The following is a 576,716-nucleotide window of genomic DNA, read 5'->3' as shown; positions in this document are numbered from 1 at the left end:
TACTTTGTGTTGTATTCTTTAGGGGTTGTTTTTGAATTGATGTTTGCTAAGATGTTCACTGTATGTTTTAAAAAGGTTAACTTGAGTTCATAGAATAAACATTGTTTTCCGTTAAAAAATTACGTTTCCATTTCTGCTCTACCACACCTGTAGAGTGGGCCGTGTGCTCCCCATACCATAATCTATTAAAAGTTGTGGGTCAGGTGAACTCCATGCTACACTTTGGGGTTCTCTAAGCCCTGGCCCATTTCCCTCTTGAAAAGAAGGCTGAGAGGGAATATGATGAAAATGTTTAAAATTACCTTAAGTTTGGACAAATTCTGGGTAAGCTCTTCAGTTATAGCATGACACAGAATTATAGCACAAGGATACATTTTAAAAATTAAGAAAAACAAAAGATGGCAGAAAGTTCAGGAGAACCTTTTAACAAAAATAATGGTGATTATTTGGAATAGACTATGGGCTGGATTCTCTGATTCTGGGGCCACGTCCCTAGACCGGCCTGGGAACGGTAACGGCAGAAACAAATAGCATTAAACAGCCACCGATTCCCCGTTATGCTGGATGCCAGCATGCCCGCATCGTAGAGCACCCGGCTCCAGCTGCCGATACAGCCCGGAGAATTTCCGGGACCATTGGCACGCATGCGGATTGTGGCGGACTGCAGCGGCTATGCCGTGCTACATCGTGGAGGCTGCTCACGGATCCGGCCTGCAAAATAGTACCCCTCCTTTGGCTGGCGCATGCGCCCCGGACCACCCCCCACCCCCTCCACAATGCCCCCAGCCCCTAAACAAGTCCCCCCTGCCTGCAGATCGACCTCCCCCAGACTTTGCCGCTGCTGGACTGTATCTGAAACTGCCACGCCAAGTTCCCAGCAGATGAGACCATGAGAGACCCACATCATCGGGAACTCGGCTGGTCGGGGGCGGAGCACGGGGGGGCGGGTCTCAGGCAATGTCCTGAGGCCGTTCATACGTGGCGCGGCATCGTCTCTGACTACCCCGCTTTGGAGGGGGGGAGCATCACGAAAGCGGCACCGTCCCCGATTTGGTCGGGAACTGTGATTCTCCGGCCAATCGGCGAACGCGATTTCAGCGACGGCGACCGGAGATTCCAGCCCTCCGAGTATGGATGGAACAGTTAAATTCCTTCATGGCATTCAAGAAAGAACTAAACATGTTCATGTTAACAAATGAAATTCAGTGTTATTGGAATTGCATCAAGGGAGTACCTGGGGTACATGGACTAAATGAATCAAAGGTCTTCTCCTGCTTGAAACTTATATGTTATTCAGTTCTGAGGTGTGAGGTTAAGCCACAATCCACAGACTTGAGCACTACATCTAAGCTGACATTCAAATACAGTAGAGGGGGAGTGGTGCAAAGTTCAAGGTGGTACCTTTCAGATGAGATATAAAATGATTTTTATCTACTCAGATGAATGTTAAAGATGTCATGGCACTATTTTGAAGAAACGTAGGAGCGTTCTCCCCAGTAGCCTGACCAATATGTATCCAACAGCCAACATCAACATCTTGGGCTGGATTCTCCAGCGGCGAGATACTCTGTTTTGTCGGCTGCGCACTCACGACCACGGATTTCCCAACGCTGTGGGGGTGTCCACAATGGGAAACCCCATTGGCCGGCAGCCGGGATGGAGGATCCCGCTGCCGGCGGGGGCGCACTACACCAAAAACGGGTTTGGCAGGACAGAAAATCTTGCCCATTGCATTTATAAAGTACCTTTAATGCAACAAAACTTTCCAGGGTGCTTCACAAAAGCATTATACCTCAACATTTGATAAGAAGCCACAGAATGATGTGAGGATTATCACAGACTGAATGTATTTTTCTTTCATTGCCTGTAATCATTATGTTTTGCAGTGTGTCTTTTCTAACCTTTGAACTTTGTCTTTCAATTGAAAGATTCAGCAGGAAGCTTTCATGAGATTAAAAATAAAGGTGACTTCTTCGCACATCCTCCCAGAATTAATGCAATATTGCACATTCGGTTTTGCATGGACATACTCTCAAAAAACATTTGATACATTTCAAAGTAAAGTACTGTCAATTGCTTTAGAACAGTGTGAGGTTGTGAAATGCTCCCACTAAATTTAAATTCTTTGGGTGGAATTTTCCCGAAATCTGGTAGAGTGTTAAGTTCCGACTGAAAACTGGCATGTATCTCTCCAGATGCGCAGTGGAATGTTCATTCCTGATTTTCTGGCACTCAGTGGTTTGTGCCATCACTCTGGTGGGCCGGGCCAGATAGAGCCAGCAAGGCCAGCTCCAAAGAGATTGTGGTGCCAACTTTAAAGGCTGTTTCAATCTCAAAGTTACATTTAAGGCATTCCATCTCCCCCACAGAGATCGGGATCCCCCCACCACAACACCAACATCAGGACACTGCCTTCCACCCCCGAAGTCCCCTGTAGGCATAGAGGGTCTCCTCTGCTACCCCTCTCGCAGGCATCAGGGCTCTCCCCTGTGCCCCATTCTCACTGGCCTTACGGTTCTCCCCTCACCCTCCCCAACACTCCTAAGAGGAACACCCCCACCAATGGAGGAGGGTTACCACCTGCCAGCACCCCCGAGGCACTGCTCCTTAATGTGCCCCCCTTGGCACTGCCTCCTGGCACTGCTTCCATGGGTGCCTCCATGCCGCTGAGGTCACCACAACTCGTTTTCACTTTGACAAACATTGACAACTGGCGTGATGTCATGCCATTAGTGGGGGCGGGGGGTAATTTGTGGGGGTCGCTATGATATCAAGCCCAGTAATTACATTTAAATTATTTAAATCTATGGAAATAAGGGTTCACGCCGTCGCTGCTCGGGGGGTGGTGAGATCTTAAACTGAGATTTTGTTTACACAAATCCCATTTTTGGCCGCTCGCAAGACTTTGCGTCCATAACTGGATTTCATAGAATTTACAGTGCAGAAGGAGGCCATTCGGTCCATCGAGTCTGCACCGGCTCTTGGAAAGAGCACTCTACCCAAGGTCAACACCTCCACCCAATCCCCATAACCCAGTAACCCCACCCAACACTAAGGGCAATTTTGGACACTAAGGGCAATTTATCATGGCCAATCCTCCTAACCTGCACATCTTTGGACTGTGGGAGGAAACCAGAGCACCCAGAGGAAACCCACGCACACACGGGGAGAATGTGCAGACTCCGCACAGACAGTGACCCAAGCCGGAATCGAATCTGGGAGCCTGGAGCTGTGAAGCAATTGTACTATCCACCCGTGGCCAACAGAGCTACTTCATCGTGCCCTTTGTGTCCAAAGCAGTATCTGGATGAGTTATAACTGTCATGAGAATGTCACTTTAAGAAATGTTTGTCTGCTCAAGTTACTGCAGTGATGTCAGACTGTGGGTGGAGCTGAGCTCTGGCTTTGCTTTTTAGTTTTGCTTTGAGAAAAGCATGGGTGTGTCTGTGTTTTTTGATTTTGTTTTAGTGTTGGAGCTGTAGCCAGCCAAAGAAGGTGTAATGTTGTTCTCTCTGCCATGTAAAGACGATCTCTTGATCATTTGGTGAATTCAGAGTGATAACTGCTCTCAGTAGTGAATTTAAACCTGATGTGCTTCTGTTAAAAAGGTTTTTGTTGTCTTATGGATGTTAAAAGAAAAGTTTAAGTATTACTTAGAATGTTGTATTCTTTGGGGGTTGTATTTGAATTGATGGTTGCTAAGATGTTCACTGTATGTTTTAAAAAGGTTAACTGAGTTCATAAAATAAACATTGTTTTGCTTTAAAAAAATACTTTTTGATTTCTGCTGTACCACACCTGTAGAGTTGGCCGTGTGCTCCCCATCCCACAATCTATTCAAAGTTGTGGGTCAGGTGAACTCCATGATACACTTTGGGGTTCTCTAAACCCTGGCCCATAACATAACATAATAATAATAATCTTTATTAGTGTCACAAGTAGGCTTACATTAACACTACAATAAAGTTACTGTGAAACGCCCCGAGTCGCCACACCTGGGCACCTGTTCAGTTACACTGAGGGAGAACTCATAATGTCCAAATACACCTAAAAAGCACATCTTTCGGAACTTGTGGGAGGAAAGCAGAGCACCCGGAGGAAACGCATGCAGACACAGGGAGAACGTGTAGACTCTTCATAGACCTAAGTCGGGAATCGAACATGGGACCCTGGCACTGTGAAGGAACAGTTCTAACCACTGTTACTGTGTCGCCATTAAAACAAATAAAACTGTAGATTGTAAAAAAATCAAAATAACTGATTATCTGGATTAACATGACACAATCCAAGTATCATCACTCTCACCTCAAAATCAAAACACAAACAATGCATGCTGTGAAATATTTATTTAATGTGGATAGGATGCACATCCAAAACAAAGGAAATGAGGAATTAACAGCAATAGCTACAACTTTCATGTAAATTTATGTGTTTACAGATGACGGGGCTGTAACTTGTACACATGTGAAAACAGAATTCCTAAAATTCCCAACATTTCTTTTCAGAGTTTAATGAGTCGCTTTAAGAATATAAGAACAAACGTAAGAAATAGGGGCAGGAATGGGCTATTTGGCCTTCTGAGGCTGCTCTGCCACTAAATAAAACCATAGCTGATCTGATCATGGCACAACTCCATTTTGCTGCCCCCATAATCCCTGACTTCCCTGTAGATCAAAAATCTGACAAACTTAGTTTTGAATATATTTATTCAGTTTCCAGAATGCTCCAATCTAAACACATACCCAAAATTTTGAAAAGCTATAAAGAATGGTTGTCAAATGATGGGCAGAGCACCCCAAGCTTCCAAATGCATTGCTGATGGGTGAGGCTTGCTAAGAGCAATTCAGACTTGGAAAGTAAAAGATGAAAATTGAATAACATTGATATTCACAGCCTCATTATCATACTTAATAACAAGTAGGCTTACATTAACACTGCAATGAGGTTACTGTGAAAATCCCCTAGTTGCCACACTGTGGCATCTGTTCGGGTGCACTGAGCGAGAATTTAGAATGTCCAATTCACCTAACAGCACATCTTTTGGGACTTGCGGGAGAAAACCGGAAGTCCCAGAGGAAACACATGCAGACAAGGGGAGAACATGCAGACTCTGCACAGACAGTGACCCAAGCCGGGAATCGAACCCGGGTCCCTAACACTGTGAAGCAACAGTGCTTATCACTGCTGCCAGACTTGCTGAGATTTTCCAGCATTTTCCCTTTCGTTTCAGATTCCAGCATCTGCAGTAATTTGCTTTTATCCAGTGCTAACCACTGTGCCACCATGCCGCTCATTTGTAACTAAAATTGCAACCTGCCTCCTTCAAACATATTGTCCACCCACCCAACCTCTCACCTCAGTTAGAGCCAGAAATGGGTGGGTTGGGGATAGCGTTAGGCTCTGGAATCTGGGAGGGATTCTCCCAGCCCTGGGCTGGGCCAGCGAATCCCTGGGAATGGGCCACGCCGCCCCGACACCGGCATGCGATTCTACACAGAGCGGAGAATCGGTGCCATTGCTGGCGTGGTTGGTGCAGTGCCAGTCGTGGGCCGCTCTGTGTGGCCGGCCCGCCAATTCTCCGGCTCGGATGAAACAAGCGACTGTAAAAAAAGAATCGAGTCCTGCCGGCGTCTTTCTAACCTTCTCTGGGCTGGTGAAACCTTGGCGTTGAAGGGTCAGGTGAAGGCCTGTGGGGGAGGGGGAGGAGTTTGACCCCGGTGGGGGGGGCTCCGATGTGGCCTGGCCTGTGATCGGGGCACACCAATCGGTGGGTCAGCCTCTGTGGCTGGGGGCCTACTTCCTACGCACCGGCCCCTGTAGTCCAGCACCATGTTGCGTCGGGTCCGGGACATTGAAGGAGGCCACTGCTCATGCGCGCATTGGTGCCAGCGCAACTTCGCATGTGCGGATCCCGCGGCGCACAGTTCGCGCCGGGATCAGCAGTTGGAGCGGCGCGAACCGCTCCAATGGCGTGCTGCCCCCTATAGGGGCCAGAATTAGTCCTGGAAGAATCCCACCCCTGAGGTATCCAGATACGGGTAGCACGACAATTATCTGGGAAGTTCAAACTTCTGTTGGACCCTGCAATGGGAATCATCCAAAACTACAATATTAACCACAAACATTGGATGGTTCCATTTATCTCACAGTATTGGTTACCCAGAAAAAAATTAGAGTAATTAAACAACTTCTAACTTCTGTGTAACAATAGTATTGGCCCACCATAACCCTCACAGGACTCTTCCAACCTTCCCGCCAACTCTTCCAACCTCCCCCACAACTACCCTTCCCCCAAGAATGGAGATGACCTGACCTGCCCCCACCCAGTGATTCCTTTAATAGGGAGACCCCCACAGAGACACCCTAAATAGGGAGCCCCCCCCCCCCACAGAGACACCCTAAATCGGAGACCCCCAGAGACCTCCTAAAGAGGGCCCCCCACCCCACAGATGCTGCAGAAAAGAGGCGCCTGTCAGAAAGCACTCCCCTCCTCCCAGAAAAGAGACCCCTGTCTGGAAGCTAGAAAGTAGTCCAGACAGAGACAGTGAAAACAATTACTGTTGTAATACTCACCTGGGCAATACACCTGTTGGTTCAGACAGAGGAAAAAACACATATCAATTCTTAGAAATTAAAAGCAGTGACCTGTGCTTAAACCCCTCAGATCTTTGAGCTGCAAACCATTCATTCATTTCCCTTAGTGGGCTGTGATGGACAACTTCCACACACACTGTAGCCACCGAACTTGGCCACTTCCCGACTCAAAATGGCAATTTACAAAGCACGCAGGGAAAATTGGACACTTTAAGAAAGACAAGCAAGTTGCAGAATCTTCCTGTGTATTCTGCCTGCAAAGAAAGCAGACAGCACCGAAACCAGCAGTTTGCATATTAATGAGCGATCCCAGGGAACAATGGATACAACGATTTGGGACAAAGCTACATTTGGGACATTCTATAGCAAGTCAGACTTCTCAGCGCCAACGGGAGTCTGAAACAAAGGAGACAAACAAGCCAGGAAGAACCCCCAGCGATCGGGGGACAGCCTCAGTATTGGGGGGATTCATACCAATCGATTGGTATGAGATCCAATCGATTGACAGTAAGCCCGGGGTCTGCCCAAAAGGGCCCGAAGCCCCTGGGACCTATAAAAGTCAGGTCACAAGTTCAGTTCGCTCTCTTAGCCGGCCCTGCCAGCAGAACACCTTTGCAGCAGCTCTCTAAGAACTTGACCATGAGAAGGAGAGGCCTGTGAGGTCGAAAATGTGAGGTCTTGCACTTTGGAAAAAAGAATCCAAGCATAGACTACTTTCTAAACGGTGAGAAAATTCATAATGCCAAAGTACAAAGGGATCTGGGAGTGCTAGTCGAGGATTCCCTAAAGGTAAACATGCAGGTTGAATCCGTGATTAAGAAAGCGAATGCTATGTTGTCATTTATCTTAAGAGGGTTGGAATATAAAAGCAGCGATGTGCTACTGAGCCTTTATAAGGCTCTGGTTAGGCCCCATTTGGAGTACTGTGTCCAGTTTTGGGCCCCACATCTCAGGAAGGACATACTGGCACTGGAGCGTGTCCAGCGGAGATTCACACGGATGATCCCTGGAATGGCGGGTCTAGCATATGAGGACGGCTGGCGTTCCTGGGATTGTATTCATTGGAGTTCAGAAGGTTAAGGGGAGATCTAATAGAAACTTACAAGATAATACATGGCTTAGAAAGGATGGACGCAAAGAAACTGTTTCCGTTAGGCGAGGAGTCGAGGACCCGTGGGCACAGCCTTAGAATTAGAGGGGGTAAATTCAAAACAGAAATGCGGAGACATTTCTTCAGCCAGAGAGTGGTGGGCCTGTGGAATTCATTGCCGCAGAGTGCAGTGGAGGCCGGGACGCTAAATGGCTTCAAGGCAGAGATAGATAAATTCTTGATGTCGCGAGGAATTAAGGGCTATGGGGAGAATGCTGGGAGGTGGAGTTGAAATGCCCATCAGCCATGATTGAATGGCGGAGTGGACTCGATGGGCCGAATGGCCTTACTTCCACTCCTATGTCTTATGGTCTTATGGTCTTATGGTCAACAGCTACACCGACAAGTAAGTGTCCAACCAATGCACGCTACGAGAATAGACACTCCTGACCTCTTAGCCCGTACCAACTGGGAAGCCTGCAGTCTCAGGACAGAACAAGAGGCCATTGTTCACTGATCCAGTGGGTTCCCTTATGAAAGATAAGTATTGGCTTATAGTGGTAGGAATAGTTTAGTCCGCTAGTATTAGTTGCATGAGTATCAATTTACTGTGTAAATAATAAATGCATTTGATTGAACCTTACTAATTGGTGTATTGAGTCATTGATCTGAACTTGAACTTGAACCTCGTGGTGGTATCATAAGGATACCTGGTGACTCTAGAGCTAAGTAATAAAACAGAGCCAATTGAGTACAAAGAACACTCACCAGAACGAGCAACATTTAGTGGCAACTCCACCGGGACGCGACTAGAAGTGGCACCCCCACTCCGAGAGAACCCAGCAATTTGAATCAGAAATCCAATCGGGAAAAGGAAAAACCACAAGTGTTCAAGTAGTTCACATCAATCCTCATAATTCGGAAATGTGTTGATGCATGCGTAACTAACAGGGTTATAAGGTAAAACTGATAGATTTTGTTGCGAAAAAGTGTCGGGAGTTTATACTTCGGAAATTAGTGAAAGCTGTACCTGTAATTATAGCACCGCCTTTGTACCCCTCGTTCTAAATTTAAACAGAGCACAGATAGGAAAGATGGCCATGGAGGCAATGGAACGCCTCATGCACCCCCAGGAATTTGTGGTCGCAGCGACCAGCAGCAGAGTAGGACAGTGTCCCGTTTGGGAACTGGAGATCAGAAAATACCTCAAAGGGAAAGGATGGCCCCTTTGGAGCGAATTCTGTTCGAATGAGGAAACAGGTCCTGGGAGTATAGGACATAGTTGGTGGGAGAACTTGTGTGAGATACATAAAAAGAGTTTGAGTAAAGCACGTAAGCCGATGGCAATCGTGTCCTGTTTGGCACAATCACGAGGCACAGAGGAGGTCGTTTGGACGCGCCGCGCAAATTTAGAAGAGAGAAATAGAATGAGTAAGGTTGACGTCAGTGATGTCGAAAAGAGAGAATATAGAGTTGAGACAGAGGTTTGCAGCAAAAGATGTAGAGGTGGATGATGTCAAGAGGGCACACCAGTCTTGTCTGCCGCACTTAAGCAGCTCCCAAACACAGTGTAAAAAGGCCTATCAGGATATGCAGCGCGCAGTCTTGATAAGAGAGGAAACCAAGAAGCAGGTAGAGGCATTGCAGAAGCAATGCAGCGACCTGAAGGCAGCTTTAAGAGCACTCCATGCTGCCACCACTGAGCAAAGGCAAAGCTCAGTGGACCATGCTAAATATCAAAAGCAGATTGCGGAACTACAATCTCTGCTTTCTGTTCAAAATGGGTTCCAAACCACATTTGGGACACAATTAGATGAAGAAAATGGCCCAGATTGGCAGGAATTGAACGAGACAGCACAGCGATATGTTCAGGGAACATGTGCACTAGAAACGCAGCAGAAGAGGAAAGCACCCCAACCCCCCACAGATAGCACCCGCACCCATGAATCCAGTCACCACCCAGCGCAAAGCATCCGCAGACGGCGCACCAGATTTCACTTACACCACCCCCTTAACCGTGACCCAATTACGGGATGTGTGTACCAAAATCACACCGTTCCTCCCCACCTCAGACCCCCACCAATTCTTTGCGAGAGTAAAGCAACAGGCGACCATGTATGGCCTGGATGAGCATGAGCAGGTGAAGCTTATCGTTTTAAGTCTAGACCCCTCAGTGGTAGCAGCCCTTCCAGACCCACAGAATGTTGGAGGAGGCACCCTAGAAGAGATGCACACATCGATCCTCGATGCGATCGGATATAATAGAGGTGACCCCGTAGAAGGCCTGAACAAGTGCAGGCAAAAGAAAACCGAGCACCCCACAGCGTTTGCAGGAAGGCTGTGGATCCATTTCACAGCAGTGTTTGGAAACTTAGATCACGCCCATTTGACCCCAGACAACATGGCTAAATGGACCCGCACCCTTATCTCCCATGCCACAGAGGCAGGACAGAAAGCGTGCACGAATTATGACCCATCAGAAGACGCTCACAATGAGAAATGGGTACTAAAAGGTTGTCCCGCCCTTGGGAGCAATCTGTACATAGTAAGCCCCCAGTTAGGAAACCCGAAGATCAGCAGGCAGAGGCTGATATTCAGGCAGTCAGAGCGCACCAAAACCCCGCCTGGGTGAATGAAGGAAAGAACAACCTCCCGCAGAAGCCACAGGAATGTTACAACTGTGGTCAGTTAGGACATTTTGCAAGAGAGTGAAACGACCTGCAGAAATCACAGAGAGGCCAACAGACAGGCACTCTGAACAGAAATAGAGCAAAGCCCATTCATAGTATAGGGACTCATTCAGGACAGACAAATGTGGACGGAACGGACTGACGGTGTTCGGGCCCCCCCACTTGGGTCTGTGACACCCTTTGGGACAGGACGACCGGTAGTCATAGCAAAGATACGGGGACAGCCCATAGAATTACTCTGGGACACGGGAGGGTCCCGCACGACCATAAATTCCTCCAATATGTATCAAAAGGACACGTGGCCCACTACAGCCACAATCACACTCAGCGGCTTTATCGGCCACTCACAGCAGGGACACATTACAGCCCCTGTACCCATTCAGCTAGGGACCATTACCACCAGGCACCCCATTGTTTTAGTGGATCTGCCCCACACAGCAGAACACATACTACGCATAGATTTTATGAATGCACACAGCCTGTCGTTCGACCCAGTCAATCAGTGTGTCTGGCGAATGGCAAGATCAGACAGAGCCCCCGCAATGCTCACAGTAGGTGAGTATGAAAACAGGATTAGCGCAGTAGAAGAGTATTGTTTTGATTCGACCACGCTCAGCACGGACAAACAGGTTAGGGCAGTTTTGAAAGACAACTGATCAGCATTTGCCAGTCACAGGCATGACTGCGGCAGAATGACTGGATCAGTTCAAATTACAGGACCTGACCCTAGACCCCAACGGCAATATGGATTTCCCCAAGAGGCAGAGGGAGAAATCAAGAAAGTTATAGACAGCTTATTAGAGCAGGGCGTACTCCGATCAGTAGTCCTCAACTAATAGTGCCCCAATTTGGCCAGTGAGGAAGCCCGACGGATCATGGCGTCTGACCATTGATTATCGGGAACTCAATAAAGTTACCCCAGCCGCAGCCCCCACGGTAGCAACAAGTCCCGAGACCATGCTCAAGCAGGGACTCAATTCACGATTCATTACGGTTTTGGACATTAGCAACGGCTTGTGGTCCATCCCATTGGCGAAGGCGTGCCAGTACAAATTCGCATTCACTTTTAAAGGTCAGCAGTACACGTGGACATGCCTTCCACAAGGATTCCACAATTCCCCCTCCATTTTCCACCGACAGCTGGCAAATGGATTAACAAAATTTTCCCGACCCGAATGTCTGGTCCAGTATGTGGACGACCTATTACTGCAGACAGACACCAAGGCAGAGCACATCACACTTCTGTCTGAACTGCTGGAAATACTACAGTCAATTGGATGTAAAGTGAACTCCAAAAAGGCCCAAATATTGGAGAGTAAAGTGATGTATTTGGGTACGATCATCACGCACGGCAAACGCGAGATCGAGTACAAAAGGATTGACTTGATCGTCAAATTGCCCCTTCCCCAAATGTTTCAGCCCTCCGGTCATTTTTAGGACTGGTTGGGTACTGTCGGGACCATATTGACGGTTTCGCGACAAAGGCAGCCCCCTTTCAGACCTCCTAAAGAAAGGAGCCACCTGGGAATGGCTTCCGCAGCATACAGAGGCTGTGGACGATTTAAAAAGAGCCCTTATCGCAGCCCCGGCACTCCAAGTTCCAGACCCGCATTCCCCCTATACAATTGAGGTAGCAAGTACAGGTCTGACCATCTCGGCCGTGCTCCTTCAGGAACAGAACGCGCAGCTAAGACCAGTGGCTTATGCCTCTAGAATTTTAGACCCAGTAGAGCAAGGATTTTCAGCCTGCGAAAGGCACCTGCTCGCAGTATTCTGGGCAGTGCAGTACTTTTCGTACATAACCGGACTGAACCCCATCACGATTCTGACCGAACACACACCCACACAGCTTCTATTAGGCGGACGACTGAAGGACGGTTCAGTTAGTCAAATCAGAGCAGCTAGATAGACCCTTCTTTTGCAGGGACGGGACATCACAGTGAAACGGACAAAGGCACACACCTTTTTGGCAGATAACCTCCAGTACCCAGGAACACCCCATGAGTGTGAGATAATATCCCCTCTTCACAATACAGGACCCTTTATTGCGAAAACACCCCCCAGGAAGATAGGAAGTTCACCCCAGTGCCCCCAGCACACAGACACGTGCGCACCTTTGAAGATTTATGTGGATGGTTCATCCACCGTTTTAGATGGCAAACGTATTACTGGATGCGGTATATACGTGGAGGACGCGCAGGGCCGCGTCCTTGAAGAGATAGCATTGCAACTTCCAAGTCACTTAGGAGCGCAGGCAGCAGAACTAGCTGCAATCGCATATATAGTGGACCACCCAGATTCGTTCCCCAGCCCGGCAGATATATATTTGGATAGTCTATATGTCTGCAACAGTTTAACTGAGTTCCTACCCCTGTGGAAGACAAGAGGTTTTGTTTCTGCAGATGGTAAGCCCCTCCCATCAGCCCCATTCCTCCGACATATTTTAGAGAAGGCAAAGGACAGAACTTCCAGTATAATAAAAGTTGGAAGTCACCACCGTTCTTCCCCACCCGGGAACGTAAAAGCAGACGCATTGGCGAAAGCAGGTTCCAGACGTGGTTACTTTTGGAACCCCCCTGAATGCGCCCCAGAAAGCACACCAGTTAGTGCAGTACAGATATCACAGACTAATATTGAGGATTTAGTCGCAGCCCAAAAACAGGATAGCAACCTCAGGGAGATTGTTAAAGGAAAGTACCCAGCCCCGTTCGAAAGATTTAAAAGATCACTGACCACCCATGAGGGTGTTGTTTTAAAAGACACTTTGTATGTGGTTCCTGAACAGGACAGGAATCAGCTAATTTGTTTATTCCATGATGGTCATGGACACCAGGGAATAGACCGCACTACTGCCCACCTCAGACAGCTCTGTTGGTGGCCAAATTTAAAAGACTATGTAACACATTACATTGAAAATTGCCTTATCTGTGCACAGAATAACTCGGAGAGATATTCAAAGAAAGCACAGCTCAGTCACACTCGCCCAGTTAATGGCCCCTGGACAAATCTCCAGATCGATTTTATAGGTCCATTGCCCCGTGCAGGAATGGCTATAAATACGTTTTGGTAGTGATTGACACATTCACTAAATGGGTAGAAGCATTCCAATCTCGAACCATACAGTGAAAACAACGGCAAAGATTTTGACACACCACGGGCTGGATTCTCCCCTACCCGGCGTGATGGAGGGTCCCGGCGTAGGGGAGTGGCGCCAACCACTCAGGGGTCGGGCCTCCCCAAAGGTGGGGAATTCTCCCCACCTTTGGGGGCCAGCCCTGCGCCGGAGCGGTTGGCACCAGAAGACTGGCGCAAAAAACCGGCGCCCCCGGCAGCGGGGCTGGCCGAAAGGCTTTCGCCGGTCCGCGCGTGCGCCGGTGGTGACGTCAGCAGCCAGCTGCCACTGACGTCACCACCGGCTTATGCGCAATGTGGGTTTCTCTTCCGCTTCCACCATGGCGGAGGCCGTGGCGGCCACGGAAGAGAAATAGTGCACCCAGGGCACTGGCCCGGAGTCTGAGCGGGGGGCCCCGATCGCGGGCCTGGCCACCGTGGGGGCACCCCCCTGGGTCCGTTCACCCCCCGCCCCCCCCCCCAGGACCCCGGGGGCCCGCTCACGCCGCTGATCCCGCCGTTATAGAGGTGGATCAAACCTCGGCGGCGGGAGAGGCCTCCCAGCAGCGGATCAGAGTGGCGAGATTCCGCTGCCGCCACTTCCCGGGTGGCGGAGAATCTCTGCCACGGTGGGGGCCGGATTTTCGGCGGCCCCAGGCGATTCTCCGACCCTTCTGGGAGTCGGAGAATTTCGCCCCACATCTTTATAAGATGGGGACTCCCCAGAAGCATTGAGTCGGACCAAGGTTCTCATTTCACAGGACGGGTCATGAAGAACGTCCTGACTATATTTGGCATTTCACAAAAATTCCACATCGCATACCACCCTCAGTCGAGTGGTATCGTGGAGCCCGTGAATCGGACTCTAAAATCAACCCTTAGAAAGATGGTCCAGGAGAATAACACGACTTGGGATTCAGTCCTCCCATTCGCGCTAATGTTTTTGAGAAACACTGTTTCGACTTCAACAGGTTTCACACACACACTCATGACCGGACGCCCCATTAAAGGTTCGGAATTCCTTTTAGGACTTGACTTGACCAGCCCCGAGGTGACGGCCCTCACCCACGAGACAGTAGTCAAACAATTGGTAGAAAATGTAAGATCGGCTCAGCTCGCAGCCGCGGTAAGGTTAGGGACAAGAAAGAAACAGAGCAAGGCCTGTTTCGACAAAACGGTACACGCCACTGAGTTTGCAGTAGGGCAGCAGGTCATGCTCTCTGTCTACATCCCCAATACATTCCTTTCACCCACATATTCTGGACCCTATTCTATTGCAGATAAAGTTAGCCCTTCCGTTTACAAAATAAAGTACCCCAACGGGAAGACTGCCTGGTTCCATATCAACCAGTTAAAGGCATATGGATCACAGTCCAACCACTCTCATCACGTTATGCTTGACGCAGCAGACCTCCACACCACGCCCCCAAGAGACGCATTTCCACCCTCCGCCTCACAGACCAGCACCTCCACGGACTAGACCTCGACTCCGCCCATTGTCTTTAGACTCCGCCCCAACACACCCACAAGCTGCCACAGCAGAGACAGCGACTGTGACTCTGACGACAGCCACAGCACTCCTCTCTACTGCCCCGAAACCACAGACACAGCGACTATGACCCCGACTCCAGTGATCCCTTGGAGATCACCTACATTAAAACACCAAACCCACACCCAGACCCACCGCCCAACTATGACGACCCCGACAACGTTCATATCAACTTAGATACCACCATTTGGCACCGAGACAACTCATACAGACTCGTCCGGAATGACGAGCTGGACCCACGGTCACACAATGCAGCCTTAGCGAGCCTGATCCATACAAGGGTATGGGATCCGGGAGAAGAGGATGACATTACGTTTGACTCCCGACACGGCAACTCCTTTGCGACCCTGTTCGCAGAAGACGAATGAGGTGTCCAGATGATGATTAAAAGGAACCACTTGAGAGAAATGGTGTCTATTCTGATGGAACCTGCACTATGCTGTTGCATGTTTGTTTGGTTTGTTTTGTACGTTCTTTGTTACCGTTCAGAAAGCTCTGCGGCCAGATGCCAAGTTTGTCTGCAGATACCTATGAGAATTTGCCAGCACGCTTCTCGGCCGAAACCTCTGAGAGCTTGCTAGCTTCCCTTTCATAACTGCTCTTCTGGTTCGAAGGTAGAACCATTACAGCAAACCCCCACGATTACTACACTCTTGCCCGTTCGTTTCAGGTCGCAGTGGAGACACGGCATTGAGGACCCGCCCTGTCTGAGGACCACCTCCCCCCGGTCAACTAAGCTCGGGTACAGCACAGCATCTCCTACCCGGGGATTCCACCCAAATCTTACCCGTCGCATCCCATATGCACCTCATTTTGGCTCTTTTGGTTTCAATATTTGATTTTGTTTGTTTTGTTTTTGGGTAACCCTTTGGTTGCCAACTCCCCATGCTATTTACATCCAGGAACATTGGGATGGTAAATCGCAAAGCCTGCGAGACGGCTTGCGGTGGTACAGTATTTAAGTATATGTCTGGTCCTAAATTCGTTTTTGAAAAAAATAAAATAAATAAATAAATAAATGAGGGAGTCACAGAGAGTGACCACTCATAAAGGGAAACTTGGCACAAGAGGACAGACATACTAAAATTTGAGATATTAAGCAGAACACTAACACACTATGCTTGATCCCATACATTTTCGGATGCTCCGAGGAGGGATCAAAGCAAGAGAAGAGAAGAGAACAGAAGGAAGATGAAGACGACGTTGTTCATTTTTGTATTGTGGATTATAGGATCCATGAGGTTGTGCGCGGACGCGAATCCCCTTTCCCCCACTCCACCAGCTGTTAATGTTTCACTTCGACAGAACACTCAAAGCACAGTAACAAGTAGCAGTACCCCGACCTGGTGTACCAAATTTATGACTTGGTACTCCTTGTCATACGTAGTTGAATCACTTTTAGCGTTAGCAATAATCTGCATCATAGTGCAGACCTGTCGAATGAGGAAATGGCGAAGGAGAGCCTACCGCTCTCGTACCTCAGCGGTATGTAGAATGAGATCCCCTATCTTCGGTTTCCACCAGTCCCCCGAACCCCTTGAAATGTAATAAAGGATTTTTTTCATTGTTGTTGTACTGTAAATAAAGAAATGTGCTTTTGAATGCTTATGTACCTCTGAGCTCGACTGCCGAGCCAGAGAAATGAACCATGAAGGCTGCCATTATTGTTGTACTGATAGGAAGTTAGAATGATTGAATGTAAGTTGAGTATAGTTTATTAAGGATAGTTAGAGGTTCCGTTGTGATTTCGTAATGCATGTCCCTTATGACATAGCGCCACTTAGGAATTGTTAGGTAAGATTTTTCTGCATAGTTGAGGAAAGTGCAGAGGCCATGGAACTCGCTGAGGTCAGGGAATGAAGGCAACATAGTTATGTGATCCTTCACGCTTCGCGTTAGGATCGCAAGGAGGGAGTGTAGCCGAAGTTGGCCACTTCCCAACTCAAAATGGCGATTTACAAAGCACACAGGGAAAATTGGACACTTTAAGAAAGACAAGCAGGTTGACGAATCTCCCTGTGTATTCTGCCTGCAAAGAAAGCAGACAGCACCGAAACCAGCAGTTTGCATATTAATGAACAATCCCCGGGAACAATGGATACAACGATTAGCTACATTTGGGACATTCTATAGCAAGTCAGACTTCTCGGCGCCAACGGGAGTCTGAAACAAAGGAGACAAACAAGCCAGGAAGAACCGCCCCGCGATCGAGGGACAGCCTCAATATTGGGGGGATTCATACCAATCGATTGGTATGAGATCCAATCGATTGACAGTAAGCCCGGGGTCAGCCCAAAAGGGCGCGGAGCCCCTGGGACCTATAAAAGTCAGGTCCCAAGTTCAGTTCGCTCTCTTAGCCGGCCCTGCCAGCAGAACACCTTTGCAGCAGCTCTCTAAGAACTTGACCGTGAGAAGGAGAGGCCTGGCCAACAGCTACACCGACAAGTAAGTATCCAACCAATGCACGCTACGAGAATAGACACTCCTGACCCCTTAGCCCATACCAACTGGGAAGCCTGCAGTCTCAGGACAGAACAAGAGGCCATTGTTCCCTGATCCTGTGGGTTCCCTTATCAAAGATAAGTATTGGCTCATAGTGGTAGGAATAGTTTAGTCCGCTAGTATTAGTTGCATGAGTATCAATTTACTGTGTAAATAATAAATGTGTTTGATTGAACTTTACTAATTGGTGTATTGAGTCATTGATCTGAACTTGAACTTGAACCTCGTGGTGGTATCATAAGGATACCTGGTGACTCTAGAGCTAAGTAATAAAACAGAGCCAATTGAGTGCAAAGCGCACTCACCAGAACGAGCAACAACACACAGCTGTGAGCCTTGCTTCATTCATGGTTCAGTAACTCTGATGGTGCTCTGACCACAATGTTTACAAATATCAACCACTTCAAAGAGAATTAAGTTCATTCCAATCACCCTCCTTCAGGCTTGAGTGATTTTGAAGTGCTCAGCTGGAAATTGACAGCATTTAACTGGACTGACTGGACCATGGAGGAAGATGAATGAAGCAAGGTTCACAGTTGTATGCACCTGGAAGCTGTGAATCACAGCCCACTAAGGGAAATGAATGAATGGCTTGCAGCTCAAGGATTTGAGGGGTTTAAACACAGGCCACTGCTTTCTCATTCCATATCGTGCGTCCTCTGTCTGAGCCAGAAGGTGTATTGTTCTTTACAGGTTTCCCTTTTCTCGGGGGGGGGGGGGGGGGGCTTCCTGACAGGGGTCTCTTTTCTAGGGGGCTTCTTTACAGGGGTCTGTTTTTTGGGTGGCTTCCTTACAGGAATATTTTCTGGGGGAGGGTGGGGGGAGCTTCCTGACTGAGGCCTCTGGGAATTCATGGGGACCCCCTATTTAGGGGGTCTCTGTTGGAGCGCCGAGCTCTTTAGAGAGTCTCTGTGCTGGGTCCTTCTATTTAGGGGGTTTCTCTGGTGGCTCCCTCTATTTAGGGACACTCCTGTATTTGGGGAAATGGGGGGGTGGAACTGAGCAACTCCAGCAGCAGGAAGGAGGAGTTGGGGGCTAATATGCAATGCAGGAGGGGTGGAGTGCTGATTTGTGATGTGGTGGGGGTGAGGGGGGAGTGGCCAACCTCAGGACCTCAGTATTGGGCCGCTTGCTGAGATTGGGACTCCCATGTGAATTGCTCGTAATCCTCGCCATGCATAAATTTGCATAGCTGAGGGTTGGGAATTGCAATTCACCTCTGGTGGGAGAATATAGGGCTGGATTCTCCGATCGCCAACGTCGAAATTGCGTTAAGACGATCAGCCGGAGAATCTCTGTTTATGGTGGAACCGGGACGGTGCTGTTTTTGTGATGCTCCGTCCCCTCACAAATGGCGTACTCCCCGAGTACGCCGCATGCCATATGGACGGCCTCAGGAGATCACCTGAGGCCCTTCCCCAATGCTCTGCCCCTGATCGGCCGAGTACCTGATAGCATCGCTCGTGTATGCTCACACTGTTCCAGGACCTCGCGTGGTGGCTGTGGACTGAGTCCAGGACCGTCACAGTCAGGGAGGAGCCGTACCGCTGGTAGGGGGTGTCATAATATACACCAATATATCATGGTGCAGCCACACACACTGACGGACATACAATAGGACCAATCAATATGCATAACACCGCAGTCAAACACCAGTTAGAGCACACTCACTATAAAGACAGAGGACATCAGTTTTCCCGCTCATTCGGGATGCAGCCATTCAGAAGTACAAAAGCTTATAGTTTACAGCACAGATTCTCACCATGTGCTGAGTGATCGAACAGGTTAGGACAGGCATAGGTCTTTAGTTAATCTAACATCGTGTTAACCCACAGTAAGAGTATGTTCAACAGTTTATAGTTTAATAATATAGTGTTGTACTATTTTAAGTGTTGGTGGCCTGTATGTGTTTCACGGATCCAGAACACCCAACACATCAGGGGGGCTTCGGCGGGGGCTGGGGGGACTGGCGGGGGGCTCTGGGGATGGCGACGCTGATTGCAGGGGGGGGCAGGTTTTGGCAGATTTGATCTGCGCGCGGCTGCCGCCATGAGCATCCGTAGCCATGGACGCAGCCATTCTCCGGCCATATCCGCAGGTAAAGCCAGGGGTTTTACGCTGCGTGGCTGCTATCTCCCCACCAGACGGAGGATCAGTGCGGGGGCGGCGCCAGATTTCTGGTCCTAAAACCAGACAGATCCAGCAGGCATAGCCGTAGGATCGGAGTATCCAGCCCATATTCCCGCAAATGGAGAATTTTAACCTGTGTCTTTAATTATCCAGAGAACTCATTGTTTTTGATACTTGTTCCTTTTTATCTCATGGGACTGTGTCTTCTCTATCCATGAACAAGCTCCTTTTTGAAGATTTCCCTGTTTGAAGCTTTGTTTATTTTGTGGGTTTCTTTTTTTTTTATTTTGCCAATTAAGGGGTAATTTAGCGTGGCCAATCCACCTACCCTGCACACCTTTGGGTTGTGGGGTGAGACCCACGCAGACACGTGGAGAATGTGGAAGCTCCACGGGGTCATGATCAAAATTGGGATCTCAGCGCCATGAGGCAGCAGTGCTCACCACTCCTTGCCAGCCTTGTTTTATAGGTTCCTTATGTTTAACTTGAGGTATAATCATTTAAATATTGTACTGTGATATTAAAACAAATTTGAAGTATTCTTTTTTTAAAATATTTCTTTATTCTCCTCCTTTTTCACATTTTCTCCCAAATTTACACCCACCAACAATAAACAATAATCAGTAACAAATATGCCAATCCCCATATCAATAACAACAATCCCATCCTCCCACCAAACCCCAAACATTCGGCCGCATGTTCACATAAACAAATGACAAAAAGGAATCAGGAATCGCCCATAGCCACCATTAACACCCATCACCCCCTCCCCCCAACCTTCCCAGCCACCCCCCCCCCCAACTGATGTTAGATGTTATCCAGTTCTTGAAAGTTCATAATGAATAATGTCCATGAATTGTAGAACCCTTCTATTCTTCTCCTCAGTTTAAACTTAACCTTCTCAAGAGTCAAGAATTCCAATAGGTCCCCCCTCCACGCCAGGGCACAGGGTGGAGAGGTTGCTCTCCAACCCATCAGGATCCGCCTTCGAGCGATCAACGAGGCGAAGGCTACAACATCTGCCTCCGCACCTGTTTCGAACCCTGGCTGGTCCGACACCCCGAATATGGGCTCCCGGGAGCTCGAGTCCAGTTTCATGTGCATCACTTCAGAAATTACCCTAATAACCTCCTTCCAGTAATCTTCTAGCCCTGGGGAAGTACTCAGGGAGTCCGGTAATAATAGCTTCATTGAGAATTTGGAGGCAGTTTCACCAACATTTCGGGCTGGGGGCAGAATTAAAGGAAATGCCGATTCAGGGGAACCAGAGATTTGAGCCAGGGAGGTCGGAAGGAAATTTTCGGAAATGGGAGGAGAAGGGGATTAAGACACTGATAGATTTGTTTCTTTGGGGTCGGTTTGTAGGATTGAAGGAGCTGGAAGAGAAGTATGGGCTGGAGCAGGGGGAAATGTTTAGATACATGCAGGTTCGAGATTTTGCCAGAAAGGAGACACAGAACTTCCCGGAGGAGCCGGCCTCCACATTGCTGGAGGAGGTGCTGATGACAGGGGGACTGGATAACGGGGTAGTGTCAGCGGTTTGCGGAGCTATTTTGGAAGAGGAGAAGGCACCACTGGAAAGGATCAAAGCAAAGTGGGAGGAAGAGTTGGGAGAGGATATGGAGGAGGGATTCTGGTGTGAGGTGCTCCGGAGAGTGAATGCCTCCACCTCATGCACGAGGTTGGGGCTGATACAGCTGAAGGTGGTATACAGAGCACACCTCACGAGGGCGAGGATGAGCTAATTCTTTGAAGGAGTAGATGCATGTGAACGTTGCGGGGAGGGCCCGCTAATCACGTTCATATCTTTTGAAGTATTCTCGAAGGGTACAGTTAAATTATCATTTGCAACTGAGCTCAATAATATTTTGATAATTCAGTCGTAAAAGTTACCTTATCTACTTCCGACCCATGTGTTTTAAGGTGCGGTGATTCCAGCCACAAAATATGGCAAAAGGATATAGCAGTTGAACAGCTATTGGTCACTGGTATGAAATTATAATCCTGTTTTAAACAGGTGATTCTAAACTGAGCAGTGCATGGCATATATTGACTGCTTCCAGCCACAGAAACTGCTACAGTGAAAAGTGTTTAACACTGAGTCACTGGGTTGCAACTTTGAAATCAGTTGTTCAAGTTAAACCTCAGAAAGCCACAAAAGAAACAAAGCTTCAATCAACCCTGAAAGACCCTGTCTCAAAATTGTAATGTAAATATTGAAACAAATTGTTCGAAGCATGATTAAAATCTGACAAAATAACGTTATTTCATAATGTCCTGCAGCAACATTACGCTAGTAGTAACTAAATAGTAGTTTATCACCTTTGCCACTTGCAACAGCACCTATTAATTCTGAGATCCTTGTGTTATGTGTCCTATTCCCTAGCTGACCATGTTACTGACAGCACGGGCTTTGGCAATGACATTGAAAAATATTTTCAGTGACAGAGTCACAAATCACTAAAAGACAAGTTTGGAACTCAATATTCACAGAATACGCTATTTACCATTATAACTATGTGTGCCTTTGTTGCTCTGCGCAGTTATTTATTAATACAACACTGACAGAAGTTTGAGAAAAGTTCTGCACAATTACTGCACTTATGGGAAAATTGTTGTTATTTCCCTAACATTTACTGTTGATAACTGTAATGTGTTCTTTTTTCCACAAGGGCCTGAAATGCAAGATAACAGCCTGACCTTTTAAGTAAAGATACATTTTGAAAGCTGGAACATACAAATCCACTTTCAATTCTGAAGGTATCTCTTTTGGACATAATGTAGAATGATTTAGCGATATAGCATTATGTTTACACTGATAACTAATTCCTCTTGATTTACAAGGCTTACATTGTGATGATATCCTTTTGAATATTTTTAAAATAAACTTTTAGCCATTCCAGAAGTGTATTGACATGCAGCTCATTGTTAAGAGGATTTCATGTGCTAGTCGTTAAGATGAATGCTGGATATTCGGAAAGTATGTTTATAAATTTGTCTGTGAGTATCAGAAAGAATGTACAATTATTGGTAAATTTCCATATTTAGTGTGGGCAAAACTTTTATAAGTTTCGCTTTCCTGACTATGGTATCATCTTTAGTTGCAGAAAACGTATTTTGCACTTTTTTGAATTTTAAAAAATAAATTTAGAGTACCCAATTCATCTTTTCCAATTAAGGGGCAATTTAGTGTGGCGAATCCACCTACCCTGCACATCTTTGGGTTGTGGGGGTGCAACCCACACAGACACAGGGAGAATGTGCAAACTCCACACGGACAGTTGAACCTGGGATCTCAGCGCCGTGCCCTTTTCTGAATTAACATTTATCCAGGAGTACATGAAGTCTCAGCAATCAGAATGTATGTCAATAAACACATTTCCATTTTCAAAGCAATTAGGGAAAAAAAAAGTGAAAGTAAAGTGTGAATATGATGAAAACTATAGAGGTTAAGAAATTATAGGGCAATGCAACAAATATAGCTGGCAGCAAGCGTACAGGCTCATTATGAGCCAGAGGGGCACCTTCCACTGTAATAGCATAAGAACGCAATAGGTATTCAGAGCCCACACTGGAACAGGAATGGGTTTATTTGCATACACAAAAAAGGACCCTATGCCTGTTTTGGTCCAAAATTGGGTTGCCCTGGATTCACCTGGTGGGCAACTGGATGCATTCAGGGAAACCAAGATTAAATGTGACCTAATTGCAGATCCTTAAAGAGATCACTTTACTTCAGGCCACCATCAAAAAGATGCACCGGTATAAAAATAGGGCTGTACCCCATCCCCCCTGACTGTCACCTCAAACCCCATGTTCATGTCCCAGTTTCTCCCTCTTTTCCAGTTGTTTTCCCTTACCCTATTGCCAGACTCCCAGATAGTCCTACTCCTCTCCCTTCAATGTCTCATTCTCTTATGATCACCTCCACCACTCCCAATATTCCCTCATTTCTCAGTCAACCCCCCCCCCCCCCCCCCCCCCCCCCCCCCCCCACCAGTCTGATCATCTTCCCCTTGAAATACATATCTGAGGATCTCTGCCACAATTCAAAGCTTCTTCTCTGGTGTGCTGATGGGGATGGCTCACCAGTGGCGCGAGAGAATGACCTTGTCGCACCCAACTCAGTGACCCGATGAAACCGTTAAAACTCATGAGAGGCCTCTCGGGAGATTTACGGCACTTAGAATGCCTCACGAGATCTAAAGAGATTTAGACTTATTTAAATATGCCAGCGCCCGATTCTCCAAAGACCAGGGACTAACGCCCACGCCTGGGAAGACCTCGCCATGGTGCCGTTTAGCATTGGTCTACACAAACTCAGCATCATGAACCTACGGTTCACCCAGGTCATCGGAGGTCTCAGGATGGTCAAGCTCTATGCAGAGTGGAACCTTGGAATTCCCGCTGGCACGCGGGCACTTTGGCACTGTCAGTTTGACACCTTGGCACTGTCAGGGTGCCAGATGGCACTGTCAGGGGCACTGCCAGGGTGCCAAGCTGGCAGTGCCAAGGTGCTCTGGTGCCAGGTTGCCTGTGCCAGGGGTAGAGCCCGGAGGTGCCTTGCTCTTTAATGGTGGGGTGAGGAGGCTCAAGGACCCCAGAAGAGTTACATTTGGACAGTGGAGGTTTCTGGAGGCCATGGTTGAGTGTCATGGGGAGGCCAAGAAATCAGGGCTGCATTTAAAAATGGCACCCCTATCTCTTTCTACACTGGTGAGCTGAGACCATCAGTGCAGGAAATGAGGTACGTGCGGCCTCGGCAGAGCATTCCCCACCAAGGCCAGTAAAAAGCGACAAGTCCCGTTTGAAAGCGGGGTAATTTTCTGCCCAAAATGGGAACTCGTTTTTGCATGTTAAATCGCACCCTCGATGTCCATAGCTCATCGAGCTCAGTTAACTGAAGCCCAAGGCCCAATATCATGTCCACTTTTTGCCTAACTATTCAGTCACAAGAATTCAGTCAGGCAAACGAACATATGGACCATATGGAACATATGGACCATTATATAAAATCGTCCATATGGAGGATGCATTCTTGTAGAAGTACCAAAAAGATTAGCTTAGTGACATGGTTGCAAGGTAATACAAGCATCAGATCTGGTAAACAATATTATAAAGACGATGTTAATGAATATTATTCACCCACAACTGGATGTATTCTCAATGGTGCACAATATATGTGCTATATATTACATAGTATATATATAAAAAATAGCTTATAAACAAACAAAATTGGTTGAATTGAAACCAGATGAGGGTTATACTCCACTCACAGGTAATTTTAATGCCCATAATGCCATGCAGATTACGTTGATCGAGGCATAAAAGTGCATTTATATCATAATAATGATGATGCACATTTTACGGCATTGGTTTAACAAGGCAGTAAAATTTTACTACCAATAGTTTAACAAATTAATTAGGTTAATTATTATAGAGGTGGTTCTAATTAATTTTCAATTATGACATAAGCAACTTATTTGAATTTTCGTTTGATCACACACTATTAGTGTGTTATTCTAAAATTAGCCTCTATGATGGACCTCCGTTTTTATCATTATGCATAATTATGAAAACAACTAACCCTGAAGTATCATGCCTTAGAAGATATCACACACCAATATAGAGGGGAAGCAAAGCCATTTTGAACATTAGTCTTTTAAAACAACTCATTTCTGGAGAGTGTTAGGGACAATATTAAAACTAGTGGTTATGGAATTAAAGACAGATGTTGCTTCCAATTTGGATGACACTGACAATTCTATAAGCAATTTTGCATTTCTATTTGATATTTTCAGATTTATTGAAATGTTGATTCTTTTACATAGAAATATAGAATTTTTAAAACTGTACTCCGTGCTTGCTTGGAAAGAGAGAGGGTGAGATTTTCCTCCTCCTCCGTGGCATGTTCTGCACTAGCAGAGGATGGCTCAGCAGGCTGGCGGCTAAAGCTTCTGGTCTCGCCATTGCCAATGGGGTTTCCTGTTGAACTCACCCCTCATCGCTGTGGGTGCACTGTTGGCAGGGCTGTAAGATTCAGCCAGCGTGTACAGCCAGAAAATCCTGCTGTTCCGAGGAAATATTTTGGTGTTTGGCAAATTGACACAAATTAAAAGCTGGGAGAAGCTTGGGTATCATTAACACCTCACGGGCGCCATTGAACGGCCTCATTGCACCTGAGTCGGTGACACGATGAGGCCGTTAAATCTCACGAGAGGACTCTAACGACATTTACATCACTTGGAATGCCTCCCGAGATCTAATGAGACGTTGTGATCTGGATCTCGTCTAATTTACATATATTAAGTGAGCCATTAGGTTGAATTAAATATGTCGGTGTCAATTCTCACCAAGCCCAAGAATGAATGCTCCCATGTGGGAAACCTCATCATCGTGCCATTTAGCACTGTCCACACAAACATGGACCAGGTGTAGCAGCACCTGGGAGAGGGGGTCTCCTAGGCCACGAGGTCCCTGGGTGGTTGAGCTCTGGGCAGGGTAGTACCTTGGCACTCCTGCTGCCACCTGGGCACATTGACAGTGCCACCCAGGCACACTGGCAGTGCCACCCTGCTAGGGTGACATTGCCAAGGTGCTCGGGTGCCAGATTGCCTGTGCCAGGGATCGGGCCCAAGTGTGCCTTGCCCTTGTGAGGGGGCTAAGGGGGCCCTAAGAAGTAAGTTGGGGCAGTGTGGGGGGTGTCTAGAGGCGGGAGGGTGGGGGGGGGGGGGGGCTCTGGAGGCAGCCATGTGGCGTCTGGGGGAGGGTGAGAGATCGGGGTGAAATTTAAAAATGCAACACTGATCTCTTCCTGCAGAGTCACGTTTTGAGCGGAGATAGCATCTGCAGCCAAGAACGACACCACTATCAAACAGGATTCTGTCAGCGCAGGAAATTAGGTAAATGCGACCTCGATGGGACTTTCCCGATCAAGGCCAAAGAAAACAACTGTTTGATAGCAGTGGCGTTCTGGGAGCTGCAGGTGCCGAGAAAGACACCGCTATGTGCACCCAAAACGTGACTCTGTTTTTTGGGCGTTAACTCCAGCAATAATTGGTGTCAAATTCATCTATAGTCATGAACATTAATTTACCACCTATATATTTATCTACAACTTTTGAGAGCAGCCTTCATGCTCCAGTGGTCACATTCCAGATGTTACACTTATTTCAACAAAGCACAACTGAACAATAAGAGGAAGACAATTAGCTATTAAGAAATTTGGTACTTTCCAAAATATTATTCAACCAATGTATTTTGGAAGTATCGTTATTATTTGTAGGAACACATGAATGGCAGGTCCCACAAAAAGCAATAAGATAAATGAACAAATAAAATGCTTTTGGTGGTGTGGGCTGAGGGATAAATGTTGCCTCGGAGACAAGGAGAACTTCCCTAATTTTCTTTCAATAATGCCACGGATTTTTAACATACACCTGAATGGGCACACGGGGCCTTTGCTTAACATATTATTTAAAAACAACAGGCTAGGGCAGCTTGGTGGTAGCACTGCTGCCTCATGACATTGAGGACCTGAGTTCAATCCTAGCCTCGGGTCACTGTCCATGTGGAGTTTACAAATTCTCCCTGTGTCTGCGTGGCTCTCACCCCCACAACACAAAGATGTGAAGGGTAGGTGGATTGGCCACACTAAATTGCCCCTTAATTGGAAAAAAAAAGAATTGGGTACTCTAAATTTATACAGTAATTTTTTTAAAAAATAGGCCGTATTTTCCTGGCCCAGGGATAAAAATAGTTGGAGGTGCGGAGGTAGGGGGAGAGAGGGGGCAGTCAAGTAGGGAATAGCTGAGCTGGATGGTTTCTTGATGCCTCCTTATTGCCTGGAAGTTTCCCAGGAACAGGACAGGTGGATCGGCTGCCTGCTCCACAAAGGCATGCTCCCAATTTATATAAATAAGGGTCCAATTAGAAATGAGTTTTTGGATTTGCCAGTTCAATGGAGAGGGTCTCATTGTGACAGGCTGGGGAACCATTGGAGATGGAGACTCCATAATAATAATCTTTATTAGTGTGACACGTAGGCTCACATAATCACTGTTAGGGGCTGGTTTAGCACAGGGCTAAATCGCTGGCTTTGAAAGCAGACCAAGGCAGGCCAGCAGCACAGTTCAATTCCCGTACCAGCCTCCCTGAACAGGCGCCGGAATGTGGTGACTAGGGGCTTTTCACAGTAACTTCACTTGAAGCCTACAATAAGCAATTTTCATTTCATTTCAGTTTTCATTTTCCTTTCAATGAAGTTACTGTGAAAATCCCCTAGTCGCCACACTCCGGCGCCTGTTTGGGTACTGAGGAAGAATTCAGAATGTCCAATTCAATGTTCTATGATCTCCAACAACGCTTCAGCCAAATATTAGAACTCCAAATTGATTTTATGTACAGCAGACATTTACCTGGCTGCCTCCGGGCTCGTGTCCATTTAAAGAATGATGTCCTGCTCTCATAGGCTGCCAGCCAATCAGCGGCCACCAGCTCTTCATTCCCAACAATGCCACCAGACCTGAGGGACTGAAACCAGGCAGGACCAGCAATGATGGAAGAAGGTAAGCACAGTAAGGTGGAATGCAGGTAAGCACAACCCCATGCCCTCACATAATTTTTCGACTCCACATCCAGCATGCTCACCGAGACCCTGTAAGATCACAGTCTATGTGCTCAAATCACTGGAGCAGGGCTTCAGTCCATGGCTTTTTCACTCATGCAAGAATGATCAGTCAAAAGATGTACAAAAAGAGAAAGTAATGCAGCAAATTCCTGTTGTTTTCCTCCAACCCTCAGGTAATTTGGTGAGGCTATTGATATAATTATGTGAGTCCAAGCAGTTAAAAATCTAGAGAAATTCATAACAATACTAGGCTTCTAATTGATCTCAGGACTTACTAAGACTACTCCTCCACAAATAGTACTTTAGTCGGTTAATAGTTAAATATTTTTAAAATGTTCCTCATCTCAATCTATGAGCAATGCCACAAGAATCTAGTTTGTCCAAGTATTGTATGCATAAATTTGGAGTACATCATCCAGAGGAATGGGTGGAAGGGGGAGTTTGGGTTGGGTGAGATTTCCAATTGTCCATTCATTAGGAAGATGCACATGGGTGAATGGTTCAGTTTTGTATACATCATTGAGTGTTGATGGATACAGTTGTTCTGGAATATTTTTATGGGTGGCTTTTATTTCAGGATCAAATGGATGCTGTGGTAGTGCATGGCAGATTGAGTGGAAGGTGGGAAATTATGGAGCAACTGTGATGTCAAGATTAAATCTCAGGGGAAATGAAGTCTGAGTATCTGCTCATGGTTAATCCGTCTGTAACAAAGGGGCCCACGGTGTCTTATCCCTTCCGCCTCCAACCAAGGTGGCCTCAGATGGCCTGGCGACAAGGGGAGCACGCTAAAGCCAGCCAGGTTGTGGAGATCACAGCAGACAATCAGAAACTTGGTGACAAGCTCTGATAAATACAGGGGGCAGTATTCCCCGTCCCGCTGCATCAGATTTCTGGTGCGGCTTGTCCCCGGGATTCTCCGTCTCGGCAGCCAGCCAATGAGGTTTCCCACTGTGGGCACTTCCACGCCATTGGGAAATCCCCGGGCTGCCGGCGCAACAGAGAATCCAGCCCAGGACGTCCCCCCAGAACAGACATGTTGGGCGGGATTCTCTGACCCCCTGCCGTGTCGGAGAATCGGCGGCGAGCCGCGCGAATCACGCCACGCCGCCCCAATGCCGGAACGCGATTCTCCACAGAGCGGAGAATCGGAGCCATTGGGGCAGGCGTGGTCAGCGCAGCACCGGTCGGGGTATGCAACGACACTGCGGCCTGGGACAGCACGGGCCAGCACGCCGATTCTCTGGCCCGAATGGGCCAAGCGGTCGTCGTCAAAAAGCCGAGTCCCGCTGGCGCCGTTCTAACATCCTCTGAGCCGGCGGGACCTCGACATTGAAGGGTCTGGGGCAACCTGTGGGGGGGGGGGGGGGCAGGAGGCTCCGATCCCGGGGGGGGGGGGCCTCCGTAGTGGCCTGGCCCACAATCAGGGCCCACCAATCGGCGGGCCGTCTTCTCTATTCCCAGACCTCCTTTCCTCCGCGTTGGCTCCTGTAGCTCTGCCCCATTTGGCGTCGGGGCCGGCACGGGGAAGAAGGCCACTGCGCATGCGTTAGTTGGCGCAGGGCCAACTGCGCAGACCCCGCGGCACCGGGTTCAGGCTGGGATCGGCAGCTGGAGCAGCGTGGGCCGCTTCAGCGCTTGCTCGCCCCCTGTGGGCTGCAGAATAAAACACTCCCGTTTTTACGCCAGCGTCGGTACTTAGCCGCCCAATGGGAGAATCTCGGCCGTTGTTTCAGCCACCAATTTTTGCTTCCATCATGTTCCTAGTGACTATATGACTCTTATTGTAGACATGCTGGTTTGCAAAGGGGAATTATGAACAAGCTACAGAGCAGCAGCAGCAGGTATCTCTGGTTGGCCAAAGATGGCAAGTAATGGTTGATAAACATATTATGATAGACATGTTCCCAGAAGAGCAAGAATTCACTGACAGGAATTTCTAAGCATGATCACACACCAACTGCATGTTAATGTGGTTGCAGTTCATTTCTGCATTGATATGTGGGGCTAGCCGAGCCACATGTGTGTGTACTTGATTGAACCCTACAGCATTGGGAATCCTACAACCTGGCAAAGCTTTGTGCTCCCTCCACCTGACAAGTTTTAAAACATTATTTCATGGACGTCAGCATCAATGACAAGGCAAACATTTATTGCACATTGCCCTTGAGAAAGTAGTGATGAGCTGCTTTTTTGAACCGCTGCAGTCCATCTGTATAGGTATACTTATAGTGCTGTGAGGATGGGAATTCCAGGAATTTCATCCAATGGCAGTGAAGGAACACTGTTCCAAGTCAGTTCTAAGTCAGGATGATGTGTGGTTTGGAGGGAAACTTGCAGATAGTGATGCTCAATACCTCTTAGTGAGAAGGCCACTCCACCCCCCGATGCAGCAATTTTAGAAACACTGTGAAATGTTGCTAATATCATCTTCTTCCACCTGGAAGGATTGACTAGCGTACAAAAATTAGATACATGATCATGATGGCCACTAGCAGCCCCATCCTCTGTGCAGCTGCAGGATGGATTATAGGGGACGGCACGGTGGCACAGTGATTAGCATTGCTGCCTGCGGCGCTGAGGACCCGGGTTCGAATCCCGGCCCTGGGTCACTGTCTGCAAGGAGTTTGCACATTCTCCCTGTGTCTGCGTGGGTTTCACCCCCACAACCCAAAGATGTGCAGGTTAGGTGGATTGGCCACGTTAAATTGCCCCTTAATTGGAAAAAATGAATTGGATATTCTAAATTTAAAAAAAAAAAAGGATGGATTATAGGAAGTGACACCACTTAAGGCCCCACCCCCTTGGGTGAAACATAGGTGCCTCAACAATTCTCATAGCTGAAGTAGAATTCAGTGAGGTGCCCCCTCAAGACCCTTGCTGGATCTTTTATTGACAGCACTTATCCTCCTCCATCTGCACACAGCTGTTCCTACCTTTAAGTCATGTTGCAGCCCTGGAAGGACTGCAAACATAGCCCCATTACTGAAGCAGGCCTTCTCCTCACAGACCTTTCAACTCTTCTAACTTCCCTGATGAAATTAACCACCATTCCCATGTAAATTCAAATCATTTACAAAATTCCTTCAATGTCAATGAACAGAGTACTCCCATTTAGCTCAGTTCTAGCAAAAGAAAGTCATAGGCACCTGATAGAATCCACCTTTTTTAGTAAAGAATCTACCTTTTTAGTATATAACTAATTAAAGGAATAAATGGCCCAAAACTTAAAATGGCTTCTTGTAATATATTGTTAAAACACACCAGACAGTGAGAAAGGCTGTTTCCCATGTGAATAATCAAGATAAACTAATTCAGCAAGGGGATGGGAACCTAAATTGTAGTCCCAGTGTACAGGATGTTGAGAGTAGTGAGGTCAGGGATAGGGTTAAAAGTTAAAAAGGGGGCACCGGCAAGCAAGATGTTGGTTTGAAGTGTGTCTACTTCAACGCCAGGAGCATCCGGAATAAGGTGGGTGAGCTTGCAGCATGGGTTGGTACCTGGGATCTCGATGTTGTGGCGATTTCGGAGACATGGGTAGAGCAGGAACAGGAATGGTTGTTGCAGGTTCCAGGATTTAGATGTTTCTGTAAGAACAGAGAAGATGGTAAAAGAGGGGGGGGGGGGGGGGGGGGGGTGTGGCACTGTTAATCAAGGAAAGTATTACGGCGGCAGAAAGGACGTTTGAGGACTTGTCTACTGAGGTAGTATGGGCTGAGGTTAGGAACAGGAGAGGAGAGGTCACCCTGTTGGGAGTTGTCTATAGACCTCCGAATAGTTCCAGAGATGTAGAGGAAAGGATTGAAAAGATGATTCTCGACAGGAGCGAGAGTAACAGGGTAGTTGTTATGGGGGACTTTAACTTTCCAAATATTGACTGGAAACACTATAGTTTGAGTACTATAGATGGGTCAGTTTTTGTGCAGTGTGTGCAGGAGGGTTTCTGACACAGTATGTAGACAGGCCAACAAGGGGCGATGCCACATTGGATTTGGTACTGGGTAATGAACCCGGCCAGGTGTTAGATTTAGATGTAGGTGAGCAATTTGGCGATAGTGATCACAGTTCGGTTATGTTTACTTTAGCGATGGGCTGGGATAGGTATATACCGCAAGGCAAGAATTATAGCTGGGGGAAAGGCAATTATGATGCTATTCGGCAAGATTTAGGATGTATAGGATGGGGAAGGAAATTGCAGGGGATGGGTACAATTGAAATGTGGAGATTTTTCAAGGAACAGCTACTGCGTGTCCTTGATAAGTATGTACCTGTCAGGCAGGGAGGAAGTTGTGGAGCAAGGGAACCGTGGTTTACTAAGGAAGTTGAAGCACTTGTCAAGAGGTAGAAGAAGGCTTATGTTAGGATGAGACAGGAAGGCTCAGTTAGGGCACTTGAGAGTTACAAGTTAGCCAGGAAGGACATAAAGGGAGAGTTAAGAAGAGCGAGGAGAGGACACGAAAAGTCGTTGGCGGATAGGATCAAGGCTTTCTATAGGTATATCAGGAACAAAAGAATAACTAGAGTAAGATTAGGGCCAATCAAGGATAGTAGTGGAAAGTTGTGTGTGGAATCAGAGGAGATAGGGGAAGCGTTAAATGGATATTTTTCGTCAGTGTTTACACTGGAGAAAGACAATGTTGTCGAGAGGAATACTCAGGTACAGTCGACCAGGCTAGATGGGATTGAGGTTCACAAGGAGGAGGTGTTAGCAATTGTGGAAAGTGTAAAAATAGATAAGTCCCTTGGGCCAGATGGGATTTATCCTAGGATTCTCTGGGAAGCCAGGGAGGAGATTGCAGAGCCTTTGTCCTTGATCTTTATGTCGTCTTCGTCGACAGGAATAGTGCCGGAAGACTGGAGGATAGCAAATGTTGTCCCCTTGTTCAAGAAGGGGAGTAGAGATAACCCTGGTAATTATAGACCTGTGAGCCTTACTTTGGTTGTGGGTAAAATGTTGGAAAAGGTTATAAGAGATAGGGTTTATAATCATCTTGAAAAGAACAAGTTGATTAGCGATACTCAACACGGTTTTGTGAAGGGTAGGTCATGCCTCACAAACCTTATTGAGTTTTTTGAGAAGGTGACCAAACAGGTTGATGAGGGTAAAGAGGTTGATGTGGTGTATATGGATTTCAGTAAGGCGTTTGATAAGGTTCCCCACGGTAGGCTATTGCAGAGAATACGGAAGTATGGGATTGAAGGTGATTTAGCGGTTTGGATCAGTAATTGGCTAGCTGAAAGAAGACAGAGGGTGGTGGTTGATGGCAAATGTTCATCCTGGAGTTCAGTTACTAGTGGTGTACCGCAAGGATCTGTTTTGGGGCCACTGCTGTTTGTCATTTTTATAAATGACCTGGAAGAGGGTGTAGAAGGATGGGTTAGTAAATTTGCAGATGACACGAAGGTCGTGGTGTTGTGGATAGTGCTGAAGGATGTTATAGGTTACAGAGGGACATAGATAGGCTGCAGAGCTGGGCTGAGAGGTGGCAGATGGAGTTTAATGCGGAAAAGTGTGAGGTGGTTCACTTTGGAAGGAGTAACAGGAATGCAGAGTACTGGGCTAATGACAAGATTCTTGATAGTGTAGATGAACAGAGAGATCTCGGCACCCAGGTACATAAATCCCTGAAAGTTGCCACCCAGGTTAATAGGGCTGTTAAAAAGACATATGGTGTGCTAGCCTTTATCAGGAGGGGGATTGAGTTTCGGAGCCACGGGGTCATGCTGCAGCTGTACAAAACTCTGGTGCAGCCACACCTGGAGTACTGCGTGCAGTTCTGGTCACCACATTATAGGAAGGATGTGGAAGCTTTGGAAAGGGTTCAGAGGAGATTTACTTGGATGTTGCCTGGTATGGAGGGAAGGTCTTACGAGGAAAGGCTCAGGGACTTGAGGTTGTTTTCGTTAGAGAGGAGAAGGCTGAGAGGTGACTTAATAGAGACATATAAGATAGTCAGAGGGTTAGATAGGGTGGACAGTGAGATTCTTTTTCCTCGGATGGTGATGACCAACACGAGGGGACATAGCTTTAAATTGAGGGGTGGTAGATACAGGACAGATGTCAGAGGCAGTTTCTTTACTCAGAGAGTAGTAGGGGTGTGGAACGCCCTGCCTGCAACAGTAGTAGACTCGCCAAATTTAAGGGCATTTAAGTGGTCACTGGATAGACATATGGATGAAAATGGAATAGTGTAGGTCAGATAGACTTCAGATGGTTTCACGGGTCGGCGCAACATCGAGGGCCGAAGGGCCCGTACTGCGCTGTAATGTTCTATGTTCTATATAAACCTAGACAGACAAAACAAGGACATATTTGCCCAAGTCAAAGATTTTGGGAAACACTCCCAGAAACGGTTTTCATAGCAACCGATAAGATTTATAAGAAAGGCATATTGCAAATCACCAAATACAAATACATGGACAAATACATATCGAATTGAATTAACTTTGAAAGAACTTTAACCCAATCACAGCTAGAAAGAGGAGAGACATTAATGACAGCAGTCATCTTTTAAGTATACGTGCCGGTTTGAATAATTCATTCTAGAATCATGTACTTTAATCTCTAAAGCTACTTCTCTGCCCTGCCGCTTTGAACAGCTATTTTGATTTTATTTTCAACTTTTTGTATTCTGTATTCAATTAGAAGAACCATTAGAGCTTTGATTTATATTGAATTCAACTCAGGACTCTGTATTTACTTGGACAAAATGAACTTTAAAGAGGCTCTGTATTGCAAGTGAAAAATACTGATCAAAAGATATCACATTCAAACTGAATAAAAACAATTTACTCCATACATGAAGCTCTGTTTCATAATCTGACGAGTGGCGAATATCGAGCGGCAACATGAAAGATACACTAACCAAAGCTCAGATCTAACAGCACCTCATCTTCAGGTTCCATGGTCGTCCCTTTAATTAGAACTATTTGGAGGGTGGGGTTGTCCCTTCTACAGCTTGATGCACAATCAATTGCACAAAGACGAGAGTTGGATACAACTGAGGCTTTATTGCTCTAAGGTGCGTGGCCTCCCACAGCAGCTGGCGAAATGGCTGTAGCATGGAGGACACACATTTATACTCCACCTACTGGGCGGAGCCAGCAGGCAGGGACTACCGATGTACCTGTAGTACAGGCCCTACCATACATCACCTAATATAGGTGCAACAGTGGTTTACCACACAACTCACTGCAGGACCAGCTTGGATTGATTAAGAAAGGGCATTAACTGGATCTGTGTACTCTAAAATGGCACATTGTGCTTCAAATTAGCATTAGATGCTCTTTACTTCACTCACTTTGCATGTTTACAGTGTACACAAGTTATGACCAGGCAACTGTCCATCCTTGCTGCAAGCACTGTGCTCGAAGTGTTCTGACTGACGTTTCTTGAGGTTTGGGCTTTGCGCAGCACCGCAGTACAAGTGGATAGCACTGTGGCTTCACAGCGGCAGGGTCCCAGGTTCAATTCCCGGCTTGGATCACTGTCTGTGCAGAGTCTGCACGTTCTCGCCGTGTCTGCATGGGTTTCCTCCGGGTGCTCAGGTTTCCTCCCACATTCCAAAGACGTGCAGGTTCGGTGGATTGGCCATGATAAATTGCCCTTAGTGACCAAAAGGTTAGGAGGGGTTATTGGGTTCCAGGGATAGGGTGGAAGTGAGGGCTTAACGGGGTCGGTGCAGACTCGATGGCCCGATTGGCCTCTTTCTGCACTCTATGTTCTATATTCTATAGTGCCATCACCAGCAGCGCTATGGAGCTGAATTTCATGGCCAATGTGTTTTAACTATCTGCAGGTGGCATTCCAATGCTAAAGTTGCACACTGCTTTAATCAACTCAAGGGCAAGTCCAGCTGTGCTGACGTGGGTTCTCTGCCCACAACAATCCCTAAATGTACTGACCTCACTTCATAATACATGTGCTGTTTACTAGCATCAGTTTAAGCATATGACACATTGCCAGAACTTGTGACATTTTGGGCACCAGCACTCAGAACAGTACGGACAAGGTTTTCTGGAGAGCAAAGGCGGGTGTGTGGAGATCCAGGGCTGGAGCAGCACAGGGATGCAGGTGGTACAGATGTGGCAGAAACAGGTTGGACTGAGCACAGTGAATGACTTATCAGGAAAATATATTTAGTAGATTAGGGTCAGCTCCACAGGGTCATTCCAAACAGTTGATGCAGTCGGTTATGCCGAGAAATACAGCGGAAAATAGAGGGCATTGTTATGGTACACTGGTTCAATGCTTTGGTGCCTTAATGAATGGAAATACCGTTTAAGAAAGGAGGGAGAGTGAAAACAGGTAGCTACAGACCATTTAGCCTAACATCAGCATTAGGGAAAATAAATGAATCCGTTCTAAAGGATGTGATCACTGGGCATTTAGAAAATAATGGTGACATTGGGCAGAGCCAACATGGATTTATGAATGAGGAATTATGTTTGACAGATTTGTTGGAGTTTTTTGAGGATGTTACTTGTAGAATAGGGGAGAACCAATGGATGTGATGCTTTTGTATTTTCAGAAAACTTGGCATCAAGCCTCAAACAGTAGATTATTAAGCAAAATTAGAGCTCATGGGATTGAGGGTAATATATTGGCATGGAGTGATTAACGGCCAGAAAACAAAGTAGGGGTTAAAGGGTCATTCTTAGGTTAGCAACAACAGGCAGGTTCAATAAGCAATTAAGGAAGGCAAATGGTATGTTAGCCTTTATTGCAAAGGAAATTTGAGTACAGGAATAAAGAAGTCTTGCTGCAGTTGTAAAGGGCCTTGATGAGAAAACACTTTGAGTACTTTGTGCTGTTTTGGTCTCCTTAACGAGGAAGGATATACTAGCCACAGAGGGAGTGAAACTAAGGGTCACCAGACTAGGAAGAAATGAGGAGACTGGGCCGAAATTCTCTATTTATGGCAGCCCGGTGGCACAATGGCTAGCACTGCCGCCTCACAGCTTCAGGGACCCAGGTTCAATTCCGGCCTTGGTTAACTGTCTGTGTGAATTTTGCACATTCTCCCTGTGTCTGCGTGGATTTCCTTTGAGTGCTCCAGTTTCCTCCCACAGTCCATAGATGTGCAGGTTTGGCAGATTGGCCATGCTAGATTGCCCCTTAATATCCAAAGATGTGCAGATTAGGTGGAGTTATGGGGTTACAGGAATGGGACCGGAGACTAGGCCTAGGTAGGGTATTCTTTTAGACGGTCAGTGCAGACTTAATGGGCCAAATGGCCTCCTTCTGCACTGTTGCAGTTCTGTGGTTCCAGCTCAGAAGAATGAGGGGTGGATCTCATTGATGTGTGCAAAAATGTTTCAGGGCTTGACAGGGAGATGCAAGAAGGTTATTTCCCCTGGCTGGGGAGTCTAGAACCAGGAGACACAATCTCAGATTAAGAGATTTAGGACCAAGATGAGGAGGAATTTCTTCAGTCAGAGGGTGGTACATTTTTGAAATTCTCTACCTCAGAGGGCTGTGGAGGCTCAGTCATTTGAGTATGTTCAAAGCAGGAATTGATAGAAACCTAGATACCAATTACATTAAGGGATATGGGGAGAGTGTGGCAAGATGGCTTTGGAGTACTATATTTCAAAAGGGCGACGTTGAGGCAGAAAATCAGCCATGATCTAGTTAAATGGCAGAGCAGGTTTGAGGGGCCGAATGGCTTACTCCTCCTCCAATGTTCTTTTTTATGCTCCTAATACATCTAGTCAAACAAGTGTGAAGTCATGCTGGCAGGAATCATGCTGAAAGCCTCTAGTCCAGTTAGCCCAGGTCTTCTCAAAGAGAGTCAGTTTTTCTGAATAGCTCTGTTAAGCAGTGTGGTGAAACTGGAGCCCAGAGCAAAATATAAAAATTGGAAGAATCGGTATTGGAGCCAGGCAGTCGGAAGAAACACTTTTGGGAATGTAAGGTTCAATTTGTGTATTGCTGTTCAACATTTCTCATTAAAAGAAAAACTGTGATAAACTTGCTTCAGTAATAATCAATGAAGGATTTCACCTCATCTCAAAAACTTTCAGAAATCAGCCACATTCCAAATTAAATTTGGCAGCAAGATTTTCAGGTATTTAAGAATCCAAGGGCGGAATTCTCCGACCCCCCGCTGGGTCGGAGAATCGGCGCAGTGCCGCACGTATCGCGTCACGCCGCCCCGTCGGCGCCGTAGTCGGCGCGGAGCTGGTCGGGGTGTGCGGCAACTCTCCGGCCCAGGCCAGCATGGGCTGGCGCACCGATTCTCCGGGCCGGATGGGCCGAGCGGCCGTCAACAAAAATCCGAGTCAACTGCGCATGTGCGGACCCCGCGGCGCCGGGTTCAGGCTGGGATCGGCAGCTGGGGTGGCGGAGGCCACTCCATCACCGTCCTAGCCCCCTGTGGGCCACAGAATGGGGTCCCAGAATGGGTGCCGACGCCGGAGTAAAACACTCCCGTTTTCACCTCAAAAGTCCGAGGTGAGTCTCCATTGTCCAGGGGGTTAGCAGGGCCCATCATGCGTTCCGCAGCTCTGGCTGCCGGCGGTGCCCTGCTGTCCAGACCCCGCGGCCACACATGCGCACGGCGGCCGCAAGCGGGCCTGTGCATGCGCGCGCCGACCCACTTCTGCGCAGGTGCCGCTAACAAGGCGGAGCCACACAGCGGGCCTTCGTGGAGTAAGGTAGTTCCCCCAAATAGCGATGGCCCACTGATTGGTGGCCCCCGATCTTGGGCCTGGCCACCGCTGAGGCACCCCCCCCCCCCGGAGTCAGATTCCCCCCCCCCCCCAACCAGGACCGCGGCCGCGGGTCCAAGCTCCCGCCGGGTGGTACCAGATGTAAATCACAGCGACTGGAGTTCAGCCGGTCGCCCGTGGAGAATTGCCGGCAGCGGCCTATTTCAGCAGTTCCCAACCGGCGCCCTGGCGACCGTGCGGGCGCGATTGGCGCCGATGCCAGAGAATCGGCAGCTCGCCGTTGGAGCGGCGTGGCAGGAATTTCCCATGCCCCCAGTGATTCTCCGACCCAGCTAGGGCTTGGAGAATCCCGGTCAATGTCTTCTGATTTAAAACTCTTAACCAATAGTTAACTTATAAAACAGCTCATACAAGTGACATCATGCAAACTATATTGCCAGTAAACTAGCGTAAAATGCTTTGTAATATGCAGTCTTTATTAACTAAAATGACATAAATAAAACTGACAGTTCACCTTGGCAAATACCACATTGTGTAATAAAATTCAGGTCATGGCACCAAGCATTTTAAACCTTGCATAGTAACTAAAGGGGTAATGCATTTTTTTTTAAAAGGCAGAATTCATCAAAGTCCCAGGGAGTTATTGCTAGATCCATGTACCTAACCCAATCCCTTTAAATAATGATGTGGAGATGCTGGTGTTGGACTGGGATGGGCACAGTAAGAAGTCTTACATGGTTCACTCACCTGATGAAGGAGCTACGCTCCGAAAGCTCGTGATTCCAAATAAACCTGTTAGATTTTAACCTGGTGTTGTAAGCCTAGCCCAGTCCAACGCCGGCATCTCCACATCATGGTGACCATCAACACCGCAAAGGGCCAGCAAAAGTGGAGAGAATCTCCAAGAAGATCGCGCATATAGAAACTGACATCAAGTTTCTACAAAGATGTAACAAAGCAGAGAGCCTATAAATAATGTTATGGTGATTATGAGGGCTTCCTTCCATCAATATCTAGGTCATCAGTGACCAGGAGTAATCATGACGTTTAACGCAGCAAATCAGAAAGCAACCACACTTATTTCCTTTTGACGGATTCCTACTCATAATTCATGGAGTTTCAAGGATGAGAGGTGATATCATTGTAGTCTACAAAATTCTGAAGGAGCTTGATAGGGTAGATTGTTTGATTTGGTCAGAGAATCTAAACCATGGCACATCGTGGCGCCAATCATTCAGGCCTGAGATGAATTTCTTTACTCAAAGGGTTCTGATTCTTTGAAATTCTCTATCCCAGAAAATTGTGGATGCTCCATCGTTGAATACAAGTAGGGTTGAGGTAGAAAGATTTTTGGTCTCTCAGGGAATTAAGGGAAGTGGGAAGCAGGCAGGAAAATGGAGTTGAAGCCCAAGATCAGCCAGAATCATATTGAATGTCAGAGCAGACTCAATAGGGTATGTAGTCTGCTTCTGCTCCTATTTCTTGTGATTTTATGTTCTTAAGTAGAATATCAATCACATTATTTCTTATTCCCATTATTAGATCTAATAACCTAGCTGAACAAATGACTCATTTGGTGAAATCCCTTATTCTCAAATGTCGACAGACCAAGTAAGATCTATTGCAATGTAAGAATGGCACCTTTTAAGTGCAACTAGTCCATCACCAGCAGGCCTCCTGTTCGGCAGACTACTGCACACTAATTTATGTACTCTTACCCATTCTACCCTCTCGGAAACTAGGGAGCAACTTTTAAAACTAAAGAAGATGATCAACATGCACTAAAAAAAATGCGGGTACATAAATGGCAAGTTTACAGTTGGGACAACAAGTCCGCATCCAGGATCCCACAGAAGGGAGGCAAAATTAGTTGTAGTGAAGTTTTGAAAAAATCTCTGTCACTACAACTGGCTTTGCCTCCCTCCTGTTGTATCGAGCACAAGGTTCTAGATACAAACAGGAATAACATCCAAGAATGATAATCCCACAGGTCACAGTGAACAATTAAATAAACCTCCAGACAAGGTTACCATGACAAGATCTGGACATACCAGCAGCTTACCTTTATGCTTTATAGACTCATAGATTCACCAGTCCGATACACTCATGTGATGGAAAACAAATGTGAACATGTCATAATCATAAATGTCCTATAACACAGAAAAGGCCCTTCAGCCCATCGCATCTGCACCAGTCAAACACAACCACCCAATCATTCTAATCCCATTTTCCAGCACTTGGTCCATAGCCTTATGTGCCTTGGCATTGCAAGTGTTTCAAATTTCATCATGCATCGGGTGGGATTTGAATTCAGGTCCTCACAGCATTACCCTGGTCCCTAGTTTACTAATCCAATGACAATGCCACTATGGCACCGCCTCCCCGCATATTAGTGAACCAGATGCATTTTTACAACAATGGTCATCATTAGACTTTTAATTCCAGATTTTTATCAAATTCAAATTTCACCGTGTGGTGGTATTCGAACCCAGATCCCCCAACGCATTATCCTGGGAGTCTGGATTACTAGTTCAGTGCCACACTACTACACCACCATATTGTAAATAGTTATACTTCTTTGGAAGGGGGAAAAGTGTCTATAAAAACAAAGTTGAATGTTGCAATGTGCCTTTAAAGAATAGAAACATGACGTCACACGAAGAGAAGTGTGTCATGCAATCCAGTCTTATTTCTACTTTTGTGTTTGAGCAGAACACAGACCTTGTACGTCTGTTGCTGATGTAATCAATCTTTTTTCCTGTGTATAAATTTTCCCATGTGCCTAGTCTAAATAAATGAATCTACAAGGTGATGACACAATACCTGATGAGTAATTAGTGTTTAAATCATGGAACAACACACCACCCACCTTGACTGTACTGTCAGGTATTAAGATGAAAACTGTCTTTAACTTTTAGATTATGGTATTGCTCCAAGATATCACTGAGCGATTACTAACATTTGCCAATCAGTTGTGCACAGATTTTTTTTTTAAATGCAGAGGTACTGGTTACTAACTTAATCTCCTTCCTTGAGCAGCAAAAATATGACAGGACATTCTTGAAAGGTGTCTATTTCCTTTTCGCTATCTGATCCTGGAGGAGATCCTTGAACTTTTTCTTGTGAGAAGAGGTTATTTATAGGCTTGTTAAATTCATATTTACTGCCTTGATCACCTCATTCCACTGTCTTGGAATAGTTCTCATTGAAGGCACTCCCTCCTCTGACATCCTCCATCAAAAGTTCCAGACATCCAGAGGAGTCTGCCCGACAGCAAACCTGACAGACCTTTTCAAACAAGAGATTTTTCTCGGTGCACCAAAACTTTAATTCCAGCAGGACACTATTTCCTACCTTCCAAGGAGTCTGCCAATCAGAGACATTGCTGAATCTTGGTGCTCAATCAAAATATTTTAGTAAGGTTGATCTCAGAAACTATGGCAGGTTCAGATTCATGAGGGTGTTCTTTATGATCCCCGATTGAAGTGTTGGCTAGTGTAGACTTGAGAGATGAACAGACACTTCCAACATTGATGAAGGTTCAACTCAATTTTATTAACTACTTCTAACTAACTAACACACGATGACTGTGGGTCTAAATGATGCTAACTTAAACTAGAGACCTAAGCCTTGTCTGAACCAGTTGATTCTCTCAGCACGTGTTGTAAGTCTGTGCTGGGCTGGATGAGTTCTTGTTACACTCAGAGGCAGCACCCAGAATGAGCGGGAACCATGGTGCCCTCTGCCTTTATAGTGTGTGTATTCTAACTGGCTATTGGCTGCGGTGTTTGTACATGTTGATTGGTCCCTGTGTGTGTCCATCAGTGTGTGTCTGCACCATGATATACTGGTCTATATTATGACACCAACAAACTTGGATCCATCTTGGATCAGAACTACAAATTTATTACACTGTTGTATAAATTTTTATTCTTATCTTAGTCTGTTAGACTAAAAGAAAAACTGTGGGTCTATCTGATCATGACTTCTGGAACAAATAAAAAGGATCTCACAAGGTGTATGCAATCTTAAAGATTTGATGAAACCAGATTATAAGAAAAAATAGAAACTTTTCCTCCTGTTTTAGAAAGTGAACTACAGAGACAACATTGTTTTACTTGTTTAATATGAGCCTGAAATTGGGTTCCAATTGACAATGAAGTCTTAAATATCTCTAGCTACAAAGTTTGACGTCCATAATTATTTAGTTTGTTGTACTTTTTATCAGGATTCTATTTTTTTGCTGAGTAAAGCTGGTGTGTTTCAAGTATTAGTATCCAGGGCCAGACTCCAACAGTTGCTTGGGCACTGGACAGAAATCCTAATATTTTATTTTAATTTTTAAGAATGTGAGGAAAGGATACATAGAACATAGAACAGTACAGCACAGAACAGGCCCTTCGGCCCTCGATGTTGTGCCGAGCAATGATCACCCTAATTAAACCCACGTAACCCGTATACCAGTAACCCAACAATCCCCCCATTAACCTTACACTACGGGCAATTTAGCATGGCCAATCCACCTAACCCGCACATCTTTGGACTGTGGGAGGAAACCGGAGCACCCGGAGGAAACCCACGCACACACGGGGAGGACGTGCAGACTCCACACAGACAGTGACCCAGCCAGGAATCGAACCTGGGACCCTGGAGCTGTGAAGCATTGATGCTAACCACCATGCTACCGTGAGGCCCCCTACCTTGCTCCAGGAGTGATTTCAAGCAAAGTAGGGACATGGTATATTAAAGCAAACTTTGTTACTGACACAGTATTAAAACATCTTTAACATCACACAATAAAATAGCTTACAATTACCTCTTAAACAGTACTAATCAATACAGTGACACAATAACCCTCAACTGCTATCTTTTTTCCCACTCAAACAATAAACCCATCTCAGATCCCAATCCACTTTTAAATACAGTTAGCACTCCGGTTCACTTGCTACACAGAGATGTCCTTTGAGACTGTTTGAAAAGACAGACCTGAACCCTGTCAGAACAATGCTGAGAAGATTCTGAAGAAACACAGCCAGTATTTCTTCAGAATCTTCTCAGCTTGCCATCCAGCCACAAATAAAAACTGAACCTCAGCACATGACTGCTTCAACCCTTGGCTCCACCCATTGACTGCATCATCTCAGTAAACTGACTGCAATTAAGGGAACCCTCTTAATATAAACAAAAACCCATTAGCCCAAATGTTTATGATGCTTTACTTGCGCTTCTGGCTCCCAAAAAGCTTAGGCTGTCTTGCCAACCAGGATTTTTTAAAAAGCACTACTGCAGCAGTCACACACATACTAACCCAGGCCTATAACCCTTACTGCACCAAATACATATAATGCAATATGAAATTCCTACATTAATATCACAAGCAATGTCAAGTAAACATAGATGGCGCAATCTCATAGAAAAGTGTCTAAGTGCAGTAGCGAGCAGGAAATGCCGGCTGTTACCAGTATCTAACGTTAATTAGGGCACTTGGATTGGATTGGATTGGATTGGATTTGTTTATTGTCACGTGTACCGAGGTACAGTGAAAAGTATTTTTCTGCAAGCAGCTCAACAGATCATTCAGTACATGGAAGAAAAGGGAATGAAACAAAATTCAAGAAAATACATGAGAATACATAATAGGGCAACACAAGATATACAATGTAACTACATAAGCATTGGCATCAGATGAAGCATACAGGGTGTAGTGTTAATGAGGTCAGTCAATAAGAGGGTCATTTAGGAGTCTGGTGACAGTGGGGAAGAAGCTGTTTTTGAGTCTGTTCGTTCATGTTCTCAGACTTCTGAATCTCCTGCCCGATGGAAGAAGTTGGAAAAGTGAGTAAGCCGGGTGGGAGGGATCCTTGATTACGCTGCCCGCCTTCCCCCGGCAGCGGGAGGTGTAGATGGAATCAATGGATGGGAGGCAGGTTCGTGTGATGGACTGGGCGGTATTCACGACTCTCTGAAGTTCCTTGCGGTCCTGGGCCGAGCAGTTGCCATACCAGGCTGTGATGCAGCCCGATAGGATGCTTTCTATAGTGCATCTGTAAAAGTTGGTAAGGGTTAATGTGGGCATGCCGGATTTCCTTAGTTTCCTGAGGAAGTATAGGCGCTGTTGTGCTTTCTTGGTGATAGTGTCGACGTGAGTGGACCAGGATAGATTTTTGGTGATGTGCACCCCTAGGAATTTGAAACTGCTAACCATCTCCACCTCGGCTCCGTTGATGCTGACAGGGGTGTGTACAATACTTTGCTTCCTGAAGTCGATGACCAGCTCTTTAGTTTTGCTGGCATTGAGGGAGAGATTGTTGTCGTTACACCACTCCACTAGGTTCTCTATCTCCCTCCTGTATTCGGACTCGTCGTTATTCGAGATCCGGCCCACTATGGTCGTATCGTCAGCAAACTTGTAGATGGAGTTGGAACCAAGTTTTGCCACGCAGTCGTGTGTGTACAGGGAGTAGAGTAGGGGGCTAAGTACGCAGCCTTGCGGGGCACCGGTATTGAGGACTATTGTGGAGGAGGTGTTGGTGTTCATTCTTACTGACTGTGGTCTGTTGGTCAGAAAGTCAAGGATCCAGTTGCAGAGTGGAGAGCCAAGTCCTAGGTTTTGGAGCTTTGATATGAGCTTGGCTGGGATTATGGTGTTGAAGGCGGAGCTGTAGTCAATAAATAGGAGTCTGATGTAGGAGTCCTTGTTTTCAAGATGCTCTAGGGATGAGTGTAGGGCCAGGGAAATGGCGTCTGATGTGGACCGGTTGCGACGGTATGCGAATTGAAGTGGGTCAAGGCGTCCCGGGAGTATGGAGGTGATGCGCTTCATGATCAGCCTCTCGAAGCACTTCATTACAACTGACATCAGGGCCACCGGGCGGCAGTCATTGAGGCATGTTGCCTGGTTCTTCTTTGGTACCGGTATGATGGTGGTCTTCTTGAAGCAGGTGGGGACCTCGGAGTGGAGTAGGGATAGGTTAAAGATGTCTGTGAATACCTCTGCCAGCTGGTATGCACAGGCTCTGAGTGCACGACCAGGGATCCCGTCCGGGTCCATCGCCTTCCGTGGGTTCACTTTCAGGAAGGCCGATCTGACTTTGGAAACTGCGATGGTGGGTATGGGTGAATTATGGGCTGCTGGGGCACTCGACAGCGGATTGTTGGTTACCTGCTCAAACCGAGCATAGAATGCATTAAGTTCATCGGGGAGGGGTGCGCTGCTGCCAGAGATACTGCTCGGCTTTGCTTTTTAGCCCGTTATGTTGTTTCGTCCTTGCCACAACCGCCGAGAGTCTGTCTGTGACTCTAGCTTAGTTTGATATTCTCTCTTGGCATCTCGGATGGCTTTGCGGAGGTCGTACCTGGATTTCTTGTATAGGACAGGGTCGTCTGCCTTGAACGCCTCAGATCTGTCCTTCAGTAGGGAGTCAATCTCGCGGTTGAGCCATGGTTTCCAGTTGGGGAACGTACGTACTGCTTTCTTTGGCACGCAGTCGTCCACACATTTGCTGATGAAGTCTGTGACGGTGGTGGCATACTCATTTATGTTAGTCACTGAGTTCTTAAATATGGACCAATCCACAGTCTCTAAGCAGTCACGTAAGAGCTCTTCTATCTCCTCGGACCAGCACTGCACAACCTTCTTAGCTGGATTCTCCCGCTTGAGGTTCTGCTTGTAAGCCGGGAGAAGGAGCACTGTGTTATGGTCTGATTTCCCAAAGTGCGGTCGGGGGATGGAACGGTAGGCGTCCTTGATTTTTGAGTAGCAGTTGTCAAGAGTGTTGTCGCCCCTGATGGGACAGGAGATGTGCTGGTGGAATAATGCCCCATGTGCTTCATGCTGCAAATGATTGTGCCTGCAGCTGATTCACCAGGACGGCACCCAGCAGCTCCCTGCAAATGGTAGGACAGTGGTTCGCACTGTTGCTTCACAGTGTCAGGGTCCCAGGTTCGATTCCTGGCTTGGGTTACTGTCTGTGCGGAGTCTGCACGTGTTCACTCTGTGTCTGTGTGGGTTTCATCCAGGTGTTGTGGATTCCGACCACAAATCCTGAAAGACGTGCTGTTAGGTAATTTGGACGTTCTGAGTTCTCCCTCTGTGTACCTGAACAGGCACCGGAATGTGGCGACTATGGGCTTTTCACAGTAACTTCATTGCAGTGTTAATTTAAGCCTACGTCTGACAATAAAGATTATTATTATTAAACGAGGGGGAGCAGCGCTTAAACTGATCCTGCAGAGCAAACCCCTGACAACACGCAGTCATACCACCGTGCAGACCAACTCCACGATTCAGGGATGCTAACTTTGCCAGATTGATGGACGCAGAGGAGTCCAGACGGGATACCCTGTTCCTCCAAGGGGATCAGAAGGTCAGTCACAGGGCAGCCAGTGCCACATAGGAGGCAGTCGCAGCAGCCGTCAGCATGGGGAGTATCACAAGGAGGACTGCCACCCAGTGCTGCAAGAAGATCAACGACCTCCACCAGTCAGTAGTCGTGCCCATGCCTGACCCTACCATGCCCTGCCCTCCACCCCACAATGCGTTCTTTCTCTATATTGAAAAGACTGAAAATCTTTCTGTGAAGTATGATGAATCAGGAACAATTGACAAGTTCAGCAATACTGACAATTGAAAATGCACCCTTGCAAGATTTTACCTACGATGACATGATTGAAGATTTTGTGACCTTAAGAAAAAAGTGAAGAAGAAAAGCTATCTAAATTGTCATGGATTGCAAACAACTGATGAAGCAAGAAAATCTAAAAAATCTGTCCCTCTCCAACGTTCTCCAGTCTAAATTCTGTTCTTCGAGAAAGAATATATGCTGGTTCCGATGTAATGGCTGGTGGCCACGTGCAAACCGGTGAGTAACTGTCATCCCCCATTGCTTCTTTACTGGCTCCTTACTCATCTGGACACTTAAAGAACAGAATCCTGCCAGATAGTTGCCAGTAAAGTCACTGATATTAGAGGATTCCACTTCATTGTAGTATTTACTCCGATACTGGATGTTTTCTGGCTCATTCTGTCCTGCACTAGCCTGTGCTGCAATCATATAATTGGCTGATTTCTTCATCCCATTGCTCATCAGCCAGTTCATGTCTGTTCGCCTCAAGACACACAGATCAGAATATTGTCCACCTCTACCATCATGCTGACAACAGGTAGGCTTGGATTTCAATTTATCAATTAGTCCAGGTTTGTTGTTGTCATAAGTTAAAGAGCACTGCAGCAGTCTGTCAAGCAGTGATTTGGGGTTTCAATGCCTTGCATTATGTGAACTGAGGTGGGGCAGTGTCAGGAGGGCATAAATGTCATTGTGGGCAGGGCTCTATATTATTTGAGTGGGGCTCGCTATCATGGGGGTGGGCAGCCACGTTACCAGAGGGCAGGATGTGATATGCGGCCCTCGCAAAGAGGAAGAGTGTCGGGCCCCAAAAGTGTAAGTCAACCTCTGATTTCAACTTCACATTATTACTTACCCCTGATAACCTTGCACCCTTGGTTATCAAGAATCTATACAACTCTGTCTTAAAAATATTCAAATACTCTGCTTCCACCGCTTTTTAAGGAAGAGAGTTCAAAAGACTCACTGCTCTCAAAGAAAAATAATTCTCCTAATTTCTGCCTTAAATGGGTGACCCCTTATTTTTAAACAATGATTCCTCGTTCCAGATTCTCACATAAGAGGAAACATCCTTTCCACATCCACTCTTTCAAGCCCCCTCAGAATCTTGTATGTTTCAATCAAGTCATCTCTTGCTCTTCCAAACTCCAGAGGATACAACCTTCCTCATAATCCCATTCCGGGTATTCGGTAGTAAAACTTCTCTGAACTTCTAGATAGAGAAGATAGATAAACACATGAAGGAGAAAGAAATAGAAGAATATGTTAATGCAGGAAGGTGAAAGAAAGCTTGTTTGGATCATAAACACTGGCACAAGCCTGTTGGACAGAAACTATTGCACATATTGGGATGGATTCTCAGTACTGGACACAGGAGGAGTGATTCTCCAATATTGGGCCCAAGAGTTTGTGGCATTGTGAACACTGTCGCGTTTCACGACGGTGCGAACTGGGCCCGGTGATGTATGATTGTGGCCCCCATAGGGGGCCAGCACAGCACTGGAGCGGTTCATGCTGCTCCAGCCTCCTTTCGCCAGAAAGTAGGCCCGAGGGGGGGAGAGGCCGGCCTGCCGATTGGTGGGCCCCGATCACGGGCCAGACACCATCGGAGGCCCCCCCTTCCCGGTGAAGGAGCCCCCCTCCCCCCACCCCCACAGGCCACCCCCGACAGTTCTCACGCCAGCGTCGGGGCGTCATGGCATGGTTGCGGCGATTCTCCGGCCCTGCGCGTGGCTCGGAGAATCGCCCCCTGTGTTCCTGCCAGTGGAGACTCGCTGCTGGTCTCTGCTGGCACAAGCAGCCGTGCCCAGGTACGATTCCCTCTCATTTACCATGCTAATTTATGCATGGAGGAAAGCTCATTGGATTCCATCAGAATTCCTATATCAGGTCACCATTTTGGGTGGGCAGTCCAATGTCAAGGTCTGGCAGCAGACACCTCCCTCCCCTCCACAATACAAATCTTGCCCCCCCCCCCCCCACCCTCCGTTCAAAGTAAGGGCATCCTCGCTCCCACCACCACATGGATAGCAAGCGGGTCACCCCCTGCCCCCACCCCCACAGAGCATGCACGCATGAGATGCCCTATCAGAGACCCCTCAGCAGAGACCTCCATCAGATCCCCATTAGGACCCCCATCAGCGACCTTCCAACATAGACCTCTATCAAACCCCAATCAAAGACCCCCCAACAAAGACCCCCCAACAGAGAAACCCCAACAGAGAACCCCACATAAAATCTCCCAACTCAAATCCCCATCAGCCACCCTGCCTGAAAGTTGAAGAGAAGTCCAGGCAGTAGATTGAAAAATCACTGCATTTTCTCTCATCCTTCCCTAATATCTGCTGCCTCAGTCAAATATGTTTCAAGTAACAGCTGTTGCAAATGTCAGACTTCAAAGGGCTTTAAATTCTTTGACAGCCTTTGAAATGTTCATTTACCATTCAATTTCACACAGCAATACAGTGCATTAGCCAGCGAATAATAGTTTTATTACACCAGAGGCAGCTGTTTGATGGATTGTTCATCTGTTTCCCTTCATGCTTAAGTGCATCTCCATTACCTTGCTATGCAGCTAAGTGCTTTCACTTCCTGTTTTTGTTAACGTCAAAGTGTGGTTTTTAAGATCTAGGGGAGTGATTACCATGTAACTGACTAAATTTAAATATTCCGAAACAGCTGAATACTGTACACCAGCAGAGATCACTACTGGTCTCCAAAATTAGTGACCAGTCGTGATGACCATGCCAGGGGATCGGAGGTGAGTATGAGCCCTGGGTGGAGGGAAATGGCTGGACAGTGCCCTGGAACAGCCCCCTGGCAATGAAAGGTTGGAACTGCCAGGCTAGCAATGCAAGGGGCATGACCATGGATGGGGCCTCAGGGAACCTCATTAGGGGGTGTTCAATTTTCCGGGGTGAGGGGCTGATGAGAGCAGGGGGAATGATTCCCTGGTGCCGGCGATGCTGGGGGGGGGGGTTGGGCAGATGATGCCCTGATGCTGCCAACCAAGGTGGGGGGGGGTAAAGATTGCCCAAAGCTGGCATAGATTGGTGGTGTGGTCAGGTCACATTGATGCCTGCATGGGGTGGGGTGGGATTACCCACCCATTGAGAGTTCCACCCATTGAGAGTTCAGGGAGGTTTAAGGGTTGGGGGTGTTCCCTTGTCTGCTGTTGATCCCGATGTCCATGTGAGGAGAGTGGGGGGGATGAGGAAGGGTGTGCCTTTACGTTGACTTTGAGGTCGGGGCACCCAGTTCATCTGTGGAGTCAGGCTTGCCAGCTCTATCAGACCCTGCCCCTCCAGAGGGAAGGTGCAAAACACACACCTGTTATTTTTGACAAAGTGTCATAAAATCTGTAGTGAAAACCTGACTGTTTCTGTGTAGAAAAACGTGTTTTTCAGGCAGACCCTGACACTGCCATTTTTTAGGAAAATTCTATCCGTAATGAAAATTCAGAACAATGAAAACTGTAGATAAGAAGATAGAGAAAGAAAATATTCACCTTTGACAATGAACACAAACCCGAAGACACAGGCATAGAATTCAAAGCCTAATTAGAAAATAACAGCCCGTAACTTCCTCTCCGGTCAGCGACTTAAGTCAGTGGTCTGCCATACATGCGCAGAGCGACAATCTGGAAGGAAGCATACGCCATTTAAAATCCAGCCTTTTTTTTCCCTGAGCGCTGGAGCTGCTCATGGAAAATTCAGGGATAACGCTAACTTCGACTTGCCCCGATGTAAGGTGAGTTTTTTCACCTTTTTATTTGTACTTTTATTTTTCGGTCCAGCAGAGACAGACGACATCGGGAGACATTATTTTGGTTGATTAATGTTTTATATTATTTAGCATTTCTAAATATGTTTAAAATGCAAATAAAATTAAAGGAATACATATTTAAGGTTTGGTTTGAATGAGGCTATTAATTCCATTAAAAGGATACTTTTCTGTACAAAGTGATTTTGAGTCACAGAAAGTGAAAGAAAGATTTTTAAAAAAATCTTAGTTTGTCATGGGCAGCACGGTGGTGCAGTGATTAGCACTACTGCCTCACAGCGCCGAAATCCCAGGTTCGATCCCGGCTCTGGGTCACTGTCCGTGTGGAGTTTGCAAATTCTCCCCATGTTTGCGTGGGTTTCACCACCACAACCCAAAGTCGTGCAGAGTAGGTGGATTGGCCATGCTAAATTGCCCCTTAATTGGAATAAAATGAATTGGGTACTCTAAATTTAATTTTAAAAATATTAGTTAGTCATGAAGATGTTAATTCCATCAAAGGAACAATAATGAAAAAAATGAAAATTGGAAATCGCTTATTGTCACGAGTAGGCTTCAATGAAGTTACTGTGAAAAGCCCCTAGTCGCCGCATTCCGGTGCCTGTCCAGGGAGGCTGGTACAGGAATAATGGATAGAATGTGGTGATCGGACTCCCAGTGATGGTGATGTGTGGAGCAGACGCACATCAGGTGGCTCTCCTCCAGAACATAGCCAAAGAGGCATTTTTAGGCAAATTTAACCCGAAAAGCCGATCGCATCACACCCTCAATTGAGAAAGAGAAGAAACAGAGTAAATGGTAGCTCGAGAGACTGAAGGGACAACAGGAGAGGAGGAAAAAGACACAGCAACAGACGGGCGAGCTGGAGGACCCACAAAGCAAGGGGGCCCCAGCCATCCGGGAGAGATGGATAACAACAACCCGCACATCAGCCTCCACACACCCCCCACACCCCCCCCCCCCCCCCAACCCCCGGAGATGGATGGTATTCCTTATGAAGGAACTTGTCGCGATGAGGGAGGCGATAAAGGTGGAAATCCAGGTGTCGGTGAAGGTGGTAGTTACAGAGGCATTGGTCGCCATGCAAGCGGCGATCGATGGACTGGGGAAGAAGGTGGAGGTGCAGGAAAAACAATCTGGGAGCTAGAGAATGCATCAACGGACCACAGTGACAGGATTGTCACCCTAGAAGTGGAAATCAAAAGGTTGGTGGTGACCCAGGGGTGCTTGAAGGGAAATGTTGAGGACCAGGAGAATAGGTCCTGACGCCGGAACATTCAGATTGTGGGCCTGCCAGAGAGGATCGAGGGCAGGAACCCAACGGGCTGTGTGACCAAAATGCTGGGCAACCTAGTCGGGAGGGACAGCTTCACAACCCTCCGGAGATCAACAGAGCGCACAGGTCCCTCTGGCCGAAGCCCAAGGTGGGGAACAACCGAGGGCAATTATGAGGAAATTGCATCGGTACTAGGAGCGTGAGATAGGCGAGTCAAACGAAGGCGAGTAACTGGGAAGGACATAGAATCTGGGTCCATGAAAACTTGGCAAAATGCAGGGATGAATTTAATCTGGCGAAATCGGCCCTGTACAGAAACGGGTAAAGTTTGAAATGCTGTTCCCAGCCAGGCTCGAGGTCACGTTCCCGAATAAGGAACGCCCCGATGGAGGCAGACAACTTTGTTCGATCGAATGGCCTGGACAAGGGGCACGCAAGGTAGCGATGAAGGCGAGCCAGAGGAGGAAAGAAGGAAAGAAAGAAATTTGGTTGACATGTGATATGTTTGTGCGGGGCTGTGCTGCCTCGCTTTGATCAGAGATACCGGGTCACAGGGAAGGGCAGGTGAGGCAGAGGAATAGGCAGAGGGATGATGCACTAACAATTAGGACGAGACGAGAGTAGAGTGTAATCGAGGCTTTATTACGCAGAGATGTGTAGCCTCCCGCAGCTGCTGCTGAAATGTCTGCAGCTCGGAAAGCCCACACATTTATACTCCACCTACTGGGCGGAGCCAGTAGGCAGGGATCTACCCCCGCACCTGCAGTACAGGAGCCTTACCGTAATACACCTCATATGCAATATTTCTACAGCAGTGGTGACTACCACATTCACCCCCTGTCAGAAAATGTGTCCAGCGGGGGTGGTGGAAGACTATTTACATGCATATGCTTAACATTATAGGAAAAGTTTACAAACTCAGACGATCGGGAGCCGAGATCCTTTGTTGCGGGTCCCGCAGACCTGGTGGCGATGCAGGCGTCGGTTCGGTCGCCGGTGCCTCTGGGAGCATGCCGACCTCATCTTCATTCATAGGTGGGACCAACGGTAGGGCAGCACGGTGGCCTAGTGGTTAGCACAACCGCCTCACGGCGCTGAGGTCCCAGGTTCGATCCCGGCTCTGGGTCACTGTCCGTGTGGAGTTTGTACATTCTCCCCGTGTCTGCGTGGGTTTCGCCCCCACAACCCAAAAATGTGCAGAGTAGGTGGATTGGCCACGCTAAATTGCCCCTTAATTGGAAAAAATAATTGGGTAATCTAAATTTATAAAAAATAAATGGGTGGGACCAATGGGAGGACAGATCTTCCTGGAGCGGGGGCTGTGGTGAGATGCGCTGGGGGGAGGGAGTGTGGCGCCAAGGCAGAGGGGGTGGGTGTGGGGACCCAGCTGGCAGCAGGTCCCTGAGGGAGACTGTGTCTTGGCGGCCGTCGGGGTACGCCACGTAGGCGTACTGCAGGTTCGTGTGAAGTAGCTGTACCCTCTCGACCAATAGGTCCGCCTTATGGAGCCGCACGTGCTTGCAGAGGAGAATGGGTCCTGGAGCTGCCAGCCACATTGGGAGCGAAATCCCGGAGGTGGAATTCCTGGGAAAGGCAAAGAGACGTTCATGGGGGGGTTTCGTTAGTCGCAGTGCAAAGGAGCGACCAAATGGAGTGAACGACGTCAGGGAGGACCTCCTGCCAGCGGGAGGCCGGGAGATTCCTGGACCGTAGGGCCAGCTGGACGGCCTTCTAGACCGTCCCATTCTTCCGCTCTACCTGCCCGTTTACCCGGGGGTTGTAGCTTGTCGTCCTGCTCGAGGCAATGTCCCTGCTGAGCAGGTACTGGCGCATCTCATCGCTCATAAATGAGGGTCCCCGGTCACTGTGGATGTAAGCGGGGAAACTGAACAGAGCGAAGATGGTGTTGAGGGCTTTGATGATGGTGGCAGACGTCATATCGTTGCATGGGACACCGAAGGGGAATCTGGAGTATTCGTCGACCACGTTACGAAAGTACGTGTTTCGGTCAGGGGAGGGGAGGGCCCCCTTGAAATCCACGCTGAGGCGTTCAAAGGGGCGGGAGGCCTTCACCAGGTGCACTCGGTCTGGCCGGTAGAAGTGCGGTTTACACTCAGCGCAGACCAGGCAGTCTCTGGTGATAGCCCTGACCGCCTCGATGGAGTAGGTCACCCCTGGGTGACAGAGATCGTCGTGCAGGGTCCGGAGTCGGTCCACTTATGCACTGGCACATGCACCTTGGGATAGGGCATCGGGGGGCTTGTTGAGCATACCGGGGCGATACAAAATCTCGTAGTTGTAGGTGGAGAGCTCGATCCTCCACCTCAAGATCTTATCATTTTTGATCTTGCCCCGCTGTGTGTTGTTGAACATGAAGGCAACCGACTGTTGGTCAGTGAGGCGAGTGAATCTCCTGCCGGTGGAGTGCCGAATTTCAGAGGCATAGAGGGTGCGGGAAAAGAATGCCTGCCTGCCTGGTTGAGGGTGGCGGCCAGAGCGACGTCTGATGCATTGCGCTCGACTTGGAAGAGGAGCATCTCGTCGACCGCGTGCATCACGGCCTTGGCGATGTCGGCCCTGATACGGTTGAAGGCCTGGTGAGCCTCGACCATCAGTGGGAAACGGTGGAGTGAATGAGTGGGCGGGCCTTGTCCGCATAGTTAGGGACCCACTGGGCGTAGTATAAGAAGAACCCCAGGCATCGTTTGAGGGTCTTGGGCAGTGGGGAAGGGGGAGTTCCATGAGGGGGCGCATGCGATTGGGGTCGGGCCCTAGAACTCCATTTTGAACCACATAGCCGAGGATGGCTAATCGGTTAGTGCTGAACACACACTTCTCCTTGCCGTAGGTTAGGTTGAGGAGTTTGGCGGTGTGGAGGAATTTGGAAAGGTTAGCGTCGTGGTCCTGCTGGTCATGGCCACAGATGGTGATGTTATTCAGGTACAGGAAGGTGGCCCGTAGTCCGTACCGGTCAACCATTCGGTCCATCTCCCGTTGGAAGGCCGAGACCCCGTTAGTGACGCCGAATGGAACCCTAAGGAAGTGGTAAAGGTGGCCGTCCGCTTCAAACGTGGTGTACGGGCGGTCTGCCTTGCGAAGGGGGAGCTGGTGGTAGGCAGATTTTAGGTCCACTGTCGAGAAGACCCGGTACTGTGCAATCTGATTGACCACATCAGATATGCGTGGGAGGGGGTACGCGTCGAGCTGCGTGTACCGATTGATGGTCTGACTGTAGTCAATGACATTCTGTTTTTCCCCCCAGTTTTCACAACTACCACTTGGGCTCTCCAGGGGTTGTTGCTGGCCTCGATAATACCTTCCCGTAGCAGCCGCTGGACCTCAGACCTGATGAAGGTCCTGTCCTGGGTGCTGTACCGTCTGCTCCTGGTGGTGACGGGTTTGCAATCTGGGGTGAGGTTTGGAAACAGAGAAGGAGGGTCGACCTTAAGGGTCCTGAGACCGCAGACAGTCAGGGGTGGTAGGGGGCCTCCAAGTTTCAGGGTTAGGCTCTGGAGGTTGCACTGGAAGTCCAGGCCGAGTAGCAAGGCAGCGCAGAGTTTGGGTAGGACGTAGAACCGGAAGCTGCTGAACTCTATGCCCTGGATGGTGAGGGTGGCGGTGCAGCAGCCCCAGATCGCCACGGAGTGGGATCCGGAGGCCAGGGAGATTTTCTGGTTAATGGGGTGTTCGCTGGTGGGGCCCATGGTGCCCAGGAAGGGGAGGGGGGGGGGCGGGCGGGGGGGCGTGCGGTCGGGGGCGTACACCTGTACATTGCGGGAGCAACTGTGAGTGAGAATGCGAGTTTCTTGGTCGCCGCGAGGTCGAAGGTAGCTCCTTCTAAGAGGCGCTGGAGGATGTAAGCTAACCCTATGCCCATAACGAAAGCGTCTCTAATTAGAAGTTCAGAATGTTCAATGGCCGAAACGGCCTTGCAATCGCAGTCCCTCACCAGAAATCTTCCACAGACTCACCTGGGAGTTGATGCCGTGTGGACAGGAGGTGCCTGGCATAGATTTTGTTGGTCTGCTGAGTGTAGTTCTCCTTCAGTAGCGCCATGGCCTCAGCGTCGGTAGGCGAGTCCCAGATGAGGGGAAAGATATCGGAGCTCAGCCGTGTGTACAGGATCTGGAGCTTCTGTGCCTCTGAGGGTGGTGCTGTCGCAGATCCGATGTAGGCTTCAAAGCAAGCTAACCAATGTGCGAAGGCTGACTTGGCGTTGTCTGCTTGAGGGTGCAGCTGCAGGTGATCAGGCGATGCGGAGATCCAACGTTGTAAAATCTCTGCGTAATAAATTGATGCACTAACAATTATGAAGAGACGAGAGTAGAGTGTAATCGAGGCTTTATTTCGCAGATATGTGTAGCCTTCCGCAGCTGCAGCCAAAATGGCTGCAGCTCGGAGAGCCCACACATTTATACTCCGCCTACTGGGCGGAGCCAGCAGGCAGGGATCTACTCCCGGAGCTGTAGTACAGGAGCCTTACCATAATTCACCTCATATGTGATATGTATACAACAGTGGTGACTATCACAAGGAAGCGGACAGTCAGCGGGAATGAGACAGGGGTAACACCACCCCCAGGAGGGGGTCCAGCACACTAGCAGGGATAGCTAATGTAGGACGTACGACAGCAAGCGGGGCTGCGGCATTCCTCCCGGGAGGGAGGGAGTGCCTGACGGGGTGGGGTGGGCTTTGGGGGGGGGGGGGGGGGGTACACAGTGACAGGGAGGGGGAACGCAAAAGGGGAAACGTGGAGGGGGGAAATGGGGGGGGATAGTAGGGGGGGCGGGGGGGGAGAACACAAGGGGAACACAACGAGAAGAAATGGTTGGTTTTCATATTGGCTTCAGCAGATAAGGTGCAAGTTGAGGGAATAAGGTGGCGCCACAAGCAGCCACTTTGGAGGGTCCGTAAACAAAGGGAAACCCCCAGATGCAGAAATGGACCCATGTGAAACGTGTGATAGTCACCACTGATCTGTATATATATCGCATATGAGCTGTATTACAGTAAGGCTCCTGTACTACAGGTACAGGGTTAGATCCCTGCCTTCTGGCTCCGCCCAGTAGGCGGAGTATAAATGTGTGGGCTCTCCGAGCTGCAGCCATTTTGGCTGCAGCTGCGGAAGGCTACACATATCTGCAAAATAAAGCCTCGATTACACTCTACTCTCGTCTCTTCATAATTGATAGTGCATCAGAACGCACCCACGTGGAACGCACCCATGTGGCGTACACACAGTTGGCGGCCATGTTGGGTGCTCCCTGGACAATTCCGGAACACACGGGTCTGGCCTCATGGTGAGACTGGCAATAACCGCCATTTTGGATGGCCCCTAACAATGGGAAACTCAAGAATGCAGGGGCACGTCCACCAGGTGAGTATGGTTGATCCCGCAGGAAGGAGGGATAGAAACCCCGCACCTGGATTATCACCTGGAATGGCCCAGTGGAAAGATCCAGAGTCTTCGCCCATTTAAGAAGTTTGAAAGCCAATATAGGGTGGGTTTTTCCATCCCGTCTCACCATCGGGATTCTCCATTTTACCAGCTGGTCAATGGGGTTTCCCATTGTGGGGCAGCCCCACACTTTGGAAAACCCCTGGGCTGCCGGCAAAATGAGAATCCCAACGGCGGAGAATTCTACCCTATAGTCTTTCTGCAAGAGACACACCTGAGGGAGAAGGACCGACTGTCGGTTAGGAAGGGCTGGGTGGGAGGCTTCCGGTTGTGGCTATGCGGAGCTAAGCCGCACGTTCGGCAGCTCCCACTACTTAAGGACTTTTGGGCCGATTTGAGGGCCCCAAACGGCGCTGTTTCGACGAATCCCGGTGGGGGAAGGTGTCTAGAGGAGCATTCCCCATAATTTATGGTGCTCACCCGGAGTGGGGCAAAGGAAAAAGCTGCAGCAGCTCCCCAAGAAAAGCGGGGGAAGAAGGACAAAATAGCGGCCGGCGGAACACACGAGGACTGGAGGAAGTGGGCGCAGGAGCAGCAGGCCTCTCTTCTGCGCTGTTTTGCGGATCTGAAGGCTGAGCTGCTGGACTCCCTGAATGCGACTACCAACAAGCTGCTTGGGACCCAGGCGGCCCAGGAGGCATCCATTCGGGAGTTGCAGCAGCAGGCCGCTGAGAGGGAGGAGGAAGCCGTGGTCCTCGTGGGGGAAGTGGAGTTGCACGAGGCACTTCACAAAAAGTGGCAAGACCGCTTGGAGGAGCTGGACGTTCGCACGAGGCGAAAGAATTTGAGAATCCTGGGCCTGGCGGAGGGGCAGGAGGGGTCGGATCTCCCGGCATATGTGACCACGATGTTGAGCTCGTTGATGGGGGCGGGGTCCTTCCATTTGCCCCTGGAGCTTGAGGGAGCTCACAGAGTGCTAGCCAGGAGGCCTAAGGCAAATGAGCCCCCGAGGGCGGTGCTGGTGCGGTTCCATCGATTCAGCGACCGGGAGTGTGTGCTATGCTGGGCCAAGAAAGAGAGGAGCAGCAAGTGGGAGAATTTGGTAGTGAGAATCTACCAGGACTGGAGTGTGGAGGTGGCAAAGCGGCGGGCCGGGTTCAACCGGACGAACGCGGTGCTGCATGCCAAGCAGGTCAGATTTGGAATGCTGCAGCCTGCGCGTCTGTGGGTGACATATAAGGACCGGCACCACTACTTCGAGTCCCCGGAGGAGGCGTGGGCCTTTGTACAGGCGGAAAAGCTGGACTCAAACTAGGGTCTGGGGACCACTATGGCCGTTGCTGTTTTCGCTGTTGCTGTTCTTCAACTTTGACATGTGTGTTTTTTATGCTGGTTTTCGTTTTGCTCTGTTTCCGGGTGGGTCTGTCTGGTGGGTATGGTTGTGGGGTATGTGGGGAATATTGGGGGTTTGTATTTTATATGTTCACTTCTGTACGGGGCTGGGGGTTGGGGTGAAACTGGATTTTGGGGAGCTGCGTCAGAAGGGTGGGGTGTGGCAGTGTGAAAGCGCGGGCTTTCCTCTGGTTTCCCGCGCCGCGGGGCAGGGGGGGCGGAGCTGGCGGTGGGGGCGTGGCCTCTACTGGTTTTCTTTCCCGCGCTGAAGCGGTGCCAAGGAGGTGTGGCAAGAGGGGGATGACCCCATGCCGGGAGGGGATGGGTTTTGGCAGGAGCTGCCGGGGTCAGCAGAAGTCAGCTGACTCACGGAAGTACCATGGAGGGTGCGTCGCCTGGGGGGGGGGGGGGGGGGGGGGGGGGATACCGGGATTGGATGCGAAGAACCGGGGTGTGGCGATTCTGGTGGGGAAGAGGGTGGCGTTCGAGGCGGCTGAGGTGGTGTCGGACAAGGAGGGCAGATATATTATGGTGAAGGGTAGGCTGCAGGGAGAGAAGGTGGTGCTGGTTAATGTATATGCCCCGAATTGGGATGATGCTGGCTTCATGAGGCGCTTGTTGGGCCGCATTCCAGACCTGGAGGCAGGGGGCCTGATCATGGGGGGAGACTTTAACACAGTGCTGGATCCCCCACTGGACCGGTCCAGTTCAAGGACGGGTAGGAGACCGGCGGCGGCCAAAGTGCTGAGGGGGTTTATGGACCAGATGGGAGGGGTGGATCCCTGGAGGTTTGGGAGGCAGAGAGCGCGGGAGTACTCCTTTTTCTACCATGTCCATAGGGTTTATTCCCGAATAGATTTTTTCGTTCTGAGCAGGGGATTGATCCCGAGGGTGCAGGATGCTGAGTATTCGGCCATAGCGATTTCAGACCATGCTCCGCACTGGGTTGATCTGGAGATGGGGGAGGCGCGGGACCAGCGCCCGCTCTGGCGCCTGGATGTGGGGATGCTGGCTGATGAGGATGTGTGTAGGAGGGTCCAGAGAAGTATTGAGGGGTATCTTGATACCAATGGCACGGGGGAGGTCCGGGTGGGGATGGTCTGGGATGCTCTGAAAGCAGTGATCCGGGGGGAGCTGATCTCCATCCGGGCCCATAGGGAAAGGAGGGAGTGGAAGGAGAGGGAGAGACTGGTGGGGGAGATCCTGGATGTGGACAGGAGATACGCGGAGGCACCGGAGGAGGGGTTGCTGGGGGAACGACGCAGTTTGCAGGCCAAATTTGACTTGTTGACCACCAGAAAGGCGGAGACACAGTGGAGGACGGCGCAGGGCGCGGTATATGAGTATGGGGAGAAGGCGAGCAGGATGTTGGCGCATCAGCTCCGTAGGCGAGATGCGGCTAGGGAAATTGGTGGAGTGACGGATGGGGGTGGGAATGTAGTGCAGAAGGGGACAGAAGTAAATGGGGTCTTTAGGGACTTCTACGAGGAACTGTACCGGTCGGAACCTCCGATGGGGAGAGGGGGGATGGAGAGCTTCATGAACAGGCTATGTTTCCCAAGGGTTCAAGAGGAGCTGGTAGAGGGGCTGGGGGCGCCGATAGAGTTGGAGGAGCTAGTCAGGGGGATTGGACAAATGCAGTCAGGTAAGGCCCCGGGGCCGGACGGGTTCCCGGTGGAATTTTATAAAAGGTATGCGGATCTGGTGGGCCCCCTGTTGGTGCGAGCCTTCAATGAGGCATGGGAGGGGGGGGCTTTGCCTCCGACGATGTCGCGGGCACTGATCTCTCTGATCCTAAAGCGGGATAAGGACCCCTTGCAGTGTGGATCATACAGGCCTATCACGCTCCTCAATGTTGACGCCAAGTTGCTGGCGAAGATCCTGGCCACCAGGATAGAGGATTGTGTGCCGGGGTGATACACGAAGATCAGACAGGATTTGTCAAGGGACGGCAGCTCAACACGAATGTGCGGAGACTGCTAAATGTTATCATGATGCCGGCAGTGGAGGGGGAGGCGGAGATAGTGGTGGCGCTGGACGCAGAGAAAGGGTTTGATAGAGTTGAGTGGGGGTACCTGTGGGAGGTGCTGGAGCGGTTTGGATTTGGGGAGGGATTCATCAAATGGGTGAGGCTGCTCTACACGGCTCCGATGGCGAGTGTAGTTACAAATGGAAGGAGATCGGAGTACTTTAGGCTCTACCGTGGGACCAGGCAGGGGTGCCCCCTGTCCCCCTTGCTCTTTGCACTGGCAATTGAACCTCTGGCTATGGCGTTGAGGGAGTCAGGGAGGTGGAGGGTCTGGTGCGGGGTGGGGAGGAATATCGGGTATCGCTGTATGCGGACGACCTGCTGTTGTATGTGGCGGACCCAGAAGGGGGAATGCCGGGGGTGGTGGAGCTTTTAGCGGAATTTGGGGGCTTCTCGGGCTATAAGTTAAATTTAGGCAAGAGCGAGGTATTTGTAGTATTTGGGAGATCAGGAGGAGGGAATTGGGAGGCTCCCGTTTAAGAGGGCAGTGAAGAGTTTCAGATACCTGGGGGTGCAGGTGGCCAGGAGTTGGGGGACTCTCCATAAGCTTAATTTTACCAGGCTGGTGGAGCAGATGGAGGAGGAATTTAAAAGGTGGGACATGGTGCCGCTATCGTTGGCGGGTAGAGTGCAGTCCGTCAAAATGACGGTTCTCCTGATGTTCTTGTTCCTCTTCCAGTGTTTGCCCATCTTTATCCCTAGGGCCTTTTTTAGAAGGGTGACCAGCAGCATCATGAGCTTTGTTTGGGCACATGTGACCCCGAGGGTGAAGAGGGTTTTCTTGGAGCGGGGTAGAGATGGGGGGGGGGCTGGCATTACCCAGTCTCTCGGGGTACTACTGGGCGGCCAATGTGTCGATGGTGCGCAAGTGGGTGATAGAGGGGGAGGGAGCAGCATGGAAATGGATGGAGAGGGCGTCCTGTGGAGATACAAGCCTGGGGCCCTGGTAACGGCGCCATGGCCGCTCCCTCCTACGAGGTATACCACGAGTCCGGTGGTGGCGACTACCCTCAAGATTTGGGGGCAGTGGAGGCGACATAGGGGAGAAGTGGGGGGCTCGATGGAGGCTCCGTTAAGGGGGAACCAGAGGTTCGTCCCGGGGAACATTGATGGGGGATTTCAGGGTTGGCACAGAGCGGGCATCAGACAGCTGAGGGACCTGTTTATCGATGGGAGGTTTGCGAGCCTGGGGCAGTTGGAGGAGAAATTTGGGCTCCCTTCCGGGAAACATGTTCAGGTATCTGCAGGTAAAGGCATTTACTAGACGGCAGGTGGAGGGATTCCCCTCGCTTCCCGCGAGGAGGGTGAGTGACAGGGTGCTTTCGGGGGTCTGGGTCGGAGAGGGGAAGATAACTGATATCTACAAGGTTATGCAGGAGGCGGAGGAGGCGTCAGTAGAGGAGCTGAAAACTAAGTGGGAGGGGGAACTGGGGGAACAGATCGAAGGCGGGACATGGGCTGATGCCCTGGAGAGGGTTAATTCTTCCTCCTCGTGTGCGCGGCTTAGCCTCGGGAACAGACGATGACTATGTTTGTTTATTTAATTTTAATTTATTTTTAAGTTCTCTTGTTGGGGTTGGGGGGGTGGGGGGGGGGATGTGATACATGCGGTGATACGGTCTGGGGAGGCGGGGGGGGGGGTTACAGTTGTTATGGGTTATTTTGTTGCATTTCATTGTTTGTTGTTATATTTTATATTTCCTGTAAAAACTTCCAATAAAAATTATTTTTTTTTAAAAAGGAAGGGCTGGGTGGGACAGGCGTATTACTCATGCCATGGGACAAGGACTGGGGGGGCCGGTAACAATACTGGTAGCAAGAAGACGGTATTTACGGTGACAAGGTCGGTTACAGACCTAGGGGGATAGTCATGGTCAGAGCTGTACGGGGCAGGGCACCGGTGGTTCTGGTAAACACGCCCAACTGGGACGACACGGATTTTTAAAAAAAGACCATGGCGTAAATGCCCAAAATTAACACACACCGACGATTATGCGGGGCGAATTCAACTTTGTACAGGACACACTGACGGACCGATCAGGCCCACTAAGGGAAAAAGAAATGACATGGCCCGGGAAATGGGAACTGTCATGGAGCAGATGGGAGCAGTGGACCCATGGCGGTTCCTGCACCCCGGTGAGAAGAAATTCTCATTCTTTTCGCAAGTGCATAAGATATATACCTGCATTGACTTCTTTGCAGTGGGAAAATCGGTGCTTCCAGAAATAGTCAGAGCAAAATACTCACTGATTGTCATCTCCGACCATGCTCCACATTACATGGATGTCAGGTTGGAGATAGGCCATGCCCAACACCCTGCATGGAGGTTGGACATGAACCTCTTGGCCGACAAGGTCTTCTGCCAGAAAATATCACAGGCCATAGGCACATACATTGCTAACAACCAGAACAGGGAAGTCTCACATTCCACGTTCTGGGAGGTACTGAAGGCAGTGATTAAGGGAGAGGTTATAACCTACAAAGCACGTATGTACAGGGAGGAGAGAGCGGCCAGGCAACAACTGAGTGGCTCCATCCTAGAGGTCAACAGAAAATACTCCGAGTCCCCAACTGTAGAGCTTGTGGCGGTGAGGAAATAAACTACAAATGGACTTTAACCTGCTATCCAACGGGAAAGCAGTGCACCAAATCTGCCAGACAAGGGGGCCTTCTATGAACATGAAGAGAACGCTAGATGTCTGTTGACTCACCATCTGAGAAAGCAAGCAACTACAAGGGAGATAGTACAGATGAAGGATAGCAGAGGCGGATGGTAGTCGATCAAGAAAAGTCAACCAAGCATTAAAGGTCTTCTACCAGGGACTGTATATCTTCAATCCCCTCAATGGAGACATGGGGATTAAATGGTTCCTCGATGGACTAGACATGCCAATCATGGGAGATGACAGACAAGGGGAGTTGAAAGCACCAATAAGACTGGGAGAGATCATGGAGAGTATCAACTCCATTCAGGCGGGGAAGGCACCGGGACCCAATGGGTTCCCGGCGGACTTCTACGAAATATTTGCACCAACCCTGTCCCCACACTTACTGGAAATGTTTGCAGATTCACTAGCGAGGGGCACCCTGCTAACACCAGCCACGATAATGCTGATACCCAAAAGAGACAAAGACCTGGCGAAATGCGGATTGTATAGACCCATTTTGAAGCTCAATGTAGACGCAAAGATACTCGTTAAAGTCCTGGCTAAGAGACTGGAGAACTGCGTATCAGAGGTGGTTACAGAGGACTAGACGGGCTTTTTCAAGGGGAGACAACTAACTGCAAAATTAGGTGGCTGCTGAATGTAATCATGACCCCATCCCGGAGAGAACGCCAGAGGTGATCGTCTCCCTGGACGCAGAAAAGGCCTTCGACAGAGTCGAATGGAAGTACCTCATTGAGGTTCGCCTCGTGGGTGAAACACTTGGACAATGCCCCCAGGCAAGCGTTCGGACGAATACCATCAGCTCCGAATACTTCCAGCTGCACAGAGGCACAAAGCAGGGATGTCCACTGTCTTCGCTCTTGTTTGCACTGGCAATCAAACGCCCGCCGATTGCTCTGCAAGATGCGAAAAGCTAGAAGGGCATCCGAAGAGGAGGCAGAGAGCACAGAGTTTCACTCCATGCGGATGGCCTGATCCTATACATCTCGAACCCACAGAACGGCCTGAAATTAATCATGAAGCTCATGCAAGAGTTCGGGGCCTTCTCGGGCTACAAACTCAACCTGGGCAAGAACAAGGCATTCCTGGTGAACCCGAACAGGGAGGGACAGAGCTGGGGGGGTCTACCATTCAACCATCCCAAAGCAAATTCCGCTACATGGGGATCCAGATAGCCCACGACTGGACACAGATCCACAAATGAAATCTCACCAGCCTGGCAGAGGAAGTTAAAAAGGACCTACAGAGATAGAACAAACAGAACACACAGTGCAGAAGGAGGCCATTCGGCCCATCAAGTCTGCACCGACCCACTTAAGCCCTCACTTCCACCCTATACCCATAACCCAATAACTCCTCCTAACCTTTTTGGTTACTAAGAGCAATTTATCATGGCCAATCCACCTAACCTGCAAGTCTTTGGACTGCGGGAGGAAACCAAAGCACCCGGAGGAAACCCACGGGGAGAATTTGCAGACTCCACACAGACAGTGACCCAGTGGGTAATTGAACCTGGGACCCTGGCGCTTTGAAGCCACTGTGCTATCCAATTGTGCTACCGTGCTGCCCCACTCCTGCTTTCCCTGACAGGGAGGGTGCAGACGATCAAGATGAACGTGCTGCCAAGGTTCCTCTCCCTGTTCAGATCTATAACGATCTTCATCCCCAAGGCTTTTTTCTAAAGGATAGACAAAGTGATCATGGCATTTTTGTGCAGAGGGGAAAAAAAACAAGTATCTCCAAGACTGCACTGCAAAGGAGAAGAAACATGAGCGGCTAATATGAACTTGCAATATTAACACAGCCGAGAGGGTGAGGAGATGGATACGAGAAACAAATACAGAATGGGTGAGGCTGGAGGAGTCCTCCAGCAAGGGAATGGCCCTCAAAGCCCTCAGCACGTCAGTGCTCCCATCCCCCTCACCCCCCTCCAGCAAAATATACATCCTGCCCAGTGGTGGTAGCCACATTGAGGACATGAAACCAAATGAGATAATATTTTGGTTTAACCGAGATGTCCCCCATGGCTCCCATCTGCGGCAAACACAAATTCCCTTCAGCCATGCTAGACACCACCTTCAAGAAGTGGAAACAGGATGGGGGGGGACACTAGTGGTTAGGGCCTTTTACGTGCAGGACAGACTCGCAGCCCTAGGCAAACTAACGGAAGAACTGGAGCTACCGAAAGGATAGGAGCTTCAGCATCTCCAAATCAAAAACCTTCTCCACAAGGAGACAACGAGGTACCCTCAGGCTGGGAAAGACACTTTTCTGGAGGAACAATGCGCACTGGTAGCACTGTGGGGACATTTACGGATGATTTCTACAGACGGTAAGAACACCACTGGACGGAGCGAGGAAGAAATGAGAAGACAAACTCGTGAGGAAGTGGGGTGGGGACTCTGGAGTGAAGCACTCAGCAGAGCCAACTCCACCTCCTCCCTGCGCAAAGCTAAGCCTTAAGCAGTTTAAATTGATGCACAGAGCGCACCTAACCAGACCCCGAATGAACGGGTTCTTCCCGGAGGCGGAGAACAATTGTGAACAGTGCCAGGGAGGCCCAGCCACCACGAAAAAGGCCTGGGCCCACCAGCCCTCAAAAGGACATCCACCATGGCCATCACAGACAACAGGGCATCGCAGTCAGCAGGCTGACTCTAACTCTGCTGCCGATGTTGAAGCACCTAGACGTAGCAGTATGGGAGGAAAGATTGAGAAATATGGAGAGCACAAATGTGGCATGGATGTTCACTCACTGTATATATGTTTTGCACTTCTGTACATTGTTATGGGCCAGGGTTTAGAGAACCCCAAAGTGTATCATAGAGTTCATCTGATCCACAACTTTTAATAGATTGTGATATGGGAAGCACATGGCCCACTTTACAGGTGTGGTAAAGTAGAAATGGAAAAGTATTTTTTAAAGCAAAACAATGTTTATTCTATGAACTCAAGTTAACCTTTTTAAAGCATACAGTGAACATCTCAGCAACCATTAATTCAAATACAACCCCCAAAGAATACAACACTAAGTAATTCGTAAGCTGTCCTTTTAACATCCAGGAGACTTTAAAAAAAACTTTCAGCAGAAGCACATCAGGTTAAAGTCACTACTAAGAGCTGTTATTAGTTTTAAATCACCAAAGGATCGATTTACATTCTTTAGATTACAGAGAGAGACTCTAATACACCTTCTGGCTGTGACTGCAGCTATCCAGCTCTGAAAACAAAACTAAAACACACCCTGCAGCAAACAGCCTAAAGCAAAAGTACAAAGCTGACAGACAGCCCAGCTTCACCCACTCTCTGACATCACTGTAGTAATAAACACCCATTTCTTAAAGATACTCTCACTACAGATACTTATAGATACACCCATTTATAACACCCATTTCTTAAAGGTACTCTCACATGACACCTCCCCCCAAGAAAAAAAAATAAACCATCAACTTCAACATGGTTTCATTTTTCACCTTTTCACCATCCTTTAAGAAATTCACAGTAAATATACTTTATCATTTCAAAAAACAACACACACCAACAGGTATAATAATATAATCCATTTCATTTTTCCCCTTCTTCCTCCAACTGGAATCCCTCTTGCTTGACAGTTTCTTTGAACAAGAATGTCTCGGCACGATCCATGCATTTTTCTACGCCTCAACATTTCTCTTTAAAGTCAGATACTTTAGTTCAATCTGATCACAGAGTCCCTTGTAATTCTCCAACACAGGAGCATTGGTTATCACAGCTTTTAGGCAGTCAAATGCCTGTTGAAAGTCCGCTGTCCACTGAAATATGTTCTGCTTCTTGAGCAAGTCCGTCAGTGGAGCAATCAAGCAACAAATCGTTTGCACAAATGTTTGATCAAATCCACTCATGCCGAGAAATCGCAGTATTTCCCTTCGCCTTGAGGGGTTCGGAAACTCCTCAATAAATATTGGTTTCACATCCCATTTGACCATTCGACCCTGTCTGATTATATGGCCAAGGAAAGTGGCTTGGGCTTTTCCAAATTCACTTTTGGCTAGGTTTATCACCAAACCCGCCTCCTGAAGTCGATCGAATAACTCCATCAGATGTTTTAAATGTTCTTTCCATGTCTGGCTGAAAATAACCAGATTGTCGATGTATACCGCACAATTGGGTAATCCTGAAACAACTTTGTTAGTTAACCGTCGAAATGTGGCTGGTGTGATTTTCATGCCAAATGGCATAATCTTGAATTGGTGTATACCATCTGGAGTCACAAAAGCTGAAATCTCTTTTGTCCTTTCGGATAAAGGTACCTGCCAGTAACCTTTAAGTAAATCCAGTTTGGAAATAAAAGCTGATTGTCCCACTTTCTCAATGCAATCTTCCAAACATGGGATAGGATAAGACTCCATTCTTGTAACTGCATTTACCATTCTATAGTCCACACACAACCGTTGGGTACCATCTGGTTTAGGTACCGTCACAATGGGAGAGCTCCAGAGGCTGCAACCCACTTCAATTATGCCATTTTTAAGCAGATGCTAAATATCTTTGTTAACCTGTGCCAATTTTAAAGGGTTAAGCATGTATGGATGTTGTTTGATTGGAACAGCATTTCCCACATCTACATCATGTAGTGCCATTTTAGTACTTCTTTAGTACTTAGTACTTATCTCTACAAACCTGCCCACTTGATATCAATAACTCAGGTCAATTTGTTTTTCCTCTGGAAGGTAACTCAACAATTTATCCAATTTTTAAGAACATCCTCATTTTCAATTTAATTTGAGGTACGTTAAATTCACAGTCACTTGGATTTGGTTTGTCACTTTGAATTAGGATCATTAATACCTCCTCCCTTTCCTTTTCTTCCCTTTCAAAGTACCTTTTAAGCATATTCACATGACACACTCGGTGAGTCTTCCATCTATCCGGCGTTTTTACCACATAATTCACCTCACTTAATTTCCATTCAATCTGATAAGGTCCACAAAACCTTGCTTTTAAAGGTTCACCTACCACTGGTAACATTACTAAAACTTTATCTCCACAGGAAAAACTACGAACTTTGGATTTCTTGTTTCATCACATTTTGTGCAACTTTTAAATGTTGTTTAGCCACTTCACCTGCTCTGTTTATTCATTCCCTAACATTTAACACGTAATCCAATAATGTAAGTTCTGAATTCCCACTCACCAATTTTTCCTTAATCAATTTAAGTGGTCCTCTTACCTCATGACCAAAAATTAGATCAAAAGGACTAAATTTGGTTGCCCCATTAGGTACATCCCTAATTGCAAACAGTATGAGTGGAATTTCTTTATCCCAATCTTCTGGATAATCTTGACATTAAGCCCTCAACAATGTCTTTAATGTCTGATGCCACCTTTCGTCGCTCCCTGCGATTCTGGATAGTATGCAGGTGATTTAAATTGTTTTATTCCTAAGCTATCCATAACTTCTTTGAATAACCTTGAGGTAAAATTCGGTCCTTAATCCAATTATATTTCTGTGGGTAGTCCATATCTAGTAAAGAATTTAAGCAACTCCTCCACAATCTTTTTAGCTGTAATATTACATACTGGAATAGCCTCTGGAAACCTAGTAGACACATCCATTATAGTCAAAAGATATTGATTACCACTTTTTGTTTTAGGAAGCGGTCCTACACAATCAATTAGGACTCTTGTAAAAGGTTCTCCAAAAGCTGGAATGGGTATTAAGGTTACTGGTTTTATCACTGCTTGAGGTTTCCCTGTCACTTGACATGTGTGACATGATTGACAAAATTTAACTGCATCTTTATGTAGTCCAGGCCAATAAAATATTTTTAGATTTTAGCTTGAGTTTTCCTTATTCCCAAATGACCTCTCACTGGTACCTCATGTGCAACTTGCAATACCTCCTTTCTATACCCGACCGGCAATACTACTTGATGAACTTCTGCCCACTTTTCATCCGCCTGCATAAGTAAAGGTCTCCATTTTCTCATCAAGACATCACTTTTACGGTAATAACACTCTGGTATACACTCAGATTCCTTTTCTGTCTTTCTGATACATATGTTTTATTTCTGCATCTTTTTGTTGTAACTCCGCCAATTTTCCTGAACTAAAAATATCTGCCTCATCCTCCAACTGTTCTTGTTCTTTTTGAACCATCTGATCAAAAATCGTTTCTGATAATTGCACTTCAACTTCATCTTCCCTTTATGCCTGCCAATTTTAATGGACTGTCATGTTTCATGGCCATTTTCTGAAGTTCAAACTCGCCCTCTTTATCTTTTTCCCTGATGTGTATCTCCCTTTCTCTTTCTTTTTCCTCTTTATCTCTTCCGTATTCAAGCTGCTTTAATTCTTTCTCATGTTCCATTTGTTTAATTTGTAACTGAATTTTTGCCATTTCCAATGAGTCAAACTTTATTTCACACAACTTTAAATGCTTCGCCACTGCCATAATTACCTCATCTTTTTTAATTTTGTCAGGTAATGCTAACTGCAATGTTTTTGCCAAATCTAACAGTCTGCTTTTAGTCCCTGTCTGTAAGGTACCGCATGTGACCATCTCCACCCCCAAAATCATCAGAGCCATTGTCTACAACACACTCTCCATTTAAACTAGACTACCACACCTGAAAAGCAACCACAGTATGCTCACCCCCTCACTGTTCACTAACCAATCCAATAAACTTTCATCCCCCTTGAGCCCCCAATTTGTTATGGGCCAGGGTTTAGAGAACCCCAAAATGTATAATGGAGTTCACCTGACCCACAACTTTTAATAGATTGTGGTTATGAGGAGCACACGGCCCACTCTACAGGAGTGGTACAGCGGAAATGGAAAAGTATTTTTTAAAGCAAAACAATATTTATTCTATTAACTCAAGTGAACCTTTTTAAACCAAACAGTGAACCGCTTAGCAACCATTAATTCAAATACAACCCCCAAAGACTACAACACTAAGTAATCCTTTAAACTTTCCTTTTAACATCCATAAGACTTAAAAACAAAAACCTTTAACAGACGCACATTAGGTTAAAGTCACTACTGAGAGCAGTTGTTAGTTTTAAATCACCAAAGGATCGATTTAGTTTTTAGATTACAGAGAGAGAGACTAATACCCCTTCTGGCTGTGACTGCAGCTATCCAGCTCTGAAATCGAAACTAAAACACACCCTGCAGCAAACAGCCTAAAATGAAAGTAAAAAGCTGACTGACAGCCCAGCTCCACCCACACTCTGACATCACTGAAAAACACCCATTTTTTAAAAGGTACATTTCTTAAACACCCATTTCTTAAAGGTACTCTCCCTTGACACTGTCCACAGCAGTGACATGAGAAAAACCTCTTGCTCTATCAGCATGGTGGTTGCAAAAGCATTTCTTAGACTTGTGTCAGATGGTCTTATTATGTGGCCACATCAGTGCAGGTTTTGCAGTTTCATTTCTTCTCCTGATACTGCTACTGAAGGCTGGTAGATGTGGATACTATAAGTTTAAATTTATACTCGTACTGGAGTTAATCTAACTTGATACATCTTTCAATGGCCTTCATGATGTTTGTCAAGCTTGAGTGTGAGTTTCAAGTAATAGTCAGGCATCTAAGGCGCTTATGGTGGCCTGTGTTATAACATCGTGACTGCATGAATGGCTCGACGTTACTCCTGTAGTAGTTCCCATGTGCAGCATGATGCGTGCCTAAATAGCACTTAGTGACTCCTGCATAGTCTGCTCGATGGCAACAGCAATCTAGCCTCATGATGCCAAGCTATGAAATGGAACTATGTTGAATCTGAAGATCTGGCTTGCATGTCTTGACATAATCCCTGAGACAGCTTTCCAATGGGCAATCGGCATGATTAACAGATCATCAGTGTGCCAGGAATGAAAATGTGAATGTTTCAAATAGGATCATAGCAAAGCACCACTGTATCTGATGTGCGCTCTTTATTATCAGCAAAATTACTAAGTAATGCCTAAATGCAGTGTAGACATTTTCCAGCCCACAGATGCCAAGGCAATGCTGGACAGGAACTTGGGAAGCTACGTATGAAAGTTGGGTCATGAGTGTTTGTCATTTATCAGACGATGGTGTTGCTTTGTTTGTGGACACAAAGGTAACTTGACTCACAAGCTCACATCCATGGCTGAGAGTGACAGATCATTGAATTCTAAAGAATGATCTCATGCCGGGTACTCAGTATGAGGACAAGGCCAGAATATTATTCTTGCATGAAAGATACCTCGTGGGGAGATGCTGCAGTCAGGATTCATGTTGGTCATGAGGTGTTCACGCAAGTCCCAGGAATTGATGACTGTCCTTCAGACGCCGTGAAATGATCCAGGCATACTGCCATGTGTGCACTGAGGTTTACAGTACTGTTCACTGCCTCTTGAAAACTACCATGGGCAATGTAATGTTGACACAATGCTTGTAAAGCCTGCACCATATCTACTTGCTTCACTATGAGTGCTATTGGAGTTCTTGTCCCATTACAGAATGGCTGAACTCCATAGGTTGCCTAGCCTTCCAAGGATGAGACCATTATCGCACAAGAGGGTGATTGACTATTAATTCTGAGATTGGTGTCCTTCATTCTAATGCTGAGGATATTAAAGAAGGGTGGCACTGATGAAAGAGACTCTTATGAGCTAGACTTCATCACCCTGGAACCTTGTGGCTATATTGGGTCTCGTGGGTATATCTGCCATGTCTGGCCCACGTAATAGCCTCTTCCTGTGGGGTCCCAACATCAACACCTCATTAAGCTCATCCCTTTTGACATCTTCCTCATTGGAGGAGATGTGCAGCTCATCCGCCACTCCACCTGGCAACTTATCCCTTTTTTGAAGTGCCAGGTTTTGTAGAGCGCAGCAAACCATGGAGTTGCGGGACACCCTCTAGGGAGAGTAGTGGAGACCACAGCCTGATCACTCCAGAAAATGAGATCCCTTCTAAACTAGAACGAAACCCACTGAGGCGTGTGTCCCTGCACTGGCGTAGGTGTAGGTGCTGTGATGTCTGTACAGGTGCATTTTGTTCTTCGACGATGTCCTTGCTCCTTGCAGGTCTTGTGTTTGAGCTGGAAGGGCTACCTCTTCTCCCCTTGGCCTCTTTTTGTGGCACTTGTGATTGAGAGATGAGCTGCCTCTAACATGGAGGCACCCATAATCCTGAGTTTTCTATGATATGCATCGATCCTTATTGAATGGCGGCTGCAAGCCAATCTTTCCATCTGCAATGGCTCTGTCCCACTCCACCCTTGCCAGCTGTGATGCCTGCTCCTTGAAGTTTGTCAGTTGTGGCCAAATTGTGGCCAAACCCCTCCCGTCTTCTCACTCCGTCTATGATTATGGTTTAACTTCCCCTACACAAAGAGAGAACAGAGTTGAGAGCAATTGTATTTAACATTTAAATGTATATAGCTACTTCATGTATAATTCTGATGCTTCCACTCTAACAAATAACCTAATGGATTTTGTGCCATCTGATTGATGCACTGCAGGTTGTCCAGAAGGGTCTAACCTTACCATGGTGCCAATGAGGCCCATATTTCCTGTACCATTCATTGAGGTGAGTGAAGGCAGTCGTGTGTTCGCTTTCCCTTGTAGCCTGGATGAGGTCATTCATCCCTTTTGCATTGCAGGGCAGTCCTCTGCTGGAGGCCCTGGGCACTGACAGCCCTGGAGACTTTCTACCATGCAGGTTTGATCTCGCTGCTCGGCCTTCTCGTCCCATCACCTGGAAAGAGGATGTCCCTCCTGGCCTCCACTTGGTTAACAAAAAGGCCCAGGGAGGCATTGCTGAATTTGGGTGCCACAGCTCACTGCCCTCTTTGGGCTATCTTTTCAATCAGCACAGTGGGTAAATTGCTGCCCGACCACCTTTTAAATATCGTACCTGGGAATGACACCAGCACGCACCTTCCAGCCTGCCTCGCTGCGCAAAACATCAGGAATCTCTGACTGCATAAATAATGAGGCTGGGGCTATGTGAAACGGTACAAATTCCTGCCAGTCTCTGCAGCAGGAAACACTCCTTGTTGCCGGCCCCACCATGGAACTTCGGCTCAAGGGAGAAATTCTATCCGTGGAGTAGGGTTTTCAGTCATATCAGGAACACAAGGGGAGATATCATTTCTGTATTTAGTAGTCACAGAGTAGTCCGGAAAGGAGAGTTAAAACAAATGGTTTATTTGCAAAGTAAAGTATATACACGTACAGTCCCAACTGGGACCACCTCTTTTAACGGCTTTTAATGTCCAGAGTTAACTATCCCACTGATGGGCCTCCACTCCTCAGCGGGGAACCTTGTACTCGACGAGGCTCATGGGGAGATTATGGCTGGGGTTATAACACTGTAGTTTAGTGTATTGGAAAATGAAGTTGAGGCCCAAGATCAGTCAGGGTCGTATTGAATGGGAGAGCAGGCTCGGCAGGCCATATGGTCTGCTCGTTTTTCTTGTGCTCTTATTCTTATGCATTAGTTGACTACTCAGTTATGTTTAGTCAGTGTTGATTTTAACTTGTTTGCTGTAGCAAAGGTCTCAAAACTGAAAAGATTGTCATGTGAGCCTTTTGGTTGGTCAATGGGAACTCAAATCTCTTTATTAATGCTATTCGTTTCTATGGGGGTTGTGACACCTGACAGATCCAGGATCCACCCAAATTATCACATCCCTGTCATATTTCTGAAAGGACTGGAGTTGAATTTCTCGGTTATTTGTATGCATAACAAGGTTTAGAAGTGAAAATCCTATGTCAAATATGCGTTTTTCTCAAATCTGCCACCAAACCAAAATGGCAGGACTGTTCAGAGGCTGTTACTGGCATGAAGAGAATTGGAATTTCATGTGAAAGGAAACATTTGAAAATGTTGTCCTGAATTTAAAGAGGCCTGAATTACCAATAAAAAACCTTTCCAGATGGCCAGATGGCATTAATCAGATGTTGAAATTTGATGAGCATTGGAAAGACAATAGGCTGAATGTTGAATTGCTTCCTTTCTACATGTGAGAGTTTTGATTTGTATTAAGTCCACACTCAGTTTTATTGAGGCAGGCAGCACCCAATTGTTGGCTACTTCCTCATTTGAATGACTGCAGCATTCAGCCAAGCACAATTCACATTGCAGGTTGATTGCACACTCAACTCTTGGCCCATAAGCATGCACAGTGCATGTGTTTAAGCCAGCCAGTCCCTCTTTAAGGCAGCATGTCTTTCTTCAAGGGGAACTGCAGTCATTAAACATGAGTTACTATTGATTACCTGTAGCGCTGGTAGCTGTAACGAGAAAAACACCAAAGGGAGCTACATGCTCTCAGATTCTTGGCTGCTGGTAACAAGCACTTGTGCATCACATAAACTGATTAGAGGAGACTGTGATTAGCACATAAAGTTAAGCTGTGACAGAGGTAGTTGCATCTAGCACCTCACAAACATTCAGGGTGACATTATGTTCCTGTCTTATGTCTCTTATCAGATTCCACAACACACTCATCTGGCAAGTTACAGGTTGTTTGACCATAGAACAATATTTTATAAATACAAACAGAATGACAAAGGAGGAGGGGTAACATGGCTTGTAAAGGATGACATTAAGACATGAGTGAGAAAGGATCTAGCCTCAGAAGATCATGAAATAGAACCAATAAGGTGGACATTAGGAATAGCAAGAGTTTGCAAATGCTGGTGAGAGTAGTTTATTGGCGCCAAACAGGAGTTATACTGTTGCATTAAACAAGAAAGTATTTGTACTTGTAACAAAGGAAATTTTATAATTTAGGGGGACTTTAATCTTCGTATAGACTGAGAAACCAAATTGGCAAGAAGATGAGTTTGTAGAATGCTTTTGTGATGATTTCCTGGAACAACCCATTGTGGAACCAACTAGGATGAAGCTCTCACAGATCTAATATTGTGTAATGAGTGTAATGACGGAGGATTAATTATAATATCAACATTAAAGATCCGCTACAAATTAATGATCATAATACCACTGAGTTCCATTTCAAGTTTGAAAAGTTACATCCTCCAATCACAAACAAGACTTTTAAACAAAGTTAATAGGATCCTTGGGCTTATAAAAGAGGCATAGAATATAAAATTAAAGAAGTGATGCTCCACCTCTACAAATAATTGGTCAGATCAAATTGGAGTGTTGTGTTCAGTTCCGGGCACCCTATTTAAGGAAGGATGTTAATGTCCTAGAGAGAGTGCAGAGAAGATTTATTAAAATGATACCAGGAATGAGGAATTTTAGATACAAGGAAAGACTAGAGAAATTGGGCTTGTTCTCCTTCGAGCAGAGAAGATTAAAAGTTGAACTTATTGAGGTGTTCAAAATTATGAACAATTTTGATTGAGTAAAAAAGGATATTCTCTTTCCACTAGTTGGTAAGTAAGTGATTAGGGGTCACAATTTTAAGATGGTCAGAAAAAGAGGTGGGAGTGAGATGAGGAGAAATACTTTTACTCAAACAGTTGTTGGGATTTGGAATGCGCTGCCTAGGAGAGTGATGGAGGCAAACTGTAAAGGAGGTTTCAAAAGAGATCTGGATATATATTTGAAAGTGGTTAATTTAGAGGGGTAAGGAGATAGGTTTGGACATGGGACAGGCTAGGTAGCTCTTTAGGGAGCTGGCGCAGACACAATAGGCTGAATGGCTTCCTTCTGTGCTGTAAAATTCTACAATACTAATTACACAGGTATGAGGGGAGAACTGGCAAAGGTTAATTGGGAAAATAGACTAAAAGTTATGGTAGCAAACAAACAATGGGAACCATTAAAGTAACTATATGAAATGTTCAACAAAAATATATTCCATTGTAAAACAAAAAACCAGCAAGAAAGATTCATCTGAGACTCACACTGAAAATTAAAAATATTATTAGATGAAAAGAAGAGGATTATTATGTTGCAAATAACAATAGAAAGTCTGAGGATTGGGAGTGTTTTAGAAATCAATGAAGGGACACAAATCGTTGATAAAATAGGGGGCAAAATTGAACATTAAATAACCGAGCCAGAAATAGAAAAACAGATTTTAGAGCTTTTAGAAATATATTAAAAGGAAGAGAGTAGCTGAAGTAAACATTGGTCCCTCAGAAGTAGAGGTAGTAGAATTTAACATGGGGATGAGGAAATGGCAGAATCATTGAACAAATACTTTGGGCTGGATTCTCAGCGCCCCCGGCGGGCCGGAGAACTGCCGGAGTGCAGCGTGAATGCTGGCCCACCGCCCCGACGCCAGCTGTCGGATTCTCTGGCACCGGTTTTTTGGCGGGGTCCAGAATCATGTTGCACTGGTCGGGGGTCATCGGCAGCAGCCACCCCGGCGATTCTCCTCCCCGTGATGGGCCGAGTGGCCGCCCGTTTTTGGTCAGTCCCGCCGGCGTATATTACACCAGGTCCGTACCGGCGGGGCCTGGCTCTGCAGGCAGCCTGCGGAATCCTCGGGGGGTGGGGGATGTGGCCCCGGCCTGGCCCGCGAGCGGGGCCCACCGATCCGCGGGCGGGGCTGTGCCGTGGGGCCACTCTTTCCCTCTGCGCCGGGTGTATAATGGTCCGACATGGCCAGCACGGAGAAGAACCCTCCTGCGCATGCGCTGGGGTGACTCCAGTACACACTGGTGCTCCCACATATGTGCCAACTCGCGCCTGCCGGCAGAGGCCCTTCAGCGCCAGTTGACGTGGCACCAAGCCCTTCGGAGCCGGTTGGCGGGGCGCCAACCCTAGCCCCTGAAGGTGCGGAGAATTATGCACCTTCCGGCCGGCCCGATGGCGGAGTGGTTCACGCCACTCCTCGACGCCGGTACGGCCCGTCCCGCCGGATAGCGGAGAATCATGCCCCTTGTGTTTGACTTCATAATAGAAGATAAAAGTTGCAATCCAGAAATAAATGGTAACCAAGGGCTAAAAATAATGAGGACATTCAGGTAATTAATTTCAGCAGCAGAAAAATATTGGAAATATGTAAGGGGCTAAAATCTGACAAAACTCTGCAAGCTGATAGTCTATACCCCAGGGTTCAAAATAAACTAGCTGCAAAATTAATGGATGAGCAAGATATGATTTTGCACAATTCCTTAGATTTGGAAAGAGTCCCAACAGATTGGAGGTTTTTTAAGAAAGCAGGGAGAGAGAAAACAGGAAAACCAATTAGTCGAGCATGAAACATTGGGAAAATGCTGTAATCTACAATTAAGGAAGTCTTAACAATGCACATAGAAACATATAGTATGATTGGAACAAATCAACATGTTTTACAAAAGGGAAATCCTTTTTGACAAATGTATTAGTATTTTAAGGATGTAACATTAGCATGATTAAAGCATTGGTTAACAAAATGGACATAAATGATTTTCAAGTTGGCAAGCAGTGACGGTGGACCATGTGGTCTTAGCTATATACAATCTATATATTTTGTTCAATTTTTTAAAATGTAATTTTTCCAATTAAGGGGCAATTTAGCATGGCCAATCCACCTATCCTGCACATCTTTGAGTTGTGGGGGTGAGACGCAGGCAGACACAGGGAGAATGTGCAAAATCCACATAGACAGTGACCCAGGGCCAGGAACGAACCCGGGTCCTCAGCGCTGTGGTATTTACAATTTACCACAATAATTTAGATTAAGATACAGAAAGTAATGTATCTAGTTTGATGATGTGCAAAACTCGGTGGAAAGGTAAGCTGTAGGGAACACATAAGGAATGGAGAAAAAGCACTGCTTGCCAACTTGAAAATCATTTATGTCCATTTTGTTAACCAATGCTTTAATCATGCTAATGTATTACCCCAGTTCCAGGAGCCCTTCTATTGCCTTATAAACCTTTTGTATGGCACCTTATCAAATGCTTTTGTAAATCCAACTATAAAGTATCTACTGGTTCTCCTTTATCTACCCTACTAGTTACATTTCAATCCCAAGATCAGTCATGATCATATTGAATGGCAGAGCTGGCTTAATGGGTCATGCGGCCTGTTCCTGTTCCTATACCTGCGGTGTTACATCCCAGCCCTCTACCCTCAGGCCACCCTTCTCCTCTTCGTTTCTCTTTTCTGAGTCCCAAAATTTGCCACTTGGAAACAGAGAGGCTGCAAAGAGATAGAGACAGGATAAGTTAGCGGAGGGGCGCATCTATCAGGTAAGTATGGGTGATCCTGCAGGAGGGGGAACCCACACCAGGATTATCACCAGAATGTCGGGGCACCGGCAGTCCTGGTAAACGTGTACGCGCCCAACTGGGACGACGCAGATTTAATAAAAAAGACCATGCTGGAAATCCCCGACATTGACACACACCAATTGATCATGCGGGGAGGAGGGGGGGGCGACTACAATTGTGCACAGGACCCATTTGCATGGTACCACAGTGGTTAGTGCTGTTGCTTCACAGCGCCACGGTCGCAGGTTGGATTCCCAGCTTGGGTCACTGTCTGTGCAGAGTCTGCACGTTCTCCCCGTGCTAATCAGAGACTTATAAAATTTTAACGGGACTAGACAGGGTAGATGCAGGGAAGGTGTTACCAATGATGGGTGTGTCCAGAACCACGGGTCACAGTCTGAGGATTCAGGGTAAACCATTTCGGACAGATATAAGGAGACATTTCTTCACCCAAAGAGTGGTGAGCCTGTGGAATTAATTACCAAAGGAAGTAGTTGATGCTAAAACATTGAGTATATTCAAGAGGCAGCTGGATATAGCACTTGAGGAGAATGGGATCAAAGGCTATGGGGAGAAAGCAGGATTAAACTATTGAGTTGGATGATCAGCCATGATTGTGCTGAATGGCAGAGCAGGCTCGAAGGGCCCCCTCCTGCTCCTATCTTCTATGTTTCTACTTATCTATGTATCTATGTATGTGTGGGTTTCCTCAAGGTGCTTCAGTTTCCTCCCACAAGTCCTTAAAGAAGTGCTGTTAGGTAATTTGGACATTCTGAATTCTCCTTCAGTGTACCCAAACAGGCGCCGGAGTGTGGCAACTAGGATTTTTCATTGTAACTTAATTGCAGTGTTAATGTAAGCCTACTCGTGACAATAATAAAAATTATTATCATTGACAGACCGTTCAAACCTCAGAACAGGGAAAAAGACAGGCATGGCTCGGGAACTGGAAGCATTCATGGAGCAGATGCGGGCAGTGGACCCCTGGCAGTTCCTACACTCCGGTGTGAAAGAATTCTCGTTCTTTTCGCCGGTGCACAAAGTAGACACACATATTGACTTCTTTGCATTGGGGAAATCAGTGCTTCCAGAAATAGAAAGGGCGGAGTACTCCACAATAGTCATCTCCGACCACACTCCACATTACATGGACGTGAGGTTGGAGACGGGCCGTGCCCAATGCCCCAAGTGGAGGTTGGACAGGGACCTTTTAGGCGATAAAGTCTTCTGCCAGAAAGCATCACAGGCCATAGGCGAGTGCACCACTAACAACCAGAATGGGGAAGTTTCACCTTCCACGTTCTGGGAGGCACTGAGGCAGTGATTAGGGAGGAGATTATAGCCTACAAGGCACATAGAAACAGGGAAGAGAGGGCGGCCAGGCAACAACTGATCAACTCCATACTGGAGGTCGACAGAAATTACTCCCGAGGCCCCGACCACAGAGCTTCTGCTGGGTAGGAAAAAGCTGCAAATGGACTTTAACCTACTAAACACCAAGAAGGCAGTGCACCAATTCCGCCAGGCATGGGGGACCTTCTACAAACACAGAGAAAAAGCGAGCCGCCTACTGGCTCACCAGCTGAGAAACAGGAAGCCACGAGACAGATAGCGCAGGTGAAGAACAGCAGAGACAGACTGGTAGCCAAACCAAAAAAAGGTCAACCAAGCATTTGAGACCTTCTACCAAGGACTGTACACCTATGAACCCTCCGACGGGGATGTGGGGATGAGACGGTTTCTCGACAGACTGTACATACCAGTCATGGGGGACGATAGACGAGGGGAGCTGGAAGTTATTGGGAGAGATCATGGAGAACATCAGCTCCATGCAGGCGGGAAGGTGTCGGGAACCTATCGGACTTCTATAAAACATTTCCACGAGCCCTGGTCCCTCACCTATGGGACATGTTCACAGATTCACAAACGAAGGGCACTCTGCCTCCAACGCTAACACAGGCCACGATATTGCGGATACCCAAAAAAGACAAAGACCCAACGGAATGCGGATCATTATAGACCCATTTTGCTGTAAATGTAGACACAAAGATACTCGCCTTAGTCCTGGCAAAGAGACTGGAGAAATGTGTACCAGAGGTGGTTGCAGAGGACCTGCATGCTTTGTCAAGGATAGAAAGGAAACTGCGAACATCAGGCAGCTGCTGAATGTAATAATGACCCAATCCGGGAAGAGAAAACCAGAGGTGATCGTCTCCCTGGACGCAGAAAAGGCCTTCAACATGGTCAAATGGAAGTACCTCATTGAGGTACTGGAGTGGTTTGGGCGAGGGACAGGCTTCACACCGTGGGTGAAACTCCTGTACAACGTCCTCAAGGTGAGCATTTGGACCAACACCAGCAAATTTGAATACTTCCAGCTGCACAGAGACACAAGGCAGGGATGCCCACTATCTCCGTTCTTGTTCGGCCTGGCAATCGAACCCCTGCCGATCACTGTGCGAGACCCAAAAGGCTGAACGAGCATCCAAAAAGAAGGTGAAAAGCATAGAGTTTCACTCTATGTGGATGACCTGATCCTCTACATCTCGGACCCACAGAACAGCCTGAATGTAATCATGAAGCTCCTGGAAAAGTCAAGGGCCTTCTTGGGCTACAAAAACAAAACCTGGGCAAGAGCGAGGCGTTCCCGATGAACCCGAATGGTGGAGGGACAGAGCTGGGGGGGGGGTCTACCATTCAAACTATCCCAAAGCAAATTCCGCTATCTGGGGATCCAGATAGCCCATTACCGGAGACAGATCCACAAGTGGTATCTGACTAGTCTGGCGGAGGAAATTAAAAAGGACTTACAGAGATGGGATGCATTCCCGCTTTCCCTGGCGGGGCAGGTTCAGACGATCAAGATGAACGTACTGCCGAGTTTTCTCTTCCTGTTAAGATCTTCACCCTCAAGGCCTTTTTCCAAAGGATAGACAAAATTATCACGGCATTTGTGTGGGAGGGGAAAGAACCCAAGCATTCCCAAGCCAACACTGCAAAGGAGGAAAAACATGGTTGGCCTGGCCCTACTGAACCGGCAATACCACCACTGGGCAGCCAAAGCCAAGAGGGTGAGGGGATGGACAGAAGAATCCAACATGGAATGGGTGAGGCTAGAGGAGTCTTCTTTCAAGGGAACGCCCCTCCGAGTACTCGCCACGGCAGCGCTCCCACGTTCCCCGACAAAATACACATCCTGTAAGTTACATCCTTACAACCTCATTGGTTGGGTTTATGGTTGGATGAGCTATGAAGTCAGTGACTTTGCAGTCAGTATCACTGAAGGTTATATTATTAATTTGCTACATTTGTAGCCACATTGAGGACATGGAACCAAACGAGGCAGCATTTCAGCTTAACCAAGATACCCTCCAGGTCTCCATCTTTGGCAACAACAAGTTCCCGCCATCCATGCACGACTCCACCTTAGGACGGGGGACGCGAGCCGTCAGGGACTTTCACATAGGGGACAGACTCGCAATCCTAGAGAAACTGGCGGAAGATCTGGAGCTACCGACAGGACAGGAACTTCAGGGCAGCACGGTGGAGCAAAGGTTAGCACAGCTGCCTCACGGCGGCAAGGTCCCAAGTTCGATCCCTGCTCTGGGTCACTGTCCGTGTGGAATTTGCACATTCTCCCTGTGTTTGCATGGGTTTCGCCCCCACAACCAAAAATGTGCAGGCTAGGTGGATTGGCCACAGTAATTTGCCCCTTAATTGGAAAAAATTAATTGGGTACTCTAAAAGTTTAAAGAAAGACAAGGGACGGGATTCTCCAACCCCCCGGGGGGGTTGGAGATTCGCCCGGGGCCGGCGTCAATCCCGCACTCGCCATTTCCCGAATTCTCCCCCCCCCCCCCCCCCCCCCCCCGCCGGTTGGTGGGCCCCCCGCGCCGGTCGGCGGGCACCCCGCGGCGATTTTCCGGCCCGCGATGGGCCGAAGTCCCGTCGCTGACAGGCCTCTCCCGCCGGCGTGGATTAAACCACCTACCTGACCAGCAGGATTGGTGGCGCGGGCGGGCTCCGAGGTCCTGGGGGTGGGCGCGGGGCGATCTGACCCCAGGGGTGCCCCCACGGTGACCCGGCCCGTGATCGGGGCCGTGCACGCCAGCCGGTCTAGTGGTAACCACTCCGGTGCGGGCCTAGCTCCTCAATGTGAGGGCTTGGCCCCTAAAGGTGCGGAGAATTCTGCACCTTTGGGGCTGCCCGACGCTATAGTGTTTCACGCCACTCCAACATGCCGGGACCCCCTGCCCCGCCGGTTAGGGGAGAATCCCGGCCAGGAACTCCGGCACCTTCAAATCAAACACTTTCTCTGCAAGGAGACTACGAGGTACGCTTGGGCCCTGAGAGGCACTTTACTGGAGGAGCTATTAAACATGGACAGTAAGGAGAGGGAGAATTGTGGGGACATCTATGGATCATTGTTGGAAAGGGCAAGGACACCACTGGACTGAGCCAGGCAAAAATGGGAGGACGAACTCGGGATGGATGTGAGTTGGAGACTCTGGAACGAAGCACTCTGTAAGGCCAACTCCTCCTCCTCCTGCGCAAGGCTAAGCCTCATGCATTTTAAAGTGGTGCCAACACTAACCAGAACCTGAATGAACACGTTCTTCCCGGAGGTGGAGGATAAATACGAACGGTGCCAGGGAAGCCCGGCCAACCATGCCCACATGTTCTGTGCCTACCCCAGACTCGTCGGGTTCTGGACAGCTTTCTTCGAGGCAATGTTCAAGGTTGTGGGGGTGAGCTCAGAACTGTGCCCAAGAGTGGCAGTATTCGGGATATCAGACCAACCAGAACTACATATGGGGAAGAGGGCCGACGCCCTGGCTTTTTCTTCCTTAATCGCACGCCGGAGAATCCTGCACGGCTGGCGATCAGCAGCACCACCCACAGCTGCAGACTGGCTGGCTGACCTGTCGGAATTTCTCCATGTGGAGAAGATCAAGTACACCATCCGAGGGTCGGATGAGGGCTCCCACATAGCGTGTGGCCTATTTATCGGCCTGTTCCAAGACCTGTTCGAAGCCAACAATGACCAGGGAGAGGGGGATGGAGGAGAGCAGGTAAGAACACATGCAATGGAGAGGAGCAGAGGGTGGAGGAAAGAGGAGGTGAGGAGGGAACCCAAGGGAGTCGCAGAGAGAACCATGGGAGAAACAGGAAGCCACCCCCTCCCGCCCAGAACTCACAAAGACAACAACAAGAACTGCAGATGAGAAGAGCAGAGCACATACGTATGACACCCAGGGCAAAAATTGGTGCCAGGAAAGAACCAAACCACCAACGGAGAGGGGCAGGGGGGGAGCGGCAGGGAGTGGGGAGAGTGGACGGAGATTGTATGTAAAATTTGTAAATCAGAAACGTCACAACACGTGAGAGGGCAAGTGCCAGGGAGAGGGCGAGTGCCGGGGAGAGGGGGAGAAGGCGAGTGCCGGGAGGGGGGGGGGGGGGGCAGTGCCGGGGGAGAGGGGGCGAGTGCCGGGGAGAGGGCGAATGCCAGGGAGGGGGGGCGAGTGCGGGGAAGCGGGACAGGGCGAGTGCTGGGGAGGCAGGGCTTGCCAGGGAGGGGGGCGAGTGCCGGGGAGGGGGGAGAAAGCGAGCACCGGGGAAGGGGACGAGTGCCGGGAAGGGGGGGCGAGTGCCAGGGAGAGGGGGAGAGGGGGAGAGGGCGAGTGCTGGGGAGAGGGGGCGAGTGCCGGGGAGCGGGGAGAGGGCGAATGCCAGGGAGGGGGAGCGAGTGCCAGGGAGAGGGGGAGAGGGTGAGCGCCGGGGAGGGGGTGCGAATGCTGGGGAGGAGTGCCGGGGAGAGGGGGAGAGGAGGGGGGGGCAACTGCCGGGGAGGGCGGGGTGAGTGCCAGGGAGGGGGGAGAGGGCGAGTGCCGGGGAAGGGACAGTGGGCGTGCCAGGGAGGGGGGACGAGTGCCGGGAAGTGGGAGAGGTCGAGTGCCGGGTAAGGGGACGAGTGTTGGGGAAGGGAGGTGAGTGCCAAGGAGAGGGGAAGAGGGCGAGTGCCAGGAAGGGGGGCGAGTGCCGGGGAGAGGGGGCGAGTGACAGGGAGGTGGGATAGGGCGATTGCCGGGGGGGGGGAGGGTGGGTCGGGTGCTGGGGAGAGGGGGGAGAGGGTCAGCGCCGGGGTGGGGGGCGAATGCCAGGGACGAGTGCCGGGGAGAAGGGAAGGGGAGCGGGTGGCAAGTGCCGGGGAGGGGGGAGAGAGAGTGAGTGCCGGGGAGAGGGGGCGATTGCGAGTGAGGAGGAAGAGGGTGAGTGCCGGAGAGGGGGGGGGGGGGGGGGTGCCGGGGTGAGGGGTAGAGTGCCGGGGAGAGGGGAGAGGGCGAGTGCCATGGAGGGGTGGCGAGTGCCGGGAAGGGGTTTGAGTGCCGGGGAGGGGGGGCGTGCACCGGGGAGGGGGGGTGAGTGCCAGGGAGGGGGGACATGGCGAGCGCCGGGGAGGGGGATGAGTTGCGGGGAGGGGGGTGCGAGTGCCGGGGAGGGGGGGTGAGTTCCGGGGAGGGGGGAGGGCGAGTGCTGGGGGGGGGAGCGAGTGCCGGAGACAGGGTGCAAGTGCTGGGGAGAGGGGGAGGGGAGGGGACGTGGGTGCCGGGGAGAGGGGGAGAGGGCGAGTGCCGGGGACGGGGAACGGGGGGTGGGGGGGGGGGGGGGGGGGGGGGGTTTCGGGAGGTCATCCTTCTGGCCAGGTGCCAGCTTCCAACAGACGCGACCAAGCAGCCCATGGCACCTGGCTGCATGGGGGGGGGGGGGGGGGGGGGGGGCCTCCAGTACCCCCAGATAGGGTCGGCCACATCGTTGTGGTGTGCTGCGGCCTGCACAACATAGCCCAGCAGAGGGGCGATGTGCCGCAGGCAAAGGAAGGGGGAGTGGAGGAGCAGCAGGACGAGGTGCAGTCCTCCCAAGATGAGGAGGATGGGGGCAATGATCAGGACAGACAGGCTGGACATGGGCGGGAGGCTACCCACCCTTACCGTCTGGGCCAGCGGGCACGGGACAGGCCGTCTGGTTCACTGACTAGGGGGGTGTGGGAATAGCCGAGTATGGGCACAGACTGCAGTCCACGGCACCAGCCGACCACCCTCACCCCCCCCACCCACCACCAACCACACACCCCCCAACCACACACGACCAACCACACTCACCCTCCCACCCACCCACCACCAACCACACTCACACCCCCCCGCCCACCCATCACCAACCACCCCCACCCCACCCGCATGCACACCACCCCTCCATTGCAATTCCACCTGCGGCACAACGGGCCGGGCTCACACGGTCGCCGGTGGAAGCGTGTCTATTGCAGGCCATGGAGGATGATGACGACCCGCTCTGTGATGAGCTCTTGGTTCTACATTATTGGACAATAATGTAGAACCAGGAGCTCATCGCAGAGCGGGACACCACACCCCCGCACGCTTCGGTCAGAGGACAAAGGCAGCTGCTCTAGGTGTGAGAGTCATTTTAATAACAAACAGTTCATACACGTGCCCCAGCTCCTATAACTCGTCTGTGCCCTGCACCTGTGCCAACTTACTCAGTGTCTAATTGTTTGGCCTTACGGGCCTTTTGACTACGTCTAGATGGTTCCCCAGACGGTACAGCAGAACTGCAGGTGGACTCCTGTGATTCCTGCCCTGTGACTCGGGGTGCCCGATGGCGCCCGGGGCTCTACATGGGTTGGGGGTGCAAACAGACCGACCATCCGATGCTCCCCCGACACCTGGCGCTGCCAGTCCTGGAGGTCCATGCTGGCATCGACAAGGGTCTGCAAGTTTGCAGCCATGGAGCTCAGGGAGTTGGCCATCCCTGTCTGTGTCTGGTGATGCCGGCCAGCACCTGGGCAATGGCGCCGATGCCCTCAGCGAAGGCCTGCAGAGACTGGGCCACTGCCTGCAGAGACTGGGCCATGGCCTGCTGAGACAGGGCCACGGTGTTGAGCGCTTCTGCCATCTTCCGCTGGCTCTGGCGCTTTGCTTTCTGTGAGAGGGCAGCCATTTCCTGGGCCACAGACGCCGCCTGCACGGAAAGCCCCAGGCCTTGCATACTACTCCCCATGTCTGACACCATCGCACCCATTGCCTCCACCGCGGACCCCACCCGTGCGGTTTCGGCCTGGGTGGCACGCTTGACCGGCACCACTCCCAGCTCCTGGACGTGGGTGCACTCCTCCACCTGCGTCTGCAGCCGCCACAAGCCGGCCGTCACCCCCTTCGATCGTCCCTGGTTCTGTGACTGCATCGGGTCTATCGGTGGGTGTGGTAAATCCAGGAACCCGGGACCCGTCTGGGTGGAGATGGTTGCTTGCGCCGGGATGCCCTCCGATCTCCCGGCCCCTCGGTTGCTCCTACCTCCACCTGCTGTACCGGGACGGCTGTGGGGTGCGCACCAGTGAGTGTACCAGAAGCCTCATCGCTAAAGTGCCCAACCGAGGTGAGTGTCTCTGCAATGGTGGAGGGTGTTGGAGATAGCAGTGACGTTGTGTCATGTTCCTCGTCCGACCCAGAGTCCATGGTCCCCTGTAGGGGGCGGTTCCTGTCCACCCATCTCCTGTGTGTCAGTGTCCTGTGTGTCGGTGTCATGTGTGTCAGTGTTCCAGGTAGGGGTGCCCTGGGTAGGGGTGTCCTGAGTAGCGTTGTCATGGGCGGTGGTGTCCTGGGTAGGGATGTCCTGAGTAGCGTTGTCCTGGGCGGTGGTGTCCTGGGTGGGGGTGTCCTGGGTAGGGGCGTTCTGGGTAGGGGTGTCCTGGGTAGGGGTGTCCTGGCTCGGCTGCGAGGGGGGCCTATGGCTGCTACCCTCATTGCTGGGTGTCGCACGCCTGCGTCGCCGCACTCGCACGAGAGGGGGGCGTCGTCTCCCTGTTGCTCCGGGCCTGTCCCTGTCTCGTGGCTGCCCTGGGGTGTCCTGTGGGCGTTGCATGCCGGAGGGGCCGGGTTTCTCCCTGTCTCGTGGCCGCTTGGGGGCGTCGTATGTCGAAGGGGCCGGGCCGCTCCCTGTCTCGTGGCTGCCCTGGATCGTCCTGGGGATGGTCGGCATCCACGGGGACGGGTGCCTCGATATTTGATCCTGCAATACACAATATAGCATGCATGGTTAGACATGCGGGCGTTGATCGGGGGTATGGGGGAGCGGGTATATGGTGGAAGGAGGATATAGGGGAGGAGGGATATTGGGGAATATGGGGGAGGGGGATATGGGGGATGGTGGATATGGGGGAAGGGGGATCTGGGGGAAGGGGGATATGGGGGAGGGGGATATGGGGATATGGGGGAGGGGGATATGGGGGATATGGGGGAGGGAGATATGGGGGATACGGGGGAGGGGGAATATGGGGGAAGGGGACAGGCCATGGGGGGTCTCACTTGGTGGTGCGCCCCCGACCTATGCATCCGCAACCTCCCGGTCCTTAGGCCCACCTGCGAGTTCCAGGGCCCTCTCCTCATGAACGGTGAGTGGTCTCTCATTAGCTGGGTCCTTCACGCCCCCTGTTGTGTGCGCGCTTCCCCTGTGGTGGGTGGGCTGGTGGATGGGTGGCAGGGATAAAGGGCAACAGTGTTAGGCAGGGATATACATGCAGGCCAGCGGTTGTGCGTATATTGGCAGAGGTGCGCAGCGCATCCTGCCACTGCAGGCTGCATGGGTGGGTGCAGCCATGTCAGTTGCACCTGGGGCTGTGCCACACATCGGAGGGGGGGGGGGGGTGGTACTCACCCTGGCTGCCCTAACAAGGTAATTCACCTTCTTGTGGCACTGGGCGCTTGTCCTTGGTGTTACTGCCACAGCACTGACGGCCTCTGCCACCTCCCTCCACAGACGCCGGCTGAGACGTGGGGCGACCCTGCGGCCATGTCCGGAGTACAGGGCCTCCCTCCTCTGCTCCACTGCGTCCAGGAGCACCTCTATGTCGCGCTCTCCGGGGGGGGGGGAGTCTTTTGTGCTGTGACGCCGCGCCATGTCTGGGCCGGAGACTTTGCGCTGTTTGGGGGAGCCCGACACTGGAGTGGTCCGCGACGTTTTCGGCGCCGAGTTCCGGCGATCGTTCCAATTATGGGAGAATCCCGCCCATTGTTTCCACTTATCAGGGAATCTGAAAAACTGGAGCTCGGAATAATGGGCTGATCATCTGGAACAGAGATGAGGAGAAATTACTTCTCTCAAAGCGTTATGAATCTTTGAAATTCTTCATCCCAGAGGGTTGTTGAATATATTTACGGCTGGGATAGACAAATTATACTCTCTCGGGAATCCTGGAACAGATGGTGATAGGAATCGACTATTTCCTGACAGATCTGAGAGGTAAAAGAAGGCTATTTAGTGTAAATATTAAACCCCAGTTTTATTACCTATTTTAAATTGAGGATTTCAGCACTCACAACCTCAGGTCATGATAAAACACATGGCTTCAGCAGAGACACAAAAGGCCTGACACATGCATAAACTCATTGGAGATTAAAACAACATTTTTATGAAGCAAAGATAAAAAAGCTATTGTTCCAGCAAACATATTTTCAAAGATAGTTTGACATTAAAACATGAGCTGTACCAGTAATCTGATCAAGGATGAAGCAGGCACATGAAGAGCAACATGAAGGCACTATTGTTCTTAATGTGGATAAAGCGAAGTCAGCAGAAACCCAGTAGAAACCAGTCTTGATAATAGCACAGAATCGCATTCCATAACATACACAACTATTCAAACATGAAACATTCAGAACTTACGTTGCACATTAAGGATTGGCAGCTGACCGTCGAATCAAATATATTCGGTTCTAACCCAAACAAATTAGGACGACATAGAGGTGTAGATGGATGGCTCAAGACAGATAAGATTTCATATAAACATGATGGTCTGTACGGCCATCTTTATCCAGGATCATTCCATACTTTGATCTAAACTATTCACTATCTCTATTTTTCATATTTTCATTTTTCCACTCTAACTCTTGAAGTAAATGCAAGCTATTTTGCCGTAAGCAAGAAACCATTTGTTTATTATTTGAAAATTAAATTGTGTACAAGTTGTGGTGAATGTCACTTAGTACTTCACACTGTATTTACCAATACTATTGTAAGCGCAGTAGCGTTATCCGACCACTAGGGGGAGTAGCTCTGGGAATGCTCAGGAGTTTGTACAGGGCTCCACCCTTGGCTCTGCCCACGACTCCTCCCCCAGACTGCTGTATAAATAACCGTGTCCAGAGCCAGCCTGAGTTCATCGAGAGTTCAACGGGTAACAGGCTGGCTCTGAAGTAAGTAGATTAAAACCACTGTTCATATCTGAAAGCACGTGTCTCGTGAATTGATGGTTCCATCAACTTAATCTACTTAAGAACAGTCAGGATCGATCATGGAATCAGCCCTCAAGCCTGAACGCCTAGAACTCGACCCACAGGATGCAGAGGCAAAATAAATCTTCTCCCACTGGCTGCGGTGCTTTAAGGCCTACCTGCCAGAAGCAAGCACAGCCGAAACAACAGAGGAACAGAAGTTAAGTCTACTGCACGCGAGGGTGACCACAGAATCTCTACGCAACTAAACTCGGCCGGTTCATATACTGCAGCGCTAGCGATACTCGATAAGATGTATGTAAGGCCCATTAATGAAGTTTCCGCACACCATGTGTTCACGACTCGCCGCCAGCGGCCTACAGAATCACTCACCGAATTTCTAAGAGAACTCAATAATTTATCAAATGACTGTAACTATCAAGCGGTTACATAGAGAACTTGCTGTAGCGACGTTTTTGTAACGGGCCTCAGGTCTAATTATGTGTGCCAATTAAATTGTGTACAAGTTGTGGTGAATGTCACTTAGTACTTAACACTGTATTTACCAATACTATTGTAAGCGCAGTAGCGTTATCCGACCACTAGGGGGAGTAGCTCTGGGAATGCTCAGGAGTTTGTACAGGGCTCCACCCTTGGCTCTGCCCACGACTCCTCCCCCTAGACTGCTGTATAAATAACCGTGTCCAGAGCCAGCCTGAGTTCATCGAGAGTTCCACGGGTAACAGGCTGGCTCTGAAGTAAGTAGATTAAAACCACTGTTCATATCTGAAAGCACGTGTCGCGTGAATTGATGGTTTATCAAATTTATCAAATGACTGTAACTATCAAGCGGTTACATAGAGAACTTGCTGTAGCGACGTTTTTGTAGCGGGCCTCAGGTCTAATTATGTGTGCCAAAGACTGCTGGAAAAGGGGGCCCAAGACTTAGAAACAACTGCGGAAATTGCTACCACGATGGAGGTCTCTTTCCGCAGCCTCACCTCATTCCCCGCGGACCCCGCGACCCAATCATGGGCCCCCGACCAGCGACTCCCCCAGGCCTGTGCCACGCGGCCACCCAGCCACCATGCTGCCCCAGCCAGCCACTATGCTGCTCCAGCCAGCCACTATGCTGCCCAAGCCTGCCATTTCTGCGGCCAGAATCAGCACCCGCGGCAGCACTGCCCGGCCCGCAACTTGACCTGCAGCAGCTGCGGGTGGAAAGGCCACTACGCGAGAGTGTGCCTCGCAAAAAGGGCCCCAGCTTCCAACTCCCCAGCGGCACAAAATAATCACTCCCCACACCCGCAGGCCCGCGGGGCCCGAAACGCTGCGGCCTATGCCCCGACACCGCCCCCTCCGCCACGTGCGATCCATGGAGACCGCCATCTTGGAAAACCTCCACCACGCGGCTGGCCACGTGCGACTCATGGAGGCCGCCATCTTGGACGCCATCTTCCTCGCCGCCCGCCACGTGCGAACCACGGGCCCGACCTGCATCTCCACACTCGGACAACTAATCGGAAGAGTACGACTACGAACTCAGAGGGCAGTCATCACGGGGCCTCTCCAGCACAGCTGATCAAGCCGCCGACTACCCGCAACTCACCCTTGACCAATCGTGCCCGAAGCATCTGCGAAACTCGATGGCAGAGGTCCAAATCAACGGGTACAGCACGCCATGCCTTTTCGACTCTCGGAGTACTGAGAGCTTCATACACCCAGATCTAGTAAGACACTATTCGCTCCAGGTTTTCCCCGTGCGGCAAACTATCTCTCTCGCTTCAGGCTCCCACTCTGTCCAGGTCCAGGGGCGCACCGCCGCGACACTCACAATCCGAGGCGCTAGCTATGCAAAATTTCAATTCTACGTCTTGCCCGAACTCTGCATGCCACTCTTATTAGGCCTAGATTTTCAATGTAATCTTAAGAGCCTCACCCTCAACTTCGGTGGGCCCCTGCCCCCACTCACTATCTGCAGCCTCGCTACGCTGCGAATCTCCCCTCCCCTCCCCTCTTCGTCAATCTCACAAAGGACTGTAAACCCGTAGCCACTCTTAGCAGGCGAAACAGCCTGCAGGATAGGGTATTTATCAGATCAGAGGTCTGAAGGCTTCTCAGTGAGGGGATTATAGAGGCCAGCAATAGTCCTTGGAGAGCTCAGGTGGTGGTCGTTAAGACCGGGGAAAAATTACGCATGATTGTCGACCATAGTCAGACCATAAATAGATTTACGCTCCTTGACGCGTATCCCCTCCCCAGGATTGCAGATGTGGTGAATCAGATTGCCCAGTATCGGCTCTTTTCCACGGTGGATCTGAAGTCTGCATACCACCAGCTCCCAATCCGCCAGAGGACCGCCACTACACGGCATTCGAGGCCGATGGCCGCCTCTTCCATTTCCTCCGGGTCCCCTTCGGCATCTCTAATGGGGTCTCGGTGTTCCAACGAGCAATGGACCGAATGGTGGACCAGTACGGGCTGCGGGCCACGTTTCCGTACTTGGACAATGTCACCATCTGCAGCTATGACCAGCAGGACCACGACACCAACCTCCACCGTTTTTTCCAGACGGCACAGAAATTAAACATCACCTACAACAAAGAGAAATGCGTTTTCCGCACAAACAGACTGGCCATCCTCGGCTACGTCATGGAAAACGGAGTCCTGGGCCCAGACCCGGACCGTATGCGCCCCCTCTTAGAACTCCCCCTCCCCCATTGCCCCAAGGCCCTCAAACGGTGCTTGGGCTTCTTCTCCTACTACGCCCAGTGGGTCCCTCAAAGACCGCCACTCTTTAAAGCCACACGATTTCCCCTGTCAGCTGAGGCACGCCAGGCCTTCAACTACATCAAGGAGGACATCGCCAAAGCGGCCATGCGGGCGGTGGATGAATCCACTCCATTCTAGGTTGAGACCGACGCCTCAGAGGTAGCTCTAGCAGCCACACTAAATCAGGCAGGGAGACCAGTCTCATTTTTCTCCCGTACCCTCTCCGATTCAGAACTCCGACTCTCCTCCGTCGAGAAAGAAGCACAAGCCATTGTGGAGGCTATTCGTTACTGGAGACACTACCTCGCAGGTAGGAGGTTCACCCTCATCACCGACCACCGATCGGTTGCCTTTATGTTTGATAACTCGCAAAGGGGCAAAATTAAAAATGATAAAATTCTTCGGTGGAGGATCGAACTCTCCACCTATAATTACGATATTAAGTATCGACCCGGGAAGCTCAACGAGCCTCCGGATACCCTATCCCGCGGGACATGCACCAGCGCGCAGATTGACCGACTGAAAGTCATCCACAACGACCTCTGCCACCCGGGGGTCCCCCGGCTCGCCCACTACATCAGAGCCCGAAACCTGCCTTTCTCCAATGAGGAGGTAAAAGCGGTCACCGGGGACTGCCCGATCTGTGCGGAGTGCAAACCGCACTTCTATAGACCAGACAGGGCCCACCTGGTCAAGGCTTCTAGGCCCTTTGAACGCCTCGCGATTGATTTCAAAGGGCCACTCCCCTCAACTAAGAAGAACGTTTACTTTCTAAACGTCGTAGATGAGTTCTCCCGTTTCCCATTTGCTATCCCGTGCCCCGACATGACCTCCCACACAGTCATTAGGGCCCTGCATAGCATCTTCACCCTGTTTGGTTTCCCCAGCTACGTACACAGCGACTGGGGTTCGTCCTTTATAAGCGACGAGCTGCGTCAGTACCTGCTCGACAAGGGCATTGCCTCGAGCAGGACTACCAGCTACAACCCCAGGGGGAACGGGCAGGTGGAGAGGGAGAACGCGACGGTCTGGAAGACCGTCCTACTGACCCTCCGGTCTAGAAAGTTCCAAGTCTCCCAGTGGCAGGAAGTCCTCCCAGACGCGCTCCATGCTATTAGGTCCCTCCTATGCACAGCGACCAATCAGACCCCTCACGAGAGGCTCTTCATTTTTTCCAGGGGCACTACCATGGGGGTCTCACTTCCGGCATGGCTGAGGACACCGGGCCCAGTACTCCTGAGGAAACACGTCAGGGCACACAAAACCGACCCCCTTGTTGAGAAGGTGCGCCTGCTCCACTCCAACCCCCAATGCGCCTTTGTCGAGTTCCGTGACGGCCACCAGGAGACAGTATCCCTCCTGGATCTGGCACCCGCCGGATCCAGCGCCCCCTCTACCCCCACAGAAGGACCCCTCACCCTACACCCCATGCTGCCACCCCCTCGCGCTCCAGAGCCCACGAGCTCGCTCCACCAGTTCCGTGCACCTGCGCCGGCCATCCCCCAGCGCCCCCAGTCCCCGGTCGAACCAGAAGAGTATGAAGCTCGGACACAACCCTCCCTGGAGTCCGCCATTGTACCCCAGCACACAACACCCATCCAGCCACTGCAAGAGGCTGCAACCCTGGTGCTCCGCAGATCACAGCAGACAGTTCGACCACCGGACAGACTTACTTTGTAGACCACCACCCCCGCCGGACTTGATTTTTTTTGCAGAGGGTGAATGTGGCGAATGTCACTTAGTAATTCACACTTTATTTACCAATACTATTGTAAGCGCAGTAGCCTTATCCGACCAATAGGGGGAGTAGCTCTGGGAATGCTCAGGAGTTTGTACAGGGCTCCACCCTTGGCCCATGACTCCTCCCCCTAGACTGCTGTATAAATAACCGTGTCCAGAGCCAGCCTGAGTTCATCGAGAGTTCAACAGGTAACATGCTGGCTCTGAAGTAAGTAGATTAAAACCACTGTTCATATCTGAAAGCACGTATCTCGTGAATTGATGGTTCTTTCGCTAGCCGGACTTTATTGAGAATAGATTTAAGTTTCTCCTAATTGTAATCAAATAGAGGAAATAAAGATTCTTGTTTGCATCCAAGAAGTTTAACTCAAATTTCTACTGAGTTTTAGTGTTGCAAGACCTCACTAATTACACATTAGATGGGAAAGCGGATCCAAGTCCGAGATAAGCCATGATGGTATTGAATAGCAAGCTCAACTGGGTGTACGGTCTACTTCTGCTCCTATTTATTGTGTTCTTGCTTTCCACATTAGCCCCCTTCCCTTGGGTCAACACTTCTCTTCTGCATTTTTGCTTTCAGAGATCCAAGATTTGCTGCTCAGTCAGCGAGTACGACCTCACTATGAAAGGGTGAATACACCACATCTTTAATGAAAAGGGACCATATTCTGATCTGACACTCGCAGCTGACAAGTTCAGATAATGGCAGTGCACATGTCTTTGATGGTAATACAGAGTTCAGATCTGCATGTGTTGAGCCACTGAGCTCAGTGGGTTATAGCTAGTCCAGGACAATAGGATAGTTTGTTTGTTAGCTCCCCAGAGGGTCAGGTCATGCAAAAAATCTGCTACAGTAGTCAGGGGTGAGAACTTTGAGGGGGTGTCTGTAGGAGGATGCAGATAAGTCTGCTCACCAAGATTCTTGATGCATTGTCACGGCCTACTGTCAATGCCAAGGAGCATAGAGGAGTTTACCTCCAACTTGGTTGAGAGCATTGTTCAGAGCTTTCCAGCTTGGCCAACCTCATGACAATACTTGTGGACTCAGCCATTTGGAGTACTGTGTGCAGTTTTGGTCTTAGAACATAGAACATAGAACAGTACAGCACAGAACAGGCCCTTCGGCCCTCGATGTTGTGCTGAGCAATGATCACCCTACTCAAACCCACGTATCCACCCTATACCCGTAACCCAACAACTCCCCCCCCCCCTTAACCTTACTTTTTAGGATACAACGGGGGATTTAGCATGGCCAATCCACCTAACCCGCACATCTTTGGACTGTGGGAGGAAACCAGAGCACCCGGTGGAAACCCACGCACACACGGGGAGGACGTGCCGACTCCGCACAGACAGTGACCCAGCCGGGAACCGAACCTGGGACCCTGGAGCTGTGAAGCATTTATGCTAACCACCATGCTACCGTGCTTCTCTTAGGAAGGATGTTCTTGCTCTCGAGGGAGTGCAGCGAAGGTTTACCAGACTGTTTCCAGGGATGGTGGGACTGTCACATGAGCAGAGATTGACTAGGTTGGGATTGTTCTCGCTGGAGTTCAGAAGAATGAGGGGGGATCTCATAGAGACTTATAAAATTCTAACAGGACTAGACAGGGTAGATGCAGGGAAGATGTTACCAATGATGGGTGTGTCCACAACCAGGGGTCATAGTCTGAGCATTCAGGGTAAACCATTTCGGACAGAGATAAGGAGACATTTCTTCACACAGAGTGGTGAGCCTGTGGAATTCATTACCACAGGAAGTAGTTGATGCTAAAACTTTGAATATATTCCAGAGGCAGCTGGATATAGCACTAGGGGAGAATGGGATCAAAGGCTATGGGGAGAAAGCAGGATTAGGCTATTGAGTTGGATGATCAGCCGTGTTCATGATGAATAGCAGAGCAGGCTCGAAGGACCAAAAGGCCTCCTCCTGCTCCTATCTTCTATGTATCTATGAGGTAGTGTTTGGTAGCACAGATAGAAGCTACGCAATGCCTCAGTGCTGCAAAGGAAGTTCAAACTGGGATCATGAGAACCATACTTGTCATGCTGCCAACATGGTTACAGATCTCAGCGTTCAAAACAGCTTCCAGGCTCTTAAAGCAGTCCAACAATCTGTACTTCAGTAAGTTACGAGGAATGCTGAATTTTCTCTGGTGGAGAGCTAGTGGATCCATGGTGCATAAACTTGCTATCCTCCCTCAGGATTACTCCTACCATTGCCACCCCATCAGTATCATCTGCAGTCAGACAGTCCAGATTGCAACACACGTACAGTAGACCCACATGAGCACACATGTGAGCCATACAGAACTCACCTGAAGTATTCGGTTTGCCAATTTGAGGAGCTCCAACTTCAACAGTGATAGCTACAGCATATTACAGAGCTGAATTCTGCAGCCAATTCTTTTTTTAAATTAAGGGCAATTTAGTATGGCCAAACCACATAAATGCATATCTTTGGGTTGTGGGGGTGAAACTCACGCAGACACAGGGAGAATGTGCAAACTCCACACAGACAGTGATCCAGGGCCAGGATCGAACCCACATCCTCGGCGCCTTAGGCAGCAGTGCTAACCACTGCGCCACCGTGCCACCCTTTGTAACCAATAATTCTAATTAATTGGTGTGCAGGATATTTTTAAAAATTGTGTTTACCTTTTTTTGCATGTGAATTGCTTGTATGTAATTTAGAATATAATTTGCTGCTGTCCCCTGTGCTATGTTGATTATATTGGTTGAAACCTTCCAATCTCCAGATGGTCAGTAAGCAAACATACACTGGAAGATGCATACAAAATCTGTCGGAAGTCCCAATGCACTGACTCCAGGGAAATTGGTCAGAAAGTTTGAACCTCTAATGACTAATTGTCCTGTTCCCTGAGATACTCCAAAAAGTGTCGGAGACTTTGGACAGTTCCAACCTACTTATTTGAATAGTTACCCATGAAATGTCAAACAGAAAAATTCTAGTCTAACCCCTGGCTAATGATACAATTGATCCCCTAATCATCTACACTGACCCCCGACTCACCCCAACTACTCCCCTGACCCCCTGATTACCCCTCTGACCGAACTGACCCCTGTCTTCCTGCTGACTTCCCCGAACCCAACCTGACTTCCCCTCCAAAGTCACCCACTCCTCTCGACTTAACCTGACCTGACTAGCCTGACATGACAACCCCTCCTCACCTGACTAGGCTCAGCTACCCACCTCACCTACCTACCACCCTACCCACTTGCCACCTGCCTACCTCATCCACCTGCCACCCACCCCTTTCCACCCTACCCACCTTTCATCTCACCACCCTATCACACAACTCAACTGCCACCAAACCTACCTAACCCACCTGACACCTTACCCATCTTCCACATGACCCACTTCCACCCTATCCAACTCACCCACCTGCCACCGTACCCACCTCATCCATCTTCCCCTGCTACTCTACCCACCCACCACCCAGTCCACCTTCCAAACTGCCACACTACGCATCTGTTACCTGACCCACCTACCACCTGCCACCCTACTCAACTACTACCTTACCTTGTTCCCACCTTACACATGTATGGCCCTACTCACATATCACACAAAACAGCTGCTACCCTATCTACCCTGACAACTTACCTCACTCACCTTACCCCTTACACAGTTACCTTCTCCCTTTAGCTTTTCAAAGAAGCTTCGGGACATTTAAACTCTTTACTTACCAGAATACTGCAGCTGGAGCCGTAAGAAAGGGTCTAACTTTCTTACAAATTCCCTTCACTGATGTCTCTGAAGTTTTCTGCACTGACTGAGTTCTGCGGAATCATCCATCGGAAGATTGCCCCAAAATATTTGGAGGAACGTTGTTTTTTTTTGTCTAATCTAATCTGAAATAGGGGCTCCGAACCTGACCGGAAGATTTGGGCCATTGTTTATGTATTGACAGATTAGGAGGACTACTAAAATTCCTTGTTATTTTAGACTCAATCTATTCTATAATTCTGTCAGAGAAAAATATGATGAATGCTTACTTTTCACAGTTGTGTATTTTATCCCTTCATACTGCATTTTCTTGTCTTTTTCTGAATATCTGCAATAAAACTTACATTAAATTTAGGTCTTCAATATATGGACAATTAAGTGCAAAGTCCTTAATAAAAACACAAAAATCTTTTCCAATGAAATATTGAGTTCAGTTTTTATAGTTCATTTAGCAGAATCATCTTCAATAGGTTTTTACAGATACAGAAAACTAATTTTGTATTGAAGTTTGACTTAATTAGTTTGTATGATGTATGTTACCACTAATTCCAAGTTCGTGTTTATGAGCCTTCCCTCTTTTGCCAGCAAACAATCTGTCAGCCTCATTTTTAACAGTATTGAAAAATTCAAGCTTTATTATTGCCCACTCACTCTTTCTCTCCCATCAGGAGGAAAGTAATGAGCTTTTCTTCTTATGAGTGCAAGCAGAGAGTGCAGTAGCCTATATGCTGCAGGCATTACGCAGTATTAACAGTCTGATTCATGAGTTAAGTTTCTCACCGCCCGCAGCTATTACCACTCAGTCCTCTAGCTGTCATTTGGTTAAAAAGACTCCATGGTTAATTCACTCTTTTAATGAGACCATGCTGTTCAACTAATGTATTTTACTGTATGAAAGGTCACTCCAGGAAGCAAAACAGATTGGAGGGAATGTAGTGGGAAGCTGGGCTGTCAAGAAATGGTTCTAGCCTTGCAGGCATAGAACAGTCATGGCAGCAGTAATAGGCTGTGGAACTGATGGGCTTGTGTTCACTTCAACAGTTGAGTACCATAAATCAACGCTAAATAGAAAGGAGATTAATCAGCTGCACAGACAAAAAGGCACGTGTTTCATTACCCATATAATCACTAACATGATTGCCATACAAGCAATGGAACTGTACACAATGCTGACAAAATACAGTTCAATAGAGCGTTGGAACTCGATTCAGTAGCTGCCAGCACTAAATCTATTAAATCTATCTCTGCTGTCGAGATTCTTTAAAAAAAAGTACATAGCACAGAGGCCCAATTTATTTAAAATTGTAGTTTTCATATTGCATAAATACCGATCTTCTGTGTAAATGAGAACATCATAAGGAAAATATTGCCTCTACTATTACTCCCAAGACATTTTGGGAGTAAAACATTGGCAATACTTAATTTGTATTGATTTTTACATCCTCATACTTATACATAAAAGCGATACCGAAATAAAACAAATAAATCTTTTGATCGTTTGTCATCAAATCAGTTAGAAAATATAAGAGTATTCATGCGACATATCAAAATTCTAGGCAGTTTTTGTTATTACATTTAAGACATTTCTGGATTGTCTAAAGTTGGCATCCAACTGTGTTTGACAATAATTTTCTGTCTATATTAAGATTACAAAGATTTTTTCATGCAAATTTTTTTTTGTTCAATATTACCTGTCATGTAATTTGGAAGATGCACACCTGCCCCATTCAGGTTTGGCTCATTTCTACCAACTTTCCCAGCTTCAACATAGGTGCAAATTGCATCAGGTACGTTCATAACACCAGGGGCCACATGTATTAGCCATGATGCTACAATTTTTATGCTCTTGTGATTACCCTCATTAGGTTAACCTTAAGTACCTCTTGAGAAAGTTTTCAGTGATTGCTGAGTGCCATCTTTTCATCAAGGCAGTAGAAGGTGCTCTTTCATCAAGAGACTAGGTTAGTTAAAATGCTGAGGATTCTTTGGTCTTTCAGTCTGTCAAGCCTTGTCACACTTGGAGAACCATTTTTCATGGCTGTAATACGGATTTACAACATCCACTTTAACACGGAATAAAAAGTAGCTGGAGGAAAAAGCAGACAATAGTGTTTTTTCCAGTGGTAAAAAACACTATCTATAGTGTTTCAGTCCGTAACTTTTCCCCATCCCCTCCTAAATTTTTACTTTATGAATATTTCACTATTTCCTCTTTAAAAACCACTATTAAGAATTCTGCTTCCACAAATATCTATGGTAGGGAGTTCCATGTTAGAACACCCTCTCGGTAAAAATAAAATTAAATTTATACCTTCTAGTTACTAGCATACCAACAAGAGGAAATAGTTAGTTCCAATTTGCTTTATTAGATCCCTTCAGAACTCTGAATACCTCTCTCCGATTTTCCCATAACTTCCTGTGCTTTAAGAAAAAGTGAGTTTCCGTAGATTAAATTAAAGAATCTCAACAATAGTATCACCCAGTAAATGTCTTATCTATCTGCATGACCATAATATCTTTCTTTAAATAGGCTTTGCAAAATGAGTCTTTTTGTCATGGAATAGGAAAACATTCAAGTAGAGTGCAGTAGAAGTGATATCAAAGAACCCCTCTCTTAAATCTCCATGTGGCAGGTATCCTGATGGTAGAACAGCTATATAAAGTTGCATTAAGCCCCTTCAGATTGGAGGATTGTCAAATAGAATTGCCAACTATCCTGGATTGTTCTAGAATCTCCAGAGATTAATGATTAATCTCTAAGACACTGTTGCGAGCAACCCAGGAGAAAAATGACTGAATCATGAAAAATTGTCTGCTCTTTCCTTTTCCTTGAACACTTCTGTTTATTTTATATAAAAGCAGTGCTGATAGGAAAAAGGTCTGTTCAGTTCTCCAGAGCCAGGAGAACATGTGATGAAACTTCCTGGAATGCACCATGTGGTATAAGGGAGTTTGGCATAGAAAGAATTAATATGGAACTGGTGAACAGTACTGCCCACAGTATGATGTAGAGAGAGGCACATGACAGTAGACAGGAGGCAGAGTTGTACGGGGAGACTTGAGTAGAAGTCAGTAGAGGTTAGGTCCTAGTTTGGGTTCAACTTTGTACATATGCATATAGTTTTTTGTGACTACTAAACTTTACTGTTCAACCGTACAAGCCTCTGAACCTCTTCATGAAACCTACTAAACAAGACCTTACAATATGGCAGCAGCCTATGAATGAACACAGAATCGAAAAAACTGGTACAGGACCCAGAATCTAAAAAACAAAAGGAACAGCATTCTAACCTGAGTAAGTGAACCTGAACAGAAGAGACATCTGGAAATTGTCTAAAAAGAAGCTCCATTGCAGACATGGAGGCTGAAAGGCAGAAGAAAAATCCATTGTGCAAGTAAAGGACTCCATCACAGCACATGGGGTCCATTGTGAATCCTCATCAATTGCAGACTTAACGGAGTTAAAGGCAGAGCAGTCCATTTTGGTAATCACTGCGGCTAGCCGGGTTTTGAGTCGGTACCATACCATATGGCAGCCAATCTCTGTGAAGAAAAAGTTCAAGGTTTTAAAAACTCAGCCAAAGCCAGGAATCACCTTTGAATCGCCCTAACATCCACCAAAAATGTTCTAAAGAGCCCAAATTCGAAAATTTGCTCCAAGAAATCAATCCCTTTGATTTCTTGTGTACAATCACTGTATGAGCCCATGGGAAGAAAGATTGAAAAAGCATTTACTGCAGCACCATCTTAAAAGTGAAACAATATTTAAAGCCCTGTTCCCCTGAGCCGAAAAACAATCATGGAGATAAACCAACCCTTTCAGATGGATTTGGGCTGATACAAGAGCCAGACTAGATGCAGAATTGTGGGCTTTGATGAAAAAGATTTCAAGGTATATTACAGCTTCTGGATGAGATAAGAAGATTGTGGGTGGACATGTGAATACAATACTGTACTCAGTAAGTCCGATAGTCGATGACATAATTGCATGGCTTGAAGAGGTTCTGAAATCCTTCGTTAACTACTTTAATTTAAGAAGTAATAAAATTTAGAGCACATAAACCAGTCCAACAGCCTGGAGAACCCGTTGATTCTTTCATATACAAATTATACAGATTGGCTGAAGGCTGTGACTACAGAAAATTTAAGTCAGAGCTCATATGAGACCAAATAGTAGTCAGAGTGGCTGAGGATGTCCTTTCAGGCATACTCCAGTCAAAAGAGAACTGCCTATAGAAATGACAATCTAAATAGTCAGGCAGTCTGAAATTTGCCAACAGCAACAATCAATTTTATGTGGGGAGGATAAGGCAGTGTGTAGAGCAACCCCAACTGTCACTATACTGGAGTGGTTCTAGGATTATGCCTATCTCTGTTGTTTGCAACCATCCACAGTCCGAGAGGCCCATGAGACTAGCTCCTGTAAAGTAACAAAAAGGCAGGGAGTCTCCAGGCCAAGGAAGATAATACTCAAGCAAACTACACAATGGTGAGAGACCTTATCAGTGTTGAGGAGCCAAAAGATCACACAGATGAAAGCAATGTTCCAAAATCTTTGCTCAGTGTTTCAACTACAACCGGTTTGATCACTTTGTAAAGGTATGCAAGGCTAAGACATTGAGACATATGAAGAATCCCAAAACAAATCCATGAGGTGCCACACCAGGAAAATGTCCAACAATGCTCCTTAGGCAAGATCAAAGATCCTGGATTATAGAATTGCTACAGTGCAGAACGCCATTCGGGCCATCAATTCTGCACCGACCATCTGAAAGAGCACCCTACCTAGTCCCACTTCCCCACCCTACCCCTGTAATTCGAACTAACCTGCACATCTTTGGACACTAAGGGGCAATTTAGCAGCATGGCCAATCCACCTAACCTGCACATCTTTGGACACTAAGGGGCAATTTAGCAGCATGGCTAAGCCACCTAACCTGCACATCTTTGGAATGCTGATAGCTCTGTAAATGGTTTTCTCACTAATTTCAAATTAGACATGGAAGCCAGTCTAATGGTCCTCTTGGATAAAGAACCATGGCTGAAAGACCTCTGGTTACAAACAACAGAGACACCACTCTATGGCACTGGAGGAATCCAGCTTCCAGTCATAGGCATAATCCTAGAACCACTCCAGTACGGTCGCAAGCAAATATTCAAAATTTTGTATGTCATCTGAAACCAAACATTTTCTCTTATAAGCAGGGATACCTAAGTTGCCTTTAACCTCCTCAAAATAGCAGGAGACGTCAAAACAAACTCTGCTATCAACTATATTGAATTGCAAGTTCATAAGAGGTTCACTAGTGAAGAGAATCTGGACTGGGACTTCAACGCTGAATTATCTTTACTCTTTGCAGAGCTGGTTTCTTCAACTCCCTTGCAGATGGCAGAAGCTCCTTTTTGGTCAGATCTGATATGTACCACCATACTTTGAGTAGAAGACACATAAGAATTACCATCAACAGAATGATCAGCCCCAACGTCAGGCTCCAATGGTTGCTGTCACACAGCTTGGCAACGCTGTGGCAATGAAACAGTAATTTCCAACAGAAATTCACAGTAGCAAGGTGTGCATGAGAGTAGCAACCATGAACTCATCAGAGAGCACCTCAATGAGGTACAAATGTGCAGGAAAGAACACAGTGTGGCGATGAAAACCAAACAACAGGTTGAGTTCATGGATGAGGAACATTCAAATGGAATAGAGCTACAACTTGAACTCCCAGAAATATTATGGCAGATCCCACAGTAAATGAAAACCTGTGTGTGGTAAACACCACCATTGGTATTTTGCACTGCCCCTATTTTACAGGTACGACGATAAATCCCTGCCTGCTGACTCTGCCCAGCAGTCGGCGTATAAAAGTGTGTGCACTCCTGCACTGCAGCCATTCTGGTTACAGGAGGCACAACATCTTGTTCAATAAAGCCTCAATTGTTCCACCATTTTCCTCTTGTGCTAATTGATGGTGCATCAATTTATTGAATAAGATTTTAAAAGATGGATTTCCTCATCAAGCCTGATTGCCTGCAGCTGAGCCTTCACGCAGCCAATGCCGCATCCACCTTCGACACTGGCTAGCCTGCTTCAAAGGCTACCTCAGAGCAGCCACAGAAGAACCCTTGGACTCGCAGAAACTCCAGGTCCTCGACAACGGGTGAGCCCTGACATTTTTCCCCTCATCCAGGATGCGCCACCTATTCCAAAGCGACGACGCTCCTGAAGGGACATTATGTTAAACCGGGGAATCAAGTTTATGCCAGGCACCTCCTGGCCACGAGACAACAACTCCCCGGGGAGACTCTGGATGATTTCTTACGCACCCTACAGATCCTCGGTAAGAACTGTGACTGCAAGACAGTTTTGGCAGTCCAACTGTTATGGGAGAGGCGTTTTCAGAACCCCAAAATATATCCTGGAGTTCAACCAAACTCCCCCTTTAATGTATTGTTGCTTTTGAAGCACACGGCTTGTTCCCCGGGTGTGGTATTACAATAATGGACACGTGGGTTTTTAAACACAAAACAATGTTTATTCCATGAATTCAACTTAACCTTTTAAATAAACATTGGATCACTCAACAGCCCTTACTTCAAAGATAACCCTGAAAATATTACAACACTAAATAATCCTTCAGTTGTTCCTTTAAACATCCAAGAGACTTAACACCTTTAAACAGAAACACATCAGGTTAAAGACATTACTATTATGAGTTAAAAAACACCCAAATGATTCAGAGATAGTCTTTCATGGCATAGATCACATCAGATCCAACAGAGACACACCCAAGCTCTTTCCTCAAAACTGAAACCAAAAACAGAAGTGAGCTCCACTCAGCTCCCCCACCCTCTGACATCACTTCAGTAATATGAGCTTCTTTATTTCTTAAAGGTACATTGCTTAAACATCCAATTCTTAAAGGTACTCTCACATGACACCTCCCCCCAAGAAAAAAAAATAAACCATCAACTTCAAGATGGTTTTTTTTTTGCACTTTTGCACCATCCACTAAGAAATGTACACAGTAAATATACTTTTTAATTTCACAAAAAAAAAACAACACACACAAACAGGCATAATAATAAAGTCCATCTTTCCCATTCTTCTTCCTCCAACCAAAATCCTTCTTGATTGACAGTCTCTTTGAACAAGAAAGTCAAAGCACAATCCATCCATTCCTCTATGCCTCGGCAATTCTCTTTTAAAGTTAGATACTTCAGTTCCATCTGATCACAGAGTCCCTTACAATTCTCCAATACAGGAGCATCGGTTATCACAGCTTTCAGGCAGTCACATGCCTGTGAAAGTCCGCTGTCCATTGAAATTTTTGACATTTCTTTAGAAAGTCCATCAGTGGAGTAATCATGCCATAAACCTTTTGCACAAAACTTTGATCAAATCCACTCATGCTAAGAAATTGCATTATTTCCCTTTGTCTTGAGGGTATCGGGAACTCCTCAAGGAAAGTGATTCGGGCTTCTCCAAATTCACTTTCGGCTAGGTTCATCACCAAACCCGCCCCCTGAAGTCGATCGAAGAACTCCATACGATGTTTGAAATGTTCTTTCCACGTCTGGAAGTTGAAAATAAAAGCAGATTGTCCCACTTTCTCAATGTAATTCTTCAAACATGGGATAGGGTAAGAGTCCGATCTTGTAACTGCATTCACCTTTTGATAGTCCACACCCAACCGTTGGGTACCGTCTGGTTTAGGTACCATCACTATGGGTGAGCTCCATTGGCTGCAACCCACTTCAATTATGCCATTCTTCAGCATACTCTCAATCTCTCTGTTAACCTGTGCCAATTTTAAAGGATTAAGTCTATTCTATATGGATGTTGTTTGATAGGAACAGCATTTCCCACATCTACATCATGTATAGCCATTTTAATACTTCCCAATTTATCTCTATCTCTGAGCTGGTTTAGCACAGGGCTAAATAGCTGGCTTTCAAAGCAGACCAAGGCAGGCCAGCAGCACGGTTCAATTCCTGTACCAGCCTCCCTGAACAGGCGCCGGAATGTGGCGACTAGGGGCTTTTCACAGTAACTTAATTTGAAGCCTACTTGTGACAATAAGCGATTTTCATTTTCATTTCACAAACTTGCCCATGTGATATCAATAACTCTTTCAGGTCAGTTCACTTTTCCTCTGGAAGGTAACTTAACAATTCATCCCAATTTTTAAGAACATCCTCATTTCCCAATTTAATTTGAGGTATGTCAAATTCACAGTCATCTGGACTTGGTTCGTCACTTTGAGTTAGAATCATTAAAACTTCCTTTTTCTCTCCTTCCCTTTCAAAGTACCTTTTAAGCATATTCACATGACACACTCGGTGAGTCTTCCTTCTATCTGGTGCTTTTACCACATAATTCATCTCACTTAATTTCCTTTCAATATGATACGGTCCACAAAACCTAGCTTTTAAAGGCTCACCTACCACTGGTAGCAACACTAAAACTTTATCCCCACTGACAAAACTACGAACTTTGGATTTCTTGTCCGCTACCTGTTTTATCACATTTTATGCAACTTTCAAATGTTGTCTAGCCAATTCACCTGCTCTATTTAATCGTTCCCTAAAATTTGACACGTAATCCAATAGTGTAATTTCCGATTTCTCACCCACCAATTTTTCCTCAATCAATTTAAGTGGTCCTCTTACCTCATGACCAAAAATTAGTTCAAAAGGATTAAATTTGATAGACTCATTAGGTGCATCCCTAATTGCAAACAGTACGAATGGAATTCCTTTATCCCAATCCTCTGGATAATCTTGACAATACGCCCTCAACATTGTCTTTAATGTCTGATGCCACCTTTCTAACGCTCCCTGCGATTCTGGATGGTACGCAGTTGATTTAAATTGTTTTATTCCTAAGCTATCCATAACTTATTTGAATAACTTTGAAGTAAAATTCAATCCATGATCCAATTGAATTTCTGTGGGTAGTCCATATCTAGTAAAGAATTCAAGTAATTCCTCCACAATCCGTTTAGCTGTAATATTACATACTGGAATGACCTCTGGAAACCTAGTAGACACATCCATTGTAGTCAAAAGATATTGATTCCCACTTTTTGTGTTGGGAAGTGGTCCGACACAATCGATTATGACCCTTGTAAAAGGTTCCTCAAATGCTGAAATGGGTAATAAGGGTGCTGGTTTTATCACTGCTTGAGGTTTCCCTATCACTTGACATGTGTGACATGATTGACAAAATTTAACTACATCTTTATGTAGTCCAGGCCAATAGAAATGTTTCTGGATTTTCGCTTGAATTTTCCTCATTCCCAAATGACCTCCCACTGGTACCTCATGTGCAACTTGCAACACCTCCTTTCTATACCCTACCGGCAATACTACTTGATGAACTTCTGCCCACTTTTCATCTGCCTGTACCAGCCTCCCCGGACAGGCGCCGGAATGTGGCGACTAGGGGCTTTTCACAGTAACTTCATTGAAGCCTACTCGTGACAATAAGCGATTTTCATTTCATTTCATTTTCATGTACAGGTCTCCATTTTCTCATCAAGACATCACTTTTATGGTAATAACACTCTGGTATGCTCTCAGATTCCTCTTCCGTATATGCTTTCTGATATATCCATTTTATTTCTACATCTTTCTGTTGTAACTCCGCCAATTTTCCTGAACTAAACATAGCCGCCTCATCCTTCCACCTGTTCTTGTTCTTTATCAACCATCTGATCAAAAATTGTTTCTGATAATTGCACTTCAACTTCATCTTCACTCTTTGATTTCTCCTCTTGTCTTAACCTGTGACTTTGCAACCTTGTTACTACACAATCCCGAAAAATCCCAGAATATTCGTCTTTCAACGTTTCAGTTGTCTGATTTTCCACTGGCTTATCAACCACGGTAGGCATCACTCTCACCTGCGATCCAGCTATATCATTACCCAAGATAAACTGTATTCCTGGACAAGATAGTTTATCTATTAATCCTACTACCACTTCACACTCTTCACTGGACTTTCCATCCTTACCTTATATAATGAAACGCTACTCCTCTCACCCTGAATTCCACATATCACCACCTTTTCTGGCAACATTCTTCCCAAATTACATAATTCCTCATCTCTTACCATTAAAGATTGACTAGCCCCTGTATCTCTTATAATTGTGACCTCTTTACCTGCTTCTCCTGATACACATGAGTAGATTTTACCCACACAAGTAAATTCTTTAAAGACATCTGGCACCTTCTTAACAATTACTTCTTGAACAGGCTGTATAATCGTTTGCACCTCCTTCGCTTCCCTTGGGCTTTCCTTTACCACTCTAACAAATCCCACTGTCTTAACCTGTTTTAACACATCAGCCTTCCCAGTGCTTTTCTTCAACCACCAACACTGTGACTTTACATGGTGTAGTTTATTGCAGTGAAAACATTTGAAACTTTTCATCTCTTTTCCTCCCTCCTGGGTTTCTTTTTTAATCTGAGGTACACTCTCTTTATTGTCTCCCATCAGATCACCTTTACCTTTACACTTGAGTATTTCTCATGTCCCCAGTTTCTATCCCTCACCGGCTGAAACTGATGTCGGAAACCAATCTTTGATTTATGAACTAATTCATAATCATCTGCTATTTCTGCTGCTAATCTCGCAGTTTTAATCCTCTGTTCTTCCAAATGAGTTCTCACTACATAAGGAATTGAATTTTTAAACTCCTCCAAAAGTATAATTTCTCTGAGAGCTTCATACGTTTGGTCTATTTTCAAAGCCCTTATCCACCTATCAAAATTACTCTGTTTGAACCTTTCAAACTCCATGTATGTTTGACCAAATTCTTTCCTTAAATTTCTAAACCTTTGTCTGTAAGCTTCAGGCACTAGCTCATATGCACTTCAGATGGATTTCTTCACCTCCTCATACGTTCAGATACCTCCTCCGGTAGTGATGCAAACACTTCACTAGCTCTACCTACCAGCTTTGTTTGAATCTGTAATACCCACATGTCCTGTGGCCATTTCATTTGTTTAGCTACCTTCTCAAATGAAATGAGAAAGGCTTCCACTTCCTTCTCATCGAACCTTGGCAATGTTTGGACATATTTAAATAGATTCCCACCAAGCCTTCGACTATGACGCTCTTTCTCACTATCCTTATCACTATCATCCAACTGTACGTTTCCCTTTATGTCTGCCAATTTTAATTGACTGTCATGTTTCATGGCCATTTTCTGAAGTTCAAACTCTCTCTCTCTTTATCTTTTCCCCTGATGTGTATCTCCCTTTCTCTTTCTTTTTTCTCTTTATCTCTCTCGTATTCAAACTGCTTTAATCCTTCTCATGTTCCATTTGTTTAATTTGCAACTGAATTTTTGCCATTTCCAATGAGTCAGACTCTATCTCAGGCAACTTTAAATGCTTAACCACCGCAATAATTACCTCACCTTTTCGCATTTTGTCAGGTAATGTTAACTGCAATGTTTTTGCCAAACCTGGCAGTCTGCTTTTCGTCTCTGTCCGTAAGGTACTGCGTGTGACATTCTCCGCCCCCAAAAACGTCTGAGCCTCTGAGAGAGCCATTGTTCACAACACTCTCCCCACTTAAACTGAAATACCACACCGGAAAAGCAACAAACCTTCACTGTGTTTAAGTTCACAAAAGCCAATCCATTGATAGACTTTTATCCCCCTTGAGCCCCCAATTGTTATGGGAGAGGCATTTTCAGAACCCACTGCTGATCAGCCCAGGACCTCCCAGCATCTTCCGCAACTTGCCTCCATCACCCTGGATCCGTCTCAGCCCCGCAACCTCGCAACCGCTACGACGACGGTGAAGATCAATGGGCATGAGATGACCTGCCTCTTTGACTCCGGGAGCACAGAGAGTTTCATCCACCCCACAACGGTAAGGCACTGCACCCTCCTGGTACTCCCTGTCACCCAGAAAATCTCCTTAGCCTCCGGATCCCATTCCATTGAAATCTGGGGGTACTGTATCGCGACCCTTACCGCCCAGGGCATAGAGTTCAGCAACTTCAGGCTCTACGTCCTCCCCCAACTCTGCGCTGCCCTGTTGCTCGGCCTGGATTTTCAGTGCCATCTCCAAAGCCTGACTTTGAAATTCGGCAGACCCCTGCCCCCCACCCCCCCCCCCCCCCCCCTCACCGTCTGCGGCCTCACAACCCTTAAGGTCGATCCACCTTCCCTGTTTGCGAACCTCACCCCGGACTGCAAACCCGTCGCCACTAGGAGCAGCCGGTACAGTGACCAAGACAGGACCTTCATCAGATCGAAGGTCCAACATCTTCTGCGGGAGGGGATCATTGAGGCCAGCAACAGCCCCTGGAGTGCTCAAGTAGTGGTAGTCAAGACTGGGGAGAAGCACAGGATGGTCACTAACTATAGTCAGACCATCAATCGGTACACGCAGCTCGACGCGTACCTCCTCCCACGCATATCTGACATGGTCAATCAGATTGCGCAGTATCAAGTCTTTTTCACAGTAGACTTGAAGTCTGCCTACCACCAGCTCCCCATCACTTCCTTAGGGTTCCCTTCGGCATCACCAATGGTGTCTCGTTCTTCCAGCGAGAGATGGACCGGATGGTTGACCAGTACGGGCTGCGGGCCACCTTCCCGTACCTAGATGACGTCACCATCTGTGGCCACGATCAGCAGGATCACGACGCAAACCTCCAAAAATTCCTCCATACCACCAAACTCCTCAACCTCACCTACAATAAGGAGAAATGCGTGTTCCGCACCAACTGCTTAGCCAACCTTGACTATGTAGTAGAAAATGGAGTCCTAGGGCCTGACCCCTGTCATAATATCCACTCATGTACATAATGAAGTGCAGACAGGCAGTGATTGACACACAGGATGACCAGTAAGCACACAGCACAGTGCAGCCAATCACCAGACAGGACACTACCACTATAAAGCCAGAGGGCACTGGGTTTCCCGCTCTCTCTGGACACAGCCACTGAGACAGTCAGAGTCCATGAGCAAGCCAGTGCAAACACTATGCGGTAGCTAGTAAGTCTGATCAGGCTAGCACAAGTCTCCAGTCAGTTCAGCATAGTGTCGATCCACAGCTGAATATGTATATTAGTTCTTTCGTTGAATAAAACCGTGTTGGATCTTCTCCAGTGTTCGAGGTCTGTTTCTCGCTTCACTGCATCAAGTGCAGTCCACATCAAATCAACCTGCCTAACACATCAACCCCGACCGCATGCGCCCTCTCCTGGAACTCCCTCTCCCCCACTGCCCCAAGGCCCTGAAAAGTTGCCTGGGGTTTTTCTCATATTACGTCCAGTGGGTCCCTAATTATGCGGACAAGGCCCGCCCACTCATCATGTCCACAGTTTTTCCCCTGATGGCTGAGGCCCGCCAGGCCTTCAACCACATCAAGGCAGACATCGCCAAGGCCGGTCGACGAGTCCCTCCCCTTTCAAGTGGAGAGCGATGCATCGGACGTGGCTCTGGCCACCACCCTCAATTTGGCGGGCAGGCAGTGGCTTTCTTTTCCCACACCCTCCATGGCTCCGAAATTCGGCACTCCTCTGTCGAGAAGGAGGCCCAAGCCATTGTGGAAGCTGTGCGGCGTTGGAGGCATTACCCGGCTGGCAGGAGATTCATTCTCCTCACTGACCAATGGTCGGTTGCCTTCATGTTTAATAATGCACAGCCGGGCAAGTTCAAAAATGACAAGATCTTGAGGTGGAGGATTGAGCTCTCCACCTATAACTATGAGATCTTGTATCGCCCCGGAAAGCTCAATGAGCCCCCTGATACCCTATCCCGCGGTACATGTGCCAGCGCACAGGTGGACTAACTCCGGGCTCTCCAATATGACCTCTGCCACCCGGGGGTCACCCAGTTCTTCCATTTTGTCAAGGCCTGCAACTTGTCAGGACCGTCACCAGAGACTCCCAAGTCTGCGCAGAGTGCAAGCCGCACTTCTAATGGCAAGATAGAGCACACCTGGTGAAGGCATCCCGCCCCTTTGAACGCCTCAGTGTGGACTTCAAAGGGCTCCTCCCCTCCACCAACCGCAACGTGTACTTCCTCAACGTCATTGATGAGTACTCCCAGTTCCCCTTTCGCCATCCCATGCCCTGACATGACTTCTGCCACGGTAATTAAAGCCCTCCACAGCATCTTCACTCTGTTCAGTTTCACCACCTACATCCACAGCAATCGGGGATCCTCTTTCATGAGCGATGAGCTGCGTCAGTTCCTGCTCAGCAAGGGCATCACCTCAAGCAGGACGACCAGCTACAACCCCCAAGGGAAACGGGCAGGTGGAGAGGGAGAACGGGATGGTCTGGAAGGCCGTCCTGCTGGCCCTGCGGTCTAAATATATAACGGTCTCCCGCTGGCGGGAGGTCCTCCCCGATGTGCTATACTCCATCCGCTCGCTCCTCTGCACCGCCACTAATTAGACCCCTCATGAACGTGTGTTTGCCTTCGCCAGGAAGTCCACCTCCCGGGTCTAGCTCCCGACATGGCTGACAGTTCCTGGACCCGTCCTCCTCCGGAAGCATATGCGGAGCCACAAATCGGACCCCTTGGTCGAGAAAGTCCACCTCCTACATGCAAACCCACAGTATGCCTACGTGGCACACTCCGACGGGCGCCAAGACACCGTCTCTCTCCGGGACCTCGTACACGCTGGGTCCACACCCACCTGACACCATTCCTTCCCCCCCCCCCCCCCCCCCCCCCGGCTGCCTCATTCACCCCTGTGCCACCCACCCTCCCTCCAACGAACTTCACTGTAGCCCCCACCCAGCAGGAACCGTCACCCTTGCCGGACTCTTTTTTTTAAAGGGGGGTGAATGTGGTAAATACCACTAGTGGTCTATTGTATGTATTACGGCACCACCCGTATATTACAGGTACGGTGGTAAATCCCTGCTGCTGGCTCCGCCCAGCAGGCAGCGTATAAAAGTGTGTGCTCTCCTGCACTGCAGCCATTCTGGATCCAGCTACAGGAGGCACAACATCTTGTTCAATAAAGCCTCGACTGTTCCACCATTCTCCTCTCGTGGTAATTGATGGTACATCACTGTGTTCATACTCTACCGAAACAAAGGGAACACTCTCTCCAGAAAGAATGGGACAGGTCTATGTTCTGAACAAATGAGATAGGTTGTTGATTTTAAAAAATGTTTTAAAAATAAATTTAGAGTATCCAATTCATTTTTTCCAATTAAGGGGCAATTTAGTGTGGCCAATCCACCTCCCCTGCACATCTTTGGGTTGTGGGGGCGAACTCCACGAAAACACGCGGAGAATGTGTAAACTCCACACGGACCGTGACCCAGAGCCGGTATCGAACCTGGTACCTCGGTGCCGTGATGCAACTGTGCTAACCACTGCGCCTCCGTGCTGCCCTAGATAGATTGTTGATAAGGAAATGTTGAAGGACTGCAAAAACAGCATCAGATGGAGGCAACCATGAGCCAAAAGCACAGAATACTATGATTTCAACTCCAAGCCAACAAAGATTACCCAAAGCAACTGAACCTGCCACACTTCCAAGTGCGACCAGAATGAGATCTGAAAGAATTGTCAAGCCTGCAGACTGTCTGAAATCGTAAAGTCAAAGTTTTGCGTGAAACTGGGGGAGGGGGTAGCATATAAACAAAGATTGTATTGGAAATATGTTGGGTAAAGACTTCGGTGGAGGTGTAGGGTATGATCTAATGGGATTGTCACACCTGACTCAGAACGCGACAAGGCCGGTGAGTCTCGCAATCGGCCTCTCGTGAGATTTACAATGCTCATTACGTCCCATGAGATCTAATGTGATCATGTGACGTGCCACGATTTGGATGGGTGGGATCCAGATTTGTATATTCAAGTGAATAGTTAGTCACACTTGAATATGTCTGTGCCAAGGTTACCCAAGGCATGGGTTCTAACGGCCTCACCTCGGAGACCCCAAGTGGGCACCATTTTGCACTGGTTTCCAAGAAAATGGACCAGGCATAGAGATCGCACCCAAGCACTGTGGCAGTGCTGCTTGGCACTGTCAGGGTGCCAGGCTAGCAATGCCAAGGTTCCCAGGTGGCATCTTGCCCATGCTATGGACCAGGCCCGGGGGTGCTCTGCCCTTATGGAGTGGGGTGCGTGGGGCTTGGTGACTGCCTAATTGGCAGGTTGGGGCATTGGGGGGTGTCCGGAGGCTGCGGGGCTCCAGAGATCTCTTCCTAAACTGGCAAGCTGAGGTCGTTAGTGCAGGAAATGAGCCAAAGTGCAGCCTCAGCAGGGCATTTCTCGCTGAGACCCAGAAATGAATCTGAATCTTGTTTAATAGCAAGGTTGTTCTTAGCTCTGCCAGCGCCGGTAAACAGCCAGTTAAATGCGCCCAAAATGGGACTCCATTTCATTTCCGCCCACTTAAAGCGGCAATGTCCCACGAAGTCCCGACGCTGCCTGCAGTGTGGCAAACGAGGCCACTACGCTGCAATGTGCAGATCTTCCATGCCTGCTGTTTTTAGGAGGTCCACCCAGCCCCACAGAGACGTCAGGGCTATCCAGCCTGCCATCAATGAACCTACTCTAGACCTTGATTCCGACTGTGTCTGCAATGACCCACAGGTCCCGTTCCAAATCGGTGTTGTTACTACGAACAGGATGTCCCCCAAGCGTGGCACTGAACTCGTCCACAGCGTCAGCCAGGATGATGAGTGGTATGCCACCCTCACGGTCAACTGGTCCCCTGTCAGGTTTTGCCTGACACTGGCACTTCTGCCAATCTCATTGCGTCGTCTGATTTTCGCAAGCTCTGCGCACAGCCTGCTGTCCTGCCATCTGCCTGTAAATTGCTGGACTACAATGGCAATGCCATCACCGCCAGCAGCTCCTGCCGCCTTGAGGTGATACATCGTGCTCACACAGTCATTCTCCCGTTCGAGATTGTTGCTGCCTCAAAAGCCTCTTTGCTTGGGGCGCAGGCATGCAAGCTGCTCCACTTAGTGCAGAGAGTACACTCTCTCTCTTCAAGCGATGTGTCTGCATCCTCTGACACGGATGTCAGGGCGCAACTCGACTCCATCATCCAGCAATACCATGATGTTTTTGAAGGCATGGGCACGCTCCCGTACACGTATAAAATCTTACTCAAGCCCAATGCCACGCCTGCCGTTCACGCACCTCGCAGAGTCCCAGCGCCCCTCAGGGACCGCCTCAAGCAGCAGCTCCAGGACCTCCCGGACCAAGGAGTCATTTCTAGGGTCACGGAACGCACAGACTGGGTAAGCTCCATGGTCTGCGTCAAGAAGCCGTCCGGCGAGCTGTGGATCTATATTGATCCTAAAGATCTGAATCAGAATATCATGCGGGAGCACTACCCGATTCCGAAACATGGGGAGCTCACGTCCGAGATGGCCCACGCCAAACTATTCTCAAAACTGGATGCCTCGAAGGGTTTCCGGCAGATCCAACTAGATGAGTCAAGCAAGAAGCTGTGTTCATTCAACACACCCTTTGGCAGGTTCTGTTACAACCGGATGCCACTCTGCGTCATCTCTGCTTCCGACGTTTTCCACCGGATCATGGAGCAGATAATGGAGGGGATCGACGGCGTCTGAGTATATGCCGACGACATTATTATCTGGTCAACCACCCCGCAGGATCACATTGCCCGCCTTCAGCGTGTTTTCAGGCGCATCCACGGCCTCCGCCTCAATAGGGCCAAATGCTCCTTCGGCCAGTCGAGTATCAAGTTTCTGGCGATCACATCTCCCACCAGTGGGTGCGTCCGGATGAGGACAAGATTATAGCAATCACGTCCATGAAGACGCCCGAGGACAAGAAAGCAGTCCTCCGGTTCCTGGGTATGGTGAATTTCCTCGGGAAGTTCATCCTGAATCTCGCCTCACACACCATGGCCCTCAGAGACCTGATTCGCAAAACCACAGATATCCGATGGCTCCCTGCTCACGAGCGAGAATGGCAGGAGCTGAAGGCCAAGCTTTCCACGGCCCCAGTGTTGGCCTTTTTCGACCCGACCAAAGAGACCAAAATCTCTACTGATGCCAGTCAGTCGGGGATTGGTGCCGTGCTCCTGCAACAAGACGAGGCCTCGTCATGGGCCACCGTTGCGTATGCGTCGCGGGCGATGACTCCCACAGAGCAGCGCTATGCGCAAATTGAGAGAGTGTCTCGGCCTTCTCACTGGAGTCGTGCAGTTCCGTGACTACATCTCTGGACTTCCGCAGTTCACGGTTGAAACCGACCACCGCCCCCTTGTAAATATTATTAAAAAGGACTTGAACGACATGACGCCTCGCCTCCAGCGTATCTTACTCAAGCTGCGCAGGTATGACTTTCAACTGATCTATACCCCTGGTTGCCGATGCCCTCTCAAGGTCGATCACAACTCCGTGTGATCATGACGGCTTCATTTGTCAAATAGACGCCCACGTTCAGTTTGCAGCCTCCCATTTGCAAGCTACGGATGCACGACTGAATCAAATTCGCCGCGAGACAACGGCTGATCCATTTCTGCAGCGGGTGATGTGTCTAATGTCAGACGGGTGGCTCCAGGGCCAATGCCCGCAATTTTACAACGTCCGCCATGACCTGGCGGTTGTCGACAGGGTGCTCCTGAAATTGGATCGCATCGTCGTCCCACAAAGCATGCGCCAGCTAGTGTTGGAGCGACTCCATGAAGGCCATTTAGGAATCGAGAAGTGCCGCCGCAGGGCCAGAGAAGCCGTCTACTGGCCAGGCATCAATGATGACATTGCCAATGTGGTGCTCAACTGCTCTACCTGCCAGCGTTTTCAGCCCGCCCAACCACGGGAGACCCTGATGCCCCATGAGATCGTCACATTGCCTTGGACCAAAGTGGGCATCAACTTGTTCCATGTACTGGGCAGGGACTACGTCATCATCATCGACTACTTCTCCAGTAACCCGGAGGTCATCAGGCTGCACGATCTCACATCGTCGGCTGTGATCAGGGATTGTAAGGAGACATTTGCCCGACATGGCATTCCGCTGACGGTCATGACAGACAATGGGCCCTGTTTCGCGAGCCAGGAATGGGCCGGCTTTGTCCGACACTACGACTTCAAGCACGTTACGTTCAGTCCCCTATACTCCCAATCCAATGGGAAGGCGGAAAAGGGGGTCCACATCGTTATGCGGCTCCTCAGCAAGGACGCTGACACCAGCTCAGATTTCCAACTTGCTCTGCTGGCCTATTCCTCCACCCCACTCTCCACCGGCCTGTCGCCTGCTCAGCTGCTAATGAACCGTATCCTCAGAACGACGGTGCCATCAATTCTCGCTCCCAACCTCGATTATGTCCCCGTGCTCCACTGCATGCACATGTCTCAACTGCAACAGAAAACTTCCTACGACTCATGGGCTGCTGACCTTCCCGATAACCATCCACACGACAAAGTTCGCATCCACCTCCCTGACGGTGGCTGGTCTGCGCCTGCAGTCGTTCTAAGGCAGGTGGCCCCCGCTCCTTCCTGGTCCGCTTACCGGATGGATCCATTCGGCGCCGCAACAGGTTGGTTCCAGGGTCATCACAGGATCCTCCGACCAGCTCTACTACTGATCCCGCCGTGGATTGTGTACCGCTTCCGGTCGCTCTACCTGGACAGTGCTGCAGCCCTCCCGGCTCCTGAGCCGCCAGCCATTACCTCACCTTTGAGGTGGTCAACCAGAGTTCGCTGCCCACCTCAGAGACTGAATTTATGAACTCTGCACACATGTGGACTCTCTGAAATTTTTTTTGTCCTATATCCTTTATTGTTGCATTCGTTATCCAGTGATTTGCAAATAGATTAGATGGTTGTTCCAGTTCATGGTAGACATCTGCACCAGGCACCTTCCTCTGTAAATAGTCTTGTTCCCTGTATATAGCTTTGTACATATGTCTTCGCACCTCACACGTAGCTAGGTACATTTTCCACACACCCACACTATTTATTATCACATGCCTATATCAACATTTTTTTTATAAAAGGCGGGATGTCATGACATACCCCAGTATATCATGGTGCAGACACACACTGATGGACACACACAGGGACCAATCAACATGTACAAACACCGCAGCCAATCGCCAGTTAGAATCCACACACTATAAAGGCAGCGGGCACCACGGTTCCCGCTCATTCTGGGTGCTGCCTCTGAGTGTAACAAGAACTCATCCAGCCCAGCACAGACTCACAACACGTGCTGAGAGAATCAACTGGTTCAGACAAGGCTTAGGTCTCTAGTTTAAGTTATCATCATTTAGACCCACAGTCATCGTGTGTTAGTTAGAAATAGTTAATAAAATTGAGTTGAACCTTCATCAGTGTTGGAAGTGTCTGTTCATCTCTCAAGTCTACACTAGCCAACACTTCACACTGTACAAAGCTTACAATGCATTTGACCTGAGTTGGCATTACTACCTTGAAACTTTCTTTTTATACAGGCAGCAGGAGGATCATCTGAACTAAAGGCATATAGCTAATGCTTATTGATGACAATCAGAAGTTTCTATTTCTAAAGTCTGCCTCTCAGGCTTGCATCACTTCCTTCCTACCCTTGTACACAAGCCACTTCCATGGTTCAAAAGGATGCGGGGAAATCAGATCATGGTGATGGGGTGAATCAAAAATATGGTGGCGATTCTCCAAAATGGAACCCAAGTGTTCGCTTTGTCGTGAATGCTGTCGCGTTTCACGACAGTGTGAAACGGGCATGGGGACGACTGATTCTGGCCCTCACAGGGGACCAGCACGGCGCTGGAGCGGTCCACGCTGCTCCAGCTCCTTTCCCGGCGCCAAATGGGCGCCGTGCCAACCTGCGCGTGCACAGATCGGCCCCGCCAACCTGCGCATGCACGGAGGACCTCTTCAGTGCGCCGGCCCTGCCTCAACATGGCATCAGTGTTCATGGGCCAGCCGCGCAAGAAAGTAGGCCCGGTGGGGGAGAGGCCGGCCCGCCGATTAGTGGGCCCCGATCGCAGGCCAGACCCCATCGGAGGGCCCCCTCCCGGTGAAGGATCGCTATTCCCCGCCCCACAGGCCGCCCCCCCGACCCTTCGCGCAGAGTTCCCACCGGCATTCTGTTTGCATTAGCGTACAAGTGACACTCCTGTTCCTAGGTCCACAAAAAAACATTTCAGGAACAATTGTCTCTTAAAGGATTGGCGATTAGGTTGGAAAAAACACTATATGTCAAGTTGGAGAATTTACGTACAATCTGCGTTCATTTCTAGTCGTATTTTTTATTCAGGTACCAGAAATGGCACTGGACTACATATTTCAGGAGCCTGTTTAATATGAACTCTCTGGACAAGTTGCCTGAGCCCCGTATGGTGTCCAGCAATGCTTCCAGGTTTATTTGGGTGCAGGAAATCATGGCTCAAAATTCAAAGATCTGGGGCAACAGTGAATTTAATTGCTCCTTTTATTTATAGAATCTCTACAGTGCAGAAGGGGGCCATTCAGCCCATTGAGTCTGCACCGATCCTCTGAAATAACATCCTACCTCAGCCCACTCACCCGCCCTATCTCCATAACCCCACCTAACCTGAACATCTTTGGACATGAAGGGACAATTTAGCTCCCTGATGCACGATCAATCACTACTGAAGCAAGATTGTAGTCCAATTGAAGGGTTTAATGAACAAGTAGTTACCCCAGCAGGTCCGGTACAGAATAACTGCTGTGGGTGAAACACAGACTCTTATGCTCCGCCTGCTGGGCAGAACCAGCAAGCAGGTTGTACCACTCAATACTACAGTATAAGGTACATCCCACCTAGTTACCGTGATACCCCTAATATAGCCGTGGGCAGCACGGTAGCATTGTGGATAGCACAAACACTTCACAGCTCCAGGGTCCCAGGTTCGATTCCGGCTTGGGTCACTATCTGTGCGGAGTCTGCACATCCTCCCCGGGTGTGCGTGGGTTTCCTCCGGGTGCTCCGGTTTCCTCCCAAAGTCCAAAGATGTGCAAGTTAGGTGGATTGGACATGATAAATTGCCCTTAGTGTCCAAAATTGCCCTTAGTGTTGGGTGGGGTTACTGGGTATGGGGATAGGATGGAGGTGTTAACCTTGGGTAAGGTGCTCTTTCCAGGAGCCGGTGAAGACTCGATGGGCCGAATGGCCTCCTTCTGCACTGTAAATTCTATAGCCTACCACATTCACCCCTGTTTAAAAAAGAGTCCGGCGGGGGTGGTGGCCTTGTTTTTACAGTGGCAGACGTTATAGCAGTACCCTTCGGTGCCTTTACATGCAATACACATATTTACAGACAATTATTTACAAGTTCATTTTACAATGAAACTATCAGCCGCTCGGGGGCCCTGGTCGTCCTCTGCGATCGTCGCAGTCCCGGCGGTGATGCTGGCGTCGGCTCGGGCATCCATGGCTCTGGGAGCATGTCGTCTTCAGCTTCATTGCGTCCGGATGGGGCCAGTGGGAGGCATACTGGGGGTTAGCATGGAGGAGATGTACCCTCTCGAGCAGTGGGTCCGACTTGTGGGCCCGTACGTGTTTGCGGAGTAGGACGGATCCGGGAGCTGACAGCTATGTTGGGAGCGAGGTCCCCGAGGAGGACTTCCTGGGGAAGGCAAGGAGATGTTCATGAGGTGCTTCATTGGTAGTAGTGCACAGTAGTGATCGGATGGAGTGAAGTGCATCGGGGAGGACCTCCTGCCATCGGGACACTGGGAGATTCTTGGACCGCAGAGCCAGTAGGATGGCCTTCCAGACCATCCCGTTCTCCCTCTCTACCTGCCCGTTTCCCCAGGGGTTGTAACTGCCGGAGGCAATGCCCTTGCTGAGCAGGAATTGATGCAGCTTGTCACTCATGAAGGAGGACCCCGATCACTATGGATATAGACGGGGAAACCGAACAGGGTAAAGATGCTGTGGAGGGCTTTAATGACGGTGGCAGCCATCATGTCGGGATAGGGGATGGCAAAAGGGAACCGGGAGTACTCATCAATCACGTTTAAGAAATACGTGTTGCGGTCGGTGGAGGGACGGTGCCCTTTGAAATCCACGCTGAGGCGTTCAAAGGGGCGGGAAGCCTTCACCCAGGTGCACTTTCTCTGGCCTGTAGAAGTGAGGCTTGCATTCCATGCAGATTTGGCAGTTTCTGGTTATGGCCCTGACCTCCTCGATGGAGTAGGGCAGATTGCGGGTTTTAACAAAGTGGAAGAACCGGGTGACCCCCGGGTGGCAGAGGTTGTCGTGGAGGGTCGGGAGTCAGTATACTTGTACACTGGCACAAGTGCCACGGGACAGGGCATCAGGAGGCTCGTTGAGCTTCCCGGGATGGTACAAAATCTCGTAATTATAGGTGAAGAGCTCGATCCTCCACCGTAAGATCTTATCATTCTTAATTTTGCCCCACTGTGTATTGTCAAACATGAAGGCTACCGACCATTGGTCAGAGAGGAGAGTGAATCTCCTGCCGGCCAGGAAATTCCTCCAATGCCGCACAACTTCGACGATGGCTTGGGCCTCCTTCTCGACGGAGGAATGGCGGATTTCTGAGGCATGGAGGGTGCGTGAAAAGAAGGCCACGGGTCTGCCCGCCTGATTGAGAGTGGCAACCAGAGCTACGTCTGATGCGTCGCTCTTGACCTGGAAGGGGAGGGACTCATCGATTGCGTGCACCGTCGCCCTGGCGATGTCTGCTTTGATGCGACTGAAAGCCTGGCGGGCCTCTGCCGATGGGGAAAAACCTTGGACTGGATTAGTGGGCAAGCCTTGTCCGCATAATTGGTGACCCACTGGGCGTAATAAGAAAAGAAGCCCAGGCAATGTTTCAGGGCCTTGGGGCAGTGGGGGAGGGGAAACTCCATGAGGGGGCGCATGCGTTCGGGATCTGGACCTATGACTCCATCATACGCTACGTAGCTGAGGATGGCTAGGCGATCGGTGCTAAACATGTATTTGTCCTTGTTATAGGTTAAGTTAAGGATTTGTGCGGTATGGAGGAATTTGCGGAGGTTGGTGTCATGGTCCTGCTGGTCGTGTCCGCAGATAGTGACATTGTCGAGGTACAGGAACGTGGCCCGCAGACCGTACCGGTCAACCATTCGGTCCATCTCCCGTTGGAAGACCGAGACCCCATTGGTGACACCAACGGGAACCCTTAGAGAGTGGTAGAGCCGCCCATCTGCTTTGAATGCAGTGTACTTGCAGTCGTCCGGGCAAATGGGGAGCTGGTGGTCGGCTGATTTAAGGTCAACTGTGGAGAAAACCTTGTATTGCACTATATGGTTGACCATTTCAGATATGCGGGGGAGAGCTGCGTATACCTGTTGATGGTCTGACTGTAGTCTATGACCATCCTATGTTTCTCCCCGTTCTTTACAACCACCACTTGAGCTCTCCAGGGGCTGTTGCTGGCCTCGATAATGCCTTCCTTTAGTAGCCGTTGGACCTCCGACCTGGGCACTTTACCGTCTGCTCCTGGTGGCGACGGGTTTGCAATCGGGGGTAAGGTTTGCAAACAGGGATGGTGGGTCGACCTTGAGGGTCGCGAGGCCGCAGACAGTGAGGGGGGTGGTATGGGGACACAGAATTTGAACGTTAAACTTTGCAGGTTACACTGGAAGTCCAGTCCCAGGAGTGTGGCAGCGCAGAGATGGGGGAGGACGTAGAGTCGGAAGTTATTGAACGCCCTGGACTGTGAGGTTGGCTATGCAGTATCCTCGGATCTCCGCAGAGTGGGACCCAGAGGCCAGGGAGATCTTTTGTTTAATCGGGTGTACAGCGAGGGAGCAGTGTCTTACCATATTGGGATGGATGAAGCTCTCTGTGCTCCCAGAGTCGATCAAGCAGGATGTCTTGTGCCCATTGATGAGTACCAACGTCATAGCAGTTGAAAGCGTTCTGGGCTGAGACTGGTCCAGTGTCACTGAGGCAAGTTGTGGCAGAAACTGAGAGATCTCGTTGGGCGATACAAAGCCACCCGAGTCGAGGTCCTGAGACATCATCCAAGATGGCTGCCCCCATGAATCGCACATGGCCAGCTGGGAGATCTCATCAGGCGATACATGGCCAGCCGAGTCGGGGTCCTGAGATGTCATCCAAGATGGCTGCCCCCATGAATCGCACATGGCCTGTAAGGAGAGGAATGGTAGCCGGCCCGGTTTGCCTGTGGAGACAGCGGCGGCCAACCAGGCCTGGCATACTGCCACGAGGTGCCCTTTCTTCCCCCAGCTCTTGCAGATTGCGGATCTGGCCAGGCAGCGTTGCCGGGGGTTTTTGTTTTGCCTGCAAAAATAGCATCGCCCCCCCCCCCCTCCCCCCGGGGCATCCTTGCTGCCGCACTGCACAAGCTTGTGGGGAATTTAGGGGTGCTTTGGAATCGACCGCGGGTGGGGTCCACTCTGTCCATGCGGGTACCATGCAGTTGGGAACGTAGGCCTGGGCGTTGCGGGAGGCTACATCTAGGGAGTGCACAAATTTCCATGCCTCTTTAAGCCCTAGCGTGTCGTTTTCCAGCAGTCGCTGGCAGATTTTAGAGGACAGCATGCCCGCAACAAAAGCATCCCGTATTAAGAGGTCGGTGTGGTCATTGGCTGAGACTTGTGGACAGTTACAGTTTCTACCTAACACTAACGATGTGCGGTAAAAATCGTCCAGTGATTCCCCTGAGATCTGCCGTCTGGTAGCAAAAAGATGACGAGCGTATACCTGATTCACAGTGCGAACGTAGTGCTCTTTTAACAAAGTCATTGCACCCAGAAACCGTCCGCGTCTTCGATAAGCGTGTAGATTTCTGGGCTCACCCTTGAGTGGAGGACTTGCATTTTCTGTTCCTCAGTGGCGGTAGTCGGGACCGTCCTGATGTATCCGTTGAAACATGCCAGCCAATTATTAAAAGTTGCTGCTGCATTTGCCGTGTGGGGGTTGATTTGTAGACACTCTGGCTTGATGCGGAGAGCAGCCATTCTTCAATTTTGTTCATTAAATTGATGCACAATCAATCACTACTGAAGCGAGATTGTAGTCCAATTGAAGACTTTAGTGAACAAGTAGTTACCCAGCAGCTCCGGTACAGAATGACTGCTGTGGGTGAAACACAGAGGGCGTAATTCTCCGCTCCCGCGCGTAATCGGTGAGATATCCTCAATTACAACACAGGAGAGAAGATTGGTAATTCAAAGGCTTTAATTACCAGAGAACTGGACAGCTACCGAGAAGTGTGGTCACAGCGTGGTGCCCAGTGAGCATCACCATATATACTGTTTCATGGGGGCTGAGCCAGAGGCGGAATCCCCCAGGGTTCCAAGCCCGGTCTTAAAGGGCCAATGTATTAAAGGCAAGGTACAGTTACAGCAGTTACCGATACCATTCACCACATTCACCCCCTGTTTAAAAAAAACACATAGTCCGTCGGGGGTGAAAGTGGAGTTATAAGTTCAGTCTTTTGGGTGGTCTGACCGTCCGTGCTGACCTTCTCCGCTCCGGTGGTGGTGCCATGGATACGGTCGGTTTTGGTGATGGTATATCCGGGAGCACGGTTGACTGAGCCTTTGCCCGCTTTGGGACGGGGGGGGTATCCGGGGTGACTAGGGTGATTGATGCCGGCGCTGCTGGGGGGCAGGGGACGCTATGGGGGGGCGCTGTCGGGGTCGGCAGTTGGTGCGGGGAGGGGAGCGTCGGCAGGAGGGGGGGGAGGGGTCGGTGGGGAAGCCGGCGGGTGCCAGGTCTCGCAGGGAGACAATATCCTGCCTGCCGTCGGGGTGCTCGACGTAGGCATATTGAGGGTTTGCGTGTAGCAATTGGACCCTCTCGATTATCAGATCTGTTTTATGGCTCCTCACGTGTCTCCGGAGCAGGACTGGTCCCGGAGTCATCAGCCAGCATGGAAGCAAGACCCCAGAGGTGGACTTCCTGGGGAAGACAAACAAACGATTGTGAGGGGTCTCGTTCGTGGCCGTACAGAGGAGCGACCTAATGGAATGTAGGGCATCCTGCCAGGTGGCGATTGGGAGACTCCTTGACCATAGGGCTAGAAGGACAGCCTTCCAAACTGTCGCGTTCTCCCTCTCCACCTGCCCGTTTCCCCGCGGGTTATAGCTCGTCGTTCTGCTCGAGGCGATGCCCTTCCTGAGCAGATATCGACGCAGCTCATCACTCATGAACGATGTACCCCGGTCGCTGTGGATATAAGCGGGGAAACCAAACAGTGTGAAGATGCTGTGCAGTGCCTTGATCACGGAGGCCGAGGTCATATCGGGGCAGGGGACCGCAAAAGGGAAGCGGGAGAACTCATCGATAACGGTGAGGAAATAGATGTTGCGGTTGGTGGACGGGAGGGGTCCTTTGAAGTCCACACAGTCGCTCAAAGGGTCCAGAGGCCTTTATCAGGCAAGCCAAGTCTGGTCGATAGAAGTGCGGTTTGCACTCCGCATAAATCTGGCATGCCTTAGTCATGGCCTTGACCTCCTCTGTGGAGTAAGGTAGGTTGCGGGACTTGATGAAATGGGTAAGCCGGGTGACCCTCGGGTGGCAGAGGTCATCATGGATGGCTCTCAGGCGGTCTTTTTGCGCGTTGGTGCACGTGCCACGGGACAGGACATCCGGGGGCTCGTTGAGCTTCCCCGGGCGATATTTAATTTCGTACGTATAGGTTGAGAGCTCTATCCTCCACCTCAGAATTTTGTCATTCTTCATTTTGCCCCGTTGTGCGTTATCGAACATAAAGGCAACCGACCGTTGGTCGGTGACGAGGGTGAACCTCCTACCGGTTAGGTAGTGCCTCCAGTGCTGCACGGCCTCCACTATGGCTTGTGCCTCCTTCTCGACTGCAGAGTGCCAAATTTCCGAGGCGGTGAAGGTTCAGGAGAACAACGCTACCGGTCTGCCCGCCTGATTGAGGGTAGCAGCCAGGACGACGTCTGATGCGCGCTTTCTACCTGGAAGGGAATGGCTTCATCCACCGCGTGCATGGCAGCCTTGATGATGTCGGCCTTGATATGGCTGAAAGCCGACTGGGCCTTAGCCCTCAGGAGAAAAACCGTGGTCTTAATGAGTGGTCGGGCTTTGTCCGCATATCTGGGGACCCACTGGGCGTAATAGGAGAAAAGCCCCAAACACCGTTTGAGTGCCTTGAGGCTACGGGGGAGGGGGAGTTCCTTAAGGGGACGCATACGGTCGTGGTCTGGGCCTAGGACCCCGTTTTCCACGACGTAGCCGAGGATGGCTAGCCGGGTTGTGTGGATCACGCAGTTCTCTTTGTTATATGTGAGGTTGAGGGCCCGGGCAGTCTGAAGGAACTTCCTCAGGTTTGCGTCGTGATCCTGCTGGTCATGGCCACAGATGGTGACGCTGTCCAAGTACGGGAAGGTAGCCCGTAATCCGTACTGGTCCACCATTTGATCCATCGCCCTCTGGAAAACGGAGACTCCGTTTGTTACATCAAAAGGGACCCTGAGAAAGTGAAACAGCCGACCGGCTGCTTCGAAAGCCGTGTAGGGGCGGTCCTCTGGGCGGATAGGGAGTTGATGATAGGTAGATTTTAGGTCGAAAATTAGGTCGATTTTTAGGTGGAGAATACCCGATACTGGCCGATTTGAGTCACCATTTCCGCTATGCGGGGAAGTGGGTACGCATCGAGTTGCGTAAAGCGGTTTATGGTCTGGCTATAATCCACTACCATTCGTTGCTTTTCCCCGTAGCGGACTACCAATACTTGAGCCCTCCAAGGGCTGTTGCTGGCCTCTATGACCACCTCTTTTTGTAGTCGCTGAACCTCTGACTTGATAAAAGTCATGTCTTGGGCACTGTACCGCCGACTCCTAGTGGCGACGGGCTTACAGTTGGGAGTGAGGTTCGCAAAGAACTTCACTCGCGAAGAACTGAGGTGGCGCAACTTTGAGTGTTGCCAGGCTGCATACCGTGAGTGGGGGCAAGGGTCCGCCGAACTTCAGTGTCAGGCTCCGGTGGCTGTACTAAAAGTCCAGACCGAGCAGCAGGGGGGGGTGGATGTAGAGTTTAAAACTGGTGTATTCAGCGCCTTGAATCGCGAGGTCCGCGACACAATACCCCGTGATTTGTACCAAATAGGACCCTGAAGCGAGGGCGATAGTTTGGGAGTTGGGGTGGGTGCGCAGGGAGCAGCGCCTTACCGTGTCTGGATGAATAAAGCTTTCCGTGCTCCCGGAGTCGAATAGGCAGGGAATGTTGTGGCCGTTGATTTGTACCCGCATCATTGAGTTCCGCAGGAGCTTTGGCCGCGATTGATCGAGCGTGATCGGTCCTAGTTGCGGATAGTCAGAGTCCTCGGTTAAGTCGGATTCACAAAATGGCTGCCTGGAGTCACAAAATGGCCGCCGCCACGGTCGTACGTATCGGGATTCGAAGAAGGCTGCCAGGATGGCCATCCCCATGACTCGCACGAGGTCGATGACGCGTCGGAAGTAGGCATGTCCGGAGGCTGCGCGGCCACGTTGCGGGGCCTTTTGAGGCCGGGAGCTTGATTTCTGGGCCTGGTGAGGCTTTTGTTTGCGGCCTTTGGGCCTAGCCAGGCAGATGTTCCTCACGAGCGCAGTGAGTCTCTCCACATATTCGTCTAGAGTTTCCCAGGAGCGCTGGCTGCAGGTCGAGAGCAAATGTCTGGCGTGTACCTCGTTAATCGGCTTTACGAAGCGTTTCTTTAGCATATCCACCGCAGTTTCGAATGTCGTAGCGTTCTCGATCACGGAGGAGAGTCGGTGGCCCACCCGGGCATGTAGTAAGCTCAGCTTGCGAGCGCCGTCGACTTCAGTCTCTGAGGAGTTTAGATAGGCCTCAAAACACCGGAGCCAATATTTAAACATTTCTGGGGCATCCGGCGACCGAGCGTCTAGTTTGAGTTTCTCCGGCTTTAGAGCGCTGTCCATCTTGATGTGTCTGGTAATTAAATTGAGATACCCTCAATTACGACACAGGAGAGAAGGTTGGTAATTCAAAGGCTTTAATTACCAGAGAACCGGACAACTGCCGAGAAGTGTGGTCACAGCGTGCTGCCCAGTGAGCATCACCTTATTGATGTACCATCAATTGAACGCGAGACAAGTTGCTGAACAAAAGTATGGCTTTAATCTACTAGATGTTAGCCCTGCGGTCGATTACAGTAGAAGGATGACCGCCGGGAGTACTGGGTATTTATACCCCACCCTGGAGGCGGGGTTAACTCAGCCTCTCGACCAATCGGGGAGCCATCACATGACTGGTCTCAACCAACTGGTCGAGAGGCACATGACCGACCAGGGCCAATGGCAGGCAGCAATGGCTTCCCACTGGCCCAGACATTTAGCAACAGTACATAGTGTCCATACAATGTCCATGGTGGTGTTGAAGTCAAATGGACTCAATCAGCCTTTTCATTGCCCGTAACGTCCTGGCAGACCGCCGCAGTGGAGTTGGTGACGTTGGTTCAGCCGATGGTGGTGGTTCAGCTGATGTCCTGGACTCCGGGAGCGATGGTCCTTGAACTGTCACCGTACCCCGGGCTGGTGGGGGAGACGCCATGGATGGGGGAGGGGTGGCCTGGGTGGGGCGCTGGGGGAAAAAAGACAGGGGGGGGGGTCTGTGGTGAAGCGGGGGAGGGCCGTAGGCCGGCGGGTGCCAGGTCCTGGAGGGAGACCGTGTCCTGCCGACCGTCGGGGTACTCCACGTACGCATACTGCAGGTTAGCGTGGAGCAACTGGACTTGTTCCACCAACGGGTCGGACTTGTGCACCTGCACATGCTTCCAAAGCAAGATGGGTCTGGGGGCGGCCAGCCACATCGGGAGAGGGGATCCGGAGGACGACTTCCTGGGGAAAACAAGAAGGCGTTCATGAGGTGTCTGATTAGTTGTGGTACAGAAGAGGGAGCGGATAGAATGTAGGGCATCGGGGATAACCTCTTGCCATCGGGAAATAGGGAGATCTCTGGACCGGAGGGCCAGTAGTATGGTCTTCCAGATGGTACCATTCTCCCGCTCGATCTGTCCGTTACCCCGGGGGTTATAGCTGGTTGTCCTGCTAGAGGCAATGCCCCTGCTGAGCAGGAATTGACGCAGCTCGTCGCTCATAAAGGAGGACCCCCAATCGCTGTGTATGTACGCGGGGTAGCCGAACAGGGAGAAGTTGGAGAGGAGGGCCTTAATGACGGTCGATGTGGTCATGTCGGGGCAGGGAATGGCGAAGGGGAAGCGGGAGTATTCATCGATCACCGTCAGGAAGTAAATGTTGCGGTTGCTAGAGGGAAGGGGCCCCTTGAAGTCTATGCTGAGATGTTCAAAGGGGCGGGATGCTTTGATCAGATGCGCGCGCTCGGTGCGGTAGAAGTGCGGTTTGCACTCTGCGCAGATGTGGCAGTCACGGATTACTGTCCTGACTTCCTCGATGGAGTAGGGCAGGTTGCGGGTCTTTATGAAAAGATAGAAACGGGTCACCCCTGGATGGCAGAGGTCCGCGTGGAGGGAATGGAGGCGGTCTATCTGCGCGCTGGCGCAGGTACCGCGGGACAGGGCATCAGGACGCTCATTGAGCTTCCCAGGACAATACAAGATATCATAGTTGTACGTGGACAACTCGATCCGCCACCGTAAGATCTTGTCGTTCTTAATCTTGCACCTCTGTGCATTAGAACATAGAACATAGAACAGTACAGCACAGAACAGGCCCTTCGGCCCTCGATGTTGTGCCGAGCAATGATCACCCTACTCAACCCCACGTATCCACCCTATACCCGTAACCCAACAATCCCCCAACCCCTAACCTTACTTTTTTTTAGGACATTATCGAACATGAAGGCTACTGACCGTTGGTCTGTGAGGAGGGTAAACTTCCTGCCGGCCAAATAGTGCCTCCAATGTCGCACAGCTTCGACTATGGCCTGGGCTTCCTTTTCCACTGAGGCGTGGCAGAGTTCGGAAGCCTGGAGGGTTCTGGAGAAGAAGGCCACGGGTCTGCCCGCTTGGTTCAGGGTGGCCGCCAGAGCTACTTCTGATGAGTCGCTCTCGACCTGCAAGGGGAGGGACTCGTCGATAGCACGCATCGTGGCCTTTGCGATGTCCGCTTTGATGCGGCTAAAGGCCTGACAGGCCTCTGACGATGGCGGGAAGGTCGTGGACTGAATGAGGGGACGGGCCTTGTCGGCGTAATTGGGAACCCATTGGGCGAAGTAAGCGAAGAAACCCAGGCAGCGTTTGCGGGATTTGAGGGTATTGGGGAGAGGTAGTTCCATCAGGGGGCGCATGCGTTCGGGGTCGGGGCCTATCACTCCGTTACGCACTATGTAGCCGAGGATGGCTAGAGGGTCGGTGCTAAACACGCACTTATCCTTATTGTAAGTTAGGTTAAGGAGTTTTGTGGTTTGAAGGCATTTTCGGAGGTTGGTGTCATGGTCCTGCTGGTCGTGGCCGCAGATGGTGACGTTATCGAGATACGGGAAGGTAGCCTGTAATCCGTACTTGTCGACCATTCGGTCCATCTCCCGTTGGAAGACCGAGACCCCATTTGTGACACCGAATGGAACCCATCTGCCTCGAACGTGGTGTAATTGCGGTCACTCACGTGGATGGGGAGCTGGTGATAAGTGGACTTGAGGTCCACTGTGGAGAAGACTTTGTATTTCGCAATCGTGTTTACCATGGCTGAAATACGGGGGAGAGGATACGCGTCCAGTTGCGTAAACCGGTTGATGGTCTGGCTGTAGTCGATGACCATCCGGTTTTTCTCCCCAGTCCGGACCACCAGCACTTGGGCTCGCCAGGGACTGTTGCTGGCCTCGATGACCCCTTCCTTCAGCAAACTATGGACCTCGGACCTGATGAAGGTCCGGTCCTGGGCGCTTTACCATCTGCTCCGGGTCGCAACGGGTTTGCAATCGGGGGTGAGATTAGCAAACAAGGAGGGGGGGTCCACTTTGAGGGACGCGAGACTGCAGACAGTGAGGTGGGGTATAGGGCCGCCGAATTGGAAGGTCAAGCTCTGCAGGTTGCACTGGAAGTCCAGTCCTAGGAGTGCTGGTGCGCGAAGGTCGGGAGGATAAGGAGTTTATAATTTTAAAAAACTTTCTCCTGGACCGTGAGGTCCGCGATGCAGCACCCGGTGATGTGGATGGAGTGCGAACCTGAGGCTAACCCTATTTTGTGTTTTACAGGGTGGACAGGGAGCGTGCAGCGTCTTACCGTGTCAGGGTGTACGAAGCGTTCCGTGCTCCTGGAGTCCAGCAGGCAGCCCGTCTCGTGCCCATTGAGGTGTATTTGCGTTGTCGTCTTGGCGAGCGTGCGTGGTCGTGACTGGTCGAGCTGAATGGCCGCGAACCGTGGAGAAGATCCGTAGTCGTCGTCGTCGTTGTCGACCGAGTGGGTGCCGGCAGGACCTTGTGTGCCAGTCCAGGATTGCAGCGTCCATGACCCGCACATGGAGTCGGGGCCCCAAGATGGCGGTGCCCAGGACCCGCACGTGGAGTCGGGTCCCAAGATGGCGGCGCCCAGAACCCGCACGTGGGGTTGGGGCCCCAAGATGGCGGCACCCAGGACCCGCATGTGGAGTCGGGGCCCCAAGGTGGCGGCGCCCAGGACCTGCACGTGGCATCAGGGGCCCAAGATGGCGGTGCCCGCAGGGCCCTCGTGGTTGCTGGAGGCGGGGTTAGCGGTGCCAGCGGGCCGATCGGAGCGGCTGAGAGCGGGGGCAGAGAGGCGCGCAGGCCGGGACCAGGGGCCCGGGGGCGGGGGGGGGGGGGGGGGGGGGGGGGGATTGGTGCGGTGCGCTGGAAGGGCCCGGAAGGCAGCGACCGATTTGGCCTGACAGACCGATGAAAAATGGCCCTTCTTCCCGCAGCTCTTACAAAGAGCGGAACGGACCGGGCAGCGCGGGCGGGTGTGTTTGGCAAGCCCACAGAAATAGCAGCGGGGCCCCGCGGGTTTGTCAGGGTGTCCCGCGCGCAGGCCTGAGGGGGGTCGGGAGCGGCGGATGGCTGTGGGGAAACGTGCCAGGAAGCCCAGTTTGCTGCAGCGCAGCTGGGGACATAGGCACGGTCGTTTAAGTCGGCGACCTCCAGGGAGGTGGAGAGAGTCCGTGCCTCAGTTAGGCTGAGGTCGTCTTTTTCCAGCATCCGCTGGCGGATAGTGGCGGCCTGCATCCCAGCCATGTAAGCATCTCTGATCAAAAGTTCCATGTGCTCAGTGGCTGAAACTTCGAGGCAGGCGCAATTCCTCCCCAGGACAGCAAGGGCCCGGTAAAAATCGTCTAAGGACTCACCGGGGAACTGTTGTCTGGTAGCAAGCAGATGTCGGGCGAACACTCGGTTTACCGGCTTAAGAAATTGTCCTTTTAGCTTATCCAATGCCGCGTCGTATTCTTTTTCTTCCCCTATCATCGCGTAGGCCACCATGCCCATACTGGAATGGAGTATATGAAGCTTCTGTGCCATGGTGGGGGAGCTGCTTGCGGTCGCCAGATAGGTATCAAAACACGCCAGCCAATGCTTGAAGATTTCCGATGTGTTCGGAGTTTGCGGGCTGATGCGGAGGCATTCGGGCTTGATCCGGAGCTCCATCTTCAAATTTCTAGTAGATTAAATTGATGTACCATCAACTGAACGCGAGACGAGTTGCTTAACAAAAGTATGCTTAACAAAGTTGCTTAACAAAACAAAAGCTTTAATCTACTAGATTACAGTAGAAGGAAGACCGCCGGGAGTACTGGGTATTTATACCTCGCCCTGGAGGCGGGGTTAACTCAGCCTCTCGACCAATCGGGGAGCCGTCACATGACTGGTCTCAACCAACCGGTCGAGAGGCACATGACCGACCAGGGCCAATGGTAAGCCGGTGTTCTGCACCAATGGCAGGCAGCTATGCTAATCATACCACCACACTTATATACTGTCCCCCTGGGTTTCAGGCCCAGTCTTAAAGGGCCAATGTATTAAAGGCAAGGTACAGTTACAGCAGTTACCGATACCATTCATCAAAATCGGGAAGGCCGTGGTGAACTCGGCCGAGTTTCATGACGGCCTCGAAGGCCGCTCCTCACACCTATTCACCCCCCCCCCCCCCCCAGGGGGCTAGGAGCAGCGCTCCAAAAATCTCAGATGCCGGGCCTTGACGCTTGCGTCAAGGCGGTGCGCCGAGAATGACGCGACGGCGGCACCTAAGTGACGTCAGGCGCGCATGAGCAGGTTGGCCGGCTCCAACCCGCGCATGCGCGGTTGCCGTCTTCACCTCCGCTGCCCCACAAGACGTGGCACTTTATCTTGCGGGGCGACACTTGGGGACGCCGGCCCGACGATCGACGGGCACCGATCACGGGTCAGTCCCCTCCCAAGCACGGCCGTGGTGCTCATTCCCCTCTCCGCCCCCCACAAGCCCCAAACGGAACTTTGCCGCCCATGTTCACGACGGCAGCGACCAGGTGTGATTGCCGCTGTCGTGAACCGGTCGGGAACGTCAGGCCGCTCGGCCCATCCGGGCTGGAGAATCGCCGGTCACCGTGAAAAAGGCAAGCGGCAATTCATCCTGGCGGGGGGTGGGAGAATCGCGGGGGGTGCCAGAGTGGCGTGTTGTGAGTCGCCCGGCCCTCCCGCGATTCTCCCATCCGGCGTGGGGAGTGGAGAATCGCGTTGAGACTCTTATGCTCCGCCTGCTGGGCAGAACCAGCAGGCAGGTTCTACCACTCATACTACAGTATAAGGTACATCCCACCTAGGTACCGCGATACCCCTAATATAGCCTACCACACTCCCACAGTCCAAAGATATGCAGACTAGGTGGATTGGCCATGGTAAATTGTCCTTCGTGTCAAAAAGGTTAGATGGTGTTACAGGACTCTATTTACACCTCCCGCTGCCTTTGGAAAATGGGCAGCATAATCAAAGACCCCTCCCACCCGTCTTACTCACTCTTTCAACTTCTTCCATCGGGCAGGAGATACAAAAGTCTGAGAACACGCACGAACAGATTCAAAAACAGCTTCTTCCCTGCTGTTACCAGACTCCTAAACGACCCTCTTATGGAATGACCTGATTAATACTACACTCCTGTATGCTTCAGCTAATGCTGGTGTCTATGTATTTACATTGTGCAGCTCGTTTTCACCTATTATCTATTTAATTTTATTTTCATGTATCAAATGATCTGTTTGAGCTGCTTACAGTAAAATACTTTTCACTGTACCTTGTTATACATGACAATAAACAAATCCAAATCCAAACTTCACAGAGCCGCCAGGACATCAGTTTAATGGTTTATCTGAATTGTGGAGTGACAGATGACTCAACATCTCCGTAAGAATAGTCTGAGAAACTGTGGTCTAGAAATTGTTTTTTCTCACTTTCAGATCTGGCATTCTCCCAGTGTATGCCTGAAACTGGAGGCCTGACGCTCATCTAAAATTGGGTCTCAAGCCTCATCTTAATAATTGCAGTTAGCTGTTATACCTCCACAGATAGCTCATCAGATTGAGTTGACACTCACCCGGAAGTCCCGAAAGATGGGAAGGAGAACAGGAAAGAACCTAATAAAGCCCAGCAGTGACTTGAAGTAGTGATATGGAACAGCCTCCCTTTTTGAACCACCAGGTAGATGAAGCACCTAGAAACTGAGCAGGGAAGTCTTTTCTTCTACCCTGCTCAATTCTTTTTTTTAAAATAATTTTTATTGGAATTTTTTACAGAAAATATAAAAATATCTAACCAGTTTTCAGAATGGGTCCTGAAATAGACATAGGCCCTTCATTAACATATGTAAATAATCTACCACCTGTTTTAGATTGTTGCCAGGGTGCTACAATATTGTCCCACCCAGCATTGGAAACTAGTATTTTTGCCCCCATATTATGCTCAAATATTTGGCACAAAGGAATCCAATTTCTAGACCTGTATATCTCGAAGGATGTGAGAGAAAATCAAAACATTGAACACGAATTTTGCTTTGGCTTATGTCAGGAAGTTGGAATGAAAAGTAAAGAATTGGATAAAAAAAGAAACTGCTCGGGATTTAGCTGCACTGAGGACGTGTGAGATGCAGATTAGCCTAGTAGTAGGATGAAACAGATCACGTATTAAGCAAAATAGTTACTAGCAGTCTAGAGACTTAAATCATAGCCACGCCTTGTTGCAAAGCAGAGACCTCTCATAGAATTGTTGTGTAGAAAAGAAAGCAGCAGAATTCTGACTGTGTGAGACTCCATAAATTATACTTTAAACTAGATGAACGATCCCCAAAAGATAGCTACCGATTCTGTTTGGTAATTATTTTCTGGATTGGGCTCATAGTGTTAAAACCTATAGGGTGTTGTTTTGAGGAAGGTGTATTCTTTAAGTGTAGGAAAGTAGATGGATTTAGATTGGGGGGTAATTTAAGCATATTGTCTGGGTAACCATTATTGTACATTAATTGTATGTAAATTGTATGTTTCAAAGTTTAATAAACATTTTGTTATTGGAATAATTTACTGCAGGGCTGACATCTTTCCTCACCATTTCTCACATTGTTTTTCCAAATTGCAAAATAAATTGTTAAGAATTGGTATTCCAAGTTTTCCTTCTGGGATGTGGGATGCTCCTGCATTGAACATCAGTGGGTCTTGATAACAACACAAAGCAGCCAAATTAGAATAGCACTGATTGAGGGCTAGGGACAGATTTCCATCTGAAAATGAACACATAATTTAAGTTAAAAGCTTAGGGAAGGAACTTGAAAAGAAAAAGTAATTTCTGTACAATCCTTTACCTCTGCCTTCTGCCATTGAATACAAAAATTCCTCAATTTCATTGAATGTTATGTGAAGATGTCGGAAAACTGTGCAAAGAAAGCGTATGGTTTGCGAACACTAATGTTGCCAATGCACCAAATTGCAAAGTGTCATGTAATTTGGAAAGGTACAGACCATATGTATTAAATTGCAGTTCTTATGTTAGAGGAAATCTTCATCTACACTCAGTTACTAGATCAAATAAGAATATTGTGCCCAGAAATTCTACGGTGGAGCTGCTATTTTGGGGATGATGTTATGTTCATGCTGCAGTAAAACTATCTTGCGCCTAAGCATATCACATCATCTCAACATGTTGCCTGGATAATTCCAAATATTTAGTGGAAACTGCCTGAGTTTCAATCAAATTAAGTGGATCCAAATTTGAGGAAGTTCCATCGTGGGTATTCGTATCTGTTTCCCTCCAGTTGTTTTTCTTATGGCTATCTATATGTGCAGTGCAGGTGCAGGATGATCCTCTCCTTTTTGAGTGTGATCTTCTTCAATGTTTACACAGCTCACCTCAGTTATTGCAGTGAAAAAAGATAAACTATTTATAGGACAATATGATGATCACATCATATTTTTAATTATGCACGACCTACAGACACATCGGGCGTGATCTATCGGCCTTGTTTCACTGGGCAGGAAAACAAGCAGGCAGTTAGATCGCAGGTGAGGCCTAAATTGGGAACCACGTCGGGCGCCGATTGGTTTCCGATCTAACCGGCCCGCTCCCATGGCGAGATCCGGATCACGTTGCAGTGTGGCAAGAAACCAATGGTCACCAATTAAATCCAGCCTCCATACCATAAACGGGAAGGTCCCCCGCTATCGAACGGTCACCCGTGAATTAACCACATCCCCACGAATGGTCACACGGGCGCCGTTCAGTACCCCTATTTAAACACGTGAAGCCAGCGAAATGGCTACTGTGGGGATGGGGCAGTCAGCCCAGGACACTGGGTGGTCCAGCGCCCATGGGCCCGGCATGCTAAATCCCGGATCGTGTATACCCATAACAGGGGCAGCTTCAGGTGCTGAATGAACTTGGATCCCAAGTTCATTCCCGTGGGTAGATTTGCCATGAAGCAGGACGTTGGTATTGGCTAGCATCTCAATTAGTCTCTGAGGCCCGGACACTTTGCCTGAACTTTGGAGGCACCAACACCAAAGAAGCAGCGGCAATTTTCTAACACCCAAGAACTGGGCCATGGGACGAGGGACATTGCCATGACCAGAGGATGTGTGTAACCAGGGAGGGAACCAGCGCCCAGTCCAGGTATCGATTCAGGCACTGCCACACCATCTCCTTGTTGAGGCAGGGTCTCCTGCAGCAAATGCTGTCCAACATCAGTTCGAAAGACCAGTGACGCCTGTACACTTGGGCCATCACCGATCTCCCCCTCTTGGTCTGGGGTCTGGTGCCCAGGGGCCCCAGCTGTGGTTGGGCGTGCATGTGCAGGGCATGTTGGATGGCACCATGATGGACGGCAGGTGATGTGAGGGTGGGAGAGGCCTGGGGGACCCGTAGGTCCAGGGTGGAAGCCATAGCTGATTGTCAATCTCTCATCCTCCCCAATTCCTTACAGATATCATAGCATGAATGATATTGTGGATTTCGTGGAAGCTGCCCTTGCAGTGCTGCTGGCAGGCCAGGTGGCCAGATGCTGGTGAAGGTGGCGGTAGCAGCGAAGACAGAGGCCTGAGGCGCTGGTGGCCCTTGTACAGGGTCCCTCCATACTGTCCCCATCAAACACTCCCAGGACAGGTACAGTACGGAGTTAGATACAGACTAAAGCTCCCTCTACACTGTACCCATCAAACACCCAGGACAGGTACAGCATGGGGTTAGATAAAGAGTAAAGCTCCCTCTACACTGTCCCCATCAAACACTCCCAGGATAGGTACAGCATGGGGTTAGATAAAGAGTAAAGCTCCATCACACTGTCCCCATCAAACACTCCCAGGACAGGGACAGCACGGAGTTAGATACAGAGTAAAGCTCCCTCTATACTGTCCCCATCAAACACTCTCTCTCTCTCCCCCCCCCCCCCCCCCCCCCCCCCCCCTCACATCCTGAGGACCCGGCCGCCCATCAGGCCATGGAAGGACCAAGAGGAGGAGACCGGTGATGGGCAAAGGTGTACAGGCGTCGCTGATCTTTTGAACTGATTTTGGACAGCATGTGCTGCAGGATACTCCGCCTCAACAAAGAGATGGCGTGGCACCTGTGCCATGTACTTATGGATTTGGCATCACGTGGAGCAGGAGGATACCCACTCCCGGTGTCCATCAAGGTCACCACAGCCCTGAATATCTACACCTCAGGATCATTCCAGGGCTCGAATGAGAACTTGTGTGGCATATCCCAACCAACAACCCACACATGCATCTGTGAAGTCGTGATGCCCCGTTTGCCTCAAACTCGACCAAGCCCATCAAGATGTCCACCAGCAGAATTTTCCTGCATTGACGGGATACCCCAGGTCCAGGGGGTAATAAATGGTATGCTGTCGCCTTGTGCCCAGGAAGGGGTTCCACTCCCTGAATGTCCAACCTGTGTGCGAGCACCACCTGAAGATCATCCAATAGTCACAGGGAATGTGCAGGACAGTTATATCCTGGGGCAGTCTGAAATCCACAGCATCTGTGAGGGACACCCCAGGGTGACTCGTTGGCTCTTGGGTGGATAAATACCTCCTGAGGCTCTGGCTAATGAGGCCTGTGCGGAGGTCGGTGACTGATGCGGAGGCCCGATATAAGGAAGCCCATGTGGCCAACCAAGCTGTCACCGAGTAGTGCATCGGACTGCTTAAGATGCGGTTCAGATGCCTCAACCATGGGGGCACTGCAGTACACCACCCAGAAAGTCAGCCACTTTGTGGTAGCCTCCTGTGCCCTCCACAACCTGGCACAGCAGTGGGGCAACAACGTGCTGGAAGTGGAGGAGGAGGAACATGCAGCCACCTGCAAGGAGGAGCTGGACCAGGAAGGGCTAGAGGATGAGCACGGGGCTGCACTCCAGATGGGACAACACCGCCAGCTGGAGATCCTGCGGAAGAAGGTGCAGGTGGTCAGTGAGAGGAATGGATCATCATACTGGCATGAACAACTCATGTGTGACAGGTCATCTGGGTGGGGGTTAGTGGATCCTCACCTCTGCGGCATAAGCCAAGCTCGATGTTGTTGACCGCACGTCTTCAGCCACGTTGTTGGGGGGGGGGGGGGGGGGGGGGCCTCAGTTTGTGAACCTGCCATCCATCTTGGTCCTTTCCTGCCGATTTTGCGCCATCTTCTCCTGCGGGGACAGAGGGTGGCATCGTGAGCCGAACACTTCAGGCATCATGGGTGAGGAGGATGGGCATCACCGGGAACAGGTGTGGGCACCACTGCTGGGCATGGATGCAGTGTGCTGGGGAAGTATTGTGCTTGAGGTGTGGATGCCCAGGCGGGAGGGGGTGGAGGTCCAGGGATGGCAGATGGAACTGGTGCCAGGGGGCTGATGCCAACTCACCCATGCTGCCCGGTAGAGATGGTTGATCTTCTTATAGCATGGGGTGGCGGTCCTCCTGATGACACTCCCTCAGCTGACAACTGCTGTCACTGCCTCCCAGGTTGCATTAGCTGACCTGTGGTTGACCCTCCGACCCCCTCGGGGAAACAGGGGGCTGGATTCTCCACCCCACAGCGCCACTTTTCTTCCTCTAGCCGTCGGCGGGATTCTCCATTACGCTGACTGGTCAATGGGGTTTACCATTGTGGTGCAGCCCCATGCTGTTTGGAAACCCCCGGGTGCCGGCAAAATGGAGAATCCCGCCAGCGGAGAATCCCTTCAGGACTCAGTCGCATGACCAGTCTGGCCAGGTCAGCATCCCCGAATCGTGGAGCTGGTCAGCGCAGTAGAATGGCTGCGAGCCTTCTGGGGTTTGCTCTGCGGGATCAGTTTAAGTTCTGCTCCCCCTCATTAGCGGGGAGCTGCTGGGTGTAGTCCCGGCAAATCAGCAGCCGGGGAAGTAATTTGTAACGTAAAGCCCATGGGGCATCATTAAGTGCCCTAATTAACATTAGATACCGGTGACGGCCTCGCCAGGTTGGCCGTCGGGAAACACCTGATGGGTCCTACTCGCTACCACACTTAGAACGAATTTGGTTGGATCCCACCCATAATGGTATTTTTCGCCATTTATAACCAGACCTATCCATTACTGTCCTCCACATTCTAACCAGACTAACAAATCATTGTATCCTACTCTACTTATTAACTAGACTAACAAATCACTGCACCCTCTACCAATACGTCCCAACCAATGTAAATAAGCCACGTTTGAGGCAGATTTGAAACGATGGGTGGAAGTCACACCACATCAGGGCTCCTCCTCCTTGAAAAGCAGAACCTCATCCTTGCTGTTCTTCTTTGTTGAAATAGTTATTGTTCATGTTACAAATAGTGTACCAGGCTCATGTTGGTTGTTAATGAACACTGTATCTAAATGACAAGGGTCCCTCATCCAGCTGAGGAATTCATCCATTTGCCTTGGAGCCACTAACTGGAAAATATTCAAATGTATGCTCATACAGTAATTTTACGTTTTACTTTACTATGGACATGGAATGGATGGGCTAATATTTTTGGCTCAGGGTTTGCCAGAGATAAAATCCTTCTAAATGGTTGATGAATTTGAATATTTCACAGGGAAGTGATCATAGTTACTTTGTCAATTTAATTTAGCGTGCATCTCAACAATATTGGTTTCTTCATTCAATACAGAGCACTGTAGTTTGTATTGAAGGATGCCACAAGGGGGATTATGAAAGCTCTGGGAGCAAGGCTATGCTCACTTTAACCCCTGAACTGGATAAGCTATCAGTAATCCATTCAAAACTAATCAAACATTTACACACTGTGCCAAATGGTGGCACGCAGAGCAGAAAACAATTCATCATCTTCATACACTCATTACACTTATACCATCTCAATATAACTATGCAAATTAGACAGGGGACTTGACATAAGGTCCGTGTACACAAATTATAAACAAATATTCATCCATTACGCTGGAAAAATTAAACAGCTGAAGCACTAACACTAGCTGAACTCCAAGCCCTGTTTGTCAATTATTTATGAACCCAAACTGACAGGACTGTCTACGTGAATTAGCAGCATATGCCAAGGTTTGTTATAAATCCCAGTCTACTGTAAAACTCATTTTCATAAAATGTATGTACATGACTGACAATATATCAACAGTTCTGGATTAATAATTTATTAGAATGATGCCATAAGAGAGCACAGATACTTTGCATTAGAGTAGATGTGCCAAGTGGTGATTAAAAAGGAACTATTTTTCCTTAATTTTCTAACTTCCTTCACAGTTAGATCTTAAATCAGTACCAAAATGCTCAATAAGGACGGAGATATGGTTATTGCAAGGAACATTATAGCATATAAATGAGCTTAACTTTTGCAGGATGTCTAGAATTTAACTCAGTTTTGAAATATGTCCTCCACATAACGTACTAATTAACAATTATGTGTCTAATAAATGGCTGAAAATAAAAATCATACATTAAACATGACCAAGAGTTTTAAGACATAAGAACGTACTGTAGAATTTTATGATTACATACACATCTGTATAAACTACCTAGTGTAAGATACATTATACATAACTTTTGTTTACAAAATCACAAACTACCTTTCACAATTCCTTTCAACACTACTTCAAGATCAGATGGAATTCCTTTCGATGCCAATGCCACGCAGTGAATAAAACAATGATTTCAAACAATGAAGAAGGATGAGGGTGATCAAATCAGTATCATAAGATGATAAAAAGTATGGATGTAGTAGACGTGGAGTGGATGCTTCCTCTTGTGGGGCATTCTGGACTAAGAGGTCATATTCTCAGGATAAGGGGCAGCAAATTTAAAACAGAGATGAGGAGAAACTACTTCTCCCAAAGCATCGTGAATCTGTGGAATTGGCTACCCCAGAGTGCGGTGGATGCTGGGACAGTGAGTAAATTTTAAATAATAATAATCTTTATTAGTGTCACAAGTAAGCTTACATTAACACTGCAATGAAGTTACTTGAAAATCCTCTGGTCGCCACACTCCAGCACCTGTTTGGGTACACTGAGGGAGAATTCAGAATTCCCAATTCACCCAACAAGCACGTCTTTCGGGACTTGTGGGGGAAACCGGAGCACCTGGAGGAAACGCACGCAGACACGGGGAGAACATGCAGACTCCGCAGAGACAGTGACCCATGCTACATTTAAGGAGGAGTTAGATAGATTTTAATTGAAATGGATTGAAGGGTTCCGGAGAATGGGCACAACGGTGGGGTTGAGGCCATGATGAGATCAGCCATGAGTATATTGAAAGGTGGTGCAGGCTTGAGAGGCTAGAACATAGAACATACAGTGCAGAAGGAGGCCATTGGCCCATCAAGTCTGCACCGACTCACTTAAGCCCTCACTTCCACCCTATCCCCATAACCCAATAACCTCTCCTAATCTTTTTGGTCACTAAGGGCAATTTATCGTGGCCAATCCACCTATCCTGCACGTCTTTGCATGGTGGGAGGAAACTGGAGCACCTGGACAAAACCCACGCAGACACGGGGAGAACATGCAGACTCCGCACAGACAATGACCCAGTGGGGAATTGACATTGGGACCCTGGCGCTGTGAAGCCACAGTGCCATCCACTTGTGCTACCATGCTGCCCGTGCTAAATTGCCTACTGTTACTCTAAGTTCTTATGTTTTTATATTCTATAAAAGAACTATTCTGTCCAATTCCACGTTCCAGCTCTTGGTCTGTACCACGTAGGTAACAGCACCTCAAGCACAAATCTGGTGTTCTTGATTAATAAGTAGATTTCTTGATTAAAAAGGGGGATCAGGTGTTATAGGGAGAAGGCAGGAGAATGGGAATGAGGAACATATCAGCGATGATCGAATGGTAGAGCAGACACGATGGGCCGAATAGCCTTATTCTGCGTCTATATGTTATGGTCTAATGTCCTGACCAGCTGCGTCCTTAATCCTTATAATTCTGCTGTTTTTCCCAGTATTGTTGACTGCCCCCTCGCTTGTGGGTCCTCTGCAATGAACCCAGTCAAGCCCGCACTTTCCAACCATGCAACTATTCAATGCTTCAAAAATCTCTGCACCAATCATGCTGGCTGGTAATGTCAGGAAGCACAGCAAATCCTCAACAAATTTATTGTGCTAAAAATACCTAACGTAAACTAGCAATGTTGCACAATCTAAACGTCTGTACTTTCATCCAGTTGTATTGAGTGCTCCTGTGCAGCCTTTAAACAATAAATAATCTGGACTTCTAAATTCTCGTCAATATCACAAATTCACTGATCCACTATGCTAGCTATAAGTGGAATGCATCTCAGTTTCTCAGTTGACTTCTCATCTAGGACCGTATGAACCATGTCTAATGCTGCAGGTGGAATTAATCTCTCTGCTGATATAGGGCATTTTATCTTTAGCTATAAGGTAAGCTACCATGTAAGAGGCTAATTGTGCTTTGTCATTCAATGTTACATTTCTGATAAGGCCTTCAGTTAATGATTTAAGTTCTCGCTGCATCCTTTAAAAGAAATCAAGAGATTTGTCCTCAAACCCTCAACCTCAAAATGCCTTTGACGTTTTGAGGGTTTTAAACTCTTATTTGCCAGTATTTCCCTGCATATAACACAGATGGACTTTGCATCCTAATTTACAATGGCACAATTAACAAAGCCATACCTCAAGAAACCATCTTTACACTGCTTTGTTCCCGCTTTCAGTTTTTTCTCGGTAGGCTGTTCACTGGAGGTCAGGAGCTCTGTATACAGCTCACACGAGCACTGCTTTGTCCCGCCTTGGGCTCTCCTGAGCATCTCTTGGCAGCAGATTCAGTTGTGAGATCCTGATCTGTTTGTGGCTTTGGCCCTCTCTTCTTTATAACAAAATGATTCTTCAGTTCTTCACAGTCTTGCTCGCTTGCTCGCATCTAGAAAACGGAGGAATCTCTCCTCCGTGATTGTGCAGCAAAAGCATAGATGTGCAAGGCGCATGAAGTCTGAAATCCATGTACCTGCCGGGCACGTGACCTACCCTTGGACCAGCTTCTGGTAGGAAGGCTACATCATTTGCATTTAAAAGCTGGTCGCAGCCAGGATTCTCAATTTTAAAGCCAGTTAAAGTCGGCATTCTCAATTTAAAAGCTGGTCGCGGCCATTGGGCGCTTCTCCCTCCATCAGAAATGCCACAAAACCGATTGCTCTGCCACCCTCCCAGCCGCGCCCATGACCCATGCAGTTTGAAAAACCTGGCTCAGAGACCATCCTGGATAGCATTACAGAGGGAGACAGAAAGGAGTGCACTGATGATCAGTGGAACATAAGGAGAAAGACATTGTTGGCTGGAAAGTCTAACATCATCTGTCAGCTGTTGATGAGCAGCATGCAAGACCTGTATTTCCGTGAGTAAAAATAATGCTGACAGAACATCATGTAATGATATAGGGATGTATCAGACATAGCACTGCAGATGGCAGATTAGGTGTGATGCGTTATCTGTGCTGGTCTAACATCGACTGCAACTGGATGCAGTAAAACGAAAAACAGGCTGCCAACACAGGAGATGGTCCAACACTGTTTTATTGAACCTGTTGATTGCTGTACATAATCTGCTGTGGGTTGACACTCTATTAACCTAACTGATAACCTCCTACTGGCTTGACCAGACTAGCTCTCTACCACCTGATGATGATGTTCATTGGCCTGTGCATTGTGACTATCTGCCTGGCCGTGTCCTGTGAGAGAGTGAGAGCCTTAATGCCCTGTGGGCTTTATCGTGGTGGTGTCCTGTCTGGTGATTGGTTGTTCTGTGTCATGTGAATTCATTGGTTATCCCGTGTGTCAATTACTATTCTACTAAAAGAGTTGAAATCATCCAAAGTCTCCGATTTAAATCAGCATATCGGGTAGTTCCATGTGCAGGGTACTTGCCAGTTGGAAGTTTAAACACCCCGGGCAATTCCCGTATAATCAGTGTGTGGGGGCTTCCGGGGATTCCTCAATCTACTGGGATCCCTCTGGAGTACAACCCTTCACCTCGAGTTTGGAAGTTCTGGGCCTCAATTAAGTCACACTTCACTTAATTCTCTTATGTTCTAAGGAAAATAACCAAGGCCTTTTGAATCCTTCCTCACAGCTGTAATTTCCAAGCCATGGTAACATTCCTGTGAATCTCCTCTGTATTCTCTCCAGAGAAGTTGTGTCCTTCATGTAATGTGCTGGCTAGAACTGTACACAAAATTCCAGCTGCGACCTAACCAATGTTTTATGCTGTTCCAGCACAATGGGGCAGGGATGGCAGCCGTGGGGGTCGGTAATGGCCCGCCATGACAAGGGTGGCGCCAATGCCACGGACCCCATTACGGCACCCACCCTGCTAATGGGCACCCACCCTGGGCGCTGGAACAGCCCAGACTCTTGGATGGTCAGCAGTTTGGATGGGTGCCGGACCCCCCACGGGGCACTCCAACCAGCCTGCTGCACCCACAGGCGAGTAGATCCAGGGCCGTATCCACGGCAGCTCCTGGTGAGGCAGTGCCATCCAACGTTGTCCCTAGCAGAAGGTATGGGTGACAGGAGTTGGGGCACCGAAAGGCGGGCGGGGGTGGGGGGCATGCGTGGCTGGGGTGCGAGCTGCCAACCAGGGTGACCATGTAGCCCATGGCACCTGGTTGTGGATGGGGATATGCACCATGATGAAACTTTGTCTACCCAATCCCCCGAAGATCATAATGTTTGGCCATCTTCCAGCGATATTGGCTGCCATGGTGGGGGCCGCTGCCCTACATGAAGCCCTACATGAGCAGGGGCGTCTCAGAGAGGAGGCGGATGCTGCAGCAGAAGAGTGGGCCACAGAGGGGCAGGTGCCAGCCACTCAGGCTAGAGGGCCGCCCGCCCGACAGGCTGAGGAGGAGGAAGAGGACTGTGGTGATATGATCTGCATACTCATCTGCCATTGGGCCAGAACGTCGGCTTACCATTGGCCCTGGTCGGTCATGTGCCTCTCGACCGATTGGCCGAGAGGCTGAGTTAACCACGCCTCTATTAACGAGGTATAAATGCTCAGACGCCTGACGATCGTCCCTTTCCACTGTAGACGATCGCAGAGCTGTGTTCTAGTCAATTAAAGCTAGACTTTGGTAAATCACTCGCCTCGCATACAATCGATGGTACATCAATTTAATTGACAACGACTTTGAAGATGGAGTTCCGCATCAAACCCGAATGCCTCCGCATCAGCCCGCAAACTCCGAACTCTGCAGAACTTTTCCAACTCTGGCTGACTTGCCTTGAAGGGTTCCTAGCATCTACAACCACCCCACCCCACCGGGGCACAGAAGCTGCACGTCCTCCACTCCAGCGTGGGTATTGATGCTTACGCAATAATCAAAGAGGAAACGGATTATGATGACGCTATACAAAAGCTAAAAGGACAATTCATCAAACCGATCAACAGGGTATTCGCTCGACATCTGCTGGCCACCAGAAAGCAGGTCCCCGGTGAGTCTCTAGACCAATACGCCCGGGCCCTCTATGCCCTGGGGAGAGGTTGCGCCTGTGTAGCGGTGTCCGCTACAGAGCACATGGAGCTACTCATCAGAGACGCTTACGTGGCTGGGATGCTGTCTCCCGTGATCCGCCAGCGGATGCTGGAAAGAGACGAACTCAGTTTAACGGAGACGCTGACTCTCTCCGCCTCCCTGGAGGTCGCAGATCTAAGCGCTCGCACCTATGACCCTGGCCAGGCCACCTCCTGGCACGCTTCCCACCCGCCAACCGCCGCTCCCGGCCTCCCTCAGGCTTGTGCCGCGGGGCGCCCCGATAAATCCGCGGGGCCCCGTTGCTACTTTTGCGGGTACGTTAAACACCCTCGCTCGCGCTGCCCAGCCTGCTCCGCCCTCTGTAAGAGCTGCGGGAAGAAGGGCCACTACTCCACGGTCTGCCAGGCCAAAACGCTGGCTGCAGCGCTTCTGGAAGCTGCACAGCACTCTCCCCCCCTCCCCCAGGCCTCTGCGAACGGCCTGTGTGCCTCTCTCTCTCCCCCAGGGCCGCCCCAGCCGCTCCCGACTCGCGCCCCGCGGGCCGACAAGCGCACCTCCCCGGCCCCTCCAGGCCTCTGCCAGCCTGCCCCGCACGTTTCTCCCCCCCCCGTCCCCGGGCCCCGGCGCCCGACCGGCTCGCCTCTCCGGGCCCTCCCGGTCCCTGCCTGCCCGCAGCGCGACTCTGCTCCCCCGACCCCCCCCCCGCACCCGGCCTGCGCGCCTTACCTCCTCCCGCAGCTGCTGCACCTAACCGGCGTCCTGGAGCCGGCCTGCGCGTCCCCACAGCTGATGCACCTAACCGGCGTCCTGGAGCCGGCCTGCGCGTCCCCACAGCTGAACACCTAACCGGCGTCCTGGAGCCAGCCTGCGCGTCCCCACAGCTGATGCACCCGGCTCGCCTCCTGGAGCCGGCCTGCGCGTCCCCACAGCTGATTCACCCGGCTCACCTCCTGGAGCCGGCCTGCGCATCCCCACAGCTGAGGTACCCGGCTCGCCTCCTGGAGCCGGCCTGCGCGCCTCACCTCATCAGCTCGCAGCGCCGGCAACGCTACCTCCGCCACCAGCGACCACGAGGGCTTCCTGGGTGCCGCCATCTTGGGGTGCCGACCCCACGTGCGGGTCCTGGGCGCCGCCATCTTGGGTCCCCGACCTCACGTGCGGATACTGGGCGCCGCCATCTTGGGGAACAGACCTCACATGTGGATCCTGGCCACCGACTTCCAGGTCTGCCATGCAAGATCCCTCCAGCATCGAATCGGACAGCGACGACAGATTTTCTCCACGGCTCGCGGCCGTTCACCTCACATATGGATCCTGGCCACCGACTTCCAGGTCTGCCACGCAAGGTCCCTCCAGCATCGACTCGGACGGCGACGACGGATTTTCTCCACGGCTCGCGGCCGTTCAACTCGACCAGTCTCATCCACGCACGCCCGCCAAAACGACTATGCTGATCCACCTCAACGGCCACGAGACGGATTGCCTGCTGGACTCCGGGAGCACGGAAAGCTTCGTTCACCCTGACACGGTAAGACGCTGCGCACTCCCTGTCCATCCCGTAACACGCAAAATCGGTTTAGCCTCAGATTCGCACTCCGTCCACATCACCGGGTGCTGCATCGCGGACCTCACGGTCCAAGGGAAGGTTTTTAAAAATTATAAATTCCTTGTCCTCCCTGACCTTTGCGCACCGGCACGCCTAGGACTGGACTTCCAGTGCAACCTTCAGAGCTTGACCTTTCAATTTGGCGGCCCTATACCCCCCCTCACTGTCTGCAGTCTCGCGTCCCTCAAAGTGGACCCTCCCTCCCTGTTTGCTAACCTCACCCCCGATTGCAAACCCGTCGCCACACGGAGCAGACGGTACAGCGCCCAGGACCGATCCTTCATCAGGTCCGAGGTCCAGAGGTTGCTGACGGAAGGGGTCATCGAGGCCAGCAACAGCCCCTGGTCGTCGGATCGGCTGATGGTCCTGCTGATGTCCTGGAGTCTGGGAGCAATAGACTTCGAGTAGTCTTCGTCACCTGAGCTGGCCGCGGAGACGCCATGGATGAGGGATGGGGAAGCTGAGTGGAGTGCTGGGGTGAAAAAGGGGAGGGGGGGGTCTGTGGTGGGGGGGGCCGCACGCCGGCGGGTGCTAGGTCCCGGAGGGAGACCGTGTCCTGCCGACCGTCGGGGTACTCCACAAGGACCAACACTGCCAGTCCTGGAGGCCCGCTCTGGTATCGACAAGGGTCTGTAAGTTAGCGGCAATGGAGCTCAGGGAGTTGGCCATCGCTGTGTGGGTCTGTGGAATACTGTCTAGTACCTGGTGGGCAAAGGCGCCGATGCTCTCAGTGATGGCCTGCTGAGACTGGGCCACGATGAGGAGCGCCTCTGCAGCTGGCTCTGGCTCATGGCTGCCTGTGAGTGGGCAGCCCTGAGTTGGGCCATGGACACCGCGTGGACAGATAACCCCAGGCCTTGCATAACCTGACCCATGCCTGTCACAGTCGCCCCCATTGCCTCCACCGTGGACGCCGCCCGTGCAGTTTCGGCCTGGGTGGCATGCATGACCGGCACCATTCCCTGCCCTTGCACGCTGATGCACCCCTCCACCTGCGTCTGTAGGTGCTGGAAACCGGCCATCATTCCCTTTGCTCGTCCCTGGGTCTCTGACTGCATCGGTATATGGGTGAGTGTGGATATTTCAGGAACCCGAGACCCGTCTGGGCAGCAGCTGGTTGCTGGGGTCAGTCTGCCCTCTGGCCATCCGGCTCCTCGGCTGCACCTACCTCCAGCTGCTGTACCGGAGTGGCTGTGTGGTGCTCACCAGTGAGCAGGGGGCGATGGATGGGCCGGGACCACTGCCGGATGCTCCTGTAAGACACCAGTGGCCCAGGAACCTCATCACTAAAGAGACCAACCGAAGTGATAGTCTCTGCTTGGTGGAGAGTATAGGAGATAACTGTGACGGTAGGTCTAGGTCTGTGTCCTCATCAGAGGCAAAGTCCAGAGTCTCTTGTGTCAATCCGTGGTGCGATGGTCCTTGTGTCTCCGTCCCCTGTGAGTCCGTCCTCTGTCCGTTCTCTGTGTGTCCGTTCTCTGTTAGTCTATCCTCTGTGAGTCCGTCCTCTGTGAGTCCGCCCTCTGTGTGTCCGTCCTCAGTAAGTCCGTCCTCTGTGTGTCCGTCCTCTGTGTGTCCGTCCTCTGTGTTCTTTATTTGTATCTGGGTGTCCATGTTGGGCACAGGGCTGCTATGACGGCTGCCCTCCTCGTCGTTGCCTGCGTCCCTGGGGCCACCGGCCCTGGCACTAGCTGGGGCGGGGGGGTGCTGGATGGGCCGGGACCACTGCCGGATGCTCCTGTAAGACCCAAGACAGCATGTATGGTTAGACAGGCGGATGGGTTGAGGGGCTTGGGTGAGGATCTGGATGTGAGGGGCTGGGGTGAGGTGAGAGTGTGGGGTGAGAGGCTGGGGTGAGGGGGTGGGGTGAGAGGTTGGGATGAGGGGGTGGAACCAGGCAGGGGGGTCTCACTTGGCGGCGCGCCTCTGATCTCGGAATCGGAAACCTCCCGGTCCTCGGGTCCGCCAGTGAGGTCCACTGCCCTCTGCTCAGGAACGGTGAGGTGGTGCAATACAGGTGCATTGCAACCGGAAAACCCTCCAGTTTTCTCCCGCTCCCTGCGATTAGGGGCATTCTTTTCCTGGGGGGGGGGGGCCACACAAATATCAGCAGTGTCAGGCGGTCTGACGCATGCAACCCAGTGGTTGGGTCTATGATGGTATAGGTGCACAGGGCACCCAGCCAATGCAGCTGGCATGGGTGTGTGCAGCCATGTGGGTCAGGGCGGGGGTTGTACTGTCCCCCTGGCGAGGGGGGGTGTCACATGTGTTGGGTAGAGGTGTTTGTGCCAGGGGCACAGTCCTGGGTACTCACCCTGGCTGCCCTGAGTAGGTTGTGCAGCTTCTTACTGCCCGACGGTGCTAACGGCAGCGCCCACCTCCTGCCACAAACGCCGAACGGTGTTGCGTGGGGTCGTGCGGCTGGCCCTGAGGTACAGTGTCCCCCTCCTCTGCTCCACGGCATCCAGGAGTGTGCCAAGGTTGGCATCCCGGAAATTTGGCGCTGCGCGGCAGGCGGCCGTCTTCCCAGGGTCGGCTGAGTGTGGGGTTATTTTAATGTGACGCGGCGGCGCGTTAATGGCGTGGCCCGCGTAACGGACACCGATCTCAGGCCGCTCCTCCGCGCTTCTCGATTTTGCCTGGGCCGCAGAATCAGTGCGCAATGGGGTACGTTGCGCCGTCGTTAAACGCTCCGGTACTTACAACAGCGTCAACACTTAGCCCCATTATCAGAGAATCCCGCCCTACATCTCTGCTTTTGTATTCTATACCTCATCCAATAAAGAAAAATATTCCATATGCTTTCTTTATCACCTGGCTGCTGTTGCTGGTTGTTACTGTTTGCTGGGTTGTAACTATATGGATTTAAACAGGTCACCCCTGGGTACCATGTTTTGTTACGCTCTTGACGTAGCATAAGCTGCTTCCTTGATGTGCACTCTGACAAAGGAAGGTTCAGACTTGGAGATAGTTTTAACACATGTATTAAACTGTTAACAATTCTCCTACTTGGATTCGACTCTCCTGTTAATCCTGCTATAGCTACTCAGACTGACGAACCAGTCTGCCACAATCCACGTGGTGGGTGTGATGTGTTTCAAATCAACCCTGTGTACTCACTGAGTGTCTCCACTGGAAAGAGAAAGATCATGTGTGCTGTGTCCTTTTATATGGGTTGGTGTAATGCCCTCCTGTGCTGGTGTCACCTCTGTGTGTGTCGTGTCTGCCCATTGGTCATGTCCTATCTTACTGGCCTATTGGTTGAATGTCCGTGTGTCATGTCTCTGGTCCTCCCTCTAGTGTCTAGCTAGTCTACGTGTATTTACGTTAACCCCTTGTGTATTTACAGTGATGCATATCGCCATAAGGATGAGCACAGACTTCCAGCTCCTAGGAGACAATACCTCCAACACAGGTTATATAAACTAAGGATTAGCTTTCTGCACATGATTGCCACCAGGAGGCTCAGATTTTCATTTCGGGTCATTTGTAACATTTGCAGTCTCCTGGAAGAAGTCCTCCTGCCAATGGAGCCATGGTCAGCGATCATTGCCAGTGGCGTTCAAGGTCATTACAGCAGTTAATTTATTTGCCTCCAGATCCGCCCATGGATCAGCATGTGACATCTGTAGAATCTCACAACATTCTGCGCACAAGTGCATTTCTCAGATGACTCATCCTATGTTTGCCAGGGTGGTCACATATCTCCACTTTGCTATTGATGTGATCAGTCAGAATGAGAAGAACCCCAGATTTTCAGGGGTGTGATTAAATAATTTCCACTTGCCTGGATGAGTGCATTTCCAACAACACTCAAGGGGCGCAATTCTCCGGACTCACGAAAAATCGGAGAATAGCGGGCGGCGTAAATTTTTACGGACACACTGGTCCGACGCCCTCACGCTATTCTCCCCCCCCCCCCCCCCACGGCCGCCCCCTGACACGAATCGCAGCTCACCATTTTTTTACGGCGAGCAGCGATTCTCCCCTGGCCGATGGGCCGATTTCCAAGGCCTTTATTGCCGTTTTAATGAACGTAAAACACACCTGGTCTGACCGTTCGTAAAAACGGCCGTAAAGTCCCGATCTGGGGAACCATTGCACCGATTGGCACCTCTAACATTCACATGAAATACCATAGCATACAAGGCTAGGGTTAATGTGCTAGAAAATAGGATTAGAATAGATTGGGGTTTGATGGCTGCCGCAGACACGCTGGGCCGATGGGCCCCTTTCTGTGCTGTAAGATTCTATGACTACTGACACACAGTAGCAGCAGTGTGTGCCATCTACAAGATATACTGTATCAATTCACCGATGCTCCTTTATCAGCACATTCTAAACCCACAATCTCTACTGTCTAGAAGAACAAGGGCAATAAATGCATGCGAACACCACCACCTGCATAGGTTTAAGGTCCGTTGGGCAAAGTTTAGAGGGGCTGTGTGAGGCAGATTCTTTACACAGAGGGTGGTGAGTGCCTGGAACGCGTGCCAGAAGAGAACAAAGAACAATACAGCACAGGAACAGCCCTTCGGCCCTCCAAGCCTGTACAGGTCATGATACCAACCTTTGCCAAAACCCTCAGCACTTCCTTGTGCTGTATCCCTCTACACCCATCAAATCCATGTGTTTGCCAAGATGCATTTTGAATGCTGTTAATGTATCTGCTTCCATAATCTCCCCAGGCAATGCGTTCCAGGCAGTCACCACCCTCTGCGTAAAAAACCTGACTCGCTTATCTCCTCTAAACCCTGGTGACTGACCCCTCCACCCTGGGAAAGAGTGCCTGCCCATCCATTCTATCCATGCCCCTCATAATCTTGTAGACCTCTATCAGATAACCCCTCAACCTCCGCCTTTCTAATGAAAACAGTCCAAGTCTATTCAGCCTCTCCACATAGCTAACACCCTCCAGACCAGGCAACATCCTGGTAAACTGCCTCTGCACCCTCTCTAAAGCCTCCACATCCTTCTGGCAGTGTGGCAACCAGAATTGTGCATTACTTCACATTTATCTGGATTAAACTCCACTTGCCATTGTCTCCCCAAGTCTCCAACCTATCTATGTCCTGCTGTATCTTCTGACAATCTTCAACACTATCTGCCACTTCACCAGCCTTGGTGTCATCCACAAACTTATTAATCAGACCGGCAACATTTTCCTCCAAATCGTTTATGTACACCACAAACAACAGAGGCCCAAGCACAGATCCCTGTGAAACTCCACTAGTCACAATGTTCCATTCAGAAAAACAGCCTTCTACTGCTACCCTTTGCCTTCTGTGACCGAGCCAGTTCTGTATCAACCTACCACCCCACCTCTGATCCCGTGTGACTCACCTTTTGTACCAGTCTGTCATGAGGCACCTTGTCAAAGGCTTTACTGAAGTCCACGTAAACAACATCCACAGCCCTCCCCTCATCAATCATCTTTGTTACCTCCTCAAAAAAATCGATCAAGTTAGTGAGGCACGACCTCTCCTTCACAAAACCATGCTTCCAAATGGGTATAAATCCTGTCCCTGAGAATTATCTCCAATAATTTACCTACTACCGACATGAGGCTCACTGGCCTATAGTTTCCAGCATTATCCCTGCTACCTTTCTTAAACAGCGGTACCACATTAACTATTCTCCAATCCTCTGGGCTCTCACCTGTAGCCAATGAGCATACAAAGATGTCAGTCAAGGCCCCAGCTATTTCCTCCCTTCCTTCCCTCAGTATCCTGGGATAATTCCCATCTGGCCCAGGAGGCCTATCTACCTTAATATTTTTAAAAAGACCCACTACCTCCTCCTTTTCGATGTTAGCACAATCCAGACTGTCCACACACCCGACCCAAGAATCATCTTTCACAAAGTCTCTTTCTTTAGTGAATACTGATGTAAAGTATTGATTTAGTACCTCGCCCATTTCCTCTGCCTCAACACATAGATTCCCCCCACTGTCCTTAAGTGGTCCAATCCTTTCTCTGGCCACCCTCCTGTTTTGTACATATGAATAAAAAGCTTTGGGATTCACCTTAATCCTACTTGCCAAGAACTTTTCATGACCCCTTCCAGCTCTCTTAATTTCCTGTTTCAGTACCATCCTTCTTTCTTTACATTCAAGGGCTTTGATTGTTCCTCCCCTTCTAGACTTACAAAACTCCTTTTTCTTTTTGACAAGGTTCACAATATCCCTCGTTATCCAAGGCTCCCTAAACTTCCCATACTTAACCTTCATTCTCGCAGGAATATGACTTTCCAGAATCCAATCAACTGTCGCTTGAAAGACTTCCACATGCCCGATGTTGATTTACTATCCAACAGCCGCACCCAATCCAAATTCTTCAATTCCTGTCTAATGTTATCGTAATTTGCCTTTCCCCGGTTTAGCACCTTAACGTGAAGGTTACCCTCATTCCTGTCCAAAAGTACCCTAAAACTTACGGAATTGTGGTCACTATTCCCACAATGTTCTCCTACTGAAGCCTCAACCACCTGTCCAGGCTCATTCCCCAATACCAGATCCATTACTGCCCCTTTCCTAGTTGGACTATCTACATATTGCATTAAGAAGGCTTCCTGGATACACCTTACAAACTCTGCCCCATCCAAACCACTAGCACTAAGTGAGTCAATATAGGGGAAATTAAAATCCCCTGCCACAACCCTCTTACTTTTGAATCTATCCAGTCTTTCAAACTTTCTGCTTCTCTATCTCTCGCTGGCAGTTGGGGGCCAACATTGTGATTGCCCCCTTACTGTTCCTGAGCGTTACCCAGATTGCCTCATTGTATGAGCCCTCCAAAGTGTCCTCCTGCAGTACGGCTATAATATTCTCAACCAGTAATGATACTCTCCCACCACTTTTACATCCCCCTCTATCTTTCCTGAAGCAGCTATTTCCTCCAACGTTCAGCTGCCCATCCTGCCCTTCCTTTAACCATGTTTCTGTGATAGCCACAACATCATTATTCCAAGTACTAATAAGTGCTCCAAATTCATCTGCCTTACCCGCTGTACTTCTGGCGTTGAAACAAATATACTTCAAACCACTGTGTTTAAGCAGACAGGGTGATGATATTCGATTATTTTTAGTTCTCTATTTCCCCTTCAGTTTTTACACCTTCAAAGCTAGCGCTCTGGTTCCCACCCCCCTGCCATACTAGTTTAAATCCTCCTAAGTGACAATAGCAAACTCCCAGCCAGGATATTGGTGCCCCTCAAGTTTAGATGCAAACCCTCCTTCTTGTGCAGGTCACACTTGAGGGGTTGCAGAAGTTGAGACATTGACGGAATTCAAAGGGCATCTCGACAAATACATATATAGGACGGGTATAGAGGGATACAGCACTAGAAAGTGCTGAGGGTTTTGGCCAAGGGTGGTATCATGACCGGTACAGGCTAGAGGGCCAAAGCGCCTGTTCCTGTGCTGTATTGTTCTTTGTTTAGTAGTAATCTTTGGAGAATGCTTGGTACCATGCGCTGGTTTAGAAATATGAAGAAAAAGCTGATGCAATTAGCAAGTTTCAGAAAGATAAGGGTGGCGATTCTCCCCACTCACGACGGTGCGGAGAATAGCGGGGGTCGTAAATTTTTACGGCCACGCTGGTCTGACGCCCTCCCGCTATTCTCCCCCCCCCACGCCCGCCTCCCGACACGAATCGCTGCCCGCCGTTTTTTTACGGCGAGCAGCGATTCTCAGCTGGCCGATGGGCCGAAGTCCAAGCCCTTTACGACCATTTTTAGGAACGTCAAACACACCTGGTCTGACCGTTCGTAAAAACGGCCGTAAAGTTGCGATCTTGGGAACCATGGCACCGATTGGCACGGCAGTACCACGGCCGTGCCAAGGGTGACATGGGCCCGCGATCGGTGGGCACCGATTGCGGGCAGCGGGTACTTACCCCGCGCACTCTTTGTCCTTCCGCCGCCCCGCTGTATTCATTCGCGGGGCGGCTGAGGGGCATCCCGGCCCGCGCATGCGCGGGTTTCGCGCAAATGTGCGATGACATCATCCGCGCATGCACGGGTTGGAGTCTTCCAATCCGCGCATGCGCGGCTGACGTCATGTGACGCGTCAGCCGTCGCAAACTCTGGCAAGCGGGCTTAACGAAATTCGTTAAGCCCGCGATGTCGGAGTTCACGGCCGCGGCATGCTAGCCCCGACCGGGGACCAGAATCGGTTGCCGGTCGGGGGGGGGGCAGAGGCTGGCGTCAAACCCGCCCATTTTTGACGCCAGCCTCACAATTTCTCCCGGTTTCAGAGAATCACGCCCAAGGTTTGGCACAACATTAAACATGAATTTCAAAAAATGCTGACGTATGAAAAGAAACACCTTGCTGAACAAAAAACAATAAATTGATCATAGTTTAAGGACACTGTCTATTTGTAGGCACTCACTCACCCCCCGCGCCCCTCAGTCACACACTCACCACTCTGACGTCCCCCAGCCTCACAGGAACAGGCCCTTCGGTCCTCCAAGCTGGCGCTGACTTATGCCCTGCCTAAACAAAAAGGGTATGCACTTACGGAGTCCGTATACTTCCAATCCCACTCTATTCATACATTTGTCTCAATACCCCTTAAATACTGCTATCGTACCTGCTCCCACCACCTCCACAGGCAGCGCGATCAATGTATTAACCACCCACTGTATAAAAAACATGCCTCGCACATCAGTTCTAAACTTTCCCCACGCACTTTAAACCTATGTCGCCTAGTACTTGATTCTCCTACCCTTGGAAAGAGCATCTGACTATCCACTCTGTCCATGCCACTCATAATTTTGTAGACCTCTATCAGGTCGCCTCTCAACCTCCGTTGTTCCAGTGAGAACAGACCAAAATTATCTAACCTGTCCTCATAGCTAATGCCCTCCATTCCAAGCAACATTCTCATACACCGCCTCTGTACCCTCTCCAAAGCAACCACACCCTTCTGGTAGTGTGGCGACCAGAATTGTACACAAGATTCCAAATTAGGCCGAACTAAGGTCCTGTACAGCTGCAACATGACTTGCCAATTTTTATATTAAATGCCCCGACCAATGAAGGCCAGCATGCCGTATGCCTTCTTGGCCACCTTTTCCACATGCATTGCCACTTTCAGTAATCGGCGGACATGCATGCTCAGATCTCACTGCCTGTCAGTACTCGCAACAGTTCCACCATTTACTGTGTAATTTCTACATGCATTGGACCTTCCAAAGTGCATTACCTCACACTTGTCTGGATTAAACTCCATCTACTATTTCTCTGCCCAAGACTCCAATCAGTTTATATATCGCTGTATCCTCTGACAATCTTCTTCGCTATCCGCAACTCCACCAATTTTCGTGTCATCTGCGAACGTACTAATCAGACCAGCTACATTTTCTTCCAAATCATTTATATATAACTGAACAAAAGCCCCAGAACTGAACTATGTGGAATGCAGCTAGTCACAGCCTTCCATTCAGAAAAGCACCCTTCTACTGCTACCCTCTGTCTTCTGTGCCCAAGCCAGTTCTGTATCCAACTTGTCAGCTCTCCTCCGATCCCATGTGACTTCACCTTTTGAGTCTCCGATGAGGTACCTTGTCCAAGGTTGTACTGAAGTACAGCACCTACTGTCTTTCCCTCATCTTTGTCACTTCCTCGAAAAATACCATCAAATTCGTGAGGCACGACCTCCCCTTGACAAAACCATGCTGTCCATCACTAATACGTCCATTTGTTTCCAAATGTGACTAAATTCTATCTCTAAGAATCTTTTCCAATATTGTCCCTACCACTGGCGTAAGGCTCACCGGTTTATAATTTCCTGGATTCTCCCTGCTGCCCTTCTTAAACAATGGAACAACATTGGCTACTCTCCAGTCCTCTGGAACTTTACCTGCAGCCAATGAGAATACAAAGATTACTGTCAAGGCCCCAGAAATTTACTCTCTTGCCTTCCTCAGTATTCTGGGATAGATCCCATCAGGCCCTGGGGACTTATCTACTTGAATGCTTTTTAAGATGCCCAACACCTTCACCCTCACCCATCCACTTTCACTCTCACCCTCATCCACCTTCACTCTCACCCACCCATGCTCACTCTCATACATCAATGTCACTTACCCACCTACTCACTCACTCAGCCACCCTTACCCTCAACCACCACCCACACCCTCACTCTCATCTGCCTATCCCACTCTACCCAACCATCTGCACTCTGATACACCAATTGTCACCCACCAACCCTCACTTACCTACCCTCACTGTCACCCATTTGCCCGCCTCATCCTTACTCAGACCCACCCAACTTGAAGGAAAGCAGCACGACTGGAGCCGAGGGCGAGAAAGTAGCCGGAGCTGGGGGAAAAAATGGCTGGGGCCATGGAAAAGCAGCTGAGCTGGGGACAGGGTGGAGGGGAGAGTGACCAAAGCCAGTGGGGGAAGGGGCCAGAGCCAGGGCAAAGCAGTTAGAGCAAGGAAGACATTGGGCAGAACAGGGGAAAGGTGGCAAGAGCAGTGGGAAACAGTGAGGAACAACCCTTTCTATTTCCACATTCTCGCAGTTTCTGGTGTTCACTGCTCCTCTAATCGTAGCTTGATTCTCACACGTTTACTGCTGATGGCTCAGTGGTTCTATCTGCAGCAAACACACAACAGGAACAGCCTGTGATTGGAGGATGTTATGACCGGTCTCCAGCCAAGGTCCCCTAATTTGTTAACTTCCCAAATGGGACCCTGATTTTGTTATGCCCCAGGTGACGTGAAATTATCTGGTCCCCCCCCTCCCAGCTGGTTCTAGCAGGGTTAATTTACAATGAATTCCTTCCACCATAGATACTTTTTCCCAGTCAAAATGTATTTGTTTTTTAAAAGGAAATTTTGTTATGGGCCACGGTTTAGAGAATCCCAAAGTGTATTATGAAGTTCACCTGACCCACAACTTTTAATAGATTGTGGTATGGGGTGCACACGGCTCACTCGACAGGTATATGTACAGGTTTCTATACAGGTATGTATAATGGTGTGAGACGGATTGCTGGTTACATAAATGTGAAAATGTTGCAAAGCCAGCACCAAACTCAAAGTCTCCTTCTCAATCGTGGAATACGTTTTCTGGTGAGAATTCAATTTCTTTGAAAAATAACCAATAGGCCGCTGTAGCCCTTCGTCGTCATCTTGTGGAAGCACCGCACCTACACCCAGATCACTCGCATCAACCGCCACGTTGAATGGTTTGGTGTAATTTGTGATGGCTAAAACAGGAGCAGTGGTTAACACCGCCTTCAGGCCGTCAAATGCCTGTTGACACTCCGATGTCCAATGGAATTTGTTACGCTTCTTGACCAAGTCCGTCAGTGGAGCAATCACGCTACAAAACTGTTGCACAAATATTTGATCAAATCCACTCATGCCAAGAAACCGCATTATTTCCCTTTGTCTTGAGGGTATCGAAAACTCCTCAAGGAAAGTGATTTGGGCTTTTCCAAATTTACTTTTGGCTAGGTTTATCACCAAGCCCGCCTCCTGAAGTCGGTCGTATAACTCCATCAGATGTTTTAAATGGTCTTTCCATGTCTGGCTGAAAATTACCAGATCATCAATGTGTGCCGCACAATTCGATAATCCTGAAACGACTTTGTTAGTTAACCGTTGAAATGTGGCTGGGGCGTTTTTCATGCCAAATGGCATAACTTTGAATTGGTATATACCATCTGGAGTCACAAAAGCTGAAATCTCCTTCGCCCTTTCGGATAAAGGTACCTGCCAGTAACCTTTAAGTAAATCCAGTTTGGAAATAAAAACTGATTGTCCCACTTTCTCAATGCAATCCTCCAAACGTGGGATAGGATAAAAGTATTTTCTTGTAACTGCAGTAACCTTTCTATAGTCCACACACAACCGTTGGGCACTGTCTGGTTTAGGTACCATCACTATGGGTGAGCTCCATTGGCTGCAACCCAATTCAATTATGCCATTTTTAAGCATACTCTCAATCTCTTTGTCAACCTGTGCCAATTTTAAAGGGTTAGGTCTATATGGGTGTTGTTTGATTGGAACAGCATTTCCCACATCTACATCATGTATAGCCATTTTAGTACTTCCCAATTTATCTCCACAAACTTGCCCATGTGATATCAATAACTCTTTCAGGTCAGTTCCTTTTTCCTCTGGAAGGTAACTTAACAATTCATCCCAATTTTTAAGAACATTCTCATTTTCCAATTTAATTTGAGGTATCTCAAATTCACAGTCATCAGTTCGTCACTTGGAATTAGAATCATTAAAACCTCCTCCTTTTTCTCTCCTTCCCTTTCAAAGTACCTTTTATGCATATTCACATGACACACTTGGTGATTCTTCCTTCTGTCTGGTGCTTTTACCACATAATTCACCTCACTTAATTTCCTTTCAATCTGATAAGGTCCACAAAACTTTCCTGTTAAAGGTTCACCTACCACTGGTAACAACACTAAGACTTTATCTCCACTGGCAAAACTACTAACTTTGGATTTCTTGTCCGCGACCCGTTTCATCACATTTTGTGCACCTTTTAAATGTTGTCTAGCCAATTCACCTGCTCTATTTAATCATTCCCTAAAATTTGACACGTACTCCAATAATGTAATTTCCGATTTCTCACTCACCAATTTTTCCTTAATCAATTTAAGTGGTTCTCTTACCTCATGACCAAAAATTAGTTCAAAAGGAATAAATTTGGTTGATTCATTAGGATTGCAAACAGAACAAATGGAATTCCTTTATCCCAATCCTCTGGATAATCTTGACAATACGCCCTCAACGTTGTCTTTAATGTCTGATGCCACCTTTCTAACGCTCCCTGCGATTGTGGATGGTATGCAGTTGATTTAAATTGTTTTATTCCTAAGCTGTCCATTACTTCTTTAAATAACTTTGAGGTAAAATTTGATCCTTGATCCGATTGTATTTCTGTGGGTAGTCCATGTCCAGTAAAGAATTTAGGTAACTCCTCCACAATATTTCATAGCTGTAATATTACGTACTGGAATGGCCTCTGGAAACCCAGTAGACACATCCATTATAATCAAAAGATATTGATTCCCACTTTTTGTTTTTGGAAGTGGTCCAACACAATCAATTAGGACCTTTGTAAAAGGTACCCCAAATGCTGGAATGGGTATAAAGAGCGCTGGTTTTATCACTGCATGAGGTTTCCCTATCACTTGACATGTGTGACATGATTGACAAAATCTAACTACATCTTTATGTAGTCCAGGCTAATAAAAATGTTTTTGGATTTTCGCTTGAGTTTTCCTTATTCCCAAATGACCTCCCACTGGTACCTCATGTGCAACTTGCAACGTCTCCTTTCAATACCCTACCGGCAATACTACTTGATGAACTTCTGCCCACTTTTCATCCGCCTCATATGTAAAGGTCTCCATTTTCTCATCAAGACATTACTTTTATGGTAATAACACACTGGTATACATTCAGATTCCTCTTCCGTGTATGCTTTCTGATACATCCGTTTTATTTTTATATCTTTCTGTTGTAAATCCACCAATTGTCCTGATCTAAAAATATCCACCTCATCCTCCACCTGTTCTTGTTCTTTTTCAACCACCTGATCCATAATCGTTTCTGATGATTGCACTTCAACTTCATCTTCACTCTTTGATTTCTCCTCTTCTCTTAACCTGTGACTTTGTAACCTTGTTACTACGCAATCTGGAAATATCCCAGGATAGTTGTCCTTCAACACTTCAGTTGTCTGATTTTCCACTGGCTTATTAACCACAGTTGGCTTCACTCCCACCTGTGATCCAGCTATATCATTACCCCAGATATTCCTGGACAAAATAGTTTCTCTATTACTCCTACTACCACTTCACCACTCTTCACTGGACTTTCCAACCTTACCTTCACTCCTCACCCTGAATTCCACATATTACCACCTTTTCTGGCAACATTCTTCCCAACCTACATAACTCCTCATCTTTTACCATTAAAGATTGACTAGCTCCTGAATCTCTTAAAATTGTGACTTCTTTACCTGCTCCTCCTGATACAGATGAGTAAACTTTACCCACACAAGTAAATTCTTTAAAGAGATCTGGCACCTTCTTATCAATCACCTCTTGATCCAGCTGTACAATCTTTTGCACTTCCTTCGCTTCAATTGGGATTTCCTTTACCACTTTAACAAACCCCACTGTCTTTATCCTGTTTTACCACATCAGCCTTCCCAGTGCTTTTCTTCAACCACCAACACTGTGACTTTACATGGCCTCATTTATTACAGTGAAAACATTTGAAACTTTTCATGTCTCTTCCACCCTCCTGGATTTATTTTTTAATCTGAGGTACACTCTCCTTATTATCTCCCATCAGATCACCTTTACTTTTACCACTTGAGTATTTATCATGTCCGCAGTTTCTATCCCTCACAGGCTGAAACTGATGTCGGAAACCAAGCTTTGATTTATGAACTAATTCATAATCATCTGCCATTTCTGCTGCTAAACTTACAGTTTTAACCCTCTGTTCTTCCACATGAGTTCTCACTACATCAGGAATTGAATTTTTAAACTCCTCCAAAAGTATAATTTCTCTGAGAGCTTCATACATTTGGTCTATTTTCAAAGCCCTTATCCACCTATCAAAATTACTCTGTTTGAGCCTTTCAAACTCCATGTATGTTTCACCAAATTCTTTCCTTAAATTTCTAAACCTTTGTCTGTAAGCTTCAGGCACTAGTTCATATGCACCCAAGATGGATTTTTTCACCTCCTCATACGTCCCAGAGACCCCCTCCGGTAGTGATGCAAACACGTCACTAGCTCTACCTACTAGCTTTGTTTGAATCAGTAATACCCACATGTCCTGTGGCCATTTAATTTGTTTAGCTACCTTCTCAAATGAAATGAAAAAGGCTTCTACCTCCTTCTCATCAAACCTTGGCAATGCTTGGACATAGTTAAATAGATTCCCACCAAGCCCCCGACTTTGACGGTCTATCTCACTATCCTCATCACTATCATCCAACTGTACGTTTCCCTTTACATCTGCCAATTTTAACTGACTGTCATGTTTCATGGCCATTTTCTGAACTTCAAACTCTCTCTTTTTCCCTGATCTGTATCTCCCTTTCTCTTTATTTTTGTTCTGCTAGGGCTATTTTTTCTTTTCTCCTTTCTTCTCTCTCCTTTACTTTTTCCTCTCTCTCTTTCTTTTTCCGCTCTCTCTCTTTCTCTTTCCGCTCCAACTCTTTCGTATTCAAGCTGCTTTAATTCTTTCTCATGTTCCATTTGTTTAATTTGCAACTGAATTTTTGCCATTTCCAATGAATCAAACTGTATCTCAGGCAACTTTAAATGCTTAACCACCGTCATAATTACCTAATCTTTTCGCATTTTGTCAGGTAATGTTAACTGCAATGTTTTTGCCAAATTTAACAGTCTGCTTTTAGTCTCTGTCCGTAAGGTACTGCGTGTGACCGTCTCCACCCCAAAAAACTTGAAAGCTCCTTGGACCTGGTTGGCACGGGGGGTACGCACCATGTTAACATGTCGGCCTTTCACCCTCTGAGGACAATGGATATTGGAATTCAACCAGCAATGGTGGCCTTCTTCCTAGTCTCTGCAGCCCTGGGGGATGCCCTGGGGCTGTACGAGCTGGAGCTGCTCGAGGAGGAGGAAGTTGCAGCAGCGGAGAATACAGCAGCATAGCATGCTGCAGAGGAACAGGAGGCAGTCACCCAGGATGGAGAGCCAGCTGCCCAACAGGCCGAGGAGGAGGAGGTGCCAAGGAGGCACCGCATGAAGCCTTGCGTGCACTGGCAGTGCCGGGCATGCCATCAAAGACTCCGGCTGAGTAGGAAGACAGTGCGACATATCTGCCAGATCATGGCGCACCTGACACCACGGGGGTATGGGGGAGGTTACCCACTCCCAGTGGCTGTTGTGGTGACAGTTGCCCTAAACCTTCCAGATCCTTCCAGGCCATGAGTGGGACCCTGTCCGGGATCTCACAGACCTCAGTGCACAGGTCATCATCGAGTCCCTATATGCCCAGACAGTTCAATATATCCACTTCAATGTGAACCGAGCAGCAGGGTTCGCCACCATCGACGGCATGCCCCGGGTCCAGGGTGTGATCGACGGGATGCATATCCCCCTACGAGCACCTGCAGATCACAGGCGCTCTACACCAACCAAAAGGGGTTCCACTCGATGAACGTCCAGCTGGTCTGTGAACATCAGATGCACATCATACAAATCTGCGACCGATATCCAACCGACGCCTTTATCCTGGCACACTCGATGCTTCCTGACATGTTAGAGATGTCCCCCCAGCAGGCTGGGGGCTTGGATCCTGTGCGACAGGGGTTATTCACTGCGGTCGCGGCAGATGAGACCTATCCGGAGGCCACAGACCAATGCAGAGACCTGCTACAATGACACCTACTCAGCAGCCAGGAGCGTGATCGAGTGGTGTTTCAGTCTACCGAAGATGCGGTTCAGGTGCCTGGACCGCTATGGAGGGGCCTTCCAGTATGATGGTGAGAGGATCAACCACATCTTGGCGGCCTGCTGCGTCCTCTACAACATCACGCAGCAGAGGGACGATGTGCTGGAGGAGGAGGAATGCCACGCCTCGTCCGATGAGGAGGATGCGTTGGAGGGTGAGGGTGGGCAGGACATGGAGTCCAAGCAAGGGAGGCCACATGATGTGTGCGCCAGGGGCAATGTGCATGGGATGCTCTGATCACCTCCAGGTTCACCAACTAGGGTGAGGGAACTGACCAGGGGCACAGACATCGCATCACACCCCCACACATCTCCCACCCCCTCCCCTGGCCAACCCCTCGCACGCAACCCTCTCTGTGATACATAACCTACCGCACAACAGGGCGGGGGTCCTAGGTTGGCAGTAACACCGGGTCTGGTCCATGGAATGGAGGATGATGACAACCCGCTCTGTAATGAGCTATCGTGCTCCACATCGTTTGACAACATCTGACTCCTGCAGCACTCTACACCATCCACCTGGGTGATCCCTGCATGCAATGGTTCCCCCAACGGTGGGAAGCCCAGGCCACCCACAACGTCCGCCCATTCCCCATATGCCTCTCTGGCCAGCCCAGACAAACCTGTTCTGACACCTATCTGACAGAGCACCGAGGTAGGTTGTAACAGTGTCAACAGGTGTTTAATGTGACAACATATATACAGATTTGTGCCCTCGCCCCTGCAAATAAACTGTGACATGCACTCATGCCAACATAACTAGTGTCTTAACTTTCTGACCTTACGGGCCCTAACGCTATGGTCTTGGTGGATCCCCAGACAGGAGGCGGTCGGCTGTGATTCCCGCCCTGCGACCTGGCGTGCATCTTCTGGGGCGACCGGGTCTGAATGGGCCTGGCTGCTGTTCGGGTGTCCCAGAAGTGGGGGGGGGAGGGGGGGGGGGGGAAGAGTCCGAGGTGCTGCGGTGTTCCAACACGTCCCCTGCAGGAATCACCGGCACAGATCCCATCGCCTTTTCCTCTCTTGGTGTGCCCGTTGGCCCCTGGCTACTCCATGGGATGGGGTGCGAGCAGAGCTATCCTCTGAGCCTCTCCCGTCGCCTGGTGCTGCCAGTCCTTAAGGCCCCCTCTGGTCACGACCAGGGTCTGCATCCTGGTGGCCATGGAGCACAGGGAGTGGATCATCTCCTTCTGGGACTGTGCCACCACCTTCACATTGGGTCACATCAGCCAGTGACTGCAACATCTCCGTCTTGGACTGCGCCACCCCTCTCTGTGTCTGCGCCACATCGGGCAGCGCCAGGGCAATGCCATCGACATTCCCAGCCATAGCCTGCTATGGCTGGGCCACACCCAGGACCGCAGCTTTGATTTCCAGGTGGCTCTGGGAAATGGTTGCCAGTAAGGTGGCAACCCCGTACTGGACCTCGGCTAGCACCTGTACAGAATGCCCCAGGCCTTGGACATGCTGATCCATAGCCAAATCAGTCACCCCCAATGCCTCCACTACGGACGCCACCCGTTCAGTGTTGGCCAGGGTGACATGCATGGTTGGCCCCACCTCCAGCTCCTGCACATGGTTGGACTCCTCCAATTGCACTTTCAGGTGCTGGATGCTCATCGACAGCCCCTCATGTAGTCCCTGAGTCTGCAACTGCATTTCCACAATCAATGTGACTGCCCATTCCAGAAGCCCGAACCTTCTGTCCGTCAGCTAAACCCTGGCACGGTATGCCCTTCAACCGTCCGCCCCCTCGGGAGGTCCGACCTCCACCTGCTGTACCGTCCCCGGAGCCTCTTCGCTAAAGTGCCCAACCAAGTTTAGTATCGCTGGGATGACAGGGTGTTGGAGACAGTGACGGGAAATCAGTGACATCCTCAGACTTGAGCTCCCGTCTCGGGTGGAAGGCTTTCTACCAGGCCTCCGACCATGTCCAGGGTCTTCTGCTCTGCCATGGGTAGGGGCTGCACATCTGGCGGTACCCTTCCAGTATTCTCCTGCTCCTGGCGGTTGTGGCTGGCCTTCTCCTTGGGCAGGGGGGGCGAAACAGAAAAAGAGTGTTAGACAGTCCAATGCATGCAGCCCAGGGGCTGGGTAGCTGCTGGCCTCAGTGACCATGTCGGATGGTATGGGTGTGAACATGTGGTGCAGGATGGGGATTCTGCCACTCGCCTGGCTGGGTGGGGGGGGGGGGGGGGGGGGGGGGGAAATAAGGTTATAGTTGTGTGGGAAGGAGGTTAGTGCCGGGGCAGTGCTGCATATTCACCCTGGCCGTCCTGAGGGCATGCTATTTTTTAGGCAATGCTGACTGGTCTGAACAGTGTTGCCCACAGCGCTCACCGCCTCTGCCACCTGCACCCAGCCATGGCAAATGGCGGTGACTAGCAGCCTCCTTCCCAGGCCAGGGTACACAGTCATCTGCCTCTCCTCCATCGCGTTTGGAGGGGTCACCAGCTCGGCATCCATGAAAGGTGGGCTGCGCGGCTTCCTGTCATCTTGCAGAGTGAAGTGTGCATAGCTGCAGCTTGTCAGCCTCCTGAGTGTCAATCGCAAAACCTGTGAATCCCGAACCATATCTCATTGGAATCAATTGTATTCCACGTGGTGCCGGTCCGCTAGCCCCTTAACAGCAGCTGAATCGGTCCAGGTGCGCCGCCATGTTTGTTGTCGTGGAACTCCACAAATTCTGCATCGTTGTCAACAGAGACTGAGAATCCGCCTCATGTCTCTGAGACAGTTTTCATTGAACTGAGACCATTTCCTCATTCTAAGATAGGTTTTGGATGTCTGCTGAGATGTGAAATGTCTCACTTCATACTCCTTTTTGACAGCCCTTGTTTGCCTTTCTCAACTTCACCTTGGAAGATGACCTTGCATTTTAAAGCAGTTTTGTTCTGTCTCATTTCTAATTTCAGTTAAAGATTTTGAAAATGTATTTTCAATGAAAAAGCCATAACTTCATGACAAGGAGCATGCCCTGCAAAAATCTTCAACCTCGGTGAACGGTCTTCTTGGCATTTCGAATAATTGCTCCGGAGGCCACAATCTGGCTCATGGGCTGCGAATTACGCCTAATGTTGGCAAATTATTGTAAAAAAATTCTAACATTATTTTAGAAAGACAAGGATTGAGCAAAGGAAGTCAGCATAGATTTTCTAAGGGAATATTGTGTCTGACTAATGTGATTTCTTTTTTTGAGGAGGTACCAAGGAGGATCAATAAGGGTTGTGCACTTGATGGTCTTTGTGAATTTTAGCAAGGTTTTGGTAAAGGTCCCACGTGACAGACTAGTCACAAAAGTAAAAGCTCATGGATTGAAGGCAAAGTGGCAGGTTGAATCCAAAATTGACTCAGAGGTAAAAAGCAAAGAGCGATGGTGTGTGATTTTGTGACTGGGAGATGGTTTCTTGTGGAGTTATGCAGGGATCAACTAGATTCCTTCCTTTCTGCAGTAAAAATCAATCATTTGAACTTGAATGTAAGGGGTATGATTAAAAAGTTTGCAGACAAAATAAAGATTGATAATGTTGAAAAAAGCTGTTGACTGCAGAAACAAAAATCAATGGACTAGTCAGGTGGGCAGAACAGTGATAATTTTAGTTCAATTCACATCAGTGTAATGCAATGCATTTGGGGCAGGCTAACAAGCCAACAAAGTACAAAATGTATGGTTGGTCACTGAGGGGAGAGGAATAGAGGGATTGCGGACTAGATGCCCAGAGGTCGCTGAGGTGGCTAGACATGTAGGTAATGTGGTCAAAGGATGCTGAAAAAACTCAACAGGTCTGGCAGAATTTGAAAGGAGAGAATGCAGATGCTGCCAGACTTGCTTCCTCTTCTTGCTTCAGATTTCAGCATCCTCAATGTTCAGCCAATGTTGTTGAACTCAACAAGCCTTAATGCATTCCACAACTTCAGACTGTAAACTCTCTCCTCCCTCTTCACCCCATTTTTATTTCCAAATTTCTTCCATCAATCTGTTTTTCCTTCACCATTGTTGCCTCTCCACCCTCCCCCCCCACAACCCCACTTTGAGCCATCTGTTCCTGGTTGCCCTTTGGCACACTGCTCACCTTTGTTCTGCCATTCACACATTCTAATCTCTTGCTGTGCCACTATCAGTTCCCTTGTTAGCCTTAACAACCTCCATTTGCATTCCTTTTGTCTTTCTGTCCACGACATCCTTGTCAACCTCTGCCTATCGCTGGCCCCCTATCCAGCCCCACCGCTCCATGCCCCCACAACAGTATAAATCTGACCCTATTTCCAGTTCTCTCCAGCTGTGACAAAGAGTCATCCAGATGCGAAACGCTGACTCCTTTCTCTCTCCACAGATGCTGTCAGACCTACTCAGATTGTGCAGTATTTTCTGTTTTTGTCTCAGATTCCAGCATCCGCAGTAATTTGCTTTTATATTATAAAGGATTGAATGCGCTCCTTCCTCACTACAAATTTCCATGTATCCTGCATGTTTTATTACCTCTCCCCATTCTTCCTGCTAAACCTTTCCACCTTCTCTGTAATAATTTCATGCCCACCCGTTCCAATTGTCTACCGGCCTTCTCCTCCGCGCACATTTCACAATGTTTCTGAGTTTTGAGTCTTCTGCAAATTTTGAAAGTGCGCCCAAGGCTAGGTCATCAATATGGATCAAGAGAGGCAGCCTGGTGATGCAATGGTTAGCCTTGCTGCCTCATGGCGTCGAGGTCCCAGGTTCCATCCCGGCTCTGGGAGTTTGCACATTCTCCCCGGTCGCGTGGGTTTCACCCCCACAACCCAAAGATGTGCAGATTAGGTGGATTGGCCACATGAGAACAAAGAACAAAGAAAAGTTAAGCACAGGAACAGGCCCTATGGCCCTGCAAGTCTGTGCCCTCCAACCAGATGCTGCCCATCTAAACTAAAATCTTCAACACTTCCTGGGTCCGTATCCCTCTATTCCCATCCTATTCATATATTTATCAAGATGACCCTTAAACGTCACTGTTGTCCCTGCGTCCACCACCTCCTCCGGCACCGAGTTCCAAGCACCCACTACCCTCTGTGTAAAAAAACTTGTCTCGTACATCTCCTCTAAACCTTGCCCCTCTCACCTTAAACCTAGTAATTGACCCCCTCTACCCTGAGAGAAAGCCTCTGACTATCCACTCTGTCTATGCCCCTCATAATTCTGTAGACCTCTATCAGGTTGCCCCCTCCGTCATTCCAGTGAGAACAAACCGAGTTTATTCAACCGCTCCTCAGGCAACATCCTGGTAAATCTCTTCTGCCTCTTCTTCTTGCCTCTTATTGGGAAAAATGAATTGGGTACTGTTAAAATTATTTTAAAAATATATGGCTCAAGGGAGGCGGCTGTCCCAATACCTGGGGAACCTCACTCAGCAGCAACAGCGTTTCCGCAGTACGGCCTTTCCTGTTGTTGTTGTTCGACTTTTACCAGTTTGGCCGTTGCTGCCCCGGGGCGCGTGCGGGGGGCGGGGCGAGGCAAGCGGGGGAACAGTGACGAGCGCACGCCGGCCTCTCGTTGCCCGGCGACCGCCGGAGGGGAGCACGTGGCGCCTTGTTTACCAAACGGCGCAGCTGCTGAATGGAAGCTGACAGCTGGCCCGGCCCCGGGTAGGAGAGCCGACAAGGCGAAGGCAAGTGGCAGTCTTCCGCGGAAAGGATGTGGTGAGAGCGTCGCGCGTTTGTCCGCTGTCAGTCTGACGCCTGAGCTGTGAGTGAGTCTCTCCGATTCAGTTGGATTATTTCCGATTTGCTAGTTTATTCCTTTGCAGCCGCTAACGATAAGCGGCGCCGTGTAACGTGAATGCGCGTGCGTTTTGATATGTTATCCAAAACACCCAGGAGGCTGACCCAGTGACAATCCTGCTCGGTCTGGACCCTTGTCCGAAATCATTCCAAGGTCCTTACGCTATTTGCACAAGCTGCCGTTTTTCCATAGGGTCTATGTGCTAAGAAACTGTATGGGAGAGCTTGGTTATCAATGTTTGCTTATTAATGTTTGTGATATGATATATAACATTATTAAAACATTGCGATTAAACTGATGAATAGGGATGGTAGAGAAAAAAAAAACGAATGATCCCAAATGGTGCGAGTTGTGCCATATTCAGGGTCAAAGTTTTGTATTTGAAATAAATATACCTTATTTTGAAAACAGCCTTCACACTTGGCATGTGCGGATGGTGATCTTTTGAATTAGTGCAACGCTATTTTGACACGTGTTTGTTTACTATTTCCTTGAACTGCCGTGAATGGGACCTTGTGCAATATCTTGTCAGCTGGAGTAATAGCAACAAAAATGTTTCTTAAAATAGCTAAGGAACTTTCTTTGAAAATTACCACCAGGCCAATTTAAATTATGTCGTGAATGTGACCTTCTGCAAGATCTGTCAGCTGGAGTAATAGCAACAAAAATGTTTCTTAAAATAGCTAAGGAACTTTCTTTGAAAATTACCACCATGTCAATTTAAATTCAAATGCTAAATCTGAAATTAAAAGCCAATCTCAGTAATGTGCCATGAAACTACCGTTGATGGTCAGATAAATCCATCTGGTTCATTAATGCCCTAAGGGAAGCGAATCTGCCATCCCTGGTCTGGTCTGGCCTATATGTGATTCCAGACCCACAGCAATAGCCATACAAGCCACTCACTCAGTTGTATCAAACTGCTACAGAGTCTGAAAGGAATGAAACCAGATGGACCAGCCAGCATTGACCTCAGCACCGGAAACAACATGGCAGAACCACCTCTGTCTCCTCTGCAAAGTCCTTATTACTAACATATGGTGGATTTTGCGAAGATCGAAAGAGTTGTCCCACAAACTAGTCAAGCAGCAACCTGACATAATCATATGTTATGTTACAGACAACATCCCAGACACCACCATTATCATTTCTGGGTATATCCTGTCCCACCCTCAGGACAGACCCACCAGAGGTGGTCGCATAGTGGTATATAGTTGAGGAAGTTGCCCTGGGAGGCCACAACATTGACAGCGGACGCCATGAAGTCTCATGGCATCAGGCCAAACATGGGCAAAAGGTATTTTCTGCTGAACCTCATAGTGCCTTCCCCCTCCCCAGCCATCCACAGCTGATGAATCAATGTTACTCCATGTTAAACACCAGTTGGAAGGAATGCTGAGGGTAACAGGGGCATATAATGTACTCTGGGTGGAGGACTTCAATGTCCTTGGTAGCATGACCATCGATGGAGCTGGTCAGGTCCTAAAGGACGTACCTGCTAAGATTAGGTTTGTGGCAGGTGATGAGCGAACGAACAAGAGGCAGCTACTTACTTGACCTCATCCTCACAAATAAACCTGTTGTAGATGCATTTGTCCATGACAGTATTGGTAGGAGTGACCAGGGCACAGTCCTTGTGAAGAAGAAGACCGGCTACATAGGATAAATTTTGAACAGATCTAGCAACTCAAAACTGGATATCCGTGAGGAGCTGAGGGCCATCAGCAGCAGAATTGTACTTAATCTCATAGAGTCATAGAATTTACAGTGCAGATGGAGGCTATTTGGCCCATCAAGTCTGCACCGGCCTTTACAAAGAGCACCCTACTCAAGCTCACATATCTACCCTATCCATGTAACCCAGTAACCCCCACTTAACCTTTTTGGACACTAAGGGCAATTTAGCATGGCCAATCCACTTAATCCGCACATCTTTGGACTGTGGGAGGAAACCAGAGCACCCAGAGGAAACCCACGCAGACATGGGGAGAACGTGCAGACTCCGCACAGACAGTGACCCAGCCGAGAATTGAACCTGGAACCCTGGAGCTGTGAAGCAACTCTGCAAACCACTATGCTACCGTGCTGCCCGTCATCTCCCCTGCTCTACGATTACCATCAAGCCAGGGGATCGACTGTTGTTCAATGAAGAGTACAGATTGACACACCTTGAGCAGCATCCGGCATACCTAAAAATGAGGTGACAACCTGGTCATATTACAACACGTGACGACTTGCATGCCAAACAGTGAAAGCAGCATCCGATAGACAGAGCTAAGTGATCCCACAACCAACGGATCGCATCTAAGCTCTACACTGCTGCTACATCCAGTCATTAATATTGGTGGACAATTCAACAGCTCCAGAAATATTCCCATCCTTAATGCTTCAGTGCAAAAAGCCCAGCCTCAGCCATTCAGCTCCTGATCTTGTTACAGTCTTGATCCAAATGTGGACCAAAGAGCTGAATTCAAGAGGTGAGTTTAAAGTGATGGCGCTGACATCAAGGCAGCATTTGACTGAGTGTGGCATCAAGGAACCACCTTCTCCAACAGGAGTTAATCTAACCATCTTTCTTGACATTCAATTACCATAGCCGAATTCTTCACCATCAACATCCTGGAGATTACCATTGAACTTGACCAGCCATATAATACTATGGCGACAAGAGATGTTTTGAGGCTCAGAATTCTGCAGAGAGTAACTGACATTCTATCTCCTCAAATCCTGACCACCAGCTACAAGGCACAAGTGGTGTGTGATGGAATATTCTCCACATGCCTGATTGAGTGAGGCTCCAACAACATTCAAGAACCTTGATATCACCCAGAACAAACCAGCCGACTTGATTGGCATCCCTGAAACCACCTGAAACATTCACTATCTTCACACAGTGGCAGCAGTGTGTACCCTCTATAAAACACACTGCAACAATTCATCAACATGCCTTCGACAGCACTTTCCAAACCCATGAACTCTACCGCCTAGAAGGACAAGGCAGCGGAACATCATCACCTGGAAGGTTCCTCCAAGCTTCACATCATCCTGACTTAGAAATATATTGTTGTTCCTTCTGGATCAAAGTTCTGTAACCCACTTCCTAACAGCACTGTGGGTGTTCCCAGGGCCAGCCCAAGGCACCGGCAACTCGGGCAGTCGCCCGGGGCGCCATGTGCTAGGGGGCGCCAGAGACTCGGGTCCCGCGCATGCGCAGTTGGGCCGGTGCCAACCAGCGCATGCGCGGTGGCCGCCCTCCCCTAGGGCGGCCCCCTCCGCCCCCCCCCGTCCGCCGCTCTCGGGCCCGCCCCCGCGCCTCGGGCCCGCCCCCCCCCCGCCTCCGCGCCTCGGGCCCGCCCCCTCCGCGCCTCAGGCCCGCCCCCCCCCCCGCCTCCGCGCCTCGGGCTTGGCCCCCCCCCCTCGCCTCGGCCCCGCCCCCTCGCCCCCGCCCCCCCCGCCCCCCCCCCCCCCCCACCCCCCCCCCCCGAAGGGCGCCGAAGTTCAGCTTGCCCGGGGCGCCAGCAACCCTAGGGCCGGCGCTGGGTGTTCCTATACCTCATGGTCTGTAGCAATTGAAGAAAGCAGCTCACCACCACCTACTGAAGGGCAAAAAGGCATGGGCAATAAGTGCTGCCCTGGCCAGCGAAGCCACGTTTATGAGCGAATAATACAAAAAATCTACGTAACTTTTTAAAAAGAAAGACTGCCATTCATCATGTATTTCAGAGTATATTTAGTACAGAGAAACATAGCAGCAATTTTGTACTCAGCAGGTGTAGCAGACAAACACGTATTAATCTGGTTGGATGTTGAAGCAGCAATGTTAGCCAGGAAAACTCATTGCTATTCTTCAAAATGGAAAATGGCATCTTTAGCAGTAATGGTGGTACAACGGTTAGCACTGCTGCCTCACAATGCCAGAGACCCAGGTTCACTTCAAACCTTGGGTGCTTGTGTGGAGTGTGCACGTACTCTCTGTGTCTGCGTGGGCTTCCTCCGGGTGCTCTGGTTTCCTCCCATAGTTCAAAGATGTGCAGGTTAGGTGGATTGGCCATGCTAAATTGCCTCTTAGTGTCCAAAGATATGTAGGTTGGGTGGGATTACGGGGATAGGGCAGGGGTAGGGTGCTCTTTGGCGGGTCGATGCTGACTTGATTGGCCAAATGGCCTCCTTCTGCACTTTCGGGATTCTATGGAATTCTTTGAAAAGCCTGCAGGCAGTGCCTCACTTTTTGATATATCATCTAAAGGACAGCACCTCTGATCATGCAGTTCGGTACGGTAATGTTAGCCTATGTTGTTAGGCAGAAACCTATCCGCTGCATAAAGGTGACTTTAGAGGTGAAGTTTGGGGGGGTCAGTTTTTGAATGATGTGCGTCGGATTGCCCAACTAACATGGTCTCACCTCCAAGCGATCTTGCCAGACACCGGGTGCTCATACTCATTGGCTATTCACCCAAAGGGAACAGATTGACAATTTGTAGCAATTAAGTCGCCTCTTGGGAACAGCTTCCATGTTGCCAGTGTATTCACGATGGTGTACGGGCCCCCTGTTGAAGCCCAAGTGCAGCAGATGGCTCGAGGCAACCTCCATGCAGCTGGCCAGTGGGGCAGCAAGGGTCCCTTTAATTCCCCACCCCAGAATCGCAGGTGCCAGTGGGCCACAGAAAATCCTGTGGACAACCTCCACAATGATGGCCTGGCAGCTGCAGCTGGTCTTATTTTAAAATTTTTCACCTTCATTTTGGACGGCATCTCCATTTTGAGAGCCTACACAATTTCCTGGTGGATTCTTCTGGCTACACATGGCCTCCAGCACTTAATTGGCCATCCCATTTGCAGATTCCCATCAGTCTTTCCTATTTGGATGTGGCTCTCATCAGCCTGTTAATTGGTCACCATTGGAAAGATCATTCTTCTTTAGATTTTGGTTTTCTCCTGATGGATTCGCTGTTCTGCTCGGTTTCTGTGTTCTATCCTTCCCATGCCCGAGGGCAGCTATGAGAGCTGACTCTGCTGGCTGCTATCGATTTCGGGTTTATATTGCCCTTGTAGCAGTTATTAAGTTTAAATGACATTATCGTAATGTAACTTAGTTTACTCTTGACTGCTCAGTGTACCTTTAATCTTAATTACTTCTAACACGACTACGTATTCATGTTGAGCATGACATTAGTTCATTGAACTCTGATTACATGTTTTCCCTTGTAATGTTCAAAAATGCTTTGATCCTAGAGGGGTGTTACATCTGGTTCCTGTCACTTCTAAATTTGCTATATAACCAAATAGTGTTCTTAGCTTGTCAGAACTTTGACCCCGATTTGGTGTTAACTTCTGCTCGCGTGGACACGTTGTCTCCGTCTTCCCACATTCAACTGGTGTCAGCAGGATTTTAGACCTGAACATTTGTCACCGAATTCAACTGAAGATCCTGACAATTCTTTAATAACTGCTTACTAAAATAATTAACTTCAAAAAAGGTGCGAAATATTGTTTTCCTTCATGTACCTAAAAGTTCAATCTGCTTTAACTTGAAAGACAAGCATCAGTTTTACAGCTTGAGCTGTTACTAGCTGTTTTCTTAACGCCTGTTTGATAAAGGCTCTCTGCATTTCAAACTTCTTTTACTGAATACTGTTAAACCTTTGTGGGATTTTTTACCCCACATTTTCTCATGTACCCTCATTGCAGGTTTTGCCAGACTTCCATGTTTCAAATGACATATTTTCTCATTTTTACTTTACAGATATAAACCTGCAACTTTTTTGATTATATAGACAAGATTGCTTCCAATTAAACCAACTGAAGATGGACAATTTTTAGCTTGTATAAAAAGAATTACGATATTCTTACAAACAGGATCTACTGAAGAGATCAAATTTAGCTTCAGAATAACATAAAAATGAACATTGGAAGTCTGTTATTTTTGAATCATAATACCAACAACTTGCATTTGTATTGCATATTTAAGGGAGTAAATACCCTAAGGTGCTTCACAAACATAATTGAGCTCCAAAGATAAATATTAGGACAGCTTCCCAAAAGCTTGGGCATATGGTATCAAGGAGCCTCTTAAAGAACGATAGAAAGGTAAATTAGCAGAAATGTTTTGGAAGGGAATCAGAACTTGAGGCTTAGGAATTGAAAGCATGGCTGCCGGTAGTGCAGAGATTAAACTTGGGGATATGCAACAGGTCATAATTGGAACAATGCAGAGATGGTAGTATGGTTTGAAGAGATTCCAGCAATGGGGAAGGGCAAGGCCATGGCGGGATTTGAAAACGTGAACATTTTAAAATTGTGGTGTTGCTGGACCAGGAGCCAATATCAGTCAGAATGGGAGATTGGTGCAAGTTAGTATATGTATAGGAGAGTTTTGAGTGAGTTCAAATTTCTGGAAGAGGGGAGATGAAAGGCTCACCAGTCAAGTGTTGCAATAGTCATGTCTAGAGGTAACAAAGTTGTGATTAAAGGTTTTTGCTGAGGCAGGGATGGAATTGAACAATGTTACAAAATTGAAAGCAGGCAGTCTTGGTGATGGTAGAGACATGTAGTCAGAAATGTACCTCGAGATAGAGTCACTTTGAAGGGCTATTCAATTATTCCCATTCCCCTACTCTTTTTCTAAATGTATCCCTTTCTCTAGTGTGTAAAGATGTAGGGCCTGTTAGGTTGACAGCTAGTGTGTGAATCAGATTAGTCCCAAAAGCATGGGATTCAATTCCCGTTCCAGCTGTGTTGCACTTGGAGTCTGCCTCCTCCCCCTACCCTAAGTAATGATAAGGAGATGCAGGAGTCGGACTGCGGTGGGCACAGGAAGATGTCTCACCACACCAGGGTAAAGTCCAATAGGTTTATTTGAAATCACAAACTTTCAGAGCACTGCTGAATTAATAGGGTTTTGCTGAATCCTACTAATTGTCCTGGCTTGAGACAATTCACACCTCGAATACCTGTGATTATCTCTCACTCCACTCACTATTTGTACCTGTAAAGACTTGTTTACCTGCAAAAACTCGCATTCCAACCATTCTTCACATTTTGAACCGTATTTATCTTGCAATTGTGTCTCTGCCTATGTATGGTATGTTTGTGAACCTGCCTCCACTTCACCTGATGAAGGAGCAGCGCTCCGAAAGCTTGTGATTTCAAATAAACCTGTTGGAATTTAACCTGGTGTAGTGAGACTTCTTATGTGCCTACCCGAAGTAAAGAATTCCAGTCGTGGTTCAGTGAATAATGACCAAGGATTTACCTTCAGCCAGTTAATTCAAGATGGAGAAAAATATGCTTAATTGGATTCAGAAGAATGGAAGTTCAGAATCTGTGCTCTGCTGGTGAAAGTGTGGTATGGTTGGATTCTTGCCTGCTAAGTTGAAGCTGCAGACCCTGTCCCAAATTCCAGGGATAGAATTTTAATGATATGTATACAGTCAGATTAGTGAAGAGTTCATTATTACATTTCTGTGTAAATCAAACACAAGAGGGCGCTACCACTTCTCTGTATTTAAGTCAGACCTTGAGGGAATTCCGGGAATAGCATAAGGAGAAAGCATGGTGACAGCATTAGAAGAAGATTAGATCAGACAGAGTTAACACAAGGTTAGATCATAGTGTAGTTAGTGACTATTTAGATTATTGAGTATTTCTGGACAGATTCAATATTACTTAATTATTATCTGTAACTCAGTAGAGTGTGCGAACTTCATTTAATTAATAGTATTATAATAAATTAGTTTTGTTTCAATCTTTTGATTGGTGGCTTCTTTGTCAACAACATATTGGATCATTCTGGAAGAAAAGACAAAGAACACAACATATTACTATGAATGGTAATATAACATGGTACCGGGTAACTGTTGAAGCTAGTTAGATAGTTTAGTAAGGATTTAGTCAGACAAACTAATACACAACTCAAATTTTGAAGAACAGATCTGTTACTGTGGGACATCAAATAATCCAGGACTGATGGAGAAAGTTCACGCTCCACGACAACTTTGTATCATTGGTAAGCTTGATGCTAACTGCCGAGTGCTCAAGCAGCAATTTCAATTATATCTGTCAGCTTCTTATTTAAATGATGCGAGTGATGATCGTAAATTAGTTCTATTTCTAACAATGGCTGGTCCACAAAGAACTGTATAACTCATTTCAATTTGCTGCGGATCAAGATAACACGAAATGTGATGTAGTTATAGTAAAGTTCGATCTTCACTGCAAGATCCAGATTAATGAAACCATTTAGCGTTTTGTCTTGAAAAGGTGAATGCAAAATAATGGGGAATTGATTAATTGCTTCTTGACTGATCTCAAACATGTAATTTCTCCGTTCTAACTGATCCAATGATCAGGGATCAAATTGTATTTGCTGAGACAGAAAGATCTCCAGCTTGAAAATGCAATCGGAATATGCCGTATGCATCAATTATCCAAAAGTCAGTATAATGATATACTCGTGTGAGAAAATGGCGTGAAAACGAACCTTGAGGTAGAATGTATTAGGACTGTGTCACAGCTCAGAAAGATGCGTGTTTTGGACGGAAGCCATCCTGCACATGTGCGTTCTAAGCCTACACATGTGCACTTCGCAAAGAGATGCAAGACGGAAGAAGACCGATCTGCGCATGCATGAAGAAGCTGTACATAGAAGCATACTGGAAGAAAAAGACAAAGAACACATCATATTACCACATGATAAGAATAATTTAAATTGATGAGGCAGGCTGTCTACAACAAACCAGCTTTCCTCAATTGACTCGAAAAAACTCTGAATAGAATCATTCTGCAGTCAGTGTAAATCCCATATTTTAATTACTCCCCCATTAGCGGCTATGCCTTCAACTGGCAAAACCTGGAACACCCTCCTTAAACCTTTCTGTTTCATTACTTTCCTTTCTTCCTTTAAGATGCTCCTTAAAACCTACCGCTGATCAACCTTTTAGTTGTCTGCCTAAACTTTCCTCATATGGCTCAGTGTCAAATTTTGTTTTATATTGTTCCAAGTATCTTGGAACGGTTTATTCCGACAAAGGTGCTTTATAAATACAAGTTATTGTTGTTATAACGGGCCAACAGCAAAGCAGAAAAAAAGGGAAAACTGCCAATTGATCTCTTCTGAAAATGGTTATCTTGGCTGTCAACATTTTTCAGGGCTTTAATAAGGAACATGAGACCTAAATTAGTTTTTGTTGTTCTATTGGCCCTATAATGACAAATTAGGTGGAATTTCCAGCGTAACACAAGAATACACCTCCAAAGCAATCCTCTGGCATGAGGTGGTATAGGTGGAAGATCCGTCACCTCTCTCTTTCTGGAATTTATCATGTGGGTTATACAGGATGAAATTCCATATGGGTCTCAAATTGTACTTCCCATGTGTTTATTTTTCTGTGCTTGGGGCCTGTGGGAATTCTTTAGCCATGTTTTGGTCATCCATCTAACATTAGAACAGGAGTATTCCTCCAGGCCTCACAAGTTCCTGCTTTGGTTACCTTTTCCCTTTCCTGACTGCAAAACCTCCACAAGATGCTCCAGGATCCTGATCTTGCCATTTATCTGTGTCAGTGGATGACATCCAGACTATGCTACTGTACACCACTTCCCTGCTGACTTCAGCTATTGTGAACTGATCTAAGTGAAGTTCTGCAGTAAAAGGTGAGTTTTTCCTACAGCTTTATGCCCAATCGGTAGCACAATGGTTGGCACTGTTGCTTCACAGTGCCAGGGTCCCGAGTTCGATTCCTGCCTGGGTCACTATCGGTGCGGAGTCTGCACTTTCTCCCTCTGACCGTGGATTTCCTCCGGGTGCTCCGGTTTCCTTCCACAAGTCCTGCAAAGCGTGCTGTTAGGTGACCCGAACATTCTGAATTCTCCCTCTGTGCACCCGGACAGGCGCCGGAGTGTGGCAACTCAGGGATTTTCACAGTAACTTCATTGCAGTGTAAGCCTACTTGTGACATTTATAAAAATTATTATTATTATTCTGAAATTCATGAGTGTTAAAATTGGGGCCAGGCTGATCCTACCAATGGGCTTAACATGTGCCACTCGATTCGCTAACCAAGTGAAACTTAAACTGACAAAATATTTACTGGAGTGACAGGATAGTGATTAAGTATGTGATTGCTTTACCTAGGAGTGACAACAGACCCAGATACAAGAACTAAATTTTATTTATGGAAATTCTGAGCCTGGCTATTTACAGGAACACTGCTACAGAACAGTAGGATGGCCGAACAAAATTAAATGAATCATAACATAACCTATCAAATTTCAGCCAGTCACATGGCATAAATTCAGAAGTGTGGGAAGATGGGCTTACATGAATTTGATGAGGTTCCAATGCAACAGAGTGGTAAATTGGGAAGATTAAGTAATGCAATTGTGATGACCAATTCCAAAATATCGTAGGATATTATTACCCCCAGTGACAGGCTAGAGAGGGTCAGGCAGTGGTGTGTTCATAAATTTAAAAATCATTTGAGGCTACCAAACCCACTGCATTAGTGCCGGCTTTAATTTGTTCAGTGCGTTGTGTCTGTGCCCCCACTCTTAAGAAACGGGGCAGTTCATTACACTACTTCCCACGGTGATGTTGGATGACTGATTTAATTTAAATGCAACGTTGACTGGGCATGTTTCCCACAGGAAATGAAACTCATCAGCTAATTGAAGGTGAGAATGGGTAAATCTAGCAGTTAAATGCTTCTCGAGCATTGCTTGTGAGCGAGGAGGAGGAGGGATTCCCCTCGCTGGTCTCTCAAGCAATTCTTCTCCTGTGGGCAGTGACTGCTCCCTCTAAATTTCCAATTCTTCGGCCAATGATCATTCCTCCCTCCTGACTGCTGGTCTGACTCCCCAACTCATTATGCTTCACAATCTTTGCCAACCCTCCCACTGCCCCATCCCCACCCTCCACCCACCTTACGGCCAGTGATCTTAGCTGATTACTGCAGGTTTTTCCATTCAACAGCTGGCTAGCCTGACCATCTCAGCAGCCGGGAGCAAACGTTGATAATGATGTCGGCTGTTAAATTTGGTGGGAAGTCTTCCTTCCTAGGATTTCTGGATTTCACCCTCTTAAACTTGCAGCCCCACTAGAGAACTAGTGAGGGCTTTAAATTAAATAAATGGGGGAATAGTTCTGGACAGGGGATACAAAGGCTTACAAAGCAAAAGGACATGGTAGCATTGCAAGGCAGCTATTTAGGTAATGATACCCAAAGTTTGACACAAAGGCGACAGAGTGTACACCCATTAAAAGATCAGCAGCAAATAGGGTCAAAGGGGGAAAAATGGTAAAAAGGCAGAATTGCTTTACATCAGTCTTCACGGTAGAAGACATTGATAACATTCTAAAAATATTACATAATCTAGGAGCAAAAGGGGGGGAAGGAAATAAATACAATAGTTATAACTAATGAACAAGCACTAAGGAAACTAATGGGGCTAAAGGGCCATCAGTCCCTGGATCTAATGAGTTTCATCCTAGGATATTAAAGAAAGTAGTTACGGAGATGATGGATGCGCTGATAGAGACGTTCCACGAATCCTTAAATTCTGGAAAGGTCCCAGAGGATTGGAAAACTGGCAGTAAGGCACCCTTATTCAAAAGGGAGGGGGACAAAAAACGGGTAACAATAGTCCAGTTAGTTTTACATCTGTCATTGGGAAAATGTTAGAATCCACTGTAAAGGATGTAACATTTGGGCATTTTGTAATCCATCATATAATCACGCAGTGTCAGCATGGCTTCATAAAGGAACATTCTTGACAAATGTATTAGAATTCTTTGAGCTGGTAAAGAGCAGGATAGATAATGTAATTGGATTTCCAAAAAGCATTCGATAAGATACCTTACAAAAGGCTACTTGATAAGATAATAACCCATGGTGTTGGCAGTAGTATATTAGCAGGGATAGAGGATTGGCTAACTGATAGAAGACAGAGTTTAAATAAGCTGGGCATTTTCAGGATGGCAACCTGAAACTAGTGGGGTGCCACAGGGATCCATGCTGGGGCCACAGTTATTCACAATATATATGAGTGACTTGGACGAGGGAAGATGTACTGTTGCCAAGTTTGCAGATGCCATTTAAATAGGTACAGTAAGAAGTCTTACAACATCAGGTTAAAGTCCAACAGATTTATTGGGAATCACTAGCTTTCGGAGCATAGCTCCTTCATCAGGTGAGTAAAGAGGTGAGTTACACAAACACATATATAGACAAAGTCAATGATGCAAGATGATACTTTGAATGCGAGTCTTTGCAGATAATTAAGTCTTTACAGATCCAGTTGATTGACAGTTCAAATGCGCTCCGAAAGCTAGTGATTCCAAATAAATCTGTTAGACTTTAACCTGGTGTTGTAAGACTTCTCACTATGCTCAGCCCAGTCCAACACCGGCATCACCACATCACAAAAATAGGTAGGAAGGCAAGTGGGAGGACATTACAAAGAGATATAGACAAGTGAAATGAATGGGCAAAAACTTGGCTGATGGAATATGATGCAGGAAAATGTGAAGATATGCACTTTGATAGGAAGAATAAAGGAGCTGAATATAATTTAAATGGAGAAAGACTGCAGAAAGCTGCAGCACAGGGGGATTTGTGCATTATCATAAAACACTAGCATGCAAGTTCAGCAGGTCATATGGAAGGCAAATGGACTGTTAGCCTTTATTTCAAAGGAAATGGAGTATAAATATTGGTAAGTCTAGCTAAAACTATACAAGGCAATAGTTAGTCTACATATGGAAGACTGTGAACAGGTTTGGTCCCCCTATCTAAGAAAAGATCTTCTGGCATTGGAAGCAGTCAAGAGAAGGTTAACTAGGTTGACCTCAGCTATGGAGGAATTTTCTTTTGAGGAGAAGTTGATTAAATTGGGCCTGAACTCATTGGAGTTTAGAAGAATGAGAGGTGACCTTATTGAGACACATAGGATTCTCAGGGTGCTTGATTGTATGGATGCCAAGAGGATGTTTCCTCTTGTTGGAGAGTATAGAGGGCATAATCAAAGACTAATTCAGCAGGGGGATGGGAACCTAAATTGTAGTCCCAGTGTACAGGATGTTGAGAGTAGTGAGGTCAGGGATAGGGTTAAAAGTTCGAAAGAGGGCACCGGCAAGCAAGACGCTGGTTTGAAATGTGGCTACTTCAACGTCAGGAGCATCCGGAATAAGGTGGGTGAGCTTGCAGCATGGGTTGGTACCTGGGATCTCGATGTCGTGGCGATTTCGGAGACATGGGTAGAGCAGGGACAGGAATGGTTGTTGCAGGTTCCAGGATTTAGATGTTTCTGTAAGAACAGAGAAGATGGTAAAAGAGGGGGGGGGGGGGGGGGGGTGTGGCATTGTTAATCAAGGAATGTATTACGGTGGAACAAAGGACGTTTGAGGACTCGTCTACTGAGGTAGTATGGGCCAAGGTTAGGAACAGGAGAGGAGAGGTCACCCTGTTGGGAGTTGTCTATAGACCTCCGAATAGTTCCAGAGATGTGGAGGAAAGGATTGCAAAGATGATTCTCGACAGGAGCGAGAGTAACAGGGTAGTTGTTATGGGGGACTTTAACTTTCCAAATATTGACTGGAAATACTATAGTTCGAGTACTATAGATGGGTCAGTTTTTGTGCAGTGTGTGCAGGAGGATTTTCTGACACAGTATGTAGACAGGCCAACAAGGGGCGAGGCCACATTGGATTTGGTACTGGGTAATGAACCCGGCCAGGTGTTAGATTTAGATGTAGGTGAGCACTTTGGTGATAGTGATCACAATTCGGTTATGTTTACTTTAGCAATGGGCAGGGATAGGTATATACCGCAAGGCAAGAATTATAGCTGGGGTAAAGGCAATTGTGATGCTATTCGGCAAGATTTAGGATGTATAGGATGGGGAAGGAAACTGCAGGGGATGGGTACAATCGAAATGTGGAGCTTTTTCAAGGAACAGCTACTGCGTGTCCTTGATAAGTATTTACCTGTCAGGCAGGGAGGAAGTTGTCGAGCAAGGGAACCGTGGTTTACTAAGGAAGTTGAAGCACTTGTCAAGAGGAAGAAGAAGGCTTGTGTTAGGATGAGACATGAAGGCTCAGTTAGGGTACTTGAGAGTTACAAGTTAGCCAGGAAGGACCTAAAGGGAGAGTTAAGAAGAGCGAGGAGAGGACACGAAAAGTCATTGGCGGATAGGATCAAGAAAAACCCTAAGGCTTTCTATAGGTATATCAGGAACAAAAGAATGACTAGAGTAAAATTAGGGCCAATCAAGGATAGTAGTAGAAAGTTGTGTGTGGAATCAGAGGAGATAGGGGAAGCATTAAATGGATATTTTTCGTCAGTGTTTACACTGGATAAAGACAATGTTGTCGAGGAGAATACTCTGGTTCAGTCGACCAGGCTAGATGGAATTGAGGTTCACGAGGAGGTGTTAGCAGTTTTGGAAAGTTTAAAAATAGATAAGTCCCCTGGGCCAGATGGGATTTACCCTAGGATTTTCTGGGAAGCCAGGGAGGAGATTGCAGAGCCTTTGTCCTTGATCTTTATGTCACCTTTGTCGACAGGAATAGTGCCGGAAGACTGGAGGATAGCAAATGTTGTCCCCTTGTTCAAGAAGGGGAGTAGAGACAACCCTGGTAATTATAGACCTGTGAGCCTTACTTCGGTTGTGGATAAAATGTTGGAAAAGGTTATAAGAGATGGGATTTATAATCATCTTGAAAAGAACAAGTTGATTAGCGATACTCAACACGGTTTTGTGAAGGGTAGGTCATGCCTCACAAACCTTATTGAGTTTTTTGAGAAGGTGACCAAACAGGTGGATGAGGGTAAAGTTGTTGATGTGGTGTATATGGATTTCAGTAAGGCGTTTGATAAGGTTCCCCACGGTAGGCTATTGCAGAAAATAAGGAAGTATGGGATTGAAGGCGATTTAGCGGTTTGGATCAGTAATTGGCTAACTGAAAGAAGACAGAGGGTGGTGGTTGATGGAAAATGTTCATCCTGGAGTTCAGTTACTAGTGGCGTACTGCAAGGATCTGTTTTGGGGCCACTGTGTTTGTCATTTTTATAAATGACCTGGAAGAGGGTGTAGAAGGATGGGTTAGTAAATTTGCAGATGACACAAAGGTCGGTGGAGTTGTGGATAGTGCTGAAGGATGTTATAGGATACAGAGGGACATAGATAAGCTGCAGAGCTGGGCTGAGAGGTGGCAGATGGCGTTTAATGCGGAAACGTGTGAGGTGGTTCACTTTGGAAGGAGTAACAGAAATGCAGAGTACTGGGCTAATGGCAAGATTCTTGGTAGTGTAGATGAACCGAGAGATCTCGGCATCCAGGTACATAAATCCCTGAAAGTTGCCACACAGGTTAAGAAGGCATATGGTGTGTTAGCCTTTATCAGTAGGGGGATTGAGTTTCGGAGCCACAAGGTCATGCTGCAACTGTACATAACTCTGGTGTGGCCGCTCCTGGAGTACTGCGTGCAGTTCTGGTCACCACATTATAGGAAGGATGTGGAAGCTTTGGAAAGGGTTCAGAGGAGATTTACTAGGATGTTGCCTGGTATGGAGGGAAGGTCTTACGAGGAAAGGCTCAGGGACTTGAGGTTGTTTTCGTTAGAGAGGAGAAGGCTGAGAGGTGACTTAATAGAGACATATAAGATAGTCAGAGGGTTAGATAGACTGGACAGTGAGAGTCTCTTTCCTCGGATGGTGATGACCAACACGAAGGGACATAGCTTTAAATTGAGGGGTGGTCGATCTAGGACAGATGTCAGAGGCAGTTTCTTTACTCGGAGAGTAGTAGGGGTGTGGAACACCCTGCCTGCAACAGTAGACTCGCCAACTTTAAGGGCATTTAAGTGGTCACTGGATAGACATATGGATGAAAATGAAAATCAGATAGGCTTCAGATGGTTGCACAGGTCGGCGCAACATCGAGGGCCGAAGGGCCCGTACTGCGCTGTAATGTTCTATGTTCTATGTAGTAAGGGGTCACCTGTTTAAAACAAAGGTGAGGAGAAATTTCTCCTCTCACACCTTAGTGAATAGTTGGAATTAGCAGAGGGTTGTAGAAGCTGGGTCATTGCGCATGTTCACGGATGAGATATACAGATGTTTTATCAGTAAGGGGATCAAAAGTTAAGATCCCGGACCAGACTCCAACATTTGTTTGGATACCGGATAAGAACACCAAACACTTTTTTTAAATTTGTAAAACTGTGAGGAAAGGATATTTCACCCCAGGAGGATTCCACTGACAATTAGAGATATGTTATATTTAAACAAACTTGATTATTAACACAGGATTAAACTGCATTAGCATCACAGAAGATAGCTTACAATTAACTGTCGAACAATTCTTAACAATAAAAGGAAATATTTCAACTTTTAACTGATACTTTCTCAATCTCCAATCAAGCAAAATCCATCACGGATCAAAAGCCACTTTTAAATACCGTTAGCAAACACAGGGATACTTTCTGTACACTTGAATGGAGATTTCTTGGAAATACTGCTTGAAGAGAGAGAAGCAGCCGACAGACGACTGTTTAACCTGACAGCCATTTTTCAAAAGCTGCTGCTCAGCTCAAAGCTCCCAGCAAAACTCAAAGCAAAACGTCCTGCTACCGGCCGGCCTGGTTCCTCTCATTAATTGTATCATCTTTATTCCACTCAGATCCCCGGACCTGCTCACCTAAGATTAAACACAATGTCTCAAATGATCTACTCCCCAGGGAATTTCCAGCAATCATAACAATAATCCATCAAACCTCTCTTTGTAAACTCATAAATGGATGTAATGAATGATTACCTCACTTTTACAACATCTTAATTGTACCTTCTACTGCCATGCTGTCTGGAAATCTTAACCTAAATTCTTTAATAATATTATTGCAACTGAATATATATATATATTCTTGAACTCGGTAATTAAAAGAAACATTACTGCACAGGTCTAAAATACAATATATATACCAATTTGTTATATTCATTACAATGGAGATAATGAAGGAAAGTGGAGTTGAGAATTATAATACTGGATCAGTCATGATTTTATTGAACGGCGGAGCAGACATGATGGACTGAATGGCCTACTTCTTCTCCTATGTCTTGTCTCACTTCCGCCGCCGGTGGGGGGGGGGGGGGTGCAGGGTAACTGTCTACACGTTCTCCCCATGTCTGTGTGGGTTTCTCACGGGTGCTCCGGTTTCCTCTGCAGCCCACATATATGCAGGTTAGGTGGGTTGGCCATGCTAAAGTGCCCCTAGGTGGGGTTCCGGGGATAGGGTGGGGGATTGGGCCTCGGTAAGATGCTCTTTTAGAGGGCCAGTGCAGACTCCATGGGCCGAATACCCTCCTTCTGCATTGTAGGGATTCTATGATCCATATTGGGGCCCTATATTCTAAACTTTGTTTCTTACACTGAGGTTTATGTTACGTACCTGTGAACCTTAAAATATTAAAAATTTGAACCCCACCAATGCTAACAATAATAGCCCTTTATACATCATAAGCTTTACAAAATAAACCTGGAGAAAGGGCAAATGTGTTTCATAGTTATGGAATATGATCAAGATTCTGTTTTCTGACTATATACAGGTGGTGTGCACCTGGCAAGCTTCACTTCATCCAAGACTTGAAGATCAATAGCCCCTGCTTTTGTCTTCCTTTTTTATACAGTCACTGCTACATATTGGGTGTGTGTAGCATAAGTGACGCCAAGGCTGGGTACGGGAAGCATTACCAGCAGGGAATAGTGAGAAAGAGGAAAAATTGGGGGATGAGGGTCAAAGAAGAGGGTAAGAGGCATGAATAGTGGGGGGAAGGACCAGCGAGGAAGGGTGAGATAGAAGCAGGACTAGTTTTAATTTGTTCATGGGACGTGGGCGGCGCAGGCTGGGCCAGCATTTATTGTCCATCCCTAATTGCCCTTGACCAGGTAAGGATGGCAGATTTCCTGCCCTAAAAGAATATTAGTGATATTAGTGAACCAGATAGGTTTTTGCAACAATCATTAGACATTTAATTCCAGATTTTTATTGAATTCTAATCTTGCCATCTGCAGTGATGGGATTTGAACCGGAGTCCCAGGCTCAAAAACCAGAACCTGAGTCTCTGGTTTACTAATCCAGTGACAATACCACTATGCCACCGCCTCCCCTAGCGAGGGGAAGGACCAGCAGGGAAGGGTGAGATGGAGGCAGGACCAGAGGGAAAGGGTGAGACAGAGGTATGACTAGTGGGGGGAAGGACCAGAGGGGAAGGGCGAGACTGAGGTATGACTAGTAGTGGGGAGCACTAGACAGAAAGGGTGAGACAGAGGCAAGACTGTTGGGGGGAGGGGGGGGAAGAACCGGGTGAGAAGAAGGCCAGAGGGTAAAGGTAAAAGGCTGCTCAAGTGCCATATTAAAGAGACTGTCTGGGTTATGTTAGAGGACATGCATATCTTCGTCCTGGTCTTGGGCAAGGGAAAGTCTTTTCTGGACATTGACACTCATGCACAGAATTGTGTGTTGCGTATAGTCCATCATCTACAGAATTTGGTTCTGGGGATTAAGTGCATGGTTCTGGGACATTGCGTATTATGATACCCTGGACCAGTGTGCGGTCAATTCCAGCCCCACTTGACCCAGGGTCACAACACAGTTGAAATTAACTTTAATTTTAAAATACCCAAGGTCTTTGCCTGACAGTAACTACAGTGGCCGGGTTTGTAATTTAAACACAATGAACGTTATACTATTGCAGTAATTATAATAGGCAACATAAACAACTGGTTAACTACAATCTAACCTCTAACCTCCGCTCCCCTTTTAACTCCCCCCACCCTCTACCCACACACACACACACACAGTCAAACAAACACAGGGAAAAGCGGGGTGTAAAATAACGATGAAAGTAAAATGATAAAAGTTTTTATTTCAGGTGGAGGTCTTCCGATTAGTTACTTCTTCACTCTCGGCTTTCAGATGGATGTTATCTTTTCTTTCAGCTTGTAATGGTTTGCACTGTAGACTTATAAATAGCAGATAGGCATCATTCGAGAGAGAGAGAGACAGCTTCTTCTTTCAGGGTCTAGAAGCATCTTCCATCACACAGGGGCTGGTTTAGCACACTTGGCTAAATCGCAGCACGGTTCAATTCCCGTACCAGCCTTCCCGAACAGGCGCCGGAATGTGGCGACGAGGGGCTTTTCACAGTAACTTAATTGAAGCCTACTCGTGACAATAAGCGATTTTCATTTCATTTTTTCATTTCATTTCATTTTCAGTAGGCAGCAGAGTAGAGAGAGAACTGCTTCCACCTTGAGGGTCCAGTGGCTTCTGAGTTCTCTCCAAAAAAACCTACCTGACTGGAACCAATTGCTGTCATTTGCTGGGTTAAAGAACGTCCCTGGCTATATCATTGGCCACCAGCCAAGCAATTGAAACAAGCCCCTCCAATCTCTTGGGTGCCATAAAGGCAGGGGCCGGGATTCTCCGAGCCCGCGCCAGGTCGCCAATTCAGTGGTGAGGCGGAAAATTCCCTCCTCGCCGCTCCGACGCATGGATGTTGAGAATTATAATATCAGATCAGTCATGATCTCATTCCCGCTGCTCTGCCGACCAGAGAATTGGCGCCAGTCGCGCCCACGCGATCGACACGGCGCCAGTCGGGGGCCACTGAAAGAGGCTCCCGCGGCGATTCTCCACAGTCGACTGGCCGAATTCCCGCCGAGTCCCGCCGGTGTGGTTCCAACCTGGTACCACCCGGCGGGAGCTCTGGCCCGCAGCCGCGGTGGCCATCCTGGGGGGTGGGTGGAGAGAATCAGAGTCCGGGCAGACCCGCCACGACATCCAGGCCCGCAATCGGGGGCTACCGATCGGCGGGCACCCGCGGTTTGGAGGAGGCCTACCTTCTTCCACGCGGGCCTGCTGTAGGGCTCCGCCATATTGCCCGGCGCTGCCATGGAAACGGACGTCGCGCACCTGCGCCGGCGTGGACCACCGCGCACATGCGCGGACCTGCGCCAGCAGTGCAGGACTACGTATCGGCGGCGGAGCTGTATGGAGCACTCTGGCGCCATGCTGGCTCCCTGAGGGCCGCTGGGCCAGGAGGCCCGTTGCCGCCGGCATGAAACACTCCGGTGTTTATGCCGGCGTCAACACTTAGCTGGGATTTTGGAAAATCCCGGCTCGGGTCTTTCTGCCCAAAATACAAAACTTTATGGCACAGTATACTATTTTGACGAGTTCATTACTTTCTCTGCTTGACTTGAAGGTATGACTCCATTAACGTGCCATGGACCAAAAACAATAAAGACAAAATAAAAGAAATAGGAACTAATGTCATGGAGGGGTCTCATGGAGTAGGGGTGTCTCTAAAGGTAAGGGTGCAGGCGGCCACATAATGGGGAGGGGTCAGATTAAAAAGGTGCATGGGGATGTTAATAGGATGGTGACTGTGAAGAAGGTTGGGAGAAAGTTGGTGGGACAGGGGAGTTTGGACGATGCTGGTTGTACTCACAAAAGTCAGAAGAACCATCTTTGTCTTTATTCAGTAATGAAGCAGGTGAAAAAAATAAGCAAAAAATGGGAGGTTCTCAAAACATATAGGAGGAGTTCAGAACTCCTCTTTGGTCCAGGTGAAGGGAACTCTACTAATTATTTGCTGAAACCATTTAGAACCAGGTGCAGCTGAGTACTGTTCTTGAGGGTCAAATTCCCACTGAAGGAACGTTGCTCCATGACTAGTGAGGAGCATTCATGTGAGAATCCATTTGAATTTGTCGACATTTCAGTAGGTGTGATTGGCCATTTGTTTCTGACAGAGGCATGTTAAAAAGGATGGAGATTAAATCATTCAAGGGGCACAGCTGATAGACAGCAGCTAGATGCACGCTCCAAGCCTCACTAATCCCAGTTAAATGGTCATGTCTGACAACGGACAATGCTTAAAGTTTTCACTATATGACAAGGCCTTGTTCTCTATATAAAGTGTTTAGGCTGATGGATGCAAGCTGACAATTTTTGACAAAGGGTTCTTGCACATGGCTGTAAACACCCTGATCAAAGCCCTTTTTCTAAATGCACAGTCATCAGTCATGTCTGAAGGGCAGGATCATCCATCTATGGTCCTCCCAGGGTGTGATCCATCTGCAAGGCTTGTCATGTCTAGACAGAGGCCAGGCCAAGGGCTTTGCACTGGTCTCATGTCTTTGAGATGGAGGGAAAACTAGTCAAAGGACTGTTTAAATAAGTTCTCAAATGTATTCGTTGACAGATCCGAAGAGACATGGGGAATGCAGGCTGCAGACAACCCTTTCTTGTTTATAACTCGAATAAGAATGAGGAGAAGAAGGGCCTGCAACCGATTGGATGGGCCCCGGATGTGCAGCAGTCTGAGATGCAAGAAGGAGCATGGCCCCAAGATGTCCAAGATACTCCAGAAGAAGGGCAAATGCAACAAATACCATTGTCCCAACCATTGCTCATAAATGGAGATGAGCGAAAGACAATGCTGCAGACACCATTGATTGTCCAGGGGTGTGGTATTTTGCATTGCCACTGTCTCTGTGAAAAACTAGTTGGGCATCCAAGCCATTGGTTTTGGCTTTGAAGGTAACCGCTGCACTAAACTTTTATGGCAGTAGATCCTATCAGGGCTCTGCTGGGGATGCTTTTGGCATCTCGCAATCAGTGACACACAAATGCAAACGGGATGTGAGAGAAGTCCTTTTCATGGGTGTTCACCAGGATGTCCAGTTCCACGTGGATAGTGAAGGCCAGGCTGCCAGAGCTGTGGAATTTTTGGTGATATCTGGGTTTCCTGCAAACGGAGAACACCTTGAGAGTTCCCTGACGGTAGCCTGAGGTTCATCATCGAAAACAATTTTATTCTCTGAACATCCAGCTGATTTGTGATCACAGAAGTCAAATCTTACATGTTTGTTCTAGGTACCCCGGAGAGCTCTCAATAACTCTAACATTCTGACACACTCACAGGCTTCACAGATCTTTGAAGTACCTCAGCGTTTACAGGGCTGACTCCTCAAGGACCAGGGTTACCCGCAGAATACATGACTCATGACATGGCCCATTTGCTGTCCACATAGTGCTGTTGAAAAGAGATACAATACTGCACATTATGCCACCAGGCCCTTCATAGGCCTCCTGAAGATGCATTTCTTAGGTTTAGACCTTTCAAGCTCAGCACTCCAATACTCAGCGCAGAGTGTTTCCTATCAACATTGTCTGCTATGCCCTGTACAACCTTGCACCTCAAAATGGAGGTAGCCTGAGAGGGAAATGGAGAAGCAAGAAGGGTCCTCCCAAAAAAAAGATGTTGTAGGGGCTGGATCCAACCAGGGGCAGGAGTAAAATGAAGATACAATCTCATAATTGTTGGATTTGCATGTCTTTGCTGCTTGAAAGGCTCTAGTACCTTCTATCAAAAGTCCAATACTTTCTTAATGATTATAGAAATATTAGTACTTCTGCCCTCATGATGGGTTCATTTTTGGAAGAGTTTATAACGGTTAACTGAGTAATTTGGATAACATATGGCTGCTGTAGAACATGAACAACACTCTCTTCTTGCACTTCCTTAGACAACTTTACATAATATAGATAATCCTAGCCATGGCAAGGTCCCCCAGCCATGGCCAAGATAATTGATTGAGGAATAGTAGCCACAGTGTGGTGAAGACCGAAGAAAAATATTTGTCTTTTTCATGCACCTTATTAACTCCCCATTCTCAATTTCTAGAAGACCAACACTCACTCTTCCTATTTCTTTCCTGTTTAAATACCTGCAGAAACTCTTCTACATTTCCAGCTAGCTTCCTCTCGTACACTATTTTGCTTCTCCTTTTAATTCACTCTCTGGTGTTCTTTATATTCAGACCAATTATCTGACCTGCCACTCATATTTGCACAGTTGTATTCTTTTTCCTTAAGCTTGATACTTTCCCTAACTTTCTTTAGTCATGATTAACCAGCCTTACATTGCTAGATATGTTCAAAATATATCCCATTTGGAACAGTGATAGTGCCTCACAAATTGAGGGGTATCCTCACTTTGAAGCAGGACTTTGTCCACACAAGGTCTGCGCTGTGATCACTCCTACTGACACTGTCATGGAGTGATACATCTACAGCAAGCAGGTTGATGAAGATGAGGTCAAGTATGTTTTTCACTCATCAGTTCCCTTACCACCTGCCGCAGACCCAGTCTAGAAGCTATGTCCTTTCGGACTTGATCAGCTCAGTCAATAGTGGAGCTGCCGAGTCACTCAAAGTCCCTCATGCAGGGCACACCTTGCCTCCCTCTGTGATTCCTTCAGGTGGTATTCAACATTAGTTGAAGTGGGGGACGGTATGTGGTAATCAGCAGGAAATTTCCTTGCCCATGTTTGACTTGGTACCATAAGACTTAATGGGGTCCAGAGTCGATGTAGACTCCCAGGACTGTATCCCTGTGTTCCGCTACCTCTGCTGAGTCTGTCCCACCGTTGGGCAGCGCTCAGTGTGGTATAGCACTTGGAGGGTAGCTCATGTTGTAAATTGTGCACATGTGTTTAATGTGAAAACTTATGTACAGATTTGTGCCCTAGCCCCTATCGCTGAACTGTACCCTGCAGCATGCCAACTTTACTGGTATCTAATTTTCCAGCCTTACAGGCCATAATGCTACGCCTAGGTTGTTCCCCAGAGGATACATTTTTTAATCAGAAACTTATCATTCATCAGAAACTTATCTATCTCCTAGAAACCATTTAATGACTCAGATTCCACCGTACTGTGGGGCAGCGAGTTCCACAAATTCACCACCCTCTGCGAGAAGTAGTTCTTCCTCATCTCAGTTCTGAATCTACCGCCTCTTCACCTCTATTGTTCAAGATTACCCCACAAGGGGGAACATTTGGTCTATGTTTACTTTATTGATCCCTTTTAGTACTTTATACACTTTGATCAGATCCACTCTCATCCTTCTAAACTGTTTAATCTCTCGTCAAACTCCAGACTTTTATACTCCAGTTCTTTTCCAATAAACGCTAACATTTCATTTGACTTTTTAATTACATGCTGTACCTGCATACCGAATTTCTGCGATTCATGAACAAAGACACCCAGATCCCTCTGCCCAGACTCCTCTTGAATATGCTTTCGATTTAGATAATAATTTGCATTTATATTCTTTCGGCCAAAATGGACAACCTCACACCTATCTACATTAAACTCCATCTGCCAGATTTTGGCCCAATCTCCTAGCCTATCTCTATCCATTTATAATATCTTTATCCCCTCTTCGCTGTCTGCTTTCCCACCTATTTTAGTATCATCCACAAATTTTGCTGTTACCCTCCAACCCTGCTTGCAGGTTATTTATGTAAATTGTAAATAGTTGAGGTCTGAGGACTGACCCCTGCGGCACCCCGCGAGTTGCAGTTCGTCAGCCAGATTTAACCCCACCCCCTGCTTTCAGTCAGTCAGCCAATCCTCAATCCAATCAAATACCTGTGATCTCACCTTCTGGATCAGTCCTTCATGCGGCACCTACTCAAACCCCTTCTGGAAGTCTAGATATACCACATCCACAGGTTTCACATTACCCACCTTCCTGGTTACGTCTTCAAAGAACTCAAGTAGGTATGGTATGCTTTATTGTATGTTAAAGCACTATCTGAATTCAAGCTATTGTTTAAATCTGTTGTTTCAGTTGCTTGTGTTGCACCGGCACACAAATTAGCAATTTAAAATAATATGTAGATTTTCCAATTTTATTGTATTAAGAGTCGAGATTGATTTTTTTAGTTTGGAAACCCTATGCATTTCTTATCTAACTTGGTGAGGTGTTCAGCCTTCTCCCGCCTCACACCATATGGCACTGGGAATCACCTGATGTCACTGGTTCAAGATTTGATAAGAGCGAGAGAGCCGATTTAACTAGAGCGGGAGCTGAGGGCCAGAGGGCAGATTTAAAAAGAGCAGGAGCTGAGAATCAGAGTGCAGATTTAAAAAGAGCGGGAGCTGAGAGGGACACCTTTGGGCAGCGGGCTGAGTTTGAGAAACAGTCCAGGAGCGACATCATTGGAAAATGGTAAGCTCATTGGCTGGTAAGGATCTGCTAATTTGCACTACCTATTCTATGTTGCTTCCAGATTAAAATTAAAAAGGAGAGATGTTTTTACAGAATACGAAAACTAAAAAACAGTTGGAAATTGGAAAAAAAACCAAATTAAAAACGAATTAAATAAAATCGAGATGCATGACGAGGTGATGTGATGTACCTGCATGATGTGGGAACTGGTGGACCCCATTGTGGTTCATGGTGAACACATCTGTTGCGAGACTTGGTTGCTCAAAGAACTTTGGCTCAGAGTTGATGAGCTGGAGTCTGAGCTTCGGGTGCTGCGACATCCGGGAGGGCAAGAGTTACTTGGACACTGTGTTTCAAGAGGCTGTCACACTCCTTAGATTAACTACCATGAATTCGGCCAGTGGTCAGGGACAGGAAGATGTGACAATGAGTGTGCTTGGTAGAGGGTTCCAAGAAATAGGGTTGCAGGAGCCTCCATCCTTGTCCTTGTCCAACAGGTTTGAGCATCTTGCTCTCTGTGTGGCTGAGAGCAGGGACTGTGAGCAAATTGACCACAGTACTGTGGTATAGTGAGCAATTCAAGTGCGGGGAGAGAAAAGAAATGTAGTCATAATTGGGATAGTATAGTTAGGGACATAGTCACTGTGATCAGGATCGAGAGTCTGGAAGGTTGTGTGCCTACCTGGTGCTCGCGTTCTGAATATCTCATCTGGGCTGCAGAGGAACTTAAAGTGGAAGGGTGAAGATCCAGTTGTAGTGGCCCATGTAGATACTAACAACAGGTAGAACAAACATAGAGGTGCTGCTGAAGGAATATGAGCAACTCATTTAGAAAGCAGAACCAAAAAGATAATCATCTTGGGATTTCTACCTAAGCCACGAGATAATTGGCACAGGGTTAATAAGAGTAACAAAGTAAATGTATGGCTCAAAGGTTGGCGTGAGAGAAATGGGTGTGAATTCATGGGGCATTGGCGCCAGTTCTGGGGAAGGAGGGAGCTGTTCAAATGTGATGGTCTTCACTTGAATCATGCTGGGACCAGAGTTCTGCTGTATACAGGCTTTAAACTAAATACTGAGAGGGGGGGGGGGGGGATTCAGTAGTATGGAAAATTAGAAAATTTAAGTTAAAGGAGACGGTAGGAGTAGAGGTTATTGATGATGTGGACTGTTTCCAGAAAATAAAAGGAAAGGACAGACGTATGAAAGTAATATTGCACCAAGGAATCAGACAAGAGTGGGAAAATTTGATAATAGAAGAAACTTAAAGGCTTTGTTTGAATGCAAGAAGCATTCAGAACAAAATTAACAGTGCAAATAGAGACAAAGGGGTATGATTTGGTGACGATTACTAAGACATGGTTGCAAGGAGACCGGGGTCTGGATTCTCTAAAAATGGGGCTATGTCCCCAAGCCAGCGTAAAAACGCTGGCGTTTCACTCTGGACTTTTCTTAAGAAAGTCCTGAGCGATTCTCCTACCTTCAGGGGGCTGACAGGGCGCTGAAGTGCTTCTCGCAGCTTTGGCTGCGAAAAGGGGCCCGCACTTCCGGTCAGGCGTCCGCGCATGCACATGGCGGCGACCTGTGGCGCCTGCGCCGTGCGACATGGAGGACTTGCACCGCAGACCGTCATCAAAAATGTAGGCTCCCCCGAGATTGCGTGCGCCTGGGGGTCCGCGCCGCCCGATCGTTCCCCTGGCCGTCCATGGATCGATCCCCCCAAAGGACGGCCATAGACTGAGTCCGCAGCTGCCACCCGAGGTTCCCGGCAGCCGGTACATGCGGGGAACAGTCGGGAACTCGGATTGGGGAGGGCCTCTGTCAATGACCTTCCTACCCACGCGTGAGCGATTGGAGAATCGCTTCAGCGGCGCCGATCCCGATTTCCGGGTAAATGGCCATTTGGCGCGGAGGTTTGGAGAATCCAGCCCAGGCTTGGGAATTAAATATTCAAGGATAATCAGTATTTCAGAAGGACAGACAGAATGGTAAAGGAGGTGGTGTAGCTTTGCTGGTAAAGGAAGGCATCAGTGTTATAGTGAGATATAGGCACTGAGGATCAAGAGATGTAATCAGTCTGGGTAGAACCAAGTCCCTGGTTGGAGTAATCTATAAATCCCCAAACAAAAGAACAATATAAGCCACGAAATATTGGAGGTTTGTAAGGAAGGTACGACAATAATCATGGGTGATTTTAATATGCTTAGAGACTGGTTTAATCAAATTGGCAAGGGCAGTCTTAAGGCAAAGTTAATTGAATGTGCAAGAGATTGTTTCTTGGAGCAATATGTTGTGGAATCTACCAAGGAGCAGGCTTTTCTGGATTTGATATTGTGCAATGAGGAGGGTTTAATTAATCATGCGATAGTTAGGGATCCTCTACGGAAGAGTCATCATAGCATGATAGAATTTCAAATTCAGTTTGAGGGCGAGAAACTGGCGTTTCGCACTAGCGTTCTGGAGTTAAACAAAGGGAATTACATTGGCATGAGGACAGATTTGGCCCTAGTGGACTGGACAGGAAGACTAAAAGATTGATGAGCAGTGGCAATTGTTAGAGATAGTAAATTCCTCCCAACTAAAATATGTTACAGAGAGGAAGAAAGATTTTAAGAGGGGGAGAAACCATCCATGGCTAAGCAAGGAAGTTAAAGATAACATAAAGAGAAAAACAAAGGTGACTGTATTACAAAGGCAGGCTGGAAGATTGGGAAATTTTTAAAGATCAATAAAGGGTTACGAACAAAGTAATAAAAAGAGCAAAAGTAAGTTATGAAAGAAAATAGCACAAAATATAAAATAGGATAGCAAAAGTTTCTCTAAGTATATAAAAGGGAACAGAATAGCTAAAGTGAATGTTGGCCCCTTGGCGGATGAGACTGGGGACTTAATAGTAAGGAACACAGAAATGGCGGAGATGCTAAATAAATACTTTTGCCTTCGTTTTCACGGTGGAGGACACTAACACCATCCTAATAGTAATTGATAATGCAGAGGTAATGGAAAGGTAGGAACAGAACAATCATCAAAGGGAAAAAGTATGAAACAAACTATTTGGATTGAAGGCAGACAGGTCCCCAGAACCTGATGGCCTGCATCCTATGAGCTAAAAGGAAGTGGCAACGGAGATAGTGCATTCATTGGTTATAATCTAAAATTCCCTGGATGTGGCAAAGGCTCCAATGGATTGGAAAAAATTCAATGTTATTCAAAAAGAGAGGGAGGCAGAAAGTAGAAACTATGGACCAGTTAGCTTAACATTTGCCATTGGGAAATTGTTAGAATCCATTATTGAGGAAGTAATAACAGGATATTTGGAAAGTCAAAACGCAATCCATCAGAGTTATCATAGTTTTGTGAATGATAAATCGTACTTGACTAATTTGCTAGAGTTTTTCGAAGATGTAACAAGCCAAGTGGATAGTGGGCATCTTGTAGATGTAGTACATCTGAACTTCCAGAGGCACCTGATAAGGTATCGCACAAAAGGTTAATACACAAAGTAAGTTCACATCAAATTCAGGTTCATTTATGAGCTTGGAGAGAAGACTGGCTAACTGACAGAACACAGTGAGTCGGGATTAATGGATCTTTTTCCGGTTGGCAAGATGTAACTAGTGGAGTACCACAGGGTTTGGTCCTCAGGCCCCAACTATATATATATAAGTGACTCAGATTTAGTGGTAGACGGTACTGTAGTCAAATTTGCAGATGACACTAAAGTAGGTTGCAATGAGGAAATAAATTTACAAATGGATATAGATAGGTTAAGTGAGTGGATCAAAATTTGGCAGATGATGTTTAACGTGGATAAGTGTGGGGTTATCCATTTTGGTCATCAAAATCAAAAGGCAACTGATGATCTAAATGGAGAGAAATTTCAGAGTGCTTCGGTGCAGAGGGATCTGGATGTCCCCTTGCACGAAACTCAGAAAATTAGTATGTAGGTACAGCAGGTAATGAGAAAGACAACTGGAATGTTGGCCTTTATGGCTAAAGGGATACAGTATAATAATAATAATATTTATTTTGGGCCAGGATTTAGAGAACACCAAAGTATATCATGGAGTTCAACTGACCCACAACTTTTAATAGATTTTGGTTATTGGAAGTACAAGGGCCCACTTTACAGGGGTGATGCAACAGAGAACGAAAAGTATTTTTAAACAAAAACAATTTTTAGTCTATGAATCCAATTAACATTTTATAAACCCACAGTAAACATCTTACCAACTACCAACACTGATAACCCTCCAAAAAGATACAGTACTCTATAGATAACCCTTAGTAACTTTCCCAACAACATCCATGAGCCAAAACACTTTTTAAAAAGACAGTAGGTTTGCTTTTATTACAGAAACAGTTATTGCTTTGAAATCATAAAGTGATCTGGAAACACTCTTCAGCATGACGAGAGAGAGGCGAAAATACAACTGTTTGGTTTGAATGCAGTTCTCCAATTGAAAGCGAAACTAAAACACAGAGCCAAAAAGAGCTTCCAGCTCAAAACGAAAGTAAAAGGCAGTCATATTCCAGCTCCACCCACACAATGACATCGCTGCAGCTATTTGATAAAACACACTTTTCTTAAAGGTACTCTCACATGACATAATAATAATCTTTGTTGTCACACTTCGGCTGACATTAACACTGCAATGAAGTTACTGTGAAAAGCCCCGAGTTGCCACACTCCAGGTACACTGGGGGAGAATCAGAATGTCCAATTCAGCTGACAATAAGATAACTTTTGCCTGATTGACCGAGAGAAACAATTTCATCTGGTGACAGTGGACATCGAAATGACATAAATCTTGGAAATCGAGTGAGGCCCAGCAGGGTCGAACTAAGGAAGCACTTTCAGACAAAGGGGGGGGGGGGGGGGGGGGGGGTGGAAATCTGGAACTTAATCAGCTAAATGGATGATGGGGGTCAATTGGCACATTCAAGGCTGAGATTGCTAGATTTTTGTCCAGCTAGATTAAGAAGGGTTAAAAATCAAATGGAGTCAAGGATCAGATGCTGGAACAGAATCGAGGGACCCAGCATTTCTTTCAGGGAAACACAACAATTCTGCAGGGTTTAGTGTCAGCCCCGACCTTCCCATTGATGCCCAACCCACTCAGTCCAACATACGCATATTAAGATGCAAGTCTCCCTTTGTACTAATGCTCCAGTAGCTGCACGATGTGGAGTTGAGAGGACAGTTTGAACCTGTTTAGGGGGGGTGAATGTGAAACGCTCACATGCAAGATGGGACACAGGTGACACAATGAGCCTCTGGGTAAAAAAGTAGGGAAGTGTTACTGCAACTGAACAAAGCATTGATGAGACCGCACGTGGGAGTATTTTGTACAGTTTTGGTCCCCTTATTTGATTAAAGATGTGGTTCCTTGGAGGCAGTTCAGAGGAGGTTCACTAGATTGATTCCAGAGATGTGGGGCCAGATTCTCCGTTCCTGAGACTAAGTATTGGCGCAGGCGCAGGATTAGTGGTGTTCCACAACAGCAAAAGTGGCGCCGTACCTGGACCAATTCTCCGACTGTTAAGGGGCTAGCACTAGCACCATGTGGAACATGATCGATTCCAATGAGAAATGGTGCCGGATTTGCCAGATTTGGAATTGGCACTCAGGAGACTGACAAGCTGCAGCCACATATACACACCATTGCCCACACACACCATCCCAGCCAGCAAGATGGCAGCGAGAAGATGTGACACACTATTTCATTGACGTCAAACTTGAGACCCTACTCGACGCCATGGAGGAGAGTCTGGCGACCCTGTACCCCTGGGATGGGAAGAAAGCTATCAGCTGCCGCCATTCAACGTGCCTGGATGCAAATGGCAGAGATCATAAGCGCCTTGGGCATCACCGTGCAAAACGGACAGCAGTGCTGGAAAAGACTGCATGATCCCCTCCGAGTGGCCAGGGTAAGTAGGCAGCACTGTGCCTCTAACATCAACCATCGTCCTATCGTCCTAGGCGTAACTCCCCCCCGCGGAGCCCTGCCGCCATGGTCGGGTGCCAATGCCACTGAAGCCACCAGCTCTCCATCCCCTGGGCTGCATGTGTTGGATTGTCTAACACTGTGCATTTTCTGTTTCCAAAGCCACCCCCCCCCCCCCCCCCCCCCCCCCCAACCAGGAGAAGGCTGCTCATAATTGCTGAGAGAAGGAGAAGACTGGAGGGGCCCCCTGGACCTGCAGTCCCTCACTGCAGTGGAAGAGAGAGCACTGGACGTCGTCGTTGGGTCCGGAGAAAGGGCAGTTACTGAGGCAGTCGTCGGCATTGGACGAGGAATTGAAACCCTGCTGCATTGCGGTTCCCCATGGCACGTGTGTCAGCAGCCTCACCACCACCTCCGTGATGGCCGACGCGTAGGTGAACCCCCCCCCCCCCGCGCGCATGCGCGGGGATGACGTCAGCAGCCGCTGACGCTCCCACGCATGCGCGGACTTGTGCCGGCCGGCTGAGTCCCTTCGGCCCCGGCTGGGGTGGCGCCAAAGGCCTTCCACGCCAGCCGACAGGGCGCAAACCACTCCGACGCTGGCCTAGCCCCTGAATCTTTCTGTTGTTTCTTCATAGCTATAACCTTTTCTACAAAGCTAATATTTTCCCTCTAATGGAACGTTCAGAACTGTACACAATACTCCGCTCAGGACTTATCAATATTCTTTACAAAGACCTGGAAAAAATGTATTTTTAATTGGCAATTAAAACTGACTTTATTATTAATTGTTTGGTCCTCACTACTATATTCATTTATTGATTCCATTAATTCACAGATACCCTGCAGATGCATTAATTTATTTGCCAATGTGTCTGCTGCTTGATGAAATTATGATTAACGAGTGCTGCAGCCCAGTAGTTGCCAACTGGATTAGCTAGAGACTTAATAGCCTGACATTCTTCAGTTCTCCATTTCCAATAAACAAGAGGATCAAATCTGATTCAATGTGAAATCAGGAGTATGTATCCGGAGTAAAGGCAAGGTAAAGCCATCGTAGTCCCAGTTGACCAGAGGCTGCCTTCTCCTTTGAGGAGGAGAGCACACATGGTGGCGATTTAACCTGAGGATCACCACACCTCAGGCAAGTGGCATTGTTGAGAAGGCAGGGCCTTCATGAATAACCTCCTCTGGTGGGAATTGAATCCATGCTGCTGGCCTTGCTCTGCATCATAAAGCAACTACCTAGCAAAGTGAACAGAACTGGAGTAGTTCTGGTTCTTCACCTTCCATGAATTTTCACCCTGTAACATCCGGAAAGGTTGACAAATGTTTTAGTACAATTTTGAGCTTTTCGAACATCTAAGAATTTTTGACAGCACCCATCTTTCCCATGGATAATGCTGTTAAAGATTGTATTTGATATCCAGCCCATTTATCAATTGTGCTTGCGCGATGCAAAATGTGTGTTCAATTAATGAGCTGTCCAGACAAACTCAGGCAAGGTCAGAACTCTTTGTGGCCCTGTTGCAATATGGTCTAGTCACAATGCAGGCTGGAGCACATAATTGGCCTCATCATCATTTATAGTTTATGTTGTCACAACTATAAAATGTGAAAAAGTACTCCGATTAAATTGTATTCTGCTGTGTGACTACCTTATTGACCAAGATGAGATTGAAGTAGAGTACAGGCAAAATGGCAGGGTCCACATCTTTAACCAGGTTTGTAAAACTACATGGTGATCAATAATGTTTTTCTAGTTTAATGTTTGATTCCAGGAAGTAAATTAGGTTTTAATTTTTCTTCTTGTCATTCAAAATGCTTTGATTCAGCATTTATATTTGCCTTTTTTTTGGGAGGATGTAATCTTCACAATCCTAGCGTTGTGATAGGTTTATATGCTGTGTTGTACTGTGCTTCGGAGTATCCTGTAAGTATGTTGAAGGCCAATTCAGAAAACAGAGAGCCTTAACTTAAACTGACCTCTAGTTCACGGCAGCTAAGTTTAAATATCAGTTCAACACTTTTATGCTGTAAAAATGAAGCGCGGGGTATTTTAAACCTAAAGTCTATATCTGAATGCCAGTGTCCAAATTCCCATTCATTTGAGGTGGAAGGTCCTCAACAGCAGTGCAAAATTGAACAGCCTGGAACAGGTAAATCCATAGGATCAGTTGCTGAGCAATCTATTGAAGGTCCTGCAATCAACTATTGCAATGGAGGCAATCTCCGATTTCTGCTCCACTGGTCTGGCAATAAACAATTGAACGTTTAAGGCCTCTTTTGGCCTCAACATGGTTTCTCTGGGTAGGTCCATTGTGAAAGTCACTGCCCACTTCCTCTTGAACCTAGTAGTAACAACTGCAGTCTGGTTACGCTTATGTCATTGAGGTCCTGATGTGAATATGCTGAAGAAGGCTCTTCTCTCTTTGGGGGACTGGCCACCCACCTGTTTCTCATTGGGTTGGTAAAATTAAAGTCATCTTGCTGACGGTGTTCCCTCTAACAGTAATCCAGAATGTGCCATGTAGGAAACAAACAGGCCTGTGTGTCAGTCAGAAAGGCTGACAGCGCAACAAGCAAAGAGAAATTCAGAGGGAACATTGCTTGCTGGTCCTGCATGCACTTCCATTTTCTAAATTGGCCTCTATGAGGTTACTGGAAAAGATCAGTGGCACCGCATAATATAGAAGTTTTCAGCTTTTAAAACAATGAACTATGTTTTTTTAATAAACAAATCACAGAATTCAGAAATGATAGGCTCAATTAAGCGGACTTGAAACTCAATCCACTTCTGAATTTCTCAGCGGTTGCAGCGCGTGATTCACGTGGTTCAGCAGCCCCGAACTCTACACCCCCCCCCTTTCAGACCCCCCTGTTGTGCAGACGGCCAGCTGCAACCCCCACCTTAGCAAGGGGCACTGCCACGGTGCTGTGCTGGCAGTGCCAAGGCAGCTGGGTGCCAGGATCCCATCCCGCCCTGTCCCCGACCACTAGGGGGGTTCTTATGGCCTGCAAGATCCCCTGAGGTGCCATCACTGCGTTTGTGGAAACCAGTGATAAATGGTGCCTGGTTGAGGTCTTGCAGGCCATTGACCCACGGGTGCCGAGTGAAGGAGGCTTCCAGATATTTAAACTGGATCACGCGAGGGAATTATTCAGATCGTGCTGGGCGGAGTGAGCTGGGTGACTCGCAATTGGCCCGCTGCCTGTTGCAGAGCCCGATTTCGGGCTCTCGTGGGATTCATATGTTGATCCGGGTACAAAGTGGTGGCTGAATCTCACCCATAGCTCAACCATTTTTGACACTCTTAGCATAATGGTATGACAATTCTGACATATTTACACAAGCTTTACAAGGGCTCTTAGAGTACCAGAGGAAAACTAGATCAGTATGCGGCTATATTAGGCTAAATTCTCCATCTCGTGAACCACGATCGAATGGAGAATCGGGTGCCCTGCCAAAATCTAGGTCCAGGTGCTATGCTCCGGTCCCTCACTGGTGGTGATAACAAGGTTTGCGCTCCGCGCCGGCGGCAGCATGCAAAATTGGTATTTGCATGCATTTAAATTTGAGTAGCAGGTTTGACACAGTATGCTCCGCCCTTCTACGATGCACCATCCTCTCAGGTGGAAGCCTCAGAGGCGTGAATTACTACAAGTCTTGACAAACATGGACTGGGCAACATGGCCATGGAGGGGGAGCGGGAGGCTAAAAAAAAATGAAAAACTGTTGAAAACTGTCGGGTTTCTTGGTGTATGTCTGACTGAGCCGGGGGCAGTAGCGGGTGTTGACGTGGTGCCAGGTCCGTGGACTGTGGTGTCCCCCTTGTGATTGGGATGGCCTGGCTTAGGCTGCCATTGCCAGAACCTTTATTTTAAATGCAAACAAACTTTACTATAAAAGTTCAGAAAGGTTGATGTACCATCAATTGGACTCGAGACACAGTGAAGATCCAAACAGTGGCTTTAATCAGCTAGTTGTTAGCCCGGTGGTCGACTACAGAGAACGGCTGACCGCCGGGAAACCTGGGTACTTATACCCCGCCTCGGAGGCGGGGTCTACTTGCCTCTCGATCAATTGGTGAGCAGTCACGTGACTAGTCCCAGCCAATCAGATGAGAGGCACATGACTAGCCAGAGCCAATGGGAAACCAATGCTCTGCACCAATGGCAGTGCTCCCACTCATATCACCACATTCACCCCTTGTGGAGAAAGAAGGCGGGGGGGGGGTGTGAGGGGAAGAGAGAGAGGGGGGGTCCGAGGACTGGTGATATGAGTAGAGTTAATCGAAGATATGGGCTGTCCACTGGCTCGTGGCAAAAATAAACAATACTACATTACGATGCAAAAAAAATTACAATAGAGTCTAATAAAGTCCCATGGTTGCATCAGATGGTCACGATCAGCCTGTTGGGTGCCCGTGGTGTTCTGGTGGACCGTCGCAGTGGAGCCGGTGACGTCGGGCCGATGGTCAACCTTGCCTCCGGGAGTGTCAGTCGTAGATGTGTCTCCGTACCCCGGGCCGGTGGTGGAGACGCTGTAATTGGGGAAAGGGGGGGTATATGCACTGGGTCGTGGGGGCGCGGGGGCCGCTGTGGGGAATTGGGGTTGGGGGGGGGGGTGTTGATGGAAGAGGAGAAGGCCGCACACTGGCGGGTGCCAGGTCCCGAAGCGAGACCGTATCCTGCCGACCGTCGGGATACTCCACGTACGCATACTGCGGGTTGGTGTGGAGTAACTGGACTCACTCAACCAACGGGTCGGACTTGTGCACCCGCACATGCTTCCGGAGCAAGATTGGCCCGGGAGTGGCCAGCCAGGTCGGGAGAGGGGATCCTGAGGACGACTTTCTGGGGAAAACAAGAAGACGTTCATGAGGTGTTTGATTAGTGGTAGTACAGAGGAGAGACTGGATTGAGTGAAGGGCGTCGGGGATGACCTCTTGCCAGCGGGGGATAGAGAGATCTCTGGACCGTAAGGCTAGCAGGATGGTCTTCTAAATGGTGCCATTCTCCCGCTTGACTGACCGTTACCCAGGGGGTTATAACTGGTTGTCCTGCTAGAGGCTATGCCCCTGCTGAGCTGGAATTGACGCAGTTCGTCACTCATAAAGGAGGACCCTCGGTCGCTGTGGATGTATGCGGGGTAACCGAACAGGGAGAAGATGGATAGGAGGGCCTTTATGATGGTTGTTGTGGTCATGTCAGGGAATGGCGAAAGGGAAGCGGGAGTACTTGTCGATAACACTCTTACGGTTGTTGGAGGGGAGGGGACCCTTGAAGTCTATACTGAGACGTTCAAAGGGGCGGGATGCCTTGATTAGATGCGCTCGTTCGGGGCGGTAGAAGTGCGGTTTGCACTCGGCGCAGACGTGGCAGTCCCTGGTGACGGTCCTGACTTCCTCAACGGAGTAGGGCAAGTTGCGGGTCTTAATAAAATGGTAAAAACGAGTGACCCCTGGATGGCAGAGGCCCGTGTGGAGGGAGCGGAGGCGGTCAATCTGCGCGCTGCCGCAGGTACCGCAGGTTAGGGCATCGGAAGGCTCGTTGAGCTTCCCAGGACAATACAAGATATCGTAGTTGTACGTGGACAACTCGATCCGCCACCGCAAGATCTTGTCGTTCTTGATATTGCCCCTCTGTGCATTATCGAACATGAAAGCTACTGACCGTTGGTCTGTGAGGAGGGTAAATCTCCTGCTGGCCAGATAGTGCCTCCAATATCGCACAGCTTCGACTATGCCCTGTGCCTCCTTTTCCACCGAGGAGTGGCGGATTTTGGAAGCGTGGAGGGTCCGGGAGAAGAAGGCCACGGGTCTGCCCGCTTGGTTCAGGGTGGCCGCCAGAGCTACATCAGACGCGTCGCTCTCGACCTGGAATGGGAGGGACTCGTCGATAGCACACATCGTGGCCTTTGCGATATCCGCTTTTATGCGGCGAAAGGCCTGGTGGGCCTCCATCGACAGGGGAAAAGAGGTGGACTGGATGAGGGGGTGGGCTTTGTCGGCGTAGTTGGGGACCCACTGGGCGTAATAGGAGAAGAAGCCCAGGCAGCGTTTGAGGGATTTGAGGGAATTGGGGAGAGGGAGTTCCATGAGGGGGCGCATGCGTTCGGGATCGGGGCCTATCACTCCGTTACGCACCACGTAGCCGAGGATGGCTAGACGGTCGGCGCTAAACACACACTTATCCTTATTGAGGAGTTTCGCGGTTCGTAGGAATTTTTGAAGGTTGATGTCATGGTCCTGCTGGTCGTGGCCGCAGATGGTGACGTTATCGAGGTACGGGAAGGTAACCCGTAACCCATGCTTGTTGACCATTCGGTCCATCTCCCGTTGGAAGACCGAGACCCCATTAGTAACACCGAATGGAACCCTGAGGAAGTGGTAGAGGCGCCCATCTGCCTCAAACGCGGTGTACTTGCGGTCACTCGCACGGATGGGGAGCTGGTGGTAGGCGGACTTAAGGTCCACCGTGGAAAAGACTTTGTATTTCGCGATCCTGTTAACCAAGTCGGAAATACGGGGGAGAGGGTACGCGTCCAGCTGCGTAAACCTGTTGATGGTCTGACTGTAATCAATGACCATCCAGTTTTTACTCCCCAGTCCGAACTACCAGCACTTGGGCTCGCCAGGGACTGTTACTGGCCTCGATAACTCCTTCCTTAAGGAGCCTCTGGACCTCAGGCCCGATGAAGGTCCGGTCTTGGGCACTGTATCGTCTGCTCCGAGTGGCGACAGATTTACAATCTGGGGTGAGATTAGCAAACAAGGAAGGTGGGTCCACTTTGAGGGACGCGAGGCTGCAGACAGTAAGGGGGGGGGGATAGGGCCGCCGAATTGGAAGGTTAAGCTCTGCAGGTTGCACTGGAAATCCAGGCCCAAGAGTGCTGTAGCGCATAGACGGGGGAGAATGAGGAGTTTGAAGTTTTTGAAAACCCTCCCCTGGACCGTGAGGTCCGCTATTCAGCACCCGGTGATTTGGACGGAGTGCGAACCCAAGGCCAATTCGATTTTATGTTTAACTGGGTGGATGGGGAGCGCGCAGCGTCTTACCGTGTCGGGGTGGACGAAACTTTCCGTGCTCCCGGAGTCCAGTAGGCATTTCGTCTTGTGTCTGTTGAGCTGGATCTTTGTCGTAGTCTTGGCGAGCGTGCGTGGTCGCGACTGGTCGAGTATGATGGAAGCAAATCGTGGCGAGAGTTCCAGGTCATCCTCGGAGGCAGAGTAATCGCTGGCACGGCCTTCCGTGCTGGCCCAAGATGGCGGCGCCCAGGGCCCGCACGTGGAGCCGGGGCCCAAGATGGCGGCACCCGTGGGGACCTCGTGGCAGCTGGGGCAGTGTCAGTGGCCTCCGCGGGCCGGTCGGGGCAGCTGGGAGCGGTCAGGAGGACTGTGGGCCTGTTGCGGGAGTCGGGAGGCGGGCCAGAGAGGTCGGTGCAGGGTGTGGGGCCCTGGGGGGGCCCGGGGGGGGGGGGGGATCCGCGGTCGCTGCGCGGAACAGCAGCGACCGACTTGGTCTGGCAGACCACTGTGTAGTGGCCCTTCTTCCCGCAGTTCTTACACAGAGCGGAGCGGGCCGGGCAGCGCAGCGGAGGTGCTTGGAGATAGGACAAAAATAGCAATGGGGCCCCGATAGCTTATCGGAGCAGGCCGGGGGGGAGGGGGGGGGGTCGGGGTCAGCCGAGGACGGGGGTGGCGCGTGCCACGATGTCCAAGGGGTTGCCACGCGGCCTGGGGCGTATGCGCGGGCGTTCAGGTCAGCGACCACCAGGGAGGTTGCAAGGGTCCGTGACTCAGCTAGGCTGAGGGCGTTCTTCTGCAGCAATCATTGGTGGATAGAAGAGGATTGCATGCCGGCAACATAAATGTCAATTTTCAAACCAGGGGCAGCAGGGTAGCATGGTGGTTAGCATAAATGCTTCACAACTCCAGGGTCCCAGGTTCAATTCCCGGCTGGGTCACTGTCTGTGTGGAGTCTGCACGTCCTCCCCCTGTGTGCGTGGGTTTCCTCCGGGTGCTCCGGTTTCCTCCCACAGTCCAAAGATGTGCGGGTTAGATGGATTGGCCATGCTAAATTGCCCGTAGTGTCCTAATAAAAGTAAGGTTAAGGGGGGGTTGTTGGGTTACTGGTATAGGGTGGATACGTGTGTTTGAGTAGGGTGATCATGGCTCGGCACAACATTGAGGGCCGAAGGGCCTGTTCTGTGCTGTACTGTTCTATGTTCTATGTTCTATAAGCGTCTCTAATTAAAAGTTCCATGTGCTCGGTCGCCAAAACCTGGGGACAGGCGCACGTTCTCCCTAGAGCTGTGAGGGCCTGGTAGAATTCGTCGAGTGACTCACCAGGGAACTGCTGTCTAGTCGTCAGGAGATGTTGTGCGTATACTTCGTTGACCGGCCGGAGAAAGTGTCCTTTCAGGTTATCCATGGCTGCATCATAATTGCTTTCGTCCTCAATCCTTGAATATACCGCCGTGCCCACGCACGAGTGGAGGATGTGGAGTTTCTGCTCCTTGGAGGGTTTGCTGGCTGCAGTTGTCAGGTAACTGTTGAAGCACGCCTGCCAATGTTTAAAGATTGCAGGCGCATTTGACTCATGCGGGCTGGTGTGGAGGCAGTCAGGCTTGATGCGTAGCTCCATTCCAAAATTCTAGCTGATTAAATTGATGTACTATCAATTGGACTCGAGACACGGTGAAGATCCAAACTGTGGCTTTAATCAGCTAGTTGTTAGCCTGGTGGTCGACTACAGAGAAAGGCCGACCGCCGGAAAACCTGGGTACTTATACCCCGACTCGGAGGCGGGGTCTACTTGCCTCTAGACCAATTGGTGAGCAGTTACATGACTAGTCCCAGCCAATCAAACGAGAGGCACATGACTAGCCAGAGCCAATGGGAAACCAATGCTCTGCACCAATGGCAGTGCTCCCACGCATATCAACACAAAGGTAAAACAATTTATAATACTCGAACATTCAGTGTTAGCATGAGGTAATTGTGGATTAATAGGCCAACTGTGGTCGGACACACCACACTACACAAAACAGATTCCATGATTTCTCAACAATCCACCCAGATTTTGTGAGCCAACCAATCTCACTGAAATTTTGCCTTTCTCGCAATGGTTTCCATCTGCAGATTTGAAGATTTCATCTTGAAGTCCTCTCCAAAAGCCACTCCCACTTGGACAGTTTCAACAATGACCTACCTCACTGGGTTTCAATCTTGCCTTCAGAGATCCCTTTCCCATGTATCTCCGAGTACAATGAAGCTTCACCTTCCAAGCACGGTTTCAGATCTTCAGCTGTGACAAACAGAACACACCACTGCTCCAAAGTCCAAGAATCCATACGATATTGTTGAATCAAAGACTTAGCTTATCTTACAATTACAATTAGTAGTTCCCGACTGGGTGTTCTCTAATTGATGCCTTACTGGCTGACTCTATTTATATATAGCCAGACATTATTGAAGATCCCCCGCTCCTTATCAGGGGAGCTCGTATTCTGTAAGATCCACAAGGTAGTTAATCATCCCTACCCCATAAGATCCATGCAGGTTATAACAGCGACCTCTCCATGCTCGCCTCCCTGATTTTGGTACTCTCCCTGCTCCCCTCACTTGTCTCACTTCCTGGGACACCTATTTCATCATACACTTGGTCTTCGGTCATCTGACCTGAATTTTCACATGGTTCTTTACCTTTTCTTCTGTACAGGCGCGCAGCGCTGGTCCTTGGCCAGACAAACGTAAAAGGGTAATACGATGCATGTGCGACCAATTCCTGGGATCATCGGGAATTGGAGTTCCCAACCTCTGAACTAGAGAAAATCAGTTCAGGTTTCATCTCAGGACATCGAGGAAACTCTGCTTTTTAAATTCATATGACTTTCCCGTCCCTTGCCAACTTTAAAAATCTCCGAAAAACCGACCTTTCCAAGGGTGCCCACAGCCACCAACCCAAGTCTCCCTCCTGCTCCTCCACAAATAGAATTTTGTTCCACAACTGTGAAATGCTGCAGTACCTTTTCTGATGTTAAATATGTCATGTTGCTGGGAGAATATGAAGATATATTGCACTAACGTCTTGCTATCAACAAACCGTAAAAAGGATAAATTCAACGGAATTATTTATAATTTCTTTTGTTACCAGTTCACATGTAAAGATGTTGAAGTTTGAAAGTCGATTGTTCCAGGTTCAACAAGCATGTGGCCCTACTGAATTTCCTGAAAATGAAGAAAAACTTTTTGAACTGCAAGCTTTTCAAAAATTTGTTTTAAAGCTAAGGTGAGGTTCATTGTTTGTATAATTATTTACATTATTCTCAAATTGTTAATCTAGGCTCAATATTGGCCCAAAATAATTAAGCCTGATTACTTTGTGAATAGGTTTAAAGCAGGTCTTCTGCCAATAGTGCATATAGGAAAAATTGCACAATATAAGTACTTCATGAATCATGTCAAAATAGAAAAGAATACCTAGGAGATTTAGTGGACTTAACATACCCAATTACAGTAGAGTGATACAATTGGAACAATGAACTACATAGTCCAAAACATTAGAATTTACACTCCTCTAAATTAAATTTAATCTATTTTGTTTTTATACTGTCCATGCTTAAGATGTAAAGCACATACTGTAGAAATAGTACAAGCTCTATACAAATGCTCAGTGCTGCTTAGACAATTGACTGAATAACTTCCAGTATTATTCAATTACTGCATCCATTTATTCCAATTGCAAACTGGGAAGGATCAAAATGAATATCCATTTTAGATTTTTACGTGCTATTTTAGCACATGAACAAAAGAAATATTCCAACTTCCAAAATCAGTACTATCTCTAGCATTGAATAATGTTCACTGGTAATTTCCTCTGCCTGTTTTCTTTCTTTGGATCTCGTCATGTTATGCACAGTTACCATTGTCAATTGAGCAGATGCAGTGTCCTCTCCTGGGTCTCCAAGGCGTATGTGAAATAATCATTTTGCTATGAAGAAATGTGTGGAGTCTATTCAGGGCTTCCCATAAGGCATGTCCAGGATTGAAAATGTATTCTGTGGGGTCACCTAACCCAGGTGTGTCCCACTGCTCCATGCACTTAAAGTTAGATGTGATGTATATCATACTGTCTGTATTGTGATTATGAATAATATTTAAGAAGAATTAATAGAAAACACCCCAATTAGTTTGTTCTGCCACCTAGGACCTGTGTCATGACTCAATCCAACTAACTATTGTAACCCTGGTACATATGTTGAATCAGGAATTGATCAGGACCATTCAGACTATTTAAACTGAGCCAGCATCCACTTCATTCTCTTCTACAAGTCAATAATTCCAGCAATGAAGATATAATTCCATAAATTAAGATTATAGAAATGAATGGGAATACGTTTTCGCAAACCTAATATTTTCTACATATTTTTTAAGATTGCTGGGTGGATTGGCAAAAGAAGCAATTTTTTGTAATCTACGCGTCCCAGACGAGTTTCAGAAATCAAAAGAGGAAATCAGTGTTGTTGTTCTCACAGGTACGTTTTTTATTTTCAAACTAAGAAACATTTTTTCACTGTTCCTCGAAAGCACTCATTCCTACAATATCTGGCTATATTAGCAATTAACAATGCTGTTGTGACTAGTTACTAATATAAACTGAATTTAACTTGTATGACTACTGGAAAAATAACAAATGTCAGTCATAGTAACATCAGGAAAATCACTTATTATTGAAATTGACAGATCTCATGCTGTGGGTGAAGTTTAAGCAAACATAGAGTACTTCAGGACAGTCCAAGAATTTGTTGATAAAGGCTCCATTTACAGTTAATATGGTTACAGAAGTATAGAAGGACCTCAGGCATGCTTATTGCTCATTATTCTGGTTTCGAGGTCCCCAACCTGTCAGTCGTCACCTATAATCTTACCTTCCTCCAATCTCAAATGCTTAATTCTTCAATCCAGGACGCGATTGAGCGGCCTCGTCGTGCCCGACTTGACACCGGGACGAGGCCATTGAATCTTTCGAGAGACATCACGATCTGGATCTCCCCTCACTGGTTGTAATCCAGATCAGCATATTTAAATAAGCGTAGTTAATCATTTAAATACCCCAAAGCCGTGTTCACCCTTGCCCGTGACTCACCGGCCATGCCTGGGAGACCTTGCCAGGGCGCGTTTAGTTCTGTTCCACACAGAGTTGTATTGGTAGCTGGGGGAGTCTCCCAGACCATTGGAGACTTCCGAATGGTCGAGATTAGGACATAGTGGTACCTTGGCTCTCCCCGGGAACCCTGGCACTGCCAGCCAGGCACTCTGGCAATGCCCCTAGGCACCCTAGCCAGGGTGCACAGGTGGCATTTCCAGGGATCAGGCCCAGGGGAGCCGAGCCAGGTAAAGGAAGATGATTGCGGATTCTCTGCTGCCTCCCCAAGGTTGGGGATATGTGGTGGGAGGGCGAGGGACAAGATTGAGGTTGCTGAACAAAATGGCACCCCAACCTGCTATGAGTCTTTAAACTTGCCAGCAGGAAATCCCTCTAAATGTAGCCATGGCAGAGAGAATCTCCTCAGAAGCCAAAAATAACGGCAGAGTTCCCTTGAATAGTGCTGAAAACACCCGCTAAATGCACCATTCAGCAGACTTGAACTTAAGCCTGCTGAATCGCATCCACTATATTGCCTTTTTGGAAGACTGCAAGGTATCATAATGTAATTGAAATGAATAAAGAAGCAGATGTAATAATCAGATAATAAAATGCCAGTTGCCCAATGTATTTCTGATCTACAGGATAGCCCAGACATTCACCTTTTCCCAAATGCATACATGTATGCGAGACTCAACTTTAATTTAAGATGGGAATGGGTGCTGAAACGATGGTGCCGAACTGCCCAATACCCAGTAATTCCTATGCCTCTACCTGTGGTCAATGCCTCTCTGTAACCCATGAACAAAACCTACAAGTAGCTAGTAATTCTTTACTCTTGGATGACTTCCAATCATGTGGTCCTGGTGCATTATAACAAATGTGCTCAAAGTATTAGCAAATGATGTAAGATCATAAGATGCAGGAGCAGAAGTAGGCTATTTGACCCATCAAGTCTGCTCCACCATTCAATGAGATCATAACTAACCTGATATGATAATCCTCAACTCCACTTTATCCCCATAACCCTTGATTCCCTTCCTGATTGAAAATCTGTCTATCTCAGTCTTGAACACACTTAACAACCCAGCCTCACTCTCTGCAATAAAGAGTTCAACAGATTCGCTACCCCCTGAGAGAGGACATTCCTCCTCATCTCTGTCTTAAATGGGTGATCCCATACTCTGGCTTTTTGCCTTCTGGGCCTAGACCCTCCCACAATGGGACGTAACTTCTCAGCATCTGCCCTGTCATGCCCCCAGAGAATCCTATCTGTCTCCATAATGTCACCTCTCATTCTTCTAAATTCCAATGAGTACAGGCCCAACTTACTCAACCTCTCCTCATCAGGGAATGCCTCCATACCTGGGATCAATCTGATGAATATTCTCTGGACTCTCCTCTAATGCCAGTATATCTTTCTTCGAATAAGGGGACCAAAACTGTTCACAGTATTTCAGGTGTGTTCTAATCAGTGCCTGGTGCACAGACGGTGACCCAAGCCGGGAAGCGAACCTGGGATCTTGGTGCTGTGAAGCCAGACTGCTAACCACTATGCTACCGTGCTGATGAAACATCATGTGATCTGTAGTGACGTCAATAGAGTGTTTGCCTGGGCTTTAGTTCTCTACCTTAGTATTGTATGAGCATGATCTCCTGAATAAACCTTGCATTGTGTTTGTAAGAAATCCAAGTGTGTGGTACCTCCATACCTTTTGTCTTTGTGGCATATTGGGAATATAACATTCTCCCTCTTTTTCGGTCATCTTTTGTTGGTTTTTAAAACTTTACCAATCCTCTGCTTTACTCCTAATCTTTGCCACATTGTGTGGGCAGGATTCTCCCGTACCCAGCAGGGCGGGGGTCCCGGCAGGACGGAGTGGCATGAACCACTCCGGCGTCGGCCCGCCCCAAAGGTGTGGAATCCTCTGCACCTTCAGGGGCTAGGCAAGTGCCGGAGTGGTTTGCACCTCGCCGGCCGGCGTGGATGGCCTTTCGCGCCACGCCAGCCGGGGCTGAAGGGACTCTGCCGGCGGCGTGGGACCGCGCATGGGCGGGAACGTCAGCGGTTACTGACGTCACCCCTGCGTAGGGTGGGGGGGTTCACCTACGCGTTGGCCATCACAGACGCTGACACGGCTGACGCATAGGAAAAGAATGCCCCCACTGCATAGGCCCGCCCGCGGATCGGTGGGCCAGGCCACCGTGGGGGCACCCCCCGGGACCAGAACCCTCCCCCCCCCCACACCCCACCCAGGACCCCGGAGCCCGCCCGCGCCGCCAGGTGCTGCCGGTAAGGGACCTAGTCTAATTTACGCCAGCGGGACTGGCAAAGAACCAGCGGGGCTTCGGCCCATCGCAGGCCAGAGAATCGCCGGGGTGCGGGGCCACTGCTAGCAACCGCCGATCGGCGCGGCCCAATTCCGGTGCCGGAGAATTCGGCGGCCAGCGGGGGCGGGATTCACACCGCCCCCCGGCGATTCTCCGACCCGGCAGGGGGTTGGAGAATACCGCCCTGTCTGTTTTTGTTTTCACTTTCATACTATCCTTAACTTCCTTGGCTAACTATGGTTGATTTATCCCTTTCATAGAAGCATTCTTCCTTATTGGGATATGTATTTAGTGCAATTCTTGAACTATTTTCATAAACGTTTGATAATGCTGATCAACCGTCTTTTCTGCTAAACCCCTTTCCCAGTATATTCCAGCCAACACTGCCCTTATTCCTTTGTAATTACCTTTATTTCACTTTGGTATAGTTGTATCTGACTCAAGTTTCTCACTCTCTAAGTGAATGCTAAATTCTACCATCTTATGGTCCCTGTTTCCTCGGGGATCTTTTACTCTGACATTGTTTATTAAACCTGTCTCATTACCCATAACCAGATCAAAAATCCTTATTCCTGGATCCAGGAAATTGCCTCGAATATACTGTATGAATTCTTCCCCATGGCTCCCTCTGCCAGTTGGATTTTCTCAATCCACAGAAAGATTAATGCCACCCATGACTAGTGTTACAGGTCCTCATTATCTTATGGTTTATTCTCCGTCCAACGGTATAGCTATCGTTAGGGGGCCTATGGACTACTCCCACCTGTGTTTTCTTCCCCTTGTGATTTATTTCCTTCACTCATATGGATTCTGTAGAATTCAACGGAATAGATGCAGGAACACATGGTAAGATAGGAATAAACTTAGGTTTATTTAGGTATACACAATAATTACTAAGCAAATAACTCCTCTCCCCAAAAGGCCACCCTCCACAACCTGCACCCAGGTCGGAGTTTTTATACTAGGGGGTGTGACCACCTCATGAAACAAAGCATCCAGATAACTCCCTCCATCCCTGATATGCCGCAGCTCAACCTCCAGCTCAACGACTCTGAGCTGAAGTTTCTCAAACCCGACTTATTTCAGACGTATTCGCCCTCGATCACAACGTTATCCAGGTATTTCCATATGCTGCAGTTGTGACCCATCACCTTTCCTACTACTTTTAATGTATTTTAAATAATTACTTGATTAAATTATTTACTTATATATGATGCTTTTATATATTTTATTAAATAACCACTAAGTTTTTCACTGTTTTAATCCCTAGGGAAAGAATAGAATTTACCCATTTAACGGATTATCACCAAACAGCTGATCTTTTCTGTTTTGTTGAAGGGTGAGAAAGATTTTAAAAAAGCAAAGGAAAACAAACACCTCCTATCCCCACATTTGACCAAGGTTGCGCTCTTAGCCTTGGTGTATTCCTTTTGTAAACTACAGTATAATGTATGTTAGACTAAGTCCCATTAAGGGGATTTGTGACAGTGTATGGTGACTGCGGTAAAAGATAGCACTAGAAAAGTCTCTACCTCCACCAGAGTGCCTCGAAATAGTTGCAGGCCTCAATCAGGCTAAAGTACAGCCTAAATGGTGCAGGAAATTTTATCATTCAATTCCGCACTATGTTGGCTCCAAAAGGCATTTAATACAGTGCCACAAAACAGACTGTGAGAAAAGATATAACTCATCGAATAATAGAATCCCTACAGTGCAGAAGGAGGCCATTCGGCCCATTGCATCTTCACTGACACTCTGAAAGAGCGCCCTACTTCGGCCTACTCTTCCACCCTATCCCCGTAACACCATAACCCCAGATAACCTTTGGACACTAAGGGTCAATTTAGCATGACCAATCCAGCTAACCTGCACTTCTTTGAACTGTGGGAGGAAACCCACACAGATGCAGGGAAAATGTGCAAACTCCACAGTCACCCAAGATCGGAATTGAACCTGGGCCCCTGGCGCTCTGAGACAGCAATGCAACCATGGTGTCACCATGCCCATGAAATAAAAGGAATAATAGCATGGATTAAAAATGGGCTGAGTGGCAGGAAACAGAATGTGGTGGTTAATGGATGTGCATCTCAGGATGGAGGAAGGTTTGTTGTGAAGTTCCCCAGAGGTTGGTTTTAGGACTCGTGCTCTTCCTGAGATATACTAATGGTCAATACCCTGCCATAGAGGGAATAATTTCACAATTTACAGGCGATACAAAACATTGTGAACTGTGAGGACAGTGTTGAATTTCAAAAGAACAGAGACAAATTGGTTAAATGTGGGCCCGAGGGAGGGCAGCACGGTGGCGCAGTGTTAGCACTGCAGTCTCACGGCGCCGAGGTCCCAGGTTCGAATCTGCTCTGGGTCACTGTCCATGTGGAGTTTGCACATTCTCCCCGTGTTTGGGTGGGTTTCGCCCCCAGAGCCCAAAACGATGTTCAGCTTAGGTGGATTGGCCATGCTAAATTGTCCCTTAATTGGAAAAAATGAATTGGGTAAAAAAAATAAAAAAATGTGGGCCTGATGACAGACGAAGTTCAATGCGGAGAAATATGAGATGTTACATTTTGTGAGGAGAAACATGGAGAGACAGCATAAAATAAAGGGTACAGCTCTGAAGGCCTTGCAAGAGCAGAGTGACGTGGGAACATATGAATTACAAGCAGGAGTGGGTCAGTCGACCCTTTGAACCTGCTCTGCCCTCCCCATACAATCATGGTTGGGGTTTGACTTTAGCTCAACTCCACATTTTCACCTATTCCCGATAACCTTTCATCCCTTTTCTTGTCAATAATCTATCTACCTTTTCCTTAAGAATATTCAAAAACTCTGCTTCCACTGCCTTTTGAGGAAGAGGGTTCCAAAGACTCACGATCCTGTGAGTGAGAAAAAGTCTGCTTATCTGTCTGAAATTGCCCTTTATGGGCATGAACCTCATGACATCACCGGTCTGGTCCATAGAAAATTGGGAAACATGAGTCTCTCTGGATGTGAGTCTCTCATGTTGGTGATCTCATGGACCATGAACATGGGCTCAAAATCACCCCCAATGCTGAACCTGAGCTGAAATATTGTGTACAGTTCTGAGTGCCACATTTTAGGAAGGATGGGAAGACATTGTGGAGTGTGCAGAAGAGGTTAACAAGAATGATTGCAGGGTTAAGATAGATGGAAGAAGTTGGGACTCTTTTCCATGGAGAAGAGAAGACAAAGAGGAGAGCTAACAGAAATATTCAAAATCATTTGGTCATGGACAGAGGAGATGGGGAGGTGAACTGTTCTTACTTGTGAAATATCAAGAACGAGGGGTCACAAATTTAAAATAATTTAAAAAGAAGTATAAACGACATGAAAAAAATATTTTTCACATAGTAAGTTTGGGCCTGGAATGCAGCACCTGAGAGTGTGGTGAAGGCAGTTTCAGTCAAAGGGGAATTAGATGATTATTTAAAAAGGAACAATCTGCAAGGTTACTGGGAGAAAGCAGGAGAAATGACACAATGGGGAAAGCTGGTGCAGACGCGATGGCCGACTGGCCTCCTCTGCACTGTAAGGATTCTGTGTCCTAGGTTTTACAGTGAACCCAGACTGTGAGCAGGTTAGTACATTTTGTACACAATGGACAACTCTGCAGAGGACATCCTAGTTACCCTGAGGATCAATGAGGGTAAAGCCATGTATGCCAAACTTATTTTTGTGATGGAAGTATATTTCAATCTCTGCAGAAGCATCATTGTGGAAAGTGCAAAATTTGATAAATGTACCCTGAGACACGGGGAAAGCATTGACGTGTGTAATAATGATTTGTACCAATTAGCAAAAGACTGTGAATACTGTAATCGGAAAGAGGAGCTATTTGTGACAAAATAGTTGTCTGAGTAATGGATGATGCATCATCAAATAATCTGCAGTTCCAGGACAACAATGACAAAGGTGATTCAATTAAGTAGATAAACTGATATCAGGAGGCAAAACTGATCAGTAGTCAGAGGAGAGAGAAGCAGCATGAATCCCAAAGTAACAGATGCAGTTAAATTAATTGGACATAGAAAGGAAAAAATAGAGAAAATGAGACAATTGCAGTGAGAAAAACAATTAATGGCAGCAGCCCAGACTAACTGTTGCTGGTGCAGCAGAGAAAGACATAGGCACAGGAAATATCTCACCAAAGTTGCACAATGCCATTGTTGTTCAAAGGGCATTTTAAGTGTTTCACAGTAGAAAAAATGTGAAGCACATTTAGACATAATGGGCACGATTCTCCGTAAACATTTCTAAGTGTTATAGCGGCGTGAATTGCCGTGAGCTACCCGAACTCAGCCCAGCGAGGCTGACAACGCTATTCAACGTTAATTGGACGACTTAAAAAGGCCTCACGGGCTTCTCACCGCAAATGAATGCTAACCAGCTGATTCATCAGCATCGCGCTCGCCAGCCCCCTGCAAACATGGTCGAGCAGCACTTAAGCTGAACTTGCCCAGCCAATCCCAGCCAGCTCGCAACAATGATGCCAAGGAGACCAACCCCAAGATTTAGGGGCGCTAACCTGGGGAGGCTGCTAGATGCTGTGGAGGCCAGGAGGGATCTCCTGTTCCCCTAAGGGTCCTGTTCCCCCGAGGATCAAGGAGGAACAGCCAGTGTCGCCTGGGATGGGGTGGTGGCGGCAGTGAGCTCGGGGAGTGTGACCAGGTGGACTAGCCTCCTGTGCAGGAAGAAGGTCAATGACCTACACCGGGCAGCACAAGTAAGTGGATACCACCCCCAGCCCCACTAAGTGTCCAATCCCCTCCCCCTTCAAACCCCCCAACTCTTCCTCCAACCCCCCCTTCAACTGCCCCCCAACGCTTCCTTCACACCCCCCCCCCCAAACTATTGTGAATCAGGCATGTGGCTAACAATGCCCCCTCTTTGTCGCCTCAGAAAAAGCTCTCCTCCAATCACTGGGAGAGAGCCCAGATTGGTGTGCCAGACATCAAGATCCTCACCACCTTCGAGGAGCATGCCCTGGAGGTAACCACTGTGGCTGAGGACAGGGCCAACAGGTCCATTTCCCTATCCTAGCCGTGTCACAGTTGTCATCCCCGTCCTCCACGAACACAGGTACACACACCTCGGTGGGACATATTAGTGGTCAGGCTTCTGGGCACAATCTGGTGAGCACCACACTGGTGCTGATGTACATCAAGTGGAGGCAGGAACCCCCCCCAGGCAAGACAGCAGTCGGAGATCTGCTGCATCCCAGGAACCAGCTGGGTCCCAGCCTGATGCTGAGCCTGTGGAAGAGGTCATCCCAGAGCCATTAGGGTGTGGCTGGGACATTCAGAGGGAGTGCTGCACACTGCTCCGGCACCGAAAGGCGGCTGCATGGCCGGCGCATGTGCATCGTTGCTGTCTCCGCGCCGGCGCATGTGCGTAGTTGGCGTCTTCGCGCCAGCGCAGGCATGTGATTGCCGTCTCCGCGCTGGCGCAGAGCAACATGGCAGCGACCTTACAGCGGGCCACGCGGAAGGAGGTAGGCTCCCTGCAGATCACGACCGCCCGCCGAACGGAAGCCCCCGATCGCGCGCCTGGACCCTGTGGAGGCCCCCCCCCCCCAACCAGGACGTACATGACGGCCGCGGGTCCAGGCTCCCGACGGGTGGTAGCAGGATGGAACCACGCCAGCGCGACTCGGCGGGAGTTCGGTCCATCACCCGCGGAGAATTGCCGTGGGGCCTAATACAGCGGCCCTTGACCGCGCGGGCGCGATTGCCGCCGATTCTCCGGTCGCCAGAGAATCGCGTCCCGGCGTCGGAGCAGCGTGGCGGGAATTCCCCATGCCCCCGCTGATTCTCCAACCCGGTGCAAGCTTGGAGAATCGCGCCCTCCATTCTAGAGACTAAATGCAACCCCAGAGTAGAATTGCACTCGGGAGTTCTGGCCAGGAGAGATTCAGGACATGCAGGTGGGCCAGCGGGAAGCCCACACGATTCCTAACTCAGCTGGTGTCTGATTCGCTGGGGTCAGGATTCTAGTTCACAGTTTGGCAAGCTGGAGTAGCTTTTAAACGTTCCATTCACCACAAACTATCATTCCAGCTAAGAAGATGGCTGCTAAGAGATCTGCTCCAAGCTTCCTGGAGTCGGAGATCAACAGGATGTTGGATGCCATTGAGGAGAGGAGGGCACCATCTTCTCCAGGATTGGATGGAGACTTGAGCCCGCCCTTCTGAACAAGGCCTGGGATGAGGTGACAAAGGCTGTCAATGCTGCCAGCCTCACCAGGAGGACTGACACGTAATGCCTAAAGAAGATTGGGTGAGTAACCAACTCTGTGCCCCTGGCATCATTCCCATCCCGAATCCTCAATCTGCCCCTAATCCCCTTTTGGCCAACACCACCCCACCTGCCTAAATTTCCCTTACAACCCACCGTCCACAAACCCCCAACACATGTATTCATGTATTGCCCTCTTTGACCAGGAGCCTTGCACGCACTTGCCACCAGCTACAAACCACCCCCCCCCCCCCAAAAAAACCACGTGCCAGCGTCTCATTATGTCCTTTCTGTGTCTCCAAGGATAAAGCTGCCCTTAATCGACAGGAGCGCCAGAAGACGGGGGGGGGGGGGAATCCTAGATATTCGGGGCCATGCCCCCTACGAGGTAAGGACCTTGCAATTTGCGGGAAAAGCTGAATAGAGGGTAGTGACTACGATGGAGTTCGGCATGCGCCAAAAGGATAAGAGTCCAATGCAATGCAGATGTCCCTATTGCAACGAAATCACCTCTCTCCCACAGACCAGTCCTTCCCAAGATCTCGCCCCCTATCTTTTGTTATCATCAAACGAGGTTGGGATGTCTGGGATCGCTGCCCCAATCCAGACCCTCCGAACACCCCGGAGTACAATTCCAGGGAAGACAGCAACATCACGCCACTGCTTTCATCTGCACCATCCACCATTGGTGGGTAATGTTGGTGATCAGGCTCCTGGGTCACCTTCTGCTGAGCATCACACACATGCTGCAACACATCAGGTGGAGGTAGGGACTCTCGAGAGTGTGGGCAGTCGGAGGGCTGCACAATCCCAGGGAACAGCTTGTGCCCAGGCAGCAGTTGCGCTGCTGGAAAAGATGATCTCATCACTGGTGCTGATGCAGAAGCAGAGCCAGAATGTACTGGAGGGAGTGTCAGCAACTTTCCAGCACCTGCAAGTACAGCTGGAGGAGTATAGCCGCCTTCAGGCGCAGGAGATGGTGCTGACAACGTCTGGCACCCAGGCTAATACTAAAAGAGTGATGTCAACGATGGAAGGCCTGGTGAAAAACGTCAGAGCCATGTGATAGGATGTCCAAGTCTTGGGGCAACTGTGCTTGTCTGTAGCTGAGAAGCAGGGCAGGACAGTACAGTCACAAATCAACATGTCCTGGGCGTAAATGGTCATTGCTCAGGCGCTCCAGAGCTTGTCCCAATTACCAAAGGGTCATGGCTGAAGGCATCAAGAGCATTGACCGGGCACTGACTGACCTTAGCTGGTCACAGAGGAACATGTCACAGGCACAGAGAGACATGACACAGTACCAGAGGGACATGACCGAGTCAGCGAGGTACCTGGCCCACTCGCTGAGGGGCATGACTCAGTGCACCCTGGCTGAGGGCATCAAAACCATGGCTCGGATGAGGGCAGGGCCTCCAGGACCGGCAGCGCCAGCTGACGGTGGTGCCTCCGGAACCTACTCCACGTCCACTCCCCACATCTGACATTGTTAGCAGGCAGAACAGGCTAACACATCGTCAACTGTGACACCTGAAAGTCAGTTGATCCCATCCAGATCCAGACCCTCCAGGGTCGCCTGCCTAAGGTTGAGACAAGCAGCAGAACGCCTCCACTTTTGATGCGTGGCCTGGGGTAACACCTAGAAGGAGCAGTGCAACAAAAAAGAATAGTGGAGGGAAAACAGCTCGCCCATCATGACACATGAAGATCCCACGTGCTCACCAAGAAGTGGCAGGGCATGGGGGCAGCAGCAGTGTGAGCTCTCGTTGTATGACAGCATCCCCAGTAGATGAACCCTAATCGTTCACCCCCTCCTTCCCCATCTGCTTTGGGCACTGCACCCCTGTCCCCATCAGTGACTGGCACCTGGCCTGTGATATTGGGAGCCTCTATCCTCATCATCTTCTCCCTACCAACAGGGTACTAATGGCTGCCGCAACCGTCGTTACGATAGACTCTGTGGACCCTGTCCTGTTTTGCTCAGTGTGGTTTACTGTGGGTCTCCTCACTTGTGTTATCCCATCAAGAGGGTGGCAACTGGTTGTGTTAAGGAGATCTTCATACTATGCAGAAATCTGTCTCCATGCTAAGAGCCTAGTTTGCAGGCAGGTCCTACAGATAGGGGGGGTACTTTTTCAGATTCAAAAGGATGGAAAACGCAGACCAGCCTATTACACATTACACATCATATTCATGAACAAATACAGATGATATATGTAGTAATCTTTGTGGTTCGTCGTCATTGATGGTACATCAATTGTAAAGGAATTATTAGCAGCCATGTTGACATGCAACAAATTTGCTGTGTCTTAGGTCTTCATCTTTTGGTAGTAACAGACCCCAAAACTTTAATCACACTATTGAATTTGAAAGAACATGCAGAAATGCCATCAAGAGCTCAAATATTTAAGTTAAAATTGATCATGTTTGATACCCATGTGGTATATGTTCAAACGAAAAAACAGAGCATAGCAGGTGCTTTATCATGCATTGGAAACAAAGGATCCAGAAAAACGTGACATCGTGAGTGTGGTGAATGTATTATACCAATAATCCACCAGTGTATTTGTATCTGTGCTGTTGCCCTTGTGGGCTTCGCCTATGGGCCATTGTGTGGCATTATCCATAGGGGAACATGTTGGGGCATGTATGGGCTCCGCCCATGGCTCCTCCCCCTGAAGGGAGGTATAAACAGCAGTCGACGTGTAGGCAATTCTCAGTATTGGTTCAGTCGCAGGCAAGCACTGTTCTAAGTTGATTAAAGCCACGGTTTACTTCTACTCATGTCTTGAGTGAATTGATGGTCGCATCAATTTAATCAACTTAAACGCAACTCTGGAATCGGCCCTCAAACCTGACCGACTAGAATTCTATCTGCAGGCCTCGGAGGCGAAAGAAATTTGTTCGCACTGGCTCCGCTGCTTCAAGGCCTATCTCGCAGCCTTCTCCACGCCTTCCTTCACCGATGAACAGAAGCTGAGCCTCCTCCACGCACGGGTGAGCCATCGAATCTCTGTTCAACTCATCGGAGGCTTCTCCTACGCAGACGCCCTCACGATGCTCAAACGCCTCTATGTACTGCCTGTGAACAAGGTCTACACGCGACACATCCTCACCACTCGCCGCCAGCGTCCCGGGGAATTGCTAGAAGACTACCTACGCGACCTAAAAAGTCCTCGCACGCAGCTGCAACTACCAGGCCGTTACGGCCAGTCAACGTATGGAACTCACCGTCCGAGACGTCTACGTGGCGGGAGTTTGGTCCAACTATGTGAGACAGCGCCTACACGAAAAGGCTGGACCTGGATCAAACGGTAATGTTTTTTAAAAAATAATTTTTATTCAAATTTTTCAACAACAAATTTTCTCCCAACAATAAAATAAACAAGGTATAGAAATAAACAGATACAAAGCAATAAATTAATTCCCCCCCCCCCCCCCCCCCCCCCCCCCCCCCCCCCGGTTGCTGCTGAGATTTTTTGTTTTGAATAATTTTTATTCAAGTTTTCAACAACAAATTTTATCACAACAGGCAAAAACAGTAACCCCTCCCCTCCAATACAAAAACAATAAATTAAGAAAAATAAATAAGCGTAAAACCATGCGAACAAACCCCCATAACGAAGCCGTAGCCCCCCCCCCCCCCCAGCTACCTTCCCCCGATTCCCGTCCATTTTCCCTTGATTCTTGGCCACCCGACTATTCTTCCTCTTGTTCGTTGGCCATAAACAGGTCCCGGAACAATTGCATGAATGGCTCCCATGTTCTGTGGAAGCCGTCGTCTGACCATCGGATGGCGAATTTGATTTCTCCATTTGGAGAGATTCCGAGAGGTCGGACAGCTAGTCTGCTGCTGACCGCCAGCCAAACAGGATTCTACGGCGGGCGATCAGGCAGGCAAAGGCAAGGGCGTCCGCCCTCCTCCCCAGGAATAGATCTGGCTGGTCTGAAACCCTGAAGATCGCCACTATCGGGCATGGCTCCACCCTCACCCCCACCACTTTGGACATAGCCTCGAAGAAGGCTGTCCACTACTCCACAAGTCTGGGGCAAGACCAGAACATGTGGGCGTGGTTGGCCGGGCCTCTTTGGCACCGTTCACATCTGTCCTCCACCTCCGGGAAGAACCTACTCATACGGTTTCTTGTCACGTGGACTCTTTGTACCACTTTTAGTTGTGTCAGGCTGAGCCTTGCGCACGTGGAGGTGGAGTTGACCCTATGCAGTGCTTCGCTCCAGAGTCCCCACCCTATCTCAATCCCCAGGTCATCGTCCCATTTCATTCTTGTTGCGTCCAGTACAGTGTCGTCCCTTTCTACCAGTCGGTCATACATGTCGCTACAGTTCCCTTTCTCTAGGATACTTGCGTCCAGTAGGTCTTCCAGTAGTGTCTGTCGTGGCGGTTGTGGGTACATCCTTGTCTCCTTTCGTAAGAAGGTTTTGAGTTGCAGGTAGCGTAGCTCGTTCCCCCCGGCTAGTCGAAATTTCTCTGTCAGTTCGTCCAGTGTTGCAATCCTGTCGTCCGTGTATAGGTCCCTGACTGTCAGTGTCCCCCCGTCCTGCCTCCACCTTTTGAAGGTGGCGTCAGTCAGTGCTGGTGTGAACCTATGGTTGTTGCAGATGGGAGCCTTGTCCGACATTTTGGTCAGGCCAAATTACTGCCGCAGTTGGTTCCAGGATTGGAGGGTGGCTGTCACCACTGGGCTGCTGGAGTGTTTTTTGGGGGGGGGGGTGGGAGTGCTGCCGTGGCGAGGGCCCGGAGGGAGGTTCCCATGCAGGAGGCCTCCTCCGCATGCACCCACTCGGCTTCTGGCTCCTGGATCCATCCCCTTACTCGCTCGGCTGTTGCCGCCCAGTGGTAGAATTGTAGGTTTGGGAGGGCTAGCCGCCCCCCCCCCCCCCCCCCCCCCCCCCCCCCCCCCCCCCGCCTGGATTTTGTTTTTTGTAGGACCTTCTTTGGGATCCTAGCATTTTTACACCCCCATACGAACGCCATGATAAGTTTGTCCAGCGCTTTGAAAAAGGCCTTGGGGATGTAGATCGGAATGGATCTAAACAGGAAGAGGAACCTGGGCAGTACGTTAATTTTGATCGTCTGGACTCTCCCCGCGAGGGAGAGTGGGAGTGTGTTCCATCTTTGCAGGTCCTTTTTTACTTCCTCCGTCAGGCTGGTGAGGTTCCATTTGTGGATCCCTTTCCAGTCATGGGCTATTTGGATCCCCAGGTAGCGGAATTTGTGTCGGGCTTGTTTGAAAGATCTCGCTTTTGCTCATGTTGAGTTTGTAGCCCGAGTAGGCTCCAAACTCTTTCAGGAGCGCGATGATTCCGTCCATGCTGCTTTGTGGGTCCGAGATGTAGAGGAGCAGATCATCTGCATAGAGTGAGACTCTGTGCTCTCTGCCTCCCCTTCGGATCCCCCCTCCAATTTTTTGCTGCCCTGAGCGCGATTGCTAGCAGTTCGATTGCTAGTGCGAACAGCAGCGGGGACAGTGGGCATCCTTGTCTGGTGCCCCTGTGCAGCTGGAAGTATTGGGAGTTGGTATTGTTGGTCCGTACGCTCGCCATGGGAGCGTTGTATAGGAGCTTTACCCAAGCGGTGAACCCTGTTCCAAGCCCGAACCACTCCAGTACCTCTATGAGGTATTTCCATTCGACTCTGTCGAAGGCCTTTTCTGCGTCCAGGGAGATAATCACCTCTTGTGTTCTCACCCCGGAGGGGGTCATTATCACGTTCAGCAGGCGCCTGATGTTCGAGGTAAGCTGTCTACCTTTGACGAAGCCGGTCTGGTCCTCTGTGACCACCTCAGGTACACAGTCTTCTAGCCTTTTGGCTAGGATTTTGGCCGGTATTTTGGCGTCTGCGTTCAGCAGAGATATGGGTCTGTATGACCCACATTCCGTTGGGTCTTTGTCTTTCTTAGGTATCAGCGAGATTGAGGTTTGTGCTAAAGTGGGTGGCAGTTTGCCCTTAGCTAGCGAGTCTGTGAACATCTCCCGCAGGTGCGGGGCCAGCGCTGTCGCGAACTTTTTGTAGAAGTCCGCCGGGAATCCGTCCGGTCCCGGCGCCTTCCCCGTCTGCATGGAGCTAATGCTGTCCATGATCTCTCCCAGTGCTAGTGGTGCTTCCAGGTCCCATTTTCTGCCCTCTTCCACGACTGATATGTCCAGTCCATCAAGGAACCGGTTCATCCCAGCCTTCCCCGTTGGGGACTCTGAGGTGTACAGCTCTTGGTAGAAGGCCTTGAAGGTTTTGTTAATCCTCCCTGGTTCTGTTTCCAACGTGTCTCCGGTACCCCTGATTTGCGCAATTTCTCTGGTGGCTGCCTGCTTTCTCAGCTGGTGTGCCAACAGGCGGCTGGCTTTGTCTCCGTGTTCGTACAGGGTCCCACGCGCCTGGCGGAGTTGGTGCACTGCTTTCCTGGTGGAGAGCAGGTCAAAGTTCCTTTGTAGTTCTTTCCTCTCCATCAGGAGCTCTACGGTCAGGGCCTCGGAGTATTTACGGTCTACCTCCAGTATGGAGTCGACCAGCTTCTGCCTAGCCACTCTTTCCTCCCTATCTCTTCGCGCTTTGAAGGCAATGATTTCCCCTCTTAGTACGGCCTTAAGCGCTTCCCAGAACATGGAGGGTGAGACCTCCTCGTTTTGGTTGTTCTCCGTGTACTCTGCTATGGCCCGCGCTATCCTTTCGCTGAAGGCCTTATCAGCTAGTAAGGCACCGTCCAACCTCCGTGTGAGGTGCTGGGCCCTTCCCGTCTTTAGCCTCACGTCCATGTAGTGTGGAGTGTGGTCTGATATCACAATTGCGGAGTATTCCACTTTGTCTATCCCCTGGAAGCACCGTTTTCCCCACCACAAAGAAGTCAATTCTGGTGAACACGTTGTGTACTGGGGAGAAGAAGAAGAATTCTTTCTCCCCCGGGTGGGCGAACCTCCAGGGGTCCACTGCTCCCATCTGCTCCATAAAGTGACCGAGTTCCCTTGCCATGCTTGAGGTTTTCCCCATTTTGGGGTTTGATCTGTCCGTCTTTGGATCCTGTACACAGTTGAAGTCCCCCCCCATGATTAGTCGATGCGTCGCTATGTCCGGGATTTCTGCCATGGTCTTTTTGATGAAACTCGTGTCATCCCAGTTGGGCGCGTACACGTTGACTAGAACTACCGGTGCCCCATCCAGGGCCCCGTTGACCATGACATACCGCCCCCCCTGGGTCTGTGACCGTCTTTGTCGCCCTAAACATTGTCCTCTTGCTGATCAGGATCGCCACCCCCCTGGCCCTTGTCCCATAGCAGGAATGGTATGTTTGTCCCACCCAGCCCTTTCTTACCCGCAGTTGGTCCTGCTCCCTCAGGTGCGTCTCTTGGAGGAAGACTATGTCGGCCCTCATGTTTCTGAGGTGGGTGAGGACTCTAGATCTCTTCACTGGGCCATTAAGTCCCCTTACGTACCAGGTGATTATCCTGGTGGGGGGCTTCTGCCCCCTTGTTCCTGTGGGATTAACCATATTTATCTGGTGGACGCGCCCCTGCCCTCCGGGGTTTCCTTTTGTTAGGGGGCCGTCCAGGATGGCCGCTATCACTGCTCTCCCCATGCGGTGGGGTCTCTGCGCTCCGGGGTTTCCCCTTGTCCCGGGGACACCCGCCATGGCCGTCCACTGTGTGTCCGCCACGCAGGTAGTCCCCTGCACTCTGGGGGCCCCCTTCACCCACAGACCGTACTGGGTGGGTGCTTGCAGCGGTTCCTTGTTTCGAGCACTTGGTTGTGGCACTTTCTAGCCCTGTTCCTTTTCTGGCCTCTTTTGTCCCTTCGTCCCTGCATTTCCCCTCCCCGGTCTCTCACTCCCTGTCTGCCCCCCCCCGGTCTCTCCCTTTTCCCTCCTCCCCTGTATACCCCTCCTTTGCCCCTCTATCCCCTATTCCTGTCCCCGTTTGCTCTCCCGACTTTGACGGGTGTTCCCCCCCCTCCCCTGCCTGACTCCTTCCCCCCTGTTGGGGGTGCGCTGCAGCCCTGCTTTGTTGCGTGCCCCCGGCACTAGCTTTCCCGCTAGTACAGTGGCTCCCCTCTCGGGGGTTGTTGTCTCGCTTCTCCCCTGCCTGGCCTCTACGGTTTTCTGCCCGCTCTTCCCCCATCCTACCCTGCACCCCTCTTGCCTGCTCTCCCTTCTCCATTGCTCTCGTTCCCTCGTGCTGGGGCCTGGCCTCCCACCTGGAGCGGTCCCTTGGGCAGTGGTTTGTTTTTTGCTCTGGGTGTTCCTGCCGGGGGGGGGGAGGCTGGCATTGCCTCGCCCCTCCCCACCCCCCCCGTCGACGTGTCATTGCCCCTTGCCAGGGGCCCCTCGTCCCTACCCCCGCTGGTTGTTTTCCAGCCCGTGCTCCTCGACGAACCTATTCGCCTCAGCAGGGGCTGTAAAGAAATATTCCCTGTTTTGGTATGTGACCTAGAGTTTCGCTGGGTACAGCATACCAAAACGCACTCTGCTCCTGTGGAGAGCTGCTTTCGCTCTGTTGAACTCAGCCCGTCTCTTAGTTATATCTGCCCCAAGATCCTCATAGATTCGGATGGCGTGCCCTTCCCATTTGCAAGCTCTATTTTCCTTGGCCCAGCAAGGATTGTCTCCCTATCCCGGTACCGGTGCAGTTTGGCTATGACTGCTCTCGGTTGTTCCCCTGCCTTGGGCTTCGGGCGCAACGACCGATGTGCTCTGTCCAAATCCGGTGGGATGGGGAAAGTTTTCCTCCCCACTAAGTTGCCCAGCATCTCAGCCACGTATGCTGTGGGGTTTCTACCCTCGATCCCCTCTGGCAGGCCCACTATCCTTACATTTTGCCTTCTCGAGCGGTTTTCCTGGTCATCTACCCTGCCCTTCAGGCTCTCCTGTGTTGCGCCCAGTCTCGCCACTTCCCTCTGCAGGGCCGTGATCCGGTCGCTCATGTCGGTCGCTGCTTTCTCCAGCTCCTTAATGGTCGCCTCCTGGGCTTCCAGTTTCTCCCCTTGGGCATCCACTTTCACCTCCAATCTGGTCAGAGCCTGTTGCACCCCTGACATGGCCCTGGCCACTGCTGCCTGTACTGCGGTCTCTGCGTCTGCTTTCAACTCTGCCTTGATTGCCTGCAGCTGCTCCCTCAGTGCCTCAGTAAAGGCTGCCTTCCAATTCCAACCCCCTCTAGCCCCAGGAGAGAGGGCACCTGTCTGTCCAGCTCTTTTTGATGCGGCGATACATCCGTTCAGCTGCTTCGTGCGCTAATTCGCTCGCCTGAGCTGGCTTGCCCCTTGTCCCGTGTGCTTCTGGTGCCCCCTCGCCCTTGGCTCCCTTCTGCCGTTTTTTTTAATCCCCCTTCCCGTTCATCTTTTCTTCTCCCCTTGTTTTTCTTTTCCCCCCTTTTCCACACCCTATTTTTATTTTATTTTTTTTGTCTCGTCCTTTTATTTTAACCCCCCTCTCTTCCCTTCTTTCCTTTACCACTTCATTTTATTTATTTATTTATTTATTTGTAATTTCCCCCCCCTCTTTTTTGCAACTCCTCTCAGGTGGGCTTACTTTGGATGGGAGAGAGTGCAAAAAGAGAGAAAATAGTATATATACCCCTCCCCCCTCTCTCTTTAACAGTTTTCGTTTTTTTTTATAAAAGTCCTTTTTTTTTCCTTCCTTTCCCCACTCCAGGAGAGAGAGAGTGAGGCTTTTGTGCAGTCTCTTTGGCCTTGCCTCGTGGTGGTCGCTGCCGGTTGGGTCGGTCCCCACTGCTCGGTCCCCGCTGCTCCCACACTTCGCACCCCGCGTCCTCCCGGTGGGGGTGGTTCGGTCGCTGGTCGCTGCCGCCGGCTGTGCCCCGCTTCGGTCCTGGCCGCTACCGCTCCTGGCCTGCGTGGGGGGGTGGGGGGGGGGGGGGGTGGGGGGGGGGGGGTGGACCTACAGCTGCCAAACCGCTCCTGCTGCCGCCGCCGAGGATCCTCCGCCGACAAGTTTGTGGGGGGGGGGGGGGGGGGGGGGGGGGGGGCGTCTTCCTCAGACGGTAAAGTTAGCCTACTCTCTGGAAGTCGCGTTCCAGAGCCTTAACGCGTTCCCGGCTGACCACGTGACCCAGGCCAGTGCCGTGCGGCAGCCCGTCCGTCATGGGGGGGGCTACCCTGCTTTTTCTGCGGCCAGTCCCAACACCCCCGGCAGCACTGCCTGGCCCGTAATGCGAACTGCAGCAGCTGCGGGAGAAAAAGACATTTTGCCAAAGTTTGCCTGGCCAGTCCAAGAACTCACAGGCCCGATCCTCAGACTCATAGGCCTGCAGACCCCGCAGTGTGGCTGCGTGTCTGCCGACTCTGCCCCCTGCAGATGCATCATCAGCCTCGTGCTATCCGTGGGGGCAGCCATCTTCCAGCCCTCATAGCACGTGCGACTCATGGGGGCCGCCATCTTGGCCATCCTCCCCCATGCTCAACCACGGGGGGTCGCCATATTGGCCGCCATCTGCTAGGCCGCTCGACACGTACGATCAACAAGGGCAGCCATTGCGGAGCTACCCCAGCACCTCCGACCACGCCGACTACCCGCAACGCAGCACAGTCACCCTGGACCAGTCGCGACCCAAGCATCTCTGGAGCTCTATGATGACCGTCTGGGTAAACGGGCACGAGACGCCTTGCTTTTTCGACTCCGGGAGCACAGAGAGCTTCATTCACCTGGACATGGTAAGACGCTGCTCATTCACAATTTCCCGGGCGCACCAAAGCATCTCCCTCACCTCTGGGTCGCACTCGGTGCAAATCCAAGGGTGCACTACTGCAATCTTAGCAATACAGGGCGCCAAGTACGCCAATTTTAAATTATCTGTGCTCCCAGACCTCTGCGCTCCTCTCCTACTGGGACTAGATTTCCAATGCAACCTCAGGAGCCTAATCCTGAAGTTCGGGGGGGCCCTACCCCCACTCACCATATGCAGCCTCGCGACCCTAAAAGTCGACCCTCCCCCCACCTGTACCAGAAGCAGGCGGTACAGCATACAGGACAGGACTTTTATCAGGTCCGAGGTCCAGTGACTCTTGCGGGAGGGAGTCATCGAGGCCAGCAATAGCCCCTGGAGAGCTCAGGTGGTGGTCGTCAAGACCTGGGAAAAGAACCGGATGGTTGTAGATTACAGCCAAACCATAAACCGGTACACGTAACTCGATGCGTACCCCCTTCCCCGGATTGCAGTTATGGTAAACCAGATCGCACACTACCGGGTATTCTCCACGGTGGATCTGAAGTCAGCATAACACCAGCTCCCAATCCGCCCGGAGGACCGCCACTACACGGCTTTTGAGGCAGACGGCCGCCTTTTCCACTTCCTCCGGGTCCCCTTTGGCGTCACGAATGGGGTTTCGGTGTTCCAAAGAACAATGGACCAAATGGTGGACCAGTACGGGCTGCGGGCCACATTTGTCACCATCTGCGGCCATGACCAGCAGGACCACGATGCCAACCTCCACAGATTTCTCCAAACCCTAAACCTCAAGTACAACAAGGAGACTTCCCCTCCCCCACTGCCCCAAGGCCCTAAAGAGGTGCCTCGAGTTCTTTTCATATTATGCCCAGTGGGTTCCCAACTATGCGGCCAAAGCCCACCCACTAATCAAGGCCACCATCTTCCCACTGACAACTGAGGCCCGCCAGGTCTTCAGCTGCATCAAGGCGGACATCGCCAAAGCCGCGATGTGCGAGGTGGACGAGTCCGTCCCCTTCGAGGTGGAGAGCGGCGTATCAGAGGTCGCTCTTGCCGCTACCCTCAATCAAGCAGGCAGACCAGTAGCGTTTTTTTTGCGCACCCTCACCACCTCCGAAATTCGGCACTCCTCAGTCGAGAAGGAGGCCAAAGCAATCGTGGAAGCCGTACGGCACTGGAGGCACTACCTCGCTGGTAGGAGATCTCTCGTCACCGATCAACGATTGGTAGCCTTCATGTTCGACTATACGCAGCGGGGAAAAATTAAGAATCTTGAGGTGGAGGATCGAACTCTCCATCTATAATTACGATATAGTATATCGTCCTGGGAAGCTCAACAAGCCCCCAGATGCCCTGTCCCACGGCACATGCGCCAGTGCGCAAGATGACCGACTACAGGCTATCCATGATGACCTCTGCCACCCGGGGGTCACCCGGCTTATCCACTATATCAAGGCCCGCAACCTGCCCTACTGCACCGAGGAGGTCAGAGCCATGACCAGGGACTGCCAGATCTGTGCGGAGTGTAAACTGCACTTCTATCGATCAGACAAGTCCCACCTGGTAAAGGCATCCCAGCCCTATGAGCGCCTCAGTATCGATTTCGAAGGGCCCCTCCCCTCCAATAACCGCAATACATATTTCCTCAATATTATTGATGAGTTCTCCCGCTTCCCCTTTGCGATCCCTTGCCCCGACATGACCATGTCCACCATCATTAAAGCCCTACATAGTGTTTTCACCCTGTTTGGTTTCCCCAATTATGTCTACAGTGACCGGGGCTCGTCGTTCATGAGCGACGAACTGCGTCAGGACCTGCTCAGTAAGGGCATCGCCTCGAGCAGGACTACCAGTTATGACCCCAGGGGAAACGGGCAGGTGGAGAGAGAGAACGCGACAGTCTGGAAGACCATTCTACTAACCTTGCGGTCCAGTAATCTCCCAGTTTCTCACTGGCAGGAGGTCCTCCCCGATGCGCTCCACTGTATTAGGTCCCTACTTTGCACGGCCACAAACAAGACCCCTCATGACGGCCTATTTGTTTTCCCTAGGAGATCCAGCTCAGGAGCCTCGCTAACGTCCTGGCTGAAGACACCGGGGCCAGGCCCACTCAGAAAGCACGTCAGGAGCCATGAGTCTGATCCTCTGGTAGAGAGGGTCCAGCTCCTACATTCCAACCCCAGTACGCTTGTATCGAACACCCCGATGGCCGACAGGATACGGTCTTCGTCCGGGCCTGCCACCCACCGGTTCCACCACCAACACCACCGCCCCTCCACCATATCCCGCCCAACCTACCATGACCAGCGCCCCCGCCCCAATATGACTCCCGTGCTCCCTCCCGCCCGCCATCCCCCCTTCACCGATCCACAGGAATGAAGCTCCAGAAGAGACACTCCCGGAGTCCACGTCTGTACCCGCACCGGCGCCCTCACTACCGATGCCAGCACGGACAAGTTCAACACCCAGGCCAGCAACAACGCCAGAGCTTCGACGATCACAGCGCACAATCCGTGTGCCGGACCGGCAGCACTTATGAACCCATCACCCCCACCGGACTTCATTTTGTTTAACAGGGGATGAATGTGGTGAATGCATTATACCAGTAATCCACCAGTGTATTTGTATCTGTGCTGTTGCCCTTGTGGCCTTCTCCTATGGGCCACTATATGGCATTATCCATAGAAAAACATGTTGGGGCACGTATGGGCTCTGCCCATGGCTCCTCCCCTTGAAGGGAGGTATAAAGAGCAGTCGACCTGTAGGCGGTTCTCAGTATTGGTTCAGTCGCAGGCAGGCATTGTTCTAAGTTGATTAAAGTCACGGTTTACTTCTACTCATGTCTCAAGTGAATTGATGGTCGCATCAGTGAGGTCAAGAAGTTAGCTATCATGACAGTCGCTGCATTACCAGCAACAACATGAAGATTGAGTGAAATCAGAGAGGCTCAAAAATGAGATGCGGATTGTAAGCAGATCAGAGATATTTGTATTAGAAGATGGCTAACATATTTACCACATCGTCTTATCTTGAGACTGTATTTCGAGAAGCGAGCATATCTGACAATGATCAATGATTTTTGGCTATTCGGCAATTGCCATATCGAACCATGATCTGCACTGGGTAGACCTGCAGTTTTGTAAGGACAGCTTTCAGCGCCCAACATGGAGGCTGGAAGTTGGACTACTCGCGGACAAGGCAGTGTGTGAGAGGCTGAGGAAATGCATGCAGAATTACCTGCAGGCGAACGATACTGAAGCAGTCTCGGCAGTGGTGCTCTGGGAGGCACTGAAGGCAGTGGTGAGAGGGGAGCTGATTCCAATCCGGGCGTACAGGGGCAGGACGGATAGGGCAGAGATGGACTGACGGATTAAGGAAATTCTACCGACGGACAGGAGTTACGCGGAATCCCCGAGGCCAGAGTTACTCAGGAAACAACAGAGGCTGCAGGCCGGTTTGGGGTGCTGACTACAGGCAAGGCTGTAGAGCAGCTTAGAAAGGTAAAAGGCGTGATTTATGAGCATGGGGAGAAGGCCAGTAGAATGCTTGCGCAGCAACTGAGGAAGAGGGAAGCGGCTAGGGAAATAGGGAGGGTAGTGGATGGGGAAGGTAATCTAGTGGGTGATCCAGCAGGGCTGAACAAGGTCTTTAGGGACTTTTGTAGGAAGCTGTACACTTCGGAACCACCCGGGGGACTGGGGGGGGGGGATGAGGCGATTCCTGGACGGACTGACCTTCCCAAGAGTGGGGAGGGGGTTGATGGACGGACTGGGGGCCCTGGTCAGCATCGAAGAGGTACTGGGGGGCCTGAAGGTCATGTAGTCGGGTAAAGCCCCGGGGCCAGACATGTATCCGGTGGAGTTTTACAAAACATTTGCCGGGATAGTGGGGCCGGTGCTGGTCAGGGTCTTTAACAAGGCAGAGACAGAGGGAGTTTACCCCCGATGATGTCGCAGGCCACCATCCCGCTCATTCTGAAATGGGATAAGGACCCGGAGGGCGCCGTGAGATCCACGTATGCGCAGCGGCGCTGGCGCCAATGTGCACATACGCAGTGGCACTAGCGCCAACGCAGCATACGCAGTGGCTTCCTTCAACGCGCCGGCCCTGACACAACATGGCGCAGACCTACAGGGGCCGGCATGGAAGAAACGAGGACCCCAGCCAGAGAGGCTGGCCCGCCGATTGGTGGGCTCCAATCGTGGGCCAGGCCACATTGGAGGACCCCCCGCACCGGGGTCAGACCCCCCCTCCCCCCCACAGGCCGCCCCCGGACCCTTCCACGCTGAGTTCCCGCCAGCTGAGAGCAGGTGTGGACGGCGCCGGCAGGACTCTGCGTTTTTACGACAGCTGCTCAGCCCATCCCAGGCCAAGAAACGGCAGGCTGGCCCCATAGAGTGGCCCCTGACCGGCGCTGCAGCAACCAAGCAGGCGCCAATGTCAGCGACTCTCCGCTCTGCGGAGAATCGCGTGCTGGCAGCGTGACAGGCCGGAGATACCCCGCGACCAGCATGAATCGTGTCACGCTGCCAGCACGCGATTCTCCGCAGAGCGGAGAGTCGCTGAGAGAATCCCGTCCGTAACTTCTACTCAGTTATATGATCTGAGACTTGGGGAGAGTGATCTTGTAACTGTAAATATACAACAAAAAAGTTAAAATGTGTTGCAGCCTACAGCACACCCAATACCTTATGACTGAAGTGCCCAGACTGTCAGCAAATTATGTAAATGAGATTACGGAGTGTTATTGCATGAGATCAGCTCTTTCATGCGCAAACACTTGGGACTCCTTAACAATGCTGGGATCAGTGGCACTGCAGGACAATTCGAACAGTATTGAATTTCATTATATAACAAGAAAAAATATTCAGGGCACGCCATCTACCATTAAACTCCATTTTCTGGAAGAATTAATAGTAATGAAGAATGATTGTTGTGCACGACTCACTCATACTTACGTACTTTACTGAAGAACATTTGGATTGTAGAAATTGAGATGAATGTATCAAACTAAATTATAATCCTGCAATATAATTATTTATATGTTTTTGGGGGAGGGGGAACTAGAGAAATAATTTTAAATTATTTTACTTGTTCACCGGGATTGGAACTGGTGCTGTATTTAATAGCACCTGCTATATCGATTAATCAATCTAAAATGGATTGATCACATTCGGCACGATTCTCCGGAAAATGTCTAAGTGTGGTAGCGAGCAGGAATTGCCGCAAGCTTCCCGGCGCTCTGCCCAGCGAGGCTGGCAATGCTATTCACCGTTAATTGGTCTACAAGATCCTGGGTTGGCATGGGGTGCCCCTGCGAGCAGTTGCCCCCCCCCCCAGCACCTCACCCATACCGTCCTATGACGATCCATCCCTGCCAAGGGTCCCCACCCCCAGAAAAAGGTCCCTCACCCCCGCCGAGCACAGGGGTGGCAATCCAAGCACTTCCAGGCTCTTTGCTTATGACCAAAGAGGCTTCTCACCTCCTCGGCTCTCCACAGAATCCCTTACGGAAGGTTCACGTTTTTCAAAATAAGTACCAATCGGCGCCAGCATGATCACTGGCTGGGGAGGCTGCTGAATGACAGGAGGCCATTGGATATGGGTTGACACTCGTTAATTGTATGGAAATAGGGCTTAAGTGGAGATAATTGGTTTCTTGGCACACTATGGCTGTTTGGCGCCTGGCGCAGTTCTTGTTTTTGGTTCTCCCGCTATTTATCGGCCTCGCTTCTCTTGAGCGAGAGCTTAACGAGACTGGAGAATCACGCCCATAGTTATTTTAAGTGTTTATTCGACTGAGGCAATAAAAAAAAATGTTTCTTAATTCGTCAGAGTTTGCGTAAAAAGAATGAATTAACTGTTTATAATGTGACAAAAGGTTAACAACCTGAAATATTGGCTCTTTATTTCTGGCCCTGGGATAGGGAACTAAGAGCTTGGGAGGCAATAGATATAAAATAGGGGGTAGAGCTGCATTGGGTCAGCCTCCTGATGCATTCCTCTGCATTTGATAATTTTTGTGGGTGGGCCAGCATGCGAATTGGCTGCCAATCGAATGGAGGCAGCTAGCCAATTGAAGCAATTAAGGTCCCACAATTCCGGGCAATATTCCGGTTGTGCAGCATCCCCACCCATCCCGATAATGCAGCATCCCCACCCATCCCGGTGGTGCAGCATTCCCATCCAACCCGGTTATGCAGCATCCCCACTCATGCCGGTTGTGCAGCATCCCCACTCATCGCGCGGTTGTGCAGCATTCCCACCCATCCCCTGCCTAAGGCCACTTGTTTAATGGAGTACAGAATGCACACATCAGAGCTGGAATATCCATCTATCAAAGTGGCAGCTGCAGTTGACAGCAGGAAAGGCCACCCCTGTAGCTCCAACGAACAATTCGGAAGGATATCTCCATTAATGTAAGAGATCCATCTGCTTGCCTCCGCAAACTACAAATTAAACTTACCCTCTCATTACTGCCTCAGCAACACCCACTACTCCCCAAAGTTTGTTGAGGCTCCAGAGCTGCATTGGAGCTTGCCCACCATCTTTAATTTTACAGCAAGCTCAATGGTACTCAGGATTATCACTGTTCTGACCTTGTTGTAGGCAAGTTTGGACATGGGACTCTATTTGGCCCCAACATTGGGATCCCAAAGCCCGTGGGGAAATCCTGCCCGCTGACTGTTTCTTGCTTCACAGGTGCAGCCTGACCTGAGTATTCCTAATATTTTTTGTTTCTGTTTCCGATTTCCAGCATCCGCAGTAATTTGCTTTTGTATTTTTTTTCGCTTTCATTTTTCTCTTATTTGGTTCAATTATTTCCAAAATGTTATTTTATTGATCACAGTTCAGTGAATATTATAGTATCTAAACTGGTTGTAAACAAATTACTGGCATTACTGATTATATTTTAGGAAAAGGAATTTTCTGTTTGGACCTGAGGAATTGGAAGGGCAAAATATCCCTCCAGGACAGTTACTGGCTGCTGCAGATGCCAGAGAGTACAGAATTGATTAAGAATACATCGATCAAACAAGTTGCTGATCCTGTTCAGAAAATTAAGGTAAGATTTAAATAGTGACAGCATGTTTAAGCTGCCATATGTGTACAATTCATATGTGTTGCCCCTCGCTTGAGGTATAGTGATCCTCCCATTGTACCATCACCAGCCAGCTCTCCCCCTCAAAGGGCAAAGCAGCTCATGGTCATCTGGGACGATGGTGACTTTACCTTACCTTACCTGTGTGTATAATGTCATACTCAAATTTTAACCTTAATCAAACTCTATTAACCCATGTTTATACTGTGCCTGATGTGCATATATCAATTAGTTAATGGCATCATTAAAGGTAAATCTTCCAGATTTGTTAAGGCTAGTTGCAAGGATGATCTGAGAATACTTTGTGATTACAGAGGCTGGCTCTGATGCTGGGGGAACCTGAAATTGCGTTAGAGCCCAGATGCTCCACGTTTTTCCCTGTGCAAAAAGTACTTGTGTGATTCAGCGGCTTTTCGCGCCTGACTTGGTGTCGGGGCAAGGCCATTGAATATCACGAAAGGTCTCTCGCGGGATTCGCGACGCTCGAAACGTTACACAAGATTCAACGGAACCTCACGAGACATCGTGGTCACTGCGGCAGAAAAACAGCTCGCTGCGGTGCAGCATGGCCGAGAGAAGTCAGGAGACCCCGCTCCCGGGATCGACCCGACTCTCCACACCTTGCAAGGTCCAATGCAATCTCATGAGAAGCGGCGATGTAAATCCTGCCCATTGTGAGCGGGATCACCTTTTGGCAAATCTGCAGATTCCCGAGGTATCTGAGGCTTTGGGATTCATCCCCTTCGCCTTAGTAGGTTGGGGCTTGGGGGGAGGTTCAGGGTCATCTCGGGGGCCTTGAGGATCGGGACACCATTTACAAATTTTAAAATGGCATCCAGAGCTATAGTGTACAAAACGAGGCTATGTGCGGCCTCGGCTGTGCATTCCCCATTCAGGCCCCTTATGCAACGCGAATCGCGTTGAATAGCCATGTGTTTCTCGGCACTATGAGCAATGGGAAACACACGGGTAAACACGCTCGCTAGGGAGCTTTGTTCCCTTTTGGGAGAATTGCGCCCTACATTTCAAAATACAGTAACTGCACTTCAATAGAACATAGAACAGTACAGCACAGAACAGGCCCTTCGGCCCTCAATGTTGTGCCGAGCCATGATCACCCTACTCAAACCCACGTATCCACCCTATACCCGTAACCCAACCCCCCCCCCCCCCTTAACCTTACTTTTTAGGACACTACGGGCAATTTAGCGTGGCCAATCCACCTAACCCGCACATTTTTGGACTGTGGGAGGAAACCGGAGCACCCGGAGGAAACCCACGCACACACGGGGAGGACGTGCAGACTCCGCACAGACAGTGACCCAGCGGGGAATCGAACCTGGGACCCTGGAGCTGTGAAGCATTTATGCTAACCACCATGCTACCGTGCTGCCCCCATTGATCCATTGATGTCTGAGGATGTGAAAAGTACTCTCTAAATGCAAGGGGCGGGATTCTCCATTAACCAACGCTCAAATCGGGAAAGGCGATTGGGTGGAAAATCGTTTCCGATGGCGAAATCGCGGCAGGCGCCAATTTGATGCCAAATAGCAATGCTCTAGCACCTCGACAGCAGTGTCAATGTGTTCCGGTACGCACGTACAGTAGACACCATTTGCATATCATTAGCAAATCACTTGTGCTTTTAAAAATCGTGAAACCACACCGGGGCCGGATGGATACCCAGTAGAGTTCTATAGGAAGTTCTCTGAGCTGGTGGGCTCGGTCTTAGCGAGGGTTTTCAATGAGGCAAGGGCCAGAGGGACCCTGCCGCCGACAATGTCGCAAGCCACTGTATCACTGATATTGAAGCGGGGTAAAGACCCGGAGGCATGCGGGTCCTACAGGCAATCTCCCTGATTAATGTTGACACCAAGCTCCTGGCAAAGGTGCTGCCGGTTAGAATGGGGGACTGCGTACCGGAGGTGATTGGGGAGAACCAAACTGGGTTCGTGAAAGGTAGGCAGCTGGCGGCCAACCTGAGAGGATTACTTAATGTGATAACGATACCCCCGGCGGGCAGGGAGGTGGAGGTAGTGGTGGCGATGGACGCCGAGAAGGCCTTTGACCGGGTGGCGTGGGACTATCTATGGGAGGTGCTTGGACGGTTTGTGTTCGGGGAGGGACTGGTGAATTGGATCAAATTCTTATATCAGGCCCCAAAGGCCAGCGTCAGGACTAACAGAGAAGTGTCGGAGTACTTTAGACTATACCGCGGGACCAGACAGGGCTGTCCGCTCTCCCCGCTGCTGTTTGCGCTGGCCATAGAGCCGCTGGCGATTGGGCTGAGAGCCGCAGAGGGATGGAAGGGGATGGTGAAGGGCGGAGTAGAACATAGGGCCTCTCTTTATGCAGACGACCTGCTCTTGTACGTGTCAGACCCATTGGCCGGGATGGGAAGTATACTGGGAATGTTGAGGAAATTCGGCCAGTTTTCAGGATACAAATTAAATACGGCCAAGAGTGAAATGTTTGTGGTACAGGCAAGGGGCCAGGAGAACAGATTGAGAGGGCTACCGTTTAGGCTGGTTGAGGAAAATTTCTGGTATTTGGGAATCCAGGTGGCGCGAGACTGGGGCAGGCTGCACAAGTTAAATTTGGCCAGGGTGGTGGAGCAAATGAAGGGAGAGTTTCGGAGATGGGATGTACTCCCGGTGTCGCTGGCAGGGAGGGTGCAGACTGTAAAGATGACAACCCTCCCTAGATTCCTGTTTGTTTTTCAGTGCCTCCCGATCGTTGTCCCACAGTCCTTCTTCAAAAGAGTTAACAGGATGATCATGAGCTGGGCGAGAAAATCCCCGTGGGTGAACAAGGCGATGCTGGAGAGGAACTGCAGCGAGGGAGGGCTGGCTTTGCCGAGTCTGATTAATTATTACTGGGCGGCCAACATTGCTATGATAAGGAAGTGGATAGTGGGTACGGGGTCTATCTGGGAGCAGGTGGAGGCGGCTTCGTGCAGGGGCTCCAGCCTGGCCGCCCTGGTCACGGCTCCTCTACCGCTGCCGCCGGCCGGGTACTCCACCAGCCCGGTAGTGGTGGTGACCCTGCGGATATGGGGCCAGTGGAGGAGGCATGTAGGGGAGATGGGGGCGTCGGTTTGGGCGCCAATCTGCGACAACCATCGGTTTGCCCCCGGGAGTATGGATGGGGGGTTTCGAACATGGCGGCGGGCGGGGGTGGGAAGGGTGGGCGATATGTTCCTGGAAGGGAGCTTTGCGAGTTTGAGGAGCTTGGAGGAGAAATTTGGTCTGGTAAGGGGAAATGATTTTAGGTACCTACAGTTGCGGGACTTTGTCGGTAGACAGGTCCCATCTTTCCCACGCCTCCCGCCAATGGGGATCCAAGACAGAATAGTCCCTAGGGGGAAGAAGGGGATGGTAGAGTCTCTGATATTTATAAGGTGCTCATGAGGGAGGAAGGGTCCCAGACAGAGGAACTGAAACTTAAATGGGAGGAGGAGCTAGGCGGGGAAATGGAGGACGGGCTGTGGGCAGAGGCCCTGAGTAGGGTAAATTCAACCGCAACATGTGGCAGGCTCGGGCTGATTCAATTTAAGGTCGTTCACCGGGCCCACATGACGGTGGCTCGGATGAGCAAATTCTTTGGGATAGAGGACAAACGCGCTAGGTGCGCGGGAGGACCAGCGAACCACGTTTTGGGCATGCCCTAAGCTTAGGGGGTACTGGGAGGGATTTGCGGGCGTCATGTCCCGGGTGCTAAAAACGAGGGTGGCGATGGGTCCAGGTGTGGCAATTTTTGGGGTTTCGGAAGATCCGGGAGTCCAGGGGGAGAAAGAGGCGGATGTTTTGGCCTTTGCTTCCCTGATAGCCCGGCGACGAATACTATTGGCCAGGAGGGACTCAAAGCCGCCGAAGACTGAGTTGTGGCTTGTGGACATGTCGAGTTTTCTGGGCATGGAAAAAATTAAGTTCGCCCTGAGGGGATCTGTACAGGGGTTCGCTTGGAGGTGGCAACCATTTATTGACTTCTTTGCGGGAGAGTAAGCGTCAGCAGGGGGTGGGGGGTTAGAGTAGAGTAGAGTAGGAGGGATAAAATGGCGGGTAGTACCAGTGGGAGAGGAGCGGGCTTGTGCAGTATGTTATGATTGAAGTATTGAATGTACGTGGATGATTGCACATTTTTGCCTTTTTTGCTTTCTTTCTGTTGATGTCTGTAACTGTTTACAAAGCCAAAAACTACCTCAATAAAATTGTTTATTAAAAGAAAATCGTGAAACCAGCATGGCGGCTGCTAAGGGAGAGAGAGGGGTTATGGAAGGTGTCCATAGGTGTCCAATATCGCCAAGTTTGCTGACAGTAGGCCGGGGGGGGGGGGGGGGGGGGGGGGCGCTTCTGCTGGTGTGAATAGTGGGGGTGGCCAGGAGGAGGACTGTGGGGTTGGGGTGGACGGGCATGGAACACGATTGCCACAGGTGGCAAGGCAGCTGTGCAGCTGGGCACCCCGCTCACAGCCCACTTTGAACCTCGTGTCACGGGTCATATAGGTTTCCCCCTCAGGGCATCCCCCTGGGTGCCCGCTGGCCCCAGCCGGCCCATCAGTTGTATGGGCGCGCTCCAGCACAACCAGTGCCATCTTTTTGGCTGGGATAAGTGTGTGCAGGGGGAGTGTAATGTGCATGTACAACTGCAGCTTGTCAGCCTCCCAAGTGTCGATCACGGACCTGGTGCATTTCGCACCGTTTTGCATTCGAATCGATTGTGTTCCACGTAGCACCGGTGCTAGCCCTCAACGGTAGCAGAAACAGTCCAGGTGCGCCGCCGATTTTTCTGTCGGAAAAGTCTGGAGGGTGGGCCATCACTCAGCGATTCTCACCCGGGTCCCGGCAGCCACGTATGTTTCCGGCTCGCCGGTTTCGGGGAAATGGCATATATAGTACCCTGACCCCCTCCGATGTCGGACTGGCTCTCAGTGGTAATGGCGCCAGGGTTGAGGTAGGAACCATCGGACTTTGTAGGCGTTGCTCTGCAGTTGGCCGAATGGCTTAGACTGAGGACCTATGTGTGCTGCAACTCCTGTACACCTTGTTCCATGCTCTCGCGGAATAGAGCGATTTTAATTGCCCTCTGCAGGTCCAACCATGGTGAATAGTGTCCTCTGCGTTGTCGTATTGTGGATCACACAAACCAGCCTGTTTTGCAGCGTCTCGGACAGTGACACCCAAATTTATAGAACTCTGCAAACATCCGCAGGGGACCAGAAACACCCTAATGGACTCTCCTTTGGTCTGGCTGGTGGTATGGAATGGAAAGTTCGAACAATAATAGGACGTCTGGGGTTGAAACGATGACCCACCAAAGCAGCTAAGTCTGTGAATGACCATGTGTCCAGTGCGTCAAGGTACTTTAGGTTCTTGATCATGCTGTACATGGCAGCCCTTCAAACTGTGAGGTGGATGACCGTCTTACACTCTTCCCCACTGAAGCCACTTGTACAAAAAAAATTGTATTCGCTCCAAATATTGGGACCACTCCTCCATAGCTGCATCAAAACTTTACAACTTCCCTATGTGTGTCATGTCTGCCGTCAGTAAAGCGGCCTCCTGAGTCCTATGAAAAGTGGGCCAAGTCTTGAGAAGATGGCACCTTCTGCAGATCTGCTTTATCCTCATTGCCAGTGTTGAATCCAGACAGAGTGACCAAAAGGAAGCGATGATGGAGGCAAATCAAAAAGGTTGAATTACATAGTACTGCTATCTACAACTTCACTCCCTTAAGGGTCTCCCGACCCTACTCACATCTGGGTCAGGGTTTTTAAGTCCACTGGGCCCCCTTATTAAGGGGAAGCTCTGCCCCGCTATCGGGGAAGCTCGTATTCGTCCGACATTGCGGGAACCTCAAAGTCCATACTTTAGGGTGGGCTATAACACCGTAATCTGTAGGAATAGTCACCACAGCCTTGGAAGAGAAAACTCAAAGAGTATGCTGGTCCAGTTAAGGGACACATGTTCCTAGTAATTGGAGGTGCACATTCTAAATGGCCAGAGGTGGTAATTATGAAATCCACGATGACAGAACAAACTATTAAGACGTTGGATGAAATATTTGCAAGATTTGGTAGACTGGAGCAGGTTGTAAGTGACAGTGGAACTCAGTTCACTTCTAAGGAGTTAAAAAACTATTTAATAGGAATACAACACATAGAATTGGTATACAGAACATAAAGTCAGCTCCATACCAGCCTCCAACAAATGAATTGGCCGAACAATTCATACAGTCACTTAAACACTCAATCGAGGCATCAAAGGATCAAGGTACATTGCCAAGACAAGTTAATCCAAAGAATATAACATTGAAGTTTCTGTTGTTTAATATAGTGCCTAGCTGCTCTGAATTCTCTATGCAGAACCTCTTTCCTCATTCTACTTAAGTTGTTAGCACCTATATGGACCTGAGATGTTAGTAAGGAGTACTTTACAGAATCAACAAGGCTGGATGTGCCTTTGTTGATTCTGGTGCCGAGGCCAATTCTAGGTAGGCCATCCAGTTTTATCCCTTTTTGACATTTCTGTAGCAGTTTGATATTATTGTGTAGTTTCCAAGCCATTTAAGAGTCAACTACATAGTTGTTGGTCTGAAGACATATGTCGATGACACCATGTCAGCAGATTTCCTTTCAAAGGGAATCAAATGGATCTTTCTAACAGTCGACCATGGTTTCATGGTTACCATTACTGAGACCAACTTTTCATTCCAGATTTATTAATTGAATTTAAATTCCAAGAACTAGGTTGGAATTAAACTTGATTCTGAGAGTGCACTACCTAGGCTTTGTATCTTGGTGCCACTTTTCTTAACTTTCCCTTGCATATAGGAATAATTTCTCCCTTTTCTTGGTTGCTCATTGCCCTATCTTTTTGTATTCTTTTACAATTTATGTCCCTCATTACTTACTTACTTCCTCTTACTATATTCGACAGACCAAAACATTAAATTTGTGGAATCACTTGATGAAAAATGGTGTGTGCCTGCGCCAGAGTGCCTTCTTTCCACGAGTAGTCTTTGTGAATCCCATCTGTGAATTGGACCCAGAAGTGCCACAGATAAATGAGGTCATAGCTCCATGCAATGTTGAATCCTTTATTTGTTCTTTCAAGGAAGGCTATACATCATGGATCACCAATATTTTTACTCCACATTGGCTATCTGGTGAGTACCGAAGCAGATTTAAGTATGATATTTCTACCAATTAAGTTCGAGGCACGGGCTCAATTTAACGGAGAGATTTCTAAGTGTCATTTTAGGCGAGATTGACGGGGTGTTTCTTAACAGCTGCGTTGTCGAGACCGTGGCCAGTGTTTAATGGCACTTAGTGCCGGAAATGAGCCCCCACGAACTTCTCATGGGGCAGCACCGTAGTACAGTGGATAGCACAGTAGCTTCACAGCTCCAGCGTCCCTGGTTCGATTCCCAGCTTGGGTCTCTGTGCGGAGTCTGCACGTTCTCCCCATGGGTGAAATTCTCCGACCCCCAGTAGGGTCGGAGAATCGCCTGGGGCCACCTAAAATCCCGCCCCTGCCGTGGCAGAGATTCTCCGCCACCCGGGAAGTGGCGGCGGCGGAATCTCACCACTCCGACCGGAGAGGCCCCTGCGGTGATTCTCTGGCCCAATTGGACCGAAGTCCCGCCGCTGGGAGGCCTCTCTCGCCGCCGAGGTTTAAACCACCTCTGGAACGGCGGGCTCAGCCGCACGAGCAGGCCCCCGGGGACCTGGGGGAGCGGGGGGGTGATCGAACCCCAGGAGGTGCCCCCACAGTGGCCTGGCCCGCGATCGGGGTCCCCCGCTCAGACTCCGGGCCAGTGCCCTGGGTGCACTATTTTCTTCCGCGGCCGCCACGGCCTCCGCCATGGCGGAAGCGGAAGAGAACCCCACATCGCGTATGCGCCGGCAGTGACGTCAGCGGCCAGCTGCCGCTGACGTCACTGCTGGCGCATGCGCGGACCGGCGAAAGCCTTTCGGCCGGCCCCGCTGCCGGGGGCGCTGGTTTTTTGCGCCGGTCTTCTGGTACCAACCGCTCCGGCGCGGGGCTGGCCCCCAAAGGTGGGGTAAATTCCTCACCTTTGGGGAGGCGTGACCCCTGAGTGGTTGGCGCCACTCCCCTACTCAGGGACCCTCCGTCACGCCGGGTAGGGGAGAATGTCGCCCCATGTCTGCGTGGGTTTCCTCCGGGTGCTCCGGTTTCCTCCCACAGTCCAAAGATATGCAGGTTAGGTAGATTGGCCATGGTAAATTGTCCTTAGTCTCCAAAAAAATGTTAGGTGGGGTTACTGTGTTATGGGGATGGGGTGGGCTTAAATGGGTTCTTTTCAAGGGCTGGTGCAGACTCGATGAGCCAAATGGGTTCCTTCTGCACTGTAAATTCGATGATTCTCGCCAATACTGGCTGTGTTGCCGTCTGATTCGCCAGACCCGCGCCTCAGAGTCTGGCAGAAAACAAAGGAGGGGTGCTTTTAAACGTTTCCTCACCGCTCACTCCAGTCAACACACAAGCATGATAGTGCGCAAACCAGCTCCTTCCTTTGCAGGTGCCTATCTGGATAGGCTTCTCGACGCTGTGGATGTGAGATGGGACATCCTGTTCCCCCAAAGGGTGACCAGCAGCAGTGCTGCCTGTGAGTCAGTGGCAGCGGCTGTCAGTGTGGGCAGCATGAACAGGAGCACCAGCATCCAATGTCGGAAGAAGACCAATGATCTTCACCGAATTGCATGAGTAAGTTACTACCTCTCTCCTGGCATCAGTTCCTACTGCTGCCCCTCAAATTCCCAACCCCGGCCCAAAGGAAGCACTGGCTGACATCTCGCACCCTCTCCATATCCAATCGTCATGCTTGTTCCTCAGCACACTCTGGCACCAATCAGCACAACCCTTTCATGTCCAGTTGCGGTGCCCACACATGCCACCTGATATCTAACCCCCCATCGATCAAGCGTGTGGTTCACAAAACCCTCTCTTTGTCCCTGCAGGAGACGATAGCCCATAATAAGAGGAACAGGTCCTGAAGATCGCAGGGTTGACCATGGAGAGAGCAGTCACCAACAGCGAGGTTGGCCTGTGCCACAGAGCTGAGGATCCACTGTCACTTCACCCAGCTGACCTGTCTCAAGTGGGTTGTTCATGTCAGACAAAATTATCCGTCCCTCTCACTGACCACATGTCCATTGTCTCTTAGGATCTCCATCTAATGGGTCCATCCGGAGTTGTACCCCCTGCCACCCAAGAGACCACTTCGGAGGAGAGCTCCAAGGAGTCCATTATCAAGGGGACACAGCTATCACCCCAACCTTCCACTAGTGTAGAGTGGGCGACATTAATGGAGAGGCTTCTGGGACACAATCTGATGAGCATCACACAGTCGCTGATTCAATCGGGTGGCGGCAGGATCATCCAAGGGACTCAGCAGTAAGAGGTCTGCCGGATCCTAAGACTCTGGAGCAGGTTATCCCAGTGGTGATGCAGATGCTAGGACATGACCGTGAGATTTAGGAGGGGATGTCAGTGACATTCCAGTGAGTGCATAGCCGATTGGAGGAGTCCCAAAGACTACGGGCGTGGGAGATAATGCCAACAATGCGTGGCACCGAGACCAACACTGCTGGGGTGGAGACGGCAGTGGAAAGCCTGAAACTTGAGGTCGGCGTCTTGAATAGTGGTGTTCAGGCATGGCTCAGTCTGTGACGACCATGGCTGAAGGTCGTGACATCATGTCCCAGTCGATGAGGGACATGTCCCATATGCAGGTGGACATTTTCAAGGTACTGCAGAGCATGTCCCAGTTGCTGAGGGATGTGTCCCCGAAGCAGGTGGACATTGCCAGTGCACAGCAGACCGTGGCCCAATCACTGAGGGGTACCTCTGAGGGTGTCATCATCATGGCGCCATCTCACTGTGGGGCCTCACGGTAGCATGGTGGTTAGCATCAATGCTTCACAGCTCCAGGGTCCCAGGTTCGATTCCCGGCTGGGTCACTGTCTGTGTGGAGTCTGCACGTCCTCCCCGTGTGTGCGTGGGTTTCCTCCGGGTGCTCCGGTTTCCTCCCACACTCCAAAGATGTGCGGGTTAGGTGGATTGGCCATGCTAAATTGCCCGTAGTGTAAAGGTTAATGGGGGGGATTGTTGGGTTAGGGGTATGTGGGTTTAAGTGGGGTGATCATTGCTCGGCACAACATCGAGGGCCGAAGGGCCTGTTCTGTGCTGTACTGTTCTATGTTCTATGTTCTATCTCATGGAGACCCCCAGAGCCTTTTAGGCATCATCCGGAAGGAAGTGCTGGAGGCCAACCCAGGGCCTGCCACTACGGAGATGACGGGCGGTCTCCAGTCCTTCTGAAACCGCACCCTCCCCTCCCCCACCCCTCCATCCCCCCCTCTCCTGACACCGGTGCACTTCAAGGGCAGCAGGCAGAACAGTGTGGCATGGCAATGCCTGTGACACTGCTAAGTTGGCCCAGGTGTTCCGGCTCTCCAGAGGACATCTGCCAACGGCATCAAAGATCACAGGGCGTGGAAAGTTTCAGGCTGCCTCCACCTCTGATGTGCATTTCAGGTACACACCAAGACAGAGCACGACACCACAACAGATCAAAAAGAGTGAGGGCCATTGAGTGGGTACTGGGGTTTCGCTATCTGTAGCTGGCGGGAATGGAAATGTAAAGTGTTCACTGTTCAAACATATAACTGTCATGCACGCTCCTTAGGAAATGTGCACACGTGCATGATCTCGAACTGATGGTCACACCCGAGATGAGCACATGAGTGGAACCCCTTCTTGTTAATGAAGGGCACTCCCTGAAGCCTCAGTGCGCGCAAGATGAAATGCATGCTATCAATTACCCTGTGGACCTGGGGCATCCCGGGGATGGCGGGCAATCCTGCAGCCCTTGCATCTTGTTGGGCTTGGTCAAAACTGATATAGTCTGTTGCCTGGGCATATAGGGCATCCGTGATCTCATGGATGCACTTTTGGGTTGTAGCTTGTGATGTGCTGCACAAGTTCCTGCTCGAGCCCTGGAATGAACTGATCGCTTAAAGGTTTAGGGCGGCAGTGACCTTCGCTATCACCAGGAGCGAGTGTACTCCACAGGGTGCCATGTCCGCGAGGATGTCCCACTGTCTTTTTGTTGGGATGGAGTCTCCTGCGGCACATGCTGTCCGTCATATCCTCGAAAGACCAACGAAGCCTGTACAGCTTGGGCAGTTGCTGTTGTTTATCTCTGGGTTCCTCCTCGGGCTGATGGGCAGTCGGGTCTTCAGAGTGTGTGGAAACTCCTACGCACGAGTGCTGCCTCCAGCCTGCATCAATGTTGCCGTCGTCTTCTCTTGCGCCCGGCCGCCTGGGCTTCCACCACCACTGCGAGGGCAGCCTCTGTGGGACCGATATTCATGTTGTAAGTAGGCTTACATTAACATTGCAATAAAATTACTGTGAAAATCCCCTAGTCGCCACACTCCAGCACCAGTTCTGGTACATTGAGGGAGAATTCAGAATGTCCAATTCAACTAACAAGCACGTCTTTCGGGACTTGTGGGAGGAAACTGGAGCACCCAGAGGAAACCCACACAGACACGGGGAGAACGTGCAGACTCCACAGAGACAGTGACCTAAGCCGGAAATCGAACCCGAGTCCCTGGAGCTGTGAAGCAACAGTGCTAACTACTGTGCTAGCCTGCCGCTGTTGGGCGAGCAATCAGTTAGGGTTTCCAGCCTGAGACCCCCAAATCCCCCAATAATTGTCATCTGAGACTTGCCACGTGTACCCACAAGAAACCACTTGAGAATATTTTGTTTATTAAACAGTGAACAGCAACAAAGATATGAAAATCAACTACGTAACATTCCACATATCACACGAACCATCAAACAACAAGGAAAATACACCGTTCCATATTGGTACTAATACAAAGCTATATCAGCTCATGTTCACTAAAAAACAAACACATGTCATGACCCCTCACAGGTTCCTCAACAGAAACGAAGGATAAACCGAAGAATGAATTATTGGGCTGGATTCTCCCGTTGTGTTTTACGACGTCGTGAACGGGCATTGACAGGAGTAATTCTGGCCCCTACAGGGGCCAACACGGCGCTGAAGCAGTTCGCACCACTCCAGCTGCCGATCCCGGCGTGAACTGTGTGCCGCGGGATCCGAGCTTGCGCAGGGGTGCCGACGCGGGCATGCGTAGTGCCCTCCTTCAACGCGCTGGGCCCGACGCAACATGGCGCAGGGCTACAGGGGCCGGCGCGCAGGAAAGGAGGCCCCCAGCGAGAGAGGACGCCGGTACGCAGATTGGTTGACCCTGAACGCGGGCCAGGCCACATCGGAGGCCCCCCCCCCACCCCCCACAGGCCGCCACCCAACCCTTCAAAGCCGAGGTCCCGCCGGCGCTGGTCTAACCTGCTCTGAGTCGGGTTTTTTTATTACGGCCGCTTGGCCCATCCAGGCGGGGAATCGGGGTGGGGGGGTGGGGGGGGGGGGGGGGGGTGTGTGTGTGGACCGCAGGTATTCTCTGGCCCCGCCCATGGCTAAGAGAACCCCGCCCATTATGTCCAGAACTTTGTTGTAAAAATGATCTGTCCATCAACGTGTTACTTGTTCAACGTATCAGTGCCATTCTCCATCGAGGAGCCACAGCTGGGCAGGCTCCTCCACACTGCCGAGTCTCACCGGAACAAAATCCTGGCACCCTCATACTCCACTGGCGTTCAAGGTGCAGTTAAACATCCTTGACTTCCAGTGTGGTTAACCCGCGGTGACATGCTAGTTACATGCAGCACTCACCACGTCAGCAACAAAATCATCAGCAATCTGCAAAAGTATTTCTTCAACTGCGACATCAGGTGGCCCACTTGGATCAATGTCAAGCACCAGGTCCCACAGTTTTGGCTTGCTTCAAACCGGATTGCCGTCTGGACTCAAACTTCCCCCTGAGCCTGATATCTTGCTGGCGACAGAAAAGGGAGGACGCAGCAACAGCAGCCTCCAAATATTTGTAGCCACCAGCAGGAGCAAGCTGCAAACACAACCTGCAGCTGTGAAGTTCTATCACAACTAATAAGGCCAATTCTTTATTAACAATAGCCTTTAGCTGTGAAGCTTTCGGCTGGGCAGAGTCAAAGGGAGATAAAGTGACCGCCAGTATATAACTAAGAACATAGCTCTGTCCTGGAAGTTTTTGGGAGGACAGACAGGTAGCAGCTGTAGTTGCCTTTGTTATGGATATACACAACATTTAAAGACGGCTTGAAAGCCTCACGAACTAAAGGTCCCTCACCCCCCGCCCCTCCCCTCACCCCCCATCCCATCCCTCCCAATTTGAGAATTGTCTGGTTCAAACTTTATATTAAATAAGTTGCAAGTGTGCACCCAGGCAGAGTGAATATCATCAATCTTTACCTACTCTTCATCTTTCTGTGGACCTCTCCCTCACCTTTTTTGGCGTTAGAACCAATAAATATGTCTGATCCATAGGTTGATTTAAGAAAACATGTTGACCTTTACCCTGATTCCTTGCAGATGGTGTCTCAAAAAACAAGTTGTTAAGGTCACTGCGAACCAGTTAGACTGAAAACGTGATGGGGCGGATTCTTCGTTTGAGAGACTAGGGCTGGATTCCCCGGGGGGGGGGGGGGGGGCGCAAGAAACGCGCCCCGACGCTGGCTTCCCCATTCTCCGGCGCCGTTTTTTGGGCGCTGGCGGGATTGCCGCCACGCCGGTTGGGGGCCGTTGACAGCGGCCCCCCGGCGATTCTCTGGGTCCCGATGGGCCAGGTGGCTGACGTGTTTGGCCAAGTCTTGCCGCCGTGAATTACTCACCTCCCACACAGCAGGATCTGGAAGGTGAGTGTGCGGGGGCCATCCTGGAGGGGAGGGCTGGTGGCGGGGGGGGGAATCTGACCCCAGGGGGACCTACCGATCGGCGAGCAGGCTGGTTCCGTAGGGACCTACTTTACTCCGTGCCGGGTCCCGCCATATCGCCCGGGGGCTGGTGCGGAGAAGGGAACCCCCGTGCATGCGTGGGAATACGACGGCCGTTCCGCGCATGCACGGGAATACGCCGGCCACTCTAGCGAGGGCCGTTCTCGCGAGGGCTGTTCCTCGCCGGCTGGAGCTACGGGGACCACTCCGGCGGCAACCTACCCCCCTAGAAAAGTAAGAATTCCTCACTTTCGGGGGCCGTTGACGCCGGAGTCGTTGGCGCCGATTTTCACGCCGGCGTGGGGGCATAGCCCCATTATTAGAGAATTCCGTCCTAAGTGTTGACAAGTGGAGTAAATCGGGATTGTTCCCTGGCCCTGATGGGGGCGCCGGACCCGGTGCTATTCAGGACATGATGATGGGTCAGCAATCTCACCACGTGAAACTAGTGCAATTCTAACTCACGCCAGCATGGAATTCGCTGGGGTCGGGATTGTCACTGGAAAGTTTGACGAGCTGGAGCTGCATATAAGCACTCCACTTCCCAACCGGACCTGGGCGGAGGTGGCAGAGGCAGTGAGCACCGTGAGCCCCACCATGAGGACCAGCCAGCAGTGCCAAAAGAAGCTGCATGACCTCCTCAGCCAACCCGGGTGAGTCACCACCTATGTGCCCCTGGCATCTCCCTTGTCCCACTCACCCTCAACCCCCTACCCCCATGCTGTCCCATGGACAACTGCAAAGCCCAGTCAGGATGAGCCCCCTCCACCCCCAGCAACACCCCGGAGCACATGTCCGGGAACGACACCGACATTTCGTCACTGCTGCTACTGGCACCCTCCACTATCCCAGAGACTCTCAATTCAGTGGGTCAGGGAGAGATAGGAGCCCCCAAGGGGTCAGACAGTCGGCGGGCGGCCTGACCCCAGGGATGAGCTGCCTTCACAGGTCTCGGACTTCTGATAGGGGTGGTCCCATCAATGCTGAAGATGCAGTTGCAAAGCCAGAGACTACAGGAGGGGGTGTCAGCAACCATCCAATGCCTGCAGGTGCAGTTGGCGATGCCGATAATGCATGATACCCATGCCAACACTGAACAGCTGGCATCCATGGTGGAAGCTTGGGTACGAGGGTCATGGCCATGGGTCAGGATGATCCAAGGCCTGGGGCACTCTGTGCAACCAGGGCCACATGGACATTGCTGCGGCGGTCCAGAACATGGCCCAGTCACAACAGACCATGGTAGCGTTAGGGACTAGGGCGCAGCTATTGATCATAGAAATCACCTGCTCACTGATGTTCCAAACTGCTTCAGTCCTCGATCTGAAGGGTGTGAGCAATGGGATTAGCTGGGTGGAGAGGGTATGTTGCGGGGGAGAAGAGTAGGTGGGAGGCTGGTGATGTGGGGTGGGGCTTTTGGAAGAAGGCATGGGCAGGGCCTAGAGGGCAGTCCGACATTCACTCAGGGGTCATCCTTGGAGCTGGCAGGGGGTGGGGCCAGAGATGTGGGGGTGCCATGTGGTAGGGCCTATGTGGTGGGTTACCCATTACCACTCGCCACCCCATGACCACCCCCCTGCCCACCCTACTCCCACCCGGAAACGATCCCCACCACCTAGACACAATCCCCACCACCCCAGAAAGTTGGTGGGCCCGTGAGATAGAATGGCCAGCACGAATGCAGGGAACACCCGAGCTGATGGTGGAATGTGATGCCGTAGACAGGAGTCAGACGTTGTCAGGTGTTGTGGAGTACCCAAGCTCATTGCACAGAGGGTCGTCATCATCCTCCGTTCCATGGACCAGACCTGCTGATACTGCCAAATCAGGGCCAGCACCCTGTAGTGAAGCTGGTGGGAAGCTTGGAGGGGGGAGGCTGCAGGTGCTAGAGTTGGGGGGATGTAGCGCAGGAAGGGGGAACAGGAGAAGGGGTGGGTGACTATGGGGGAGATGGGGGTGGGGTGGGACATGGAGGCTGGTCTGCTGGTTGCCAGTGCCCTTAGTCGGCCTAGAAGGCTGAGACACACATTGCGCGACCACATGTGCCTGCGCGGGCCCCATCCTGCCCATCCTCCTAGTCAGATGAGGCTCAGCGTTCCTCCTCCTCTTCTTCCTCCTCCAGCATGTTGCCCCCTCTGCAGTGCGATATTGTTCAGGATGCAACAGGCCAGCTCAATGTGGGAGATGCTCCTCGGGCTATATATGAGGTCCCCACCAGAGCAGTCCAGGCATCAGAACTGCATCTTTTGTATGCCGCTGCACTGTCAGTGATGTCCCTGGTTATCTCATTGGCATCGTTATAACGGTTCACTGCCTTGGTCTGGGGCCTCCAATCAGGCATCATTAGCCACGACCGCAGTGGATAAAACCCGTTGCCCAGGCACCAGCCCTCACCTGATGTAGCACCTCGAAGATCGGGCATCATTGAGTACGCCAGGCCAAATGCGTCCTGCACACTGCTTGGGTACCGGGAGCAGCCGTCCATGATGTGCATCCAGTGGTCACACACCAACTGCACGTCATGGATCATTCTATTGATTCATGAAGGGCATCCCCCTCATGTGCCGGTGCCCATAGATGGACAGGTGCCCCATCGATCACCCCCTGGACCTAGGGCATGCCAGCGATTGCGGCAAAACCCACTGTGCAGGCACCATGTGGGCTTGGTCCAAATTGAAGTATATGTAATCCGCTGCCCGGGTGATGCACAATCAATTGCACAAAGACGAGAGTTGAATACAACTGAGGCTTTAATACACTAAGATGTGGGGCCTCCTACAGCAGCTGCCGAAATGGCTGCTAGACGGGGAGCACACATATTTATACTCCGTCTACTGGGCGGAGCCGCAGGCAGGGACTACCCCCGTACCTGTAGTACAGGGCTTTACCATACCTACCCTAATATCCAGCAGTAGTTACTACCACACCGGGCATATAGGGCATCCGTGACAGCACAGATGCACCTGTGCGTGGACGTCTGCAATATCCCGGGCATGTCCTCACTCGGCGCCTGTAAGAACCCCTTGGCGAAGAGGTTCAAGACGACCATCACCTGGACTGCCATTGGGAACAGGTATCCTCCTCCATACCCCCCACAGTTCCAGATGAGCCATCATCCGGCACAAATGCTGCACACTCTTCCTGGTTAGCCAAAGTCTTTGGCGACATGCTCAGCCCGGCAGGTCCTCAAGGGACAGGTGGCGACAGTATAAGCTTGGCCTGATGCATCGCCTCCTTAGCATCTCCTCCTCAGTCTGTTGGTTGGCCGTCTCCCCAGCCTTACCGGCTGTCCCCTGCTCCTCTGGGGCAGGATCTGCAGGATCCTCCCCAAACAGCTCTTGTGCCTGCAGTCTCAGTGCGATCGCAAAGGGCTGCTGAGGCCAGGCAGAAAGCTGGCTGAATACCAAAGTCAATTGTGTGCAGGGGAAAAGGGCAGATATGTTAGCAAGGTGAGTACTCCCACCCAGGTCTAACAGGCTACACAGTGGCCCTGGGTTGCGCCACAGCTTCAGCCACCACTTGTCTCCCCCCTTCCAGTCCCACCCCGACACTTTGCCTTCCATACCACATCCCTGGCCGCATTTGTGCCTGGCACCAGGGAACCTCTGATCCCAACACCCGTCCCTGTCAGCAGGGGTACCGGTTGTTGGCACTACCCATGTCAGCGATACATTCTGCAGCCCCTGTTCTGTGCCACCATGTGCCACTATCTGCCCCCATGCTTGGGATGGGCAAAGAGGAGTGGGCACCTCTGGGACTGTAGCTGCAGTGTGCTGTGAGTCTGATGTGCGGCACATGGGCTCTGGAAGCCAGTCCAAGGCAGGATGATGGGAACAAGGGCGCAGCAGACAGGTAAGGCTTGGAGACAGCCGATGGTCCGATGGTGTGGGCTAGCTGATACCGTCACTGGTAGGGCCTCTGCCCTGAGAGGGACAGTGTGCCAGGAAGAGTGACAGAGGTCAGGGTGCATGTGTCCTCTGTCCGAGGTGCACTCTGCTCATCCCCTGCTTCCCCTGCAATGGGGCTGTGCTTCCGATGAGTGCTCTGCGGAGTCCCAACACCTGTTAGGCCACTGGGTGCGCATGGCCTGTCCTGTTGATGAATCAGCTGGGTTCGGAGGATTCCCATGGGGGTGGCCTGCAGGGGCACACATACGACCGGTGGCACTCTGCACATTTATAGGACACAGTGGGCAGTCAGCGGAGTGTGCAGCTAGGGACCTGTACACGATGTCTGCCTTGCAGACTGTGGCAATGGCGGTCCGTGCCCGGCCACTACGATCCCAGGGTGACACCCCCAATCCACGGCTCGCCTCCAAGTTGATCCCCGCTACACCCCTTGGCCCTGGCAGATGCCCCCCAGCCAGAGGCCCCCTCCCTCCCTGCCTCTCCTGATCTGCTGCAGCACACGTGGACAGTCTCTCGCATCACTTTTTCCTCCCAGTAAACCTGAGTTCATCCAAAATTATTTTGCCTGTGTCCTAATTTGCACCAAGTCCTGTTCACCCATCACTCTTGTGCTCATTTACCTACTTTGGCTCCTCGATTTTAAAATTCTCATCCCTGTCCAAACCTACCCATGGTCTTCACCCCTTCCTTTCTCTGTAATCTCCAAGAAATCAGCATATCACTTGAGCCCACCTGCTTTTAATCACTCCATCATTGGTGGCTGAGATTTCAGCTGTCCAGGCCCGAGATTCTGGAATTCCCTCCCTAAATCTCTCCGCCTTGGTTTTATTTCGTTGTCAAAGCTATTGGTCATGTTCCTTAATATCTCCTTGTATGTCTTGGTATCAAATTTTGTTTTATAACACTCCTGTGACATGTCTTGGAATGTTTTACAATATTAAAGACACTAAAATGTACAATTGTCATATGTACTACCTCAGAAGAAGTCAAATGCACCTTATTAATGGTTTACTATCTCACAAATACAGGCTCAACACCCGTATTATGAACTCTCTTAGCATGAATTGTTAGTGCATATAAATAAGATGTACTTTATTTAGTTCACCACATGGTCATTCAAAAAACAGATGATGTGTTAGATTTCATTACACAAAACACCACAATCTGAGTAGAAATGCTTGGAGACAGCTGCTACATTAAAGTAAATGATCTTGTTTCAGCACAATTCTCGTTATAATATTTATTTCCTTGGCTCTTAAACAACAAGGGTGTACTGTACTACATAATGTAGTAAGACAGCTACATGCAAAAAGGAAATTATGCATGTTCAAAATTGTCTAGAAAAAACAGCAATTGGGTTACAGATGGGGATTATGTAATTTTGTTTTTAATAAAGAAATTTCACGTGATACATTTCTTCATTTTCTTTTTAAAATAAAAACTATACAAACTTTTTTTCAATCTATGTTTAGGTCACTTATCATTCCGCCATATTACTGATTTAACAAGAGCACTTGGTAAAGTTGGCACATGGGACATTTTGGACCTGTATGGTGGACAACGGTTGATAGGCGACTACCATGGCTGTTTACACATAGCTCTGAATCGAGAAGAGGCAGATGAACTTGAATTTTCACATCACAGGAATTTGACTGCTGGATACCTCTGGGCTCTTGTGGGTTTTTCACCACAGGTAGGCTTACAAATTGTTTATTTGGTTTTAAATGTTTCGGTGCTGACCATGAAGTCTCGGCTAAAGAAGGAAATAAATTCAACAGAGGGTATTAACTTTATCTTGTTGGAGGTGAGTCAGGCACTTTCCGGAAGGAGGAAAAGAAAAGGCTGAGTCAAATAGTGACAAAGTTTCCATACATTCTTGCCTATAGCTCAGTATTGGCATTTATAATAATCAGAGAACAGGTAATGATTATAACCTCAGTTGGGCATTGGTATAGGTGTCTAAAAGGTGGAGAAAGAAATAACTGTATTTCGAGGTTAGAGAATGCAAAACAATGGATTATTTTCTGAAACCATGCTCCTGATGTTCCACATCGCCCAATGGAAGAGCAAATCAGGAAATTGAACATATCTCCATGTTATGGATCCATGCAATGGAAAATTATAGGGAGCACACACTGACATTTCCGATATGGCATTTCTAGTGGGTGAGGCTCTTGGTTGTTGTTGCATTTTCAGAAAACGAATCACATTTATCATATTATAAACATCTATTAAGCTTGTTTGCACATTTCTTTCACAGATTGGATGCAGGCCAATAGTTCAGTCATTCTAGTATAAGAGTTAGTCTCCGGAACTGCAGCCAAATAGCATGATTTTGTTTGTCATGAATTATTATAAACAAATGCTATATTTTAGAAATAAGAATATCAGTAAAATAAAGCTCATAATACATTAATTACATTGTTTTTCTCTGTTATCAATTCATGTTTGGGGCCTCACGGTAGCATGGTGGTTAGCATCAATGCTTCACAGCTCCAGGGTCCCAGGTTCGATTCCCGGCTGGGTCACTGTCTGTGTGGAGTCTGCACGTCCTCCCCGTGTGTGCGTGGGTTTCCTCCGGGTGCTCCGGTTTCCTCCCACAGTCCAAAGATGTGCGGGTTAGGTGGTTTGGCCATGCTAAATTGCCCGTAGTGTAAGGTTAATGGGGGGATTGTTGGGATACGGGTTACGTGGGTTTAAGTAGGGTGATCATTGCTCGGCACAACATCAAGGGCCGAAGGGTCTGTTCTGTGCTGTACTGTTCTATGTTCTATGTTCTATGTGGAATTGAATGAATCTTTGAACTAAAATTTCATGTACATTCTGCCCTTGTTATCATCCCAGATAAGAAATGAATAAAAATACATTTGTGTACTTCCTTTAATTCATTGAAGTGGTCACTAGTAACTTCTTAAAAGTATGCTGCCAAAATGCAGGCTGAAGGAGTTGTTCGATAAATCTTAAAGATTAAGCACTGTGCAGGGATTCCTGATCAAGATGCACCTTTTGATAACTGTCATTCCAGTGCAGTTGTAAATCTCCGTACAACATAATGACCTATATTAAACCCAGCTTTTTACCAAGAGTATGCTTTTGATAAAACAAAATGATATCTCACATGCAAAATACATTGTTGTAATGGATTTAGTAACAGAATGACTTGTAATTTCTCATAATGCACATTGAAGTGTGACAGTGTAATGACATTTTGACAGACATTTAATTCATTTATATGTGCATGATACGTTGAGGTTGACATATCTTTCTGAAATGCATACTGATTTACAAAATAATCTATTTCAGTTTACCATTAATAGTTCTTTTTTTTATTTCTCCTAGTTATAAAGCTGGAAAAGTTCCAGTCTTGTGTATCAAAAACATAATTCATATTTTGAGCTGGTTATTTTAGGCTGATAAAGGAAAACACATTTTAGGATGTAATGCAGGAATCACTGCAGATGCATCATGCAACATGATGACATTATGCATTGTACTAGTTCCCACTTATTTAGAAAGCAGTATTTGTTCCAAAAAATTGGAAAATCCAACTTATCCTACCTTACATACATTTTAGTATGCTAACATAGAAATTTAGGGAGGTTCCAAAAGCAAATGTCTGATATTCAATCTTTCCACAAATTCAATACTTTCTTATATTTTTTCACACTATCAGCTCCCATTGTCTCCCTGGGCCATTCGTTCCATACAATAACCACCTTCTGCATAAAATGAACAAATTTAAGTTGTCTGCACATTCCTCTTCTAAGGCTGACTCTGTGTCACCTAATTATTGAGTTTCTGGCAATCTCAAAATGTATTATCAAAGTTCAAATCATCTACTTTCCTAAAGATCAAGAAAGACAACCAAGAAAATTCTAAAAAGAAACCTCAAAAATTACCCATCTTATCTGACTTGATTAATATCTTGATTGATAAGGGGACCAGGGGTTATGGGGAGAAGGCAGGAGAATGGGGATGATAAAAATATCAGCCATGATTGAATGGTGGAGCAGATTCGATGGGCTGAGTGGCCTAATTCTATTCCTATGTCTTATGGCCTTATGGACTTAGTGTTGGGCAATAGGACAAAATGGGTGGGATTGGATCTATCACCTGTTATTCATGCAGTTCACTGAAATCAGTGGAACTGAATTCATCAAATTATGCTCGTGAAAGCGTCTCAATTTCATTATGTGAAATCACGAAAGAACGGAGTAAGGAAAGAACTTGATGCTGCTCCTTTCATGATTATATGATGTCCCAATGCACTAAATAACCATTGAAGTTTTTTTGAAATGTAGTCACTGTTGTGGTGAAGATTAATGCAGTAGACAATTTGTGCACAGCAGTGAATTAAATAACTGGACAATTTGTTTTAATGAAGCTGTTTGGGGGAAAAATATTGGCCAGGACATTGGACAAACTCCCATGCCCATCTTTGTATAATGCCTTGAGATCTCTTGTGTCCACCTGAGATGTCAGGCAGGGGCTGGGTTTAATTTTGTCTGTATTGTGCTAAAGTTTCAGAGGAGGGCTTCAGCACATGAATAGCCTTCTAATTCATAGGCGAGACCACTGTTCCAGGACTGATACCTATAGACATGCAATAGATCAATTTCAGCAACAACCACCTTTTAGCTGTTATCTCACCATAAATTCCCATGTGTCACCTTGCCAAATTTTCAAGTACTTTGCAAAGGATGTATCATGGAATCTATTTGGTCCATTAAGTCTGCACCAACCCTTGGAATGAGTGCCGTATCTCGGCCCACACTCTCCCATCATATCCCTGTAACCCTGTAATTCCACCTAACCTTTTTGACACTAAGGGGCAATTTAGCATGGCCAATCCACCTCACCTGAAAATCTTTGTATAGTGAGAGAAAACTGGAGCATCAGAACAAAACCCACCCAGACACGGGGAGAATGTGCAAACTCCACACAGACAGTCAACCAAGGCCGGAATTGAACCCAGGTCACTGGCACTGTGAAGGCAGCAGTGCTAACCACTGTCCCACATGCCACTCTATCTGGGATGGTGGTTGATTCAAGTCATGTGTGTACAACAAAGTACTTAGGTGAGCTTGGCAATACTGAAGCTTTAATTTCAGTTCTTGTGCTTATGCCTTTATGGAAACAGAAAATATGGGGAGGTGTAAGCCTTTCGGCCTTTTGAGCCTGCTCTGCAATTCATTCTGTTCATGACTGATCATCCAACTCAGAATCCTCTTCCCGCTTTCCCCCCTGATCTTTTGATTCCTTTAGCGCCAAGAGCTATCTCTAACTCCTTCTTGAAAACATGCACTGTTTTGACCTCAACTGCTTTCTATAGTAGCAAATTCCACATGCCCACTACTCTCTGGATGAAGAAATTTCTCCTCATGTCAGTCCTAAATGGTCTACCCTGAAACATCAGACTGAGACCCCTGGTTTTGGACTCTCCCGCCACCAGGAGCATCCTTCCTGCATCTACCCTGTGTCCTGTTAGAATTTTATAGGTTGCTATGAGATCCCCCCTCATTCTTCGAAACTCCAATGAATACAATCCTGACTGACCAGATCGCCCCTCAGTAGTGGTGACTAGGGGCCTTTCACAGTAACTTCATTGAAAAAAAGATTATTATCAAATATTATCATTATTTTTAATATCCCATCGCAGGAATCAGTCTAGTAAATATTTGCTGCATTCCCTCTATGGCAAGAACATCCTTCCTCAGATAAGGAGACCAACACTGCACACAATATTACAGGAGTGTTCTTACCAGGCCCTGTTTAATTGCAGCAAGATATATCTGCTGCTGTACTCAAATCCTCTCACTATGAAGCTAAAATACCATTTGCCTTCTTCGCCTCTTGTAGCATCTGCATGCTTACTTTCAGCGACAGGTGTATAAAGACACCAAGGTCTCATTGCACATTCCCGTCAATATATACCAATTCAGATAATTATCTTATTTCCTGTTTTTGCGAGCAAAGTGGATAACCTCACATTTATCCATATTTTGCTGCATCCGCCATGCATTTGTCCACTTCTCAACTTGTCCAAATCATGCTAAAGCATCTCTGCATCCTCCTCACAGCTCAACCTCCCATCCAGCTTTGTGTCATATGCAAATTTGGAGATATTACATTTAGCTCCCGCATCTAAATCCTTGACATATATTGTGAATAGTTGGTGTTCTCACACTGATCCCTGTGGTACCCCACGAGTGAGCACCTACCTGTTGGAAAAATACTTGTTTATTCTTTCTTTCCTGCCTGCCCAACCAGTTTTCTATCCATCTCAATATACTACCCCCAATCCCATGCACTTGAATTTTACACACTAATCTCTTATTGGGACCTTGTCGAAAGCCTTCTGAAAGTCCAAATAAACCATACCCATTGGCTACTCATCATCAAATATACTAGTTATATCTTCAAAGAATTCCAGTAGATTTGTAAAGCATGATTTCCTCTGTCGTAAATCTGTATTGACTTTGTCTGATCCTGCCACTGTTTTCAAGTGTTCTGCTGTTCAGTCTTTTACAATAGACTCTAGCATTTTCGCCACTATCGATGTAAGGCTGAGCAGTCTATAATTCCTGTATTCTCTCTCTTCCCTTTTCAAATAATGTGGTTATATTAGCAACCCTCCAATCTATAGGAACTGTTCTAGAGTCTATAGAATCTTAGAAGATGACCACCAATGCATCCATTATATCTAGGGCCACTTCCTTAAGTATTCTGGGATGTAAATTATCAGGTCCTAGAGATTGATTGGCCTTCAAACCCATCAATTTCCCCAACATCATTTCTCTACTAATATTGATTTCCTTCAGTTCCTTGCTCTCACTAAACCCTGCATTCCCCAACATTTCTGGTATGTGTCCTTTGTGAAGTTGACTTTCTGACCCATTGACCACAATCAGTAAGAATAAACAACAACATCTCCTCCTTAGTCCTCAATATCGGGGCCCCGCAAGGCTGTGTACTTAGCCCTCCCCCCACCTATACTCTCGATACACACACGACTGCTGTAAACATCTACGACTGCGTGGCAAAATTTGGCTCCAACTCCATCTACAGGTTTGCTGATGACACGACCTTAGTGAGTCGGAGCTCGAACAATGATGAGTCAGAATTCAGGAGGGAGATAGAGAACCTGGTGGAGAAGGGCAGCACGGTAGCACAGTGGTTACCACAGTTGCTCCACAACTCCAGGGTCCCAGGTTCGATTTCCGGCTTGGGTCACGGTCTATGCAGAGTCTGCACGTTTTCCCCGTGTCTGCATGGGTTTTCTCCAGGTGCTCCGCTTTCCTCCCACAGCCCAAAGATGTGCAGGTTAGGTGAATTGGACATGATAAATTGCCCTTTGTGCCCAAAATGGTTAGGTGGGGTGACGGGGTTACTGGGTAGAGACGTGGGCTTAAGTGTGGTCCCCTTTCCAAGGGCCAGTGCAAACTCGATGGACCGAATGGCCTCCTTCTGCACTGTAAATTCTAAGATTCCATAGTATATATTTAGTCGGTCAGCCATTTCTTTGTTCCCCATTTCTGACTGAAAGGGACCACATTTGACTTCAATCTTTTTCTCTTCCCAACCTACTCCTAACCCTTTGTTTCTATACCAATAACAACTTTTAAAGTCAGTTTTTATGTTCCCCATAAGCTTTTTCTTGTTATATATTTTCCCCTTCTTAATCTATCCCTTTGCTGAATTCTAAACTTCTCCCAGTCCTCAGATCTGCTATTTTTTTTTCTGGCCAATTTGTATGCTTCTTCCTTAGATCTAATACTCTCATAAGCCATAGTTTGGCCACCTTTCCCATTTTATTTTTGTGCCAGTCAGGAATGAACAATTGTTGCAGTTCATCCATGCAGCCATTGCCTATCCACTGTCATCCCTTGAAGTAACGTCCCCAATCCATCATAGCCAACTCCCGGCATCATCGTCATCTCCCGCTTCATACCATCGTGGTTTTCTTTATTTAGATTCACGACCCAAGTCTCAGAATCAACTACGTCACTCTCCACCTTGTTGGAAGAATTCTACAATATTACGGTTGCTCATCCCCAAGGGGCCTTGCACAACTAGATTGCCAATTATTCCTTTCTCATTACACAATAGCCAGACCAGGACAGACTTGTTTTCTAGTTGGTTCCTCAATTATTGGTCCAGAAAACCATCCGTATATACTGCAGGAATTCTTCCTCCATGGTATTGTTATCAATTTGATTTGCCCAATCTATATGCAGACTAAAATCACCCATAATTACAGATTTCCGTTTATCACATGTGTCTCTATTTTCCTGTTTAATGCCATCTCCAAAATCACTACTACAGTTTGGAGCTCTATATGCAATCCCTACGAACGTTTTTATCCCTAGGTGTTTCTCAGCTTTAATAATACAAATTCCACATCATCAGAGTTAACATGCTTCTTCACTATTGTGCTCATTTCCTCTTTAAGCAGCAATGCAACCCTGCAGCCATGCCTTTGTAATCCTGACTATATCATACCCGTTTACATCTATTTGTATGGGGGAGGACACCCCCTCTGGCTGGCCGTGAAGGTGACGGTTGCCTTGAACCCAGAAGCCGAGTGGGGACCTGTCTAGAATCTCACAGATCTTGGCACACAACCACGTCATCATGGAGGCCCTATATGCCCAGACAGCACAATACATTTCAATGTAGACCGATCCCACTCCGTCGGCATCGCCGCCATGCCCCGGTTCAGGGGGTGAGACGGGATGCATGTCCCTCTACGAGCACCTGCAGATGACAGGCCGCTCTACACAAACCGAAAGGGGTACCATTCAATGAATGTGCAGCTGATATTTGACCATCAACTACACATCATTCACCTCTGCAGCCGATACCTGGGCAATGTGCACAACGCCTTCACCTTGGCATAATTGACGATTCCTGACATGTTTGAGTGCCCACCCCCCCCCCCCCCCCCCCCCCCCCCCCCCCCCCCCCCCCCCCCCCCCCCCCCCCCCCGGGGTTGGCTCCTGGGCGACGGGTTATCCACTGCGGTCGTGGCTGATGATGCTTATCCGGAGGCCACAGACCGACGTGGAGACCGTCTACAACTTTGTAGCAATCTCTTGAACCTCTTGAGGTTGGGTTTCAGGTGCCTGGACTGCTCTGGAGGGGACCTCTAGTATGATGCTGAGAGGATCACCCACATCATGGTGACCAGCTGGGTCCTCCATAACATCATGCAGCAGAGGGGTGACATGCTGGAGGAGGAGGAGCAACAGCAGGCCTCGTCCGACGAGGAGAATGTGGAGGAGGGCAAGGACGGCAGGATATGAGCCCAGTGAGGCAAGAGAGGCTGCACGATGTGCCAGGTCCAACGTGCACAGGATGCGCTGATCGCCTACAGGTTCACCAACATGGGGAGTGGAGGTGGGTGGCAACTGGCCAGGGGCACAGAAAACGCATCCCACCACCACAGCCCCTCACTCCCTCTGTGATACATAACTGCTGCACTACGGAGTGGGGGCCCTGGATCGGCAGGAACAGTGGGTCTGATCCATGAGATGGAGGGTGATGACAACTTAACTGGTGTCTAACTTCCTGTCCTTACAGGCCCTAATGCTAGGTCTAGGTGGTTTCCCAAATGGTACAGTAGGAGTGGAGATGGCCTGCTGTGATTCTTGCCCTGCGACCTGGGTCCCCGTTGGAGAGCATCTTCAGGAGCGACCAGTCCTAGATGGGCCCAGCTGCTTCTTGGGTGGCATGGTACCCACATTCTGCCCACTGCCCATCAGATGCACCAGGGTCAGGAGGGGGGGAGACCAAGGTGCTGGAGTGTTCTAGCACCTCTCCTGCGGGAGTCACGGGCACGGGCCCCATCACCTCCTCATACCTTGGGGTGCCCGGTGGACCCCGGGCTACTCCACGGGGCGGGGGTGTGAGGGGAGCTATCCCTGAGGCTTCCCTGCCACCTGGCACTGCCAGTCCTTGAGGTCCGCTCTGGTCCCAACCAGGGTCTGCATGCACAGGGAGTGAACCATCTCTGTCTGGGACTGCGCCAAATCACCCATTGACTGTGCCACAACCTTCTGGGTTTGTGTCACATCAACCAGTGACTGAGCCATCTCCCTCTGGGTGTGGGCCACCTCCCTGTGTCTGTGCCACGTCGGCCAGTGCCTGATCAATGCGCCGATGTTCCCAGTCATGGCCTGCTGTGACTGGGCCACGTTGAGGAGCGTGGCTGTGATGTCCAGGTGGACCTGAGATGGCAACCCTGTCCTTGACCTCGGCCAGTGCCTGCACAGAATGCTCCAGGCCTTGAACATGCTGATCCACAGCCAAAACCGTTGCCCCCAATGCCTCCACTGCAGATGTCACCTGATGGACTGGATGACATGCATTGGCGACACAAACTCATGCTGCTGCAGGTGGTAGGACTCCTCCAACTGTACCTGCAGGTGCTGGATGCTCGTGACAACCGCTCATGTAGTCCCCGGCTCTGCGACTACACCTCCACTATAGATAGGCCTTTCCATTCCAGAACCATGAAACCCATCTGGACGGCAGCTAGTCCCTGGGGTCGGCCCGTCCTCTGACTGTCCCCCCCCTTGGGTGTTCCTACCTCCACCTGCTGTACCGATCGACTGTGTGGCGAGTACCAGATAGAGTCCCAGGAGCCTCTTCACTAACATGCCAACCGAAGTGAGTGTCTCTGAGATGGTGGAGGCTGTTGGAGACAGCTGTGACAGATAATCACTGTCATCCTTAGACTTGAGCTCCGGGCTGGTGTCCAACCTGCTCCCATCGCTGATCGGCTCTCGGGGAGCTCGGGCTGTGGCACTTGCTGGCGGTGCGGGATGTTAGATGGTCCCGCCCAATCTCCAGCCGGTCCTGCAGGACACAAGACAGGACACATGATTAGACAGCGGGCCGGGGGAGTGAGGTGAGAGTGGGTGGTGGAAGGTGAAGGGGTGATGCAGAACGAGGGTGGTGTGGGGGTGAGGGTGGTGTGAAGGTGGTGTAGTGTGAGAGTGATGTAGGGTGAGGGTGATGTGGGGGTAGTGTTAGGGAGGGTGGGGAATGGTACAAGTGTCCTGGGGAACCGCAACTCAGCAGCCCGCAACCGAACTCCACCTCGGTGCCCCCCCTTTCCACCGGGCCGCCGTCCACATCCAGGGTCCTTTGCTCTGTCATGGCGAACATGTCCGGCGGTCCCCCTCCTGTCTTCTGCTCCCGGCGGTTGTACGCTACCTTCTCTGGGGGGGTGGGGGCCTTGCAGCCTCTTTCCCGGACCGGGGTACAGGGTCATCCTTCTCTCCTCCATGGCGGCCAGGAGGGTCTCAAGCTCTGTGGCTGCGAAACGTGGGGCGGTGCGTCTTGCTGCCATCTTGTTGGTTGGGATGGTGTGTGTGTGGGAAGTGAAGGTTCATATGCGACTGCAGCTTGTCAGCCTCCTGAATGTTAATCGCAAAACCAGCAAATCCGGCACCATTTCCCATTCAAATCGATTGTGTTCCACGGGGCGCCAATGCTAACCCCTTAGCAGTAGCAGAATCAGTCCAGATCTGGCGCCAGTTTTGCTGTCATGAAAGTCTACGGATTCTGTGTAAGCATCAGCATTTAGTCTCAGAAACGGAGAATCCCGTCGATGCTCTTTCTCACACTTTTTTATCTTCATGGCTTCACACTCAGTCTCGCTCTTTATTCCTCACGGCTGTGCTCTCAGTCTCACTCTTTCTCGGGCTCTTTTATCTCCATGGCTCCGCTCTCAGTCATAGGCATAGCACGACATTGTTATGCCATTGTTGCCATGTTCAGTTCTAAAACACAATCAATTCTTTCAAATTGATGGTTGGAAAAATAATTTTCTCCGAATTGTATGTCATTATCATTCCCATCTTCACAAGCTTAAATGACTCCTTCGTCCTTCAGTCTATGTTGGCTGTACAAAAATCCTGATGACAGATAAGTGGGTTCATCCACTAGCAATTTGTCACAGTGGTCACTAATATGTCAGAATTTTATGTAGAGAAGGTGCACCATTGGGATGTAAATTGGCTTGAACCTTCCACCCACTCAGGAAGGAAGTTCTGATTGAAATGAAATGAAATGAAAATCGCTTATTGTCACAAGTAGGCTTCAGTGAAGTTACTGTGAAAAGCCCCTAGTCGACACATTCCGGCGCCTGTTCAGGGAGGCTGGTACGGGAATTGAACCGTGCTGCTGGCCTGCCTTGGTCTGCTTTAAAAGCCAGCGATTTAGCCCAGTGTGCTAAACCAGCCCCTGGAGAGAGAGAGAGAACTGTCGGCCAATCAAATGGTGGGCAGTTCTTTAATCCCGGCAATGCGCAGCTGGCAGGCCTTGGCAAGGGGATGGGAAGACTGGGTGTGATAGAGTGATGAGGGATGGGTGGGGCGGTGGTACCTTGAGGGGGAATGGGTTCTCCGTGAGCATAGTGTTGCTCCCCAGCCCGGCAATAATTTTGCAAGGTTGTGCACATATTGACAGACAGATTTTCTGAAAAAGTACTTAATTTCTTGTGAAATGTTTTGGGAATAAGGTTGCACAAGATGCTATATAAATGCAAATTATTTCCTTTCTGCAAGGAAAAGAACAATATATATTGTTTGAGGTATAATTTCACAGAGACGCAAATGTTACATACACATGTACAATTACTTGCAAATTGCAATGGTAGCTAAAGTTTGAAAAGCAGAGCAAGTAATTTTACATTAATATTTATCTGCTTAGAAGGAATATATTTTCTTTGGTTTTATTATGAGTCTGCTTTTTTCAGTCTTTTGTGGTATTTCTGAACTATTCTCATTACCACTTTTTTGTACCACACTTCTCGCAAGTTACTGACAAAATTCAAATCAAAAATACTTTTCTGAAAACCTATTTTGGTAAACTTAGATGACACTTGCAAATTCTTTTGTTATTTCTATCAATGTAAAATGATTGGCTCTCATATCTACTTCTAGCAAAGCAAAACAGTTTATAGCTGAATCCATACACAACAGTGTGAAATAATTTTAAATCAGACACTTTCCATACATCACTCTAAGTGGCTGTTGACAGTGAATTGACCTCTCCATCCATTTAGTTGCTTCCTTCTATCAGCTAGACCCTCCAATTTGTTGTGGGTTGTCTTTTCAACACATTGAGGCCGTTTTTGCATTCCTTCAATACCTGGACCAGAATTTTAGCAGGCACGCGCCTGACCGGAACTCGCGGTCAACACATTTACATCAATTTCTCATCCAAGAATGAGATAAAAGGGCCCCAGAGCATAGTCAGTGTCAATTTATGTGCGAGCTTGGTGCTGTTAAATGTGCGCAATTTAAGGTGTTTCTCTTTGATATTTATTTCACTCTATGCCTGATCAGCTTTTTTAGACCAGTTTTCTTGGAGGCTTTCAGCAGAGTGCATCTTCAGATGCAAGAGACCCTGATTTGTGCATTTCTGATAATGAGTATTGTGCTACTCAGCTGGTGGGACCTCCTCCTTTGAAGAAGAGAGGGGCAAGTAGTGACCCGTGGGCAAGAGATGCAGACAGAGGGGTGCAGGGCCAGCAGAGAATTCAAGGTGGAACGGTCCGCAGAAGATGCCACTACTCTTTAACCAGAGTGTTCAGGCAGTACTCCAACTATCTCAACATGCCCGAGGTCCAGTGCTGATGGAGGCTCCATCACTCCACAAACACTGTCAGCACCATATGCCAGATGATTGAGCTACAGGTCACCTCCAACTTCATGGATGGCCATTCTATGCCAGAGGGTCTGAGGATTACAGTGACATTCAACCTCTACACCTCCAGTTTTTTCCAGGGCTCAGTGGCGGACCGGTGTAGTGTGTTCCAATCAGCTGCCCACAGTTGCGTCAAACTTGTTACTGGCACTTTCTTCAGATGGCTCATAACATTTATTCATTACTGCAGAGACAATGTTACTTAGGCTTTGACAGCCAAAGGCTTTGTGACAGTTTCTGGCTTCCCCGTATCCAGGGTGCCATCAACTGCACTCAAGTGGCCATCAAGGTGCAAACGGATGAGCTGGGTGCCTTCCTGAACAGAAAGGGGCTCCACTTGCTGAACTTTCAAATTGTATGCGACCACAGGACACAGATATTTCAAGTCGGTGCATGGTAACACACTTGAAGCCTACAACCTGCAACACTCACAGCTGCCATGGCTGTTCATCACTGCAGTCCATTCGGATGATGGCTCCTGAGTGACAAAGGCTATCCATTGAAAAGGTGGCTCACAAAGCCACTCAGGCACCCAAGGACAGAAGCAGAGGAGAGGTACAGTAGGAGTCATGCCTCCACAAAGGTGGTGGTAGAGAGGACCGTGGGCTGCTGAAGATGCCTGGACCAATCAGTGGAGCACTGCAATATCATCCAAATATTTGTTTATTGTCATTGTGTGCTGAGCTCTGCACAATTCCGGTCTGCCCCTTGCCATGACAACCATCAAGCATACTCAGGCCATTAAAACATAATCAATCTTTATCTCATGTGCAGAGAAACAAAAAACAAAAATAACGGGCGAGTTTCTCCATTTGGGAATGTGTTCTCTTGTCGGAGGAGAATTTCAGCTGATTAACGTTCCCCTGGGAGCACCACGTCGGGAAGCAATTCCGTAACCCCCTCCATGCAAATTTATGCATGGCGAGGAATATGAGGGATTCCCAAGGGAATCCCGCTATTAGGCCGCCATTTCGAACAGGTTGCCCAATAGCGAAGTCCCATGGGCCAGCCAACCCCCCCTCACTCCACAAATCAGCCCACCCGCCCGTCCCTGCACTGCAAAGCAGCCCCCCTCCCCGGATTGCCTGGGTGCCCCCATCCCTGAAGTACGGTGACCCAAATCGCTCCCCTCTGGGACTCCCGAACTAAGGAGACCCCACCCATGGACAACCTTCATAGGGAGACACCCCTAGGAACCCCCTAACTGAAGGATCCCCCCCCCCACACAGAGAACCCCTAACTGAAGGACCCACCCCCCCCCCCACAGAGAACCCCTAACTGAAGGTACCTCCCATAGAGACCCCCTAACTGAAGGAACCCCCCCCACAGAGACCCCCTAACTGAAGGTACCTCCCACAGAGACCCCCTAACTGAAGGAACCCCCCCCCGCCCCCACAGAGACCCCCTAACTGAAGGTACCTCCCACAGTGACCCCCTAACTTAAAGAAGCCCCCACAGAAACCCCCTAACTGAAGGAACCCCCCTCCCCCGACTAAATGGACCCCTCTCCCAAAGAGCCCTCCCCCAGAAAGGAGACCCTGTCTGAGAGCTGGGTAGCAGCTGTAATACTTACCTCGAAGCTCACATGTCCATTCAGGAAGGAGAACAGCTGTGACGTGTGTTTCAACCCCTCAGATCCATTAGCTGCAAGCCATTCATGACTTTCTAGTAGTGGGCTGTGATTGACAGCTTTCACTGCAGGTTTGGGTCATTCACCTCCCTTCTTGGATGCTTGACTGTCAGTGCTGAAACCCCAATGTTTGCAAACATCAACCAGACGTGTATTCCAATCACTAAGTGCATTCCAAACACTCAAGTGTGACGTGAGTGCAGATGTCTCCTGCTCAGGGTTAATAGGAGCGTCCTTGGAGCCTCCTGTGGATGGTGCATCTGTGGGAGGAAGACAATGTGTTAGTGCATTCATTCATCAGATAGTCAATGTGCATACTAGACAGACTGTTGAGACAATGGAGAACAGCAACATGGTGTCATCTTAATTGGAGGATCAGTGGGCACTGACATTTCCATTTCAGATGAGATGATCCTACAATGTTTGCACTATCCATCACCCACACATGTCTGCTCTGCATCCTTACCATTCTCTGAGATCCCTGCCACACTGTGGCTAGTGGAATGAGCTCTGCATGGCATTCAAGTTGCCAGGATGTCTATCTCCCAGCAGGTTCAGACCAGGAGATTGGGCTCCCCACCACAGGTTCTTGTGTGGCCCATCAAATTTTGGATTCACTTCTCCTGAAAGGGCAGAAGAGAATTCATCATTCGTGCTCCCACTCCCTGAGGAATGATTCCAGCCATGTTGTGGGGTGAGTCAAGAGTGACACATCTCACCCTTCAATGTACTTGAGTCAAACGGGCAGACCTCCCAGCCTTGGCCAGCGCAGGCTTCAGTGTTAGTTGGCATAAACGTTCTTACACCCCTGAGCATCACGAGAAAATGCCACCCAACTCTGCACTCACCCTTGAGAAACGCAGCAGATTGTTGAACCTTTTGCGGCAATATATTCAGGTCGGTGCACCACATCGTGCCTGCTGACCTGGGCAGGCACCTCTGCTTGTGTCTTTTTAGTTCTAACCAGTGGCCTCTTCTTGCCATCTCTTGTCATCAGGAATATATGCTTGACACTAACCTCCTCTATCAATATGCCCAGGCACTCGTCAGAGAAAGGGACAGAAAGAGTGCACATTGGACTTACTCTCCTGCCTTCCATGCCTACTGGGTGCTGAGTCCCTTGCCAAAGAACAGGATACTTTTAATGGTTGCAGACAGCTCCCTCAGCCTATACAACAACTTCTAGCAGCATCCAGAGAGCTGCCTCTAAGAGTTTTTAAATTGTATTTCCACCCCCGCCTCGACCATCAGGCCAACCAGATATATGCTGGGTGGGCCATATTTGGCATCCCTGTATGAAACTACATTTACAACAAGATCTCACCCAGGATTCAACATCAGTTTCCTGACCGCCAACCTCGTGCACCTGACAGATGTGAAATTCAGGCCCTGGGTTTTCTTATTTTGCACAATGTTTACTGGAAGCAGAGTGGATTGTGATTTTCTCACAATGTTGTGATCAGTCACCCCACGTAACATCTGGGGTTGGTATTGTGAATTTAGTTTCACATGTCTTCAGCACCTCTGTTGTGAAGCTTGCTTGTTAGAGGGTGGGGAAAATCAATCTGCTGTAAGGTTTAAATGCCTTAAAAGGCTCAAAGGGGTTTAGGTGTTTTAGTAAGCTCAGAGAAGGGGGCAAAAGAGGGGGAGGTGTGGCGCTGCTAGTCAAGGACAGTATTACGGTGGCGGAAAGGATGCTAGATGGGGACTCTTCTTCCGAGGTAGTATGGGCTGAGGTTAGAAACAGGAAAGGAGAGGTCACCCTGTTGGGAGTTTTCTATAGGCCACCTAATAGTTCTAGGGATGTAGAGGAAAGGATGGCGAAGATGATTCTGGAAAAGAGCGAAAGTAACAGGGTAGTTGTTATGGGAGACTTTAACTTTCCAAATATTGACTGGAAAAGATATAGTTCGAGTACATTAGATGGGTCGTTCTTTGTACAATGTGTGCAGGAGGGTTTCCTGACACAATATGTTGACAGGCCAACAAGAGGCGAGGCCACATTGGATTTGGTTTTGGGTAATGAACCAGGCCAGGTGTTAGATCTGGAGGTAGGTGAGCACTTTGGAAACAGTGACCACAATTCGGTGACCTTTACGTTAGTGATGGAAAGGGATAAGTATACCCCGCAGGGCAAGAGTTATAGCTGGGGGAAGGGCAATTATGATGCCATTAGACATGACTTAGGATGTGCGGGTTAGGTGGATTGGCCATGCTAAATTGCCCGTAGTGTAAGGTTAATGGGGGGATTGTTGGGTTACGGGTATACGGGTTACGTGGGTTTAAGTGGGGTGATCATTGTTCGGCACAACATCGAGGGCCGAAGGGCCTGTTCTGTGCTGTACTGTTCTATGTTCTATGTTCTATGTGTAGGTTGGAGAAGTAGGCTGCAAGGGTTGGGCACACTGGATATGTGGAGCTTGTTCAAGGAACAGCTATTGCATGTTCTTGATAAGTACGTACCAGTCAGGCAGGGACGAAGGGGTCGAGCGAGGGAACCGTGGTTTACCAAAGAAGTGGAATCTCTTGTTAAGAGGAAGAAGGAGGCCTATGTGAAGATGAGGCGTGAAGTTTCAGTTGGGGCGCTTGATAGTTACAAGGAAGCGAGGAAGGATCTAAAGAGAGAGCTGAGACGAGCAAGGAGGGGACATGAGAAGTCTTTGGCAGGTAGGATCAAGGAAAACTCAAAAGCTTTCTATAGGTATGTCAGGAATAAAAGAATGACTAGGGTAAGAGTAGGGCCAGTCAAGGACAGTGGTGGGAAGTTGTGTGTGGAGGCTGAGGAGATAAGCGAGATACTAAATGAATACTTTTCATCAGTATTCACTCAAGAAAAAGATAATATTGTGGAGGAGAATGCTGAGACCCAGGCTATTAGAATAGATGGTATTGAGGTGCGTAGGGAAGAAGTGTTGGCAATTCTGGACAAGGTGAAAATAGATAAGTCCCCGGGGCCTGATGGGATTTATCCTAGGATTCTCTGGGAAGCCAGGGAAGAGATTGCTGAGCCTTTGGCTTTGATTTTTAGGTCATCATTGGCTACAGGAATAGTACCAGAGGACTGGAGGATAGCAAATGTGGTCCCTTTGTTCAAGAAGGGGAGTAGAGATAACCCCGGTAACTATAGGCCGGTGAGCCTAACGTCTGTGGTGGGTAAAGTCTTGGAGAGGATTATAAAAGATACGATTTATAATCATCTAGATAGGAATAATATGATTAGGGATAGTCAGCATGGTTTTGTGAAGGGTAGGTCATGCCTCACAAAACTTATCGAGTTCTTTGAGAAGGTGACTGAACAGGTAGATGAGGGTAGAGCAGTTGATGTGGTGTATATGGATTTCAGTAAAGCGTTTGATAAGATTCCCCACGGTCGGCTATTGCAGAAAATACGGAGGCTGGGGATTGAGGGTGATTTAGAGATGTGGATCAGAAATTGGCTAGTTGAAAGAAGACAGAGAGTGGTAGTTGATGGGAAATGTTCAGAATGGAGTTCAGTTACGAGTGGCGTACCACAAGGATCTGTTCTGGGGCCGTTGCTGTTTGTCATTTTTATAAATGACCTAGAGGAGGGCGCAGAAGGATGGGTGAGTAAATTTGCAGACGACACTAAAGTCGGTGGAGTTGTAGACAGTGCGGAAGGATGTTGCAGGTTACAGAGGGACATAGATAAGCTGCAGAGCTGGGCTGAGAGGTGGCAAATGGAGTTTAATGTGGAGAAGTGTGAGGTGATTCACTTTGGAAAGAATAACAGGAATGCGGAATATTTGGCTAATGGTAAAATTCTTGGTCATGTGGATGAGCAGAGGGATCTCGGTGTCCATGTACATGGATCCCTGAAAGTTGTCACCCAGGTTGATAGGGTTGTGAAGAAGGCCTATGGTGTGTTGGCCTTTATTGGTAGAGGGATTGAGTTCCGGAGCCATGAGGTCATGTTGCAGTTGTACAAAACTCTAGTATGGCCGCATTTGGAGTATTGCGTACAGTTCTGGTCCATTCATTATAGGAAGGACGTGGAAGCTTTGGAACGGGTGCAGAGGAGATTTACCAGGATGTTGCCTGGTATGGAGGGAAAATCTTATGAGGAAAGGCTGATGGACTTGAGGTTGTTTTCGTTAGAGAGAAGAAGGTTAAGAGGTGACTTAATAGAGGCATACAAAATGATCAGAGGGTTAGATTGGGTGGCCAGCGAGAGCCTTCTCCCGCGGATGGAGGTGGCTAGCACGAGGGGACATAGCCTTAAATTGAGGGGTAATAGATATAGGACAGAGGTCAGAGGTGGGTTTTTTACGCAAAGAGTGGTGAGGCCGTGGAATGCCCTACCTGCAACAGTAGTGAACTCGCCAACATTGAGGGCATTTAAAAGTTTATTGGATAAGCATATGGATGATACGGGCATAGTGTAGGTTAGATGGCCTTTAGTTTTTTTTTCCATGTCGGTGCAACATCGAGGGCCGAAGGGCCTGTACTGTGCTGTATCGTTCTATGTTCTATGTTCTATGACATACGTCATCCAGCACTTTAAGCCTTCATAGACCTTTAAATTGTGTTTACTCATAAACGGATTTCAGAGAATAATGTGTGCAGGTAGGCCCTGGGGTTCTGAGCCCTCCCAGGACCTCTGATGGAGCAATGTATTCGTGAAGGAAAGCATACCCTTTATGGTAGTACCTAACGACCACTGGCAATAGAAAGAGGTCTCCTGGCAGTGGGTGTCAATCCTATTACCTATCACATACAGGGCATGGGTTAATAGCATATACACATACCTAGATACCAACAGGAAACACTCTCAAGAAATAGTTTGTTATTAAAATGATGATCGCACTAAAGTTGCTAAACATTCATGCATGGTAATTTGAATAGTTTGAAAGTTGCTTTCATGTAATGTGAATGGGTGCTTCTTTGCCGTTTTGCATAGAAACAATGTTACTGGAGAGAAGAGGGGGAGATTTGACAGGACTCTTAATGCAGTGACTAGGTGGGATGTTTCTCTGCAGGCGCATGGCACAAATGTCTCTTGCAGCTGGCAATAACTTGCCCTCTGAAATTTCTTCTGCTAATCTTGCTGCATAGGAGAGCCTTCAGTTTCTGTGGTTTATTTGGTGACACCTCTCTGCAAGGGACAGTTTAACTACATGGAATCACAATCCATAAGACACAAACAAGTCTGCATTGTAGGATTCCCCAAATCGATCCAGAAATCTGAAGTACTGCTCCACACACCTTGCTGATGTGCTTCATCATCACTCTGGTTGATCAATGCACCTTATTACATGTCCAGATTGTGTGGTGAAATATGACAAGGTGTCCTCAGCCACAGTTGCAGAAATTAACCTTCAGCTTTCAGAAGCCATCCCAAGACTTGGCATTTAAGTCGCAGAAGCAGCAGCACATTGAAATGAAGGCATCAGGACAGCTGCCAGAGAACTGACTTGCATAATATGTTATTAGTTGTATATATGTTATTAGAGAGCCTGCTGCAGGCCCAATCAGTGAGCCTGCTGCAGGCCCAATCAGACAGCCTGCTGCAGGTCGAAACACAAATATCCTTTTGTGTTGGTGTTGGCATTCAGTTAGAAACATACACAATCAAGTGGGCGTAGCCTATGGAGCAATATTTTCTGTGTCTAGTGCTTCTAGATGGCTTAGTGTCAGTGAATATGAACAGGAAAGTAGGCATGTCCCTAAAGGAGCCAACTCCATTTTCTGCCTGATAATTTAAATAGATGAAAAATTGATTTGAGGTAGATTGCCCCAATGGAGCCTGATCGATTTCTATCCATTAATTTCATTTAAAGAGGTTGAAAATTGGACAGGCTCCCTTATGGGTGTGCGTTCCATTTTGCCTAATTTTCCTGTATTTTCTCTTCCCAAGCAAACCAGTAACCAATCCCCAGTTGAAGGAACAGGAAAATTGCCCCAATTTCTTCCTGTGATCACAATCAAATGATCCCATTTTGAAAATTTAGGCTGTGGTGTTCAGTGATTTATATTGCTTAATCAGCGATGAGAGACTTTCTTCACCTTATTGCTTCCATAAGTTCCAAAGCTGGAATGACATGTTCAGTGTTATTTATAATGTTTACATGTCTAGGAAGGGAGCTAATAGGTGATGCTGCAAATTATTATAGTTTTTTTCCCTTTATTGGCTGCTAAATGTAACATACCAGCTCTGAATATGCACAAGTAAACTTATAAGTGCAGAAGAGAAGAGTGAAAGAAATAAACTCAATTGATGCAGTTGAATAAACTAAATTGCTAACTTGTCATTTCAGTAAATAAAACATGTCCTACATCACTTCTCAATAATTTCTCCCAGTCTTTCTCATGATTATCATGTTAGCTCTCACTTTTTAAAATAAATTCCAAAAATGTCACAGAGAAAGGGATCCCTATCATAAAATTGCTTTATAAATGTATTTATTATGTACCCTCAGACAAAATGCCTAACCTGATTGTCACAGTCATAGAATTTATAGTGTAGGAGGAGGCCATTCAGCCCATCGGGTCTGCACCGGCTCTTGGAAAGAGCACCCTACTTAAGCCCACACCTCCACCCCATCCCGGTAACCCTGCAACCCCATCTCACCTAAGGGCAATTTATCATGGCCAATCCACCTAACCTGCACATCTTTGGACTGTGGGAAGAAACCGGAGCACACGGAGGAAACCCGCAGGCACGGGTAGAACGTACGTACCCCGCACAGACAGTGATCCAAGCGGGAATGGAACCTGGGACCCTGGCGCTGTGAAGCCATAGTGCTAACCACTATGCTACCGTGCTGCCCCTGATTGGATGAACTGTAGCTTGCAAGTTGACTGTGTGGTAGCCATTACAAAATGTCAAAGGTGGATAAAATTTGAGAGGTTGATTTGCCACTTATGATACAGAGTTAATGACTGGAAAATCAAGAATTGCATATTTGCTGTAGCTCCCACATTTCCAATATTCTCCTGCCCTGCAGAGCTTTGCTCTGAAAGTGTTAATTTGTAAAATATGTTCTGTTGTCTCTTACAACATCTCAACAACTAACTTTTGACTACTTTGGCATTTCCCAAATTACGTAAAAATTAACTGTGAAGAACTAAACCTAGTCCAACAATGCAGCAAAATTGAAAGTGACAGTCCTGCATCAGAGTTACAACTGATATCCTACTGTCGCAGGGCTCACAATTAATTGAAGCCAGCAACCTTGAGACCTCTATCAAACAATTAGACATTACCAAAGTCACTCCAACTTTGCTAACTGCAATTCAATTTCTTTATCCCTGTAAAGTGTGGAAGGAATCTAAACTTTACATTTCTTTAGGTTACCAATAACACTGCAAAACTTAAAATGAATGCTTTTTGTGTGTCTTGAAAACTTCCAATCATTGGAAAGAAAGAACTAAGTTGTATTGGTTATTATAATCCCAGACCAGACCCCCAAGTGGCTAGGATACTGGACCGAAACTCCTGTATTTTAGTTAATGTTGTAAGACTGTGTGGAAAGAATAATTCGCTGCAGGAGTGATTGCTTGAAGAAATTGAGATTTGGTATTTTTTAAAACAAAACTTTATTATGAATACAATATTAAATTATTTAACTTGGGGTTACAGTCGTGATAAAGCATCTGTAATCAGATTTTCTCTTCCTGCCACATACAGAATTTGTAAATCAAAAAGTTGAAACAATAAACCCCATCCGAATAGTCTTGCATTTTGAATTTCAAATTTGTCCAGTGATTTTAATGGATTATGGTCTGTATATACAATTGTTTCAGCCAAATTGTTACTAATATAAATGTTAAAATGTTGTAATGCCAGTCCCAAACTCAATGTCTCCTTCTCGATGGTTCTTTTCGTGAATATTGAGTTTCTTAGAAAAAAGAACCGGTTGGTCTTTCGATTCTTTTGTCGTCTTCCTGCAGCAGTGCAGCACCAACACCCAAATTACTTGTATCAATTTCCACCTTAAGTGGCTTGACATAATTAGGTGTAATCAACACTGGTGCAGTTGTGAACACAGTCTTCAGATTAACAACCCGATGTTCACTGAAATTTTTTGTGTTTTTTTTTAGAAGTTCAGTCAATGGAGCAACTATGTTGCTCAAATTTGGAATGAATTTCCGGTAGCAACTACTCATTCCCAGGAATCTCCGAACTTCTCTCCTAGTTGATGATATTGGAAATTATCCAATAGCTTTTGTTTTCATGTTCCATGGGGCCATCTAACCATGCCCAATTCCATGGCCTAAGAATGTGACTTGAGTTTTTGCAAATTCACCCTTACCACCAATCCCCATTCCTTTAGTCAATTGAATAATTTTTTTAAATGTTCCAAATGCTCCTTCCATGTTTCACTGAACACCACCAAATTGTCATTGTACACCACACAATTGGCTAGTCCAGAAATAACCTTGTTGGTTAATCTTTGGAATGTTGCTGATGCATTCTTCATTCCAAATGGCATGACCTTAAATTGATACTGACCATTTGGCGTCACAAAAGCCAAAACTTCCTTCACCCTGTCTAATGAAGGTACTTGTCAATATCCTTTAAGTAAGTCAAGTTTGGTAATAAAATGCGTTTGTGCCACCTTTTCAACACAGTCTTCCAAATGAGGAATAGGGTGTGAATCTAACTTTGTAACTGCATTGACCTTTCTCTAGTCAATACAAAATTGTTGTATTCCATCTGGTTTTGGGTACCATGATAATCAGTGAGATTTAATCGCTGCAACTCACTTCGCTGATATCATCCTAATTCATAGAATTTACAGTGCAGAAGGAGGCCATTCGGTCCATCGAGCCTGCACCGGCTCCTGGAAAGAGCACCCTTCCCAACCACACACCTCCACACTATCCCCATAACCCAATAACCCCATCCAATACTAAGGGCAATTTTGGACACTAAGGGCAATTTAGCATGGCCAATCCACCTAACCTGCACATCTTTGGACTGTGGGAGGAAACCGGAGCGCCTGGAGGAAACCCACGCACACACGGGGAGAACGTGCAGACTCCGCACAGACAGTGACCCAAGCGGGAATCGAACCTGGGACCCTGGGGCTGTGAAGCAATTGTGCTAATCACTATGCTACTGTGCTGCCCACTTAAGTATGTTGTCAATCCCCTTTTGCACCTGTGCTAACTTTAGTAGATTGAGCTTTATGGATGTTGTTTACATCATGCATAATTATTTTCATGCTTCCCAATTTATTCCCACAGCAGCTCTATTTGACTGTAATAACTCTTAATAATAATCATTATTAGTGTCACAAGTAGGCTTACTGCAATGGAGATACTGTGAAAATCCCCTAGTCGCCACACTCCAGTGCCTGAGGGAGAATTCAGAATGTCCAATTCACCTATCAAGGACGTCTTACAGGACATGTGGGAAAAGCACCCAGAGGAAATCCACGCCGACACAGGGGGAAATGTGCAGACTCTGCACAGACAGTGACACAAGCCAGGAAACGTCTCTGGTCTCTGGAGGTCATTTTGATTTTCCTCTGGAAGATAACTCAATAATGTATTCCAATTTTTAATACTTCCTCATGATTCAATTTAATTTGAGGAATGTTAAATTCAAGATCATCTGGATTTATCTTTTCTCCCTGAGTTATAACGACTGACACTTCCTCCTTTTTTTCTCTATCAAAATACCTTTTGAGCATATTAACATCACACACTCTGTAAGTTTTCCTTCAGCCTGGCGTTCTTATCAAATAATTCACCTCACTCAAATTTTCTTTCAATTTGATGAGGCCCACTAAATCTTCCTTTTAATGGTTCACTTACCATTGGTAACAATACTAGTACTTTGCCCCCACTAACAAAACTATGAATTTTTGCTTTCTTATCTGCCTCATTTTTCATCACATATTGTGACAATTTAAAAAGTTTTCCAGCCAACTCACCGAGTTAATCGCTCCTAAGATTTGACACATAGTCCAACAACATAAGGTGAAGGAGCCTTGGATGACTAGATAAGTGGAACTTCTAGTCAAGAGGGAGAAGGAAGCTCACACAAGGTTGAGGAAGCAAGGATCTGACTCGGCCCTCGAGGGTTACAAGGTAGCCAGGAAGGAACTCAAAAATGGACCGATGAGAGTTAGAAGAGGGCATGAAAAAGCCTTGGCAGGAAGGATTAAGGAAAACCCCAAAGTGTTCTACACTTACGTGAGAAATAAAAGAATGATCAGAGTGAGAGTAGGGCCGATCAGGGATAGTGGAGGGAACTTGTGCCAAGAGTCTGAGGAGATGGGGGAGGCCCCAAATGAATACTTTGCTTCAGTATTCACGAGAGAGGGGGACCTTGTTGCCCATGAGAACATTGCGAACCAGGTTAATAGACTCGAACAGGTTGATATGAAGAAGGAGGACGTGCTGGAAATTTTGAAAAGCATCAGGATAGATAAGTCCACTGGGACTGACTGGAGATACCCAAGGTTACTACGGGAAACGAGGGAGGAGATTGACGATTTTAGAATGATTGGAGGGAGGCCATTGTTGTTCCCCTGTTCAGGAAAGGGAATAGGGAAATCCCTGGGAAATACAGACCCATCAGTCTTACGTTCATGCTGAGCAAAATATTGGAAAGGATTCTGAGAGATAGGGGGCACAATTCTCCAATGCCGCGCTGCATCGGGAAAGCCATCGTGACCTTGGTCTAGTTCAACGACGGCGCGAAACGGCCCCGATCGCAACCGCTTCTGGCCCCAGGAATGGGCTAGCATCGGGGCCGTGCGGAACACGGTGGGGGGGGGGTGACGTCGGAAGCGCGCGACACCCAAATGACGCCGCTCCGCGTCGTAAGAGGGCGCTATCTACGATAACAAAGGAGGGGGTGGAAATGTCGGAGCCACGGAGGGCCGCCCCGAGGTTCCGTGATACGGACCTAGAGACCTTCCTCGATGAGGTGGAGCAGCACAGGGGCATCATAGAACATAGAACAGTACAGCACAGAACAGGCCCTTCGGCCCTCAATGTTGTGCCGAGCAATGATCACCCTACTCAAACCCACGTATCCACCCTATACCCGTAACCCAACAACCCCCCCTTAACCTTACTTTTTAGGACACTACGGGCAATTTAGCATGGCCAATCCACCTAACCCGCACATCTTTGGACTGTGGGAGGGAACCGGAGCACCCGGAGGAAACCCACGCACACACTGGGAGGACGTGCAGACTCCGCACAGACAGTGACCCAGCCGGGAATCGAACCTGGGACCCTGGAGCTGTGAAGCATTTATGCTAACCACTATGCTACCTTGCTGCCCACATCTGCCCAAGACGAGGGCATCGCCACCCTTCCAGCATTGTGCGACGGGCCTGGCATGAGGTGGGCATGGCAGTCAGTGCTGTGGGGCAGACCGCTCGGTCTGGGGAGCAGTGCCGCAAGAAGCTCCACAACCTCACCAGGGCTGCCAGGGTAAGTACCACTAGGATGCCCCCGGGTCACAACCATCCCGCCTCCCCCCCATGTCCCTCATCACCCACCTCCCCCCCCGGGCACGAGAGGGATGGGGAGGGGGGGGGCAAGAGTGAGTGGAGGGTGGTTAACAAAGTTGTCACAGACCCACATGAGTGCTGCGACCCCCTGGAGAGATGCCATGGTGTAGCTGCCACTTTCCCCCCAACCTGTGCCAATATCTGAATGCCCTGATGATACCTGCCGAAATGTGATGATCTATCTATGCCCCCCCCCCAAAAGGACAAGACTGCTCACAACAGCCGGGAGCACAGCAGAACCGGAGTGGGTTCACCCATTATGCACCCCCTGACAGTGTTCGAGCAGAGGGCACTGGACCTGCCACCCGGGAAGTAGCGCAATGCAAGGTTGGAGGTGCAGAACCAAGTGAGACAACCCTGCATGACAACCCCACACCAGCCCATCCTCTGTCCCCTCACACTCTACCCACTGGATCCCCCATCCTCTGTCCCCTCACACTCTACCCACTGGACCCCCCCCCCATCCTCTGTCCCCTCACACTCTACCCACTGGACCCCCCATCCTCTGTCCCCTCACACTCTACCCACTGGACCACCCATCCTCCGGCCCCTCACACTCTACCTACTGGACCATCCTACGCCCGGCCGAGCGTGTCTAACCAACCCCGTACCATTCTGTTCCCTAGGGCGTGCTGACGAACGTCCAGGGCCGTCTGGTGCCACACGCAAGCGACCATCCACGACGACCACCGCACCCAGGATCGCACGCCAGAGGGTGGCAGGAGGTCTGCCAGGAGTGCCATCCTCCAAATCCAGGACTCTCGAGCAGGACGTACAGAGGACGGACAGCGACGACTTTCATGGCTGTGCGTTGCCCGAAGGTCGGGCCGTGAGACAGGACAGGACGGGGTCAGTGGACCCAGATGCACAGAGGACGGCGACGCAGTCATAAGAACATAAGAACATAAGAACTAGGAGCAGGAGTAGGCCATCTGGCCCCTCGAGCCTGCTCCGCCATTCAATTAGATCATGGCTGATCTTTTGTGGACTCAGCTCCACTTTCCGGCCCGAACACCATAACCCTTAATCCCTTTATTCTTCAAAAAACTATCTATCTTTACCTTAAAAACATGTAATGAAGGAGCCTCAACTGCTTCACTGGGCAAGGAATTCCATAGATTCACAACCCTTTGGGTGAAGAAGTTCCTCCTAAACTCAGTCCTAAATCTACTTCCCCTTATTTTGAGGCTATGTCCCCTAGTTCTGCTGTCACCCGCCAGTGGAAACAACCTGCCCGCATCTATCCTATCTATTCCCTTCATAATTTTAAATGTTTCTATAAGATCCCCCCTCATCCTTCTAAATTCCAACGAGTACAGTCCCAGTCTACTCAACCTCTCCTCATAATCCAACCCCTTCAGCTCTGGGATTAACCTAGTGAATCTCCTCTGCACACCCTCCAGCGCCAGTACGTCCTTTCTCAAGTAAGGAGACCAAAACTGAACACAATACTCCAGGTGTGGCCGCACTAACACCTTATACAATTGCAACATAACCTCCCTAGTCTTAAACTCCATCCCTCTAGCAATGAAGGACAAAATTCCATTTGCCTTCTTAATCACCTGTTGCACTTGTAAACCAACCTACTGTGACTCATGCACTAGCACACCCAAGTCTCTCTGAACAGCGGCATGCTTTAATATTTTATCGTTTAAATAATAATCCCGTTTGCTGTTATTCCTACCAAAATGGATAACCTCACATTTGTCAACATTGTATTCCATCTGCCAGACCTGAGCCCATTCACTTAACCTATCCAAATCCCTCTGCAGACTTCCAGTATCCTCTGCACTTTTCACTTTACCACTCATCTTAGTGTCATCTGCAAACTTGGACACATTGCCCTTGGTCCCCAACTCCAAATCTTCTATGTAAATTGTGAACAATTGTGGGCCCAACACGGATCCCTGAGGGACACCACTAGCTACTGATTGCCAACCAGAGAAACACCCATTTATCCCAACTCTTTGCTTTCTATTAATTAACCAATCCTCTATCCATGCTACTACTTTACCCTTAATGCCATGCATCTTTATCTTATGCAGCAACCTTTTGTGTGGCACCTTGTCAAAGGCTTTCTGGAAATCCAGATATACCACATCCATCGGCTCCCCGTTATCTACTGCACTGGTAATGTCCTCAAAAAATTCCGCTAAATTAGTTAGGCATGACCTGCCTTTTACAAACCCATGCTGCGTCTGCCCAATGGGACAATTTCTATCCAGATGCCTCGCAATTTCTTCCTTGATGATAGATTCCAGCATCTTTCCTACTACCGAAGTTAAGCTCACTGGCCTATAATTTCCTGCTTTCTGCCTACCTCCTTTTTTAAACAGTGGCGTCACGTTTGCTAATTTCCAATCCACCAGGACCACCCCAGAGTCTAGTGAATTTCGGTAAATTATCACTAGTGCATCTGCAATTTCCCTAGCCATCTCTTTTAGCACTCTGGGATGCATTCCATCAGGGCCAGGAGACTTGTCTACCTTTAGCCCCATTAGCTTGCCTATCACTCCCTCCTTAGTGATAACAATCCTCTCAAGGTCCTCACCTGTCATAGCCTCATTTCTATCAGTCGCTGGCATGTTATTTGTGTCTTCCACTGTGAAGACCGACACAAAAAACCTGTTCAGTTCCTCAGCCATTTCCTCATCTCCCATTATTAAAACTCCCTTCTCATCCTCTAAAGGACCAATATTTACCTTAGCCACTCTTTTTTGTCTTATATATTTGTAAAAACTTTTACTGTCTGTTTTTATATTCTGAGCAAGTTTACTCTCATACTCTATCTTACTCTTCTTTATAGCTTTTTTTAGCAGCTTTCTGTTGCCCCCTAAAGATTTCCCAGTCCTCTAATCTCCCAGCAATCTTTGCCACTTTATATGCTTTTTCCTTCAATTTGATACTCTCCCTTATTTCCTTAGATATCCACGGTCGATTTTCCCTCTTTCTTCCGTCCTTCCTTTTTGTTGGTATAAACCTTTGCTGAGCACTGTGAAAAATCGCTTGGAAGGTTCTCCACTGTTCCTCAACTGTTCCACCATAAAGTCTTAGCTCCCAGTCTACCTTAGCTAGTTCTTCTCTCATCCCCTTGTAATCTCCTTTGTTTAAACACAAAACACTAGCATTTGATTTTACTTTCTCACCCTCCATCTGTATTTTAAATTCCACCATATTGTGATCGCTCCTTCCGAGAGGATCCCTAACTATGAGATCATGAATCAATCCTGTCTCATTACACAGGACAAGATCTAGGACAGTCAACGGACTCACCTGCGCTGAACCGTACATGGTCCGCGTGCGCCTTGCGCTGGGACATGACTGGGACCAGGACACTCCTGAATTTCTGACGGACGAGGACCTAGAGCTTGCGGCACTGCTGTCTCCCACACCATTCCAGAGACACTCACCTCGGTTGGGCAATTAAGTGATGAGGCTCCTGGGTCACAGTCTGGTGTGCACCACACAGCTGAGCCGGTACAGCAGGTGGAGGTCGTAGCAGCCAAGGGGCTGGACGGTCGGAGGGCAGCCTATGCCCAGCATCCAACTGGCGCCCAGACGTTTCCCAGGTTCCTGGATTGACTCGACCCACCTGGACAGCCGATGCATTTTGAAACCCAGGGACACAATGACGGGGTGAGGGCCGTCTTCCAGCAGCTGCAGACGCAGTTGGAGGAGTCAAACCACGTCCAGGAGCAGGGAGTGGTGCTGCTCATGGCAGCCACCCAGGTCGACACCGCACGGGTGGCGTCGAGGCAATGGGTGAAATGGTATCGGCCATGGGTCAGGTTATGCAAGGCGTTGGGCTTCACGTGCACGCGTCATCTATAGCCCTGGAGAGGGCTGCCCTCTCACAGGCAGCAATGCGCCAGAGCCAACATGACATTGCCGGCGCGCTATGGGCCCTGGTCCAGTCCCAGCACGCCATGGCACAGTCCCAGCAGGCCATGGCACAGTCCCAGCAGTCAGTCGCAGAGAGCATCGAACGCCTGACGTACGTGCTGGATGACGTCGCGCACTCACAGGTCGAAGTCGCACAGTCCCTTGCGGGAATTTCTCACTCCCTGGACTCCATCTCTGCGGACGTTCGGACCCTGGTCGATACCGTTGCAGGCCTCCAGGACTGGCAGCGCCTGGTGTCAGTGGGGAGACGGGGCACCTCCCAGCTCACACCTCCGTCCCACAGTGAGGCCCGGGGGCCACCAGGCTCCCCGAGGGAGGGGGAGGTTCCGGGGCCCGTCCCATTAACTCTATCACGGGACGTCCCTGAACGCTCGGCCTCCCCCGTCCCATCCCTGGTGCATCGGGTGGGCAGCGGGAAGAGCAGGGTGGCACCACGTCATCTGAAACGCCCGCGGAACAGCCTGGCCCATCAAGGCCGGGTCGCACTCCTGCTGCACCATCTGGGGATTCACTTAGACGTAGTGGTAGGGCCCGTAAGGCAATGAAGAGGGACACATAGTAAGTTGGCATGGGTGAAGGGCAGAGTTTAGTTGTAGGGCGAGGGCATCTGTACTTAATATTTACTATTAAACTCACTGTTGCACCTAACTTGTAAGACTGTGTGACTTTTCCGTTGCCACGGGGATCGTGATGGTGACCGAGTGTCGCTGGGGTTGATGAGCGGTGAAACTTCGGTGCCAGGTGTGCAGTCCCCCCCCCCCCCCCCCCCCCCCCCCCGCGCCACAGTCGGACACTGTAGTCCTCATCACTCCGACGCCAGATACCCCATGCGGGCACATGATGGAGTGTCCCTGATGAAGTCAGTGACCACCGAGATGGATGGTTCAGCTATTGGCATGAGTCAGACTTTGTCTAATGATTCTGAGCTCACAGCTCATCGCAGAGCGGGCTGTCATCATTCAACATGGCACTGATCACACCCGCTGACACAGCCATCAATGTCGTGCCATACTGTTTTGCCGCATTGGTAAGGGTGATCTCGAAGTGGAGCAGTGTACGCAGAGCGGGGGTGCGGGGGGGGGGTGGTGTTGGGAGTGGTGTGCTGTCCATCTGCACGACTGGCGATGCAGGTGGTAATGTTCAGCGATGCCGTTGCACGCCACGCGTGAATCTTGCCGCCACCAACGCGTTGCGTGCCCACTGTCCTCGCTGGTGCCGTCGTGCAGCCTCCTGGACATTACCAGCACCCGGGTCATGTGTGTGTGCTGCGCCCGACGCACCACCAACCTCCTCCAGCTCCTCCTCCTCCTCCTCCTCCTCCACCTCCTCCTCCGTGTTGGCACCACTGCCAGTGGCTTCTACCTCCGACTCCTCCACCAGGGCATCTTCCCTCTGCATCGTGGTGTTGTGCGCCGCACAGCAGACCACTACAATGCGAGCGACCCTGTCGGGCTGGTACTGCAGGGTACAAGAATGTACGCATCATGCACACTCCCAGGGAACCTTGCGCACACGTGCATGATCTTCATGTGGGGGTCGCATACTACCTGGATGTTCATGGAGTATGTCCCCCTCCTGTTAGTGAACACTTCCCTGTTGCCTGCAGGCGGGCGCATGGGGACGTGAACACCATCAATCACTCCCTGGACCATCGGTATCCCGGCCACGTTGGCAAATGCATGGGCTCGTGCTTCTTGATTTGCTCGGTCCTCAGGAAAGGTGATGTAGCGGTCCGCGATGGCAAACAGGGCGTCGGTCACATCCCGGGTGCAACTGTGGACCAATGCCTGCTATATCCCGGATAGGTCCCCACTCGGAGACTGGAAGGACCCGGTAGCATAAAAGTTAAGTGCCACTGTCACCTTGACGGCAACTGGTATCGCGTGTCCTCCCGTTCCACGTGGGGCGAGGTGGCAGATATGTGCGACCGTCTCCCTCTGCTGCTGCAGCTGCCCCTGCATCCACTGTGGGATGTCGCTGTGGACTCTGCTGGATGTCCAACTGCAGTGCAGCGGCCCCAACCACTGCGGTGAAGGTCGCCGTTCGGTTCGAATACATGGTCACCTACAGAAGGGTGGTCGGAGGCAGAGAAACGACATGTTAGACGGAGGTTATTCAACATCTCGGCAGCCGCCTGCCACGGGATACCTGTGTGTCCCGGTGGCCTGGTCATGCTGCTGACAACGGTCAGTTAAAAACGTCCTCCTCACCGGTGCGTCAGTGGGCTGTGCCCATCAGCCACAGGGCAAGCAGCGGCTGTGTCCTCGTCACCATCCCGCCATGGCCAGGTGGATGAGATGTTGCATCCGGGGGTGGACGACCCACTCCACTCACTCCCTCTCCCCCCCCCACTACTCCCTCTTCCCCCCCTCCCACTACTCCCTCTCTCCCCCCCACTACTCCCTCTCTCCCCCCCCCCACTACTCGCTCTCTCCCCCCACCCACTACTCGCTCTCTCTCCCCCCCACTCCCACTACTCCCTCTCTCCCCCCTTCCCACTACTCACTCTCTCCCCCTCCACTACTCGCTCTCTCCCCCCCCCCCCCCACTACCTGCTCTCTCCCCCCTCCCACTACTCGCTCTCCCCCCCCCACTGGCTGCTGCGTTCTCGGGGATGCCTTCCCCAGTTTGCGAAGACTCCAGGACGGTCCGCTCACCGCCTCACTGCTCGTCAGCCAGCATGACTGGCTGGTGACTTTAAAAAGCAGGTGTGAACGGCGATGGCGTGAACTGGGGTCACGCCATCAGGACTTCGGCCTATCCGGGCCGGAGAATAGCGAGGGTTCCGGAGAATCGCCATTTTGGGTGCATCGGGCGATTCTCCGGGTTTTGGCGCGCGGAACATGACGGAACAGATTTGGCCATTTTGGAGAATAGCGGGAGCGCGTCAGACCGTCGTCGCGTGAAAAACTGGCGTGGCCCGCTATTCTCCCAACCGGCGTGACATCAGAGAATCGCGCCCAGGATTTATGATTATTTAGAAAAACATAGTTTGATTAAAGATAGTCAGCATGGCTTTCTGAGGGGCAGGTCATGCCTCACAAGCCTCATTGAATTCCTTGAGGAAGCGACGGGACACATTGATGAAGGTCGGGCAATGGATGTGGTATATATGGATTTCAGTAAGGCATTTGATAAGTTCCCCAAGGTAGGCTCATTCAGAAAGTTAGGGGGCATGGGATACAGGGAAAGTTTGCTGTCTGGATACAGAATTGGCTGGCCGAAAGAAGACAGCGAGTGGTAGTGGATGGAAAGTATTCCGCCTGGAGGCCAGTGACCAGTGGTGTCCCGCAAGGATCTGTTCTGGGACCTATGCTCTTTGCGGTTTTTATAAATGACTTGGATGAGGAAGTGGAAGGGTGGGTTAGTAAGTTTGCCGATGACACGAAGGTTGGGGGAGTTGTAGATAGTGTTGAGGGTTGTTGCAGGTTACAACAGGACATTGACAGGATGCAGAGCTGGGCTGAGAAGTAGCAGATGGAGTTCAACCTTGATAAATGTGAAGTGATTCATTTTGGAAGGTTGAATTTGAATGCAGAATACAGGGTTAAAGGCAGGATTCTTGGAAGTGTGGAGGAACAGAGGGATCTTGAGGTCCACGTACATAGATCCCTCAAAGTTGCCACCCAGGTTGATAGGGTTGTTAAGAAGGCATATGGTGTGTTGGCTTTCATTAACGGGGGATTGAGTTTAAGAGCCGCAAGGTTTGCTGTAGCTTTATAAAACTTTATAAAACTCTAGTTAGACCACACTTGGAATATTGTGTCCAGTTCTGGTTGCCTCATTATAGGAAGGATGTGGATGCTTTGGAAAGGGTACAGAGGAGATTTACCAGGATGCTGCCTGGACTGGAGGGCATGTCTTATGAAGAAAGGTTGAGGGAGCTAGGGCTTTTCTCACTGAAGCGAAGAAGACAGAGAGGTGACTTGACAGAGGTGTACAAGGTGATGAGAGGCATGCATAGAGTGGAAAGCCAGAGACTTTTCCCCAGGGTGGAAATGGCTGTCATGAGGAGACATGATTTTAAGGTGGTTGGAGGAAGTTACAGGGGAGATGTCAGAGGTAGGTTCTTTACACAGAGAGTGTTGGGTGTCTGGAATGCACTGCCAGCAGAGGTGCTGGTGTCAGAGTCATTAGGGACATTTAAGCGACTCTTAGACCGGCACCTGGACAGCAGTAAATAGAAGGGGTGTCGGTAAGGTTGATCTTAGATTAGGATAAATGGTCGGCACAACATCGTGGGCTGAAGGGCCTGTATTGTGTTGGTTCTATGTTCTAACATAGTCTCTGACCGCTCACTCACCAGTTTCTCTTTTAGTGGACCTCTCACCTCATGACCAATAGTCAATTTGAATGGACCAAATTTAGTTGCTTCATTACATGTAGAAGCTGATTGCAAATAGTACAAATAGATTTCCTTTCTCCCAATTTTTGGAGACCACAATGAGTCCGAAACGAGTTGTTAAAAAGAAAGCAATTATATTTATAATATACATCAGAGCCCAGCCGGGTCTGCTTTGTCTGTTGCAAATCTGGCTAATTTTTTACTGCTCTTAACTATGAACGATCTAGGGCTGCCCGCCCCCTTAGCAGGGGAGTTTGTATTCGGTGAGACTCACAGGGAAACTGATTGTTCAAGCCACATAGGTCTCGTGGGGGTTATAACACCAATCCTCTTAGATTTCCTGACAGTAGTCCCTCAACGTCATCTTTCGCGTTTGATGCAATATTTTGTTTTTAAAATAATTTTATTCCCCTTTTTCACATTTTCTCCCAAATTTACACCCACCAACAATGAACAATAAGCAGTAACGAATATAATGTAAATCCCCATAACAACAACAGCAATCCCACCCTCCCACCTACCCTCAAACAACTGCCCGCATGTCAACATAAACAAATAACAAAAAGGAATATGGAATCACCCATAGTCACCATTAACACATACAGTCCCCCTTCCCCCAAATCTCCCAACCCCCACCCCCCTCCTCCCAATCGCATCTTTTATATCCTGCTCCACTATCGCTCCTTCTAACGTGGCCCTATCCCCCTCCCCTACCACGAGTTCTCCAGCCCATCTAGAAATTCCAGTGAAAAAAGCCCTAGATCCCTCAACCTTTCTTCATAAGACATGCCCTCCATTCCCGTACCAGCCTCCCCGGACAGGCACCGGAATGTGGCGACTAGGGGCTTTTCACAGTAACTTCATTGAAGCCTACTCGTGACAATAAGCGATTTTCATTTCATTTCATTTGAGTCCAGGCAGCATCCTGGTAAATCTCCTCTGTACCCTTTCCAATTCTTGAAAGTGCTTAATGAATGACGCCCATGTATTGTAGAACACCTCCATCCTTCCCCTCAATTCTAACTTAACCTTCTCAAGAGCCAAGAATTTCAATAGGTCCCCCGCAACGCCAGGGCACAGGGTGGAGAGGTTGCTCTCCATCCCAACAGGATCCTCTTCCGAGCAATTAACGAGGTGAAGGTGACAGCATCTGCCTCTACACCCATTTCCAACCCTGGCTGGTCCGACATCCCGAATGTGGCCTCCCGAGGGCCCGGGTCCAGTTTCACGTGCACCACTTTAGAGATTACCTTAAAAACTTCCAATCCAGTAATGCTCCAGCTTTGGGCAGCACCAAAACATAGGGACGTGATTCTCTCTCTCTCCCCCCCCCCCCCTCCCCCCCCCGTAACGTTCACGCATATCTTCTACCCCCTCAAAGAGCCGGCTCATCCTCGCCCTTGTGAGGTGTGCTCTATATACCACCTTCAGCTGTATCAGGCCCAATCTCACGCATGAGATGGAGGCGTTCACTCTCCAGAGCACCTCACACCAGAACCCCTCCTCCATACCCTCTCCTAACTCTTCCTCCCACTTTGCTTTGATCTCTTTCAGCGGTGCCTTCTCCTCTTCCAAAATAGCCCTGCAAACCACTGACACTTCAGTCCCCCTGCCGTCAGCACCTCCTCCAGCAATGTGGAGGCCAAATCTCGAACCTGCATGTATCTAAACATTTTCCCCTGCTCCAGCCCATAATTTACTCCCAGCTCCTTCAATCCTGCAAACCGACACCCAAGAAACAAATCTTTTAGTGTCTTAATCCCCTTCTCCTCCCATTTCTGAAAATTTTTGTCCCATTTCCTGGCTCAAAACTGTGGTTCCCCCGAGTCGGCATTTCCCTTGTCCCTGCCCCCAACCCGAAGTGGTTCCGAAACTGCCTGCAAATTCTCAATGAAGCTATTATTATCGGACTCCCTGAGTATTTGCCTGGAGCCATCGGGAGCGGCGCTGTTGCTAGCGCCTTCAATCCTGACCCCCTTGCACAAGCCCTCCTCCATTCTTACCCACTGGGAATCAACCCCTCTGACCCAGCTCCGTACCTTCTCCACATTCGGCGCCCTGTAGTAATACATCAGGTTCGGAAGACCCAAACCCCCTGCTGCCCTCCCCTCTGTAGCAGCACCTTTCTAACTCTGGCCACCTTCCCAACCCATATGAATGAGGTAATCATTCCTTCAATCTCTCTAAAAAATGCCTTTGGCATGAGAATCGGCAGGCATTGGAAAATAAACAGAAATCGCGGCAACACGTTCATTTTAACCGCGTGTACCCGACTCGCCAGTGACAGAGGGAGACCATCCCACTTTGTCAGATCAGCTTTCACTCTCCCCACCAAACTGGAAATGTTGTACCTACGGAACCCCCACCAATCCTGAGTAACCTGCACCCCCAGGTAAATAAAGTGAGTCCCTGCCCTACGAAATGGCAACCCCCACCCCTGCTCCCACCCCCGGTCAGGACATCACAAAATACCCATTCTTGTCTGGATTTAATTTGTACCCCGAGAAAGACGCAAACACCCGAAACAGCCCCAATATTCTCCACTATTGACACACTCGATTCCGACACGTATAACAAGTCATCGGCATATAAGAACACCCTATGCTCTATCCTCGCCCCCCGCACTATCCCATTCCATACTCCTGAACATCTTAACGCAATGGCCAATGGTTCAATTGCGAGTGTAAACAGCAGGGGGGACATAGGACATCCCTGCCGAGTCCCACTGTGGAGAGAAATGTATTCCGAGCTGATGCAGACACTCGGCTCCTTATACAGTAACTTTACCCAGTCCACAAATCGTGGACCAATCCCAAACCGCTTCAGAACTGCCATCAAGTACCCCCTTTCTACCCGATTATGGTGAATCACAATCTAGTAATTCACACTGTGTTATATTGTATGTGTTGTGTTCTTATAAGCTCGGTATAAGAGCAGTTGCACGGCTCTGCCCATAGGGGGAGATGAGGAGTTTGTACTGGGCTCCGCCCATGGTTCCGCCCATGGCTCCTCCCATTAACCAGAAGTATAAAGCTTTGCAGTCGTGAGTCTGCCTGCCAGTTCATCTCGTCGCAGGCAGGCTCTGTTGTAAGACTATTAAAACCACTGTTTACTTCCAACCACGTGTCTTGTGAATTGATGGTCACATCACCGATCAAACGCTTTCTCGGCATCCAATGCCACAACCACCTCTGTTTCCTTCCCCTCTGCCGGTGCCAGAACCACCTTCAATACCCTCCTAACATTCGAAAAGAGCTGCTTCCTTCTCACAAACCCCGCCTGATCTTCACCTATCACCTTCGGGAGGCACTCCTCCAGCCTATCTGCCAATACCTTTGCATTCACGTTTAAAAGTGATATGCGCCTATACGACCCACACTCTGTCGGATCTTTATCTTTTTTAAGCAACAGGGAAATCGATGCCTGCTCCAAAGTTTGTGGTAACACCCTCTTCCCTATCGCCTCCTCAAACATCCCCACCACCAGGGGTGCCAGCTTATCCTTGAATTTTTAAATAATATTTCACCGCAAATTTCACCTTCCCCGACTGCATCCTCCCAATCGCATCTTTTATATCCTGCTCCGCTATCGCTCCTTCTAATGGAGCCCTGTCCCCCTCCCCTAACCACGGATACTCCAGCCCATCTAGAAATTCCTGCATCTCCCGGTCTCCCCCAAGTGGGTCTGACCTGTATAACCTCTCGTAGAATTCCTCAAAGACCTTGTTAATCTGATCTGGAGCCACCACCAACCTCCCTGCCCTGTCCCGCACCTGAACAATTTCTCTTCTCGCCGCCTCCCTCCGAAGCTGACCCGCTAATATAAACCCCGCCTTCTCTCCGTGCTCATAAACTTGCTCGCCCCAGTTGGCGCACAGCCTTCCTGGTAGATAGTCGGTCAAAGCTCTCCTGTAGTTCGTTTCTCTTTGGGTTGGGTCCCCATCTTCTACATAACTCCTATCAACCTCCAACATCTCATCTATTACCCTCCTCTGCTCCAACCTCCTTTTTGTCCAACCTAGGGGTTAATGTTGGGAGCGTCGGGGGAAGTGGAGGGTGGCGCCGGGCTGGAGAAGTGTGTATGGGTGGAACCTGCTGGTGCCAGGTCGCTGAGGGAGACAGTATCTTGGCGGCCGTCGGGGTATGCCACATAGGCATACTGGGGGTTGGCATGGAGCAAGTGCACCCTATCCACCAATGGGTCCGCCTTGTGGAGTCGGACGTGCCTACGGAGCAGGTCCGGTCCTGGAGCTGCGAGCCAAGTGGGGAGCGACACCCCGGATGTGGACTTCCTGGGGAAAGCAAAAAGACGTTCATGGGGTGTGTTATTCGTAGCGGTGCACAGTAGTGACCGGATAGAGTGTAGTGCATCAGGGAGGACCTCCTGCCAGCGAGAGGTCAGTTGGACGGCACTCCATACCGTCCCGTTCTACCTCGGGGATTATAGCTGGTCGTCCTGCTGGAGGCGATACCCCTGCTGAGCAGGAACTGACGCAGCTCATCACTCATGAATGAGGATCCCCTGTCACTGTGGATGCAGGTGGGGATACCGAACAGAGCGAATTGTGTTTAGGGCTTTGATGACGGTGGCAGACGTCATATCGGGGCATGGGATGGCGATGGGGAATCTGGAGTACTCATCGACCACACTGAGAATATACGTATTCGGTTGGTGGAGGGGAGGGGCCCTTTGAAGTCCATGCTGAGGCGTTCAAAGGGGCGGGAGGCCTTCACCAGGTGCGCACGGTCTGGCCGATAGAAGTGCGGCTTGCACTCCGCACAGACCTGGCAGTCCCTGGTGACTGTCTGTACTTCCTCGACGGAGTAGGGCAGATTGCGAGCCTTGACAAAGTGGTACAATCGTGTGACCCCCGGGTGAAAAAGGCTGTCGTGTAGGGCCCAGAGTCGGTCTACTTGTGCGCTGGCACATGTACCTCGGGATAGGGCATCTGGGGGCTCGTTGAGTTTACCGGGGCGATACAAAATCTCGTAATTATAGATGGAGAGCTCGATTCTCCACCGCATGATTTTATCGTTTTTAATCTTGCCCCGCTGCGTGTTGTTAAACATGAAGGCTACCGACCGTTGGTCAGTGAGGGGAGTGAATCTCCTGCCGGCCATGTAATGCCTCCAATGCTGCACAGCTTCAACGATAGCTTGGGCCTCTTTTTTGACGGACGAGTGTCAAGTTTCTGAGGCATGAAGGGTGCGGGAAAAGAATGCCACGGATCTGCCTGCCTGTTGAGGGTGGCGGCAAGTGCGACGTCTGATGCGTTGCTTTCTACTTGGAAGGGCAGTGTCTCGTCTACTGCATGCATCCCGGCCTTGGCTATATCAGCTCTGATATGGGCGAAGGCCTGTTGTGCCTCGGCCGAAGGGGAAAGTGGATGGACTGAATGAGTGGGCGGGCCTTGTCCGCATAGTTTGGGACCCACTGGGCGTCGTAGGAGAAGAAGCCCAGGCAGTGTATGAAGGCCTTGGGTCAGTGGGGGAGGGGAAGCTCCATGAGGGGGTACATGCGGTCGGGATCGGGCCCCAGAATTCCGTTCTGGACCACATAGCCGAGGATGGCTAAGCGGGTTGTGCTGAACACGCACTTCTCCTTGTTGTAGGTGAGGTTGAGGAGAGTGGCGGTGTGGAGGAATTTGGCAAGGTTAGCGTCATGATCTTGCTGATCGTGGCCGCAGATGATGACGTTGTCTAGGTACAGGAAGGTGGCCCGCAAACCGTACCAGTCGACCATTCGGTCCATCTCCCTTTGGAAGACTGAGACCCCGTTAGTGATGCCGAAGGGAACCCTGAGGAAGTGATAGAGATGACCGTCCACCTCGAAAGCAGTGTATGGGCAGTCCGATTTACGGATGGGGAGCTGGTGGTAGACGGATTTGAGGTCTATCGTTGAGAAAACCTGGTACTGCGCAATCTGATTGACCATATCAGATATGCTTGGGAGGGGGTACGCGCGAGCTGCGTGTACCGATTGATGGTCTGGCTGTAGTCCACAACTATTCTGTGTTTCTCCCCAGTTTTAACAACTACCACTTGGGCTCTCCAGGGGCTGTTTCTAGCCTCAATGATGCCTTCCCAAAGCAACCGCTGGACCTCGGACCTGATGAAGGTCTTGTGCTGGGTGCTGTACCATCTGCTCCTGGTGGCAACGGGTTTGCAATCCGGAGTTAGATTGGCAAAGAGGGAGGGTGGGTTGACCTTTAGGGTTGCGAGGCCGCACACAGTGAGGGGTGGTAGGGGCATGCCGAATTTGAAGGTAAGGCCTAGTGCAGCGCAGAGATTAGAAAGGATGTAGAGGCGGAAACTGCTGAATACTACCCCCTGGACCGTGAGAGTGACCATGCAGAACCCGGGATCATGACGGAATGGGATCCGGAGGCCAGGGTGATTCTTTGATTGGCGGGGTGGACTGCGAGGGAGCAGCGCCTTACTGTGTCCGGGTGGATGAAGCTTTCGGTGCTCCCGGAGTCCAGCAGGCAAGAGGTCACCTGACCATTGATTCTCACACTGGTCGAAGCGGTGGCCAGGTTGTGCGGACGAGACTGGTCGATCATCACTGAGGCGAGCTGCGACCAGTCATCACTGGCGTCAGAAGATGGAGAGCATGTGGGGCCCAGGTCGTGGAATGCTGTCGGCGTCAATGCCCCTGTGGAAGACAGGATGGCGGTGCCTGAAGATCCTGCGGGGGTCAAAATGGCGGTGCCCATGGGCCGCATGTTGCGGGGGCTGGACAAGATGGCGGTGCCCATGGGCTGCACATGGACTGAGGGGGGGAAGATGGCGGCGCCCTGTAGCCGCGCGTGGCCCCGGGAGGTGAAGGTGGCGGCACCCACTGGCTGCACGTGGTCCGGGGAGGTGAAGATGGCGGCGCCCACTGGCCGTGCGTGGTCCGGGACGAAGATGGCAACGCCCATTGTGTGTAGGTCAGGGGGGAGGGGGCGATAGCGGCGACTGCACACCGCAGAGAAGTGCCCTTTTTGCCGCAAGCCTTGCATATGGCAGTGCGGGCTGGGCAACTTTGGTGGGGATGCTTCTGTTGGCCGCAGAAGTTACATCGGGGACTCCCAGGGTGCGCGGGTTGGCGTGTGGTGCAGGCGTACTGGCTGGGTAAAGCCCCGGCTGGGGCGCCCGTCTGTGGGGTCCATGAGGGCTAGGAGGGGTGGGCCGCGCAGCCGGAGGGGTAGGCCTAAGCATTACGTGAGACGACCGTCATGGAGAGTGCTAGCTTTTTAGTCTCAGCTAGGTCGAGCCATGGCCCCTTCTAGCAGTCTTTGGCGTATGAGGTCCGACCCATTCCCAATTACAAACACGTCGTGCATAAAAAGGTTGGAATGTTCGATGGCCGTAAGGACCTGACGGTCACAGTCCCGGACGAGTGGGATTAGGGCCCGCCAGAAGTCTTCTGTGGACTCACCAGGGAGTTGAGAACGAGTGGCGAGTACGTGCCTGGCGAAGAGTGTGTTTGTTTTCTGTATGTAGTTTTCTTTGAGGAGCACCATGGAGTCTGCATAATTCGGGGCGTCCTGGATCAGCAAAAACACGTTGGAGCTTAACCTTGAGTACAGGATTTGTATCTTCTGAGCCTCCATCGGAGGGGTGGTCACTGAGTTAATATAGGCCTCGAAGCAAGCTAGCCAGTGATTAAAGTCCTTTTTGGCGTCGCTTGATTGCGGATCCAGCTGCAGGCGATGTGGTTTGATTCGGAGGTCCATCTTTTAGAAAGTCTGACTGCAATAAATTGATGCACGATCAATTGTACAAAGACTACGGTTGGATACATCTGTGGCTTTATTGCAGTAAGATGTGTGGCCTCCCACAGCAGCTGGCGAAATGGCTGCTGAATAGAGAACATGCCCCTCCTACTGGGCGGAGCCAGAAGGCAGGGACTACCGGGGAACCTGTAGTACAGGTCCTACCTTACATCACCTAATACAGGTGTAACATTGGTTTACCACTTCTCCTTCATGTGGTATTTATGGAAGCAGATAATTACTGCTCTTGGCTGCTCATTTACTTTGGGCCTGGGCCTTAACGACCGATGAGCTCGGTCCAGCTCATACCGGGAGGGGTTCTCACCCTGCCCTATCAACTCCGCCAGCATCTTAGCAAAATACTCTGTTGGCTTCGAGCCCTCTGTCCCTTCGGGCAATCCCACAATTCTCAGATTGTGCCACCTCGAGCAGTTCTTCAAGTCCTCGAGCTTTGCGCAGAGTCCTCTGTTGACCTCCACCACCCTCTGCAGCTCGTCCCCATCGATGTGAGCTGGTCGCTGTGCGAGCTGGGAGTCAGGTGGAGGGGGGGCCCAATAGGACACTGCCTGAAGAGGCAGAAAAACAAAGAACCTTCAATTCTGACGTACCAGATTACGGGAGTCCCCCAGAGGGAGTGAGGGGCGACACAGTGTCAGGCACGAGTGAGCCCTGCACCCCATTGTAGAGAGCCTCGTGTGCACCCTCCGCTCCCGACACTGGGCAGCTGACAGCCTTCAGACAATCGCCCTCTGGGTCCGAATCCCCCGCCACACTGAGTGCAGCAGGTAATACGGGCCCAACAACCAACCCAGGGCCTGCCTTGATCCCGCCACCGGGATCATTGACATGCGGGATCTCCTCCCGGGATCTCGGGCCAGTGGGAGTCGGTGGTGCAGATGCCTGCTCCACCCTTGCCGCTTGGTCACCGGTAGGCCCGGAAAATAACTCCGGATACATGTCCGGGGTGGTGGCAGAGATGCCTGAAGACAGCGGTTGGGATAGACGGTCTTCCAAACAATAACCCGCTAAGAACCTAAGAAGCAGAGGGTTATCGCTGACCCCCTCCCCCGAGAAATTGAACAAGTCCGGGGTGCTAAACTGTACTGGGTGGAACGGGCCCTCTGGGGTCCCATCTGCCCCAGAGGCACCCTGCTCGACGGACAGCGGCAGCTGCTGGGATTTCATAACTATCCCCTCGCCTCTTTTCTTTCGGGGACCGGGCGTGACATCTGTGGAAAATAACCTGGAGTGACGCCGTTTGCGGGGAAGAGGGTCACACACCGGGGAGACCTCTATCTCTGGAGACCTCTCTAGGCTGACACATTGTCCCTCAATGCTTCTCTCCAGAATTTGTGGCTGGGACAGAGCACCCTCTGGTTCGAGGCCGCGCACCTCACGCCCATCCACATCTGGACCTGCACAGAAGTGTTGCCGGGCCCAGCATCCGGGCTGAGGGTGTTGGTGGGTGATGGTGGGGTGAGGCGTAACAGCTGCACCCGAGTCAGTAGCCAGGGGCAATGGGACAGTCAGAGTCAGGGGGTCAGAAGGATCCAAACCTGACCGCTGGTGAATCGCCCTGTTGGTCTTCCTCTCAGCCTTCTGGCCACGTGGCTGTCTCCTCACCTCCACGCCAGTGGAAGTAGAGGGGGTGGCTGCAGCATCAGTCACAGTGTTAGAGGTCAATTTTTTCCAATATGCCCCACCTTTTTGCAGGCGTGTCACCGCACATCACCCACGGTCCAGAAGATGCGGCAGGGTTTGTCCCCAAAAGGGATCTCAAAAACCCCTTCCAGGACATCCTCCCAGGCCAGGCAAACAAAGACCTGGCGCCGGAACGAGAAAATATGCTGGAGGGTGGAGTCTTTGAGGCCGAGCAGGAACGGTATCACCCTTGACCATACCTCCCCCAGTTGGTGGAGGTGAGTGAGGAGTTGCTCCGTGGGAATAAAACGCGGGACATTAGAGAGAATAACTCTCTCGGCAGAGGCCTCCAGTGGGTCCACCTCCAGGTAGATCCCGCCCACCGTGAGCCTTTTTTCCAGGGCGAGGTGGACCGCCCACTCGGCTCTCAAAAAAGAAGACAACTTTGCAATATACCTTCGAAACTGCAACTATGGCCGAAGGCCAACAACTTCGGCCATAGCACAGATGCAGGCCTTGATTGACATGGTGGGGTGGATGTAGCACTTCACCCCAAGTTTTTGGGTCTGAGGCGAAACGATGACCTAACCCCGGGAACAGTGGGGAGGGTAGAGGCCACCACTCCCGCAAAGGGGGCTGTAGAGGACCCCACCACTGGCATAGGCGGCGTTGTTGCCATCCCGGTCAGTGGTGGACGATAGGGGAGAAAAAGGGGAGGGAGAGAGTAACTGAAGGGGAGGGGGGGTGAAGGCACAGGAGGATGGGACACAGGGGATCGGACCGTGGCATGCGAGGGAGGGAGGAGCAGGAAGGTAAGGCTGGTACTGAGGAAAGTCTTGCGGGCTGGTCTGCCAAAAGGTCTTTGATCCAGCAGAGGGTGGGTGAGTGGGGTACAGGGTCTTCAGCCCAGCAAGGGCCCAGCAGAACAGTCCATGGATATTATCCCACCTTGGCGTAATCGGCAGATGAAAACAAAATAAAGTCCAGTTGCACCAACCTGCTTCTCCTCTTCGTCCCCTTCCAAGTGTTGCAGCAACCTCCTGTTTGCTGGGTGGCCTCAGGCCCTAGGGCTCTGTAGATGAAACAGTCAGCAAACTGCAAACAGTCCCAGCTCCAATTGGCACTGTCCGTGGAACAGGCAGCAAACAAGGGGGTTGTTGGGTAACGGGTATAGGGTGGATACGTGGGTTTGAGTAGGGTGATCATTGCTCGGCACAACATCGAGGGCCGAAGGGCCTGTTCTGTGCTGTACTGTTCTATGTTCTATGTTCTAAATCTAAGCAACAGTGCAGTTGCAGCCAATCAAGGTGGATTGGCCATATCGTTTTATTAAAACTGTAAAAATTTATACACAAAACCAAACGGTACAAACAGTAATTTTGGAGAAACAGTGTACCCTCCCCTCAGTACCAATGTACGTGGAGGGGGGTGTTAGATACTCTGATTATTGAAACAGTTCACAACACATTTCCACAAAAAACATATGATACAAGCACTAAACTTTGCGCTGGAGAGACCAGATACCCTCGCCTCTGTACCAATAGAAGGGAAAGGAAGGGGATGTGGTGGGAAGAGAGGGGACAGGGGGTGGTGAGAAGGGCCCAATAGGGCACTGCCTGAACTATCTATGGAGGAAGAAAAACAAAAGTAACTTCAATTATGATGTGCCAGATTACGGGAGTCCCCCAGAGGGGGTGAGGGGCGACACAATGTTTGACACGAGTGAGCCCCGCACCCCACTGTAGAAAGCCTCATGAGCACTCTCCGCACCCGACACTGGCCGGCTGACAACCTTCGGACAGTCGCCTTCCGGGACCGAATCCCCCACCACACTGAGTGCGGCGGGCAACACGTGCCCACCAACCAACCCAGGGCCTGCCTTGATCCCGCCATCAGGATCATCGACAGGCAGGATCTCCTCAGGCTCCTCCCGGGCCAGCGGGAGGCAGTGTGCAAATGCCTGCTCCGTCCCGCCGCCCAGTCACTGGAAGGCCCCGAAAAGCTAAATTGCCCCTTAATTAGAAAATTGGATACTCTAAATTTAAAAAAAATTAATGGGGCTTGAACTCATGACCCTTTTTTCAGATGCAAGATTGTTTCTAACAAGGTGAAGTTAACCACAAGGAGGTAATATATGACCTGCTAATTTTTGTTTCAACAGTACCATAGAATCCCTACAGTGTAGGAGGCCATTCGGACTGTCGGGTCTGCACCGGCCCTCTGAAGACCACCCCACCTAGGTCCACTTCCCCACCCTATTCCCATAACCCCACCTACCCTGCACATCACTGGACACTGAGGGAAATTTTTTAAACATGGCTAATCCAGCTAACCTGCACATCTTTGGACTGGGAGGAAACCGGAGCACCCGGAGACAGGGGGAGAACATGTAAACTCCACCCAGAGAGTCACCCAAGGCCAGAATTGAACCTGGGTACCTGGCGCTGTGAGGCAGCAGTGCCACTGTGATACCATGCTGCCCACAAATATCATTCAAAGAGAGTTGGACTACAGAATGAAAGAACTTCATTGTATTTTCGCACTTGCCCTGGTTACAGTAGACTCAATCAATTATTTCCATAACATATTTAATTTGCATTTATGGTTTGAAAATATTGGAGTTTCTGCCTAGTTAATGTGTTGCCTAGGAGATTTATTTTCACAACCTGTGTCACCTTACAAACAAACAAATAAAAATGCCCATGACATTGTTTAGCAGTCACTAATAGCATGCACAATTGTTCCCACATAAAAATTAAAGGATTCGCACAGGCCTTCCTACTCCCTTAACTCCCTTTCCCAGCCTTCTCATACTAATTTTGCATCTGTTCAAATTCCAGCCATATATGTTTGATGTTAGAGTTGGAGTGTGAAATGAAAATGAAATGAAAATCGCTTATTGTCACGAGTAGACTTCAATGAAGTTAATGTTAAAAAACCCCAGTTGCCACATTCCGGCGCCTGTTCGGGAAGGCTGGTACGGGAATTGAACCGTGATGCTGGCCTGCCTTGGTCTGCTTTAAAAGCCAGCAATTTAGCCCAGTGTGCTAAACGCTAAACCAGCCCCTTATTACCCAAACCTGTAGCCTCCACATCCATCTCCAGCCCAAAGGCCATATTGTTACAATTATCAGGTTTATAAGAGTGTTATGTTTTGGGACCATGGATGAAATCGTGTGGATGAGAAAGTCTGCTGACTAGAGAGTCAGTGAGATACCCATGCTGCCTCCTCTGGAGCAGGCCTGCCGAATCACGAGTCAATCAGGCAGTTGATGGATGATTGGCGAGACCTCTACATGATCAGGACCCGGTGGATGGGAAGTCCCGCTCACTGAAAGCTGTGGACCATTCCGAGGTAGGAAGCTTTTCTGCTCAGCAGTACCACCGGGGAGATGGTGGCTGCTGCCAGAACACCCATCGGAGACCGAGGATAGCAGAGAGACCCAGGCCAGAAGTAAGTAATGCAGGAGGGGTTTTGTTGGCTGGGGGGTCATAGTGGAAGGAATTGGAGGTGGTCAGCAATAAGGGGCAGAGAGCTGATTCTCAGTGATTTCCTCCCTATCCCAATGCCAGGTCCCTCGATCAGGCACTGCTTTTGAACAAGGTACACTCCCTTCCTCCTTCCCAATCTGGGAGACCACAAGCAGCCCATACAGATTTTCTTATTGTGTTTCCCACATGGCAAAAGGCCAGCCTACTATTGGGTTAATGCTAACAGCAGGATGCTGCCCTTTCAAGGACCTCAATTGCAGCAAGGCAGTCAATGGGCCCTCTCACCATGGGCATAATCAGGGTGGGCTGGGAAGGTGGTGGGGTCCCCACCCACCATCATCCAGCCTAACTATAGAGTCATAGAGGTTTACAGCATGGAAACAGGTCTATCAGCCCAACTTGTCCATGCCGCCCAGTTTTTAGAAACTAAGCTAGTCCCAATTGCCCGCATTTGGACCATATCCCTCGATACATATCTTACCCATATAACTTTCTAAATGCTTTTTAAAAGACAAAATTATACCCGCCTCTACTACTGCCTCTGGCAGCTCATTCCAGACACTCACCACCCACTGTGTGAAAAAAATTGGCCCTCTGGACACTTTTATATCTCTCCCCTCTCACCTGAAACCTATGCCCTCTGGTTTTAGACTACCTATCTTTGGGAAACGATGTTGACTATCTACCTGATCAGTGCCCCTCGTTATTTTATAGACCTCTCGAACATTACCCCGAAGCCTCCTAAGCTCCAGGGAAAAATATCCCCGTCTATCCAGCCTCTCCTTATAACTCAAACTATCAAGTCCCGGTGAAGAGATTTACCATGCGGATTTAGTGAAGTCTTGCGACACTAAAACTAAGTAGAAATTTGAGTTAATCTTCTCGGATGCGAACAAGAATCTTTTATTGCCTCTATTTGATTACAATTGAGAGAAACTTAAATCTATTCTCAATAAAGTCCGACTAGCAAAAGGGCTGAAAGAGAAGTAACTTATAAACAATTTAACTTTCAAAATAATACGATTTGAAAATAATATGCTTAATCTAGGACAAAGGTTCGGCACAACATCGTGGGCCATAGGGCCTGTTCTGTGCTGTATTTTTCTATGTTCTAATACAGAAATGGTTTCTTGCTTACGGCAAAACAGCTTAAATTTACTTCAAGAGTTAGAGTAGAAAAGTAAAAATATGAAAATAGAGATAGCGAAGGATGATATTGGAATAAAGATGGCCATGTGGACCATCATGTTTAAAGAGAAGTTTATCAGACTGAAGCCATCTGTCTACACCTCTATGTCATCCTAATTAGTTTGGGTGAGAATCAAATACATTTGATTCGATGATTAACTGTCAATTATTAATATGCAACATAAGTTCTGAATGTTTCATGTTTGAATATTTGTGTGTGTTACGGAATGCGATTCTGTGCTTTTATCAAGACTGGCTTCTACTGGTTTCCTGCTTACTTTGCTTTATCCACATTCTGGACAATGGTGTCTTCATATTGCCATGGGGCTTAACCTTGATCTCGATTACTGGTACACCTTATTTCTTAACGTTAAACTGACTTTGAAAATATGTTCATCAGAACAGTAGCTTTTTCATTTTCTCAGTAAAAATGTTGTTTAAATCTACAATTAGTTTATGCATTTGTCAGGCTTTTGTGCTTCTGTTGAAGTTATGTGTTTTGTCATGACCTGAGGTTATGAATGCTGAAATCCTGATTTTAAAAATGGTATTAAAACTGCAATTTAACTTTTACATTAGAATAGCCTTTTTATCTGTCAGATCAGGAAATAGTTGATTACTATCACCCGGTAGCACCCTAGTGAATCTTTCTGCATTCTTTTAGTTTAATAATATCCTTTCTATAATAGGGTGGCAAGAACTGAACACAGTATTCTAAGTGTGGCCTTACCAGTGGTTAGAACTGCTGCTTCACAGCACCAGGGAACCGGGTTCGATTCCTGGCTTGTATGGAACTGTCTGTACGGAATCTACATGTTTTCCCCGTGTCTGCGTGGATTTCCTCCAGCTGCTCCAGTTTCCTCCCACAAGTCCCAAAGGATATGCTTGTTAGGTGAATTGGACATTCTGAATTCTCCCTCAGTGTACCTGAACAGGTGCTGGAGTGTAGTGACTAGGGGATTTTCATAGTAACTTCATTGCAGTGTTAACATAAGCCTACTTGTGACACTGATAAAGATTATTATTATAATGTCTTGTACAACTTCAGTAAGATGTCTCAACTCTTGCATTCAATGTTCTAACCAATGCAACCAAGCTTGCCAAATGCCTTCTCCACCACCCTGTCCACCTGTGACTCCACTTTCAAGGAGCTATGAACCTGTGCTCCTCGATGTCTTTCCACAGAATCATAGAATTTACAGTGCAGAAGGAGGCCATTCAGCCCATCGAGTCTGCACCTGCCCTTGGAAAGTGCACCCTACCTGTGCCCATACCTTCACCCTATCTATCTCCATACCTCCACCCTATCCCTGCAACCCCATATAACCTTTTTTGGACACGAAGGGCAATTTAGCATAGCCAGTCCACCTAAACTGCACATCTTTGGATTGGGGGGGGAAACTGGAGCACCCAGAGGAAACCCATGCAGACATGGGGAGAACGTGCAAACTCCGCACAGACAGTGACCCAAGCCGGTAATCGGACCTGGGACCCTGGAGCTGTGAAGCAACTGTGCTAACCACTATGTTATCATGCCGCCCCTTTTCCATAACTTTGTTCTGTAACTCTCCCCAACATCCTACCGTTAATCAAGTAGGTCACGCCTGGAGTATTGTGTTCAGTTTTGGTCTCCTTACTTGAGAAAGGACGTACTGGCGCTGGAGGGTGTGTAGAGGAGATTCACTAGGTTAATCCCGGAGCTGAAGGGGTTGGATTATGAGGAGAGGTTGAGTAGACTGGGACTGTACTCGTTGGAATTTAGAAGGATGAGGGGGGATCTTATAGAAACATTTAAAATTATGAAGGGAATAGATAGGATAGATGCGGGCAGGTTGTTTCCACTGGCGGGTGACAGCAGAACTAGGGGACATAGCCTCAAAATAAGGGGAAGTAGATTTAGGACTGAGTTTAGGAGGAACTTCTTCACCCAAAGGGTTGTGAATCTATGGAATTCCTTGCCCAGTGAAGCAGTTGAGGCTCCTTCATTACATGTTTTTAAGGTAAAGATAGATAGTTTTTTGAAGAATAAAGGGATTAAGGGTTATGGTGTTCGGGCCGGAAAGTGGAGCTGAGTCCACAAAAGATCAGCCATGATCTAACTGAATGGAGGAGCAGGCTTGAGGGGCCAGATGGCCTACTCCTGCTCCTAGTTCTTATGTTCTTATGTCCTGTCCTTATTCGATCTACCAAAATGCATCACCTCACATTCATCTAAATTAAACTCCATCTGCCATTCATTGGCCCAATTGATCTTCATTACTGTTCATTATGCCACCGATCTTGGTGTCATCAGCAAACTTACTAACCATGCCTCCTAAATTCTCATCCAAATCATTAATGTAAATAACAAATAACAGTGGACTCAACACTGATCCCTGAGGCACACCTCTGGTCACAGGCCTCCAGTTTGAAATACAACCCGCTACAACCACCCTTTGTCTTCTGTCGTCAACCCACTTTTGTATCCAATTGGCTACCTCACCCTGGATCCCGTGAGATTTGAACTTGTGCAACAACCTACCATGTGGTACCTTGTCAAAGGCCATGCTAAAGTCCATGTAGACAACATCGACTGCACTACCCTCATTTACCTTCTTGGTTACCCCTTCAAAAAACTGAAATACATGAGAATTGATTTTCTACTCATCAAGCCATGCTGATTGTCCCTAATTAGTCCTTGCCTCTCTAAATGCCTGTAGACCCTGTCTGTCAGAATAACTTCTGACAACTTACCCATCACAAACATTAGGCTCACTGGTCTGTAGTTCACAGACTTTTCCCTGCGGCCCTTCTTAAACAAATGCACAACATTTGCTACCCTCCAATCTTGAGGCACCTCACCTGTGGCTGACGACAATTCAAATATTCCCGCCAGGGGATCTGCAATTTCCTCCCTCGCCTCCCACATTGCCCTGGGATACATTTCACCAGGTCCCGGGGATTTATCTACCTTGATGTGATTTAAGACTTCCAGCACCTCTTTCTCTGTAATATGTAAATTCCTCAATACATCACTATTTATTTCCCTAAGTTCCCTAACATCCAATCCTTTTTCAACAGCAAATATCGATGAGAAATATTCATTTAGGACCTCACCCATCTCTTGTGGATCCGCTCATAGATAACTTTGTATATCCTGAAGAGGCTCTACTTTCTCCCGACTTACTCTTTTGCCCTTTATGTATTTGTGGATGCTCTTTGGATTCTCCTTTGCCTTATCTGTCAAAACAATCTCATGTCCCCTTTTTAACCTCCTGATTTGTCTCTTACCTCTACTCCGATAACCTCTGTACTCTTCAAGGGATCCACTTGATCCCAGCAGCTTATGCATGTCAAATGCCTCCTTCTTCTTTTAGACAAGGGCATCAATATTCCAAGTCATCCAGGGTTCCCTACTTCTACCAGCCTTGCCCTTCACTCTAAAGGGAATGTGCTTACCCTGAACCCTGGTTAACACACTTTTAAAAGCCTCCCACGTACCAGCCATCCCTTTGTCTGCCAACAGACTCCCCCAATCATCTTTTGATACCATCAAAATTGGCCTTGCCCTAATTTCGAATTTTAACTTTTGGGCCAGATCTATCATTCTACAAAGCTATCTTTAAACTAATGGAATTATGGCCACTGGTCCCAAAGTGATCCCTCACTAACACTATGTCACCTGCCCTTCCTTATTTCCCAAGAACAGGTACAAGTTTTTCCTTTTTCTATTCGGGCCATCCACATACTGAAGAGAAATTCCTCCTGAATACACTCGACAAATTTCTCTCCATTCAAGCCCCTAATGTTATGACTGTCCCATTCAAAGTTGAGAAGTTAAAGCCCCCAACTATTGCCACCCTATTTTTCTTGCAGCTTTCTGTAATCTCCTTACATATTTGTTCCTTAATTTCCCGCTGACTATATGGGGCCTATAGTACAATCCTATCAAAGTGATCTCTCCCATCTTATTTTTCAGTTCTATCCCTATAGACTCAGTCGGCGAACCCTCGGTATATATGCCCTCTCAGTAATGCCGTGACATTCTCCCTGATCAAAAGTACAACTCCCCCCCTCCTCTCTTACCTCCTGTTCTATCTTTCCTATTGCATCTGTACCCTGGAACTTTGAGCTGCCAGTCCTGCCACTCCCTTAGCCATGTTTCAATTATGGCTATAATGTCCCTGTCCCATGTACCCATCCATGCCCTGAGTTCATCTGCCTTGCCTGTCAGGCCTCTTGCATTGAAATAAATGCAGTTTAATCAAGACTTCCCTGGCTCTCTACCCTGATTTCTCAGACCATCTGTCCAGTCATGATTTATACATTCTCCCTGTGTTATTTTTCTTAGCCTTACTGGACCCATTCACTGAGTTTCCCACCTCAATATTTCCCGCATTTCCCAGAGTCGCTGTACTCTGCACTATGGCCCTTTTTGATTTTGGTTTCTCTGTCTTTCACTTTTCCCCTTACTGCTTTTTGTTTCTGTCCCTACTTTACTTCCCTCCGACTTCCTGCATCAGTTCTCATCCCCCCTGCCACATCAGTTTAAACCCTCCCCAACAGCACTTTAGCACACTGGGCTAAATAGCTGGCTTGTAATGCAGAACAAGGCAGCAGCGTGGGTTCAATTCTCTTACTGGCTTCCCTGAACAGGTGCAGGAATGTGGCGACTAGGAGCTTTTCACAGTAATTTCATTGAAGCCTACTTGTGACAATAATTGATTATTATTATTATTATTACTAGCGAACACTCTCCCGAGGACATTGGTTCCAGTCCTGCCCAGGTGATGACCGTCCGATTTGTACTGGTCTCACCTCCCCGAGAACTGGTTCCAATGTCCCAGGAATTTGAATCCCTCCCTCTTGCACCATCTCTCAATCCCCGTATTCATCTTATCTATCCTGACATTCCGACTCTGACTAGCACGTGGCACAAGTAGAAATCCTGATATTACTACCATTGAGGTCCTACTTTTTAGTGTAACTCCTAACTCCCTAAATTTAGCTTGTAGAAAGGACTTCATCACATTTTTTACCTATATCGTTGGTGCCTATATGCACCACGACAGCTGGCTGTTCACCCTCGCCCTCCAGAATGTCCTGCAGCTGTTCCGAGACATCCTTGACCCTTGTACCAGGGAGACCACATACAGTACTATCCTGGAGTCTTGTTTGCGTCCACAGAAACGCCTGTCTATTCCCTTTACCATTGAGTCCCATATCACTGTAGCTCTGCCAATCTTTTTCCTATTATCGTGAGTAGCGGAGCCGGCCGTGGTGCATGAACCTGGCTGCTACCGCCTTCCCCTGGTGAGCCAGCTTCCCCAAAAGTATCCAAAACGGTATATCTGTTTTGGAGGGAACTGATCACAGGGGACCCCCACACTGCCATCCCACTCTTCCTCTATCTGATGGTCACCCATTTCCTATCTCCCTTGGTAATTTTTAACTGTGGTGTGACCAACTCACTGAACGTGCTATCCACACCTTCCTCAGCATCGCGGATGCTCCAAAGTGAATCCATTTGCAGATCCAGCGCCATCAAGTGGTCTAGTAGGCGCTGTAGCTGGACACACTTCTTGCATTTGAAGGAGCCAGGGTCACCGGAACGGCCCCAGAATTCCCACATTGCACAAGAGGGGCATGACACAGGTCTGGGATCTCCTGCCATGACTTAACCCTCAAATTAATCTACAACAACAACTACAATGCCAAGAGAAAACGAAAAGCTACTTACCAGTCACCAGCCAATCTGCTGACTGTGATGTCACGGTTTGATTTCTTTCTATTTCTGACTTGCCCTCGAGTCTCCCTCGTAGGTCCACCCTTCAACTCCAAGGTCCCAGAAAAGTATTGTGAATTTTGGATAGTAAGCAGCGATGCTTTAAGCTGTTCACTTCCAAGACAAAAGCAAATTGGGTCTTAAAGTTGCCTAATCAGCATTTCTACCTGGATGCAAGGCCTACGGGATTCATGTTGCCATGGAGCTGATCTTCAAGAGGGGAAGGTTTTCAAATATATTGCATAAAACCCACGGACTAGTTTAGTCTGTCAGGTTATGAGAGGGAGAACAACTAGAGGCTGAACATTTCTGTGATTCACAATGCAGGAATGTGATGGGAGCTCGTGCTCAGATTGTAAAGACCAAATTTGTGAATTTAAAACAAGTCTGTAGAGATCTACCATGCGGATCTAGTGAGATATATCACAATAAGATAAATTACATAATTAATGAGATAGGATAGGTAAAAGCGCAAAGAATAACTCATTCATATTGAAATTGCAATTTTAAACAATAGAATGGGCAAGCATTGCATTACAAGCTTTTCAGCAAAAAATTATTAAAATTCTTAAAGAATCATTATTATAAAATAACAATTAATCAATTAATCAAATTTGATTCTACTGATTCAGTATTAATATATTAACAATTTGTTAATAATACAATCAAATAATTGATTGATCAGTAACATTTCAACAATAATACTTCATTTCTACTTCATCTAATGGTGGTGCAGTTGGGTTAGTGTGAATCATTCTGACAGTTGGGCCCTTGCGTTTAGTGAATAGTTCTTTGATGCACTTGATACATTGGCATGTTATGTAAATGATGAATCCAGCTACACAGGAAAATCATATTATTCTTACTGTGGACATTCCAGTGTGTCCCAGCCACCTACAAAGTTTATCCCAGAGAGAGATAACGGGGGGTGGATCAAGTTTCTTGATTTCTTTTTGGATATGTGATGCTTGATCTTTAACTTGTTTGGAGTTATCTGGAATGAAAGTGAAACACTCTGCACCAATCAGGGCACAGGCGCCACCTTTTTCGGCTAGCACATAGTCAAGTGCCATTCGATTTTGTAATGCCACGGTTCGAATTGCTCGCATTTCGTCAGAAATTTTACCCAGGGCAGTGGCGGTGTAATCGGCTACGTTTTGTATGATGGTCGTTACTTTATTCAATTCATTGCCCATCCTTATTTCCCAATAGCAAGGAATAATTCTAGCATAAATTGCATCTCGTAAGGTTATGGAACGTTTATTTCTTCGAGTGGCTGGTTCTGTAACATAAGGGAGTTGAGGAAAATGACGGATGGCAGGTACTAAGTATCCTAAATAGCAAGATCCTGACCAGTATTTTGGGAACCAGGAATATGCTCTATCATCACAAACAAAATAAGTCCCATATAAGCAGAATATAAGTAAATATCTTCTAAGTACCAATGATCTGAGAATGTTTTATTATGTATGATGTTACGTATGCCTGTTATTGTTGAAGGCCATTTAATTCTTTGTAATACATTTTATGTACATTTATAAGCTGTGTTAACATCTAAATAATTAGTACAAACACTAGTGCCCATTTTCATCCCTTCAGAGTGATTATTAATGAAGCATATTGATCCTTTTTGTTTAACATTAGTTGGGAGGATAATGCATTGAGGATTTCTGTTCGGGTTATATTTAAGTTGGTGCCATCCTGAAAAGGTGTTTCGTGGATAGCCTGCAGATTTCCATAATATAATAAATTTCTGTAAATAAATCTTGTACCTTCCTTTTTCACATGAATATGCTCCAGAACGGACCACTACAGAGCGAGGGACGCTTTGATGGATGTACCATTCTGCTTTCTGAAGTATTAAAGGGAATTTTTAAGAACCCTCTCCTGAGTTAGTAGAGGTTGCAATGCATACCCAACAATTGGAAATGTTGAAATTTTTACCATATATTCAGTTCTGGTACAACATTTACAAAGCCAATCAAATAACTGAAAATTAATATTACAGCAAACATTTTACAGATCTTAATATTTATTTATTTTAAAAAATAATTTTTATTGGAATTTTTGAAAAATATATATCAACAAAACAATAATAACAATATCAATGATAATAATAGCCACCCCCCGGCACCCGTAATAACGCATATAACAAACCCCCCCCCACCCCCCCAACCCCAATAAACAAAAAAATAAATTAACAATAAGCAAATTAACTTAAACACTATCCCCCTAAACCCCCCCTTCCCCCCCCCCCCCCCCAGGTTGCTGCTGCTGCTGACCTAGTACCTTATCGTTGAGCCAGAAAGTCGAGGAATGGCTGCCACCTCCTAAAGAACCCTTGTACCGACCCCCTCAGGGTGAACTTGACCCTCTCCAACTTAATGAATCCCGCCATGTCATTAATCCAGGTCTCCACACTCGGAGGTCTCGCACCTTTCCACTGCAGCAAGATCCTCCGCCGGGCTACTAGGGACGCAAAGGCCTAGACATCGGCCTCTTTCGCCTCCTGCACTCCCGGCTCAACCCCAACCCCAAATATCGCGAGTCCCCAGCCTGGCTTGACCCTGGATCCCACCACCCTCGACACCGTCCCCGCCACCCCCTTCCAGAACTACTCCAGTGCCGTGGATGCCCAGAACATATGGGCATGGTTCGCTGGACTCCCCGAACACCTGACGCACCTGTCTTCGCCCCCAAAGAACCTACTCATCCTGGATCCGGACATGTGGGCCCGGTGCAGCACCTTGAACTGGATGAGACTAAGCCTCGCACATGAAGAGGAGGAGTTCACCCTCTCCAGGGCGTCCACCCATGCCCCTCCTCAATCTGCTCCCCCAGTTCCACCTTCCACTTAGCCTTCAGCTCCTCTACCGACTCCTTCCCCACCTCCTGCATTACCTGGTAGATGTCAGACACCTTCCCATCCCCGACCCACACCCCCGAAAGCACCCTATCCCTTACCCCCCACGGGGGCAGCAAAGGGAACCCCTCCACCTGTCGCCTAGCAAACACCTTGACCTGAAGGTACCTGAACATATTCCCGGGGGGAGCTCAAACTTCTCCAGTTCACCAAAGCTCGCGAACCTCTCGTCAATAAACAGGTCTCCCAACTTCCTAATGCCCGCACTGTGCCACCCCAGGAACCCACCATCCATGTTCCCTGGGACAAACCGGTGGTTACCCCGCAGCGGGGCCTCCACCGAGCCCCCCACTTCCCCCCTGTGTCGCCTCCACTGCCCCCAAATTTTGAGGGTGGCCGCCACCACCGGGCTCGTGGTGTACCTCGTTGTAGGGAGCGGCAACGGAGCCGTTACCAGTGCCTTCAGGCTCGTGCCTCCGCAGGACGCCATCTCCATCCTTTTCCATGCTGCCCCCTCCCCCTCCATTACCCACTTGCGTACCATCGAAACATTAGCCTCCCAATAGTACCCAGAGAGGTTGGGCAGCGCCAGCCCCCCTCTATCCCTGCCCCGCTCCAAAAAGACCCTCCTTACCCTCGGAGTCCCGTGCGCCCAAACAAATCCCAGAATGCTGTTGTTCACCCTCCTAAAAAAGGCCCTCGGAACGAAAATGGGGAGGCACTGAAACAAAAACAAAAACCTCGGGAGCACCGTCATTTTAACGGACTGTACTCTACCCGCCAACGACAACGGCAGCATGTCCCACCTTTTAAATTCCTCCTCCATCTGCTCCACCAACCTAGTAAAATTGAGCTTGTGCAGAATCCCCCAGCTCCTAGCCACCTGAACCCCCAGGTACCTAAAACTCCTCACTGCCCTCTTTAGTGGGAGCCTACCAATCCCCTCCTCCTGATCTCCCGGGTGTACGACAAACAGCTCACTCTTGCCCAGGTTCAATTTATATCCCGAGAAACTCCCGAACTCAGCAAGAATCTCCATCACCTCCGGCATTCCCGCCACCGGGTCTGCTACATACAACAGCAAGTCGTTCGCAGACAGCGACACTCGGTGCTCCTCCCCACCTCGCACCAAACCCCTCCACCTCCTCAACTCCCTGAGAGCCATGGCAAGAGGCTCTATTGCCAGCGCAAAAAGCAAGGGGGACAGGGGGCGCCCCTGCCTCATCCCACGGTGGAGCCTGAAGTACTCGGACCTCCTCCCATTTGTCGCTACACTCGCCATCGGGGCCTCGTATAGCAACCTCACCCATTTAATGAACCCCACCCCAAAGCCGAACCTCTCCAACACCTCCCACAAGTACCCCCACTCAACCCTGTCAAAGGCCTTCTCCGCATCCAATGCCACCACAATCTCCGCCTCTCCTTCTGCTGCCGGCATCATTATCACATTTAGCAGCCTTCACACGTTAGTGTTCAGCTGCTTCCCGTTCACAAAACCCGTCTGATCTTCATGTATCACCCCCGGCACACAGTCCTCTATTCTAGTGGCCAAGATCTTCGCCAGCAACTTGCTGTCTACATTCAGCAGTGAAATCGGCCTGTATGATCCGCACTGCAAGGGGTCCTTATCACGCTTCAGGATCAGGGAGATTAGCGCCCGAGACATCGTCGGGGGCAGAGCACCCCCCTCTCATGCCTCGTTGAAGGTCCTGACCAACAGGGGGCCCAGCAGGTCCGCATATTTCTTATAAAATTCAACCGGGAACCCATCCGGTCCCGGTGCCTTCCCGAACTGCATGTGGCCAATCCCACTGACCAGCTCCTCCAACCCGATCGGCACCCCCAGTCCCTCCACCTGCTCCTCCTGCACCCTTGGAAATCGGAGCCTGTCCAAAAAACTCTCCATTCCCCCTCCCACCGCCGGTGGCTCCGACCGGTACAGTTCCCTATAGAAGTCCCTAAAGATCTCATTGACCTCTGCCCCCTGCCGCACCACATTCCCATCTCTATCCTTCACTCCACCAATCTCTCTAGCCACGTCCCGCTTACGCAGCTGGTGCGCCAGCATCCTGCTCGCCTTCTCTCCATACTCATAGACCGCTCCCTGCGCCTTCCTCCACTGTGTCTCCGCCTTTCTGGTGGTAAATAAATCAAACTTGGCCTGCAAGCTACGCCATTCCCCCAGCAATCCCTCCTCCGGGGCCTCCGCGTACCTCCTATCCACACTCAACAACTCCTCCACCAATCTATTCCTCTCCCTCCTCTCCCCCCTCTCCCTATGGGCTCGGATGGAGATCAGCTCCCCCCTAATCACTGCCGTCAGAGCCTCCCACACCATCCCCATCTGGACCTCCCCAGTATCATTGACCTCGAGGTACCTCTCGATACAGCCCCGAACCCTCCTACACACCTCATCAGCCAACAACCCCACGTCCAGACGCCAAAGCGGGCGCTGGTCCCGCATCTCCCTATCTCCAGATCCACCCAATGCGGAGCATGGTCCGAAATCGCGATAGCCGAACATTCGGCCTCCTCCACCCTCGGGATCATTCCCCTGCTCAAAACAAAGAAATCAATGCGGGACTAAACCCTGTGCACATGGGAGAAAAAAGAGTACTCACGAGCCCTCGGCCTCCCGAACCTCCAGGGATCCACTCCCATCTGGTCCATAAACCCACTCAATACCTTGGCCGCCGCTGGCCTCCTTCCTGTCCTTGAACTAGAACGATCCAGTAGGGGATCCAGCACCGTATTGAAGTCCACCCCCATGATCAAGCCCCCCACCTCCAGGCCAGGAATGCGGCCCAACATACGCCTCATGAAACCAGCATCATCTCAATTTGGGGCGTACACATTAACCAGCACCACCCTCTCCCCTGCAGCTTACCGCTCACCATCACACATCTGCCGCCACTGTCAGCCACAACCTCAGACGCCTCAAACGCCACCCTGCCCCACCCACCCCTTCCTCAGACGGACCTGGTCCGCCACCTTCAGGTGGGTCTCCTGGAGCATGGCCACATCCGCCTTCAGCCCTTTCCCGGGGGGTTTTGCTCCAGACCCCTTTATCCACCGAGAATCGTCGAATCAGCACCGTTTGGGGCCCTTAAAAGAGCCCACGTCCTTTTAAAGCAGGAACTGCCGAACGTGCGGCTTAGCTCCGCATAGCCGCAACCGGAAGTCTACAGATCTTAATATTTACACGTATGCTTCACATGTGACGCGTGGATCCAACCTTTATTTCCTTTTAATTTTACAGCGGATTGGGTGGTGAGAAGGATTACGAATGGTCCTTCCCATTTCAATCCTAGGGGTTCTTTTTGCAGCTTTTTGACGTACACGTCTTCACCGGGCACCAGGTCGTGCCCACCTTCTGGAGGATCTCCCCATGCAACTAACACCTGTTGAAAAGCAGGACTAACAGCATTTTTTAGATTTAGACAATAAGTCAGCAAAGTATCACTCATTAAATGACAGTCTGCTTTCCGCAAATTAATAGTTCCTGGCAGAGACATTGGTCTGCCTGTGATGATTTCAAATGGACTCGAGCTTGTTGTTCTGTTTGGTTTAGCTCTAATACTGCATAATACTATTGGCAAAGCTTGGTCCCAATTCATGCCTTCCTGGCTGTATTTAGGCAGTCTTTCTTTCAGAGTTTGAGTCATGCGTTCCACTTGTCCTGATGATTGTGGATGATAAGGACAGTGTAAATTCCAGTCAATGTTCAATGGTCTACAGACTTCCTTCCAAACAGCACCTGTGAAGTGGGTTCCATTGTCTGAGTCAATGCTAGCTGGTACTCCCCATCTGGGGATAAAGTCTTTGCTTAGCACTTTGGCTGTATGGGCAGCTGTCCCTCTTCTAGCTGGAGCAGCTTCCACGCATCTAGAGAATTTATCCACTATTACAAGGACGTCATTGTATGTTTGACATTTAGGAAGGGTGATGTAATCTACATGTACATCCTGGAATGGTCCTGCGGGAGCAGGAGCTCTTAATTGAGGCATTGATGTTATGGGCCCCAAGTTATTCTTTTGACAGCTTACAAAATGGTTTGATAGTAATTGTGCATGTTTTTTGAATCCTTTACCACACCAACTTCTATGGAATCGATCCATCATTTGTTGAGGTGATAGATGTCCCCATGAATAAATTTGTTGAGCTAAGAAGGGCATTAGTAATTGTGGTGCGACTGGTTTATCAGTTTGAACTTCTCTCCAAATATTGTCATCATACGGCTGAATACCTGATTCTAACCGTGTCCATTTTACTTCTTTTCTACAATCATGCTGCATTTCACGTAAATCATGTAATAAGGTGGTTACTCCAAATTTGTAAATGTGACTGAATTTCTTATGCCATTGGGAGACAGCTTCCCTTGCTGCTTGGTCCGCAAGAGCATTTCCTCTTGCTTCCATAGTGTCCTCAAGAGTATGGGCTTTACATTTTAGAACTGATACTTTGATGAGACCATCAATTCACGCGACCCGTGGTTAGAAGTGAACAGTGGTTTTAATCGTCTTACAACAGAGCCTGCCTGTGACAAGGTGAACTCCAGATGAACTGGCAGGCAGGCTCTCAGCATCAACCTTAATACTTCCGGTTAGGGGGAGGAGCCGTGGGTGGAGCCAAGGGTGGAGCCCTGTACAAACTCCCGTACACTCCCAGTGCATCTCCCCGTAGTGGCAGAGCAGCGCAACTGCCCGTGTGCCAAGCCTACAGAGACATAGTACAACATGTGTAATACAGTGTGAATTACGCTACTGTGATTCACCACCTTCACACCCTGTAAAAAAATCAAGTCCGGCGGGGGTGGTGGCTTACAGATTGAGTCTGTCCGGTGGCCGAGTTGTCTGCTGTGATCGGCGGAGCACCGGGGTTGCAGCCCCTTCTGGTGGCTGGATGAGCACCGTCGGTTGGAGTACAATGGTGGACTCCGGGGGCGATTTCGCCCGAGCTTCGTACCCGTCTGGTTCGACTGGAGACTGGGGGCGCTGGGAACGAGCTGGCGCGGGCGCTCAAAGCAAATGTAGCGAACTGGTAGGAGCAGGTCGTGGGGGGCAAGTTGGGTGGGATATAGTGTGAGGGGTACCTCGGCGGTGGTAGTGGGGGGGTTGGATCCTGCAAGTGCTAGGTCCCGGAGGGATACAGTGTCCTGACGGCCGTCAGGGAACTCTACGAAGGTGTACTGGGGGTTCGAATGCAGTAGGAGCACTTTCTCTACGAGTGGGTCAGTTTTGTGCGCCCTGACGTGCTTCCGGAGGAGTACTGGGCCCGGTGTCTTCAACCATGCCGGGAGCGAAACCGGGCAGTGCTGGGGCTGGCCACAAAAGTGGCAGGCTGGGGCAGCATGGTGGCTGGGTGGCCGCGCAGCGCAGGCCTGGGGAAGTCGCTGGTCGGAGGCCCATGACAGGGTCACGCAGTCGGCAGGAAATGAGGTGAGGCTACGAAATGAGACCTCCATAGTTGTAGCGAGTTCAACAGTATCTTCTAAATTTAGAGCCCCCTTCTCCACCTGTCGCTGGCGCACGTTATTCGATCTAAGGCCTGCAACAAAGAAATCGCAGACAGCAAGTTCTCTATGTTCTGCAGCAGTTACAGCCTGATAATTACAGTTCCCGGATAAGGCTTTTAAGTCTCTGAGGAATTCTTCTAGTGATTCTGTAGGGCGCTGGCGGCGAGTAGTAAAAACGTGGCGCGCGTAGACCTCATTGATAGGCCTCACATACATTCTATCGAGTAGGGCCAGGGCCTCTGTGTATGAGCCGGTACAGTTTAGCTGAGTAGATATGCGATGGCTCACCCTTGCGTGCAGTAGACTGAGTTTCTGCTCCTCAGTCGTTTCTGGGGTGCTTGCTTCAGCCAAGTAAGCCTTAAAACATCGGAGCCAATGCGAAAAGATTTATTTCGCCTCTGCATCCTGCGGGTCGAGATCCAGTCGATTAGGCTTGAGGGCTGATTCCATGGTCATTCCTTACTGTTTCTTAAGACGATTAAATTGATGAGACCATCAATTCACGCGACACGTGGTTAGAAGTGAACAGTGGTTTTAATCGTCTTACAACAGAGCCTGCCTGTGACAAGGTAAGCTCCAGATGAACTGGCAGGCAGGCTCTCAGCATCAACCTTTATACTTCCGGTTAGGGGGAGGAGCCGTGGGTGGAGCCAAGGGTGGAGCCCAGTACAAACTCCCGTACACTCCCAGTGCATCTCCCCCTAGTGGCAGAGCAGCACAACTGCTCGTGTGCCGAGCTTACAGAGACATAGTACAACATGTGTAATACAGTGTGAATTACGCTACTATGATTCACCACATATTTCTTTTGGAAAGGCCATAGCTTCTAGAAGATCTCGTACTTCCTTTCCATTTCAGGTAGGTGTACCTGCTGTACGTTTTGATGGCCAAAATTATGTGCTACTCCAAAACCATATCTGGAGTCAGTATAGATGTTAGCAGTTCTTGCCACATGACATGCTTCTGTTAGTGCTTTTAATTCGGCCTGCTGAGCTGATGTACCAAACTTCCTTCAGCTAATACTTCATATGGGCTTGTGACTGCCCACCCAGCTTTTCTGATACCCTTGTCAATAAAATGAAAATCGCTTATTGTCACGAATAGGCTTCAATTAAGTTACTGTGAAAAGCCCCTAGTCGCCACATTCCGGCGCCTGTCCGGGGAGGCTGGTACGGGAATCGAACCGTGCTGCTGGCCTGCTTGGTCTGCTGTAAAAGCCAGCGATTTAGCCGAGTGAGCTAAACCAGCCCCAGGAACCATCAGACTACGACTAAATCTGGGTTCTGTAGTGGCTCTTCTATGAAGCGTACTTCTTCCATTTCCTCTATTATTTTCACATAGTCATGCCCTCTCCCTCTCCTCCCTTTTGTCCCTCGGGAAGCGGGAGCAAAGGTGATGGGTTTACAGGACTGGCTCTGAAAATATAGGTTGGGAGCTTCCAAAACTGCTGTCCATCTAGCTGATGTAACTTTGGATACTCTGTTCATGGATAGAAGAGAATGGACTGAGTGTGGACATTTAATGGTTAACTTTTGGTCTAGGACAAGGCCTGATGTTGCCATTACAGCTCGACATGTGGCTTCCATAGCTCATAAACAACTGCCAAATGTCAGTGCCACATTGTCAAGTTTAAGGAAGTAGTATCCAACTGGTCTTAACTGACCACCATGTTCCTGGGCGAGTACTGCAGTCATGTAGCCATCTTTTTCATGAACAAACATGGTAAAAGGTTTTCCGTTGTTTGGAATACCTAAGGCTGGTGCTGAACACAGGGCCTTTTACAAATTTGGAAATGATTGCTTCTATTCTGAATTGAGTTTAACTGGATCTTTTGATTTCCGGTTTCCTTTTAAAAGATCATTTAATGGCTGGGATAACTGAGTGTAAGAACCAATCCAATTTCTGTTAAAATTACAGAGTCCCAAAAAAGATCTTACTTCCTGAACAGTTGAATGTTCTTTAGCTGCTTTGATGGCAGCCGTTTTGTCCTGAGTGAGTTCCCTTTTGCCTTTGGATATTTTCTGACGTAAGTAGATAACTTCTTCCTGGGAAATCTAGGCTTTGGCAAAGCTCGCTTTGTGACCATTATCCCTGAGGTAGTTCAGGACTACTCGTATGTCTTTCTCATTATCATCTTTATTGATGGAGGCTATCAGAATGTCATCTACATACTGGATAATGGTAGAAGGCAGATCAGGCAGTTGCTTGAGATGATTCTGTTCAGCCATGTGGTAAACAGTTGGGCTATTGTGAAAACCTTGCGGTAGTCTAGTCCATGTGTGCTGTTGTTGATTAACGGTGAAAGCAAACCATGGTTGTACTTGCTTAGCTCGTGGTACAGACCAGAAACCATTTTCCATGTCAATGACTGAAAACCATTGAAGGTCAGGTGTTAAAGAGTTAAAGATTGTAGATGGATCTGCCACTAAAGGAGCTTTTCTGACAATGAATTGATTTGCTCTTCTGTAGTCAATAGCAAGGCACCATGTGCCATTAGCTTTTTTTACAGGACATACAGGGCTATTTGATGAGCTGTGAATGCGCACTAAGATACCCCTTTGTTCAAGTTGTTTTATTATAGGTAGAATGCCTTGAATTGAAGTTTTGTTAATAGGGTATTGTATGGTACAAGGTGGAGCGGATCCCTTGAAAATGACTGGTTCCATTTTCAAAAGGCCATAATCATTTTTCTCTTTTGCTCAAATTGGATGCTTTTGTATTTCATCTTTTTTGATGTGTCTAATGGACCAGGTGATTTTTCCATTATCGAAACTAAGTGAAGAATTTAGTTGAGATAAGATGTCCATACCTAGAAGTGCTTGTGTTACTGGACCTACCCAAATTTATGCCATCAGTTGATGTGGTCCAAATTCTAAAAGCAGTGGCTCAGTTTGTCGCAGAATTAAAGAATCTTCTCCTGCAGCAAAAGCATTAATTTTTCCCACAGTTAAGAGAAATAAAGCAGCATAGTTTTGAGTAACACAGGTAAGTTCAGCGCCAGTGTAAAAAAGAAAATCAATGTGAATACCTTCCACTTTTAGTGAAATATATAGTCCATTCTTTTTCTGTTCCAAAAGTGCATGTAGAGAAATATGGAAAGCATCATCAAGAGTGGGGTTCAGTAGTTTTTTTGAATGATCAAACATAGAACGCCTTTGAGCTGGAGTGCAGCTGTTTAACATTTTGTTCATGCCGTTGTCGTCATCGCATGCGTTCCCACGTGGGTACGGCTTGCCCCTACGTGGGAACGGCTGGGAGGGTCTAGAATCCCTGTCTGGGTTTGTCTCGTTGGAACGTAACCCTAGATGTGTTTTGTCTGTGCGTGTTACGTGATTGGCCATGAGGTGGATACGTATTGTCGGAATCATTGCATACTTCATTTCATCTCTTGACTCGAGCCATTGTTTATAATAACATGATGCAATCCAATGTCCTAGTTTACCGCAGAAAAGACATTGCGGTATTTTTAATGTGATTTTAATGGAGCACGGGTGAATGCTTGCCCCGGTGCTTGTGGGGAGGTTGTAGTCACTGCTGATACCCCTGCAGGGGTTGCAGCAGCTGCCGCCTGAGCAGCAGGTAACACATGCTGAATTTGAGCAGCCGCAGTGCTATAGTTTGTCTGGTTATGCATACTGCGATCTATCTGAATGCATCGGTCAACTATTTCACGATATGTACCAGCTGTGGCCCAAGTTGGCAAAACCAGATTCAAAGCATTAGACATTTCAGGTTTAATACCAGCTATAAAAGCCATCTTAATTGGAACTAAAGTGCTTGTGTCCCAAGTGTCAGTCTCCTTTTGGAGTTGCATTCCTGAATGTTCTATCCAGACATGTAAAAATCTATCTTCAAAATCCTGTATATCTTCAGTATGTTTCTGAATGCAAGATGTGATTTTAGACCAATCGGTTTTCGGAGGGTGAAATTTTAATAGCCAATTTTTGACTGCTTGCCAACCAGCTTCTAAATTTTTCTAAATCTCCAAGGGCAAGTTCTACCTCTTCTCCAAGAGTTGCACTGTCACGAGTGCCTACCATAATAGACAGAATTTGTACTCCACCTAATTGGCTAAGATGGTAAATGGATTGCAATCTGTGAAGTTGCTCCCATGTGGTCAAACCACCCCTTTTTGGGTGTTGAAGATCTTGAGACCATCTGTCAATTTTTTCAGCTTCTGCAACCTCATGTATCCAATGGTGGCCAAATATAGTTCTGGTAGATATCCCATCGTTTTCGCTTACTTCTATGCTTCCAATTTTATTCCGTTTACGTTTTAAAGGGCTAATCAAATTACTTTATTATTTTTCATTCCAGGAAAGCTTGTTTCATCACTTTCTTCATCTGAGTCAACTGGCCAATGAAATTTAAGTTTTGATTTGGCACTGACACTTGATCTTTGCTTTGGAACTGGAGCTGATTGTGCAACTGGGATTGCTTGTTGAATTGGAGCTTTTTGAGGAACTGGAATTGTTTGTGAAATTGAATTTGGAGGTGAAACTGGAGTTGGAACTATGTTGCTCAGAGTACTTACTCCTGCACGAGAACTAACATTCACGTTTGTGCTTTGATTTAAGTTATGAGCTGCAAGATTGTCTGTCAAGATTTTGCAGTGTCCTTTAAAATTGCTCATTTCACCTTCCAAAACACATCTTTCCTCGATTAACTGACAATTTTGACTTTTGATTTCATCAAATTATCTTTGTAACCGTTGGTATTTGGACTCTGATTCAATATTTTTACGTTGCAATTCTCCAATTTGAAATTATTGTTGTTGAACTTTAAAGATTTGGTTTTCCAATAATGTTCTAATTTGATCACATTGCTCAAGTCTAACTGCGGCTAGTTGGTCTTTAGTGGACTTAAGGTCATGATCGCTTTCATTTTTAACGACTACCTCTTGCTGTCTGCGAAGCTGTGCCATTATTGCAATAGATCATTGTGCACGTTTTTCACTGTTTAAGCGTGTGGTTTTTCCCCATGCCCTTTTGATATTATTGAGGGATCACTGTTCTTTTGGGATATTATATTTTGATTAAATTTTCTTGAAACTTCAGACAGTCCAAATTGTCTACGAATCAAATATCCAAGATCACCCAATACATCGTCAATAGAGACATCCAGTACAGCGCGACCTCCCTTGGTAGTTGTGGGAAGTAGTTCACTGCCATTTGAAGGTTCTGAATCTATTTTAGGATTCATTTCCGCCGTAAACTCAACTTTACACCCAATTATTTGGTCGCCAATGTTTTGTTATGCTCTTGACGTAGCATAAGCTGCTTCCTTGATGTGCACTCTGACAAGGGAAGGTTCAGACTTGGAGATAGCTTTAACACATTTATTAAACTTAACGATTCGCCTACTTGGATTCGACTCTCCTGTTAATCCTGCTATAGCTACTCAGACTGATGAACCAGTCTGCTACAATCCACACGGTGGGTGTGATGTGTTTCAAATCAACCCTGTGTACTCACTGAGTGTCTCCACTGGAAAGAGGAAGATCATGTGTTGTGTCCTTTTATATGGGTTGGTGTAATGCCCTCCTGTGGTAGTGTCACCTCTGTGTGTGTTGTGAATGCCCATTGGTCGTGTCCCATCTTACTGGCCTATTGGTTGAATGTCTGTGTGTCATGTCTCTGGTGCTCCCTCTAGTGTCTATCTTGTCTACATGTATTTACATTAACCCCTTGTGTATTTACAGTGATGCATATCACCACAGTCAACTATGTGTAATCTGTGTACACTACTGCGACTATTTTTTCAGTCCCGTTTTATTTTAGTTTCAACGACCGGCACCCGATTGAATTAACACAATATGTAAAAATGTCCTTTCTAGGGGTCGAACCACGGCTTGATGTCGCTTGAAGACTTTTAATGGGTGAAAAAGATGTTTCTTACCCCAGTCTAGCCATCTTTCTTTGGGTCTTCCGTCCTTCTGGGCTTCCATTAGCAATACGATCATTCATCTTCCGATGTCCTCCGATTCTCCCCGATCATTTCCAACTCATTCCGATGGTTTCCAAACCTCTCTGATTTTGTCCGATTTTGTCTCAGTGCTCCTCCCTTTTGCCGAACTACGCCAGTTGTAGAGATCTACAATGAGGATCTAGTGGCACTTGCGACACTAAAACGCAGTAGAAATTTGAGTTAAAACTTCTCGGGTGCAAATAAGAATCGTTTATTTCTGTTATTTGATTACAATTGAGAGTCACTTAAATCTTCTTCTCTAATAATTCCGGCTAGCAAAAAGGACTCAAAGGGAAGCAACTTGTACACAATTTAACTTTCAAGATAATACGTGGTTTCTTGCTTACGGCAAATCGGCTTGCATTTACTTCAAGATTTAGAGTGGAAAAGTGAAAGTATAGACAGCGAATAGTTTAGATCAAAGTATAGGATGATTTTGTATTAAAGATGGCCGTATGGACCCTCACGGTTATACAAAATCATATCAGACTTTAGCCATCTATCTACACTTCTAAGTAATCCTAATTGGTTTGGGTTAGAATCAAATGATTTTGATTTGACGGTTAGCTGTCAATCTTTAATGTGCAACATTAGTTTTAAATGTTTCATGTCTGCATACTTGTGCATGTTATGGAATGCGATTCTGTGTTGTTATCGCGACCAGCTTACACTGGTCTTCTACTGATCTATCAATATTGTGAACAATGGTGCCTTTATATTACTATGTTGTTGCTATGGTGTTGCTATGTCCTTGATCTGATGAATGGTACAGCACAAGTATAGTGTCAAACTGTCTTTCAAATGTACTTGTTAGCTCAGTAAAAGTGCTGTTTTAGTCTATAATGGAATTATGCTGTCTCAAGCTGTTTTGTGTCTCTGTATGTTTTGAGATGGCCTGAGGTTATAAGTGAATGTAAAATTGGTATTTAAAGACTGGGGCTTAATATTTGTGCTAAATAGTTATCTTTTACCTATCAGGTGTATTAGAAAATAGTCGGTTTATACAATCTGCAAGATTTGCCTAGCTTTACCTAGAGGGAGAACTCTCGAGGAACTCACACCATGAAAGACAGATCTGGAGTTCAAAGTTGCCAGGCTGGAAAGCAAAAGCTCAGAAGTAAACCTTCGGGAGCTAAGAATTATTTTGAACTTATTCTGGGAAAATTAAAGGACCACTTGAAGGACAGTGTATTATCTTTCTGATGGTGGGCTTTTTCAGTTGTGTTAAAAATTCTGTTCTGTCGCAGTATAAGTTGCGAACAAAAGTATTGTTTAGTCAATTGCTACTTTTAGTCGCTTTGTTACAGTAAACACCTTAGGACATGAAATCTTAGCATGTCATCCGTTCAGTTCAAGCTGGAAGTTCAAATTTACTTTTGAAAGTTATTGGTCCCTACAGGGGTCAATCGATCTCTACAGGGATCATAAAATATTGCCAACCTGATCCGATATACAGGGACATAAAATAACTCTGCACTTCTCTCTTTGACATTCACATTGATTCAAGGGGACAAAGTAATTCATACAAACATGTTAAGTATTCATATGCTAATATTTGAAGAGCATTTTCATATACCAAATATATTATTTGTGATCATACTATTTGTTTTTAATAGATACAGATGTGGAAATTCGAATGTTAGACGCTAAGTGGCAATAACAGAATTAACTGTAATTTATGTTTTACACAATAAATTAGATTGGTGCTAACAAAAGCAAAGTGTTGATTGTTACTGCACCAGAAAAGGCTGATATTTTACACTGTGCACTAAGATCAGGCATTGGTTGCAGCAGTAATAAATTACATACAAGTACTGCAGAACAATAACAAAAAACTGCTAGCCATCCTTTTAGTACATTTACAAGAAATCAATATCAATACTTAATGCACTGCTGATGAAAAATGAGAAAAGACACAGAAAGCATAATAAACGTGAAATGAAGGATCTTACAGTCTTCCACCTTTAAAGGAAAAGCTAGCTGCCTATATTTTCATGTTCATAGATATTTCACAGACGGTAGGCTTTGAAAGAAGGTTTTCTGATCATAAAATTTTTATAGTATACAGTTTATCTGTAACATATTACTCTATATTCATACCTACTACATTTATGGAGGTTTTAAAAATTATATTTCTGAATAAAGCGAATTATAGATAATCCATATGTGAAAATATTTGTACATATTTCTAATAAATTTTGAGTCCCATTCCACTCCAATTCAGCTGATGCTATTTCTGGGTTAATCATCTGATTTATAATATGATTATGAATTATGTGCCCAAAGTAACTTTTATTATGTATAGAACACCAAGGTGTCAGTGAAATCATATAATAAGCAAATAAAATAAATTCCCCAAAACATTACAAATTTACATACAAACGTGCCTCATATTGCTCTCCTCCAGCATAATGGCCCTTCCTCTAGACCTCTGAATATTCTGAATCCTGGTTACACCTATTCCCCAACATCAATAATTTATGGTTGCCACCCAGCCAGTTAAATAACGCAAAAGTCTGATACAATGCTTGCTGAGAGAAATGAACAAAATTCATAGGAGTTGCATATTCACAGGAAAGAGAGAAAATAAGAGAGCAGAGGTAAGAAAAGCAAACTGAGTGAGAAAGATAAACATAGTGAAAGAGGAGTGAAAGTAAAGCTGAAGTAAAGAAAGAGCAAAAGAGAAAGAGAAGTCAATGTAGAACAGCTATGCAAGAAGGAAACAGAAACTGGGTGAAAAGTGAGACTTTTTGAAAATTTGCCAGTAGTGTGACATTAGCTAGAGGGGCCAGAGAGGTAGTGAAAACTTTTGGGATTCCCCTTTTTGTAAAATATTTGATAACCACTAATATACCCAGTGGTCACCATGACATAGTCAAGAATCCATTTTCTAATAAACAAATGCCTGACTTATTTGGGCAGAGACTGGAAAGAGGTTTATAGAAGAGTGATTGACTGAAAATATCTGCATTTAATGGATGAGAAAGAGTATTAGAGCAATTTAATTGCACTCTAGTGGCAGATCCTAGGAAGAGATGCAGTGGTGGTTGCACAGGGAAGAAAGGTTAGGCAGTTGATTCCAGACCAATGGTATTAGGTCCATGAGCATCAAGAATTAAGTTGTTTACTTACAAGAGGTATGAATACAAGCCCTGAAGGAGACTGCGCCCGCTCGGCTCTTACTCAAGCTGGGCTTTTTAAACCTTGTGTGTGCTATCCCGCTAATGGAAGCTCCACCCTTCAGCGGGGAGCTCATACTCTACGAGACTCACAGGGAGATTAATTGGCCCGGCCCCATGAGTCCTGTGCAGGTTACAACATCTCCTCCTCCTCCCCCACCCTCCTCCCACCAAGTCTGAAGACGCATCTAACAAGGGTGGATTTGGAGGGCACCTGCTGTTCTTAGCCCGTGGCTGTGCCTCGTGCACAAGTGGAGCTGGGTCAGATGGTGTATAGCAGGCTGGCGACCGGCACTTTCTCATCAAACCACCGTCAGTGGCTGTCCATCATCCTTGAAGCAAAGATGATCAGCCATTCCTAACCATCACTTATCCCTTATCATCACCAATATGATGGGACAGCATGGTTCCAATGCCTTACGGCAAGGTGTCACATGTTACCAGGCCTGGTTTTGCGGAGTTGAAGTGCGTTAGCAACCTGGAAGAGGTCAGCTGCCGTTTCACTGCAGAGAAAGTTTCCTCATGCAGCATTCTCTACACCCACACCTGGTTTTATTTCAACAAAAGTGTGTAGTGGGGCCAGCACAGTTGCGAGGCCAAGGATGAACTTTCTATAATAGTTGACTCACCTCAGGAACGATCACAGCTCAGTTGCGTTATATGGCGTGGCGGCCTGCTCAATGTCACGTGCTTTGTCCTTGACCAGTTGGAGACCCTCCCGGTCCACACAATAACCCAGATAGATGGTCTCATGGGCATAAAAGATGCACTTCTCTCTCTTGAGGCGCATGCCCAAATCCAAAAATTGGCAGAGTACCTCATTCAGGTTATTTAAGTGCTCCAGCTCGGTTGACCTCATGATCAGAATGTCATCCAGATAGACCGCCACACATGGTAAATCCCGCAGAATATTCTACATAACATGCTGGAAAATGGTGCAGACCGATGATACTTCAAAGGGCAATCTCGTATACTCGTACAGCCCCTTAAGCATGTTTATGGTCATGTATTGCACGACTTTGGGTCCAACTCCTGCTGGAGATACACATGGCTCATATCGAGCTTTGTGACTGAGTGACCCCTGTGTAATTTGGCGTACAAGTCCTCAGTCCATGGTTTTGGATACCGGTCCAGCCTGGAGTTCCTATTCACCGTCCATTTGTAATCGTCACAAAGTTTAACAATGCCACCCATTCTGTGCATTTTACTAGCTGACTAGGTTTGCTAGCCATCCAAACTCCGCTTTAACCTTAAACAGCACCACGTAGGGAACTGGGCAAGCTTGAAAGTATTTTTGTTGCGCTATGATCCCATATGTGTTCCCCAACCTGGCCTGGAAAACCTTGGGGTATTTCCCCAATATCGCATTGAGGCCACCTGAACCCATCTGGAAAGCATTCTGCCAATCGATGTGGAGACGTTGTAGCCAATCATGGCCTAGCAACTGGGGCCATCACCTCTCACCACAATCAGAGGCCAATGTGTGGACTGCTGCCCATAGACCACCGGGGTCACCATGGTCCCCGCTATGGCGACGGTTCTTCTTGCCTCGTGTCCCCAACTGCAGACTCTGCACCCCCATTTTGATCTTCTTAAAAGTGTGCTTACTGATGAGTGGCAGGCTGGTTCACCGCCCTGCGATTTCTGAGCCCTGCGGCTTCTCCGATTGCATGCCCTGTTTCTTCCAGGGTCCTCGTCCACCACCAGCTCACCAGGGGGGGGGGGGGGGGGGGGGGGGGGGGGGGGGTACCTCACCTGGCCATTGTGGTCTGAGGCCACTGGCCCAACCCACGGTGAACCGGGGTTTCCCATTTTAGGGGAAGCCGTACCCCAGGCAGTGTCCTGTATGCCTTTCTCCACACACTCTCTCGACGGGGCAATTTCCACGGCCTTCTTCAGGTCCAGTTGGGGTGCCTTTTTCCATGTTCTCTCTTGACAGGGTGATTTCCATGGTGTTCTTCAGGTCCAGTTGCGGTTCGGCAAGCAACCTCTGCTGAATTGCCACATCATTCATGTTACAGACCAACCAATCTCACAACATTTCAGAGAGCGAAGCGCGATATTCACAGATCTCTTTAAGCTTTGTGAGGCCTGTCAAAAATTCAGTAATCAAGTCCCCTTTCAGCCACATTAAACAGGTAGCGCTGGACGGTGACCGCGACTTTTGGTCATAATGTTTTGCTACCAATGCCACCGAATCAGCAAACGACTTTTAAGCCGGGGTTATGAGGTTCATTAAGTTCTTAATCATACTTTAGGTTGGCGTTCCATAGGCTGTCAGCAGAATCACAGTCTGGCGCTCATCACCAACTATGGCATTGGCCTGAAAGAAACCATGTATTGCGACTAATCTTCTATACTTGCATCAAATGCGTCCAGTCTCCTGAAGTGTGGCATTGTGAGAGCGGGCGAACCTTCCTAATGCATGCGGAGAGATGGTCGTACACAGCGGAAGCGTCATCATCTGCAGCTCCATTTTACCCTTGTTGTCAGAGGAGGTGATATGAGGAGCATCAACAATTAAGTTGTTTATTTACAAGAGGTATGAATAGTCTACACAGGTTCGAGATGGTACTATTCCCGCTCGGCACTCACTTGGGCTGAGCTTTTTATAACTTGTGTGTGCTATCCCACTGATCGGAGCTCAACCCTCCCACCGGGAAACTCATACTGTACGAGACTCACAGGGAGACTAATTGGTCTGGCCTCGGGTGTTCCGCCCCGTGCAAGTTACAACAAATTGTTCATTTTAAAAGTGAGATTGACAACATTTTGTCAACTAAAGGTATTAAGGGATATGAGCCAACGGCAAATATATCACAGATCAACCTACATTCTCATTGAAGTGTACCACAGGCTTGAGTGGGTCAAATGCCCCACACCTATTTTTATGTTGCAGAATCTTTGATGATCACTCAAAACCTTGGAACAGACATACAATATGCTCCCAGAATGTGATTTTCAATTCAGATTTAATGCACAAAGCCTGAATTATGGCATAATTAATAACTTTCTGACTTGCAATACTGTTTGCTTGTTAGCATTAAAGATAAATAAATTCCATGCATAAAGCTGTAAACATATCTCTTGGATGTTTTTAAAATCATAACACACTGTAGAAAGGTTTTGTGTCAAGAACATGTGCCTGAAGACAGAAGCTAAGGTTCATACCAAATTGGACCTCAGCCCTCAATTTTATAATACCATTGAACTGTGGACACCAATTGATCAATCTGACCTCGCTTACCGATGTGAAACCTTTTCAGAATTGGCCAGTTGTACACTAAGCTGGCCCATGGATAAGTGCTGGGTGGGGGAACGAACAGGAAAGGGTGAGCCCAGACCAACAGATTGCTTGGAGACACTGGAGAAACACTCCTTCTTGCTTTGGTGGTCACCCTGGAGATTCATATGTTATTGGCTGCTATTTTGATAGCAGCCACATTTTTAGCAGATTTAGCCTAGAAAGTGGCCCATCCAGTGTGAATTTTATGCTGAGGAAACAAGCCCGGCAGGGACCATTTCCCAAGGATGTGTGATGCCATTCATTTTGCACCTTACTATGATTATTATAATACATTCCTAGTCGCCTAGGAATGTGTTATAATTCTGTACAATATCAAAATCATTAGAAAGCTCTTTGTCCAACATGGTTTCTGTAGACATAGAGAAATCTTAGTTCTCTTTTTCATCTTCTACCACATCACCTTTTACTAAAACACATACCCATTGAAACAGCCAAAAGCTTGGTTTACAATGATCTTGTTTATCGTGAAGATGGATTATACATAGTGGCTTCTTGAAGTAAATTACATACATTTATTTGGTTTCAAATTATTTTTCGGCAGTTACCAAAACCTCTTACATAGGTAGCATGCAGGTGACCTGTGATCTGTGGATTAGGTCTGCATTTTGAACATAAAATCTACTTACAGACAAGATAAATTTAAAAAGAAGGTGGCAGGGTGGCAAAATTCCAGAAATTATGGCCTGCAAGCCCCCTTTTATAGGTCTGTATATTTATCTATTTAATAAGCTGTAATTGTGTCTATTAGCTCTTTCTGTAAGCACTTGTTAAGAACAGTGTGTGTGCATTTGGTAGAAGTGATATAACAGACTGAAAATTTGGAGCACCACCTTTCGGGCCAATTCAACGCTCATGCAAATCTCGTTATGGCCACTAAATCTTGCGAGAGGGCCACAATGAGATTTGCACCAGCAAGATCTCGGTTTGAGTCCTTCATCCCCTCCATGGATGGGCTTGAATCTAATTTCCATTAATATAAATTAATTTAAATATAATTAAATGGCTTTACTCTGTCCCTTCCCTGTATGATGATTCCCCTCCTGGCAGTGTGACGTCACATCGTCACAATTAATTTCTGGTTTTCTCAGTGCCCTTTGGGGAAAACCTTTCTCTCCATAGGGAGAGGGGGCTTGTGTGTGGTGGGGGGTGGGGAAGAGTGGTGTGTGCCGGAGAACATACGGTTGCGGGGGGGGGGGGGTGCCCCCCGATTTGGTTGGGGGGGGGGGGGATGTCTCCCCAAAGCTTGTGGCAGGAATCTCCTTGGCCATAGGGGTGGGAAGGAGTTCAGTGCTCAGTGTTCCATGTGGAAAATGTAAAATGTAAAAAATATTTTGAGCTGTAAAATAATTAATAAAATAATGTATGTTTCAGCATATAGGACATACATGCAAACAGGTTTTTTTTGCAAACGATAGTTTCAAAGAGTTCTGCCTCAAGTATTGTTTAAGAGTAAAGGATATGAGTGATAGTTTCTTATTTTAACCTTTTATTATTTTCAGGACAATGACAAGTTGTTTGTAACTTTTATGTTTCTAATTTAATCATTTGCAATATTTTAAATGAATACCTCTGATTTGATTTGATTTACTGTCACATGTACCGAGGTACAGTGAAAAGTATTGTTCTGCATACAGTCCAGACAGATCATTCCACACATGAAAAAACAGGTTATACACAAATACACAATGTAAATACATAGACACAGGCATCGGGTGAAGCATATGGAGTGTAGTACTACTCAGTAGACAAGATGTGTGAAATGAACAGTTCAGTCCATAAGAGGGCCATTCAGGAGTCTGGTAACAGCGGGGAAGAAGCTGTTTTTGAACCTGTTAGTGCGTGTTCTCAGACTTTTGTAACTCTTGCCCGATGGAAGAAGTTGGAAGAGAGAATAACCCGGTGGGAGGGGTCTTTGATTATGCTGCCCATGTTCCCAAGGCAGCGGGACGTGTAGACAGAGTCAATGGATGGGATCAGTTTCACTTGATGGACTGGGCTGTGTTCAGGACTCTCTGTAGTTTCTTACGGTCTTGGGCTGAGCAGTTGCCATACCAGGCTGTGATGCAGACAGATAGGATGCTTTCTATGGTGCATCTGTAAAAAATAATAAGAGTCAATATGAACATGCCAAATTTCCTTAGTTTCTTGAGGAAGTATAGGCGCTACTGTGCTTTCTTTGTTGTAGCATTGACGTCGGTGGACCAGGACAGATTGTTGTTGATGTGCACACCTTGGAATTTGAAGCTGTCAAACGCAGTTCCACCTTGGCACTATTGATGCAGACAGAAGTGTGTACGGTACTTTGCTTCCTGAAGTCAATGACCAGCTCCTTAGTTTTATTTACATTAAAGGAGAGATTGTTGTCATTACACCACACCACTAGCTTCTATAAGTCCCTCCTGTACTCTGACTCATCATTGTTTCAGATCTAACCCATTACGGTCGTATACTCAGCAACTTGTAGAAGGAGTTGGAGCCAAATTGTAGATAGAGTTGGAGCCAAATCTCTATAGTGATAAGCTGAGCAGCTGATCTGTTAGTGTTCCTTATTATCATTTACATTATATAAGTAATTATTGCAAAAATGTGGGTGCTTTTACTGTTTTACATGCTATAATTTAAACTTTGTAATATCGCAGTGATCACTTCTGTTTGCTGCTTCCAACTTCAATCTTGAACACAAAGGAAACAGTGAACGTTTTTCAATTTGATAACTTGGAGGCTTTAGATTATAAGTGTCTATATTTCCATTTCTGACTACTACCTATCAGCAACACTATGGATGCAATATATCCCATCTGGGTACTAAATCCCTTGGCTGGAAGGGAACATGGGAGTGTTTTCTGCTGTGAAGATCGACAGGAAAACACTGAATCTTCCTGCCAGACTCTTTCGTACCCAAAGAATAAACTTTTTCACTTAAAGATTCATGAATCATTGGAATTCTGTACTCTTGAAAGCTCTGGATGCTCTATATATTCAAAACAAAGTTTGATAGATTTTTGGACACTAAGTAAATTTAGGTATATGGGGTTAGTGCAGAAATCAGAATTGAGGTAGAAGATCAATCTAGCCATTCAGCTTATTTAATCTCTCACTAAAGTTTGACATACAGTCTAAAACGTATGCCGGCGACTGCCGGCGATTCTCCGGTCACCAGAGAATCACGCAAAAGCGTCGCGGGTCCGATGCCCCACTCTCCGCCCCCGCGCCGGGAGCGATAGCAGCACGGAGGCTCGGAGAATCCTGGCCGCAGTCTCAGAACTCTGACTCACCAATTTCTCCTCTATCAATTTAAGTGGTCCTCTTACCTCATGAACAAAAATCATTTTGAACGGACTGAATTTAGTGGATTCATTAGGTGCATCCCTAATTGTAAATAGTACAAATGGAATTCCTTCATCCAAGCCTCTGGATAATCGTGACTCTTGGCCCTCAGCATGGTCTTTAATGTTTGATGTCACCTTTCTAACGCTCTTCGCAATTCTTTATGATATGCGGTTGATTTAAATTGCTTTATCCTTAAGCTATCCATAACTTCCCTGAATAACCTCGACAAAATGTGATCCTTGATCTGATTAGATTTCTTTTGGTAATCCGTATCTGCTAAAAAAAATTGGTTAAATCCTCTACAACCCTCTTAGCTGCAATATTTTGCAATGGAATGGCTTCCGGAAATCTAGTAGACACATCCATTATAGTCAACAAATACTGATTCCCACTTTTTCTTAGGAATGAGTTACAATCAATATGGACCCGAGTAAAATGTTCCTCGAATGCTTGAATGGTTATTAAAGGTGCTAGTTTCATTACTGCTTGAGACCTTCCTATCATCTGACATGTGTGACATGTACAACAAAATTCAACCGCATTTTTATGCAGTACAGGCCAATAAAAATGTTTTTGTATTTTCATTTCAATTTTTAAAACTCCTAACTGCCCCCTTACTGGAACCTCATGCACTCCTCGCAAAACCTCTTTTCTGTAACCCACCAGTAACTTTATGAACCTCTGCCCATTTCCCATCTGCCTCAATGTGTAAGGTCTCCACTCAATAAAAAATAAATAATCTTTATTGTCACAAGTAGGCTTACATTAACACTGTAAAGGCGATACTGTGAAAAGCTCCTCGTCGCCACATTCCGGCGCCTGTTGAGTACACAGAGGGATAATTCAGAATTCTCAGCAGGTACGGGAATTGAACCCGCGCCGTTGGTCTTGTTCTGCATCGCAAACCAGCTATCGAGCCCACTGAGCTAAACCAGCCACATCATTAATAATGTAATAACACTCCAGTATACACTCAGATTATATTTCTGTGTATACTTTCTGATACAACTGCTTTATCTCTGAATTTTTCTGTTGTAGGTCTACCAATTCTCCTGAACTAAAGGCATCAGCTTCGTCCTCCACCTTCTCTTATTCTTTATCAACAATATGGTCAAAGATTGTTTCTGATAACTGAACCTCAGCCACTTAATCTTTACTCCTAGATTTCACCTCCTCCTGTCTCAACCTCTGGCTTTGTGATCTTTTTACACACAATCTGGAAATACTCAGGATATGCTTCTTGCAACAGCTCAGGTGTTTGACTTTCCGTCAGCTTTTCAGCCACAGTAGTCATCACTCCCATCTGTGATCAAGCTATATATATCATTACCCAGGATTAACGATACCCATGAAAAAGATAATTTCTCTATTACTCCTTCCACCACTTCACTTTTTATCTTTGCCTCACATAATTGAGGGTGGAAAGGGGTATTGGCGATTTTGATCAATAAACCAGTTCTTTTTTCGGCTAACAAGAGTCTTTTTAAAACTAACTTTCCTTTTTCAATATCGTTCTCTGCATCTCAGACAATAATTCTATGATGTGCTAGAGATGGTCCACCATTTAAAAATAATTAAAACACATTGTGCACCCTGTAACCATCTGGGATGGCCACTTCCAGAATACAAAATGGACGCTCGCAAAGAATATAGGGAACTGTGGACAATGCTAGAAAACAAGCAGGCACAGAAGCATGAATGTACATTTGGGAAACAGCTCCCAGACGGAATTGAAACTATAGGTCGATTAGCATATTGATGGCCCATCTCCGGGAACAAAGGAATGAGACTCAAGTAACCGATACTATTGCAGACATCCCGGCGCCAGAAAGACACAAACAAAGCAAGGCCAACGGCCACCTAAGACACGCCCAGCCATCAGGGCACCCACCCCTTTATTGGACAAGATCGATAACAATGATCGAGAAGCTGCCCAATTAATTGGGGCCAAGTTTAAGGCCCGCCTAAAAGCGCGTGAAGCCCCTCCAGGTATAAGAAGGAACCCCCAAAAGAGAATCGCTCTCTTGGACTTGGCTCTCAAAGCGGAGAGACCCGTCCACCAGCATCACCAGAAGCAAGTAAGTTCAAGATCAACGCTCGCTACCAGACGGACGACCTTAGCTGTTCTCCTGTATTTCTTCAAACCCAACAACCCAGATCCAAACAACAGCCATTGTTCCTCTGACTGAGTGGGCACCTGAAGCTAAGGTGCGTTAGCGTTAGAGATAGCTTAGTTTGTAGTACTTTGTGCACATGTAGATCCTACTGTGCGTGTAAATAAATAATATTGACTTTGAACTAACTAACTGGTGTATTGGCTCTTTGATCAGTATTCGGGTTGAACTTGTGGTGGCATCGAGAGATAACTGGCGACTCTAAGTGTAAATATAATTAGGATTAAGGAAGGCGACCGTAGTGACTGCTGTATTTATAGCAAGTAAACAGAGCAACAACCCCAATTTATACAATATACATTTTAAAAAACTAGATTAAAACTTCATCATTGATCCCACATATTACCACCTTTTCTGGCAATATTCCTGCACTACATATCTCTTTATCTCTCACCATTAAAGATTTACTTGCTCCTGTATCCATTAAGATTTGAATGTTCCAACTACTCCACCTTGTACACAGGAGTAAATCTTGCCCTCACAAATAAAATCTTTAAAAAGATTATACCTGCTCATCAACCAGCCTCTGAACAGGCTGTACTCAATTTTGCACCTCTTCAGCTGCAACCATGATTTATTTTGCGACTTCAATAAACCCCATTGGCTTATCCTATTTTAAAGAGTCTGTCTTCCCAGTACGTTTATTTTTTAAAACTATTTTTTTGAAGATTTTTCATTTTTAACAATGTAACCATATACAAATGGATGTTACAAGTTATAATATAAAAGAAACACAAACAAAACCTCACCATCACAACCATAAAAACAACCCTCTGCCATCAACTGATGGTTATTAACTCCTTAAAAAAGGAAATGAAGAGCTGCCATCTCAGATAGAACCCTCAACCGACCCCCTGACAGTGCATTTGACCATCTTCAAATGCAAAAATTCCAGTTCAATAGTGCACAGTTTAAATCCCCTCCAAAAATTGGTTAATATGAGTCCAAGTCAGGAATGGAGGCCAGCAACTCCTAACAAACGCCGACCCATTTTGACACGTAGACATTGACCAGAATGACCAAAGTGCCTGCCAAAGACCTGTTGACCGTCACATCTGCCGTGGGGTCCACTGCGCTCTTGTTAGCCGAAAAAGGAAACGGTTTATTGATCAGAATCGCCAATACCCCTTTCCACCCTCAACAATCAAAAACCTCAGAAGAACACACAATTAACTCAAACCGAGCCCGTGTCTTTTGAACTAAGGCATCCGCCTCTTCTTGAGCATCAAAATAATAGCACTTTGACTCATAAGTTACTCAAAGCCTCGCCGGGTACACATCCCAAACCGAACTCCACTCTTATACAGGACGGCATTGATTTTATTGAAAGCCGTCAGTTCAGCTCCAACATATTGGTAGATCCTGATAATGTGACCTTCCCAATTGCAGTACCAACACTCCTTGACTGATTTCCTTGTCTTGGAAGCTGTGGAACCATACAATGATTGCCCATGGTGGTTTTTGGGACAGGACTTTTGACGGAGTCTCCGTTGGGCCCTATCCACCTTCCCCCATCATCTTCCCAAAGAATTGTGAAAAATACGCAATGGGAGTTGGGCTTTCCACAGCCTCTGGCAACCCCAGGATTCTGAAGTTCTGCCTCCTTGAGATATTTTTGAAATTGTCAACCTTAGCCCGCAACATCTTATTCTTGTTGGCCACCAGAGAGATCTCAGCCTCCAATGAGGCAATTTGCTTGCCTTGGTTCAACAAAGCCATGTCCATGCCATTAGTCACCTCATCGTAACCTTTACCTTCTCAGAGTTTTTCTCCAGCTTTGACCGTATGGAACCCAGGGCCTCCTCTATTGACTTTCAAAGGTCCCCAGACCCATAACTCTCCACTGCTTCTCGAACTGTGTCTGGAACTGCATCGCCGGAACACTAGCCAGCATATCAGACGTTATTGGAGTGGCTGTAGTCACAGGAACCACATCCGCCATTTTGTCCACCGAGTAGCCTCATGAAGTCGACAAATGCATCAATTAAGTTCTATCCGCAGGTTTCTTTCCCCTGGCTTTTCTTGGCATTTCTTTAATGTGGGCACCTTATGTTGTCGAGTAGATGGGATTTTGTTTTGTAAAAAAACGAGGCAAAAAGGTCGGAAATCAAGTACTCTGTTGGGAGCTATCTTGTGCACAATTTCCCCCTGCGTGCCGCCACTGAAAGTCACCCAGTACTTCTCTTAAGCTACCAACGCTGTATCTTTCTATGTCCAACTTTATTTATTTATTTAAATTTTTTTTTTCTAATTAACGGGCAATTTAGCATGGCAGATCCACCTACCCTGCACATCTTTGGATTGCGGATGTGAAACCCACGCAGACACAGGGATGTGTCAAACTTATTACAATAAAAAAAATCAGTTTTCCCTTCTCCCTTCCACTCTCATAAGTTTCCTTTCTAATCCTGAGGCAAAATCTCTTTAATATCTCCAATTCTACCTCCTTTGTCTTGACCACCTGTGGATTTTTAATTTCCCCAATTTCTATCCTTCACAGACTGAAAATAACATTGAAAATGAAACCTTGATTTATGAACTAATTCAAAATAATCTGCCATTTCTGCTGCCTGTGTAGCTGTTTTAATCCTTTGCTCTTCCATATGAGTTCTCACTACAGCAGGAAGTGAATCCTTAAATTCCTCTAGAATAATAATTTCCCTATGAGCTTCATAGATTAGGTCTAATTTTAATGCTTTTATCCATGTTTCAAAATTATTTTGTTTGATCCTTTATATATGCTGACCTGGTTTTTTCCTTAAATGTCTAAGCTTTTGGCTGCAGGCTTATTGCATTTCTTCATATGCACTTAAACTGGCTTTTCTCACCTTATCATAATCATTTGATGCCTCCTCTGACAATGATACAAGCACTTCATTAGCCCTACCTACTAATTTTGATTGAAACAAAAATGGCCACAAGGTTTTTGGCCAATTCAATGGTTTAGGTACTTTGTCAAAATAATTATTTAAGTGCTTCCACTTCTTTCTCGTCAAACCTTGGCAATGCTTGAAAATACTTGAACATATCCCCACTGAGATTTGGACCAGGAGAAGTTACTCCTCCCTAGACTTTCCTAATCTTCTGCCTTTAACTCCAACCTTTTAAGTTGATATTCTCGATGCCTTTCCAACTCCCTCTCCTTCCATTTTCTGAATATCAAATTCTCTCTCTTTACTCTGTTCTCTTGCCATTGCCTCTTTCTCTTCTTTTTCTCTTGCCACTCCCTTTCACTATTTTTCCTTTTCTGCCCTTTTTCCTTTTCTCTTGCCATTGCTTCTAATTCCAGCTGTCTCATTTTCTCAGCATGTTGAAATTGTTCGATTTGCAACTGGATCTTGGCGAACTCCAGTGTTTCTTGCCACAACTCAGGCTGTGTATCTGGTATTTCTTCCAAATTTAAACCCTGAGTTAACGTTTTAATTACATCCAGCTTCCTCATTTCTGCAGGTAAGTTCAACTGAAATTTGTCTGCTAATTCCTAAATTTTTGATTTAAGCACCTTTTGTAAACCACCCAGGGTTATCTCTTCAACACCCAGGAAACTCTTAGATACTTAATTACACATTTTACAAGTCACTTCCTATCAAACTGACAGAGTATCAACATTTGAAAGCAATAACTCCTCACATTCGCTGTCTTTAAATTCAATAACCCAAGCCAAATAAGGAATTACACTTTTAAAATCCCGGTAAAGAGCGGCCAATTTATATTGGGATCCCGGATGAGTTCCCAATTATTTGCAATTTGTAAAATTGTGAGTAAATGTTACTGCACCACAGGAGTGATAACACTGACTCATTGGTATATTTTGTGTTAAAACAAATTTTAATTTAAACATAGAATTAACCACATTAACAATGGAGAAATAGTTTTACAGTTAGGAGTGACAACAGTTCTTAAATAAAAGGAGGAACTTTAACTTACTTCCTAAACCTGCCTCTGAATTCCAATTAAGAAAACCAATATAGTCCAAATACCAGTTATGAATAACGTTAACAACCGTGTTTCTACTTACTTTTTTCTGTGCAGAATCTTTGGAGATAGAACCTTTCAGAACCAAAACCGAAATACCGCTGTCCATATAGATGCATTGCTGGTACTAACGCGGATAATTTAAATTTATGATTGCTGGTGTTAACCTGCCCAGATTGCTTCAGGGTTTCCCAAAACCATGCAGACTTGGCTGTTGGCCCTATACCTACTCCGGTTTTGATATGGAATTTCATAGCAGATATAAAATTAGTGAAAATCTGAAGTAAATCAATTGGAGTGTTAAAGGACTCCTGAACCCACAGAAATGTTCAATCTCTCCCTCACCCCAGGAACTGCTGACAATCCCACCTCCACCCCAAACAGTGCTCACCCCCATCCTCTGAATATTTCCATGTAGCACCCAGCTCTCCCCTGACCACCTACCTCAGAACCACAACTGACCACCTGGTCCCCCCCCCCCCCCCCCACCATTACCCCCAGACGTCATCACTACCCCCACTTTCACCACCCTAAACTACCTCCCTATGCATCCGAGACAGCAACCTCCCAAACACTGACTGGTCATCCAGCCCCCTCAAGCACTCAAACCTCCTTCAAATATTTTGAAGGGGTAATTAAGAAGGTAGATGAGGGCAGTCGATGTTGTCGACATGGATTTTAGCATGGCCTTTGACAAAGTATCTCATGGTAGGTTGTTGCATAAGGTTAAATCTCACGGATCCAGGGTGAGTTAGTCAATTGGATACAAAATGTGCTTGACGACAAAAGACAAAGGGTGGCTGTAGAGAGTTTTTCAAACTGGAGGGCTGTGACCAGCAGTGTGCCTCAGGTATCAGTGCTGGGTCCACTGTTATTTGTTATTTATATTTCTGATTTGGATGAGAAGATAGAAGGCATGGTTAGTAAGTTTGCAGATGACACCAAGATTGGTGGCATGGTAGACAGTGAAGAAGGTTATCTTGGATTGCAAGAAGACCTTGATCAATTGGGCCAGTGGGCCGATGAATGGCAGATGGAGTTTATTTAGATATATGTCAGGTGATGCATTTTGGTAGATTAAATCGGCACAGGACCTACTCAGTTAATGGTAGGGTGTTGAGGAGAGTTATAGAACAAAGAAATCTATGAATACAGGTTCAAAGCTCCTTCACAGTGGAGCCACAGGTGGGCAGGGTGGTGAAGAAGGCATTTGGCAAGCTTGGTTCCATTGGAGAGAACATTGAATACAGGGGTTGGGACGTCTTGCTGAAGTTGTAAAAGACATTAATAGGGCCACACTTGGAATATTGTGTACAGTTCTGGTCACCCCATTATAGCAAGGATATTAAACTAGAAAGAGTGCAGAAAAGATTGACTAGAATGCTACCGGGACTTGATGGTTTAAGTTATAAGGAGAAGTTGGATAGACTGGGACTTTTTTACCTGGAGCTTAGAAGGCTTAGGGTGATCTTATAGAGGTCTATAAAATGTGGGGCATAGATAGGATAGATAGTCAACATCTTTTCACAAAGGTAGTGGAGTATAAAACTAGAGGGCACAGGTTTAAGGTGAGGGGGAGAGATGCAAAAGGGTCCAGAAGGGCAATTTTTGGGGTGGTGAGTGTCTGGATTGAACTGCACTGTAAGGACATTGGAACGAAATATGTTGCACATTTCTCAGCAGGTTTGGGTGAAATGTCTGGATGAGAAACGTATAACTACCGACTAAGGTGGGGAAAAGGAACAGAGTGAAACCCATGAGAGTGGCACTCCATGGAAGATTCAGACCATTGTCTAGTCATTATGTTGCTGTTTGGGGAACACAAAATTAGGTGTCGTGTTTCCTACATTACAAAAAGTGCTTTGAGACATCCGGTGGCTGTGTAAAATGCTATATGAATGAAAGTTTTTCTTTTGTTTTTAGGTCCTTGATCTGCACCCGCTTTATTAATGTTGTACCAAGGCTTGGAAATGTTTCAGTTACAACCAGCTTTCTGGTGATTTTGCTCACATTTGGCTTCAGTTGCAACATTAACATTCTCTAGATATTCTGGAATTAATGAATAAATGAATATATAACAATATAAAATCTCTGAGAAAATAGTGGAAAGAACAGAAACCAAGACTGAAAATGTACTGAACAAATTTGAATCAAAATACTTGTGCCCCTTGTAGCGCATCATTTCAAATCGAGCTTCTCTTTCTGACCACCCTAGATGGGATAATTTCTTGTAAGAGCACATTAAGCCACTGGAAAATGCTATACTGTACAAACAGACAGGGATCTGCTAAAATGGATCTATTATCCTAGCCTGTTCTATAATCAGCGCCACCAACAATTTGAAACATAGAAAAATTGACATTATTTCTTAGTGCTGGTAATGGGCAGGTAGCTGTGAATTGCTCTTCAAACTCTTATCTTCAAGGTGCTTCCTCAGAATATGCTTTTTTGTTCCATTCGTTTTCAGTCCAAGGCTAGCATGCTGATTGTGGTACTGCTAAATAGCCACCAGTTCCTCAACCCTCATCATAGGGGCTGTTGTTTAGAATTACAGTTTTAGGCTAAAAATGTAAGGAGGGCAAAAGAATGCATGTTGAACGTGCGAACATTCTGAGTGGGTCATTTTGCAGAAGGATATAAGCAGCCCATCAAAAATGAAAATCTGAATAGAGCATTGAGGGAGCTGCTGAGAAGGTAATTAATCAACTGCTAAATGGTCAGTTTTTGAGTGCTGTTCAACAATGTAGCACATCTACAATTGACTATTAGTTTGTTGTAATGATTGTTTAAGCTACAGTCACATCAATTATACATAACTGAATTTTTTTATCATTGTCATGATCCTGATTTCAAACTATTGAATTTTATTTAGGGGCCTCACGGTAGCATGGTGGTTAGCATCAATGCTTCACAGCTCCAGGGTCCCAGGTTCGATTCCCGGCTGGGTCGCTGTCTGTGTGGAGTCTGCACGTCCTCCCCGTGTGTGCGTGGGTTTCCTCCGGGTGCTCCGGTTTCCTCCCACAATCCAAAAGATGTGCGGGTTAGGTGGATTGGCCATGCTAAATTGCCCGTAGTGTAAGGTTAATGGGGGGATTGTTGGGTTACGGGTATACGGGTTACGTGGGTTTAAGTAGGGTGATCATTGCTCGGCACAACATCGAGGGCCGAAGGGCCTGTTCTGTGCTGTACTGTTCTATGTCTTCTATATATCAAAACAATTCTTTTGTAGTACTCAATTGCTTCTGGCCCAGTTTTGTGCCCTGGATTTTCCATGTCATATTCCACTCTTGTAAACTGACACATTTATCTCGATTTTTGTTTCTAACCAAACAGTCAAATCAAACAGCCCAACTGCATTGTCCACCTCCACATGCTTTCCATCACTAGCCTGCCACTTTACTGGCTTCCAACTTATGTCTAGTGCATGAATCATATGACATGAGACTGAGGTACAGATTTTGGCTACTGAAGTGGATAGCTCAAGTTGGGAAATTTCATGACTTGCCAGACCCACCTCGTAAAAAGTACCCCAAACCACATAGTCTTTGCTTCGGCAACTGTAGGATGGAGGATGTGTCCACTGATCCTAGAAGTAGAGTGTAGGCAACCATGGAGCAGACAAATGCTGAGGCTGATTGATTTGAAGGCCTGCCGAGATTCTCTGGGACTTCATCCCATTTGTTTCAGAAGCTGCTGGGCCTATCTGATCATTACCCCTAACACCCTTCACACCCACCTTCCCAATAGTCTCTTATTCACTCCATGACAACTCAGTGTCAACTCATGACCCCCACCCATACCCCAGTTCCAGCACCCTTCCATCTATGAAAGATGATGGACACGTAGCAAACAATTCCATTTCAGTTGGCGCACTTCATGTGGCGCACGTTTGCTGGTGGCTTGAGATGCAGGTTCTGCCACAAGTACCACATATGAATCATTGTAGTTTGTTGTTTGCCAAACCGTTGCAGCCACTTGTGATGGTGGTACATGCCAACCCACTGGAGGTGTCGCCATTTTTCTCTGCCATCAGATAGTGACTCCCAAATTAGATAATCAATCTAAAGGATCTTCATTTACATTTGCAAGCATCCTTGGAGCGTTGGGTGTCTTACTGGTCATCTAGCAACGCCTACCTCACCACACAAAAAAGTTCTTGGGAATACCATCTTCCGTCCTGTACATGTACCAAGCCAATTAAGACACCCCTATTTGATGAGTGCTAACAAACTCTGGGGGTTCTGCCTTTGAGAGGAATGCCACATTCAAGATTTTGTTCTGCCAGGATGTACCCATAACCCATCCTTCACGGACCCTCAATGCCAACTCAATCAACATTCACTCAGTATCCACAATGGGCAGACTAGAGGTGTCATGTGGAAAGCCATGAAAAAATATACTTCTAACAACCTAATTAAATTCTCACTCATGCACATCATACAATGAAAACTCTCCCATTCATAAAAGCCATTCAAAGCTTTTAAATCTCAAGTGGTTAGGTTTTTATAAAAACAAAATTATATTCAGACCCCCACATCAAAGCCAGCTAATCCTTTAATAAAATCTTTAGACTATTAATCAAACTGTGAACTCAGAATCCCTACTGATTCTGTGGCACTTGAAACACAGCCAAGCATTAATAATGACATAATTATAGAATTTTGGAAATGCCAACAAAGAACTCTATTGAAACTGTATGACTAGATGCTATTGTTTCACTTCTAGCCTGCAGCAGGTGTCCTGTCAATCAAAGCAGTCCAGCAGAGGATTTACTTTCATTGCAAGCTATAATCTGATTTTTCAAGTTTGAAGTGCGGGGCATTTTAAAAGCTTCAGATCATGACAGTTATTCAGACTTTACCTGGCCAAAGAGTGTTTATATCTACTCCATCATTTTCTGACTCCAACACTGAGGACTAGCCAAAATTGATTCTATTTGACGTCAGCACTGAGCTCAAATGGGCCTGTTGAGTTTGAGTTTCCCTCCTGTGTGAATCATGCTGTACTCTATGGAGGGCAGCACGGTAGCACAGTGGTTATCACAGTTACTTCACAGCTCCAGGATCCCAGGTTCGATTCCTGGGTTGGGTCACTGTCCGTGCGGAGTCTGCACGTTCTCCCCGTGTCTGCGTGAGTTTCCTCTGGGTGCTCCGGTTTCCTCCCACAGTCAAAAGACGTGCAGGTTAGGTGGATTTGCTATGCTAAATTGCCCTCAGTGTCCAAAACGTTGGGATTGGGTTACGGGGATAGGGTGGAGGTGTGGGCTTGGGTAGGGTGCTCTTTCCAAGGGCTGGTGCAGACTCGATGGGCCGAATGGCCTCCTTCTGCACTGTAAATTCTATGGAAGAAAACAGAGTCCAAATTCAGGCACGTCGAGCGTTGTGTTTCCTCGCACCTACAGTGCCGAGAAAGACCCCACTATTCAATGACGTTTTTTTTGGCCTTGGTGAGGAACGCCCCATTGAGGCCGCACGTCATTTGCTGCTCAGCTTGCCAGTGCAGGAAGTCGGCTTATAGATCAGGGCACCATTTTTAAAGGCAGCCCCAATCTTTCGACCCCCCTCAGCGACCCAACCATGGCCTCCATTCCCCCCCCTTCCCCACTCCTCCCAATTTACAACTTCCATGATTCCTGAACCCCCCCCTCATCTCACCTCTTATGGGCAAGGCACCCTGGGCCCGTCTCTTGGCATGGGCACCTTGACATTGCCAGCTAGGTGCCCTGTCAATGCCCTTACCAGCTTGGCAGTACAACCCGGGTACCTGCCACTGTCAGGGTGCCAAGGTGCCACACTGGCAGTTCCAAGGTGTCCAGGTGCCAGCAGACACGCCAGGGTGCCACACTTCCCAGTGCCCAACCACTCAGAGGTCTTTAATGGCTTAGGAGACACCCCCAGATGCTGTTATGCCTGGTCCACATTTATGGAAACCAGTGCCAAATGGCACCCTGGCAGGGTCTCCTAGGCATGGCCATTAGGTCCCGGGTGCCGGAAGTATCTGATGCAGACATATTTCAATGAGCCGACTGGGTATTTAAATATGCAAATGTGGATCTCGCCCAGTGATGTTGAGATTCAGATCACGACGTTTCACGAGGATCAGTTGAGCATCATGCTTCTGGTGCGAGGACTCTCGTGAGATTCAGCGGCCTCGCCACATCACCAAGTCAGGCACAACGAGACCGGTGAATCCCGTCCTATATCCCTTCTCTCAGAATTGGGACAGAACTTCAGCATCCAGGTCCTTCCCACCACCTTTAGAGATCCGGGGACTTTTCCCAACTTCTTGAAAATCCAGCCGGATGTTGGAGTGGTAGCTTATTCCGATCTATGCTGCTATGAAACATCCAGTTGCAGTACATTTATTTCAATGAGGATATATTTTAAACAAATTCCGTTGTGAGCAACCTTAATTAAAATTTATTTTATTCTGCAACTTTTTCGAAGTTGTGATCCAATTTCTTTTGGTGAAGCCCTGCACAATTCGAAATGTAAAGTCAATTTGATTCCCATGGAAAGAATTGCACAACCAGTAGGTGGTGCTGTGATCAAATTTTAAAACTGTTCAATCATTTCCTCTGCTTTGTTTCACCAAATTCAAGATTAACATTCACCCATCAGAGTTGGAATTTTCCACCACAGGATTAAACTAATAGTATTTGATAAAAAAATAAAAGGCAATGTAATTGAATTCTGACATACTTCCAAAATAACTGATGCACGGGAACTATCCATCTTATCTAACCTGTAGTTTGTGCTCTATACTGTGTCTTTATAGTCCCTAGGACCTTCCTTCGAAATAAATAACCCTTCATTCAAGTTGAGCAACATCAATGTAAAACATTGTTTATGGAGACTTGAATACAAATTAAAGACTGCCAATTTAGATATGAAATCAGAACTAAACCAATGATGGGTTTATAGGCAACTTGTCATATCATATGCTGAGCTGAGTTTGGATGAAGAGACCTTTTATTCATAAAATTTAAATAAATGCAGTGCATGTAGAATTAATTTCAGAATATGTGATTATGTTCTCCATATACAGTTTATAGACCCTGAATTGTTATTACGAATTCACTGATGAGCAACATATAAGGTGGCTCAGCCTCTCCAAGCAAACAGTAACAGACGTGTGCGACCTGCAGGAGAGCCTGCACATTTCTGTACCAATTGGCCATTCCCTGCCAGTGGCACTCTTGTAACTTATTCCACAATTTCAATCTTATAATTTATTCCACAAGCTATTAGTTATATTTTGTCCTGTGGGCAGCACGGTGGCGTAGTAGTTAGTGCTGAGGACCCAGGTTGGATCCCAGCCCGGGTCACTGCCCGTGTGGAGTTTGCATATTCTGCCCATGTCTGCATGGGTCTCGCCCCCACAATCCAAAAAGATGTGCAGGGTGGGTGAATTGGTCATGCTAAATTGCTCCTTAATTGGAAAAAAAGAATTGGGTACTCTATATTTAAAAAAAATTTAATTAATAATAATAATCGCTTATTGTCACAAGTAGGCTTCAATTAAGTTACTGTGAAAAGCCACATTCCGGCGCCTGTTCAGGGAAGCCAGTACGGGAATTGAACCCGCGCTGCTGGCATTGTTCTGCATTCCAAGTCAGCTGTTTAGCCCCTACCTGTTGTCCTAATTATTAATTATTTTGACCCCAGTTATTCAAGTTCTTTAGGTGATTAATAATTTGTTCAGCTCATGTGCAGGAAGAAACATTTTATGAAATACTTCTTACAAATTCACTAATCCTCTTAGTTTGACTTCTCTCATTGAAAAGAAACTAACAATTTCTAATTTATTGTACCACCTGAAGTATATGTGTTTTATATATGTAATTTGGGGACTATAAAGATTCAGAAACCTAAAAAAGGGAGTTAACTGGGTTTTAATAAAGTTTAAGGAAACAGCCACTTTGGTGGCAAACAACACAACAGGTCCTTGTCGGGACTAATAAAAGTGCAGGTCCCAATCTGTGCTGGCGTTTAAAGAGCAAAATTTGTTTTTTTTAATTTAGAGTACCCAATTATTTTTTTTCCAATTAAGGGGCAATTTAGCCTGGCCAATCCACCTACGCTGCACATCTTTGGGTTGTGGGGGGAGACCCACGCAGACACGGGGAGAATGTACAAACTCCACACAGACAGTGACCCTGGGCAGGATTCTCCCCTACCCGGCGGGGCGGGGGGTCCCGGCGTAGCGGAGTGGCGCCAACCACTCCGGTGTCGGGCCTCCCCAAAGGTGTGGAGAATTCCGCACCTTTAGGGGCCAAGCCCTCACATTGAGGGGCAAGGCCCGCGCCGGAGTGGTTGGCACCACGCCGACTGGTGCCAAAACCGGCGCCAATGGCCTTTGACGCCCGGCGCTGGGGCTGGCTGAAAGGCCTTCGTCGGTTCGCGCATGCGCCGGTGGTGACATCAGCTGGGGGATTCCTTTCCGCCTCCGCTATGGTGGAGGAAAAAGAGTGCCCCCACGGCACTGGCCCGCCCGCCGATCGGTGGGCCCTGATCGCGGGCCTGCCCACCGTGGGGGCACCCCCCGGGGTCTGATCGGCCCGCGCCCCCCCCCCCAGGACCCCGGGGGCCCGCTCGCGCCGCCGATCCCGCTGCCACCAGAGGTGGTTCAAACCACGCCGGCGGGATTGGCCCCTCAGCGGCGGGACTTCGGCCCATTGCGGGCCAGAGAATCGCCGCAGGGGGCTCGCCAATCGGTGCGGAGGGCACGCCGATCGACGGGACGTGATTCCCGCCCCCGCCAGTTCCCTGTGGGGGGTCGGAGAATTTCGCCCTTGGTCTGGGATGGAACCCGGGTCCTCGGCGGCATGAGGGAGCAGTGTTAACCACTGCACTGTCATGTTGCCCTGTTTAAAGAGCAAAATAACGAACCTCAGCTGGGCGAACCTCTACTCATTAACGGGGAAGCTTGTATTCTACTAGTCCTATGTGGCGATTGATTACTGTATCCCTGTAAGTGTTATTACAGGGACCAGTTAGCTAGATGGCAAGCTTGTGGTTCTAACAAAGCCGACATCATTGGTTCAATTCCCATTCAAACTGAGGTAGATTTGAGACCCACTTCCTCACCATTGCCCATGTTAGTGAAAGGCAATAGCAAACTACCACTGACATAAACTGCCAAGAAAATGTCCCGTGATGAAACATCAGCAGACATTGAGTCAAGGATCTGCTTCAGACAGGCCACATATGAATGAATATATAATAAATGGAAAGAGAGACAGGAGCAGCACAGTGGCGCAGTGGTTAGCACTGCTGTCTCATGGCGCCGAGGTTCCAGGTTTGATCCCAGCTCTGGGTCACTGTCCATGTGGAGTTTGCACATTCTCCCCGTGTTTGCGTGGGTTTCGCCCCCACAACATAAATATGTGCAGGGTAGGTGGATTGGACACGCTAATGGGGCTGGTTTAGCACTGGGCTAAATCGCTGGCTTTTAAAGCAGACCAAGGCAGGCCAGCAGCACGGTTCAATTCCCGTACCAGCCTCCCCGAACAGGCGCCGGAATGTGGCGACTAGGGGCTTTTCACAGTAACTTCATTTGAAGCCTACTTGTGACAATAAGCAATTTTCATTTCATTTCATTTCAAATTGCCCCTTAATTGGAAAAAAATAATTGGGTACTCTAAATTTTTAAAAAAACAAAGAGAGAAAGAGGTTATCTAGAATGGAAAAGACAAGTGGGTAAAGTTTTGCCTTTTGGGTCAACACCCTGATATTTGGATCAAATCCGGATCCTGACACTGCGCAAAGTTGGGTGCAGTCACCCAGAATCTGTTAATGCATGACTAGAGGGTGTGCACACCATCCAATTGGGGACACAGGTCAGGCTCTTGACGCTGGTGGATGAATAGGAGGCCCTTCAACACAAAAGACACTGTACCTTGCTTTGCATCTAAGGACGAGTGAGAGAATCACCCTCTCAGAATGCTAAAGGCGAAAGATTTAGTCGATGTGAAGAGAAACCAGAGTGTACCCTCTCTCAGCATTCGGAACAATTTTCAACGAAAGGATAGCCAAAGCTTCTGGAGCATCATTGTGAAGGGAGAATCCTTCCACTGGGTGGGCTTCTGCCGCTGCTGTGGCCAGGTGGGCGGGGATGCTTTAAAGCATGCCTGAAGTGCATCTGCCTTGCTGCCACTGGCCTGTTCCCAGCGCTGCAGCCTCTGATTATTTACTTTAATTGGCCTGTTAATCTTAATGTACTACCCATTGTTTGTAGGCAGATAGCTCTCTGCCCCCAATCCTACCTCTGCAAAAATAACACAGGGACTGGATGGTGCCAACAATCCTGGCAGCATAAAATTATGCCCATACCCACTTCCATTCTTGCCCCCATAACAGGGTGAAAGTTCAGCCCAGCATCTATTCTTAACCCCAAAACTTGATTAAAATATAAAATCTAGCAGCATTGCTGATAGGTTGGAAAATCAAAATTGTTGCAATTGTTGCAGCCCAGTATTCAGTTATCTCAGAGATTAAACAATTTCCCATCCATTGAGGCTAAATTATACTCCAGAAGGACATCCAATCACTACCTGTGTTACTCTTTTCTTCCATGTCCTTAGGGTGTAATGAATTAGATTGAAACAAGTGTGGAGTTTCATGCTTTGGTCTAGATTGGGACTGTCAAATCTTCACTCAAGAGCCATTGCTGCCAGAGAAAATACTTTCTTCCTTTGCTTAGATTTCAGGTCAAATCCCAAAGGTGAAAAGTACCCAACACTGCCTCCTTGAGATATTCTTTTAATTCAAAGGTTGTTGTGAACTGAATTAAGTTTCCTTTCTTGCAAGTTCTGTAATAGTAAAGAAATGATTTGTAATCAAAGTACTTTGCCATTATTAGATCATTAGTACACTTAGCTGATCATTTATTAAACGGTACTTTATTTAGAACATAAAAGGAAAAACAGTTTGGATATATTTGTAAAAATCTCTTTTATAGTTTTCCTTAAATGTGCATCTGCCATTTTTGTCATCTATTACATTTTTGTATGTACTTTGCATTTTTCTTCAGAAACAACAATAATCTGCATTTATATAGCATCTATAAAATAGAAAACCGTATGCAGAACAGCAAATTGTATTTATACTGAACCTTTAACATTATAAAGGTGCTTTAAATCTCTATGAATCCCATAATTGATTTGTTCCTTCCCGAGCTTAACCTTCTGTGATATCTGTGCTTCTCTAACTTTTGCCTCTTAAGCAAACAGGATTTCAATCACTCCACCATTGGTGGGTGTGCCTTCAACTGTCCAGGGCCCAAGGTGTTTTACAAAAGCTTTATCAAACAAAATTTGAAACCCAGTACATAGAGATATCAGGCCGAGCAGATAGCCGAAAGCTTGGTTAAAGAGGTCAGATTTAAGGATTGCCTTTATAATGATCAGGAAGCTAGTGGTAGGAAGAACATAGATTTAATTAAGGTTGACAGAACCTTAATGACCTTCTGAACCCACGGTAGCAAACTATTTTCAAGACATAGTCCCATTCGGACAACCAGCATGCTGGTCCTTGTTCGGGCAGGCTTTTATGCTTGAACTTCCAAGCCCCAGCTGGGTGAACCTCCACCCATTCGCAGGGAAGCCTGTATTCTGCAAGTCCCACAGGATATCAATTACGATCTCCCCATGGGCTTTGTGGGGGTTATTACAGTCTTGAAGAAAGAAAGGGATTTGGCGAGGTAGAGGGGTTTTGGGAATTTCAGAGGTAGACCTTGACAGCTGAAGGCATAGCCGCCAATGGTGGAGCAATGCGCAAGATAGTAAAATTAGCAGAATACAGATATCTTAGAGTTATGGGTCTTGAGAAGATTACAAAGATAGAAAGGGACGAGAATTTAAAAATTGAGGTATTGCTTAACCATGAGTAAAGTAGGCCAGCAACTGCAGGGATAATAGATTAACAGGATTTGATGCAACTAAGGACACAGAAAACAAAGTCCAGGATGATCTCAAGTTTATAGAGGTTAAAATGAGGATGAAAATTTCAAGATCGACATGTTGCTCAACCAGGAGCTAATTTAGATCTGCAAGCAGAGGATTAATGGGTAAACGAGACTTGGTGTGAGTTTGGACATGGGCAGCAGAGGTTTGGATGACTTCAAGTTTACAGAGAGGATCGAGTGTGGGCCAGGTATATGTTGGAATACTCAAGTTTAAAGGTAACAAAAATGAATGAAGATTTTTAGTAGTGTTTGACTTGATGCAGGGCTGAAGTCAGAAATATTATGGAGGTGAAAATGGGTGCTTTCAATGATGACACGATATGTGGCCAGAAGCCCATCTCAGGGTTAAATAAACACCAAGGTTACAAACTGACGGGGAGATAGATTGGATTGGATTGGATTTGTTTATTGTCATGTGTACCGAGGTGCAGTGAAAAGTATTTTTCTGCAAGCAGCTCAACAGATCATTAAGTACATGGGAAGAAAAGGGAATAAAAGAAAATACATAATAGAGCAACACAAGATATACAGTGTAACTACATAAGCACTGGCATCGGATGAAGCATACAGGGTGTAGTGTTAATGAGGTCAGTCCATAAGAGGATCATTTAGGAGTCTGGTGACAGTGGGGAAGAAGCTGTTTTTGAGTCTGTTTGTGCGTGTTCTCAGACTTCTGTATCTCCTGCCCGATGGAAGAAGTTGGAAGAGTGAGTAAGCCGGGTGGGAGGGATCTTTGATTATGCTGCCCGCTTTCCCCAGGCAGCAGGAGGTGTAGATGGAGTCAATGGATGAGAGGCAGGTTCGTGTGATGGACTGGGCATGTTCACGACTCTCTGAAGTTTCTTGCGGTCCTGGGCCAAGCAGTTGGCATACCAGGCTGTGATGCAGCTCGATAGGATGCTTTCTATGGTGCATCTGTAAAAGTTGGTAAGGGTTAATGTGGGCATGCCGAATTTCCTTAGTTTCCTGAGGAAGTATAGGCGCTGTTGTGCTTTCTTGGTGGTAGTGTCGACATGGGTGGACCAGTACAGATTTTTGGAGATGTGCACCCCTAGGAATTTGAAACTGCTAACCATCTCCACCTCAGCCCCGTTGATGCTGAGAGGGGTGTGTACAGTACTTTGCTTCCTGAAGTCAATGACCAGCTCTTTAGTTTTGCTGGCATTGAGGGAGAGATTGTTGTCGTTACACCACTCCACTAGGTTCTCTGTCTCCCTCCTGTATTCTGACTCGTCGTTATTCGAGATCCGGACTATTATGGTCGTATTGTCAGCAAACTTGTAGATGGAGTTGGAACCAAGTTTTGCCACGCAGTCGTGTGTGTACAGGGAGTAGAATAGTGGGCTAAGTTTGCAGCCCTGCGGGGCCCCGGTATTGAGGACTATTGTGTTAGGAGTCTGATGCAGGAGTCCTTGTTTTTAAGATGCTCTAGGGATGAGTGTAGGGCCAGGGAAATGGCATCTGATGTGGACTGGTTACAACGGTATGCGAATTGCAGTGGATCAAGGCGTTCTGGGAGTATGGAGGTGATGCGCTTCATGATCAACCTCTCAAAACACTTCATTACAACTGAAGTCAGGGCCACCGGACGGTAGTCATTGAGGCACGTTGCCTGGTTCTTCTTTGGTACCGGTATGATGGTGGTCTTCTTGAAGCAGATGGGGTCCTCGGAGTGGAGTAGGGACAGGTTAAAGATGTCTGTGAATACCTCTGCCAGCTGGTCCGCGCAGGCTCTGAGTGCACGACCAGGGATCCCGTCCGGGCCTGTCACCTTCCGAGGTTTCACTTTCAGGAAGGCTGATCTGACTTCAGAAGCTGTGATGGTGGGTATGGGTGAATTATGGGCTGCTGGGGCACTCGACAGCGATTGTTGATTACCTGCTCGAACCGAGCATAGAATGCATTGAGTTCTTTGGGGAGGGGTGCGCTACTGCCAGAGATACTGCTCGGCTTCGCTTTGTAGCCCGCTATGTTGTTTAGTCCTTGCCACAACCGCCAAGAGTCCATCTGTGACTCTAGCTTGGTTTGATATTCTCTCTTGGCATCTCGGATGGCTTTGCGGAGGTCGTACCTGGATTTCTTGTATAGGTCAGGATCGTCTGCCTTGAACGCCTCAGATCTGTCCCTCAGTAGGGAGTCAATCTCGTGATTGAGCCATGGTTTCCAGTTGGGGAACGTGCGTACTGCTTTCTTTGGCACGCAGTCGTCCATACATATGCTGATGAAGTCTGTGACGGTGGTGGCATACTCATTTAAGTTGGCCGCTGAGTTCTTAAATATGGACCAGTCCACTGTCTCTAAGAGCTCTTCTGTCTCCTCGGACCAGCACTGCACAACCTTCTTAGCTGGATTCACCCGCTTGAGTTTCTGCTTGTATGGAGATGGGGGTGGTGGCTAGGAAATGAAGTTTGTGGTGGGTTCAGAAGAAAATGGCTTTCATCTTCCCAAAATTTAATTGGAGGAAGTTCGTACTCATCCAGTACTCGATGTCAAACAAGCAGTTTCACAATATGCATTGAAGGAGTCGTGAGAGGTAGTAGTGAGGTAGAGTTGTGATGTTGTCAGCATACATGTGAAAACTGACACTGCGATTTTACGTAACGTGTAACCTAAGTTGTTCTTCAAAAATGTTCAACTCTCAAATTACATGTTATTTTTCTGTTAGTGTTTACACATCATGGCCACGACAGCAGAGGTACTGCCGCACTTAGGCTGACAGCGAGACCAGGGGGACATATTCCCGGCAGTAACCAATTTGTCAGTTCTCACCAGGGCTGATGTCTTTATTAAGGATGGCGGCACACCCCCAACAGCTGATCAGAGTGCCGGCGGCTCAGCAGCTTTATCATAAGCAGTGACCGTTGCTGTTTTCAGCTGTGGGGAGAGGGAGAGGATGGGAGTCATGATCAGAGACCATTGGGAGCTTGCAAGATTTCTTTGGGCAGCCTCCCAATACAGCGGCAGCCACTCCTCTTCCCCTGATGAAAGCAAATGTCTGTGGAGGCAGGAGGTTGCTCTTAATTGGCCATTTAAATAGCTCAAGCGGGCTCTGGGCGCTGACAAATCTGCCTCCTTTCCTAATCCTGGCAAAATGATATGACACTGGGCGTGTCCCAACAATTTCCCATGTCATTTTGCCAGCCTTCCCACCTCCCAGCCACTGGTAAAATTCAACTCCCTGAGAGGGATAGTGTGAGCTGCATGAAAAGAAAACAAAATTATTTTCTGTGCTTTCATTGTAGTCTTCATGATTTTTTGCTAGATTTAGAAACCCACAAATCTATAACATAGCACTTGGCAATATACCACCTGAAGATGATCTTTTTCTCATTAGCGGCTGTATGAATAATAAAATGTAACTGGCAACTCATTGACAAACTGTTACTATAAAAGTTTGTTTGAATTAATTCATCTTGATTCGTAAATGATAAGAATAGATGTGTCAAGACAGCTATTAGAACTGTTGAAATGTTGTTGTTACTCAGATATATGTGCAGTCTCCATAGCAACAATCCGCATAATGTAGAAAACCTTCTGACTTTACGAAAAAAATAAAGCTACATGACATATTCCCTTTTTGGTATTTCAACCTCAGTTTTAGAATAGAGTTGCAATTAATTTCCTAATTTAAGAAATGAATTCAGTTGTGCTGTCTTCAAAAGATGCAGAATTATTTTATAAAAAGAAATTGCTTCGGAATAAGCAGGTGCTTCTATTAAGGATTGCTTTTGGTAATTTACTGAATTAATGATGATGTTTTAGTATTTCATTTTTAAATACTTTTAGCAAAGTAGCATATGTTTAAGGGATAAACTCACTTCATTCATTTTATTTGATCTAAGCATGAAACTGCACAGCAGTGTTTCCAAACACTCTTATTGTTTCCCCTCTCAATACTCATGATTTTAGATCACTGCCATTAATGGAGATATACTGAATGGTAATTATTCACTCAGTGTTCTGAGCAATTGAGCATTAATTTATAAAGCAAGGCTGTCATTTGCAAGATGCTTATTAACTGAGTGCCGTTAATTATATAAGAAGATAATTACATGTAAATGTTGGATCTAAAAGCAGCTATGCAGCCTGCTCTCTGTTTAACAGCCGTGCAGTTAGAATTTCTGGTTTGTTTGTACTAAAGTGAAGCAATTAATTGATTCATTGAATTAAGTGACAATGCAGTGTAATTCTTTCTAAGCAATATGGCATCTATCAGAATAGCCTCCCATTCAACTGTAGAGTGACTGGCTATGGCAGGAATATACTGCACTATCACTTGTTCTAACTGTTGAATGTAATCCTAATATTTCAAATAAAATTGCAATTTATATTTTGAAATGTAGGAAAGAGAAAGACATGAATTTTCATAAAATTTCAGTGATCTTCTTCGCATCTATTTGTGTCTTTGGATGAGATCTTCGGCTGTTCACGTCGTCATGATCTTCTTGTCCCGCCGACAATGCACCCCAACCGCAGATTTTCTGCCGGCGTGTGGTGGATTCAGTGAGGAATCCCATTGACAGCAGCTGGACTGCAAGAAATATGCTGAGGGAGGCCAGAGAATCTTACCCTTAGTGTTATGTTGTGCAGGGTTTTAGAAATCATTCTACCTTGCATCCAGTTGTGTAACAAGCACTCCCAGGCCAGCTAAAAGTTAAAAGTTGCAAAGTGAATCCTGCTCAACCACATAACCCAAACCAAAAGTAGAAGGTGGACCTCAACAGTGATTGCATATCAAGGAAATGTCAGATTGCCCTCTCCATATGAAATGGTCAATTTAGTGCAAATTAGTGCTGAATTAGAAGCGGTTTTGTGTAGTGAATCAATGTCCTTAAGGAGGTATTGACACTCCTAATATGCAGGCCTGGCAAAAACATGCCCAGATATAGAGCTACACGTCAGCCAACTGCAGAGAAAAACCCTGCAATTATAATCTTGGTTAAATAAACCTCTTGCATATATAATGCCCATGTTTCACACCATTTTAAGGTTCAGAATCAAGTTTAGGAGCTGCCTCAATGAAATGACAGTTTCAAACATAAATTTTGGATGAGAAAATTTTAAATCATTTTATGATGAAAAACTCTTCTTGATTCATTGATTGGAAATCAAAATGTTAATTGTAATTTAAAACTTCATTCAATAGTCATTCTCACCTGGTTCTTGATTGGAATTCAACATCATGTGATGTGGTTCAGCGTTGTTTTCGGATAAAGTAAAATGCTGTTTGTCGCAGGAACCTGATGAGAAAGATACCAATGAAGAATATTAAAATAATTCTTCCTGCTCCTTTCCTGTTGGCAACAGCAGAAAGTTTTTAACATCATGATACTATTATGGTGTAGGATAATATATTTTGAATACTCTAACCAGTTGGTTAGCACCGATGCCTTACAGCACCAGGGATCCGGTTTGGATTCCAGCCTTAGGTGACTGTGGAGTTTACATATTCTCTCCGTGCCTGCGCGGGTTTCCTCTGGATGCTTGGATTTCCTCCCAGAGTCCAAAGATGAGCAGGTTAGGTGGCGCTATGAGGATAGGATGGGAGAGTGGGCCTGGGTAGGGTACTCTTTCAGAGGATGAGTGCAGACTTGATGGGCTGAATGGCCTTCTTCTGCACTGGAGGGATTCTATTGTTAATATCACTAGCAATGCAGTACCAATATCAGAGGAGACTTTTCTCCAGCAGAGTTTAAGCAGAAGGAAAGTAAAATGAATATTTATATAGTGCCCTTCATGACCTCCATACACCCCAAGGTGCTTTACAGTCAATGAAGTATGGAATCACACAAAAATGCAGGGCAGAAAATGCCCTACAGCCCATCTGGTCTGTATTGCTGCATGAAAGGCACCTGTTCTGCCAATCCTAATCCCATTTGCCAGCATTTGGCCCATAGCCTCGAATGTTAAGACATGCCAAGTGCTCATCCAAGTACTTTTTAAAGGAAGTGAGGCACCTCGCCTATACTACCCTCCAAGCAGTGTGTTGCAAACCGTCACCATCCTCTGGTTACAAAACGTTTTTCCTCAAATCACCCCTGAACCTCCCACCCCTCACTTTTGCAGTCCAGGTCCACAGGCTGAGTCTGCCATGGAGCACGGCCCGGCCACTGCAGGCTGCCGCTGTGCACATGCACGGCTACAAAACCAGAAGTGCTCAGGGCCGTATCGGCAGCTAGAGCTCTACGCTGCCTCCCTGCTAGCCCCCAGCAAAATTATGAATCGGTGGCCGTTTTCTCCCAGTTTTCCTGGCCCCAAACACCACCGTTTTCATGCCGGCATGGGGACTTAGTCTCCAAAACAGAGAATCCAGGCCCTTATTTTTGGAAGAAAAATTAGATCTTACAGGCAGCCTGTCCCTTTGCCGGAACAACAACCCTGGTGCCCCACAGGAGGATGCCGTCCTCCATGGTCAACTCCGACAATTATGAGTAGAAAGCCTTTAACTCCCTTGGTAGTTGCCGACGCTGCCCACCGTATAGCACCAGATGACGCGCCTTGGCAAGTACAAGGTCAGTCTGCATCCAGTCACGAGCACACAAGATAGTGACGGGCAAGGAGTCCATGAAGTTCAGGACAGCAATCATTTGGCCCGCGGTAGGAGGGTTTGTATTTTCGACCTGTGGGGGATGACAGTTCAACACATCAGCATGGGCAATTTTAGTACCTGGACAGTGTTCGAAAGAGCATTCGTAGGCAGCTAATAACAGCCCAGCACTGAATCTTTGCAGACACTATGGGTGGGACTGCCTTGTCCTCACAGAAGAAGCCCAGCAATGACTTGTGATCAGTGATGAAAAGAATGGCAGCTTAAACGTATTGGTGAAATCGCATTACACCAAATACAACTGCCAAACCCTCTTTCTCAATCTGGGCATACTTTTTTTCATCCCCAGCCAGCGTCCAGGAGGCAAAAGCGATCGGACAGTCGGGGCCATTATCCATTCAATGGGACAAAACTGTCCCAATGTCATATGGCGAAGCATTGCACATGATGTACGACAGCTTTGAGGGGTCAAAATGTGTCAACACCTCTGAGGGAGACAATCGGCGCTTCACCTTGTTAAAAGCTATATCCTGGGCCTTGCCCGAATCTCATGGCTGGTGCTTTTTCAGAAACAAGTGAAGGGGAGGGTGAGGATTGTAGCCAAGTTCAGAATGAAGAGCCCATACTAATTAACTAATCCAAGGAAAGAGCAAAGTTCCATAGTGTATCGCAGAACGGGGATCATTTTAATTGCCTGTACCTTCTTGGCAACCGGGTGCAAGCATCTCGGTTCACCCAATATCTCAAATAGACCACTTCTTTCACATGGAACATGCACTTTGCGCGGTGCAGGAGAACCCCATATTCGGAAAACGGTTTCAGCACCGCCTCGAGGTTCTGGAAATGTTCTTGTTCTGTGGCCCCTGTGACTAACACTTTGTCTAAATAAACTGCAATGCGTGGCAATTCATGTAGGATGTTCTCCATGACACACCAAGGATACTCCAAACGGAAGCCAGGTGTACTCATAGAATCCCTTCTGAGTATTAATGGTGACTTACTTCCATGAGGCTTTATTGAGCTCCAGCTGTAAATAAGCCTTGCTCATGTCTAATTTCATCCACCGGCCAATGCTGCATATAAATCCTCAATGCAAGGTAAAGGGTAATGGTCTAACCTCAAAGGCATGTTCGCTGTCAATTTATAGTCTCCGCACAGGCTTATTCAGCTTCATTATGGGGACCACGGCGTCACCCAATTAGTGAAGCGCACTGGCCAAATAATGCCCAAACTTTCTAAACACTGAAGTTCGGTCTCAACGTTCTTCACTATAGAGTAGGAAACTGGGCAGGCATGAAAACCTCAATGCTAGGATCACCTGCGTTTTGCTTGTGGCCCCTTTAATGGTTCCCAGACCAGGCTGGACACCTCCGGGAATTTGCTCAGTACCGTACACAAACCGCCAAAGCCCACTGAAAGGATATATGGTATAGCCAATCGCGTCCCAACAGGCTGGGACCATTTTGTTGCACAACAATGAGGGGAAGGTGCATAAACCGCCGGAGTGAGAGTGGACCCCAGGATATCCGGCCATTTCCCTGTATAATTTGCCAAACAAGCCGCCATGTTGGCCAAAGATAACATATGTACTCTTTGCTTGATAAGAGCAAAAGTGCTCTCCGCCACTATTGAAATGGTTGCTCCTGTATCCAGCTCTATCTGGAACCTATGACCATTAACTTGTATCGGAATGCAAATAGGGGCCACACAGGGCACTGCCAAACAGTTCAGCTGCATCACCTCCAGCTGAGTCCAGGGACGTCACACATCTTGGCAGCCAGCTCTTCACGCAGAAGCCAAAGTCGCATTGGTGTTTGGCCCGAGCCGCAGGGTTACCACGGAGGGGTGACTCCCAAAAAGGTTAACCTTCATCCCTTGTATCTCTTGAATGCCACATTCCGTGCTTTCTTGAGATAGGGAGATCTGCAGCACCTGCAAAAAGTTAGGGAAATTTCACCTAAAAGATTTTTCTAGGCTTCCATATTGTTGATACCGCAGACTAAGCAGTTGTTGAGCATACTGGATAAAACAGTTCCATACTCACAAAACTCGCCTATCTTCCACAGCTGAGACACAAACTTGGTGATGGACCCATTGGAGGAACTCTCCACCATACTAAACCAATATCTTTGAATGATTATCAACAGGGTTGGGTTAAAGAGTTGTGGCACAAGTGTCACAAGCTGGTTGAAGGTTTGCGTATCGGGCATTACCGGATATGCGAGACTCCGGATCACGGCGAACATACGCGGTCCACACGCCATCAACAGTATCACAGTATGGTGCTCGTTCTCCATGATATTGTTAGCCTAGCAGAAATAACACATTCTTTCAGCGTATTGGTTCCAGTCTTTTACACCAGCGCCAAATGCATCGAAACGCCCAAACAGAGGCATGGCGAGTCAAAGAATTCCAAACCTGGGTTCAGAAAATCAGGGAGTTGGCTCAGCTGAGTAAGTCCCAGCAAACTAGTTTACTCCCAGTTTAATAATGGGGCGTAAGTCTAAACTGAGTAAAAATAAGAATGTTTTATTTACAAACAGTATATTTACACACCCGGTACCCCAACCGGGTAGCTGGTCGGTGCCTTTAGCTGACCTTATATACTCTAGCTAATTAAAATACCCTGCCTCTAGCAGTGGAGCTCGTACTCCACAAGGAGGACGGGGAAGAATGCATTCCTATCCCGTAAGCCCCGTGCGGGATATTACACATGTGAGCGTGTCATCCACCATGAGCTGCCGGGTGCTGAGATCTGGACTTCATGAAGTTGCATTTCAAAGAACAATGCTACCTACGCATAAGGAGAACATGGGATGAATCCACTAGTCGCACGATTATGCAATCATGCATTATGACTCTGCAACTCTGCAGTTCATTACGGAGTATGTGTGAATCTTGGGCAGTGCGCAACAAATTACCTGTTAACATAGGCCCAAAGCCCAAGTGATATTCAGACAATAACGACACTCTTGGGCAACAGACTCCAAGTTTGATTTCAACATAGTTGGTCTCAAATAGACAGAAACCTTGGCATAAATTGTACAAGTTAGCACTTCCTACTGTGGAACCTTATTCTACAGGAATACAAATTGGGTATGGAGACCAGTGCACCTGATGAGTGGCATTCACAACTTTTGGTGACCGGAATGCAGATCAGGAGCAATGATCTCTTTTCCCACTTTTATGAATGATTCTCTTCACAAGTGAGCTAGAGCATTGTCTTGCCTGCCTTAGTCAAATTAAGGTAGCATAGTGGGTAGCACTATTGCTTCACAGCTCCAGGGTCCCAGATTTGATTCCTGGCTTGGGTGACTGTCTATGTGGAGTCTGCATGTTCTTCCCGTGTCTGCGTGGGTTTCCTCCAGGTGCTCCGGTTTCTTCCCACAGACCTTCAGTGGCTAGTCTGATAAGCATCAAACTAAAAATACTCTAGTCGAATCCCTTAACAAGCACCAGAAAGGGACCTGTTTCAGATGTGCAGATGTCACTGAAATCTCCTGAGAATATATGACTGGCGACTAGGGGCTTTTCACAGTAACTTCATTGCAGTGTTAATGTATGCCTATTTGTGACAAAGATTATTATTATGATGATCTTTCTGCAGCACATGAGTCATTCAGTGAAGCTACTTGACAGTGATCCACTTTAAATCTTACCTGCTCTTCCCCAGTCTGATGCTACAATCAGGCACACACTTTAACCTCTTAAGAATCCTCGTACAGTACTTCTGTTTAATGCATGGTCTGCAGCAATGGATCCTCCATGAAAATGAGCATGAAGAATGGCATTGTCCCAGATTCAGCTGTGCAGAACAATAGCTGGCACAACTAATTAGGTGCTTATACTTTAATTTCAAAATTATCTGACAGATTTATTTTATATCTGAAATGAAAATGAAATTAAATGAAAATCACTTATCGTCACAAGTAGGCTTCAAATAAAGTTACTGTGAAAAGCCCCTAGTCGTCACATTCCGGCGTCTGTTCAGGGAGGCTGGTACGGGAATTGAATCGTGCTGCTGGCCTGCCTTGGTCTGCTTTCAAAGCCAGCTATTTAGCCCTATCTACATTTATTTTCTGTTCTTTAACTTTATTTTTTTTATGTATTCCTTGCAAACTGATTAAGGTCCAGAGTACATTTCTGTTGCTCACAATGGATTGCATTGTTAATTAAGTAACAGAACTTATACAACAAAAATAGATTCAAATCTCAATTAACTTTGGTTGATTCACTTTTCCTCAAAATTCAGACCACCATAAATGAGTATTCAAACTTTATATGTTTTAATTGTACAAAGTAAACATTAATAACTCAAAATGATGGGAGGTGGAGTTTGAAGGGTTAATGCGGTGTGCAAATAATCATCGGAATGAAATTGCATTGTCTAATATTTGAATGTGAATATGCTAACATGCTGTGAAGCTTAACTGTCCACTATTTTTGTAGTATTAACAGGTTTGTTTCAAATGGGTTAAAACCTCCATTAAAATTGCAGACAAAGAAGATTTCACCATGTTCAGATACGAGTACCATATAGTGCAATTTCACCTAATGTCATTACAAAAAAGGGCCAATTTTCCAAATGCATGCGCACCCATCAGGTGTGCTTATTGAGAAATTGCAGGCACGTTCCCCAAGCTATTCAATCTATTTCCATTAAGACACCTGGAGCATACATTAAAAAATCAGTCCTACAATTTTTCACCAGTTTTCTTTATAAAGTATACTACAATAAGGTTAAATGGGCATAATTTGATCAGTCTGTTTGTTCAGGGCACATGAAGAGGTAAGATGCATAAAAAATCAAACAGGTGATGGGTGGGAGGGAACAGTGATATGTCCCTATTTCAAAAGATGTTAAATGTCAGAGGTGATTTAGGCACTCAGACACCTGGATATAAGGACACATGAATTTTGTCCACAAGTGTATTATGTTTAAAATGAAACCATAAATTGTTTTGTGCAGTTGCAGTGTGAATGAATGAACAAAAGAAAAGTTGTTTTCAAAGGCCTGGACTATTGGACTACAAAGCAGTTAGATTCCATTGGAATATAAAGAGATGGGTCATTGGGTCATATATTGATAGACCTTCAGTGGCTAGTCTGATAAGCATCAAACTAAAAATACTCTAGTGGAATCCCTTAACAAGCACCAGAAAGGGACCTGTTTCAGATGTGCAGATGTCACTGAAATCTCCTGAGAATATATGACTTCCAATAGGTTTTTGCTCAGTTTAAATTTGATATACACATTAATACTATTTGTAAATTATCTCTTCATGTGTTTGATAATTTTATAAGTAAGATTAAGATTTTTTTTAAATCATGTGTTAAGTGATATACTTAGAGGCCAGTCAGTGAATAATCAGCATGTCTGCACATCATATGTCCTCGATCACCCTGCTTCTAAAAAGCTGCAGAAGGTTTTGCAGACTTAACCAAAAATAATCGCCTTTTAATTTACAAATGTGAAAGTGTGCATTCATTTAATAAGTTGTTCCTTTTCATTAGTAAAATGTCTTTAATTATTTAGGGGAAAATCAATAGCATTGTTACATTAAGTAGAACAGCAAATGTATTTCACCCACCTGACTTGCAAGTTTGTAGAAAACATACGGATTGTTAACAAGGTAATCAAGTAAACGTTTCAATAAAATGTATGCGAATGATGCAATGCTCCCATTGCATTTTCAGTTTTATTGGAATACCGAAAGTAATGCATTTGGCTAATTATTGCCGATAATGTCCTTTCTAGTTGAATCTGTCAGAAGAAAGAACTTTATTGCCTTCACCTCACGGCAGAAGTGTCTGAGGTGTACCATCTATTATGGGCTTACTTGAAGCAACTTCAAAGACTGTCCCTAACTATGAAGATCACAGTGGCATTGAGCTTCATTTCTGTGCAACAGATCACCACAGGGGACATCTATTATACAGGCCTTCTGTATAAAGCAAGTGATAGACAGGGGGAAACACTTCTATCACTTTTCCAGTCGAAATGAGACACCACTGGAGAGGGCACAGAACTTGAATTGCCTGGTAGACTTCCCGAGAGCCCAGGGAAATATGGATGGAACCCATATGGCACACACATCAACCCAAATGCATACATAAACAGGAAGAAATACCAATCCATAAATATGCAGGTGGCTTCAGACTGCAGAAATGTGATCCTGAATGTTAATGCTCATTATCCGGGGAGCACCCATGATGCTGATGCTTTTATTATGCATATTCGGAAATGCCTGCATTACTTATATTTCTTGAAGTAATAAATGGATGGCTGTTAGGGGGCTAGAGCTACATTTTGCAGCCATGTTTAATGACCTCAATTAATAGCCCCACACAGCAGCAAGGTGCAGGAGCTATCACCCGAGTTACTGTGCAGCACAACACAAGGATGCGGAGGTAACAATTCTGTTGTTAGGAGCATTCAGGAAAGTTGCTACTCTACAACAACCTCTAAAATCATCAATAGCTGCTACAGTGCCACAATTTTGCTATCCATAGAAGCGTGAGCCTGAAACGAGATGATGAAGAAACCATGGAGTTGCAGGCACACTAGAAGAAGCCAAGGAAAAGGAGGAGGCTGGCATAGAGGGTATTGATAACCAGGCAAAGAAGCGAATGCAGAATTCTGTGATTAGAACATTCTTCAATTAATTGTCATAGCCTGTCACTAAACAATTCTGTTTGGCCTTCTGAAACCCACATGTGATAGACCCCGAGAACATACTCTACATTCATTCTGCTGAACATCAAGCACTATTTGTATGCCTCCTTCCAGTACCTAACGCCTTTCTACGATTTAACCAAACAACAATGTCCACACTAAGGGAGTAGAAAATATAATGCTGAGTACATGAGAAATGTAGTCTAAGCCCTTGATATTGTTACATCCTCTTGGGGATCTTTAAGTTATGCTTTTCCTGCTCTTCAACCTAAAATAGCATCTAAATGCTCCTTAAATATGAAGAGAAACAGTGCTGGCAATGCGCATAATACCGTAATGCATAGTACCACTTTTCTTTGTTTCATCTTTTTGATGCTGAGGAGGAATAAACGCTAGGGAAGCCTCATGTGGGATGGCAGAGTGCCCCCAACTTCCTTTCTGATGAGACGAAATGGATCTGCATTTCAGCACACCATTCCCAGAGCACAGTATTCACTATTTCTGGAAATAGATAAACTATGCTTTGTACATTATCTTGAGAAAATATATGTACAACAGAAGAGTTTAAGAAACTTGACATGGTACGTTTACATGATAGGCCAGAGATTTCATGCCACAATGTGCTGACTATCAACATTTACAGCTTGTCCATATCAGACCTTTACATAACCACAAACTTTTCTATTAAATGTAAGGTTTATATTACATGTTTTCCCAATGTATTTCCACACACAACTCACAATTCCATCTCATTCATAAAGTTAAAATAGTTGAATAATATTTTTTAATAATTTGGTTCTTCAAACTGAGGGAAAGAATAAAAATTCCACATTTTCTTCCATACCCATTTCACACATACCTACATAGTTAGCGTTGTATATCTCTAAAATGTGGCACACAATTGAAGACGTTGGCACAATTACAATTTCTAAGGACATCACACTTCAAAGCATCGTAAATTAGTCTAGTTGCAAATTTGTGTATAACACTAGGGCCGAAATTTGCGGTGGCGTGGGGTGGTTACTACGGGAAATCCCATTGACAATCGATGGGAAGATAGATTCCCTCCATCAGCAAGTGGCTGGTGGGCCAGAGAATCCCGTCCCAGGTTTTGCACAGGCAGCGCATATTAAAACAATTCTTATTTTTGGGGTCATGCTGGTTTCATAGAGAGTGGGATTAAGTGCAGGAACCTGACTCAGAGTGGGTACGGATGGAGGAGGCCTCCTGTAAGGAAACGACCATCCGGGCCCTGGCTCCCATCCCTCTCGACAAATACACAAGCCCAGTGGTAGCGGCCACGCTAAGAATGTGGGGCCAACTGAGACAGCACTTTGGGTTAACTAGGATGTCCTAGTTAATTAGTTAATCCAAAGATTTCCCCCAGCGATGCTCAAAATCACCTTCAAGATATGGAGATGGGATGGGGGCACACTGATGGTCAGGGACTTCTACATAGGGCACAGACTGGCAACACAGGACGAACTGACGGAAAAGTGGGAACTGCCGGCAGGACAGGAAATGAGATACCTGCAAATAAAACACTTCCTCCGCAAAGAGACAGTAGGGTACCTCAGGGCTCCATAAACCACACTATTAGAGGACCTATAGGCACAGGCAGCAAAGAAGGGGGACTATGTGGGAAAATGTATGGACAGCTACTGGACAAAGCTCAAACACCACTGGATGAGACCAGACGGAAGGACGAACTGGGGACAGAAATGGGGTGAGGACTCTGGAGCGAGGCACTGAGCACGGCCAACTCCATCTCCTCCTGCACAAGGCTAAGTATAATTCAGCTCAAAGAGCTCCTGACCAGAACCCGAATGAGCAGGTTCTTTCCGGAGATGGAGGAAAATGTGAACGATGCCAGAGCCAACCACACCCACATATTTTTGGCTTGTCCCAAACCTGCTGGGTTCTGGGCAGCCTTCTCTGAGGCAGCCTTCTCTGAGGCAATGTCCAAGGTTTGTGGGGGTGAGGGTAAAGCCACGCCCAATTGTGGCAATCTTCGGGGTATTGGGGCAGCCAGAGCTACACATGGGGAAGAGGACCAATGCCCTAGCTTTTGCTTCCCTGATCGCATGGCAAAGAATCCTGCTCGGCTGGCGATCAGCAGCAGCACCGCTCACAGCTGCAGACTGGCTTGCTGACCTTTCGGAATTTCTCCACCTGGAGAAAATCAAGTATTACATCCGAGGGTCGGAGGAAGGCTTCCTAAATGCATGGGGGCAGTTCGTCAGCCCATTCCAAAACCTGTTCGAGGCCAGCAACAATGAGTAAGAGGGGGAAACGGGAGAGATAGGAAGGACAAGGGGAAAATAAGTGCTGGGGGGGAAACAAAGGAATTTGCAACCTGGGGGGAGGGAGGGGGGGAGGAAGAGGAAAGGCTGGAAAGTCACAAAAAGGGAACATTGTGGGAGGGAGGGGCAGGCAACCCCCCCTCCCCCAATTAAAGGGGAAACAGAGCCAAAGTTGACGGCGGAAGAAAAGAGAGGGACGGGGAGAGAAAGGGGGAGGACACAAGGGAGGGGCGGGTAGGACAGAAGGGGGGGCGGGGCAGGAGGGGAAACAGGAGGGACCACAAGTCGAGCCAGTGAAAATTAAGGGAAGGACAAGATAAACCTTTCTGTACAATACAATAAATTAACGCAGCAAACAATGTATATAACTGTTTACAAATTTGGAAAATGCCAATAAAATGATTTTTTTTTTAAATACTGGTTTCATCATATTAGGAATGGTTCGTGACAGCACTGGATAATTGTTGATAGTATGCCGCACTATGACCAAAATCATGGCCCTCAATCATAGTTAGTAAATTACTCAGTTATCCCTACAATAACTCTGTGGCATGCGATTTTCAGTCAATTTCCTTTTTCATTTTTATTCAAACAATAACTTTGAATATTATTTAGCATTATTGTTGGCTAATTAGATGTGAACTAATATTTGCAAAATGGAAATAATTATTTTCAGAAGATTTTTTTACAATTACTGTTTATTATGTTAATTTTAGTGCATTCTTAATATTTCAGTCAAAATATGTTTCAAGTTGAAAACGGTGTTCCACATACTATTTATTGGTTGGAGTTGTATTTGTAAAAAACGTATGAACAAGTGTAGATTTTCTGAGTATTACTTGGAGTCCGAAAGCCATTTAATTATGCAGCATGTTTATGGTGTTCATTTTGTGATTACATGACTAAGAGGCTGTAAGCAGCAGCTGCTCTGGGAGTCTAGAATGTACCAAGGTTATCCGATAGCTCCCCAGACTCAATTTTCAACCCCAGAAATAAGATGCATCTTTTGATTTGCTCCTTGTAAACAGACAGAGCCAAACCTCCAAGGATAGCTGTACAGCCGACCTGAATCATCGTACACAGTGACATTCAAAACAGAGTAACCCCTGAGTATATAATAGAATGTGCACAGCGAAGAACCATATAAATATACATGTATTGTGACACATGACAACAGCAGACACACAAATGTAACCCCACAAGGACTTCTAGCATATTCAAAAATAACATGTAACATAATAGTAAAAAGGAATAAGATAATGGGCGGGATTCTCCCAGCCCTGCGCCAGGCCGGAGAATCCCCACAACCGTGCCACACCGCACCGGCGCATTTGACGCGGCGCCAGTTGCGGGCCGCTCTACGCGGCCGGGCCGCCGATTCTCCGGCCCGAATGGGCCGAGCGGCCACTCTAAGGCAGAGTCCTGCCGGCGCCGTCCACACCTGGTCGCAGCCGGCGGGAACTCTGCACGCAGGGTCGGGGGGCAGCCTGTGGGGGGGGTCTCCGATGGGCCTGCCCCGCAATTGGAGCCCACCGATCGGCGGGTTGGCCTCTTGCCCCCCGTGCCTAGATTTTAGCGTGCCATGTTGCGTCGGGGCCGGCGCATTGAGGGATGCCACTGCGCATGCCCTCATTTACGCCGGCGCCACTGCGCATGCGTGGATCCTGCAGAGCACAGTTCACGTCAGGATGGGAGGCTGGAGCAGCGTGAACCGCTCCAGCACCGTGCTGTCCCCCTGTAGGGGCCAGAACCGGTACTCCCAGCGGCCCGTTCACACCATCGTGAAACGCGACGGCTTTCCTGACGCCGTGGACAATCTGCCGCCGAATGGGAGAATCCCGCCCAATATGTCTCTAATGTAAAGGCTTTTAACAATTTGAACAATTTGGAGAACGTAAATGAAAATTCAATTCAGGAAAATGGAATTTATTGGTCACCTGATGAGACTTGTACATTTATAATAAGCCCATAAGGATCACAGAATTGCACAGTGCAGAAGAGGCCCTTTCACCCATTGGATCTGCATCTGCAACAGCCCGTGGAAAACACCTGACCTGCCGACCCAATCCCATTTACCGGTACTTCGTCCATAGCCTTGAATGTTGTGGCATGCCAAGTGCTCGTCCATGTACTTTTTAAAGGATGTGAGGCAACCCGTCTCTGCCACCCTCCCAGGCAGTGCATTCCAGACCGTCACCACCTCTGGGTAAAATGTTTTTCCTCAAATTGACTGACCCTTCAACTGTGGAGAACAGCTGCTCCCTATCCACCCTGTCCATGTCCCTCATAATCTTTTGCTCCTCGATCAGGTCGCCCTTCAGTCTTCTCTGCGCCAACAAAAACAACCCAAGCCTACCCAATGTTCAATTTCAATGTTCCATCCCAAGCAATATCCTGGTGAATCGCCTCTGAACCCTCTCCAGTGCAATCACATCCTTCGTATAATGTGGTGACCAAACTGCACACAGTACTCCAGCTGTGGCCTCATCAAAGTTCTACAGAACTTCAACATGATTTCCCTGTTTTTGTAGTATATGCCTCGATTGATAAAGGCAAGTGTCCCGTATTCATTTTTCACCATCCTATTAACCAGCCCCTTCCACCTTCAGAGATCTTAAGATAAACACGCTGAGGTTCTCTTGTTCCTCAGAACTTCCTAGTATCATGCCATTCATTCCATACTTTCTTGTCAAATTACTCCTTCCAAAGTTGATACCTCACACTTTTCAGGGTTAAATTCCAGCTGTCACTTATCTGCCCATTTGACCAACCCTCCTACATCTTCCTGTAACCCAAGACCTTCAACCTCACTGTTAACCGCCTTCTCAATCTTTGTATCATCCGCAAACTTACTGATCCTACCCCCCACATAGTCATCTATGTCATTTATATAAATGACAAATAATAGAGGACCCAGCACAAATCCCTGTGGTATGCCACTGGGCACTGGCTTCCAGTCACTAAAGCAGCCTTATACCATAAGAACAAAGGAAAGTACAGCACAGTAAAACAGCATCATACCACAGAATCATAAGAACAAAAAAAAGTACAGCACAGTAATAGGACCTTCAGCCCTCCAAGCCTGTGATAACCATGCTGCTTGTCGAACCTAAAACCTTCTACACTTCCGGGGTCCATCTATTCCCATCCTATTCGTGTATTTATCGATGCCCCTTAAGCGTCACTATTGTACCTGCTTCCACCACTTCCTCTGGCAGCGAGTTCCAGGCATCCAGTACCCACTGTGTAAAAAAACTTCCCCAGAACATTTCCTCTAAACTTTGCCCCTCGCACCTTAAACCTAGGTCCCCCAGTAATTGCCTCTTCCACTCTGAGAAAAAGCTTCTGACTATCTACTCTGTCCATGCCCCTCATCATTTTGTAGACATCTATCAGGTCGCCCATCAACCTTAGTCGTTCTGGTGAGAACAAACCGAGTTTATCCAACCTCTCCTCATAGCTAATGCCTCCATACCAGGCAACACCCTGGTAAACGTCTTCTGTACCACCTCCAAAGCCTTCACATCCTTCTGGTAGTGTGGCGACCAGAATTGAACACTATACTCCAAGTGTGGTCTAACGGGTTAACATGCAGGTTCAGTCGGCAGTTAGGAAGGCAAATGTAATAGCATTCTTGTTGAGAGGGTTAGAGTTTAAGAGCAGGGATATACTTCTGAGGCTGTATAAGACTCTGGTCAGACCCCATTTGAAGTATTGTGAGCAGTTTTGGGCCCCATATCTCAGGAAGGAAGTGCTGGCCTTGGAAAGGGTCCAGTGGGGGTTCACTTGAATTATCTAGAATGATCCCTGGAATGAAGAGCTTCTCATATGAGGAGCGATTGAGGACTCTGAATCTGTACTCGTTGGGATTTAGAAGGGTGAAGGGGCATGACTTGCCAATTTTTATACTCAATGCCCCGGCCAATGAAGGCAAGCATGCCGTATACCTTCTTGACCACCTTCTCCACCTGCGTTGCCACTTTCAGTGACCAGTGGACTGTACATCTAGATCTCTCTGCCTGTCAATACTCTTAAGAGTTCTGCCATTTACTGTATATTTCCCACCTGTATTAGACCTTCCAAAAAGCATTACTTCACATTTGTCAGACTACATCTGCCATCTCTCCATCCAATTCTTCAACCGATCTATATCCTCTGACAGTCCTCATCACTATCCGCAATTCCACCAACCTTTGTGTCATCCACAAATTTACGAATCAGGCCAGTTACATTTCCTCAGACCACTTCCTCGAAAACCTCAATCAAGTTAGTGGGACACAACCTCCCCTTCACAAAACCATGCTGCCATTCGCCAATAGATCCACTTGCTTCGAAATGGAAATAATTCCTGTCTCCAATAATATCCCTACCACTGACTGAAGGCTCACCGGCCTGTAATTTCCTGAATTATTTGCTACCCCACTTAAACAAAGGAACAACATTGGCTATTCTCCTGTCGTCTGGGACCTCACCTGTAGCCAGTGAGGATACAAAGATTTCTGTCAAGGCCCCAGCAATTTCCTCCCTTGCCTCCCTCAGTATTCTGGGGTAGATCCCATCAGGCCCGGGGGACTTTTATCATAGAATCCCGACAATGTGGAAGGGGCCATTCAGCCCATCTGAGTCTGCACCAACACTTCGAATGAGCACTCTACGCATTTACACTTTCCGTCCACCCCGCCCTATCCTCGTAGCCCAGAACCCAATCTGTACATCCCCCAACATTTAGGGGCATTTTAGCATGGCCAATCCACCTAACGTGCACATCTTTGGACAGTGGGAGGAAACCAGAGCACCCGGAGGAAATCCATGCAGACACAGGAATAGGGTACAAATTCCACACAGAGACCGGAATTGAACCCCGGTCCCTGGCGCTGTGAGGCAGCAGTGCTAACCACTGTGCCACCATGCCACCCTAAACTACCTTGATGTTTTTAAAGATGCCCAACACCTTTTTGATCTCAATGTGACCCAGACTATCTACAGACCCTTTCCCAGACTCATCATCCACCATATATATCCTATCGAAAAGACAGGCAGATGGGTAAAGGGGCATGGTTGCATTGTTAGTAAGGAATGAAGTTAAATCGATAGCAAGGAGCGATATAGGATCAGAAGGCAAAGAATCTCTGGGTAGAGTTGAGGAATTGCAACGGTAAAAAGACCCTGATGGGAGTTATGTACAGGTCCTCCAGCAGTAATCAGGATGTGGGGCAGAAAATAAATCAGGAGATAGAGAAAGCATGTAAAAAAGGCAATATTACAATAATCATGGGGGACTTCAATATGCAGGTGGACTGGGAAAATCAGGTTGGTATCCCAAGATCCCAAGAAAAGGAATTTGTGAAATGTCTAAGAGATGATTTTTTGGTGCAGCTTGTGACAAAGCCGACTAGGGAACAGGCAATTCTGGATTTGGTGATGTGTAATGAGACAGACTTGATTCAGGAACTTAAGGTGAAGGAACCCTTAGGGAGCAGTGTGACCACAATATGATAGAATTTACCCTGCAGTTTGAGAGGGAGAAGCTGCAATCAGATGTAAATGTATTACAATTAAATCAGGGTAACTACAAAGACATGAGGGAGGAGCTGACCAGAGTTGATTGGAAAAAGAGCCGAGCAGGGAAGACAGTGGAACACCAATGGCAGGAGTTTTTGGGGGTTATTGGTGAGGCACAACAGAAATTCATCCCAAGGAGGAGGAAACATGCTCAGGGGAGGACAAGGCATTCATAGCTGACAAGGGATGCCAAGGACAGCATAAAAGCTGAAGAAAAAGTATACAAAGTGGTGAGGTTTCGTGGAAGCCAGAGGATTGGGAAGCCTTTAAAAGCGAGCAGAGGACAACTAAAAAAGCAATAAGGGTGAGAAGATGAAGTACGAGTGCAAGCTAGCTAGTAATATAAAGGAAGATAGGAAGAGTTTTTTCCAATATATAAAAGGTAAGAGGGAGGCAAAAATAGACATTGGACCACTGGAAAATGTGGCTGGAGAAGTAATAATAGGAAACAAAGAAATGGCAGATGAACTGAATAGTTACTTTGCATCAGTCTTCATGGTGGAAGACACCAGTGGGATGCCAGAGCTCCAGGAGAACCAGGGGGCAGAGGTCAATGCAATGACCATTACTAAGGAGAAAGTGCTGGGGAAACTGAAAGGTGTGAAGGTGGATAAGTCACCTGGACCAGATGGACTACACCCCAGAGTCCAAAAGAGATAGCTGAGGGAATTGTGGAGGCATTGGTGATGATATTTTAGGAATCACTAGAGGCAGGAAGGGTCCCAGAGGATTGGAAAGTGGCTAATGTAACACCACTGTTTAAGAAGGGAGGGAGGCAAAACATGGGAAATTATAGGCCGGTTCGCCTGACTTGGGTCATTGGTAAGATTTTAGAGTCTGCTATTAAAGATAAGATCGCAAAGTATTTGAAAGTGCATGGTAAAATAGGACTGAGTCAGCATGGCTGTGTCAAAGGGAGGTCGTAACTGACAAATCTGTTAGAGTTCTTTGAGGAGGTAACAAGGAAGTTATGTTTTGTTATGCTCTTGACGTAGCATAAGCTGCTTCCTTGATGTGCACTCGGACAAAGGAAGTTCAGACTTGGAGATAGCTTTAACACATTTATTAATCTGTTAACAATTCTCCTAATCGGATTCGACTCTCCTGTTAATCCTGCTATTGCTACTCAGACTGACGAACCAGTCTGCTACAATCCACGTGGTGGGTGTGATGTGTTTCAAATCAGCCCTGTGTACTGAGTGTCTCCACTGGAAAGAGGAAGATCATGTGTGCTGTGTCCTTTTATACGTGTTGGTGTAATGCCCTCCTGTGGTAGTGTCACCTCTGTGCGTGTCGTGAATGCCCATTGGTTGTGTCCTATCTTACTGGCCTATTGGTTGAATGTCTGCGTGTCATGTCTCTGGTGCTCCCTCTAGTGTCTAGCTAGTCTACGTGTATTTACATTAACCCCTTGTGTATTTACAGTGATCCATATCACCACATCTCCCCTTTTTTCGTGTTACATATTTTCTGTAGAGTGTTAAAGAAAATTGAACAAAAACTTGCTATGTACAAGTTATGATAACAGTGATCATTAAACAATAAGTCCAAATCATATGTATGAGTCCAAAATTCATTAATAATTACGGTCGAGTGTCTTTCTTGTTTGGTTGGTGAGGTGGTGATGTTGATGGTGGCATTGCTTTGTAAACGCCGTCAGTGTCCCTGTGTGTAAGGAACCAAGAAGTGGTTAAAGCACTTCCTTGCCTGATTTGGAGTCTTTTTTTCTTCCGATGCTTGTGGTAGCGATGTATGCAATCTGTGTCGTCCTACCATGGTATGTCATTGTACTGAGCTGAGCAGTAACAGTGTCCCTCATTTGCAGAATTGTACCATGTCATACCAGTTGTAGTTCCATTGTTATTGTCTTTGTCGTGCTTGTTGTCGACGTTGTTGCCTTTGGTACGCCTCGTGTCGTTGTCTTTGATATGGTTTTCATAGGTTGTGTTGTTGTATTGGTTGGTTTTGTTGCCGCGTCTGCTGCGCTCAAGGACCACACTCTGTGGATAATACGAGTCCTTCACACAGTTACTCGTGTCAGCATGCTTTGTGGCATCTGTTGTGTCCTTGTGTGTGCCGTCACTGAGTTCGCGGCGCTCCCCGTCTGACGTCATGTCCGGCGTGCTTGAATCAGCTTTGGCTTGTGGATGCTCCCCGTCAAGAGTCTAGTCTGTTTCACCTGAGTCAGTTTCGGCTTGTCGATGCTCCCCGTTTGGAGCCCTTTCTGGTTCACCTGAATCAGCTTTGGTTTCTTGCCGCTCCCCGTCCGGAGTCATTTCAGGTTCACTTGAGTCAGCTGAGGTTTCTTGATGCTGCTGTGGAACCGGAATCCCGAACATCATCTTGCCTGGCTGCTGTTGCTGGTTGTCACTGTCTGCTGAGTTGTAACTATATGGACTTAAACACCCAACTCCTGGTACCATGTTTTGTTATGCTCTTGACATAGCATAAGATGCTTCCTTGATGTGCACTCTGACAAAGGAAGGTTCAGACTTGGAGATATCTTTAACACATTTATTAATCTGTTAACAATTTTCCTACTTGGATTCGACTCTCCTGTTAATCCTGCTATAGCTACTCAGACTGACGAACCTGTCTGCTACAATCCACTTGGTGGGTGTGATCTGTTTCAAATCAACCCTGTGTACTCACTGAGTGTGTCTACTGGAAAGAGGAAGATCATGTGTGCTGTATCCTTTTATATGGGTTGGTGTAATGCCCCCCTGTGGTAGTATCACCTCTGTGTGTGTCGTGAATGCCCATTGGTCGTGTGCTATCATACTGGCCTATTCGTTGAATGTCTGTGTGTAATTTCTCTGGTGCTCCTTCTAGTGTCTAGCTAGTCTACGTGCATTTACATTAACCCCTTGCGTATTTACAGTGATGCATATCACCACAAGTTAGACAAAGGAGAACCAGTGGACGTGATTTATTTAGATTTCCAGAAGGCCTTTGACAAGGTGCCGCAGAGGAGACTGTTAAATAAATTAAAAGCCCATGGTGTTAAGGGTACGATCCTGGCATGGATAGAGGATTAGCTGACTGGCAGAAGGCAGAGAGTGGGGATAAAGGGGTCTTTTTCAGGATGGCAGCCGGTGACTAGTGTGCCTCAGGGGTCTGTGCTGGGACCACAACGTTTCACAATATACATTAATGATCTGGAAGAAGGAACTGAAGTCACTGTTGCTAAGTTTGCAGATGGTACAAAGCTCTGTAGAGGGACAGGTTGTATTGAAGAAGCAAGGGGGCTGCTGAAGGATTTGGACAAACTAGGAGAGTGGGCAATGAATTGGGAAATGAAATACTATGTGGAAAAGTGTGAGGTTATGCACTTTGGAAGGAGGAATTTAGGCATAGACTTTTTTCTAAATGGGGAAATGCTTCGGAAATCAGAAGCACAAAGGGACTTGGGAGCCCTTGTTCAGAATTCTCTTAGGTTAATATGCAGGTTCAGTCGGCAGTTAAGAAGGCAAATGCTATGTTAGCATTCATGTCAAGAGGGCTAGAATACAAGACCATGAAGGTACTTCGGAGGCTGTATAAGGCTCTGGTCAGACCCCATTTGGAGTATTGTGAGCAGTTTTGGGCCCTGTATCTAAGGAAGGATGTGCTGGCCTTGCAAAGGGTCCAGAGTAGGTTCACAAGAATGATCCCTGGAATGAACTTGTCGTATGAGGAACAGTTGAGGACTCTTGGCCTGTACTGGTTGGAGGTTGGAAGAGGGGGGATCGTATTGAAACTTACAGGATACTGCGAGGCCTGGATAGAGTGGACATAGAGAGGATGTTTCCACTTATCGGAAAAACTAGACCCAGAGGACACCATCGCAGATTAAAGGGACGATCCTTTAAAACAGAAATGAGGAGGAATTTCTTCAGCCAGAGGGTGGTGAATCTGCCGAACTCTTTGCCACAGAAGGCTGTGGAGGCCAAATCACTGAGTGTCTTTAAGACAGAGATGGATAGGTTTTTGATTAATAAGGAGATCAGGGATTATGGGGAAAAGGCAGGCGAATTGGGATGAAAAAATATCAGCCATGATTGAATGGCTGAGCAGACTCAATGGGCTGAGTGGTCTAATTCTGCTCCTATGTCTTATGGCCTTATGGTCTAAGTCTTTCTCTTTGGTGAATAGTGATGCAAAGTACGGCAGCATGGTAGCATTGTGGATAGCACAATCGCTTCACAGCTCCAGGGTCCCAGGTTCGATTCCGGCTTGGGTCACTGTCTGTGCGGAGTCTGCACATCCTCCCCATGTGTGCGTGGGTTTCCTCCGGGTGTCCGGTTTCCTCCCAAAGTCACAAAGATGTGCAGGTTAGGTGGATTGGCCATGATAAATTGCCCTTACTGTCCAAAATTTCCCTTAGTATTGGGTGGGGTTACTGGGTTATGGGGTAGGGTGGAGGTGTTAACCTTGGGTAGGGTGCTCTTTCCAGGAGCCGGTGCAGACTCGATGGGCCGAATGGCCTCCTTCTGTACTGTAAATTCTATTCTATCTATGAAAGTACCCATTTAGTACCTCACCCATTTCCTCTGGCTCCATGCATAGATTCCCTCCCCTGACCTTGAGTGGGCCAACCCTTTCCCTGGCTATTCCCTTGCTCTTATATATAGCCTTAGGATTTTCCTTAATTCTGTTTGCCAATGGCTCTCTGTCTCCTACGACTAAGCCATTTTTGAATCCACCTTCTCAAATTACGCTGTCTCCCACATGTATTTGCCTTCTTTATAAGTCTCCCACGTGGGAACCTGTCAAAGGCTTTTCTGAAATATGTATAAACTACATCAACAGCACTACCCTCATAGACACACCTGGTCACCTCCTCAAAAAATTCAATCAAATTTGTGAGGCATGACCTCCCTCTTGACAAAGCCATGTTGATTATCCCTAATCAAACCTTGCCCTCCAAGTGGAGATTCTCTCCTTCAGAATTTTCTCCAACTGTTTTCCTACCACTGACATGAGACTCATTGGTCTGTAGTCCCCTGGCTTATCTCTACAACCCTTCTTCAACAGTGGAACCATATTAGCTGTTCTCCAGTGCTCTGGCACCTCCCCCATGGGCAGAGAGGAGTTAAAAATTTGTGTCAGAGCCCCGGCAATCTGTTCCCTCGTTTCCCACTGCAGCCTGGGACACAATTCATCTGGGTCTGTTTACTTAGCCACCTCTAAGCCTGGCAGGACTTCTAATACCTTGTCACTCCCATGTAAATTTGTTCAAGAACCTCGCAGTCTCTCTCCCTGAGTTTCATTCCCATATCCTCAATCTCTTGGGTGAAGACAGATGTGAAGTATTCATTCAGCTCCCTACCAATGACCTCTGATCCCATCTACATATTTTCCGTTTGATCCTTGCTCTTTCCCTGATTATCCTTTTCCTATTGATATACTTACAGAATATCTTGCGATTTTCCTTGCTTTTACCAGCCAGAGCGTTTTCAAATCCCCTCTTTGCACTCCTAATTGCTTTCTTAAGCTCTCTCCTGCACTTTCTGTACTCCACTAATGCCCCACTGATTTGCTCCCCTTAGAACATAGAACATAGAACAGTACAGCACAGAACAGGCCCTTCGGCCCTCGATGTTGTGCCGAGCAATGATCACCCCACTTAAACCCACGTAACCCGTATCCCAACAATCCCCCCATTAACCTTACACTACGGGCAATTTAGCATGGCCAATCCACCTAACCCGCACATCTTTGGATTGTGGGAGGAAACCGGAGCACCCGGAGGAAACCCACGCACACACAGGGAGGACGTGCAGACTCCACACAGACAGTGACCCAGCCCGGAATCGAACCTGGGACCCTGGAGCTGTGAAGCATTGATGCTAACCACCATGCTACCGTGAGGCCCCTTGTACTTGCTAAAAGCCTTTCTTTTCCTTCTCAACGTATCCTGAATATTTCTGGTCATCCAAGGTTCTCTGGGCTTGTTACTCCTTCCTATCACCCAAGAGGGAACATGTTAGGCCTGTACCTGACCGATTCCTCACTGCTCTTCTGTAGATTTCCCTCGAAGTAGCTGTTCCCGGTCTACCTTGTCCAGATTCTGCCTTATTTTACTAAAATCTGCTCTCCCGCAATCCAAAATATTTTTTTACACCTTGTCTATTTCATTGTCCATATCAAGCTTACATTGTACCCCCTACACAATGGCACTGATACCCTGGCAGTGCCAATGTGGCAGGGTGGCAGTGCCAAGGTGCCTGTGTTCCAGGGGGAGGGCCAGGGGGCCACTTTGCACTGTTCCTGACTACCCAGGGGCCTCGGATGGATTGGGAGACCCCCCTGGGTGACGTTCCGCCTGGTCCGCATTTGTGTGGAACAGTACTGAATGGTGCCCGGCTCGGGACTCCCTGGGGAGACCGTAGATGCCAGAAGACCGGTAGATCCTGGGTGAATGCGCCTTAATACATTTAAAACGTACTTAAACGCATGCGACTTGATCACACACATTGTGGGCGGGATCCTGATCGTGCTGCCCCGTGAGGTCTGGGTAGATCTCTCGAGGCATACTGACTGCCAGGAAGTCCGCGGGAGGCATTTACTGGATATGTCACGCTCCCGTTCGGGCACAACACGCTCCATCCTCGCCCTTAACTCATCTGTTTTACCTGCAATACTCCTGGCATTAAGGTTGAGTCCTTACTTCCTTGAAACTTAATACAACTATACTCCCTCTAACCTGATTGCTTTATTGTATCATGCTGTGTCCCCATTCTGCTCACAGTCTGTGTATTCTCCACCTACCAAATTAGTTTAAACTCCTCCCAACAGCACTAACAAATCCGCCCACAAAGATGTTTCAGATGTAGACCATCCCGCTTGTACAGTTCCCACCTTCCCCAGAAATGGTCCCAGTGTCCAGGAATCTAAAACCCTCTCTCCTGCACTAACTCTACACCACACATTCACCTGCACTATTCTCCTAGATTTGTGCTTGCTAGCTCATGGCACTGGGAATAATCCAGAGATTACAACCTGAGACGTCCTAAATTTTTGTCTAATACCTAGCTGCCTGAATTATTGATGCTTAAGAGAGAACGTCACCAAAGCCCCCCCCCCCCTCCATAAGAGAGACCCCTGCCTGAAAGTACCCCATTACAGAAACCCCTGCCTGCAAGCTCCCCATTACAGAGACACCTGGCTGAAAGCCCCCATGTCAGAGACCTCCACGAGGAAGCTGAAGCGCAGTTCCGACAGAGACAGTGACAAAATGCATGGCTTGAAAGCTCACCTGCTGGCTCAAGCAGAGAAAGCACACCTTTAAATTCCTAGAAACCAAAAATCACATCATCTGGGTTTGAACCTCCTCAGATCTTTGATCTGCAATGCTTTCATTCATATCAATGTGAAATTAATTCTACTAGGCTGTGATTGACAGCTTGCACACACAGCCAGCTGCCTGGATTGTTTACTCTCAGTTCCCTGCATGCTTGAATGGATTGCAAGGAGCCAGATGTAATAATAATAATAATCGCTTATTGTCACAAGTAGGCTTCAATGAAGTTACTGTGAAAAGCCCCTAGTCGCCACATTCCGGCGCCTGTTTGGGGAGGCTGGTACGGGAATTGAACCCGCGCTGCTGGCCTTGTTCTGCATTAAAAGCCAGCTGTTTAGCCCATTGTGCTATGTGAAACTAACCGCAACATCTAAATGTGATTGACAGCTCTTGGACCATACCAAAGACAGTTCAGTGCTTTCACTTCATTTTCTCTGCAGGGGGTTTTCTGGTGAGGGGCTCTCTCTCTAATGAGGGTATCTCTAGTGGGGGTCTCTCTTATGGAGAGTCTCTGGTGGGGGGCTCTCTTCGGGGGGGGGGGGGTTCTGGTGAGGGGCTCTCTTATGGGGGGGATTCTGACAGGCTGCTGTCTCATGCAGGTGTTTCTGGTGGGAGCTGTCTTATTGGGGGTCTCAGATAGGGGTCTCTATAATGGGGTCTCTGGTGGGGGGGGTCAGTGGAGGGGGGGTGCTTGGGTCACCCTCGTACTGTGGAGGAAATGACCCAGAAAATCCCTTCAGTTGGATGGGGCGGGATTGCGACAAGGGGGTGAGGGGCCCAGCTGCCTTACCTCGCTATTGGGCTGTCCATTAAAAATGGCAGCCCGATAGTGGGATTCATGAGAGAATCCCTCGCAATTCTCGTCATGCATAAATTTGCATGGCAAGGGACAGTGAATCACCTATGGATTTGCACCCCCAGCTCGAGTACAAATTAATAGCAGTTGGTTTCCAACGGGAGAACATAGTCTCCCAGATGGAGAATTCCGCATGTTTCACATGGAGGCCCAGGTTATTTGCTTATACAGTAAGCGCTTAAAACCTGGTTCTAAAAAAGAAAAGGCTATTCACCCCATTGAGTAGGTCAAGCTATTTTTTGATGTTGCATTCCCAACTTCTGAAAGTGACCACAGTCTTCCAGATTCAGGGACAGGCTGGATTCAGGGCCACGGCCGATCGAGTTGGGAACAGAGGTGACTAGATGCCAAGGCCGGCTGTTAAGAAGACCCGTCCCCATTTTCTGTATGATTATTAGGCCCCCTTACCCTCACCTCCACCACATGCCTATCCAAGACCCCATCATTCCTATTATGTCCTTTATTCCGTCATCTTCTCTCCATGCTCCCTATGCATCTCTCACATCCATTCAGCCAGTATACGCTATATACAAACTCATGACTCAAGTAATAACACAAAGAAATCTTTGAAATGCTAAACAAATTTTTAACCAACCAGAGAAATTAAAACAACAAACAGCCATTCAAAGTACAGTTCAAATAATTGTCCTTCTTTGAAGATTATAAACCTGTCAATCACATATTGGAACTCCCATTGAAAGAGCACTTTCTTCTTAAGTGCTAATTAATCAGTCAAAACAAATAACAGCTGAGGGTATCACGGTGGCGCAGTGGTTAGCACTGCTGCCTCACGCTCCGAGGTTAAATCCCGGCCCTGGGACTTTGCACATTCTCTCCGTGTTTGCATGGGCTTCGTCCCCACAACCCAAAGATGTGCAAAGTAGGTGGATTGACCATACTAAATTGCCCCTTAATTGGAAAACAATAATTGGGTACTCTAAACTTCTAAAAATAAATAAATAATCAGCCATTCAAAAGATTTGTCCAAACATTTAATCCTATCATTTGCTCATAAAACTGTGCATCAAATAAAGCACACAGCTCTGTCAATAACCCCTGCTGAGCAAAATCCATCAGCGTGGTTTCGAACTCAGCCATCCATTCATAATGAAATTACATTGCACAGATGGTGAATAAACAAACAAATACCGTGGACCATTTTAAGAGGTCTGACGAGATGTGCAGCCATCAGCTCATTTTTTCAAAGGTACCATGGTGTTTCAATCAAAGAAGTCCAGCATCAGTTCAGTTTTTTTTTTCAAAGCCTCAACTGGTTTTTGGAGTTGAAGTCAATGTAAAACCCAAACCACTGTCCAGATGACGCATTTAAATCATATTCTCAATAATATTGAATGCAGAAGAACACTTTATCCACTCTAATGTATGTGAATACTTACACAATGATGGTTAATATAATCGTCACTGACCTTTTAAGTACAGAGCCCTATGATCAATCACAGTATTGAAAACATGCTGAAATGATCATACATTACCTTTGAACTTGACAAGAGCTTTTAAACTTTCCTGTCAAAAGGTTCCAGACTCCACAGCAAGCATCCCCAAAGTTCATGAAATGATTTTGCTGGAATGGTTCCTATAGCTTTCAGGAATCAACCCACCTCAATGGAAATAACAGTGTCGTGTAAAACTGCATTTGCAGCAGGCAGTTGAATGGTCGCCCAATGTAGCATTATATGAGCATCGAGTCACAACTTGCCACGTTTTCTGCCGCTGGGAAAATGTTGTTCATCAAAAATCAGCCTGTTTAAGTATAAAATTGCGGCCTTGCAAGCCTCCAGTTTGGGCCTCAAAACATGGTTTGCTCAATTCAGGTTATTACCTTTTGAATGAAATGTTAAACTTGTTTGCCCTCTCAAGGAAAATATAAAGGATCCCATAGCACTCTTTAAAAAAAATAGTAAGGAGTTCTGACCTTCAACCAACATTACTAAAAAACAGATTATCTGATCATGTATCTCATTACTGTTGTGGGAGTTGCTGTGTGCAAATTGGCTGCATTGTGTCCCAGCATTACAATAGCGACTACACTTCAAAAAGTGTTTAATTTACTGTAAAGCACTTGGATAAGTAGGGTGCTCTTTCGAAGGGCCGGTGCAGACTCGATGGGCCAAATGGCCTCCTTCCGTTTTGTAAATTCTATGATTCTATGTCCTAAGGTTGTGAAAGGTGCTATTTAAATCCCACCCAACCTCTTCCATGACATTCTAATCTTCCCGCTAGCCACACCCTCAGACATTTCCTACCCAAAGCGCAGAGACCCTGAAAACGCACCTTTCCGTGCACACCTGGAACTTAGACTCCATGGGCTTCATCAACTTCCACTTCTGTCCACTGCAGTTTTTATCACTGCGGAGATTAGAGAGCTGCCAGTCAATCAGTTTGTCTGGCAGCTCTCTAAAGCAGGACTTCCTCCCGGGTGAGGGGCGTAAGTCCTACCTGCAACCAATTAACACTAATTTGAGTGTGAAATAGCTCTGGAGCAAGCAGTGTCAGCAGGGATGTGTTCTCCACCGACTCTCTGGATGGCATGATGGGAGACTCCACCATCTGAAATATCCTGGCCAGTGTATCTTGACCAAACAAGATTAAAGGATTGAAAAATAAGCAGAGGAAGGCTAGAGAAGATGTTACGATTGGGTATCACGATCCAAGTTATGCCTGTCTTTTTATGGAGTTTCTGGAACATCCTTGTTGCAGTCCTACTCAGTCCCCTCCCCAACTCTTTTTCTGGTACATTGATAACTGTATCGGTGCCACTTCCTGTTCACACATGGAACTGGAAAAATTAATACATTTTGCTTCAAATTCCCTCCCTTTTCTCACTTTCACATGGTCCATCCCTTTCCTTCCTCGACTTCTCTATCTTCATTTCTGGGGCTGGAATGTCCAATAATATTCATTATTACATCACCAGTTTCCACAGCTACCTTGACTACATTTCCTCACACATGGCTTCATGTAAGGACCCATTTCATTCTGCCAGTTTCTCTGTCTCTGTTGTATCTGTTCTGATGATGCTACCTTTTACAACAGCGCTTCTGACATTTGTTCCTTTTCCCCCTACTAAGGATTCCAGGCCTTCATCCGTGTCTGACCCACACACTTCTGCTCTTACCCCTTCCCCTCCCTCCCAAGAACTGCGATAGCATTCCCCTTGTCCTCACTTTTCACCCCACTAGCCTCCACAATCAAAAAATCATCCTCCGGCATTTTAGCCAACTCCAGCATGATGCCATTGCCACCATCAAACACACCTTCCCCTCCCTATCAGCATTCCAAAAGGACCGTTCCCTGCACAAGATCCTGGGCCATTCCTCGATCGCCCACAACACCTTGTCCCCTTCCTATGTCACCTTCCCATGCAATCATAGGAGATGCAACACCTGTCTTTTTACCTTCTCTCTCCTCGCTATCCAAGGCCTTGAACATTCCATTCAGGTAAAGCAGTGATTTACTCGTGCTTCTTTCAATTTAGTATTTTATATTCACTGCTCACAATCCAGTCTCCTCTCCATGGAGTAGACCAAATGCAGGCTGGGCGACTTTTTTGCAGAATACCTCTGCTCAGCCCACAAACATGATCACGACCTTCCAGTTGCTTGCTATTTTAATTCACCACCTTGCTCTCTCCCTCACATTTCTGCATGATGCAGTGTTCAACTGAAGCTCAACACAAGTTTAAGGAAAAGCGCCTAATTTTCAAATTAGGCACTTTACAGCTTTCTGGAGTTCAACAACTTCAGACCACAAGCACTGTGATATTTCTTTTGTCTCTATATTATTTTCATGCTTTTGCTTTCAGGCAGTTGTCCATTATTCTGCAATTACCTACTCTGGACAAATGTTTTTCTTAACTACAATCCCTTTTCCTTTTGTTTCATAACACCTTTATTATTTAATGTCTCCCACTCGCCACTTTACCTTACCAAACAAAGAACAAAGAAAAGTACAGCACAGGAACAAGCCCTTCGCCCCCCACCCCCCAAGCCTGCGCCGACCATGCCGCCCATCAAAACTAAAATGTTCTACACTTTTGTGGTCTGTATCCCTCTATTCCCATCTTATTCATGTATTTGTCAAGATACCCCTTAAACGTCACTATTGTACCCTGCTTCCACCACCTCCTCCGGCAGCGAGCTCCAGGCACCCACTACCCTCTGTGTAAAAAAACTTGCCTCGTACATCTCCTCTAAATCTTGCCCCTCGCACCTTAAACCTATGCCCCCTAGTAATTGCTCCCTCTACCCTGGGAGAAAGTCTCTGACTATCCACTCTGTCTATACCTCTCATAATTTTGTAGCCCTTCATCAGGTTGCCCCTCAACCTCCGTCGTTCCAGTGAGAACAAACCGAGTTTATTCAACCTCATCATAGCTAATGCCCTCCATAACCAGGCAACATCCTGGTAAATCTCTTCTGCACCCTCTCTAAAGCCTCCACATCCTCCTGGTAGTGTGGCGACCAGAATTGAACACTATACTCCAAGTGTGGCCTAACTAAGGTTCTATACAGCTGCACGATGACTTGCAAATTTTTATACTCAGTGCCCTGGCCACTGAAGGCAAGCATGCCGTATGCCTTCTTGACTACCTTCTCCATCTGTGTTGCCCCTTTCAGTGACCTGTGAACATGTACACCTAGATCTCTCTGACTGTCAATACTCTTGAGGGTTCTACCATTCACTGTATATTGCCTACTTGTATTAGACCTTCCAAAATGCATTACCTCAAATTTGTCCGGATTAAACACCATCTGCCATCTCTCTGCCCAAGTCTCCAAATGATCTAAATCCTGCTGTATCCTCTGACAGTCCTCATCGCCATCTGCAAATCCACAAACCTTTGTGTCGTCTGCAAATTTACGAATCAGGCAAGTTAAATTTTCCTCCAAATCATTTATATATACTCCGAACAGAAAAGGTTCCAGCACTGATCCCTGAGGAACACCAAGATCTTTCTCTTTGTTATACCTTACAGTCCCCTTTTTAACAGTATAAAACCCATCACATTTCTTCCTCCCTGCAGTTCTGAAGAAGTGTCATATTTGACTCAAAGTTTCTCCCTCCACAACTGCTGCCATACTTGCTGAGTTTTTCCAGCATCACAGCATTTTGCAATCATTCAAAATATGTCCACTGTTTATATCAAGTTGATTTTTATTGAGAGAAGCTGGGTTACTGAAGTTAATAACACAAATGTGCAGGTCTAAAACCGGCACATATATCATGGCCCTTAATTCCTTCATCGTCCAGTCATTTCATAAAAATATGAAGGCATCCAATATATTTTACCTATTCATATTGTATAAGGGGCTCAGACTACTTGGAAAAGGAAACTAGACACAGCTAGTAATATATAACTAAAACCAATGAGTAGTTTTACGTAAGAATAATTGTTATAGGTGAGTTAGATATTGAAACTATTTAATTTTATTAAAGACTCAAAGTAAAGTCATTTCCTGGGCTTGATGGAGTTTTGTCAATATCTAGAGACTTTAAGACTCCATTCTGTGCAGCTTTCATCTCTCAAAGAAGCAGATATTAGATCTTTATAATACTCCTGATAGCTAAATGGTCATTGTAAGTTGCAAAGCAGGTGGGGTGACTATCATAGAAAATATTATACTGTATAGAACATAAGAACATAAGAACATAAGAACTAGGAGCAGGAGTAGGCCATCTGGCCCCTCGAGCCTGCTCCGCCATTCAATGAGATCATGGCTGATCTTTTGTGGACTCAGCTCCACTTTCCGGCCCGAACACCATAACCCTTAATCCCTTTATTCTTCAAAAAACTATCTATCTTTACCTTAAAAACATGTAATGAAGGAGCCTCAACTGCTTCACTGGGCAAGGAATTCCATAGATTCACAACCCTTTGGGTGAAGAAGTTCCTCCTAAACTCAGTCCGAAATCTACTTCCCCTTATTTTGAGGCTATGCCCCTAGTTCTGCTGTCACCCGCCAGTGGAAACAACCTGCCCGCATCTATCCTATCTATTCCCTTCATAATTTTAAATATTTCTATAAGATCCCCCCTCATCCTTCTAAATTCCAACGAGTACAGTCCCAGTCTACTCAACCTCTCCTCATAATCCAACCCCTTCAGCTCTGGGATTAACCTAGTGAATCTCCTCTGCACACCCTCCAGCGCCAGTACGTACTTTCTCAAGTAAGGAGACCAAAACTGAACACAATACTCCAGGTGTGGCCGCACTAACACCTTATACAATTGCAACATAACCTCCCTAGTCTTAAACTCCATCCCTCTAGCAATGAAGGACAAAATTCCATTTGCCTTCTTAATCACCTGTTGCACTTGTAAACCAACCTTCTGTGACTCATGCACATATATATAGTGGGGTAGAAAAGATGTGAGTGTTATATATGGATTTGTGTGGGTTCTTTGTTAGGGATTCTCTGTAAATGTTTCCTGGACCTAGGTGTAACAAAAATGATAATTTTACATACAAGTTTACTTAGATTTTTGCATTTCTGAGAGGAATAGAATATATAGTGAAAATGAAATATTTATAGGGCTATGGTGAAAGAGCATGAGAGCATGACTAATTAGGTAACTCTTTCAACCCTCCAGAACAAACTTAGTGGCCGGCAGGCCATATGATTCCATGACTTTACTTAAAAATCATTACATATGAGCATTATTATTGCCAGAGAGAATATGTTTTGCACTTTCAATTTATGTAAGTTATAGCTACACCATATTGCTGACGGAAAAATAAACTGCACTGATATTCGGTAAACGTATACATGTCAGCTTAATGTCAGCAACAAATAAAATAATGGCAGTTGCTCACTACTTGAGGATTAACCATATGCGAACATCAAAATAATAAACGGGTTGAATTTAAGTCCTCTTTCATTCTCAGAGAATGTTACAGCTAAAATATTACATCAAACTTATTTTGTCCATTTATTTGAGCTTTCAAGGAACTTTTGACGAAGTTCCAAAGGAAAGCCTTCTAATTAAATTAAAGTCACTGAATCCAGAGTAGCACGAAGGACTGGATAAGAAGACAGTTACAAAAAGATGAAAAGAGAATGTATTTCAGGAAATGTAGGGCCAGATTGCAGAGAAGTGCTGACTGGAATTCCACAGACCAATTGTTATGTGAAATTAAATAATGGGCAGAATTCTCTGCAAGGCCCGATGCCGTCGTGAAACCTGGAGAGGTTCACGACGGCGTCGGAAGCCTCTCCCGGCCCCCTATTCTCCCCTACCCGGGGGAGATAGGCGGGCCGTACCGGGAAACTCGGTGGCCGGGCCTTGTCCCTAACTTCAAGGCCTGGCGCGCTAAGAATGACGCCGCAGCGGTGCCTAATGACGTCAGCCGTGCATGCACGCGTTGGACAGCTCAAACCCGCGCATGAGCGGTTGCCGATCTTGTGGGGCAGCGGAGGGGAAAGAGTGCATCCCCTTGAGACGCCACCCGAAGATCGGTGGGCACCGATCGCGGGCCAGTCCCCTCCCGAACACAGTCGTGGTGCTTGATCCCCGATCCGCCCCCCCTAGGCCCCACACTTACCTGGCGCGCCATGTTCACGACGGCAGCGGCCAGGTGTGGTTGCCGCCGTCGTGAACAGGTCGGGAACAGCAGGCCGCTCGGCCCATCCGGGTCGGAGAATCGGCGGCCTGCGTTTCTCCGAGCGGCGTGTCGGAAAACAGGACACGCCATTTTGGGGGGGTGGGAGAATAGCGGGAGGTGCGGGAGCGGACTCCCGCTATTCTCCCACCCATCGTGGTTGCAGAGAATCGCGGCCAATCTCTCCATTTTTGGTGCATTCCCAGACTGGATTCTCTGATCGCTGACGCCAAAATCGCGTTCGGCATTTGGCCAGAGAATCCGCGATTATGCCGGAATCGGGGGGAGCGCCTTTTTTGCGATGCTCCGTCCCCTCAAAAACGGCATACTCTGGGAGTACACCGCAAACCATATGGACGGCTTCAGGACGTCACCCGAGGCCCTTACCCGATGCTCCGCCCCCGATGGGCCGAGTCCCCGACGGCGTGGGGCGCATGTCCTCACAACTTTTGGGGTCCTCGCATGGCGGCTGGGGTCTGTGTCCAGTGTCACCACAGTCAAGGGGGGGAGGCGTTCCACTGGCTGGGGGGCTTGGGCGGGGGCTGGGGGCACTGGTGGGGCGTGGTCCGACAGTGGTGAGGTTGGTTACAGGGGGGTAGATTTTGGCAGGCCGTGTCAGCGCTCGGCCGGTGCCAGGTTGCACAGCGCGGCCGCCACAGTGCACATGCACAGCCATGGATCCAGCCATTCTGCATCCATATCGGCAGGTACGCTGCGCAGCTGCTAGCTGGAGGATCGGTGCAAGGGCGGCGCCGATTTTCTGGTCGTAAGACCAGACGGATCCTGTGGACATAAATGCAGAATCGGAGAATCCAACCAGGGTACTTTCATTTCCATGAATATTTTGGTACAATCACCATTCCATTTTCATCTTGTACTGGTAATAATTTCAGAATGCTGAGAACTCATTTTAAATTTCAATCTGAATAAATTATCTTTGAATGTTTACAACTGATGCATAACTGGGGGATGCCGAGTCATTTTTAAGCTGATACCTATGCACTGAATAAGTTAGTTTATTCTTGAGTAGTGCACATGTCTCGAGCATATTTTGAAATGAAAATCGTTTATTGTCACAAGTAGGCTTTAAATGAAGTTACTGTGAAAATCCCCTCGTCGCCACATTCCGGCGCCTGTTCAGGGAGGCTGGTACGGGAATTGAACCGTGCTGCTGGCCTGCCTTGGTCTGCCTTCAAAGCCAGCTCTTTAGCCCTGTGCTAAACCAGCCATTTTATCTTGTTTGGTGCAGGTAAATGTATTGGAAAAATGTTTTGCTGAAAGGGTACCTCCTCAGCTCATGTCTTCAAAGGCAACAACTTAGCTTTACTCTTTGGAAAAAATAGAAGCTTCTGTTAAAATAATAATTTGCCAGAGTGCTGCTTGTTTCCATTTTATATGGATTTTAGCAGCTAAAATTGCATAATGATTTTCATCCTCGACATACATCAAGTGGGTAGTGGGCAGAGCATTTGTAATGCTTGCCTAGTGTCCCACGAGAAACCAAAATCGTTCAGATGGTTGGCACTTATTTTCATTCAACCGGTGAGTCACCAGCCCATTCCAACAGCCTGCAACAAGGCATGAAATGGGAGGTTTGGTCCGATCAAGGTTTTACAGGGGTGGATTAGAGCAGAGAGAGCAATTGTGTTCATTCTATTGCCTAAAAACGCCAAATTATTAATTTCTTTATTGTTCACAGCCTTCTAGAAATATTTTTAAAGGATTCATGGCTGTTCCCTGTTCTATATTGTGGCAATTCCCATCATTTGGTGGGTAACATGCTCAACTGCACCAGAATTGCCATGGAATGCTAATGATGTCATAGAATCCCAATTTATTTGCACTTAGTAATGAGTTCCCTCCTTTTTCCAGCAAAATCACTGGCCCCCTAAGTAGAGGACCACTCAAAGTTGGTAGCTGGCGGGAAGCCACTTCTGCCCTGTCCCTGCTATAAAAAAGGGGGAGAAAGACTAAAATTAGTGCCTGAGACTAAAACACTTAATCAATCAAGGAAAAGAAAATTGACAAACGGTCATGATGTAATTGGGGGGAACAATAAAACTAGGAAATATTATTATAAAGGCTTGTAAATATGTATTTGGATGGGGAGGGCACGTGCCCCAGTGTATAGCACTGCTGCCTCATGGGGACCCAGGTTCGATTCTGGTCCCAGGTCACTGTCCGTGTGGAGTTTCATAATTTTCCCCGTGTCTGTGTTGGTCTCACCCCCACTACCCAAACATGTGTAGGTTAGACGGATTGGCCATGCTAAATTGCTCCTTAATTGGAAAAAAAGGAATTAGGTACTTAAAATTTATAAAAAGGAACAAAAATAAAAAAAATAGATTTGGTAACTTTTATAATTTAGCAACTCTTCGCAGAGTTTCACCTAAAGGTGTCGCATATCAGAAATTGCTGACTTTCCCTTTTTTGTCTGGCATGTAGAGCTCAGTGTCCAAATTCTTAGTGTGTGCTTTTATCCTCCGATTCTCTGTGCCAGGAATGCTAAATTGTGAAACTTAATAATAACAACCTCTACTGTCACAAGTAGGCTTACACGCTGCAATGAAGTTACTGTGAAAAGCCCCTAGTCGCCACATTCCGGCGCCCGTTCGGGTACACAGAGGGAGAATTCAGAATGTCCAAATTACCGAACAGCATGTCTTTCGGGACTTGTGGGAGGAAACTGGAGTACCGGAGGAAACCCACGCAGACACAGAGAGAACATGCAGACTCCACACAGACGGTGACCCAAGCTGGGAATCGAACCTGGGACCCTGGAGCTGTGAAGTAATGGTGCTAACCACTGTGTTAACGTTCCGCCCCTTACATTAACAGTTTCATTTGAAGTTCTTAGCATATACTTGATTGCTTAATTATCGATTCTAATGCCAACAAGTCTTGACAAGATAATAGCATTGATTGAATTTGACCAAATCTGGATATCTCAAATCAGTTTGCAGATCTGGTTGTAGCATTGACCAGTTTTCAGAAATGCCACTAGAGCCCTTAAGGGGGTTAATCTACTGTATAATTCTGATAAGGCAGCTGTACTTTTAAATGGAACATGTTATATGGTCAAATGAATCACGCTTTAATTAGCTTTAATTAATTCAATTGTTTGTAATAATCTCCTTGTCATGGTCGAATATTGTCATATTTGATATATAGAGCACTTCTTAATTTTTAAATGGAACTTTACTGTAGCCAATCACATGAAGCAAATATTATAGCACAAAAATTAAAGCCTTGTACAATTTGTGCTTGACCTTTTATTTGCCTTTCACTGGGAAAACAAGGACACTGATGAGTCAGTAAAGCTAGCGGTGCTGTTTTGGGAGAATCACTTGCTGTTAATGCAGGCTGTGGTGGTAGACAGTCTGCCTCCAGTCTGTAATTTCAAATCAGTGCGGTGGACTAATGTGCCAGGATAGTCAGCATTGTGGGGAGCAACAAGAGAGGTAAGATGACATGTCAGTCTGTTAGCTAACAATTAAATGTGGCACCTCAAGCAGATCAATTTGAGTTAAGGATTTTTGTGTACAGCACCATGGAACTATGCATTCCCCACTAATACAAAGCCCATACTTAATTTTCATGGGGCCTGTGCTGCCAGCCCTTCCCCAGCCTCTTTTGCCAAGATACTCAAAAAAAATGAAACACTATGATAAAACAACAGTCGAAATATCAACATCACAGCCTAATTAGAGTCAGCCTATGGTTTATAATTGCATCTCTGAAATGCACCAGTTGAGTTCCTTCTTGTGTAACTTGACTACATGTCTCTGTGTGGTGATTAATGGAGCCTGCAAACTAAAATACAGTTAATTTATTGTATGTTCTAATAACCGTGTAAAAAGGGGAGACCACAAATTATTACCCTCTCATTGTTGGAGATACATTTCATCTATGATTCACGGCAAATTCCTCGCAAATTAAGCTTGTTAATTTTACTTACTGCCAACATTCTTCACTTCATTGCGAGAGCAAGAGGCGTACACTCTTTGCGGAAATGTACAAAATGAAAAGAGTGAGGCCTTGGACATCAGTTACATTAACTACTTTTGTCTTTTTAATTCATCTAATTACCAGGGCAAAAAAAAGACCATTTGTAGACTGCATATAGCTGCTTTTGCAGCAGCGATGCCAGGGCCAATGCTTTGTGAGCTTTGTTCTACAATCCAGCCCTTTGTTCAGAGAAAAGGTTAAAGCTATTTTCAGGAGCTAGCAAGATGAAACATTTTCAATAAGGACACGGTGTACTTGTTTAAATTACCTATCACAAAGAGGGAGGTATTAATGGAGAAAAGTAGAGCGGCTTTTTATAAAAGTTGGTACTTGGAAGATGTTTTGCCTTAATGACAGGCTGCTATCAATTTTTATTACAAAAGCAATGGCTGCAACATTTATTGAGTACAGGTTAGATAGCAGTTTGGTTAACATATGATATTTTTGCACTTTAGGTATTAGATTGCTACATATATTTGAGTAATTAACTCCCAAGTCCTATAACGTAAGTTTAAAATATAGATTTTGCCAGTATAAAAAGTATTCGATGTGAATGTTCCATTTATTTTTGTTCATGTTCTTGGATTAAAATGGATGCTTTTAAAGAACCATGATAGCTTCATACATATTCTTGCCTTGGAGTTCTGCTAGTCTCATGAAAATCATTCACCATCATTGAATGTAAGTTGGATGTTCCAATAATTATGCTTCCTTTCCGCAGACAGCTGACCGAATGACACACAAAGCCATCCAAATTCATCAGGAATTATTTAGGCTAGGTAATGATCGAGTGATTAGAGTACATTTTTTTGCATGCAACATTAGTCGCTGAATTCACAAATGAGTTCTCCTATTTGGGATCTGACACCAATATTAGAACTTTCTGTTCTTAACCCACCATGCTTTTTCTTTTATTTAGCATCTTGTATGTTGATATCCAGGTCAGGTATCTTGCATATTCCAACAGTAATGCTTCCTCCCCTAGATCAGCTGACCAAATGGCACAAAGCTTCTAATTCATCAGGATTTCTTTCGACGAGGTAATAAATGAGTGATTGGAGTATCCTTTTTGCTTGCAGAATTAGTAGTTGAATTCACAGTAACTTAATTCACAAATGAGTTTGTAGAACCTGAATGGGAGAGGCAACAGGAACTCACAGTAGGACAGAAGTGAATGACTGGTTTATTGCAGTATACACAAAATCACAAAAAGTACTACTCCTCTCGCCGAAGGGCTACCCTCCCTGACCTGCATCCAGATCAGGGTTTTTACACTGAGTAGTTTCCCCTTGTTAAGCGGAAACCCCGCCCGCAATTACCGGGGGAGTTCATACTCAGCTGTGTAAGGGGGAAATTGAATGGAGCACAGTCCTTGGCCCCCAAGGGGCTCATAACAGAGTTCTCCTTTTGGCAACTGACAATAATATTAGAACAGTCTGACGGCAACATTTGGTTCCTTAGCACATTTAGTTTTGGCACATATCATGGCTCCCTATTTGGTTCTAAAGTGTGGGTGCATCACACTCGAGGCATGGCCTGCACCTGACATAATTTTGGTGAGGACATTAGCACGGCCATTAGGAGTGTGTACCAGAGGTATATTGGATAGGCAGATTGTAATTTCAATCAGCATACAATACTGATTATATGACCTTGTTACACTGTTGCTCGTTGTGTTCTCTCTTTAATTGGCTCTGTTTATGGCGGTTAATATGGTCGCCTTCCTTAATTCTAATTACGTTTGCTCTTTCGATACCGCCACAAAGTTCAAAACCGAATACTGATCAAAGACTCGATACACCAGTTAGTAAGTTCAAAATCAATGCTCATTTATTGACACACACAGTCAAATATACTCATGCACAAAACTCTACCAACTAAACTATCACTACTACTAAAGCCTATACTTAGCTCGGGCGCCCACTCAGTCAGAGGAACAATGGCCATTGTCCGGTTCTGAGGCTGCTGGAGTTGAGCTGGTACGGAATAGCAGATAGGAACGTCTGTCTCGGAGCGTGCATTGACTTTGGACTTACTTGTTCTGGTGCAGCTGCTAGGCAGGTCTCTCCTTGCTGAGAGCCAAGGCCAAGAGAGCGAGTCTCTCTAGGGGGATCCTTCTTATACCCAAAAGGGGCTTCATGCGCTTTTAGGCAGGCCTTTAACTTGGCTCCAATTAATTGGGCTGTTTCCCGATCGTTCCTATCGATTTCCTCCAATAAAGGGGTGGGTGCCCTGATTGCTGGGCGTGTCCTAGGTGGCCGTTGGCCTGCTTTGTTCTAGTCTCCTCTGGCGCTGGGGTGTCTGCCTTGGTATTGTTTACTTAAATGTTACCCTTTTGTCCCCGGAGATGGCTCATTAGTATGGTAATGTCTTTGTAGTATTGGTCTTGTCTGGGAGCTACGGCTCCAATCAACAGACAAACCTTGCACCTGCTTGCTTTCTCAGTATTGTCCATTTTCCCTGCATTCTTTGCATTTTGTAATCGGGACGTGGCCATCCCAGATGGCTACAACACCAGCTAATAATGCTTTTCCTTGAACATGCACAGCTAAGAATGCATTCAATAGCTTCCTTGCAGGTCAGTTGCTGATTGTTTTCCACTGATACTATGTGAGTTTGTAAGTGTAGTGAGTGTTTTACTGCTGTTTGAAGTTGACGAAGTTGACAGGGTGTGGTGGTAAATATGGTCTTGTCAGACCCACTTACTTCCAGTCACGGGTGCGGTAGTTACCATCTCCTTCACCTTTGTCTGACAGCATAACAGAGAAATTTAGTAGAGGCAGCTCAGAAGGGGACAAGCTGCTCGCAGAGGGTGGTGGAGGAGGAGAGGGAGAAGGGTTCTCAGCAGCTGGCCTTACCACCAAGGACCTTCAAGGAGCATTTCCTCTTGCCTGAAATTAAGCCAGGAACAGTGAGCGGTATTTTCTGCACCTCCCGTGGTCTTTTTTGTTGGGGTACAGGCAGCCTGCCATTGGCCAGTAGCGGCATCTTCCGGTCACACTGCTGTCCCATTATTGGCACGCCTGCCGGCGGGAACCACAGCAGAGGTTTGGCGGCGGCAGGACCACAAGAGCCTGCTTGCGAGAACAGCAAAATATTCTGGCCAATGTGTGCTTTGTCCCTGTTTTACGAAGGAAGTGCACACAAAATCTGTCATCTATTGCAAACAGATCTGCAGTCTAAGAGCAGGGCAAAGATGGTGCTGCAGTGGCTGTGAACGTGAACATGGCCACAAATTTATTTGCCAAAGAATTCTTACAGGCTAGAGCCTGTTCACCTCAATACAAAGCCTATAGCATCAGAGAAGCTTCAAACATGCTTTCTGTCCTGTTGCACCATTTCACTTTTCTTCCTGTTCAAAATGTCTTCTGCAGCCAGTTTCAGCATCTGACCCGATTATGCTGCCTCGCTGAGTTTTGTGCATTTGGGGCCTCTCTAGATGACACTTTGCGGGATCGCTTCATCTGCGGCTCCTGGGCAAGCCCAATTTGACGCTCCAGCAGCCACTGCAGATTGCCCTGTCTTGGGAGAGCCAGAATACAGCATTCAGGGGATCCAGGTCATGGAGGTCAGTGCCCTGGGATGCAGGACACTGCGTGGCAAACCCCTCCGCCCAGTCAAGCAGCCTGCGGGACCACAGGCAGTGCTCGCCGCTCCTACCTCCACAACCGGAACCTTTCGTTAGTCTGCCCAACCTTTCATGTCATGCCTCCGTGTGCGACATGTAGCTGCCAGTATTGGGATGGATGCAGACAATCAGAATGTCCGAGGTTCTGTCTCGACGTTGGGATCGGCGCCAGCCCAGCCATTGGGCTTATCGCTTGGATACTCCATTCGAAGAAGGGACTGTGGTCCAATCCATTGCTTAGCAGTGCCTGGAATAGACCCCATCTATATCCCCATGCAGGTGAATGGACACCATCTGCATATGGAGCTGGGCACTCGGGTGGCAGTGTCGATCATAGGCCAGAGCCTTTTCAACCATATCCAGAAAGGGGTCTGGACATTGACGTTCGCCCCCACCTTGACTCATCTGATGACATATGGGGGAAGAGTTGCTGATTCTAGGGATGGTACGGACCTCCTTCATATGGTCATCAGAAGGTCTCGCTCCCCTGATATGGTTCGGGTTGATGACCCCAGTCTCCTGGGGCTCGATCGGCTATACCATCTTTGTTTAGACTGGTGCCACATTTTGCATGTTGGGTCCAGCGACTGGGCAAGGTGCCAGGAAAACCCCTCAAAGATTTTCAGCAGGTTGGGAACCATCCACGGAGCTATGGCCAAGATCCACGTGGATCTGGAGGCTCAACCTCGGTTTTCTAGGGCACGGCCCGTGCCCTGTGCATTGGTAGATAGGGTAAATGCGGACATTGACCGATTGGAGAACCTGAGCATCATTCGACCGGTGCGTGTTTTCAGATTGGGCGATACCAGTATTTCTAGTTTTGAAACCAGATAAGACCATATGCCTCTGCGGCGACTATGAACTTACGGTCAATAAGGCCTCATGGTTCGATCAACACTCATTGCACTGCATTGAGGGCCTCGATGCCACGCTGGCAGGAGGCAGTACAGTACCAAACTTGATATAAGCAATGCCTATCTGCAGCTACTGCTGGATCAATCATCACGTAAATATGTTGCCATCAACACACAGCGCAGCCTCTATGAGTATATATGGTTGCTTTTTGGGTTTTGCCTATTTGCACGATTTGTTTGAAGGTATTTTGCACGGCCTACCACGAGTCTCAGTATACCTGGATGACAACCTGGTCAAGTGCACAACAGACCAGAACCTTTACGGAACTGGAGGCCGTAATCCGGCGATTTTCGGAATTTGACATCCGTCTCCAGCATAAGAATTGTGTTTTTCAAGCGAAAGATCATCTACCTGGGCTACCGCATGGACCAAGCCGGGTTGCACTCGATGGTGGACAAAGTGCACTTCATACAGCTGGCCCCAGCACTGACGGATGCAACAGGACACCATTCCTTTCTTGGTCTGGTGAATTATTACCGGACATTCGTGGTGAACCTGGCAATCGTGCCCTCGCACCTCCTGCTGAAGAAACACCAGTCTGGCTCTGGTGTGCCGCCCAAGAGGCACCTTTCCATCATGTCAAACAGCACCTATCCTTATTGGGTGTGTTGACCCACTATGAAGAGGGTACGCCTGCCGTTGTCACTTGCAACGCATCACCCTGCTGGCCCATCGGATGTCAGACGGTGGTGAACGACCGATTGCCTTTGCATGCAAGACACTGACCGCTGCCGAGCGCAAGTGTGCACAAATAGAGGAGGAGGGAAGGGCGGTGGTCTTTGGAGTTGGGCGTTTCCACCAATACATCTATGATTGCCGTTTTACTCGGGTTGCAGACCACAAACCCCTCCTAGGTCTTTTTCGTGAGGTTAAGGCAATTCTGCCGATAGGATCAGCGTGCTCGTCGCTTATGAGTATTCTCTGGGACATAGGCCAGAAACTTAGATAGCATATGCCGATGTGTTGAGCTGGCAGCCCCTGCTGGCCATAACCTTGTCTCACCTTCTGGCAGATGAGATAGTGGCTTTATGGACTGTTTGCCAGTTACTGCACCTTGTATCCACGACTGGATCGGATGGACCCACCCTTGCCCGGGTGCGACACCTTGTCCTCCGGGGTGGTCAGCATCACCAATTACCTTGGGAGCTGTGAGCTTTTTCTACCCAGATGTCAGAACTAAGTATCGAAGATGGGGTACACAGTTCGTGATCTTGGCTAAGGGTCAGGCACTAGTGTTAAGGGACCTACACAACGGGCACCCAGGGGTGACCAGAATGCAGATGCTGGTGAGGAGTTGGGTCTGGTGGCTGGGCCTCGACAATGACATTGAGAAGTTAGCGCAGCAATGCTCCATCTGCCAGGAACACCAGAGGCTACCCACTGCCGCATACCTCTAGCACTGGGAGTGGTTGGGCCATCCATGGGTCCACGTACACGCCGGACCATTTATGGGTTCGGTATTCCTTCTTTTGGTGGACGCCCATTTTAAATGGAGGTCCATCTGATGGTGGCGATCACCTCTTGCACAATGATGGAGAAGATGCACCTCTCTTTCTCCACACATGGCATCCCGGAGGTTCTTGTGACAAACAACGGGACATCCTTCACGAGTACGGACTTTTTGGAGGTTCTTCGGACCAATGACATCCAGGACATCCCCTATTATCCAGTCGCCAACAGATTGGCAGAGAGGGCTGCCAGACCTTCAAGCAGGGCCTCCACAAACAGCAGATGGGATCCTTGGATATGTGTTTGGCCAATTCCTGTTTGCATACAAGACCATTGGGTGGCACCAGGGAACTGTTCAAGGGCCAACGCCATTTAGGGTTGTTACTCCGGGACATCGGGGTGAAAGTATGATGTGCCCAAGATCAGCAGGTGTGTGCTCCTCCCGCACGTCGTTTGCCCCGGGAGACAAGGTTTTAGTCCAGAATTTTGCCCTTGGTGCCCATTGGCTATCAGGCACTGTGCTGCAACAGGCTGGTCTGATATCCTATAGGGTTCAGGTTGGGGCCCAGCAGTTACAACGGCATTTAGATCATCTGCGGGCGTACTGACAGCCTTTGTATCCACAAACGGTGGCATGTTCCGTTCCTGATGATCCAGGGCCAGGATCCCGCGAATCTGTGGTGCCATAGTCCATCCACCCGTTGGACCTCCCGATGACAGTGTCTTCTACAGGGTAGTACAGGCTCCGCCCACCACTGGCCTGCCATGGCATTCCAATCGTAAGAGACATTTGCTAGCGTGGTATACTCCGCCGGGCGCACCACTTCCCTGACCTTCAGAGGTTACTCCAGCACCAAAGACTGTTCGTCGGCCCTCTTTTCCCTTGATCTCTTCTCCTCCTTCTAGTCAACTGCATGTAGGAGCGTTTCCAAGGCCTGAGTAATAAGTCAGCTTTCATGTGGGGTTCCTCCCTCATTGTTATGGCTCAGCTCAATACACAGCTTAGCAGACACACATCAACCTGGTTAAGACGGTTTTATTATTCCAAGCTTGTTTTCATGTACATGAGAGAGAAATCTGGATAAATGCCAAGATCAATCTAGCTAACATTGATTAAAAACTCACCAATAATAGGATTTTCCAAAAATTAATAGCCCGCCCCAGTTGGACTTGATCCAATCCTTGGAGCTGTCACGTTTATATTATCCAGTAAAATCTACTTTAAGCAAAATGATGACTTGTGATCAGCTCATGATCCAACCCCATCCTGTCACCTGTTGTTTACCAGAATCTTGTGTCCATTCCAAAGTTGTTTTTCTGACATTCCCATCCTACGTATCACAGTCAGTTCCTGTCCACCTCATTGTTCATCCAGGGGCAGGATGCCAAAGCTGGTTTCCTCTTTTCTCCATGGATTGTCTGAGACAGGATATTAGAGCACCGATAAGAACTGTTTACTGAGTTGACTATGTTATTTGCTGACCACTCAATCCCGTTTGTCTCAAAATCATGGGCAAGTTAGCTAGCATAAATCCCATCATGTATTGTGGCCACTGCTTGTAGCAAGGGTTTAAATGTTTATTACTGCTATTACCTAAAAATGATTAATAATGATTACTGGGTATACTTTCTATGATTAACCTCAATCCTTAATAAACTAACTTTTGTAGAACTATTCTAGTGTTGTCCCGGCCCTGGGTCACTCTCCGTGTGGAGTTTGCACATTCTCCCCGTGTTTGCATGGGTTCACCACCACAACCCAAAGATGTGCAGGCTAGGTGGATTGGCCACTCTAAATTCCCCCTTAATTGGAAAAAATGAGTTGGGTACTCTAAATTTAAAAAAAAATGAACAAATAAAAAAATAAAGCCGGCCGTCACAGAACCAGCCGGCACTCACTCAAAGGAATAGCTTATATGAAAGTCCCTGCAACAGACTTCAATAAACCTCCTATTTTCCTGCAACCCGATGTGGACTGCTTCCTTCGGGGGCACATATAATAGCTGCAGCCAGTATGCAATGCATCTGGTTTTAAGCAGTGCAGGCTAGCTTTACCTGATTCCGTTGAACTGTTCAGTCACTCAGCTGCTCCTTCACCACTGGATTGTATACTAATTTAGGTTATTAAGCAGCTGAAATTTTGCGCACTGCCTGCACCAGAATGAACAGGTTCAGGTTGATCAGGTATCACAATTTCTGCACCCTTTGTTGGAGTTTGCCTAATTTTACCCCTATTGGTATTGCCCACTGTCAAGATGCGCTTTCAGGGACTCCATTAGTGAATACAAAATAATTTCTGAAAAGAAATGGGCAGCAGCCACATAGCTGTAGCTTGCTCCCAAAATGTCTCTGCCGAGGAGAACTCCACCCACTAGGGTGATTCCACATTCTGGAATCCTCATTGGTCACCCAGGTCATGTTTCACCCTTAAAGGGACAATCACCACATACCTCCCCCTTTAACTCCTTTATAGAATCTTCAATAACTAATTTACTCAGTTCTAAACACTAACTAAACATTGGGTACGAGTTGGATATTATAAATCAAGTCTTTGAGGGGCTTCTCTGTTCCCTGTAGAGTGGCATAATTCAGTTGTCTGAGATGCTTCCACAGGGTCGGCATTAACAGGAACTGCAATAACGGGTACCTCTTCTGGCACAGGTGATTCATCACTATTTCCTTCTACGGACACGTCACACGTCGATGAGGTACTTCGTTCTTACTGGTTTGGAAACATTTCATGATCCCAACACTAACTGCTGGAACATCTCTCTACTCCTCAACACTGCCCACGTGTTTAAGAACGATCCAAGACTCCACATCACTTGGTATGAAAGGGGTCCGGTCTCAGAGACAATAATTCCAGGGATCCACCTTGATCCACTGCCAAAGTTTCTCACGTATCCAACTTTGGAAATACAAGGCTCAAACTAAGCCTGAGAGGACGTTTCATTAGCAGTTTTGCTGGTGGTACTCCCATGGAAGGATATCCTTAGGGGAGTGGAGGAGTTTTGGATTTGTATCGCAATAAACCTTGTTCATTAATTTCTACTTATCGTTTATGCATTCTGCTTACTGTGGATCCAACAGCCGGAGAGCCTTGTCCTCGTTGAAGGGACCCAAGAGTGGTTTCAGGTCAGAAACGTTGGTACATATCTACCATGTAAATACTGGTGCAAGTTCCTACCGCCAAAGACGATTGACCGTCCTTCCTTCTCGATTTGTTAGTACTCTCCACCAGCAGAGATACTCACATCTCAGTAGGATTAACTAAGCAGGCTTCTGGGTCACTCATAGGTGAGTGCCTCACACGTGAAGAGCCACAGCTGGCGGAGGAAGGAACTCCTCAGGGACCCGGCTCTTGGAGGTATGCCAAAGCCCAAGACCCAGCTGAGCTCCTGGCCGAAGACATGCCCTGGCCCGGTTGTCCCAGAGCTGCTGGAACTGCAAAGGCAGAGTTGCAAACATCAAGAAGGGATGACAGCATGCCTCCTCAAATTACAATGCAGATTAGAGGAGTCCCATCATCTTACCATCATTCCAACGCAAAACAGGCCAACACATGTAAGGGTTCCGTCCACAGTGGAGACCTTGGTGCAAAGACGTACACTCCATGGCAGTGGATGTCCTCTCCATAATCCCCATGACTGAGGACATGAGTTTCATGCTGCAGAGCTTCAACTGCATGGTGCAGGCACTAGTGCGAATCCATGAGTATCAGTGTCAGAGGATGGTGGGACTTCTGGATCTCACCAGCTGCCCATCAATGCTGAATGGAAGAGGATCAGGAGCACTGCCCTGGACCTTCCACCCAGCATATGCTGGGGTTGTCCAGCCCAACTGATACCCCCTTCCTGTGAGTAACACGCCTTCAGCCCACACACTGAGGAGGGCAACACTGCAACACCCGTGCATCAGGCTTTTTGAGAAAGCATTTTCAGTTCTGTTCTGGACCACAAGTCAAGTTTTGCTCTCTGCAGTTTCGTTAAAAAGAGATTAACAGTCTTGAAAGCAGTGCAGACCTGCCTGATGACAAGGGGAAGCTGAAACAAGCCAGTTGAAAAAGCTTTTGAAGAGATATAGCCAGTGTTTCTGCATGGGTCTGACCAGAGTTACATCTTTTCTGTAAAGTAGTGTCAAGAGATATCTTTCTCAAATAATGGCCGAGATTCTCCGAAAATGGGGTTATGTCACCACGCCGCCAGAAAACGGGCGTGAATAACTCCAGACTTTTTTCAAAAAGTCCGGAGTGATTCTCCGATTTCAAAAGGAATAGCAGGGCTCCGGCGTGCGCCCACCAGCTCCTGCTGCCGATATGGAGCCCTGCACCTCCGGCCGCGGGTCCGCACATGAGCGCGCCGGGCCCCGCGCGGCAGAGCCACACAGTGGGCCGGCGTGGAAGAAGATAGGACCCTCCCAGATCACGGGCGGCCACCTATCTGTAGCCCCCAATCGCGGGCCTGGCAGTCGTGGAGGACTCTCCCCCCCCCCCCCAGAGTCTGTTCCGCCCCAACCTCCCACCAGGACAGCCAGCGCAGCCGCGAGTCCGAGCTCTCGCCAAGCGGAACTAGGTTGAAAACACACTTGCGGAACTTGGCAGGAACGTGGCCAGTCAACCGCGGAGAATCGCCACGGGGGCCTCTTTCAACTGCCCCCGACCGGCGCCGTGTCGACTGCTTGCACGTGGCTGGCGGCGATTCTCCGGTCTGAGGCCCCATTCTCCGCCGCCACGCCGAGCGTGATTTTGGTGTGGAGGCTCGGAGAATCCCGGCCCCGATCTCTGTCGAAGAAGTATTCTTCTGTGCCATTACTATTCAAGGTGAATTGAGAGCTAAGATGGTTCATTTTCTTGTTTTAAATGGGAATGAACCAAGTAAACAAAATCAAATAAACCAAGGGACAAATTAAAAGGAAAGTTCAAAAAAGGGAAACTACCTTAAACAAAATCGAATCACAAATGAGACTTAAAACATCAATCCAAAATGTCATTAGAGGCATCATTAAGGCACCCCAGTCGCTTCAGCGCTCAAAAGGTTAAACGTTGGCCATTAATCAGTAGCACACTCATGCATTGCAATACTGACTTCATTGGCACAATTGACTCCTCAAGGAAGGGTCAGGGAGCTGATCAGGCAACTGTGGCAGGAGAGTCATATCTGATTCGAATGAAGACTACAATTAGCATGTCAACTTTTTCCTAGAGGGCATCTCCCAGCTCTCAAGGGCTGTGGATTAAATAACCTTCCAACTAGAACACCAGTCACACAGAAATTAATCCCTGACAGCCTGGCCTCCATAACCGACGGCCTTGAACTTCCATACAGCTCATGCCCTCTGGCTCCACAGTGCTACCTGAGCAGGAGGGTTCATTTTAACGGCAGTCATCCTCCACCCCTCTGTGAGGGTCTTTAGGCCTCATGAGGCTGGAAACAACCCCTTCTCAGAGTCGACCACTCTGCTCATGCAGCCTGTCCTCTCATTGGACCCATCCAAGAACCTCACAGATGTCGCCAGAGGGCAGCACGGTGGCGCAGTGGGTTAACCCTGCAGCCTCAAGGCGCCGTGGTCCCAGGTTCGGTCCCGGCCCTGGGTCACTGTCCGTGTGGAGCTTGCACATTCTCCCCATGTTTGCGTGGGCTTCGCTCCCACAACCCAAAGATAACCCAGGCTGGGTGAATTGACCACGCTAAATTGCCCCGTAATTGGAAAAAGTGAATTGGGTACTCTAAATTTTTTGTTAAACTGTTGTCGCTAATGCTGAACTTATGGATTCACCTGCTCCAACCACTTTTCTGCTGCCACTCTGGAAAGGCAATTCCTCAGCGGTTATATCACCACAAGCCTATAAATGAAGACATGGAAAATGCTGCCTGCATACCAGCCCCTTTACAGGTAACAGATCAGACATGAAGGGCCACTAAGGGCTGTGAGAGACCCCCCTCCCCCCCACATCCCTGCCTCTGCTGAGATGTACCGGCTGAAACCACCCTCCCCTCCCCTCCCCTCCGGCCCCGAGTTGAAACTATCTGGGTCTCCCACGTTCTCTCCACTGCCCTCCTGTGACTCGCACCTGACCGCTCACCGCCGATAACCCCTTCGGAGTTGAGGTCACCACGTTCTCATTTTTATACAGCTGTTGCAAATCACGCTTGCATGATGTCACACTAGCGACTGATGGATATTCAGTGAATGGAGAATTCCCGGAGGGTGGGCTCACTAATTACATTATAATTTATCAGGTTCCTCACATTCCGCGTTGGATTTATCATCATACCGCCGGCGAGAAGCCTGGAAAATCAGAAATCGCTGGATTTTCCACCTGTCTCACTGTTCTCACTGACGACTAACGCATACTCAAAATTGTTGCTCTGAGTAGACGTCCCATCTTCTGACCTGCTCTTATTATCACAGTATTTATATGGCTTTCCAGTTAAATTTCTGGTCAATGATAACCCTCAGGATATTGATGTTAAGGAATTGAGTGGTGGTAATGTCATAGTATGTTTGGATTCTTTCTTGTTGGAGATGGTCATTACCTGACACTTGTGTGATGCAATTGTTTTATGCTGGTCCATTTAAGTTTCTGGTCAGTGGCAATCCCCATGATGTTGATGGTGGGGGAGTTCAGCAATGGCAATGTTGTTCGAGATTAAGGGAAGATGGTTAGACTCGCTATTGTTATACATAGCTATTGCCTGGCACTTATGTGCCTTGAATGTTACTTGTCACTTTTAAGCTCAAGTCTCAATATTGTCTTGGCCTTGCTGCATGCAGGCATAGATGGCTTTGGTATCTGAAAAGATGCAAATGGTACTGAACACTGGGTAATTATCAACAAACATGGGCATTTCTGATATTATAAAGAAGGGGAGGTTATTTGATAACAGTCTTTATTAGTGTCACAGGTAGACTTACATTAAGACTGCAATGAAATTACTGTGAAAATCCCCTAGTCGCCACACTACGGCGCCTGTTTGGATACACTGAGGGAGAATTCTGAATGTCCAATTCACCACACAAGCACGTCTTTCGGGACTGGTGGGAGGAAACTGGAGCACCTGGAGGAAACCCACGCAGATACAGGGAGTACATACATACAGTGACCCAAGCGGGAATGATCTCAGGTCCCTAGCGCTGTGATGCAACAGTGCTAACCACTGTGCTACCGTGCTGGTCAAGAACCAAAGGACAGCAGGGTATTTAAGGTTATTGGCCAAAACATAACCAATTTCAGCTGCAGATAGTTCATTCCAATCAATCTAGCCAGTCAATCAATCAAACCGAGTCCCACCCCATCTCCCTCTGGTGCCGCAAAGTCTGAAGCTTCTGTGCAAACCAGCAGAGACTAGCAGAGTGTTCTCCTGTAACTTCTAAATTCCTCATTCCCTTTGCTGATTCCTTATTCTCTCTGCTGCTTGACTTAAAGATACATGTCCATTAATCATCCATGTATCAAAAATGATAATGGCAAAATATAAGAAAGGGGAATAAGGGAATAAACAAAAGGACCCTTCCAAGAGGGTGAGTAGGTTGGGCCTATACTCATTGGAGTTTAGAAGAGAAAGAGAGGTGACCTTATTGATACATATAGGATTCTCAGAGCAGGGTAGTTGCTGAGTGGATATTTCCCCTAAATCTAATTGGTTAGATTGGATTTGTCCTGCTTTTTCTTTTGTGGGCAGACTTGGGGAGATTTTCAATATTATCGAGTAAATACCAGTGTTGTTGCTTTACGGGAACAACCTGACTGGGGCACAGCTGGTTCTGGACCCCATGTATGCAGTGAAACAGTCGGCATGTTGTCAGGGCACATGGCCTTTTCTGTATCAAACGTCTTTGGCCATTTCTTGATATCATGTCAATAAATCAAATGGGCTGAAGACTGGCATCTGTGATGCTTGGGTCCTCAGAATGAGTTTGAGATAGATCATCCAGTGAAATTCTTCGTGAATTCCAAGTTCTAACCACTCTCAATGTAAGGAAGTTTCACATGAAATTTTTATTGGGACTTATTAGTGACTACCATTTACTTGTGATCCCTCGTTTTGGACTCCCCACAATTGGAAGCATTTCCTTTATGTCTACCCTATCAAATCACTCTTCATAATTTTGAAGATCACGATCAAATCATCTCTCACCTCTGTCTTTTCTACAGAGAAAGGCCCCAGCCTGTTCAGTATTTCCTGATAATTATAATCTCCCAGGTCTGGTATCATCCTTGTAATTTTTTTTTCATTTCCTCCAATGTCTCTATATCTTGGTGGAGACCAGAAAAGTACAAGTGTGTTCTAGAACCAAGGTTCTATACAATGTTTGACATAACTTTGCTTTTCAACTCACTTTCTCCGCAGTGCTTTATTTATATTTACTCAGCCTTATTACCTCGCATTGCTACTTTTAATGATTTGTGAATGTCTACCCCAAATCCTTTTGCTCCTCTTCCCCATTTAGATTCTTATTTTATGTGACCTTCTTATTCTTCCTATAAAAATGCACCATGAATTCAAATCTATATCAAAATTAATTTGTCATTTACATGACATACATGCAGATACATACATGAGGAAAGATAGAAAGCCTCTATAATACATACGTTATGGAGTCTATGGAAAAGGACAGTGGAATTATATTTTAGAAGTTTTGTGAGAAAAATGTTCATCCAAGTTTCTTTAATTCTTTTGTTCTGACATATTGTTTTAATGGTGCCAACAATTCATCCGTTGAATTTTCAAATAAACTGGCAACATTGTTCTTTTTTGTTGAAGTACCACAATACATTCTTCCTAAAGAAATACGTTTTTTCCAAGAAATCTGAACATAGATCAATTGGTCCGAAATGAAAGGCAATTAGCATTTCAGAAGGATAGCTGAATGCTTCAGTTGCCATTGGCTGATCACAAATGTGTTCACAGCTGTAAATCCTGAAAGGCAGAGATGGGTACCTCACGCCAGAGAGGATGGCAGAAGTTCCAAGTTGATTTTCTTCACTTATAAATGGAGGTGCACTGTGAGAAAATGACTGGTACAATTTGCAGTTCAAATATTGCTTGTTAAATTGTTATTGGTCCTTAGAAATTTGGGGCAGTTGTTATAGATTTTGCCATACTAATATGTGGAGTATTTTTCCAAGATCCATGAAAGATAATAGGTGCATGATATTCACAAAGTGAACTATATTGAGGGAGATTCACATATGATCAATTTATTGTGAGATTCATTCAACAATGAAGAATAGGAAATAACTCACAAACACTTGCTACAGCAAGGTCCAAATAAACTCATGCTTAAGTTGTCTCCAAGACAATTGTATGTCAGTTGTGAGGGGCATGGCATCCATTTCGCCATGTCAGACACCGTGTTATCCCAAAACTAATATGGCAAAGGACATAGTCCTTTAACGTTTATGTTGGCCCTCCTTACTGTTAGGACCAGTTCTGCTTAAATTGCTTAATATGGGGAGGATTGTATTTGCATTACCATGTGATGTAAAATATATATGTGAAAAAATATCAAATTTATTTTATTATTGTATCAATTATATTTTAATTGTGACCTATTGAAAACAGAGATTTGTTTAATATAGCTTTTTTTGTAAATGCTTTTCATTTTCTTTTGCCATGACATTGAAAATCTCATTATTGTTGATTCAGCTTAAAAACTATGGGCCTAGGGAATTGAAGATTTATATTTGTTCCTTCCACTCTGATCCAAAAATGTGTCCCAAGCCTCAGAGAGCATTAATTAATTCATCATCTCTCACTGAGATGACCATCAAACCATTCTGCTCATAATGCCACCTTGGACTCTGACAGCAGATTGATAATCACTTTCCGGCTCTGTACTTACCTCCAATCTGTTCATTCAGTCACAAGGCCTGTGTCGCCCATGACCTTATTGTGGAGCATTACATTGACTCATTGGCCTTAACTGAAACTTTCCTCAGGGCTGACAGTACAGTATCCCTTACTGAAACCTCCTCGCCAGATTACACATTTTTTCTTCCTGCCAGGTGCAACCCACCAGGGTGACGATATCTCACTTTAATTTCTCCTCTTACGCTTTTTGGTTCCTTCTCATCTAATGAGCACCGCACCTTTTTCCAGCACTCTGAGCTCTCCTTTAAAGGTATTTATTACGTATTATGCTATTATTTATTACCCCTAACCCACCCGGAATTCTTTATGAGACGCATCTTATGTTTTTTCACCACATTCACAAGACCACAAACACTATCTGTGCCCCTGCTACTCCAGGATACCTGCCTTCTGTTATAACAATCACTCTTGCAACTTACCCTGCTGGTGGTCACCAGAGCCTGATTTTGAGATCTTAATCCGGAGAGTTGGTGTTTGTCGTCGTGCAGCTTGTCTGCTAGATTAAAACGAGGCTATGGTCTGAAAGTAACGTGAAGCTTTAAGCTGTGAGAATGAGTATCTGACCATTGTGTGCTGTTGATCAGTTAGAAGTCAAAATGGACTTCTAGTGAGAAGTGTAATAGTCAAAATAGCAACTTACGTTAAAAGTGTGTAATCTATTGAAGTGCATGGAAATTAGAATGCAGCTTTCTAAAAAATAGATTTCTGGCACCAAACTGCAATATCCGAGAGAACAAGAAGGTACGTCACCACCCTCAAACACTTTTAGTGCATTTTTCATCATTTGTTTCTGATACTTCAATGGTTGTACAGGAGCAGGTGGCTCACACAACCGAACAAAAAGGCACCATTTATCAGAACAGAACCTTTGTCAGATTGACCCACTCAGGCAATGATAGTATCTCATTACAGAGACCACTTCCCCATCAGTGGTGAGTTGTGTTTCCTGCCACTCAAGGTTGGGAACCTCATTTGAATACATTTGCATCTCATTAATCAGGCCCATATGCTGGAACCATATCTCCCCATCAAAAAATCCATCCAATATGGCGTGATGTCAAAATGGTGCAAACCACGACTGGCTTCAAAAGGCGTGCACCCGGCGAACACGGAAGGGGAGCTCGGAAGTGAGCACAATACTTGTGAGGATGCTTTGTGTATTAATGGGGCTGACCCATGGCACTGTCTCTGACTGGGGTGACCAGGCTTTGACTTGCGGTACCAGCTCTGTCTTGGGGGTGACCATGCTCTGACTTGGGGGAGATTGGTGTATCACTGGAAGGCTACTGGGAGCCGAGTCATTGGGTACCAGATCTTGACTCGGGGGAGACTGGCTGGTTGACTCTGGGGAGACCAGAGAGGAAGGCTATCAAGTGTGAAATGCAACATTCCTAAGGCTGCCTTCGGTTGCAGGCCATGGGATTCTTGGGAAGACCTCAAAGAAGGAACGGAAGCCTGGGGCAGTGGGTGAATGGGGTGTCATCACAAACTAATGATTCTATTCAAATTTGACGATGAATGGGCAGAGTGGTCCTTAGGAGAGAGAAGCTAATCATCAATTCTCGCTCATTGATACTGCAGGGAGAAGAATATACAAAACATGAAGCCTTGTGATCTCATCATCATTCCTCTCACTCATTGGCAGGAGAGAAGATGAAGATGCCAATGGAGGGGCCAGGCTTGCCAAAGGCAGGACCACAACTGTGCAGAGGAAGGAGTAGCAGTACCTGCTTCGTACGTGGAGGATGAATCCAAGAGAGCTGTCCCTTGGAGGCGCCTCACAAGGCCCAGGGTCTACAGATGGCAAGGAACATGCCTGCAGATGGCAGAGAACCAGTGTCGCCGAAGACTTTGCAAGGCCAGGAAACTGGTTGGTCAAATTTTCCGTCTTCTTCAGGATTTGGCACCACAGGGACTTTAAAAGCATCGACGGCCACTGTTGCTGAAAGTTACAGCAGCACTTAATTTTTATGCCAGTGGCTCCTTCCAGGGCTCAACAGGTGACCCCTGTGGGATTTCACAAGCTTCCGTCTGACAATCCGGATTCTTTTGCCGTCAGTCTGGTCTCAATAAAATTTGAGACGGATTTGCAGGTATCAATTATTGTTTATTTTAACCAGCCAGATGGGGTGACTCACTCTATTGGAAGAGCAGGACACAACCAGTCTCCTGAATCTTCAACAGCCAGAGTGAACAAAGGGACAAAACATTTCTGTACAGATACATTCAAGTTGCATCAAATTTCACATATATACGACCAAATAAGGCAACAGTAATGAATGCAAAATTCCCATAGGCTATCCCTATACACTTCTTGACCTGGCCATATGTCCTGATTGGCTCATTTCACGTTCTTCAGCCCTTGGGGGGCCCCTTTCACTCAGCATTCTCATCCTAGCAATTACCCATTTTGTCTCACATTCGTTTGTTCAATTCCTCATTCCCTCTTTTTATCATTTCGTGATAACCTATTGGTCCAATCCCTAGCTGTGCTCAGGAATCCCCTCTCGCAGGATTCTGCTGAGAGCGCACGCACACAGAGGGAGAGGGGACTGCGGTAGGGACTAGAGTTCTGATAGAGATTTGGCGGGGAAATGGAGGTGACAAAACATTGGTCGCTGTGCCATTAAAAAGGAAGTAGTATCCTTGATCAGTATATAGGCTAGCATCACAATCAGTATATCGGTTGAGCAGGGATCCCCCAGTAGCCCAGTTTATCCATTCGGGCTTCCGAGCAATGCGGAGAGCCCTATTCCCAACAGTGATACGAGAGGCATTCGCCCAGCCACAAAGGAGCTGAAGGCCTGCCATCAATGGGACGCAGGTAGTGTTGTAACAGACGCATTGACCTGATGTCAGGGTTACGTGACACTTCCGATCAGTACAAGTGGGGAATAGACATGTTATATTCATTTCCATCTCTACCTGCAAACAGCCGTACCCCTCACTGCTGAAACAATTCTCGTACGACCGGGAATCTATATTGGGAGTGAAGTGGCTAGGTATATACGCCCTCCACCATTGAAGCTTATCATACTGTGAATGGGAGTTATCCCAAGGAAGGGGAAGGCAAATAGCTGGTGGGGCCGAACCCGGATCGTAAGGAAGAGTAACTTGCTTGGGCGGTGGCTCGGAACACTGACAGTGAACCACCATTTTGGGGAGTTCCCCAAAGCGGTGAGACGGAAAATAACCTGGACACCGATGCGGGGTTCGGATAGCAGACAACCCGTCCCTGGCCATACATGGGATGGTAGATTTGGTAGAAGAGATTCATGCTGCCCAGGTTTCCCTCGTTCTGGGTCCTAAGTGAAGTAAGTATACCTCCTGATAACCTGCGTTCTCGTCGTACCTCCCTTCTTACTCGTTCCATCCTCTTGCTATTCCTCCTCTCTCTCCTACAACCTTTTCCTACCCCCTCCGCACGGTCTGATTTTACCTTTATGGCACCAGTCTTATCACATCCAAAATCAAATGTACATTTACTCCAAAAACAAGACAATGTCCATGCAATATTCCCTTCCCATCGCCGGGACCGATATAATTGTTTCATGAGTCCTTCATTGTCCGTTAACTTGATAACCTTCCATGAGTCAATACTATGCCCTCGTACATGGGGGCAGCGGAGAACATTACCTCTGTATAAGTGAAATGTCCTTGTAGTTTGGTCGGGATTACAGGTATAGATGGTGTTCCAAGTGAGGCGAAGCCGAGGATAGCACAGGCCAATCCGTTATGCTCCACACCTGTTCAACAGCGCTGGGGAAAGGAGGCAGGTTAGTGACCGACCATTTTGCAGTGGTGGAGGTAGACCCAATTCCTCACGTCCACAACTATGTCCAAAAGGTAACGGATGCAATCTTTGTGACGGCTTACAACTTCGGCCATTTCGACAGCGATCAGGCAAGCCGGATGCAAGAGCAATGGGCTTTGTGGAAATCTCTGGCTTTCCACAGGTGCAGGGTGCCATCGACTCATGCAGCACTCAGATTTCCAGGGCATCAGGCAATGAACTATGTGAACTAGCAAAGGCTTCCACACACTGAATGTTCAGCTGGTCTGTGACCGCAATAAGTGCGTCCTCCAGGTGTGTGCTCTATTCCCAGGGAGTGTGCACGGCTCCTACATTCTGAGCTGCTCTCAGATTCCTGACATGTTTCAGAGTCCACAAAGGCTGCAGTGTTGGCTCTTTGGGGACAAGGGCTACCCACTGAGGAGGTGGCTGACGATGGCTGTGCTGAGGCCATGGAGTGCAGCTGAGTCAAGAAACAATGAGGCTCATGCTGCAACTCACACTTTGGTGGAGCAGATCATAGGGATGTTGAAGATGATGTTCCATACCTGGTCCGATCTGATGGAGCCCTGTAATACAATCTGCAGAGAGTATCACACATCGTGGTCACCTGCTGCATCCAGCACAACCTAGCTCTGCAACAGGAGGTGGAACTGTCTGAGAGGAGATGGGGGAGTGGTACTTTACTTCCGACAAAGCGGAAATTAAAGGGGATGAGGCTGCCAAGGGAGAGGATGTCGGAATTGAGTTAATGGTGATGTCCAGATGAGGGAGACGCTCGTTACAACTAGATTCATGGAGAGTGATGAGGGGATCCAGTGAGGCCATAACATTATCTTCATATGCCTTCTATGAACAATGATCGGCCAGTGCACACCCTCTGTGATAAAGCTCTTGTCATCGGGACTCAGCACCTACCCATTGCAGGAGGATGATGTTGACTTGCACTGAGGACAGTGGATAGATCCTCAAAGCATCTGTGAATGCCTGACTTCTACCTGGTTGATGGCAGTTCGTTTACTCTCAACGACTATGATCATACCATGGTGACGCAGCAGGAAAGTTTCACCTATCCTAATTTTGCATCATCCGTCGTGAGCTGTACCCTTGAGGTTCAGTGTTACCGGATCTGAGGTATATGGGATAATGGGGCCAGCTACATTTGAAATAGAGCCCACACTGACAATGACTGGAATGAGTGACACTAGCCCTTTGCAGTGTGGGATACATCCTCATCCCCTGCAAGAAACAGGCAAGAGTGATTTGTTCAGTCACTGTAAAGGTATGCCACCCATGTGCTGGAAACCTTGCACAAAGCAGAGGAATCCCATGAGCACCCTGCCTTTTTTCTGGTGCAGGAATCCAGTTTTCAGGTTGAGGCTGCAGGAACACAGCTCATCAATACAAGGAGAGATAGAAAGGGTGCAGTTAATGAGAGTTTTATTTACAGAGGTGAACGTTATCTACAAATGCTTAAAACCCACCCCAGCTCCTTGATAGGCAGGAAACTCCACACACAACTTACAATCCTGCCAAAAAAACTCTCGTACGAAGGATTACCAGGCCAGCCAAGCGAGAAAGCATTTGTACAAGAGGAAGCAGGCTTCTGTCAACAATAGAAGGTACAACATCAGGCACTTGTCACAATTACAAAAAGCTGATATGGTCTGAATTAAAGACCAAGAGAGAGAGAAAGAAGGAAGACCAATCTCGCTCCTAACTGGTTGGCATCCACAGGGCTCAGTCAAGAGAAATAGAAAAAGTCTCCTCATCCCTAGACTGCCTGTCCCTGCAGTGCAATGGAGAGATATCGAGGAACATACCCAGATGCCAGAAAAACCTCCAAACCAACAGAAAGTACCAGCATCGACCGAATTAGCCACTCCCCTACAGTAGTATGAACGAGATAGGGAGGGGTTATAAGGCTTCAAGACCGCCGGAACCTTTGAATTCAATGGCATAAAGGAGAGATGGGACAGTGATAATGTAGTAATGACAATATAAATGTATGACAGTAATAACAATGCAAGATATAGGACAGCACGGTGGCGCAATGGATTGTACTGCTGCCGCACGGCGCCGAGGTCCCAGGTTCGATCCCAGCTCTGAGTCACTGTCCGTGTGAAGTTTGCACATTCTCCCAGAGTTTGCGTGGGTCTCACCCCACAACCCAAAGATGTACCTAGTCGGTGGATTTGCCACGCTAAATTGCCCCTTAATTGGAAAAAATGAATTTGACACTCTAAATTCTTTTTTTAAACGATGCAAGACATCAGCAATTTAAAATACACTAGATAAAGACTTGGGAGGAGGTGGAGCTATAATAATCTTTATTAGTGTCACAAGTAGGCTTACATTAACACTGCAATGAAGCTACTGTGAAAATCCCCAAGTCTCCACACTCCGGTGCATGCTCGAGTACACTGCGAGAGAATATAGAATGTGCAATTCACCTAACAAGCACGTATTTCGGGACTTGTGGGAGGAAACTGGAGAACAAGGAGGAAACCCACAAAGACACGGGGAGAACGTGCAGACTCCGCACAGACTGTGACCCAAGCGGGAATCGAACTGTTATAACCTGCCTGCTTACCACTGGCTGGGGACTAATGGCAATCCCACAATCCTTTGGGAGTATGAGCTTCCCCAATGAGGGGGGGCGAAGAAATCATTAGCAGATTCCCTGCATAAATAAAGCTGGCCAGTTTGGAACCGGCCAGAGGAGAGTGAGCAGCAAGGAAGTTGCTGCTGCTGTTGTATATATATATATATATATGTTATTGTAAATAAATTATATTTCTTTCTATCCTTCAACTCGTGCTGGATTCTTCGTGGCCCATACAAAACTGACGACGAGGGTTAAAGTGAATAGCTCTCTACACTGCTGAAGCCACCTCCCTGGATTTTTGTTGGATACAGATTGGAAGTTGTTTTCTATTACACCATGCCTCTGTATGGACATTTGGATGTTTTTGACGCTGCGCTGGAAACCTGGAACCAGTACGCACAACAAAAGCGTTACTATTTCCGGGCAAACAAAATAACCGAAAACGAGGGCCAGGTGGTCATATTACTCACCGCCTGCGACCCGCATACGTTTGGGGTGATTAGGAGCCTTACGTACCCAGCTGCGCGGACACCAAAACGTTTGACGAACTTGTGAACTTAGTGGGGCAACATTTTAACCCAACTCCGTCCACGATAATCCAGCGTTACCGGTTTAATACTGCTGAGAGGATGTCAGGAGAATCCCTTGCCGAATTTCTATCCAGGCTATGCAGGATTGCAGAGTATTGTGAATATGGTGAGATCTTGTGAGAAATGTTACACGACCATTTGGTTTGAGTTATTAACAATGCGGCCACCCAGAGAAAGTTGTTAGCTGAACCAACATTGGCTTTTCAGCAGGCCACTCAAATAGTATTGTCCCGAGAGAGCACAGAACGGGGAGTGCAGGATCTACAGTGATTGGAGGTGCATGCCTTAGGGCGCAACCCCTTCTGTCCGAAAGTGTCCCCCCGCACCCCTACGGTACCTTGGACGAGGTGACATCCGGATCGACGACAGTGGCCGTCGGACATTCCTCCCTGAAGGATGCCTTCTCCAGAACCAATGGATGAGGACCAATGTCCGTGTCAGACCTGTGGGTGCCGACCCCATCGCGGACGCCAGTCCTGGGGGTGCCAGAGGCGCCGTCGTACCGACAGAAACTGGGGCCAGACCAGAGGCCGTACCTTCCATTTGGATGAACCTGCGGTGACTACTCCTGAGGACGTGGAGACGGAGGATGACTGCCTGCAACTGCATTGTGTGGCAGCTCCCCGTGTGGCCCCCATTAAGCTGACAGTACGGGTCAATGGTCACCCGCTTGAGATGGAGTTGGACACAGGCGCAGCATCTCCATGATTGCCCAGAGGACATTCGACCGCATCAAGCAGGGTATACAGACCCTTGCATTAACCGACACACAGGCCAGTTGGCCACCTACGGGGGAACCATTGGACATTGCAGGAACTACGATGACCCCTGTTGTTTATGGACGTCAGGAGGGGCGTTTCCCACTTATCGTGGTGCGCGGCCATGGCCCAGCATGTTGGGTCGGGACTGGTTGCGCCATTTGCGGCTGCAGTAGCAGCACATCCTCCAAACAGTTTCTGGAGGGTTGATTGAGGTGCTCGGACAGTACGCAGATGTATTCCAGCCCTGTTTGGAGCCCGTATCCAAATCAAACCAGGAGCCATGCTGTGCTATTTCCGGGTGCGCCCGGTGTCTTACACCTTGCTTGAGAAGGTGGAAGGGGAGCTCACTCGTTTGGAGACTTTGGGTATTATCAGGCCCGTCCGTTTTGCTGACTGGGCAGCACCAATTGTACCTGCAATGAAGCCAGATGCCACAGTTCGCTTGTGCGGCGACTATAAACTTACAGTGAATTCGGCTTCCCGGCTCGACCAGTCCAATGCCTCGCATAGAGGATCTCTACGCGAAGCTTGCAGGCAGACTCTCGTTTACGAAATTAGATATGAGTCACGCCTACCTACAGTTGGAGCTGGACCCTGCGTCCCGGCCAAATGTAACGATTAATACACACCGGGGCCTGTAAGAATATACACGGTTGCCCTTTGGGGTATCCTCTGCCTGCGCTATTTTTCAATGCGTCATGAAGGGCATTTTGAGAGGTTTACTGCATGTCTCTGTCTACTTAGACGATGTTTTGATTACAGGGACGTCGGAGCAGGAACATTAGGAAACTTTGGAGGCTGTCCTTAGACGCTTTTCGGAGGCCTGAGTCCGTTTATGTCGCACAAAGTGTGTCTTTCAGGTGAAGGAAGTAGTCTACCTGGGTTATCGGGTGGACAGCGAAGGTTTGCACCCCGTCGCAGAGAAGGTGCGCGCAATTCAACAGACCCCCGTCCCGACTGACACTTCGCATCTTCGTTCTTTTCTCGGCCTCGTAAATTATTACGGGAAGTTCCTCCCCAATCTGGCAACTATGCTGGCCCCGTTGCACCTTCTGCTAAAGAAGAATCACACCTGGGTTTGGGGTCAGCCACAAGAAAACGCTTTCCGGCAGGTAAAACAACAATTGCCGTCGTCTGGATTACTAACCCACTATGATCCTGGAAAGCCTTTGCTCATAACATGTGATGCATCCCCGTATGGTATTGGGGCCGCCCTGTCCCACAAGATGGAGAACGTGGCCGAGTGGCCGATAGCTTTCGCCTCATGCACATTGACTGCAGCGGAAAATAAATACGCACAGATCGAGAAGGAGGGCCTGCCGGTGGTCTTTGCGATGAAACGCTTCCACCAGTACATGTATGGCCGCCATTTCACTATCGTGACTGATCGTAAGCTTCTGCTGGGACTTTTCCGAGAGGATAAGCCAAGACCGCCAATTGCTTCCGCACGGATCCAGCGCTGGGCTTTGTTGTTCACTGCCTACGAGTATTCTCTGGAGCAGAAACCAGGAATCCAGACAGCGAATGCCGACGCACTGAGCCGATTGCCTTTATCGACCGGCCCCATGTCGACCCCCACGACTGGTGAGGTGGTTGCAACCCTACATTTTATGGACACCTTGCCTGTCACGGCATCACGGATCCGTGAGTGGACCCAGACGTGGTCAGTCCTGTCAAAGGTTCGGCACATAGTCCTGTATGGTGGGCAGCATAGAGAGCTTCCAAGCGAGTTGCGGGCATTTTCCTCCAAGCTGTCAGAATTTAGCGTGGAAGGCGGTATCCTCTTGTGGGGGACGCGTGTGATTGTCCCGGAAAAAGGACAGCAGTTGATAGTAAGAAACTTGCACAATGGGCATCCGGGTGTGACCAAAATGAAAATGTTGGCCCGGAGTTATGTCCGTTGGCCAGGCCTCGACACCGACATTGAGAAGGTGGCCCAAATCGGCTCCATTTGCCAGGAGCACCAGAAGCTTCCGCCGGCCGCGCCCCTACGTCACTGGGAATGGCCAGGGCGGCCTTGGGCGCGCTTGTATGCGGATTCCGCCGGCCCTTTTCAAGGATCCATGTTCCTTCTATTAATCGATGCCCAGTTTAAATGGTTAGAGGTGCATAAGATGGTAGGCACGACGTCCTGCGCAACAATCAAGAAGATGCGTTTGTCTTTCAGTATGCATGGCCTTCCCGAGATGCTGGTCACGGACAATGGCACTCCGTTCACAAGTGAGGAGTTTGCGAGGTTCATGAAGATGAACGGCATACGCCATATCCGCACCACCCCATACTACCCGGCTTCAAATGGGTTGGAGCGCGCAGTGCTGACATTCAAATGAGGCCTAAAGAAGCAGTCTTCCGGGTCGATGGACACGAGATTGGCTAGTATTTTGTTTACATATAGGACCAACCCCACATCGGTGACTGGGGTAGCTCCCGCGGAACTCCTAATGAGCCGGAGACTTCGCACCCGCCTTAGCATGGTTTTCCCGGACATTGGCGCAAAAGTACGCCACACACAAGAATGGCAGGGATATGGTTTTTCTCAGCAGCGGCCGATTCGGCAGTTTGTACCCAGTGACCCAGTGTTCGTTCGGAATTTTTCTGGTGGTGCGCAGTGGGCCCCTGCCGTTATCTTTCGCCAAACGGGCCCTATCTCTTACCAGGTGCAAGCCCAGGGTCGTCTCCAGCGCAAGCATGTAGACCACATTCGGTCCAGAAGACCATCCTTCCAAAGATTCCCCGCCCCCGGAGCTAATTTCTACAGCCACAGAGACCAGACACAGTGGAAGTATTCCTCACAATCTTCCTCTGGTACCGCACTCAAAGCCTGCGCAGGTCGTTGCAGAACCATGTGGAGATAGAGACACCAAGATGACGGAGGCAGTGGACTCCGAGATGGAGACATAGGACGCCTCAGAGGGGGAATCCGCGGGCCCACGGGCTGTGGATGTACAACCGTTAACGCCGTTCATCACGGAAGCGCTGTTCTCCTACGCCTCGTGCAAATGGTGTCCGGCCTGCGGCAAAACGAGTCCGACGCCCTCCTTCGCCAGGGTCTTTGGTGGATTCCTTGGACTTTGGGGGGGAGGAATATGAGAACCTGCCTGCTGACCACTGGCTAGGGACTAATGGCAATCCCACAATCCTTTGGGAGTATGAGCCTCCCTAATGAGGGGGGGTGGAGAAATCATTAGCAGATTCCCTGCATAAATAAAGCTGGCCAGTATGGAACCGGCCAGAGGAGAGAGAGCAGCAAGGAAGTTGTTGCTGTTGTTTTATATATCTCACAAAATGGACCCAGGTCCCTGGTGCTGTAAAGCAAGAGTGTTACCCACTGTGCTACCGTGCCAGCCTTAGAATAAGGATCTAGCATATGTAGGTTAACGTGGCTGCCCACACAGTGATGAAAGAGATAGAACATGACCCTTTACGCATAAAACCTAGAAAGCAGTTTGGAAACAACAATCTGTGAACTTTCAGTGTTAAGTAATCCAATATTGAGCCATATGTGTTTAATAATCAAACCCTTACTACCATAACAGGACCACCCATGGGTTGGAAAATAGATGGTCTAAATAGGGCATTGTGCAATCTGTCGTCTGCCCTTGTACTCGCCACGATTTTACAGGTGACGGGGGAAACATAGAGTGGACTGTCGGTTCATGGCTCAAATTAGACCTTAATTGGGCCAATAATGCCATATCAGGCACTCCTTCCACTGCAGCTCTGATTTAAGGGCATTGAGAGAGGCCTGCGTCTAATGTGTAAACTGGCAGACTTTGCCTGGTCAGTGAAAGGTGAGGTGACTCCTTCCTGTGCCAGCGGTGTCAATCGGAAGCTCCCCACAGCTTTGCCTCCCCATATCCGCCCTTACCCCTCCTACCTGTCCAGCATGTCCCTGCACCCCTTGCCACGGGCTGCCAACCTGGTCCCGGCAAGCTTCTGAATTTACCAGGGTTTGGGGCCATCCAGAGATCGTTTTCCTCCCGGGACTCCTATGGTACAGGCAGCGGCCTCAGATCCAGGCCTGGTGCAGAGCTGCTGACCGCCAATTAGCTGGGCAGGACGGATGGAAGTCCCGCATCATATAATTAAAGGGGCCATTGTCTGAAAAATTAAAACGGGGGAGCCAGCCAAGCAATGGTGGGCTCACCTCAAAATTTACTTTTGGGTGCTGGGAGCTTGGCCTCGGCATGTAATCCAGTCTATTGTTTTGGGTATCAAGCACAGCAAAGATTAAAGGTCAAGTAGTGGAAATATACCACTTCACCTTTACCAAAATGCTGAAAGTATTTCAACGATTTCAGAGATATTATTCTGCATGTGCAGGAGAAATCATTTACTATGATTAATATGCTGACCATCTGAAATATACTGCTTTAATTTTGAGAAATACCAGGATTTGCGCTTGGTAATAAATAAAGAACAACCAAAAGAACAAAGAAAAGTACAGCACAGGAACAGGCCCTTCGGCACTCCAAGCCTGTGCCGACCATGCTGCCCGTCTAAACTAAAATCTGCACTTCCTGGGTCCGTATCCCTCTATTCCCATCCTATTCATGTATTTGTCAAGATGCCCCTTAAATGTCACTATCGTCTCTGCTTCCACCACCTCCTCTGGCAGCGGGTTCCAGGCACCCACTACCCTTTGTGTAAAAATCTTGTCTAGTATATCTCCTCTAAACCTTGCCCCTCGCACCTTAAACCTATGTCCCCTAGTAATTGACCCCTCTACCCTGGCAAGTAAGTTCCTCGGTTAGATAAAATTATATTTGAAATTAAAGATAAATGAACTATTTTTGCAGGGTCTTCTTCATTCTTCAAATTAATACTCTTAACAAAGTTGAAAGGAGTATGTCCTTCATGATATTAGTTTGGAGCCAACGCCTGCCTTGGCAGAATTGTTGCTATGCTCCTCACTATTGACGTATAATTGTCTTGTTCTTACCCTCTCTGAAAGAAAGCAGCAGAAGCAGGAGTTCATTTGGATCTTGCTAGGTGGCACAGGACTTGTGTATGAAAATCCCCATTAGATGGGAGGGAGGACAGTGTGTAGAAACAACATTTGTTCAAAAAAAGGAAGACCTGACCATGCTAAAAACTCTGGATGAGATTTTTCTGGAAACCTGCAAAGACCAATGTCGGATGAAGAAAAACGGCGTTGAGCTCACTGATGGTGATTTTTCCTGCCATATAGTGCAGCATTTCACGACAAGAATTTCAGCCACTGGTTCCATGCCGTACTGCTGGCTTCTGATTCTCCTGCCCCGCCATCACCTCAGTGCTGCAATCATTGGGGCACCACATTTAAAGTTGCACACTTGGTACATTGTCAGGAAGTGATGGCTGCCAAGAAATCTGCCCCCATATTTTCGGTGACTTACTGAAGAGACTGATGCAGTAGAGGGCCAACGTGATGTATTTTACCAATGCTCAGGAAGAAAACCAGCCAGCAAGGTCAGCAACCCAGCATGGGAAGCGGTGGCAGTGGTCATGAGTGCCAACGCCCTGCAGAAGAGGACAGCCACCCAGTGCAGGAAAAGGATGAATGATCCCTCCTTTCTGCCAGAGGAAGTCATGCTTCTCATCATTCAACTCACATACACACTTACACACCCATAGGGATCTCACTCACTGCCAGCTCAAGGGACACCACACTTGCGCTCCCACACAGATCTTCATCTCACCTGTGTGCCCTGTCATCACCTCATTGGTCCCACTCAACATCCACATAGGCATCCATATCATATTCCCTAGCACAAGTCCTGCATACACTCTCTCCGTCTGTCTCCATGCAGGAAAAGTTGGCTCACAATAAGAGACAGAGATCCCAGACAGGTGGCAGGATGCCAGAACTGAAGGTCCTCATGGACTTCAAGGATAGAGCCATCCAGCTGGCTGAGGAGGAAGTTGACCATTCCCGTATTGATGGTGAGGTCAGTGGCGATAAACCAAGTGAGGATCCATCAGCATCCTGCAGCATCCATCAGACAACATTGTTGTGAGACATGTCTCCTGTTTCTCAGGCCCCTGTCATACATTAATGACTTCTCCTTTCAATCGCAGGCACACCTGGAAAGCAGCCCAGGGAGCTCACCAGCCAGGCACTCTACTCCAGCCCCAACACCAACACAGAGGAGGAATTCAAGACCCCAATATCACAGCGCTCACCCTCACCCTCCACCAGTGCAGAGACACACACCTCAATGGGACCAGGTTCCGGAGTAGCCTCTGGGTCACAATCTGATGAGCACCTCAGACTTTCTAGGTCCCCAGTGGGCAGAAGCAGGGACATTCCCAGGCTGGAACTCAGAGGATTGAATTTGCTGAGTCCAAGTCAGATGATATGTCTCTGGACTTGGTCATGCCACAGCTGCTGGAGCTTGATGAATTTAACCATTTGGTTACCAGCAGCACTTTGCGATTACTGGAACTCAGTAGAAATTTAAGTTAAAACTTCTCAGGTGCAAATACAAATTGTCTATTTGTTTTCTATTGATTACAATTTGAAAGTCATTTAAAAGGCAATTCGTAGATAATTTGAAGCTTTCAAAGAATCACATAAATTATCTTCTTGCTTAGGCAAACAGCTCGCAATAAGTTTAAAAGTCAAAGCCTGAAAATGAAATATGAATACAGGGAGACAGTGAATAGTTCAGATCAAAGTATAGATGATTCAAGAAAAAGAGAGAAAGAAATCCAGCTAATCATCCAGCCCAGCTCCAGCTTCAAACCAACACCAACTAAAAATGGCCGAACGCAACTTTTCAGTTATACTGTTTCATATCTGTCTTAAGCCATCTAATCACACACCAATATAATCCTACTTGGTTTGGGTTGGACTCAAACACGTCTGATTTGACGGCAAGCCGTCCATCTTTAATATATGCAACATTAGTTCTAATTGTTACGTATCTGCATACTTGTGTATGTTAAAGAATGCGATATTGTGCTGTTATCAAGGCCAGTAAAAACTGGCTTTTTGCTGGCTTAGCTGTTATAAAAATGGAGCCTTCATGTTACCTTGTCATGCAATGCTGTTGCTACGGGTCCTGATCTGTCCTTGGACACTGTCTTGAAAAATGTATTCATTAAATCAGTTAAAGTGTCTGTTTTAATCTAGTAAAGTGAATACTGCTTCTATGCTGTTTTGACCTGAGTTTAATGAGAGTGTTGAAATCCTGGGTAAAACTGGGGCTTAATATTTATCCTAAATAACTATCCTCTACCTATTAAGTGTGTCAGGAAACAGTTGACTTCTGCAGAGCTCCAAAGACAAACTTGTGAAAATCAGAAAGGCTGCATGGAGGAGTCCGTCTGTCTTACATTGGAGGTGATTGCGCCAAAATTGCAATGCAACTAGGTCAACACAGCTATGATGACAACTGCAGTGGAGACCTTGGTGCAAATATTTTGTCCTAAACTGCTGTTGGACATGCACTCCATGGCTGAGGCACTTGCTGGAATCCATCTGTGCCAATGGCAGAAGATGCCAGGGCTTTGAGCTCAGTCCAGTTGCCACCCTATCCCAAGGAGGAAGCCGGGGCTCTTGAGCACCCATAGGAAGGAGAATCAGCTGGTGCAAAACCCACAACTATCCACCCAGGTGACTCTGGGAGTGTCCTGCCCAACCAAATTCCCTCTTCCTGTGACCACTGCAGCATCAGCTCCACAGGCCAAGGAGAGTAGTACAGGTCCAGGCCCTCCAGATGATACCGGTCAAGGAGATCACAAACAGGACGTGTCAGATAGAAGGTTGCCTCCACCTCCGCTCTGGGTGTTGGGGATGTAGCGAAAGGTTTAGAAAGGGTTAAGTAGCTTTAGTTGCACAGCTTGGGCATGAGCTTCAAGCACTTATAGATAATGTTTACCTCTGTAAATAAACTCTGATCAATTGTACCTTTCTATGGCTCCTTGTTCTGATGAGCTTTGTTCCTGTCGTCCCAACTTGAAAATTGGATTCCTGCACCAGAAAAAGGCAGGGTACTCAGTCCAGGGCTTCCTCCATGTCCTTTGTGCAAGATTTCCAGCACATTGGTGGCATACCTTCACAGTGACTGAATCCATCGGTCTTGCGAGTTTCTTGTAGGGGATGAGGATGTCTCCCACAGTGTACAGGGCTAGTGTCACTCATTCCAGTCACTGTCAATGTGTGCTCTCTACACCTTTGAGCTTCAGCTGGCCACATATATACCTCAGTCCCCAGTGGAACTGAAACTCAAGTGTACAGCTCTTAAAGGGACACAAGCTCAGGAGAGGTGAAATTTGCCTAGCTGCATCGCCATGATGTGACCCTCATCATTGAGGGCAAGCAAGCTGCCTTTAGCTAGACAGGAGTCAAATCCCCACTGCAAATCATCGTCATCTTCCTGCAATGTAGGGACTATGGGCAGGCGCTGCATCCCGATGACAGGAGCCTTATCACAGAGGATGTACGCTGCCATCAGTTGGATGGAACAGCATTGCCTACAGAAGCCATGTGAAGATAATGGGATGGCCTCACTTATCTCCCTCCATGAATCTAGTGACAATAAGTGCGCCTGCCTTATCTGGACATTGACATTGCCTCATGGCCAACATCCTCTCCCTTGAGGACCTCCTCAGCCTCATTCCCTTCAATGTTCTCCTCATCGGATGAAACGTGCCGCTCCTCCATCTCCTCCTCAGGCAGGCCCTCCCGCTGTTCCAGCTCCAGGTTGTGCAGGGTTCTGCAAGCGACCACAATGTGTGACACCCTCTGCAGATTATATTACAGGGCTCACCAGACCAGTGCAGACTTGGGAACCTCATCTTCAGCATCCCTATGCTTTGCTCCAACAAAGTGCAAGTTTCAAAATGAGTCTCATGATATGTTGTCTCAGTTGCATTCTGGTCTCCACATAGGTGCCATCAGCCATCTCCTCAGTGAGTAGCCCTTGACCCCAAGATGCCAACCTTACAGCATTTGGGCTCGATAATGAGATACAAATGCATTATTGTCATCAACCTGCCTGGAGACAGCAGTAGACAGTTTTCAAAGGGGCCTCCATGGTATGCGTCTCTCAGGAATGAATTTAGAATAGTAGTATAGATTAAAATAACGTGTGAATAGTTTATGGAGAAGAAACCAATTATGGACAATTGCCAATGTCCCCGAGATATACATATGTTATAGTCAAGGAGGTTGATGAGGGAGATATCCATATGTTAATATATAGTCAAGGAGGTTGATGAGGGAGATATACATATGTTAATATATAGTCAAGGAGGTTGATGAGGGAGATATACATATGTTAATATATAGTTAAGGAGGTTGATGGGGGATGACAGCCGAATACACAGAAGACATAATCAAAGAACAACAAATGTAATATTGCCCTGACCCTGAAAAGCCAGGAGAAACAGTTACCGTCTAGCAGTCTCATAAAACAGACAGGCCAGTTTACAATAACCAAGCCTAAAGACCAAGTTTATAGCAAACAAGCTTCTAAGTCTTAGAGCCAAGGCAGTGCAGCAAATATTCGCAACAGCAGTTTTACAATATCGTCGCGGGATCAGGAAAAAATGGTCGCCAGATTTGAGTATCATCTCTGTATTGTGTGGTAAATATAGCTGGTTATTCAATTTGGGTATTGTTTGGGGAACAGGGGAAGTTTTGCAGAGTCTTGGTATCGTAGATGTATTGTATAACAAGGGGTACATTCTGTAGAAACCGTGTGTGTTTAGTAATTCATACATCTTAATTGCGTGAAAGTAGAGTCGCCCTGTTTGTGTGTATTTGTATTTTTTTTACTTTAATAAATAGTCTTTAATAATTGTTATACGATGACTGGGCAGTTTATTCACATTGGGGTTTGATTTGTTTCCTTACACCAAAACAAAACTATACCCCCCTCCACGAACCAGTGTTCCAAATTACGACACCCTCGCAGATAGCATCAGCGTGCTTTGTGACAGAAAATTGGGGGCTCGTGTCCAGAATCTTATAAAGGCTTAATTCCTTGGGTGTAGGATATTTATGACTTTTGAACGTAATGAGAGTGAGAAACAAGTCGAACCAAGTAAGATGTGTTGGACTAAGTAAGAAGGCTGCAGAAAATGGCTCTTGATCTAGTTCGATCTTATCTGGACATAGACAATGGGGGCGATCATCCGGCCTTGTGCCCGACTCAGTGATGCGACGAGGCCATTAAATCATGCGAGAGGCCCGACGCTTGGGTCGTCTCACGAGATGTCGCGATCTGGATCTTGCCCTCACTAGGTGGGATCCAGATAATATATTTAAGTGAGCAATTAGCTTCATTTAAAAATGCCTATGCCGGAGTCTCCCAAGGCCTGGGATCAAACACACATGCCTGGGGGACCCCGCAGAGGCGCCATTTAGCACTGGTTTCCACAAAGGTGGACCAGACGTAACATCATTTTGAGAGCCCCCAGGTAATCCGAGATCCCCGGTTGGGCTCTGGGCAGGGTGGTAGCCTGGCACCCGATGCCTCTTGGATGCCTTGTCACTGCCAGCCTGGCACCATGGCAATGCCACCCAGGCACCCTGGCAGTGTCATCCTGCTCAACAGTGCAGGAAATAAGCAAGGCCCAAAAGAATGAGTCCTGATTAATAGCAGGGTCTTCAGCGCTGAGAAACACCCCACTAAACCCACCCAAAACAAGACTTTTTTTCCCATTAAATCGCACCCATTGGAACTGTAGCAAGTTTGAAAAGTGTTCCTAAAACCAAATTGAGGGATTGGAAGGTAAATTGTTAGTCTTATCTACAAGAGCTAAGAGTCACAGAATTTACAGTGCAGAAGGAGGCCATTCGGCCCATTGAGTCTGCACCGGCCCTTGGAAAGAGCACCCTACCTAAGCCCACACCTTCACCCTATCCCCACACTTCCACCCTATCCCCGTAACCCCACCTTACCTTACCTTTTTTGGACACTCAGGGCAATTTAGCATCGCCAATCCACCTACCCCTGCACAACTGTGGGAGGAAACCGGAGCACCCGGAGGAAACCCAAGCAGACACCGGGAGAACTTGCAGACTCCACACAGACAGTGACCCAAGCCGGGAATCAAACCTGGGACCCTGGCACTGTGAAACCATTGTGCTAACCACTATGCTACCGTGCTGCCCTGAAGGCTGATATATATTTAAATGTATTGCAAGGCTTTCAATTCTGAGAGGGTTAGCCAGATCCAAAATTTAAAGAAGTGAGGATTTTGAATTAGCGAAGCTTCAATTACAAAGAGATGTAAAAATTAAGGAGTTAGCAATGCAGGAAAAAGAGAGGGAGAGAGCATTTCAAGAGGAACGAGGAGAGTGAGTTTAAGAGGGAAATCGAGAAATCCGCATGGGAGTAAAGAGAGAGAGAAAGAGATTTTCAACTTCGCACACAGGCAGCAACAACTGAAAGGTTAGAGCAGGTGGCGGAGGAAGGTCGTTCTAGCAGGGAACCTAGGGGAGAGATGTTCAGATTTGTACAAGCTCTACCAAAATTCAATGAGAGAGGTGACAAAACATTTTTTGTGCCTTTGAGAAAATAGCAAATCAGAACTGCCTGTCAAGCCAGGGAGCTTGCAGACGACTACGAGCTGGTTTCTTTCTTTAGACCCAATTTTAAATTGGAGAAAGTTAGAAATTGAGACGGTGCAAAAGGGGACAGGTCAGCCAGAGAAGGGGTGGTCGGAAACACCAAGGAGGGTTCACCTCAAAATACAACAGAGTCTGTTGAAGGGGTGAGAGATATGAAAAAGGTCAGATATTTTCATTGTAATAAACTGAGACACCCCAAATTACTATGATGGAGATTAAACGGTTGGTGTTACAAATTTTAAAATGGGAAATATGAAATCAGAGGCTGACGATCAGAAGCTGGTGGAATTTGTACACAGAGTAAAGGAACAAAAGGGAGAGCTGCTGAGTCTGTAGAGAGAAGAAGAGTGCCTCCATGTTGTGGTGCCCTCATCGGCTACGTACAATTTTAGAAACATAGAAACATAGAACAGTACAGCACAGAACAGGCCCTTCGGCCCTCGATGTTGTGCCGAGCAATGATCACCCTACTCAAGCCAACGTATCCACCCTATACTAGTTTAAAGGGCAATTTAGCATGGCCAATCCACCTAACCCGCACATCTTTGGACTGTGGGAGGAAACCGGAGGAAACCCACGCACACATGGGGAGAACGTGCAGACTCCGCACAGACAGTGACCCAGCCGGGAATTGAACCTGGGACCCTGGAGCTGTGAAGCATTTATGCTAACCACTATGCTACCGTGTTTTATTGAGGATCAGACAGGCCCCGGTGATCAGAGGGGGAATCCTCCAGTGGCAGTGTCAAAGCCACAGGGGTGACCATTGCCACCAGGAACTGTCTTTGTTGGCTATGGAGCAGCGGTAAAGTAAGGCCCCCTACCCCCCAGCTGTTGGAAGGCTATCTCAATATTCTTTGTTGTCTTCTATTGCGGTGGGGGCCCATTGCGACGCTGACAAAATGCTGACAGGACAAGGAGTGCCCATTAATTGACCAATTAATTGTATTGTATGGCCGCCACCCTCTTGTTGATGGCTGGCTGAGCAACTGCCATTCATGATATCCTGTGGCAGTGTGAAAATGTTAGGCTCCCATTCCAAAGCCTTCCTCACGATTGTATGAGTTCTCCCATCTCCCTGTCCATCTCCAGATTGGGAGTCACCTGACTGCGCTCCGAAAGCTAGTGATTCCAAACAAACCTGTTGGACTTTAACCTGGTGTTGTAAGGAGTATACAAGTAGGCACATCTTGCTACAACTGTATAAAGCATTGGTGTAACTACACCTAGAGTACTGTACATAGTTTTGGTCTCCTTTTTCAAGGAGGGATAAACTTGTATCAAAGGCAGTTCAGAGAAAGTTCACTTGGTAGATCCTTGGAATGCAGGGGGTATATTATGAGGGAAAACTAAAACATGGTTTGGGCCTTAGAAGAAGAAGAGTTGATCTTTTTGAAACATATGCTGTGTGAGCTTGATGTTCCCTCACTGGGAAGTTAAAATTAAGGGGCATAATTTCAGAATAAAGATTTCCAATTTAATGATGAGGAGGATTGTTTTAGAACAATAGAACTCCTCAGTGCAGCAGGAGGCCACTTGGCCCATCAAGTCTGCACCGACCCTTTGAAAGAGCACCCCATCTAGGCCCACTCCCCCGCCCTAGGCGCGTAATCTCATAACTACCTAACCTGCACACTTTTGGACACTAAGGGAAAATTTAGCATGGCCAATCCACCTAATCTGCATATCTTTGAACGATGGGAGGAAACCGGAGCACCCGGAGGAGACCTATGCAGACACGGGGAGGATGTGCAAACTCCACACAGGCATTTGCTCAAAGTCAATATTGAACCCGGGTTACTGACGCTGTGAGGCAGCAGTGCTAACCACTGTGCCACCATGTGCCCCCTTCTGTGGGTCATGAATCTTTGGGGGCGGCATGTGGCGCAGTGGATATCACTGGGACTGCGGATCTGAGGACCCGGGTTCGAATCCCAGCCCTGGGTCACTGTCCGTGTGGAGTTTGCACATTCTCCCATGTCTGCGTGGGTTTCACCCCCACAACCCAAAGATGTGCTGGTTAGGTGGATTGGCCACGTTAAATTGCCCCTTAATTGGAGAAAAGAATAATTGGGTCCTCTAAAAATTGGGAAAAAAAGAATATTTTGAATTCTTTACTCCAAAATGCTGTGGATAGATAGATAGATTCTTGAACTACAAGAGAGGTAAAGGGTTATGAAGATCAGGCAAGAAAGTGGAGCTGAGGCCAAGAATTGTATTGAATGGCGGAGCAGATTTGAGGGGCTGGATTAACTACTGCTCCTGTTTCTTATGTTCCAGCATTAGATCACATTCTGTAGAACTGTGTTGTTTACCAGATTGCCAATAAATAATGTAAGCACAGCAAAGTTGGAGGCAAACACAAAAAAGTGTAACAATTTAAAACTTCACACAATGTAGATGGCAGATTGATTCAATTTGCTAGTTAAATGAGAATGAACCATAAAATATTATCCTATACATTTTGGTGAAAAATATGGTCCATATCAATCACTTTTTTCCATTGCACTGTATAACCCTTCAGATATCCAGTGGATCAGTTAATATTATTAACCTTTATCCCACTGTGGTTGATCTTACAATGTTATCCACCTAAAGTATTGCTATATGACAGATTTATATTTTAATATAAATTTAATTTATGCCTTTTACAGTAGTCTAATATTTTAATGGAAAATTGGATGCCAGTTATGGAGAATTCAGAATATATTATTTAAGTTTAGAAGGATGAATTTGGCTTTTATTCTTACCCCGGTTCACGAACTATAGTTTTATATTCCGAATTCAAGGGATTGGTGAGAACAGCATATTGTTTCAGTTTCTAAATGCAATTCAGCTCAATGTAGTACATCATCAAATTTAGCTCAATATAGTATATCATCAAATTTGTTTTGTCCACAAAATATTGTGCGCAACAGATAGAAATGAAAGAAAAATCAATGAGCCTTCATTCGGGGAGCAGACAGTCAGGGCCCGAGCACAGGCTTAATTACAGTTTCAGTAGCATTTGCCTTACATGGAAAGAATAAAGAGATTGAAGGAGTGAATGAAGAAATTAGCATATCTATTACTAATGTCACTTCTTGCCATGGCTTTAATGAAGTGCTTGCACCAGGAAACCAAAAGACAGTTTTAGTGCCTCAGAAAAAGACTCAAAACTATTCCCATAAACTTTGCAATAATCAGACTAGGATCCATTCTTTAGTTTTAGCTATGAAGAGATTGGATAGACTGTGGTTGTTTTCCTTGGAGCAAAGGAAGCTGAAATGGGACATGATTAAAATGTATAAATTATGAGAGACATAGGGCGGGATTCTCCGACCCCCCGCTGGGTCAGAGAATCACCAGAGGGCGGAGTGAATCCCGCCCCCGCCAAATCTCCGGCGCCAGAGAATTCGGCAGCCGTTGGGGCGCCCCCCCCCCCCCCCCCGCCCGGCGATTCTCCGGACCGCGATGGGCCGAAGTCCCGCCGGCGTAAATTAGAGTTGGTCCCTTACCAGCGGGACCTGGCGGCGCAGGCGGGCTCCGGGGTCCTCGGGGGGGTGCGGGTCGATCTGCCCGTTAAGCCTCTGCAGTGGCCAGCACGAAGGTGAACCCACCCCTCCCTGCGCATGCGCGGGGATGACGTCAGCAGCTGCTGATGCTCCCGCGCCGGCCAGCGGAGTCCCTTTGGCCCCGGCTGGCATGGCGCCAAAGGCCTTCCACGCCAGCCGGCGGGACGCAAACCACTCCGGCGCCAGCCTAGCCCTGAAGGTGCGGAGGATTCCGCAACTTTGGGGTGGCCCGACGCCGGAGTGGTTCCCGCCACTCCGTCTCGCCGGGACCCCCCACCCTGCCGGGTATGGGAGAATCCCGCCCATGGTTAGAGTACACAGGAATAAACCTTGCCCCTTGGTGAAGGGATCAATGTCCAGGAGACATAGATTTAAGGTAAGGGGCAGGAGGTTCAGAGGGGATGTGAAGAAAAACATTTTCACCCAGAGAGTGGCAGGAGTCTGGAACTTACTGCCTGAGAAGGCAGTCGAGACAGAGACCCTCATAACATTTCAGAAGTATTTAGATGTGCACTTGCAATGCCAAGGCATACAAGTATATGGACCAAGTGCTAGGAAATTGGATTAGAATAGTTAGGTTGTTATTTTTGACCAGCGCAGACACAATGGGCCGAAGGGCCTTTTCTGTGCAGTAAACCTCGAGGACTGAACCGAATTTTAAAAAAGGTCTAGTATTCTATCCATGTTTTTCTTTTTATCAGTTTCTACTGGATTTCTTGAAGGATAGCATTTGATTAATTATGTAATATTACATAATAGTAATTGAAAGAACATGTTGGGTGTCTTGTTATTGCTAAACTATCCCTTTTGAATTATGCTAATTAACATTAAACCTTTAATTTGTCTTTTTTTCTGCTGGTAAACAAGAAAATAAATGCCAATAAGGGACAATCACACATGTTTTACATACATGTCCAATAGTGAACTTGTAACATCTAAAAGGTAATGGGAACATATGTTGGCCGGGACCCTCGCTCCAGTTGATTGATAGACACAACACCTTTAATAGATACACCTTTATCTTTGAATCAAATCATTTTTTTATTAAACATATTAAAAAATCCTAATGCTTATCACAAATCCAAGAGAGGTTTTATCAAACAATTTATTAAAACTTAATTACATAAAGTAGCAAAAACTCTGTTACACAGTATCAAAATTCGGTTCTTCAAAAGGTATCAAAACTCAAGACTTTGACCTAAGTACCACGGTCCCACCCATTAAGACGCGAGGTGATCAAACTCCCTCTTGGTGGATCGTGATATCCTCTCTGGGTCCTGCCCGGGTCCTGGGCACGGCTTCTTATAATGGTTATTCCTGCAAGTTATCACTTCACAAATCTCTTTGTCTCTCGTTTTTATACAGATCCTGCTCATGCTTCCTGTCACGTAGCTCTGGCTACACATCCTGTTCTTCAGTGCAGACCCCCGCAGTTAATGTTGCTTATGATGTTACAGAATTAGCCTTTTTAACTGTCAGGCTTTGCTGGTGTCTTCACGACTACCCATGAGGCTACACGCATATTCTGTTTAATTTTAATACTAATATCATAAAACTGCCACTTTGTTCTCCCGCTGCGAGTGGCATGATAATCAAAGTACATCTGCTATTTTATTTCTCACCCCAGTTTGATACCCAAATTTTCTGTTCATTTTATCTCTTCAATCATTTTACATTTTGAGTTTATAAGAATCTCCTCCCACATATTCCTGTAATCCTCCAGTGCTCCACAGCCTCTCTCAGTCTTCTCAGGTACACCTGGCTCGCAGAGCCTGCAGCATTATTCTACTGCTCCTGTTCCTACCTGGACTTCAATACAATTCTCAATTTTTCTTGCTAATCTACACGTACTTCCTTCTTGTCGACATTATCAATATTAACCTAGTAGGCTTTCCCAAAAACTGCTCGTAAATATTTCCCTCATTGCAGATTTCCCGTTTCAAATCTTCAAAACTGTTCAACCTCCCGAACCTTCAGGTTTGCATCTTCAACACCCACTCCAAAAGTCTTAATTTTGCCCCCTTCGCGAAGGCATAAAGACTCTGGAAATTCAGCTTCCATTCCTGAAAGATAACATTTTTGGCAGTTGGAGAAAGGGGGTGGGGCATGACGCACTGGCAGGAAACCCAGGGCGCGAATCTCCAGCCACTTGAGCGCAATGCGAACGGAGAAAGCTGGAAAAGGCATCCAGGGAGCCTCCCGACTGGCTCCCCGCCTCCCGGGATTCTTTGACGCCCTGCGAGACATCAGAGTCGAAGCACCACCCCAAATGGGCGTGACCGAATAACGCTCGCAGAAGTAGGTCGTAAACCTACTTACAACCTACCTGCGCAGTATCCAGCGGCCTCCCTTGATTCTTCGGCCTCCCCAGAGAGGCTGCAGCTGGGCGCCGATCAGTGCTGGTCCACACAAATGTGGACCAAGCAGAATGGTTCCCGGGTGATCTCCCAGGTCACCGGAGACTCCAGGGTGGTCAGGGTAAGTGCAGGGTAGCTCCCTGTCCCTTGAACGCAGGCACTTTGGCACTGCCCAGCTGGCACTGACACCCTGGCATTTCCAATGGCACTGCTAAGCCAGCAGGAGCACTTCCGCGGTGCCAGGTTGGCAGTGTAAGGGTGCCCGAGTGGCACTGCCATGGACCAGGGAGCGAGGGGGGCCATGCCCATAAAATGAGGGCGGAGGGGGGATTTTAAGGGTAAGGGAGTGCAGGGCAGGTACTTAGGGGTCTCCGGGAGGTTGGGTAGGTGATAAGTGCGGGTTCAAGAAAGAAGAAAGTGCTACATGGGAGTTTGGGGGGGCCTGAAAAGGGGGGACCCCCAGGGACCTCATAGTGAGGTATACTCTCTTCGGGGGGGGGGGGGGGGGTAGTGTCCATGTGTATTGGTGGTGACATTGTCCATGGATGGGGGTGAGGGGGACCCACGAGGTCACTTAGAGATCAGGGCACCCTTTCAAAATGGCGGTCCGATCTCGGAGTTCAGCTCCCCAGTGCTAAAAAAAATTCGAAGTGTGGGCTAAACTGGTGAGAAACTCCCCAGGGCCCTATAAAGTGACTACGTGTCATTGAAGAGCAGTGGGGAACTCGCTGGCAGAGCCGGTTGGAAACTCCCCGTAAAACCTGCCACAAATGACCTTCGAAATTTTGAGGGAGAATCGCGCCCTTCGTGCAATAAGATCATCTTGAGTGAATACTTTTCGTCAGTATTCACTCAAGAAAAAGATAATATTGTGGAGGAGAATGCTGAGACCCAGGCTATTAGAATAGATGGCATTGAGGTGCGTAGGGAAGAAGTGTTGGCAATTCTGGACAAGGTGAAAATAGATAAGTCCCCAGGGCCGGATGGGATTTATCCTAGGATTCTCTGGGAAGCCAGGGAAGAGATTGCTGAGCCTTTGGCTTTGATTTTTAGGTCATCATTGGCTACAGGAATAGTGCCAGAGGACTGGAGGATAGCAAATGTGGTCCCTTTGTTCAAGAAGGGGAGTAGAGATAACCCCGGTAACTATAGGCCGGTGAGCCTAACGTCTGTGGTGGGTAAGGTCTTGGAGAGGATTATAAAAGATACGATTTATAATCATCTAGATAGGAATAATATGATTAGGGATAGTCAGCATGGTTTTGTGAAGGGTAGGTCATGCCTCACAAACCTTATCGAATTCTTTGAGAAGGTGATTGAACAGGTAGACGAGGGTAGAGCAGTTGATGTGGTGTATATGGATTTCAGTAAAGCGTTTGATAAGGTTCCCCACGGTCGGCTATTGCAGAAAATACGGAGGCTGGGGATTGAGGGTGATTTAGAGATGTGGATCAGAAATTGGCTAGTTGAAAGAAGACAGAGAGTGGTAGTTGATGGGAAATGTTCAGAATGGAGTTCAGTTACGAGTGGCGTACCACAAGGATCTGTTCTGGGGCCGTTGCTGTTTGTCATTTTTATAAATGACCTAGAGGATGGTGCAGAAGGATGGGTGAGTAAATTTGCAGACGACACTAAAGTCGGTGGAGTTGTAGACAGTGCGGAAGGATGTTGCAGGTTACAGAGGGACATAGATAAGCTGCAGAGCTGGGCTGAGAGGTGGCAAATGGAGTTTAATGTGGAGAAGTGTGAGGTGATTCACTTTGGAAAGAATAACAGGAATGCGGAATATTTGGCTAATGGTAAAATTCTTGGTAGTGTGGATGAGCAGAGGGATCTTGGTGTCCATGTACATAGATCCCTGAAAGTTGCCACCCAGGTTGATAGGGTTGTGAAGAAGGCCTATGGTGTGTTGGCCTTTATTGGTAGAGGGATTGAGTTCCGGAGCCATGAGGTCATGTTGCAGTTGTACAAAACTCTAGTACGGCCGCATTTGGAGTATTGCGTACAGTTCTGGTCGCCTCATTATAGGAAGGACGTGGAAGCTTTGGAACGGGTGCAGAGGAGATTTACCAGGATGTTGCCTGGTATGGAGGGAAAATCTTATGAGGAAAGGCTGATGGACTTGAGGTTGTTTTCGTTAGAGATAAGAAGGTTAGGAGGTGACTTAATAGAGGCATACAAAATGATCAGAGGGTTAGATAGGGTGGACAGCGAGAGCCTTCTCCCGCGGATGGAGGTGGCTAGCACGAGGGGACATAGCCTTAAATTGAGGGGTAATAGATATAGGACAGAGGTCAGAGGTGGGTTTTTTACGCAAAGAGTGGTGAGGCCGTGGAATGCCCTACCTGCAACAGTAGTGAACTCGCCAACATTGAGGGCATTTAAAAATTTGTTGGATAAGCATATGGATGATAAGGGCATAGTGTAGGTTAGATGGCCTTTAGTTTTTTTTCCATGTCGGTGCAACATCGAGGGCCGAAGGGCCTGTACTGCGCTGTATCGTTCTATGTTCTATGTTCTATCTTTCATTCTTCTCAAGTCCAATGGATATAGGTCCAGTCTGTCCAACCTTTTTCACCAATGCCCTGCAACTGTGGCAAAACATCCCTACTTTCCATTCTCCTTGCAATAAATGACAAGATTCCATTTGCTGTCCTAATCACTTGTTCTAGCTGCATACTAACTTTTGTGATTCATGATTAGGACAGTCAGATCCCCCTGTACCTCAGAGTTCCGCAGTCCATTTGAAAAATATTCTGCTTTTCTATTCTTTCTGCCAAAGTGAACAAGATCACATTTTCCCACATTATACTCCATCTGCCCAATGCTTGCCTCCCCATTTAACCTATCCATATTGCTTTGCAGATTTTTTATGTCCACTTCACAACTTTCCTACATTTTCTTTTATAGTCAGTGAATTTAGCAGCAATACATTTGGCCCCTTATCCAAGTCATTGATATAAATTGTAAATAGGTGAGGCTCCTGCACTGATCCCTGTGACACTCGCACTTCTCACATCTTGCCAACCCAAAAATGCCCCAGTTTTTTTGCTCTCTATTTTTTGTTAGCTAACTAATCCTCTGTCCATTCTAATGTTACCCACTATACCACAGACACTTAATTTGCATAGTAATTAATGTGGCACCTTATCAAATGCTTTCTAGAAATCTAAGTACAGCACCTGCACAGGTTCCCCTTTATCCACATTGCTTATTACTTCCTCAAAGAGCCCCCATAAATTAGTCAACCATAATGTGCCTTTCACAAAACCGCATGGACTCTGCCTGATTGCATTCCAATTTTGAGTGCACTGAGATTTGCCAAGTGCAATGCTATAACCTCCTTAAAATAGATTGCAGCATTGCCCCTGCGACAGATATAGTTAATTGGCTGGTCGTTTCCTGCTTTCTGTCTCCTTCCTTTCTTGGATAGAGGAGTCATATTCGCTATTCTCCAATTTGACAGGACCTTTTCAGGATCTAGGGAATTTTGGAAAATTAAAACCAATGCTTCAACTGTCTCCGCAGCCACCTCTTTTAAGACCATAGAATGAAGTCCATTAGGACCTGGGAACTTGCAAGCTTTTAGTTCCAACAATTTAGAAGCAGAATCTCAAAACGTAATAATTTCTGGACTGTTACCTGAGCCACATGCAAATTTGCATAGGACAAATAGGATTAGAGAAATGAATGTGTGGCTGAAAGACTGGTGTGGGAGAAGTGGGTTCTGGTTTGTGGAACACTGCCACCAGTTATGGGGAAAGTGGAATCTGTAATGTTAGGATGATCTACACATGAACCATGCTGAGGCTAATGTTCTAGCTAGCTGCATAACTAGAGAAGCAGAGAAAGTTTTAAACTGAATAGTTGGGGCAAGGAATCAAAATTGGGAAGATGTGAAATGCCAAAGAGTAGAATCAAGGCAAGAAAGGAAGGTACTAATACAGGAAATTATATACAGACAGAGTACAAACCGATGAGTAAATCAGCAGATAGATTAGATGCTACAAAAATAATAAAAGGACAAAACTAAAGGCTCTGTATCTAAATACACGTAGCATTCAAAACAAATCAGAAAATGCAAATAGAAATTAATAAGTATGATATGGTGGCTAATACTGAGACATGGCTACAAGATGACAAGATAGGACCCGAATATTGAGGGGTATGTGACATTTAGCAAGAACAGGAAATTAATTAACGATGGTATAAGCACATCAGAGAGGGATGACCCAAGTTCAGGAAACCAGGACATAGAAGCAAGTTTGTGTGAGATGAGAAATGATAAAGGCAAGAAGTCACTTGTGGAAGTGGTGTACAGACTCCCTAATTATAACTACATGGTTAGACAGAGTTTAAAAGAATAGATAATGGGAACTTGTCATAAAGGTACAGCAATTATCAGTGGAGATTTTAAATCTACATATTGATTGGAAAAATCAGATCAGCAAAGGTAGCACTAAAAGGAGTTCATAGAATGTTTTGGGGATAGTTTCTCAGAACAGCACGTTCTGTAGCCAACCAGAGGGCAGGCTATACTAGACCTATTATGCAATGAGATTGGATTAATTAATAACCTCAATGAACCCTAGGTAGCAGTGATCATAGTATGATTGAATTTTACATGCAGTTTGAGGCAGAGAAGAATGCATCCAAGACTAGTATATTAAACTTAAATAAGGGTATTTATAAAGGCATGAAAACAGAGCTAGAAAACCGGTAAATCTGCTTAAGGGAAAGATCAATAGAGGTCCAGTGGCGATAATAATTTTCTCTGTACCCTTTCCCTGGTGATTGTAATGTTATGGGCCAGGGTTTAGAGAACCCCAGTGTGTATCACGGAGTTAACCCGACCCACAACTTTTAATAGATTGCGGTATGGGGAGCACATGGCCCACTCTACAGGTGTGGCACAGCAGAAATGGAAAAGTATTTTTAAAGCAAAACAATGTTTATTCTATGAACTCAAGTTAACCTTTTTAAAATATACAGTGGGCATCTTAGCAACCATTAATTCAAATACAACCCCCAAAGAATACAACAGTACGTAATCCTTAAGCTGTCCTTTTAACATCCATAAGACTTAAACAAAAGCTTTAAAACAGAAGCACATCAGGTTAAAGTCACTACTGAGAGTAGTTATTAGTTTTAAATCACCAAAGGATCGATTTACAGTTTTTAGATTACAGAGAGGGAGACTAATACCCCTTCTGGCTGTGACTGCAGCTATCCAGCTCTGAAAACGAAACTAAAACACACCCTGCAGCAAACAGCCTAAAACAAAAGTAAAAAGCAGGCAGACAGCCCAGCTCCACTCATTCTCTGACATCACTGCAGTATTAAACACCCATTTCTTAAAGGTACTCTCACTACAGATATTTATATACACACCCATTTATAAACACCCATTTCTTAAAGGTACACTCACATGACTGTAATTGTTTTAAGTTCCTCCCTTCCTTTCATCTCCTGATTCGCAATTATTTCTGGGATGTTATTTGTATTCTTTATAGTGAAGACAGATGCAAAATACCCAAGTCATTTGTATTTTCTTATTTCCATTATTAATTCCCCAGACTCACGTGCTGGAGGACTAACCTTCATTTTACTTATTCTTTTCCTTTGTGCATGCCTGTAGAAACGTATCTATTTTTATGTTTCTAGCTAGCTTTCTCTTGTACTCCAATTTCCCCCTCCTTATTAGTTGTTTAGTCATTCTTTGCTGTTCTTTATATTCTGTCCAATCTTCCAATCATCCTTGCAGAATTATTAATTTCTTCTTTCGATTTGATGCTACCTTTAACTTCTTTAAACATGGCTGATATATTCTCTCTTTCTCGCTGATATGTAGATTTTCTGAAAGTATTGAAATATCTCCTCAAACATCTGCAACTGAATCTCTTCCGACCTACCCCTTGACCTAATTTTGCAATTCATTTTAGTCAGCTGTGCCTTCATGCCCTCACAATTGCCTTTATTTAAGTTGAAAACTCTAGGCTGAGATCCTCGGCAGTGTCCCAAATATGGTTATGGTCGACATATTCCAATTGTAATTTGATTATATCCTGGATAGGAATTCTTCTCTCTTCTCTCAGCTAGGATCCCATTGTCCAAGTAATTATATCTAATGGTTTGTTTCCACCCAGTTAAGTGCCCAGTTGATTGTCCGAATGCTTTCCTAATGGTTTCCAGCCTGTAAGCAAGGTTTCACAACAAATTTAAAATCCTCCCTAATCCGTATTATATTGTTTGGCCATCCTGCTGTTATAATGTGCCATATCATTAAACTTAGCATTTAGCAATAATAGAGACGGTATGATATTATTACATTTGCATTTTCCTATTGAATTTTCCTATTAGTCTTGTCCTGGTTAATAAGACTGACGTTTAAGATGGATATGGTTAGAATATTATTTCAATTGTAAATGCAATTCAGCCTGTTACAGTGTACCAAACAATTTTGCCCGATAACAATGTGGAGTTAGAAATGAAGTACAGTGTATGTACAAGGGAGATATTTTCGCATCGAATCAGATTATGTTGTGTTTTTACCTATAGATGCATACTAGTCCAGAAAGTACATTAAATTATTGAAAGCAATCGCTACATTGCTATGTTGAAGCCTGCACATACTGCATAATCTGGTACTGAAATAGTTGGTTTCTAATTTGTACCATTACCATCTGTTGTAGTTATGTGAAATTGCAGTTAAACCAGTTAGTAAACACTTTGCTATGTTGTCTGTTGTTTTGATAATCACTGATAATAACATCCAGCATCAATAAGGTCTTTAAATCTGATTTGGGAGTTAATGGAATAAGAGGAGGCAGTCAGTATATGCACCAGGGTAATGTCATAATGAATGTTTGTGAGGAACAAATTAAATCAGCCATAAATTGTGCTCTCAAGTCAGGCAAAAAAACAGCCTCATTTAGGAGAGGGGCTTAATATTTTTAACCTCTTGCCGAAAATGCACTTAAACAGATTAAAATAAAATAGGACCATGTCGACGAATATAAATGGCAATTACTGAAGCCCTGCTGATTTCCTGTTAACGTCACACAGTGACTTCACTCCCACCTGTGATCAAGGTCACTGCACTGACAAATTATTGTTCATTGAGGGATTAAATTGAACTTTCTGTCAAAAATAGTCGAAACAGTTTTTGTTCAGAAAACATCATCGTAGCAGCCCTAAATGTGGCTCAGCACATTGCCACTTCATGCTGTTTGCCACCTCAGGTATCCTATTTGAACTGGAGCCGAGCCCTTGTCCCTTCATCCTTTCCAACATAAATATTTCCTTCTTTCACTTTCATAATACCGATGGACTTTACTCTTGCCTCAGTCCATCTTCTACAGACACCCTTTCCCATTTTCATTTTTTGCTAGCCTTGAGGCTCAATTGTTCCAACGCTGTCTTTCTGGACTCCCATCTTCCACCGTCCACAAGCCCAAGTTAATCTAAAACGCTACTGCTCATAAATTAATTGCAGAAAACCACATTGACCTTTATGTTCACCAGTCTACATTGACTCACAGTTATTATGATCCCAGTTGATGTTATAACTGGATGGAAAGATCCCAGAATTGAAACGTGGCACAAAAGACTGCAACTTTTTAGAAATGAAACATGGAGGAACAGTCACAGGACTACTAATTGGTTTAACAAGGAAAAACATATTTATTAATTAAACATGAAAAAAAAGGATTATGATACAATCTGCCTTTGCTCCAGCTTTGGCATAACAATTACACGCAGATTTTAGGATTATGATGGATTACAAAGTACATCTTAATCTACAATGATCTCATTAACACGAAGTCCCTTTCAAGAACAAAAGATGACTGTGGGCAAATACACTGTCCACTCTGAACCCCAAGTGAATGTTTGTGGATGTCTCCTCAGATCCCCCCAGATGACTCACATGAGAGTTTCCAAGTTTCCAAACTTCACCCTCAAAACCATGCTTTGACATCTTCTCTCATAATTATGCTTTCCGTTCATGGTTTACATTCAGAACTCCAGTCCAGGTTTTACAAATGACTCTTAACGCAAGCTTCCACTCCAGTTTTAACAGCGAATCCAGTCCAGATTTTACACCAACACCTTTATGATTTTGACTTGACCATTGTACAAACTACTCACAATTGCTTTAAACTATTGACTCCCAGACTGTATTAAAATGGAACCAGACATCTGATTACCTTTGAAGGTTGCTGTTGCATCTCCACATCATGGCTACACATACAAACATCTTTGTCTCGCATGAATCTAACTACAGATTTTACCCGTCGAAGCACAGAAACATTGGGCGGGATTCAGCCGCCGCATTGCTCCAGGCACAACGGGTGAATCCAGCGAGAGCTCCAAATTGGGCTCCGCGCTGGGCGTTCACAGGCCGCTGATGAATCCATAGCAGCAGAATACTGTGGTGATATAAGTGGAGAGCATTGGTTTCCTATTGGCTCTGGCTGGTCATGTGCCTCTCGTCTGATTGGCTGGGACTAGTCATGTGACTGCTCACCAATTGGTCACGAGGCAAGTAGACCCCGCCTCCGAGGTGGGGTATAAGTACCCAGGTTTCCAGGCGGTCGACCTATCTCTGTAGTCGACCACCGGGCTAACAACTAGCTGATTAAAGCCACAGTTTGGATCTTCATCGTGTCTCGCGTCCAACTGATGGTTCATCAAATACCTACTGCAGGATAGGGAGCTCTGGCAGTCCACAATCACCCCGTTTCCCTGATAACTGCCTTAGAGTCCTGGTGAAGGCAGTAATGCAAAGCATAATCCTGAGCTGGTGGTCGCACACAAGCTGAACATTCAGGGAGTAGAACTGCTTCCTGTTAATGAAGTGCGCTCCCTAATGCCTCGGTGCTTGCAAGGCAACATGCATGCCATCAATTACCCCCGGGCCTGGTGCATCCCGGAGCTGGAGGATAATCCTGCCATCTTGATGGCCTGGTCTAGCTTGATGTTTATATAGTCAGCTATCCGAGCATACAGGGCATACATGACCTCACGGATGGGCAGTAGGTTGAGATATGTCATGCAAGTCCTGCTCGAACACTGGAATAATCAACCTGCTGCAGGAACAACAAAACCATCTATATTGTTGTATCTGTAAAGAATTACAGAGTGGGAAGAGATTGACAATCAGTCAGGACTTCCACCCCGGGACGCTCGAATTCCCCAAACCTCCCCCACCCTTATTGTCCCACCTTTTCTCATAGCGCCATCCGGCAAGCCTCTTGTGCTGGGAGACCCCACCCTGTACACGCAGCCCTGGCCACAGCAGGGGCTCCTAGAACCCAGACCCAAGACTCCTGCTGGGACCCGATTCGCGCAGCGCCACGCCGATTCTCCGATCCGGCGGGGGGCGGTCAGAGAATTCCGCCCATGGTCTGTGCTGTCATGTCCAGACCATTTTCGTAGAAATAGAACATAAAATAGTACAGCACAGAACAGGCCCTATGGCCCTCGATGTTGTGCCGAACTTTGTCCAAAACCAAGATCAAGCTATCCCACTCCCTGTCATTGTGGTGTGCTCCATGTGCCTATCCAATAACCGCTTGAAAGTTCCTAAAGTGTCCAACTTCACTATCACAGCAGGCAGCCCATTCCACAATTCCTAACCACTCTCTGAGTAAAGAACCTACCTCGGACATCCCACCGATATCTCCCACCCTGAACCTTATATTTCTGCCCCCTTGTAACAGCTACATCCACCCGAGGAAATAGTCTCTGAACGTTCACTATCTATCCCCCTCATCATCTTATAAACCTCTATTAAGTCACCTCTCATCCTCCTCTGCTCCTTCTAGCTCTCTCAACCTTTCCTAGTAAGACCTATCCTCCAAACCAGGCAGCATCCAGGTAAATCTCCTTTGCACCCTTTCCAATGCTTCCACATCCTTCCTATAGTGAGGTGACCAGAACTGCACACAATACTCCAAATGCGATCTCACCAGGGTCATGTGTAATTGCAGCATAACCCCATGGCTCTTAAACTCAAGCCCCCATTAATAAACGCTAACATACTATAGGCCTTCTTCACAGCTCGATCCACTTGAGTGGCAACCTTCAGAGATCTGTGGTCATGAACCCCAAGATCTCTTTGTTCCTCCACATTCCTCAGAACCCTGCCGTTGACCCTGTAATCCGCATTCAAATTTTCCCTACCAAAATGAATCACCTCGCACTTATCAGGGTTAAACTCCATCTGCCATTTTTCGGCCCAGCTCTGCATCCTATCAATGTCTCTTTGCAGCCTACAACAGCCCTCCACCTCATCCACTACTCCACCAATCTTGGTGTCATCAGCAAATTTACTGACCCCCCTTCAGCCCCCTCCTCAAAGTCATTGATAAAAATCACAAATAGCAGAGGACCCAGCACTGATTCCTGTGGTACGCGGCTGGTAGCTGGTCTCCAGTCTGAAAATTTTCCATCCACCACCACCCTCTGTCCTCTATGTGATAGCCAGTTACTTATCCAATTGGCCAAATTTCCCTCTGTCCCACACCTCCTTACTTTCTTCATGAGCCGACCATGGGGAACCTTATCAAACCCATTACTAAAATCCGTGTATAGACATCAACTGCTCTATCTTCATCTGCACACTTAGTTACCTCCTCAAAGAATTCAATCAAATTTGTGAGGCAAATCCCTTCATGAATCCATGATGACTATCCCATATTAAGCTGCATCTTTCCAAATGGTCATAAATCCTATCCTTCAGGACCTTTTCCATTAACTTACCGACCATCAAAGTAAGACTAACCGGTTTATAATTACCAAGGTCATTCCTATTCCCTTTCTTGAACAGAGGAACAACACTCATCACTCTCCAGTCCTCTGGCACTATCCCCGTGGACAGTGAGGAACCAAAGATCAAAGCCAAAGGCTCTGAAATCTCATCTCTTGCCTCCCAAAGAATCCTAGGATATATCCCATCTGGCCCAGGGGACTTGTCGACCCTAAGGTTTTCAAAATTGCTCATACATCCTTCCTCAGAACATCTACCTCCTCCAGCGTACCCGTCTGTATCACACTCACATCCTCCAAAACATGGCCCCTCTCCTTGGTGAACAGTGAAGAAAAGTATTCATTCAACGCCTCTCCTATCTCTTCTGACTCCATGCACAAGTTCCCACTACTATCCTTAACCGGCCCCAACCTCACCCTGGTCATTCTTTTATTTCTCACATCAGAGTAAAAAGCCTTGGGGTTATCCCTGATCCAACCCGCCAAGGACTTCGCATGCCCCCTCCTAGCTCTCCGAAGCCCTTTTTTTTAGCTCATTCCTTGCTGCCTTGTAACCTTCAAGCGACCCAACTGAACCTTGTTTTCTAATCCTTACATACGTTTCCTTTTTCCTCTTGGCAAGACATTCAACCTCTTTTGTGAACAATGGTTCCCTCACACGGCCATTTCCTCACACGGCCATTTCCTCCCTGCCTGACAGGGACATACCTATCAAGGACACGCAGGATTTGTTCCTTGAACAAGCTCCACTTTTCATTTGTGCCTTTCCCTGACAGTTTCTGTTTGCATCTTTTGCTCCCTAATTCTTGCCTAATTACCCCTCCCCCAATTATAAACCTTGCCCTGCCGTATGGCCCTATCCCTCTCCATTGCAATAGTGAAAGACACCGAATTGTGGTCACTATCTCCAAAGTGCTCTCCCACAAACAAATCTAAAACTTGGCCCGATTCATTACCCAGTACCAAGTCCGATGTGGCCCCACCTCTTGTCGGCCTATCCACATATTGGGCGCGATTCTCCCATATGGGGAGAAATCGTAAGGCTGGCGTCAAATCCGGGCGGGTTTGACGCCAGCCCCCCCTTCCCGACCGGGAACCGATTCTGGTCCCCGGTCGGGGCTAGCATCCCGACGCCGTAAACTCCGGCATCGCGGGCTTAACGAATTTCGTTAAGCCCGCTTGCCAGAGTTAGCGCCGGCTGACGCGTCATATGATGTCAGCCGCGCATGCGCGGATTGGAAGACTCCAACCCGCGCATGCGCGGATGACGTCATCGCGCATTTGCGCGAAACCCGCGCATGCGCGGGCCGGGATGCCCCTCAGCCGCCCCGCGAATGGATACTGCGGGGCGGCGGAAGGACAAAGAGTGCGCGGGCATCGGGCCCGCTGCCCGCGATCGGTGCCCACCGATCGCGGGCCCATGGCACCCTTGGCACGGCCGTGGTACTGCCGTGCCAATCGGTGCCATGGTTTTAAAAATCGACAGTTTATGGCCATTTTTACGAACGGCCAGACCAGGTGTGTTTGCCGTTCGTAAAAACAGCCGTAAAGGGCTGGGAACTCGGCCCATCCATCAGCTGAGAATCGCTGCCGGCCGTAAAAAAACGGCGGCAGCGATTCGTATCGGGAGTCGGGCGTGGGGGGGGGGGGAGAATAGCGGGAGGGCGTCGGAACAGCGTGGCCGTAAAATTTTACGAGCCACGCTATTCTCCGCACCGTCGGGAGTGCGGAGAATCGCGCCCATTGTGTCAGGAAACCCTTCTGCACACACTGTACAAAAACTGCTCAATCCGAACTGTTTGACCTATGGAGGTTCTAATCAATATTTGCAAAGTTAAAGTCACCCATAACTACCCTGAGACCTCCACACCTATCCATAATCTGTTTTGCAATTTCTTCCTCCACATCTTTATTAAACTCCTAACAACGTGACCGTTCCTTTCCTATTTCTAACTTCAGCCCATATTACCTTCATCGGCAGATCCCCCTCAAACTGCCTTTCTGCAGCCGTTAAACTATCCTTGGTTAACAATGCTACTCCTCCACCTCTTTTACCACCTTCCCTACTCTTACTGAAACATCTATACACCGCAACTTCCAACAGCCATTCCTGTCCCTGTTCTAACCATGTCTCCGTAATGCCCACAACATTATAGTCTCAGGTACCAATCCACGCTCCAAGTTCACCTACCTTATTCCGGATGCTCCTTGCATTGAAGTAGACACACTTCAATCCACCTTCCTGTCTGCCGGTACACTCCTGCGACCCTGATACCCTCCTCAGTACCTCACTACTCCCAACACTGGTTCTGGACTACAGCTTGTTTTCCCATCCCCCTGACAAATTAGTTTAAACCCCCCCCATCGAAGAGCTGTACAAATTTCCCTCCCAGGATATTAGTGCCCCTCTGGTTCAGGTTCAAACCGCCCTGTCTGTACAGGTCCCACCTTCCCCAGAATGTGCTCCAATTATCCACGTAACTGAAACCCTCTCTCCGACACCATCCCTGCAGCCACGTGTTTATCTGCACTCTCTCCCTGTTCCTCACCTCGCTAGCACGTGGCACCGGCAACAAGCCAGAGATGACAACATGGTTTGTCCTGGCTCTCAGCTTCCACCCTAGCTCCCGAAATTCCTGTTTTAAATTCCCGTCCCTTCTCTTACCTATGTCATTGGTAACGATGTGTACCATGACGTGACTGTTCCCTCTCCCCCTTAAGGATTCTGAAAACGCGGTCCGAGACTTCACGGACCCTGGCACCCGGGAGGCAACATACCATCCGTGAATCTCCTTCGTTGCCACAGAACCGTCTATTTGTCCCTCTAACTATCGGGTCCCCAATAACTATTGCTCTCCCTCCTTCCCTTCTGTGCTGGAGATCCGTTCACCATGGCTTATCCCTGGTAGGTATTCCCCCTCAACAGTATCCAAAGTGGTATACTTGTTACTGAGGGGAACGACCACAGAGGATCCCTGCACTGACTGCTTCCTCCCAGCCCCTCTCACCGTCACCTATCTATCTTGATTCTTCAGAGTAACTGCATCCCTGAAGCTACTATCTATGACCACCTCTGCCTCCCGAATGATCCGAAGTTCATCCAGCTCCAGTTCCCTAACGCAGTTTCTGAGGAGCTGGAGATGGGGTGCACTTCCCACAGGTGAAATCAGCAGGGACACTGACAGCGTCCCTCATCAAAAACATTCTGCAGGAGGAACATTGCACTGCCTTCCCTGCCGTCCCCCTAGATAACTTACGGATAAAAACAAGCAAAAGAAAGAAAGAGCTTACCTGATATTCACTCAACCCCTTAGGTTAGAGGAGGTGGAAGGGTGGGGGACACTACAAGTGTAGTGCCTCGGGTTTAGGAACTGCCCAACTTAAATACAGGTAAAAATAAAACACTTAACCAGCAACCACTGTGCCCTGCACGATAACAACAATCAGCTGTTACGGGCCCGCGCAAACAATTTAAATCTTTACTACTTACCCAGCAGTCAGTCTGTCCTCACTGACCGGATTCAGCTGCAAACCCCCAACAGTAAGTTTTTTTTAAATTTACTCCCCTTCTCAGCAAGCACTCACTCAGCAACCACTGCGCCCTGCATGATCTGTCCATCAATGTGTGACTTGTTCCATGTATCAGTGCCATTCTCCATCCAAGAGCTGCAGCTCTGCAGGCCCTCCCACACAGCCCAATCTCACAGAAAGCAACCTCCACATGTTCCACTGGCGTTCAAGGTGCAGTTGAATATCCTTAAACTCCAGTATATTTAACCTGCAGTGACGTGCCAGTAACATTTTTTTTTTATAAATTTAGATTAGCCAATTATTTTTTCCAATTAAGGGGCAATTTAGCGTGGCCAATCCACCTACTCTGCACATTTTTGGGTTGTGGGGGCGAAACCCACGCAGACACGGGGAGAATGTGCAAACTCCACACGGACAGTGACCCAGAGCCGGGATCGAACCTGGGACCTCAGCGCCGTGAGGCGGTTGTGCTAACCACTAGGCCACCGTGCTGCCCTAGTAACATGTAATATTGACCACACCAGCAACAAAAACATGAGCAATCTGTGAAAGCATTTATTCAACTGCGCCATCCAGTGGCCTATTTGGTTCAGTGTCGCGCACCATGTCCCGCAGTATCTTCGTGCTTCAAACCGAATTGCCTTCTGGACTCGTATGTCCCCCCTGAGCCTGGTGTTTCAGGACTCATGTATCCTCTGAAAAATTGTTCCTCTTTCCAGCTACAGAAAAAGGAAGGAAACAGTAGCAGCAGCCTCCAGGCATTTGCAGCCACCAGCAGGAACAAGCAGCAAACACAACCTGCAGCTGTGAAGTGCTCACATAACTAACAATGCCAATTCCTTATCAACAGTAGCTTTCAGTTGTACAACCAGAGGCTGTTCACAGTTAAAGGGAGTTAAAGTGACCTTCACCATATTACTACAAACAGGGCTCTGTCCTGAAGATGTTTAGTGGGACACAGCAGTCGCTGTAGTTGCCCCTGTTATGGGTACATAGAATCTGGGGTATGGCCTGTAGGACCTGCAGGCGCTGAAATCCTCACCCCCCCCCCTCCCAAGCCGAAGGGAGACTTCCAACTGATTGCTCCCAGCCCGCCAAATAGGCCTCACCCCACCACCCCCCCGGCTTCCCCCCTCACACCCTGCCCTCGCACTGAGCTGCAGCTCCTGTGCCCCTGTGCTATATGCTTGATTTTAAAATGGCTGCTCACCTCCTCCCACAGTAGCCATTGTGTTATCTACCCGTTTTTAAATAGGTGTGCGAAAGGGCGCCTGCTTGGCTTCCCACTGAAGAGCTGGTTGGATCTTGCGAGACCATTAGATAGGCCGTCCATCTTGTTAATTAGTTGGGGATTTCCCTCAATTGGTAATAATTGGTTCCTCACCACGTCTGGGTGGGTTCCAAACCCATCAAGAGCAGGCCGGTTAGATCGCAAAATGATCGACGCTCGGCATGGATCCGAAAAGTTTGCTCGACCCTTGACAATGAAAGGTGTAGGGAAACCAGTTTTTCATCAGCAGGTATAAACAGCCACCATTAAAATGTCAATATGTAACAATGGCTTCTAACTTTGAACCAGTTACGTGGACAATGTAGGTATTGATCATGTAGGTATTGATCATGGGATTTCATATGACCAAAACCAACGTAGATCACAAATTATTTTATTCCCAGAACCAGAAGGGGATAGATCTATCTGCAAACAAACAGCACAAGAGGTACCATCCTCCAGCAAGAACAGAATTCTGCCGAACAACCAGTCAACTGAGAGAAAGGGGCTAATTTGTATTCACTTGCAAAGCTCAGCCTGTACAAAACTTGACCATGACTATCTGAAGACCCAAAGGCTTCTGTCATGGGAGTGGCCCTTTAAGAAAGGTTTTTATCTTATCACATGGCTTCAGTGATGTCACTGTGTGGGTGGAGCTGGGATGTGGCTCTGTGAGCTGTTTTTGGTTTCCCTTTCACATTTGGATGCTGTGGATTTAGACAGAAAACCGAAGTGCTTTTGCCTGCCTATCCCTAGTTTCATTTTAAATATCTGTTCCAGTAAAAACCCCATTGGAGTGTCTTTATGTTTGTAATTGATTAAAATTCTTGCTGTGTGTTTATCTAAATGTTAACTAAGTTCTTAGAATAAAGCTTATTTTGATTAAAGTATCTCGGAAGACTGTTGAATCACATCTAAATGGAAGGCTCTTGTGCTCATCCTAGCCAAATTCAACAAAAAGTTAGAGTTGTTAAACCCTGGCCCATAACAAAATATCCAAAGAACCACAAGGGAAAGCAAATCCAGGCCTGATATGAGTGCATTTGTAAAGGTGTGAAATATGGATATGCGATTTACTATTTGAATTTTCTTTTGCTAACAACCTTGACACTTGCTTTGTCTTTAGAATCTATCCTTGTGTGTGTGTCTGCGTTTCATTGCATTTACAATTTGGGATGTTATTGGAATGAACATTCCAACAACATCCTTTTGATTTAAACTTCAGTGAAAGCCTGCTTCATATTTATTTCTGAGGTGGCACAGTGGTTATCACGGCTGCCTCACGGCGCCGAGGACTCGGGTTCGATCACGGCCTCTGGTCACTGTCCATGTGGAGTTTGCACATTCTCCCTGTGTCTGTGTGGGTCTCATCCCCACAACCCAAAGATGTGTAGGATAGGTGGATTGGCCACGCTAAATTGCCCCATAATTGGAAAAAATTAATTGAGTACTCTAAACGTTTTTAAAAAGCAAGGCTGGAATTGACTGCGCACTAGCCCAGGGCTTGTAACACCAGTGTATAATCGTATTTAACTGCCGTTAGTTCTAGTTCTATTCTGTTACTGTTATTTCGATATTTAGCTAGTTGTTCCCGTTTTTGAGTAAACTTTGTCATTCTTAAATGACAAAGAAGTTTAACTTTATTAACTTTTTTCACAACGCGTTTTGACTACCTTTTTGTGGTCAAGTTATCACAACTTTTAAACCATCTTATTTATCTGCCATGCTGCCTTCAGAGATCTTGAGACATGCAACCCAAAGTCCCTCTGGTCTTCTGTACTTCCCAGCGCCTTACTGTTTATAGTGCATTCCCTTGCCTTGTCCGTCCTCCCAAAATACATTACCTCACATTTTTCAGGGTTAAATTCCATTTGCTACTGGTCTGCCCATCTCACCAGCCCATCTATATCATCCTGTAATCTAAGACTTTCCTCTTCGCTATTTATAACACCACTAATTTTTGTGTCATCCGCAAACTTACTGATCATATTTCCACATTCGGGTTGGGATCATTCATGTACACTATATCAGCAAGGGACCCAGTACCGATCGCTGTGGTATGTCACTGGACAGAGGCTTCCAGTCACAAAACAAACTTCGATCATCACCCTCTGCCTCCTGCCACTAAGCCAATTTTGGATCCAATTTGCCAAATTGCCCTGGCTCTTACCTTCTTGACCCATCTCCCATGCGGGACCTTGTCAAAAGCCTTCCTGAAGTCTGTGCCGACAACATCAACTACACTGCCCTCATCTACACACCTAGTCACTTCCTCGAAAAATTAAATCAACTGTTCGACATAATCTCCATCTGGCAAAGCTATGCTGACCATCCTTGTCTCTCCAAGTGGAAACTAATTCAGTTCCTTGAAACTTTTTCCAATAATTTCCCTACCACCTCTCCGGCATGTCTGTAGAATAAATATAACACTGCAATAATTAAAAAAAATATATATTTTATTCCAAACACAATCAATCAACAAAAGATACAAACAGTTGGTTATTTTCCCCTTTTTCTACCCTTACTTACTCAACACCCCCGCAAATGGCCCTCTTCCTCTCCAGTACCTCCGGCAGCTCTGAAACACCGAAAATCGTCACCAATGGACACGGCACCATCCTCAACCCCAAAATTTGATTTGACTTATTATTGCCACATGTATTAGTATACAGTGAAAAGTATTGTTTCTTGCATGCTGTACAAACAATGCATACCGTACATAGCGAAGGAAGGAGAGACTGCAGAATTTAATGTTACAGTTATAGCAAGGTGTGGAGAAAAGATCAACTTAATACGAGGTAGGTCCATTCAAAAGTCTGATGGCAGTAGGGAAGAAGCTGTTGAGTCTCAGACAATATCTCGAAGATCAATGGCTGGAATCATCCTAACCTCAGGCAAAATCAGAACATACGGACATGATTCACAGGCCCTCTTGTGCACCTCTATGTTTGTCATCAATCTCGAGGAAGAGCCTGAGTCATACGGGCCTTGTGCACCACCTTAATCTGTATCAGGCTCATCCTGGCACAAGATGATGTCGAATTCACCCAGTGCATAATTTCATGACAGGTCCCCTCTTCAAGCTCTATCTCCATCTCCTCCTCCTATTTCCATCTCATCTCCTCCACTGGTGCCTTCTTCATTTCCAACAACTACCCATAAATATCTGCAATCTTCCCTTCACCCCAGCTCATCCAGAGTTAGTAATTTAACCCCTAGATTATACTTTAGCAGCTGAGGGAATTAAGGGAGCTCCTTACGTGCAAAATCCTGCACCTGTATCTACCCAAATTCAGTCCTTTTCGGCTGCTGGAACTTCTCCTGCAACACTTCCAGCCTCACGAACCTCACTTCTATGAAGAGATCCCTTATCCGCTCTATCCCTTCCCTATGCCACTCCTGTACATCACATTTATCCCTGCTGGCATGAACCTATGATTCCCGTAAATTGGGGCCAGTATTGACATACCCCTACTCCAAAGTGCCGCCTCAGCTGGTTCCATATCTTGAGGGATGACACCATGACCAGGCTACTGGTATATTACCTGGAGAGAACTGGAGGGGAGGCGCCAGGGCCCTTAAGCACACCCCCATACAGAAGGCCTCCTCCACCTGTACCCATTCTGACCCCACCTGCCCCCACATTTGCCACCCAATAATAATATTGCAGGTTTGGGGGTGCCAACCCCATCCTGTCTGCAAATTAGGCCTCTGGATCCTGGACATCTTACCTGCTCATAAACATTCTGAGATTAGCTTATTTACCCTTTCGAAGGAAATTATGGGCTATCGAAATTCCCAAATACTGAAACTTTGTTTTGGCCAACTTAAATGGCAGGGCTCCCAAATTTGCACTCCTCCCCTGGACATTCACTGGGAATACTTCACTCTTTTATCACATTCAGGCTATACCTAGAAAAGGCACCAAACATCCTTAATAGGTCCATTATTTTCCCCAGACACTCGAGCCGATTTGAAACATATAACAACAGATCATCTGCGTACAATGACACCCTACCTCCCCTTTTAATGCCCTTCCACTCTCTTGATGCCTGGAGCGCAATAACCAGAGGCCCAATAGCCAACACAAACAACAATGGGGGCAGAGGGCATCCCCGTCTCGTGCCCCTATGTAACCTAAAATATCCCAAATTCATTGTGTTTGTCGTCACACTTATAGTGACGGCATACGGTAATCACACCCATAAAATAAACGGTGGACCAAACCACACCAGGATCTCAAACACGTATCCCCATTTTACCCAGTCAAAAGCCTCTACGAGTCCATTGATTTACTAACTTACGGCACTTTACCCCTAAACAGAGTCGGTACCACATTGAGCAGTCTCTTAATATTGCTCGATAACTGCCGCCCCTTAACAAAACCTGCCTGGTCCTCAGAGACCACCTCCAGAAAGCACACCTCCAACCATCTCACCAGCACCTTAGCCAACAACCTCACATTGTTATTTAAGGGAGCTGGGCCGATAAGACCCACACTCTACTGGATTCTTATTCTTCTTTGGGATCAAAGAGATTGATGCCTGCATCAGCGTGGCCGGAAAATCTGCAACCCCCACCCTCCCCCTGCGAACGAATCATCCCCAGGCGCAAACACTGCCGAAAACCTCTCATAAAATTTTACAGGAAAGCCATCCGGAAAGCCATCCGGCCCCGGTGCCTTTCCCGACTGCATCAACCTGATGCACTCCATTATCTCCTCCAATCCCAATGACGCCTCCAATCCCTGTCCCTTCCCCCTTTCCTCCTCCGTGACTACCAACCTATCAAAGCAATGCCCCACATTCGCTTCCTCCCTTCAGAAGAAGGCCTTAAATGCGCCAACCCACCTCTCCCATCCGCATTATCTGCCTCGTGACTACCTGCCACCTCAACTGATGGGTTAGCAGTCAGCTGGCCTTCTCCCCATACTCGTAAAACACTTCCCTTGAGTGACGAGGCTGGCCCACCGTCTTCCCTGTCATCAGATCAAACTCCCCCATGGAGCTTCCTCCATTCTGCTAACAACTCTCTGCCCAGAACCATCGAGTACAGTCGGTCCACTTCCACAATGGAATCCACCAGCCTCTGTCTCTGCTGTCTCAACATTGTTTTAGGATATAACTTCCCCCCCAAACCACCACCTTCAATGCCTCCCAAAACGTGGAGGGTGAGCCCTTTGATTGAATTTTTACGGTACGGCCCCTGTACTGCAGGGGTAGATCCCTGCCTACTGGCTCCGCCCAGTAGGCGGAGTATAAATATGCGTGCTCTCCGTACAGCAGCCATATCGTCAGCTGCTGCAGGAGGCCACAGATATCTGTGTACTAAAGCCTCGATTACATTCTACTTTCGACTCGTCGTAATTGATAGTGCATCAATTTATTACACAGAGATTTTTCAGAGATGGACCTACGCATCAAGCCGGATCGCCTGCAGCTGCATCCTCAAGCAGACAACGCCAAAAAAGACTTCGAACATTGGCTAGCCTGTTTTGAAGCTTACATCGGGTCTGCGCCAGACCCAATCCCAGAAGCTCCAGATTCTGTACACGCGGTTGAGCTCCAACGTTTTTCCCCTCGTCCAGGATGCACCGACCGACGCAGAAGCCATGGCGCTACTGAAGGAGAATTACGCTCAGCGGACCAACAAAATCTACGCCAGGCATCTCCTATCCACGCGGCACCAACTTCCCAGTGAGTCTGTGGAAGATTTCTGGCGTGCGCTGCTCGCCCTAGTGAGAGGCTGTGACTGCCAGGCCATTTCGGCCACTGAACACTCGAACCTGCTGATGAGAGACGCGTTCATTACAGGCATAGGGTCAAACTACATTCGCCAGCGCCTCTTAGAAGGGGCCATGTTTGACCTCACGGCGAGCAAAAAAACAGCGCTCTCGCTTACAGCCGCCTCACGCAACGTACAGGCCTATTCCCCCGACTGCGCAGCCCAACCCCCCCTGTGCATTGTGGACCCCACCGACGGCCACCCCATCAGCGACCGCCCCCAGCCAACCGACACCTGTGCCGCGCGGCAACCAACCAACCCCGGGAGACCCAAATGCTAATTCTTCGGACAGTCAAAACATGCCCGACAGCACTGCCCGGTGCGGAGCGTGCTCTGCAAGGCCTGTAGCAAGAAGGGACATTTTGCTGCAGTGTGCCAGGCCCGCACAATCGCCGCTATTGTCCTGGCACCCCCCACTTGCGGCCAGTGGGTGCCGCCATCTTCCCCTCACCACGTGTGGCCCGTGGGCGCCGCCACCATGCTCTACTCACAACACGTGCGGCCTGTGGGCACCGCTATCTTGCCTGCCTCAGAACCAATGTGCGCTGCCATCTTGCCTGCCGCAGGACACGTGCGGCCCGTGGGCGCCGCCATCTTACCCGCCTCAGGACCCCTGCCTGTCGGGCACCTCATCAGGCCGCTCATCGCCTGCAACCGCCGACGACCAGCCGCGTCTCGCCTCGGTCACGATTGACCAGTCTCGACCGCACAACCTCGTGACCGCTTCGACAAAGGTGAAGGTCGACAGGCATGAGATCTCCTGCCTTCTGGACTCCGGGAGCACTGAGAGCTTCATCCACCCCGATACGGTAAGGCGCTGCTCACTCGCGGTACACCCCGCTAACCAGAGAATCTCCCTGGCCTCCGGTACCACTCCGTGGCGATCCGGGGGTAGTGCATCGCCACCCTCACCGTCCAGGGAGTAGAGTTCAACGGCTTCCGCCTCAACATCCTCCCCAACCTCTGCGCTGCCTTGTTGCTGGGCCTGGACTTCCAGTGCAACCTCCAGAGCCTAACCCTGAAATTTGGCGGGTCTCTACCACCCCTTACTGTTTGCGGTATCGCAACCCTCAATGTCGACCCGCCTTCCCTTTTTGCAAACCTAACCCCGGATTGCAAACCCGTCGCCACCAGGAGCAAACGGTACAGCGTCGAGGACAGGACGTTCATCAGGTCTGAGGTCCGGCGACTGCTGTGGGAAGGTATCTTCGAGGTCAGCAACACCCCCTGGAGAGCCCAAGTGGTAGTTGTGAAAACCGGAAGAAAAACAGGATTGTCGTTGACTACAGTCAGACCATCAATCGGTACACGCAGCTCGACGTGTACCCCCTCCCACGCATATCTGATATGGTCAATCAGATTGCACAGTACCGGGTCTTCTCGACAGTGGATCTGAAATCTGCCTACCACCAGCTCCCCATCCTTAAGGCAGACTAAGGAAATGGTAAAGACGCCCATACACTGCGTTCGAAGCAGACGGCCGCCTTTACCATTTCTTTAGGGTTCCCTTCGGCGTCACCAACGGGGTCTCGATCTTCCAACAGGGGATGGACCGAATGGTTGACCCGTACGGACTGCAGGCCATTTTCCTGTACCTGGACAACGTCACCATCTGCGGCCACGACCAACAGGACCACGACGCCAACCTTTCCAAATATCTCCACACCGCCACTCTCCTCAACCTCACTTACAACAAGGAGAAGTGTGTGTTCAGCACAAACCGATTAGCCATCCTCGGCCATGTGGTTCAGAACGGAGTTCTGCTGCCTGACCCTGATCGCATTCGCCCCCTCATGGAACTTCCCCTCCCCCACTGCCCCAAGGCCCTCAAACGATGCTTGGGGTTCTTTTCGTATTACGCCCAGTGGGTCCCAAACTATGCGGACAAGGCCCGCCCACTCATTCAATCCACCGTTTTGCCACTGACGGCCGAGGCTCACCAGGCCTTCAACCATATCAAGGCCAACATCGCCAAGGCCGCGATGCACGCGGTCGACGAGACGCTCCCCTTCCAAGTCAAGAGCGATGCATCAGACATCGCTCTGGCCGCCACCCTCAAACAGGCAGGCAGGCCCATAGCATTCTTTTCCCGCACCCTCCATGCCTCCGAAATTTGGCACTCCTCCGTCAAAAAGAGGCCCAAGCCATCGTTGAAGCTGTGCGGCATTGGAGGCATTATCTGGCTGGCAGGAGATTCACTCTCCTCACTGACCAACAGTCGGTTGCCTTCACGTTCGGGGCAAGATCAAGAACAATAAAATCTTGAGGTGGAGGATTGAGCTCTCCACCTACAATTACGAGATTTTGTATCGCCCCGGTAAGGTCAACGAGCCCCCCGATGCCCTGTCCCGAGGTACATGTGCCAGCGGACAAGTGGACCGACTCCGGACCCTGCACGACAATCTCTGTCACCATTCGATTGCTCCTGTGCACCGCAACTAACAAAACCCCCCATGAACGTCTCTTTGCCTTCCCCAGGAACTCCAACTCCGGGGTTTTGCTCCCAACGTGGTTGGTAGATCAAGGACCCGGTCTCCTCCGTAGCCACGGGCGACTCCACAAGACCGACCCGTTGGTTGAGAGGGTTCAGCTACTCCACGCCAACCCGCAGTATGCTTACGTAGAGTACCCCGACGGTCACCAAGACACAGTCCCCCTCAGGGACCTGGCACCAGCTGGTTACCCATACACGCCCCCCCTCTGCACCGTCGCCACCCTCCCTTCCCCCGGCGCATCCCACCGCAGCACCCGCTCCAGGACAATCCGTCTTCCCCTTGCTCCCACCCGGGGATGAAGAGGATTTCGACACGCTCCCGGAGTCACCGAAGACCAAGCCAATGCCGTAGTCGCCACCAGCACTGCGGCGCTCTCGACGACAGATCAAGGCACCAGACCGCCTAAATTTGTAATATTCTCTGTGATTTTTAAAAGCAACTTCTCTGTATATAGTTCTCCAGCACCCCCGCTGGACTCATTTTTAACAGGGGTGAATGGGGTAGTCACCACTGATGTATATATTGTATATATAGGTGCTTTACGGTAAGGCCCCTGTACTACAGGTACGGGGGTAGATCCCTGCCTGCTGGCTCCGCCCAGTAGGCAGAGTATAAATATGTGTGCTTTCCGTATAGCAGCCATTTCGTCAGCTGCTGTAGGAGGCCACAGATCTCTGTGTAATAAAGCCTCAATTACATTCTACTCTCGTCTCGTTGTAATTGATAGTGCATCAGGGCTCAACCGAATTTACGTCCACATAATGTGGCCCGTGGTCGAAAATCACAATCACTGCATATTCCATCTCCACACTCCCTGGGAGTATTGACCTCCCCACCAAAAAACAAGTCTATTCAGGAATATACCCGATGTTTCTGGGAGGCGAAGGAAAACTCTCTCTCTCACAGATGCTTATACCTCCACAGATCCCGCGCATCTGTTCCATAAATACCACAGCTCCTTTGCCATACCAGATTTGGCCAATGACTTGAGGCCCAACCTATCCATCTTGAGGTTGAACACGCAATTGACGTTGCCTCCTATTATCAACTAATGTGAATCCAAGTCCGGAAGAACACCAACATCTTCTTAACAAAATCTATGTCATCCCGATTGGGCAGATAGACATTTACTAACACAACTGTCACCCCCTCCACCACTCCGCTCACCGTCACGTACTTCCCTCTGGTCCCGCACCTCACTGACCACCACAAATACCACCCTTTTGCTGAATAGAATCGCGACCCCCCCTCAACTTGGAGCCAAACCCCAAGTGGAACATTTGCCCCACCCATCTCTTTCTTAACCACATTTGGTCCTTCACACGCAGGTGTGTCTCCTGAAGGAATACGACACCTTTAAACCTTTTCAAATGTGCGAAGACCCAAGACTGTTTAACTGGACTGTTCAGGCCACCACATTCCACATCACTATCCTCACCAGCAATTTCTAATAGAATCATAGAGTCCCAACGGTGCAGAAGGAGGCAGTTCAACCCACCAGGTCAGGACCGGCCCTTGCTCCGACAGAGCACCCCCACCTAGGCCCAATCCCCTGTTCCTACCCCCATAACCCCACGTAGGTTTTGGGCAATTTAGCACAGCCAATTCACCTAACCTGCACATCTTTGGATTGTGGGAGGAAACCGTAGCACTCGGAGGAAACCCACGCAGACACAGGGAAAAAGTGCAAACTCCAAACAGTCACCCGAGGTCGGAATCGAGCCCGGGTCACTGGCATTGTGAGGCAGCAGTGCTAACCACTGTGCCACCGTGGTGCACTAAATTTGGTGCATTACTAAGTTTATCGGGGCATGGATTAGCCGCCCACCCACCTCCAATCTAAAAGTTTTTTAGCGCCTCGCCGACATGAAATCTGGCTGCTCAGCAGCAATAATACACTGAGATTGGGCCTTAATTGGATCAGTGGGACTTTTCCTCAGGGTCAGGACGTCTCATCCTAGAGAGCTGCTGGCCAATCTGGTTAGTTGACAGCTCTATAGCCCAACAGCACCAGAGGAGACGAGGTCCACTGTTTGGACTACAAGTAGTTCCAAAGAAGAAGATGTCTCCCTGACTTCAAAGTCCATGGATTTTGGGAGGCTATAAGTGGGAGACCCCAGTGAGGGGTGGGGCTACCTCGATGGGCACAAGCACCCCCACGCACTTCCCCTGCCCCCCCCCCCCCCCCATAAGGTAATCCCCTTACTACCAAACAGCAGCCCGTGCAGTGAATACTACAGGACTGTTCTCCATGCACCGCCTTTACCTCCAGACCAAATATTGTGATGGAAATTAGGCCATTAAGTATTTTAAAATTTTTGAGTGTTGACGTTTAATGTCCACTTAAGGGCCTCAATCAGCCAGCTGCTGTAATATGGGCAATAGAACAGGGTTTAGTGGAAAGTTGGTGGGCTGGCACCCACATTATTTTACGCATGGCTCCCTGCTTTCAAGTATAATGGCAGTGAGCTGCTAAATTCACCCCTATAATTCAGCTCTCGCCAGTGCAATTTTTAACCTTTACATTTTCCCCTTGATCAAGTTTATCCTAGCTTATTTTACACTGTTAGCTGAAACTTCAAGATGGTTCTGAGCATGAGAAAGTTCATGTCAAAACAGTTTGGCATTGTAGAAATGGGTTTTCACTCCATAAATTAAAAAGATCCTGCAGCCAGCTCACAAATACTCTGATACCGCAAAATATTTCTTCATTTTCTCCTAACCCTCTGCACTTTCAATCATGAGATAATAAAGGGTGTAAAAAAGGCAGTACTTTAATCATGGGTGACTTTAAGAGGTAGATTGCTATCTCTGTCAATTTGATTTTCCCAACGAGGAAACAATTTGTCGCGTGTATCAGTAACAGTTTCCTAGACCAGTACATTATGGATCCAACCAGGGATTAGACTACCTTGGATTTGGTAATGTGCAGTGAGGTAGATTTAATAAACAATCTCAGAGTAAAAGATCCCCTAGGAAGCAGTGACCATAACATTCAATTTGAGAGTGAGAAACTTGGTCAGAAACAACTGTGCAACACTTAAATAAAGGGAACTATATAGGAATGAGGGCAGAGTTGGCTGGAGTGGACGCAAAAGGAGTTTAGCGGAAAAGACAGTTGATCAGCAATGGCAGATGCTTCATGACTCACAACAAAAATATATCTCAGTGAGGAAGAAGGATCCTAGGAAGAGGATAAATTGTCCATGCTTACCCATGGAAGTGAAAGGCAGTGCTCAATTGAAAGAAAAAACATAATGTGCCAAAGATTAGTGGTTACTCAGAGGATTGCGAAATTTTTAACATCCAACAAAAGATTACCAAAAAACAATGATGACGGAGAAGATAAACTAGGAAGATAAACTAGCATAAGAGTTTCTTTAAATATATAAAGAGGAAGAGAGAGGCTGAAGTGAGCAGAGGCACCTGAGAGAATGAGACTGGGGAAATAATAACGGGAAACCAGGAAATAGTAGAGGCATTAAACAAATACTTTGGGCGGGATTCTCCAATCCAGCAGCAGAGTGTCCACGCCGTCGCGTTTTACGACGGTGTGAACGGGACGCTCCCACGTCTAATTCTGGCCCCGACAAGGGCCAGCACGGCACTGGAGCGGTTTGCGCCGTTCCAGCTGCTGATCCCGGTGCGAACTGTGCACCGGGGGATCCACGCATGCACAGTTGCGCCGGCGGCAACGAGGACATGTGCAGTTGGCGCCGGCGCGCGCATACGCAGTGGCCTCTTTCAATGCGCCGGCCACGACGCAACATGGCGCAGGGCTACAGGGGCCAGCGCGTAGGAAAGGAGGCCCCCAGCCAGAGAGGACGGCCAGGCGATCGGTGCGTCCCGATCGCGGGCCAGGCCACATCGGAGGCCCCCCCCCCCGGGGGTCAGAACCCCCCTTCTCTCTCTCCCCCCCCCCCCCCCCCACCCACAGGCCGCCACCCAACCCTGACACACCAAGGTCCCGCCGGACCAGAGCAGGTTAGAACGGCGCCAGCAGGATTCGGCTCTTTACCTACGGCTGCTCGGCCATCCGGGCCAGAGAATCAGCGGGCCATCCGCGTAGAGCGGCCCGCGACTGCCGCTGCGCCAACCACGCTGGCGCCGATGGTGCCAATTCTCCACACTGCAGAGAATCACGTGCCGGCGTCGGGTGGCTTGGCCCGTTCACGGGGTTTCTCCAGCAGTCTTCACGACGAAAGAAGCGCATAACATTCCAAAACTAAATAATCAAGGGATAGAAGGGTGAGATCAATACAACAACAATCACAAGGGGAAAGCAGTAGGGAAACTAATGGGGCTACAGGCTGCTAATTCCCCTGGACCTGATGGGAGTAGTAACCTTCCAAGAATCCTTAAATTCTGGAAAAGTCCCAGAGGATTCAAAAACTGCCAATGTAGCACCTTTTATTCAAACAACGAGGGAGACAAAAACAAGTAACTAGGCCAGTTAGTTTAATTTCTGTTATTAGGAAAATGTTAGTGTCCATTATAAAGGATGTAATAGGAAAGCATTTGGAAATGCATAATGTAATCAAGCAGAGTCGGCATGATTTCATGAAAAATAAATCATGTTTGACAAATTTATTAGAATTCTTTGCGATGGTGATGAGCAGGGTAGATGAAGGGGGACCAGTAATATATCTGGGTTTCCAGAAAGCGTTCGATAAGTTACCACACAAAAAGCTACTTAATAAGAGAAGAGTCCATGGTGTTGGAGTAGTACATTGGCATGGATGGACGATAGTCTAACTGATAGAAGACAAGAGTTGGGAGTTCTCCCAGTCAGCCAGAGAAGACACAGCCAGAGTGAGGCACAGCGAAGAGTGAGTTTGGGAATTTGAAGATAGGTGGGAATTCGAAACTGGGTGGGGAGGAGGTGCTTTTTATCCCTCGTAAGTGACTGTTAAGTAGTTTTTCTTTTCATTGTCTAATTTATTTATCTATTTTTTCTTCGTTTTTTGGAATTGTAGTTGTATCAGTTAGCCTAAGGTTTAAGACATGGCTGGAGATCCCAGACTCATGCCATGCTCCTCATGTGCGATGTGAGGGGGACATGTCGACTGTCCCTGGTTCATTCACGTGCAAGTAGTGTGTCCAGTTGCAGCTCCTGTTAGACCTCTTGACAGCCCTGGAGATGTGGATGGACTCACTTTGGAGCATCCGCGATGCTGAGGATGTCGTGGATAGCACATTGAGTGTTGGTCACACCACAGGTGCAAGTTACTGAGGGAGATAGAAAATTAGTCACCAAAAGACAGAGTAAGAGTAGGAAAGCAGTGCAGGTGTCCCCTGCGGTCATCTCCCTGCAAAACAGATATACCGCTTTGGATACTGCTGAGGGATATGGCTCACCAGGGGAAGGTAGCAGCAGCCAGGTTCATTGCACCGTGGCTGGCTATGCTGCGCAGCAGGGCAGGAAGAGAATGGCAGGGCGATAGTGATAGGGAACTCAATCGTAAGGGGAATAGATAGGCAGTTCTATGGATGCAATCGAGACTCCAGGATGGTATGTTCCCTCCTTGGTGCAAGGGTCAGGAATGTCTCAGAACAGCTTCAGGACATTCTGGCGGGGGGTGGGGCAGGGAGGGTGAACAGCCAGCTGTCGTGATGCTCATAGGCGCCAACGATATAGGTAAAAAAACGGGACGAGGTCCTACAAGCTGAATTCAGGGAGTTAGGAGTTAAACTAAAAAGTAGGACCTCAAAAGGTAGTAATCACAGGATTGCTACCAGTGCCACAAGCTAGTCCGAGTAGGAATGTCAGGATAGATAGGATGAATGCGTGGGTCAAGAGATGGTGCAAGAGGGAGGGATTCAAATTCCAGGGGCATTGGAACCGGTTCTGGGGGAGGTGGGGCCAGTACAAACCTGATGGTCTGCACCTGGGCAGGACTGGAACCGATATCCTGGGGGGGGGGGGGGTCTGCTAGAGGTCTTGGGGAGGGTTTAAACTAGTGTGGCGGGGGATGGGAACCGATGCAGGAAGTCAGAAGGTAGTAAAACAGGGACAGAAACAAAAGGCAGTAAGGGGGAAAGTGTAAGGCAGAGAAGCCATAGTCAAAAATCAAAAAGGGCGACAGTACAAGGTACAGTGACTGAGGGTATTTCAGTGAATAGGCCCATTAATACTAAAAGGAATAAAACGGGAAGTAAAAACATAAATCGTAAGCGACGCGGCAGGTTGTTACATGAAGATATGGGTTCAACGACAAGGAAAATTAGGAGAAAAGTTAAGAGGAAATATAACTTAGAAGAGGTTACTGATCGAGGTGTTAAGATTCAAAACAGAAGTATAAAAGCCAACATAAGTGTACTTTACCTGAATGCTCATAGTATTCGCAATAAGGTGAATGAGTTGATGGTGCAAATCATCATGAATGACTATGATTTAGTGCCCATTACTGAAACATGGTTAAAGGATGGTCACGACTGGGAGTTAAATATCCAAGGGTATCAAACTATTTGGAAGGACAGAATGGATGGTAAGGTGTAGTTCTTATTTAAGGATGACATCCGGGCAATAGTAAGGGATGGATCCATAAGGTGGAATCCATTTGGGTGGAAATCAGGAATAGTAAAGCGAAAAAGTCACTGATAGGAGTTGTCTATAGGCCACCAAATAGTAACAATATGGTGGGGCAGGCAATAAACAAAGAAATAACTTGATGCATGTAGAAATGGTACAGCAGTTATCATGGGGGATTTTAATCTACATGTTGGTTGGTTTAACCAGGTCGGTCAAAGTAGCCTTGAGGAGGAGTTTATAGAACGTATCCATGATAATTTCCGAGAACAGTATGTAATGGAACCTACAAGGGAACAAGCGGTCCTAGATCTGGTCCTGTATAATGAGACAGGATTGATTCATGATCTCATAGTTACGGATCCTCTCGGAAGGAGCGATCACAATATGTTGGAATTTAAAATACAGTTGGAGGGCGAGAAGGTAAAATCAAAAACTAGTGGTTTGTGCTTAAACAAAGGAGATTACAATGGGATGAGAGAAGAACTAGCTACGGTAGACTGGGAGCAAAGACTTTATGGTGAAACAGTTGAGGAACAGTGGAGAATGTTCCAGGCGATTTTTCACAGTGCAAAGGTTTATACCAACAAAAAGGAAGAACGGGAGAAAGAGGGAAAATCGACCGTGGATTAGTGGAAGACTAGAGGACTGGGAAATCTTTAGGGGGCAACAGAAAGCTACTAAAAAAAGCTATAAAGAAGAGTAAGATAGATTATGAGAGTAAACCTGCTCAGAATATAAAAACGGATCGTAAAATTCTACAAATATATAAAACAAAAAAGAGTGACTAAGGTAAATATTGGTCCTTTAGAGGATGAGAATGGAGATTTAATAATGGGAGATAAGGAAATGGCTGAGGAACTGAGCATTTTTTCTGGGTCGGTCTTCACAGTGGAAGACACAAATAACATGCCAGCGACTGATAGAAATGAGGCTATGACAGGCAAGGGCCTTGAGATGATTGTTATCACTAAGGAGGTAGTGATGGGCAAGCTAATGGGGCTAAAGGTAGACAGGTCTGGCTCTGATGTAATGCACCCAGAGTGCTAAAAGAGATGGCTAGGGAAATTGCAAATACATTAGTGATAATTTACCAAAATTCACTGGACGCGGGGGTGGTCCCGGCAGATTGGAAAATAGCAAACGTGACACCACTGTTTAAAAAAGGAGGTAGGCAGAAAGCGGGTAATTATAGGCCAGTGAGCTTAACTTTGGTAGTAGAGAAGATGCTGGAATCTATCATCAAGGAAGAAATAGCGAGGCATCTGGATAGAAATTGTCCCATTGGGCAGACGCAGCATGGGTTTGTAAAGGTCAGGTCGAACCTAACTAATTTCGTGGAATTTTTTGAGGACATTACCAGGGCGGTAAATAACAGGGAGCCAATGTGTGTGGTATATCTGGCTTTCCAGAAAGCCTTTGACAAGGTGCCACACAAAAGATTGCTGCATAAGATAAAGATGCATGGCATTAAGGGTAAAGTAGTAGCATGGATATAGGATTGGTTAATTAATAGAAAGCGAAGAGTGGGGATTAATGGATGTTTCTCTGGTTGGCAATCAGTAGCTAGTGGTGTCCCTCAGGGATCAGTGTTAGGCGCACAATTGTTCATAATTTACATAGATGATTTGGAGATGGGGACCAAGGGCAATGTGTCCAAGTTTGCAGACGACACCAAGATGAGTGGTAAAGCAAAATGTGCAGAGGATACCGGAAGTCTGCAGAGGGATTTGGATAGGTTAAGTAAATGGGCTTGAGTCTGGCAGATGGAATACAATGTTGACAAATGAGGTTATCCATTTTGGTAGGAATAACAGCAAAAGGGCTTATTATTTAAATAATAACATATTAAAATATGGTGCTGTGCAGAGAGACCTGGGTGTGCTAGTGCATGAATTGCAAAACAATTGGTTTGCAGGTGCAACAGGTGGTAGAGAAGGCAAATGGAATTTTGTCCTTCATTGCTAGAGGGATGAAGTTTAAGACTAGGGAGGTTATGCTGCAATTGTATGAGGTGTTAGTGAGGCCACATCTGGAGTATTGTGTCAGTTTTGGTCTCCTTACCTGAGAAAGGACGTACTGGCACTGGAGAGTGTGCAGAGGAGATTCACTAAATTAATCCCTGAGCTGAAGGGGTTGGATTACGAGGAGAGATTGAGTAGACTGGGACTGTACTAGTTGGAATTTAGAAGGATGAGGGGGGATCTTATAGAAACATATAAAATTATGAAGGGAATAGATAGGATAGACACGGGCAGGTTGTTTCCACTGGCGGGTGAAAGCAGAACTACAGGTCATAGCCTCAAAATAAGGCGAAGTAGATTTCGGACTGAGTTTAGGAGGAACTTCTTCACCCAAAGGGTTGTGAATCTATGGAATTCCTTGCCCAGTGAAGCAGTTGAGGCTCCTTCATTGAATCTTTTAAAGATAAAGATAGATAGTTTTTTGAAGAATAAAGGGATAAAGGGTTCAGGTGTTCGGGCCGGAAAGTGTAGATGAGTCCACAAAAGATCAGCCATGATCTCATTGAATGACGGAGCAGGCTCGAGGGGCCAGATGACCTACTCCTGCTCCTAGTTCTTATGTTCTTATCAGAGGTTGATCCAAGTTATGGATCTTATGAGGAGAGGTTGAATAGATTAGGCCTACACTCGTTTTGAAGTATGAGAAGTGAAGTTATTGAGACATATAGGATTCTCAGTGGGCTTGATTGGATAGATGCTGAAAGGATGTTTCCCCTTGTGGGAGAGTCTAGGACCAGAGGGCATGATCCAAGAGTAAGGGATTTCCCATTTAAGACAGAGATGAGGAGGAATTTCGTCTCTCAGAGGCTAGTGAACCTGTAGAATTCCTAACCGCAGAGAGCTGTAGAAGCTGGGTCGTTAAGTATATTCACGGCTGAAATAGACATTTTTAATCAGTAAGGGAATCAAGGGTTATGGGGATAAGGCGGGAAAGTGGAGTTGAGGATTATGTCAGATCAGCCATGATCTCATTAAATGGCAGAGCAGACATGATGGGCTGAGTGGCCTACTTGCCCCTACGGCTTAGGGTCCTTTCTGTAACAAACAAATGATCTAGAAGTTGCCATCAAAACAATATCCGTAGTCTGAATGTTTGATCAAAGTATTCGGATTTATACTCCCATTTAATGTTTTATTTATTCCGTACGAGGGTAGAGATTGTATGCAGTGAGTTGCAAATACAAACTCGGTAATCAATTAATGGATACAGTGTATCAAAGCAAAACAACTGTGTGTAAAAGAACATGGTGTGCATATGTCAATATTAATTTTCGTAGAAATTTGCAGAGGGAAAAATACTGAACTCAATCTGGAACAATTCAATCCCCACCTCTCTCCCTTTTAGCTGCGTCCTAATCCATGATGCATATATTAGTACTATTAATAGACTATGATGCCGTTTGTGAGATGTTGCTGCAAGTGGCTCAGTACAATGAAAAAGTTCACTCTGTTGCAGAAAGCATTGGCTTAATTTTCTAAAACTGCAATGCTGAACTGAAAGAAAATAATTAAAGATAGGCAGCGTAAGTCACCCCAATAATTTATCAGTAATGAGGAGAGTCACAGTGCTATCTGATAGCTTTAACTGGGTAGTTTTGATGAGTTTCATCAATTCACAGTCAATCCAGAAAAAGGATTAACCTCAATGCTCCTGGCAATGAAGGACATAAATCAGCCAGATTTCCCACTCCTTCTCAATATCCGGTATCTCCCCCTGACAAGTGTATACATATGTGAATAACCATCCAATCCCATTGCCTCATCTCAGATGTGAAAAATTGCCACTTGGTTGAGACACTGGTTACTTGATATCACTTGTATAATCATATCCCAGCATGAGCTGACACTTTAAAGGAATGACAAAGAATATGATGGGATACAGGAGTTTGGGAAAGTAGAGTGAAATGCCCTTGAGACAGACTAACTTTGGAGGATGGGGAAAACTAAATAATGTAAATCTATCAGCAAGTGCCGTTGACATATGTGATCATAATGGTATGGACATTTTGGAGCAGTCTGTGATTTGTTATCCAGTGCTCCTAACTGGTGGATACGAAATAGCAGCATAATTTTGCCTACACAAACTTGCATCCGAAGCATAAATTCAGAATAATACTTTGAGTCATTTAATGTACATGGGAAAAGGAAGATTATATTTCTATTCATTTGATAAGCTCTTAGAAGTAATGGATTAAATCCTTATTTTCTATACAGATGAAAGGAAAAAATTATATTGTATCGTTTTAAGGATAACAGTGTTTAAATGTGCTAGCTGCTGACCACCTAAGCCTTAACCCTCCATTTGTCTTACTATAAATTCCAACAGGCGCAACTAAGTTATCTGGCTGGGTGTTACCATCAGTCAATGAGCTGTGAGTTAGACTGATTTCAGCGGGACCTTTTAATCACTGAAACCATTTGTATGGCTAAGTAAAAGAGCTTTCAGGTTGAGACTGCTTGCAGCTAAATTTCTGAGACAGATTACAAAGCAGTTGAAACACTTGGAGCCTATGTGATCACAGGGCTAGGGGAATAGGTCAAAAATAGATCCTGTTTTCAACCTACCTTTTTCTTCTTGGATGTGACCACTTTATAAAATGGCAATAGGACAATCGAGGTGAATTGTTAATATCGTAAGTGTAGTGAATTGGCACTAGTTTGCATAGTTCTCTCTGTTGACGGATCCATTCCATAGCATAAAAATAGGCCAGAGCCTGAACTTACCAAGTGCACTGTGCAGTTTGGGTGGAGCAGTCATCAAACTGACACCAATGGTCACAGAAGCCATAAAAAGTTTGACATACTGAGCTCAAGGCTATTGAGTGCAGTAAAGACTACACAATGTGACTTTTGTTAATGCAGCAATTAGTGGTAATTATAGAACAGGAGGGCATAATTGAGAGGAGATTTCTACTGAGCCAGAGTCAGATTCTTCTCCGAGCAGTAGAACTACTAAAAGAGGGGCCATACGTTTGCACCATTTTCATGTCATAAATTTGTCAGCTTCTGACACCTTTGTTACACTGCTACCTCATCCCTGGTGCAGACTGACAACCTGTCACACTGAAAAATCACTGGACTTCTTTTAGATTTCCATACACCAGACCTATTGTTACAGTCTACTAGCAGAGGGGCTTTCCAAAGCAAAATAAAGCAAATGGAAAGCAAAATCAAGGAAGCATTTGACCCAATTTTAATTTGTAAATCAGGACAATAAAAATAATTCCCTATAATATTTATAACCTATTTGATGACAAATCAAGATGCAAGATCAGAATTCAGCATAACTGAAAAGAGTTGGCACCATACTACTACAAAAGACAGGAAGGAAAAATCTGATTCCACAGGTTATGGCATTTTGCCGAAGGAGGCATTTAAAAAAGTAGTGTTATGTAGCTAGGGGAATAGGTCAAAAATAGATCCTGTTTTCAACCTACCTTTTTCTTCTTGGATGTGACCACTTTATAAAATGGCAATAGGACAATCGAGGTGAATTGTTAATATCGTAAGTGTAGTGAATTGGCACTAGTTTGCATAGTTCTCTCTGTTGACGGATCCATTCCATAGCATAAAAATAGGCCAGAGCCTGAACTTAACATTCTAACTTGAGCCTTTGTAATATTTTTATATGAACAGTTAATTGCTTATAAAATATCTATGCAAATTCACATGCTGTTCTTATCATAGCACAAAGTGATGCAGTATCCTTAATTGTAAAAAAATCTTTAGTTTTCTGGGATTAGTTATTTACTTGATATTTATACTGTTCGTATCCTAAGGGTCATATCCTGCAATATCATTTGCTTTTGCTAATACAGATTCCATTTTCCTCAAACAAGCAATTTTGCAGAAAAAGTACTCTTTACCTGTCTTGATACAATTTGTACGTCTTCAATAATCCAATAAACAAATAAAAGGGCCTAGTTCTGCAGGGTGAGAAGCTGATACATGAATGGTGGAGGTTTTAAGAAATATTGAACTATTTTGGGGACCATCAGTTTAATATACAAACAGAAATAAACTCAGGGACAAATTAAAAGGGGCCGTTCCTGATAGGAGCACTGCCCAAACAAAGAGAGCAATGAAAACTTGCCAAATTAAAGGGATCTGTAAAGCAATCGAGCACCGACGGAGCCCACCAGGCATGGAAAGCCTTGATGGTGCCTGTGGACACCGCATGCTCCCTCTGTAGGGACACCAGATGCTCCAGGGACACCCTGGCCATGAACATAGCCGTGGAGGAGAAGCAGACAATCCAGCCTGACAACCCCCTCGGTCGCCTGCTGCCTGGACCTGTTAATTGCGGGTTTCGCCAGTTCAGGAAATATTGATGGTTTATCATTGTCATTCCAATGAGAGAGTTCCTAAAAATGAAAATCTGGCTTAATAGTAAAGTCCACCTGTTCCTTGATTTTCTCAAGCCCTTTCACGAAAGAAAACAAAATGAATATTAATTAATATGGTCACCTCCAAAAGAATTTCCTTTGCAAATGCTTCTCAAAATCTTTTGCTTAACATATTTATTCCTATTTATATCTCTCTACATATCAGCAAATACGGTGATTAATCAACAATGGCACCAAATATTCATCAGTTGCCAATTGTCACTGAAATGTTTTCTGAATAAATTGTTATTTTAAAGCCATACTAGACTGCATTTAAATTCAAATGAAGATCAGTTTAGTTATCATAGAATCATACATCACAGGAGACTATTCAGCCCATCAGGCCTGTGCCAGTCATTTGAACAAGCTACCAATGAATCACACTCCCCTGTTCCATCACTATACATCTGCAAGGGGAGATGGTGGCATAGTGGTAGGCCCAAGCTATTGCTTTGGGGACGTGGCTTCAAATCCCACCTAGCAACTGGTGGAATTCACAATTTTTTAAATAATTGTCCTCCCCTTTACCATCAGGCCCTGGGGTGGAGTGTGTTGCATGCGGCAGTCCCATATACTAAACAATGCTTCACGTTCACAGATTCCCAAAATGGCTGTGCTTTTGTGGCAGTACCCTTTAAAAGGCTGGCTTCTTATTTTGTCCCTTAATTTGTAAATTTAGTTTTGCTGATATACCCAAAATAGGATAGAGCTGCAAGGGAAGATGTTGTCACAGAAGTAATGTCATGAGACTAGTATTCCAGCAGACTTGGCTAATACTATGGGGACATGCATTCAAATCTCACCGTAGTAGCTGGTGGAACTCAAATACAGTTAATTTTAAAAATGTGTCCTCCCCTTTACCATCGGGCCTCTGTGTTATATGATAGTCCCATACAACCATAGATGTGTAGATGCAAGGACTCTCAAGATGCCTGTGCTTTTTGCAGCCTTGTGGAGGCCGTGGATTGCAAGTATATAATTGTTATAGGCTGCACCCTTTTTAGTTTATTGAAAAATCTTTTACTTACATTTTGCTTACGGTTCAGTCCAACACTTCTGGAGCGGGATTCTCCTGAATCCCTGCTTTGGCCTGACACTGGCGTAAAAAAACGGCGCGAACCACTCCGGCGTCGGGCCGACCGGACGTTGCGGAATCCTCCGCACTTCCGGGGGCTAAGCTGGCGCCGGAGGGGTTGGCGCAGTGCCAGCCGGCAGCGAAGGGCCAGCGCGAGTTAGCGCATGCGCAGAACCGCCAACATGGTTCCGCGCATGCGCAGACCGGCCAGAGTATTCCAGCGCATTTGCAGGAGGATGTCTTCTCCGCGCCGGCGCGGAAGGAAGAAATGTCCCCACGGCACAGGCCCACCCACAGATCGGTGGGCCCCGATTGCGGGCCAGGCCACCGTGGCCCCCCACCCCCCGCGGGCCAGATCCCCTCGCCCGATCCCCCCCCCCCGCACCCCCCTAGGACCGCCCCAGGCGGCCTACTAGCCAGGTTCCACCGTGTGGGACCATGTCCAATTCACGCCGGCGGGACTGGCCAAAAACCGACGGGTGCTCGGCCCATCGGGGCCCGGAGAATTGCCGGAGGCGCTGCTGCCAACGGCCCCCGACCGGAGTGGCATGATCCCCGGCCGAAAACCGGCGCCGGAGAATACGGCAGTCGGAGTGGCGGGGCGGGATTCCTGGGGGGCGGAGAATCCCACCCCTGATCTTTAGGCTTCTGATGTGGAGAAGGGTGGGAGGAAGGAGCACCTCCTCGTGAACCTGCTCCTGGGAAGTTTCCCTTTAAAGGACTGCCTTTTAATTTTGTCCTTGTTTAGTTTTCACCATTTGCCGCAAAATAAGATAGATCTGCAAATTTTATCCATTTCAAGTTTGTATCTAGATCTCTTTTGAAAGATCCGACCTCACAACCCTAAACTCATTGAAAATTGATTAAGTGAAAGCTCTATTTTATATTTCCCACTTTTTTCATTTCTTTTGTTTAGATGATATCTCTGCTGAAACTCTTCATCGAACATTACTACAAAGCTCAAGTGCTTGCCAATGCAATATTGCTTCCTCAAAAAAGGACCTGAAAATCTACTATTGTGTGCATCCCGGTGCAATAGCGAGAATGTTTCCATAATTAATGTGTTAATGACAAACTCTTGAATGTCATCACAAATGCAATTGCACAGCTGGGAATTTCTGTCCAGGAGTAAGTGCCAGAGTTCTACACCCAGGCACAATGGGCGAGATTCTCCGCAAATGCGGAGAATCGTAAAGGCTGCCGTGGGACAGCCCGTGACCCACGGCAGCCTTCACGCCCACTTCCGGGGCCGATTCTCCCTCCCGGGCGGGGCTAGGAGCGCAACCCCGTGCATCACGGCGGCGCGGCCTTGACGACAGTCGTCAAGGCCGCACGCCAAGCGTCACGCCGGCTGACACGGCCGATGATGTCAGCCGCGCATGCGAGGTTGGACAACGCCAACCCGCACATGCGCAGTTGCCGTCTTTTCCCTCAGCCGCCCGGCAAGACGTGGCGGCTTGACTTTGCGGGGCGGCGGAGGGAAAAGAATGCGTCCATACGGACGCATGGCCCCCTTGGCACGGCCGTGGTACTGCTGTGCCAATCGCGCCCCCAGATGCCCCAAACGGACATCTGGCACCCGTTACACAACGGCAGCAAGCAGGTGTGTTTGCTGCCGTGTTGAAATGGGCGTGAAGGCCCCGCCGCTCGGCCCATCGGCCTCGGAGAATTGCCGCTCCCCGTATAAAACGACGAGCGGCGATTCGTGGCGTGGGTTGGGCGGGGGGGGGGAGAATAGCGGCAGGACGTGAAAAATGTCTGGTGGCCCTCCCGCTATTCTCCCACCCAGCGTGGGGGGGCGGAGAATTGCGCCCAATATCTTTAGTGTCATCTGCAAATTTACTCACCCATCCTTCTACGCCCTCCTCCAGGTCATTTATAAAAATGACAAACAGCAGTGGCCCCAAAACAGATCCTTGTGGCACACCACTAGTAACTGAACTCCAGGCTGAACATTCCCCATCAACCACCTTCTTCCAGCTAGCCTATTTCTGATCCAAACTGCTAAATCACCCTGAATCCCATGCCTCCGTATTTTCTGCAATAGCCTACCGTGGGGAACCTTATCAAACGCTTTACTGAAATCCATATACACATCAACTGCTTTACTCTCATCCACCTGTTTGTTCACCTTCTCAAAGAACTCAATAAGGTTTATGAGGCACCACCTACCCTTCACAAAACCGTGTTGACTATCCCTAATCAAATTATTCCTTTCTAGATGACTATAAATCCTATCTCTTCTAAACCTTTCCAAGACTTTGCCCACAACAGAAGTAAGGCTCACTGGTCTATAGTTACCGGGGTTGTCTCTATTCCCCTTCTTGAACAAGGGGACAACATTTGCTATCCTCCAGTCTTCTGGCACTATTCCTGTAGACAATGACGACATAAAGATCAAAGCCAAAGGCTAAATAAATGCTAACCCCAACTGGCGCCATCCACATCCCAAATACAAATCTCTTTACTAATTGTAATTTATGAAAATACAACAAATTACTGCACAACAAAGCATTTGGTGCATTTTGCCCATGCAAAGACAGTTTTTTAATGAATGGTGCCAGGAAAACAAAGATAGTTTTAAGTGATCTATATTTGTAATGTTAAATATTATAAATAAGGTATAGATTTAAGTGGGTTCAATTTAGTGTTTTATGTAGGAAAGGGGGAAACTCTAGTTAGATTTATGTTTCAAAAAAAGATGTTTGCATGTAGGATGTTTTGGTTTCAGTTGAAACTGTGTTTCTGTTGTGCTGAGAGAGTTTACCGCGTGAAAAGTATGGTTGGAACAGGGAAGAGATTTTTTTTCGCAACTAGGGCACCTTTAGGGTAAGAATGCTTTTTGAATTTGGTTTTGACTGAATTCATAATAATTGGTGACAGGAAGCTAGAGGGTGAGCAGCTCTCAGCTTTACGAGAAGAAAAGTCATACAATAGAGTAATGGCTAGGTAAGCCATGACTAGAAATCCAAAAGAAAGCTAATTAAGGAAATTAAAGAAAGGAAAAAGAATTTCCAGGAAGCCTGAAGTTAAAGGAACAGAAGAAACTTGAGCGAGAACAAAATATGGTTCAATGAAGTCAAGATTGATTAAGTGACATCTGCCATTTGGTTGCTGAATGGTGCATTGTCTGAGCACAGTCAGCCTGTGGATTTAAGGGGACTGCGTGTTTACTGAAAACCTTTGTATCATAAGATGTATGTTTCAATCTGTGCAATCCTTAAAATCTTTGTGACGGTAAGTAGGAGTGAAGGATTATTGTATTGTACTCACACTTTTCATATTTTATAAGTGTTTTTTGTTGTTAAACATTATTGGCAGCCCTGTGACTATATTACTCAACTTTTACATTTGTAATAAAAGGTGACGGCGTAGCAAACCATTCAGTTCAAGGGGCAATTAGGCATGGGAAATAAATGCTAACCCAACTGGCGCCATCCACATCCCAAGTACAAATTAAAAAACATTAACATGAAACATATAAATTACTCAGGGCAATATAATCTCAAATTGCATTAATTTATTCCATTTAAGACTAAAGTTAAGTGAATTCCTGACAATGCATAATGCCTCAAATCATCTAATGCCTGGATACATTGGAGAAGAAGAAACAGCAACAGCCGGAAACCACAACAATTGAAGGACATAGGAGACAGATATTCTGGGCATAGTCCAGTGTAGCTTGAGTACCAGTAGCTGACTCAGTGATACATAGCATGTAAAAAATAGTGCATCTTTGAAGATTCAATCACAAACCTGCAACCTTTCGCAATATCTGAGCGGGAAGTAAAAGTGACCAGTGCACTCAGCTTCTGTGCTACTGTATGCTTCCAAGCACCAATAGGAAACACCACTTATGGATGCAGTTTACGACTGGAGCACTGAGGTAATGAGATACCCACTTCTGTGGTTGTAGGGGCAATGACCAGATGCACAGATTTTAGCAAAAAGATCAGAGGCAACAGAAGGAAGAACTTTTTAATGAAATGAATGGTTAGGATTTGGAATGTACGGCAAGATAGGGAGTGGATATAGATTTAATAGTTGTCTTCAAAAGGCAATTGGATAAATACTTGAAGGCCAAAGAATTGTCGTGGTATGGGGAAAGAGTGTCTTTCAGAAGAGCTGTCACAGTCTCAACGGGTTGAATGACCTCTTTCTGTGATAGACTATTCTGTGAATTATTATTCTTCCATACATTTACATGCATCACAATCAGCTACATATGTACAACAGCAAAGGAGGCAGTCATATAGAATTTATGTACCAGCATGTGCCACCCTCCTTTTTGACAAGGGAGGATTATTATTATCTTCAAGTTTAAATTGGTTAGTGCTTGTTTTCTGCAAAGTATTCGTGGCACAAACTGAAAGTTACATCACCTGCTGAGTGCCGAACCTAGATTTTCCTGGGGTATGAATGACTGCTAGGCTTCTACTTAGTGGTAGAAATGTTGTTGGGGCCCACCAAGTATTGATGGTAATTACCAACCCAGGAAACTTGGCTGGGGTCATGGCAGGGTCACATTGGTGGATGGATTTCCTGGCAAAACCCTTTAGCGTACAGTAAGGAAAAGCCACTCTTACATATTTCTACTATAGTAACAAATGAAAAATAACTAGCCAGCTGATTATGAAAATGTGAAGTATGTCATTCATTTGTATTGTCTGTTCTGCAGAATACAATACAATACAAATAAATGACATACTTCACATTTTCATAATCAGCTGGCTAGTTATTTTTCATTTAAGTTACTATAGTAGAAATATGTAAGAGTGGCTTTTCCTTACATGTAAGATTACTGAGAAGAATCTTGCTCAACTGGATGTCAGCAGTTCTGTTTTTATAGTTAATTGTAGCAGTTCAGAAATATATTAAATTTAGTTTTAACCAATCAAATTCAGAACTTTTGTCCCTTTGTTCAGTATTCTCCATCTGAAGAAAAACACTTCCCATCTGCCCATCAGTCCTCATCATTAATTTATATATTCAATCTAGCCAGTGGGCTGATGAATGACAGATGGAGTTTAATTTAGATAAATGGTGATGCATTTTGGTAGATTGAATCGGGGCAGAATCTACTCAGTTAATGGTAGGGAGTTGGGGAGAGTTATAGAACAAAGAGATCTATGAATACAGGTTCAAAGCTCCTTGAAAGTGGAGTCACAGGTGGACAGGGTGGTGAAGAAGGCATTTGGCATACTTGGTTTCATTGGTCAGAACATTAAATACAGGAGTTGGGATGTCTTGCTGAAGTTGTATAAGACAATAGTAAGGCCACACTTGGAATACTGTGTACAGTTCTGGTCACCCTATTATAGAAAGGATGTTATTAAACTAGAAAGAGTGCAGAAACGATTTACCGGAATACTACCAGGACTTGATGGTTTGAGTTATAAGGAGAGCTTGGTTCGACTGGGACTTTTTTTTTCTGGAGCCCTAGGGCTCCTAGCCCTAGAGATCTATGAAATAGTGACGGGAGCAGATAAGGTAGAAAGTCAACACCTTTTCCCAAAGGTAGAGGAGTCTAAAACTAGAGGGCATAGGTTTAAGGTACGAGGGGAGAGATACAAAAGGGTCCAGGTGGGCAATTTTTTCACATAAAGGGTGATGTGTGTCTGGAACGAGCTGCCAGAAGTAGTAGAGTTGGGTACAATTTTGTCTTTTAAAAAGCATTTAGACACTTCTATGGGAAAGCTGGGTATAGAGGGTTATGGGCCAAATTTGGGCAATTGGGACTAGCTTAGTGGTAAAAACTTGGCGGCATGGACAATTTGGGCCAAATGACCTGTTTTCATGCTGTAAACCTCTAATGCTTAATTTCTTTCTTTAATAAATACTTTATTTACATTATCTAACACAATCCCCCCATTCCCCTCCCCATCCAACCCATCCTCTCTCCATCCCCCCATCCTCTCTCCATCCCCTCCTCCCCATCCCCTCCCTCCTCCCTCCTCTCCCCATCCCCTCTCCCCCATCCCCTCCCCCATCCCCTCCCCTCCCCCCAATCCTCTCCCCTCCCCCATCCCCCCATTCCCCTCCCCCGCATTCCCCTCCCCATCCCATTCCCCTCCCCATCCCCTCCACTCATCCCCTCCCCATCCCCTCCCCCCCAACCCCTCCCCTCCCCCCAATCCTCTCCCCTCCCCCCCATTCCCCTCCCCCCATTCCCCTCCCCTCATTCCCCTCTCCTCCCCATCCCCTCCCCCCATCCCCTCCCCACTCCCCTCCCTCATTCCCTCCCCCCATTCCCTCCCCCATCCCCTCCTCTCCCCTCCCCATCCCTCCCCTCCCCATCCCATCCCCTCCCCCGCCCTCCCCTCCCCATCCCATCCCCTCCCCATCCCCTCCCCTCCCCCCATCCTCTCCCCTCCCCCATCCTCTCCCCTCCCCATCCCCTCCCCACCCCCTCCATCCCCTCCCCATCCCCTCCATCCCCTCCCCATCCCCCTCCCATCCCCTCCCCATCCCCTCTCCTCCCCCATCCCTCCCCTCTCCTCCCCCATTCCCTCCCCTCCACTCCCTCCCCTCCCCTCCCCCCTCCCCACCCCCTCCCCCTTCCTCCCCTCCCCGTCCCTCCCCATCCCCTCCCCCATCCTCTCCCCCATCCCCTCCCCCATCCCCTCCCCTCTTCCCCATCCCAACCCCTCCCCCCATCCCCTACCCCCAATCCCCTCCCCTCCCCTTCCCCCCAATCCCCTCCCCTCCCCATCCCCTCCCCCCATACCCTAACCCCCTCCCCCCACCCTCCCCCCAATCCTCTCCCCTCCCACCCATTCCCCTCCCCCATCCCCTCCCCTCCTCCCCCATCCCATCCCCACCCCTCCCCCCATCCCATCCCCACCCCTCCCCCATTCCCTCCCCCCCAATCCCCTCCCCTCCCCCAATCCCCTCACCTCCATCCCCTCCCCTCCCCATCCCCTCCCCCCCATTCCCCTCCCATCCCCTCCCCCCAATCCTCTCCCCTCCCCCGTTCCCCACCCCTCATTCCCCTCCCCTGCCCCACCCATCTCTTCCCCTCCCCATATTGCCCTCCCCTCTGCACCCATCTCCCCCCATCCCATTCCCCTCCCATCCCCTCCCCCATCTCCTCCCCATCCCCTCCCCCATCCCCTCCCCTCATTCCCCTCTCCTCCCCCGATTCCCTCCCCCATCCCCTCTCCCCTCCCCATCCCCTCCCCTCCGCATCCCCTCCCCTCCCCCATCCCCTCCCCTCCCCCATCCCCTGCCCTCCCCTCCCCTCCCCATCCCATCCCCTCCCCATTCCCTCCCCTCCCCCCATCCTCTCCCCATCCTCTCTCCTCCCCCCATCCTCTCCCCTCCCCCATCCCCTCCCTTCTCCATCCCCTCCCCCCCCCCCATCCCCTCCCCCTTCCCTCCCCTCCCCATCCCCTCTCCTCCACCATTCCCTCGCCTCCTCCACTCACCCCCCCCCTCCCTCCCCTCACCCCCCCTCCCCTCCCTCCCCTCCCCTCCCCTCCCTCCCCCTCCCCATCCCCTCCTCCATCCCCTTCCCCCTCCCCATCCCTTCCCCTCCTCCCCATCACAACCCCTCCCCCATCCCCACCCCCCAATCCCATCCCCTCCCCTTCCCCCCATCCTCTCCCCTCCCCCATCCCCTCACCCCCTCCCCCATCACCTCACCCCCATTCCCCTCCCCTCCCCCAATCCTCTCCCCTCCCACCCATTCCCCTCCCCCCCATCCCCTCCCCTCCTCCCCATCCCATCCCCACCCCTCCCCCCCATCCCATCCGCACCCCTCCCCCATTCCCTATCCCCATCCCCTCCCCTCCCCCCAATCCCCTCACCTCCATCCCCTCCCCTCCCCCATCCCCTCACCCCCATTCCCCTCCCATCCCCTCCCCCAATCCTCTCCCCTCTCCCGTTCCCCTCCCCTCATTCCCCTCCCCTCATTCCCCACCCCTCATTCCCCTCCCCTCCCCCACCCATCTCTTCCCCTCCCCATAATCCCTCCCCTCGGCACCCATCTCATCCCCTCCCTCATCCCCTCCCCTTCCCATCCACTCCCCTCCCCCACCCCCTCCCCTCCCCCCATCCGCTCTTCCTCCCCCATCCCTCCCCCCATCCCCTCCCCATCCCCCATCCCCTGCCATCCCCGTCGCCATCCCATACCCCTCCCCATCTCCTCCCCTCCCCCTCCCCTCCCCCCATCCCTCCCCCATCCCCTGCCCTCCCCTCCCCATCCCCTCCCCTACCCAGCCCCTCCCAAAACCCCTCCCTCATCCCAACCCCTCCCTCCCCATCCCCTCATCCGATCCCTCCCCAACCCGCTCATCCCCTCTCCCTCCCCATCTTCCTTCCCTCCCCAATCCTGCTCCCAGCCCCCCCAGTCCCCTCGTCCCCATTCCCCTCCCCAATCCCTCCGCTCCCCCATCCCCTCCCCTCCCCCGAAATCCTCTCGCCCATCCCCCCATTCCCCTCCCCATTCCCCTCCCATCCCATTCCCTCCCCATCTCCCTCCCCCCATCCCATCCCCCCATCCCCAACCCTCCCCCAATCCTCGCCCATTCCCCCCATTCCCATCCCCCATTTCCTCCCCATCCCATTCCCCTCCCCATCCCCTCCCCCCATCCCCACCCCTCCCTCCCCCAATATCTCTCCCCTCCCCCCCATTCCCCTCCCCATGCCCTCCCCCATTCTCCCCGCCCTCATTCCCCTCTCCTCCCCGCCCGATGCCCCTCCCCATTCCCCTTCCCCCTCCCCAGGCCATCCCCGCCCTCCCCCCCTCCCTCCCCCATCCCCTCCCTCACCCATCCCCTCCCCTCCCCATCCCCTCCCCCTCCCCTGCCCTCCCCTCCCCATCCCATCCCCTCCCCATTCCCTCCCCTCCCCCATCCTCTCCCCCCATCCTCCTCTCCTCTCCCCCCATCCTCTCCCCTCCCCATCCCCTCGCTCCCCAACCCCTCCATCCCCTCACCATCCCCTCCCTCCCCCATCCCCTCTCCTCCACCATTCCCTTGCCTCCTCCACTCACCCCCTCCCCTCCCTCCCCTCACCCCCCTCCCCTCCCTCCCCTCCCCTCCACTCCCTCCCCTCCCCTCCCCCCTCCCCATCCCCTCCTCCATCCCCTCCCCATCCCTCCCCTCCTCCCCATCACAACCCTCCCCATCCCCCCCCCCCAATCCCATCCCCTCCCCTGCCCCCCGCAATCCCCTCCCCCATCCCCTCCCCCCATCTCCCCTCCCCATCCCCTCCCCACTCCCCTCCCTCATCCCCTCCCCTCCATTCCCTCCCCCATCCTCTCCCCTCCCCTTCCCATCCCCTCCTCCCCATCCCCTCCCCCATCCCCCATCCCCTCCCCATCCCCTCTCCCCCCATCCCCTCCCCTCCCCCATGCCTTCCCCTCCCCCATCCCCTCCCCTCACCTCCCCCATCCCCTCCCCATCCCCTCCCAATCCCCTCCCCACCCCATCCCCTCCCAATCCCCTCCCCACCCCCCCATCCCCTCCCCTCCCCCTTCCCCTCTCCCCTCCCCATTCCCTCCCCCCTCCCCTCCCCCTTCCATCCCCTCCCCTTCTCCTCTCCCCGTCTCCCCTTCTCCTCTCCCCTCTCCTCCCCCTTCCCCTCTCCCCTCACCTCCCCTCCCCCTCCCCATCCCCTCCCCCTCCCCCATCCCCTCCCCATCCCCTCCCCACCCCTCCCCCCATCCCCTCCCCCCCAATCCCCTCCCCGCCAATCCCCTCCCCCAATCCCCTCACCTCCATCCCCTCCCCTCACCCCCATTCTCCTCCCCATCCCCTCCTCCCCACCCCCTCCTCCCCACCCCCTCCTCCCCATCCCCTCCCCTCCCCCATCCCCAAGCCCCCATCCCCTCCTCCCCTATCCCCTCCCCTCCATCCCCTCCCCCCATCCCCTCCCCCCATCCCATCCCCTCCCCTCCCCCATCCCCTCCCTCCCCATCCCCTCCCCATCCCCTCTCCTCCCCATCCCCTCCTCTCCCCATCCCCTCCCCTCCTCCCCATCCCCTCCCCTCCCCCTTCCCCTCTCCCTCCCCATTCCCTCCCCCCTCCCCTCCCCCTTCCCCTCCCCTCCCCCTTCTCCTCTCCCCTCTCCTCCCCTTCCCCTCTCCCCTCCCCTCCCTCCCCCTCCCCATCCCTCCCCCTCCCCCTCCCCATCCCCCCCTCCCCCCATCCCCTCCCCATCCCCTCCCCCATCCCCTCCCCACCCCTCCCCCCATCCCCTCCCCCCAATCCCCTCCCCCCCAATCCCCTCCCCAATCCCCTCACCTCCATCCCCTCCCCTCACCCCCATTCCCCTCCCCATCCCCTCCTCCCCATCCCCTCCTCCCCACCCCCTCCTCCCCATCCCCTCCCCTCCCCCATCCCCTCACCCCATCCCCTCACCCCATCCCCTCCTCCCCTATCCCCTCCCCTCCATCCCCTCCCCCCATCCCATCCCCTCCCCTCCCCCATCCCCTCCCCTCCCCATCCCCTCCCCCATCCCCTCTCCTCCCCATCCCCTCCTCTCCCCATCCCCTCCCCTCCTCCCCATCCCCTCCCCCCTCCCCTCCCCCTCCCCCCATCCCCTCCCCCCTCCCCTCCCCCTCCCCCCTCCCCCCTCCCCTCCCCTCTCCCTCCCCTCCCCCTCTCCCCCTCCCCCCTCTCCCCCTCCCTCCCCCCTCCCCTCCCCCTCCCCCCTTCCTTCCCCATCTCCCCTCCCCCTCCCTCCCTCCCCTCCCCCTCCCCGTATCCTCCCCATCCTCTCCCCCCAAATCCCGTCCCCTCCCCCCAATCCCCTCACCTCCATCCCCTCCCCTCCCCATCCCCTCACCCCATTCCCCTCCCCTCCCCATCCCCTCACCCCCATTCCCATCCCCCTCCCCATCCCGATATCCCCATCATCTCCTCCCCCATTCCCTCCTCCCCATCCCCTCCTCCCATCCCCTCCCCCATCCCCTCCCCATCCCCTCCTCCCCATCCCCTCCACCCCGATCCCCTCCCCATCCCCTCCTCCCCAGCCCCTTCCCTCCCCCCATCCCCAACCCCCCCCATCCCCCCCTCCCCCCATCCCCCCCCCCCACCCCATCCCCCCCTCCCCTTCCCCATCGAGACGAGTTGCTGAACAAAAGTATGGCTTTAATATACTAGATGTTAAGCCCTGCGGTCGATTACAGTAGAAGGACGACCGCCGGGTGTACTGGGTATTTATACCCTGCCCTGAAGGCGGGGTTAACTCAGCCTCTCGACCAATCGGGGAGCCGGCACATGACTGGTCTCAACCAACCGGTCGAGAGGCACATGACCGACCAGGGCCAATGGTAAGCCGGTGTTCTGCACCAATGGCAGGCAGCTATGCTAATCATACCACCACATTCACCCCTTGCGGAGAAAGAGCCGGGCGGGGGGGTGTCAACGAGAGCTGGGGGGGGAGGGGAGAACTGGTGGTATGAGTAGTAAGGAGAAAAAAAAATGTATCCTTAGCTTCCCACTGGCCCAGACATTTAGCAACAGTACATAGTGTCCATACAAGGTCCATGGTGATGTTGAAGTTAAATGGACTCGATCAGCCTTTTTGTTGCCCGTGACGTCCTGGCAGACCGCCGTAGTGGAGTTGGTGATGTTGGTTCAGCCGATGGTGGTGGTTCAGCTGATGTCCTGGACTCCGGGAGCGATGGTCCTTGAACTGTCTCCGTACCCCGGGCTGGTGGCGGAGATGCCATGGATGGGGAAGGGGTGGCCTGGGTGGGGCGCTGGGGGGAAAGGGGCGGGGGGGGGGTCTGTGGTGAAGGGGGGAATGCCGCACGCCGGCGGGTGCCAGGTCCCGGAGGGAGACCGTGTCCTGCCGACGTTCGGGGTACTCCACGTACACATACTGCGGGTTAGCGTGGAGTAACTGGACTTGTTCCACCAACGGGTCGGACTTGTGCACCCGCACATGCTTCCGGAGCAAGATGGGTCCGGGGGCGGCCAGCCATGTCGGGAGAGGGGATCCGGATGACAACTTCCTGGGGAAAACAAGAAGGCGTTCATGAGGTGTTTAATTAGTTGTTGGACAGAGGAGTGAGCTGATAGAATGTAGGGCATCGGGGATAACCTCTTTGCCATCGGGAAATAGGGAGATCTCTGGCCCGGAGGGCCAGTAGGATGGTCTTCCAGATGGTACTATTCTCCCGCTCGACCTGTCCGTTACCCCGGGGGTTATAGCTGGTCGTCCTGCTAGAGGCAATGCCCCTGCTGAGCAGGAATTGACGCAGCTCGTCGCTCATAAAGGAGGACCCCCGATCGCTATGTATGTACGCGGGGCAGCCGAACAGGGAGAAGATGGAGAGGAGGGCCTTAATGACGGTCGATGTGGTCATGTCGGGGCAGGGAATGGCGAAGTGGAAGTGGGAGTATTCATCGATCACCGTCAGGAAGTAAATGCTGTGGTTGCTAGAGGGAAGGGGCCCCTTGAAGTCTATGCTGAGACGTTTGAAGGGGCGGGATACTTTGATCAGATGCGCGCGCTCGGGGCGGTAGAAGTGCGGTTTGCACTCTGCGCAGATGTGGCAGTCACAGGTTACTGTCCTGACTTCCTCGATGGAGTAGGGCAGGTTGCGGATCTTTATGAAATGATAGAAACGGGTCACCCCTGGATGGCAGAGGTCCGCGTGGAGGGAGCGGAGGCGGTCTATCTGCGCGCTGGCGCAGGTACCGCGGGACAGGGCATCAGGAGGCTCATTGCGCTTCCCAGGACGATACAAGATATCGTAGTTGTACGTGGACAACTCGATCCGCCACCGCAAGATCTTGTCGTTCTTAATCTTGCCCCTCTGTGCATTATCGAACATGTAGGCTACTGACCGTTGGTCTGTGAGGAGGGTAAACTTCCTGCCAGCCAAATAGTGCCTCCAATATCGCACAGCTTCGACTATGGCCTGGGCTTCCTTTTCCACTGAGGAGTGGTGGAGTTCGGAAGCCTGGAGGGTTCTGGAGAAGAAGGTCACAGGTCTGCCCGCTTGGTTCAGGGTGGCCGCCAGAGCTACTTCTGATGCGTCGCTCTCGACCTGGAAGGGGAGGGACTCATCGATGGCGCGCATCGTGGCCTTTGCGATGTCTGCTTTGATGCGGCTAAAGGCCTGGCAGGCATCTGTCGATGGCGGGAAGGTCGTGGATTGAATGAGGGGATGGGCCTTGTCAGCGTAATTGGGAACCCATTGGGCGTAGTAAGCAAAGAAACCCAAGCAGCGTTTGAGGGTATTGGGGAGAGGGAGCTCCATCAGGGGGAGAATGCGTTCGGGGTCGGGGCCTATCACTCCGTTATGCACTACGTAGCCGAGGGATGGCTAGACGGTCGGTGTTAAACACGCACTTATCCTTATTGTAAGTTAGGTTAAGGAGTTTTGTGGTTTGGAGGAATTTTCGGAGGTTGGTGTCATGGTCCTGCTGGTCGTGGCCGCAGATGGTGACATTATCGAGATACGGGAAGGTAGCCCGTAATCCGTACTTGTCGACCATTCGGTCCATCTCCTTTGGAAGACCGAGACCCCATTTGTGACACCGAATGGAACCCTGAGGAAGTGGTAGAGGTGCCCATCTGCCTCGAACGCAGGTGTACTGGCGGTCACTCGCGCGGATGGGGAGCTGGTGATAAGCGGACTTGAGGTCCACCGTGGAGAAGACTTTGTATTTCGCAATCTCGTTTACAATGGCGGAAATATGGGGGAGAGGATACGCGTCCAGTTGCGTAAACCGGTTGATGGTCTGACTGTAGTCGATGACCATCCGGTTTTTCTCCCCAGTCCGGACCACCAGCACTTGGGCTCGCCAGGTGAGGGGGGTATAGGGCCGCCGAATTGGAAGGTCAAGATCTGCAGATTGCACTGGAAGTCCAGTCCTAGGAGTGCTGGTGCGCAAAGGTCGGGGAGGATAAGGAGTTTATAATTTTTTTTAACTTTCCCCTGGACCGTGAGGTCCGCGATGCAGCACCCGGTGATGCGAACGGAGTGCGAACCTGAGGCTAACCCGATTTTGTGTTTTACAGGGTGGACAGGGAGCGCGCAGCGTCTTACCGTGTCAGGGTGTACGAAGCTTTCCATGCTCCCAGAGTCCAGCAGGCAGTCCGTCTCGTGCCCGTTGAAGTGGATTTGCGACGTCGTCTTGGCGAGCGTGCGTGGACGTGACTGGTCGAGCTGAATGGCCGCGAGCCGTGGAGAAGATCCATAGTCGTCGTCGTCGGCCGAGTAGGTGCTGGCAGGACCTTATGTGCCAGTCCAGGATGGCAGCGCCCAGGACCCGCATGTGGAGTCGGGGCCCCAGATGGCGCCGCCCAGGACCTGTACGTGGCGTCCGGGGCCCAAGGTGGCGGCGCCCGCGGGACCCTCGTGGATGCTGGGGGCGGGGTTAGCGGTGCCGGTGGGCCGATCGGAGCGGCTGAGAGCGGGGGCAGAGAGGCGCGCAGGCCGGACACAGGGGCCCGGGGGCGGGGGGGAGAGATTGACGCGGTGCGCTGGAAGGGCCCGGAAGGGCCCGGAGGAGGATATTTGGCCTGGCAGATCGTCAAAAAATGGCCCTTCTTCCCGCAGCTCTTACAAAGGGCGGAGCGGGCCGGGCAGCGCGGGCGGGGGTGTTTGGCAAGCCCACAGAAATAGCAGCGGGGCCCTGCAGACTTGGCGGGGCGTCCTGCGGCGCAGGCCTGAGGGGGGTCGGGAGCGGCGGATGGCTGTGGGGAAATGTGCCAGGAGGCCCAGGGCGCTGCAGTGCGGCTGGGGACATAGACGTGGGCGTTTAAGTCGGCGATCTCCAGGGAGGTGGAGAGAGTCCGTGCCTCAGTTAGGCTGAGGTCGTCTTTTTCCAGCAGCCGCTGGCGGACTGCATCCCAGCCACGTAAGCATCTCTGACGGGCTTGATCCGGAGCTCCATCTTCAAATTTCTAGTATATTAAATTGATGTACCATCAATTGAACGCGAGACGAGTTGCTGAACAAAAGTATGGCTTTAATATACTAGATGTTAAGCCCTGCGGTCGATTACAGTGGAAGGATGACCGCCGGGAGTACTGGGTATTTATACCCCACCCTGGAGGCGGGGTTAACTCAGCCTCTCGACCAATCGGGGAGCCGTCACATGACTGGTCTCAACCAACCAGTTGAGAGGCACATGACCGACCAGGGCCAATGGTAAGCCGGTGTTCTGCACCAATGGCAGGCAGCTATGCTAATCGTACCACCACACCCTCCCCCCATCCCCTCCCCATATCCTCCCCCATCTCCTTATCCCCCTCCCCCATCCCCTCCCCATCCCCTCCCCTCCCCATCCCCTACCCCATCCCCTCCCCTACCCCATCCCCTCCCCAACCCCATCCCCTACCCTACCCCATCCCATCCCCTCCCTCCATACCCTCCCCTCCCCATCCCCTCCCCCATCCCCTCCCCATCCCATCCCTCCCCCTCCCCATCCCTTCCCCTCCCCTCCCCCTCCCCATCCCCTCCCCATCCCCTCCCCATCCCCCTCCCCCATCCCATCCCCCCTCCCCCCCATCCGCTCTCCCCCCCACTCCCGTCCCCCTCCCCTCCCATCCCCTCCCCCATCCCCTCCCCCATCCCCCCATCCCCCCCCCCATCCCCTCCCCCATCCCCTCCCCCCATCCCCTCCCCATCCCCTCCCCCATCCCCTCCCCTCATCCCCTCCCCATCAAACCCTCCCTCATCCCCTCCCCATCCCCTCCCCCTCCCCATCCCCTCCCCTCCCCTCCCCCATCCCCTCCCCCATCCCCTCCCCCATCCCCTCCCCATCCCCTCCCCGCTCCCCCCATCTCCGCCCCCCCATCCCCGCCCCCCCCATCCCCTCCCCCCATCCCCGCCCCCCCATCCCCTCCCCCCATCCCCGCCCCCCATCCCCTCCCCCACCCCATCCCCCTCCCCCATCCCCCCTCCCCATCCCCTCTCCCCCCATCCCCTCTCCCCATCCCCTCTCCCCCATCCTCTCTCCCCCCCATCCCCTCTCCCCCCATCCCCTCTCCCCATCCCCTCTCTCCCCATCCCCTCTCCCCCCCATCCCCTCTTCCCCCATCCCCTCCCCCATCCCCTCCTCCCCCCCATCCCCTCTCTCCCCCATCCCCTCTCTCCCCCCCATCCCCTCTCTCCCCCATCCCCTCTCTCCCCCCATCCCCTCCTCCCCCCATCCCCTCCCCATCCCCTCTCTCCCCCATCCCCTCTCTCTCCCCCCCATCCCCTCTCTCTCTCCCCCATCTCCTCTCTCTCCCCCCATCTCCTCTCTCTCCCCCCCATCCCCTCTCTCCCCCATCCCCTCTACCCCCTCATCCCCTCCTCCCCCCATCCCCTCCCCATCCCCTCTCTCCCCCATCCCCTCTCTCGCCCCCCCATCCCCTCTCTCGCCCCCCCATCTCCTCTCTCGCCCCCCCCATCCCCTCTCTCGCCCCCCCATCCCCTCTCTACCCCCCCCATCCCCTCTCTCGCCCCTCCCATCCCCTCTCTCGCCCCCCCATCCCCTCTCTCGTCCCCTCTCTCGCCCCCCCATCCCCTCTCTCGCCCCCCCATCCCCTCTTTCGTCCCCTCTCTCGCCCCCCATCCCCTCTCTCGCCCCCATCCCCTCTCTCACCCCCCATCCCCTCTCTCGCCCCCCCCATCCCCTCTCTCTCCCCCCCCATCCCCTCTCTCTCCCCCCCTCATCCCTCTCTCTCTCCCCCCCCCCATCCCCTCTCTCTCCCCCCCCCATCCCCTCTCTCTCCCCCCCCCCCCCCATCCCCTCTCTCTCCCCCCCCCCCATCCCCAAAGTCTGTTGCTAAGATTTTCTGCTCCCGTTTGGCAGGCGCCATGGCTGGCAGAAGCAGAAAATCTCGTGAGATCACAAAAATCTGTTTCATGCTGTTGCAAAATCAATTCATGATTGTCCACTCTTCCTGCCGTTGAATGTCTGGATCATCATTTCCACTCATTTGCATCCAATTATAATCCCTGCTCACCAGAATCATCATCCCCCCTCCCCCCAATTATAATCCCTGCTCACCAGAATCATCACCTTCCCCTTCTCCCCTCCCCCTCTCCTCTCCTCTTGCTGCAGCATGAGTCCATGTCGGCATGTTTCATAGCGGTACATAAGTGACATGCATCTGGTGACCTGCATTTCACTCCTCGATTTGAGGACCATTCACCTACCTTGTCTTGAGCAGCGCTCGCCTAATTCACCGTCAGGCTTTGATGTCAGCACCACATCAGTTTTAGGGGAGCTATCTCGAAAGTCCGCTTCCGCCAGATCAGCGTAAGACAGGAGTGCCTTCTCAGCGACTGCAGAGTGAGGACTGGCTTGGCAATGGGGGGGGGGAAGTGGCCTCAGGAAAGTTTGGATGCTCTAGAACGAGACTGGCTTGGCAAAGGGAAGGCCTCAGGCAAGTTCGGAGGATGCAGAACGACAGCTGGCCTGGCGAAGGGGGAAGTAGCCTCAGGCATGGCATGATCTAAGCTGGCTGGCAGTGAGAGCTCACCACCACCACTATCTTGCTGTCAGCCATGATTGCACAGATAAAAAGTATCAATGAGACCAAACCTGCTGCTGGGGGCTGTGCACGTGCTTTGGACTCCAGCTGACTGCAGTAGTTGGGGAATTTGATTAAAGTGCCAGTCTACTGAACTGTGCATTCTCACATGAACAGCTGAGGGATGTTAGTGGTCTCTCAATGGCATTGCAGAAATCACCAAACTAAAGCAAGGATGTGCATTCATGCAGCACTAATCACGTAAAGTGGCACTAATCGATATCCTGAGTTTAAACCTCTTGCTCACAGCATGGCATTTCCCCACAGTGATGATGAAGTTAATTGCAATTGATCACCCAGATAAGCTTTGAAGACGTGTTGCATTAGTGTCGCTGGAAGGTTCCAAGAAGAGCCTGAGGCCACCCTTGACATCTTGCGTAACCTGTTAAAAAATTGATGCTCCTGTATGCTCCAAACTCTGGAGTCTTACAGTGGTGTTTATGAAGATGTCCGTGCCTGGGTTAAAAGCAACACATCCAGATGCTGTCTAAAGCAATCTCTTCTTAGTAACTCATGATTTCAGGAGGGAATCACCTGGATACGCACACCTTAGTGCAGATCGTTTATGTGGTGAGCATTTGGTGACACTGGAACCAGTGCCGTTAATCCACAATCATTCACAAGTCATTGACTTCAAGATTAGCAATACAGTTGAGTTTTAGCTCCTGTGTATTTCTCATTTGTACTGCAGAGAGGAGGCCACAAGGGCAGATGGAGCCTGCATTCATTGTTGCCTATAAAATTGCAGACAGAATTGAGAGAAGGAAACTATTTCCAAGAGGAGGCTAGCTCTCAAAAATCAGAAGCAAAGTCCAGTGGTGGTCCCTCTGGGCGCAGAAGTTCAGGGAAACAGAAACGTTGTGCGGAGGTGCCTCTGTGCACATAGGGTATACCGATGCCACCTTATTGTCTGCAGATTACTGAGAACCAGTGTTGTTGGCGACTCCGCATAGCCAGGGTTCTAGTAGCTCACTTTTGCCGCATCATGCATTAATTAGCGCCATGTGGACTCTGAGAATGTCCTTTGCCAGTGGTTGTTAAAGTAACAGGTGCACTCAACTTCTACATCACTGGCTCCTTTCAGGTCTTGACTGGGAACCTCTGCAGGATGTCTCAATCATCCACACACAAATATATACATGGAGTCGCAAATGCCCTTTTGCCAAGGCCCATAGTTACATCAACTTTGGAGAGTACTGGCCTTCGCTGAGATTTCTACATTTCCACTGCAGGGTGCCACCAACTGCAGTCATGTGCTCTCACAGCTCCCAGGCAGCAGGCACTACAATACATAAACAGGAAAGGCCTTAGCTTACTCAATGTATAGCTGGTGTGTGACCACAACAAGCATATCCTGCAGTTTTGTGCCAGATATCCAGGAAGCATCCAAAGACGTGCAGGTTAGGTGGATTGGCCATGATAAATTGCCCTTAGTGACCAAAAAAGGTTAGGAGAGGTTATTGGGTTATGGGGATAGCGCTTAAGTGGGTCGGTGCAGACTCGATGGGCCGAATGGCCTCCTTCTGCACTGTATGTTCTATGTCCATGACTCATGTATTTTGATCAGATCGCAGATCCCAGAGATCCACGAGAGACCAACAGGTTCCAGGGTTGGCTCCTTGGGGACAAAGGGTACCCATGAAGAATATGGTTGACAAATTCCATTTAGCAGTCTCAGACTCCTACAGGAAAAGATACAGTAAAATTCATGTCGCAACCTGGATTTTAGTCGAGCACACCATGGAATGATATCTCCCAGCGCTCCTAGCAATGCAAAAATGTTCCGAATCTCCGCTGGTGGGGCATTTAGTCTCTGAACCAGAGAATTTTGCCCAATATACCAAATGAACGACGTGCAAGTGAAATGTTGCTTAACCTAAAAGGAGTGTTTAGCCTCTTCCAAACCCATGACTCCTACCACCTAGAAGGACAAAGGCCGCAGATGCATGGTAACACCAGCACCTGCAAGTTCCCCTCCAAGTCTTCTTGACTTGGAACTATATCGCTGTTCCTTCATTGTCGCTGGGTCAAACCCCCCCTAAATAGCACTGTGAGTGCTAAATAGCACTTACTCCACATGGACTGCAGTAGTTCAAGGCGACGGCTCACCACGACATTATCAAGGGCAATTAGGAATTGGCAATAGAAATGCTGCCCTCGCCAACTGTGCCCATGTCCCATGAAAAAAGAAAAATAACAGTGCTGATGTTCCATCTCCGGATAGTGTGTGACATCCCTGTGATCTCTAACCCTTAGAGTGCTTGATGCCCTTATGAGAACGTGTGTTTGCTGTGAGTAGAAGTTTAACTTACTCTAGCAAAGCGGATGAGATCATTTATTCATTTCCAGCACTCCAGGGCGGTCCTTTCGTTTGGACTCCATGGGTAGTCACCACTCTGGTGACCTCATCCCAGGCTGGCATGATCAGACAGGAGAGCTTTCTGCTCCCATCGCTCAGAAAGTTTACTTCCAACCTTCCCTCGACTGCCAGGAGGAAACTAACCAGGGAGGCATCACTGAACTATGGAACCAAAGATTGTTGTCTTCTCCTCAACGTTATCTTTTATGGAATCCAGAGATCCTGGTCTGGAGCAAGTGAATGGCTACCCAGATGCCATTTAACTATATGCACCCTGACTTTAGAATTTGTGAGGTGATGGCAGGGTGGGCCACTACCCACCCACCCTGCCATGAGAATCGATATGCTCCTCCTCGCGGATCCAATATAAATGAGCTGGACAGCACAAGGTAGCTGTTCAGAGTTCCCGCTTTCCAGCAGAAGTCACTCCGACTTCCACTCAAGCCAAAAGACTTGAGTCTCCAAAATAAACATTTCCACCCACAGTGATACTTTCTTGTTTCTAAATTGTAAACCTTTCAGATAAAGCCTAGTTTTAAGTGACAGGTTTCAATGTGAACATCCTTACTGAGGTGCAGACATCTCAAACATTGTTCCTCTCTGAGGCCCAAGTAGGATAATTGCTCCTTGAACACCCTGACTGGATATGGTTTCCTGCTGCGAGTCCTTCTTCCCCTCCTGTTCCTTCATCTGACAGGGTCCTGCACCGTTGTGCCTCTGCTCATTCTTCCTGTTACGCTATAGTCCAAAGGTGCTGCATCTATTTCTCGCAGCACATTGTTTGTTCAGAATCCATGACGCCAGGCAAGAGTCCTTCAGCACATACCAGACCAGCACATGCGAACCCACCTCCCTTCCACTGACTCTGTCACTGCGGGAAAGTGGGCAGCATAATCAAAGACCCCTCTCACCCGGGTTATTCTCTCTTCCAACTTCTTCCATCGGGCAGGAGATACAAAAGTCTGAGAACACACACTAACAGATTCAAAAAAAGCTTCTTCCATGCTGTTATCAGACTCCTGAATGACCCTCTTATGGACTGAACTGACCTCTCCACGCCTCTTCTCTGCTGACTAGCAATACACTCTGGATGCTTCACCCGATGTCTATTGTGTATTTGTGGTATGTCCTATGTTTGTCATGTATGGAACGATCTGTCAGGACTGGAAGCAGAACAATACATTTCACTGTGTCTTGGTACACACGACAATAAATCCAAACCCAAAAGACTGCAGTGGTGAATTTCTTCCGGTTTCTCCTGCTCAGACACGGATTTTCATCTTGGAGGCAGGAATCGGGAGTCAAGAGGTTTCCAGGCATTGCCACCCCGCCTCCCTACTGGCATTTGCTGTCCATGCTATTTTCATGGTGGGAAGTTGGAGACTGGCTGGACTTGAGCCTTCAGCCTCCGCAGCAGACCCGAGGCAGATTTGGAGGTGGAAGTATGGCAAGGCAACTAGGTTAAAAGTCCCACATTAGTTCACTGAGACAGCTGGAGAAGAGCATGAGGCCCCCTAACACTCACCTCTCCTTCCGCAACCCCATATGTTCTCTGTACCCATACCCCTCTCACCCCAATACTCCCTCATGACACATAGCCCCCACAATACACTTCATACCCCATTCATGTCCAACACCCATCCAACCCACCCAGTATCTACTATAGACAGAAATGACAAGCCCTTTAGTAACATTGGAAAATCTTTGAGAAGCTTATTGATCTGTTAAAATAAACAAACACTTGAAATCCACTTTCTGGAACAAAGCCTGCTAAGCAGAATCCATCAGTGGATTTTGAAGTCCACCGAGCATTCATAATGAGATCCCATTGAAAGACTGAGCTGGACTCCAAAGATTGTGAAAGCTCAGGCATCTGTAAAAGCTTTGAAATAGCCAAATTGAACTTCAAGGGAAACAGGAAAGCGAAGGGGACATTTCACATAGTCATGTTCTAATTTCACTGTTGTACGATGCAGATTAGCACATGCTCCAGTGGATAATCTAATCTCATGCATCCAGAGATTTTTCCACTTTCCCAATGCCATTTATTGTCTTGACAGTTGCCAGATGGTTGATGTTACAACCTGGCAAGCATATTATTTAAAGGTCACTTACCTTTTCAAAACAAAGCCCCATCATCATTCACTGTATTAAAAACATTGACTTATAATACAGCATTTCATTATGACATGTGAAGTTATCAGCACCTTTAGAACTTACCTGCAATATGGTTCATACCATATCGGGTGGGAGAATAGCGGGAGGGCCTTCCCGACATTTTTGCCGCCCTCCCGCTATTCTCCCGCCCCCCGCCGAAGTCCCGACACGAATCGCTGCCGCCGTTTTTTTACGGCCGGCAGCGATTCTCAGCTGTTAGATGGGCCGAAGTCCCAGCCCTTTCCGCCGTTTTCACGAACGGCAAACACACCTGGTCTTGCCGTTCGTAAAAACGGCGTCACAAACTCGCTTTTTATAACCATGGCACCGATTGGCACGGCAGTACCACGGCCGTGCCAAGGGTGCCATGGGCCCGCGATCGGTGGGCACCGATCGCGGGCAGCGGGCCCGATGCCCGCGCACTACTTGTCCTTCCGCCGCCCCGCAGTATCCATTCGCGGGGCGGCTGAGGGGCAACCCGGCCCGCGCATGCGCGGGTTTCGCGCAAAAACGCGATGACGTCACCCGCGCATGCGCGGGTTGGAGTCTTCCAAACTGCGCATGCGCGGCTGACGTCATATGACGCGTCAGCCGGCGCTAACTCCGGTAAGCGGGCTTAACGATTTTCGTTAAGCCCGTCTTGCCGGAGCCTACGGCGTCGGGCTGCTAGCCCCGACCGGGGACCAGAATCGGTCCCCCGTCGGGAGGGGGCGCGCTGCCGTAAAACCCGCCCGGGTTTTACGGCAGCTTTACGATTTCTCCCGTTTTGGGAGAATCTCGCCCAAGGCCTTATAAAACCGGCCCAACTTCTTGAAAATTGCAAATATGCACTTCCACAATGGTGCCAGCAATGTTGGGGCAGCTAGATGCAGGCTGGCGATCTGCTCCTTTTTTGCGCTGATGAAAATTGCCAGAACCAGGAATAGGGGCAGGAATCCCAAAATAGGGCCTTGCTGTTCGGATAGTGGACCAGACCCCAACATTTTTTTTATGTGTAAAACTGCGAGGGAAGAATAGTTCACCCCAGGAGTAATGACTCTGACCAACGGGCATCTTTTATATTGAGACAAACTTTAATTTAAACACAGAATCAATCATATTCTTTTTTTTTTATAAATTTAGATTACCCAATTATTTTTTCCAATTAAGGGGCAATTTAGCGTGGCCAATCCACCTACTCTGCACATTTTTGGGTTGTGGGGGGGAAACCCACACAGACACGGGGAGAATATGCAAACTCCACACGGACAGTGACCCAGAGCCGGGATCGAACCTGGGACCTCAGCGCCGTGAGGCAGTTGTGCTAACCACTAGGCCACCGTGCTGCCTTAGAATCAATCATATTAACATCAAAGAAATAGCTTTACAACTAACAGTTAAACAGTTCTCAAATAAAAGAAATTTTTTTAACTTCAGCTGCTAATTCCAATTAAGTAACCCGATATAGTTCAAATGTCACTTATACATAAGCAAGTAGGCTTATCGGTGCGCAACTTTGGAGAGAGAGACCCTTTTCTGAACAACCTGAAAATCCATCTGTCTTGTCAGATTCTTCTGCTCAACCTAACAGCATTTGGCAAAACTGCAAACTACGGGCAGCACGGTGGCACAAGTGGTTAGCTCAGTTACCTCATGGCACCGAGGTCCCAGGTTCGAACCCGTCTCTGGGTCACTGTCCGTGTGGAGTTTGCACATTCTCCCCCTGTTTGCATGGCTTCGCCCCCACAACTCAAAAGATGTGCATGGTAGGTGGATTGGCCACGCTAAATTGCCCCTTCATTGGAAAAAAATAATTAGATACTCTACATTCATTTTTTTTAAACTGCAAACTACAGACCTGGCTCCTCCCATCAGTTACATAATCTGTATCCCACTAAGATGTCCCCTCATCTGTTTAGCTAGGACTAAATACAGTCCCTCATAAATTTTATGGTTAAACACACTGGGCTCAATCGCTGGCTTTTAAAGCAGACCAAGGCAGGCCAGCAGCACGGTTCAATTCCCGTACCAGCCTCCCCGAACAGGCGCCGGAATGTGGCGACTAGGGGCTTTTCACAGTAACTTCATTGAAGCCTACTCGTGACAATAAGCGATTTTCATTTTTAATTTCATTCATTTCATTTCATTTTCATCTACTCTTCAGGGAATCTCAAGCAACCAAAACAATATTTCATATTCCATCACTTTGTAAACAAGTAAACGGTTAGAAGCCATGGTTACCTCTCGTTTTATGACTTCTTAATTATAGCTTTGGTAGACACACTGCCTGTATGTATTTTAAACCAGGGTTTTTAGTAGCATTACTGCCACAAATATGAAATATAAGATATAACAATTTACTCATTCAAAAACACTGCCCATCATTATTAAAGCCCGTCCGACAGGATTTGGGCCCACATTGGGATAGGAAAATCTAGTCCCATAAGTTCAACAGAAACTCAATTTCTCAGAGTCAATTCACCATGAGTGTTTACAGACGACCTGTTCATCGGAGGTATTAGAGCCAACCCTGTTCACCTATTCACTCAATGTCCACACAACTACACTTTCCAGCACGTGGTATTGGATTTCAGTCAACAGTAAGAACTGATGTTTCCCCTTCCACTCACTGAATTCAGCAAAATCACGACAGACCAGCTATCAAACTGGGGATCCACCTGATGTATATGTGCACTACCATGCATTTATAACTTGTGCTATTGCGACACAAGAATAAGTATATGCACTTCCCATGTTAAATGCTGCATGTTAATTTTTTGCTTCAACCATTTTCTATCATCATGTAAAATTCCTGAATTGGTTTTGTCTCTGAGCAGTCCATTATTACAAACCAAAGTGAAACATGTTGGCAAAAAGGGTGAACATTTGAAATCTGCCCATTTATACTCCTGAGTTTGGGAAAAAAGTTGGCCCTAAACTCGAATTGTTTTGCCATCATTGAGTTTTAGAAATCATAATTACATTGGTTAATTGATTTTACTATTAACACACTGAAGGAGGAATAAATTACGTGGGTAGGTGGAAGGTTTATTTTCACTATATGCTGTCCTCCACATCAGTAACAAATTATGGACATACTTTCATGCTATTGACTTAGTTATTTCCAGTGGGAGCTAGATTAATCAGTTTAAAATAAATTAACTGTAATTGTCCGCAGCCCCGAACAAGTCCACAAGAATATCGAGATTCAAGCAATTCAACAAAAGTTAGAATTAAAGTGGCAAATTATGCAAGTTCTGCAATGCTTAGCCTATGTTTGCTCCAGCCTTTCATTAAAAATGCTCTATTTACTGGGCAGAAGTATAGAAAAGAAAAATATATATTTTTACTCGGTGGTATCCAGCTCTGTGGGCCTTTCCTTTTCACTTTGGTTTCTCAGGACAAACATTGGTTTGGGTTAAAAATTTCCATTTGCACAAAGGGACGAGAAATTGCATTCTAACTCTGACTTCAGCGTGTCATTAGTACGACTTTGTGGCAAATGACCCTAATATAGATACCTTGAATGTTAAAGCGAATTTGAGATTACATTTTTGTGTGAAACTAAGTGGTTGTGCATTAAATTGGAATTTATGTTATTATGAAGTCTTTGAGTAGATCATTTTGACGATATTTATTGAGATTTTTGTATTTGTGTCTGTATCGCCATACTTTTGTGGTTTCTTAATTTGTAGAGAGATGATTCGAGATTGGCCCAAGAGATTTATATTGGCTACTGCTAACAAGTGATAAATCAATACATGTATCTAGTTATGTGATAACCAACAGAATAGGTCAAGATTAGACCTTGCCGTCCTTCCGTGCGTTGACTCCTCCAACAGTGTGACTCCTAGTTTTATCTCCTTGTCCTTTGGAGAATCAGTTATACGTATCCCATCTTCTGAACCATCATAACCGTAGTTAGCATCTCTGTTCAGCAGAGATATTGGTCATCCTGTATGTTTGACTAATGTTAAACTTAACCTGTAGTTTCATGCCTCACATTTCAAAGTAGCATGAGAGGAAATTAAGGCCATCCCAGTTTTTTAATCTGGGCATTGGCAGCATCTCCATTGTTTTGGTAAGTCTGATAATAAGATCTCTCATGAGGATGTTGCTAACTGTCTGCTTGTTCCACTTTCCCATTGCCCTGACTAATCTCTAATATTATTATATCCCCATTGAGACAAAGATGTGATCAACTTCAGGGGCGGGATTCTCCGACCCCCTGCCGAGTCGGAGAATCGCCCAGGGGGACGGCGTGAATCTCCCCCCCCCCCCCTCCCCCGCTGGCTGCCGAATTCTCCGGCGCTGGGAATTTGGCGGGGGCGGGAATCGCACCACGCCAACCGCTGGCAGCGCCCCCCACCCCGCCCCCGGCGATTCCTCGGCCCGCGTTTTTGGCCGTTCCCACCAGCGTAACTTAGTGTAGGTACTTACCGACGGGACCTGGCTGCACGGGCAGCCTCCGGGGTCCTTGGGGGGATCTGGCCCCGGGAGGTGCCCCCACGGTGGCTCACTGATCGGGGCCCACTGATCCGCGGGCAGGCCTGTGCCGCAGGGGCATTCTATTCCTCCACGTCGACTGCTGTCAGCCTCCGCGATGGCCGACGCGGAGATGAACCCCCCTGAACACCCGCTGGGATGCCACCAGCACATGCTGGCGCTCCCACGCATGCGCCAACTCGTGCCGGCCGGTGGAGGCCCTTCCAGTTGGCGTAGCGCCAAGACCCTTTTGCACCGGCTGGCGTGACGCAAACCACTCCGCCGTCGGCCTAGCCCCTGAAGGTGCGGAGGGTTCTGCACCTTCAAGGCGGCCCGACACCGGAGTGGTTCATGCCACTCCTTAGCGCAGGAGTTGCCCGCCCCGCCAATTCCCGCAGAATCCCGCCCTAGTCTTCCTAAACCAACATAAATCATTTTTTCTCTATCTATTCCCTAATTTCTTGGAAACTTTGGTCAAATTCATGATTATCTTTTGAATTCTTCCAGGCAACACATTTGGGAAACATGGCAGCATAGTTGTTAGCACAGTTGCTTCACAGCGTCAGGGTCCCAGGTTCAATCCCCGGCTTGGGTCTCTGTGCGGAGTCTCCACGTTCTGCCCGTGTCTGCGTGGGTTTCCTCCGGGTGCTCCGCCTTTCCTCCCACAGTCCAAAGATGTGCAGGTTAGGTGGATTGGCCATAATAAATTGCCCTTAGTGGCCAAAAAAGCTTAGTTGGGGTTAGAGGGACAGGGTGGAGGTGTGGGCTTAAATGGGGTGCTCTTTCCAAGGGCCTGGCTGACCGGTGCCGGCACTGATTTGGGCATTGGAGTGGATTTTGGCGTCAAGCAACGGAGAATCCCGCCTCACACTTACAAATGTTTTGGGAGAATTCCGCCCTTAGTCTACTTCTTACACAGTACTTTCCAATTACTGCAAATTACAGACTAGGCTAGATGTTTCAAGAACAAAGTAAAAATTTTCAGCACTCTCATTCACCAAACTCCTAGGTATGCACTCAGTACCAAACCGCTTAGAACCTGGGTCTTCCTGATTTTGAATGGAGGAAAACTTGACTCATCCTAAACTTGGGTAAAATATTGGAAAGAGCGATAACCTATAATATAATGTGTGTACATTTTTATTAACATTTTAAATAGAATTCAATTCTCTTAGTTTTTAGCAGTGTTTTTATTTATTTTATTACCCAACACTGGGCTCAAACATGTGACAAATGAGCATCCCATATATTTCACTTTACCTTTAGGGCAAAAAATAATTCTAATGTGGATGTAAAACTTGTGATGGAGTCAGGAAATGAAACTGAATGCCCCAAAGGTCTTTTCATATAAGAAATGTCTCCATCCTTAGAAAGAAATTCATCATCATCTGTTGAAATGTTTGCATAATTTTGTTGATGGAGGTTTCTTTTCTAATTTCTTTGTTTCTGGTTCAATACATTGGCACATATATTTGTAAAAGAGGAAGAAATCTCTTTATTCTTGTGCCATGTATGAACCGCTGAGAAAAGATCATTAGTTGCGCATCAGAAATATGTAGACCCCATGTGGCTTTCTGTGTTTTTTATGCTTATATTACCTCATACAATCTCAAACCACATTACTACATGCTCCTATCATTTAAAAACTTCTTACAAAAATTATTTGTTGCCATTCTGTTAATTGCTGACTTCACTAATTGTATTATTTATCTTAACTTTAAAGCATGCCCTTTATTGGATATTACTACTCAGACAATAAAATTAAATTTACAAAAAGGAGTAGCTTCTATTGTTAGTTATTACATTGTACAGTTATAATGGCTGAGGTTAAATTAAGAAGCACCAAATTCCTCCTGAGCGTGATTCAGCGGAAACATTTTGAAGTGCAATTTTGGGTGGGTTTGGCAGAGTGTTGCTTTGGCGAGATCACAGCCTGTATTCAACCGCACTTAGTCCCAAAAATCAGCCCCCACATGAATCCCGACATGTCTGGCTCATTCGCCGTCCAATTCGCCCGACTTGCTGCTCCCACTAACAAGGGGGAGCTGCTTTTAAACGCTCCCTCAGCACTCTCTCCCCGTCAAGAAATGGGGATGGCAATGCGGAGACCTGCTCCTTGCTTTGGCGATGTCAACCTGGCCAAGCTTCTCTTCACCCATGGATGAAAGGCAGGTCATCTTGTTCCACTGAGAGGGTCAGAGAAACAGCAGTTCCAGGTCAGAGAACCAGCAGAACCAGCAATGCTGGCTGGGTGGCAGTGGCAGCTGCAGTGAGTGTGGGGAGCATGACCAGGAGGACTGCTGTCCATTGTTGGAAAAAGACAAACGACATCCAACGAGCTGCAAGGGTAAGTTACCACATCTCTCATGGCACCAGTCCCACCTGCCACCCCTCAATCTCCCAGACCACTTCCCCAATCGACTGGCTAACACCTCGCACACTCCCAACATCCAATCTTCAAGCTTGTTCCTCAGAACTTCCTGGCATGCACCAGCATAATCCTTTATGTGTGGTGCCCACACATGACACCTGCTATAAACACCCCTGACCCGTGAAGCGTGCGACTCACAATGTCCTCTCTTCGTCCCCGCAGCAGAAGAGAACCCATAACAAGAAGGTAACATCAAAGATGGGGGAGGTCCCAGCGATTCGAGTCCACGCCTCCTATGAGGAACGGGCCCTGGAGATCGGGGGGGGGGGCTACCCAAGGAGAGAGCAGTAACCGACACCGAGGTTGGCCTGCGCCAAGGAAATGAAGATCCACTGTTCCTTCATTCAGATGACCTGTCTCAACTGAGTTGTTGATGTCTGAAAAAATGATCCTTCCCTCTCGCTGACCTCATGTCTACTGTGTTGCAGGATCACCCTCTGATGACGCTGGGCCATCCAGAGTCATACCCCTCCCACCACCCAAGAGAACACCTCAGGGGAGAGCTATGGGGATAATGCCAGTGATGCATTACAGCTTTGACCCTCATCTTCCACCAGCGCAGATACATTGGTGAGCGACATTAGTGGTCAGGTTTCGGGGGCACTATCTGGTGAGCAGTGCACATCTGTTGATGCACATCAGGTGGAGGCAGGAACATCCAAGAAGACAGCAGCTGGGGGTCTGCTGGATCTCAGGTCACAGTTGGGTCCCAGCCAGATGTCGTTCCTCTGGAAAAGGTTTTCCTAAAGCTGATGCAGATAATAGGCAGAGCAGTGAGATTCAGAAGGGGTGTCAGCGACAGTCCAGCAAATGCAAGGAGAAGCCCCAAAGCTTTCAGGTGCAGGAGATGGTGCCAGCAATGCATGGCACCAAGGTCAACACTACTAGGGTGGCAACCGCAGTGGAGAACATGAAGCACGATTTCTGCACCTTGAGTGATGGTATCCAAGGCATGATTCAGACTGTGATGATCATGGCTGAGGGCCTCAACATCATGTCCCAGTCGATGAGCGACATGTTCCAGGTACAGGTGGACATTGCCAAGGAACTCCAGGGCATGGCCCAGTCACTGAGACCGACACCCGCCTCAACACCATGTTTCAAACAATGGGGAGCCTCCAGGATTGGGAGTGCCAGATAGCTTAAAGACATCTGGAGCTCACTTCAGATGCCCTTCGTTCCATGGAGTCGCACAGGGAGGAGGAAGTGCTGGAGTTTCACCTGGGCTCTACCGCCGACGAGACTACGGCGGTCTCCAGTTCTTCTGATTCCGTCCACTCCTGACACCAGCGCATCTCAAAGGCAGCGAGCAGAACAGGATGGCAAAGCGATGCCAGAAACACCTGTAAGTTGTCCAAGGCCCTCAGCTGTGACCCCTTCCTGATCTGCCTCCTCTTCCTGGTCTGCCTCCTCTTCCTCGGACGAGGTCGCATGACCCTCCCCCTCCTCCTCCAGCAAGTCGCCCTATTGCTGTGCCAGATTGTGGTGGGCATAGCAGACCACCACAAACTGGGAGACCCTCTGTGGGGGCGGGGGGGGGGGGGATGTATTGCAGGGAACTGCCGGTGCTGTCCATGCATCAGAACTGCATGTTGAGCAGCCCGATGTACTGCTCAATGACAGCTTGGGCCTGATTACAGCAGGTCTCCGCCTCAGTCTCGGGCCTCCGCAACAGCGTCATCGGCCATGTCCTCAGTTGGTATCCCTGGCTCCCCACCAGCCAGCCCGTCATCTTGGGGTGGTCCTCGAAGACACCGGGGATCTCTGAGTGCCCCAGGATGTAGCTGTCGTGCACGCTCCCAGGGTAGCTGGCACACGTGCATTATTCTGAGGTGATGATCGCACACAATCTGAACATTCAGAGAGTGAAACCCCTTCCTGTATTGCACTCCCTGATGCCCAGTTGCTCATAGAGTGACATGCATGTCATCGATTGCCCTCTGAACCTGGGGCATCTGAGTGATGGCAGTGAATGCTACAGCCCAGGCACCTGGGTAAACCTAGTCCAGGTCAAACGTCTGATGCCCAGGCATACAGAGCATCCGTTACCTCCCAGAAACACCTGCGGATGGATGACTGCGAGATGCCACATAGATCCCTGGAATGACTCGGCTGCAGTGAACTTCGCGGCCACCAAGGGCAGGTGTCCTCCTCCTCCATGGGTGCCATGTCCGTGAGGTCATGGCGCAAGTGCTACACTATCTCTCTGCTGAGACGCAGAATATGCTGTCCGTCAGCTCATGGAAGGACCAACAATGCCTGTACACCTTGGGCAGTCGCTGGCCTCCCTTCTGGCCTCCTCCTGAGCCTGATGGGCAGTCGGGTCTTCAGGGAATGCAGTGGCCCCCTGCACATGTGGTGCTGCCTCCAGCCTGCATTGGCATTGTTGTCTTGCACGACAACTGCCCAGCAAACATTTTTGTATCCGAAAGAAATTGGACAAGTGGAAAGACCGACAGTCAGTTAGGGCTTCCATCTCGGGACCCTGAAATCCCTCAATCCACCCCACCCTTACCTGTTCCGCCTTCTCTCAGAGTGCCATCCAGTATGGCAATTGTGCTGGCAAACCTCACTCTACACACTCACCCCCGGCCACATCAGGACCCACTAGGCCCCATACCTCTGGTGGCAACATTAGGGAGGCTGTGTTCGGCTGTCCTTCGCCTATCCAGACACTCGCTGGTTAGCCGCAAGAGGATCCTCAGTGATGAATCCCTGCTCTTCAGTGTTTAATTGTTGGCAGTTGCCTTTGTGATGCTGATGCTCCCAAAGTTCAGGCACACTGTTCAGGCATTTAAGTTTGTAGGACGTGCAGTACAATAATCATCCTCTCAGACAAGGCACCCATTCCTTCAAGGAGGCATTTGGAGTTCAGGAGTGTAAGTGCTCTCACAACTAACAAGGCTAATCCCTAATTTGAAATAACCTTCAGCTGTGAAGCTGGAGGCTGCTCACAGTCAAAGGGGGTGAAATTGACTTTCATGAGATAAACTGCATCAGAGCTCTATCTATAGTTTTACCAAACTATAGTTTGGTAGGATAGGTAGGCTGCAGCTGTGTTTGCCCCTGGTATGAGTTTCCACAATACTTAAAGATGGCTTGAAGGCCTCACAGACAACGCCCCTCACCACCACCCCTCACCCTGCCCAAGGGTGACCCCCGACCAGAAACACAGCAGCCCCTGGAAAATCCCATTCCCCCAACCCCTTGAGCTGCACCCCAGTAAATGGAAAGGGCTACTCAGCTCCTCAATTCCCCTCAGTAGCCATTCCTCTAGCTTCACGATTTTGTTAAAGAGTACTAAACGACGCCCGCGTGACTTCTCGTTGGGGAGTCAGATAACTCCTGGGAGGCCACTGTATTCGACTTCAAACTTGTTAATGAGATTGAAATGAATGCAAATTAAGTTTAATGATAATGTTGGAATTTTGGGTGATATCCGGCACTCACCATTGGGAGCAGGTCGGGTGAATCACAAAATGGTTTGAGCCCATTGTGAATTTCTATTTTGCCCTCTCCCGCTATTCACCCAGCGTATCAGATCCATGCTGGGTGCAACACAATGGCTGAATTGCACCCCCTGTGTTTTAACTTTGGTCCCAATCCTTGGAAAGGATAATGAAGTTCTAATATTGCGTAACCTTTCTTAAGGAAGAGTGAGCATTGATAGAATTTAAACTTCTTTCATCCTTTTCCTACACAAATATTTTCATAAGAGCATAAGACATAAGAAATAGGAGCAAGGGTAGGCCATTCAGCTCTTTAATCCTGCTCTGCCATTCAATTAAATTATGGCTAATCTTCTACTTCAACACCATTTTCCTGCAGTATCCCTGTCCCCCATTTTTAATAATTTAAATATAACAGTCTTGAACAGACTAAATGACTGAGCTTCAATCATTAGCTTTCTGAGCGCAGCTTCTTCATCATGATGAAGGAGCTGCGCTCCGAAAGCTAGTGATTTGAAACAAACCTGTTGGGTTTTAACCTGGTGTTGTAAGACATCATACTGTGCCCACCCCAGTCCAACGCCGGCATCTCCACATCATTTTCTCACGTAAGGAGAGCAAAACTGCACACAATACTCCAGGTGTGGTCTCTCCAAAGCTCTATACAACTGCAGTAAGACCGCTTTACTCCCATACTCAAATCCTCATGTAATAAAGACCAACATGTAATTTGCCTTCTTAATTGCTTGCTGTACCTGTAGCTTTCAGTGACTCATGAACAAGGACACCCAAATCCTTTTGAAGTTCAACACTTCCCAGCCTCTCACCATTTAAGAAATACATTTCTGTTTTTCTGACCAAAGTGGATAACCTCACATTGTATTTCATCTGCCAATTTTGCCCACTCACTTAGCCTCTCCCAACCCCCATGAAGCTTCTTTGCATCCTCCTCACAACACACCTAGTTTTATGATATCTGGAAATATTACATTTAATTCCCACACCCAAGTCATTGATCATCTTGCTTGGCTTTTTCACTTCATCTAACTCTAGCCATCCTCATTTTAATCAGCTTTAGTACGAAAGCCTCAACCATCAATGATTAGACCATAAGACATAGAAGCAGAAGTAGGACATTTAGCCCATAAAGTCTGCTCCATCATTCAATGAGATCATGACAGATCTGATGTGATAATTCTCAACTCCACTTTCCCATCTTATTGCCATAACCTTCATTCTATTGCTGATTTAAAATCTGTCTATCTCAGCCTGAATGACTTAATACTTAATGACCCAGCCTCTACAGCCCTCTGTGGTAAAGAATTCAACAGATTCACTACCCTCTGAGAGAAGAAATTCCTTATCATCTCTGTCTTAAATGGGTGACCCCTTACTCTGCAATTATACCCTCTGGTCCTAGGCTCTCCCACAAGGGGAAACAACCTCTCAGCATCCACCCTGTCAAGCCCCCTGAGAATGCAATATGTCTTAATAAGGTCACCTCTCATTCTGCTAAGCTCCGATGAGTACAGGGACAACCTACTAAGCCTCTCTTTATAAGAAAATAGTTCCATACCCAGGATCAACCTGTGAACATTCTCTGGACTGTCTCCAATGCCACTATAGCTTTCCATACATAAAAGGACCACAACTGTTCACAGTATTCCAGGAGTGTTGTAGTTTTAGCAAGACTTCTCTATTGTTATATTCCATTCCTTTTGAAACAAAGGCCAGCATTCCATTAGCCTTCCCTATTACCTGCCAAACTTGCATGCTAACGTGATTTATACACAAGGACCTCCCAAACAGCTCTGTGCTGCAGTTTTCTGCAGCTGATGTTCCATAATTAAACATGTAGGACAGGGCTTTCCCTTGAGCTGTTCTTGCTCCGCTGTTGTCACTGTCAGAAATACAGTGGAAACTCCACTTATACATGCAGAGATTCTCTGCTCTCCTGGAAAACTTACAATGACAGAGCAAGAGTAGCTCCAAGGAAATTCTGGCCCCTAATACTGGTTCTACCAGCTTTCTTTTACTCAGAATAACATTCCATCTGGCTCCGAAGCTAGGAACAAGTAAATATTTAACATTTTTTTTATAACATAAAAGAAAAGAGTTGAATGCATCAGGATTGAAAATAAATGCAATTAATTTAAAGATTAAAGATGAATGGTAGGTGATGGTTTGTGAGTTATAGAAATGCAGGATAGCTGGTCTCGCTGAAATGAAAATGAAAAAATGAAAATCGCTTATTGTCACGAGTAGGCTTCAATGAAGTTACTGTGAAAAGCCCCTAGTCGCCATATTCCGGCTCTATATCTCTATATCTCCCACCCTGAATCTTATAGTTATGCCCCCTTATAACAGCTACATCCACCCGAGGAAATAGTCTCTGAACGTCCACTCTATCTATCCCCCTCATCATCTTATAAACCTCTATTAAGTCGCCTCTCATCCTCCTCCGCTCCAAAGAGAAAAGCCCTAGCTCCCTCAACCTTTCCTCATAAGACCTATACTGCAAACCAGGCAGCATCCTAGTAAATCTCCTTTGCACCCTTTCCAATGCTTCCACATCCTTCCTATAATGAGGTGACCAGAACTGCACACAATACTCCAAATGTGGTCTCACTGGGGTCATGTATAGTTGCAGCATAACCCTTCTTCACGGCTCCATCCACTTGAGTGGCAACCTTCAGAGATCTGTGGACATGAACCCCAAGATCTCTCTGTTCCTCCACATTCCTCCGAACCCTGCCGTTGACCCTGTAATGAGCATTCATATTTTTTCTACCAAAATGAATCACCTCGCACTTATCAGGGTCAAACCATATGAATAAAATGGTGGCTGGAATTCTCCGGCTGTTGGGATTCTTTGTTCACGCCAGCAGCGCACCCGTGGCTGCAGGCTTCCCAGCAGTGTGGGGTGACTTCAATGGGAAACGGCGTGAGTATAGAATCCCGCCGCCAGCGAACGGCGCGCGGCCAAGAAACACACGGCTGAGGGACTGGAGAATCCAGCCCAGTATGTCCTAAATTAATATGTTTGCTTCTTCCTCTGGTACTTGAAGACTTCACCATGGTGAACAATTTGTCTTGATTATTTTTGTGAATTGCCTTTATAATCTTGAGAATTTTCATGAGATAATCTCAAAGACTTCTTTGTCAAAGATACAAGCACCAGTTCCTTAACCTTCCTTCAATGATGGGAAAATGCCTAATACCGGAATAATTTTTATTGTTCGCTTATAGCTCCCTTGGAAAATGATATGAGATTGTTATGATAATAATAGGTTAATTGCACTTATAATCCACACAACTGGTAGACTGAGTAATGGTCATCTCCTCTGCCGAGAGTGGACTTGAACTCAGGTTCCACAGGAGAAAGGACAGTGCATTGAGCACAAAGGTTGCTTTTGGTTCTTTATAAACTCGGAAATCAGTCTTGGTGATTTTCTTGAATTATTTAAAGTTTTGTGGTATCCCTAACCGACTATTTATTTATATTTCTCTTGCTGACAATCAAATTTTTTTTTAAATCAATGCTGATAGGGTCTGGAGTTTTTCTCAGTCATAAATCAAAAATGTTATATATTTATGACAGCAAAATCAGAGAAGTAAAAAATACATATATATCTATCAAACAGCTTTATATTTTAGGTTGCAGTGACAGACCCCTAAGGCTGGTCTGCTTTTTACTAATAAATGTTTACTTTTTTTGTAGACTCCTAAAGGGAATTAAAAGCTCTTGGAACATAGTACTTGAGGCTATGGAGAAAAAATGTTAGGCTTCTAAGTGAGTGTTATAGGATTCCAAAATGAATCCAATTTAAACTTTGAAAGATCACCAAGCTTCACTTGGTGTACTTGCTTCAGTAAAAACTGGTTGCATTGGGAATGTAAGAAAACCTGGACATTTTTAAGCTCAACCCTTTGTTTTGATTAACATGGTGACAACAGTCAATGAAAGTGAGGTTGTGGTGGCTGCAGGAAGTAAATGTATAGCTTGCATGAATGTGATTCTGGTCAGGGAAGTATGCTCAGGGCAGAGTGGAGGTAAACTGAATAACGAGGATTTTTTTTTCACTTGCCCATATTGTCTACTTCTTCATCAAAGACATTCAAATTACAATTTAAGTAATCCCAAAAACATAAAATGCATATATGAATACAAATGACGATCTTATGAATGTAGTGGACAGAGGGCAGCACAGTGGCGCAGTGGGTTAGCCCTGCAGCCTCATGGCTCCGAGGTCCCAGGTCCGATCCCGGCTCTGGGTCACTGTCCGTGTGGAGTTTGCACATTGTCCCCATGTTTGTGTGGGTTTTGCCCCCACAACCCAAAGATGTGCAGGCTAGGTGGATTGGCCACTCTAAATTGCCCCTTAATTGGAAAAAATGAATTGGGTACACTAAATTTATAAATTTTTAAAAAAGAATGTAATGGACAAGAGATGCTAAAGGTCACGTCATCAAATGACAAATCAATGGTAAATCTTCACAAATCAGATGGAAAAGAATATGACATGAATATGAAAACAATTGGCCTCTGATTATCATGTTGTGACTAAACAAAGTAGCACATAAGGAACTAAATACGAACTAACCGCATTAAAAAGATTATGAGGAATGTAAAAAGCATAGTGAGTCAGTGAAATGGGAGGTTAAGAAAGGTCAAAAGGGTCCATGAAACCATGTAGATAATATATAAGGGTAGTTAAAAAGAAGCTACAACCCCTCAGAGATGAAAAAGAAAATCTTGCTGTGAAAATATCTAAATATCTTGCATCAAATTTTATAAACGATGATGACTCCTGACCACAATTTTTCATTCATAATAGCCAACCAGTTAGTCTAACATCAGCTCTGGGCAAATTTCTAGAAGACCAAATTAGTTGAGTGATGCATGGGGTTTCAAAGAAAATTACCAGATATGTTAAAGGCAATTCCGATTTGACAAATTATTTTTTTAAGAAGTGATTGATTATCTAAATAAAGGGATGTGTAAATAGATTTTCAAATTATGGAAGACATGTTACAAAAATATAGATGTACGGCAGAGGAAATGTAGCAGCATAGATAGAAAGTTGGTTGACGGATGAGGACAAAAACAAAGAAAGGGAACTAGGTGAGAAAGGATGGAGATAGGAAGAGAAGCAGCAGAGGAGGCCCAAGGCTAGGAGTGGGTGCTGAGCGAAACCAGAGGGAGATATAAAGAGCAGGGGCAGACTATTCCTGAGACCAGGCAGGAACTGAGTGTGACTGGAGAGGGAATATATAACAGCTGGTTGAGAATGGAGAGACCGCATTCAAATCAAAAGTTTTTTTAAAAAATCAAAGTCTGATGTCATAGGGAAGCAAGTAAGAGGGTGGTCTCTGAGTATTTCTCCTTCTTTCTCTAAATTAGGGAATTGTTTTAAACTAAATTGGGGTAAGAAAAACAGTCAGTGAATTAATATTAGGAGTATTAGCACAAAGGAGCTTCACCAGAGTACAAATGACTTTGGTGAGTATGGGAATTCGGTAAGGTGGAGGAAGAAATTCATCTTAACTGAGGCTAAATAACAAGGTATAACCATAAAAGTAATAATCTTTGGATTTCGACCTGAGCTGAGAGCAAATTGGCATAGGATCAATAAAATTAGAGATTTGATTGTGTGGCTCAAAGATTGGCTTGGAGAAAATGGATTTTGATTCATGGGGCAAAGGCACCAGCACTGGGAAGGAGGGAACAATTCCTTTGGACTGGCCTCACTTGAACCAAACTGGGAGCGGTGACCTGGTGAACCAAATAACAAGGGTAGTAGATCGGGCTTTCAGCTAAATAGTTGTGAAGGAGGGCTGAGGTTGAGGGAAATTGAAAAAGTTAAAGTGAAAAGACTGGGCAATAGTGCAGGGTAGAAATACCGATAATATGAGAGATAGGAAGGGCTTAATTTAAACAGTCCTGATTTTTTCTCTCACCGCCCATCGGTAAACAGAAAGGTGTTTTGATTCTGATTTCCCCCTTTATAAGCGGTGACATATTTTCTACCCCTCAGTTTTGGTGTGATCCAATTTCTATTAATAACCCCACAGCAAACTCAAGATACGGTTAGTTTATTCACACACACTTAAACATGAGAGGAGGGTTGCAATATTGTCTCCTTTCACTCATACAATAAAGAAGGAGAAGGAAAGAAGGATTAATAGGTCAAAGACCACAGTGTAAAGAATGATTGTTTCATGTGAATCCAGAGTCCAGTATCAAAAGTCCAATGGTGTATTCCTTCACAAAGATCAATAGATTGAAAACTGGAGCTGAATAATTAGCTTTCACAGTAGAGTTGACTTCCACGATGAGAAAGGCACACAGGGATGAATTAGTCTTCTAGGCAATAGTATAAAAGCTCAGAGGTCCCAGTAGAAACAGTGTAGATGGGAGGGGGAAAGGGAGGTCGCAGGCATTCAAATCTGGGCAGAGCCCTTTTTCTGTGCTGCCACTTTCTAGATCGGCAATATTACAGGTTCTTCCAGCCCTGGGGCCATGGCACATGACTCCCATCTCTCCACTTTGGCTTTGACAAAGGGTGTAAATTCCTTTGGGCCAACCATTAAGAATTACAAAGGAAGCTTTCAGGACTCTTGGTCCAAGCACACTTGAACAACAAGGGACAAAATGTATTAAACACGAAAAAGTTTATTACGATACAATACACCTTTACTTCCCCCCCCCCCCTTAACTTCACAAACATTCACAGAATTCAAGGTTAACTCGGGTTACAAAGTATTTCTTAAGTTGCAATGGTCTCAGTAGCACGTAGCCCCTTTAAGCACACAGGCTTGCCATGTGGTAAGACAAACTCCGCTCTGAAGCCAAATGACTTGCTGTGGATTTCTCCTCAAAATTCCCCGAGATGCTTGTCACTTGAGAGTTTCTAAACTCCACTCCCTAAAAAGACACGTTTTAAAATCTTCTTTCACAACAATACTTTCCATCTGTGGTTTGCATTATGAATCCATTCTAGGTTTTTTAAACTACTCTTTCCAAACAAAGCTTCCGCTCCACTTTTAACAATTAATCCTGCATCCAGGATCTACAACTCCTCCTTCTGGATTTCTTTGTTTTAACTTTTGCACCAATTGTTCCCAATTGCTTTAACTATTGATTCCCAGACTATATTAAGCTGGCATCAAATTTTTGATTTACCTCTGAAATCTACTTTTACTTTAAATCTGGTTGCCAGCTATCTCTTTAACTCAGAACACTTTATCTGCTTTTCCCTTCCCTTGAATTCTTCTTTGTCTCTGTTCGCTTCACATCAATCTTCCTAAGACATGCTTTCTTCCCAAATTCCTTGGTTGTCTGGACCTTATCTTAGGTTCTTTGGGAAGTCTACCTTTGGCTGCCCCTTTGTCCTGTCCGGGTTTCATCTGATGAAGGAGCAGTGCTCCAAAAGCTTGTGATTTCAAATAAACCTGTTAACCTGGTGTTGTGAGACTTCTTACTCATTTTTATTCTGGCAGAGTTGAGAGTTGTTCACTATCTCCAACTGCAAACAACTTCAGCTAACAAAATCAAAAAGCTTTTCTACTTTAAAAGGGCCCCAGTTTCTAAGCAACTACTCCATCCTTTCCAACCTCATATTTATGTTTCACACTGTAACCCTCTCTAAGCACAATATAAGCACAGTTGGAACTGAGAAAACAGAGCATTTTATAAGGTAGATGAATTGATTGAACAATGGAAATAAATGCGTAAGATCACATTGCCATTGCAAGAGACATGTTTCTCCTCTGGAGCTATGGAGACTGAGACATTCAATGTATTCAAGGCTGAGATAGCTAGATTTTTCAACTATCGGGGAATTAAGGAGATGGATTTTATGCCCAACCCCAGTGAGAGGGCATGATAAATATGAAGGGTGCCTAGCCCACCACCTTCCCACCGATCTCAGAGCTGTCCCCCATAATACGCTAACTGGGTGCCCACTGAAATCAACAACTTGTCCACTGAGGAAATAATTAAAAGTTAATTGAGCTTGTTTCCAAGCCAGTTGACCAGGATATTACACTGCCCATGTCTTAATACAGTTGGAATGAGCAGATGGGCAGAAATGGGCTGTGCAATTTTTGAGGTCCTGAACAGGAATGAGGAGGAAGGGGGACACATTGATCAGGTAGTATTCCCCAACTTCCTTGCCTCTCCACCCAAGATTTTGGCTCCCAGTCATTCCTTGCCGCCTGCCCTCCATAACCAGTTTCCAACTTGCCTCTTCCTCCTCCTTGTACTCTCGAATCCTTCACTGCCCTAAAAGCCCAGAATTTAGCTGCCTCTGGCACCACCGCTCTTCCCCTTACACCACCTTGCAGTCCTGGCAGTACCCATTACTGAGCACTGGCACTGTCAGGACCACCAGATCTGCTAGCAATCAGATTTTCTGGCAGCTCTTGAGAGCTGGCCTTCCTCCTACCTGGTTTTGCCCATGAGCAGGAATGGGCTTCTTTCCAGTGCATTTGTGGCTGGCCAACTTTCCTTCCATGGGATGAGGTGTCCATCAGCATCCCCGCCCACCCCCCACCCCCCCACCCCGCCGTCTCCCAGCCCAAGGGTTATGATATGAAAAGTGGAGTTGAAGCCAAGATCCAATCAACCGTGATGACTTTATTGAACAGTGGAGGAGACTTGACGGACTGTAGGGTTTAAGCCTGCCCAGTCAGCGTGATCCTCCGCTTCACCAGCAGTGCACTCACACCCTTAGATTTCCCGGCGGCGTGGGGGTGCCCACAATGGAAAACCTCACTGGCCGGCTGGTAGGACGGAGGATCCCACTACCAGTGGGGGCACAGCGCACGAGAAAACGGGTGCGGAGGGACAGAGAATCCCTCCCCTATGCTTTTTGTTCTTGGAAGTTGAGCAAAATGAAAAGTAGTTAGATAAATTAATAACATTTCTGCAGCAACAAATGTGTTTTCATCACACTAGCATAACGGAACATGTTGAGTTAAAAAAAACAACTAACTGATCTTGATGACTTCAAACAGTTGACCAAATCCATAGAAGAAATTAATTACATCAAGAACTGCATTTAGATGCTAAAGGTGACTTGCAACAAAAATTTCCTTTTCACAATTATGGGCGAAGATCTCCGTTTGGGAGTCTGAGAGCGAGATTCTCCATTCGGGAGACGATGGGCAGGATTCTCTGTTGGCTGACACTAAAATTGGGAAACGCAATTGGGCAGAGAATAGGTTCCAACGTCAAAATCAAGGTGGGCGCTGATTCGAACCGCAATTCTCCGTCATCTCGACAGTGATGTCAATGCGGTCCGGAACACATGTACAGTAAACACCGTTTGTATGTCTTTAGAGGGTTGATGCACTATCAATTATGACGAGACGAGAGTAGAGGGTAATCGAGGCTTTATTACGCAGAGATGTGTAGCCTCCCGCAGCTGCTGCCGAAATGGCTGCAGCTCGGAGTACCCACACATCCAGCAGGCAGGGATCTACCCCCGTACCTGTAGTACCGTAAGACACCTAATATGCAATATATATACAACAGTGGTAACTACCACATTCACCCCCTGTGAAAAAAGAGTCCAGCGGAGGTGGTGGAAGACTAGTTACAGGCATAGGTTAACATTTTAGGAAAAGTTCATAAATTCAGACAATCGGGTGCCTTGATCCTCCGTTGTGAGCTCCGCAGTCCCGGTGGTGATGCAGGCATCGGTTCAGTCGCCGGTGACTCCGGGAGCGTGTGGACCTCAGCTTCATCACCGGGTGGGACCAAGGGGAGGACAGATCATCTTGGAGAAGGGGCTGTGGTGAGGTGCGCTGGGGGAAGGAAGGGTGGCGCCGGGGCACGGGGGGGGGGGGGGGGGGGGGGGGGGGGGGGGGGGCAGCTGGCACCAGATCCCTGAGGGAGACTGTGTCTTGGCATACTGCGGGTTTGCATGAAGTAGCTGTACCCTCTCAACCAACGGGTCCGCCTTGTGGAGCCACATGTGCTTGCGAAGGAGAACGGGTCCTGGAGCTGCCAGCCACGTTGGAAGCGAAACCCCGGAGATGGACTTCCTGGGGAAGGCAAAGAGACGTTCAAGGGGGGTTTCATTAGTCACGGTGCAAAGGAGCGACCGAATGTGAAGGGCGTCGGGAGGCCGGGAGATTCTTGGACCGTATGGCCAGCTGGACGGCCTTCCAGACCATCCCATTCTCCCGCTCCACCTGCCCATTTCCCCGGGGATTGTAACTGGTCGTCCTGCTCGAGGCGATGCCCTTGCTGAGCAGGTACTGGCGCAGCTCATCGCTCATACATGAGGATTCCCGGTCGCTGTGGACGTAGGCGGGGAAACCGAACAGAGCGATGGTGGTGTTGAGGGCTATGATGACGGTGGCAGACGTCATATCAGGGCATGGCACGACGAAGGGTAATCTGGAGTATTCGTCGACCACAAAAAGTACCTGTTTCGGTCGGTAGAGGGGGGGCCCTTTGCAATTCACGCTGAGGCGCTCAAAGGGGTGGGAGGCCTTCACGAGGTGCGCTCAGTCTAGCCAGTAGAAGTGCGGTTTACACTCCACGCAGACCTGGCAGTCTCTAGTGATAGCCCTGACCTCCGCGATGGAGTAGGGCAGATTGCAGGCCTTAATGAAATGGTAAAAACATGTGACCCCTGGGTGACAGAGGTTGTCGTGCAGGGTCCAGAGTCGGTCCATTTGTGCGCTGGCACATGTACCTCAGGATAGGGTATCTGGGGGGCTCGTTGAGCTTACCGGGACGATACAAAATCTCATAATTGTAGGTGGAGAGCTCAATCCTCCACCTCAAGATCTTATCATTTTTGATCTTGCCCCGCTGTGTGTTGAACATGAAGGCAATCGACCGTTGGTCAGTGAGGAGAGTAAATCTCCTGCCGGTCAGGTAATGTCTCCAATGTTGCACAGCTTCTACGATGGCTTGGGCCTCCTTCTCAACGGAGGACTGCCGAATTTCGGAGGCATGGAGGGTGCGTGAAAAGAATGCCACGGGCCTGCCTGCTGGTTGAGGGTGGCGGCCAGAGCGACGTCTGATGCATCGCTCTCGACTTGGAAAGATAGCGTCTCGTCGACCGCGTGTATCGTGGCCTTGGCGACGTCGGCCTTGATACAGTTGAAGGCCTGGTGAGCCTTGGCCGTCAGTGGGAATATGGTGGAGTGAATGAGTGGGCGTGCCTTGTCCGCATAGTTAGGGACCCACTGGGCGTGGTATGAGAAGAACCCCAGGCTTCGTTTCAGGACCTTGGGGCAGTGGGGAAGGGGGAGTTCCATGAGGGGGCACATGCGATCGGGGTCAGGCCCTAGAACTCCAGTTTGAACCACATAGCCGAGGATGGCTAATTGGTTAGTGCTGAACATGCACTTCTCCTTGTTGTAGGTTAGGTTGAGGAGTTTGGCGGTGTGGAGGAATTTGGGGTTTGGCGGTGTGGAGGAATTTGGAAATTAGCGTTGTGGTCCTGCTGGTCGTGGCCGCAGATGGTGACGTTATCCAGGTATGGGAAGGTGGCCCGTAATCCATACCGGTCAACCATTTGGTCCATCTCCCGTTGGAAGACCGCGACACCATTAGTGACGCGGAAGGGAACCCTAAGGAAGTGGTAAAGGCGGCCGTCTGCTTCGAACGCAGTGTATGGGCGGTCTGCTTTGCGAATGGGGAGCTGGTCATTGGCAGATTTCAGGTCCACTGTCGAAAAGACCCGGTACTGTGCAATCTGATTGACCATATCAGATATGCGTGGGAGGGGGTACGCATCGAGCTGCGTGTACCGATTGATGGTCTGACTGTCGTCAACGACCATCCTGTTTTTCTCCCCAATTTTCGCAACTACCACTTGGGCTCTCCAGGGGCTGTTGCTGGCCTCGATAATACCTTCCCGTAGCAGCCGCTGGACCTCAGACCTGATGAAGTTCCTGTCCTGGGTACTGTACCGTCTACTCCTGGTGGCGACGGGTTTGCAATCCGGGATGAGGCTTGCAAACAAAGAAGGCGGGTTGACCTTAAGGGTCGTGAGACCGCAGGCAGTAAGGGGCGGTAGAGGCCCGCCAAATTTCAGGGTGAGACTCTGGAGGTTGCACTGGAAGTCCAGGCCATGTATCAAGGCAGCGCAGAGGTTGGGGAGGACGTAGAGCAGGAAGCCGCTGAACTCTACGCCCCGGATGGTGAGGGTGGCGGTGCAGTACCCGCACAAGGTCTGAGGCAAGGAAGATGGCGGCGCTCACGGGTTGCACGTGGGGGGTGCAGGGACAATGGGTCTGGTTACAGCGGCGATCATCGGGCCTGGCACACAGCAGCAAAATGTCCTTTCTTCCCACAGGCCTTGCTGAGCGCACTCCACGCCGAGCAGCGCTGCCGGGGGTGCTTTGCCTGTCCACAGAAGTAACACGGGGTTGGTTGGCTGCCGCGCGGCACAGGCTGGGGTTGGCTGGGGGCTGTCGCTGGTGGGGTCCACGATGGGGTGTTCGCTGGTGGCGTCCATAATGTCCAGGAGGGGGGCGCCGTGCGGTCAGGGCTGTACGCCTGTACATTGCTGGAGGCGACTGTGAGTGAGATTGAGAGTTTCTTGGTTGCCGCGGAGTTCAGAATGTTCAACGGCCGAAACGGCCTGGCAATCGCAGTCCCTCGCCAGGGTGTGCAGGGCACGCCAGAAATCTTCCACAGACTCACCAGGGAGTTGATGCCGCGTGGACAAGAGGTGACTGGCGTAGATTTTGCTGGTCTGCTGAGTGTAGTTCTCCTTCAGTAGCGCCATGGCCTCAGCGTAGGTAGGCATGTCCCGGATGAGGGGAAAGATATCGGCGCTCAGCCGCGTATACAGGATCTGGAGCTTCTGTGCCTCTGAGGGTGGTGCTGTCGTAGATCCGATGTATGGTTCAAAGCAAGCTAGCCAGTGTGCGAAGGCCGACTTGGCGTTGTCTGCTTGAGGATGCAGCTGCAGGCGATCAGGCTTGATGCGGAGATCCGTCGTTGCAAAATCTCTGTGTAATAAATTGATGCACTATCAATTACGACGAGACGAGAGTAGAGGGTAATCGAGGCTTTATTACGCAGATATGTGTAGCCTTCCACAGCTGCTGCTGAAATGGCTGCAGCTCGGAGAGCCCACACATTTATACTCTGCCTACTGGGCGGAGCCAGCAGGCAGGGATCTACCCCCGTACCTGTAGTACAGGAACCTTACCGTAATACACCTCATATGCGATATATGTACAACAATGGTGACTACCACAAGGATTTGACCTGGTATTCTGTGGGGCCTCCGTGATTGGTCGAGTTCCCAATGGCTCGGTTTACTTGTGCTTTAAAATCATGAAACCAGCGGCATGGCTGATGTGTGTGAGAGAGAGAGGGGTGCGGAAAGTATCCAACTACGCCATTGTCTGCTGTCAGTTGTGCCGCTAGCTGGGGGGCTTCTGCCAGGGCCGGGGGGGGAGGAGTAGCAGGGGGTGGCCAGGAGGTGGGCTGTGGGGTCTGGGGGGACAGGCACAGGATACCATTGCCACAGCTGGAAAGGCAGCCGTACAGCCACGCACACCGCTGACAGCCCACTGTGAACTCAGAGCCACGGGACGTATTGGTGTCCCCCCAGGCCAGCTCCCTCGATGCCCTCTGGCCCCAGCTGATACATCAGTTGTCTGGGCTCCAGCACAACCAGTGCCATCTTATTGCCTGGGGTGGTGTGTGTGGGGAGTGATGTGTATATGCAGCTTGTCAGCCTCCCGAGTGTCAACCACGGACCCGGCGAATGCCACACCATTTTTCAATTGCGTTCCACATGGCGCTGATACTAGCCCCTCCACAGTCACTGAATTGGTCCAGGTTCAGCTCCAGTTTTCCTGTTGTGAAGGTCCACAAGTATGCCCCGGCGTCAGTAATGGAGAATCCAGCCCTATTTCCCCCGCTGGAGGAGAATTGCTATTGATTTACCTGGGAGTGCATAGAGGAAAGCAATTCCGTATCCCTTACCATGCAAATTTATATATGGTGAGGTTTGCAAGGGATTCTAGAGGGAATCCCATTATCGGGCCGCCATTTTGAGTGGGCAGCCCGATGGCACAGTCCTACAGGTGGTCACCTCCCCCTCCACATCGCAAATCAGCCCCCCAACACAGGATGTTCTGGGTCCCCCACTTCCCCCAAGTACGGAGGTCACCCGACACTCCCCCACCCCCCCAGAAATGCCGTTAAAGAGGGAGACACCCCACATAGTCCCCCTAAATAAGGAGACCCACCATAGTGACCCCCTAAATAGGGAGCCCCCCCTTAAAGACCCCCTAAATAGGGAGTTCCCCACCGAGACCCCCTTAAATAGGCAGACCCCCACAGAGACAACCTAATTGAGGAGACCCCCCCCCCCCAAGAAAAGAAGCCCCACAGTAAAGAAAAACCTGTCAGGAAACCTCCCTGCGCCCCCCCCCCCCCCCCTCCCAAAAAGAGGCACCTGTCTGGGAGCTAGAGAGCAGTGGCCAGACAGAAGCAGTGAAAAAAAATTACTGCTGTAACACTCACCTTGGCATATACCTGCTGGCTCAAACACAGGAAGCACCACATGTCAATTCCTGGAAAGAGACACCAGTGACCTGTGTTTAAACCCTCAAATTCTTGAGCTGTAAGCCATTCATTAGTTTCCCTTACTGGGCTGTGATTGACAGCTTCCACACATAGCTGTCAGCCTTGCTTCATTCATCTTCCTTCATGGTTGAGTAACTCTTATGTGCTCTATCCAAAGTTTATAAACATTAACCACTTCAAAGAAAGGCCTCTCGCTAGATTTACGACACTCAGGATGCCTCATAAGATCAAACGAGATCTCGCGAGACATCGCAATCTGGATCTCACCCTCAGATCCAGATTTGCATATTTAAGTGACCAGTTAGCTTCACTTAAATATGTTTATGCCAGAATATTCCAAGGCCCGGGATTGACCTGGTTCACCTTGCCGTGGCCCCGTTTAGAACTGGTTTCCACAAACGTGGACCTGGTTTCTACAAATGTAACGGCATTTGGGGGTCTCCCAGGCTGGTCGGGCTCTGGGCAGGGTGGTACACGAGCACCCCTGATGCCACCCGGGCACCTTGGCACTGCCATACTGGCAACTTGACGCTGCCACCCAGAAACCCTGGCACTGCCCATGGGTGCCCTGCCCTTATGAGATGGGGGGTGTGGGGCTCGAGAACTCCCTCATAGGTAAATTGGGCCATTGGGGAGATTCGGAGAATGCGGTGGGTGGTCAAGAGATGAGCTCATCGGTGCAGGGAGTGAGTTAAGTGCGGCCCACAGAAATAAGAAGGTCCCATTTGATAGCAGGGTAGTTCTTAGCGCTCCCTCCGAGAAACACCCCGCTATTCATGCAGACACGGGGAGTATCTGCAAAATCACACAGACAGTGACCCGGGGCCGGGATCAAACCCGGGTCCTCAACGCCGTGAGGCAGCAATGCTGACCACTGCGCAGCTATGCCACCTTGTTCAAGAGCTATCAATCATCAATATTGTGGTTTAATTTTAATTGAGAGGGAGTAATCTATGATATGGTTAGAATGTAATTGTTCCATATGTGAACCAAAACTAAGATAATTATGTTTCCATTCAGCTTATCTAGTAGTAATTATGGACGAGTTGTCCACAACTAGTTCAGAAACCCTCATCATTTGAGAGCTAACACCAGAAAACCCAACTGTTTCAGTAGTGGTCTTACCCATATGTGTCCATCCTCATAATTCTTGAATAGTTGGGTGTAAAATTAGACTTTGGCAATATCACAAATTCAGCTCACTTGTCAACCAGCCCAAATTTATTTTCCCCTTCTGCTCCTTCTAACTCCATATACTCCTGAGTAAACAGGTGCGGGATTCTCTGTTGGCTGATGTCAGGATCGCGAAACACGTTTGGACAGAGTATACATCCACTTCAATGTGGACCGAGCCCACCAGGATGCCCGAGCGGTTGGGTTCACCGACATCGCTGACATGCCCCTGGCCCAGGGGGTGGTTGACAGGATGGATGTCCCTCTATGAGCACCTGAAGATGACAGGCTGCTCAACACAAAACGAAAGGGGTACCACTGAAAGAATGTGCAGCTCATATGTGGCCATCAGATGTGCATCTTTGTGCCCGATACCCTGGCAATGTGCACGGTTCCTCCATCCTGGCACACTCGATGATTCCTGACATGTTCACTGTTATACTCCAATATCTATTGTCTGCAGGGGGTGAAAGGCCGGCATGTTAGCATGGTGCGTATCTTCGTGCCCAACCAGGTCCATCGGGTATACAGTGACCCTGGCTCCTACATGCCTCCCCCCCCCAGCCCGCACCCCTGGTTCCATCGGTGCCCGGCACCATGGGGGCCTCTGGCCCTGGAGCCTGTCCCTGCTGCCAGGGGTACCATGGGCTGGCGCTGTGTATGCTCTGGGGCCCCCATCCAGCACCCCCCTATAGAGGCTACAGTGGCCCTTGGGTGGGCTGCGTGATGCACCATTGGCGGGCGATGGCCAGTTGGGGCGGGGTGGTGATATGGCCGAGAGTGAGGTGTAGGGGTGGTTGCACCCATATGGCCGTTGTCACTCTGCAGAACCAGAGGCCAAGGTGGGTGGTTAGTGGGGTGCGCAGCAAGGTGGCTGCCTTGCAGGCCGCGACAGTGGCAGTCCGTGCCAAGACCCCCCTCACCCCCCAGCCCGGCCAGTGTCCAGCAAGGCAGCCCATGGTGACACCTCTCCGTGTCCTACCTCTTCTCTCTCTCTCATTGGCCACGGCACCCACTTCTCGATTTTTCAAAGCACAAGTGAATCTTGCCATTGGGAATTCCCCCCAGTGTAGGCGAAGCATCGCGGATGCCCCGGAGAATACCGGGTCAGGTAACGTGTGGAGTGGAATGCATTAACGCTGCTGTCAAGGCACCGGAGAATTGCGATTTGGTGTGAACCTGGCGCCCACCACGTCAATCACGTTTCCCGATTCCAGCATCAGTCAACGGAGAATCCCGCCCCACTAGTTTGGCTGTCTGGTAAGAAAACCGATCGCAGTATGCATTATCGAAAAGGGATTTGTGTAGGCAGTGATCATAGCACTTGTTACTGGATGGGCACCCTGTAATAATAACAATATGGTGTACAACACATGCCTGGCACAGAATGAGTGTGCACACATCACACACCATTAGAACATGCAATGTCTTAAAAACGTTTTTAAAATGTGTTGCATGATGAAAATTGTAAGTCAAAATCTTACTTATACTTTTTTTGTGTGTGATTTAATGAGTGACATCACAAATGGAATGACAGGCAGTATCATGTATTTTCTGTCCTATGCTGAGTTAAGAGCTATTTCTTCAGTGAGGAACAAACAAATGCCCTGCCTCTTCTCAGTATTATCCTGAAATGTGTGCTCTATATTGCAATATACATCCTCAGATTCTACTTGCCTTACTTGCCACTACACTGCAGACAATTTTACCAATCTGGACACAAGTATTCACAACTCTTGTTTCTGTATCCTGCAGTATCCTGTAGATGAACATAATTTTGCTTATAGTTTCAATTTTTATATTTCTTCCCTAGTTTCATAATTTCGTATCTATTGACATTGAATATCATTTGGCATTCTCAGCCAAACTTTCCAATCTCAGCATCTGATCAACCTATTCTTTCTTGACTGCAAACCCTGCCCTTTCCACAACCTTGCTGCCATCAGCAGATTTTGATAGTTTTCTTTCTGCCAACCAATTCATTAATATACCAAGTAAATATCAAAAGTCTGGTGTAGACTCTAGTTGCTTGCTACTAGTAATTTCTTGCCAATCCACCAGTGCTCCATCTGCAACCCCACTGTCCGTCTTCTTTGATGTAACCAATTGTTAATCCGCTTAAATAAATGCTGGGCTACCCTCATGCTTTTCTGCCTTATGTATCAAAAGCCTTGTTGAAGTTTAGATAAATAATATCACAGCTTTGAATATCTTTCTCAAAATATTCTGAGTCAAACCTGACCTTCTTGCTCTGAAATCCTGTTAACTTGGGAGATGACTTCATGCTTCTCTAAATATCTCACAATACCTTTCTAACAACAACAACTTACATTTATATGCCTACGTTATAATAGTAAAACGAAACGAGGAGCTTCACAGGGGAGTTATTAGACAAAAATTTAACACTGAGCCACAGAAGAAGATATGAGGACAAATAGCTGAAATCTTACTCAAAGTGATAGAGTTTTAAGGATCTTAAAGGAGGAAAGAGAATTAGAGATTGGGAAAATTTTGAGGGAATTCCAGAGCTTAGTGCCTCAGCAGCTGAATAATGGGAGTGATTAAAATTGAGGATGCAGGGCCGCACGGTGGCGCAGTGAATAGCACTGCTGCCTCATGGCGCCGAGGACCCGGGTTCGATCCCGGCCCCGGGTCACTGTCTGTGTGGAGTTTGCACATTGTGGTGAATGTATTATAGTAACCATTCACCACTGTATTACATTGTACCACGCTGTTGCCCATGTGGGCTCCACCTATGGACCATTGTACTGTACTACACTGATTGTATCATGTTGGTGTCCTTTTTGGCCCCGCCCCTGGCTCCGCGCCCTTGAGGGGAGATATAAAGAGCAGCTGTCCTGTAGGCGGCTCTCATTGCAGAGCAATCGCAGGCAGGCACTGTTCTAGTTGATTAAAGCCACTGTTCACTTCAGCTCTCTGTCTCGTGTGAATTGATGGTCGCATCAATTTAATCAACTACAACATCGCGATGGAATCAGCCCTCAAACCTGACCGACTGGAACTCAGCTCACAGACCACGGAGGCCAAAGGGATTTTTTCACACTGGCTCCGATGTTTCGAGGCCTACTTCGCCGCCTCCTCCTCACCCTCAGTTACCGACAAACAGAAGCTGAGCCTCTTCCACGCCCAGGTGAGCCGTAGAATCTCCATTCAACTCAAAGAAGCGACTACATACGCAGACGCCCTCGCGATGCCGAAGCGCCTGTACGTGAGGCCGGTGAACTAAGTGTACGCGCGGCATCTCCTCACCACTCACCGCCAACGCCCCGGGGAATCGCTGGAGGAGTACCTACGTGACCTCAAAGTCCTCGCGCGAAGCTGCAACTACAAGGCCATCACAGCCTCCCAACACTTGGAACTTGCCGTCCGTGATGCCTACGTGGCTGAGGTACAGTCCAGACGTCAGACAGCGCCTGCTCGAGAAGGGCACCCTTGACCTAGAAGAGACGGTAAAACTAGCCACCTCCCTAAAAATAACGTTTCAAAGCCTCAACATTTCCTTTCCGATCACATGACCCCCTCGTGGATTCCCGACCAGAGAGTACCCCAGGCCTGTGCCACGCGGCTGCCCGCCCAACCTGAGGGCTACCCTGCTATTTCTGCGGCCAGCACCAGCACCGCAGGCACTGTTGCTCGACTCGAAACGCGAACTGTAGCGACTGCGGCAAGAGAGGACACTATGCCAAAGTTTGCCTGGCCAGGCCCGACTCACAGGCCCGCAGACCCCGCAGCGTGGCTGCATGTCTGCCGGCTCCACCCCCTTTGGATGCATCATCTGCCTCGTGCTGTCCGTTGGGGCAGCCATCATCAACTCCGCACAACACGTGCGACTCACGGGGACCGCCATCCTGGCCACAGTCTCCCACGTGGCCCGCCATGTACGGCCCATGGGGGCCGCCGTTTTGTACGCCATCGTCCTCGCTGCCCGACACATGTGACTGACTGGGGCCGCCATCTTGGCCGCCATCTGCAACGCCGCCCGACACGTGCGCCCGACGGGGGTCGCCATCTTGGGACCACACCACCAACTCTGACCACCACCGTGACCCGCAACTCGGCACGGTCACCCTCGACCACTCACACCCAAGCACCTCCGGAACTCCATGATGACCGTCCGGGTCAATGGACACAAAACGCCTTGCCTGTTTGACTCCGGGAGCACAGAGAGTTTCGTTCACCCAGACACAGTAAGGCACTGTTCGCTCCAAATCTCCCCCGCACTTCAAACAATCTCCCTCGCTTCCGGATCGCACTCAGTGCAGATCCTGGGGTACACTGTCGTGAACCTCGCGATACAAGGCGTCGAATTTGCAAACTTTAAGCTATATGTACTCACCGATCTCTGCGCTCCTCTTCTGTTGGGACTGGACTTCCAGTGCAACCTCAGGAGCCTGACCCTGAAGTTCGGCGGGCCCCTAACCCCTCGCACCATATGTAGCATCGCGACCCTGAAGGTCGATCCTCCCCCGCTCTTCACAAATCTCACCGCCGACTGTAAACACATTGCCACCAGGAGCAGGCGGTACAGTATCCAGGACAGGACTTTTATCAGGTCCGAAGTCCAGTGACTCTTGTGGGAAGGTATCATCGAGGCCAGTAATATCCCCTGGAGAGCTCAGGTGGTGGTCGTCAGGACCATGGAAAAGAAACGGATGGTTGTAGACTACAGCCAAACCATAAACCGGTACACGCAACTCGATGCGTACCCCCTTCCCCGGATAGCGGACATGGTTAATCAGATCGCACACTACCGGGTGTTCTCCACAGTGGATCTGAAGTCTGCATACCACCAGCTCCCAATCCGCCCGGAGGACCGCCACTACACGGCCTTTGAGGCAGACGGCCGCTCTTTCCATTTCCTCTGGGTCCCCTTCGGCGTCACCAACAGGGTCTCGGTCTTTCAAAGAACGATGGACCGAATGGTGGTCCAGTACGGGCTGCGGGCCACATTTCCGTATCTGGACAACATCACCATCTGCGGCCAAGACCAGCAGGACCACGACACCAACCTCCAGAAGTTTCTCCAAACCGCCCAAGCCCTCAACCTCACTTATAACAAGGAGAAATGTGTTTTCCGCACAACCAGATTAGCCATCCTCAGCTATGTCGTGGAAAACGGAGTTCTAGGGCCCGACCCCGACTGTATGCGCCCCCTCCTGCAACTCCCCCTTCCCCACTGCCTCAAGGTCCTGAAAAGGTGCCTCGGGTTCTTTTCCGATTACGCCCAGTGGGTCCCCAACTATGCGGACAAAGCCCACTGATCAAAGCTATCACCTTCCCACTGGTGGCTCAGGCCCGCCAGGCCTTCAGCCACATCAAGGCAGATATGGCCAAGGCCGCGATGCGCACGGTGGACGAGTCCGTCCTCTTCCAGGTGGAGAGCAACGCATCAGAGGTCGCCCTCGCCGCTACCCTTAACCAGGCGGGCAGGCCAACAGCATTTTTTTCCCGAACCCTCAACGCCTCCGAAATGCGTCACTCCTCAGTCAAAAAAGAAGCTCAAGCCATCGTGGAAGCCGTACGGCACTGGAGGCACTACCTCGCTGATAGGAGTTCCCCCTCCTCACTGATCGGTAGCCTTCATGTTCGACAATACACAGCGGGGCAAGATCAGGAACAATAAGATCTTGAGGTGGAGGATCGAACTCTCCATCTATAATTACGATATCATCCTGGGAAGCTCAACGAGCCCCCAGATGCCCTGTCCCACGGCACATGCGCCAGCGTGCAAGATGACTGACTCCGGGCCATCCACGAGGACCTATGCCACCCGGGGGTCACCCGGCCTCTCCACTACATCAAGGCCCGCAACCTGCTCTACTCCACCGAGGAAGTCAGGGCCATGACCAGGGACTGCCAAATCTGCGCGGAGTGCAAGGCGCACTTATATCGACCGGATAAGGCCCACCTGGTGAAGGCATCCCAGACCTTTGAGCGCCTCAGTATTGACTTCAAAGGGCCCCTCCCCTCTGCCAACCGCAACACGTATTTCCTCAACGTCGTTGACAAGTTCTCCCGCTTCCCCTTTGCAATCCCATACCCCAACATAACCGCGGCCACCGTCATTAAGGCCCTACATAGTATCTTCACCTTGTTCGGTTTCCCCACTTACGTCCACAGTGACCGGGGCTCCTCGTTTATGAGCGGCGAACTGCGTCAGTACCTGCTCGGTCAGGGCATCGCCTCGAGCAGGACTACCAGTTACAACCCCTGGGGAAACGGACAGGTGGAGAGGGAGAACGCGACGGTATGGAAGGCCGTCCTCCTGGCCCTACGGTCTAGGAATATCCCAGTCTCCCACTGGCAGGAGGTCCTTCCCGACGCGCTCCACTCCATTAGGTCACTCCTTTGCACAGCCACGAACGAGACCCCTCATGATCGCCTATTTGTTTTCCCGAGGAAATCCACCTCCGGGGTCTCGCTTCCATTCTGGCTGATGACACCGGGGCCCATCCCACTCCGCAAACACGTAAGGAGCCATATGTCCGACCCCCTGTTCGAGAGGGTCCAGCTCCTTCACACCAACCCCCAGTACGCATACGTAGAGCACCCCGACGGCCGACAGGATACGGTCACCCTCCGGGATCTGGCACCCACAGGATCCCCTACCATCACCCCAACATACCAAACCCCCAACCTACACCGAACAGTGCCCCCACCCCTACATGGCCACCACACCCCCTCCTATACCCCCTCCCCCCTTTGCCGACCTACAGGAATGAAGCTCCTGAAGACACGCTCCCGGAGTCCACACCTGTGCCACATCGACGAGTTCACCACCCATGCCCACACCGACGAGTTTGACACCCATGCCCGCTGCAAAACCACAGCTCCGGCGATCATAGCGCATGATCAGGGCGCCGGACAGACTGAACCTGTGAGCCCTTCACCCCCGCCGGACTTCAATTTTTTAACAAGGGGTGAATGTGGTGAACGTATTATGGTAACCATTCACCACTGTATTACATTGTACCAGTGCTGTTGCCCATGTGCGCTCCAGTTATGGACCATTGTACTGTACTACACTTATTGTATCATGTTGGTGCCCTTGTGTGCTCTGCCCCTGGCTCCGCCCCCTTGAGGGGAGGTATAAAGAGCAGCTGCCCTGTCGGCGAGTCTCATTGCAGAGCAGTGGCAGGCAGGCACTGTTCTAGTTGATTAAAGCCACTGTTCACTTCAGCTCTCTGTCTCGTGTGAATTGATGGTCGCATCACACATTCTCCCCATGTCTGAGTGGGTCTCACCCTCACAAACTAAAGATGTGCAGATAGGTAGATTGGCCACGCTAAATTACCCCTTAATTGGAAAAATTAGGAGAAAAAAAATTGAAGATGCTGATATGGTCAGAATTGGATGAACATTGATATCTGGGGGGTTGCAGAACTGGAGGGTGTTATAAAGATAAGGAGAGGGTGAGGCCCTGGAGGTATTTGAAAACAAGGATGAGAACTATGGAATCAAGGTGCTTCTCAAACAGGTGCCAATGTAGGTCAGCGAACTTAGTGCAAGTTAGGATGGAGACAACAATGTTTTGGATGAGCTTATGGATAATGCAGATTGGGTGGCAAGCAGGGATTGCATTGAAATAGCCATGCCTAGAAATAACAAAGGCATGGCTATAGCTTTCAGCAGCAGAGATCTGGGATGGAGTGGTGTCAGACGATATCAGTGAGGCGGATGTGGCCATTCTTAGTGATAGCCTAAATATATGTTCAGAAGCTCATCTCAGGGAAAACACATCACCGAGGTTGCAAACAATCTGGTTAAGCCTAAGACAGCTGCCAGGGAAAGGAATCGAGTTGGTGGCTAGGGAAGGGAGTTTGAATCGGAGAACAATGACACAATCGCTATCATTAATTTGAGGGCATTTCTATTCATCCAGTATTGGATGTCAGACAAGCAATCTGGCAATTTAGAGACAGCAGAAGTTGGGAAAGTTCCTCCAGTGACAGACAAGTTCACTGAGTACAGTATGCGTGGGGAAGTTGATATGCTTTCAGAAGATGTTGCAGCGAGGCAGCACACAGGTGAGAGGTATTCTTAAGGATAGCCTCCAATATTTTATGCACAAAAGGTGCTGGGTGCATTTGTCTCTAGTTTCCAAGACACTCATTTTGCCCATTTTGAAATATAGGTGTTCTTTTTTTACAATTCTTAGATGCAACTCCTAGGTTAAATGATTCCCTACATATTCCTATCAGACTGTGCAAATTTTCTTTGAACATTTTCTAAAGTGCTCTCATGTGCAGATCAGCTGACCTCTGGGTCTTTTTCTGCATCAGTGCCTTCAGTCTTTTCCATGACTTACTTATCAATAATTATTATTTTCCTTAAAATTTCCTCCCCATTTTCCAGAAAATTGCCCTTCACTTTCACAAACAATTGTTCAGGTTATCCGCTATTTATCAGTTCCTTAATACTGCATCTTATCTGTGCCTTTCAGAGACCTGACTATTTTCTTGCCTCTATTTGACCAGACGTAGTTATAGAAGTTTCTCTGTGATAGAAGTATATTGAAGTACATGAGACTGAATTAACGCATTACCCATGAAGACACGGGTGGGCTCTTAAGACACCAGTGAATGAGCTTGATCGTCACTGGAGGAACCGTAAAACATTGAAGTTGTGTTTGGTTACATTATTTGAAATAATTGTCAGTAGCTTTTGAATTTTAAATATCCATTGGCTTGAAAGTGACTAATATCAAGATAGCCGAGATAATACCATGTCTGAAAATATCAATTGGCGTCTTTGTTCACATATGCCATGTATTTGCTATTAGAATGATCACTAGTGATTACGAAAGGGGAAAAAATCGACACTAAGTAATTCTTTCCCACCTCTCACATGCTTATTTGTTCTTTGATGTCTTGTCTTGAACAATGCCATTTCTTCTGACTGAAAAAGACCGAAACAATGCATTAGAGTTACAATATAGAGCTCAATCTGTAAAAACTATCAATAGAAAGCACTACACAATTTATTGAAGATGAGATGAAAGCAGAAAAATATAATACAAAAATTGACCAGGTCTAAAATGAAGAAAATAGAGCAGTAAAAGGTATTGTAATATGCCCAAGTCTTATCACATGCAGAAAAACATGAAATGCCATTAAATCCTCCTTTGAAATTGATACAGTCAGATCAGTAAACAACAGAATTAGGTTAGTTAATCAATTATTTGGGAAAACAAACAAGAAAGGAATCAAAGAAAAATAAATGCATAAGTAGTCTCATTCAAGAGATGAAAAAAGGTGGGGGAAAGTGAAGTTTACATGAAAGCTAGTTTCACATTGATAAAACTGGAAACCGAGAGACAAATATAATCTGCTTTACATGGTCAACAGGTTAACAATTCTTTACTGATATCAGGAATGTGGAATGTTAATGAGATTAACAGTGAATTTGAGATGAAAATAGAATAACAGAAAAATGACACTGGCAGGCACCAAGTGGAATACCGAAATGCGATTTGCCCAGGAACAGGATTAGCAGGAGCCTAGAGACATTGAGGTGTGAATAGCCATATCAGAAATATTATTTACCAGAGATCAATAAGGCTATACAAATGGTAGCTTCTAAAGGCAAGGAATTTTAGTGAAGTAGATAGCAGAATCACAGAGGGGAATATCAAAGATATTGAACCGTATAATTGCTGGTACCGTCATTGGGAAGGAGGTTAGTTCTGCATCTAGCAGTCAGACAGGCAGTTCCATCAGATCCGAGTCATTGAGGCCTGTTCCAGCTGACATTTAGAGCCACAGAAGATTGTAGATATTCTCCTCTAAAAGACAGTTTTGTGCAGTCACTGAACCAGGAAGAGCCGTTTTCCCAGCATTGGTCAATTAAGCGGGTTTGTGGTAACTATCAATTGGATTTGGCCTGTAGTTACTAACATTCAATGTTGCTTGTGAAAAGGAATTTCTCAGTGAGTTCAGGGAGTGTGGGTATATTTTGGAACAAGGGGTAACTTCCGATAAAACGGTGTGTTCAGTTATTCATATACTTAAGTGTCATAGTGTATATTCATGTTTTTTTATCTCTCTTCCTTTAATAAATATTCTTTATTAATTATTTACACAACAGCTGGATGGTTCTTCACTGAGCTATATATAGTTCCTCCCATTATTCCAAACAAAAGTGCACCACTAAGAACTAGTGTTCCAAGTTATCCTTTGGGGTTATGAGACACTCTCACAGGTAACATCAGCAGGGTTCTTAACATCAAACATGAACAAAACCTGGAAAAAACAAAGGGAAGAAAATCTTTATTGAGATTCTAACTCCCGTTAATATTAAGGGAAAATCAAACTGCAACACTTGTCCAATAAAACCCAAATATAGCTGAAGCTTTTCTTTGTTCATATAATCATTGAGGATTATATCATTGGAGGATTCATACTTCAGCCCAACAAATTATATTTTTTAAATGTTTTAACTATGCAGCATCTTTACATTGAATATTATATTTAATTCACTGTTCTGGTAACTTATGTACTTCAGTCCTCTGGAGGTAAAAACTATATTTCCTTCATCCAGTTTATATCCGTGTTAGTTGTGCATTTGTGCCTTGTGTAGCTGATATGTCATTGAGTCTGCAGACTCCACTAATAGCAATGAAACATTTTGAAGTAATGAAATATTGATTTTTCTTCTTCTAGAAATTGAAAAGAACACAATAACATTTAAAGGGCAGGCGGCCTGGTAGTTTCAGTGGTTAAGCACTTGACTCTCAATCCTTCTTAAGGTCCAAGAAAACCCTCTTAAAAATGGTCACTAAAAATTTCTGACAGTATTTAACTATTCACATCTTTTAAAATGTGTCTCCAGAAATGGTAATGATAATCTACAGAAAATGAGACTATCAGGTAACCAAGCATTTTAATAATTATATTCCCTTCCAGCATTACTCCCCTACTCTTCCTCTCCTGAAAACAGAATCCCACTGAGAATCTTTCCACAGATGGTAGTCACCCACTGAAAACCCATCCTAGTAGATTTCTTCAAGTGTTGATGGATTGCCTGACCATTGGATGAGCCACTGTAACTGAGCCCAATTCTTCTATAACTTCACATGCAGCACTCACACTTTGTAGCAGGAGGCTTTGGATAACAATCAAGAGCAGCACATAACAGCTCAGGGACACTGAATCCAATTGCAGCTCTATTATAGCTCGATAAACTCAACACATACCTGAGCCTGGGGCCATCCAGGTCTTAATGCCTCAATATCATGCCATGCCTTTATTTGTTGAGCTGTTGGGTGAGGGGAATCAAACTAACCAACAAACTCTTTTCTCGTGTTTTAAATGTTTCTTTTCTCCCATATTCCTCCAGGTTCCCTCAATTGAGAAAGTAGGTGAACAGTCTGCCACATTGCTAAGGGAGGTTTGCAAAAGCAGAGCAAGAAGACTTGTCTATTGCCTCATTTTTTTCATTAATCTCAGCACATTCTCTGATAGCGCAGCCGGTGTTGTTGAATTATAGGTGTGAACCTACATTCTTCACGACAGTCATATCATCCCATCAATTAGCCTAACTTTGAGCTGAAAGTTCAGAACTGTTCTTTAGAATAAGACTTCAATGGAAAATACAAGTTAACAATAACTTTTTCACCATTCGTATTCATTGTCATTGTTGCAGCTAAAAAATATCGAACATGTTGCTTGGGAAACTGAAAGATTTAGAAACAGTTACCAGGGTTAAAGACTAAAAATGTGGGCCAGGTATGAAATGCAGAAATAAAAAGCTGATAAATAAAAACTTCATTGAAACACACTGCACGAACCTTACCTTGCTTTATATTTTTCACTTTAGGCAGGGCTTATTCTGGTGTCATGCATCAAGTTTATGCTGTGGGACCTTATAACCATAGGTGATTCAATTAAATGAGGCTTGCAAATGGTTGTAGCATGGTCTCTACCAGCCCCCATAAATCATGCCTTGCAAGATATGCCAAGATACCCTGTGAATCCAAGCATGTGAGAACAATTATTTAATTTTACCACCTGCATACGCCACCTGTGAAGCACTGTAGTTCAGGCAATGCCTTGTAAAATTAGAGCGTGTAAGCATAACAGACTTCTCACATTCTATTATGTGAGATTTAATTGTGAATTATTCACTGAGCTAACGCCGCTCGCAGTGTTGACCTTTCAAGCTTCAAAAACCCCTTCCAAACCAGGCGTCAACTTATATGCTGAATAGAAAATATAAATGCCAGTGTAGGTTGTTGCCATTTTGGAATGTTGAGAAAAACAGAAAACCAGTTCCAATCAAATAGATGTTTTGCGTTTTATTTAATTAAATAATTCTACAAGGATAGCTTGAATCACAATCATAACATTTTAAAAATTGTCAGATTTATCATCTTTGGCATCCAACACTAAGAGATCATCTAGTTCTACACAAGACACTTTGACTATGGCATCATTGGAAGGAACCCACTGTAGATCAGATGTGGCACTTTCGCTTTCAGAATCATCCCTCCACAAGTCATCTTACCCTCCCTCCATTGAATTGGATATTCCTCATTTTGTGAATGATCTGAAAGTTAATTTGCTTGGCATATCAAAATTCATGAGTGTTTCATCCATGTTGCTGTCGGTACATAATGGGAAGCCATGATTTTGCGCCTGTTTGATGATGAATTGCTGGAAACTGGTAGTTTTGGCGTCAAGGTCTTTTGGTAGTCTCTGAGTGATTTTGGTCTTCTGCTGCAACACTAGACATTTCTGTTCCATAAAGCAGCTACACCAACTAGTTGTTGCTCATATGTTCATATCATATAGGAGCAGATTTAGTCCATTTTTCGACCATGCTCTGCCATTCGATCATCACTGATTTCATCCTGGCCTTAACGCCACCATCCTGCCCATTCTCCATAACCCTTCAACCCATTACCAATTTAAAATCTAACTCCTCCTTAAATTTACTCACTGTCCCAGCATCCTCCACACTCAGGAGTAGCGACTTCCACAGATTTACAACCCTTTGGGAGAAGTAGTTTCTCATCAACTCTGTTAAATTTGCTATCTCTTATCCTAAGACATTGACCTCTCATTCTAGAATGCCCCACAAGAGGAAGCATCCGCTCCACATCTACTTGATCCTTACCTTTTGTATACTTCAAAATGATCTCCAGTCATTCTTCTAAACTCCAGAGAGTGTAAGATTAAACTGTACAATCTCTCTTCATATGACAAATTCCTCATCTCTGGAACAAATCTAATGAACGTCCTCTGAACTGCCTCAAATGCCACTATATCTTTCCTCAAATATGGGGCGGGATTCTCTCATACTCGGCAAGGCAGGGGGTCCCGGCGTAGCGGAGTGACGCCAACCACTCCGGCGTTGGGCCTCCCCGGAATTCTCCGCACCGTTAGGGGCCAAGCCCTCACATTGAGGGGCTAGGCCCGTGCCGGAGCGGTTGGCACCACACCGACTGGCGCCCAAACTGGCTCCAGTGGCCTTTGATGCCCGCCACCCGGCGCTGGGGCTGGCCAAAAGGCCTTCGCCGGTTTGCGCATGCGCCGGTGCGTCAGCTGCCGCTGATGTCACCAGCAGCGCATGCACGCTGGTGGATTCTCTTCTGCCTCTGCTATGGTGGAGGCCGTGGCGGCGGCAGAAGAAAAAGAGGGCCCGCCCGCCGATCTGTGGGCCCCGATCACGGGCCTGGCCACTGTGGGGGCACCCCCCCCCCTCCCCCGGGGGGATCCGCTCGCGCTGCCGATCCAGCCACCACCAGAGGTGGTTCAAACCACGGCGGCGGGAGAGGCCTCCCAGCGGCGAGACTTCGGCCCATCGCGGGCCGGAGAAAATCGCCGCAGGGGGCTCGCCGATCAGCGGGTGGTGTTTCCCGCCCCCGCCAATTCATGGGTGGCGGAGAATTTCTGCCACGGCGGGGGCGGGATTTTCGGCGGCCCCAGGTGATTCTCTGACCCTGCGGGGGGTCGGAGAATTTCACCCATGTGACCAAAACTGCATAATACTCCAGGTGTGGTCTCACCAATGCTTTGTATAGTTTCAACAAACTTCCTCACATTTATACTCTATTCCTTTAGCATGAAATGCCAGCATTTTATTTGCATTCTTTATTATATGCTGTACCTGCATGCTAGTTTTCTGTGACTCATGAACGAGGACCCCCAGATCCCGCTGCAATGGAGCATCTCCAAAGTCTCTCCCCATTGAGATAATAAGTTGCCTTCACATTTTTCCGGCCAAAATCCATGACCTCAGACTTATCCACGTTAAACCCCATGTGCCACATTTTGGCCCACTCTCCTAAACTATCCAGATCCATTTGTAAGGTTCTTGGGCGAAATTCTCTGACACCCCGCAGGGTCGGAGAATCGCCCGGGACCGGCGAAAATCCTGCCCCCGCTGTGGCCGGAGTTCTCCACCACCCGGGAATTGGCTGGGGCGGGAATCACGCCCCTCCGATCAGCATGCCCTCCGCGCCAATCGGCGAGCCCCCTGCGGCGATTCTCCGGCCCGCGATGGGCCGAAGTCCCGCCGCTGAGAGGCCTCTCCCGCTGCCGTGGTTTCAACCACCTCTGGTGGTGGCGAGATCGGCAGCACGAGTGGGCCCCCGGGGTCCTGGGGGGGGGGGGGGGTGATGGGACCCCAGAAGGTGTCCCCACGATGGCCAGGCCCGCGATCGGGGCCCACCGATCGGCCAGCGGGCCAGTGCCGTGGGTGCACTCTTTTTCTTCTGCCGCCGCCACGGCCTCCACCATGGCGGAGGCGGAAGAGAGCCCCCCTATCGCACATGCGCCGGTGGTGACGTCAGCGGGAGCTGGCACATGCGTGAACTGGCGGAGGCTTTTCGGCCAGCCCCGACGCCGGCCGGCGGACGTCAAAGGCCGTTAGCGCCTGTTTTGGCGCCAGTCGGCGTGACGCCAACCACTCCGGCGCGGGCCTAGCCCCCAAAGGTGCGGAGAATTCCACACCTTTGGGGAGGCCCGACGCCGGAGTGGTTGGCACCACTCCGCTACGCCGGGACCCCCTGCCCCGCTTGGGAGGAGAGAATCCCGGCCCTTATTTCCTCATTGCAGCTTACTGTCCCACCTATTATTTTTGTTGTCTGCAAATTTGGCTATAGAATCTTTTATCCCTGTATCCAAGTCATTTATATAGACTAAATAGCTGGGGCCTAAGGACTGAACCCTGTGGCACCCCACTAGTTACATCTTGCCATCCAGAGAATGATCCATTTATCTTGACTCTCTGTCTTCTAGCCATCAGCCAGCCTTTTATCCAAGACTTTACTGGACTCAGGGTTTGATTTGGGCAATTTTAGTGCGTTTACATATATGGATTGCATTTCTGGTGACGATGCAAACATTGTTATTATTTTCGAGGGCTGATTCCAATGTATGCTTCTCAAGTGGTTGGTCCCAGGTCTCATGACATACATGGTCTTCGGCACCTTCTTCAGTGTGAATTTGTTCTTCCATTCTTGCACCAATGTTTTAGTAACGCTGAATTTACTCGCTGTTATATATTTATTTGACAAGTTAGCAAATCTGACAACTTTTAGCTTGAAACCTGCTTTGTACTTCATTCCTTTTGCAGGAGGACCCACTTCTGTCCATCACTTGCCATGCGCATTCTGCTCTCTGCAGTGTTAAGAACTTGCTGATGCTAAACGTGAGAGTAGCCCAAAACCCAGAAGGGTAATTTGGAACACTCTTGAAAACTTCATAGAAACCAAATTTGCACAGCCCTTGCATTGAATAGCTAATGAAGCTTTGAGGCTATCCTTTCCCTTGGCCACCAATACCATCTTCTTTCACAGTGATAGAAAACCCTTTGAAGATGCTCTGGTATTTTCCAGGATCCAGCTGAATGCGACACTTCACCAGATCCAAGGGCACAAGACCACAACACAGGATACCTCCTGGTGTATATTTTCCATTAGGTATACCATGGAAAGAAATATGTGAACCAGGAAGGAGTGATCCAGTTGTTGTGTGAACAATTAATAAAGAATATTTATAAAAATTTTAAAAACACAAGAAGAACAATAATACACAACAATATGTAATTGCACAGATCATTATACACATACAGTATTACATGAAGTAAGCCCTTGTTTCCCAACTACCTACGTTCCTTGAACCCTGAGACCTCCCTTTTTTTGTTCTCAACCAACATCCAATATTATATAACACTATTAGCTAAATCTAGCAGATAGTCACCACGCACAGGTTTCATAGAATCTGTAGAAACCCTACAGTTCAAAAGGAGGCCATTCAATCTATCAAATCAGCACCGACCCTCCAAAAGAATACCCCACTCAGGCCCACCCCATCATCGCCACCACACCTAACCTACACATCTTTAGGACCTTGAGGGGCAATTTAACATGACCAATCCAACTAACCTGTATCTTTTGACCGTGGAGGAAACAATAGCACCCAAAGGAAACCCACACAGACACGGAAAGAAACTCCACACGGATCGTTACCAAGGCCTGAATCATTCTTTGCCGTCTTCAGTATCAGCAAAAGCGAAATCTGCTACTTCTTTTCTGGAGACTGGATTCTGCAGCTGGGTGTGGTTCTGACAATAGCTGCATCTGTGTCTTTTTCCCCAGTCATTGTGCTATAGAAATGTCATTCTTTCCCTTTGATATTATCCACCATGTGAAGTTGGCATTCAGCATATACCTATCAATTTCCTTAACTCTCCACTTTGAAGTTATCTCTTCAATACAGCATTGTTTTCCTCTCGTCACACAGGTAAACGCTTGCTTTTCTCACTGATATGCTAATTCGCATCTTAAAATCTCTTAAAACAGTTACTGTTATCAACTCCATTTTATTTTAAATTATCCCAATTTCATTTTTTTAAATCTTAATTTTCCCCAATTCATAACAGTAACAGGACTTAAACTCCTGCACATCTTCTTGGCAACAGGGCCCATATTGCCTGCTTGCTTCTGTGCATCAACACAAATAAATAATTCCCTCTTTGTGGTGAATGTAATATATGAATGTATATATACTAATTCACACTGTTATTGTAAGCGCAGTAGCGCCATCCTACCACTAGGGGGAGTAGCGCTGGGAGCACTTAGGAACTTGTACTGGGCTCCACCCTTGGTTCTGCCCACGACTCCTCCCCCTAGTGCAGCTGTATAAGTATCCGTGTCCAGAGTCAGCCTGGGTCACTACGAGTTCATCGACAGGTAACAGGCTGGCTCTGAAGTAAGTCGATTAAAGCCTAGATTCACATCGGAAACACGTGTCTGGTGAATTGATGGTTCCATCAATTTAATTGACTTAAGAACAGTAAGATCAATTATGGAATCGGCCCTCAAGCCTGGAGGCCTGGAACTCAACCCGCAGGATGCAGAGGCTAAAGAAATCTTCTCCCATTGGATCCGGTGCTTCAAGGCCTACCTGGCCGAAGCGGGCACAGCCGAAACTACAGAGGATCAGAAGCTGAGTCTACTGCACGCGAGGGTGAGCCATAGAATCTCAACACAACTAAACTCGGCCAGTTCATATCCTGCGGCGCTAGCAGTTCTCGAAAAAATGTATGTAAGGCCAATTAATGAAGTTTACGCTCGCCATGTGTTTACAACTCACCGTCAGCGGCCTACGGAATCACTCGCCAAATTCCTAAGAGAACTTAACAATTTGTCCAATGACTGTAATTACCAAGCGGTTACCACGGCTGAACACAGGGAACTTGCTGTACGCGATGCTTTTGTAGCGGGCCTCAGGTCTAACTATGTGCACCAACGACTGCTGGAAAAGGGGGCCCAGGACTTAGAAATGACTGTGGAAGCTGCGACCACGATGGAGGTCTCCTTCCACAGCCTTAACTCGTTTCCCGCGGACCCCGCGACCCCATCATGGGCCCCCGACCAGCGACTCCCCCAGGCCTGTGCTACGCGGCCGCCCAGCCACCATGCTGCCCCAGCCAGGCACTATGCTGCCCCAGCCAGCCACTATGCTGCCCCAGCCAGCCACTACGCTGCTCCAGCCTGCCATTTCTGCGGCCAGAACCAGCACCCGTGGCAGTACTCTCCAGCCCGCAACGTGACCTGCAGCAGCTGCGGGCGAAAAGGGCATTACGCTAGAGCAGGGGTGGGCAAACTACGGCCCGCGGGCCGCATGTGGCCCGCCAAAGGTCTTTATGCGGCCCACCAAGATCAAGTCATTAAAAAAAAAATTTTTTAAATTTTTTTTAAAACATTTTTTAAAAATTTTTTATTTTTTATTTTTTATTTTATAAGGTTAATGGGGGGGGCTGTTGGGTTACTGGTATAGGGTGGATACGTTGACTTGAGTAGGGTGATCATTGCTCGGCACAACATCGAGGGCCGAAGGGCCTGTTCTGTGCTGTACTGTTCTATGTTCTATATGAGGCGCCCAGAATCATAACCGGGAGAAGCGCCATTTTTGAAAAGTAGAGAAAAAGAGGGCTAAAGGCAGGATGCCGCTGGGGGAAGCGCTGAGGTGTATGCCGCACGCTAATTGGTTACAACCGGGACTATTAATTAATATACTATGCGGCCCTTTTAAAATTCTGAATTTCTGAATGTGGCCCTTGCACGGAAAAGTTTGCCCACCCCTGCGCTAGAGTGTGCCTCGCAAAAAGGGCCTCAGCTTCCAACTCCCCAGCGACTCGCAGTAACCGCTCCCCGCATTCTCAGCCCCGCGGGGCCCGAAACGCTGTGGCCTATGCCCCGACTCCGCCCCCTCCAGCCACGTGCGATTCATGGGGGCCGCCATCTTGGAAACCCTCCCCCACGCGGCCGGCCACGTGCGACTCATGGGGGGCGCCATCTTGGACGGCATCTTCCTCGCCGCCCGCCACGTGCGACTCATGGGGGCCGCCACCTTGGACGGCATCTTCTTCGCCGCCCGCCACATGCGATCCACGGGCCCGATCGGCATCTCCGCGCTCGGACAACTCAGCGGAGGAATTCGAACAAGACTACGAACTCAGAGGGCAGTCATCATGGGGCCACTCCAGTACAGCTGATCGAGCCGCCGACTACCCCCAACTCAATGCGGTCACCCTAGACCAATCCCAACCGACGAACCTACAAAACTCAATGGCAGAGGTCCATATCAACAGGTACACAACGCCATGCCTCTTCGACTCCGGGAGCACAGAGAGCTTAATACACCAGACCTGGTAAGACGCTGCTCACTCCCCGTTTTCCCCGCGCAGCAAACTATCTCGCTCGCTTCAGGCTCCCACTCGGTCCAGGTCCAGGGGCACACCGCCGCGACACTCACAATCCGAGGCACTAATTACTCGAAGTTTAAACTCTACGTTTTGCCCGAACTCTGCGCGCCACTCTAATTAGGCCTAGACTTCCAGTGTAACCTCAAGAGCCTCACCCTCAGTTTCGGAGGGCCCCTGTCCCCACTCACAATCTGCAGCCTCGCTACGCTGCGAATCCCGCCCCCTCCTCTCTTTGCCAATCTCACTAAGGACTGTAAACCCATAGCCACTCGTAGCAGGCGGTATAGCCTGCAGGATAGGGTATTTATCAGAGCAGAAGTCCGAAGGCTACTCAGTGAGGGGGTTATAGAGGCCAGCAATAGTCCCTGGAGAGCTCAGGTGGTGGTCGTTAAGACCGGGTAAAAATTCCGTATGGTGATCGACTACAGTCAGACCATCAATAGATTTACGCTCCTCGACGCGTATCCCCTCCCCAGGATTGCAGACATGGTAAATCAGATCGCCCAGTATCGGCTCTTCTCCACGGTGGATCTGAAGTCTGCATACCACCAGCTCCCAATCCGCCCAGAGGACCGCCACTAGACGGCATTCGAGGCCGATGGCCGCCTCTTCCATTTCCTCCGGGTCCCCTTCGGCATCACTAATGAGGTCTCGGTGTTCCAACGAGCGATGGACCGAATGGTGGACCAGTACGGGCTGCGGGCCACGTTTCCGTACTTTTTGTTTTGAACAGTACAGCACAGAACAGGCCCTTCGGCCCTCAATGTTGTGCCGAGCAATGATCACCCTACTCAAGCCCACGTATCCACCCTATACCAGTAACCCAACAACCCCCATTAACATTATTTTTTTAGGACACGAAGGGCAATTTAGCCTGGCCAATCCACCTAACCCACACATCTTTGGACTGTGGGAGGAAACCGGAGCACCCGGAGGAAACCCACGCACACACGGGGAGGACGTGCAGACTTCGCACAGACAGTGACCCAGCCGGGAATCGAACCTGGGACCCTGGAGCTGTGAAGCATTGATGCTAACCACCATGCTACCGTGCTGCCCCTACTTGGACAATGTCACCATCTGCAGCTATGACCAGCAGGACCACGACGCCAACCTCCACCGTTTTCTCCAGACGGCACAGAAACTCAACCTAACGTACAACAAAGAGAAATGCGTTTTCCGCACATCCAGACTAGCCATCCTTGGCTATGGCATGGAAAACGGAGTCCTGGGCCCCGACCCGGACCGTATGCGCCCCCTCTTAGAACTCCCTCCCCCTCATTGTCCCAAGGCTCTCAAACGGTGCTTGGGATTTTTTTCTTACTACGCCCAGTGGGTCCCTTAATATGCGGACAAAGCCCGCCCACTCTTTAGGACCACACGATTTCCCCTGTCAGCCGAGGCACGCCAGGCCTTCGACGGCATCAAGGATGACATCGCCAAAGCGGCCATGCGGGCGGTGGATGAATCCACCCCATTCCAGGTAGAGAGCGACGCCTCAGAGGTAGCTTTTGCAGCCACGTTAAACCAGGCAGGGAGACCAGTCGCATTTTTATCCCGTACCCTCTCCGCTTCAGAACTCCGACACTCCTCAGTTGAGAAAGAAGCACAAGCCATTATGGAGGCTATCCATCACTGGAGGCACTACCTCGCAGGTAGGAGGTTCACCCTCATCACCGACCAAAGATCGGTTGCCTTCATGTTCGACAACTCTCAAAGGGGCAAAGTAAAAAACGATATAATTCTGAAGTGGAGGATCGAACTCTCCACCTACAATTATGATCTCAAATATTGACCCGGGAAGCTCAACGAGCCTCCGGATGCCCTATCCCGCGGGACATGCGCCAGCGCGCAGATCGACCGATTAAAAGTCATCCACAATGACCTCTGCCACCCGGGGGTCACCCGGCTCGCCCACTACATCAGGGCCCGAAACCTGCCTTTCTCCAACGAGGAGGTAAAAGCGGTCACCAGGGTCTGCCCGATCTGTGCAGAGTGCAAACCGCACTTCTATAGACCAGACAGGGCCCACCTGATCAAGGCTTCTAGGCCCTTTGAACGCCTCGCAATTGATTTCAAAGGGTCACTCCCCTCAACTAACAAGAACATCTACTTCTTAAACGTCGTAGACGAGTTCTCCCGCTTTCCATTCGCCATTCCGTGCCCCGACATGACCTCCCACACAGTCATTAGGGCCCTGCATAGCATCTTCACCCTGTTTGGTTTCCCGAGCTACGTACACAGTGACCGGGGTTCGTCCTTCATGAGCGACGAGCTGTCAGTACCTGCTCGAAAAGGGCATTGCCTCGAGCAGGACTACCAGCTATAACCCCAGGGGGAACGGGCAGGTGGAAAGGGAGAACGCGACTGGAAGACCGTCCTACTGACCCTCCGGTCTAGAAAGCTCCAAGTCTCCCAGTGGCAGGAAGTCCTCCCAGACGCACTCCACGCTATTAGGTCCCTCTTGTGTACGGCGACCAACCAGACCCCTCACGAGAGGCTCTTCATTTTTTCCAGGGGCACTACCACGGGGGTCTCACTTCCAGCATGGCTGAGGACGTCGGGCCCTGTACTCCTGAGGAAACAAGTCAGGGGGCACAAAACCGACCCCCTTGTTGAGAAGGTGCGCCTGCTCCACTGCAACCCCCAGTACGCATTTGCCGAGTTCCCTGACAGCCGTCAGGACACTGTATCCCTCCGGGATCTGGCACCCACCGGATCCAGCGCCCCCTCTGCCCCCACAGAAGGATATCTCACCATACACCCCATGCTGCCGCCCCCTTGCGCTCCCGATCCCACGAGCTCACTCCACCAGTCCCGCACACCCCCGCCGGCCAGCCCCCAGCACCCCCAGTCCCCGGTCGAACCAGGAGAGTATGAAGCTTGAATACAACGCTCCCTGGAGTCCGCCATCGTACCCCAACACACTACACCCGTCCAGCCACCGCAAGAGGCTGCAACCCTGGTGCTCCGCAGGTCTCAGCGGACAATCCGACCGCCGGACAGACTGACGTTATAGACTAGATCACCACCCCCGCCGGACTTGATTTTTGCAGGGGGTGAATGTGGTGAATGTAATATATGAATGTATATATATTTCACACTGTTATTGTAAGCGCAGTAGCGCCATCCTACCACTAGGGGGAGTAGCGCTGGGAGCACTTAGGAACTTGTACTGGGCTCCACCCTTGGTTCCACCCATGACTCCTCCCCCTAGTGCAGCTGTATAAGTATCCATGTCCAGAGTCAGCCTGGGTCACTACGAGTTCATTGACAGGTAACAGGCTGGCTCTGAAGTAAGTCGATTAAAGCCTAGATTCACATCGGAAACACGTGTCTGGTGAATTGATGGTTCCATCACTCTTCAAAGTTCTTTTCAACTTTCCCTTATGGGTTATGGGCATCACTGTCAAGGGCAAGCATTTGTTTCCCATTCCTAATTGCCCTAGAACTGAGCGTTTCAGAGGACAGTTAAGCGACAACCGCTCAAGCTGTGGGCTGGAGTCACATGCAAGCCAGAGCAGGTAAGCATGGCAGATATCCAGATGGGTCTTTACATGGTTACCTTACTAAGACTAGATTTAGAATTCCAGAATTATTAATTGAATTCAAATTCCACCAGCTGCCAAAATGGGATTTGAACCCATATCCCCAGAGATAGATTGCTAGTCCAGTGACATTATCACTGTGCCACCATCTTCCCCACTCTCATACCTGTATTTAGCCTTGGTTGGAGTTGAAATTCTGGGCTGAAAAATTGAGGCTAACTTCTAATGTGAGTATTATTTAGTTGAAAAATGGGGGTCTCAGTACATGCCGAGTGTGGGCCTGAACATGCATTTTGGCTGAGACTCCAGATTGTTTCATACTCTCTGAACTACAATATGTTATCCTACTGGTGGCATAGTAGTAATGTTACTGGACTAGCAATCCATGTTTGGGGATATGGGTTCAAGTACTGTTAACAATTTTAGCAGATGAATGTTAAACACATCATTGCCATTGAGGAAGTTGCTCACTATTATTTATGATTTTTAATTGAGTGGTCTTCCGGGGGCAGCATGTAGGAAGCGGTCGCACCTTGCGTAGCTCCCGCCGGAGTCCTCCGTTTTTTGGTCATTTTTACCCACATTTTGGGGAGAATTTAATTGGAAACATTCCCCATTGAATGTTGGTCATGAAAGGATGTCTGCAGGGTCGACTTCAGTGAGGAGTGCGCTGGGAGGAAAGATGTTGAAGTTGTAGGACAGTAACAAGGGTCTGAGGGCAAAGTTCAAGGATCTGGAAACTAGGTCCTGACGGCTGCACGTGCGGATCATGGGGCTGCCTGAGGGTATGGCGGGCCAGAGGCCAACTGAGTACTTTCCTCCTCCCAGACATTACTGAAAAGTACTCAGTTGGCCTCTGGCCCTCCATACCCTCAGGCAGCCCCATGATCCACACGTGCAGCCACCGGGACCTGTTTTATAGATCCTTGAACTTTGCTCTCAGGCCCTTGTTCCTGTCCTCAAACTTCAACAGCTTGGCTCCCCCTTCAAGCTGGATAGGGCCCATCGATCAGTCCACCTGAAGCCACGGGCTAACGAGCCACCAACTGTGTATAGTTTGTTTCCACAGCTGCCAGATGAAGGAGAAGATGCTGTGATGGGCTTAGTAGAACCGTGAGGTGAGGTGGGAAGGCAGTGGTATTCAGATATACCGAGATGTCATGGTGGAGTCGGCGAGAAGACGGGCGGCCTTCAAGAAGGTGATGGCAGCACTTTATGAAAGTGGAGTGGTCTACCCGGCAAAGTTGAGGGTCACACACAACTCAAGGGATAACTTCTTTGAGACAGTGGAGCAGGCGGAGTCTTTTGTAAAGACAGAGGGCGCGATTCTCCCAAAACGGGAGAAATCGTAAGGCTGGCGTCAAACCCGGGCGGGTTTGACGCCAGCGCGCCCCTTCCCGACCGGGAACCGATTCTGGTCCCCGGTCGGGGCTAGCAGCCCGACGCCGTAAGCTCCGGCATCACGGGCTTAACGAATTTCGTTAAGCCCGCTTGCCGGAGTTAGCACCGGCTGACGCGTCATATGACGTCAGCCGCGCATGCGCGGATTGGAAGACTCCAACCCGCGCATGCGCGGATGACGTCATCGCGTATTTGCGCGAAACCCGCGCATGCCTGGGCCGGGATGCCCCTCAGCCGCCCCGCGAATGGATACTGCGGGGCGGCGGAAGGAGAAATAGTGCGCGGGCATCGGGCCCGGCACGGCAGTGGTACTGCCGTGCCAATCGGTGCCATGGTTATAAAAAGCGAGTTGTTCCCGCCGTTTTTACGAACGGCCAGACCAGGTGTGTTTGCCGTTCGTAAAAACAGCGTAAAGGGCTGGGACTTCGGCCCATCTATCAGCTGTGAATCGCTGCCGGCCGTAAAAAAACGGCGGCAGCGATTCGTGTCGGGAGTTGGGCGGGGGGGGGGGGGGGAGAATAGCGGGAGGGCGGGAAAAATGTCGGGAAGGCCCTCCCGCTATTCTCCGACCCGTCGTGGGGGGCGGAGAATCGCGCCCAGAGGGTTTTGAACTGAATTGAGAATGGTGGAAGTGGATCTTTGTTGTGAAAAGGGGGAGTGTTGGAGGGCTATGGGCGCGATTCTCCCAAAACGGGAGAAATCGTAAGGCTGGCGTCAAACCCAGGCGGGTTTGACGCCAGCGCGCCCCTTCCCGACCGGGAACCAATTCTGGTCCCCGGTCGGGGCTAGCAGCCCGACGCCGCAAGCTCCGGCATCACGGGCTTAACGAATTTCGTTAAGCCCGCTTGCCGGAGTTAGCGCCGGCTGACGCATCATATGACGTCAGCCGCGCATGCGCGGATTGGAAGACTCCAACCCACGCATGCGCGGATGACGTCATCGCGTATTTGCGCGAAACCCGCGCATGCGCGGGTCGGGATGCCCCTCAGCCGCCCCGCGAATGGATACTGCGGGGCGGCGGAAGGACAAATAGTGCGCGGGCATCGGGCCCGCTGCCCGCGGTCGGTGGGCACCGATCGCGGGCCCATGGCACCCTTGGCACGGCCGTGGTACTGCCGTGCCAATCGGTGCCATGGTTATAAAAAGCGAGTTGTTCCCGTCGTTTTTACGAACGGCCAGACCAGGTCTGTTTGCCGTTCGTAAAAACAGCGTAAAGGGCTGGGACTTCGGCCCATCGAACAGCTGTGAATCGCTGCCGGCCGTAAAAAAACGGCGGCAGCAATTCGTGTCGGGAGTTGGGGGGGGGGGAGAATAGCGGGAGGGCGGGAAAAATGTCGGGAAGGCCCTCCCGCTATTCTCCGACCCGTCGTGGGGGTCGGAGAATTTCGCCCTATGTATTTTGTGGTTTCTTTGTTGCATCTGGGTATTTTCTTTGAATTTGGGTATTGTTAATTGTTAACTGAAAATTGCTTTCGGGGACTGTTCAATGGGTTGGGTTACTTCTCGCCCCTTTTATCTTTTACGGTTTGTAAGGGCGGGTACATGCATTTGAAAGGGGAAGGGGGACAATGGTGTTTGGAAGGATGGGGTAGGTGTGGAAGGTCCATTGTTTTATTGTTGATGTTTGGGTGAGGTTGGGGTGGGGGGGGAACTGCAGTTTGCTAGTAAACAGGAGCGAGGTGAGGGGAGGGGCTGCGGCCTGCTGATCCTGTTTGTTCAGGTTTCGGCATGCCTTGAAGGTGTGAATGGTGGGAGGACGGGGATAGGGGAGATAAGAGCGGTTTCGAGAGGAAATGATTGTGGAATTTATGGGATGGGGGGGCGGGGTAGTTTGCTGATGGTGACACCTTTTTCTCCATCCAATGGGTGGTGCCAGGTGCCATCTTGAGTGGGAACTGCTGGTTGGAGAATGTTGGGGTGATGGCTGACCAAGGTGAGAAACCTTCAATTTGATTGGTGACGTGGAATATGCGGGGGTTGGGAAGCCCGGTAAAATGGGCGAGAGGTTCTTTCTCATCTGAAGAGCTTAAGGGCCGATGCAGTTGCAGGAGGCTCACTTGTGGGTAAAGTCCAGGTGTGGCTTCGTAAGGGCTGGGTATGTCAGGTGTTTCATTCGGGCTTTGACAGTAGGGCCCGGGGAGGGGGGGGGGGGTGCAGTCCTGATCAATAAAAGAGTCCAGTTCCAGATGCAGAAGGTGGTGGCAGATCAGGGGGGTAGATATGTTATGGTCTCAGGGCAATTGGACGGCAGGTCGGTAGTGTTGGTGAATGCGTACACTCCAAATTGGGACGATGTAGATTTCATGGTGGGGGCAACTATCCCGGATATGGACACAAATCAGTTGATCCTTGGGGGGATTGAGATACGGTCTTGGTTCCAAAGGTAGACCATTCCAAGCCAAAGTCTTTATCCCCTTCGGTGGGGGCGAGGTGAAGTTGTTGGTGGCGTTTATGAGAGAGGTGGGTGGAGTGGACCCGCGGAAGTTTCTACATCCAGGGACAAGGAGTCCTCTTTCTTCTTTCCGGTGCACAGTGTCTATTCACGTATTGATTTTTTGGAGGAGAAGGATCTGACGTGTATATATTTTGGTAAAAGGTCTTAAATACCTCATTGACTTTCTCATGATCCGAGACCAGCCCGTGTCCTCTCCCTCTCAGCCTTCTGTTTCCTCAGTTGATATGCCAGGAGCCGACTAGCCTTCTCCCCATATTTATAATTAGCCTTTTTAGCTCACCTCAGCTGCCCGCCCCCGCCCCCCCCCCCCCCCCCCCCCCCCCCCCCCCCGGTAGTAATCATAGCAAACTGCATTTGCAGTTTCCTTCTCTCTGCGAACAGTTCTTGGGAAGGGGTATCCGCATACTTACGATCTACCTCTATAATATCGTCTGCTAGATTTTCCTGCTCCCTCCTTACCTCCAGCTCTACATAGGCCTTAAAAGATAATTTCTCCTCTAATTACAACCTTCAGTGCTTTCAACAGTATCGAGGGAGAGGCCTCCTCATTGTCATTGTTCAAAATATAATCTTTGATAGCCCCTGAGATCCTTGCACAGAACCCAATGTCCACTAGCAGACCCACATCCAGTCCCCATGCCTTTCGATGTCCCTTACCTACCCCCAGCTCAAAGTCCATCTAATGTGGGGCATGGTCAGAAATGACCATCGGCGAGTCTTCAGAGATAATAGCGTTCAGTTTATGCCAAAATCATCAATCCTGGAAAAGGCATCATGTACTAAGAATGAGAATTCCTTTTCCCCTGGGTGACCGAACTGCCAAGAGTTTGCCCCTCCCGTTTCTTCCATAAAAGCAATTAATGCCTTTGCCATACCCCTCAGGGCCAGTGATCTTGGCCTAGAACGGTCTACCCTTGGGTCGAGCACACAATTCATATCTCCTCCCATAATTAGCTGATGGATGTCTTGATCCGGTATCCTTACAGCTGCTGTTTCATGAACATTGTATCGGGGCGTAAACATTCACCAACACCACTGGCATCGATTCTAACACCCCCGTTACTATAACATACCACCCTGCAGCATCTGCTAAAACCTTCTCTGAATGAAAACGGAACCTTTTATTAATAAGGATCACCACCCCCTGGGCCCTGCTGTCAAATCCTGAATGGAAAACTTGGCTCACCCAAGCGTTCAGAAGCAGCGCCTCATTTCTCTCACGCATTTGAGTCTCCTGGCAGAATGTCCCATTGGCTCCCAAGTTCTTCAAATGAGCAAAGGCCCGCGGTCTTTTGACTGGGCCTTTGCAGATTTGCAGACCCAGCACTTTGCAGATGACTACCGTTGTACCACCACCACCCCCCTCTCCCCCAGCAATTACTCAGTCGTTAATTATCATCGGGAAAGGTCATAGCTTCACAGATGTTCCCAGGCCGTAGGCGCACCTAAGGTGGCGACCCATCCCACCTAAATGGTGGAGCAGAAAAGGATAAGTGGCCACTGTCCTTTCTCCCCCCCCCCCGGACAACAGATAGCCTATCGTCTCTTCTAACCTCCTCCCCTTCCCCCAACCTTCTAGACGCATTGAGCTTAACCAAACTAGCCCGATAAGTCACATCCCCATCCCCCACTTGACTTCTGTTAACTAGTTAACTTTCAAGTGCTAGTAAAGTGACCACCCCACCCCAGGTCCCACCTATTCCTTAACCATTGCCTTTATATCTGCACCAAGCACGAGATTCTCCCCCCATTATAACAATAATAATCTCTTTCCCATCCATAATAAACAAAAGTTTTAAACTGAGGAAAGTTACCCCCATCGGGCTCGACGTTTGCAATTTCACCCCTCGTCAATGTCAATATCGCACTCTTTGCGGTCAACTTCACTTCCAGGAAAGACCGTTTTATTTTTAAATCTCCGATTGGGCAGATAAGCCCAAAGCGTTAGAGCCTGCGCTGCAGCCACCCGAGATGCAGCCGCTGCTTCATGCCGCTGCACCGGAAGTCCTGGCAACACAGTAAAGTTATAATAATATCTTCATCAACTGCATGATTGAGCATGGAATCTGCTGTGGTTTTGTTACATCCATTTGTGCATTTTCTTTATTCAGTCTCAAAACATCAGGGTTGCCATAATGTGTATTCCAACAGAAGACAAAAAGCCCTTTGCAGAGTTTACTAACATCAATATATGTGCTTGCCAACATATGTTGTTCCGTTGTCTCCAGAGAGGTCTTTCTGTGTAAGTTACATCTACTTTGCAATTAGCACAGGCCAAAGTTATCAATATTGACCTTGTGTTGCAGATGGATTCATATATTGTGTGCAATTTTATATCTGTGTATCCCCAAAAGTAATGTGTCACTCAAATATCATCAGCTGGACACCTATGTTGCCAATATCAACCCCTTTCAAGATAAACTTTTGGATAGAAACATTTTTTCTTTATTCAGAATATATTTTGACAGGAGCCTGCTTGCGATTTAAATTTCAAAGAGAGTGGGATTTACCAGCGCTTTTTGCTGGTGCATATTCCGGAGTCGCAACAAAGATGCCCCAGAAGATGGGCGAGCCATGAAAATTATTATTCATTTTGATGGGACCGGAAGATACTGCTGATAGCCAATGGAGAACTGCTCCCGCTGCGTAAAACCTGCCTCAGGGAGACTAGATAATTCCAACCTGAAATTATTTCAACTTCAAGATAATAAGTCTATGGTTGAGTGAAGAGAAGAGGAGGAGTTGATCAGTTACTGATTCATGAACTTTGAGTGGAACACATAGGCCAGGATTCTCCGAGCCCGCGCCAGGTCAGAGAATCGACGGTCACGCCGGAAATTCCCCACACGCCGCTCCGACGTCGGGACGTGATTCTCCGCCGACCGGAAAATCGGCGGCAGTCGCGCGCACACGGCCCCCGCGGCGATTCTTTGCGATCGACCGGCCGAGTTCCCGCCGCGTTCTGCCGGCGTGATTCCAACCTGGTACCACCCGGTGGTGGGGGGGCAGGGAGATCAGACTCCGGGGGGTCTGCACAACGGCCAGGCCCACGATCGGGGACTACTGATTGGCAGACACGCGCAATCTGGAGTGGGCTTACCTCATTCCGTGCAGGCCCGCTTTATGGCTTTGCCATGTTACGCGGCGCTGGCGCGGAAACGGCCACCACGCACATCCGCCAGCGCATAAATGCGCTGGCGTGGAAACAGCTGTCGCGCACATGCGCGGACCGGCAATGCAGGGCCTGCGTATCGGCGCTGGAGCAGTGGGCAGCACTCTGGCGCCATGCTGGCCCCCTGCGGACCACTGAATCGCTGGGCCAAGATGCCCATTGATGGCGGCGTGAAACACTCCGGTGTTTATGCCGGCCTCAACACTGAGCCGGGATTTTGGAGAATCTTGTTCAGAGTGTATGGAACGGATAGGGCAGAATACTCTGATGCCGCGGTGTGTCGCAGAATCGCCAGGGGGGACGCGAATCCCGCCATGCCGCTCCGACACCGGGCCGGCGATTCTCCAGCCAATGGCGCCAGCGCAATCGCCACGGCACCATTCAGGGACTGCTAAATGCCCCACCCCCCCCCCCCCCCCCGCCGATTCTCCGTGCTCGAAGGGGCCGAGTGCCCGCCAAGTTCCGAAGAGTCCCACCGGCGTCGTTCGCATGTCGTCCTACCCATTGGGGCCTCAGCGTTCTGGCTGCGGAGGCTGTCCTGGTCGGGGGAAGGGGCTCCAACTCCAGGGGTCCCCCACGGTGGCCAGGCCCACGATCGGGGGTTACCGATTGGCGGGCGGGCTAATTCTGGGGGGGGGGGGGGGCTTATGTTCCTATGCGCCGGCCCCTGTGGGTCTCCGCCATGCTGCGTGGGGGCTGGCGCGGAGACGACAACCCGCGCGCATGCGCCGACCTGCGCCGGCCATGGCGCGCATACGCGGAGCCACGCCAGCCATGCTGGGGCCCGTATCGGCAGCTGGAACTGCGTGAAGCACTCCAGTGCCATGCTGGCCCCCTGTGGGTTGGGGGATCGCTGCTCCTAGCGGCCAGATGACGCCGTCGCAAAACGCTCCAGCATTTACGACGGCATCAACACTCTGCCCCTGAAACGGAGGATACGCCCAGCGACTATTGTTGGTCTATGAAATAATTATAACTTCAAAGCTTGTAGTCAGTTCTAATTATTTGTAGAAACTAAAAAGATTGCAGCAACAACTTGTATTCATATAGAACCTCAAATGTAGAAAAAACACCCAAAGGTGCTTCATAAAGTTATAGTCAGACAAAATGGTTGCCCAACTAAAGATGGAGCTATTACCACGGCCGTGCCAAGGGTACTTACCCCGCGCACTCTTTCTCCCTCCGCCGCCCCGCTGGATCCATTCGCGGGGCGGCTGAGGGGCGTACTGGCCCGCGCATGCGCGGGTTTCATGCATATGCGTGATGACGTCATCCGCGCATACGCGGGTTGGAGTCGTCCAATCCGCGCATGCGCGGCTGACGTCATCTGACGCGTCAGCCGTCGCTAACTTTGGCTAGCGGGCTTAACGAAATTCGTTAAGCCCGCGATGCCAGAGTTCACGGCCGCGCGATGCTAGCCCCGACCGGGGAGATGAATCGGTTCCCGGTCGGGGGGGCGGAGGCTGGCGTCAAACGCGCCCGTTTTTGACGCCAGCTTCCCGATTTTTCGTGACTCAGGAGAATCGCGCCCAGAAAGTTTAGTGTGGGCTTGAATGGCTGCAGGTGGTTGTGGAGGGTCAAGACCATGAAGGAATTTAAAGGATAAAAGTCATTGGGAACCCACCAATCAATATAGGTTAGTGAGCACAGTGCTGATGAGTGAATGGAACATAGTGCGGGTGGAATATTGGCAGCAAAGTATTGGATGATTTAAAGTTTACGGGGTGAAGGATGGAAAGCCAACCTGAAGAACATTGAGTTAGTTGAGTTTGGAAATGATAAAAGCATGATAAAGGTATCGGGAGCTTACATAGAGTTGTTATCGAGATGGAAGTTGGTGATGGAGGCTTAGCTTATTGATTAATTCCATGTTGAAATTGTAAACAATCTGGTAGATAATGAAGAAAGCAAGCTGGGGTTATTTGCTGTCTCGAGTGATCATGGTCTGTTGGGTAGTTTTGGCATAGTCGAGTCAGAACTGGTGATAGATGGCTATATCGTACTTGATCTTGAAGCAGCCAAACAGAGGGTCATACAATGGAAATTGACCAGGATGGAAGAAAGTGAAGGTTTTGTTGTAGGCAAGGGCATCAAAGATGGAAGTGAGGGAGTGTTTGGGCAGATAAATGCCTGAAGAAGTATTGTGGCAAAAGGTGGGTAAATGTTTCGTCAGGGATTCAAAAGTCCAGTTGTGAGTCGGCAAAGAGTTGTTTTCCAGAAATAGACAAAAGAAAGTGGGATTAGAAAGGGATTGGTTGATCAGGAAGTATGTAGAGCTGGCATTATCTGTGATGGAGATCATGAAAACAGGGGTCATGTGAGGTAGCAAGGTTGATGGAGTTACTGAGAGTCTGGATCAATGTTCCCTCTATCTTCTCTGCACTGTATTTGTTACACTGTGCAGTCCCTTTATGATTGCTATATACTGCAAAGCTTAAAGGGAACATTGGATTGGATAGCAGAGTTTGAAGATTAGTAAACTTTGGTTACAAAGATAGAACATTTGCCATTTTTTGGCTAGGTTATTTCAAGAATATTGTGGACATGTAACACCTGAATAAATTAATTTGATTCATGCTGTACGTTTTCAATGTTTACAGATGGTCACATTTCCAGATAATGCGTGGTGATTAGATATTGTTTGGGGATATTAGAAGAAGGTTTTGGAAATTTCTCAAGAAACCCCATTGAAAGCTACAAATATAGGCTTCAGCCAATCTTTAGCAAGATATTCAAGGGGCTGGATGTTACATGCCCCCTTCACATGTTTTTTCAGTGGGACGGCATGTAAAATAGGGCTGGTATCCAGCCCACCACCTTCGCACCCACCTCTGAGCTCATACCAATAACATGGCAGGTGTCAAAATCAGCAGACATGTTTTAAAAAATAATTAAGGGTAAATTGAGCTTGCTTACAATCTAATTAACTTAGATAATAGGTTGCCCATGCCACAATACAGTTGGCGCGAGCAGGTGGGTAGGAGTGGGCAAACCTATTACTGAGATCTTGGCACTCCTGGGACTGTTGGAGCTGCCAGCCAATCCCAAAGGTGGGGCTTCCTTCCCAGTGGAGGACAGACTGTGGGACAATTTAGTCCACAATGCGTTTTGGCTACGGGCTTGCACAGAGTGAATTGGCTTCCAGCCAACTTTCTTACTGGGGGGGCAAGCTATCTCGTCCCCATAATTTGCAGCCCAATATTGGCATGGCCTTTTCTTTGACCCTCAGCAAGGTTCCCAATCCCATACACTCTCCATCACCAAGTCCCGCTATTTTTACTGTCGTAACATCTCCAGCCCTTCCTCACCCTTCCTCACCTCTTCTGCTGCTGAAAACATTATCCATCCCTTTGCTACTGCTAAACTCAATGCTCTCCTTTAGCCTCCCGCCTTCTATCCTCCAGAAACTTAAACTTCCAACATCTCAGTTCTTCTCAAATTCCAGGCTATATTATCCCCAATTTTCATTGCTTCACCATTGGCAGTCATCCCGTCCGTTGCCTCGGCCCTAACCTCAGGAATTCCCATCCTAAAATTCTTTTACTCTCTACTTCTCTTTTCTCCTTTAAGATGCTGTTTAAAATCTATCTCTTTGTCCTAGTAGTTCCTTAAATTGTTTGGGTCAAATTAGTTTGCTGCCACTTAAAAGCTTCTGGTGACATTTTATTGTTTTACAGGTACCATGTCAACACAAGTTGTTATTGTTCACAGCTTTGCACCTTTGTCTTTGTTGTATCTGCTGTCCCATGTGTATCTTATTGAGTGTACGACCTGTAATTTGCCTGTTAATTCATGTTTCATTTGCATTGGGTGGAATTTTCCATTTTTAATCCAGAGTGTTGCAGCCAGCAGGAAAAGCGGCATTGAAGCTGTCAGCATCAACGGCAGCTTTCTCCTTCATATCGTAAGGCAACCAGAAAATAAAATCCAAAGGGCGGATCACAAGATGTCACGCTGGTGGGGTAACCAGCACCCCCCCCCCCCCCCCCCCCCCCCCCCCCCCCCCCCCCCCCCCCCCCCCCCCCCTCTCAGGAACTTAGTTTTTTTTGAAGATCAGGCAGCCCTTTTTAAAGGGCACCCTGATACAAAAACAGAACAACCCCCACATCCACGCAACACCCCTGCCACTGCTCCTTGGCACTGTGCCAGCAGGCGGTGCCCAGACATGACCCTCTGCACTTACCTGAGCTGCTCTAGTGGACGGGATGGGGATAATCAGGCGTAATGAACGCTCTCGTCCCTCGCTACTGCGCACTTGGTTTGCCATGGTCCTCTTGCGCACTTCCACACTGGGTTGCCAACTCTAAGCCTCTGCTAATCCACAGTGGGTTCGCCGATGTCCTCCCAGGCTGCTCCACATTAGGTTTGTCACTCTCCTCCCAGGCTGCTCCACAGTGGGTTCGCCGATGTCCTCCCAGGCTGCTCCACATTAGGTTTGTCACTCTCCTCCCAGGCTGCTCCACAGTGGGTTCGCCGATGTCCTCCCAAGCTACTGCACACTGGGTTCTCCACTCTCCTCCCAAGCTACTGCACACTGGGTTCTCCACTCTCCTCCCAAGCTACTCCACACTGGGTTCTCCACTCTCCTCCCAAGCTACTGCACACTGGGTTCTCCACTCTCCTCCCAAGCTACTGCACACTGGGTTCTCCACTCTCCTCCCAAGCTACTGCACACTGGGTTCTCCACTCTCCTCCCAAGCTACTGCACACTGGGTTCTCCACTCTCCTCCCAAGCTATTGCACACTGGGTTCTCCACTCTCCTCCCAAGCTACTGCACACTGGGTTCTCCACTCTCCTCCCAAGCTATTGCACATTCTCCACTCTCCTCCCAAGCTACTGCACACTGGGTTCTCCACTCTCCTCCCAAGCTACTGCACACTGGGTTCTCCACTCTCCTCCCAAGCTATTGCACACTGGGTTCTCCACTCTCCTCCCAAGCTACTGCACACTGGGTTCTCCACTCTCCTCCCAAGCTACTGCACACTGGGTTCTCCACTCTCCTCCCAAGCTATTGCACACTGGGTTCTCCACTCTCCTCCCAAGCAACTGCACACTGGGTTCTCCACTCTCCTCCCAAGCTACTGCACACTGGGTTCTCCACTCTCCTCCCAAGCTACTGCACACTGGGTTCTCCACTCTCCTCCCAAGCTACTGCACACTGGGTTCTCCACTGTCCTCCCAAGCTACTGCACACTGGGTCTCCACTCTCCTCCCAAGCTACTGCACATTCTCCACTCTCCTCCCAAGCTACTGCACACTGGGTTCTCCACTCTCCTCCCAAGCTACTGCACATTCTCCACTCTCCTCCCAAGCTACTGCACACTGGGTTCTCCACTCTCCTCCCAAGCTACTGCACACTGGGTTCTCCACTCTCCTCCCAAGCTACTCCACACTGGGTTCTCCACTCTCCTCCCAAGCTACTGCACACTGGGTTCTCCACTCTCCTCCCAAGCTATTGCACACTGGGTCTCCACTCTCCTCCCAAGCTACTGCACACTGGGTTCTCCATTCTCCTCCCAAGCTATTGCACACTGGGTTCTCCACTCTCCTCCCAAGCTACTGCACACTGGGTTCTCCACTCTCCTCCCAAGCTACTGCACACTGGGTTCTCCACTCTCCTCCCAAGCTATTGCACATTCTCCACTCTCCTCCCAAGCTACTGCACACTGGGTTCTCCACTCTCCTCCCAAGCTATTGCACACTGGGTTCTCCACTCTCCTCCGAAGTTACTGCACACTGAGTTCTCCACTCTCCTCCCAAGCTACTGCACACTGGGTTCTCCACTGTCCTCCCAAGCTACTGCACACTGGGTTCTCCACTCTCCTCCCAAGCTACTGCACACTGGGTTCTCCACTCTCCTCCCAAGCTACTGCACACTGGGTTCTCCACTCTCCTCCCAAGCTACTGCACATTCTCCACTCTCCTCCCAAGCTATTGCACACTGGGTTCTCCACTCTCCTCCCAAGCTACTGCACACTGGGTTCTCCACTCTCCTCCCAAGCTACTCCACACTGGGTTCTCCACTCTCCTCCCAAGCTACTGCACACTGGGTTCTCCACTCTCCTCCCAAGCTATTGCACACTGGGTTCTCCACTCTCCTCCCAAGCTACTGCACACTGGGTTCTCCACTCTCCTCCCAAGCTATTGCACACTGGGTTCTCCACTCTCCTCCCAAGCTACTGCACACTGGGTTCTCCACTGCCCTCCCAAGCTATTGCACATTCTCCACTCTCCTCCCAAGCTACTGCACACTGGGTTCTCCACTCTCCTCCCAAGCTACTGCACACTGAGTTCTCCACTCTCCTCCCAAGCTACTGCACACTGGGTTCTCCACTCTCCTCCCAAGCTACTGCACACTGGGTTCTCCACTCTCCTCCCAAGCTACTGCACACTGGGTTCTCCACTCTCCTCCCAAGCTACTGCACATTCTCCACTCTCCTCCCAAGCTACTGCACACTGGGTTCTCCACTCTCCTCCCAAGCTACTGCACATTCTCCACTCTCCTCCCAAGCTACTGCACACTGGGTTCTCCACTCTCCTCCCAAGCTACTGCACACTGGGTTCTCCACTGTCCTCCCAAGCTATTGCACACTGGGTTCTCCACTCTCCTCCCAAGCTACTGCATACTGGGTTCTCCACTCTCCTCCCAAGCTACTGCACACTGGGTTCTCCACTCTCCTCCCAAGCTACTGCACACTGGGTTCTCCACTCTCCTCCCAAGCTATTGCACACTGGGTTCTCCACTCTCCTCCGAAGTTACTGCACACTGAGTTCTCCACTCTCCTCCCAAGCTACTGCACACTGGGTTCTCCACTGTCCTCCCAAGCTACTGCACACTGGGTTCTCCACTCTCCTCCCAAGCTACTGCACACTGGGTTCTCCACTCTCCTCCCAAGCTACTGCCCACTGGGTTCTCCACTCTCCTCCCAAGCTACTGCACATTCTCCACTCTCCTCCCAAGCTATTGCACACTGGGTTCTCCACTCTCCTCCCAAGCTACTGCACACTGGGTCCTCCACTCTCCTCCCAAGCTACTCCACACTGGGTTCTCCACTCTCCTCCCAAGCTACTGCACACTGGGTTCTCCACTCTCCTCCCAAGCTATTGCACACTGGGTTCTCCACTCTCCTCACAAGCTACTGCACACTGGGTTCTCCACTCTCCTCCCAAGCTATTGCACACTGGGTTCTCCACTCTCCTCCCAAGCTACTGCACACTGGGTTCTCCACTGTCCTCCCAAGCTATTGCACATTCTCCACTCTCCTCCCAAGCTACTGCACACTGGGTTCTCCACTCTCCTCCCAAGCTACTGCACACTGGGTTCTCCACTCTCCTCCCAAGCTATTGCACACTGGGTTCTCCACTCTCCTCCCAAGTTACTGCACACTGAGTTCTCCACTCTCCTCCCAAGCTACTGCACACTGGGTTCTCCACTCTCCTCCCAAGCAACTGCACACTGGGTTCTCCACTCTCCTCCCAAGCTACTGCACACTGGGTTCTCCACTCTCCTCCCAAGCTACTGCACATTCTCCACTCTCCTCCCAAGCTACTGCACACTGGGTTCTCCACTCTCCTCCCAAGCTACTGCACATTCTCCACTCTCCTCCCAAGCTACTGCACACTGGGTTCTCCACTCTCCTCCCAAGCTACTGCACACTGGGTTCTCCACTCTCCTCCCAAGCTACTGCACACTGGGTTCTCCACTTTCCTCCCAAGCTATTGCACATTCTCCACTCTCCTCCCAAGCTACTGCACACTGGGTTCTCCACTCTCCTCCCAAGCTACTGCACACTGGGTTCTCCACTCTCCTCCCAAGCTACTGCACACTGGGTTCTCCACTGTCCTCCCAAGCTATTGCACACTGGGTTCTCCACTCTCCTCCCAAGCTACTGCACACTGGGTTCTCCACTCTCCTCCCAAGCTACTGCACACTGGGTTCTCCACTCTCCTCCCAAGCTACTGCACACTGGGTTCTCCACTCTCCTCCCAAGCTACTGCACACTGGGTTCTCCACTCTCCTCCCAAGCTACTGCACACTGGGTTCTCCACTCTCCTCCCAAGCTATTGCACACAGGGTTCTCCACTCTCCTCACAAGCTACTGCACACTGGGTTCTCCACTCTCCTCCCAAGCTACTGCACACTGGGTTCTCCACTCTCCTCCCAAGCTACTGCACACTGGGTTCTCCACACTCCTCCCAAGCTACTGCACACTGGGTTCTCCACTCTCCTCCCAAGCTATTGCACACTGGGTTCTCCACTCTCCTCCCAAGATACTGCACACTGGTTTCTCCACTCTCCTCCCAAGCTACTGCACACTGGGTTCTCCACTCTCCTCCCAAGCTACTGCACACTGGGTTCTCCACTCTCCTCCCAAGCTATTGCACACTGGGTTCTCCACTCTCCTCCCAAGCTACTGCACACTGGGTTCTCCACTCTCCTCCCAAGCTACTGCACACTGGGTTCTCCACTCTCCTCCCAAGCTATTGCACACTGGGTTCTCCACTCTCCTCCCAAGCTACTGCACACTGTATTAACCACTCTCCCCCCTAGCTACTCTACACTTTGTAAAAATAAATTTATTTTTTCCAATCAAGGGGCAATTTAGCGTGGCCAATCCACCCACCCTGCACATCTTTGGGTTGTGGAGGCGAAACCCACACAAACACGGGGAGAATATGCAAACTCCACACGGACAGTGACCCAGAGCTGGGATCGAACCTGGGATCTCGGTGCAGTGAGGCAGCAGTACTACCCACTGCGCCACCATCCTGCCTCCACACTGGGTTAACCACTTTTCTCCCAAGCTTCTCCGCACTGGGTTCTCCACTCCCGCGCTGCTCCACATTGTGTTCGCCACCCTCCTCCAAGGATGCTCCGCACTGGGTTCTCCACTCTCCTCCCAAGCTACTGCACACTGGGTTCTCCACTCTCCTCCCAAGCTACTGCACACTGGGTTCTCCACTCTCCTCCCAAGCTACTGCACACTGGGTTCTCCACTCTCCTCCCAAGCTACTGCACACTGGGTTCTCCACTCTCCTCCCAAGCTATTGCACACAGGGTTCTCCACTCTCCTCACAAGCTACTGCACACTGGGTTCTCCACTCTCCTCCCAAGCTACTGCACACTGGGTTCTCCACTCTCCTCCCAAGCTACTGCACACTGGGTTCTCCACTCTCCTCCCAAGCTACTGCACACTGGGTTCTCCACTCTCCTCCCAAGCTACTGCACACAGGGTTCTCCACTCTCCTCACAAGCTACTGCACACTGGGTTCTCCACTCTCCTCCCAAGCTACTGCACACTGGGTTCTCCACTCTCCTCCCAAGCTACTGCGCACTGGGTTCTCCACTCTCCTCCCAAGCTATTGCACACTGGGTTCTCCACTCTCCTCCCAAGCTATTGCACACTGGGTTCTCCACTCTCCTCCCAAGCTACTGCACACTGGGTTCTCCACTCTCCTCCCAAGCTATTGCACATTCTCCACTCTCCTCCCAAGCTACTGCACACTGGGTTCTCCACTCTCCTCCCAAGCTATTGCACACTGGGTTCTCCACTCTCCTCCCAAGTTACTGCACACTGAGTTCTCCACTCTCCTCCCAAGCTACTGCACACTGGGTTCTCCACTCTCCTCCCAAGCTACTGCACACTGGGTTCTCCACTCTCCTCCCAAGCTACTGCACACTGGGTTCTCCACTCTCCTCCCAAGCTACTGCACACTGGGTTCTCCACTCTCCTCCCAAGCTACTGCACACTGTGTTAACCACTCTCCCCCCTAGCTACTCTACACTTTGTAAAAATAAATTTATTTTTTCCAATCAAGGGGCAATTTAGCGTGGCCAATCCACCCACCCTGCACATCTTTGGGTTGTGGAGGCGAAACCCACACAAACACGGGGAGAATATGCAAACTCCACACGGACAGTGACCCAGAGCTGGGATCGAACCTGGGATCTCGGTGCAGTGAGGCAGCAGTACTACCCACTGCGCCACCATCCTGCCTCCACACTGGGTTAACCACTTTTCTCCCAAGCTTCTCCGCACTGGGTTCTCCACTCCCGCGCTGCTCCACATTGTGTTCGCCACCCTCCTCCAAGGATGCTCCGCACTGGGTTCGCCACTCTCCTCCTGCGCTACTCCACAATGAGTTTGCCACTCTCCTCCCGCACTGCTCCACACTGGATTCGACTCTCTCCTTCCATGCTGCTCCATACTGAGTTCACTGCTCTCCTCCTGTGCTGCTCCACACTGGGTTCACCACTCTCCTCTCGTGCTGCTCCACACTGGGTTCGCCACTCTCCTCTCATGCTGCTCCACACTGGGTTCACCACTCTCCTCTCGTGCTGCTCCACACTGGATTCGACTCTCTCCTTCCATGCTGCTCCATACTGAGTTCACTGCTCTCCTCCTGTGCTGCTCCACACTGGGTTCACCACTCTCCTCTCGTGCTGCTCCACACTGGGTTCACCACTCTCCTCTCATGCTGCTCCACACTGGGTTCACCGGCAAACTCCCAGGCTGCTCCACACTTGGTTCACCATCAAACTCCCAGGCTCCTCCACACTGGGTTCACCGGCCAACTCCCAGGCTCCTCCACACTGGGTTCACCACTCTCCTCCCAGGCTCCTTCCACTCTAGATTCACCTTTCTCCTCCCAAGCTACTCCACACTGGGTTCGCCACTCTCCTCCTGTGCTGTTCCACATCGGGTTCACCGCCCAACTCCCAGGTGGCTCCACACTGGGTTTCCCGCATTGCTCCGCAATGGGTTCACCACTCTCCTCCCAGGTGGCTCCACACTGAGTTTGCCATTCTCCTCCCGAGCTATTCCACATTGGCTTCGCCACTTTCCTCCCGCACTACTCAACACTGGGTTTGCCACTCTCGTCTTGCGCTGCTCCACACTGGATTGGCTACCCTCCTCCCAGGCTGCTCCACACTGAATTCTCCACTGTCCTCCTGCCCTTCTCTACACTGAGCTCTCCACTGTCCTCCATGGCTGCTCCACACTGGGTTCACCACTGTCCTCCCAGGCTGCTCCACACTGAATTCTCCACTGTCCTCCTGCCCTTCTCTACACTGAGCTCTCCACTGTCCTCCATGGCTGCTCACTCTGCTCCCAGGCTGCTCCACACAGGGTTCACCACTCTCCTCCCAGGCTGCTCCACACAGGGTTCGCCACTCTCCTCCCAGGCTGCTCCACACAGGGTTCACCTCTCTACTCCCAGGCTGTTCCACACTGGGTTCGCTACTCTCTTTCCAAGCTACTCCACACTGGGTTTGCCTCTCTCCTCCCAGGCTGCTCCACACTGGGTTCGCCTCTCTCCTCCCAGGCTGCTCCACACTGGGTTCGCCTCTCTCCTCCCAGGCTGCTCCACACTGGGTTCACCTCTCTCCTCCCAGGCTGCTCCACACTGGGTTTGCTTCTCTCCTCCCACATTGCTCCATACTGGGTTCACCACCCTCTTCCCACACTGCTCCACACAGCTTCTATCCCTGACTGGTCTCACCAATTCTTGCAGTGAGTTCCTGCTCTCTCCGTGCATTTATGCCCCGCTGTTCTTTAAAAGCGTTGGTGTTAATGATGGCCTTTATTAGGTTCTGTAGAGGATCAGGAATTGCTTACGGACCATGAGGGAATTTACAAAATCTTGCATTTGTGAAGTATCTTATCATGTTATTGAAATCTCAAAAGTTCTTTGCAGAGTTAATTACTTTTACTCTGTTTCATAGACAAACTCACCAGTTATTCTGCAATGGCAATGTGCCACAAACAACAATGACTAGTGTCACTGGTGTCTGTTTCTTAGAAATATATGTTGACAATGAACTCCCTGCTCAATGTACAAATGGGAACTGAATTTTAAGGGAGACCTTTCAACAATGAAGGCTTTCGATGTAGCACCACTAAAGTACCAGCCTGATTTATTCCCTCAAGTCACAAAAGTTGCGAAAGGTCTGCTTCGGTCCCACCATCAGGTTTATAGCTTTCATTCTACATTCCCCTTCAGCAGTGTGTAAGTACTGTTCTTCCCATAGTCATTACCACGCTGGCAAAATCTATCTGTCTGTAATGTTTATCATGTACGCATATTGTTGGCATTAATTGTGTTCTCCTGAAACACATTTCCAGTTCTTATCTCATGCCTCAGCTTTGCTTAATTTAGGCATTGATTGTCTTTTGCGCAGAGAGATCAACCTTGTATTTAGGTTCCAAAACAAGAACTTCCTTTTCTCCTGCCAGTGTCAGTGAGTTTTGCAGAAATACACAAGACCTACTCATTTTTCTTTCTGTATATGTCTTTTAATCAATTGAGCTTTCCCACTGTGTAAAATTTTAATGTCCTTTTCCAAAACTATAGAAACCACAACTAATATTAAATGGGCATACTAATGGCCATTTGGTGAGTTTTGACCCCTTTAGTCACTTTCTTCTGCTGTACAAGATTGGAAGCAATGAAGACGTCATCACTTGCACAAATCTTACGGTCAGCGGCAAAGGAATGGCATTGACCTCTGGAAAAGCTGCCCACAAATTTTTGTCGGAGTCCCTAGAACAGGTTTACTCTATTTTGACGTCACTTTGAATTTGGCACCCTCCACATGAGATCTATTAAATCCAGGGTAGGAAATATGTTGGCTGACCAGTCATTCAGATTGAAGGATTCTCGCAAACAACAAAGCAAGGAATAAAAGCAGTGAATGTTAATCACGTTTAAATCATTGTACAAAACGCAAACTAAAAACTGGAATGTAGACATAAAATTAAGAGAGAAACTTAAAATTGAACGCATAAAAAAAAATGTAAGTTGCAATTTTTAGGTGTTCTGAAGGATTAAGGCTCCATGAGGTAGATGTGAAATTGAAGTCAGGATTGATTCTGTAATCTTCCCCCAGTTTCATGGGGTGCCCTCCTAATTGGCACAGAGATCTTTTTATATTTATTTTTACAGGATGTGGGCTTCACTGGCGATGCCATCCTAAATTGTCCATGAGAAGGTGGTGCTGAGCTGCCTTCTTGAACAGCTGCAGTCTATGGGGTGTAATTACAGCCACATTGCTGCTAGGGAGAGAGTTCCAGGATTTTGACCCAATGACAGTGAAAGAATGGCAATATATTTCAGGTTGATGAGTGACTTGGAGGGGAATTTTCAGGTGGTGATGTATCAGCTGCCCTTGTCCTTCTGGATGGTAGTGGTCATGGGTTTGAAAAAATAGTGACCATCAGGCAAGAACACAGGTGGGACTTATCAAGTGCAGGCCTGATGTAAACACATCATGACAACCAATACAGTCACTACGCCTGAGTGCCGTTACTTCATATTGTATGTTCAATGGGTCTCACAATAAGGGGATCGTTTGTGCCATACTTTCCAAAAAAACTCAGAAAGGAGGAAGTCGGGATCCAAATGGTGGGACAAACAGGCGTCAGGGATGTATTTGATGAAGACTGAGTCTCATATGAAGAAAGATTCCCATTATATCTCACAGCAAATCAGATAGCGGAGAACCTAAAGATGGCAACATTTCTTAATTTGGTAGGATGTAAAACTTTTCTGCTGCACAAAATTTAGTTCACCCAGCAAAACCAGCAAATAAGTCCTACATCGACTTTATGAATTAATGAAAAAAAGGGACATTTCTCTCCTAGACCGTTATTGATTGCAGAAAGGTTTTGGTTCCACCACTGTATTCAGGAAGAAGGTGAAATCATATTACAATTCGCAGCGACTTTAGGAAGGTTAGCAAAATATTGTGAGTTAGGTTCAACACTTGATGATACCCTTGGTGATTGGCTAGTTTATGGATTCTGCAGTGCTGCTATTCAGAGGAAGCTGCTTACTGTAAGTCCTTTAACTCTCAAAGCTGCTGTGGAAGTTGCCATATCTGTGGAGCTAGCAAAAAAAGAAGTTTCACAGATAGGGGCTGGAGCAAATAGCCACAAAATGGATACCACCAGGAACAAGATTGCAAGGGTGCAACCATGGGCTGGATTCTCTGGTCTCCCGGCCGTTCGCTGGCGGCTGGAGTGTATACTCCTGTCATTTATCAATAGAATTTCCCATTGAAGACACCTCATGTCGTTGGGAACCCCACAGACGAGGGTGTGCTGCCAGCGGGAAAAGTGAATCGCAACAGCCAGAGAATTCCAGCCCATGTCACCGATGTACACAGTTGGACACTCAGCGGGAGAATGCTGGAGTAAAACAAATACATGCAAAACTGTGAAAAAAAGGGCCATATTGCCAAAGCATGTTGGGCTCAAAAAACATCTCTAACATTCAGAATATGTAAGACCAAAAACACATCTAAACAGGTTAGCCGTGTCTATAAATTAGCAGGCGAAGCTCAAGACCACTCAGAAGACAACGTAACCAAGCAGCTACAGGAGTTGAAGTTTGGTGTACTGTCAATGCAGGGCGATCAACAATGGTTTTGAGCATATCCAAAACTCGAAAGTCATGAAATGAAATGGAATTGGATACGTTAATCGTTAATATCTCAGACAATTTATCATCAAAAGCTGAAGCATCTGCCTGTAGAACCGTTAAATGTGACATTAAGGACGTACATAGAAGAGGTTGTACCATTAAAAGGATACATTATGGTAAAAGTAGAAGCAAATGGACAAACAGCAAAGTTACCTCTTCATGTTGTCCGTGGAAATTTTCCTGCTCTATTTGGCAGAGCATTGTTGGCAAAGATTAGATTAAACTGGGAAGTAATAAATCAACTCGTGGCTTCAAGGAGCAACTTGCAACGACATCTGATGAAATACGCTAGGGTTTTCCAAGGTTTCCTCTATGATTGGAGTTGAGGTGCACGTAAAAATCAAGCCAGACAGTAAACCCAAATGTCTCAAAGCTAGAACCATACAAAACTCCATTAGACCAAAAGTCGACGAAGAACTAGAAAGCCTAGTACAAACAGGAGTCATTGCTACAAGTGATTGGGCAACACCAACAGTATTGAAACATGATGGCTCAGTGAGAGTTTGTTGATAATTTAAAACAACTATAGCCTCACAGTCGGAGAATCCAGCCTTATTTCCTCATGCCGGTGTGGGAAAGATGGCATTTAATACTTGAAACTTTGGTACAAAACAGTCACTGATCCTCCATTTGGTTGGGGGCTAGCATCCGAGCAGCAAAGAACACCCGGCTCTAGCTGCCGATATGGCCCGGAGAATTGCCGGGTCCATGGCCGCACATGGCAGCGGCCTGCAGCGGCCGCACCGTGCAACATGGCGCCTGACGCACGTGGACCCGGCCTGCAAAATAATGCCCCCCTTTGGCCGGCTCCCAACAGTGCTCCCAACCCCCTGACAAAGTCCCCCCCCCATCCCTAGGATTGGCCCTCCCCCGACTATGGCGGCGCTGGACAGAGTCCGCAGCCACCACACCAAGTTCCCGACAGGTGAGACTGAGAGACCTACACAGTCAGTGGGGGGGAGAATTGAGGGGTGGGCCTCAGGCAACATCCTGAGGCCGTCAATACGGCGCGGAGGGGATAGAGCATCGCGACAGAACCACCACCCCCGATTTGGTCAGAAACAGGTATTCTCCAGCCGATCGGCGAGCGCGATTTTGGCATCGGCGACCGGAGAATCCCGCGAATAGTCTTTCTGCCCATAAAGTAGAACTAGCAGTAAACTGAGGCTGGCTTTATTGAAGTTTTGCTCTGTAACCAGGCAATTGGAGCCCTGCAAAGTGACTGTGGATAACGTCCCTTCTTACTCTGTCCTCTCTGTGAAGAACAAGAAGCCTACGCCAAATCTCCACCACTATCATAGGACAATCCAAAATCAGGAAGTTACCTTACGGAAGAATAAGTGCAAATCCCTGTTGTACAATTCTGTGGCACAGTGGACTGTTACAACCAGCCTGCTGTACCACTAAATCTGCCTACATATCTTTATATATTGACTGGGTATTAGGCTAATTTAGTTTTATAATTACATTTCTTTTTTTCTGAGAAAATTAAATGAAGAGCGACTAAAAATTATCAATGATCCAAATTTCGTAATTTATTAAATAGCAAAAAAAAACACAATTCTATTGCTCTGGGCTGTGATGTTTTAAGCCATTTTTTAAACAAAAATGCAGCTCTGTTTTGTTCCCTGGTGACAGTTTGAATAGTTTCGATAACATTTTGAGCAGCCAGTCTACTGTACTATTCATTTCCTCATCATCATACCACAAATAAATGATTAAAATTTATTATAATTGCATTCCCTTAAAAGAACCCTCAAAGCTATGAGATGAGGTTTTGCTGTAATTTGAATTTTAGTGTTCCATTTACTCTGCCTTTTAATGTTCCTTGTAATGAAGTCATTAGTAAAAAACACATCTGGAAGTTCTTTGGGGAACATTTAATTTTCTGCTGGTTTGTCAATAACATAACTCATGGCACAAAGGCCCAGCTGCTGACAGAGTCATGCTGTAGAAATATCTCTTCCTCTTATATGCGTTACTGACTGCACCTACAGCTGCAAAAAATGCAGCCACACAAAGATAAAGTTTCCCCAGCAAACCTCGGCACAAGAGATCTTTGACCCAGGGACATTGATATTTGCTAAGTTTTCACATAGATAACAAGCATCACTTTCACAGCTTGCCGACCTCTGCTGTGGCCCGTTGCCCTTTCAGGTGAAAGGCGAGGTTAGAGAAAAGTCTAATGATGCTCCATGGTCAATCCCTAGCTGCCCCCTGCCCCCAAGCTGTTGCCTGAACTAAGTAACCATGAGTCTTTTGCTCTTTTCTAAAGGTGACTGTCAAGATGTACAAGCGAGGAGATCGTGGCTGGTTATGGAGGCCTGTCTCTAGCATGGTGGTTATTCCATACAACACCCACATCGCATTCAGGGTTTGTGGAGAGGACACAGATGCAAAGATCCCAGCCAACAACATTGACAGAATCATCCTGAGCATATGAAATTGATTTCAGTATTAAACAGGCTATGACAGCTGTGCCACACTATTACAATAATCTGCAACCATTTTTCATTGATCAGTTAATTTGTGATCTTCAAGTAATCGAAACGCAAATCTCATTAGGCATATGTCAGTGGGCATAAAAAAAGGGAAAATTCATTTTGATAGCGTGGTTGGCTGATAAAATGCACTACATTAAGGTATGTGAGTTAGAGTGTACTGTGTACTCCAGTTTGAGTGTCCAAACACCCTGATAATTAAAGACTAGAGGACAACCTTTTTATTGTTAGTACAAGTGAGGTCACATAGAAGAGATACCAGTTGATGTTCTAAATTATAAATAGATCTGCATGTCCAGTATTTAAATTGGAAAAAGTTTAATTTAACATCAGAGTTAGTTAAGGTGTTGAAAGTGATCATTTCTGTTCTGTTTATTTGCTCCTGTTTATTCTTATGGCAACATGCCATAGATCTTTATTAAACATGAGAAATGTGTTATGTGCTGAATATAATTGTTTTTGGAAGAGTTAGGTCTGTAACTTCCAAACTCTGGAGTGTTGTAACTGGTGGGGGTGAGATAAAGAGAGGGGATGAGGGGGAAGGAGTAAGAGGGGAGGAGGGAGAGTGATGAGGAGAGGGAGGGAGGGAGAGGAGTGGTGGGTGGGGGAGGAAGGGAGGAGATGGGAAAGGGAGGAGAGAGGGAGGGGAAAGGAGAGAGGGAGGGAGGGGGGAGGGAGTGGGAGGAGAGAGGGGAGGAAAAAAGAGAGAGGGATGGAGGCGGGAGGCGGATGAGGGAGGAAGTGAAGAGGTGGGGAGGAGGGAAGGGGAGAGGAGACGGTTGAGTGACTTTAAGTAGACAGCAGTGATGCTAACAGAAAGCACATTGATGTGATCCAGGAGCTGTCAATCAAAGCTTCAAGTTTCTAAACATTGCAGTTTGTTTCACAACTGACCACATTGATGCGCGATCAATAACCACAGAAACTAAGTAGTCCGAATTGAAGGCTTTAATCTACAAGATGTTTCCCCAGCTGCTTGAGTACAGAAAGAACGATGGCTGCTGGGAAACACGGGTTCTTATCCTCCGCCTCGTGGGCGGAGCTACCTTCGACTTGACCAATGAGAAAGCAACACTTGGGCCAATGAGCAGTGAGCCTTCTCCACCAATAGCAGCTCACACACCCAGGTACCGTAGTACCTCTAGTCATACTACCACACACTTCAAAGTCACTCAATTGTGAAGCAAGATGAATTGATCTATGCTGCCAGCTGGCTATGTGGAAGCTGTCAATCACAGCCTAGTAAAATCAGTATCAAATAGAAATGAATGAATGGCTGGCAGATCAAAGATCTGAGGGGTTTAAACCCAGCTGACTGGTTTTTTCTTTCCAAGAATTGACAGGTGCTGCTTCCTGTGCCTGAGCCAGCAGGTGTATTGCTGAGGTGAGTTTTAAAGCAGCAATTTTTTTTCATTGCCTCTGTCTGCACTGCTCCCTAGCTTCCAGACAGAGGTCTCTCTTCTGGGGAAGGTCTCTTTATTTAGGCGGTCTCTATCGGGGGGTCTCTCTATTTAAAGGGTCTGGGGTGTCTCCTTATTTAGGGGGCTCTCTTTATTTAGGGGATCCTTGTGGGGGGGGCTCTGGGGGGGGGGGGGATTCTGTAAATCGTGGGTCTTTGGTGGGTCGCAGGGGTCTGGTGGGGTGGGCAGGTCTTGCATTGTGGGGGGCGACCATCCGATGGACTTTGGAGGCAACTCCCTGAAAAAGTTGCCCTTGGCCCACCGCTAGGTCCACTGCATCAGGTACGCACTTGACAAGACCTGCATCAATTCTCACCCATGTGATTACTGGCCGAGAGGAACGGATAAGCATGAGGATCCACAGAATATGGCGCCTGGCCCGATAATCGAGTTAAGACCCATTTGCACTCTCCCCGCTGGCGCTGGGACTGAACCTCAATCCAGATGCAAGTTGGGGGGGGGGGGTGCTGTGGAGGGGGGCAGAACATCAGGAAAGGATTTGCGCCACTTTTTCTCCAAAACTGGAATCGCTACATGACTCTGCGCTACATCGGGAACTCCGCTAACGACTCCGGGCGGCGGAGAATCAAGCCCCAAACAAAACACATTGGGTGCTACTCTCCTCCAACAAAACAGCCATCGGCCATTTATTCTAGGTTCATCCTCTAAAGCCAGGAAAACTTTTGTCCATCACCAACTGGTTGCCAACTGAGCTTCTGACTCAATATATTCTGCATCACAAAGACCACTTCCAGGATATCACCTGCCTCCACCCATGCCTACCCCAATGCTGAGGAAACCCACCTCCATGCCTTTTTTCACCTCAAGCCTCAACTATTTCAATGTTCTCTTGGCCAGCTTTCTATTCTCCACCCTCAGAATTCAGAACTCTGCTCTCTGTATCCTATCAAGTTCCAAGTTCTCATTGTCTATCACCCTTATCTTTGCTGACCTGCATTGGCTCTTGGCCTCCAAACACTCGATAAATAATTTCACCCCGTGTTTAAATATTTTTTAACCTCACCTTTTGCTATTTCTGTACTCTTCTTCAGCCTTATAAACACCCAACCCTGATATCTCCAATCCTCTGTCTCTGCACTTGTGTGCAATCATTTTCCCTTTGCTCCACTAATGTCAGCCTTGCCTTCAGCCATTTCGGCCCCTCAATTTGATATCCACCCCTCATTTAACACCCTCCTTAAAACTCACTTCTTTGTCCAAACCTCCGGTCACTTTTTTACTTTTGGAACCATTTTTGTCTCGTCTCTATGAGGGATTTGAGGTAAAAAAAATACATTGGGCGTAATTAAACAGGGGAAAAACAGAGTCCCATTTTGAGCGCATTTAGCTGGTTATTCGTCGAGCCTGCAGTGCTGAGGACGACCCCACTATTAAATGGGACCTTTTTTTTCTGGCCTCAGCGAGGAACACCCCACCGATGTTGAACTTCCCTTAATTTTGTGCACTGCTGAGCGCAGCTCAGCTTGCCAGTACAGGAAGAGATTGGGCCGCCATTTTTAAATGCCACCCCGATCTACCAGCCCCACCACAGCCACCGGACTCCTCCCCCCCCCCAACGCCCCAGCGTTGTTAGGAGGTCCTCAAGCCCCCCTCATTCACCTCATAAGGCAGGGCACCTCCGGGCCTGATCCCCGGCATGGGCAACCTGCTACCCAGGCACTTTGGCACTGCCAGCCTGGCACCCTAACGGTTCCACTGCCAGCCAGGCACCCAGGATGCCTGGATGGCATTGGCAGGATGCCTGGATGGCACCTCCAGGTTACCTGGGTGGTAATGCCAAGGTGCCAGCCTGGCAGGGCCAGGGTGCGTGAGTAACAGCATGAGTGCAGGAATACCACCCTGCCCAGAGCCAGACCACCCAAGGGCCTCCAAGGGCCTGGGAAACCCTCCAGGTGCCCTTTATGCCTGGTCCATATTTGTGTGGACCAGTGCTAAACGGTGCCACAATGGGGTCTCACAGGCACAGGCATTTAATCCTGGACCGTGGGAGACTCCAGCGCAGACATATTCAAGTGAGGCTAACTGCTCACTTACATTTGAAAATCTGGATCCCACCCAGTGAGGGCGAAATCTAGATTGCGAGATCTCATTAAATCTCACGAGGCATCCCAAGCATTGTAAATCTCACAAGATACCTCTCACGAGACTTAATGGCCTTGTTGCATCCCGAGTCGGGCATGACCAGGCCATACGATTGCGCCCACTAACTTGAAGAGTTCATGACCACAGGAGGAAGCCTGCTGAAAGGTCGAGAACATTCTGAAAGTTAAGTATAAAATGTTTTGACACTTTGAAGAGATTGGTATAATAGAATATGTCTTAGATGCGGTTTCTTGTTTGTTTACAACCCTAATGGGCAGCTTTTTTCAATATAAGTAGCTTTTTTCAATATTAATGATAATGTGCTTGAATTCAGGATTCAGAATTATGCACTGTAAATTCTATGATACCCCCGAGATGACACTGAAAACCTCTCTCCGATACTACTCAAACTTCGGACAGGACCAAAACATATGTACATGGTTTGCGGGGCTCCTCCCACAATGATCACATACGTTCTCCACTCCCTCAAAGATGCGGTTCATCCTCGCCCTCCTGAGGTGCACCCTATACACGACTTTCAGCTGTATCAGCCCCACCCTCGTGCATGATGTTGAGGTGTTCACTCTCTGGAGCACCTCACACCACAAATCATCTTTCCTGCGCTCCCCCAACTCTTCCTCCCACTTGGCTTTAATCCCCTGCATGGATACCCCGTCCTCCCCCAAATTCCTGCCGTAGATTGCCGACACCACCCCCTCAAAATCCTGCCGTCAAAATCTCTTCTAACAATGAGGAGGTTGGTGTATTGGGAAGCTCTGAACCTTCTTCTTCGCAAAGTCTCATAGCTGCAGGTATCTAAACCGTTCCCCTTGCCCCAATCAATATTCCTCCCCCAAATCTTCCAACCTCGCAAAACCTTCCCCCAAGAAGCAGATCTTTTAATACCCTGATCCCCTTCACCTCCCATCTCCAAAACCTCCAATCTAGCCTCCCCTCGCAAACCTGTGATTGCCGCTGATCAGCACCTCCCCTGACTCAGTCCCCAGCTTAAAGTGCTGCCTCAACTGCCTCCACGTTCTCCCTGTTTCTGCATGGGCTTCCTCCGGGTGCTCCGATTTCCTCCCACAAGTCCCGAAAGACATGCTGTTAGGTAATTTGGACGTTCTGAAGTCTCCCTCCACGTACCCAAACAGGCTCTGGAATGTGGCGACCAGGGGATTTTCACAGTAACTTCATTGCAGTGTTAATGGAAGCCTGCTTGTGACAATAAAGATTATTATGGTATATTACAAATCCTAAGTGTTGCCACTACCACAGGACTTTCAGAGTCCTTGCCTGGGGTCACTGGGAGTGACGCCGTTGCCAGCGTCCTCAACTCCGATGCCCTACACAGATCCTCCTCCATTGTAACCCATCGGGACTCCCCCCCCCTTCCAACCCAACTCCTCACCTTTTCGGCATTTTCCACCCAATGGTAATATAAATTCAGGAGGCCCGTTCCCCCTGTCTGCCACACTCTCTGCAGGACCACCTGGTTACCTTCTCTTCCCCCCGCCCCAAACCCGAAATAAACGTAGTGACCAACTTGTCCGCTTCCTTAAAGAATGCCTTCGGCAAAAAGACTGGCTGGCACTGAAATAGAAACAGAAATTGTGGCAACACATTCATTTTATTCGCCTGCACCTGACCTGTCGGTGACAGAGAGAGGTAGTCCCACCTTGTCAAATCTGTTTTCATCCTCCCCACCAAACTAGTAAAATTGTACCTATGGAGACACCCCCCAGTCCTGCACCCCCAGATACCTGAAGTAGGTTTCCGCCCTGCGAAATTGCAGCCCTCCTACTCCTGTCTGAGACACTACAAAATATTGATTCTTTTCCAGGCTCAATTTATATCCTGAAGAAGACCCAAATCTTTGGAGAAGTTTCATTCTGTTCCCCATCGACATACCTGGCTATACCTATATGTAGCAGTAAATGGTCCATATACAGAGACACCCTGGGCGGGATTCTCCGAAACGGGGGATAAGTGTTGATGCCGGCGTAAAAACCGGAGCATTTCACGCCGGCATCAACGGGCCCCATAGCCCAGTGATTCACTTACCTGAAGGGGGTCAGCAGGGTGCCAGAATGCTCCACGCAGCTCCGGATGCCAACACAGGGCCCTGCACTTCCGGACGGAAGTCCGTGCATGCGCACGGCGGCCCCGCGCAACAGACCGGTCCCCACAATATAGGCCCCCCCCTAGATCACGCGCGCCCGCCGATCGATCGATGGCCCCAAGTGCGTTCCTGGCCATCCTGGAGGCCCCCCGGCCAAGGATCCCCCTGTCCCCCCCCACCAGGGCGGCCGTGGACTCAGCCCGCAGCCGCCACTCTGAGTACTCGCCGGGTGGAACCATGTTAGTACTACGCCGGCGAGAACTTGGCCAGGTGTTGGCAGAGAATCGCTGCGGGGGCCTCTTTCAATGGCCCCTGACTGGCACCGCGTCCACCACACGCGATTGGTGCCGATTCTCTGGGGACCGGAGAATCGCAAGAATGGCGTCGCGTGGATTTTGGCATCAACGCCCATTCTCGGCCCCGCGCCGAGCGCGAATTCGGCTCGGAATATCCCGCCCCCTATGTTCCACCCACCCTTCCCCCCACCCTCCCCACCCCTGTACTATTCTCGTCCTCATTCCCGAGCTCCTTAAAGCGATGGCCAAAGGCTCTGTCGCTAATGCGAATAGAAGGGGGGACACCACATCCCCCGGTGCGGAACAAACAAACCCAGTGCAAACACATAAACCTCAGAAAACCGTTGTTGCAAAAAATCCCACCTCCTATCTCACC

At 48.3% G+C, this 576,716-nt stretch overlaps 1 protein-coding gene and 2 long non-coding RNA genes across 3 annotated transcripts; 2 read left to right on the top strand and 1 right to left on the bottom strand.

Annotated features, from left to right (window-relative positions):
- Positions 1-88,272: 88,272 nt before the first annotated feature.
- Positions 88,273-102,365, bottom strand: LOC119979266. The gene is made up of 4 exons (XR_005463691.1): positions 102,122-102,365; positions 100,711-100,916; positions 99,100-99,158; positions 88,273-88,369 (listed from the first exon to the last, which is right to left on the bottom strand). It is a non-coding gene; the product is annotated as an uncharacterized LOC119979266 (long non-coding RNA).
- A 68,444-nt stretch (positions 102,366-170,809) lies between these two features.
- si:zfos-911d5.4 lies at positions 170,810-570,798 on the top strand. The gene is made up of 7 exons (XM_038773956.1): positions 170,810-170,982; positions 212,210-212,344; positions 213,490-213,590; positions 240,396-240,544; positions 247,518-247,746; positions 259,891-260,111; positions 570,134-570,798. Exons 2-7 carry the CDS (start codon positions 212,223-212,225, stop codon positions 570,299-570,301), a joined length of 990 nt encoding a protein of 329 aa, XP_038629884.1. The 5' UTR covers positions 170,810-170,982; positions 212,210-212,222; the 3' UTR covers positions 570,302-570,798.
- LOC119950947 lies at positions 395,840-405,485 on the top strand. Its single transcript, XR_005457469.1, has 3 exons — positions 395,840-395,945; positions 397,478-397,532; positions 405,146-405,485. It is a non-coding gene; the product is annotated as an uncharacterized LOC119950947 (long non-coding RNA).
- Positions 570,799-576,716: the final 5,918 nt, after the last annotated feature.

The sequence above is a fragment of the Scyliorhinus canicula genome, chromosome 16, assembly GCF_902713615.1.
Source record: "Scyliorhinus canicula chromosome 16, sScyCan1.1, whole genome shotgun sequence".
Taxonomy (NCBI): Eukaryota; Metazoa; Chordata; class Chondrichthyes; order Carcharhiniformes; family Scyliorhinidae; genus Scyliorhinus; species Scyliorhinus canicula.
The sequence above is the reverse complement of the archived record's forward strand: the minus strand, read 5'-3'. Positions and strand labels throughout refer to the sequence as shown.

Coding starts and splice junctions, on each gene's coding strand:
- si:zfos-911d5.4 (XM_038773956.1), top strand. CDS start 212,223: ATGTTGAAGTTTGAAAGTCGATTGTTCCAGGTTCAACAAGCATGTGGC. Junction 212,345..213,489: donor AAATTTGTTTTAAAGCTAAG/GTGAGGTTCATT, acceptor ATATTTTTTAAG/ATTGCTGGGTGGATTGGCAA. Junction 247,747..259,890: donor TACTCCACATTGGCTATCTG/GTGAGTACCGAA, acceptor ATCTATGTTTAG/GTCACTTATCATTCCGCCAT.